The sequence below is a fragment of the Anopheles coluzzii genome, chromosome 3 (assembly GCF_943734685.1).
Source record: "Anopheles coluzzii chromosome 3, AcolN3, whole genome shotgun sequence".
NCBI lineage: Eukaryota > Metazoa > Arthropoda > Insecta > Diptera > Culicidae > Anopheles > Anopheles coluzzii.
In genome coordinates, this window is record NC_064671.1 from 10,216,524 (window position 1) to 10,778,988 (window position 562,465).

The following is a 562,465-nucleotide window of genomic DNA, read 5'->3' on the forward strand; positions in this document are numbered from 1 at the left end:
GAAACTGTCTTTGACCTCCATGCAGTTTTGTGTTTTTGGGGTGTGTGTGTGTGTCCCTCTCTCAGTCACTGTCGCACTGTGCACCGCGTGCAAGCCAGTTCGGGGTCACTTTCGGATGACATTCACTGCATCATCACCGGGCGCGTTCTGCACGTGCACACGGCACTTTCGTTTTCGTGCTGCTGAAATTTCAAATTTAACGGGCATCAAAGAAGGCCAAGATGATGGCCAAACAGTGTGAGCGTGCAAAAGAGAGAGAGAGAGAGAGAGAGAGAGAGAGAGAGAGAGAGAGGGAGATAGCTCCAATCTCCACGCACTCTTTGCTCTTATTGCACAGATACGCAGCTTCTTGCGTGTGTCTGTGTGTGTGTTCTTGCGTGCACTTATTTTTAGCCGCACGCAGAATGCAGTTGCATGCATTTTTCGAGATCGGATCGGACGAGACACTCAAGTGCCAAAGTGGGGAGAAGAAAACCGCGAATCAAAGAGGCGCGAAAGGGTTTCTGGGATGGGAAGACACAAGCTGAACAAATAAAATAAATATCAAATTTTTAAATACGAAAATGAGGCCAACATTATTGATCGTTAATACTCTAAAAGTGATCTTCAAGGCCTTTTTTTCATAATTACAAATATGGAAAGTACATTAGCTTAGTCTTACGCCTAAAAACCCTGCATTAAATCCTTCACCAATGGGCAATAGGAACCGATGCCATGCACCGCGATGCAATTGCATCCCACGGCAACAGCATCCAATTGGGGCCCGACCTGTGGGGCCACAGCACCAAACATACCCGCCGCTGGCTGCAAAAACCGGCTTTACCCTGACCCTTCTCCCCCCCCCCCCCCACTCATTTTGCTGCATTCTTCACCAGTCAACGTGTCCTCAACGCACGGTATTCTTATCCTAAATTCTTCCTTTTTTCCTTGTCCCTTTTTTCGGTCGATTCCCCGAGACGGTTAAACATGGCCGGGCGGTGGGAGCTTGGAGCATCCCAGCCATCGCCTACAGCGGTAGTGCGCCTTCTCTCTGGAGGAGGTCAACTGCTGGCGGCTGGTGTCTGGATGGGCTATGAGACAAGCCCCAGTAACTTTCCACGGTGGGTAGGCATCTTTCTGACCGAGGACGCGATGATAGAATAGGGCACTGGCTCCCCTTTTTCCTGCGAGCCTCACCGGCTTGCGAGAAGAATCGAGGCTTTTTGGTGGTTTGAGGATCGTGGGCCACACCGACGATCATGCCGTGTTCGGGTGCCCTTTTATGATGTCTTTGGTGGCCCCATTGTTTTAATGTACAAATGGGCACAGAAAAACGAGTTTTGTCGTGTTGGGGGAGTTGTTTTGAGTTAAAATTTTACACTTTTAATAAGATATTCATAATTCCAGGAGCGGTTCAGTACCACGAAAAGGAATTATACACGAACACTTAATACCTATCTCTTGTTTAAAAAAAAACCCAATCCCAATTTTAAATGAAATTAAAACAGAAAATCAATTCAGTCAACGACAGGGCAAAACTTGCCTCCTGGGGGGATCTGATCTGATTGATTCATTGATTGTTCGATTGTAAGCAGGAGAATTGCATTGCCTAAAAGGGTCGCCTCGCCAAAAAACATGTTTCGTAACGAGCTCGTACATGTCCGTGTTTTTTTCCCATCCTGGCTCGACCGCACCGGATGCATCATCTACTCCCTCTCTCTCCTGGCTGACCAAGATCGTATCCTTGCACACACCAACGCGGCAAACGAAATGGTTCGACGATCGAAAAGAGGGTGGGAGAGTTCCGTTCCATTCACCTTTCACCAGACTGATCGGTGAGTGGGAAAAGAAACATCAAGAAGAAGGAACAGTGGTAGGTAGGATTAAACAAGGATCGCCAGAAACATTTAAACTTACAAAATATACACTGCTGCAAAGGCCTTTTTCTCCATCTCCTCACTTACAACACATCCACAAACACACATACACTCACGAATGTTCACTGCACACTGTACGAAAATACCGTTGCATCTCAACCGCTAATACCGGAGATCAAAACTTGTGAAACTTTGCAACGATAGTCACAAGTTAGGGTCTCAGGGAATCAGCAGATACAAAAAAACGAAACAATAATAATAATGGTCTACTCTAAACGGAAAACAAACTAAACTATGATGCGGGGAGGAGGAGGAGTATGAGGTGGTAAGTGGTGGATGATGCTTTTGAGGATGAATCGATGAGAGGATGTAGGAACATAACAAAACGACATAAGGGTGTATGTTTTTTGGAGGGATAACTGAGACTTAAAACACTTTGGTATCGATGATACTGGACTGATCTTCTTGAATTACACACTGAACAGAATTGAAATATGAATGAAAAACTATAAAATATTCTTGAAGCTCAAGTGAGTGATCGTTGGAAAGAACTCAACCATCTCAAGAGTAGTTCTGTCAAGCCGTAGAACGATCGCCGCTCAGTAACACAGTAGACGGCGATCTCCGTAAACGAAGGTTGATTGTAGATCCTTGTTATTTTTTCTCCTATTTGCCTCCATTTTGTGGTTGCCGACTCACTCTACCCACGAGGTAAGTTAGCGGATTGTATAGTCGAGTATTGGAACCACGGTACTATACAACCAACTACCTCAACACGGGAGTAGGCACACTAATTACAGCTTACTTTGATGCCGTCCTCTTCGGTAGCTGATACTAATAATGATTGCTCAATGATAATACTGCTCCTCATGCAGTTGCTCTATCGATAAAGTATGACAAAACATCTATTTATATCAATTAATATATGACTTTGGGGTTTAAATGCGTTGCCATCGCCACCACCAAACGGGTTGCTTCCCCTGTGCTACTAATGGTGGAGAGAGCAGGAGTTGGAGGAGTGCAATTGATATAAATAACTAACCCGCCCAATGGAAAGGCGTTTGCATGTTCTGCACGATCGCAAAATTGTTATTTATATTAATCCAATGCTCCAGCGACACGGGCGAGGTAATCCTGTTTGGAGTAGGACCAGCATATTTGACCCCGTTCGTGCACATCAACCATCAGGCACCGCCGTAATTTCCGTCGTGTGCACATGCAAGCATCAATCTTAAGGCACGTAATACTGAGGCATTGGAGGTTTCTTTTGCCGTTCTAATAACGCTTTCGGAAACGCAAAAGAATCCGTTTTGTAATATAAACACAAAAACAGACATTCTGTATATATTTGAACAAAATTTTAAAGAAAAATAAAAGCAAAAATGTAAGAAAAGAACATACTACAACAACAAAAATGTATAAATTTGGAGCTAAAAAATAATCTTAAAAATAATTAAAATAATCTTAGAGCTTTTACAGTTTGCTACTTAATCTTGTTAAGTATACTACAACAATATTCGTCCTTTGCATTTCAAATTCAACCCAAAACGGTCATTTTGTAGGCTTCGCATTACAGTGTACTTACCCGTTCTGTGCATGTGTATAAACCTTGTGCTCTTTGTGTGGAGAGCTGTTTTGTGATAGGTAAATTATCAATCGTTGACAGTTAATCGGCCTACTGGGGTGTGTGTTTGTGTGTCACTGTGTGAATGTTTGTGGTTTTTTGACAAAACGTTGGAGCCTCTTTTGTACTCCTTCCAGTGGCCCTGTGCACTGGTACTTGCAAATGCGTCAGAGAGGAAACAAACCTAAAGGTGTCTAATTTGATCAATTAAATAGAGCAATAAATTAGAAATAAAAACTCTGTGAAAAGAATGACGAATAGATACTATAAAACGTAAAATTACTACTGAAAAAGTTGAAGAACTCCTGTTTACCTCATTCTACGAGATAGAACTCATCCAAATCTAAATCTATATCCATATCCGTGCCAAGTTTGAGCATTAAATTAAACGCTTACGACACTCTGCGGCTCATTGGTGCTTTGTTCTGGGCTTAGAGCTTAACAGGGCTTTAGGGGCCTTGTGCTCGAGCAATGATTAATGCAACATAATCTACCAACACAGATTACATTCGAATTTACCTTTTACAGACACAATAGAAAATAGAAAAGCGATATCAGAAAATAATAAGAAGCTTATCGTTTTTTAATGAAAAAAAAAACACAATTTTACAAAATAAAAAATAGACATTAAAATTGGCAAATTAAACAAAGAGCTAGTAATTCATGATATGACTAATAACTATTACATCGTGGACTTTTCCAAAACAATTTTTTTTTATTTACTACAAATAAAATTTCAAACTTAGTACAAAATTACGAAGTACGTAACAGTAAAAATTATAGAGTATCAAGTAACATCTTAAATTATGTATTTAAAAATAAAAAATAAAACTAGACTACACTAAAATATCATACATAAACGAAAACTAAATCTTCTTTACACAACCAACTCCTCTACTCTACATCTCCATTCTCACCCAAACGTTTGCTTCCTCTCTCTCTCTCCCCGCGCCTCTCTTGACGCTTTTGCCAGATTGCCAGAGCTTTCTGTAAAGAATCGTTATTTTTTCCCAATCGATTTTATCTCATCCTGCTTGCCTGCTTGACCATCCGGCAGCAAACAAAGAACGACAGCTGACCACCCTAAGCTGCTTCCACCACCAAAGCTGGGCCAGTGCGGATTTTGAGATGAATTTTGTGTAATGCTGCCCCGAACTCGCCCCCCCCCCCCACCCACCCAACAGCCCCACCCGATGGGGCCTCCGCTGCAACCACATTTGCTCCCGTTTGTTCTTCTTCTTGTTACACTATGTTCGAATGGGATACTCTATAAGTAATAATAATGAATAAGAAAACTGCCAATTGGTTTCGAAATTTTATTTGAATATAACCAGATTTTTTGTATGTTTTGCTTTTTTTGTGTGTGTGCTCTTTTTATTGCGCTAAATTTTTTATTTTATGTTAAATTTTGCTTATCTTTTGTTAATGGTTTTGTATGTACTTTTTTGTTGTTTTTTTTGTGTGGTATTTTATTGTGTTATATTACACCCACAGAATCGTCAGCTCGTACAAGACACACAGAAACACATACACCTGAGATTAAGGGATTTGTGAGCATAGGAACGATCATTCCTTTGTCACGGTTGTTGTAGTTGGAAACCTATCTCAAACCATCTCAATGTAACTTTGTGCTGTACGAGCTGTGATTTTGGGTGTTTTTTCTCTTCTTTTTAAGGAACTTAACACACTTCCGCCAATGTTGAATAAAAACGAACGGAAAAGGACAACGTTGATGGTGCCTGTGGGCATAACAAGTAGTTAGTACACATAACAGGGAAACAAGGGATTGGAAAAGAGGGATAATAAATAAAGGGAAACACTGTAGAAGAGGAGGAGACCATTTGCAACACAATGTGTACAACGTTGGGCGAAGCATAACTTTTACCAGCTTCAACATCACCAAACTCTGTATGTTGTATGTGTGTGTGTGAGTGTTTTTTCATCACTTACTAGCACGTTCTTAAAACACGACCACAATTAAACATTTAAACACTTGTACACTTAATCAAAGGAAATGGAAATGAAAAAAAAGAGTGTTAAATAACAGAAAGAAAGACACACTACGGAAAATTGCCCGCTGGAGTTTCTTTGTGTGGTGTTGTTCGGTGCGACGATCACGGCTTTTGAGGTGGAACTGTAGTGAAGTGGAGTGGCAGCAGCAAAACCAGTCCAGTCGTTTCCGGAAACTGCATATGCTGCTCTAGCGCGGTTCCTCCGGGTTTGGTTCCGGGTTTGGTTTGCTCCAATGCTCCGTGAACTGCTGCCATTACTACCTCTAACATTGTACTACGGCTGCTTAGGAACCCGAAAGCTCCGGGCAGGGTCCAAAAGCACTACACACACACGGGCACAAAGAAACACAGACACACATGAACACACAGACACACACACACATATACCAATATGGGGGATGCGATGGGGACGAAAACGAAGGATACACGAACAAGGGACTCTCTCTTTCTCTTTTTCATTTCTCTCCCTATCTCATACTCTTTGGAGCTCTGGAGCTGGGTTTTGGGAGTGTTCTGGGAGCACTTCTGCTGCGCTTGCTGAGATGCTCCCAACATACCGAAGAAAGGATACTCTTTGTGTGTGAAAAAGGATCACTCTCTCTCTCTCTCTCTCTCTCTCTCTCTCTATCTATCTCTTGCTCATTTACCAGTACCCAACACACTACAAACGCACCGACCCGAACACTGGTGCTCTTCGTATTAGGTTCTCTTGGATATTTTCTCGCCTCCCCTCGCTGCCCCGCTATTTCGCATCCCTACGTTCGAAAGTCTGCTGAAAGAAAATTGTCTTCGCATACGAAAACTAATTCAAAAACACCCAGAATAAGCGAAGATTGCGGCAACGTTTCCAACCAAGCCTAAGCCTTAAGGATCTCTTCCTGAACTCCGTAGAAATTCCTCGCTCTGTTCCTACACTTCTGCTACAAATAAATTTTCCCAGACCTCTTCTACCATCTTCCTTTGCCTCTCGCGATCAAGACTTGTCCAACAATCAATGTTCCAACCGATGAATGGCCAACCGTCGACAGAATCCCATATATCCGTTCTTGTGTCCAGTTGTACAGTGCAGCACAAGTTCGGATCTACGGGTTTCCACAGACGGGGCAGAATTGTGCGACCTCTCGCGGAAGCAGAGCATCGCGAGTCGCAAGATTTCCATCTTAAACACTACACAAATGGACAAACACAGACGCACAATCACACACACACACACTAGGAATGACTTCAGGAATGACCAAACACTGAGCGAAGAAGGGCGGACGAATGCATCGTACAATGGAAATGCAGCAGCAGACTTTGGGACGCGCTTTCTTGTGAGGGTTCTTACCGCCTAGCTCGACGGATCGCAACTAAACACTACCGAACCACCGATCCGCTAACTGCTAAATGGTTGAGATTTTGCATACTTTCTAACCCCCGCCCCGGGACAGCCGAAGAAGACGGCGCACGCGAAGGAAGGAAGGTTGTTTGTGCGTCCCGGGGTGGTGTCCTGTTCGCTGGCCTGTGTTGGCTACTGTACTGCTGTTCATTCCCGTCGCTTGTCCATTAGCCTGGCTGGCTGGCTGGCTGGCTGGCTGGCTTTGTTTTTCCCGACCCCTTGCAATCCGCTGCCTGCTCTCTGCCTGAACGCGGCCGACCAATGGTGGCGATGGTGCAAATTTTCCACAACCAATTCCTTCGGTCGCTGTGAGGGTTTTTCGTTGTTGCAAAGACCCGGTTTTGGTGTAGTACCACGGGGGTCCGTGCGTCCCTTGTCCGGATATTGGATAATATTGTGGTGCGTTTCTTTGCACCAAACTGTCGACTGTCGGTGTCTCTTCCTCTCTCGTCCTACTCAGAGACAGAGACAGAGAGAGAGAGGGAGAGAGCACGAGAACGAGAACGAGCGATTTATCCGGAGTGTGTAAGATGATTTTTTACGCCCCAAGACGATGGTCCTGTGGAAGAAGCAAAAAGGAAAACGGAAGAAGCGTTAGTGTGGAAGCGAACCAGAACCGACACAAAGACACACACACACACACACACACACACACACACACACACACACACACAGGGACGAAACTAGAGCAATTGGATCAAACAAACTGACACAAACTAATCACTTAGAATATGCTACCAAACAGCCCAGATCCATCAACAATCGCACCAGCTGATTCGAAAACCCCAAGGAGAACAGATAGTCCAAACCGTTGGGAGTCGCCCCAATTTTGTCTTCCCCAAACGGACTCGATGATTTATTGTTTTTCCTTCCCTTGACGATGACAGGAAGGGACTACACATTTCAATCTCCGTTTTTTTGTGGTGGTGGTGACATGGTGTTGTAGAACTGTCATGACCTCAGTTCCAAGGGTTCTCTTTTGCAAGGCATCAAAAGACGAGAGAGACAAGGACGAGATTGAAATACTGAGAACACTGCCAAAAGTTAACGGTCGATAAAATCGTGTCCATGTTCAACACAACATAGTGTGTTGAAGGGTCTTTGTTGTTTCTTATTTTAAACTCAATTTCACACGAAGAAGTCCCGCGAAATAAATCCCTCCAGCAGTGTTGTAACCGAAGTTAGTAGACATCACACCAATGGTAAGGACATTTGGTGTGGTGTGGTTCCACGAACGGGAGCTGTCAAATTTTTGCAACTCGTGCATCGTTGGACGTATGCGCTGACAGGCTCTGCACATGCTCACACGCGATTGGGGCAGAGTGTTTGTGGGCCGCTCTTCCCCCAACACACAACCGAAGGGGGGGGCAACATTTTCTTCCTATCAACAGTGGAACTGATCCTGCACAATAATCGAATCCTGTTTTCGTGACAGTGAGAGAAAGAAGAAAGCGAGAGAGAGAAAGAAGAAAGTGAGAGAGAGAGAGAGAGAGAGAGAGAGAGCCTTGTGAGCTCAAGAGCAATTTGATGTGTCTTCACGGAACTGTTCCCTTTTTTTGCTATTGCTGGACTTTCCGGAACTGGCACCACAACTCCCCTCGTCACACTCCGTCGTTTTTCTTTATGCTCCAACAGGGACGAAAGAACAAAAAAGAAAACAGTTCCCAAACCAACACGATCGAATCTTCTCTCCTACGAGCGGGACCTCCGTGGAGTGGAGTTGTTTTTAGAACAAAGAACCGAGCTGCCATCCAGAATCTGTGTACTGTGTGAGTGCGAGAGTGGCCGAGGGAGGGTTGTGCACTGTGTGAATGAACTTGTACGCAAAGGTACAAAATGCTCTCACGAGTCACTGCTGGAACGCGAATTTTCCCACGGTTTTCTTCTTCCTGTGCGAGTCGCAAAAATGTTGGCGTAGTTGGCAGGATTTTTCCGAAGATTCCGGGGAGTTCCTGCCACACGTTTAACTTGCTTTGGGAGCAGTTTTAGAGCAGCCTGATTGGATAGCATCGTTCAGAATTATCACCCAGTTTGTCTGATTTCAAGGATCACACTATAAAGCAATGTTCTTGTCACACAAAACTGTTGAACGGAAGAATTCTTTAGGTTTTATTAGTATAATGTCTTATTCTTTACACACTCTACTATTACTCACTAGATGATTGATTTTCTACCCCGAGAAAGCAGTCGTTAGTTTCTTCAATTTCCCTTATTGTTTTGGCTTCGGGATGAAAAATCATCCCTCCAAACTGGAGTAACATACTGAACGGTATGTGCGAGAGTGTGTGGGAACAGTTTTTTCCTCTACGAATCCTTTTTCCCGAGCTATCAATCAAACCCCACAACAGGCTCTCTCTCTCTCTCGCTCTGTAGTTTCAACTAGTTTTCTCCCAGAATTCTATTATGGTGCAGTTGTGTCGCTCGGGCTACACAGCAAGGACACCCTGAAGGCTCCTTCCTTCGTTCAGGAGAGCTCAGAGAATTAAATCTTTCTCTCATTCTCTTTCCCTCTTTTACGACGTGGAACTTTGGAACAGTTTTTCTTTGTTATCGAACACAAAGCGAGAGAGAGGAGAGAAGCAACAACAAACAAAAACAAAAACCCTATTGCAAATTCTGTTGGCTTTTGGTTGAGCAATTACGTCCTTTTGGACAAACATTGCATTAGAAAAACACACTCTAAGCTCGAATGTTTTGACAAAGTCTTTCGTCTTCATGACTATGCAAACCATTCCAACGAATAGACTCCACACCCTCTCTCTCTCTGTGCTTCTCTCTTCATCACGAACACCAAGAGCGTATCTACTAATCGCTCCAGAGGGTTCTCGTTCGCCGCAATCTCCGCAGCACACACACACACGCACACAAACACACACACAACACTCCTTGTGTCCTAGTACCCAGTGTGCCTGGCCAGCGTGTGTGTGTGTGTTTTCTGCTGGGGACAATGATGACGTTCACGGTGCGCCTGCGTACTGCCGGAACAGTCTCCCAACACCACAACGGCTCGCTGGGACGGGCGCAGGGAAGTGAAGCAAGGATTTTCCCATCAGCACCAGCGGCAGAAAATTCCATCAGTTACACCAATATTCCAGGGCGAACGATCAATACCGGATGAAGTTGGTCGATTGAAGTCCAACAAAGAGACGATCGTAGCGTTTTGAACCTTGGAGCAGGACACTTTTCCGTTGAGCGGAAACTTAGGGGGGGGGGGGGGGGACCTTGGACATAATCAGTGCCCAGACACACACACACAGACACACACACTCACAAAGGCATACTCGGCTCAATAGCTCTGCTGGCTCGTACGACTTGGTGAAAATGAATCCCGGGATGATGAAGCAGTCGTTTGCAGAACCAAACATGCCCGGAATAGCAAAACGAAACCAGACCAGGATGACTTCTGACCGACAGCACCGACAACTCGAGCAAGAGAAGAATGAAGAAAAAAAAACAACAGCCTGTACCCGTACCCTGGGAGCGTGTGTCACACACGGTGCCGTTCCGTTCGGGCCAACCACGGAAGAGAAACTGACTCCACGAGTTTTGGGACCCGTTCCGCCAGGAGTTGGTCCTTTTCGCTGGTTCTGGCGTGTGAGCATCACCTCACACAGACACACACAAACACACATATACACAGATCCATCAACAGCGGACAATGTGTTTAGCTGAGATGGAAGAAGGTTTTCCCACTGTGGGGGGAAAAGGGAAAACGACAACACCGAGCCTGTCGGCCCTGGCGTGTGATGGAGCACACATTCTGAGCGAGAAACTCCAAACGCTCCTGAAATTCACACGGGCGCGCGCGAGAAGAGAGGTGGTTCTTGGTTCGGCGTGCTGTGTGAAACGTTGATGACAAAACACGAAGCACACACACACACACAGACAATGGAGGGGACAACGCACGGGAAAAATGCACCCTGGGAGAGCGCTCGATTTGTACACACACACACGTACAATGGAGTGCAAAAAATGGAGAAGAAAAAAGCGTATTTCCCTTGCGTTGCGTGTTTGTGTGTGTGTGTGTGTCGAAACGACTCCGTGGGAAAACTCATGGAAAACACGTGAGCAGATCATGGGGCCGCCGTGCTAGTATCCTAAAAAGAGACAGTAGGGGGAGGGAGGGAAGCGGGGGGAGTAAGGTGTGGTGCCATACGGAGAACACACGATTTTGGGACGGATTTAGAAGAGACGGTTGTGCAAAAGAAGGAAAAAAGCAGCCAACAAAGCAGGAATCTCCGAACTCTGAGCTTCTTCGTGCGTGTTGACGTACGGACAGGGGCATAGCTGGAGCAGCAGCAGTAGGTTTACAGTCGGGAGTGAGAAAAATGTATTAGTTTCGATTGCATTTACACGCACGATTTGGTATTTTGAAGAGAGAGAGAGCGAGAGAGAGAGAGAGAGCGAAGCAGTTTTTCCTCTTCCTTTGGTGTCACGCTCTTACGCGGTCTGAGGCGATCATGTGATCGTGTGCAAACCATTTTCGTGTTAGAACACATTTTTCTCATTGATAAACGATACTCCCTTGTTTGATAAATGATGACCTATCGCTCACCAGTAGCTACATCACATCATCTTTGTGTGATTGAAAGCACAGGAAAGCATCATATGACCCTTCCGGCACACCAATCGAAGTGTTGAACAAGTTCGCGCAAGAAAAGACACAAGAAAATCGATGGCAATTGGTCACGAGACTGGGTGGCAGCAGAAGCATCCATCCGATGAAGTGTCACACCCCAACTCTAACCAGTGGAAGATGATGATAGATTCAAGATGAAATGGGGAGGGAAAACATTAAGTTTTCCAACCAGTAGTAGTAGTAGTAGTAGTAGTAACAGCACGTCCCCGTCGTCATCATCGTACAGCCAACGAGGCTGGACGAGTTTGCTACGTAATTAGCGAAGATTAAATTTGCCGCTGAAGTCAACAGTTTGACTTTGTCCTTGTCGTATTGGCAATGGCAAACAAGCAGCACAAGAAGAGGAGAAAGATCAATATTTACCCCCTTTGCGATTGCTTCAATTAAACCGATTGGAAAGTAGGAAAAGAAACATCAACAAACAGGAAAATGGATTTCAATTAAATTTGCTTGCAAAGCTTAACTTCTTTTCGCGTTGCTTTTCTGTTTTGTTTTCTTTGTATATGTCCTTTGGAGATTCTTGGATAAGAAAATGATCAAGAAAATGATGTAAAAAATCTAGACGCAGCAATGAAGGATACTCGGATAGAGTTTGAAAAATATTAAATCATTAATTTGAAAAGGACAAATTTTAACCATGTTCTACACCAGCCACGAATGATGTTGGATCACGTGACGAGCACTTCCTTCTCTTCGACTGTTTCTTCTGAACCGAACAGATTTGCGTCTCTCATTCTCTGTTTCTCTTATTTATGTGGAAGAAATTGACTTCACCAAATGGAACTACTTTTAAAGAAATGAAGCTTTTACGAAGTCTTCAATGATACACCTTTGCAACAAAACGTATGTAGAAAATGTTATAATGACATGAAAAAATAGTTTGCATACAACATGCTTCAATCATCCTCTTCCCATCATCATCATCATCACATTATGCAATTTTGGCTTATCAACAAAGGGAGAGCAGTTCATCTGGAGCATGAAACTTCACAAAATCATCCCAAAGCAACATTCTAGCAGAGCAATAGCAGCTTATCATAAAAAAGGACACTCTCTCGCTCTTATACCAGCGATAGTATATGTGTGTGTGTGTGATAATTGTGGGAAAATGTGCAAAATCGAGCAGATCTAGAACACGAACAGTGCAGCTCTCCCACCGCTCACAGAGCAAGTAACGTAGACCGCACCGCACGTACGCCACACCAAGAGAGCGCACGGAGCGTGTTTCTCGTCGACTTTATGACCGTTACTGAACCCTCAGGGCCGACGAACACCTTTACCATGCGAGAGCCCCCCCCCTGTGCCCGCTAGGATAAACGAAACGGTACGGTTGTTCTTGAGAAGTTACTTCCTCCCAGGGATTCCCAGGACTCACCGACTCAGCCGCTGAGACCAGCGGCCGTTAAGTTGACGGGGTTTTTGCAAAGGGAGTCCTGGAGTTGCATGCTCCTTCCTCCGCTGATACCCCGCGATGAGGGATGCTGGTAGAAAAAAACGACTACTGCCCTACTTTACGCGGTGAGAGCTGCGCATGAGCATCGCACACCGGCGGCCGAAAACGTTACTCGCAGCACATCGCCCGCAAAACCAGAAGAAAAAGAAAGCTGGTGCTAGCTGTGTGATGATACACGTATCCTTGGTGGGTTGGTTTGTTGGCTGGTGCTGACTGTCTCTTGGGGTAGTGTGCACGTTGATGCTGCACCTCTACCGATGTATCCTTAACGAGAGAGAGAGAGAGATTCGGTATCATCCCGAGCAATCATGGGAGAGTGCAATGGACCATCGGATAGAAATACGAAAGCTCACCCGGCAAAGAGCTAAAGAGGGGAATCGTAGTAGTATTATTATTATTGATACTGCTCACAACTACTACACTACGAACGCGCACGCAGGCAGTAAATGATAGGTTACTTTTCACTATGGTCTGTTTCTGGACGACAATATAATTGCTGAAAAATGGAGACAGATAAACCTTTTATTTGAATAAGGAGCCTCAATGTATGCAATATGTATAACAAAGCGCCTAAAAGGTATGCAAGCTATATTCCAAAATTATCTTTTTACTGAATAATGGGGTACTGGCGACATTAAGTTTCTTTCATTTCTCAATGAGAAAATTGGAGAAAGATCCACACACCAGACTTGATTCCATGACCTATGGTGTGGCAGGCTGCATCCTTTACCACGACACCATGAGAGGGGACCTCATGCTACGCGGTTAAAATCTCATGTGCTTCTACATTTTCTGCCATACCATTCCTATACACGATCCTAATTTCTTGATATTCCACTCGTTGGTTGTCCGGAGTGAGGATTCAACAAAGTATTCAAGAGAAAACTAGGAATGACCACATTTTAAAAGTTAAATTTAAAAGCAAATTAAATGTACAAATGATCCAACGTAATTAGCATGCTTATCATGCCACGCACGTAAATGTACGAACGTTTGTCGGGCTCTTTCGCGAACGTATTCAACAGGGCAGGCAAACCACTACCCCATATCATTAAAAGACATCGGTGTACACAATCGCCATATGCACACCTCGTTCATTGGCAAACCACACGTGTTGACCGCACGGAAAGAACGAACACCACTTGAAAGACGGGCAACATCCATCCAACTGTGACACAACGACGCTGCGCTAGTGGTTCTGCAGCCGGCTCCAGTGCAAAACGAATTAAAGGGCAATTATTTTGAATTAGACCAACCAGTCAGTGCTTCTCCAGCCTGGCGGTCAACTGCGAGCACAGCACAAACAAAACCACTCGGTTCGTTGTTTAAATGCGGGCGAGGCGCGGGGTTGATGATACATTGCAAGCTGGTGGACTGGGATGCACCAGCCACAGCCACAGTGGATGGGACACCTACACCTCCCGCACATACACACACACACACACACACACACACACACAGGGTGGTGGATGCCAAGTGTCGGGTTATTTATGTTGATGCTACCTATCACCCTGCGGGGAATTCTATTCCCCCATTCCGCGTCAAGCCACAACGCCGAGGGGCGGCACCTGGGCGAAACGGGAAAGCGAAAAAGTTACCTCGTTTAATTTATGATATGCCATTTTAGGAACTATATATTACAACTACTTCCGATGGGCTAATGAATTGTACGTGACACGCTGAAGTGGATGGGTAGAGAAAGCTATTTCATGTGATTGCACATTCTTGCGCGTTTAATTGAAACTATCTCTCTCTCCGTCTGTCTCTCTCTCTCTCTGCGGTCAGGATAGCTGGCGCCTTGATGTGCAGGTGATGTACCATCGCACGATTGGCCCGTGCAAACAGGCGATCCCGCGTGTTCGATCGAGTTGCCTTCGCAACCACGAGGATAACGAGGACGTGGAAGGCAAATTCGTTCAACACGTCGCAAGCATCAGCGAAGAAGCGCAGAAGGGGGCAAATAGCATAGAACCCGATGCGAGGTACAATAAATGATTGTCACGATCGCAGGCGAAATGAGAGTCGTGACTCGGGACGACTTCACGTTTTTTTTAATGTGTAGTGGAGGAGAAATGCGATACGGTAAGGAATGGAGAGCTCCTCTGCTCGTTCGCTTGCCTCTGCCTGATGACATTCCTGAACACATCTGCCATTTTCATCACTATCCATTGCTTATTTATTTAAGCGGTGTTGTTTTTTTCTTCTTTTCTTCTACAATAGCTCCACCAATCCATGAAACCCACAGCAGCGTGATAGATCTCCCCTACTAGAGCTGTGCGCGGTTGAGGGGGTCTTCTGCCCGGACCAATTCCCCGGGACAGCACGCCTTTCTAGTGGCACGTATTTTCATGTCTTTCCGATCGTTGATTCTAGCATTCCCTTTTAATCTTCCGCACCCAGGGTTGATCGCTGATCCTTTTACCTTTTGCTCGGTACACGGGGTAACGTGGATAGTTCCGCGAGCTAGCGAAACAAATGGATTTCTCTAGTCGAACGTCAGCTGGACGCGTAAGGGCAAACCACCCGTCCCTTTTCGCAGGGCAGAAGAGTACGACAACGATCGTTTAACCCTTAGCATTTGCCTAGGATCTCCATTTACACGAGGCGTGTTGGATTTCGATAGCCCTGCCATCTGCACAATACGTCGAACAGCACTGAAAGCATTTTCATGTTTGCGATCCTCATTAGCGAGACACAGGCACAGTTTGCGCGGCTCGTGATCTAGGTAATGATTCGCGGTTCGATCGCATTCGTAGCGAATGGAGTGTTGAAGTGGATTAAATTGCAAAAATAAAAACACAAACGAAATGATTGTTTGTACAGTAGAATTACTGAACAGCTCCAGGGTTGCTGGTACTAATTACAAATTACGGCTTTCCAATTGTTGGTTGTTTGAATGTTTCCACCCACCAGCTTGCCTCTTTTGTGTCCTCCAACAGACCCAGAAGTATAAAAAGTTTGAAGAGAGCCACAGCCAAGTGGGGATAATGCTAATTCAAAACTAAGAGCATTCTACTAATTAAAATTAAATTCCGTATCGGAATAAAGAGATGAAAGCGCTTAATGGTTCGTTAGAGTTTTGAACTTACAACGGCACAACAGGACAATGATATGATAGCGCACGTTATCAATCAGGCTATAAAGTCAACATGATGTATCTAAGATCTAAACGTATATAAACAATACTCGTCGCTGAAATAAACCAACAAAGGTGATTTGCTTCCGAAGATTACGATAGTGCAAATTACAGTGATGTTAGCTCCTTTCGTGACAAGATAGGAATTAGAGATATCAATTGGTGTAATCTTCGTTACACACGTATCTGTCATCAAAGCAAACGAAAATGGAAAAGAAGCTTATAGCATACTCTTTCGGAGCAGTTTACGAGCCGTTAGTTTAAGGTGTATTCTATGCATGCTTAACATGAAGTTTATGTCGACACATACAACATACACAGACACGATAAGCTCATGTAAATTCCCTCTTTTTATGTGAACCACAGACAACAAAATACAATCAAATACAACTCCATCCAAAATTTCCCAAAGACATACTCCCCGCCATTACCGGAAGCAATTCCACCTTCTTGGGAAGGGAACGTTCAACCCGGGACACACACACATACGTCCACACAAAGCACGTTCTTGGCCTCAAAGGCTCACAAGATCTCTAACCTCATAATGCCAGTATTGAGAGAATCCTTTCGGACGTTTGGACAGTTCCTAAACCATTTCTCGGCTCCAAAAACCCCACCCCAGAAAGGAAACAAAAAACCCATATCAGGAAGCGCTTGTAATCGACATCAGAAAAAACATGTTGCCATCGTTGCCGGGCGTAATAGAACGAGCTGGGAAGGGTAGGAAGCGTGATGACGAGGCGATCATCCGAAAAGGCACACCCCACCATGTACACACCCGTGCATAACCTCCCCAAACAAAACACTTAATAAAAAAAATACATGCAGGAATCCCATCATTTCGACCACGTAACACGACCCCAAATACACCACCACCATCACATCACACCCATTGCCGCCGCCATGATTTTGTACGCCGCTAGGAACGGTTTGCCCCATGCACTGGTCGGTGCACCATCACCACGCGATGGTCAAAAGGGAGGATCGGAAACCGGGACTGAGAGTGCAAGTAATCGGGGAGAGGAGGAGGAGGAGGATAGGGGGGGGGGGGTGAGATGCACCACGTCTCGTCGCCCCAACACGATGCGTCCTCAACCAGCTCTCTCACTCACTCGCGCTCACTCACTCTCTCTCTCTTTCTCACTCTCTATTGCCGTTTTTATTATGTATTTATATTTCGCAAAGTTTGTTGACCTCTTGCTGACTGGCTGGCTGGCTGGCTGGCTGGCTGGCTGGCTGGGTCGGTTTGGCTTTAGGTTGTGTGTTCGGTTCAGTTCTCGTTCTCGCTTCTCGTTCTCACACACACACACCCCGTCGGCGGACGGAAACAGTCGACGGCGGCGGCGGCCTTTCCGTAGGTCGGCGACGACGACGACGATGATGATGGTAATGGGAGGACACGCGCAGAACAAAGCCCCAGGAACGAAACGAGGGAAGGGGTACGTCTGGGATAGGTCCCGACCGGGGTGGTGGGAAGGTTCGTTGCTTGTGTGTATATACGTATGTTGGATGAGGTTTGTGTCTGCTGCTGCTGCTGCCTTTGCCCAGCGCGTTCCTGTGTTTTGGGTGAACATTGCCAACATTTGCCAACCGCTCTCCCCACGAAAAGATGGGCAACACAAATCGAGAGCAAGCACACCAGCCGACGAGACGCGCGCGCGTTAGAGAAAAGACTGTTGTGTGCGCAAACAACAAAAACAAACGGATGTCATCGAGCTTTTTGTGGTGTTCGTTAGAGCGAGCGAGAGTTTTTCGGGTTTCTTTTGCTTTTGCTGCGGCAAGATCCGCAAGAACTGCACGGAGCTGCATAATACGTCCCAGGCAATAGGGGAGTTGAAGGGAAAGGTGGGCCTGATAATGTGTGACTCTCTCTCTCTCTCCACCACCACCACCACTAAATTGCACTTCTTTTGACTCGAAGGCAAGAATGCTATCAATGTCTCCGCTTTGCCTCATTCTAACGCCCATCACAGCAGTGTGTTGGTTTTGCGTCCGTTCTTTATCAGCAAAGACGACGAGGTTTAGGCGGCGGGGAGCTGGCCCGACGGGTACGCGATCATCATCAACTCGAAGATCTTGTTTGGCGCGCATTTTAACCTCCACTCTGTGGTGGGCAAGCAGGCGTCGTCGCACGGGTGTTCGCTAAATCATCTTCGCTCTGATTCATAAAACGCTCGTATCATGTGCAAAATGTATGTCCGTTTGAGCACAGCTGGGCGAGCGATTCACAGTTTGGTGTTTCGCAGTTTTTATTGTCACCCTAATAGAGGGGCAGACAAGAGCAGGCTGCAGAAGAGCACGTGGATTTGGTAGCTTATGGTGGCAAGATTTCGAGGTTCCTTTCTTGTGGTGCAGCAGCAGACGATTCTGAGATGATTTATTGGACATTGTGTTGTAAAAGTGCTTGGTCCAATGCACGTTAACATTAAGACAGGTTTTTCGTTCTTTTAACATAAATCAGTACTGAATATAGCTTATTCTCTTAGTCCCAGAACATCAAATGCTCAATCTGTTTCATTGAAAAGCTAAATTCAATAAAGAATTGCGCGAAAAACATGGCAATCAATATGAGTTTAATTTGCCCAATAAATCTGCGCACATTATGATTTAGATGTTAACGTACGTGTGTCTCTTTAAAGCCCGACACAAAAAAGGATCATAAATACATACACACACACATGCAAACAAACGCAAATCGGTCCAAACAACAAGCCCGGCCGGGGTGAAACGAGCGAGCGAGCGCGTCGGTATAGTCCGCAAAAGATTGTGGCTTAAGCAAATAAATTTATTTAGCGTTTTGCCATTTCTCATCCAGTCCAGAGCCTCGGGACGGCACGGTGGAAAGCGATGCACGATGCAACAAAGGGGGGGGGGGCGATAGAGAAAGAGCTTTGTAGCATATTTCATGCCGGAACGGACGGGAGAGCTCCCATTTTTTTCTGCTTGCTTGTTTGCTTGGTTGCTTCATTTTATCCCATGCTCGCCAAACGATTCATTTCATATCATCTCCGGTCGGTGTGTTCCTAGTCCGCTCCTTTCCACCGGTTTCTATCGGCTTGCCGTGCGAAAGCTGCCCAGCGCACGACGGTGCAGCCCGGGCATATGAACATTTAGCGCCGGAAAACTCCCAACTATACAATGTTTTCGGGGGATTGTCCACAAACTTTTGTGCACCTCGGTGTGGTGCTTTTCGTTCTCCCCAAAAAAAAAAAAAAAAAAAAAAACAAAGCACACAGCACACAGCACCTCGTCCGTTTGCGAGTCAAATACACACGCGAGAGTCGCCTTTTGACGCTAGGATTTATTAATTTTTCCCTGTCGTGTTGCAGAAATGCGCTAATTGGCGTACGGAAAGAGGAGCCACAGCGAATGGGAATGACAAAAAATAAAATAAAACAGGAGCAGAACACACACACACATGGGAGAAAGTTTTCCACCAATATTTCCAGATCAAGAGTGGAGCGAGTAGGGACCGGAAATTGTTGACTTGATTGCTGTGCAAATTAATGACAGCATGCTTGAGCGGGTAGTTAAATTATTATTTTTTAACTGTCGGGACGGGGAATTAAAAAGGAGTTTTTTATAAAATGGAACACACATACATCGATAGATGGATTGAAATGATGAAATGAAAAGGTCGTGCTCAGAGCAGAAAAGTTTTTAAATGGCTAGAGAGAAATCAATTTATTATAGTTTTTAAACGAGTAAAGCCGAGAATCAATCGCAAACCTGCCTTGTACAAAACGCGCCTCTTACCGGTTGCTCTTTAAGAGCGAATTGACATGAGGAGAGTAATTTGCAAATATAAGCTACAATACGACGATTTCTTCCATTACTGCGAACGAGTTTCTCGCTTTGATCAAACTTTCTCTAGAATTTTGCTCAATTGCAGAAAGTTTTGCCAATTTTACTCAACAATGTGCGTGCTAGAAGCATTGCTTTGTACAGCAATATACATCACAGGGATGTCAAAAGGAGTAGCTTTTTAATCACATTTACATGACCGTTCTTAATCTGAATGCAATTCAAACTCGGCTCGGACTGTTTACGTGCCACTATTTGTGGTTACACGAAACTTTAACGTTTCCTCCACATATCCTTCATATTTTCCCAACATTCATTTCCGCTTTTCAGCATAATGTTCTATGGTTTGAAAGACTTACTTTCTCGTCTTGGTGTAAGTTTCTCGATCGAAGAAACGAGTCCTGTGCCAACCGTCTGCTTACTTTCAGAAGTTTCCACACTAGAATTGGAGGAAAAGCTCGATGAATATTTCGCCTCCATCATCGATTCGTCTACCCGGAAGGCATACAGGCACAGACACGCACGCTAGAGAGTTTGGCGCTCGAGACAGTTAGTTTGCCAGCAATTTTCCCGTTGGGACAACTTTCTTGTTCGCCTCTCATCCTTCGTTCTCGGTGTGAAAAGTTCACCCGCCGTGTCTGTACACACTTGAAAGCGTCAAAATTTTCTAACGTTCTTTTGTCTTTCGCATTATGTGTTTTAAGCCATTTTTCAGCCTCTCCACAACTAGTTCCATTTCTCTTCACGTTCAAGTATTCCAACATTTATGTGTGTTTGTGTGAATCTGCGACAGTCTGCACCATAACCGGTGGGTTGTTGGGGAAAAGATCTCTTTCTTTCTGCTCGCCTTTCTGTTTTGGGTTGTAAAAAAGCAAGTTCCTCCACCGACCGGCTGCTGCTGCTGCTGCTGCTTTTGCTGCGATGAATCTGTTCCTTCCGTTGCACGCGAGTGTGTAGAGTTCCTTGCAGCCCATACCGTTCCCCTGTACCGTTTTGGGGGGGGGGGGGGGGGGTGCAGCAAAACTCGTCTCTTTCGCGAAAGCGTCGTTTGGTTCCGCATTGTCACCCCCTTTTCGCTCACCCCTTTGCCGACGTCACGACTCCGGACAATCAACCCTTGCCGTGCTTGCCCCAACCACGGTTACATCCAATCCGCCACACACACACACACAGCGATGTCTGACAGTTTTGCAGCAGTCGCGCTCTCTCCTTTTCGTGTTTTCCAGTACGGATGAATGGGTTCCCGTCGTGTCATCGACCTTTGCTCGACTTCGTGGGTCACTACCACTATACAGAGACAGGCACACCAGCAGCAGCAGCAGCACACCGTGAGCCAATATTACTACGCAACGGTGTGCTGCATACACACAACTACCAATATGGCCAATATGTACCACGCCATTCTCTCTTTGCAACACTAAACACACTCACCAGCTCTACACACACACATACACCACTCTACACAGCCATATGCTCATTACCGCCACCACTATCCTCGTCCTCCTTGTTTGTTTCCACCCCCACAATTGGGTTTTGGACGGAGCAGGAAAAGAGGACCGGGGATCGAGGGGGTTAGATCGTTTGAATGGAAATATCGCACACCTCATGGGCCGGACCACAACAACAACCATGGGATATATTATTGGTGAAATGGGCAAAGCCGGCATATGGTTGCGATTTTACTTTGCGAAACAAACACAAAACATTGCAAAAATGGCCTCTCCTATGTGTTTTTTTTTTTTAATTTCTTAGTTCCTGTTTTCCATGTTCATTCTTATGTGTGTTGATTTCTGAAGTGAACGAAGAAATACTCAACACTTTGTTTCAAGATTCGATACCTGTCAGGGGTTGTTTGAGACAGTGCGTCTATCCATTTGACTGTCCGAGAGCCATCTCGATGATGCCGTTGGAAGTTCGTTTTATTTTTTTAAATTCTTCAGCAGTACCTGTCCTTTATCTGAAACAACCTTCTCTCTCTCTCTCTCTCTCTATCTCTCTCTCTCTCTCTCTATCTCTCTCTCTCTCTCTCTCTATCTCTCTCTCTCTCTCTCTTTCATCATAAAAACCAAATTCATCTTCCCTCCCATCTCATAATTATCTCGAAAAATCCAACAGCGAAAGAGACAGCGACTCCTCCTCCTCGTTTTGCAGTAGAATGTAAATCTGAATTCATTTTGTAAAAAAATTGAATCCATTCCATTCAAATGTCAGTTTTCCTGTCAGTGCACACTGCACCCATTACTCTTTAGTTCTTTCTCCACCATTTCAACTGTTTTCCTTTCGACATTTGACATTTTATTGACTACTGCTTCATCTGCCCTTTTCCTTCTCCCACACTGCTGGCCGTAACGGAACGATAAAAAAAGGTCAATCCCTTTTACCGCACGAACGGTGTGCGGTAAGAAGTAAAACGTTCTCTCCATTATATTTCCTTAAATCCAATTAGCCCCAGGTTGAAGCTCTTTGCGAGCACACCAACCAAGAAAACAGGGGATAGCAGGAAATAGGTCGAGAATAATAATCTATGCCACAGACATACACACACACACACACACTTTCTGTCCTGAAAGTCCTGTCGTAGCAGTTCTGACAGGCCTACACAGGAAAAGGACAGCAAACAAGCGAGTGGAAAATCACAACCAGAGAGGGAGCCACACAGTTTATTGATGTGCAAAATGTACGCAATGTACATCTCATTAAATGTTGACATGCGATAACGCACTGCTGCTTTGCCCTTTGTCCTGCCGCTGCGTGGCAAGGGATAATACTGCAGTGAGGTACGTGTACACACCACACTACCAGCAGGAAGATGACACGCATCGTTCCGTTTTCACAAAAAGGGTTTGCACCCTTTGCAGTGTGGGTTGTTCCTTAGAAGTAAACCCCCCAGTGGGTAGGCAAAATAATCGAACAAACGCATAATTTCTGGCCATTCGTTTCCTACTGTGCTGAGAAGAAAATGCCACTGCACACTGTGTGTGCGTGTGCAATTTCACTGATGCGTCTGATCGGGAGGCTTTAACGGATGGATGCATGAACTGTTGACTCGGAAGTTCTGCTACCGCGCGCTACCTTCGCTCCCCAACTCTGTTGTTTATTTTGACTGTGCACTTGCAGAAGAATGCATTTCCCACTGCCTGCTACTACCACCTTTTTGAAACGGAGAGCTTCGCACCGGATGGATGGAAGATGGGGCGGGAAGGGAAGGAATGTGTGACTTATAGGCCGTGCATGCCGCCGCAGCAGCACCATGAGGCCGGCCGCTTTGTGCGTATTGGAGGGTTGGGGTTGAGGGAGTACAACACACACACACACAAAAAAGGGAGGAAACACACAAGCGATCGTTTAGTGTTTTGCCAGACCATCAAAGCTACCGTAAAATTGATACAAACGGTGTGTGCTATGTGCTGCAGATTGTGTGCGGCGGTGTAGCAGGCAGGGTTGATTGAAAATTCTCAATGGACCGACACGCACAGCACACCGTGTACAGGAAGGGGGGAGAGTGTAGGGCCTACGTACACGCACGCATGGTTGCAACGAATGATGGTTGTTGATTTTTCGAAAAGGCAAGCATTTTGTTGGTTGATAAACATGGAGTCGAATGCATTTGCCCCTGTGGGCAGGAGTACGGATGGGACACACATGCTGGGAAGGTGGGACTCTTAGCGTGTTGTTAACTTATTGGAAGGACGATGAAGAAGTCACAAGCTTGAGATTAGTTTGTTTCAACACAAACTATATCAGTTTCTCTCCACATGTTTGTGGTTCTACATCAAGATGTATTGACTGTTGTCCAAAGTTGTTTGATCGCTCCCATGATTCATTGAGATTGTATTTACAAAGAAGAACATAATATTGTCAAAAATATCGTAGGGAACCCTGTTAACTGCCTTTAAAAGAGTATTAAGACCCCTTTTAAAAAAGGGGTTTTAAAAGAGAACAATTTAAGTTTCAACCACAATGCAAATAATCAAAATAAGCAAAATTTCATACTTTTACACAAATCTTGCAAAAAAAATTAAAACCATAAGCAAATATTATTTTAATTATGCATATGGTTTTAATTATGCATGTGGTTAAAAAAAGAACAAATTTTGAAGTTTAACATGATCTTTTTTCGTACAATTTACTGAACCGGATATTAACAACCGTTTGGTAGGATCTCCTTTTTGGCAATCAAAATTGATATCAGGAAATGAAACCAACCACCAACCTTGAAGGCAATTGCATACACAAGCCTGTAGTGTTAAACAAACACGCCGTGGATTCAATTTTATTACAAAAATACAATGAAAATAAGAAAACACCACAACGCGTTTCCTCCGGGAGCGTTTAATCAATTTTTCGCTTTGTTTTTGTGTTGGTCTGTGCTTCGCCAAAAGTAAACTATTGCATTTAATTTCGAACGGTTGAGAGTATCTTCCACGCACGCACACAAAAAAATGCGTCTCAATACGCAGCACATGCGGAAAACGAGCAACCTTACCGGAAACAATTGCACTAACTACATGCGTGTGTTTAGATTTTTGCATTTCAACCCTTGTGCTCTATGCTCTCTCCGCTTGCCTCACAGCCATTTCTCTACTGCTGCTGCTGTTTGATTTGGGAAAAGGAAGAAAAAACCCTCAAACCTCCGCGTTTTATCCTTCTACTACTCTCTATTCAAAGGTTAGAGATTTGATTCAATTGCGTGTGTGTGTGCGCGAGTTTGCATCCGTGTTTCTTTTTTTGCGAGAGTGAGGATTAGATTTTCCGCCCAGTTTTCTCTTCTTCTTCTCCGCTTTTTTTTTTTTTGCTCTGTCATTTACCAATTGGTGTCTGATCCGGTTTTGCATAAATCTGCGCACCGGATCGGTCCGGTTTCGGTGCGTCCAGGGTGTGTCCGGTGGACCTGGTTCTCCTGTCGGGCGGGGAAGCAAACGTGTGTGTGTGTGCTGCTCCTGCACTGCCGTGCACTGCCTTTTCGGCGGAAGCGAGCATCGGCCCACGTTGGAATGCAAACGGTTGGATGCAGCAGCAGCAGCAGCACCGCATGCATATCATCAAAGTGGTGGACAAAGGCAAAATGCAAAGACCTCCGGCACAAAAGAATCAGCCCGTCTGGGGAACGGAGAGAATGTGTGTGTGTGTGTGTGCGTGCACACGTACGGTACTACACGGCAATACGCACATAGTGTGACCGCACCGTCAGCATCATCATCATCATCATTGCCGTCTGCCGGGTTTCGGGTTTGGGTCAGCCAGAGTTGCTCGGTTCGCCCTGGCGTGGAACTGGTTTTTGTCATTATTCCTTCGGAGGAATGCACGATAAAACCACCACCTCGCCCGATGTCTACAGCCATACGAAACTGGCGCGAGCAACGGCAGCATCATCCCATTTCCAGATGATACAGGAATGAAGGAACGCAAACCAAGTGCATAAAACGCGAACACAACGGGTCGTGCGGGATCCGTTTTGAGGACTGTTGTTTATAAGAACCACATTGCTTCGACCTTTACTGCATGTCAATCGCATGCATATTTACCATTCAGCTACTAAGCAACATCAAAATGTTGATCAGCTTGTACAGTAAATCAGTGAAATAATTTTAACTACATTAACCTCCTTTTTTCGAGAGTTTATTTACGACCGCAAGGCTGAATCCATTTCCCGTATGCGCACTGCAATACCGTAAACAAATTTTCCCACACGCAACGCATCCAGCACACACAAACACTTGAGATAGTCGCAGAGAGAAAGAGAGAGAGAAAGAGAAGTCGTAAATAATACACTCTGACCAAGGGCGGAAATAACTCGTCCACTCTGTCTCGCTGTTAATGCTCCACCGAAACGTTGCATTTCGCGCGCGCGTGTATGTGTCTGTTTCTACAACTGCACATGTGACTAGTAAGCTAGTCTTCTTCCTACACAAAACAACCCCCCCAGGTTACTTCTCCCTTATCTTCACCACCCCTCCCGGAGCGTCACATAAATATACGAAACGTCCGACACGACAGTAAGGAGAGTGAGACACCGAAGCGCACGATTCGTTTTTCCCGGGGACGGTGGTAAACCGTTCTCAAACCACCGGGTTTTTTTTTCGCAGCAGACGCAGCGATATGATGGGATGCACCCACCCACCCACCTACACACATACATGAGAGCATGGTTTTGTGTGGGATAGAGTGGGCAAGAAAACCACCCCCTCTCCACCTTCACCGCTTTTCCAGCGCGCAATGAAACTGACGGGAAAAATTACCATAGGTCAGGAATTCGTAACCGTCCGCCAGCAGCGAGCGTTGGTTTTTCGGCTGGTAGAAGAAGGTGAGGTATTCCGCGTGGCCCCCCTGTGCGGAGTGTGGTGTTGGTGTTGGATGGAGGACGAGATTAACGATTCGTTTTCGACTTCTACTTCGGTGGCGGTTGTGTCTTGCGAGGAAGTTGCAAGTGCACCGCGCGCCCTTTTTCTACCCCTTCCGGAATGTACACTTGCGCACTGCTGCTGCTACTACTACTACTACTACTACTGGCAAAAGGTAGAACAAAGTCGTTTTGTGGTGGCATTGAGCAGTTGTTGTCTTGAGCTGGATGCTTCCCACCATGCAGTACAGTAGAGGAAAATGATTTCAATCCATTCATTTACGGTTTCAAAAGAAGTGCGCAAGAAGTTAGTCGATTGTATCAATTTGTTTGCATCTGGTTTTTAATTTACTTTACCTCTACTTATTCTGTTGTTGAGAGTTTTTGTATTTACCTGAAATGAGAATAAAAATAAAATCAATATTACTGACAAGTACTGATGAAAATAAGTAACAACTTCTAAAAGAGGCACACTTTCAAATTACGAAAAACCCATTCCACTCGACCGGCAATCGAATTGGAGTACATTTAGGGTCCCTTGCGCTTATAAAACTCTTCCCTTTTTCCATCGTGTGACTGTGACCGGCAATGGCACGATTAGTAATTACACAAACTCTGTCCCGATGCTCCACAGTCACCAGCAGCCGCTCCACCGAACGGGTGTTGGCCCCTCTTAGCCCTTTTTTTTATTTCCAATCACATCAAGTAGACTTCCGCAGTGAGGTGATTGCTTTTTGCATTTGCTGTACCACCACCGTTTGCCGTGTGCAACAGCCGAGCCCCAGCCGTTGTACGACTTCTTGCACCCTTTATTAATCTGATTCTGTCAATCAGCGTGCTAATTGCTGGAACAGGCGCCATATCGATCAAACGTTAATTGGGGAGGGGAGGTGTTGTACACAGGGCAATGTGAGGTTTGCCTCGCTGCAACGGTCAAACGGACAAACATGGTTTTATGTTCTTTGGAAAATGTAAAATCTTCTTCAGGGATAACGCTTTAGCAAGTTGATATGAATTATTCGAGTTGTTTTCAAAAAGAAAGATCGGATTTGACATGAGTTTGTATTTCTAACGTAATAATATATAAATTAATTCGTTTCAAAGAATCCACACCTTGAAGCATTGAGATTATTACTTGATATTACCGCCTCCAAACGATCCAAGCGACATAGATCTGTGCGTAAATGCTTGGGTAACACACAAAGCAGGATGGATACGTTGTTCCCGCTCAGAACGCGCGTGTAAACGTAACAAAAAAGGTTTTTTCAATCACCAACCAAGCTCCTGTCGGGAGAAAAATAGAGCTTTTCATGAACATTAACCCATAATGTTACCAACTTACCAAATTTCATGATTAAAATATAACTTTAATAAAGTTCATTTTTCCGCTGCAAAGCGTATGGTATGGCACACTGCAACCTGAAACTTTTGTTTCAACAACTCCCACTAGCTCCTGTGTTTTTAATTTACACGCTCGGTTAAACTAGAACTACACGATGTGTGGTGGTGGTGTGTTACACATTTCCCCCCCTCCCCCCTGGTGTGTTACATTTAACACATCTCAATGCCACACAAAAACACCTACTATTAGTGCACTCACCGTGCGTCCCGAAAGCCACACAGAGACAGCAGTGTGTAGAGTGTAAAAGTCAAAGTGCAATATTTCAAACGATGATGCAAAATTCTACACTTCCTGCCTATACCCACAGCACTCCACCGATCGACACAAGGCGACACAGAAGGACAACGGCGACTTCCAGCCCCATGGTAACCGCTTTTTTGCTTCTTCCTCTGCAAGGGAAAGAATACACACACGCACACACGTCCATAGTGCTGCATGTGCTCGTCGTAGCACAAAGGTTACCCACTTCGGGTTCGGCGGCAGTCTTGTCCGCATCGTGACCGATTGGCCGCAGACCTCATTTTCAATCAACGCCTTCCGCAGGAAGCATATGGCAAGGAGCGAAGCGGTGGTGGTTACCACTTTTGCACGTTGTCTCTAATTGAATTTTCACCTGCTTCACTGCGGTTCATAATTTCTAAATTCTTGTCCTTTCCCACACCCTGAGGTTCTTACCCCTGTGCAAGCTGCTTTGGAGCGTGTGCTTTGTGTATACCCCCCACCCGGAAGAAAACGGGGTTAAGTCGTGAATGTTAGAGCATGAAAGGGTGCGGACAGCCTGCTGGCAAGAAAGTTTGTGCCATTTGGCTACTACGCCAGCCACGACAAAGTCTGGTTGACTTATGCTGCACACCGTTGCGCACAGGACAAGACAAATGACTTCCATCTTCGAGACGAGCGAACATTAACACTAGACAACTCCACCAAGCAACCTTTCTTCGCCATCAATAAATCTTCAATCGTTAGACAAGCTCCACACTAAACCCGACGAGGAGGGGGCTTATGGAGTACGTGCAGCGGTAGTTCTTAGTAGCAAAACCACATGACCATGGATGTCTGGCAGGTAGTGGATGTCATCCATTGACGTATCGTAGTAGTAGACGACGACACTACGCTGAGTGGTGCTTTGCGTTGCATCCATCAAATATACACAAACACCACACATACATGCTATCATCACCCACTCACACACACAGGCGCGCGTGGAAGAGTATGCACATGACAGGAACACACCGTTTCCTGCAACGGATCCTGATCCGGTGTGTCATAGACTGCGCTAAGCTCTAGGCCTGCAATCTCCCACACCACCACAGACCGACTGTGCAGCTGTGTGCAGCACATTCGGGTCAATATATTAAATTTGCATAGTGATGAGATAAAATTCCATTTTCCCTGATCAGACAGCAGCTCCGGAAAGGGGAAGAAGGAGCACGCCGATGAGAAAAACAGGACCACCTCCGACACTCGACGTGCTCGCCTGCAAAATTGGATCGCAATCGGATTCGTTCGGGACGGGTAAGCTCATGTTTTGGTCAGTTCATTGCACCCTCCCTCCGGCCAGGACACGCACGCACACACACTGCAGGAGGTTGTTTACCTCCTCCTTGTCCCACCATTCGGCAAAAGTTTATCGGAAAAACACTATCAAATTCGTATTTCGGGTTAAACAGGATTGCCCAGACCGTTTGCCCCGATAGCAGCGGCAGCATCAGCCACATCACCACCAGCAATTGATATGTCTTTTTCATGGAAGGGAAGTGATTTGCTTGTTCGCTTTTTTCCGTGCAGCTTGGTTCGATAAGCATAAGTGGGATAATTTGGTTTTGAAGTGGGCGCCCCATAATTAAAACAAATGGCATTAAACAGATTCAATAGAGTACATGCGCTGCGGGGCACAAATGCACAACACCACGCTAGCTCCAGTGGATGATGAAGCTAAAAATATTGGCGATGACGCTAGAGGCAGAAGGGTTATAAATTTGTCCACGGTGATTCATTTCCCTTTGCTAGCTAGAGCACTGTCGATGCACTTCCCACACCCAGTGAGCAATTGCGGGGTCAAAAATAGATGCCTGTAATAAAGTGAATAGGAAATTCTTGCTAGATGATCGAGTTTTTGACTCAACGATTGATGGCAAATGCTCTAGTAAACAACCATTAGTACAGTTAATGTAACGATCCAATCGAACTTGAATGATTTAACCTATGGTACCGGTTAAACCTTGATTTGGACAGTTAATAATGACAATCAAAATGAATATAATGTCAACATTTGTGAATAATTGATGATTAAAAACAATAATATAAATAATCAAAGTTGGAAGAATTACTCGCGTTTTCCAATAACGACTAATTCATAGCTTTACCAGACATTCAAATAAAACCGTGCAGTATTTGCCACAATCAACCACTAACCCCTTAATCCATAGCTCCTATCCCGCCCTGATTTCGTATGATCGGTTTCAAGTTTCAACCGCAATGTACGACTGCCTAGTTGCGTTTAGAAATTTTGCACTTTGATGTTTGAAGTGTCCTATTCGAAAGCACCGTCGTCCGCGCATCGTACCACGCTACTCGAACCCTCCACCAACTCTGCTAGGACCTATTGCATTCTCGTACGCACAAAATGCGTCCCACCAACCTTCTCGGATACCTCCAACTGCAGTTTTACGCACTCGTCATCCAAAAAAGGTGCACCTTCTGACAGGAGCTGTGCTGGGGAGCACACCGAGTGGTGAGTTGGTTGGTTGGTTGTTCGATTGATCGCCTGCAGTGTGACCGGTTTTGTATGTTGTAGCGCACGTCGCAGTTTCTGTCACCTTTTGCATAGGTGAACATGTTGTTTTGTTCGTACCCGTTTATCGTCCTTTCACCTTTCCAGGGGGGCCACATATCGAGCATAACGCATGGCAGCGTGCAATTGCGCATACATACGGGGTGTGTACGCAATGGGGTGTTCGCGTTCCGTTTGACGATATGGCCACCATCAACAGGGAGGGAATTTCTAGCATGAATACCGCCCTGGCCAACATTTAGCAGTGGTAAAAGTGGTTCAATTCTTCGCCACAGTACTGAGAAATTTCAATAAAGCCACCTTTGTGTGTGAGTTTGCCGAAGAAGAAGTATATTGCCCCCTGGTTTGAGGAATACTCCTCTATCTGGAACACACGCAATACACATACAACACCACAACAATAACACAAAAAAAAAACAACAGACATACACACTGATAGTCTCGTGTACCTATTTTGCATATTCACTTACACTCGAGGGCAAAACAAAGCGCACAAACTATAATTAATGTTCCGGCAGCCCTTCTCTGTGTCTCCCTCGATCTCACTGTAAAACGATTATTTAACAGCGCATATCGTCTCCCCTTCGTATGCTGCTTATACTACTCACCATGTCTATTTCTTACACACTGGAGCAATGCAAATGCAACGGTTTCCCCCAACAATGTGTCCACATTACAGGATCTCACACATTAACCAATTTATTGAGAGCATACGTTTGGTCATCAGTTATCCCTCTCTACGTACGGCTGGGTGATGTGTCTTCACACTTCCGCGAATGTGGAAACGCCTCTCTGGAGGGAATGAGATGTTTCTTGTGTCGCGATCACTTCACCCATTGTGAGGAGTTGTAATTGAATTTGCGCGTAGTGTAAGTAATCGCTTGTAACGCTTTAATTTGCATACTATGGACAAGGGGACGCGTCATTAACTTTACCAGCAATAAAATACGCGTAACACATTTTCTTGCGGAACGGCAAATTAGCAAACAAGATGGCAAAAACATGACGTCCGGGGGTGAAACATAAAAACATTTGGATAACATCTTACTTTCGTTTGTTTGTGACATGAACCACGAGCGAGCTAAGTAAGAGTCGTTAACATTCACACTAGGCCGTCGTTGGGTAGTGCCCCCCTTACTCTACAAACACTGGCAAATTAACTGTGAAGGACAACGAGTTCTCTCGTGTTCCGTCGTAATGAGAATTGATTGATACGACTTGCAAACGTGTAGCATTGCATAGTAAAATCCCAATTCAAGCAAACGCAGTGAAGCGAAAGACACGCTCTAGTTGTCAACACTAGTTGTCAACTCTAATTCACCTGTCAAACTGTGAGTGTTTTTGTTGCCGTAAAAGGTAACAAAATTAGATTAGTATTAGATCAAATGTCAGTTGTCTGAGATCTTCAAACTCAGAAACAAAACAAGTCTCAAAATGTTGGGATTTGCAATTAGAAACTCACAAAAGAATTTCTACGCTCCAAGCATCATAGTATCTGATTCCCACAAATCCTTCCATTTTATGTACCTTGTGACCTAGTTCCGGGAGAAGAACCCACCAGGAAGTTAGGAAAATCCATACACCGTACACTGGAGCTGTTTATAGTTCTCGCGTGAGGTCATGCTAGATACCACCACTATCGATTAATGCTTTGTGTTTGTACGAACCCAACTTTTGAAGCGAATCTGCCAACCGGATGATCCCACCAGATGGGGCTGCTCGACAAAGGCGTTCCGTTTTGCTTCCCCAAACGCCAACAAACAGAAGAAAAAAAACCTCCAACCGATCTGGCAACACTGCTTGCTCCACATAGCTCCCTACCGCTTGGGTCCGCTTGCTTTGTAAAAGGTTTTGAGAGGGAAGTATACCACCCAAAACAGAGAAAAAAACAAAAGCACACGACACACCAGCGACGTTCAGTGCGCATGCGCACGGATCGCGCGAAACATGGTGGATGGGTGGTCTGTTTGGAACCGTTTCCTAGGGAGCCACACGGCAAAACGGACTCCCACCGAAAGGCGTTAGTTTCGTAGATAGTGCTCCTCAGCCCTGCCCAGCCCAGCGCTTTCTCGCTTTGTCCAATCCACAAATGAAATCATTTCGGGAAAAAAGCGCTCCCCAACAAACGCACGACGACGTACACCAGAGGCATCGATCAAGTTTGTGGAACAAAGTTTTCAGAGTTAAACTAAAAGATAGAGGGAGAGGGAGAGCAACACCGCCATCATTATCCCGTCCCTTTGGTTTCCGGATCGTGGTGCCTCTTTGGGTGGCGTTTGGAAGTCCTTCCTTTGTCTGTTTCGGTGCCCGTGCCAAGCGAACCGCCCCGCATTCTGTCTTGGGGCCGCGGCGCCTTGTCGTAAGACCTTGTCGTCCGAAGGCCAACGTCAGCGGGTACTGAGAGAAAGCAAGTCATAGGAGGGTGGTGGTGTCGGCGGAGGCTAATCAGGTTCACGGTTTGGCGCCAACCCCGCCAACCAGGCGACAGTCTCGAATGCATGTACTCCTTCTCTACTGCCTTCCTTCGGAGGGTAGGGCACCATGCACTACTGGAAAATAATATAAAATTGCTCACCACCCTTCACTCTCCATCCAGTGCTGCCAATTGCTTCAGAATGGATTGGAAGTTGATTGTGGAGCAATTCGAAGTTTAGAAAGCGCCTCACTTAAGTTGGCCAACGGCCACGAAATGGCGTACAGCACAGCAATAAAGTTGGGTAGGAAGGACATTGGTTAGACGTACATAGAGTAAGCGTCCAGCGAAGATAGGACCACGTGTCGGCTTATCGGGGAGTGTACGAAGCGCACTGAGCTAGATTACGCGTTTTAGCTAGCCGGGGCAAATTGCTAAGATACGCGAGACGCACTTACTCACCGTGCAACACACTTTGAAACACTATTTTCAACAACAGAGCAATAAAGTCCAAACCAAGCAAACACCCATCCACACTACATCAATTCCTTTGTCCTGAGTCATCAGTCCCGAACGTTTCTAAAATTAGGTCCTAACATTGGGTTGGCCCCTTGCTACACAGCAGTGTTGTGCTGCAATAATATGTGCTGCATTCGAATATTGCTGACACTAGAGCGAAGGCAACTGCACTAGAACTAGTGCACCCTAGTGAACTAGTGTGTGTGTGTGTGTGTGTTCGATAATATGCGTTGCCTATGGTTCTATTTATACGAGTCTCTCACGCGGTTGACGGGTTTTCGCTAGTCTCAGCAGCAAAGACGCGGTTCGCGAGCAACAAACCCATTTTGACAGGCAGCGTCTTTAAATGTTTCGCTAATAATTGTATTACAGCCAACTATCTTTTCAACCTCCGGTCGAACAACGATCGAGAAGATCGAGGAAAGGTTTTGGAGAAGGGAGGAAAAGGAGAGGTGGATGTTGCTGATGACATCAACTTCAGCAAACGCAACGCGCATCGTGTGTATGCACCAGCTCGCAGCAACGGCCGCGGTACACAGCAAGTGCATTTAGATGGAGTAGTAGTGATAGTGCCGATTGCTGGCAGAAGATATGGCTTACCCACGAGTTTGTTTGTGTTAGTGGGGAGAGGAAATGGATGGCCTCCATCAGCAAACCCCGCAAAACCTCTTCCACTACACAATGCATCGTGTCGTCGCTATTATTTGCATTACGAACTATTAGTAGACGGTTGCATCATTCATCTTCCTCGCCGCCGTTAGAGCTGAAGGTGTGCGTTTGTCTATGAGTGTGTGTTGCACGGGAACCCTCCTGTAGGGTACAATCATTTTCTGCACTCTAGCACTTCCACAATAGATGACGTGGAACTGGAGCTAACTATGGGTGACTATCGAGATGTGTTGGAAGATCTTTTGATGGTCTTGATGTTTAGGACCTAAACAAAAACAACCAGAAAAAGATTTTCTCCAGTGATATCTTCATGAAAGATGTGTAAGATTGGCGACTTGTCAAGACTTCTTCACTGCAAGTATTAATCCATCTGATCGTACATCAATAACTTCCGTATAATCGATCGATGTCTTTTCCCACTCCTTTGTGATAATAAAACTTCAACATGGTCTTCCAAACTACCATTTCAAAATTGCTGCATTCATCAATGATGGACCTCAGCCATTACCAATCCCACCCGGACTCCCAATGGTTGACGGTCGAGTACAGTCCATCCATCAATCATCCAGCAGGTCTCTAGCTCTTTCTAGCCCAAACCGACACACACACACACACGAATGCGTCATCCGTCCACTAGGTTTCGTCGCTTAACTTCCGCCATATTGATCTATTCTTCCATGACCTCCTCTCTACTTCCCCCAAAAACCAGAACGCGATGACATACTTGCGGTGGCAGGGAGAGCGAGAGCGAACCAAAACCAGGCGCTTGATTTCGGCTAGAATAAACACAACATCAACAACATGCCCCCTTTCCTGCCTACTCTCTTCTGTGCCGCTCGCACGCACGCACACGGTTCCCGCGAAGAAACCACGCCTACCACGTTCCAAAACTCGCGAACTTGCCCTTTTTCTATTCGGCCCCCTTTTTGCTGCTTCTTTCGTTTCGTGTCGTTTGCTTTGTTTTGTTTGTCGGACCGCAACGCGCCACAACGGGCGCGTTTCTTCCGACCTTCGAGAAAAGACGGGGAATCGCTTCTCTAGGAAAAGACGAGCGTCTTCCGCTGTGTGTGCTGCGGGGTCCTTTGTTCTCGGGGGCTTCTTCCTTGGCGAATGATCATAAAAACAGGCACCCAGTCGGACGGTTGCCATCGAAAAAAGAGTGCAAGAAAGAAGATGAGATTTCTTACTGCCAGTCGCCAGTTGGGAATGGTTAAACCTCTTCAGGGTAGGTTTGAAAGCATTGGGATTATAAAGCGACTGTTTTTGGAGAACTGAGATGGTCGTGTTATTTCTGTCAGAAACACAAAGTACGGCGTTAGTTGTGGGGCTTCACTTGTCAAAAGTTCTATGATTATAACATTATAAATAGTGTTAAAGCAGATGCTCAAACTGATGTACTTCTCTGGAAGAAAATGGGCACACGATGGTGGAAAGTTCGATGAACATTCTTCTTCTCGTTTGTCCTCAATAATCCCATAAGGACCTGGGGGTGGGGGGGGGGGGGGGGGCTCTGTCAAACTTACTAGAAAGGGAACTAGCTCTAGAACAACGAAAAGCGTTGAGAGTCGGTCTCGTCCGGATGGTAATCGAACTAAGCCCTCCCTTGCAGAAGCCAGCAATCGTATGAATAGACCATCGGGCCAGCCGTAGCTTGATCGAATATGGTCTAATATAAACAAACAAAGGAAGGAAATGTACGGCACACAATAGCTAAATGAAATGGTTTTAAGAGCTTTTAAAAAGACAAGATGAAAATATAAATACCCCACCCCCCCTCCCCCAAATCAGTGACCTAAAATGCAACGTTAAATGCAGCCTCAAGAACAATGTAATCCATGATCGGTTTTCCCGTCTAATGTTCCCATTATTTCCAGTAAACGTTTGCTCTGCGAAAGTCTTCACCCCCGGGGGGAAGAATGTTCCATGATTTCTACAATACGAAAATTGAAACTAAAACCCTCGAGTAGGCGGCCAACCATTGGATGCTGTCGGATTGCTGTGCAACAAGACAAGTAATTGTAGCCGTAGGCTAAACGTCATTTATCTCGCTCTCTTTGCACAAGCGGCTCGCCCGAAACGCTTAATGCATCCGGACGATACACCGATGAACGTTGGTTGGCTGGTTGGGGGCAATCGAGGACAGAGTGGTAGAGTGGGTTTGGTGCATCTGCTAAAATAATGAAATGAAGCTCGCTCCAATGGAAGAAGCGAACATGACTGACTGGCCCGGAGGATACGTCTAATTCTGGTTCGAAATCTAGGCAACACGCTCGCGCTCACACAGCACACTGTATGTAAACCTTCACAATAGCCTAGAAATAGATTAGTGTGACAGACGGAGAATGGTTGCGGTTGCTGTCCGTCTCGTTGTAATGGACCGACTGGGTGGCTTGTACAAGCGCACATTAGTTTGTTCAGCTGTAAATTACAGAGCCTACAAACAGCGACTCCCCACACAACTCCATCGATCGGCTTTCCCCCTTTCTCCCTCTCCTCATCACGCGTGGCCATATTGGTTGACAGTTTAATGAAGTAGCACCGGAGAGAGCCCCCTTCGCAACGGCAACCTTCCATGAAGAAGATCTTGTTCCACCGATTGATATCCGGTTGATTCGATTAGAAAGGAGAGTCGCTTTGGTGGTGGTTTGGCGCGCCGACCAAGGTAACTATACTCTCACATGTGCAAAACAGTACTAGTCAAACCGGTCGCTGTCGATGTTGGAGCCTTCGCAAAAGGGGAAAAGGCTCTCCCCGCTCCAGGGCCCTTGAGATGTACCTTAGCGAGCCCGCAAGAAACCTTAACTATATGCTCCCGTTTAGTGCCACTAAAACGTGTACTTATTTTTCGCAGTAGATTAAACCGCTGCTCGATCGATCGGTTGCGTTGTGAAAGATAGTAATTTGAATCCTTGGCTCAACGTGTTACCTTACGCACAGTCACTTAGAGGATCTCGCTGAGTGAAGGGAAGCGACTCTGCTAGACGGCGAACCTTGTCAATGACGATCAAATCAAAGGGCACACTAATCGATCGCCAATGCCGGTTAATGTGGTGTGGAAGCGCTTTTCTGTGAGTGTGTGTGTGTGTGGGTTTGCAATGGAGCAATCATGCCATACTGAGACAGCTTTTTGCATAAACAAGGCCAATTGATAACGTTTATTAGAGCATTATTAGCTGGAATTATGTGTCCGCGCGTGTCCGCCTGGATTGCAGGACGCCATATGAGGAGTTGTTTGGCTTTCGCGTTTGCAAATGGCGTTCAAGTTGGGCTGATTTAATTAATTACTGGCGGGCGGCCAGCATAAATACCCGCAGCAGAGCGCTTGCGATTAATATTATGCTGGTTCGAGGCGGGCGCAAATGTCTTAATAAATTATCAAAACTAATATGCAAAATAGCAAATGGTAGCAATTGTGGTACGGCAAGCGGCTAGCTGCTTATTGCTGTTAATTTGGTCTGCTAGAAAGAACAAAAAAGAAGAAGGAACGGTGGCATTTCCTAACAGAGCAATGTTTGCACACATAACATCGCCCTCTTTTCTTCGCCCGCCGAAACTCGATACCGTTTGGAAGCGACTTTTAATTGCCGCACTCCACCGTACGTCTGCCTCCAACTCCAAAGCATTATCTAGCAACGCGCGAATCAGCGAATTTTCCGTCATTCGATGCACCGTTTTTTCCCGTTAGCTGGCCCGGTTATTGGTGGCGACTTGTGGTGGGTGTTGTGGGCCCGTGGGCACAACAAAAAATACCGTTTCGCTTCCTACCTGAATGATGTACGGCGCTGGCCAGAATTTATTGCGCAAAAGAAAAGAGCGCAAAGGGAACGGAGTACACTTGTTTTGTTGCTATTTAGCGAAATAGTTTATAAAAAAGAAAGAACAAACTGGTTGCGATTGTTGCAATCAACACTCCCCCAGCAAAGCGCAAAGGTTGCAGTTGTTGCGGATGGTGCTGGTGAGAACCGAATGAGGTAAAACGGTAAGAGGAAAAAAAATAACAATTTCCTACTTTTGTTGTTGATTTGTTGATTTAAAGCTCTTTCCGGCACAAACCAAGACCCCGCTCTTCGGTTACTAATGTATTGAGAAACAGTTTATTTTAGCTTTTAGTTTTTCCTAGCCACAACAATCCAAACTGGCGCAACTGCGTATACCTAACTGACCGAACTTTACTTACAGGCTGTTCCAGGAGTTCTCATAGCTGTGGGACACTTTATAAACACTTTCTTACGTGAAATGAGCTTAATGTAATGGGAATTGGACTCACTAGCACTCTTGTTGGACACAACCAATAGGAATTTCCGAGCAGCTTGTCCAAAAAGGTTGCCATAGAGTTCAATTTCCAACGTATGAAATTCACTTCCAATGGGAAAGAGCCTAGGAAGTGTCCCACTACTATGAGAATCCCCGGAAACCCCTGTAAGAAGCACAATTTTTCTTCATTTCAAATGTGTTTTCTGTCCAATTACAAAACGTTCCAGTCAAAAGTTTTAGCGCAGCTTTGCAAAACTGAGTCGATTCAACTGAAAACAATCTTGAGAAAGTTCCAGTGAAAACTAAAAAAAAAAAAACTAGCTTAATCCTGCCGGTGGAAATCGTTTGCGGAAACTTGTTAAATGGAAAACGGATTAGTCACTCGCTTCCGGCGCAACGGCGTAAAGTGCCACCGGAAGGGGCGGAAAAGTTATTCCCGGCTTAACGGAAGCTTTAGCAAGAGCAATGTAAGCAATGGGTTATTAAGAAAGTTTGCTAACCCGTTTGCCAGCTCTATTGCAAGTCAGATTAAAAGTGTTATTTTATATCCCACAATCACAATGTAGTTTTCATTAACAAATTTAATACAATCAATTCAACTAAAAATGGCGTCTAGATAGGCAAGCAAAAAAAAACAAACAACCGGCCCGAAACGGAAGAAGCGAAAAACGGAAACTGCAAAAGCATGCAATCTGCGTGAATCAGCTCGAACGGAAGGTTGGGGAAAAAAAAAGTGAAATGGCGGATAGTAAATCAAAAGCCGCCTAAAACATGCCCAGCCCCCCTCACCCACCCCATTCGTCTTGTAAGAGAAAGGAGCAAAGAGAAAGATACAGATAACGGGCTGTGGCTGTTTGGTGGAGATCTGCCCGAGAAGTGGTGGAAAGCAAAACATGAAAACTAACGCGTAGAGGGGGGAGGGAGATACGGAAAGAAAGAAACGAAGGAAAGAAAAGAGGATAAATTTGAAGAAAGTGTTTCGTTGGGGGAGGGAGCGTTAGTAGGAATGGAGTGTGGTACAACAGTGTGGAAGTAAAAGGAGAGAAAAGGAACACACAAATCCCGTGGTTAGCAGCCAAACGGAGAAAGCTCTGCTTTTTTTCGGGATGGGACATTCGCCATTTGTCTGTGTTCAAATCCCGTTATACAATGCAGGGAGAGAGAGAGAGAGAGAGAGACGATGATGGGAAAAATGGCTTCCTATCTCGTGCGGACAGGAAAGATCACAACGGCGTGCAGGAGAAAGGTGAAATCAATCGAAGATGGAAAGGGGGTTCAATCAAACAAATGATGGTATAATTAGAGGTACGGCATAAAACCAGTAAAAAAGGCGGCTTACCTTTGTCTCTACTCCTTCCGACGGCATACGCGTCGAGCTTAATTTGCCAAAGCCAAAACACGGTGGGAGTTTGGCACCATCTTTCTTTGCCATTTTGAGGAACAGTTTTTCACACACACACGCACACACACATCAAATGATTAGTTTTTTTTAAATGCACATAATTGGTTAATGTTTGCAAAGCTTATGTTTTTACATATTTTTTATATAATAATGGAGCAAACTTAAACAAACTTCAGCAAAACCCACTCAAAACGAACCAAACAAAAAAAACGCTTGCCGATATTTGTGTCGCTTGGTCGCATTTTTGGCACGGCCTGTTTTGTGGAGCAGCAACTGTCACTAAGGAAACTAACCGTTTTAGAAGGAATGGGGAAAAAAACTCGGCGAAATTCGATATTTTTAATGCTCCTTAGCCTACTCCAAACACCGAACACCAAAGAAGCCGAAATAAAAAAAAAAACAAAAAAATAAAAATAAAATACATTCCCTTGTATGTCTCACTTGCGATTTGCACACGAACACACACTCACACACACATACACACACATACACACAGACAGCAGCACTTGGAGCAGGAAGAGAACGTAAAAAAAAACATGACGACGGCCCGACGGCAAGGGACGATACTGGCGCGTTCCAGAAATTCCCGGTAATTTCTTTCCGAACAGGACACCCAACATTGGACATTGGAAAGCGGGGGGGGGGGGGTGTAGGGGAAGGAGGACATCCAGAGTGAGAGAGGCAGGGTAAGATTGTAATTTGCCATGTGTGTTAGAACTATTTGACAAAACGCTTTAATTCAAGAAAAAAGAACCAAATCGTCCAACAGCTATTTTCGGGGCAAGTAGAAACAAAAACGGCACAACGGCTAAAATTGGCAGAAAACCATGGCTGGAATCTAACGTACCGAGAGAGAGAGACACACACACTACACACAATCAAAGAAAAACAGGGGAACCAGAAGAGTTAGCTTACTTTCAAAATTCCACTAAATTTAGCAACCAGCAGCAACCATCCAGAAAGGGGTAAAAGGCTCATTTGCTGTGCCCAAGCAGCCAAGGCAGCAGATTCTTGCAGTGGATGTGATTGAGTGTAATCTGTCACTCGTCACCTCGAAAAGCGATCACACGCAGTAGTAGTAGGCCCTGCTTCTTCCCCCTTGCGCGCTTTGACAGCTCTTACTGGGGCTTTGATGACAGTTTGACAGTACCAGAACGATCCTCCGAGGGGATGGAATCCGTACGCGCGAAAGGGGGAGAGAAATGGAGTGAAAAATAGCTCGCGAATGGGATTGTCAAAGGTCTCCCGGGCGCGGCAAAAAAAGAAGATCCTTCGTGTCTTCTTTCGAGGTAAGGCTATACACATCACACACACAAACCGCAAACAAAAACACAACTCTAACGCACCAAGAGTTACACGGGTTTTTTTAGAGCAAACCAGAGCAAGAATTCCCTCCCGAAGCACTAATGAGGGAACACACAGACACGCACGCACAACACCGGAGAAGGAATGTCAATTGATGGAATTGTCGGAATGGGACGGGCGTAATGGAGGCCGGCGCGACTCCCTTTTGAGCCGTGTCACGAAAAAGGGGGGGGATGTGTCCTCCCGCGGGTGTGTTCTTCCTACACCATCCACTAAAAATGGCAATGTGCAGAATGCAACGCAACGAAAACAAATGCAAAAACCCCCTCGGCTCGGAGTGAAGATGTGATGTGGTCCAACGGTAGCGCGAGCAAAAGGGAAGGGAAGGTTAAAGGGTACAAAAAGAAAAACACAGTGAACCACGATAGAACTAACAAAAAAAAAAGGGAACGGTCGTGAACGCGCGCGCCGCTAACGCGCTGGGCTCAGATTCGCGCCGACGATGACGTTTTCTTCTCTCGCTGTGACCCGCACACGCACGCACGCACGACGACGACCGCGACGACGACCACGGGACGCGCGACTACGGCGAACGAACTACGGCTTTTGGCGATGACACACGACCACGACGACGACGACGATGACGACGAGCGCCCGCAAAAGACGACGAGCGCAGCGCCTGCTGTGTGTATTGCCCGTGCGATGGTGCGGTTGCGACTTTTACCCCGGGAAACGCAAACTGCACCGCAGCAAGCGACGGCGAGTCGCACCCGCGAACCTGCATGCTCGTGTGTGTGTGTGTGTGTTGGTTGGTGTGTCCGTTCCCTGTTTTTTTTTTTTTTTGAATCGCTTGTTTGAGGGGCCCCCGCTTGTTGTCCATCGTTCGGTCGGTCGGTCGGTCCGTCGTTTTGTCCCCCTTTTTTGCACAGCGGTTTGTGTCTGGCCTGGTCAAACGCACTCAAACACACACACACACACACATTCCCTGGCGGGATGCCTCCTTCTCATCGGTCCCCCTACCCATTGCCAATCCGGGCACGATCGATTGCTGATTCTTATTGCACCAATACTACCACACACATACACATATCGCAACGAAAAGTGCACCAAAACAGGGGCTGGAGTGTGCATGTTTTGTGTGGGAACAAGGCAATGAGCGGGGGGTCTTCTCCCCCCCCCCCCCCCGCCACTCCCTTTATTTGCCCTTTTTTGCATCGGCTTGGCCAACCGTTTTTACGGGACGTTTTTTATGGTGCATGTGTGTGTGCGTTTTGCGTTTGAAATGCACTTTTTTGCATCGCACGCACTTGCGCTGAGCTTCCTATCTCTTTTTAACCCGTTTTTGTGTGTGCTTGTGTGTGTGTGTGACTGTTCGGACACGATGTGCTGCACAAACTCGCGCATTCGTTGGTGTGCACACCGATGCAATTGCAAGTTGCATTGTGTTGTGCGCTTCGTGCTGTCCCTTTGTTGGCGATCTCACTCTCTCCTTCCTTTCAATCATTCTTTCCCATCTCTCTCTCTCTCTCTCTCTCTCTTTCGGGCGAATGGGAAGCAGAATATGAACCCCCCCCCCCCTAACCCCCCCCCACCCCTTCCCGATCACAGGAGGAATGAAGGGAGGGGACCGTGCATCCGATTTCCGGATGACATGCGCTGCAGCTCGTCGCCCAGCGGTCCCAGCGCGCGCGAGAGTGTATTGGTGCCGTTGCAGTTGCACTATCGCTCTCTCGCTCTCTCTCCTTCTCTCTCCTCTTTGTGCAACCCGTTGCACAAGTCCAGGCTACCCCTTTCGCTTGCTTCAACCCTCCCCCCTTTAATGGTCCCGTTTGTGGAATTGGAGCGGAGGGAGGGGAAAGGGAATTTGTGTGCAACGCGCCGCACATCAAGGCTGGTCAAGATCTCGTACGTTTTGTACGCGTCACAAGCCATGGCCACTTCCTCCCCCTTCCTTGTCGACACTCCCTTTTGCAACCCCCCCGTTGATGCGTGCGACTGTGTGTGTGTGTGTTTGCGGTCGTTAGAATGCAAATTTTCCCATTTCTGTGGCACCATTGTCGGCGACGGTCTTATCAAGTTCCCGTTTGTGTGCTCAGACACACACACATACACACACAAAGATCGGTTGCAATGGAGGTAGAAGTTGTGCCGGGCTGTTTGCTCGATTGTGCAGTCTTTCGCCCGTTTGCGTGTGTGTGTGCGTGTGTTTGTTCGATGCAGTTCGGGTTATCTCGCTGTCCCCGTCGCTTTCTCTCTCTCTCTCTCTCTCTGGTGTCGGTTTTAAGGGGTTGCGATGGAGGGCATGGGTCTTTGGGGTTGCTTGGACGGGGCAAAACTGCACTCACTCTCACACAGACACACACACACACACAAACATGCAACACACCTTCGGGTTTGAAAAGAGAAGCTAACGGGTTTCTATCTCTTTCGTGCCCGATGCACTACTGCGGGCGTAGCTTTTTGCATGTTGACTCTTCCGGAATGCTCCTCCACCGCTTTGCACCCACACACACACACACACAGGATTGCAGCGAACTCTCGAATGGTTCGGAAATGCTTTTTTTTGTTTTCTTTGATCGGAGGAACAAACGCAACAAAACGGAGGAAGATTTTTGGATTAATGCATTAATTCGTTAATTGTACTCATATTTTATTATCCTTCGCTCGGCGACTATTTTCAGTAATTTGCCACTTTTTTGCAAGATTGTTGTCACCTTTATTGCTATAGCTTTGTGTTCATAAGCTCAAACACAATTTTAATGGAATTTTCCGATATATCTTTTCAAGAAGTTCAAGCACAGCACAAAGGACTATATTCATGTTCGTACTGGCTGTTCACTAAATTATAAGGTTTTCCATACAGTTTTATTGCACAAAATTTGCACACTTTGTACAAATTATAATGTTAATAATCGATTGTTCAATTCCTTTCCCAATTAACCCTTTCACGACCATGAGACTTCCAAGACTAAATATGCCAAATATCGTTGTGAATTTAAAGCAGGAGAATATCACCAAATTAATATTTTATTTTTCATTCTTTCCAGCATATATTTGCCACCTTGAACTTATGTTATCGGAAAACGACTATTTTGTACAGTGAAAAAATATTGTCCCTAGTCGTGCAAGGGTTAATGGATTGGCTAACAGCGTTACACCCACCAGTTACACCGCACTGTGTAGTTTCTTCTGACGCACCCTAGATGTCGCTGTACGGTGGTGTGGTTTGTGTCTTGACTAAGCGATGTTATTCGCCCTTCAGAACACAAATTGGTATTAAAAGAAAGACACATTACAAAACCTTGCTTTGTATATCAACTCATTGCTTTTATTACAAAAGAGAAAAATAAAACACATATATTTCACTGAGCCGAAGCCGGAGCACCAAAACACGGTACGCTCTGACCATCATCGCTCCTTCTCCCGCCGATCCACAGCGTTCGATAAATATTACACGCGGCTGGTGAGATTTAAAATCATACCACACAAAACACGTTAAGCACAACTTAAGGCTTAAACCACGGCGCTGCCAACTTGTAAAAGGCTCCCTTCTCTGGGTTGCTTTAGCAATTAAATACTCCACACAACATTCTGAGCCGGCAGTTCTGAGTGCAGCACGGCCGGCCTGGCATAATAAATGCGGTTCGATACATCCTCGGTACTCCTGCGCGGGGCAAAAGGGCAGTATTTGATGTACGTCATCCCCGTGCGTCATCAATTCCATTCGCTTATTGCTGTGCGCAGCGCTCCTTCGACTTGCGCTTCTTGCCATCGGGCGCGTTCGTTCGGCGCGTACCCTGTATCGGCATGTACGGTGGCGGCACTGGACTAGAGGACCCGGGGTCGGAGAATTCAAGTATGTCTGAACCGGAAAGGCAAAAAGAAATGAAGATCTGGGGCATTAGTTTCAAGAGGAAACAAATCATTTGCTTCAACTACTACCTGGTTGCGATGCGTTTGCGGCGGAAGAGGACGTCCCGGTGGAGGTTGGAGAGTGTCCCATGCCACCGGCACCACTACCGAAGGTTGGATCAATCTTTGCAGCGATGTTCTCGTCCAGGTATTGATTCCTAAAGTGTGATAAATGAATATTAGTGTCTAAAGCTTTCTAAACCGTTCCTTTCAGTCGTCCTTCATTACCTTGACCCAGGCGATGACACGTGCCGCCCACCGTTGGCCGGATGCATCGAACCTCTCGGTGGGGTACGCTGCGACTGGGGCAGCTCCATGGGCGGATGGTCTTCCTGCGAAACGGGCAGCACATAGATTTCATCGTCCTTGCGCCCATTCTCAATTAACCGCTGTACGTTCGCGGACAGCTTCAGGTTCGGTCCACCACGCTGCTGCTGCTGCTGCTGCTGTAACAACTGTTGCTGCTGGAACAGTAGCTGCTGTTGCTGCTTCTGCTGCTTAATCATGTCGACCGGGTTGGAGTAGTTTTCGTCACTGATTGGCCCTGCGAACTGGTTTGCCTGCTGCTGTCCACCGTTACCGATACTGCCAGAGCCCGAGCCGTGCGATGAAATGCTTCCCTGCTGGCGATGGTTGTGCAGTGGATGGTCCGTCGTCGGTACTGGCACCGGTGCACCGTAATATCCTCTCGCACCGGCGGCAGAGCCGGTCGGGGAGATCAGCTTTGGTGGCCTTTGTTGCTGTTGCTGTTGCTGCTGCTGCAGCATATCGATCGGGTTGGAGTAGGAAGCGTCAACGATCGCATCCGGATCGGCGTTTGGGTCAGCAGCAGCAACAATTTCTCCAACGGCACCCGGGTCATCCTCCGATACGGTGCCATCCGCTCGTTGCTCCTGCTTTTGTTGCTGCAGCCGTTGCTCCTTCTTTAGTCGGGCCTTCTCGCGAGCCCGCTTTGCCTTGGCCCGTTCCCGCTCCTGCAGCATTTTGGCGAGCTCTTTGTCTTGCGCCTCCATCGCTACCTTACGATCGATGAATTCCTGATCGACGGTGCCGCCTTCCTCCTCTTGCAGCTTGCGGGCCAGTTCCTATGGGGAGAAAAAGGGGGAAAGAAAATTAGTATTTTATCAAACCTTTTTGATCACAAATGATGTAAAGTCATGCTGACATAATGCTTGATCATTGCATCTTACAACTCACTTAACCACATGATTGTAAGTTATCTATTGGATTAAATTAATGCAATAAATAGCCGTACGACGTTATATAGATAAAACTCTGACCTTATCTTATCTGTTTGTATCCGAGCGTTCGTTTTTAAGCATTGATAAGCACGATAAGCGACGAGCGGTAACCATCCTTCCCAAACGAGTCTGCCTCTAGTCATGAGTAAACGAATCCGACATGTTATTCCAGAGTGCAGACTCGCTCGGGACGGACGGAGTCGATGAGTGCTTTCATTATAATCTTCACCTGCCTGACCGATTTTACGTTCATTATTGACCATCAAACAACCTACCGCATCGCGCAGCTCCTGCTCGAGCCGCATATCGATCTCCTGGATCTCGTCCGGCGCCAGCCCAAGCTCCTGCAGCGTCCGGATCCGATCCGTCTTGTCGTAGCTGCTCGCTTTCGAGTGGCTCGGCGAAGCGTGCGACGAATGAGGCTGGTTCTGGTAGATCGCATGATGGTGGTTGTGGTTGTGGTTGTGATGCGAGTGACCCGTCTTGGGCGTCGCTCCACCGTTCGCGTACCGACCGCTCGGTCCCGCCTCAACCGGCAGCCCCAGCTGATTGAGTGGCGTCGCCGTAAACGTCCCGCTCGTGGCTGCCAGCGCCTCATCAATATCGTCATCATCGTACAGGTTGTAGTTGATGGGGTTGGCGGACGTTCGCTGCAGCGGTGGAGCTTCGTTTCGCCGCCCGAAGCCCTCGGGAGCAACATGACGGCTCGATGACACTGCCGGCGCCACGTACTTTTCCGGCGACATTTTGTTAAAGTTTGTATTGTTCTGATAGTCGGCTTCCGTCGTCGTGGGGACGATATTATTATTATTACCTCCGTACCGCACTGCACCACCTGCTCTACTGCCCGAAGGGGCGGAAATGTTGTTCACCGTCGGTGGCAGTGGATACTGGTACGAAAAGTCATCGTTCGACAGCGGCACATCGTACGGCCGGATGCTGTCGACGAGATCGGCCGCTTGCTGCTGTAACGAGCGACCCGGCTGCTGCCGGTACGGTGGCGCATGTTGAGGTTGCTTCTTCTCCGGCGTGTGCGAGTGCAGGTTTACGTTGACGTACTGTGCCCCGCTGACCGGTTCCTCGTCGTCCGAGTACTGGTTGAAGTTTGCAGCTGCTGCTGGCGGCGGTGGAGGCGGAAACACTTCCAGCCGCTCCTGGTACCCGGTGGCGGCATGGTGAGGCGGACTTAGCGGTACAGCCCGGCCATTCTGAAACACGGGCTGCGGTGGCGGACGTTTCGGAGCGTTCAGGTCCAACGAGGCGTAATGCAGACCCGGCGGCTCGTTGCTTTGCTGCGCAGCGGATGGCGGTGGCGAATGCGCCATAAAGTGGGAGCTTCCCGGGTGCTTCTGGTTGCCGTTCGTGGCCGGTCCGGGCTTTGGCTTTGGATGCGCACGGGGTGGAAGCGGGAATGCGTTTTGCTCCTGCGCGGTCTGTGGATGCCTGCCGGAACTTCCCGCCACTCCGGGCGGATGCCTACGATCTCCCAGCACGGCTTGATCTTGCAGCTTGCGGGCCAACAGTTCGCCTCGTTGCAGCTCCATCTGACGCTTCAGTTGCGCCTCCCGGTTGAGCTGGTCCGCAATGTCGCGTGCCACCTTTGCGTCCATCTCCTCTCTGTTGGAGCAAAAGCGAATAAAATGAGGAAATTAGTGATAAAATATAGCACGAAAGCTTGAGCACACTTACTGCTCGTTTATCATCTGATGGTACAGTGCTGCCTGCCGCTCCGCATCCTCCTTCTCGCGGATTTGCTCGGACAGGGCGGTGGGGAAGTCCTGCCGCACGATTTGGTTGCGCTGTTTGTTACCCTTGTAGTGTTCGTTAACTGCAATGGACCGGGGGGAAATAATTCACTACTAAAACTATAATTTTCACACACACACACACAAAGATACTTACTCTCTTGGTTCTGCAGCTGATATGCTAAGGCACCATCCTCCCGCACGAGCCATTCTTTGCAAACTTTGGGTAGTAGCGATGAAAAGAAAGAGAAAAGCGAAGGGAAAAATAAGGTCAACTGTGCAGTTGTACACTTAAATTTACACTACCAGCACACAACACAACATTATAAACTAATAGGCAAATGATTTCCCCTGCCCCAGCAGTGATTTTGCTTCCCACAATCGAACCACCCGTGTGAAATTGCGCGTGAAGGCACCGTCGGTGAATAACAAAGCGCCACTAATTTGTTTTACAAATTGCAACCCGGTTTGTATTTGGAGCGAGCTGACTGCTCTTTTCGTCTGGGATGGGGAGAGAGAGAATCCGTCCGATTGTTATATGAAGTCAACGGTCACGAGCGAGAGAGAGAGCCCGTGATGCACTTTCCAGAGGATGGCGAGGTTCGTCGTCTGCCACCGATTCCGCCGTGTAAGGATACTTAATCGCGTGAAAATTGCGCAAAGAAGACGACGCGAAAGTGTGGATTGTTATAAATTATGTCACGCAAAAAGAGGCTGGCCTTCTGGGCCTAAAATTGGCCTGCAGTAACATACCCCCCCAATCCAAGGTGGAGGAGAGCAAGCTGATAACCTTGACCTTGTGCTGAAGATGATCACCCCGAGAGCATCACCCATTGTCACAGAGAGAGAGAGAGAGAGAGAGAGGGAGAGAGCGAGATCCTTTTTGCCCGGGTTGCACAAATTCACCCCAGATGCAGTTTAATGAATGCATCTGCGCGGCTCTGGCTGGCCTTGAAGAGGACATCGCACGCTATACAAGGAGATGGCTGGCGAGCCTCCCCGAAATTAGCAGACAGGGCGCGTAAAAAAAAAACAAGCTGGACATAAATCAAGATGGATTTATTCTTCTCCAGTATCTTTCGCTTTTCGTTGTGGAGCGTTCCGATTACTGCCGGCGGTGCGATTCTAAGCCGTTCGTATAAAAGGCACACGAAATCGAATGGTAGCATCTCATTTCCGAATCCGATTCCGGTGAAGATAGTGCCTTGTTGTGTCCGTGCCTGATCGTTAAGATCCAAAAGATCCTAAAACCGCCGCCTCATCATCATGCAGAGCCTTCAGATTGTGTTCGTGGTGCTGCTGGCCGCTGTCTCTACGATGGTACGATGAAGAGTGATAAGTTATTAAGAGTTCTGCAGGTCTATAATATCCCTGCTTTTTCCTATCGCCCTTTCTAGGCTTTCTTCACCGAGGAGCAGCACGAGATTGCCAAATCGCTGGCGGAACAGTGCCGTGCCGAGCTGGGCGGTGAGCTGCCGGAGGACTTTGCCACCAAGATGCGGCTGGGCGACCTAACGCTGGACAGTGAAACGGCCAAGGTAAGCCTCGACTGTTTGCCAAACCAAGGTTTTGCAGGAGTTTTGTGACCCCCCGAACCGTCGTGGTGCTCTCCTTCCTATCTTTCCTTCCAGTGTACCATCCAGTGTATGTTCGCGAAGGTGGGCTTCACGCTGGAGAGTGGCGCGGCTAACCGGGACGTGCTGATCGCCAAACTGTCCAAGGGCAATCCCACCGCCAAGGCGGAAGCGTTCGCTGACGTGTGCGAGAACAACGAGGGCGAGACGGCGTGCGATAAAGCGTTCAGCCTGTACCAGTGCTACCACAAGAACAAGTCGATCTTTGACTAAGATTCGGGTCACTGCATCAACATCACATTCGCATAACGAGAGACACACACCCGCAAACCCACACCCACACACACATCATTCGTTAGACTGTTTGTTGAGTAATAAAACAAGTTGAAGATGTTTTTTATGCAAAGGAATGCAGTTGGTAGGATTATTCCAGTGTTTGGTGGGCGTCGGGAAGGAAGAACTTCTGCATGACTAAAAGCCTGATAAAGTTGGCATTGCTTCAATTAATGGATTTTGCTAGCCTGAGAGCGCAAACGTCAGTCGTAAGATTTATGGATTACACGCTAAGAACCATAATATTGCGTCATGTACTTACTATATTCTTGTTTGGCAAGAATCTGTCGGGAAAGGACCAGCTCATAAATCAGTTCCAGGAACGAGTTCCACACTCGAACGTTCGTTGCCGTCTGTTTGCAAACAGCAATACATCATAACATGTTTCGCGTACGCATCTTCACAAAGTATTCACACAGTCCATCACAGTCCGATTGCTTATCAGCCAGCTGGTATCCGGTTTAGGCATTTCTTTTTTTGACAAGAACATCTAAACTGGCTGCATGTGAGTTCATTGCTGGAATCTTTCAAACCTCTTCAAAACCAGTTGAAACGGTTGGGAGGAAATGTGAACTCACCCCCGGCATTGATTGTCCAAGATTCCAGTTCCCGCGCGCACGCCAGCTTCCAACGACACGAACGTACAAGGCAGTGATTTTTACTTTCTAACACGTCCAGTATGGTCGTTTTGTGCCCACACACGACTTGCTCGCGGTTGCCCACGCGAATGCAACAGGTTAAACGTGTCGGTGTCCCGTGTATCTTTGTTATGGTGTAACCGGATGGTGCCTGCCGGGGACTGGGCTAAACAGGCTCTCCTCCGAAAAGGATATGGTGAGCTAGGAGCAGATGAGGTTTTTAGGCCCCGAGAGAGCGAGAGAATTGAACTCGAAGCACGCGCACACGCACGTTGTGCACGGTTTGCAAAGCCCCCGGTTAGGAAGGAACGGGTTTACCCTGTTTGCGGGAAATGAAAGTCTTTTTTTGCACCGCCTCGCGTGGAAGTAACGGGAAATGGAGTTCGTATGTTGCGGCACGGTGGTTTAAGGGCAGGTTGAACAGTTACTTTTTATTTTTAATTGCGGTTTTTGGTTTTTAAGCTCATTTTTGGGTTTTTTCCATAAAGAATAATTCATCTTACACTTTATTGACTTCTTCTTACGTGAAATGAACTTAATGTAATGGAAATTGGACTCACTAGCACACTTGTTGGACAAATCCAATAGGAATATCCAAGAACTCCAATAGAGTCCAATTTCATATGAAGTTCACTTCCCATAGGAAAGAGTCAAGGAAGTGTCCTACAACTATGAGAACTACTGGAAACCCCTGTATTGCGATGAATTGAAAGTAACGCTAAGATAACGGTTATGAGATGAATAATGTAAGGCAAATTGCATACTTGCAGGCAAAAATTTAACCTGTATGAGAGAATAACGCCCTAAGTTATGCAATTTGCAGTACAAATCAATGTTATTCTTGTTGAAATATAAGAACTTTTTTAAATTTGTTTGCACACCACTGGTAAAAATATAAAAATACAATACCAATTGTAGCACAGACTGTGTACCGTATTCTGTAATTCTCTCCTGCACGTCCGTTACATTCCATTTAAACTTATTTCATTCTCAATCGCTCTTGCTCTCTCTCTCTCTCTCGCTTGCTTGCTCTTGCGTTTTTCTTTCCCCTATTTGCACGTCTCTCCCTCTCTCTCTCTCTCTTTTAAATCCGTGCAGCATTCCACCACCAACCGTAACCGTATTTCCAGCGCATTTTCCAGCACAACGCTTAGGTGGCAACGGTGGCAACGGTGTTTGTCCCCTGCCTTGCCACGCTTCCCCACCACTGCTCTCAAAGCAGCGGTCAATGCACTCGCACAACCGGTCCACGCGTAAACCGTAGCAGCAGCAGCAGTGGCGGGACTGCGGGAATTTTCACAAAAATATGAAAATGGAACTATGAAAGCATATTTAGCGGGCAAATTGTTTTTCCACCCTTCCAAAACGATTCACTCTGTGGAACTGCATTGGAAAAGCGAAACAAAGCGAAGAAAATTCCAACCACCACCACCACCTCCACCACCAAGATAAGATTACTCCATGCGAACTGTAATGACAGGTAAACGTTGTTCAACGTAAATCGGTTAAAAAAAGGAAGGCAAAAGTGAGGGCGTTTTCCCCCTGGCTGAAGATGATGATTGATAGATGAGGAGAGCATTTGAATGTTTGGTGGCAGCGATGTTCACCACCACCTGACAGCCCAGAAGGGGGGGTTCAATGCACCGTGGCAATGACGAGAGTAAAAGTAAATGCCAATGGGTCGGGAGAAAGTGTAACGCCACTGCCGCCGCCGCCACCGCGTAACGGAAATGTGGTGGATAATTATTATCAAACTCCCTCGCGTCCGTTTTTTGTCTCTTTTTCCCCGCTATTCCCCTAAAACAGACTCGCGACTTGCGAATTAAAAATAAGAGCAGAGGGTAAAAGATTACGAGTGCAAGCAAACAGGGAGAGGAAGAAGTTGAAATTGTTTCCTCCTTGCCTGCTCCAATACCATCCTCCAATATCGTACACAAATGAAACAATAACAGCAATTCCCTCAGCACGACCACACAAAGGTCTCTTATGCTAAGTGGAGAAAACGGGTGTTTTTTTTATGTTTGGAGCGCAATTTTCCGCGAACAAAGAAGGAAAACCGGCACGCACGTTCCACCAAATCTTCCCAAAAACCGAACCATCTCTAAATGGTACGTTGCCCTCCGGACGGCCTCCCCGGCAAAATCATCTTTTTGCTTCCAAAGCATGGCTAGATCTACATTTATCTCTCTCTCTCTCTCTCTCTCTCACTTATGCACAAGGAAAACGCAATTCGATCATAATTTTCCTCCTCATCGCAGGTTACAAAGAAAAGCGACAACGCTTTCCGTTCACGAGGGCCGGGCGCGAGCGAAGGTAGATCACAACAACGCGACGGGCCCCCAAAATAAATGCCTCCCCTTTTGTATTCCCGTCGTTCCTTTCTCACCGTGCCTGTGCTGCTGCGGTTCGTCGATCTTCACACGATCAGATCTCAAAACAAGCTGCCGCCCTACTAGGTCCCCGTACACACCGCCCCCCTTCGCGATGTTGATGATGATGATGAACGACCGTACCCGACATGATGAACGGGGCATCATAGGGCCATACGCATTGGAGTTGAACCATTACGCAGGGCTAAAAATATTACTTCCTAATGCCGCAGCAACTACAGTGCGTCTGGAGAATGACTCGCGCTCGTGTGCGCTTGGGACCTGCGCATTCGCTTGGAATCGAAAGTCGCTGGCACATTCCACCAGAGGCGACAAACCTTTCGCCGTCCGCGAGAGCCGGTTGAGCGTGTGAGAGCACCGGGAAATTGGTACGAGGGGTTCATTGCCATTGGTAATGGTGCATGATTGAGAGAATGCTCTATCTCTGGTTTTGTTTTTAAGCGTGTGAAATGAAATAAGATTAAATTACAATTTCAACTTGTTACAACTATCTCGAAAAGGGCACAAAAGCCCCCCAAAAAAAGAGCAAAACAATATGTTTTACATCATGTGTGCCCTCCGTTTGTTGGGCCATACACATCTTGCCTGTCACCACACTGAGTTAATTATAACTGGAACCCTCGAAGACCAGGGACAGGCGCTAACGATCGTTTTAAGCCTCGAATTTGTACACTCACAGCAGCCCTTAAACCCTAGCCATCCATCATGACCAGGAATATCGCTTCCTCTTCAATGACGGTTGCCGATGGAAGAAAGGCACATAAAAGAGCGGTTTAAAATAAATCCATCTCTCTCTTCTTTGCTGCCTTTTTGCCCCGTCGTCGAGAGGGCACACACGTGATGCACGTGCAAGGCATGTTTTTCAACTTCAACCTCATCCAGCGGGCCCTGCCATTTTTACCGTTTAAATCTCGCTCTACCATCACGTTCCCTACCTTTCCAGCTGACCAAACATTGATCGTGTTGTGCTGCGTTGGCTGTTATTACAGGCTGAGGAAACGGGCCGCCCTTTGAGCTGTTATTGACGGGCGTTCTTATCAATGTGGTCTGTGCATGCCAAACAAACACGCCACGCAATCACGGCTACACGGTTCTCTCTCTCTCTCTTTCTCTCGATCGGCATCCACCAGTACAATATCCCTCTATTCGAGTTGCCAAACACTATCGCTTCCACCAAAAGTCTCATGATTTTTCAACATAGCACCGACCCGAGCAATCGGTGGTGGGAAGCCGTGGTCGAAACAATCGCTCCAAATGCAAAGCTTTGCTGCAATGTTACTCCAATTTCAATCCGCGTTGGAACTCCCTCCAGCGAGCCGGCCACACAAATTGTGTCCAATTAAAAAGGTTTGCTACGGGTACGAAATTGAATTAAAAATCAGCAGCAGCAGCGCAGCCAATGTGGGAATGAGAAGCAGCTTGGCGCACTTGTCACCACTTGGCGCTGGTGCAGATGATTCATGGGACTGATCCACCATCCACTGATCTTCGTCGTCGAATCTTCCACAGGTCGTCTGTTGACCCTCTCCTTTGCGCGGCTGTTGTTGTGGTGAAAGTCATTCACTCTTCTTATTGGCACACGCCAACGATTCGCATCAGGAAGCAAAGAGTGACATCAATTATCGCTCGTCGTCTCGTCGTCGTGCTTAATTGGGGCACTTCTTTTCCAAAATCCAACGATAGACGGCTTCGTTCCCGGTGCAGCTCCATCCAATATGGACTCTTGTTGGAGGATTTTGATACCGATTCAATAGGATTCTAATCAACATTCGGCGCAATATCGGATATCGGAAGCTTACACTTCTTCCAGTTGGAATTTGATAAGAACGCACCCATCCAACACTCTTCAACGGGGGGTTGAATTGGCCGGCTCAGAACGGGTGTCGAAAAAAAAACCATGAAAAAGGTGCAATGAAACAAGAATCGCGGTGTGCAATGGGGTGAAGAAGAAAAGGAAAAGCGCCACTTACCCTCCGTTACGCGGCCACTCTTCGGGAACGTATCCGTCACCTTCAGGTCGGTCGGCATTTCGGTGAGCGAAAAATGGGCCATCGCTATCGGTCAAGCCGCGAACTGATGGGTGTGTTTGTGTGTGTGTATATGGTTGTGTTCTACTTTTTCCGGTGCCGGTTGGTCGGTGCACAAACTTGTTGCGTTTTTTCTGTTTTTTTGACAGCTGTTCCTGGTGTTCCACCACAGCAGGCTGTTCTTGCGTTTTCCTTTTTCAGTGTTACCGTTTCGTGTTAAGGTGCTGATAAGCTGCCTACAACAGGGTTCGAACCCATTCGCCCATCGCCATCAGCGCTTTTCATTTTCCTCCAAAAGCGGGCAGGTTTTGGGGGGCAGACAAATGCACCCCCGGACGGGAGGAAACCACACACACACGCACAGGCAAAGGGTAAGGTGTCGAATGCTAAACGCAGGCGGCAAGCAGGAAAAGAAGAAGAAGAAGCAAGGGAAGAAAGAGAAGAAGCACATTAAACATGCGGCACACAACATCGGGCAGTGTAAGAATTGGACATTCGGCGGGCGCCCCTGTTTACACACAGATACACACACACACCACCACCACCACCACCACCACCAACTAACACAATGCAGCTGAGGACAGACTGCGGAGCAGCTGGCCCCGAGGGAATCGAGAACCGAGAATGACACACCTTCGGCACCAAGTGTTTGCTGTGGGTTTGGTGCTGCTGCTGGCCTCGTTGTAAAATCGACCGTTTCCGGCGGCCGTGGTAATTGGCGACGCCGAACTATAAACAGAACGCCCCAAGCTCTGCTCCGAAAAACAACAAACTCTGTCTAACACCGCTGTGGCGGATTGTTCTGTACCACCGCTTGGGTAAGTCATGCAATTACACACTATTTCACCTCGAAAGTGGCAAAAACAAACTGATGTTTGATTCAGCTCGATGCACAATGTTGCCGTTCACACACACACACAGCGACACACCCGCGGCACGGAACACATCCAACCTCAATTCCAGTGACAGCCGCGTGAGCAGCGATAGAAAAAAATACACACAACACAGCAGGCTGCAGCGACAACAAAAAAACAATAATCTTCCGGAGTGAAAGTGGGCACCGTTTTTTTATTGTTTTGGTTTGACACACAATGACCGCGTTCTCCGATGCACGAAAGATAGTTTTCGGGGTAAGTTACACACTGTATCGCACTGTTGTATTATAGCCAAATTACATTGGCTCAATTAACCCCTCTGTGATGAAGGGCGCTACCCAAAACAAACCCGCACACGGCCGAAGGGCGACGCTACGCGCACTGGTCCACACACGCACACACGTCCGGCTGGGACGGGCGTTTGCGAGAGAATACTCGATCGCTCTCGGCGTGTCTGCCGGCCCTTCGTTCGCTGGAAAGAGCAAACCGTGAACGAGAGAGCGAGAGAGGATATCGTTTACGCTCCGCGCGATTAGGGCGAATGTACACCAAGTACAGTGACTAACATAAAAAGAGAATTGGCTTACTTTTTATGCAACAATTCAAGTGTATTGTAAATAATTTCAATATTTATAAAAAACAAATTGTGCAATAATATTCAATTAGATTCAAAGCGTTTAACTGACAAAATAAAAAATTGGAAAAATAATAATATTTTAAAATACTACTACTACTATTTTGTGACATTTAAATACACTTACTTCAATACTACATGACCTAAGAAACTACGGAATACATAATTCATGCATTAAAAAAGTTAAAAATATTCAATGTGAGTTGATATATCTGGTGGGCATATTCAGTGCAATTTGACTCCTGAAAACGAAATGCGGTTGAAAACCTGATTTAACAGTTAGTTCCATATGAAACTGGATGCTTTGAAGATTATTCTATGAAGAAGAAGTCCTAATTCTATCATAAATTTGTACAATTTTTAACGATATTTGAGAAAAATCGGTGGTCTGTTGAACCGACCTAAAAGATATAGTCATAAGTTCCTCACTTTGAGTATAATATCATATTTAGTTCGGTTGGTATACTGCTTCTTGATTGCTGGCTGAAGCGCCTATGTGTCAGATTTGGCGAAGGATCTGTTTTTTTTTTTAATCCTGTAACCTTTAAATACTCGTTGTAATCCAAGAACTGGCCACCACGTAAATTTTTGTGGCTTCTTTCTTCGTACTACGCATAAGTAAATCCTTATACCAGTTCTGCGAAATATCAACTCAACGTTTCATCTGCATGGCATACTAGATTTTATTATGGAACATACTGTCAAATTGTCAATTGGTGAGCAAGAACACTATAAGTACACCTGATATATACACTCACTTTGAAAACATTGAAACAAACAAAAAACAAACATTTTTCTGTACGTCACTGTGCAACAGTAATCGAGAGATGATGTAGGTGCTTATACACGAGTGCGTTATTTTGATGCTACAAAATTAATTATGAAAAAATTGCAGTAATCTTTAAGTTCATCTTTTCTATTGACTACTTGGCCGACATTATAACAGGCTGGATAATGAATATTGAAACGTTTTTAACATTTTTTTTAAATATATTTTTTTCAATTTATCCGCCATTAGAAGTATGAAAACTCGAACATGTTTGGACTTTACAAGCCAGAAAGTTTGTTCATATGATTACACACTTCATCATCAATAACCTAATAAAATTATCAATAGATTGAAATGGTATAAATAATTCCTGACCGAACAGTTTCTTAAATGCTACCATTCATCGTAAATATCTTTTGCTAGCAAATTCAATATTGAAATAAATGCTGCCAATGTATTACAATTCCATACTAAAACGCGTTTGTTTGCTGTTCTGTACAACTGGCCCCATTCAAGCCGGCTCTGACCGCACTGGGCAGATGATACAAAAAGGCTCTGGAATAATTATTGACTTCCTGCAAATGACCTCGACTCCTTCCTTTCGGCGCGAAGCGATCGTGCCAGCCGCCCAGCAGTGGTAATGATAATATAAAAAAGCAACACACTCATCCATCCCAGCACTACTCATCTCCTTCCGCCCGGACCAATTATCCTCCCGTTGATCCACGTTCTTATGCTTGGTGCGTATCCTCACCATCACGGAAAAGTCGATTCCAACTCCCCGTGTGTCTGTGTGCTACGTGCGGTGTGGCAGGTGGCAACCAACAAAGGCCAGAACGCGTTTGCTGTTTGGTAAACATTTCGTGACAGTGTTACACCGTAGTGCCAGAGTGTGTTGTGGCAGTCTATAATCAACAGCCGGTAAAAGCGAAGAATAAAGGAGAAAAACAACGTACCTCACGAGCGGTATGAGTAACCGCCGCTGTTTTGTTACAATTCTCCCGCGTAACGCAAATAAGGCATGCAAACCGCTACATTCCTCACGTTTTGGAGCTTCACCTTAACCTTCTGCGCTGCGAGGCGGATTAGCTGATCATAGCGTAGCGACGATCACGCTACGATCGGGAATGCTAGCAACACACAAACACGGACGCAAACGGCAACGTCCAGTCCCTTTACCCTTGCGCTAAAAGCGGAGGAAAAAGTGAAACGGTTTCTCTTTGTGTGGTGATCGTTGGCGATCGGTCCTACCACCACCACCTCCAACTATTATGTAGCCATCTCTTGCTCCCCGTTCGCCGCACTCCCCAGCACCCAAACGGCGGCAGGTCAGCTTTTTGGACACAAGGGAAAGGTCACATTCTTCTCGAGACTCACACACGCACACACAAACACTGTGAAGCAGTGCGGGCATGTTCGGTTCTACTCGAGATCTTGATCTGCTATTACCTATTTAACGACAACTTTACGGCCCTCGCCGGTTGTTACTACACCTGAGTGATCTTTTCCCATCCTCTCATCCGCGAAGCCACATCTCGTTGGAATGTTGTTGTTTTTTTCTTGTGCTTTTTCTATATTTCTTACAACCCCTCCAAGTATTTCTATGTGTGTTTGTGGGGTTTTTTTTGTTACCTGTTTTAATAGTTCCGCCGTGAGGTGGAGGGTTCGTTGCTTGCCGTAGCGGTGAGCTTTTTCTTCACCGCGCGCACCGGAGAAGGTTTTTTTCTCTCTCTGTGTGTTTCGTTGAGAGTGTTTTTTCTTTCCTTTCACAACGTGTCCCCCCTTTCCTCCTTCTTTTTTGGCCACTGAAGGTAACGGAATTTCTTTCACCCTGGAGCTGCTGCTGCTTCTTGGTGTATCTCTCACTTAACCTTCGGTTTTCTTGTAGATTGTGCACGAAATTTGATCCATTTTTGGCTGTTTCGGCAGCACCTAGAGTACGATCGAATGTCACCCGTTTTGCTGCTTAGAGTTAAGGGTAATTCTATTCTGGACCATGCTTTCTTACACACTTTTAAGCATAATCGACCCACTACGTCGTGTAGTTCGCTTACACATCACCACTTTGCACCGATCCCGACCCAAAGAGCAATTAAAATCACACAAAACGAGGTTCAAGACCCAATCCAGCTGTTCTGCTTATTGCACGCACAGACGGTAAAGTTAAAATCACAACACAAAATTCCACAAATTGTTGCTCTTTTGCTGTAAAATTGGTTTTACACAACACACACACACACACTCTTTCCCACGACGGGTCTCCGATGCTCGGACCGCAGCTCGGTGACGCAGCACTGCCTTCGTCGAGGGATGAAAACAAACTTATGCGGCCTGTCCCAATGGCCAGGGCGGAACTCAGCAGTTGCTGTTTCGTTGAATGGTTCGAAAGCTTTCGAGAGCCTGTTGTTGGTGTAAGAGTGTCTATGTGTTAGTGTGTGTGATCAAAGTGGTTTGCTATAATTCATAGTCGCTTTGCAGCGCTGGCGGGCTTTCGAATAAAGCTCTTGTAATTATGTTATATTATTTTATATATGATTTGAAGGCTAGAAATTAATTTAATGGCAATTATTATTATTATTATAATTATTTTTATTATTATTATTATTATTATTATTATTATTATTATTATTATTATTATTATTATTATTATTATTATTATTATTATTATTATTATTATTATTATTATTATTATTATTATTATTTTCCGATTTTTTTAAATTTTCATTGTGTTTTGATCATATTTTTAATCAATTAAATCTGGCTCATTATGCTGTTGCCATAAAAATCACTGTTCTCTTCCCTCTCTCGGTACAGCATCATGCTGCAGCGCACCCCTTGTGATAAAAGCTTCTTTTTTACGTGATGGCACACCTGTACGCTCAAACCAGTACTCACACACTCAAACACCCGCATTGAAGCAACAAAAAAACAATGATACACGATCACATACGAGCACAACGGTACGTGATTGTGTAGGGGTGTCTGTGTGCATTCCATCACATTGCCTGTTAGACAGACCAGATAGACACAGCCAGTGGTGGTGTACAGCCTCAGCCAAGCAACAAATAAGCCCAGTGCCCGTAAGCCTTCACCACTGCTACGGCTGCTGATGGTGGTGTATCATAATCTTGGTGCGATCTTGGTTCTTCTTACGCGTCGCAACGTGCGCGAATGAGTCATCGACGACCGCATCGCATCAGTTTTGTTTCGGTGGTCGCCATCATCATTCGCCCATTTGATTTCACCTGAAGCCTTAGCCATTGGTCCCAGGAAGTGTTTGCAGTGATCCGTTGTGAAGTGCCAGTGCCCGTGTGCAGTTCGTGTGTGCGTGTGTGTGTGTTCAGTAAAGGAAAAGCAATGAGATCCGGTTGCTCGAGCCCGAGAGAAATGCGGCTACTGCTGCTGCTTGCACTGGCCACCCTCGGGACCATTCCGGCCACCCTGGGGTGTGATTCTGCCTGCGATCGGTACCAGTACTGTGACGAAAGCAACAATAGCTGCCGCAACTGCAGCGTACTGTGCGCGAAAGACGAATACAGCTGCTTCCACAAGTGCCAAAGTACGCCCTTTTCTTCCACCCAAATGCCCTTTAAAAAGTGTACCAAATTCTAATAAGAAATTCCCTTTTCCCCGTTTTCAGATTACCTGTTCAAGTGTAAGTAGTTGTGCGGGCGCACGGGATGACGCATGTTGACGCTTCACCGCTGTGTTGGTGCGCACAGTGTGTTGTTTGCATTGTTTCGTGTCCCTTCCCCCTTCTGTTTAACTTTCACACCCCGCCTCACCTGTGCTCTTTACAGCTCTCCGAGAGCGTACCACCGCCCTGGAGTCGGTCGTTGGCATCTACAACACGGTGGCCTGTATAGTGCTCGCGCTAGCCTGCGTCACAATCGTGCTGCTGAGCTACCGGTACCGGGGCGCAATACGCGAGTTTTGCCGCTTGCCACAGCTGAACAAGAAGGAACAGGGTCCGGTTGGGTACACGCACGAGAACCCCAACACCAAGAGCCCCAAAGCGGTGCCGAAGAATGGGGCGAACGCGGCCAAACCACCGGCCTCCACCACCGTCAGCATCTATCCGGAAACGGAGGCGGACAATTCGGTGCAGACGGGGACGACCTCGATCAGCCACCGGTATCCGGCGGAAGATTCGACGGAAAGCTACTCGTACGATAATGCTGCCTGCAACGTGACGCCTACCAGCCAGAACCCGATGCCGAAGTATTGAGGCCCTGTTGGGAGCGCATCCTTCCAAGGGATCGTGGCTACGCTTTCATTTAAATCTTCTAAGTTTCCTTTTCCTTATGCAGTTCCGACCGGTGGAACTACTCTAGTCTAGCTTTGCGTGTCTTTGAATGCAACGTGTACTTTAACGTGTTTGCTTCCTTTGTTTTCTAAAAGATTTGTGCTGAAAAAGAAGATATTTTCAGTAGGAGTTCGTTAAAGGCCATGCCTCCGATCAGATATTACGCTGTAAGTTAGCCGCTAGTTAAGATAGGTGGAAAGATTCCTTCTATTAGAATACGTTTAGATCTTCAACGCAAGCACACACTACACGTGCCTGAATATGAACAAGTTACTTAAAATGATCGATTTATGTAGACGTTTATGCGCTATTTTAAGTATTTCTACTTACACAGACAGACCACGAACGCTCAGTTTTCGAATGGTCAAATCACTCTCCAGGAAGAAAATGGGACCTTTTTTCTCAGTATTAGTATTTGAAAACATCACAATTTTATGTTTTTTAGAATTTATTTTCATTCACTCTGTTCTATCGTTTCATCTTGTCACACGCTTGTCCATGGAAATCGTTTGCCTTCTGGTTTTTTAAAGAGAAAATCCGTCCTATATTGTAATTGATGCTAAGGCTTTCTCGGTTTCGCCTACTTAGACTAGTACACTAAGTGATGAGTGAGTGTGTATGGATGTGTGTATGTACCGCGAGAAATTGCATTAAAGTATGTGTGTGTGTGTGTGTGCGTACGCATGTCTCACAGCTTCGATGCGCATAGCTGCTCGAGCCAAGAAATTGCTTTTTTTCGTTTATGTTTTAATTTTTTGCTAAAAATAGAGAGAGAAAAATCCCGATTCTACACGATGAGTGTGACAATTAAGGACACGTTTTTTTTTATAATTTAACTACAATGATAGTATTTATGAGGGGGATCCCCCTTTTATCGTACGATTGCAGTCTGCCGAAAATCGAAATCTTCGCGCGTTTTTGGTTGTTTTTGGTGAGTATTCTTTGGCAATATTTACAGTTTTTGCAGGAAAATAGCATCCCTAACACACTACTAATCGTTTTGCTTTTTTACTCTCTCTCTCTCTCCTCTGCCAGGGGATCCTCCCACTAGACCCAATACTGGTTGCGGCGGAGTAGTGGATTCGCCTTAGCCAACTGTGGCGTTGAAAGGATTTGTTGCTGCTGTTGCTGTTGCTGCTGCTGTTGTATGTGCTGCTGTTGATGCGGTGGTAGCAACTGTTGGTGTTGCTGCAGCAGCAGATGCTGCTGCGGCTGCGAGATCGTGGAGTAGTTAACGTCCGGCCCAACGTCACAGGACGAGCTCCACTCGTCGTTCTCGTCGCCGTACCCGTACCGGTACCCGTGGCCACCGATGCTGGGCAGCAGCTCGCCGTGCATATCCATCATGTCGTCCGTTTCGGAGTCGAGCTGCAGTGTGTTGTCGAGCCCACCCATCGGTATGACCTTGCAGTGTGGGATGCTGCTGATGATCGGTAGCGGAGTGGAGGAGTTTGTGACGGGCAGTGATTCATTCTCCGACGGTGTGTACATTCGATTGTTCAGGGTCATAAAGTCGGGCGGTCGCGGGAGAGACGGTGGATTGTCCTTGTCCAGATCGTTGCTCTTGTGCGATGCCTTTGAGCGACAGCGGAGCAGAAGTACGGTGATGAGGATCAACACGATCGCAGCGACGGCAATGCAAACGGCAATCAGATAGTCCAGCGGGATTACAGACTCTGTGGTGACGATGTTGACGTCATTGTCGATGTCGTGCGATCCGGACGGTGAGTAAATTTCGATCGGTACCGTCCCCTGACCCGGCTGGGCCGTCTTGGTCGACAGCACGTACTCGAAGTTGTCATTGATGGACTGAAAGTCCTGATTGAACTTACGCGCCGAATAGTAGATCACGCCACTCTTCAGCTCCTTGTACGTGAAGGAACTAATCTCCTTATCACTCTGCTGCTCTGCATAGTCCAGCCCCGTGCTGCGCACAATCTTCTTCAACCACCCGTACTTGGGCCGTCGCGTGATCGTTATCTTCGGATTGTAGCGATTCAGCTTCAGCTGGGCCGGATTGTCGAAGATAAACGTCGAGCTGAGCCGTACCCGATCGCCCGGCGTGATCGTGATCGGGTTGATGATGATGAACGGCTGCACGATCATGCTAACCTCCACCAGGCACGCCGAGGTCGTGTCCGGTATGAACGCATCCAGCTGGAACGTATCGTTCGACCGGCTCATGTCCGTCTGCATGTACCCGATCTTGCCGTCCTCTAGCTGCCGCTGGCTAAACTTCAGAATTGGCTTATTGTTCGCAATGATAATACCTCCCAGCGGGTTCTTCGTAATGTTGTACATGATTCGGTTCTTCTGCACGTTCGTCTCAACGGACACGTGACGGGGTTCCAGCACACCCAAGTTCGAACCCTGCTGCACCAGTATCGGCTGGCTGTTGAACCCGGGCAGGATCGTGATCGGTAGTATTTTGATGTTAAATATTTCGTACGCCGGCTTAAACTTGCCGTCCGACACCTTGAAGTAGAACGTCGTCGACTGCGGATTGCCCGAATGCGTGTAGATGATGCGGTTCTCGTTAATGTCCGCCTGCGTAAACTGATTGCCGTACGTGATGATGTCCTGCGGATAGCCCTCGTCCGATATCTTCAACAGCACGCCCAGGTTCGGCCCACTAATCACATCGTACACGATGTCGCGCGGATCCGTATCGGCGTCCTCCGTAAGCAGGTGGGTCGAGGTGATCGTTTCATTTTCACCCTCGATCACGGAAATGTGTGGAGAGGGCGTGAGCAGATGGAATGGCTGATCGTTGACGGGATTGATCGTCACTGGAATGGTGATGTTGCAGAGGAACAGATGACCCGGCACGAGAAACACGGCCAGCGCGATCCGGTCCTCGACCGTGTCCGAGTGGTCGTGCTTGTAGATCACCTTGTTGGTGTAGAAATCGTTCAGCGAGAACCGGTTCACCTCCGGGCTTTCGTCCTCCAGCTCGACCAGCCCGTGGGCGGGCGGATGGACTTCGATGTAGAGCTCGGGGGCACCGATGCCGGCGCGCGTTTCCAGGTATTCCAGTACCTTGGAAAGATCCAGCTTGATTGGTGCTGATTCGCCCTCCTCGATGGTGATCCTCGGAACGGGGAGGAAGCGCAACAGACCACCGGACGACACCGAAACGTCAATGTTGAAGATCTGATCGACTAAACTGTTCGACAGCGGTGCTGTCACGTCAAAGTAGAAGGAATCGTTTGTCTTCAGTTCCACCATTGGGTGCGTATGCTCGTAGAAGATGCGCCCATTCTCCACATCGTACTGTGTAAACTCGGTGATCTCGTTCGAGTAGCCAAACTCCACCTGCTCGAACAGTAACCGGCCCATCTGTGGTGGAACCGTCACAACGTACCGCACGTCCCGATCATCATCCGAACATTTGTAGTACAGTTGGTCGGGGAGAATCTGCTTGCGGGTAAGCGGGAACACGTGCAGCACCTCATTCCGAATCGCTTCCAGTGCGACCGGATTGGTGACGATGTGGAGCACATTTTCTGTGGTGTTGTGGACACCGTCACTGACGTAGAACACGACCTTCCCGTTCTGGTTGCTGCTGTCGTGGATGAAGTACACCACGTTGCTGTTGATGTCCTGCTGCGTGAAGGAGTGCGTCTTCTTGTTGTAGCTATCCTTGAACGCGACATACCCGCCGGACATTTGCTGCACGAAGAAGGTCAGATTTTCCGGTGGAGTGTCGTAGTCTTGGGCCACTGGAAAAGAAGATAAACAGATCGCAGGTTAGATAGTGTTTCCGGTTGATTTTGAACACTTCATACTTAGATCATTGCTGCCAATCATCGATTTTCCACCGATCCACATGTGCAGCCCGGTGTTGGTGACCAGCTGCGGTATCTCGTCGTTCACGGGCAGTATCTTGATCGACAGGATGAACGGTACGCTCTCCTTGTTCCGGCTCAACGCCACTAACCGGATCGTATCGGACGAGTTCTCGCTACCATTGTGCACGTACGTGATCATACCCGCTTCCAGCTGTTTTTGGGTGAAGCGATTCACTTTGGAAGATTTTCCCGCCCGTATGCTCCCGTGCAGTGGATGGTCCAGTATTTTGTACTCCAGGATCTTGCCCATGTAGTACTCTGAGTAGGGTACCATATCTCCAGGCTCTAGTAGTACCGTTTTTCCTACAAAGCATATGAGAAGATGTCAAAAAACGTTCCCCAAAAACATTGGATCTTCATCCAAGATTACCTTCTTCCACAACGATCTCGTTGGTTTGGATGTACAAGTGCTCCGGAATGATGACAATCTTCATCATCAAATCACGCAACCACGTAATCCCATTCGTAACATCGAACGTAAAGTAATCGGACGACTGATTCACACCAGCCTGTATGTAGAACATCTTCTCTGCATTGATCGTTGACTGATCAAACACCTTCGAGTTGTACTCGTCGTCGGAGGTGATCGATTGTATCTCGAGATAGCCGTGTTGGGGCTGTGTCGTTACCAGATACGTTATATCGCCTGGTGAGATGTTTGGATGTACTATCTGGAGGTGAGCAAACGATTAGATTAATATAAAATACTCCTTTTCTTGAAGTATCCTGAACAAAATATTACCTCAAGTACATCACGTGATATGATCACACTGGTCGACTCTTCAACAAACAGTGTCTGGTTGCGCCGAATGCGTAGCTGCTCCCAGTAAGCCGGTGGATAGATCCGGATCATCACCTCGCCTTCCGTCCACACACCTTTCGTCCCCACCCGGTACTTGATCCTGTCCATGGATGCCACATCCCGGTTCCAGTACACGATCCTATCGGCTAGTACGTCCGCGTGGGAGAAGTTGTATGCGGTCGATGCATTGTTAAGCCGATGCAGCTGCCCTGTATCAAACTTTGGCACAAACATCTTCAGAAGCCCATTGTTTGGTCCATCCATTACCCTATATTCGATATCTTGTGGTTTCGCATTTAAGTTAGTGTCTATGTTAAGATCACTGCTCGTGAGGAGTACCGCTCGACCTTCCTGCACGATCGAGGCATTGGATTCGCGAACGCGCAGAAATGGATCCGATGCTTCGATCTCCAACGAACCGGGTACTTCGTACAGTCCGTCCGTCACAATGAACGAAACCTTTCCATTATCCGTCCCATTGTGCATGAACAGCATCCGTCCATGGTCAAGATCGTCTTGCGTGAACAACTCCGAAGGTTTACCACTTTTGTACAGCTCCCCGTTCGTACAGGCAACCGCCCGATACTCGATATCATTTGCTCGCGTCTCAATGTCCGGATCGTCGTACTTCAAGTCCCCGGCAGTGAGCAACTTCGTCTCATCGCGCACTATATGGAACACCTTATCAAACACCCGGTACGGCCCATTATCGTTCTGCAGCGTGATCTCCACCTGTATCTCACACACATACTGAAAGTCCGTCTCATCATCCGAAAGGATCAGCAACCGGAAGCTATCCCTCGTAGACTCCGAATCATCGTGACAGTAGTGAATGTCCCCCAGGAACAGATCCTGCAGCGTGAACGTTCCAATATCTTTCGCCTCAAACGTGCGTGGATTTATCAAACATATCTTGCCATGCTTCGGGTGATGCGTCAGGTTAAACGAAAGAAAGTTAAACTTGTTAAAGTACACCTCAAAGTGCGTTCGCGACAGTGCCGTCTTATTGCCCTCGTGTACGTACAGCTTCTCGCGCTTCTGGTACACGATCTGTTTGGCCAGATAGTCGGGCGGGGTGTAGATAAAGTCCATCTTCCCCTGAACATCTTCACACTCCGGTACCGATACGACGAACTCGAACGTATCGACGAAGCTACCGTACGACGACCGGTAGGTACGATATTTTATAAGATTCTTATCGATCTCGTGCTGGGTGAAGGAGTGCCCCGGGCGAGCCGTTTGGGGATGTCCCTCGACGTAAATTACACCGAATTTTGGTGCCGTTACGACGGTGTAGATGACGTTCCGGGAAAGCGTTACGATTGGAGTCGTTTGGTGGAAGAGAAAATCTGCCCGGATTGTGTTTTCTTTCGTGTTGATGTGCATGTTCGATTGTCGCACGATGCCGATGCGTAATTTGGTGAAGGATATTCGAAAATCGTACGTTGGGGTTGTGACTGGACCGAGAGATACCGTGAACTAGAACGAAAGAAGATACAGGTTAGACAAGATCATGTGGAAGAGACCTCCTTACCTTAAATTCGTCATGTTGAGGGAAGTCTGTGACGTGTAGATATCGTATCTGCCCCAACGCCACCTGGCTGCTGGTGAAGGAGTCAACATTTACCCACGAAGAGTCCACCGTTCGGAGCTTCTGTAAGTTTCCGTACAGCGGCGACTGCACAACATCGAACCTGGAAAGGACCCAGCGGTTAGAACACATCTCTTGGTGTCACATTCCCATCTACTCACTTCATATCAACATTCTCTTCCTCAGCATTCGGTACGAACGAAAGATTGTACGGAGTGATCGTTGCCGCTGACTTGTGTATCAACACCAACCCCGTATTGTTGATCATTCTCAGCTGCAGTGGCAGTACAGAGACACGCACCGAGCTCGCTGGGCTTGTTTCCATCCCATCCGACACCTGCACCGTCAGATCGAAGTGTGAATCTTCCGATCCTTTCGAGTTGATCACGTACGTCACACTGCCCGCATTAATGTCCGACTGAGAGAACGTTGTCACTGCCTTCCCGTTCACTTCCACCCGTCCCTGTTGAGCTTCTGAGTTGGGACTCATGAGGATGGTGTAGATGAGCGTGTCGGGAACACTATCTGGATCATCCGCATTCAACACATCGGTACCGATCGCCTTGGGGATACCTTGCGTGATGCGGATATGCCTGTTCGGTGGCAACTGCAACACTGGAGGATCATTCACCGGCGTTACATTCACGTGCAGTACAAACCGATGCTTCCCAGAGACGTCCGGCAGCTTGGACTCCCTCGAAAACGACATCAGCTGCATATCGATCGTCATGTGATCGGTCGGATGTTCATCCCCGTTGTGCGTGTACTTCACCTTGTCCGTGCTGAGATCAATATGCGAGAAAAACTTAGTCTGCGTAACGGTCCTGTTGCTTTCCGCGCCATAGGAAGAGATCGTCACCCGCCCATGCTTCGGTGGCTGCACGATGTGAAACACTATCGAAGCCTCCTTAACGCCCATCTCCGGATAATCGAACAGCACGTTGATAAACTCGCGCGACAGAAACGCAATCCCTCCCTCCATCACCTCCATCGGATTGATCTCCAGCAGCTCCAGCTCTACGCGGGACATTGAGCGCGTAAAGATCTTATAGCGCTCCCCGTAGTCCGCCTTGATGCAGTACGCCTGGTCGCAGTAGCAGATAAAGTCCTCGATGCCCTGGTGCTGGCACTGCGAGCTGATAATGCACGGTTGCTTCTCGATGCACGGATACTTCCACACGCAGTCCACCGTCACGTGGTGCGTCACCTTGAAGTGCGGGAAGCCGACCTCCTCATCGTCCAGGATGACGTTGCGCATGCAGCCCTTGAAGCTGGATTCGGTTTCGCGGATCAGCTTGAGCGACGCTTTCCGGTGCCGCTCCGCATCGAGACCACCGATGTAGAAGTCTTCCTCCAGCTCGATCACCTGGCTGCTGCCGTTCGCGAACGTTGCACTGTTGCTCGTCTCGTCGACCATAATCTAAACAGAGCAAAGAACGGTCATAAACCAGGTGAAATTTGACCACCGGAAAACCACCGAATACAGATCCGAAACGCTACTCACATCGACCAACATCGGGCTGTAGGTAATCGAAACGTTATGCCACTTGCCATCGGAAACGTTCCGATCCGGTATCAGCTCGACGGCGTTCGATCCTTTGCCGACCAGCAGCCGCAGCTTGCTCTGCACGATCTCCAGCATCATGTAGTCGTGCTTGGTCGAGCGTGGAATGTTACTCAGCAGCGTCCCAAACGGTTCGATCGTACGAAACTCGAAGCTCCACCGATCGCCCGACCGTGAGGTCGGTTTGTGCAGCACGCTGTAGCTGTCGTCGTCCAGGAAGCTGATCGGTACGTCCCGATCGGCATCAAACTCGGGCGAGCAGATCCACGACACATCGTGGGCGGTCGGATGCCCAGTACCTTCCCGTGCGCGTTTAAACACGTTAATGTTGTTGTAAAATACCTGCAATATAGGGAAGAAGTTGTTGAAGTAGTGTCCCAAAGATGTGATGCCCCAAAACACTTACATCAGCGATACAACCACGAAAGCTTGGCAGTGCGCTCAGGTACGGCTCGTTGTAGTCACCCTTCCCACCGAGCGTCACGCCCATATGTACGTTCAGCTCCATCACCTTCGGGGGGAGCGTTTTCGTCGCAAAGTACTCGTCGATTTGGAGCGTCAGATTGGCGGCGTAGCGCGAAATTGAAATGTCATGCCACTGCAGATCGTTGATCTTTAGCGTTCCCGGTGACCAGAGCTAGACATACGGGGAAGGGAAGATTTAGATCAAACGATACACCACAACCAGACGCCACAACACACTTACATCCGTCTGAGAGTCATTTATCTTGAAGCTGAACCTAATTTTACCACCATCGATCGTGAGCAGCGCGTAGTCGGTGCGGCCGGCCGTTACGAGCATCAGCGCATTGTCCTGCCGCGTGCGGAACCGTAACCGTATGTTGGTGGACATCTTTGACTCCTGCATCGGGATTGTGATGTGGCTGGCGCCATAGAACGATACTGCCAGCCATTGCGCCGGTCGTTTCCGCGAAGGTGATGAGAGGTTTAGTGGAATGAGATGCAGCACAACAGCACACCAAAAAACAAGAAAGTCCAAAGAAAGCGTATGATTAATTGAGCGAAATGCGAAGAGAATGGGAATGATCGGAGCAGAAGGGGATTTAACATCGAACGCACGTGACTTTTTCTTCACCGTGTACCATTCAAATGGAAGGTGTGAAAAGTCGATCGCGGGGCGTTTAACAGCTTCCACCGTCGAATATATATTTCATCGCTTTCATCGGAACACGATGGGAGCAATGTTGGGTAAGCTGTGAGGTTTGAGGCGTCAAATTTGATCGAGTAAGCAGCAGACAGCATCAACAGTTTGAGCTAGGTCAGGGTGGCAACGAACCTACGGGGACATGTAGCAGCATTGATCACGATTCAAAGTACACGCTCGTTTCACACAAATCACGCATGTGACAATGCCTCAAGAACAACATCCATTGTATTGCACGCAAACATGGACCCTTAGAGCATGTCTATTTTAGAATCTCCAACAATAATACGGTGATCCTCACATTCGCCCCAACTAAACACAACGTCCAATCCCCTCGGGCGAGTTGCGTCACGATCGGGATCATCGGGCACGGAGTATCTGGCGCTGAGTTGGAATTCGGTCCAACTATTGGAAACCGTTTAACATGACACGCATCATGTGTGCGTTCCATTTTCTGCACCCCATCCGCCCCCATCTGGAACACAACACAGCTCAACCGTTTTGAAACAATTGAGCACGTTTAGAGTGCGTTCCCGATCCGCTACACACCGCTACACACACACTGGATGGAATAGAGTGCGGCCTTGAATTCTACGGGATCCTGCTGTTGCCATCCATTAGAGTGTTCCACGGCACGGCACGGTACAATGTTTATAGATTCCCTCTGTTAGGGCTGGCGCAGTGCTGGCTTTTGTTTGTTTGGGCCGGGCGCCTCTCGGTATTGTTACTGCTGCGCGCGTACGCCGGTATTGTCAATATTCGTCAATCGATATGTACTGCTGACGGACGGACTGGCTGTTCGAAATGGTTCCCTGCAGTTCATTTTTCCCCAGGCATATTAAATGGGTTTACGTATGCTATTAGTGCTAGATGAGAGTGCTTTCGTCTTTCAGCGGGTGTAGAAAGATGGTTTAATATTTTCCTACCCGATCTCCCTGAAGTGGAGTCGTGGAGTGATGGGTTTATGTCTTTATATCGCGAGAGGCTTTGAGATGTCTTTGGGGGGGAAATGGGGAGTTATTTGATGCGCTTAATGATAAGCATATGATATTGGATCGCTGCCCGCGAATGAAAAATGATATGCAATCTAGAGATACTCAATGAAATACATCAATATATCTCTTTTTTCTTCAGATTATCTTTTCAAGTTCAACTTCCTTCAAAAGATGATCATCTCAAGTGAAACTAATACATCGGAATATTTTCTGCTTTATTCCTTTGCCTACCTTCAATTTAAGATATTGTAAAGGAATGAAGTTAAGAATGAATTTTCGTATCTGGATTGAGTTATTCAAAAGGTATAAAACGAATCTCCAGCCCATAAAGTCTTTTTAAGCCGTCCACAAGGGCAGAGGAGTCGTGGTAGGCCCAAATTGAAGTATCAGGATGGTGTTGAGGCCGGGATAACGGATGGGCAGACGAAGGTGCAAGACCGTGACCAGTTTCGGACACTCCTGAGGCAAGCCAAGATCGCAAAGCGGTTGTAGCGCCGGATAACACTAACACAGCACAAACAGAATCTATGTAAATCATTGATCGACTTTTGCAGGACTAAGATCTTGGTCACACTAGTACTTTGATCGTAAATGGATGTTGTTTAGTTCTTCTTCTATTTGGCGTAACGTCCTGCGCAGACATGCCGGCCTATACAGGCTTTCGAGACTTTCGATTCATTACCATGTAGCCGGATAGTCACTCCTTGCTACGGGAGGACGGTTCAATCTGGGCTTGAACCCATGACGGGCATGTTATTGAGTCGTTCGAGTTGACGACTGTACCACGGGACCGCCCCCATGCTGTTTAGTATTGGTTCCTAATAATAATCATCTGTATTTTAGCTGCTCTTCAAAAAATCCCTAAAAATCCATCTAACAATAACCTGATATACATTTGATGTTTCTTCGATAATTTTAGAATGATGACTGCTCTTGATAACTGAATTAAACAAGTCTCTCCATAGAATATATTCCTTGAATTAGTTTTTAACAACGTTCCGAAGGGTGTTAAAAATAAACGATATCGATTACGTCTTACTAGCTTCACTACACCCTAATTGGTAGAGTGTATGTTTGCGGCACCTATCAGGCGGAGGAGAAAAAAGGGAAACCATCTGTCGCCTTTAAACCGCTCCCCTCCGTCTTATTCCCTTTCCTAAACCACGCCACCTTTCGACCATATGACATCTTTATTCATTAATCTTCATGATCGTCAACTTTTCCGCTCGCTCTGTTTAAGGAGCAATAGGGAGGGCTCTCACCAGTGTGCCGCACGTGCTGCACGTTTAGCTGTGATTCCGAACGCAAGATTGTGCGTTTCCTATGATTACGGCGGCTTTCCTTCAATCTTTTCTCCCAACTCCCTCATATCAGTACTTACCCTTGACGGCATCGATGAGCGTTAGGCTTAGAATTGAGATAAATATCCACATCCGTATCCGGCGCTGTAGCTGATCCATGGCCGCCGGGTAACAAGCCCGTATTGCCGGTACACTGGCTTTACCGAGGGATAATTAACTTGAGCCTTGGCTCCACACTCACACACTCACACACACGGCCTGACACGCTCTAGCTGTGTGTATTTTGTGTGAAACACGGTGTGTATGTATGTATGTATGTATGTTTGGAGCATAAATTATGCCTTCTTATGCGATCACCACCATTCGCTTCACACATTTGCATTCCTTTTCGATCACAACACACTTCACCGTCGCCATATTTCGTCTGTCGTCCCGCATTGCACTATTTCACTACAGCAACATAGCTGCATTATTCGTTGTTTTTTTTTCTTCTGTTTCTTCCACCAAAACACACGAGGCACGGCACCACAACAATAGGCACTTTCTCCCCTTGTCGGCGCCCTCCTCACCGGTGAGGTCTTTCACAACAGCTACCGCTAGAATCAAATGCGAATGAAATTTTAAAACGTCTTAATCACTTAACACAAACACACAGCGAGTAGGAGAGGCTGTGTGGTTTTGTTTGGTTGTTTTTGGCTCTCCGTAGCGATGTCAGCTAATGCGACATCGCGATGCTGCCGCGAGATCGGCGCTGCATTCCGATCGTGGTTCATCCCAAAGCGCCATAGCGAGCAGGGTGACAGGGGACAGGGGACGGGAAGGGACGGGGACACTAATTCATTCCAGTAATCACGCGTTGTCGCATCGCGGTCAAAACAAATTTGCGCCCGAATTCGTGGGGCCCATCAATCGGGTAATCCCGGCCCGATCAACGCTTGAAAACGCAAACAAACAAACGCACGATAATGCCCTGCGCGTCACCACCAACGCCGATCGTGGCGTTTAGAGGGAGGGTGGCGTTGAAAAATGTGTTCTCACCACATTTCCCTGTACCGGCGGCAGCTTCACGTGACGATTGGTGTTACATTTCACAAAGGGCAGAAGGCGTGGAAAGTGAAAATGCTTAGGAGAGGATGCGCTCGTGGATGGATCAGTTTGTTTCGTTGCTTCGAAATGCTTCGACTAATCCAAAAAACTGAAATCATTTGATTTATTATAAACCCACAAGCAACAAATTTCACGCTTAAAACCGGGCTTTTGTACCAAATGTAACGCCATTGCATACTTGCAGGAGTAAAATATCCCAAAAAGTACCTTTTACGTATTCCCCGTTCTAGTCACTTTTCGTTTGCTTCTTCTCCGCTCAGACAGCTCAGAAGAACCAAGCCAATGCACTTTACCGATGCCAATGTTCCACCTGCCCACCCTCCCCGACACGACGTACCATCATCATCGCTCTATCCCCCGGGATCCTCTTTGTTCCGTCCCAAAGCACTACCTTCCCCCCCCACTACCCCGGCCCATGCTGCCTCTTCTCGAGGGGCGTTAAAACCCCAACGGTCCGCGACGGTCCTCTTAATTTAGCCTCATCACAGCTAAAAGCGAAGCGCAGCAAAGCAAAACGCACTTGCAACCGGCGTCGATCGTTGGGAGAGTGGCTGTGTACACTTGGCGGATCGTCGCACAGTTTTTCCAACCCCTCGGAAACGGAAAAGGTAAACAAACCTGGTACCATCAATCCCTAGCGTCTAGTGATCGCACTGTGTCACATGACAAGCTACTTAACATCTACGGGACAATTGTGTGTGTGTGTGAGGCGGACACAATTATGTTGCTTTTAATTATTAAACCAGTATAATCACTTCTTGTGCAGGTTAATGTTATAAGAACTAAAAGAGCTCATCAAAGCGCTGGCTTTTATTGCAAAATTGTGTCTAGTTTGGCTTATTACTGCAACATCAAACGGGAATGCACCGTCTTTGAAGTTGCACCCCCTTGCTCCGTGGAGGCGTCGCCCTTTTCTCGGAAGATTAAGATTTCGATTTGGAACCGTAACACGATTGCCCATTTCGAATGGGAAATCCACTTACAAACACATATACACACAGACTCGGGTTCTATATTTACCCAACTATCCCACGTTAATTAGCTAGTTTATGGGTGCTCCTATACCTACTAAGGAAAACTCCCTCATAAGAGAAGAAGGAGGTCTGTCACTCTTGGCTCAGATTGAGGACAGCAGAGCCGTCAGAGTCACGCAGAAAGAAGGCAACACAAAAAGAAGGAGTCAGACATTTGTCTGACATTGTTGCTTTAAGACAGTTTTGGAGATTTTATTGGAAAGGACTTAAAGACCAAAAGAAAAAGGGGGTGTAAAAATTAATGACCTACAGTTATGGATAAAGGCAGCGTACCAGAACGATGGACGGAGGAAAAATGTAAACTACACATTGCTCAACAATGTCTTCCTCTTCGGCACTACAAAACACACTCATCACACATCACCGTCCATCGCTTACGGCCATTAAGAATGAAAACGCGAGGAAAAGCAGTGCAGGATCAAACTCCCCGCACATACAGCTAGCTTCCATAAATTTTCCAGCCTGTATAGGCCCATCTTTAATTCCTATTCTTGTCCCGAGCGCCATAAATTGCCTTCGGGCCGCTCGGTGATGATGACAATAATATGGTGTTTGTTGAAGGTGTTGGGTGTCCGCGGGTTCGCGATCGGAAGCTATTTTCCACCCAGTCCGCAGTCATTCTTTTAAGGCGTGCTTCAGTTAATTAGCCATAAATTACGCGTGAGCGCGGGCAGGATTAAATGCCCCCGTAGGAGAGTGGAGAGAATGTAGAGAAAATGACTAACGGCTTAGGTGTGAAGCGCGATAGAGGGATGTAGAATTCTATTTTCCAATCTTAATGACGGAAGCAGGAAGATGTCTAGAGGCGTAGATGTCTAGTAGAAACAGCTTGTAAACTGATCCTAACAAGCAGTGGAGCAGTACAGACCTGAAGATGTCAATGTCCTCGAGAAGGTACTTTACAGTAGCGACGAGACGTCTTTGAGGAAGCAGCTCCTGCCCACTGGTTGAGCTCTGAGCAGGCCAACTCAACTGACCACTTAAACACACTTAAAGATCGCACACAAACGGACCCACACTCCCAATACGGGTAGAACGTGTGAAATTGCAATCAATTTCCGGCTAGTTTCACCACCCCATTTAGTAACGTACGCAACAAGCGGCCAGAAGAGCGTGGCCACTTTAACCGACGCACAGTGTGTGTGTGTGCGCGCTTGCAACTGTCGTAATGCTCACGTGGGCGAAGTGGGTAAAGTAATTAATCCACTTTTAAAGAGGGTCGGCGTTGGCATTCGCCAACTTGGATCCGACCGCCTATCGGGTAAGGTCGATCAAATAAATTTCATCGAATCTGAACGATCTACAGCAACGGCGTATCTAAAGGAGAGGAGCGTGTCTGGGCGTTGCGGTAGCGCAATGCGCGTACACCTCGTTACGCATGACCGGTAAAGTTGAGTGCGTTCTTTGTTTTTTTATATAAATACATCTACCCTGCTCGTGCCCCCTTTTGTCAGTATTAAAAAGGGAAAATAAAACCTCATTCCTAGTGGGGGGAAAATGGATCCGAAGACACGACGCGTCTTGACGTTTTGGAGCATTCAAACTTCTTGCCGTATTTCATTTTTTGACGCTTCCGACAGCTGGCATTCTTGGGCAAAGTCGAGAATAAGTGCAAAGGCAAACCCCAAGAAGAAGATAACAAAACAAAAACTGCCAAAATAATTCGTCCAAGAATACGCGCGTGTGTGTTTAGTTTTGCATCTCCCAACTTCGTAAACCTTTGACTTCCTCTAGCAACATTCCGATCGTTCGTGGGGTTTGGAAGACGCACCCTGAACCGTGGCTTACGGTTACGGTTTGACGATTGACAAGACATACCGTTTCCTGCGTGACGTTCGTCCGTGTATTAGACTCCCTCAAGGGAGTGAAACGATAGAGAGAGAAAAACAAAAAAAGGTTGGAGCATCAAACTGCAGCGAACCAGATCGTCTCACACTCTGACGACCTCTGCCGGCTGCCCCCAAGAAGAGGGTTTCATCTGCATCTCGCAATATGCCACATTTCATAATGCCCCGGCAGTAGAAGATCGCCCAAAAGCGACATGCGAATTTTAATAACCCGCAGAAACGCAAGAATATAACGAATCGTCTTGCCCTTGCATCCGGTTCCTTGCGTGCGTCTTCTTACGATTGAAGGCGAAAGAGGGCGGCAGAATTTTGCGATAATGATCGTAACTTCCAGGATCACCAAACAGAGCATCTTTACGCCACTGGTAATGTGCTGAGTGATGGTGCGCGGCTTGGATGTCCACGATGGTGGCGTTGGCAGCATGCTGCTGCTGCTGCTGCTGTCATGGCACGGTATAGGCCCTTCGTCATACGCGCCGCTATAAATACACGCTGCCAGGCCGGGATCGCCGGTCAGTCGGTTCGGTTGTGCTAGGTAGAGCAGGCTGATCGTCAAACACGATCGTGTCGATCGCACACTCGCGCGGCACTGGAACGTAAGCAGCGTAAGAAGCAAATTCACCAGCATTTCCTAAACTCCGCTTGAACTTCAGCGTTACGGTGCTTGCTGGCGGGTGTATAAAATATTACACACACTCTCTGCCTGACGTTTTGAGAAGCACACACGTGAATGCGTGACGTACCCTGCTGCTGCTGTCGCGCAAACGATCGTGATTGTCAACCGTGAATCATCCGGCAACGGTTGCGGCACGGTGGTGACTCACATCATGGCACGCTTCACTGCAACAAGACGCGCGACGATCAAGGGGAACCGTTCTGTTTTCTTATTAGTTTTTTTAGGGAAAGAAGTTTGTCACGTTCACCGTACTGAGACTGAATTGCCCCGAAAAGACACACACACATGGCAAGAAGATCGGGAGCCGCATGTCCCAGATATCATCACACTATCCCAAAACGATCGCGAACGAGATCATCTCGTTTTAATTCGCCAAAAACAAACCTACACTTTTGACGGTTGTTTTCCACTTTAATTAATTTTCTCTTTTTCACAACACTTGTTTCACAATTAATTATAACCGTATATGAAGGTTTTCCACGAATTGCACGATCTTCCCCCAGGGATTTTCTCGCTTCCTGCTACGCGATCTGCCAAGAGCCGACCGTATGTCACGCCGCCCGAAACACAACTGCGATCGCACACAAATCTTCGCCACTGTCGCCATCGTCGTCCTCGCTCTCTCAAACACACCCCAAAACGGGAACACCGGAGCAGGGAGACGGGAAAATCCCTCTTCCCGCCGCCAGCAGGCTGTTGGACTGCGTGATTCGGGTCTTCTCGTGCGGCGGTGACAAAAATAAATTCCCGTAAAGCACCCCGCACACACACGGGCGTACCATTTTCCTACACCGCTGTTTTCCACTTAATTTTGAAGCACCCAAACCAATCCTTACTACGCTACACACCCATCCTCTTTCACCCACCACTCCCTGGTTTGTTTCTACACACGCGAGACGCAAAACGCGTCGCCGTGCGCGTTAATTCTAAACCAATGGGGGGTTTTTCACTTGAGTTTTCACCATTTCCCATCGCCTCCTCCGTGCGTTGATTTTGGATCCGTCAGCTTTTTCCCGACGCTGTCTGCAAACGCGACGGGACCGGGGGGGGGGGGCGGGTTCTGTGCCGAAAACTGTCTGTTTATATTTTCTTTACTGGCGTGCGCGCGCTCACCCACCCTGCTGGGGTGATGCGTATGCGTAAGAGGATGGCGCACATTTTTTAGTTGTTTTTTTTTTGGCTGCGTATATTCGTTTGCGGGAGTTTCTTTTCCGTTCAATGTTGCTCAATTCATAAAAATCGGTGAAACACAGACACACCCGTCTTCGCCCTGTATGCGCACAAACGATCGATCCTCCCGGAAGCCAAGGGAACGCGAAAAGAAAAACACGTTTTTTTGGAAATTCTTGTAAAAACACGGAACTACAACACGATTCTTTCTAAACGTCACTAGGTTTTTATATACCTTTTTCCCCAGTTTTTGAGTCCACAAGCGACACGATGTCCCTCGCGCAAAACTCACCGTCACGCTGCCAGATGGCATCCGTTTCGTTTGAAAGATGCGTTACGAGTGAGGTCCCAGGGCCACTCCCGCGAGCCGTTACGCGAGACCCGATGGGCCCGGCGAGTCTCGTGTGCGGGTCTCCCATTTTCGCCGGCCGTTCAGTGCTGGTGCTCCCGAGAGAGGAAAACCCGACGACGAAGCGCCCGAGAGATCTCACAGCGAGCAACAGAGAGAGAGAGAGAGATAGAGAGATAAAAATCGCAGCTTCTGGTCGGTGGAAAAGCCGGTCGGTGGAAATTCGTCAGAAGACGAATTGACTTATCGCACCGCTTAATTGGTGGAATTCCGATAATGCCAAAATGCTGCTGAGTGGCCTCAAGTCCCCCTTGAAAGTGAGCGTTCTATCAACAATCGTGGTTGGAGTAATTAAAGTCGGATGAAGATGCATTATGAACTGCTGTTTTGTTTTTTTTTTTCCTTTTTGCCGCTTGCTGTGATGATGATTAACGACCCTCGTTTTCGAAGATTTCATTCCCATTGGTTGCCTTGGTAACGTCGGCGCACGCAGGATTTGTCTCGGCGCTGCAAACACCTGTACCTGTCAAACTGAATTTCGTGCAGCATCCGCCTGAAGCTGAATAAATAAGAAAATGCTACCGGGTGTAGGTTCGTGGCTATGAGCCCTGCTGTACACACATCGGTACATAAACTCAAACCGAAACCAACACAAACACACAAGTAAGTACCGATCGATAGCTTTTCTTTATCGCTCTCCCTTCTCGGTGTGATGAATGAGCCACTGTGACTAAGGGGTGTTACAGTGCTGTGCGAGTTTTAACGACCCCTTCCTCACAGGCCAGCCAGGGGAAAGCCGACCTGCCTTCAATCATCTGTTGCTCTCTTTGGACGACGGTTCGGAGATGGTGAGACGCGCGACTGTGGCTACGAGAGTGCCCTTGCGCACCAACACCAGCACACGGACAGAGGAGCGAGTGCTGTGAATGCTGTACAAGACGAAGATGGCAAAACCGACCATTACACAGTGCTGTGGCCTGTGGCGTGTCCACAATCCACCGAAGCCCTTCGATCGTCTTCGGCAGTCGTGTACGGTGGTTGTGTTCGCGCTTTGCTCTAGAATGGTATAAGATTTAATGGATCTGCTCTTCGCGAATTTCACTTTCTAATGTTGTGTTTTCTCCGATTTTTTCAGAGACACTTCAGCTTGTTGTTGATTGCAGTGTTGGGTGTGATCGGCTTCCTACCACAAAGTGGCAATGGAGCAAAGATACTGCTCGTTTCGGCCTTCCCCGGCATGAGCCACTGGCTGATGTTCGAGCACATCATACACGAGCTGCTGCGGCGAGGTCACGAACTGACGGCCATCAGTAGCTATCGGTTGCGAACGGACGGTGCCAACTATACCGACCGCTACCACGAGGTACTGATCGAGCCGATATACGACTTCGAAGCGAACGGGCTGCCGATGGAAGTGTTTTACAAATCGCAATCGTTCGGTGATCCGTTCTTCAAGATGTCGATACTGTGGAAGCTGGGGCTGGAAACGGCGGAGCACGCGTTCGAGAGTGCGAATGTGCGGACGTTCCTGCAACGGGAGGGTCTCACGTTTGATCTGCTAATAGCGGAGCAGTTTGTGCAGGAAGCGTTTCTGATGTTTGCGCACAAGTACCGGGTGCCGATCGTGACTATCAGTAAGTATTCTTGGGGGGACAGAGCCATCAAACACTTTCAGTTTGATCTTGACTGTGAACTCTTTTCCAGATACGTTAGGGCATGCGGACTATATCGATCGTGCGTTCGGGTTGCTAACGCCGTGGTCTTTCGTACCACACTTTATGGTACAGTACGATGATCGGATGACGATGACCGAGAGAGCGTACAACGTGTTCCTGTCCGCGTGGGATGCATACAATCGGAAGTTTTACTACCTTCCCGAGCAGCGGAAGCTGGCAGAGAAGTACTTTGGAGCGCAAAATGCAACCTCCAGCCTGCCCAGCATAGAAGATCTCGAACGGAACGTGAGTGTGGTGCTTGTAAATAATCACATCATCTCATCCCGTCCAAGACCACGGATCAATGGGATGATCGATATTGCTGGGGTTCACATCAGGAAAGCAAAACCACTCCCACCAGTCTTGAAGGTACTGTTAGATCCTTAATATTGATGTCTTGAAGTATATTTTTAAAGAAGAACATCTCTTTCACAGAGCTTCCTGGATGCAGCACCCGGTGGCGTCATCTACATCAACTTCGGTACCTTCCTGCGAAGCTCGGGCATGCCCCCGGAAACCCTAGCCGTCTTCCTGGCCCTGTTTCGTAGCCTCCCCCAGTACAGCTTCCTGTGGAAATGGGAAGCCGACACAATCCCCAACCTTCCGCCCAACGTTCTCCTCCAGCGCTGGATCCCCCAGAACGACGTGCTGGCTCATCCGCACGTGAAGCTCTTTGTATCGCACGGTGGCATCTTCGGCACGCAGGAATCCATCTACTGGGCCCGCCCAATACTGTTCGTCCCGTTCTATGGCGATCAGCACAGCAATGCGCTAAAGTTTGAACGTGCCGGCATTGGCCTAACGCTCCAAGTAATCAACGTTACGGTGGAGGACTTTCGGGCGAAGATAGAGCGCATCGTGCAGGAGCCTACGTTCCAGCAGAGTGTCAACCGGCTGTCGGCAATCTTTCGCGATAATCCAACCGATCCGCTGGAGGAGGCCGCGTTCTGGGTCGAGTATGTCGTGCGCCATCGGGGAGCCGCTCATCTGAAGTCGGCCGCGGTACAGATGCCCTGGTATCGGTATCTGCTGCTGGACATCTTGTCATTGACCTTGCTGGTAGTTTACAGTGCGTGGTGGTTGATTAGGAAGCTAGCGAAGAAGGGTTGGTCGGTGATAAACCATCGCAGGGTAGAGAAAGTCAAAGTCAAGTGATGTTACAGCGTGTGTAGAGATAAGGAGCCGGCGCGCGCACACACAGATGCATGTGGTTAGGGTCGGTTTGTTTATCGGATTTTTAGTTAGAGCATGAGTCAGTTACAAATAAAGGTTTCGGATGCGGTGTGTGTGTATGTTTAAAGAAAACACAAACACACATAACTTCATCTTTCAAGTGCGTTTATCAAACATAATCCTCCTTCTCTCTCCCTTCTGACAGATACAAAGTGTACCATTTATCAGTAAACAGGCCGGTGCGAACGCGCGCGCTCTGTTTCTCAAGATAAATGACATCCCGCTCTTTGTCTCTCACTCTCTCATTTTGTACCTCTCTCTCTCTCATACACACATTTTCTCTCACTCTCAGTAATGCGCAGGCTACTGCGGTAGAACACACTGCGCAGGCAGCTGCATCCATCCCGGGGCCATTCGGCAGACACAGAAGCCAGTAACGGCACGGCACACGGCCGAGCAGGATCGGAAAAATCTCACCGAAAACACAGTGCACTTACGGTTACCGTTTCCCCCACCCACCCGTTCCTCCCTGCGCTCTATACGCCGCGTGACACGTGGAGAGCAAGAAGCGTCGTCGTCGTCGCCTACTGTTTGGTTCTATTTATTGCGGACGGGGTTCATCAGATTTTAACGACCAAAATTAGTGGTTTGTAGTGGGACAAGATAACATCAACGAAGCGTGAAGACCCCGCGTTATTATAGCCAGGGCGACAGCGTGATAAAAGTGCATCCAGTGTATGTGTGTGCAATGCAGCGCACAGCGAGTGTGGCCGGGACATTGCATAACGGATAAAAAATAGGTGCCTCTGCCACCCAAAATCCACTCCACCCAGGTTGAACGTGGCTGTTGTGGCCCTTTTCCCCGGGAAACACGTGGAGAGCAAGCCGGGCCTACAATTTAACGACCCGCTTACACACCTGCAAAAACGTGCTCGGCCGGCAGCTCGGCTCGGGAGCTAATCGATCATACTACAAAATGGTAAGCAATTTCCTCCCGGACGGCTGCAACGAATCGACGACGACGACGTCGCGTCACTAATAAGCACCGAACCAACCGCCTTCCCAAATGGGGTTGACATTAAATTGACCTACGAGTATGATGTAGGGGTTTGGTGAGACATGAGGCGGACAGCAATCAAGGCCACTATCGGAACCGCCGCACCACGATGATAAGGGGCTATACAATTTATCAATGCGTTCCCCCCATGACCTCCTAGCCGAATTTTCGAACAACGGACACCGAACGCTGCCACCGAACCAAGCTGGGTGTCCCCAGCTGCACCACCGGTGTATATATGGGTGTTTTTGGCATGTGTGTGAAGCATTTTAAATTTCCACTATAAATAGGACGCGCCCTGAGAGAGAAGCACGGGCGTGCCGCCCCGTTCCAAGTGCCAAGTTCATGCGCCCGCCAGAAGACGCTTGCGGCCGTGGTGCTGGTGGTGGTAGTGGTGGTAGCGGTTCGGGGCGTCCGCTGGTAAACATTAAGAATATTTTTAGTACACCGCCGTATTATCGCCTTTTGTATATTTGCCCCAAGAAGAGAGGGGGGGGCAAAAAGGGTTGCTCTTGTTTTTGATTATGATGCCGGTAAAGGGTGTTTGTTGTTGTTTTTGTATTCTCCGCGAATTCTTTTCGGATTGCGATTGGCACACGTTTGCACACCAACACTTCAACCGGTTCACTACACACAACAACAGAAAACGGTTGCAGCGTGTGTGCCGGTTGTCGATCTTTGTGTAGAACGGAGTGCGGAAAATTTTGGTTAAACCTGATTAAAAATAGTTTTTCCCCAACAATATGAGCAAAGAAGACCGCCAAGAAACTGGTGAATTCCAGTGGACCATTGAGGAGGGGATGGGAGTGTGTGTGAGAAACGTTCCTGACACGGTTTGTTTTTGGCACAATTCATTTCACGGAGTAAACAACCTAACAAAAACGCTGACCCCAAAACCCATCCTCAACTCCTCCACGAACGAACGGGCGTCTTCTTTGGAGGACTGGCGATGAACGGTCGCTGAGTGTGCTAGAACTAATTGCCAATGGAAGTATTGATGCTGTGGAATGGAGGTTCACTATAGTGAGCTAGAGGTTTACTGCTCTGTCTTGAGGTTGTACTGGGGGGGGGGGGGGGGGGCGGGGGTTGCCGGCAAACTGCCAAGCTTTTATGCATTTTGGCATGCATCGGGCCTGCAGAACGGGCAAGCGTAAAAGATTGTCAATCAAATTGTGCTGTTGCTTTTTTTTCGTAATATTGCTGATGAAACAAGTTTGAAAATCTATTTTTCTGAAGTTGCCATAACACGATCGTTACCTGATCTTCTGCAACTGAGCGACAGCTGATTAATTTCCTTTTTTCCCATGCATACAACAGCAAACTACCCGGTTCCGGTTGTACGGTGTTGTTTTACCTATTGCAATACCTCCGCTCGATTGTGCCATTGCAAACGAGAACTGAGTTACGATCGAGCAGATTTATGCAATTCCCATGGGTCTAACTTGATCACATACTTCCTTCTCACTAGTGATGGGCCCCTTATTCCATTTTTAGCGAATGGATGGAACTGTTCTTTTGGACCTACTTCAATATTAGTGGAATGGCCATAAGGAAATGTTTATCACACTTCCGCTCAAATAATAAGGAACAAAATAACAAATATTGGACAAAAATGCTAGAAAACTATACTAAAAAGAGAAGGTTTTGATGCTACAAGTTAATCTTTTACAACATCTAAGAGTGTATACGGCCTTGTTGTTTAGTCTTCTCGTCTACTCTACAATACAGTCTATAGATGTCCAAGTATTCTCATCTATTGTCCATTCGTTACCCATCCCATGAACAACCACCACATGTAGATGCAAATCACCTAATTTTTAATTTGAACCTACGTTCGATCGTTCGATTGGAACGAACCTAACAGATTTGGACCGAAATTCCCATCACTATCTGCTTCCTCTTCTTTCCTCCCTTATGCAGCATTTCCGCGCACTGTCGTACATAATCGGTTGTGCTGTTGCATTTACCGCCCTCGGTCCACCGTCTGTCGAATGTGGCAAGATACTGTTCCTCGTCCCATTCCCAGCACCATCCCACTGGCTGTGGATAGAGCACTTCGTCAAGGAGCTGCTGTCCCGGGGGCACGAGGTAACGGCGATCACTAACTTCCCTGCGAAGGAAGCGCACCGCAACTACACGGAAATACTGATCGATCCACCGTACGATATACCTTACTACTGTAAGTTGGCAGCATATGAGATACATCATACACCACAAACACTCACCGAAAGAGTGACATCTTTGCTTTCAGTTCCCGTGTCGGATATCTACGATTCGAAGTACAACAGTGATCTTAACAACCTGTTCCTCTACTGGAGGGTAGGCATCTCGACGACACAGTACGCGCTGGAGGACGAGAATGTGCAGCAGTTCATCGAGCAGGACGATACGGACTTTGATGTGATCATCTCGGAGCAGTTCTATCAGGAAGCGTTCCTCATGTTTGCCCACAAGTACCGGGCGCCGATCGTGACGCTCTGTAAGAAGTGGATGATATAAGCTTTTAAAGCTCGCAGAGTAATATCCTTCCCCCTTTTTTCGATATTGTAGGCACCCTTGGGCATGCAAATCACATCGATCAAGCGATGGGACTCGTTACACCGTGGTCATTTGTTCCTCACCCGGTACTGCTGCTGTCCGACGATATGACATTCTCCGAGCGGTGCTACAACTTTCTGATCTCACTGGCCGATCTGGTGATACGGCAGCTTTACTACATCCCCCAGCAGAACAGGCTCGCTCAGACACACTTTGCCAAGATTGAAGGTAAGTGCCGAGTAATGCTGCAGAATTTCTTCCTACTGAAGATCATCTCTTCAACCTCTTGGACAGGTCCCGAGCTGATGCCTTCGATTCGAGATCTCGAAAAGTCCATCTCTGTGATACTGGTCAACAGTCACCTGTCGACGTCACCCCCGCGGCCCACCATCCCCGGCCTGGTGAATGTGGCAGGCGCACACATCAAGCCGGCAAAGGAGCTACCCGACGACATCCGGAAGTTCCTGGACGGTGCCAAAGAGGGTGTCATCTTCTTCAGCCTCGGCTCGTACATGAAGAGTGCCGACATGCCCAAGGACAAGATGAAAGCGTTCCTGGAGGTGTTCCGCAATATCAAGCAGCGCGTACTGTGGAAGTACGAAAACGAGGACGTTGCCCGGCTGCCGAAAAACGTAATGGTGCGCAAGTGGCTACCCCAAAGCGACATCCTAGCCCACCCGAAGGTGGTACTGTTCATCACGCACGGCGGTATGTTTGGCAGCCAGGAGGGCATCTATCGCGGAGTGCCCATGCTCTACATACCGTTCTACGGGGATCAGCATCGCAATGCGCTCAAGGCGGAGCAGGCAGGCTACGCACTGACGCTCAACTTCCCCGAGGTGAACGTCATCACGCTCGGTTCGCGCATTAACGAGCTGCTCACGAACCCGACGTTCATGAAGCAGGCAAAACGGGCGTCGGAACTGTTCCGGGACAATCTCGTGCCGCCGATGCAGGAAGCGATGCACTGGATCGAGTACGTGATGCGGCACAAGGGCGCAAAGCATCTGAAGACGCGCGCGATCGACCTGTCCTGGACGCAGTACCTGATGGTGGATGTGGTCGGGTTCTTTGCGCTCGTGTTTCTGCTCGCGGCGGTCGTGTTTTACAAAGTGCTGGGGCTGTTCCTGACACCACCGAAGCCGAAATCGAAACCAAAGACCCGGGACATGATGCTCGGGATGAGGAAACCGAAGTTAAACTAAGATTTCATGCTGGAAACCGTTTTATAGGTCAAAATAAAACCAACGCAGCTACTATTTACTCTCGAAGCGTGTGTGTGTGTGGTTGTGTGTGGCCATGCTCTTCCAGGAAATCATTCTTCCCCTCGGTAACCTTCCTCCTGTGCTCCCTCGTGGTGCTGGTAGTAGCTTGGTTTGTTCTCCCACTTGTACTTAGCCATCAGCTCAAACAGCAGCACCTCCAGCATCCCGTTGCTTCCACTAGCCAGATCGCTCATCATCTCCTCATCCAAGTAGATGTTCAACCGGCTAAAAACCTTCCGGTTAAGCGTCTGCCAGTTGTCTAGCTTGTTGCGGGTGGCGTAACATTTCGTATAGTTGTGCAGATCGACCAGCTTCGGGTAGAGATGCTTCAGGATTTCCGCTACCAGGACTACACAAGCAATGGCTGATTAAAGTAAAGTCGCCGAACAACCCCAGGAGTACCACCCCTATACCTCCATCCGTAAGGTCCCGGTTAATGTTCTTAATGTCCTTCGAGAGATTGAACTGTTTCACCCACTGGTACACATCGATCAGCTCTTGTGTTGATAGCTGTATCGATTTCCTTCTGGACGGCATTTTGAAGCGTTTTTTTTTGCAAAATGGTGTAATTTTTTTCTGTGTACACAATTTGATGCCGTCTCGACGGTAGACTAAACAGAGTATGACCTACTACGATGAGTGTGTTGATTAGGTGGAACAGTCTATTCGAACAGGAGCGCCCCCTGGTGTGTGACGTCACAGACCTTGAGTCAGGCTAATTAGATTCATCAAAACAAACGGCATTATGAAATAGAATAGCAGATAGAAGACGTGCGAACCGATTTATTCAAAGCTTCATCTCAAGCTACGTCATACCTCATTCATGCCGCTAACCTTTTCTCTAGTAAGGCTTAATTAAGATGCAAAATAAAATAAAAACATCCGACAACACGTATTCAAAAACAAGAAACCAGGTAGTTGCTACTAAACATCGCGGCGCCCAAAAACGTGATTCAGTTCTTTAATGATGTTGTGTGGTGTGGATTTCCCCTGGAAGCGTCCCCGGCGTCCAACGGCCGTTACGTTGTATATCAATGCGTTGAAACCGGTTTCATCTCGCTTGAGGAAAGAAGGTTACTGCGATTAAGCGACCGTTGTTGCCGTTCGCAACGCTTTAATTTGTAACCGACAGTCGCACTGGCCGGTTCGATTCGAGAGTGTAGAAGCGATGGCGCCGTCTTCAAGCACACGTTGCTTTTGGGCATTAACGTTGGTGATGCTGATTAGCAGAACAGGTGAGAATAGTTTTAGATAGAAAAGGTTTACCTTTATATAACGATTTTTGATACGGTTTAAAGCACACGGATCACTGCTGCCTGTAAACTCTGGAGTAGACAAGACTCTGGATGAAATCTTCATGCCCAACGAACGGGAATCAATCGATGGTAAAGTCTTTACTTTGTCTATTAGCGTGCCCATATGACATTGAAACACTCTTCACTCGTCTAGACTGTCATCTGCGGTACTACAAATTCGGCATGGGACCACTTCCGCTGCCTGCCTTCGGAAGGCCAGCCTACCTGCGAGAGTTTGCCCATATGGCGGCGGTCGGTTGGACGGGGGAGAATGGCAAGATTGACTGGAACTGTGGTGGCTCATTGATCTGGGAGAACTACGTCCTAACGGCGGCTCATTGTACCGCAGACGATAAGTATGTTGATTACTGCTCCACATCACCACAGAAACAACAACGAGCAGGAAACATGTTTCATTCACACCTTAACGCTGTCCATTTGTCCTTAGTAACGCCGCTCCCGATGTGGTTCGCCTTGGTGATATCAACTTGGACGACGACTCGGACGACAAGTATGCGCAGCAGCTGAAGATTGTCGAAATTATACGCCACCCGGAGCACCGGTTTAGCTCGCGCTATCACGATTTGGCACTGTTACGTCTGGAGAGGAACGTTACGTAAGTATAGTATCTGCTCACCAAAGGCATTTCGGCATTTAAGCTAATAATTATTCCAGCCTGCACGACACGGTGGCTCCTGGGTGTCTGTGGAACGATGAAGAGATTCCCTTCCCCTCGATGGAAGCTACCGGCTGGGGATCAACCGGCTTCGGTAAGTTGTACCACCGCTGGTGGTCGTACCGCGCAAACTGTTATCTCTAATCGGATTAACCTCCCGCGGCCCCCAGGTCAAGCGAAAACTCCAATACTGCTCAAGGTGTCGCTCAGCCTTGTCCCAAAGTCCACCTGCGATCAGCAATACCGGAAGGGTGATCGGGGTTTGAGGCAGGGCTTGCAGGACTATCAACTCTGCGCAGGGGACATCAAAATGGACACCTGTCCGGTAGGTGATCCGGGCTGGGAATTAGGGAGGGCTTAAAGCACACATTAGTAACCATGGGTTGATTTTGTAGGGAGATTCTGGTGGTCCGCTGCAGATGAAGCTGCTTGCCAATGCGAAAATGACACCGTTCATTATTGCCGTCACATCGTTCGGCAGCGTTTGCGGACAGTCGACGCCCGGGGTGTACATGAAGGTGTCGCCCTACATTCCCTGGATACGTTCGGAGCTGGCAAAGCGGGGAGAGCTGATAAGGGGTAAGATCACTCCGAAAAGCTTGGATCCGCACTCATTCCTTGTTTAAACTCTTTCTAGAGTGGAGCTTTAAGCCGTATGCTTGCGCATTACGGTACGTACACCTGCGAGAGTACGAGGATGACGTAGTGATGGGCAAAAGTGATACGTTTGAGTCACTCGATTCTACCAAGGCACACATGAACATCATCTCATCGGTACAGACGGTCAAACTCCACTACCCACCGGGTACAAACGGACCGGACAACTGTTACGGTGTAATCATCGATGAGGACACCGTTGTAACGCTTGCCCACTGTGCCGCTGTCCAAAGGTAGTTTGCCATTTTGTTTGGAGCAATCAGGAAAAAGTTATGATATTTGTTCTTGCGTTCCAGAATGACTGCATCTCATATAGCCGATCAGAACGGCACGCGAAACGAGGTGGTTAAGGTGCACCGCCATCCCCAGTACAGACCGAACTCGTACGACAACAATATTGCTCTGCTGAAGCTAAAGAATCGGTACGAGTTTTCGCGTGACTTCGTTCCTGCGTGCATCTGGAGCGAGTTCAAGCTACCCGATCCAAGGTTTTACGTCACCGGGCAGGGTCGGATGGATTTGAACAAATTCAGCTACGGTGACTCACCTATTACCGAGTTCGGTGAGTACCTTGTATGACTTGCCATGTCTTAGATATTCAATTATTAAGCTGCTCTACATCCATCCTTCCACCCTCTAGAACCACAGATCGTTCAACTAGCCCCTAGGGCAGACCTTCAACTGTCCAACTGTTCCTTCCCGGACGAATACCAAAAAGGGCTAGCCAATGGGCTCACCCAAGAGCATCTGTGCTTCGGCAACAAACCGTTCCTGGTGCCGGAATCCTGCCAGATGCAAATCGGTGCCCCACTGTGGCGTCGCGTTTGGCGCATGGAGCGTCACTTTGAGCACATCTACGCGCTGAACCTGTTCGGCAAGGATTGTGGCTTTGGACGGTCGGCGGTTGCGACCCGGTTGGGCCACCATCACGAGTGGATGCGTTCGGTCCTGCTGCCAAACTACAAAGAGCGGGACGATTCGGTACTGTTCATCAACAGTGACCTGTACCAGTACGATCACTGTAAGGCGCCCGATGGCAGCGAAGGACTTTGTACGCCGGTGCAACGCTGCCCGAAGATTGCGTACGATGCGCAGGTAAAGCGTAACGTACGGCTCTGCAGGGATGGTTCGCTCGTCTGCTGCCCGTACGAGTACGTGCGCAATGAAACGCGCCCGAGTGCGGGCGCACGTGAGTTGGATGAGTGCGAGACCCGATACAGAGCGTTCCACAGCGAGTATCAGCGGTGGCCGCAGGATAGGATCGGTACTTACTATCACATGGTAAATATTGGAGTTGCAAACCTCTTACCTCTTAGCAAAGAAAGATTTTAAATGCATTTTAATCGTTTGCGTGGGGGTGGCCAGGTTTACGTTGGATGGGAAAAAGGACGGCAAACGGAATGGAACTGTCCCGGTACGCTGGTCAGCCGCAGCCTGGTGGTACTGTCCGCCTACTGTCTGTCCGGTTCCGGCACACTGCCAACGGTGGTGAACGTTGGCGCAGGGAATCCGAACGACACCTGGAACAATCCTGTGATCGCACGCATCCGCGAGGTCATCATTCATCCGAACTATAACGCCACCTCGCTGCTGAATGATATTGGGCTGGTGCGGTTGGACAAGGAGATCGTACCAACGGCAATGAAGTATCCGATTTGCCTGTATCAGAATGAAACACACACACCGTTCCTGCTTTACCGGATGGTAATAGGTAAGCGACGAACCTTTGAGGCTCTCGTTTTCAGGGTGGATGATCAATGACTCATTCAATCTGCATCATTTTACACAGATAATGGTGAATCACAGCTCGTGTCAAGCTATCCCAAGTACAACAGCGACTGCAAGGAGTATCTGGGAGTGCACGGTGTCCGCCAGCTGTCCTCCGCCGAGCTGTGCGTGGACGTCGACTCGGACGATCCTCGCTCGCTGACGGGTGATCCGCTCGTCTGGTACAAACGACGGGCGGCGGACAACTCCTCCACCCAGTACTTGGTCGGGCTAATAAGCTACGGCAACTCGCAGCAGCAGCTGTTTGTGCATACGCGCATCTCAGCGTACGTCGGCTGGATCAAAAGTGTGGCCTAAAAATAGATGTGACAAAGCGTGCGTTAGAGTCCAATCGACAATCGTCTAACAATGTTGCATCATCTTTGGAGTTGTAACAGCCGATCGTTCAACAAAAAACCTCTGCTCAGGCTCTAAACTCTTCATCATGGTATGGTATTATTAAATTAACTTTGTATTAATTTAAGTAATACGTGTGCGGGAGGTGATCGTCACAACGCTTCCGATTTTTAGACTTTAGAAATCTTAAGTCATGAGTCATGAGTTCGGAACTTTATGCCGAACTAAAACTCAAGACCAAACGAACATGAACATGCGAGCAACGGAGAGCATATGTAGAACCATCTTCTACGAATACATAGAAATCAAGAAAGAATATAAGAACACTTCATTGCTACGAAAATCAACAAGTTCAGTTCCGTGTCCACGATCGACATTATTTGAAGGTTCCGCTTCGCAGTTTTGTTCGCGTTTACGGGTTGCTTATCAGGAAAAGGCAAGCTTTCTTTCTATTTTATGGCTTCTTCTCTATTCTACGTGAGGGTGAGATTGTTCTACGAGCTGTAGAACATACATCAGAGTAGAAATCATAACTCTCTACCCCCTCCTTAACCGAAAGTCAGCTGAAAGTGGAACCTATTGAGTAAATTAAACGCGATAAGAGAGCGTTCCGTGCTAGCATCGCACCCATTCTTGCGCCACATAACCGATCGATAGTTTAGCTGCTGGTCTGGAGGCAGCGACAGAGTCGAACCATGTGGCTGCGAATCACTTTTGCCGGCTGTTTGTTCCTGCTCGGCGGACTGCTGTCCAGTGCCGATGGGTACCGGATACTGTTTCTTGCCCCCTTTCCCGGTCCGAGCCATTGGCTCATGCTGAAACACTTTATACGCGAGCTGACCGATCGGCAGCACGAGGTAACGTGCATTACGAGCTTCCCGTACGGTGAACCGCTGCCGAACTACGATGAAGTACTGATCGATCCACCGTACCCGATAAGGGAGACATGTAAGTAAGGTACGTGAAAGAAATGGGCAGAAAAATAATGCCCAAATGGCATTTTCTTTCTCTTCTCCCCCCCTCATACAGTCCCAGTGGAGGGTTTGTTCGACGCAAGCCAAACGTCGGACTTTGACAAGCTGAACATGTACTGGGACCTTGGCCTCAACACCAGCGAGTACGGGCTGGAGTCGGCGAACGTGCGCCAGTTCATTGCGCGTACCGATCTCACGTTCGATCTCGTCGTCGCCGAGCAGTTTTTCCAAGAAAGTTGGCTCATGTTTGCGAACAAGTACAGTGCACCGATCGTGACCATCAGCACGTACGGCTATTCGGACTTTTTCGACCAGATCATGGGCCTGCGGACACCGTGGTCGTTCGTGCCGCACATGGTACTGTCCTACACCGACAGCATGAGCATCGACGAGCGGGCGTACAACTTTGCGCTCTCGCTGTACGATCGCTTTTGGCGCTACTGGTGGTACCTTGGGTGTCAAGACAGGATAGCGTGGAGTGCGTTTGGCATCAACTTCCTTGGGACGCGCGTATCCGACCTGGAACAGTCCATCTCGGTTATACTGGTCAACAGCCATCCGGTGTTGAGCAACCCGCGGCCCACCATGCGCGGACTGGTGGACATCGGCGGTGCGCACATCCGCCCGCCGGCACCACTACCCCACGAGCTGGCCGAGTTTATGGATGGGGCGCGCCACGGCGTCATTTACTTTTCGCTCGGTGCGTACATGCAAAGTGCGCTGATGCCGGTGGCCAAGCGTACCGCGATACTGCGCGCGTTCGGTGCGCTCGAGCAGCGGGTGGTGTGGAAGTTCGAGGACGATCGTATACCGCCCGAGGACATACCGCCGAACGTGATGGTACGCCGGTGGGCACCGCAGAACGATATTTTGGCCCACCCGAACACGGTACTGTTCATCTCGCACGGTGGCCAGTTTGGCACGTTCGAGGCGATGCATCACGGCGTCCCGGTACTCTTTGTGCCGTTCTTTGGCGATCAGCACCGCAACGCGGACCGTGCCGTTAGGGAGGGCATGGCGCAGAAGATGAGCTTTGAGAACATTAGCGAGCATACGTTCGGGCCGATGGTAAGGCGTATGGTTGAGCGGGAAAGCTATCGGGCGAGGGCGAAGGAAATAGCGCACCTCTTCAGGGACCGGCTGGTGGAACCGATGGAGGAGGCACTGTACTGGATTGAGTACGTGGCGCGGCACAAGGGTGCACCGAGGTTAAAATCGAAAGCGATACACTTAAGCTGGTATGAGTACTATTCGCTCGATCTTGTGCTCTGGCCGGTGCTGCTTATACTATTCTTGCGCTGGATGTACAAGACACCAAACTCCACGCGTAAATTGTACTATAAACTGCGAAGCATTATTCGGTTCCCGCACACACTGCACTATAAGTATCATGCCTTTCTCCGGTACTGCCGTCAAGTGACCGAAAACCTGCTCTGGATCAAGCAAGCACCCAACCAGCGGAATCGCCGTCGAGTGTACTATCGCCAAGATTAAATTGAATACACTCCGCGCATAATCGTTCTCGATAACTGTACTCTCTCTCTCTCTTTAGTGTGTTTCTTTTGCTACAAATAAAGGTAAAAATCTAAACCAGCTCTAGTACCAGTACGTTTTGTGCGGTACGCGCGTCTCCTCGATGCCCTGCCGCTCCATAATGTCCATCTCGAAGGTGCGCAGGGCGGGCTGGAACGAGATCTCCTTCACCACGTCCGCCGGTGTGTCCTTCTCCCGCTCGATGTACGTGCCCTTCGTCTTGTAGTCGTGCGTTTCCTCGTTCGCCTTCGGTATCGGAATGATGCGCCCCGTTCTGGTCGACACCCGCACCTTCTCGCCGTCCTCCGTGTAGCGCCACTCGATCGCCGTCGCCTGCAGATCGGACGGATCGACCAGCTGCACCTGGCTGGTGACGAGCAGCGGGCTCTCCGATTTGATCATAATGCCGGGGTACTCCTTCTCGTCCGCCACCTTGCGCAGATGGCAGTTGAGCCCGCTGACGATCACCCAGTTCCGCTCCTGGATCACCTGGCTGACGATGCCCTGCTTGCCCTTGTCTTTGCCGACCAGCACCTCGACCCGGTCGCCCCGGTAGAAGCTCCAGTTGGCGATCGGTTCGATGAACACCTTCTTCCGGATCGTGCCCGGCATGTTCTGCTGCCGGAACTGGCCCGTCCAGGGGCGGTTCGTGGTGAAGCGGAACTTTCGCCGCTCGACCGTACGGGGCAGGTACTGTGGTTTGCCTCGGGGCGTTTTCCAGTACACCTGGCAAGTGAATTGGTAATGAGTGGTTGCTGTTCCGTAGTGATGGATCGGACCGGCCGAACGCGGTCTACACACACACTTACCTGTTCCATCGAACGCTTCACGTACGAGTCGGGAAAGTTGGAGAACTTTTTCGACATATCACCCACCTTCTGGAGGAACGTTGTTAATCGCATTTTGGTGCTTTTTATCTTTATTTCGCCAAAAGTTAACAAATTATTTGCTTTTGTTCTCGAACTCGCTCCAGTCGGTGGAAAATGTTGTTATGAAATCGCAGGCCGACGGCAGCACATTGTTATGACAGCTCGCACGCAGCGCACACGTTCCTGAAGGGATGCAGGCTGACAGCAGCTGTCAAAAGCGCACCAGCAGCAAAAAAAAGAAAAACAGCCAAAACACACGCAAAGTGAAATGACTCGTCGTCGGTCGTCGGACAAACGTTCTTTCGTTATTATTATTTAACCCGCTGCCGAGCACAGATACTTCTCCGGTTTCTTCCCGCGGGACCTTCACCGGAGCGGCATGAAGCGATCGGGTGTGTGCTGTTGAGTGCGCGAAGTTGAGAGTGTCCGAGTGTTGTTTTCATCCCTCGTCTAAAGAAACCTTCTCCTCCTCCACGTAAAACACGGACAACAGCATCCTTTCCTCCCGTGTGTGCTTTTGCTGTTTTGCGCATTTACACCGTATCTTCCGCGATCGAATCTCACGTTTCGTTTCTAATCGTGTGCAGCCGATCAAACACAACCACAGCCGCGTTTTCATAATCTTTCCGGTATTGCACAGCGTGAAGCTGGGTGGATATCTTAGCCTCATTATGGACAACAATATCGAAGGGGAGGAGGTGGAGTTCCGCAAACACGCCAAGTATTTTATACGATTTCTACACACACTGCCGGGTCGGTTGGCGTCGCACGATTCCACTCGGTAAGGAAGGCTCGAATGTCGTTAAGCACTCTTTCTTGTTATTACTAATCAACTTCCCTCCCGTTTCACAGAGTAACCATAGCCTTCTTTGCTGTCAGCGGGCTGGACGTGCTGGACTCGCTGCACATGCTGACCGACACCTTCCAGCAGGACATTTGCAACTGGATCTACAAGCTGCAGGTGGTGCCGAAACCGGGCGAACGGGGGTACGGTGGCATCCAGGGGTCCAGCACGTTCGATGTGATCGGTACGCCCGACTCCTGCGGGCTGCAGCTCTACCGGTGGGGCCATCTCGCCATCACGTACACGGGTATTGCCGTGCTGGTGGCGCTCGGGGACGATTTGTCGCGCCTCAATCGGCGGGCCATCATCGAGGGTGTGGCTGCGGTGCAGCGGGAAGACGGTAGCTTCAGTGCGACGATCGAGGGCAGCGAACAGGATATGCGGTTCGTGTACTGTGCGGCGGCGATCTGTGCCATGCTGAACGATTGGGGCCGTGTCGATCGCAAAAAGATGGCCGACTACATACTCAAAAGCATCGTACGCATTAGAAAGAGGGGCACTTTTCATTCGATTTTATGCTAAATTTCCTTTTTTTGTTTCTTCCAGCGCTACGATTACGGCATTAGCCAGCACTACGAGATGGAATCGCACGGCGGCACCACGTTTTGTGCGATCGCGGCCCTGGAGCTGAGCGGCCAGCTGCACCTCCTTTCGGCCGACACGCGGGACAAGATCATCCGGTGGCTGGTGTTTCGCCAGCAGGACGGGTTCCAGGGCCGGCCGAACAAACCGGTCGACACGTGCTACTCGTTCTGGATAGCGGCCACGCTCAAGATACTGCACGCGTTCGAGCTGACCAGCTTCCAGGCCAACCGGGACTACGTGCTGTCGACGCAGGACCCGACGGTCGGCGGGTTTTCCAAGTGGCCCCAGGCCTACACCGACCCGTTCCACTCGTACTTTGGGCTGTGCGGGCTGAGCTTCCTGAACGAGCCGGGCCTGCAGGAGGTGATGCCGAGCTTAAACATATCGATGCGTGCCTACCGACGGTTGCAGGAGCTGCAGCGCAACTGGACGCTGCTGGAGGAGGGACTGGCCGCCGGCAATGGGGAGGTTACCGTGCACATAGAGTAGGAGGAGCAGCGGTAGTGGAACGGGCGCACTCAGAGATCGACACACACACAAAAGGGGAACATAGAGCGCACAGAGAGAGCTGTTTGTTAAAATTTGTTTTGTTTTTTGGGGATAGTTTTCGTTGTTTTAGATGCAATTTTTAAAAGAAAATAATAGAAAAAAAAATGGGATAGAGATATTTATTTTTCGCGCTTTTTGCTACCATTAGGCATTAGGTTTAGGATAACATCATCAACATATTCCATCGGTGCCGAACACATTTGCCCAAGCGTCGCCAAAACGCTCATAAAATTCAGTAGATAAGTTATTTGCTTTTATCAAAAGACACACAATTTTATGCCTCACCATCAGTCCGTTGCGATCAGTTTGCGAGAGTTAGGCGAGCGAAATGGGAACATAACCTCAACCCCCAAAAAGGCACAACTACTACTATTTAAGTTAATAATAATAATACTTCCGCTTCGAACACCGTTTCGAATGAACTAATAGAGAGAGATTGTGTATGTGGTGTGTAGAAACACTGCGGGATTTGGGGATACATAAAACGAATCAAACAAACAGTAGAGAACAGTAGTGATTAAGGCAGATAGTGCTGTAAGGAAAAAGGGGAAGAAAAATAAAAGCGAAATATTTTAGTGACACAAACCGACTTTTTCTTCGCACCCAGGTCTCCGATCCACCGAACAGGGCCATATAAAACCGCCTTTTGCCTTGGGTACGCGCGCGCGGCTGTAAACACAAGCGCGCTTAGATTGCTCACGTATGCATGCGGTGTTGTAATTTAGTTTGCTCAGCGGCAGCCGGTTAATTGGCCCTTGGATATTTACAAACACGAACACAGCACAAGGGCTCCATTTTTATATTTACAGCCAGCAGCCGGAGACTAACGGCCTCCTCAGAATGAGTGGCTTTTATTGTACGGAGGCGCAATGGAGGCAAACACTTTGGTATGGAAGAAGCGCAGTGTCGCTATGGAAATTACCCTTTTATCATGGACTACTGCTGCTACACCCAACAAACGTTCAATTGGTTGGAGATTATCGGTCACGTAGTGTGAATGTTACCAGACAGCCCCAAAAGAAGTCAGTTTTTAACATTAAAATTTAAAAAAAACTCTGATTTTACAAGATCTTCATTGCTTCCATTATTTATTTCCAATTTTTCTGTATCCATTTCCTCTTCTTTCAATTGGCTGTTTTCGTACAATACAGCTCCCGCACGGGACCTCTTCTCATCTGATCTGTGGTGTTCCAATACATGATGTACCTCTCTCTCTCTCTCTCGCTCCTCTTATTTAGTGATGGCGCGCTTCTTAAATTTAGCTGGCAAAAAAATACTTTTGTGGTAAGAAAATGGCTCACACACACTCTTCTTCCTTGCTATTGTTTTGTTATGATGGCGTGTGGAGGTCGCTCAATTAACGAGAGAGGTCCGTGTATGGTTGGTGGTTTGTAAAAAGGTAAACGACGACGCTCTAAGGCACCTTAACAATTTGTATCGTCCCGTTCTACTCCTTTGCTTATCTCCTCCTGCTTTTCTCACTACACAAAAAAGCTGCAGTTTCTCTTCTACTTTCCATTGCATTTTCTTTTCATTTTCAAACTGTTACTTTTGAAAATATTTGTTAGCTGTTTTTCTTTAGCAAAAGTTATGTTTTCAAAATTGTGTTATCGTTCCTTTTATCCTTTTGCGTTAAAAATGGTTTGCGCGTACCTTTTTTAACGACTTTTGTTTCGTTTTACTACATCGAACTATTTTTGCTTTACCTCTGGCTCTCTACTTAAAACAAAACGGTATATTTTATATAAAAAAGGTTCATACGCGCACGAAGAAGTGAAAAAAACATATAAAAAAATAAGTAAATTTAATATTTAAAAAAAGAACACGAATTGATACGTTGACCAGAATCAAAATGGACGGCCTTCTTTTGCTTTGCTTTTTTACGAGAGGAGAGATATATGGAAATCGAAAATTTCACCATCTCTCCTCTTTCGCAATTTCTTAAGTTGTGAGCTTAAATTTATTCTATTTAAATGAAAACTATTAGCGCGTTAGAGTTCCTTCTACAAAAAACAAAAAAAAAACGATTTTTGTGTCAAGGGGGGAGAAAGACGGAGCTGCTAAAACAGCGAAATTCTTACTTTCATGTTCACAAAAAAGCTTACGATGCTAGTCTTTGTAAAAAAAAGAATTGCTTATTTTGTCCACATTTTCTTAGGGCAGATAGCAAAACTTTTGTTTCTGTTTCTCTACACGGTGTTGTATAAATTGTGATTGATAAAGTTTGGATTATCCTGTTTTTTTCCTATTTCAAAACACAAAAATCTGTGTCCTTTGGATGGCTGCCGGACGGTGATGATGGATGGTGCTGTTGTTAAGTGTGTCTATTAACCCCTAAAATCTAGCTTAAAAAGAAAACGTTTAACTACTCTACTAGCAAAAAAAAACGGACGCAACAAGTATTGATATAAGGAGATTCTCGCTCATTCGATATTCAGTGATTGTTTTTTGCTTGAATGGAATCAATTCCTCTCCCCCGGCGGAAGCGTAGGGAGGAATCCAAAAGTGGGGAAAGGTTTTGTTGTTTGTATATTTACACATTTTGCGCTTCTTCTTCGATCGCGATTTTAATCGTTGAGGAAAATCCACCCATTTGGATTGACTATTCGGTAGTGGCGGGCCACGAGCACGATGCTGGTCAGCAGCATCAGCACGATCGAGCCCGGGAAGCGGACGGCAATGTTGTAGATCGAGCAGTACGGGCACTGCGAGCTGCCGCACACTTCGCAGATGTTCAGCAGGTAGGTTTGCAGCGAATCAAAGATGGTCTCATTGAAGCGTTCTGGAATGAGATAAACGGTTGTTAGATAAAGGGAGATCATTTGCTGTTACCAAGGGGTGCTGTGATCGCTCTTTTACCTGGCGCGTAGTAATCGTACACACGGATCGGTAGGTAGCGTGACATGTTGGCTACCGGCATCCATCGTTCCAGTGTAAAGTTCACGCAAACATAATCGTTATCCAGCTACAAAGAGATAACAATTAATATATATTCTTTCCCTAAGAATAAACGATCAAAACACTTACATAGTCGAAGTAGAAGAGCACCTTTCGCTCCTGGAAGCGAGCCCGCTGGAGATTGCGCACCCGCTGGCTGAGGATGTACGAGTCGAGCTTCTGCTGCTGTATCATGTAGCCGGTCGGTACGGCCACATCCAGTACCGCCATACCCGAGCGGATCGATTCCTGCGTGTTGATCCATCTGGAGGGGGAAAAAACAAAACAATTGTTATTCACACACGTTCGCCTTTTTCTCGCCGCCTACTGCGCGCTCTCTCTTACCGTTGACAGATGACGTAGCTGATGTGCGACTGATTCCTGCCGTGGAAGATCGTCCGCGTGGTCAGATCGAAGGCCGGCACGGGCGGTTGCGTCTGGAACTTGTACGTATCGACCGAGTACTGGACGTGCATCTGAAGGATGGCATAGCCGACACCGGTTGCCTCCACTCGCACCGTACCCCAAGCATTAGGCACCTGTTACAATCATTATGAAAATCATTAATTCTTTAATCATCATCCCCGCCTCCGCCGAATTCTCCACCACTTACATCCAAAAACTGCTGCTGAGCTAAGCTCTTGCGCGTAATGTACAGCTGCTTCGTTTCGCCGGGCAGGGACGTTGCCTCCACCTTGATGGCGAGCTGCGTCACGTTCGAAACGCGATTGCGCGTACTGTACTCGGTCAGCGCCTTCATCGCCATGCCCGTATCCTGACTCGAGGCCCAGCCACCATCGGTCAGGCGCTGGGCGTTCAACCATGCCACGATCGGATCGACGTGTATCTCTTGCCGCGACACGTACGTCAGCAGCGCGTAAGCCGTCGTTTGGATGTTGAGCGAATCGTACTTGTACGGCAGGCGGGGCAGCGAGAAGTAGCGCTGATTTTCCAGCTTGGTCGGTGGCAGTGGCACTTCCTCTTCGCCCCAGTAGTTAAATTCGCCTGTTTTTTTGAGGGAAGAAAGGAAACAGATACTGATGTTATAAACAGGAAAATGTATTGCGCAGTGCTGCAAAACTGTCACTGTCAATGTCATAAAAAATCTGACTAAAACAAAATCCATGTCAGCGTCACGTACTCATTTGTGATAATCAGAGGTGATACTCATAACGATTGGTGTGTCCAATACATGTTCCATGATATTTTTGCGACCAACACTTGGTCAATCAATATGTCATGACTTTTTTTACTGTGATCAGTTCTGCAAAATGTCACTGACATAGTCATGACAAATTCCGGCTGAGACAAAATCATGTCAGCGTCACGAACTCTACAGTGATGATCAGAGGTGAGGCTCAAACAGTTAATGCGACGAGTTGATCACATGCTTGGTGACATTTTGTGCCACCAACTCTTTGCCAGTCACTTGGTCGCGACATTTTGTGTCGATGATCATATCACGATAGTCATGGGAGATATACGGTGCGTGCGAGTGGTTCCATGCAACAAAATGAAAATGTTTTCTCGCTCTACTTAACCCGACAGACAATCAAAGCAGATAGAGCGAGAAAGAATGATCATTTTGTTGTTGCTTGGGACTAAACGCAAAGTATATTCCAAGAATATTGTGATTATCACCCACAGACAATGTCATGACCAAGTGAGTGACCGAGAGTTGGGTGCTAAACAAAATGTCACCAAGCATGTGATTAAGTCCACCAACTGTTTGCGTCTCATCACTGATCATCAGCTCATCATCATCATCATCAGCTTGTCAGAGTATCGCGTTGGACTGAAGCATTCGTCGCGTTTGGCATGACGCACTTTCATTGAGTATCAGCAATGAGCATCACGCTACTACGGATATGTGCATTGTTCATTGTCGTTGGTGATCATCTCGTGATGCTGATGACATTTTGCAGCACTGGTTAGGCGTTACAATGACATGACGGCCTAAAAATCCTTACCAATTGATCGCATCTTTGCGGAAAGCATCGTAAAAGCGGCCTCCGCCTTCGGTGCCTTCGCTATCATCAGTGCGTACGCGACGATTGCTATTTCGTACGTCGAACCGGACTCCTTTATCGTGGCCAAATTGCGCTGCAAGTACTGTAACGCTCTTTGCTGTGATAACGCTACCCTTGCCGCAAGTCTCTGTAGAAATAAATAAATAAATAAATAACCGATCCAAGTAACCACAATAAAAGGATTTTTCATTGCTACTCACCCCAGCTGGCAAGTTAACGGTCGTTAGCGTTATAAGCACGTGCGCCGTTAGCGTTACATTCTTCTCACGCACCACATCGTTGCGCGAAAAGAACGCGGAACTGTTAGCCTTCCGGTCGGGCAGCCACGTTTCCTCCCAGAACGAGCCATCCTCCTTCTGGTGGCGCAACAGCCAATGCATATTCTTCTGTATCATGTACGGATCGATGAAGATAAAGTTCTCGTACTCGTACAACCCGGCCATCTCGCCAAACACCTGCGCACAGTACGCGGTCAGCCAGACGGACGGTGCGGACTGGTTCCAGTCGGCACGGAACAGCGAAAAGCCACCGTCCTCCATCAGGTAGCTCAGCTGCCGCTGGTACAGTATGTTCATAAAGTGGAACGCTTGCTTTTCCGTCCGTTTGTCGCGCAGCGTACTCGCGCGCATGTACTTGATGGTGTAGAAGTTGGCGGCAAAGCTGAACATGTTCTGTTCCGCCGCATCCATCGGCAGCTCCAGCAGCGACGTGGTGTTGATGGGCATGGTGGGAAAGATGGCGCCGACCACATCACCGACCACGGAGATGCGCGCCCGATTCGAACCGAACACATAGTACCGATCGATCTCGTACGGGATGATGGGCGTTTCCGTGACGTTCACGTGCATGAACTGCACCAGATAGGCACGGTTGCGCAGATCGAGCAGGATGGACTGGTGGCGGTACTGTGGCAGCCCGTCCGCCTCCACCGTAATCTTGCGGCTGATCTGATGCGCACCGAGCAGCGTGGAGGCGTGGATCGTTACCTCGATCTCACCCAACCGCGTCGGCACGATCGGCAGATACACGTTGGTCGAGTCCTGCGCGTTCAGGTAGATGTAGAACTGATGCTCGCCGAACGAGGTGCGCGGATTGTACGACCGCACTATACCGTCCTCCTCCACGTGCACGAACTGATAGTCGGGCGAGCTGTGCAGCACCACCGTCGCCTCGATGTCCACCGTCTGGTAGTTGAACACCGCCACCCTTATGCCCACCTGCTCACCCTGATGGCAGGCGGTCGGCATCTCCACATTGATGAAGAACGGCTGAATGCCCACGTACTCGATCGGTTTGCGTATCATGCCGTACCCGCGCGTCCCACTAATCCCGAACGCCGAAACCGACCACAGCGCTGGCACCTGCGGCACATCCAGATTGAAGATGTAACGCCCATGCGGCCCAATGTTCACGTCCTTCCACAGCCAAACGTTCTGATAGTGGCGCAGGATCCGGTTGAACCGGAACTTTCGGAACTCAACCAGCAGTGTCTCGTTGCGCGTGCTACACCCAGCCTCATCCGTCCCGTCCTCACAGTCCATGTACCCATCGCACCGCTTGTCCGTCCGATAGCAGCGCCCATTCAAACACTCACTGTAGTTCAGCGCCGCATCACAAATCGTCGGTCGCATCGGCACCACCCCATCCGTGAACACAACCAGCCCCGCATAATCGAACGTCCTGTTCGCATCGATCCCGAACGTGGACGCCGGATAGTACACCAGCTCATCCGGATCACCGTCGTGCGACATCCACGTCTTCTTGAACGTCCCGTTCGTGTGCTCATCGAACGACAGCATCTTCTGAATGACGTTCGCGTACGTCAGCTCATTGCCCGCCTGCATCGTGTAGAACGCGTTGTCGATCGCGGACAGGCCCACGTACGAGCCCGGTTCCCCGTAGATCGCCACCTCCACCTTCTCGCCCGTCCGCGCCTTCCGGTTGTTAATGAACACCGTAAAATTGTTGCGCGAAATGCCATTCACCGGGAAGGTCAAACTGTCCGTCAGCAGCTTCCCGTACCGCCCGATGTGCCACACCACGATCGTAGCGGCCGGTGCCATCTCCGCGCTCAGCGTGATTGCCATCGTCTTGACGCCGCCCTTCATGTTTTCGTGCCCCGTCACCAGGATGATGCCCTTCGACATCACCAGATAGTTGAAGTCCTTGATGTAGAAGTTGCTCTGCACGTGCAGCGTTATGTACTCGCCCACCTTCGCGTCCGTCGTGCTCGTGTGCACCTTGATGTTGTGGTTGTTGGGCGAAAAGTGGGACAGCAGCAGCAGCTCGGTCGAGGCTCGCTCGCCCGACGGGTCGATGTAGTTCGCGACCAGCCGCATCGATTGGATTTCGTTCAAGAATTCGTTCGTTTGCTTCGTGTTCTCCAGGTTCAGATCGTGCCGGATGTCGAGCTTCAGCTCCCACACGCCCGCCTTCTGCGACATGTGTAGGACGCGGCTGTCGAAGGAATTGCGCCCGCCGGAGGCGCGACTATCGATCGTGCCGGACACCTCCATGCGCCCCGCATTGAACTCATCCAGCGGGAGGGGCGATCCGTCGTGGTACTCCGCGATCAGGTACACGGTAAACGGCATCGATGGTTTAAATACCTAAAAATGAAGGGGAAAAAGCAAATCAGCAAAGATTTCCTCATTAAATCATCAACAAAAATTGCCCGCCCTAACCTGTGGCGAATCTCCTAGGAAAGCGATACGAATCGATGAGTTGTACACGCGCGTCAGCGAGTAGCCTTCCACAATCTCGTTGTAGTACCGCTCGCCAACCCGCGCCGTAAACAGGATCTCCATCCCGGACAGGTTCGGCACCAGCTGGGCCAGCTCGGCCATCGGGAAGCGGAAGTTGTACGTGCCGTTAAAGAAGCGCAGATACGGCAAACTGTCCCGGTACGTGTTGGTCCACGAGTCCCACTGCGAGTCGCTCTCGACCGGCTTCTTGATCCAGAACGGCCACTCTTCGTCAAAGTTCAGATGGCGCTCGATCACGTACGAGTCCTGGAAGTTGTTGGACGAGTAGCGCCCGTCGTACCCCTGCCCAACGCCATCGTATCCGCCCTGATCGCGTCCCCCGATCTGACTGCTAAAGCTGTTCTGCGGGTTGTACTGGTTCAGCAGATCCGGGTTCGTCTTCTGCAGATAATAAGGCACGTTCTGGTTCAGGTTCGTCAGTCGCCCCAAATTGCCAACGCGATTCATCTGATTGATCGCTTCCGGATTGAAGAACCCAATCGGTCGAATCGTTGCCTTCAGCGTCAAATTGCCCTTCACCGGCGTGCCGTTCGTAAAGTTCGCCATAATGCGCCCGTAAATGTACCGATCGGTGTTGAAGAAGAAGGCCGGCATCGTCACATTCACCTCGAACCGCGTCTGGTAGTACTCCTCCACGTTGAACCGGGCCTCCTCGATCTGGCCCTGCGCCTCAATCCTTATCTTCCACTCACCAAACACCGGCTGATCCGACAGCTGGTACTGCAGACTGACCGAGCCCTGGTTCGACTGGCGCGACAGCCACCGCCGCATAATGTGCCCCGCCGGGTCGAGCATGTACACGTTCATCTCCTTGTCGAAGCCCTTCAGCTCGGTCGTGATCGGGATCGCCCGGAACCGCACCGTTTCGCCCTGCATGTACACCGGCTTGTCCGTCTGCACGAAGATCGTCATCGAGCGCTGGGAGAAGATCAGCTTCGTCTCGTTCGCAAACACGTACCCGCCAAAGTTCTTGTCGTACGAGCCCTCCACCCGCAGCTTGTACTCGCCCACCACGCTGGTCGGTGGCACCCGCATCAGCATCGTTTCCGGCACACCGACCGTGATCGGTTTCGTCTCGCTGCTCAGCTCGACGCCATCGCGCGAAATACTCGTGCGCACCGTAAGCGGCAGATGCGATTCCAGCACCGACACCGCCACCTTGTACACCTGCCCCGGGCGTACCATTTTCGACGCAACGATAAAGTACGTAATGCCCTGGGAGAACGAGTTGCCGGCGGCGTAGTCGTTGTTGGAGAACGGATTGCGGTTCGAAGTGCGCGTGCGGAACGGTGGTGTCGTTTGGCGGTTGAAGTAATCGCGCGGTGTCGTCGACTGCAGGACCACATTTCGGTTGTCCTGCCCGAACCGATTGCTGTCGATGCTGTTCGAGTCTTGGTTGTTGCCATTTACAGCATTGTTGCCGTAGTAGTCACGCTGATAGTTCGTGCCGGAAGACTGCGACGGTGGAAGTCCTTGATTGGTGCGTGTGTTCGGATCGTACTGGCTGCTTGGATACTGCGGGTTGTACTGCTGTCGGCCACCAAACGGGTCCTGCGGGTTGTAGCGATTGACATCGTTCGACTGTGGTTGCGATTGTTGCGCTTGCACGAGAAGGTTCGCTTGGGACGCGATGAACAAGCACAGAAGCAGCAGCAGCGGTGTTGTCCTTGCATCCGACCCGCGGGTGGTCGGATGCTTACTAGCCTTCATGGCGTTGGATATGTGTTTTACACAGCCAGATCGTTGTTGTGTTCTAAAAAGAAATAGAGAAATAGAAAATAGGTTAGCAAAGACAGCAGAGAAATGAGTATCGCACGTCGATTATGTGCAACAGATGTCGAAGTGTATATTAAAATGGTCTCTCTTTGACCAGGCCACAGACAGAGAAAACGGGGTTTGTGTTGTAGTCGTTAAAAAGGGGGTGAGATTTACGACAAATCGTGTCCCTCGCAGGGGACAAAAGACTTCACACATCAAAGTAATGCACATCCCTCCTCCTCTAGGTGTTCATCTCTCCACAGTAGGGCTTTGCTTGGAGAGATTATGCCATAAAATTAATATCATTTAAGATCGGTTAATGACAGTCACACATGTTACCTTTTTCTAGTTGAACATGTGATGTGCACACACACACACACAGGTTTCAAAGCTGTGGAACGCCAATAGATGACCAATTGCGAAATAGAAGAGGGAGTGTGGACCTTGCCGGTCAGAGATGTATCATTACATGCTTCTGTTGTGCATCGATATAGGGGGAAGTTGCGGAGGTCAAAAGACATTACGGAGTTTGAAGTTCATTTCAGAAATGGGATTTAGAAGGCGTTAGACAAAACACATGGGACCTGATGCTGTACGATGCAATTCTTGCATGATGATCAATGTTGTTCTTCGAAAAGAACATAAAAGAATAATCATTTGTCATTTTTAATAAATTCCTTATGTGTGTATCTTAACTGTCCTACCACTTCATTAATCATTATCTGATCATTGGACCATCTTCGAGTAAAACATCTTAACCAAAATGTGCACGAAAGATTCTCACGAACCAAAACGAGACCCCCCTTTACAATGATGATTATCATTGAAGAATGTATGCAAATGAAGCTCTGACTAGTAGCTCCTCTCTGGTAAGCTGATTCTCCACTTTAAATGCGGATTTCCCACTAATAAAAACGAACTCTTTCAACTCTTTCTCGTTTGCCGGCTACTAAAAGTGAGTGTGTTTCATGCTGCTGCGGTCGTTGCCACACACTTTGCCTCATTAATCATTGGGCGCGTCCGCGCGAATGAGGCGGCGCACACACAAAAAAATGACTGCCAAGATTGCCAGGCTAAAAGTAACGAGATGATGCTGATGATTCTCTGTCGCATTATCTTCATCGAGTAAAACATAATAAAAGATCGTTTATCATGGCGCCAAACAGGAACCATCCGAGGTTCATATTTGCTCCGGGCCGTGGCATCCTACTGTCTCGGAAGACGGCAACGAGATGAGGATGGAATGGAAGTTTTACACCGATATAAAGAGAGTCATTTCACAAAAAAAAACCACTTGAGTACAGTTCTGATGTAGTTGAAATGGCGTTAAGAAGAGGAGAAGAGGATTCGTGTGTAAATGAACACTTTGATTTAAATAGGGCATTACTTTGAAAACACCACCCGGGAGAACAAACACATTGCAATGATGTCAACCGTATCAAACTGTGCGATCAAAACGGTTAAACTTTAATAGAATTCCTCTCATTCTCCAATACACAAACGCCTCCTGTAACCTCCATCACTGTTGGCACACGAAATGGAAAGCCGGCCGGCGAAAAAATCGATAACAATCCAACACCACAACGCATTACACACTCTGAAGGTCACATACAATCAAATGGAAAACGAAGGGATATAAAGGGATTATAAAGGTTAAGAGAAGATGCTTTCATGCAGTGTGACTCATGATACTGTCGCTGTTCCGTATCGGGAAAGAGTAATCACGGCCATTGTACCATGATAGAAAAAGGGTATTTGACACATGATTTCACGGTATTTTGGTCGCTGGTAGAAATTTGTCTTCGTTTAGACATACGGGAAAGTTGGATTAGTATTATTTGCCCTAGAAAGACACTCAGAAATTGGTAGCATTAGGTTTATATTGATATCTACACGAGAATGTGTGCAAAACGCCTAAAAGTATGCAATGCTCATAACAAAAAGCTACGAATAAGAAGTGTTTGGTATTTTCATCATCAAAATAGTTTCAAAAAATTATGAATTCGTTCCATTTTTTTCTATAAACCTCTAACCACTGCTCTAATGACTTTAGGTCCGCCAATCGATTCAACAGCCCGTGACCGTGAACTACCCACTATTTCATTTTTTCGAGGGCATGCATGCAAACACAATGAATGAAAAATACCAGCCACACACCGCATGATTTTGTGATCCCGTGTATTAGGTGTGTATCTCCCAAGTTCGACTCACAAAGGAACATTGTCCAATGCAACACACAAACAATTAAATGGAGCAGCAGCAGCAGCAGCGAGACACCACTGTGTGGTGGCGTGGTGGTTCCTGACTGCGACGGCTACACCACGTGTGCATGCAGCAGCAGAGTCGTGCGCGACCGGCGTTTTGTCATTTTTATTCTACGCGTATCATGTTACGCGCAGCCGGCAACGGCCGACCGCAAAATTAGCCACCGGAAGCGGGTATCAATGATTGAATGTGCAAAAGAAAGAAGGCTCGCGTGTGTGCATTGGATGACGTTCTTGACATTGAATGGGGTTAGAGTTTTTGTGTGCCAATCGTACATAGCGTTGTTGATGGTTTCGTGATCGATGATGCGTGTGTGTGTTTTGTGCGATTAATTTTAAATTAATTTGACCAGAATTTATTCTTGATTTCTACAGACAAGAGACTGTCTATTAACCATTCAAGATGTTAGAAAACAAGTCTTTAGGGTGGTCTCAACTGTGAAGGTTTGCCCTCCCTTTTCTCCTATTGCAATATGACCAGCGTTTTGCGGTTACGTGTGTTGTGGCGTAACATTATCCTTCGGCTGTCTGCCTCACTCAAGTACTTTGACCTGGGGATGCGGCGCGGCTTGTGTCTTATCCCCCCAATGTCCAGACATTTCAAAAACAAGGAAGAAAGCGCATGAGAAAACAACACCCCACAGTGGAAGAATTCAACACACGCGAGCAGCGATAGATTAGTTACGGACAATGTTCAAACCAAATTTGAAAACATTCTACTTGAAATCGATCAACCAGCGAACGGACGAGGCAGCGATCCACATCTGCGCCTGTACGTGCGCGGCCCGTACGCGCGTCCGATCGTATAGACAGATGTGGAGAGTAAGATTTTCATTCTGAAAGAAGAAACATAATTACTTCGAAAAAAGGCAAAGTGGTAGAAACACTTTCCCTCATTCGAGCCTCAGGCACACTGCCAACCGCTCTTGACACTGTCCAGAAGCAGCTCTTCAGCATGCATCCTGATGTGTTCGAACGATACTTTGATTGCAGTAAACACGCGCAACAGAGACAAGAGCGCGTGCCTATTCGTTATCGGTTATTCTGACGAATATTTTGAAAGAAGATGTATGTACTAAAGAAGGAGTTCATAATGTTGTACTAGAGTTGAAATCATACTCTTCAGAATTGATACAATATGTTAGAATGGTACTTTCTTGGGTTCAAGATCCAGAAAAATCGAAGAACATAGCACAACTGTCAACACAGCGCTGGCAGCTGCAACGTCAAAGAGTTGAGTAATTTCCCACCGAGCAGATGTGCGTTTACCGCAATCGTTTCACACTTCGCTGGTGGCAAGATATTAGTCAAAACACGAGGAACAAGACGAGCCCATGAAGAAATCTGACGACCTACCACCACGCGCGCTCCATAACATCAACACATATGGAGGGAAAAAGACTGTGTGAGATGGATGGGAAGAATGTGTCGATGGTACCCAACCCCATCACACCATTCGCTCCGGAATAGCCGTCGTATTGTTGCAATAAATTATACTGCTTTTCTGCGTGAAATATTTCAAACATCCCACTGGATGCATTTCTTGAAGAATGCACCACATTGCACGCACCACACGTACGATGGCTCGTGCCTCCAGAACACTGGACACGAAATAACCTACATCCAAGAGAGGATGTTGTATACATTCCCCAAGAACGCAACAACACTGAAGAAACATGATCATCATTTCTCCGATCGTGTCGGTATCCCTGCATCATTGGGGCAGTAGTAGAAAACAGCCACAACAACTCCCCTATCCGTAAAGAAGTAGAAAAGGAAGAAAAGGCAGTAGCAATCCTGCACTTATCCACAAAACTCTCGCAATATCTTTCCTATGATTTTGGAGTGAAAAATGGACAAGGAAAATGGACGTATGTGATCTTCCGATGACCACAAGATTTGAAGTGAAAATATGTTCTACCATCACATCTAGTGCGGCAAGCAACAAGCTTGAAAAGAAGATAGAGCTCTAATGTTCTTCTAAAAATACAAACTGCATACTTCCTCCTTAACACACGCCGCCTAAGGGGGGAAGAAGACATGGTACAACACACGCCATCCGGAACACGACGACGATGACGAGGAAGAACGCAACCGCGGGAGTGGTTTTGAGAGAAAATAATTTACTACGATAACATAAACACAACACAACCGGACCCGACCGACCTACTGCTGCTAACTTAAATGGGCGGGGATGAAATCTACTACAGCAGATTGATCTCTGATGAACCCTTTTTAGTCTGTTATGTTCATTTTTCTCTTCTGCCGTCGATCGTTTTGGTACCGGAATGAGGATCATTTTTGGGTTTTTTTTTTCATACACTCAAATCTGATGTCCATCAACGATGCGCTTTTCCTTCATCAAACTCGTGCACTACACACCAGGCCTTCAGGTTCTTCTTGGGGCTAGTAGTAAGGCACGGGGTTTCCATTGCTTACATCTTTTGACGTGATTTGGATCGATATTTATCAACTGACGATGGTGTATATATCTCGTAAATAATGATGATTTTGATCAAAGGAGCAGAGGGAAGAAACGAACTTCGGATTGGGTGTGAAATAAATGTGAACTATTAAGAGACTTCTGTACCGTTTAAAATATAATCAAAGCGTGAGATTAATCTCAAAATATCAAACATCACTTTTAGAGTAGTTTTGTCAAGCGTGTTGCATACTTTCAGGCAAATTAGATTGACTAACGAGAAGGCCTACTTTGGTATTGAGAGAGAATCCCTTTGTTCTAGTTAACACTTACCAAGCAAACTACTATTTGTCCCCAGCACATTAATTGAGGAATTTCTCTAGAAATTAAAGGAATTTCCACCGCCCTTGCTTGAGTTTTCCCGGAAGAGTAGCAATAAATCATACCCACACCAAAGTTATTCCCCTATGGTACTACCAACCAAATACAAACAACCGAAAGAGGCACTTTTTGTGCCATAAAAATATCGTTCATGGCCCACAAAAACAATCCAAAAAGGGCAAACGGCGAGAGAGCAATACTGACTCTACTTGACCTGCATATGAAAGCGAAAGAGTCTATATATTGCCGCTTCGGTTCCGAATTTCCAGAACAGATCTTCACCGAGAATTGGGGTAAATTTTGGAGAAGCGTCTAGGGGGAGAGTAGACAGAAGAAGGACTGACGGTACCGTGAAATGTCATCTTGGGATTTCCACAATTGCTATAACTGAAGCACTGGAGAAGACACCATCACCTCCGGGAGGTACACTCAAATAAATCTTGCCACGTTTTTCGTCTCTCTTTCGATCTCGGGTTTGTAAATGGACGAGAAAAAGAACGCGCGTATTTGGTTCAATGTCCTGTCCCGATTTATTATGAGGGGGAGAAAGAATCTTCCTTTGATAAAAAAACGGCAATGAAGAAAATGCTTCTCCAACCGGTGGAGAGGAAAAGGACCGTGAAAAGTTCAACCCTCAACATTCACACAAATACAAGCAAAACAAAAACAACGACAACAGAATTCTGTTTGAAGTTTCTGTTATCTTTATCACCGCCAGGAACGTGACTTTCTTTTCGAATGTTTGGAGAAAAAGCGGATGAATGGGTTTGTTTTTCCCTTACTCATCTCCGTCGTCATCGTCGGTGGGGTTTAAATGAAAATTTCCACCGCGTGTTTAATTTGCCGGCCGGCTACCGGTTTTATGAACCAGTGCGCAAGCAGCGGGGGGCAGGAATCACCGTAAAATTTAATTAAAACCAGCCTGTTTCTCCCCAAAACTGGGCTCTATGCAAAGAGAAGGCACACGTCGACATAGTTAAGCTACTGTAATCGGTGTTCTGTCGTAATGTCGTAAAAATCGATTGGAGAGAAGCGAAAGACGGGCGAAAGACAGTCACTCAATTAGTTAGAAGGACGGAGGGACGACTTAAAGGAACAGATTTCTGGTCAGAATACCGGAGGAGAGATTTTAATGGAATAATTTATGTTTAATTACAAAAGTTGAGTTAAATACGTGAATGGAGCTGACGTATGTCTTGGCAATCTAAGTATCTAAGGAGCGTTATAAGCATTAAAATTTCAAACAAACTACTTTAAAATATCCCTCTCTTTATCTTCTTGGCACACAAATTGTCTTATTATATACTATCGATTAAACGGTAGCCGGTATATTAACAATCTTCTCTCCTGATTAGAATTAATGGTGCGAAAAATGTGTCATGCTAAACGAAATTTCCCAACCTCTCACAACAACACCAAGAGCACCAGCTCAGCTTTCGATGGGATTATAAACTTAAGTGAAGTATGGTTTACTTTCCTCTACCGGCAACCGGCGGCATCTTAAGTACGTGATGGAGAGCACAGGCGCTTGGGAAATGCTGCCAAAAAGCCGGCAAAAAGACGTCCCTTCACCAACAAGGAGAATAAGACCAGTTTAAAAAGTCAATTTTCTAACCAAATTTTCACAAGAACGTACTTGAGAGAAGCTTTAAGCTATCACAAATTCGATCAAAAACTGTGGAAAGCAAGTGTCCGCCAAATGATCGTCCGCCGCTCATTATAATTTAGCAATATTGCCGTGACGCCTTTCCAGCTCCAACGGCGGGGACGCGGTGCGGTCGTCAACAGTCTTTCATAATTAATGGCGGGAAGCCTGCTGCTGTTGCGGATTTATCCATCCGACAGCCATGCAGTGTGTATCCGTGTGTTGGTTTCTGTGAGGGTATGTGTTAGTGCCATGTTTCCCCTGTTTTCCAATATCTTGCCTTTGACCAGAGCCCTTCCACAGTGCCATCGGGATGGTTTTGAAGCGGCCTAAAATGAAGGAAAGTGTAAGGTAGATTAACATTTTCCCGCAAAGCAGAGCACATTTTACCCACACAAACACCGTATCCAGCAGGGAGTGAAAACTTTCTTCAGCGTGCGTTTTTGGGTGACTTTTCTCTTCCATCGATTATTCTCGGGTTGAGTAAAATAGTAGGGTAGTAACAGCACCTTGCACGGTGGTGATTAAATAGCAGACGTCTCCTCGCTAGGTCGGTGATGCTCCCGGCATTTTGTGACGTAAGGAATTTTCATCACAAACCGCTTCAATGTGCCACCCTCGGCCCAATGTCGGTAGTAGCCCAACACCACCTTTTTCCATTTCTATTGCCATTTCTTATAGGCGTTACACAGTTGCAGCAGCAGTTGAGGTTCCCTTTTCCTCGCCTTATCACGCCTCTTTCCCTCCCTTCCTCCCATCTAAAGCAAATCTAATCATCACTCACAAATCGTGGAAATTAGATTATAAGCCAGGATGCGTCGTAGGGGAAGAAAATATTGGCAAAAACAGCGAGGGTGCACCACTACCCCGACCAAAAACAGCATTCCCCCTTTTCATGGTTCGGTGGCAGTTTTTGCCCTCAGGACTGCAACAAAATTGCGGTTCGGGTCGTTCTCACTTCACCAGAAACCGTCTCCACACACACACACACACACTGACAGACAGAGGGGAGAGAATATGGGTTTTGACACACTTTCCGATTATGGAAGAAATTGTGCCCTAAAGACTTGTGTAGTGCTTGTGGGCAATACACAACCAACCAACCCGGCCACAATTCAATGTTGTGTTGGTTCGGTGGAAAAAGGATGATTTAAGCCCGACAACGCGTTAAGAGTGCTTGAGAGTTTGCGCAAGCAGAACATTAAACCAGTTCTGACAAAGAACCTAAATTCGATGCATTAGAAAACCAACAGACACATACACAACAATAACGCCCATTTCCTGGGTGTGTGTTCGGGAGCATAATGCACGGATATGAAACATTATAAATTTACACTTGATTTCATATCAAATCACACGCGAAGAGGTTTTGGTCGCAGCTGCGTTTGTTAATTTTCCAATGAGTGTGTTGAAACCAGTCTGAAGCGCCAAACGCAACCAAACTCATCGAAGCATGAACGTAAAAACTAATACACCTATTAGCGGGTATAGTTGTATCACAGAAACACAGACACAAGCAAAACGGATACAGAAGAAGCGACAATTTTCATAATTATCCTAGCGCTGGATCAAAAACCGTTTACATATGCTTGGGTCGCCGCCGCTCCCATATATAGTTAACCGTTTATAATATGCGCGACACAACATTTACGGGGAGTGGTGTTAGATAAGCGACAAAAACACACACACAGCACAGCACAGCGCACTTGGAGGTTCACAAACTAAAAACATCCATCGGTGGGACGAAAGAATAGGAACGCTAATTACTACCACCACCACCACGGCGGGGCGATATTGTTCGTAACCCTCCTCTCTCTTCTTACTTATCACTATGACAAAGAGAGAGAAAGAGAGTGTCGGGTCTGTAGCGAGGAAAAACGATCATAATGTTTTAAATAATGGATGCTAAATGAACCATGCACGACGGCTTCCAATACCAAACTCGTCCCATAATTCATAATGCAGCCCTCTGCTCCTAACGAAATATCGAAAACTATGACCATGTGTGACAGGTTTTTGTTTCACTTGGAACGTTTGGGAAAAATGATCGTAAATTTTACAGCAAAACCCTATGGAAAATGCTGAGGATAATCGATTCCTTACAAACGTTGTTTAAAATAGGGAGTTTTAAACGCTCTTAAATGATGTCAGTCCTGTCTACCACCTTAACTTATGGCTTATCAAAAAGGCCAACATTTGATACGTTCTTCTGCTACCCATCTGTAAAGTGATCCTCTCCCAAAACCACCATGTGGTTCTTCTATCCCCTAGAGGTCTGATGCGCAACAACTCCCGCCGCCCGGTAAGGAGGAGGAAATAAAATATTTTACGATCAAATCATCGATACCTTCACTCTCTCTCTCCCTTCTCTTGTTTCCAGGGGCAACGTGTGATGACTACATCAACCACCAACTGGTGTGTTTCGCTCTCTCTCTAGTCTGATAGAACTAACTGCATCCAGAGCAACACCACCAACGGAACAAGTGAAAATGCAGAATGCAATGAAATGGTATACACACACCCAGTTGCATGCAGTTGTGCGCGTTTGAGAGAATTTCCCTGTTTTAAACCGCGACGAAATTTAATTACTAGTTGAAATTGAAAAATGGCTTTTATGGCTCACGAGGGATAAGGAAGAATTTCCCCTTGCTTGCTGTATCGGAGGTTCGTCGTTCAACGTTAAGGCGGTCTTTGATGCCGTCAGTAGCACAAACGAGATCTGCGTCCAGCTCTATTTCATTTACCTAAAACGAAAGAAAATATAAAAAAAAACATTATTAGAAAAATTATTATTATTTCTTCAATAAAACTATATCTACACAAAGAAGCCTAAAAGTATGCAATCTGCCAGACAAAAGTACTATTTTATCTACCTAGCGTTGCCTCCCAACAAGAGAGAAATTGAATACATTTTGCGGGTGTTGAAAGGAGCATAGTGTGGCTTATGTTGGGTTTGTTGTTCAACAAATGTTTTCCTGTTGTTTTCTTGTTTTTGATGATTGGTTGTTAAACACCGTCAAGGTTATTTGAGACAACGAAACAACGAAGAAATGTACTCCGATTCCAAAGCCCAAGAAAAGCACCAAAAAGATCATTGCTTAGAGGGCTAGTACCTGAGACACAGCAAAATTGTGGACATAGGAACAAATAAATTTGGGCACTAAGAGATCGAACGATTTGTCGCACGGCACACGCGCCCGTTTGTGTCCTCTCTTCTTCCTCTCAATGCCGTTTGTGTCCGTCCGCCGTCTATCTGTCGTCGTCTTCATTAGTGGTTTCCTCATTGAGATAAATATACACACAATCTCTACTCAACAGAACGTGTGTACAACACGGAGTACACACACGACACAAGAGGCGCACATTGGCCATTACCCCACACCGTCATCACGTCGCTCACGGGTGACAACAGATCTTCTTTCTATTTCCTCCCGCAACCCCAAGGATTCTGAGACTTTCCCTCAACAAGAAACCACACAATGTTGGGTTAGTGTGGTGTGGTGTGTTTGTTTTGACGTTTTTTCAATGTTCCTAAAATTACATCTCCAATTTCTTCTGCCTTTCTCTGCCCCTTCTTCGGCATCGAGAAAGATGCAGCGCACCAAAATGCATTCGAGAAGTACAGCACGCGACCCAATGCACGAGGACGTATTGGGAAATATTTCTTCTCCAAAGTGGACTATATCTCTCAACAAAGACACGACGAAGCATTGGTTGCGGCTACGTAGAGGGAGGAGGAGGTACGGATGATCGCAAAGGAATTTGTTGACAGCATGTACACCGAGAGACACACATATCCTCCCAGGCTCCCTTCTCTATTAGATTCTGGGCCCACTTCTGCCTTTTACCGTTTGTCCAGAATTATTCCAGAAGATATGTCGTCGACAGCATACTTCTATACCACATCAATAAGAGCCAACGAACGAACAAGCGGCAGGCACACGTCGCCACCAAAACGAGAGAACGACATATTAAATTACTATTAAGAAGTATGCATCTTTGGAGAGGTCCAACAATAAGATTTGTGACATTGTGACCACATAGAGGTATTGGGATATCTTCCTCTTCTAGTGCTCCAAACCATAACCTAAAACACCTTTTGGGCTTTCAAACCTTAGCGAGGAAAGATGTACGAGCTGCGATGACATATTGGAACCAAAACTATTGGAAACAGAAAAGAGGTAACAAACGAGTAAAGAAGCAGCAGCAGCAGCAGTAAGTGGGTTCCGTGTCTCGTGACGAAAGAAACACAAACACAGATGACAGATCTGTGTTCTGCGAAGTAATGAGCATAAAATGCATTTTTAAAACGGCAACTCCTCTCTCTCGCTGGGTGACGAAAATTCTCGTTTGGGTCACTAAATACAAATTTGTTGGGCAATTTGTCAAAAAGGGAACCTCCACATTGGACGTTAGACGTTTGTTGTGTTCCAAATTTAAAATATGACGTAACGAGAGCACAGTTTAGAGCTAATTTGGGGAATTTGGAACTCAGCACATGGCATGGAAAATTCATTTTTAAGCAGTAAAACAAATAAGACCGAACGGGTCTGTCAATCGTTTCCCACGAATTCTTCCCCTTTGAAGAAGTTGTGCAAAGAGCTTAACAAGACACACGTGCCGCCGCCAAGTGCCCGAAAAACCAAGGAATAGGTTGTTTCTTCAAAGACAATATTTCAGCACAATGTACTGGGATTACACATCGTTATGCCAACTCGATTACCGAAACACATCGTATCCTCCCGTCGTTGTTGTTATCGAGTGGCTAATAAATTGTATTCATTACCTGTCCCAATTACTTCCGGTGTGTTGCTCTCAAAAAGGGAAGCCGTCTTCAATCCGATCAGAGCAAAAGAGACACACATCGGCACACTGCCTGCTTCTCTCCACTTGTGTCCTCTTGCCCTATTTGTTCTTGACAGTTTTCTGAACTAAACAACCCACCACCACAGTTCTACCTCGTTTGCCGAACCTTCTGCAAACAGTTGTCCTCTTCCTGTGACGGGAAATTCATCTCTTATCGCACAATTCGGCCCGGCCACAACATACCATGCCCTGCCATGCCTGAGTGTGTCAGTGTGTGTGTGTGTACGTGGGGGATGTTTGCCAACGACAAACAACAGAATAGCAGCAACCGGTTTTTTAGCCTTTTCCCTCCTCGGTAGTCTCGTACGTTATGGAAGAAAAAGCCATCCCCTTTTCCCCTGCAGATGTAACCCCTTTTTCTTTACCAATCATTTCCGGGGACAGGGTGCGTGGTTGTGGTTGTGTCTGTGTGTGTTTGTGTGCTTTTGAACTTGTACGGAAGGACCAAAAACGGCGGCAGGATCAATCCGAAATGCAAACAGAAGAGCATAAACCCTCTTCTCTCCTTTCCAACCGATTCACCTCTTTCTAATGTCTGTCACGGTGCCTCTGAGCCTGTCATGTTTGCATGGTACACACACCCGGTTGTTGTTTGTCGCTCCTGTCGTGTGTCTTTATCTCAAAAGTGTGATATGGCCAAAGCAAAAAGGATAAAGCAAATAAAAATGCAGCTTTATAGGTAGGTCTCTCTATGTACACGCGTGGTGTGGGATTCGGGAATGGCTTCTAACAGCACACTCGTTGACACACTTGAGGGATTTGACGGGTGTCGTAAAGTGATTGGCAACATCTTATCACATGAAGAACGCCAGAATGTATGCAATCTTTGGTAAAATAAATATATAAATCTTAAAGGGAAGCTAAAGCGTTACATTGGATTCTTTTGTAATGAGGTTTGCATACTTTTAGGCGTTTAATTGACATTTTTTGTGTTTGGTGCAGTAGATTCAAGCCAATATTTAAAACATAACAGGAGCATTTTATTCATCAAAAATCAACCACTCATACACCAAAGACCAGCTGGAACTTTAAAACGTTAGCACCAACAACGAGATGGATGGAACATTGAAAGACCCTTCCACCGCTGCCAGTGTAACACACACGGTGTTTAAAAGGTACAAATTCAACGCATGTCACCCTACACCGAGGGAGCAAAGGGCCAGTAGAGCAAATGCACCTCACCGAAAAACGATACAAAAGCGATAGAGTGAGAGGGATGACGATCACATGCCCATCTCCTCACTGTTCTACACACACCAAGTGAAACTCGCACAAACAGCGCACACAATGACACATTCCTGTTTTTCCACGCTACCAATAAATCACTTGAAAACAATTGGATAAAAACATACATTTCAATCGTTTTCCAGCACCACCAAACGCACGTGGTCCTCTTCTTCTCTTTCACCTCTTTTCCCCTGTCGTTGCTACATTTCCTCCGACAGTGCGAGAAAAACACATGGTGATGAGATGGAAAAGTGGATTGCCCGGCTCCGGAAGGATTTTACGATTACTGCACACAAAGAGAGAGAGAGAGAGAGAGAGAGAGAGAGCGGAAATCGAAACCATAAGGATCACACCCTCTCTTCCTAACCCTTCTCCTTTTCCCCTCCCAATCCCTCCCCTCCTCTATAGATACTGATTTATCGGAAATAGAACTTGAGTTTTCAACCGGTGCAGGCAGCACAGTGGCACTGAAAAAGGGGCCACAACCACCCCAGTGAATCCAAAAGTACAGTGTATCTGTGTGCGTGTGTGTGCATACAACCCTCTGAAGTGCATACACGCGCACACACCGTTGGCCGTTCTACTCTCGTTCGTGCAGTAATGTGTGCGCCGCCTGTGTCCGCGCAAATGATTCGTTCATTTAAGGGTGAAGAGACGCAGAAGAAAAAACCTTTAAAACGGAACGAGTACCACAAGCGGGGTGATCACTGTACCGGATCCGGATCTAATAAGGGTGCACACCGACCAGCCGCGCCGGGAGGAACAAAAAAGCGAAAATACACACACACACACATGAGAGAGCCCACACTACTGGACACTGTACATCCCCCGATCCCCGCTCAATACAAACACGCGAAAGTGTGTCCTTCACGTCACTTTCGTTGCAAAAGGTAAAGAGGGATAAGTAGTTGTAATGTGTGCACAGCAACCCCTCTGGACATGGTGCAGTTGCCGTTGTGCGTATGATGCATGAAGCATTGATAAAAGGTGCACCAACACACACACACACACATGCCTCAAGGGACAGAAGGTGAAGGGAACGGACGAGCTGCAGCTGGAAACCGTTGGCAGAATTTTACGGTTACAGGACACACGAATGCAAAGGCGAAAGGGACGTCGAAAAAGGAACGGAAACTAAAGGTGGCGAAAAATATTATTTCTGCACGCACAACAACACAATAGACAACACAGACCCGCACACCCGAAGAGATTCAAGTAATTAGGTGAGAGAAAACAAATAGGAAAGGGAAAGCTACTTGATACAACACATTAAGGGAAAATACTCGATCATCTTGACGTTTCGATTGGTACCAAAACGATGATTAAGGTTCGATGATGTTCAATACATAGAGAGCGTTAAAATCGCTAATTTAAGATGTAACGCAGTCAAGACAAAAACGTTACATTACGTTACAAACTGAAGATCTTGACGATAAAAAATCTGATTAAAAAAAACACCGAATCATGATAATCCCCACACAAACATATGTTCTGCACAATCTCATTGGTGACACCTCATCATAGTCCCTCTTCCACGTACACACTACTCCTGTCAAGCGAAGCGGCGGCATATCAAATTACCTCTACCTTCAAGTCGTTGTAATGCAGTTATCAATCAAACACATCAGAAAGGCCTGGCAGAAAAATGCTCCTTCTGGAGCACACAAACACACACACAGGATACGAAATAAGAGAAATGAAATGGAATAAATTTAAAGCAAATGACAAGAACGAAGAACAAAAAAAAACAGCAGCACCAAGCGCCAGCTGGAACGAAACAGAATCCCCGGAACATCTGGGCGAGAGGATCCTCTTCCTGCGCGCACGCACACAAGCGCGGATCAAGTTAAGCGAATTTTTATTCCTCTTTTTTCTATTCCCTGTAGCGCACGTGGTGAAGGGAATATGGGAAGCACATGTGCCGGACACGTGCGAGTTTTGGTGGCGGTGTGTGAAAATCAAATCCACCTCACACAGATTCGCCCATCATGAGCATAATCATTGCACACTGCAAAGCATGTTGGGGGAGAGGAGACAGACGCCAACTACGAATTGATGATGAGGAAATCATTCGCATCAGCAGCTGTTTCCGGCTTTGCTCGTATCCCTTTTCTTCTGCTGCCTATTCAACGAATTAAAAACAGTTTCAGATTGCAGGACACGCGTGCCTACAGCTTCATACCAAGCAGATCCTCTCCTCCTTCTCTCTATGAGCGGCGTCTGTTAAAAATGGCGCAAAAATCCTTCTGCAGACACGTGCTCCTTCCAACCACCAGGCACCGAAAATCAAGAGCACCTTTTTCTTGACCCAAATAACAGAGCCCCTGCACCCTGGGTTTCAGGTTTTCCGACCAAACAGTGTTACTGCTTTTCCCTTGGGATTAACGGAATAAAGTCAACCGTCGATAAACCGTCATATCCTCTCACTCTCTCTCCTCGGCAAACTAAACAGAGCTTTGTGTGTCGACGTTTTTTCGTCGGTTCTCTTCCTCTCAATGTTGCCCAATAATCGTTACTTCCTGCTTTAGTTTTCCCTTCTTGCAGTGCCCATACCCTCTCCCCTCTTCTCGTAAACCGGCACTGACTGACTGAGGCACACATAATGCGATTCCGATAATCTCCGTTCGGTGCAATCAAGCATGCAGCAGCAGCAGAGTGCAGCATTCTTTCGATTCGTCGTTTTTTGTGTGTATTTTTTTATCGGAAGGGATGAAGAATTGCGTCAACGGGCAACAACAAGCAACAAGGGAAGCTGCTGTTCTTTATTGCCAGAGATTATAGGCATTAGAGTGTTTTTGTTTATTTGCCAAATGTGCGCTTAGTGCGGGCAATCTCTGATCGAGATCTGTTAAATAGACAAACGACTTTTTTTGTTTTGGCGATCTGAGGAATGGATTTTTCGATTTTTTTCGAACAGATTTTTTTTTAATTTAAACTGGGTTAAGCGTAACATTGAAATTCAGAAATCAAAACAGTAATAACAAGAGCACAAGACCCGAAAGATTTCCTCCTTTCAAGTGGTTGTGTGCCGTGGAAGTAAAAAGAGGAAATAGTAATGAATAACAAGCAGCAAACGAAAGCATATCCCCCTCTCTCTCTAACCAAACACAATTACTCCAACAACCATAACTCAAAAAAGAGGAATTCCTGACCGCCGCGAGAAAATGGTAAACGAAAACACAATAATTTCCCGCTAACCCTCCCTCCCCCCGCTTAGAGAAAGAATAAGTAAACAGTGTGTGTGTGTGCGATCGTAATAATGTACGGGAAATTGAATTCTTTTTGAAGTGCCATTCTTTGATCTAGGCAAGGGTGTGTGTATGTGTGTTTATCACCATTTTTTATGATCACTCACATGATCGTTCTCAATGCACTTGGCACGTACGTTCAACAACAATAAACGGTGCAAGCAGCAGCAGCATAAAAAGTGCTTCCCCACCCACTAAAAAGGCATGCCTACTCATAAAAAGAACCCCAAAAACTCAACACCGTGTGTGTTTTAAAAATAATAAATATTACTACTGTAGCTAAAAGGCTTTTAAAAATGCAATCGTGTGCTAATGATAGTGTTTTATGACTAATCCCTCATATACCGCACAAGCTATTCCAACTGGACACACACATGAACACGGCGGTAATGCCCACTAAGGAAACCCGATTCAATTACGACACCCTCTCTCATTCTCTCTCTCTCCAAAAAAAAAAACACATAAAAAGCAATAAAAGTTTCAAATCACCTTGTGCCATTACACCCCGTTTTCCTTATTGGGGGGCGGGGGGGGGGGGGGGAAAGTAGTGCAAGTGTACAAGACAGTTTCTCCCCTTTTTTCTTTCCAATTTAAATAATGATTAAAATATCAAATGACCAAAGGGATGTGGGTTTGGGCATTGTCTTATGTTTTGCATAAAAACAATTCACCATTAGTCCGACCAACGAATGCAAACGAAAGGGTTAATTTCCCCTCGGTGTTGGGGTCTAGTAATGGTTCAGAGTGAGCTCCAACAAGGTGCTTTAATTAGTCACCTCAGAACAAGAGTTTCTTGCTTAACACTGCCGAAACAAAGCAGTAAAAGTAAAGTTTGGAGATGCAAATTGCATAACTCTAGGCGTTTTTTGGCACTATCCTTGCACTAGTAGCATTGAAGTGTGGTTAATGAAATTACATTGTACACTGGTCTTGTTGACACCTTGTTATTCCTCTTCCTCAGTCAGGACGGCTTGCACCTGACGCCTTTCTGTCCATAAAATTAATAAAAGAACCAACCCGTCTAATTCCACATCCCTTTGTTTTATTTGAGGTTCTACCCGTACCACCAAGCAATTCAAATTGAGTAATTGTGCCCGTTCACAGACCGGTGAGTTTATTGCATATATATCCCACACTTAATTTGGTAAAAAGCTGCACGCTCCCCTGTGTGACTGACTGACGATATTCGTAATTTCGCTTTATCATTAAGCTAAAATTCGGTGTCTGGACCACCGATACAAAAAACAAGCTTCATATGCAAACACACAACTGGCCAAAATAGGGACATTCATTCTAAAACAGGGGGCTTTGAACGGGGGAGAGTACACAGGCATGTGTTCTTATATGCGCGTCACCCTTTAACTAACCAACAGCGAGACAGAAACAATGTTCGCTGGTGTGGTGTTTGTGTGGAACCACTAAGCACAAAGAGTAAATGCAAAAGATAACCGTCAACTGCAGGTCCTTTACCTCTCTCTATTCGAAGTTCGAACAGCACAGTCACAGACAGAGCGCCTCGTGCATCTGGCAATGACGGCGCAGAATGTCCGCGGGGTCGTTGCAACACCGCAGAGCAAATAAAATGGCCAGTAGTTTTTTAAGTGGCGCGGGTGTAACACAACAAACCAACAAAAAAACTCTCTCGATCCCCCACTGAGACACGTAACATTATTAGCTGGAAATAATTCCTGAAAGTGGCGCGTTCATCTTCATGTCTCGCGTCCAAAGCTACTTGCCGTGACGGAGCCGCCTTCAATTGCATAAAACGATCAGTCACGTTCCATGTCAACGGGGGCTAGACGACTACATAGACTTCAGACATCTAAATAGTACACTTTCACTTAAATTCTTCGTATGACGACTCCCCCCAGGTTTATGGGGGAGAGGCCATTGGCCATTGCCAATCGATTTTTTAACCGTATTCTTGGTGGTGTAGTATGAAGTGAGTGAGTAACGGTAGGGCGGTCTAGCTAATCCCCTTATAATTCTTTGGCTTCTGGCTATCCTCCACTCATTTCCCTGCCGTCTTGTCTAAGGATCAGTCTTCCGGAAGTTAGAACCTTCCCCAACCTCCTCGGTACACAAATACTCTTGCAAACAGCCAATTACCCAAGCTAGAGCGGCGTCGTCGTCATCACCGTCTATACTCGTCAATGTCTCAATCGCCGCCGTGAGCCGTGACTATGGCGTTCTGCCCTTTTTGTCTTGTCTTGGAATATTGTACGGTGGATTAACCCCACGGGGGCGTTGTCAGAAGCATGCCGATATGGAGTGAGTCTTATCCACCTTTTTTTTCGAGTTTGTCGGTACTTTTTACCCCTCTAATGCACTACACAGCGCTGATGTACAGCTCGAGCGCTCTAAAACACGAGACCTTATGTGCAAACAAAATATAAGTGTGTTTCATTGCCCATAAGGAACAGAAGAGAATAGAGCAGATCAATAACACGCATGACAAATTGCACACACCATGTCCCCCATACTCTTTTTACACACAGTCAATTGAAAATTCTCTCCACATGTGGTCTCTAGAGATGCACCCAAAATCCGCCCCTTTTTGGGTATAATGACAGAGGAGAGGTTCGCGTCTCCAGCTCACAAACGTTTTATTGGAGTGGCGGGGCTGTACACACACGCGCTGATGATACGCTCTAGTTTCTCTTCCTCCAATAAAAATGCAATCATTCAAAAGCTATGACACATTGAAGAACTTTATTTATTGAGAATAATATGGCACCTTTTAAAATATGCGTCAGAAGGTAGTTTCAGCCCAAAATAAGGCCTTATTTCATTAGCTTCTTTCTCCGAAGGGATAATCCAGAAAGATACGACACACCAAAACCCTAATGACGGCGTCAGTGAAGCAGAAGAGTAACCTACATGCGCTCTGCAGTTCCTCCTGATCGTCTGCAGTTGCATCGTATTTCACCTTCGGCCGTTCGTCGTCTAAAAGGGATTCGGAACACATGAAGAAGCACAACAACACGCCTCACCGACAGCTTTATTTTGGAAGCTCGTTCGTCTCTAATGGTTATAGTAATTAGACTGGTGTAATTGTACACCGCCGCCTACAGCCCAAAGTTGTCCAAACTGCTCGTCTTTCTTCGAAGGTAAAGAAGGTACAAAAACGTATGTACCAAAGGAGTTTTTGTTTTTTTGGGTATTTAAAATTTGTCTAGAGTAGAAGCCATTCAGGGAGAATATCGGTGGCTCCTGCTGGATTAGTGTGTGTCCACACGTGAGACGATACGTAGTAGAATTAATTTGTATTATAGGTTTTTGATAATTTGGAGAAAAAAAGAACAATTTTCAAGGAAAATAAGCTTATCTTTAGTATTATTAGATTACCCCCTATTCGAAATAAGTCTATTATTAAATTATATAATGGACCATGAATATTGTATTAAATTCATTAGAAAAAAAAAACCATGCCCACATCGCCAATTGACCGCCACGCCACATCGTTTAACAAAAACATTCACTTCCGTTGCAGCTAAAGCTAAGGGACAAGAAGGCAAGACGACAACTTCTTGCGTGTAAAAAGCGCATTCAAATCGACAACCCACCCCACCCCTCAGAGGGAACAAAAACACATAAGTAGGATGTAAGAAAAAAAACGGTCCGAGGTTTCGGGCCACTCTTATCGCTTCATTATATCCACGCTTGAAACAGAACGAACCACTGCTACCGGCATGTCCCTTTTTCCTACTCGATTGTATAATATTTGCCGCCCCTGTCTGTTGTTTATTTGTCCACCCGTTGTCCATTCGAGAGGTTATTTGATTAAAACCTAATTCAAAACAGCAACCAAGATCAAAAATTTCTGATAAATAATTTAGCCAAAGCTAAAACCCCCGGACGACTGGTAAAAGAGCACTGCTGCATTATGGTTTTTATGGAGTGAAAAATGATGAGACCTGGGGGAACCAGAACCGCACCGGAAAAGGCAGGAAGGCGATAAATAATAGCCTACGATCATACAACACACACACCACTTCCTTCGTTTACCAAAAATTGCCCCTGCAAGACGGCGGCAAAAAGGCTGACCGTGCATATATCAAAGGACAGAGGTAAGAGAATTATGATGTGTCTCGTGATTCACATGAATGTCCTTTTTGCTTCTTAAGTGAGGCGCGGCGGCGGCCGCCAACGGTTTCCTTTAATGTGATTGTCCCACCAGGGCGACTGTCGGTGTCGATCAACAGACAGAAGAAGAGTTCCTGCTTACACACGGGATGATATTTACATGACATGGTGTAGTATGTCACCCGGAAAAAAGACCCTGGGGCTAATGAGAGACAGGAGAAGAGGAGATCCTCTCTCTTCCTATCCCATAATTCAACCATAATAATTCGATGTAATCTATTCAATTCCCAAATCACAAACCACAACTATTCTGCACGAAGCGGAAAGGAGGGACACACGTAGAGAATAAATGATGGGAAGAAGCACACAATGCACGTTACACACCCAGGGACCATTGTAATTATTATGCGCGAATCTTGAACCGTTTGTCCCTGACATGCCATTTTCATGAAAAGGGAATGATCACACAACGACTCCCCCCCCGTGTGTTGTACGTGAAAATGGCAGAACAAACATATTAGTGTAGCTCGATCGTGCGGCGCGTGGCGGCACTTTTGTGTCCACATTAAAACCCATTGCGTTTGCATTTTTCCTTTAATGTCCTTCTCCTCTTTTCCTCCGATACACAAATTAATGTATTGGCTGAGTGCAGAGAGAGCGCGTGCAGCCGACCAAAGGATGTATGGATGGAGAGGCAAAACGAAAGCGAATTGTCATCATACTTCCGGTTCGGGGAGGTTTCTGATATAACGAATAAATTGTCTGCACGCACACACCATTGGGGGAAAAGAAGGGGAAAACATTAAGGATCTAGTCAGTTGGGAAACAGACGGACCAGACACGGCCGCTCGGCGGTTGCTTTCGTGGGGTAGCAGACAGGACGAATCGCTCAAAAGCGTTCACGTGGTTGAAGAGAGCCGGTGGTCAAGGGTACATACAGACGAGCACAAGGACTAACGACAAACTGCGGCTGCTGCTGCCGGCTGGACATGCATGCGAGACGGCAAACGATTTAAGGAAGGGATATCAGTAACGGATGGCCGCTTCGGCTCCGGGCTAATTGATTTTGTGTTGCGCCGAAAGCAAATCGGAAAATGTACCCATTTTTTTTTCATACAAACCACAAACCATTTTCTGGCGAATTTCAACAAGAATGTGTGTGTAAAAAAGGTAACACAAAAATACAAATCAAAATGTGTGGAGATTAGATTTAATTTATAGGTTGGTTTGCTGGGGATATAAACCGATAATTTGTAGCCGTATAAACAAAAATCTCTTTTTGAGCATTTATTACCACCTTCACACAGTTCACGGGAAGAGAGCTGGTGGATGAAAGCATAAATCATCTCCTGCTTTTGTCACCAATCGATTCCTGTTTAGCATAATTTGGTGTGCGTGCGCGCGCTTGTGCTTTAACGTTGTTACAGAAAGTTGAGTAAGAGAGCAAGAGGTAAGTGCTAATTTAGTATTCACGTTTCTTATTTTTGTGACCCCTTTTTACGGTCTTTTCCAATGAAAGTGAAAACGAACCACTCTACCACCTCTTTAAGCCCTTTCGTTTCCTTTTAATGCCTCAAACTACTTTTTCATAAAGATGAATAGGAAGAATAAATATTGATTAAAAATCAATCATTCTCCTGTCAGCATTTTGATGCTATTTGTCTGAAGCACAATACTATTCAATTATTTTGTTCTCTTTTATTGACATTTAGAAATTTAATTTCATACAAAATTAAATACAATGTTGAGTTCAAATTGGGCAAATTGTATTTTATTCCTCATTAAAATTCAACCCACACGAAAAAAAAACCCGATGTCAGAGGCAAACATGCTGTCAAAAATGCCGGTTACCATGGTACCGGCCCGGTTGTAAACAAGTAAGCCGGCAATAGCAGAACCAGCACACAACCAACCACCGGCCACACTGTTGGGCCGTTTTTCCTCGTGAGGATTTCGTATCGACCACGCTCTTTAAAGGTTAAGTTCGTTTCTTATCGTTTTAGTTACACGAAAAAATGCTTACTCTCACTCGTTTGCATGAAAAGGTAGAATCTACTATTCTCCTATTACCAGTAACTGTCTCTTACTTGAAATGAAAATGGTTGAAATACCAGGAAAATCATTAAACCACGCAAACACGGGACATCATCCCGGTAAGTAGAAAGTTTTCAATGCAGGTGTGTTGATGTCTCTCGTTCGATGGGGAATTGTTAGGATTTTTTAATTTAAAAAGTATTTGCCTCTATTTGAGTAACATTTTGTAAACATTCCTCAACGTTTAGAGGGTCGGAGGGGATGGAGAAGACAGTTGCAAACAGCTTTAGCGCTACGCTACAATGAAATTCCTAATCGAGGGGAAAAACAAACATCATTTTCACAATGTTTTCCCTCTCCAGTCGGCTTATGCGACGGGGTAGGTAGGTTACCTCCTTTTGTGCTCAAGATACCCAGCTTAGCTTATTTTAAAATATAATTTGACTTTTCAAGAAGATGGAGAACATGGCAACAGACAAGATAAGTTGAAGGCATACCGGCATATATTTTTGCTTTTGCATGCTGCTACCAAAATAATTATAGTATACATAATTATATGGTGCAGATTACTTAGATAAAATGTAAATTAGACATTTATTCTAACATGATATGATAAACATCCAATATTTAAAAAACACACAATTTTGCATATCCCGCGGCTCACAACACCACAGTTAAGAGTTTTGCGAAATGAGAGATGACTCAAAGGGGCGTGTGTGAGACGACGAATTATTATTGTTTGTCCGATCGCTGATAGAATGTGATACCACCCAACCCAACCAACCCATCTCGCCACCACCTACAGCAGCATAAATAACCCGGTCAAACTCCCTCCAGTGTCTCATGTATAGGTGACGGCTTACGCATAGCTCTACGTACAACTTTAAGCACGGCCAGACGTGCGTGTGTGCGTGTGCACAAAGCGCCCTACTAGCAATGAGAATGTAAAAGTGTGCGTCTTTCAGGCGAGGGGCATGTAGAAGCAGGGGGAGACGGTTGGAAATACGCGGAATTACGCGGCGGCGAGAGCGTGTTTTGCTTTCTACACAGTTTTTGCACTCACACAATCACACATGTGTGAATGTGTGCGTTCACTTTCAGCCAGCGCGCTCAGTTTGGTTTTCTCGCAGCGGCTTGCTGGTGTCGGTGTCTCGCTCGCACTAGTGCAGCGAGTGTTCCTCGTGCGTTCCCTTTCTTGCTACCACACAAAATCGTCAGTACAGTTCAAGCCTTCGCAGTGTGAGGCCGCGCGCGTTTTAGCCTAAGTCCCGGGCGCTCGATGTAATTTGAAGTGAAGTGTTGAAGTGTTATTTATTTCAATTCACATTATTACGGCGTCGATCGTATTTTCAAGTGTTGAAGTGTTGTGCGCATTGAAATAAAGCAGCGTTAATCTTTCATAATTCAACATGAATATGTAAATTATGCTGCTTTATTTCAATGCTTTTTTTACAGTATTCAACATACACAACATACAGGCAGTAAGGCGGGTGCTTGAAGTGACGATTTTTTTTTTAATATTTATAATAAAAAATATGTGTGGTTTTGTGGCAAGATTGTGGTTAGCGATGTGTGGAACTGTGCCTTAAGTTTCAATAAAGTGTAAAAATATCAAACGAGTTTGATGTAATTAAATTTATTTCGATGCATGCGATTTTATTACGCAGCAAATCAAAGTGAACGAAAGCGCACAGCGCACAACGCGCAACGAAAGAAACGAGGGGGAGGGGGTGTTCAGCGCAGCGCGCAAGTGCGGCAACAGCGCAGCGCAAACCGAAAGAAACGCGAGAGAGCAAGAACAGCTGATCCGCGCTCCAGCGCAGCGCGAGAGGAAAAAAACGGGAGGGAGGGGGTATCAGCTGATCAGCTGTTTTGTATCGCGAGAGCGCCCCATGTAATTTGAAGGCAAACGAGAGAGCGCTGCGCGCGCTTACTCTCAATTCGGAAAAAAATCACTGCCGCTCGACTATGGCGGACAACACAACTTCGACCGAACCCCTTCCCCCTGTTTCTACATGCCCCTCGCCTGTAAATTTCGCTCTCTTTGTCTGTCGGGCGTGGATGCGCGAACACCTTTATGCGCCCTGAGAGGAGTGTGTGTGTATGCGTGTGGTGTAGCACGATCGCGATCTCTCTGCTACACCCCTTGCGGTTGGAAGAAGCACATTTTTCAACAGGGGATGATGATTCATTCACTCTCTTGATGCAGTTGGATTGCTTTTAAAAGCTTTACAAAAAAAAAGAAATGTACATTGTACATTACAAATCAAAGTTATTTTCTTAGTCAGATCAATAGAGACACACCAAAAACTTGTGAGTCAAAACATGGTATTTTGCCCTGCGCAACGCACACCACCATAAAGGCACAAGAGATCCACGCCCTTTCGGTTGCTTGCGTACGGTGCGGCATGTTTTTCTTCTTTTCCACTTTTTTGGACTGATCTTCCACAACACATCGCCATCAACAGGTGTGTTTGTGTGTGTTGGTGTGCGACCTGGCGAACATGAGTCAAAAAGAATGACAAGACGAACGAGAAGGAGAGTCATGGCTTGCCTGAGATGAAAAGTCAAAAATTCAAAAAGTCAACGACAACAAACTTGTGCCCAAGAAGTAAAAAGGGAGGGGTTCGTTGCTTTTCGCCCGCTTGTGCAGGTGGAGTTCTTTGATAAGCTACCTGCTTCTTCCATTCGGTCGGGCGGGGCAGGTGTTGTTTGGTTGATGCGAATCGCATTTCGTGGTAATGGGGTTTCGTACTTCGTACTCTATTTTCCAGTTAAAAGCATACTAAATTGTGTTACCCTGCAATAAGCAACCTGTTGTTAAAAGTATTGCCCGCTAAACGTTGCTGGCAGCATTAACGCACGCACACAGACACGGACGCATACCGATATATGCTTGCATTCTTCTTTGCTTACCTGTTTCTCACAGTTTGCTTCAAACGTTCGCGCCCACCCTGAGCAGGCCACCGCCGCTCGAGTGGAGGGTACACCGTTCCGCGAACCTGCACCAACACACTGACAGACAAGCTTCCACGACGACGAAGGCGACGCGATCGCCACGAGATCCGCGGCAACACCCAACTTTTCTCGAACTGAGGTGTACGCTGCTGCAAAATGCTTGATTTCACACGGAATTCGTACTAAAAACCACTTCTCACTTTCGACAACACAGCATCATTGGTGATTACGAGGAAATATGGGTTGCTTTGATCACTCGCGCACACACAACACAACCTTTTGCACGATGGGGGATACACACCAAAGAACACACAATATTGCTTCTTGCTCTGTGAAGGGGGGGAAGAAAAACAATTGAACACTTGTATGTGATTAGCTAGCCGAATATATGGGACAGTGAAGTGCAGCACCAGCAGCAGCACACTACCCTCGCGGGGAGGCGGCCTTAATACAATTATCCAAACGGTCAAAAGATCACGCGTCGCGGTCACTTGTTGTTTCTTCTTTTTTCGGGGCGTCGTCTCCCCGCGTACACACTGTAGGGCTACGCACTGCTCCACACCACGCACACACAAACGGGCGAGAGCCAACACCGCCCTGTTTCATGTAAAATGTGACTTTCTTCAGTGAAATAAACACATTTTAGCATACCCGGACACAGGAAACATGGGCTGAAGACTGAAGATCATCCACCGAGAACAATGTGGTGCAATAATTAGCCACACGCTCTAACGCGCACACACACACACACTTCTTCTACTGTGGTTTTGCCGTTCCAGAGAAACTGTTTCAAAAACGAACAAACTTACACATAAAAATAATGCACAGACTAAAAAAAACCGGTTCCAGATCCGGTACGCGCACACAGAAACACACGATCCTTAGCAAGGATTATCACACGTCCTCGTGGGAAAGGACGACGATGCACCCCAAATGACACGAGCCCACAGACGTACGTCCGCGCCGCTCGATGGATGGATTTCGAATAATGAGCAAGCGAGCCGTTACGAAGAGAGGCACGCCTCGACAGTGCGAGAGCGTTGACGTTTGATGCGAGAGAGAGAGATAGAGAGAAAAAGCAAAGACAGGGGTGAGCAACCAATCGTCGGTTGTTTTATGTGAAACGAATGGGAAGAGTTTTTATAGATATTGATATAAACGTTGTCGAATTGTACCTGTAATCTTATATTTATTCAGTTGAAAGCATTTGAAACAAGTAGAATATTGTCATAAGTAAAACAGTAAAAAAAAATGAAAATCAGTATGCACAGAGAAGAGTGTTCTCTCTCATTTTGTCTCAGTGTGTAAGTACATTTTAGGGGATGCCGGAGCAATATGACCACGTTTATCGAAATTTATCCAATTTCTTATTGAATAATTTTAAGAATTGCGTTGAATTGTACATTTAATATCTGAAATCTGTAAGAAATCTTACCTTTACGACAGAAAACATTAATTTATTCATCATGCTTATGTCATCATATGCTCATATCGCCCTCGGCAAATGCTGGCACGTTAGGGAAAAATAAGAAAAACAAACCCACTGTACGATTTATTTCTTCGCTAATTTTAGTACTTTACTTAGAAATAGTTTAACATTGCCGATATTCACGATGTTATTCAAAAAAGATGCCACACCAGAAAAGGGCGTGCGTATGTGTGTGTGTATGTTCGTGTATTTATTTTGCTTTTGCGTTTCACGTGTTGAACCGTTTCGGGGTTGTATTTTTACCTTCCTTATCTCGTTTTTGTGTTATTTGCATTTTTTGTTTTCGTTTGTCAATTCAATCATCTACCGATAGTTTAAACTCGAATGGCCCTACGTTGAACAAGGTTAATTTTGATTATTTTGTTTCTGTTAAAACGTATGTATTGTGTGCTGACGTTACGGTAGAGTGGGTTCTTGCATTGCGTTCATCTGTGTTGCAGATCAACACTTAAGTACTATTCAAACGATCCTCAAATGCCAGAGTCAGAGGTTACTGCAATAAGTATGTAACAAAAATTGTTTCCATATCCTTTTTTGAATTGATTTGATGACGGTAGAAGAAAACTTAAACACAAAGGAAGGTTTACATTACTATTTTTTCGGTTCAAACCTGGCTATGGGCTCTATAATTACAATGTTTTTTGTGTTGCTTCCATTACACTCTGGCCTTTTTCTTTTATTTGCTTGCTACACGCTATCTACTTACAAAGAAATTGTGGTCTTTATTCATATAATTTGTTAGAAAACGAATGCAGTTGAAGTTGCAGGTTGGAGCGTGGCTGTTCCTCCTTTTTTGTTTCAATAAAAATTGTGTGATTTTCTGCTTCTATGTTGCATCATTCTAGACTCGTTCACTTCAATCCGTCGCTTGTTTCGCTCTGTTTTAGAGACCATGGATGCAAAATGGTTTTAGTTTTTCAACAATGTGTTTTTAATTTTTAATTTTAATGGTTTGTTTTTTTTCATATATTACAAACGATAAAACTGGTCCATCGTTTATGCCACGGTTATTTCTATTAGGGCATAGAAAATGGTTTATCTTAATAGCACTCGCTGTATCCATTTAGAAGGACAAACATAAATTATCTTTTGAAACAGTCTAAAAATCAAGATGCTAATCGAAACTCATGTTGATAGGATTAAATAAAACAACAAGTGAAGAAACACACATTTTGTGACAATAATACAAGGAAATGTGGCATTTGTTTGTCCACAAAAATAAAACAATAAGACTTTAAATTTCGTGAGTGTATGTGTGTATACGATTTACTTAGTAAAAGTAAACCCTTATAAAGACAGGCTGAAAATATTTATAAACCGTGTAATTTTACTCCGAACCACAAACTAAGTTGATGTGCCGTAACCAAAGCCTTCCTCTACTTGCAGCACACTGTGATAATGATGGTTAAGAAACCCAGGACATGGTTGGAGTTGGTCGTTGCAGGTCGCCACGGACTTGCTCGAAATGTTTGCTTTTCTGTTTACTGGTAATCACTTAGCTTATGTACAGTTTCTGTGGAGTAGGCAACGTTTGCGGTGGCGAGGAGCATCACTTCTTTAGCTTCTCCCTGCAAAGAGATGAAGTGATAAAAGAAAAGGAAAGAAAAGAGAAAAAACAAAAAGGTCGTAATAAATGCATAAAAATATGAAACATTAAAAACAAAAATAAAACAAATAAAACACAAAACAAACAAAAGAAATGTATAATAAACGAGAAGAGAACAATGAAACATGATAAAAGAGCACAAAAGTAATGTTTTGTTTCCATGTGTAACATTTACAATCAAAGCAGCTATGTTGAATGTCACTCACACATACACAATCACACTCACACACATAACCACAAACACACACACAGTGACGTACATCAAAGATTGAGAGTTAGTACAGGCAACACACGATACACAGCATGATCTTATTTTAAATCAACTGGTTTTTGTTTTATTGGTCAAACATTATACATAATAACAATATCTGGTAGTTTTTTTTCTTCTTCTTCTTCTGTCTCTTCATCCCTTTACTTGCTTCTTTGCTTGCTGGCTTCAACCGTTTCACCATCGCTTCCCCGTTACCCATCCGCAATGACCTTCCTTACCCTCTTTTCCGTGTACCACTGTGTGATTTTCCACTATTTTGCATCTTTTTTGTTTGCATCTCTTTGTTGTTTGCTTGTTTGTTTCATTTTGTTTTGTTATTTCTTTAAGTTTGTTATTTCATTTCATTTTCTTTTCCACGTGTTTTCAGAATGTATGTGTTTGCGAGTGTGTATGTGTGTGAGAGTGTTTGATGCAATTATTCCGTGTTGTTAATTGTTATTTGTTTCCTACAATTGCTGTTTGCTTTAAATTTAGTTACCTTTTCATTTTCTTTTATTTATTTTAGCTATTCGTACCGCTTTTTTCTTCTTCTTCACCGTACGTGCAGCAAACGGTGCTCTACCATCTTGTTTGGTATGTGTCTGTGTGTGTGTTTATTTCTTGCTTCTTATTTTTGTTTCTAAGTTTTAGTTTTGTTCTTGTTTGTTGTTTTATGTTTATTCTTCTTCTTTTTCGCATTTACACTCTTTAACACACACACTTGCACACTTCGCATAATTTGCTCATACACACACACTCAAATTTGTTTTCGGCTTACAATATTTTCTTGTTTGTTTATTTGCATTCCTTACACACTGTAAATCGTTCGCACACTACGGATGATGGTTTGCTTCATGTTGTTGTTCTTTTTTCTTTTGTTTTCAGTTTTCGGTTGCTTGCTGTTGTATAACTTTTACGTTTTAATGCCTAATGGTTTTTTTCTTCTTCTTCTTTTACTTTGTTTTGTTTGTTTTTGGTGTGTGCTTATGCGCTGTAGAGAGCAGCAGTTGTGACGAAGGTTTTTTTTAAGAAGGATGGTGGGTAATTTAATGGCAATTAAAGTTATGAGAGAGTGTTGTTTCGTGATTTACAAATCGGTATTTTCAATTCTACCCGGTCGTCGCATAGATAGATTTTGCCACAAATATTTCCAAACCCACGCGCACGCACCAATCAATCCGTTTACCGTTTTGCTGTAAATGGCTGAGTGGGGGTTTTTTTTTTGCTTTGTTAATTTATTGGCAAACGGTGACCGCGTTTCGGTTTGAACCTGTACCTAGATGACAGTAGCAAACACAACTCGAACGAAATTAAAACCAAAACGAAATATGTCTACTGCAAACGTAAACGGTATGCACCTCTACAAAGAGAACACGCCTGAACTCGATCATTTTCAATAATTTTAAATCTGTTTTGTGGAGTTTATTTCTTCCTCTCTCATCCTAACCATACGCTCATCATAGTTTTGGATTTTTGTTTGTTTGTTTGTTTGTTTGTTAAACAGCTTAAGTGGTAATCAACAATGAGGTTAGTGAATAAATAAATAGTGCAATACACATTCGCACACATCAATCCCCCGCGGTACAACGCGTTGTCGGGCGCTGTCGGGTTGACGGGATTAAAGCGTCAGAGGTCTATCTTTATAATTAGAATAATAATAACGCGCTTAGATAGGAGGCAACACAAACTACGAGTCTGCTGCTGTGTATGTGTGTACAAGGACGATCTCCGATGTTGCAACAAGTAAACATACGACTAATAATTCAACGCACTACCTGGGAAACGCAATATCTGTTTTTGGTAACGAGCAGTGCAGTGCAGTGCTGTGCTGTGTGTGTGTGCTTTATCCGAGTTTTTTTTTTCCTTCCCAAACCAATATACACACACATCCAACGAAACATATGCTTATGAGTTTGAAACGTGTTTTCAAAAGGAAAATTTTTCCCCCATGATGGTGCAGATCGAACATGAACATGTATGGAGACACGCGAGCAATTGATCACTTGATCGAACAATCGACGTAAAAAATCAACCAAATAACACACACACACACACCGCTCAGTCTCAGTGGGTTGAGAGGGAGGAGGGGGAGGTTCGGTAAAAGTAGTGTCGTGTGTGATAAGATAAAAGTATTGCAAAATCAATACTTTATCAATTGGCTGTCAACGGCCGGGTTCCTGTTGTTGTTCTCCTGTATTGGTTGTCGTTTCTGTTTTGCATCATCATGTCGGTTTTGTTTCAAGAGGAACATTGGAGTATTTTTTGGTTACTTTCAGTTTTCTTCTTTTTCTCATGTATGTTGTTTTCACATTCTTATACATATTTCGTTCGTTTCGTTCTTGTTTAGAATCCAATTTATCCGAGCTTTGTTTCTTTTTCTTTGCCTTAAGTTTAGTCTTTTCAAAAGCCGCGATTTGCTTCTGGGGGAGGTGTTGTAGTAGTAATACATTGTTAGCCTTTAATACACGATTAGTCTGTCTGTGTGTTTGTGTGTGTGTGTGTGCTAAATTGGGAAATTGTTTATAGCTGGTTTGCACCGAGCTTTTGCACCACATTTTCCTTGGTGTTAGACCACATTTAGTGTTTGATGATGGTGGTGGTGAGGGTGAAGGAGAGAGAGAGAGCAAAAAGGAGAGCTGAAAATGCATTTCTTTTCAACTGACAATTGTGCACACAAATGTAGTGGAATAACTTTCTTTTTTTTAAGGTTATTTTTTCTGTGATGTGCATGAAAAACGTGATATCAAAATTGTCTGAATGAGGTGTAGTTCCCCTCAAACGTTACACACCCACACGCACGTTGTGCATAGAATGAATAAATAAGGAACACTGAGAATCCGTACCGAGGTGAAACGACGTTGAAAGAGTTACCGTTTTGCAAATATTTCTTTTTATATGTCGCATTTTGAACACACGGCTTTATTGCACACTAAGAGATGCGACGAAGAATCACGGATCAACAACGATCATCAAAGGAGGCCTGAAAACTAAAAACGCGATCGTACACGGTGTTGTGGTGGTTGTTGAGAATGCTTTCTTCTAACTCTCGTTTCGCCTCGTTTGTGGCTGTTTTGTGGGGTTTAAAAACGGTTTATGTGCTATTTTTAGTTGATCGTTAATGTGAACCATCTGACTCGATTGATTTTGTTTCCTTATCTGACTGTGCTGTATGAGTGTGTTTGACTGTTTTATGTGTGTCCTTGCTGTGGGTTTTTGTTTTCACTGTTCCATTCGCTCAAACCTTTTTGTATTTAGTTCAATATGACTGGCGCGCTTCCATTTCTTCGTCGCCCTCGGACCGGTCGGCCGATTATGTCTCTCTATTCTGTTTTCCGGTTTAATGCATAATAATGCGTATTTTGCAAGTATTTTATTTAAGATATCTACAGTTCTGTGATCGTACGGTTGCGCATATTTCACACAATTTGGTGATATATTTTCTTCTTCTTCTTCTTCTTCTTCTTTGTTTTCCCTTCGCCATCGCTTCCGATACAATAAAATGGGGCCAAAGGGAGAAACTGGCTGGGACGAATTAATTTTGCTCGCTTAATGCATAATTTAAAGTGTGATCTGAATAGGAAAACAGTTGCTGAAACAGTTCGACTGCCATTGTAGACTAATCTAGGACAATAGGATTAGAATTATTAAATACAAAACAACACAAAAAAGAGAACTTAAGCGCTCGTGTCCAACACGAAACCCAATAATCCTCTCACGCAGGAAAGATGGCAAACGGAAACGGAAAAATAACGCGTAAAATTTCAATACACACTTTTTATCCCATCAACTACTATTATTGCAATACGAAAGGCTATGAACACGAAGTCTTCATTCGCTTCTTGGGTTTACTTGTTCTTCTTCCATTTTTTGATAATCTGCGCTAAACTTGTTTAGCGGGCAGGTTGGTTTAAACCCCTTCGTCACTTGAACAAGTCGGAAACGCTTTCTTTATCTCTCTTTCTCCGGCTCGTGCAACTCTTCTGTTGTGCTAACTTTCATGCTTTAAACGTTAGCTTGCAGCTATATTGGATTGCATATTTATATATGTATATATATATATATCATTTCGCGTCTCATTTTCCAGCTCCAATCTCTACACTGAAGGTAAAAGAAAATTTGTGGGCAATTTTGTTTTTTTCTCCACCATAGTACTTATCTGTTTACATCCTCCGCTTCTTTCGTCCTATTAATAATGAATCGTGCGGTTTCGCGTGTTTTTATTTGTTCTACTTACAGCGGCGGTACGCGAGATGCAATTTGCGTGTTTTGCTTCGTAATTTTTAGCATTTTTACTCTAGGGGTTGTCTCTCTTTTACTCTCTTCTCTCTAAGCAATTAAGTGTGTGTCTCGTGAAGTGTTTACATTACAAATTTAATCTTCCTCAAACTTACTCATTCGATAAGGCGACACTAGTAAACAAATTCTCGCATTCCACACACACATACACACACCCGATTTGCTTGTGAGCAAGGAGAGGATGCGGCAGGAGAAGGAGGGTTGGTGTAGAATCGTTGGATTGCCGTTTTTTGTTTGGAGGGGTTGTTTTTGCTTGATCGCTAACAATTAGTTACTAAAAGCTAATTCAATGCCTTTTAAAGAAACAAAGGAAGAATGTAAACAAAATTCAACCACAGCGCACAATGATTTGGTAGGAACAACACAATAGAATAGATATTTAAACAAATTAAATGAAAAATAAAACACTTTTCAGAAAAATCTTGTGAGTGAGATTTCTTACTCCTGCTTGAAGTATTCATTACCTTTACGTTTTGTCTAATTTTTTTCTTCAAATAGTTATCTTTCTTTAGAAAAATAAATCCACTTTTATCGATTGCAGTTGCACTTTTCTCATTGTACGCTGGTCGTACAAGTGTGCCTCAAGGTTTATACAGTTACAGTGTCTTATTTTGTTTTGCCCCGATTGTTACTGCACTTAAGCATTGAATTTTGTGTCTTTCCATTAAGAATTCGTGGTGTTCGTGTTCGTGGAGTTGTGAGAATATTGCCTTTTTTCTTAATAAGGAAACTACATCATTTTTGCACAAAACTACTATTCTACTATACGGTGCCCTACCTGCGCTACGGAAACGAGGAAAGATCAAAATCCCTTGTGTGTGTGTTTGTTTTTTTTTTACATAGCTAACAGGTAAACCAATAACGCACATTGAGAGGAAAAATAAGTAAGTGTAAGTATGTCTGGCTGGCTGTTTTCAAAGTAAAAAAACGAACCCCGTAAGATAGAGCTAAAGAAAAATACGCCCATTTGCATACACTACTAAAACTCACACGCGTGTGCCGTTTGTTTTAATGCCATTTCATAATGCTAGAGAGTTGTTTTCCGTTTTGCCGCAATATTTTGGATATTGGCTTCGAGATATTTTAATTCTTCCCCCAGTTTGTCCTTGTCCGTTTACTATTATCGCGTTCCAATTAATATGCCTATTACATTTCTACGGAGTGCTCTTGCGCTTTAGCGTTTACTCGAATAGTTTGTCGCTTCTCCTTTTCACTAATCCCCTTTTTTCTTCTATATTCTGGATTTATTTATTTTAATTCTCTAAATTATTTACCCGCGCTTATGCCCGCGTTCTACATTCTCTTTGCTGCTTAGTTTTGCTTTTTCCATCGCCACCATCATCAATATTCCCTTTTAGCTGTTACTTTGTTTCTGGTTTTTTTTTCTTCTTCTTCGTCTGATCTTTTTATCTTACAATATGTACAGTGTGAGTGTGCAAAAGCATGCAGCAACGTTAAACCTCCGGCCCGGCCCTCCGGTGGCGCGCTATTGCTAATACTCGATGCAAACTAATGCAACCTCCATTCATCGGGCGATCGTTCAAATGTTACACGAAACTGGCAAAATCGATTCGTCCCGGCTATCGGCTCGACCAACGGGGAACAAGGTACAAAATACTTGCGTTATCGATTGATTCATGTGTTCGTTTAGTGTGAGAGTTTGGTTGCTGTTGTGTTACTGTACTTTCATTGGTTTGGTATCATCAGCGCAGTTCCCCCTTTCATATAAGGTATGTATGATTTGCATCCGTTTCTTACCGCTTTTGCACTGGAATACTGGAGCCCCATTTGCCGGTACGTGTTCCAGGAGGGGCCCGCGAACTTCGAATTTCATTTAAAATGCGTTTCACACTACCAGCAGAGCTTATAATCGTGTTCTACGTGAATTGTTCTTTTACCTTTTTTTATTCTTCTTTGTTATTATATAGAAATATAATACACTAATGAGAAAAGATGAAGATGAGTTTACACAAGAAGAGTGTGTGTTTTATGTGCAGGAACGGTGGTGTGAAAAGGGTTGTTGAAATGGTTCGTTTAAATTCGCGCGCCCCTTCTTCTACGATAGCAGTTACGACGACTCTACGAAAACAAGGAAGGAAAGGCCTCTGCTACTAACAGTTGCTAACTAATTAAATCACAAGACGAGAAGATGAAGAAAGGAACATGCAAGAAAGAGAGAGAGAGAGAGAGAGAGAGAGAGAGAGAGAGAGAGAGAGAGAGAGAGAGAGAGAGAGAGAGAGTCAGAGAGAGAGAAGTCAAAAGAAAAATACAACTCGTTTTCCCTGTTCACCGACGGATGGAAATGAAAGCATATAGTCTTCTCTCGTCACACTAAGTGTTATTAAAGCATGTTCCCATCCATTCTTCGTTATCATTCTTTTTTCAATCGCTTTTCTTCAATTATCTAAGTGTAGTTGAAATAGTAGTAAAAGTTCCATAGAGTAGTAGTTACAGTTTTTTTTTGTAGAGAGTATTGATAGCAGTAGTAGTAGTAGTAGTAGTAGTAGTAGTAGTAGTAGCAGCTAGCAGCAGCTGCAGCTTCCGAAACGCTACTGCTATGAAGGACAACGGATGTAAAGCTATCGATTTCATCGTGTATGTGTGTGTGAGTGTTTCTCTCTGTTTCGTGTTCGATCGAGAGAGGCGCAGAGGGTCGAGGACATTTAGATGGGGCTTAGGGGAAAGGGTACGATAAGATGAAGAAGTTGAAAGACCCAAAATGGTGAGAGATGGTAAATCGTACTTTTTTGTTGATTCTTACTCGAATGCTTCGGAGTGCTCGGGAGTTCGTTCTCTGTTCTAGGCCTCTGTACTGGACTTTACACAAACGCTGTAAGGGTTTGCCCTTTTTACTCGTACCGTGTTTGACTACTACTTTGCGAAAAAATACGCATGCACGTACACTATTATATCGATCAAGAGAGTGCGAGAAAATGGTGTATGGTGGTGTGACGGGTGAAAGCGAAGGATGTGATTCATTTTTTACTGGGTTTTTAATAAAACAGTGTGTGAGTGTTTCTTTTAACGATTTATCTGCTCGCATCATACCGATTCGGTTTTTTAGATGTAGAAGAGAGGGGCGTTTCTTATTAAATCTACTATGTTCTACTAGAGCCTGCATCAAATTGTGAACGTTTTCCATCGCCCACTCGGTAAAGCACAGTGTTAAGAGCTTGTTTCGGAGTTCTACGGTGTTCGGTATTGTTACCTTTCTCCTTCTCCTCCGTTTTCTCTTCACTCGAGGAGCAGCAGCAAATGCGTGGATGAGGTTATGTTCTCAAAACGTGTTTCGTCTACGATTCTCCTTAAACGTTTTTCACTTCCATGATTAACCGATATCTCGGCATTCCTTTGCTGCTTCGGCGCATAATGTCTCATTGGTGATCGTTCCCGGCATCAACCTTGCAACACTTCCGATTACACAATAAGCCTTATGGTTCTCTGTATTAGCTGTCAGTGGTTTTTAACATCTTCTCCTTCTTCGTTATCGTTCATTCTTCTTTTTGGTGTGGTAAGGATAAGTAACGGCTACAAACTCTTCAATCGCATCTCTTTCCCTCTTTCCCTCTCTCTCTCTCTCGCTCTCTCTCTCTCTCTTTCGCGCTTTGTGGTGGGATTCAATATAAACGTTCAATTGTTCATCAAATGTCACTAGGTCGAGAATGTCCTTAATTACACATCGTTCGCATCCGAGGATTCGCTTATCTCACACACTCTTGGCAGCATGGTGATCCAACACATTCCTCCTCGAACACCCCCCAACCCACCCCGTCACTCACGACGGGAGGTCCTGTGTCGGTGTTGTGTGTTTTTGTATGTGTTGCGACGGGGCTCTGTCCCTGTCCCCCCCATCGCTTCCAGTTGAACACGCCCCCCACGCGATATGGCGCCGCTAGCGATCAACCGATGATGTTGTTTGTTAGATGTCGTGGCTTTTCCTTTATGTTTTTTTTATAGTAAGATTCTTCATCATAAATTACACTACGCACTACTACGCATCGTATTAATGTCTAGGGGTTTTAACCGTCCTTCGGACAGCTCCGATTGCTGCTGCTTTATAGCTATCGATTTTATTCTTTTGGATTTTGGTTTTTTTGTTTTTTTTTCTACCCACGCCCCACATAACTGTCACTTGACGTGTGTGTGTGCGCGCTTTCTGCTCATCGTATGTTTTTTTCTTTTCTTTTTAATTTAGATTTTGAATTCGATTCTATATAGCAGCGCGCGCCCTGAACGTGGCCTGATTCTTTTGCTCCTTTTAATCCCGTTTAATCGCAACGGAATACGTTACCTCCATTACTCTATTCTCAAAAGTACCGGTATCTATCCGCAGAGTTGGTTTTGTGAGTTGAGTGTTTTAAAGTAAATACGTGTGTAAGTGTTTTGTTGTTGTTGTTTTGTTCTTATTAGTTAAGCTGGTAGAGATGCTGCTTTAGCCTATCGATACGCACACCACTTGTTTTCACTTACTCTCCCATTATCCCTCTATCTCTCTCTATATTTTTCTCTCTCTCTCTCTCTCTCTCTCTCTCTCTCTCTCTCTCTCTCTCTCTCTCTCTTGCGCTAACAGGCAGCAATCGGTTCCAAACGGAGACCCTCCCATCGCTCTACGCGGTCAACAATTCATGTTTAGGGATCTTTTGTTCTTCTGCTTTTCCTTTCCCGATCAGCTCGATCGTCTTACAGCGCTAGACTTATCATTAGTTGTAATTTCGGGAAGCTTTTCGCCTTCTCCTGCCGGGCGCAAACATACGGGACAGTATTTTGGTACACGGAAATACATTCACATACACATTATTGTTACACATAATACACAGAAATAAAGAAAATACACACGGTGAACACACGGTTCAGTTGTTGACGATTGATTGTTTTTCCCAAGTTTTTCCCCACCCACACGCACACACACACAGGATCACCACACAACAAACAGCATTTCATGTTACGATCACAGCCACAGGTGTGTTTGTGTGTGTGTGTGTGTGTGAGCGAGTGTGTTCGTGTTGCGTATTTGTGAATAGAGAAGTTGGTGCGGTGAGCAGTAGACGAAAGAGATTAGACGGGTTTCGATTCGAAAACGATTCAAAACCATTACCGAGAATGCATCCGGTATTGAGTTATTGGGGAAGAGAGAAGAGAGAAAATACGTAAGAATTTTCATACGATTATTTAGAAGGCATTTATATTTGGCAAAAAAAAAAAACTAGTAGAATGCTGAAGAGAGAGAGAGAGATGGAGTGGTTCTACCAAAAGCATGCTACTGGGAAAATTGTTTTTGTTTCAATTATTGAATTAATAATCTTTTTTTTTTACTTTAAAGTGTAGCAAACGGAACTGGAGAGCTGGTGAACAAAGGGAAAAAAGTACAAAAATGCTCAATATACTGTTTGCTGGCGGCAAAATGATAGCACAGATCGAACGGAAACGGAAAAAAAAGCATGCATTCGGCAATCATGCACATGAGAACTGTGTGTGTGTGAGTGTGTTTGTTTGCTTTATATTAAGGTGAATGATGATTATGGTAAGGGTGTGCGCGTCAAGTGATTGGTATGGGTTTCTTTCCGGATGCAAATGCAGCTAGATATTTCATTATGCAAGCATTGGCACTGGTGCATCATGCTTAGCCCTAACGGTAGTTAATTCGACGCCTAGTAGCTTCGGCTTCTTCTCTAAATGGAAGCAAAAATTAATAAAAAAAATCCATAACGTTCGTGTGGTACTGTTAGAAGAAATTTCTTTTTTTTATTATCTGTGTACTCTCTAATCGATTACTAAATACAGCTTTTAGATCTGCCTCTGTATGTAATTCTTTTCTGGCTACGAAATTCTCTGCTGCGCTTCGCTTTCCGTAAAATACTGAGATTGCTAACAAATTTCAACAACAGTGTGCCTGCAACAATCATCTTGCAAAACGGTTGCAATGGTCCGGGTAAGGCCTAACTACTCTTGCGCAACGTGTCCAATACTAGCTCCCTTGCTCACTTGCTCCTGTGGTAAATCGATCGCTGAAGGTCGGTAAACAAAAACAGACACGCGAAAGCGCGGGTGCACGCGCGCGCGCGCGCAAACAAATCAACGAATCTACTCTAAAAAAAACCCACAAAATATAGTGTATAAGCTTTAAGTTCTGCTGCCTTCCTGTCCCTGCTCTAGAAATGTAATTTGCTGTTCTACGCTGCGGTTGCTGCTGTTAATGGCTAAAGGCTAATTCAGGGGGCGGGGGACACCAGTGTTACGTAGACTCCACGATAGTTTGGGAGCGCGATAAACAAAATCGTTACGTGGGCGGGGGGAAGGATTAGGATGACTTTTCGTAACGCTAACGCTTGACAATGCGCAAAGTGCGGAACAGGAAGGCGAGGGGTGGTGCGCGCGGCTAGCCTATACAAAGTTAAACGCTTGCGGCAGTGCGCATCGCTTGCGGTGAGGAGAAGGCGCGCAACTGTGGCTGCTGTTGTTCGGCGGCTGCGGCGCGCGCAACGGTGTGCGAAATGTGTGTGTGTGTGTGTGTTATATCATAAAGGTTTAATTGTGTCTTTGTTGTCGTTTTTTTTTTGCTGTGAGACTTTGGCAAACACGTGAGATAATAAAGGGTTTTAAAAAGAAATCCGCAATGGGATTGGTAAACAGAACTACTGAAGAACAATTCCGCCACCCGCCAACCGGATAGATAACGGTCTATCGGGAGGGTGAGGACGGGCCAAACGGTACCAATGCAAACACACCAACCCTTATTGAAGAAGGATTTGGGATTGAAAGGATCCTGACGCTCTCACGGGCATTGAAAAAAATCATTCGCACACACACACACACATATACGCGCAAAATGCACAGGCACGCGCGCACCGAGGCTACAACACACCCGTCTTTCGCAAACTTGCTTGTGGCTTTTACTTTCTTTGGCGTAGCTCGGATTCATTACCGTGGTAGCCGTTTTTGTTTCTGCGGGAAAGCGGAAAATAGAAGAAGAGAGAAAGAAAGAGAAAAAAAGAAGAAGAAAGGTTGCTTCGGTTAGGCAAAAATCGTTACTTTGGGGAGAGGACGACGGACATCGAAAAAATAAATAAAGAAACACGGGCACACAGGCAATTACAGTAAGTTGCAAATTACAACAATTTGCAGAGCGGTGGCAATAGAGGCGTTTAGTAGCGGACGGCAAGGGGAAGAGAGAGAGAGAGAGCGAGGTAGCGTACATTGCTTGTTATACTGATTGGTTTTTGAATTAGTTATTAATTGTGTGTTAGTTTTTACATTGACACGCGCGCTATCATCATTAGTGGCAACGAGGTTTATTCAAAACAAATACATATTTATATGTGTGTGTGTGTGTACATGGCAATTAGTCTGTTAATATCACACAATCGATTGGTTAAGTATACCGCAATGAGGAGGGTTATATGATTCTATCCCTACTGTACGGTTCATAAGTATCCTTTAAGGCATTTCCAACAAGAATCAAACCAGATACTGCAACCGTCTTTGCCTATTGCAATTTCTCATTTCTCATTGATTAATTTTCCCACAAAGATGACACGACAAACAACACTAAATTCTGGTTGCTCCGGTAGTTTAGTGTATCGGGTGGGTGGAATAGTGTGAGGTGGTGAGATGTGATTGTGAAATGCAGTTGTTGCTAAACAACACTTTTACTACCTTCAACGTGCTGCATTAACTACAAACATACTTTCCACTAAATGATACAGGTTCAAAATGGTGAAAATAAATACACACAAAGCAACTATCTACGTAAGCGAACATCTAAACGGGCGTAAACTAGTACGTAAATTAAAACTAAAATCTAATATAAAGCGCTTGCACATAAACACCAAGCAAGCAATCAGTCACACAACATCACGAGATTAATCCTTGGCAGTCCTTGTGATGATCCCAGCATCGATCTGCATTCGCTTGTGTGACTGATTGTCGCTTGTTTGGCACAACAAAACAGGAAATGGGGGGGATATTTTGCCAGCTTAATTAACAACGAGGGGGTAAAGGACTACCAGGGGGAACACCACAAAATACGCACAAAAAAACCGTGCGGCAAAACAAAACCCGGAACGGTTCCGGTAATACTTACTGGTCGGGACTCTGGTCGGTATCACTTTCCTCGATCTCTGTCTTGTTACGTCTTTTTTCGCATATTAAAATAATCGCACACAGTAAAACAACTTCCACAATAATACCCAGGAAAACGTAAAGTGCCGCATATTTTCCTAAAATTACAGTTCAAAAACAGGGATTAGTTCGCTGCACAAGCAGGTGATTTGCTTCGTCACTATAGTATTACCTCTTACTCTAACGGTGATCAGAACCTGTGCCGGTTTGCCCGTAAACTCGGTGGCATTGTTTCGTGCCTCGCAGGTATAGTCGGCGTAGTCGTCTAGCTTTATGCTATCGATGATAAGCTTCGCGTTCTCGACGCCCCTCTCGTCCTCCTCCAGCACGATGTGATCTGTCGACGCGTTGTAAGTATTGTTGCCTTAAAAGAGAGAAAATAATTAATCACAGTGCGTGTGTATTGAATAAAATATGTACAATATAATGCTACCAAACCCGCCCAGCCATTGGCAACAAAATTCCCTTTAAACAGGACAACCAGCCCCGTACGCCTTCCCGTGTACTTTCTCATCTAAACGCCGGTGTGTGTATAACAATAAGCTCTAAATTGAACAAATATTAAAACACTAACAGACAAACCAACCCCGCCCCGGCATCCTTCACTCACATTCTGCCACAATGGGTGGAGCGACAGTGTGAGCAAGAGTGAGCGTTCCTTCTCGCCCGCGGATCCGTGCTGATCCTGTGGAATTTCGTCCCGTATTATGTTTCACCTTCAAGCATAGCGCACCGCACCGCCCGCACCGTTTGAACGGTGGACCGAGCGATAATGGAACGATTGCACACTTGTCTAGCTGCTAGTCACGTAATGCTGGAATCACCACGCGCAGCACTGAACACGAGCGTGTGTGTGTGTGTGAGTGTGTGTGTATGCGGCGGACGACAAGAAGAAGTGGTCCTAGGCAAAAGCGCCCCCGAAGGGCGAAGAGCGATTTACTCGCGAGTCACCGACGAGTGCAACACCACTTCGGCGTGTGCTCGACAACGATGGGGGGTCTTTCGATGCACGCCAGCAGCACGACCCCCTCTCAGGTTCGTCTTCCAAGTTTGTCGCTCGCACGCCCAAGGCCACAGTAAAGGAAAAAACAGGGAACGCCAACCGGAAAGAGAAACAAAAGTCCATTAGAGACAGCTTCTCGGGTCGCGCAGGTGGATGGTGTAGGGGAGAAAGAAAAGTCTCCCCCCTGCTGGACGGAAAAGTTTGTCCAGTGTCTTGCCTCTTGCCACACATACACACACACACACACTCGTCCCATGTAAGTGGTTGTGTGCGCTGGGGAGCGCGCGTGGGTGAAAAAACTGCCTTCGACCGGAAAAAGGTATACATAAGCGTGTGCGTGTGTGCGTATGTGTTGAAGTAGTTCAGCTACAGGAAACGGGCCAGCTTTGGTGTCGGCCAGGGATAATTGTCAGCTGGAAAGAGTCCCGAGACGTTTGGGTTCGGGAGCATGGGTTCGATCAATTTGTGCTTTTAGCCCGAACATGCAGACACACACACAGAGCAACACACTGTAGGCCTTGCGGGCTTAGCCGTAATTTCTCTCGTTTCGCCCATATCGTTGACAGACGTTCATTTAGAAACATCTCTTAGAAAAAGAAGAGAAACAAAAAAACATCCACCTTGCACCTGCCAGAGAACGGATAAGACGTTTCGTGTTGCTTGCCGGGACCGTTTAAAGAAGCCTTGGAGAAATCGGTAAAGATAGCTGTAATGTAAGCAGCACAACAACAACAAAAAGACGCCGCTTGGGTAAGACCCTTTAGTCTCTCTCTCTCTCTCTTTCACTGACAGTGATTATTCTAAGCAGCTCGTGCTTCACTCGGTGCTGCCCCACCACCGTCGGCCGTGTATATTGCAAGCACCCCGGCGGGGTGGTGACGGCGCCCGGGGTGAAGCAATTTAATTTATGCTTAAAAGATTGCGTGACACCATAAGGTGCTTTGGCTGTTAGTGGAGCTGTCGGTCTTAAATCACGCAAAACGGAAAACTGCTTCCTTCCGCGACACCTGTTTTCTTGCGCTTCCTTCGTGCGGCAATAAATACTGCGCGGAAAGAAGCAGCGATGGAGCAGCCGGGATCTTTGCGCTATGGATTACACCAATTTCGCTGTACGGGGAATAGGTGAAACAATTCCCACTGCACACCAAACATCCAACAAGTGGGGGGGTCTAGGAATAGTGTGTAAAACGGTTTTTACATCACGCCACACGTCCGAACATGCTCAGCAGCAGCTCCTTACATCCTCTGGACAGTGTGCTTGTAATAAATATTTACTCGATGCCCGTGTATGCGATCCATTGTTTACACGCCAAAGACTGCCCCCGTTACAAGCACATACACCAAGGAAGGGAGGGCACACACATAGTGTGCAGATGTAGTTAAATTTAACCTTTTCGCCCAATAAACAAAGCTGCATTTTTTGGGAATTTTTTGGAGGTTGATTAACGTTGGTTTTGTTTAACGGTTCGCGAAACGGGAACGTACGACGGCGTTTAAAGGTCAGTTTCACGCGAAGGGAAGGCAAGTGTCCGTCATGTCTACAGGCAACATAAATTCGATCGGGATTTTACGACTCGCAGCGTTTTTGTTTTGTTTAGTTGGCAACTGTAACCACGCCGTATGTATGTTCCCGTCAATCATCTGAAGTCGAGTCGTCGCATCCCCTGTCAGCAGCGAGACCGAGCGTACACACATTCCCACAGTCTGCTGCGACGGGATGAACTACCACCATCGCTGGCAGTCGTAACCAGTTTTGTTTGTTTATTCAATTGATTAATGTTAATCGATGGATGTCGATTCGATCAACCTCCTGTCCCCCTATCGAACCCTTCGATTGGTCCCGCGTGAACATTATTTTCGATGGTCCGATGTGTCGTCGTGTTTCGCCTCATCTTTAATTTATATCAATTTATGGGCTGTTTTTAATTTCTTCAAAAATAAATCGTTTCCGGTGTTTTGGTTTTGCTGGCGTAGATGGAATGTGATTTTAATGGAGTTGAATTCGGCCACAAAACAAACAATACACTTAAAAGATTATTTTATTTGTGCAAGACGACAGCCCCACCCCTACATGCTGCTTCCAGACAGAGCATATCAAAAACATATCAAGGCCAAAGCGTACGTACCGGACGACCCGTTAGCAGCGTGTCGTTGCCAGCCAAAACGTCCGATCAGAATGCAAATGTGGAACACCACCAAAGGATGCAGCACAACGGTTGGAAGGAAAAAATGGAAAATCACACACACACACACACACATACGGGGGAGGTGACATCGTCTGCGAGAGGACGGGCCACACCGAGTCGGTATTAAAAATAAATTTTAAATTAAGCTGATAATGCTTAAGAACGGGGTAGGATATCTATATTGTTCCCTGCTATTAATAGACCCCCAGTGGGATATTTTCGTACAGCGGCTTACCGCGGTCAGCCCCCACGCGGCTTTCTGCCCAAAACCCCCGTCGTGTGGAGCACCTGGCTGTGGCCGATATTGTTGCCAAAGCACGATGAGGATGATTTCTTCCCACCTCGTGCACCACAGACTAGCCAGCAAGCAGTGATCACAACGAAAGGTCCGAACGGTATACGTAGCCGTTTAATGTAGCGCCAAGGAGCGCGTTGGACGTCGAGAAAACCCCGGGAGGCGAAGAGAGGGGGCTTTTTTGCTTCTCCCTCTCCAGCATAAAAATAGCGACAATATCATGCTTTCAAGGTGAAACTAAAAGAAGAGTGGGCCGCCGATGGTTCCTGACGGGTTGCTGTTTGCTTTTTTTTTTCTTCAAATGGGAGCAACCCACCCTCGTGTCCACAGTTGTGTGTGTGTTTTAGAGCAGGCAAGAATATTTTCATTCCAATAATGTGCGGCCATCCTTTCTCTTCGTAGGACGCTATTGTAAAGCCCCTACTCTGCCTTCTTTTCCGACTGGCATGATATTGGCGCTGACTATTACTGAACTGGAACGTAGAGTGTATAGAAAACTTGTGGAGCAACGCGTACCACCGTCCGGTTTGAATGGCAAAAGTAAAGTGCTCGCCTAATGGGCATTGTGCTTGTCGGCGCTTCTTCGGTTTTGGTTTTGTTGCTATCCTTTACTGTTAAACAAAAGCGCTACTGTTGTTACTGTTCGCCGCATCCCTCCGTACTCACCAACTGTCCAGGTGATTTTAGGATCCGTTCCGTAAGCTATACAGTGCAGCGTCAACCGTTCGCCCTCCACTATGTTAGTTTTGCCTATTTCTGTGCTTTCAAATTTAACAACAACATTAGCTGAAATGAAGAAGTGGGAAAAAAGCGAATTAGAATAGGATTATTTATTTCCGATTTTCTCGATTGCATTCCGATTGCGACACATTATGCTTACCAACTACGTTAAAACTTTTCGATACACCCAATTGTGGTACGCTACACGTGTACTGTCCGGCATCCGTTTCCAGTGCCCGACTGATGACGAACTTTCGCTCGGCCGCCAGTATCTTAAAGCGGTCTTTTAGCGATTCGACCTCACTTACGTTCTTACCGTCTTTTGCCCTGTGAAGAAGAGAGAGAGAGAGAGAGGTTAAAAACATGTATTAAAATTTCGCACAAACATAAACGTAGTGAAGCTAAAACGAATGATGAAAAGCATGAAAAAAAAACGTTGATATGATTTATAATAAAAAATCAAATTCCCATTTTGAGCTCTGGTTTACGTCAACAAGCCCGGTTTTGTTTATCGTTTCTGTGCTTTGCCTTTTTTTTCCCTTCACTACAAGGCGAACACACCGGAGTGCGTCATCGAGTGGCTCCGCCCTGTGGCACTAAACCACAGGGGGGGTAAGTAGAAGTACTTAAGCTGCTAACGCTCTTCGGCCTTCGGCAGAGGCTTCCAAATTAGCATCGAAACTTGCTCCCATCTCCCCAACCCCAAAAGCAGCGCCCAAAGTTTTGTCAATTTTCGTCATTCTAACAATCCACCTACCGCCACCACGAATAAATTAATCGTATCTCTCTCGTGTAGTTTCGCAAAAAAAAAGAAAAGAAAAAGCCATCATGAACAATTACACACCGTGCAGAGCACGAAACTTGACGAAACGCGTGCCTTAAAAGCATGTGAAACAACGTCCACTCGGGTTATAATGCGTCATCGTGTCGCGTGTAACTGTTTCCATCGTCACCTGACACTCCTCAGCGAGGGGAGGGGGGGGGGGGATGATGGTGCGCCCGGTGATGGTGGCAGTATTTAGGTCAAAAGTTGTTCTTACAACAACCGGGACGTTTTGGGGGATGTCTCGTGTCGTGGGCGCACTGCCGAAGACACCTTTCGCTTGTCTTTGCGGGCTCTTGAAGGATGGCTTCAGAGAAAGCAAGAAAGGGAGTGGGAGTGTGTGTGTGTGTGCGCGAACGCAGCGTAATGTCAGAAGCCATTCGTGCGAGCAAAAATCATTCATCCCTTAAGGGTGGATGGATGGGTGGGTGCAGGTTTCTGCTCGTTCCCCCCAACCACAGCCACATGCTAAATAACACACACACACACACACACTAACTGACACTGACGTCAGCAGTTTTTGTGTTTCACTCCACAACAGCCAGGCAGCGGAGGAGTGTTAATGAGATGTTTATTTTGCACGGTATTGTGTTTGTGTCGGTGTGTCTTTGAATGGGAGGTTTGTGTTGCTTGGGAGTTTTGAGCAACAAAAAACAGCAAAATAACCAAAAAAAACAATGTTGCAAGATCGCCCCAAAGAGTTTGCAAAACCGCGATGGAGGCGCCCAGTGGATGGTGTGAATTTAAATTTGACATTTTCCAAAAACACACACACACACACACACACGCCGATTTTGCCAATGCATTTTTCATTCTGATCAACACGCTAACGCACATGTTTGTTATCTTTGAAGAAAATAGTAAATATTTAAAGTAAAGGAATAAAAAAACGCTCCCAAACAACTGGAGGAATGTCATGGCACAAAGCCACGCCACGGGCCGGCACACACAAAAAGAGACAGTAGCAAGGTCACCCCGACGACGTCAGTCGCTTTGGAAAGAAAGAGATTTGTGTCAAGAAAAGAGAATCATCCCTTTTGCTTCGTGGCGGGCATTATAGCATGAGCATGAACCGCGTCGTGGGGGAGCGAATCCTTTCGGAATGAAAAATCGATAATTTGACAAAACCGAAATGAATGACACAAGGCACAAGGGGGGGGGGGGGGGGGGTGTTGGTGGTACGAGAATGGAGCAGCAGCCAACCGACGGAGAGGAAAAACGTTGAGAAGAAAAGGGTGGCAGCAACACTCTCCACGGTGCTGTGCGCGCCTCTTGCGATCTTAAACGTTGTGATGTGAAAGAAAAACGCAGAGATGGATTGATAAATATTAATGGTAGCTGGGGTTTGTTTCTTTTTTTGTTTGTTTCTTCTCCTTCTTTCTACCACAGCGCGCGGATATCAAGTGACCTCGAGTGACGGGGTGCGCGAAGACAAATTATGGAAAAAAGCACCACAATAGAAAAAAGGGTTTGGCGGCAGAGTGGTAAAGGTAAGTACTTTCGAACGAAAGGATGGAGGGAAAATATATATATCGTACGCCAAAGCGAAGAGCATTATTTTTGTCCCACGGCGACTCGTCAACAAGCGTAAATTAATTGACCCACATAGAGCGAAGGCGAATGGAAGCGTTTCGGCTATCTCTGCTGCGACGATCGATTGGATTGGTTTTACTGTATTGGAATGGTTTTAAATGTTTTCTAAAGCAAATTCATTTGCTTTTTGTTCATTGAGGCCCTTCATTGAGCAAATTCATTGAGGCCCTTGTTTCATAATTCTAATTGATTTCTAATTGGAATGTGGATAAACAATTCAATATTAAAAAAAAAAGCGTGAAAAGCATCATCAATACATCTCACTGTATTAATTAAAAGGTTTAATGCATAGAACACTTACCAACTTAACTCAAAATTTCCTTCCTGTGTAATGTTACAACCGAGCGTCAATGCTTTTGCTATATCGAATATTTTTAAACTAGTGCTGGCTTGGTCGTAGTTAGGCAGCAGTACATCTGTAAAGAGAAAGGGGGGTGGGGGGAAAAGTGGGGCGGTAGGATAAAACACGGAAAGTTATTAATCGGTTGCACACATCAAAACGCAGTGCATTGCGCTAGGGGCAGTTACGAGCTATATAATAAAAGCATTAAACGTTAGAAACGAGGGGGAGGTGGGGGGATGGAGTTTGTGCTCGGGTCCCGGATGGCAGGAAGACCAGAAAGGAAGCAGGCTCTACAAGCCTAATGCCACACCGGGAACACACCGAGCAGAGCAGAGGAAATAGTGAAACCGGAAACAGGAAAGCGTGATAACAGAGAGAAAGATAGAGAAAAAGAGAAAGACAGAGAGAGAGAGAGCGAGTATAAAGAACAGTTTTGTGCTACAACAGGCGGAAATGGGTTGTTTAACTGGGTGGGAGGGAAAAAGAACGTTGATAAAGTGAATGAAAAAATTTGAATTTTGAAAAGTAAAAGAAGAAGAAGAAGAAGAAAAAAGAAGAAGAAGAAGAAGAAGAAGAAGAAGAAGAAGAAGAAGAAGAAGAAGAAAAGGAAGCAGGAAGGAAATACCTAACAATATATAAAACAACAGGAACAACGAACAAGAAGGAAGTGAAAGAGAAATGCATCGAGAATGCAACTATATGTGGATAAAGAAAGACTAAAAAAAGGAACAAAATGGATGAATAAAAAAACATAGAAAATCAAATAATATATAAAAATATAAAAAATTGTATTGCCAAGCTGCGTTTCGTACAAAAAATCAACTAAAAGTAAGATAAAACCAACATAGCAACATCGAGTAATAACATCTTTTCTTATATATTGAGTGAAAACACACTCGCTAACTGGCTTTTCTGCTTTAAGAGACTAGCGAAAACAATCGAAAAAGCTACGAGTAAACACAAGAAACGTTCCATCTTTCTGTTCCAACTCTTATACTGTGGCAACGTGAATACGCATTGAATAACATTCTAAACTTCCCTAAAATCCCCCGCCCATCTGCTCCACAAACCACTTCTCCTCATGACCCCCCTTTATTCCTCTCCAGGTTCATCCGTCCCACCGAGTCCCGCCGCCCAGTCCAACGGAAGATAATAATATCTGTTCGGAGGGCGAAATTCTCGCGAGACCGAAATTGAGTCGTCACAATTTGGTACGCTTTCCACGGAATAGACCCTCTCCTCCCCTCCCCAATCCCCTCAAATTATACAAGCGCCCGGCCGGTGTGTCGTCCCCATGCCAAAAAGCATCCCCATTGCTCCCCAGTTCCACCCCCCCCTAGGTGATGAAGAAGTGGGCGCTCGTTCGCGCGCTCTGAGTGGTAAAAGGTTTTCCTTTCGCTTTTTCACTGTCTTGGCAAGTTATTGAAGGGGGGGGGGGGGGGGGGAGTAAATTTGGAGCTGCTGGGTAAAGCAAACTCCTAGCGCGCACCTGTTCCATTCCATCTTCGTCGTTATTTGACTGATCTACCACCACCCTCTGCGCGCGTGTTCTTGGATGAGTTAACCTGTCCTCCTTTCTCACTAGACGATGACACTGCTGCCGATGCTGCTGCTGCTGCTGCCGCCGGCCGCCCCAACACACACTACGAGACACGGGGACGGAGGAGAGGGGCTCGTGGAAAAACGGGGTGGACAATAATAAAAACAGCTACTCTCCAAAAACAGGTTAGAGTTTAGTGCACGGCACGAGCAGGAAGGAGGAGAGTAAGGGGAGGCGGACGTGATGCAAATAGTGGATGAGAGCGAGAAAAGATACGTGACACGTAAGGTATTCGGTGTGTCTATAGGGCAGCGGGGAATGGAATGGTTGTTCTACACAAACACACACAGACACGGCGACCACAAAGCTATCTCCTTCTGGCCATCCCCATCCCCCTTGGAGGTAACGACGAACGCACCAGTCAGTGTGTGTGCGCAGGAAAGAGAGAGAGAGAGAGAGAGAGAGAGAGAGAGAGAGAGAGAGAGAGAGAGAGGGAGAGAGAGAAGGAAATGAAGCTTGCTGGGAGGAAAAGTGTTGGTGGAAAACCAGAAATGCCATGATTATTTAATGAAAACCGCAGTCATCTGGCTTTTAATTTCATGCGCCGCGCGACGAAAGATCCACCCCAACCACCAACCGTTCCTCTCCAATCTCCGATTCTCCCCACGCCATTAGACGGTCAGAGCGGCACCAACAACAAGTCAGGGCGGCGGAAAATCTGAGCCCGATGGTACGCGTATACACAGCAGTAGGCGTTGCGCGCACAATATATTAAACGGGCGAGAGAGTGACAGAGAGAGAGAAAGAGCACTGGTGTGTTGGAGGAGGGGGGGGGGGAGTGATGGGAGGTCGGTTCATGCCTGTCTGATATTTATAAAATTAATAAATATTTAATTTGCCGTTGTTTACACTCACTAGTCCCCGTCCCCCGTGTGCGTGTGCAGGAGCAGGAGCAACGGGATGATTTGAAGCAACGAGTGTGTGCGCGTGTGTGTGTGTGTCGGTAGGTGGGTAGATGCTGAATTTTGGCATGGTTTTTGGCATCGGCCACTAGAAACGGACGATCGCTGGCAGTTTCGGAGAGATTGTAGATTAGTTCTGCTGCTGGCGGGAAGGAAGCAAGCAACATGCAGGAGGTGCGCGTTCCGGCTATTTGCAAGGCAACACACACACACGCATGCATATTTTCCAACAAGCACATGGCGGAGCACAACCTTTTCCAACCGGGAGGAGAAAAAAAGGTGAGATTTTTATAGTTCCCCCCAGTAGAGTAACTTTTATAATCTCATAACGAAAATTTCCTCATTTACTGAAGGTTTCGTACCCCAATCGTAGCCCAAAACTGCTTGAAGTTCTCTTCCTCCTGGAGGTGAAACACCAAAAAACAAGTGGAGCATTTAATATTGGTCTGTTTTGGGCTGCATCATGTGTGTATGTGTGTGTGTATACCTTCCGGGGAGGGTAACGGCAGAGTTTTGAAAAGCAAAAACAGCAGCACCACACCACAAAATGAGCAGTTTGTGGAGGAAAAGCGAACGGAATAGCTTTACCTCCTGAGGTTTGCAACAATAACACACACACACACACACATACTCATATACTCCGGGGGTATTCGGTGCAGTGTGGCCAATAAAAACGAACCCTGTTTCATTTATTACCTTCCCACACAGCAGCAGGATGGCCTGGGACCGAGATGTGATAGTAAATGGTAAATATTTGCATTCTATCCGGGGGGCGGAGGACGATGAGGACGACCAGGTCGCTCTTTTCGCTTTCGTGATGCCGATGCATCGTTTATAGTGTTCAATCGAACAGGGTCTGGGGTCTACACTAGTGATGGGAAAACGCAGGTTTTCGTCGGAATCGATTCCTGCTAGTTCCGAAGTTTTTTGGAATTGATTCCGGATAGTAGGTCGATTCCAGAATTTACTTGAATTGATTCCGGAATTGGTTCCGCAATTGGTTCTAGAATAGGAATCGGCTCCGGAATTGGTTCCAGAATCGGAATCGGATATGGATTCGGAATTGGCTCCGGAATTGGCTCCGGATTCGGCTCCGGAATTGGTTTCGGAATCAGAATCGGATATAGATTCGGCTTCGGAATTGGATCCGGATTCGGCTCTGGATTCGGCTCCGGAATTGGTTCCGGAATTGGTTCCGGAATTGGCTCCGGAATTGGCTCCGGAATTGGCTCCGGAATTGGCTCCGGAATTGGTTACGGAATTGGCTTCAGAATTGGTTCCGGAATCGGAATCGGCTTCGAAAGCGGAATCAGCTCCAGAATCGGAATCGGCTCCGGAATCAGAACCAATTTCAGAATCGGTATCGGGTCCGGAATCCGAATTGGCTCCGAAAACAGATACGGCTTAGAAATCGGAGTCAGTTTCGGCATCTCCATTAGAATAGGCGTTTGGGTCCTACGTATTGATAACCGCAAAGAATCCAAATTTACTTGTAAACGAACCATTCTCATGGAGATTCCCAGATCAATTTCGCTTCTGAAACTTCTTATTTCAATTCAATAACTGATTCTCATTCCGAAGCTAATTCCAATTCGAGAGTAAATTCTGATTCCGTGTCCGGAGCAAATTGCAATTCCCAGGTCGATTCCGATTCTGATTCCGGAGCCGATTCCAGATTTGGAGTTGACTCTGGAATCGAAACTGGAATCAGAATCCATTCCAGCTACGGAATCGCCTCGAGAATTGAATCCAAACACGGAATCGAAATCAGGTAAGTCCGATTCCGAGCTCCCACCACTAGTCTACACACAGGGGATGGTGACAAGTTTACACGGTATCTCGAGGCCATATCGGTTCTGGCATGGTCACCGTCCAAACCCACCCGATCGGTGAGTGTAGCTTTACAAATCAAACAATTAAACAAGAGCGGATATCGGTGGTGTACAACGGTGCTGGGTAGAGAACTTGCTGCGCGCGCGCTTTTCTGCCCAACGAGTACACAATTACGGTTGTGGGGCGTTGTTGTTTGGCCGTATCGGAATGTGCATGAGCAAAGGGAAGCGAAGGGCTATTAGAGAGCATCATGCTACAAAAAAAATGACAAAAGCAATTTAATTGGCCAATGTATGAAAGTTTCGCCTTGATGTAGGCAATTCGCATCACAAACAAAGCGCCTAGAGGCATGCAAACTGCGCGACAAAACTTCTTTATTACGCTTCTAGAAACTTTTTTTCACATTTTTGCATTGAAAAGTGTTATTTAAAGAGAATTCAACTCAAACATGAATTGCTTTAATGTCTCTGCTTCAGTTGAAGGCAGCCAAAAAATTCCAACAACCATACGTCAGACAGTTTTACCCACAGCTCTGGTTACAAAACTAACGACCACCTTCACGGGGGAGCATCTCCGTGTACCAAATTATTACCCGTGCAGCAAATAGAAAGAAAGTCCCAACCGCGATCGCAGCGAAGGTAACACGATCGCGCACAGTTTCTTTCTTCTTTGCCACCAAAAAAACACATCAAAGACGACCTACCCCAAAAAAGCCGGCCTCTGCTCTGGAAGAACGTTCGCTCGCACGCCTGACTTCGTCTGACGGTTCTCGGCCCTGCCGGTGTTTCGGTCAGCCTACGCCAGATGTGTTCGGTTTGGTATAGAAAAATTGTTTCCCTTGCAAAACGCGAACTATTTACCAGGCGATGATGTGCGGGCGGCGTGTGGATGGTGGCGGATCGGAGGATAACCGCCTGTTTATGTTCCGCCCGATGTTCATCACACATATTGAGTTGCCTTTTTTTGTAACACCTACACCACAAGAAACGCGCGGTTGTAGTCATCCTAAAACGTAAAGCTAACCTTCGCCAATTCTTTACTTCTGACCATTTTGTTAGGACTGTTTGAGGGTTACTTTTTTACCTGCTGTATGGTGCCCCACTCGATTTGCTTGCAAACTGTAGCAAACCACAAACAGCGCGTTTACCTTCAAGTGCACTCTACATTCCAACAGCCATTCCCCTTATTACTAACCCAGTCATAAGCGATTTTCCACTTCATCGATCACTTTGGCACACCTGTGCGGCGTTTGGCACGACAGCCAGTGCCTCACGGCGTAATTAAATCGCCGGAAAGGAAATTATTGTGCGCACTTTATGTGCAACAGAGTGCACGCGACACTGGAGGACCCGAACAGTGCACGCAAAGGGCGGCCGAACCCCTGTTCTTAAATGAGTTATAATATGCTTTTGAGCGCGCCTTTAAAGTGCGTGCCGATATCGCCCTTCCTCTGCGGCCACTCGAAAGGACAGCAGCAGCAGCAGCACAAAACCACACTTTGTGTCCCGATTTGTGCCCGTAGACCGGAAGACGCGTGTTGCACCACGTATATAGAAAGAAAGTTATGGTGCAGCACACACCCCGGCACTAATAATTATGAACCCCAAGGGGGTGTGTTTTCTTCTCACCCCGTCGTGCAGAGTCGAGCGTGTGTCACACAACGACCGAGTGCCTGCTTTCGATGGCGTTCCTGTTCTGTCAAGCGCTGCCTGCCCCGTGTATGTTGTGCCGTGAGGATAGCGTTCCGGGGGCTTTGGCGTGCACTGGGTGTGTGTGTGTTCGCGTGGAGCGTGTGCTGACCTAATTATGCTAATGTTTTGCACACAGGACGCGCACGTAACGTAAGAGCCACAAGGGGGACTCGCGTCCGTGCCTCCAGGATTGCCTGACAGCCAGGCATTGATTTTGCGCTGCTTTTCGATTCAACAGGTACCACCACCACCACGTACGTACCAGGTGTGCGGAGGACACTGAAGAGTTTGGAGTACCTGGCCGCGTGAGTGTGTGTGTGCCAGTGTGTTTTGTGAACTGACTGATTTTCCCATGAGCGTTATCCTTCGCATTTTGTCGCCTCTTCGTTCCGCGGTGTGTGTGTTTGTGTGTGCACGGGGCGCTTAACAGACACCAGGGGTTTTTGCATAACCTCTCTTCTTCCCGACTATGTACTCTCTTGCTAGTGAAAGAGATACAGACAGGACAGCCGTGCCTTTACGTCCGTATGAAGAGTCCCGGGCAGCAGTGCAAGCAAATAAACGAACAGCACACAACGAACCCGGCGGCTCTCGCGTACCGAATCAGGTGTGTTGTGCACAAACGGTTGCCCCAAGGAACTCGCCCCCTCCCCCCTTCCCACGCTGCGTGTCATCGCGGTACAACCTCCGTGTGCGTGCGTTTCCACGACACTATGCTAATGAACACACAAATTGATTCACGGGCCGGAAAATTGTCATTTTCCGGAACCTGATGAATGTCTGTGTGAGTGAGTGTGTGTGTGTGTGTGTGTTGCACCAGGAAACAGTACGGCTTGCAGGCCGCCCAAGTCGGTGGCACACACGCACACACATCCACACAGGTTTATCGCGAAAATTGCTTTATAAAATATTAATATTTAAAGAAGGAGAGAAAAAAAACCATACACTAGCATAAATAACAGACGGGAAAAATGAAACTGCAAGCCGGCAATGCCGAATATTTCCGACACAGCTTGTTTTACGCGCAAGAAGAAAAGAAATATTAGGAAGAAAGAAACGGCAACGGAGGTATAGAAGGTATAGGGAAACAAAAACAAGTGAAAATAAAACGCTTTCTCAAAACAAAATCAAACAAACCTGACCTGGGGCGGGGGTAGGGAAAACATAGTTTATTGTTTCGTTAAAATAATTTAAAAAAAAGCTAAAACTAGACCTAAGTTTGAGCCTTTACATACAACGGCGAGCTTAGCTATTTGTCTGCTAGGTACAAGAATATTCTCAACGCGCGAAAAGTTAAAACCAAAAAGTGGGCTCCACATCTTCGGAACCATACTGAAGCTGGGAAAAGCGATAGAAAAAGTTCTTAAATCTGCCCGGTAAATTAGCTTGATTAGATGAACATCAATGTAGCGAAAGCAGTATCAACATTAACAAAGCCGAACAGAAGACAAACAGAACACGGAAAGATAACATACATACAAAACATGACTAATTAAAAGGTAAAAAAAACATGGGAGGAGAGCTGCTGCGCTTTTATCTGCTGATGAAATTAAATGTAAATAGTAAATGGGAACGAAAAAAGCGAACGAAAACGCTGAATTGGTTTCTGAAAGGGATTTATATTCATTCAATTTTGAAGAAGAAAAAAAAAGGAAAAAAGGAAAGTTGTTTCCATTTCTTCTCCTTCCCGAAATGAAATGATTTCTGCGCGCCGAGAACCGAGACCGAACTGTTTCATACACAAAAAAAGACGTCCGTCCGTAGAGAGCAATAATACAAATTAGGATTTTGCTAGCTTGCGGCTGCTGAATGCAAATTAAGCTCGCTTTACAGCTCGGCGGTCCTCGGCGGTTGTTGGCCCCGCACGCGGTTCGTCGCTTGCGCGAAGTTGAATGCGAAGTTTTTAATGGTGGCTGTTCCGTGAAAAGAACACCCCATCACCGGTCGGGGAAAGGTTGCATTTGGGTGAATTTCTGTTTTTTTTAAGGATGACGAATGCTATTTGATGCATTAAAAACCAACCAACAGCATCCAAAAACGACAAGCAATACAGAAAAAGGATGGATTTGGGTGAACAAAATGTGTGTAACAGTTCCTCTTCTCATGCCCAACACACAAACACACAGGCCAACAGCTCCGAGATTAAATACAAACGAGATATGCACTAGTCTATTTAAATCAAAGGACTCATATGTATAGCAGCACGCCGTAATTAGAGTAAAAAAATAGTGAATTTAAATTAACATGAAAAAACACGAACAAGTAAAAACGAGATAAAAATGGAATTAGATGATATACAAGATGATAAAAAAACCAAAACCATGGCTTTTTATATGAAGGATTTGTAGGGTGGGAGGCTTCTACCAGGTTGGATGTAACAAGGAGAAAAGAACAAACTGGCTATAACAGGAAAAATGTAGCAACAAACACACTCGAAACGGAAACAGTTAAAATTTGGTAAACAAAAAAGCATGTACTAAAACTAAACATCTGCTCCTGTTCGTTCTCTATCGCTCTCTCTCTCTCTCTCTCTCTAGGCGCATCGATCGACAATAACAGTAACGAACAAATTTTAGCACTAAGCGATTGTTGTCGGGTGAACGAAATATATTGCTTTTTTGGGTTTAATTTGGCACCCCTTTTCGACCTTTCCGTTTTCCCCTTGGTGGAAAGAGAAAAAAGGTTGGTTTTTTTTATATGGCGGGGCAAAACTGTAGCAGAAAAAAGAACTTTTCTAGCACTAGCAGTACGCAAACACAATGCGAACGTAACACGATGCAGCGTATATAGATATATAAAAAAACACAGGCTACACGTTCGTACTAAACGGAAACCATTTTTGTTCGATTTTTTGTTATTTTTTTTAACTGGTCCAATGGGTTTTCAAAATGGTTGTCGCCCAAAAATTTAGCGGGGGAAAAAACGATAACTTTTTGGGGGAGAGAAATTCTTGTATCCTCACCGGCAGCCGCGATGGTGGTCGTCGTGGGCGGAGCCGCCGTTGTGGTGGTGGTGCTCGTAGTGGTAGTAGTTGTGATGGTAGTAGTACTAGCAGTGGTTGTAGTAGTAGAAGTAGTGGCCGTTAAAGTGGTTGCCATCTTTGCTGCGGTCGACGACGAGGACGACGAGCTACCGTGATGTTCGTGATGGTGATGGTGATGGTTGTGGTGCACTGTATTATCCTGCTCCAGTGGTGGAGCGACGCTGGTGAGGAGCATCACACTGCCACCGTCTTTCGAAACGGCTCCGGTCAACATCGGCCCAACGGTACTGACGGCCAGGGAAAACCCACTCGAGCCGTTGCTCAGCATGGCCTCCCGGGTGGGCAGTATGGGCAACAGGGCGGACGAAGGCTGCTTGCGGAGCGTCGCCAGCTCCTCCAGGCTGTCCACCAGGATGATCCCGTTGATGTCGCTCTTGTTCTGGATCAACCGGTCGATGTTCTCGTCCTCGAGCGAGATAGCCTTGCTTTCGATAACGATTTCCGTATCGGGTTCAATGAGGTCCTCGGCGTGATCCGCATCGGTACCGGTGGTATCGAGATCTAGGCCTTCGCGCGCCTCCGCCACATCCGCGCCACCAATCATCTTCTCTTGCTCATCTTCATCCTCTTCTCGCGTTTCCACCGGTACGTGTACTCTTCCGGCGCTGGAGTGCTGCTTCTTTGAACCTTTGCCCATCATCGGTGAAGCACCCCGGTGGTCGGTGTTGTGCAGCACCGGAGCGAAATCCCGATCCAAATCTTCCACCTGCGTCTGTTCCAGCAGCCCGTTCTGGTCGATCGTGGTCGTCTTTTGGCTGACGAACCGTTTCGAGTCATCTTTGCCCATCGCCGGGCTGGAGTGGTCGGGCTGCTTCTCCCCGGTGGCTGTATGGTGTCGATGGCCCTGCCCCGCCTGCTGCCTGTGATGGTGTGGACTGTGCCCGCCTTTCGGGGACTCCCGATCGCGTTCGTGTTCCCGCGGCAGTTCCTCGTCCACGATGGGCGGTCCCGGAGCGAGCGCTACCGCCGTCGTGAAGTGATGATGCTCGATGGGCTGCTGCAGGGGCGCCACGAGCGTCGATTTCACCGTGCTCAACAGTACCTGCATCTCGTCGCGGCCCCTTGAAGGACCCGGTACGGCGGCGGCAGCAGCAACAGCCCCATGACCGAGCAGCGTACCGTTCCGGTACACGTACAGCTGGTGGTAGTTTTTGTACAGCGCGTTGCACTGATACCGGCCCTGGTGCTTCGGCAGGGCGCGCTGGACGCTGATCGATGCTTCGATTTTGTCTCGATTTCCTTCAAAGGGTTTTTTTGTTGCGTTTTTGGCCAGCCATGCATATGCAAGAGAAAAATGCTCGATCAAACGATTTTGGCGACAAGATTTGGGCTTAAAACCTACGCCCGCTGCTAATGTTTGCTGCTGAGTGAATGAGTGTGACTGGGAGAGCGACAACTGTGGCGCGTGTGTGCTAATAGCGTACAAGCGAAACCTATTGAGTGGCGTTTAATTCCGATGCTTAACAGCTCTTCACGTGCTGAATTTCATAATGATAATACTTCAACCTATACAAAATGAATGAACCTAGACAACGTCTTATTGGACACGCTTCTCCCTCGTCAGATGAAGTGTGTCATGAAATGTCTAGCATGCAATCTACTTCTGTTTTCGTTACAGTTACGCACCTACTTCGGATCGAACCTCTTAAGCAACGTGTGCGTCTTTTGATCTAAACTTATCCTCTTCCTGTGTGCCTTTTATGCTGTTTAACTTCTGGTGTCAAATTATTATTTTAGCACCAAAAAACTAGCAGCCACGTGGCAGAAACGACAAAAAAAAACAGACAAGACCTTACTCCAAAACGGAAACAACCGATAGCCCGGGCAGTAATTGATGGTCGCGCGTTTGTGTCGTCTTTCCCCCCGGAACGTGTGTGTGTGTGTTTGAAACGACAGCAGCGGAAACGCGGAACGGTCAGTGTTGGAAGAAACCCGTCAAAGTATTTTTTCCACTTTTCCGCTCTCTCACGCGTGTTCACTATATTTTTGACAGCTAGACATAGCTTAGAAGCGTTTGAAGAAGCGTTTGTGTGTTCGGGGAATGTTTTTTTTTTTTTGTGCGTCCTCTTTCCTAGACATTTTACTGTCGATATCCATCACACACGTTCCGTTGACACACACACCACACCCGGGCATAACGGATATGTTCAATTAGCCGATTTTTTTTAAGCAATACGGCCGAAACCGTTCCTACTGAATACAAAAAAATAGCCGATTTAGAATCTATTTGTGTGTGTGAGTGCATTGTGGCAGCTACAGTTTTTTCCTCTCTCGCTCTATTTCTAGCCAATGGTGCAGGCACGGAATGAAATGTTTCAAGAAAAGCATTTTTTTATAATTCTTGTGAGCGATGAAGTGGGATGAAGTGAGAAGTACCACCCTTGTGCCTTTTAATGCATTTTTATAGCTTTACTAATACGCTTATGTTCAACTACAACCCTGGCGATGCTTATTTTGAGCATTTAATTCCTCGCCTTCTCTTGCTCACTTGCTTCTTACACATATTTATATGCGGCTTCTTACTCGCCAAATGATATATTCTACGATGGGCAACAGCGTTTTGTCTTTATTGCATTGCTGGATGATATGTACGAACATGTGTGTGTGTTCTCGTGTATGTATAAACGGCCCCCGCAAACGTATCCCTGTTTACCTGCGATGCCCATCTCACTCTCGATGTAGCTGTGCTCATCCTTGCCGTGGCGGATGTTGCTGTGCTTCCGGATCGGTTCGCCGTCCTTGTGCCACTCGACCGGGTTGGCGATGCTGATGATGCACGAGATCGAGAACGGCTTCCCGACCTCGACCTGCGAGTCACCGTAATAGATCACTTGGTACAGATTGTTCAGATCCCGCTTGTGTGCACCTTTTTGTTTTTTTTTTGTTTTGTTTTTTGTTTACGTTCATTTTCGTTCCGTTTTTACCGACCGTATCACGACAGCGCCACAAACCCCCCAGGAACGGAAGCAGCCATTCGGTTAAAGAGGAGGTAAGGTAAGGTAAGGAGTAGTATAAATAATCACAAGCTTAACAATCAGACACGCTGGTTTACACAGCACACGCGGATAATAACTGTACAGCGGCATATTTGTTTGATTTAAATTATAAAAAAACGACACCGAAAACAAAACCAAAATGGTTTACAACAACAAAAAAAACAACGGAGAAAACAATAGAGAGAAGGCAACCACCATTGTTTGATTTTAACGATAAAAATACACACCAACAAAATAAAAGAGAGAAACCAAAACAGGGGGTTTGAACGATTAATTGGTGCAAATAATATGAGCAAAATATATATTGTTCGTTTTTTTTTGCATGAAACAACGATACATGAGTTTATGGCACGAAATATGAGATGATTTTCTCGTTTTTTTTTCACCCTACGTACTACAACCCCTTTTTCAATGAGCACTATATACAGGGTTTTCCAGGAGTTTTCATAACTGTGGGACAAATTATTGATTTTTTCTTACGTGAAAAGAACTTTATGCAATGCGAATTGGACTCTATAGCATCCTTGTTTTGACAAATCCAACAGGAATTTCCAATGAAACTGTCCTAATAGGGCGCCATAGAGTCCAATTTCCAACATTTGAATTTCACTTCCCAAAGTGAACATTCCCAAACATTCCCAAGAAATAGTCGGGGAAGTGACTCACAAACATGAAAACCCCTGGAAAACCCTCTAATAAACTACCCTAGCCGAACTACTTCTCCCCATTGTACTGTAGCGTAGCGCCTAGCAATGGGAAACGATTTTTGTTGTTGATTTTCTTAAGAAAAATGGCAATGAAATAACTCAATTGCACGATCTCGCAATCACACGCAAACCGGCTTTATTAATTTGATTCCTACTAATTACCATTCAACGGCTAGAAGGAGGGGGAGGGACAAGCAGCAACAAATGCGCGTTACGGGGGATTGGATTTTGGGATACGTTTCTGTGCCATTGTTAGGGGCGGGGGTTGTACGGCACACTGTTTGGAGCGACTTTTACCCTCCTCACACAACAAACGGCAACACCACACATTTAAAAGCGTACAACAGCGATTCCAGAAAAATGGGATGAAAATTCCACCGGAACACGACGAACATTCTTCTCGGCAGAGCACACAAATAAAATGCTTTTCAAAGTAAAAGAGTTATTGCATTTGTACATTGTTACGCCTTACCCAACCCCTTTCGCTTTCTTTTAGCCAGAGTTGCTCTCGGAGACGCTCTTGCTGCGATAAAATGCCACACAAGAAACGAGCAAACCATGCCACACACCCCCACGTAGGTGTGTGAGTATGATTGTGTGTGTCAGTTCATTTCATTTAAGTTAGCAAATTATGTAACCAACATAGGCCAGGGATGAAACATAACAGAATGCCTCACCCCCCCCCCCCCCCTCACCTTATATTCCTTTCTTCCGTTGAAAGCAGGAGAATATTTTCATTCCCTTTGTTGCTGTGATAGCGAATACACAGCATGAATGCCTACACCACCCAAGCGACCCGATGTGCCCCTCCAACGGAAAGAACATTCTTCGTCTGCAACGAAAACTTTTATCACACCTGATGCCCCTTTGCCGCCCTTCTACCAACCCGTTTTGAATCGGATGCCCTTTCCTTGTTTCGCTTTTCCCGCCTTTTGCGCCTCGCTGTGACGGAAACGAGAAGGAGGAGAGTTTGAACCGTCGGCGAAAAGGGCATCCGTGTGCGACGGGCGATACACAGGTACACACACAAATTGCAGGCTCCTGTCTGCTTTTCCCACGTAGGCTCCCCCCTTCTTGCACGGTACAAACTATTTCGTAACAGTGGGCGGAAAGTTTTAACTAACTCCGAGACGGCGAATGTGGCCAAAGCAATGATACAGGGTGTTGGCATGACGGGGTTTGTGTTCGGGAAGGGGTAGTCAAGCTCAACGTGCCAGCAGAACGGATGCTGCTGGGGGATCGTTCCGATTTTGCTAGTCTTGTTTCGAAAACGAAGTCGTCTTGTCGTTTGGGGGAAGGAAAAGCTGCCAGCGAAAGCAAAGGGATCGAAAACACACGCCAACGTTACGGTGTAATAAATGTGAAGCTGTCAGAAACAGTTTCCATTGTCTGTTGTTTACTGGAATGTATTTGCGATTGTGTGTTGACATGCTCACGAGTCACTAATGTCATGTGGAATGCACCAAAAAAAACCAAGTGACCGCACGCGGAACAATTTTGCACCCAGGTGGGGAAAATAAAATCATTTTGCAGCGCTTACCAACCGCTGAACACAATGCCGGGTGGAGTAGAAACGGCTTTTTCCAACAGTTTTAGCGCGAAACGTTTGCTCCTTCTGCTTTCTACACTGTCAAGTGCAAAACCGAAGGACACACAGTGAAGAGCGGGGGCACTGCAAGGCATAACCCCGTGAGTAAGCAGTTCTTCGATTATGGGATAACCCGCAGGATCAAGCACAGTTGGGATGAAAGTTCCGCCGAGCACTGCCGAGCGGAGTGAAAGACCGGGCGGCTCCATCGAAGTGCAAAATCTTTCCATTGTTTCTCCGCCGTCCGCCATGACGGGGTACAGGAAACCATTTCCAAGATGATGGTTGTGTCGATCGGGTCCCGTAATATGGGGGAGGTGGATGATATCAAAATTCACCTTTAGAACAATCGTTTTCCGACCGCTATTTCTAGCACTAGGGACGGCCTAGGAACCTAGGGACGGTTGCAAAGGAAGCTGTCAGCAATGTTTGCCGGATGTTGGAGAATGCGGAGGGAAGGTAGGGAAGGAAAAACAGCAACATCGCCCGCTGGCAAAACTACCATTACTATTCCGACCGAATCGAGCTAAAGGCATAGGCATAGAGAGGCTTAGCGGATGGGCAGGCAAAAGTTTATCGGGAAAGTTGCTCCTCTGCTTGCTCGGAGTTCCGATCATCAGCCAGCAGAGCGCTACTGGTGGATTTGATGCTGTCTCTTTGCTGGCTAGTGTGTCAAACGAATCGGAATTTTGTTCGCTAGTGCTGCAGCGAGGCTTTGTGGCAAGGAAACCCACCAACGGTGAATAAATGTGCGAAAATTTTGATTGATTATCTCGTAAGTAATGGAACAACACACCATGCCATTGCGGAAAGTTTCCGGTCGGAGAGCGGACAAAACTTATGCTTACTTGTACGACGTGTGTGTGTATGTGCTTGTCTGATCTCTACTGAAGAACGATTTTTGCACAAGCAGCAAGAATTAAGTCTAGCTTCAACAAGGCTGAAGAAGCTCGGCTGAAGTGGATTTATTTATTCAGTTTTGCACGCTTTATGTTGCAACGACTGCGAGGAGAGGGTTGGGAAAATGAGGGGGAAAAACCACAACAACAAGAAAATAAGATCTTCTAAGGCACTTTTCTCTTCACTCGCCGGACACTTCTCCCGCATACGAAAGTTTAATGGCAGCTTTTTGCTTGAGCAGTTTGAAAAGATTGATTTTTGTGATAGGACACGTTCTGGAGTGGCTTTCCCTCTCTCTCTCTCTCTCTCTCTCTCTTTATCTCCCTCCTTCGTGTGATTGTGTGCAGTGAGGGAGGCACACATTTTCAACAACACCTTAATTTGCTTCGGTGCCTCACGGAAGCGCACCGGAACACGCAAACACGAAGAGACAGAGCCCGGGCGTAGAAAAGTTGCTTAATTTGAATTTTAAATTTTCAATCCATTCATAGGACCGGTTTGTGTGTATGTGTGTTTGCGTTTATTTTTTGCTGTAGCTGCAGGGAAGGGAAAAAAGGAAGCATAAATGGGCAAAATATGTCAGCCCATCTCACACATTCCTACCCTTCCAATCCAGTGGGTACCACACCATCCTACCATACAAACAGAGAGAAGCTTTGCGGCGTGTTTGGAAGCTAATTGTGTTGCCTTTTAAGTTGCTTTCGTTACCTTGAGTTTGTATTTTAAGATTGATTTTCTTCCTGCTTTCCAAAACCGCATATGCAAATAGTTTCAAAGGATGATTTCTGGACTTTTTTTCCCGAAAAACATTTTCAGTGAACATCACCACTCTCCCGAGGCGAGTTTGGGAATCTATTTGCAGCCGAGCTTGCAGAAGCCGAGTAGCGTACCATTTGACCACCGAGCCGAACGATTGAAAAGATGTAAATAACACACAAAAACCACTAGGGTCTTGCTTTGCGGTCTTCGTTAATTCCAAAAAAGTTACTTTTTTGCATAAAGTTTATACACTTCTTTCATTAATAAAGTATTTAAAATTAACAACAAAAGAAACTGTGCTCCAAAAAAATCCACACACGCGAACAATCATTCAAAATGCTCGTGATTTTGCCGAACTAATTTGTTTATAAATCGAGCATAATTAAGACAGACTGCACGTCCATCGCTCTCTGCGCGCACGTGTGTGTGTTAATTTGTGCTGTCGTTTTGAAATCTTTTCGATCGATGCTGGTTTGTTCAACTGGCCCCACTCGCCCCTTTCTTTCCACTTCCCACTCCCTTCCATGACTATCCCGCTTTTCCCGATAATTGTTTTATAAACACTGCATTCGCACAAGCGCCAACAAAATAAATATAGCTCAAGTTTCGATCTCAAACCCCACAAACACCACCGCAGCTGCGGGAGAAGGAAGGGAAGATGTGAAAGACGATACGGTTTTCCCCGGTCTGGTTTAATTGGCAGATATCTCGGCAGATCGGCCTCGATATTGCATAGCGTTTTTTCATCCCTTTTTTTTTTTCTTCTTAACCCATCATTCGCGCCGATTATTGCCCCGGACCCGTTCAGCTCCCAGCTGGCAGACCACAACACCAGGGGAATTTTGTTATTTTTCGTTGGACTTTTGGGTTCTCCCAATCGAAACACCGCTTCCTTTCGGCGAACCTTCCACCCGCTCCGCCTCACAGCACAACCCGTTCCCCCCCCCCCCCCTGACGATCATCATTCGAACGTGCGAAAAGTCGTTCCGATCGGTTGATTTTAGATAGTGTGTACTGGAGGAAGCCACAACAAACCGCCGTTCGGTTGCGATCGAGAGAGGGCTTTACACACACACACACATACACAGTGCCTGCTACTCTCGAGCACAATTTCAACGCTTAATAGAACCCACCCTCCACTTTCCTTTCCAGGCCAGCCATCGTTAACCTTCTCCTGTGCGGCACCGTTTTTCCCTCCGGTAGCGAACGAATCGGTCGGTCGTGGACCGGGCGAATGAAGCTAAATAATCGATCGAAACAAAATGCCAGATGGCCCTGGGGCGATAAATGGTCCGGAGGATTTTCGCGTGTTGCGCGTTGCCCCCTCCACCTCTTTTTTCCCGGGGACCACTCTCACCCACGCCCGTACGTTTGCTGTTTTCTTTTCCTGCGTTTAAAGCTAATGTGGAAAACGAGCTAAGGAAAAACCCTGCCCCGAGGCCGCAGCTCCGCGCCCTGATTGCTGACTGTATTTTCCCACAATTTTCTACCCAAACACTTGCAGTAACGCGGCCGATACGAGCAAGGGGAGGGGAAAAAAAGGAAAAGCAAAATATACACACACAGTTCGGTTCGGAATGGTCATTCGATCGTTCTTTATCTTCTCGTAAAGACTTTCCCTCTTTTGCTTCCTTTAATATGTGCTCTCTCGCTGTGCATATTATTGTGCTTGTGTTCACTACCAGGACACAAAGCAATGGTTTGAGTGAAACGAAAATAAACTCTTTGCCACGCGGCGTACAACAAAAAGCGACCGGATCGTTACCCGGGTTACATAATTTCAACGATCTGTTCTTACCAGTATCCGGTCACTCCGGTGGCCGGTGGAAATTTTGCGTTTTTCAATCGCAATTTTTATAATCGGACACTTTAATGTGTATGATAAGGATTAGCTCGGGTAAATGGACACTTTAAATTGCCATCAGGCTTCAATGCGTTGAACAATGTAGATTGCAACTTCTCCCTCCCACCACGGACGGTCGAACAATGGTAACAATTTCATTAAAATTCCAGCATTATGTCATACCAATACAGCCAGCCCCCACAACATCACCGAACCGTTCTTCATTACAACACTTCCGTTCTATCGCATCAATCCATGCAATCTGACCCTACTACACGCGCTCGGGAGCATTAAATTCTCATTCAAAGACACGCACACACACACACACACGCACTCACACACTTCCGTCACCTTTCACTTCGTCTTGATGAAATCGCTAATGGTGGAAAATCATGTTAACCAACTGTTCCTTCTGATGTTTGGTGGCGAGAGCATCGCAAAATCGATACCATTGCGTGCACGTGGCTATCACGGTATACTTGTTTCTGTGTACGGGGTTCTGTGTGTGTTTGCTGTTGGTGAGTGCGTGAGCTTCAAGTTAGCAACAAAAGGTTCAGCACACCTCGCACACCAGTGGGCAACACCGCTCCCGGCCCGATGGGAAAGGATAACACAACGCCTCCTCTCTTCGTCGGTAGCAGGAATACACACTCTGTCGATGGATGGATATTGATTGACCTCTGCCTTCAGCAGCAAACGTTCACAGAGGCAGGAGAGAAGAGCAAAGTACAATTGGTTGTTCCTGGGGCGAATTCTGACCCGAACGGAACACATCCCCCCTCCTGTCCCTCACAGCTGGAATGCTAGAATGACAAGCGTATCCATTTTCCACTGTTTGTGTGCGTACTGTGGTCTCAAGATCTGGAGAACGCACACGTTGCGAGCGGAGGAGCGAGAATGTGTGTTGTTTAAACTGTAGACAATTTAATTAAGGTGGTAATTAATTTCAGTCTCCGGTATGTGAAGAACAATGGCGGGGCAACCAGGGCACAGGGGGAGGGGGGCAGGTTGAAAGAGAGATGGTTTCAAATTGAAACCACTGTATCAATGTGCATTGGCATTTTGTTTCAGATGAAGTAGAAAAGTAGTTTGGAAATTCTCGTAGAGGGTTGAGGAGGATCGAGAATTGATCCATGAACCTATGGTATACTAGACAGTACACTTGCTGATTGCTCTTTTCGGCCGAGCGAAGATCAGATGCAAAATAATGCAATAAAAGCTAGAGCTATTGATACATTTGAGATAAACATTATTTTTGGATGTAAAAATCACGAGTAGTGTATTTTTAATGATTATTGATTATTACTTCTTGCATAAAACAGCTTCTTTTCCATTTTTATCGTAAATCTGGATTCACCAGAGCTCACAAAAAAACGGTTTCAATTCATGTCTCCAACGCGACGGTTCATCACAAAGCAAACAATTCCGACACCGTGCTTGAATGCTGTACGAATGTGACCTACCCGTCCCTCCACATCAAAGACGAGCCAGACAGATGACCGACGACAAACCCCCTGTAGGTCCCGCCTTGACCGACACACCACACCGACACATCATATACACCAACTTATATCACGGTTATAAATATATTCGGCAACTCGTGCGTGTGGCTGTATGTCTATGGCGTGCGCTGTTGTCCTCAGTCGTCTGTCTTAAGGCAAGCGGTAACACATAGAACGTCCCCTGCTGTTGTTCAATCGCCACTACACACCGATACGATCCGGTGTCAGCCGCTCTGAAACGGTTGCGGCAGTATATACTTGTGTGAGCCGACAACAGATTATTTGAGGGCAAGAAGATGAAAAATTGGTAAAACGAGATATCTCCACCAGCACCGCCAGAGTCCACCAACCCAGCAGGGAGCAGAGCGGCACACATCAACCGAATCGCTACACCGCGACGTCTTTTCAAGAAAGCCGTTCAAAGCCGTTTTTGAGAAACTAGACGAAAGAATCGCGTTCTAAGCCGGGCAGAAACCCGCGTTTAAGTGGGGGTTGGTGTGTGGGAAGTGTGCTACTGGGTACACACTAGTGCGCCCACCCCCTTCGGTAGGTATTTTCCGCTGTCTGGAAATCCCAAGTTTTAACATCATTTGCCCATTCCAATGGTCTCCCCATGGCCAAAATAATAATAATAATAAAAACGCCGTGTGTCGCTCGATATTACGGAATTTTCCCACCGGTTTCCATGTATGCATGTGTGTAAAGTCTTTCTCTCTCTCTCTCTCTCTCGTTCTTTATCTCTCTGTGCACTCTTACAATCCCCCAAATCTCTGTCACATGACAGGTGAGTTTCGTCAGTGATTGCGCGCCAACACGACGACGACGACGACAACATACATCCTGATGTTCTACTGTGAGCGTGTCACGAAAGCGGTCGGGGTTCGTCGTGCAGGTTTTCCCCGTCCTCAGTGTGTGCGTGTCTGTGGCTACACCGCCAGTCAGTCTGGCTGGGGGTTCATTCGCTGTCCGGGGTTGAACAGTCACTCCGTGGTCATTCTACGTTCGTGAGCAGAAATGGTGAGTGCCCGGCATCGCGTTAGGGGACAGTCTCTCACAGCTGCCGTCTGATCTGTTACATCATCCGGACGAGGGGGGAGACCAGGCCACCGTATCTCTTCTGTAGTAAGGCCGCACCGCACCAGCTGCTGACAGTAGAGAGGGAGAGAAAGAGAGCCGAGTCCTTAAAACCGGTTCATTCCGACTTCGAGCGATGTCACTCTTTCTCACTTTCTCCCGCTCTCTCCCTCGTTTAGTTGTTCAAGAAAAACACAACAAAGAGATGGAAGAGCATCCGGCATTAATTGGAAATGCTTTGATAGAAAAGGAAAATAAGGTCTCCCTTTTTAGAGCAAATACACACAAACGCACACGCTTCGGTGGAGCATCAAGGGCGCTTGCGCTTCTCTCTTTCAAACCGTGGCTCATTTTCCCACGCTGGCCGCTTTTTCTGCTCATTTCCACAACACCTCCGCTTGTGTGCGGGGGTTTCCGTGCTGGGAATGGCACATTTCACAGACATTCTCTCTCATTCTATCTCTCGCTCTCTCGGGCTCTGCGTGGTTGTTCGTCCCTGGGGCAATTGTTTGTGTGTGAGCAGTGAACAGCAACAACCAGAGCAACACCAGTGCGATAGGGCGCGCGCTTACAATGGCATGCTCTAGATATTTGCTGTACTCTGTTGTGTGCGGCAGGCGATCTCGTAGTCGTAGTGACACAGAAATGTCCACCCACCCAGCCGAGCCGACCCACCCCGTGCCGAGACACCCGAGCAGTCGCGGTGACGTCATCGATGAGGGAAAGGGAGGATCCATTCCTACTGCTGAAGTGAAGTTTGACGCACCAAAAAAAGCCCCTGCCAGAGCGAGCCCCCATTTTCTAGCAACGAGGATGATGGTGATGATAGTAGTAACCCCATTCCGTCAACATTCGTTCAATCAGAAGCTTCACTCGCAGGATTGAAGCCGTTCGAGAGCTTCGTGGTGCTTCGTCTCGCTGCCCTTTTGTCTCCGTTTGTGGACGAGAGGACTTCCGGAAGTGAGAGGTCGCAATTCTACATATTATACCACGAGATGTGGCGTTGATTGTTCGATTTGGGGATGTACATGTACCTCCTTCATCATCTTCGTTGGGACCTCCATACTGCCACTCTGGTGAATGTCACAAAAGTACAAACAGACCTCGAGGCCTCGAGCGAGTAAAATACTACAATTAAAGCGTGTCGGACCATGAATGCCTTCTCAAAACCATGTTTTTCGCACTTGTACCTCATCCAGGACCTTCGTTTTCAGAATTAATCTTGCTTAGATAATCACATTTCTTCTGCCATCGTTTTCCAACGTAAGCAGACGCTCCAAACCATAGCCGGCTATTACGTCATCAGTTCAAACTAAGTTCAAGCACGCGTCATCAGAACAAAAACACGAGATGAGAGAGGGAGGCATGAAACCTCCCAATCTGCACACGAAACAAGAAGGAAACATTACGAGATTAATAGGTTCCGCGTGTCGGTGCTGGAATGCAGACGCGCAAGAATCCGGGTCAACCAAAGACCCACCAAAAACAACATCTTCTCGAAAACACAGACACACACGATCACAATAACTCGTCCAACAAGTTTCACTTGGATGATAAATAATTATAAATTAAAGAACAGAAAGCAAAAAAACCCATACTGGACACGCAAGTCCAAGTGTTGCTGGATGCAACAAAGAGACAGAGAGAGAGAGACAGAAACGACAGAGGAGTGCTGGCATAACTTTAAAAAATGGAACCTGTCCACGATGGCATGGGCAGGAGAAGGAAGACGAGCCCGGACACTTTACAAATGGCTTGCTACAACATGTTCACTCCCAGTGGCCGGGGGAGAAGTACAATAACAGCGACTGCTGGCTAACGGCAATGTTTTTTAGCAGATGAAAAATAATATCTTCCGTCTGGTGTCAGCTGTGGCGTGTTGTTGTGCTGGTCATTCGGTACGGCTGCTTTCTGTAGCAATATGAGCTCGCCCCCGCTCGCTGTTCCACGCTCAAACCGAATCAACCCATGTCACTATCCAGCCCAGACGAACGGGCGTCGTCGCTGGGGAATTGTAGAATGTAAAAAAATACATATACGCTTGTGCATGCTAAACACCCCTCATTGCACACCACCAACAGCAGCGCTTTTGACGAAAAAAAACCACCGCACAAAAAAAACGAAAGCCAATTTGCCGTTTGGCCAATACGTATTTGTGTTTGTGTAGGTGGCTCTGCAAAAGGTAAATAGTGTGTCCTCCTTTTGCGAATCGCACCAAAAACAAACACCTTTCGGAAAGTCCTTCCATCCTCCCCGATGTTGCTGCACCGCACGTTCACCAACACCATCCGAGTGACCAGAAAAAAGCTCCGACCATTTAGGGAGTTGGGCAACGCGGCGGCTGGCAGAGCCACTGGTAAATTGAGCAATTTTGTCCCCCTGTGCCAGCCGTGCCAGCTGCAGCAAATGCAGCACAAATCAATAGCCCCACAATACGCTATAATAATAGAAGGACACATACGCGCTGCTGCTCGCCACCAAAATGGTGCTGCAAACGATCTTGGTGAAAATGTGCTTTTCCGTCTGCTGCAGCCCAACTCGCATCATTTCCCGATTGGTGGGCGCGCTTGGTTGCAGCTGCTCGTGCTTTGAGTGGAGCGTTGGCTGAGAGATCCACGTGGGCTGTGCCGTGATCCCGAACCGAATGCGGAAAATTGCATCCGCATGATGCGCGAAAATCGTACGCTCGAAGGCGCGATGCAAAGAGACGCAAAAGCGGAGGGGGAAAAATCAAACAACCAGACGGTGCAGCACACAGCGCTGCACCAGCACCAACCACACCATGTTGTGTGTACGTTAGTACAACATCGTTTCAATCTTTCAAACCCCAGGAAACGGAAGATTCTTGCAGTCGAAATCACCGTTCCTTTATTTATTCTTTAGTTGAGAAAGGAGTAGCAGCAGCAGCAGCACGACTACATCATAGCGGTGTTTTATACGAGTACAAGAAGTCGTATTTATTCGCGAGCTTCGGTAGGAGCCCCCGGTGGTGTGCAAATATGACGATGGAATCAATCGATAGAATTAGATAATTCAATCACGACGACGACGACCGTAACGCGACCGTGGACCGGTGTGCTATAAATGGATGCTCGAAAATAGGCCGAAAATGTGCTCATCCAAAAACGGTCGAATGTTGGTTGTGTGTTGTTGTTGTCTGTGTGTTGTTAGGTTCGAAAATGGGGCTCAGTGGGGAATGGAAAACAGCGGTGATTAATTAATTTTAAATCAATTCTAAGTGAATGTACTGCTTATTCCTTTAGTTTAAAAGCTTTCGAGAATGTATTTTTGAAATAATCGAAATTGAAATTAAATTGTACATCCAACAAATCTTCCTGCTTGCTTTAAGCTTTACACGCCTGAAAGTATGCAATATGTTGCTAATTAATGAGTAAATGCTACTTTTTAGTAATGAAAAATGTATACATTGATATTTTGAACTATCATAAACAAGACCTTCTACTTAGACCACACTAAAATCATTGATTTCCTGTTGTTAATCAGAACTTCAAAAATCAACTACAACCGACAAAATGTGTGAACATCAAAGAAGGGCACAACTAAATTCTAGAACCAATACCAATACTTCCACTGGTTTAGCCTTGTGCCCGATTTTTACACGCCATCGCGCCTCTTTCCACCCGCTGGCTCGAGCGCATTAGCAACCGCCACCAACCCCCTGCCCGGCTAATGTTGCCTTGCCTCCTGATTGGATGCACTTTACCCGATGCATTAATGATGATGAGTCCATCACCGGTCCCGGCCCGATGACGCTCGCGCTCGACACTTGCACCTCTATCTTCGATCTGTGCGATCCCCTACCCCCCCCCCCCCCCCCTTCTCCTTCCTTTCCTCCTCCTCCAGAGCGACACGACATTAGTGATGTTTCAATTTTGTGTTTGCATAATATTTTACACCGATCGTTAAATCGTTACGTTTTTTTCTGCGGCCCGTGGAGAGTTTCATCCGCCCAGTAGGGAAGGAACTCCGCGAACGGAGGGAGTGCTGTCTAGTGCTGATGTATGCTGATGTTTACAAGAATTATGTACATATATTTTCCCCCTCGTCTGATGTTTACGCCAAATGCGAGTACACTGCCGTGGTAGATGGTCCGTGCTCGCGTCTTACGATGCCCTCGCAAAGCTGGACTTGAGGCCGGCAGTAGCGGTGGGACGGATGGACGGCGGGGCTTGTTGTTTGCTGGTTTTAGTAACCAAAAACCCACCAAACAACATCGCCGGAAGCGCAAAACCAAACGAAATTTGTTGTTTTGTGTAGGATTTTTTCTTCTCTCAAAAGCACGTACACGCACGCACGCCCATCAAAAAAATACCGAAATCTGTTTAAAATCTCACAAAAGGAATCGCTTTTCTCAGGGAGACGAGATGGCAAGGTAAATCCCACCGGTGGGCATGTGCGTGTGTGTGTGTGTGTGTGTGTGTGGGGGGGGGGGGGGCGCTCTCAGTAGGACCATTTTAACGCCAGCTTTTGCCTGTGCCGTAATGATAATCACTGCAGGAATTTTTCACTTTTTCCCGACGCGCCGCCGGCTCCACAAGCTCCGGGGCAAGTCAATAAACGTGTCACGTCGGCGCACGCTAACTGACAATTTGATTACCTCCCGCTGCGTGGGGCGGTTGGGGTAAATTTTTCACCCCAAACCTTGAACATTTTCCGGCGTACACACCTGACATAAACATACAACACACACACACGCACACAGTGCTGTATGAGCCGCATGGTTCATCTGCTTAGCATCAACAAGAAGCCCCAAATGGTCTTTCAAGAAAAGGAAAAAAAAGCGGCGAGGTAAAAGGGAGCAAAGGAGATGGATTTGTGTTTTTTTTCTACTTTTCTTCTAGGAGCTTCCATGTGTGTAGCCAGATTCCATGAAAATTGAACCTTGCCCACGGGAAAATATCGTTTGTGTACTCGACGCCGTCGTCGTCATCGTCGTCATCGTTGCAACCACCAGCAGCCTCCCCGTGTGAAGAGGGCTGGGATTTATCTCCCAGTAACCGAAACCCGCGCACAGGTATGGATGGTGGTCTTCACACCTTTCCCCGCTCCACAGCGCCACACCACCAGCTCCACAAATACAAACGAATTTCAAGTACACCTCGCAGCGGGATAAATCGATCCGGGTCGAAGATTGAAATGGACACACAGAAACATAGAAACAAAAAAACCCGCACACCAAAAGAAGGTGGTTGTTTGCTATTCATACCATGTGTGTGTACGTGTGTGTGTGTGTAAGATTTTTGGCTGCATTTTAGCTGCTAAAAAAGGAGCTGCAGCAACGTAGAGACGAGCATCAGAGAAATAGGACACACACAAGAGACCAGATCGCTCCTCCGGTCCGTCGCAGTGTGCTATTTCTGATGGAAGCTACAAAGCGAATAATTAATCGTACACCACACACACACCGAACACCTTGCCCTAGAACCGACGGATATTCGGTTTGGACCAAACACATTTTGCCCCGGGATTTGCCAACGTACGTCGACTCCGCTTTGACCAATCCGCCGATGGCGGCAGTACCAGCGCGCACTAACTGTCGTTCGGTCTCTCGTTTGCGCGTAATTTATTCACCAACTCTCGGGTCGGGTGGTCTTGTCGGTGGACCGAGGTACCGAGACGCACGTGGTCCGGTGTGCTCTACTCTGATTAATTGATTCAGCACAAGACTAGCGCAGCCGGGATTAAACGACAGCGGCAGGAGTGTTAGAGCGAGAGAGTGGTAAGCGGAGTAACCTTCGATAAGCCAACTTTACCATTCCTGACGTGCGATTAATAATAAGCGCACCCAACATCCTGCTGTCCATGCTGTGCAAACCCCATTCCAACACCCCTCGAATCCCAACGCAAATGACCGGAGGGGTGGAATGGGGTGACAGCAGCCTGTGACCAGTATTGCAAAGTTTTGCGCACAAACTGTGCAAAAGTCTAATCCCCTTTTAAAGTGTGGCCCTCGCTCTGGCTCCCGCCGACTGCTCGCTTCCAAATCAGACAGCTGACATGACCGAAATTGGCGCAATCGGAAGGCTCGAAACTCTCCAACAAATCAAGTCTTTCGCCAGCAGCGCGCACACACACACACACACGCACACCCGCGTCTTACGGTCTTCTTGCGCAGCAGGTCCTGCATCGCCAGCACGACGACCAAACTTTGGACGATAATAATGGACGATAAAACCGAGCGCCCTGTGGAAGCAACTTTCCGTGCGACACGGTGTGAGAAATATCCCAGGCTCTGTGATGCTTGACAGGGGAAAATGATTTTGGCGACAATCGAGATCGAGAATCGAGGAGCAGCAGACACAGAGCGGAGCTGTCGTACTTCCCCGGGTCATCCTGCTCGACGGCCGACGATGGTTCGTAAACGTCAGATTAATGTTCTTAATTATTAATTCACCGAAATGAGGTGCAAAATGGGCGGGCAAGCGAGCGAGCGGAGGACGCCCAAGTTTGTGCGCTTTGTAGAATTAGTCGCTTTTTTATGAATTGTTCATTGCAAATCTTTTAACTAAATTATACGGGTACTGATGGGAGGGTGGGGGGTTTCTTACTATGAGACAATGCTATGCGTGCCGACAATGAGAAGAACACTTCTAGTGGTCCTTACGAAAATCTTGCAGCATTACATCTGAAGGACCTTTTCTTTGAGTGTATACAATATTCATGAGGAAATGAGGAATTGGGCCTGCTAATGATGCAATGGGTCGAGGAATCAAACTGTAACGTTTGTTGGATTGCTTATCAGACATTGTTTTGCTGGATAAATTTGCTAGATTTGGCGATAGCACTAGCGATAGATAACACTAGCGATAGCGAATTGGAGGAGATGGAACACTTCAACTGTCAAATTCAACTTGTTAATTGTGGCATCTATAACACCAAAACATAATATATTGAACTTCAGAAGACATTTTTGAGCCAGACGATGACTTTGAATATTTCTTATGGTTCCCTGAACTTTCCATTGTAAGTCTTCTGAAATCTGAGTTCTGAGTCTGAACTTCTATAGACTTCCAAGGTAGAATTAATCACTATTCTGATGGTTGTTTTTTTTATACTATAGAAACCTAACCTAACCTTAGTAGATCTTACAATCAATTCCACTAACAGAAAAAAACACAAATTGGAAGTTGTGAAAATCCTGTTGTTAGCCCAAAACTTGTCTCATCACTCCTCGCTCAAAGACTGGTTACTGCCCAGGCTCCCAGAACAATACCAATCTCTCAATCTCTTCGCTTCAAGTTGTTACAATAACATCAAGACAACTTGCTGACCTCGCACTTCCACTTTTCGCCTCACAATCTTCATTTATGATGAAGATGATATCACGACAGCGCGACATGTCCGACATGACGGGATTAGTGGCATACACAGCCCACTTACAAGCCTTCAACCCAAGTTGCACACATCGTTCCAATCAGCAACGAAACAGTGGTAGCTAACGAGCAGCATCAAGCACATGCACACACACAGCGAGTAAGATGATACACATTACAATGTGGGTCAAACACTACATTTACATCTGTAATTCCTCGCACCAGCGCGAATATTCCCTCGAACGCACCCCCTTCAACTCTAAACGTCCTGAGAATATGTCTTGCCAACCACAAGAACAGCACACAAAACACAAAAAGAGAGCAACTAAATGTATGTCGTCGACGACTGAAAGTATGATCATAACAAAAACCCGTTTTCGTACATTGCATACCAACCCAGGCACCACACAAACACACAATGGAGATGATAGTTTTCGTACCAACGCCACAAAAAAAACAAACACCAAACGCGGGGTGGGAAACTATAACTATTGCTGACCAGATAACGCTCGCCGTTCTGGCCAACAGTAATTGTGGAGTAGTGTCATCTTTGCTCGTCACTAAAACTTCCATTCGGTTGGCCCGCCCGGACACAAAACCAGCGGCACATTACACAAAAGAATCCGCCGACAGTGATCGCCGGACCCATTATGGCACGGGAAAAAGGAAGCACGGAATTGTTTCGTCGGTCTAAAATATCACGAAACATCCAAAGTATAGCCACAGACAAACGTGTGTGTTCACTTGGTTGTGTGATGTCAATAGCACAGGAGCAGCGGGATGAAAACATTCTGGTCCTGGTTGCTCCAGTTTCATTCTTTCTTTTATTCCTATATGGATATGTGTGCCTGTGTTTTGTTTGCAGCAGAAGTTTCAATGTAAGGGTATAGGTGCTCTTTGTGGTTTGTGGGATTTCCGCAGACTTCAAGCTGACCAGGTTCTATTACACAGGCTCGTAGGCTGCCTGCTGCTGCTGCTGCTTCTGCTTCTGCTAGGAGAGGCAGATAAAACGAACCGAGTTTATAAATAGACCAAGCCCTTTCATCCTTTCGGGCTGATATTACTCATCCACCTACTCCTGGGATTGGAGAATATTCAGACAAGTCGAGAAAAATTAAGATACACACTGATAGGGCACACACAGCTGGGGTAGAGCAAGTTATTTCAGGAACAGCAGCATTGGCCAACGTTAGCGACAGAATCCATATCAGTTGAAAGCAGACACTCTTAAAGCCTAACCCAAAGATATTAAGCGGGTGAGCGAGCGCAAACTCACGGATGCAGGTGCAGAGGACAAACCCCATCCCCGGATTCGTTCCAATTTCAAGTGTGTGGCACAGCATAGAATGTGGGAGAAATGTGTTCTTTTTGGAATGTACCTCCAATTCCTCCCGAGCATTGCACCGTGGGCGTCTGTGGGTAAAGTTTTCATTTTGTGCTCTCACATTGGGATATCTGCTTTCATCCAGTCAGAGAGGGAGACAGAGACAACACAGCCCAGCCCGACAGTAAATTAGCGCTATATATATAAATGAAAACTATCCCGGCACACCCTAGGGAGTTGGAAAAACCACATACACATCCAGCAGGAACATTCACTTGAGGAGCAGCTTCGTACGGAACTCGTTTGATGTCTCACCACAACAACCACCCTCTCTCTCTCTGATGAGCAATGTTCTTTATCAATTCGCACACGAATATCCAAAGGAGGCTCTCAGCTGTGCCCTCAGAGCATAGGCGAGCGCAAACAACATTTCGTACAACCCAACTTCACAGTTCTGGATGATGCATGGGGTGATACATTATTTTTTTAGATATCACAGGTATATAATGTACGATTTTGAGTCACTGCCAAAAGCCTTTTCTCTATTCCTCATCGTAAGAGTTTTATCATATGCGAGACATCTTGCTGTCGCACCACAGACGCCGATGCAAAAATCTGGTATTCAACATGCATAGCACACAGGCGGGTTGGAATTCGGTATCTGCAAGCCATCTAATCCACCACAAACCCCATGCATGTGTGCATATACACGTAATCCGCTGCTCGGGGGATGAGGCTGGGGAGAGGAGCAAGCTGCTGGGGAGCGTTGGTAGAAATCAGTTGTTAGAAAATCAATTTGTCCTGCCGCACCATCGCACCATCATGCTGCCCTGCCCCTCTGCTGCCTGCTTGTGCTGGTTTATTTCTACCAATCCTGCCGGCTTTTATGTTAGCCTTTTTTGTGTGTGTGTGAGTTTCGATCGATTCGGCCCAAGAGCAGTTGCATACGTCAGACTGGCAATAATTTCGTTGATGCAATGCCAAGAAATGATGCCTTTATAATTGACAGAGCTAGCACAGCTAGAATAAGGGTAGCACAGCGGGATGCGTGAGAGGAAAGATAGACTTTGGAGCCGATTCGTAGGTCGGATCGGAGATGCTCAATCAGTTCTTTCGTGTTTTCTTTTGATATCTTGCCAGCGGGGGCACTGTTGTATCAGCGTATGTCAAACGAGTCTCCAATCCAAGCGCATGCAGACATTCAAGGCAGGCTATTAGGACTGATCCGAAAAGAGATTTGATTGCATATGTAGATAACGTTTGAATGTGAAACAGATTTAGATTTCGTAGGATATTGAAACTTCCAGGCAATTCTGGTTATTGCTTCTGCCAATTTCTTCATCCCGCTTGCAAGATTTGCACCACCTGACAGTACGTCTTTTTGAACTAAATCTCTCTCAAGCTTGTACAATCAAATATTGGCTATTAAAGTACTCTCTTAAAGAGCAATCCTACGAGAAAAAAACCGCAAGTCACTGAACTCTGTTTCGAATCCGTCTGTTAGAAAGCAACGACCATTGGGTAAAACCATTGGGAACAGGATGCCACCGTTGGTCAGTAATCCGCACCAATGGATGAGGATATCCGTTGAGCAAGATTAATGAGATTGGTTTTTGTTTTCCGGAGCAGCAGCACCAGACCAGTGCCAGCATGACGTTCATTTTCCCCACAGCCAAAAATAACTGGAAACTGTGGGGCAGGGGCATTAGTTTCCGGTGTACTATGCCGACCTCTTGTAACTGTTTTGGCCTGTTGCGCAGCCAATCTGAAGAGGTTTTTGCAAAAGAGTGTTCCATAAACGTGCGTTGTGAAGAATGCACTCTGCTTTACAGCTGACTTGGGCGGGGGGATAGTGTTCCTAACACTAATGACGGTTTGGGTTCTGTGTGTGGTAACAGGATGGATACTGCACGGTACTGCTTGACTAACCAGTGATGCTGCTGATGATAATGCATTTACAATTCCAATTTTTCATCTCGTTTCTCCGTTGTTCCGCAAGTCTTCATGTCACTACCTCTATGAATCCCATGGTTTTTGGAGAGAGTTCTCCAACTTCACCCCAGCCAGCTCTCCTGGATGTCATCAACGTGGTGGTGGTACGCTTCCGTCTTCACCATCGTGATAATGGAACAACAGATTTGCATTTAGATGCTAAGCTGCAACACACAGAGCACAAGGTCGACAGAAAGAGAGAGAGAATGGGATTTTGTACGACACGTACACCCTTCTGCTGTTGCTGCTGCTGCTGCTGATGGTCCTTCGCACTAAAGTAGTTTGTCATGTCGTGTACAGCATCCCGCACACAGTGCACGTAACAGGCACAGTGTTGTTGTGTTTTCGTTCTCAAGGGTGCGTGTCGTGTTTGGAAAAGAATCCCTTCGGGGCGTACTGGAAATAACCCGCAACCAGATACTTTAATCCTTCGCCTACAAGCACGGTTCATGAGCCAAATGAGATCAAGAAATTCCAGACATAATCACAGTAGTACGCTGTGTACGGCAAGTCATCCGGAACACATTGCACGAATCTTAAGACCCTCCCCCTTGCGCTCTCCTTTCTCATCGCTTCTTAATGCTTGTGTTTGCTTGTTGGGAAGGGCCCGGGGTTGTGCACAATTTATGCATCTGGCGAGAATCGCTACTTGGTTGGCTAAAAATATATGCACGCACCCTGACGCAAACATCAACATCGGTGCAGTCTGTAAAGTGCATACAACAGCACGATACACACCGCTGTCTGGTATGTGTAGCCTTGGGCGTGGTGTCCGAAGATCATCGAAGTTTTTCCACATTAAATCCATGGATCCAAATTCCCCAGAAAAGACTTTAATGCATCCGAGGCGTACCTCACCCGTTAAGACGACATCATAAACGTTCGGAATAATTAACAGCAATCAAAAAACGAACGTGAAACAGCAGCACCACAAGAAGTTACCAGAATCTTTCCGATAAGACTTTCCCTGCTCGTGGCATCTTCTAGACCACCATCGTCATCGCAGGTCAAGAGCCGTTCTAACTCCACTCTGCTCCTTGGCTAAGTGGGCCGCGGCTAGTTGCGCGCCGGGCCACATCTTTACACTATTGTTTAATTTATTCCGAAAGCTTCCGACGAAGCACCGACCGCAAGCGAACGCGCCTGGTCGTCTGGTTACTTAAGCATAATTAGCATAAGTATTAATTTCCCCTGAGAACTTTGCAGGTTTCCACCCCCAACCGCCATCGTGCGCCACACTTGCCACACTCTGTAGCGCTTTTCCAATGGGTTTTTTTGTTCTTGCTAGCTCACTCCCTCGAACGTTATCATAATTTCCCTCCCGTCACACACACAAACCATTCGTATGTCTCCCTCCGTCCTTTCCAGGTCCCTCGCAGTGAATTCAATTCCAAGCCCTGCTTGACGGGGGCCCACAGACAAGATACAATATGTTGTTGATGTCGAAGCCAATTTCGGGCCCGGTACGGCAAAGGGCGAGTAAGCCGCTTAAAGGGAAGCGAAATGGAGCTGATACTATTTTCGATTACAACGACGAAGACGACGACGCTGACGATACGCTGTGGACGCAATGGGACGAAGACTCTGCTCGTACATCGTTAGGTTGGAGGAAAATGGTTTACCTCTTCATCATACAGGTGGAGATTTCTCAACAACGGCAAAAGGTAAAAGAATCTGATTTACTTTCCAAAACCTTTCTAAACATTTTTAAACAGATTGGTTACATTCGAGCTTTTTCCTTCCATTCAAAACACATCAAAATACTGAACCCTTACAGCGAATGTTCTATTTACGCTCGGCGCCCAACCACGTTCGCTACGTTTGCTTTGCCACACATCAGCATCGAATGGAAACGGTACGCTTACAGAACTGCAAAAAGCGGAGAAAAGTCTACAACAACAAGTGCTGCCAACTGCTGCACAAACCGACCGAGGTCCATCCATCCATCCAAAGGCATTCCCGCGAGCACGTGCATTCCCGCGTCGCGCCGTGTGTCCTTGCATCGTTCGATTTTGTGCTTTGCATTATTTAAGGTTTAATTACTGACCACACACAAACCCACACACCGGGTGATTGGAAATTGAAGGATGAAAAATGGGCAAAAGCCCCGGCACGAAAGGAAGAGACAAATACATCGACGCACGGCTGCTCCATACAGTACACTACAAACGAGCCTCAACCTCAGGGCTCTAGTAGTAGTAGTTAGCTGGAAGAAGCGACAAAAATCAATTCGACCTAAAAATAACCGTTCGTGCTCCGTGTCCTCCTTGCTCTGTCCTGCACAACCTGCAGCATAGATTTCAAAAGAAAAATCAAAGCGCACACGGTGAACGAATATCGAACGGTGAAATAAAAACCCGGGGCTTTTCCTTTTTCCTCCACCCAGTGACATGTGTATGTGTGTGTGTGTGTGTCTAGGGCTGCAAACGACGCAAAGACGCACACACGACAGGAAGGAGGCACACACCCTGGAAAGGAGGTAAGATAATAATAAATGTGTTCCAAAGTGTGTCCGTGTGTGTGCGTTTAAAACGAAAAAGGAAAGAAGGTAGATAGTGAATGTCATGCCGGTTTGTGTGTGCGAAAGGATATGTGCTTTTCCTGTTCGTCCACTTTTCCTGTTCGGCTTCTCTAATCAATGAGGAAAGCAGGGAAATGTGGCTTCGGTTTACACGCTCCCTCTCATCATCCCCTGTTGTGCCTTGTGCCCTTTTCCAACGACAGCCCAATCAGGTGGCGCATACATACCTCGCTCACAGACATTCGCCGTAGGCCGGTGGTAAGCCCACAGCGTTACAAATATGTTTGCAATATAAGAGACTTTACTACTCCTTCTTTTCACGCCACTGTCAGTTCTTTTCAAACGTGATTTTCCTTTCCAGAACGGACCAGATGATGGGCAGAAGGGACGGGCTGTAGCTCTCCGTTGGCTTTGGTTGGTAGGTCCGCAAAACAAAACGAAGGTCCTATTTCAGTCATCCTAACCCTTCTACGTAACTAAAACATCTCATCTTTCCCAACCTTTGCGAACTTCTGGCGGCGCTGGTCCTTGGGCCTCTATATATTGGAGCGGGTTTACTCTTCGTTTTATTTGGTATCCCTCTACTCATTCACACACAGCCCCGCGGGGCGGTGCTCCATTTACTAACACGAAAAGGATGGCATTTTTCCGTTCTTCAGCGGGAGGTTGTTGGAACCGGCTGTGGAACGAGCGCGAAACATTACCGATAACGTCGATAATGTTTAATAAAACATAAATCGATATCCGCTGCCGCGCGCTAAGGCCACACACAGCATGGTTGAGGCCGCACGCGGAATCGCTGTTAGCCTTCAAAAATATTGCTACCTATTCGCTCTGCTTCTCCCTCGCTGCAACCTTCGTGGGCTCTTCTGTTCCGGGATTGTGTTTAACGTTTCATTTCCGGTCAAGTTCTATCGCTTCGCTGTGTGCCGCTTGGACGGACAGTAAAAAGAGGCCTATCGGTGAAGAGAGCTGGGTCGAACGGGCACCCTGAAACTGTGTGTGTGTATGTGTGTGACCTGCGCTGCAATCGCGAAATAATTACACCCTTCTGACTGCATCGCAATGCTTTGCTGGTGAACATTTATCAAACTGCCTGCAAGCCGGTGTGCACGTCAATGTTGACCTTCTTTGCCTCTACTCTTGTAAGTGTTTGCTACTGTCACTACCCCGCAGTCCGGTGGTGGGTCCAATTCGAGTACCTTGCATGCCATGAACAACGGCTTTAAAGTTTCCACACGCACGGCTCTATTATCATCGCCATTCATGTATCAATCAAAACGGAACGATAAGAGAAAAAACAACATTATCGGGATACACAGGGTGGTTTTGCTATTTGCACAGTCTTGGGCCAATCAATTACTATTCCCCCTGGGCCCCTGTGCTGTGCTGCTATATTTGATAAGCGGCTCAGGAGTGTTCGTCATCCATCAATTAGATAATTTGAAGTACAATTGGAATGCTTTACGCGACCAATCAATGCGAGATCATGCATGTGGTAGGGGGGGGAGACTGCGAGAACAATGCATTTGTGCCGGTGGAAATGAGCACAAAGCAATCAATTATAGCTTTGCGACAAATGGGCCGACCAGATATGGACACGTTCATTGTAGCCCCCTTATATAACGCCTTCAAAATTGCAAAAGCATCACGATGAAACCTTATTACTGTGTTGTTTCGAGCGGAACCAGAGTGATTTGCGTAGCGAATTGCATACTTTTTGGCGGATTTCGTTAAAAGAGCCTAAATGTATGCAATTTGCAGAGCACAATGTCGCTTTATGAACGAAAAGACATCTGTAACTGTCACCCTATTAAAGCAACGAGCCTTCTTAAGCACCACTTTAACGCCCGACAAAGCGTTCCGTGGGACGAGAATCAATTTAGGTAAGCAGCATACTGTCCCCAATCTTTTGAGTGTCACTTCTGACCGTGACCTGAGCATAATTGCAACTTTCGAGCATGATTAGGAGGGACAAAAACTAAAGATGATGGGGACACCGGAGCGCTTAAATGGCAAACACATTTTGTGCCCACTAATCCTTGACCTTACACGCGGAGCAAGTCGCAAGTCGCCGTTGGGAGGAAGGAAGGCCTCATTTTTAGAGCATTGTTTCACCACCACCACACCACCGCTCTCAACTGATGCTCGCTCCTCCTACACTGGGCTCCTTTGGGAAAGATGTGTGTAGGAAGATGTGGCAGCTTGCTGGCGCCCGCACGTTTGCTGGCACTGCACGCAACACACGCATGCGTACACGCGTACGGCAGGGATGCTTTCTTCAAGAAAGCGCTAGAGCTTGAGAGAGGTGGCAGTGGAGGCGCACACCGGAAAGGAGCTCTATTTACTTTGCGTCCTTTCTCAGCCACAGCAAGGCGCACAGCATCTTCGCAAGGCGGCTCTCGTGTGCGGAACCGTGCGGTTATCGGGCTCTCATGGGATCTGGATAGTATGGTGCCGCTGCTGATGAGGATGACTTTGTATCGTTGAAAGAGCTTCAAAACTTAAGTTTTTGCAGCCTCATTCCATGTCGAATGTTGTCTTTAGGGTCTGTTTCTCTCAGTCGAAACAATAAACAAATATTATTTTGTTAACTTTCATGTTCTACAAGCAAATACGAGCCTCAACCGCTCTATATAAGATAAAACAAAATTATCCAACGAACACCAACAACCAAAAAATAGATCTCTTAATGCATTCGTTTTCTCCTCAACTTCACCATTGCTTTGCACAAGCAAACCTCCAACTCTAAGGCAAACTTTCCACTCCGGTGCGTTGTGAAAGTAAGGGAGGGGTAGTGGAAAACTGTTTTACTCTCTTGCTGTTTTTCGCTCACCAGTGGGAAATGTGTAACAACCCACCGAGGACATTAAAGAGAACATCCATTATAATTGGAAGCCGAATACCGTTGCACTGCCAATACACACACACACACACGTGCGTGGGCAACTTCAAAGCTAAATGAAACATTTTATCGAAAACACTTTGTGCTTGTGTGCCTTCCCCTACCGCTCTCTCCCTCCTCTTGGGTGTGCGTTATTGCTTAAGCGCGCTACACAGCGGCATCGATCGACCAGACCAACAACGAGCACCACTTTGGCGATTAGCTTCGATCCACGATTATTCCACTGGTGGGAAAAGAACTTTTTATACTTTTATGAGTAGCCAAGTGGTGGACGCAGGGGCAGCAGCAGTAGGGCCATTGCTTACGGCAGAGATTGTCCGAATGGTCATGTAGTTTTTTGGGGGAGGGTGGGGGCATAAGGGACTGCGAGCCCGAGCAGGGCTACATACGCCTGTGTAGCAGGTTAAACTTTAATCGATCCAACACGAGCCAATGGATTACTTCACCGCTGGGAGAGAGCATCGAAGTTGTTGTTTTATTGCAGCCAAGAAATTGATATTCACCCAGAATTCAGTTATTGGACAACAATTTGGATACAAAACAAACGGCCAAACTGTTGCCGTCTGTTTCTAGTGAATTTATCTCTTTACACCTTTCCACAAAAAAAAACAAATTGGACAGCAACACATGCTGTTGTGTTATTTTTATCAGCACCCGAACACATCCCCAAGGTGCAGAAAGATGTGCAATTCTGGGGTGTTCGTAAATCGATCCGAGCAGCATGACTTGCGACTAACACACAGCACGACGCCCGAAACATAGGCAGAGCGGCGGCGGCGATAATTCTTCATCCTGCTCTTCAGTTTTCCATCGCTTTTTAGCCCGGTGTATAAATCGAATGGAACGCATGGTGGGATGGCAGGTGCCCGAGGGAAATGCACAGGCAAGGAACTCCACATCTCGTCAGACTGAGCCGCACACGCGTGTCGAACGTCTATTGTTGGGGAGTCTATTTTCAGCGCAAAACGCGCACACAGTTAACGAGGTCCGGCAGCAAACATCCTACCCAAGACCCAGGTCCGGATGACGGGGCTCCATCCGTTGACCTTCCACCGGGCCGATTAGATGATCTACACCGGTGTGCGTCCGGGCAGAATTTACGACACCCGCAGCTTCAATGGTCGTCGTCGACGCCCCTACAATCCAACGGTGCGCAGCAGTACAATGTTTGATGCTTGCGTATCTTTATAACCACGACCATGGGATTTTATCACTGCCTCCAGAGGAATTACCCACTGGTGGTGCTAGCGCAGCAAACATCCGTCTCGCGCTGTCTTGTTGATAAGCGCTATCGTAGGCACAGCTTGTTGACGCAACCGTTACAATCTGCAGTAAACGACACGGCGAACTGCAACAATCAAAATGCGCAGTAACGACAGGTGAACAGGTACCTCTGGAGTTACCGCTTGAAGAAGCAGCAGTAGCAAAGATCAACCACCGTGTCTCCCGTGGCCACATGATAATCATATTTGCCACCCCCTCCCCGCGCCAGAGCACACACAATGAATGCGAAAATCTCGGTGCGAATTAAAAGTGCCTGCAGAGTGATGTTTAACAGTGTCATCGCTTTTAATGGGATCAACTGGATGGCACGGCGGCGGCCGAGAGAGGTGCTAAGTGAGTTGTTAAACTCTGCCCACACCCCCGGGTAGAGCCCGCGGTTGGGAGTTGTGAGGGGTTTAAGTTGTAAAGCACCGCCACCACACCATACATCACGCGGCGGCGATGGTGGTGGAAATGCGCAAGCAAATGGCATTTACAGGATTGCCTATTAGCACCGAGAGGACCAGGTCCACCAGGTCCCACCAGGAGGATGACACTCTCTGTCAACAAGATATTGGAATTATGATTGCTCTGCGTCCAGAGGCAAATTTATGACCGTTCTTAACGCCGAGCCTATAAAAGTTTCAAGAAGAAGCAGTGCAGTAAAAGGTGCAAAATAGTAAAAAGATGCCCATGTGACGGTAAACGTGTAGAAGTTCCACATATTGCTAGGAATATCAAGTCATTTTGTTGCTTGAAACCTCTCCTTCACATCATCAGAATTACTTGTCAAGGTGACTACAGCAAAAGATGGTTGCGGCGGTATTATCGACTCAACACCAGGCACCGAAACGCGCACACACACACAAACACACTCCACACGGTGTCATTTCTGCATGAGTGCTTCTGGCACCTTAGCTTTCTAATTATTCGCCTTTCGCAATGGCAAAACTGAAACGGCCCAGGCCGTGCGAACGCCCTGGACTGGATGACAATACCGCTTATCCGCTTATGCCGAACATGTCAGCCTAACCTAAAATAGCACACCATTACGACCATCACACCACCAGCAGTAGTGTGGTGTGTGTGCTCTTTGTGCGAAAAGCATGGTGGTGGTGCCTTTTTTCTGTAGCTGAAATCAATTTAGTACACCCACACGACGCATGACAGCAGCAGGGCAGCGGCGATGACGGTTGGCAAAGGCCTGAAGACGACAGCAGCACGACGCGATGTCGGCATCGAATTCTGATGAACGATATCCGCACACATTCGATTTCAATTAAGTCACGCCAAATCCATCCATCCAAAGGCCTACACACTCTGGCGTGAAAGTTTTACATGTTCAGGTGGTGGGTGAGTGTGTGCTTACCCTCTAATGCGTGTGTGAGTGTGTGTATGAAGTTGTTGGGAGAGCGTATATTCATTCCACGTCACACAGTTGCGTCAGTGGACAACGCGACGAATCACGCAATGATCGGAATAGTGCACCAAACCAGTTCCGAACCAGGTGACTAACGACGACAACGGGCAGAGCTGTGTGCAATCATGAGCGCGCACGAATGACGTGTTGTTGCCGCGTTGTTGGATGCGTTCGATGTAAATGAATGCGAAAAGTGTCACCAGCACACACACAAGCGCGCGTTGTCAAGTGACTAAGTATGATTTAATTATTCCGTCTTTCAGGCGGATGATGAGTTTAGAATGATGAAGGCCTCAGAAGTGTAACAATTCCTTCTGCAAAAGAGATTTCGAGAAATGCACACACATTCTCATCAGGTCAACCAGGCAGAGTGGTGCCAGTGCGATAAGAGTCAGACACACAAACAGGTCACAAAGGTAGGTCTGTGCTACATAACAAAGAATGGTGTGTGTAAAAATGCATTTCTCCGAAAACTTCTACAGAACCTAGATTTGAACGCAAACCCTTCCACTTCCTTCACCATGGACCTACGCACGGCACCACGGGCTCGCTCCCCATCCTAAGCGTATAATCTCCGTTTGTACATTTCTTCCTTCTCATGTCTTCGCTCGCACTGCTGCTTTCTTTATACAAATTCCATTAAGGTAAGATAAATAAAATGATTGAAGCACCAATCCATCTGTCTCTGGCCCGCTGTGTAATGGCAATGTCTTGTACCGCGCACAGGCATTTCCGATGGATTGTACCAGGACCAAGAAGCTTCGTTTCGATTGCTACAAACGGTAACCGTAATTGGGAGAGCACGGAATGTTACGTAATGGAGCAACAAGGTTCCATCCTTTCCACCCATCCACAGAGACGCACAGCGTGTGTGTGTGTGTGTGTCACAATCTACAGCCAACCCGCGGAACGTAAAACATCCAACGAAATGGATCGTTGTGAGTGCAAAAGGACACCCTGACACACGCGAAAGAAACCGAACCGGCGCTGATGGAACGAACGGGTTCAACCCCCGTTCTTTGCATGGAAAGTCGCGGCAAATCCCTTTTTCGCTGGAACCTATGTATTAGCATCCTCGTTTTTCGCGCTGCGATGATGCCGCAAATGCCTCGCAGCGTTCGTACGCGAAGGAAAGGTTACTCGCTGGTTGGGTTTAAAGGACAAAACCCCACACGTAAGGGGGAAGGGTCGTTCTTGTTTCCCAAAAAAAAAAAAGGAAAAATACAACTCACGTACCTGGTGAGTACCAGGGACAGAGAGAACGGGAGATTATTTTAAAGACCCATCAGAAAGTACCGTACGCTGGTTTCAGTACTTCTAAGGGTATGTTTGGTACACACGGGTTTAGCTGGGGGGGCTGTTGTGTTGATTTTATCCCATCCATTCCCATATCCTAATGGCGACCTCTAGCCACACGCACACACACCTGGGTCACAATTTACACAATACGCCAAAATGTATCACAGGAAAAACCCTCCGCAAAATGTTACTTACAGCAGCAACGAAGGTACCTTGGTGTGCCCTTTTGCTAAGCTTTTAAAGAAAATCATGATTTACTGTTACAGGTAACCATGAAATTAAACTCCACACAATCATGGATCGTGGTTCTGGTGATACATTCCCACGGAATACCGCCCCAGCCCAGTACCATCAACATGGAACAACAAACAACAGGGTAAAAGGAGACGATTGATGTTGAGCACTTTCAGCGAACGAGCGGGACAGAACAGGGCCAGGGAAGAGTTCTTCAGCGACGCAGATCTTTTGTGCGCGAGTGTATGGAGGGAGGGGAGCGTTTCGCGTGATACTTAAAAAATGCGAGCAAAAATACATTTTCCTTTCATTTATGATCGCGTTAGCGTCAACAAATAAGAACGAGTGTTGTGGGATGGGGTAAAAATACGTAAAAAAAACAGCAGATACATCGCTTTAACGATGATGATGTACTTTTGATGGTGCCGAATGACTTCTCGGTTTTGTGGCACGGTACAACAGGACCAGCAATATAAGGGAGGACAATATTCTAGACACACGTGTCTTGGGACGACAAGCGAAATATCTTATATAGAGGACGATAAAAATTACAGCACACATTTACATTGTTCACGAGCAGCTTTTCCCTCTCTCTCTCTTACTGTTTTGATGTTATGTTCCCCGTTTCTAATGAGCATGAACTAATGCAGGCTTACATTTATGCAGGGAGGAAACGAAAAACCTTTGCGCAAGCAATGATGATATTGTTTGATAATATTTACTTTTTTTTACAGAAAAATCATGTAAAAGGGAAATTTTACGGCAAAACGAAAAGTACGATTATCAGCTAATGGATGCATTGGTTCGTTCGAATGAACTACACACTATCGTCGTGGGGAGGAATAAAAAAAAACAGCCCAAAATGAATTAGCGATGATCGTGATGAATCATCTACTCGAACGAAGGATGAAATAAACTAAATTGAGCAGCTTTTTTTTCGATTTTAATGTTCTTTTCTATGCAATTAATCCATCCTGAAAAGGCTTGGGAAAACCTGAAATTCTTAACAAATGTCCAAAACAAATAAATGAATATAAAGAAAAAATATCGAAATTAAATAAGGAAAGGTGTAGTGACGTTGTTCAATTAGAGAGAGATGGAACCAAAATAGAGAAAAAGAAGTCATGTAAAACATTCAAACAGAATTATTGAAATAAACACGTAGAAACGTTCAACGTACACCCGGTAAAAGAGAAGGAGTGTCAACATCGGTACGACAAGAAAGAAAGAAAGAAAAAGGGTGGAGAAAAATCGAAAATAACACAAAAACAAAAACAGAACAGTGTAGTAGAGAACACAGTGTGTGATGACAGAAGTTCAAAGAGAAATTAGTGAGTTTGAGAAAGAAATGGTTTCTTTTCCTCTTTCACGACAAGAAACCGAGTGTGTGTGTGTGTGTAAAGGGGGAGGTGGTGTTTGTGTTAAAATAGTTAAAACAACGGTAGAAGGCAGGTATTATAGGTATTATAGGTAAGGTAGCAATGTTCAAATACCTGAGCTTTGTGCATTTACTAGGGTGACTAAAACTAGCACGACTAGTGCCGAGCAGCGCAAAATCCGTTTGCAATCCATCCTCCTGCTTTCAATTTGCTTCCTGGTTTCCGTCGTTCGGACGTTTGGTTTGCTCGCACACGCGGGGGATATGGTGGGGCTGCGGGGGGTGGTTAACACCGTCGTCGTATGCGCGTCACAATCCGCTTGGCTGCCGCTGCTACTACTACTGCTGCTGGCTGATGCAGCAGGTCACCGCCGACGCGTCTGGAAGATTGTGATTGTGCAACGGCGATCGTCAGCGGATCGTCGTCGTCGTCGTCTTCGTCGTTCTCGCCGCTTCTGTTCCTTTCGATGGAAAGGATTCGCGATCGTCGTTGGAGTCGTCGTGTGCAATTCAGCGCGCGCAGGAAGCTTCGAGTCCTGCTACCGTCGTCCTCCACGCGATCGTCGTCCTAGCAAGCGTTGGCGCAGGCGAGGCGAACGTTCGCCCGGTGCTTCCGTTGTGGTGGCGGGTTGGTCGTGTCAGACGCACCAAAAATCAAAGCCTCACGCTCGTTTCCGCAAACGAAAACAGTTACACCGCCACACGCTCTATTCTTTCCTTTTTCTCCTTGCTCAGTGGTCGTGTAGACACAATACACACACACACACGCGCGCGCTAATTATTAGAACCGCGATAGATATAATGCTCCCGCGGGGCTTTCACTTCATCACCAAGATGCACACTTCGCTCTTGTATATCACTGCAACTAGCCTGGCCTTGCCTGCAATTTGAAGAGACACAGAATGACGATTGTGTGGGGGGAGAGAAGCTGCACGACGAACAACTAAACCGACGGCCAACACAAGAACAACATGCACTCAAAATACACGCACGCACTTCTTCTTTCCTGGGGATGGGGGGCTGGGCGACCACTTGGGCGACGATCAAAGGGCGGCCACGGGCCAACAATAATGATGCGATGAGGATGATGACACCGGTTAATGGGGGATATGACGATGGGGACGCCTCTTCTATCGCTCCCTTTATGCGGCGCGGTTGGGCGTACAACACTTGCACTCACGCACTTGTTTCCGCTTCACCTACACCTACCAACACCAACCAACCACTTATGCTGCACGTGCACACCACACTTACAAACACGTCTTCTCCTTCTCGCAAGGACCACGGACACAGGCACACTTGCACACACACACAGACACACACACACACAGACAAACAATTCAAGGATTCGGCCGCTGTGCCGCCGTGCTGCTGCTGCTGGGTATGCGTGTGTGTTTGTTGTGAGTTGCGTGTAAGTGTGCGCGTGTGTTTCGTATTGCTTCCGGCCGGAAAAAAGGGCTCCTGCCGACGAGATTAACGGATTCGGAAACTAAAAAAAGAAAAGTGGAAAAATGGAGAATGAATTAGTACGGCTTTAAAGAGGTGCGCGCTAAGGGTGAATGTACGAAAAAAAAAGTTCAAACAAAATGAAAGGAAAATTGTTCCTCGGCTTGCTCATTAGGGCCATTTGCAAGTGATGGACGTTTTTGGGGTGTACACCTGGCGCCTTTTCGCGTATAACATTGTAGCAAATGTCCTAGTGAGCTTAAGCTTTCGGCTGTGTCTCCTCACAAAACTCCTTGTTAAGCTGTTAGCGTAAGGTTGATTATACGATGTCTCCTCCATGAACTTTAAATTATTATCCCTGTTGATTTCATCGCACTTGGTGGCAAGAAAATAGAGTATTTCCCTCCCCTAACTCTGCTCCAAACACACAAAACAACACTTTGAGTGACTAAGTGTTGAATAAAAGTAGATGAAAACGGTTGGTAATCATTATTCAAGCATCAACGAATCCTTCAGAGCTCCTCCACAAATTGCCCGCCTTGCTCTCATGCTCCAAAAACAGTTCCACGAAAGGACGAAATGGAATAAAATTTCATGTTAACACGAAAGCCACCACGCACGTGTATTGGGGAGAACACGGCATTTTGTTGTTGTTGTTATTGTGTGGGGTACGCCAGCAGTCCGCACACACATTTTGGCTAGGACTTTTTTTGTTGTTGGTTCGTTCCATTCTTGCCCATCGCCCACTCCGAAAAACCTGACCAACAACCGGTGTGCTATTGTTCTTGTTGTTATTGTGGGTATTGAAAGAAGGCAAACGAAAAGGGAGCACACCTTTGGGCTCTTCTGCCCCTCTCCACTCCACTCCCACTCTCAACTCATCCTGGATGTTTGTGAGCGAAGTTTGTGTAATTAATTAGCCTCTGAAGGTGGCATTTACATAGCCGGAGCGGATATGCCGTTGACGACGGCCAGGCCAGGCAAAGCGACCACCGCCAGTCCGGGACCACCATCGGCCACCTAAAATAAACCTGGTGGAGTTGTTGGCCAGAGCTGGAGCGGTTTTGAAGGGATCGTTTGGATGCCCGGTGATGCGTAAGCCTCCCCCGCGGGGACGTTTTTGGGGAGGTCCACCGACACACACACACAGATGCACAGCACACACCGAGTGATGGTGTAAGCTAGATTACGTGAGCCCCAAAAATGTGTGTCCGTGGCAAAATTCGAAATCGAAAGAAAACATTGCGCCGTTTGGTGGTTTCATCGCTCCATATTGGCAACGGTGGAGAGGGTTTTTTGTAGGCTTCTCCTTGCCACATCCTTTCCGACAATGTCCTAGGTCCTTTTTCTTCACAAATGCGGAATAATGGTGACAAGATGAAGCGCTGATGATATAAATTTTTCGTTTTGGTTGAATTCACTCACAAAATCCACCGTTGTCGTTGTGTGTGTGTGTTTGTCTTATTTCACACTACACCAGGGGCCTTGAGACGGTGGGGGGTGGGGGGGAAGGGTACGAAAAGGGATGTACTTTTTTTCGCTGGAGAAGTAAGGGGGGGAAGAACTTTCTATAAACACCTTTGGCTCTACACACACGCACTTGTCCACTCGGTGCCCACGCGTTGTGTAACATCCACACTGTGTGCTGTAAAGGCTTCTTCGATCGGTTTCGATTTCGCTTCCTTTCGCTGCAGGCTACTACTACCACACATACACACACACACAGCTGGTCTTCGAGCAGGGAAGTTGGCAGAGGCTCGGCGACGCTTGCCAGGATTTCGGGTGCCGCGTTACATCAGCAGCAGCTTGTGCGGTGGAGGAAAACGCAGCTCCAGTACGCTTTTTTTTGTTTCCGAACAGTCAAAAAGGCACTCTTTACTAGGTAAAATGGAATTTCGTTCCCTTTGCAACGCGTGTGAAGATCGATGCACTTGCCAGAAACACACAGGGTTTGTATGTGTGTGTGTCGTTTTTCCAACCAACCCAACACAATAAAAAAAAGCCACCCGCTCGCAGGAGCCGACAAAACTGCGTGCACAGACAGGGCTGCTCCGTTTTCCGTCACACACTGTACAACTACTCAGCGCCGTGACTACTGCTGTCAAAACCGTTGCTGCGGCGCTCAGTGTGTGTGTGTGTGAGTGCCTTTATTTTGTGCTGTCAATTGGATGAGCGCGCGAGAGAGAGAGAGCGTGAAACCGAGTGTGTGCTGTCACGTGAGAGGGTTGTTCGTTCCCAGTGTGTGACGTACACAGCATATCTCGGTTTGGGGGGATGAAACGGTAAAATAGTGGTCGTCGTGATTCACCATCTCCCCCCGCCCAAAACGCCGTATTTTAATGCTAATTTGTGTGACAAATTTTAAATTTACGGCTGTCTTCGTCTTCTACAAGCAGATCAGATATTCCGACCACTGTTCCTGCTGCTGCTGCTGCTGCTTTGGGGAGACAAAAGTTAGCGCAGCAAACGCAGAGCGAGAGAGAGCAGTGAGAGTGAGTTAAAAAAAGAGCACGGTTCATTTTTGGTATCTTCACGGCAAAGGTGTCCCTGCTCGTGCTGGCCCATTCCTTTCAACCCTTCGCGCACATACACTTCAGCACACTCGCACACACACACACACTGTACTAGGTGGGGACACATACACACACATGGTGGCGCGCGCGAGCAAAAAGCCCCCAACCCCCGGGCCCCGCTCGTCATCCCCATCACACACAGGTATCGATTTTGGACACGGATGGCCCCCGCAGAATACTAAAAAAAGGAGGACCCCACTTCTCGGCTCCGTTTTACGAAAAGGAGGAAAAAATTGCACCAGGCACACATACGAATCCCCCACACAAACACGCACACACGCACACAACGCTACAAAGCGAGGGATGAAGGGCCGATTCACCGCAGAAAAAGTTCACTTTCAAGCACAACCTCCCTTGAAGAACAGAGCTGCCCCTTGGGGGGGGGACGATTTTTTTGCACTAGAGCTCGAACGAAAAAAAACTCGAAGCAAATTTTGCACCCACAAACGGACCAGCATTTTTCACTTTTCTTTTTGTTTCCCTCTGTTGAGGATACGATGAGGGTTTCCCCGTGCTGGGGCTAAAAATTGCACACCCGAGCAGTATGTGTGTGTGTGTGTGTGTATGGGCACAGACTTACTACAAACCAGCCGCCACACAGAAGCACACAGCACAGCTCACCACCGCACACGAACAAAACGAAAAACACGCGACAGCGCACTTCCACCGCCAGCGAACGAATGCTCCGAGAGGAAAGCGCGTAGTGAACCAGCACCGTTTTTGTTCTTTGCCACACAGCGACAGCCGAGCACACCGAGAGCACCCGCCAGTACACTACCCCCTCCCCCCTGATGACACACACACACGGCGCAGCCAGCCCCCTGTGCCGTCCATGGGCTGCTTCGATCGGGTTTGTGCTGCGGTGGGTGCGGATTTGGGGGGTTGATGTTGACGTGCGGGCTGGGTGGGGGGGGGGGTGAAGATAGAAACCCCTGGCTACTACGCGAGACGAATGTGTGTTGGAGGAATAAACACACTAGCGCGCGTACACGTGTGCGTGTGTGTGTGTGCCCGTGCGGTGCTGGTTGCTATTATTATTGGCTTTTACGGCCACCCTCGGACCATAAACCGCCTCCTTGCCTCCTGCACCACCCACCGCAACCGTGGGGATGTTCTGCTACCCCGCTGTTCCTTCACCTCTTCCTTCTACTCCTTCCTACCTCCTTCCTACGAGACAACGGGATCGTTAATCACCCATCCACCGACCCGCCGGCCATCCCTGCCTGCCTAATGGCAATGTCATTTGCGGGGCCACTTTGCCTTACTGCCCCGTCTGTTCGCTCGGTATGGCAAGTATGATAAGCCGAATTACGATGTGCCAGTGTGTTATCACTGGGCTGCGTGCGTGCGTGCGTGCGTTCACGTTCTTCTCTTCCTTTTTTTCCCCCAATCCGTGCGCCCCTTCTCACGCCTCATCGTGTTACGTTCGGTGGGCCCTCCGCAATGCAGAGCCTCTCACGGGTGTTGTGTGTGGTTCCGCAATGTTTGGATAGCCAGCCACGAGATTAGAACCGCTTCTCGCTGCTGCTGTGTGGATGCTGTATTTCACTGATAATTCCTGCACACAGTCACTCCGCTGCTCCGCATAGCAGCGGCAGCAGCAAATATTGCACCTGGCGACGACCCGATTCCAATTGGATTCCACTAAGACAGGACAGACTCACACACTTTGACAGTGGCGCAAATACACTTGGGCCCTTGAGCACGGGGTACTTTTCCGCTCGTTCTGTTGGCAACTCCCGTGCCGGAGGATTATTGTTTTGCAGTGGCAGGACACACACACGGCACATTCCGTTCTTCACATCATTTGCGATTGAGCGTAGCTTTATGGGATGGTTGCAACCCACTACGACGACGACAACCACCATCACACACCGATGCCTGGCCTTGAAGGGTGAGGCGATTGCACGGGCGAATGCAAAGAAAACGGGACACCAGTCCCCCTCCCCCCACCTGGACGATATCGGTAACGGTGTTGAGGGTTGTGTAAGCTTGGCTAGAAAATGAAAACTTAAATAGCGAAACCCTACCAACACTGGCCACACTCGGACAAGCTGTACACGGGTTAAAGGTGCTTCCTCGCTTTTACCTTATCAATACGAGCGATGATCGAAAAGTTGAGCTCTGTATTGGGACGGGTACGGCCATCGATTTGCGTTGAGTGCTGTCAAGCGCGGTAGCCATGTTTTATTTATTGGGGTTTGACAGCAATTGACAATCGTACGCCCGTTTGACGAAAAAATCAAAATCATTTCTTTTATGATTTTTTTTTCGATTTTGAAGGCTGAAAAATATATTTTAAAAGGAACACATAAATGAGGAATTAATTTTACTACATTAAATCACTGGAACATCAAAATGGTGCTTATAGCTAAGATGTGATTCTGCATTAATTTATTTTAATTCATTTGAAATTGGATTCATTTTCTAGCAACAGTTTAAAAAGTGTTGGAGTTTCGATTCTACTCCAAATTCTTTAAAATCTATGATAATTTTCGCTTCGTTCTATTATCTCATGCTCATGTTGGGAGTTTCTTGTATTATTTTTTAACGAAACTTTAACTTGTGAACTGAACGAAAATGTCATGCCCACGGTTCATCGCCCCCCTGCCAGTTGTACGGCAGGCACGGATAATGCGTTTGGTGCGAGTTCTTTTGTTAGTTTTGCAAATGATCGGCCACTCGCAGTTGAAAAGCGTTCAACGGTAAACGGTCGCCATTTTACGCAAGCAAAAGTTATCATTGCAATCGTGCCTTGTAGGTGGCAATAAAGCGCACAAAATGGAAGACGCGATGGAAGCATTGAAAATAGCTGCAATCGATGCAGACGGAACTGCGTTTAAAGCTACAAATGAAAATAGTGAATGTGACCAGTTGACAGTACCAGCGGTCGACAGTAAGTAAAAACTATAGTAAACAGCGTATGTAATTTTACTCATTTCCGTATGAATCGCCATGGTCATAAAGGGGTATTTTCCATCGACTTGTCACGTCCTGTAGTTTGTTGTTGTTGTTGTTGTGTGTGTTGGAGTGTTTTTTTTTTTTGTTGCAAAGACAAGACCATCCGAAACATTTGTTAATCTTTCTTATTTCCGTGTGTAGTGAAACCAGAGATCTTTGTTGATGAAACCGGCGCTATGGATGCTGATGAAACCGATGAATCTTCGGAAGACGAAGACAATGATGTCAAAGATGAAAAGGTGCAACGAGAGACGTTGCAAGAAAACCTTCGTAATTGGGCCCTAAGTAACAAGGCGTCTAACGCCTGCATCGATAGCTTGTTGCGTCTCATGCGAAACAATCGCCTTTTTATCGATGTGCCGGATTCGGCAAGCGAGTTACTAGCGAGCCCCGAGCAGCCAAAGAAATAGTTGACCGCGGCTCCTGGTTGACCGAGTGAATATGTACCGCAGAAAATTGTAGGTAAATTAGCACTAAGTGTTTCCTTTGCAGTGTGTAACTCCTATTATTTCAATTTTAGATGCAGCCAGCTTACAGAATTAATCTGTAAATCATTTGCATTAGCAGGTCTAATGTTGCATTTCTCACAAGGATGCAAGAAGGATATTTAATTCGAATTCGATCTTACACCAAAGCTAGATACAAAGAGTGAAAATCTCAGCGTTTGTGAATATAGCCTGCCTTACATGGGTCGCAAATAGTTGATGCATATGTTTTGTCATACTCCAGAAGGAAGCTCCCCACTTACCGGGTAGGAACAAAGCCTTTCGTATAAATGAATTGTATAAATTGAATTAATATCGAGCATAATAATGAAATTACTACATGGCTTGTAATAATACAAATACATCGCACCACTTTTATGGAAGAATATGAGATTCTGTAGAGAGATTCAGTAGATTCAGTAGAGAAATTGTTTGAAATATAATTGGGTCATCAACACAAGGGTTAATCCTTTTCGGCGGATCGGAATTACGTCTCATCCGGAGCCAAAGTGCCCATCACTACAAACTTAACGAAACCGAATAAACTTCTAAAGTCAGGCCTAAATTCACTAAGAAATGCCCTGCATAACACACACTGTGGCTGATTCACATTCATTTGAATTCAATTTCATTTTAGAATAAATGAGACGTTTGGAGCTTATTTGCTTCTTCCCAAAACAGCTAGAATAGTACTTAAACTTATAATATAAACGCACTGACATTCTGCACACTTGCCCATCTCTACTCAAATCAGCTAAACATTCGGAAGGTATCGAACAATAATATCGAACGATAGAAATAACCAATTGCTTTGAAGCAAAACTCGATCGAAAACTGTAAATATTTCAAATTTGGTGATATTTCAGTGACATTTGAAATGAAAGAATACATAATTGTAATTAATGAGGTACTTGGCAGATTAAAACCTGAATTTACGTACCAGCTTTACCACCTTGGCGATCGTCGAATCCTGTCGATTGCTCTGCAATAAGCCCACCCGTACGGCTCTGCCCTACAGCTTGCGAAGGTAACCATCTTGCCAAACACTTTGCGTAGAACTTGCTAGCGATCAGATTCGTGTGCGTGTGTGCGACCGAAGAAATCATTGTGAAAGCCATCTCGCTACATCCAGTGTGTTTCGGAACGAGCGTTTTCCATTGTTTTCTGTGTGTTTTCTCTGTGTGTTGAGCGAGAAAAGAAGAAGCAGCTGAATAACAACAGTGGTCACCAGCGACAAACACGATCGACCTCACATTTCGATCGTAAACATCCAGCAACAAGGCGCCGCGAGAGCACACCCTCGGGGAAACTACCTTGTTCCCCCGCCATAGTTCTGCCTCAACCCGGTGTGTGCGTGTGTGAGTGTGACCCAGTAAAAGCAGCGAAAATGATGGAAAAATACAAGTCCTCTTTAGACAGCTATATGTAGCCTGGTGTCTAGGTGTGCGTGCGTGCGTGTGTGTGTGTGTGGTTACAATTTTCCAAATCTTTCTGAGCGAGCTGAAAAAGGTACAAGAAAGCGAACAAAACAAACTTGATGCACTACCCGTAAGTGGTGCATATTTTCCGTTCGATTACATTCCGAAGGCAACGCGCGATACAGCGAAGCGTCAGGAAAAGGGTGTTGTGCAGGGTGTGCAGCAGCAGGGAGCAACACAAAAGCTCGGGAGAATAGAAGAAGAAAAAGCAACAAAAAAACTTGCCTCTGTGTGTGGTGCAGTGCGTCGTGTTTTCGGTGCGTTTGTGTGTGTGTATGCGTGTGTTTGTACACAGTGCGTAAGTGCGTACGGGTGTACCTATTTTCGTATGCGTGCGTGAAGAGCCTCCCCTCTCCGCACTAGCTACTCGAGCTCCTCCGAAACGTGTTTTTTCGTGAAAATGCGCTAGAAGTTTCCCGTACTTCTTGTTTCTTGTGGGGAAAAGTGTGTCACAAGCCACACGAAAGCAAAGATATCCTGTTTTTCTGACGCGCGCGCGTGCATATGTGTGTGTGTGAGAGAGAAAGATAATTATTGACAAAAGCGCTTACATTACCGAAGCCTGTGTTGAAGGTCAGCACAAGGATTTCGACTAAGGAAAAGGTATAAATTGCCGCGCCGACATCGATGCAAAGTTTGCCGCTACCGTTACGAAAGCGAGGCCTCTACGAATTGACGGTAAAATTGATAATTTGACCATATAAACAAAGAAAGGCGGTGGAAGTGAACAGAACGACGACAACTACAACAACAACATCCGACCAAGAAAAACAAGAAGAAGAAGCCCTCCGTCTGTGTACAAACGAAACGACGGGTGAATCGTTTCGTAAACGCGCATCCAAGTGTGCGTGCCAAGCGTGCGTCAGCATCGTCGCACACCACTACACGGACAGCTCTGCTCGGTGACGCAGTGCTCTGCCTAATAACAGTGTGTGTTTTCGAATCTTCTTTCCGCTTTGTGCTGAAAAGCGGTTCCTGCTGACCACTGAACAAATCCAACGGGATAAATAAAGGGTTAGAAAAACCCGCGGATACCAACGCGATAAACGATTGGCGTTACTACCACTACTACTACTACTACGATTACTTGCCAGGTAGCCGGCAAGGGCAAGACACGCTTTCTCCGTACTTAAATGAGCCCGCAACAACCAGTCGCCTTCGTTGCCGTCGTCCCCGCCACCGCTAACAGCAGCAGCCAGCAGCACCGTATTAATAGCAGCAGTCGGAGCCGCCACCCCCAGCAGGTCGCGAGCACGAAACTGTTCAAGAAGAAGCTCTGCGTTCACCCGACGACCATGTTCAGAATCGTGCCGATGATCAGCAACGGCCTGATAAGATCGCCCAAGATGGTCAAATACTCAGCCGCCCCGTGCCGGAGTTGCCCGACGGTGTGCCACCAGCCACTGCTGTACTAAGAAGCGCGCGCGCGTTTGTGTGTGAGAGTGTGGTGTTACCGCGCCCCCCTGATCACTGTTCGTCAGTCGTCCAGTTTGGCCAGTTTTGCAGCGCGCGGCCCCCTGTAGCTTTGTAAGCGTACCATAAATAAGGCATCGTTTAACTATTGGTTTGGTGAAACAGTTGTAAGCACTACTACACAACAACGAGACAAAGAGAGAGAGAAAAGCACAAGAACAACCTGTGCCGAACATTGTGGATTATAATAGCAAAACATATCGAAGAAAATATTGTTCAACAACAACACACATATACACACTAAGGAAAACCCAATAAGAAACACAAGAGACCGTAAAGATCGATTGTGCATCAACGAGAGGATAATCGTTGTAACTTCCTGCCCCCCACCCATCAAGTTGGGCATTGTTTTTGCATTGACACACCTGGAAAACAGCTCCCCGAAATCAAGATGAAGCTGCTGGAAAGTACCCGGTTCGAGGCGGTCAACAACAAGCTGCACATCCAGACCGGCGACAGCACGATCTACGGCCGGATCGAGTCGTACTCGTGCAAGATGGCGGGCAACGATAAGGCCCTGTACAAGCGGTTCACCTCGGAGCAGGCTCCGACCGATCTGCAGGCCCTGTCGCCGCCGCAAACCCTGCAGGACATGTCGCCCCAGATCCTGCGCAGCAGCCTGTCCGGGGACGAGGGCGTCACGCTGTGTGATACGATTTCGCGCAAGACGCTGTTCTACCTGATCGCGACGCTGAACGCCGCGTTCGAGCCGGACTATGACTTCAGCGATGCTAGGGTAAGAGAAAGAGGTTGCAAATCGAAGCAAGCGACGAAATTCTTTTACTCGAATGGGCAAAAGGGTGGGACTAAATCCCTTCAAAGGGGGGATAATGCGCCATTACTAATACCACTTTGAGTAGGCCTGGTTGGTGCACGTAGTTTACTCGTCGGAAAGGGGAGAAAATGCGCCTTTTCTTTTAAATCACATTTTTCCCTTTTTTTTGAAACAGAACAAACCCTTGTTTGACCTTGCCACTGGGGCAGCCGGAGCAATCACATTTAACCCGACAACAGAAAAAGGGGAACCAAAAATAAAGCGAAAAATACACTCCCAACTTTCGTAGCAGATGTAATGCTGCAAAGAAGGAAGAAAATAGCAGGTGAAAACACAGCTCCTTGGTAGTTTGTTTTCAGCTGCGTACACAGAACAAAAAAAATGCTTCTCACCCACTTGCCGCCTCAGCACAACAAACCGAATCTGTTTCCTCGCCGGGTGGGGGAAATCAGCATCCCCATAAACCTCGCCAATCTTTATTAGTAAACAGTACGTTCTTGCGTCTGTGTGGGGCGAACGAGCGCGCGCGCGCAAAAATTGCTATGCTGAGGTGGGACTGGGGGTATCCTTGACATAGCGCGAGGCAGGATGGGGGTGTAGTGCGGTGGCCAGAAAGACAACCAGCCGCTGCGGTGTCCGATGGTCATGTTCTGCTATATTTATAGTTGTTTTGCTCTGTGCAGCGAGAAAAGGCCGTGTGTCCGTTGTTATTTGCGTCACGCGCGCTGCTCCTCTGGGTCGATACATAATTTTGTTTTGGTTTTTATTTGTTTTATTCAACCTTTGTGTGTGAGAAGTGTACGTCGTTTAGTGTTTGCTTGCTCTCAGAATATTTAGCATCATAACAGTAATTTCCATTAATATTTGCTCCCAAAGACCAATCGCACGATTGATCGGTGCGATCATAAATAAGGGTCTCTCGATGGTGGAGAGTTTAATTTTTCCGGTCTTGATTGCCTTTTGCCAACCAACAATGCACACACACGGGCACACATCAACAAAACTGGTTATCGACCCTTGAACGTTCTCCTGTTGCCTTCATAAACGGATACCATAAACAGAAGAGCGCTTACGCGTAGCTGCTAACACACACGCCTTATGCTACCCATCATGGGCATGGGCTTACGATGCTTGTTTTGAAGATTCCTCACCAGTGCGGGCACTGATGTAATAACCACCCGACCTCCGTCTGGGGTTGTTTTGTTTCAGCCTCAACCGCAGACAGCTGCGGTGTGATGTGGTGCAACGGACGTAAGATGGAGATGGTCACTATCATTTATCTGGAAAGTTAATCGTTTCTCTAGATTTTTATGCAGCATTTCGGTGCAATAAATTGGATGGAAGTATCTCATTTTGTGTAAAATTGAGACCCTTATTCCAACAATTAAATCAGGAGATTTTATAGCTTTTATATAACAACATGAATATTGTCGCCTCTCTGTGTTTGTCCCTTTTTATGACAAAAAAGTCTGAGGAAGTACAGTATTCAAATAAGAACTAACTGGCCCCTTCCAACTCATCTTTACAATATCATTTGTAGGTTGTGTAGTACTTCTCACATGTGTGTGCGTGTGTTTTCAATGGAAAAACCATCGCCTCTGCGCCATACAGCGTATCGCCATTTGCATAAATTTCCCTACCCCTTTTCCCGTCTCGTGATCACACTATATGCTCGCTCCAGCAGACGATAATAATGACTAACGTGAACCGTTCTTTCTCTCCTCTCCCGCCTTGCCCAGAGCCATGAGTTCAGCAAGGAACCGTCGCTGCAGTGGGTGCTGAACTCGATCGAGGGCAACCTGGGCCCGGTGGCGGGCGAACAGTACAGCAAGATCCGCCACGCCCTCTGGACGACGATCGAGGACGAGATCTCGCTGAAGGACTGCGACATCTACAGCTACAATCCGGACCTGAACTCGGACCCGTTCGGCGAGCCGGGCTGCCTCTGGTCGTTCAACTACTTCTTCTACAACAAGAAGCTGAAGCGCATCGTTTTCTTCCACTGCCGTGCGATCAAGTGAGTATTTGGGGCGCGCGCGCGCGCACGCTTTCCCCCAAGGAGGGGTGGGGTGAGGTCAAGCACTTTGTCGGGGCGTCACAAACACACCACCACCCCTCCTTATAAACGCGTTTTGTTGATGCGTTTCGGTTTGTTTTCGGCGCTCCGAAAAAAAGAGGCAAAGAAGAGGCAACGTGCGTTTGGATACGGTCTAGTGCTGCTAGTGACCAGCCCGCGGAAAATGTACAGGCATCGGCTTTGTTTTGTGTTTATTTACGAGCAGTTTGCGCCCTCCAATACGTTGACCCCCGAGCGTGATCGAATGAAATATCATCAAACGGTTGCAATTAATTCCATTTTTTTGTGGTGTGGTGTTGCTGCTTGTTATAAACTAATCGCAATTTCATATATTTGCGATGCAATTTGAGCTGAAAAAAACGCTATTGTGGCTTTCTTTCGCCCTACCTATCTGCTGTTATGTTAATTCCGTGCGAGAAATGTCTGCTGCAAATATTATTCACTAGCTGGATGCATATTTAAAATGCCCTCCTCTCAGCAGCCGGGGCCAGCAGAGCTTCACCCACGAAGCGTTAAATAGTTCCGCTGGCAGCACCACAAACGGGGGTTGCAAAAGGTGATTGCTGTCTGTCTTGTGGGCCTTACCGTTTGCGCAAATACATATTTCATAAGCGAGAAAAGAAGTGCGGTACGTCGTATCGTTGTTTTGTTTTGGAGTTTGCAGATTTCGTTATATCCGCGCGCTAAAAGAGGATGCTTTTCGCAACAAAAAAAGAAGTAAAATATCGGCAACCCGCCGCCGCCGCCGCCCTTTACTGAGCGTGTAACGATGTGCGCACTGACGTGCGGAATGCAATTTTAGGTTTGCGTTTTCGTTGAACCTTAAAAAGCAACAATTGCTCGCTCTCGTGTGCGCCTGTCGTCGTCTAATGTGTGTGCTCTGTGTGTGTTTCGGCAAGCAGATTCCAAAGTATTTTTAGACAAAACATTGATCAAACGCTTGAAACGGTGCGCACACCGCTTTCGGTGGGTAGAAGAAGGTAGACGCTTTTTCATCTCTTCTAACCATGACTCCATTTGAGTTACAGGGTTTTCCAGGAGTTCTGATAGCTGTGGGACACTATCTTAACTCTTTCTAAGGGGAAATGAACTTTATATGATGAGAGAAGAGACTCTATAGTACCCATTTTGGATTCCTATTGGATTTGTCCATCAAGGGTGCTATAGGCTGGTATTATTGAATCCGTTCGTAGCGGGAACGTACGGCGCTCAAATGAAATTCTAGGGATGGCAACACATTTCTTGAGCCCGGTCCTACAACGACGCAGTGAATAACTGTATCAACCATCTAGTACGTTAGGAAAATGAGTGTCGGTACGTACGCCGCCGCTACGAACGGAATCAATAATACCAGCCATAGAGTCCAATTGCTTTCACATATAGTTCATTTCGTGTAAGAAAGAGTCCCACAAGTATCCCCTGAAAACCCCTGTATTGCTGAACATGAAAGATTGCAATGGAAATGCATGTAGTTTGTGGTTTAATGTAGTCTCATTACATTAAATGCTGCTTTTTACGGGTTCGTTAATCTTGCTGTGTGTGTCGCACGTATCAGAAGCCCTTACTGACGATCAATGTGTGTGTGTGTGTGCCAAAAACAACAAGCAACAGCAAAGTTTTGTCGGATAAGGTTAACCAAGCCCCTAGCCTAACCCATGATCGTCGATGCTAGTCGATGACTCAAGCATAAATGAGCCAAAGTAGGGCGAAAGCCTCCTAACTGTGTAACGATCTCTTTCTCTCTCTTTTTCCCGTCCAAACATAGTTAATTTTTTTTTGCTCAAAATTTAACGACTTTTACTGACGGTACCAGTACGTTTCCAACACTTTTACTCGCCACTATAACTAAACCCACTGCTTTGTTTATGCATTCATAAAATCCTCACTCCACTCCCCGCCATAAAGCGGGGCGAGAAGTTCCTTCGTTTATCAAAACAGAACGTGCCAGAATAGTTCCAGCGTTCCGTCGCCGGGGTAGAACGGTCCCACCGGCTCGAAGCTGCCGATGTAGGCAAAAATGTCTTTCCGCGATCGATTTTCCTACAACCCCGGTTGTGCTATAAATAAATGCACAACACACACACACACACACTGCACGATGGGTACAAAGCGTTTGTTAAGACCAGCCGGCCAGCCAAACGCCAAAAGGGGTCCAGTTATTGCAATAAGGCCATTACCGGTGGGGAGCTGGGTGATTTATTTATTGAACACTTTGTTGATTTGTTGATTCTCTTTTTTGTGTCTTTTTAACTGTTGTGTACTAAAATCTGGCTCTTTTTATCTATTTTTTTTCTCTCCCTTTTTCAGCTCGGTTTATGTGGACTCTGGATTTTCGAGCGATTTCGCAATGGAAGATGACGAATGTTACTAAATGCCAGGACGATTTGCCGACTCCCTAAGACAACCCTTATGCGAGGGATACGGCTAACCGATCGAAAAGGAGACTTTTTCCCATCCACGCGATCGTTTGACCTTTGATTATAACTTTTTCTAACTTCTTTTAACAATAGCTTTATATAGCATCATGACGAGACCAAATTGCCGTCTGATATCGTTTTTTTTCCTTTTTTTCGTTTTCAATTTGTCAACCACGATGAACATTTAAAATTGTGTGTTTCAATTACAAGGAGCTTAGTGTTTTTCTTAGCGAAACTTAACGATAAAAAAGAGAGCACATACAAACGCACACACGTACACACACCTTATCTATAACAGCGCTAAAACGAATAAGCTTTTTGAACGTTTTGAGCGCATTTGCAAACTTGATCTACATTACTTACTTTAATTTACTTATTTTCCCCCCTTATTACATTCTCTTTTTTCATTCAATTTATAATTTGTACGTTTGCCTGTGTGTGTGCGTGTGATTTTGTGTTGTTGTGTGCTTTTACAAAAAAAACAATTTACAATCAATTCTTTTAAGTTACTGTAGGCATTATTCTTCTTTGTGCGTGTGCTTTAAAGGCACCGATTTTGTGGGCACTCTCAGCAAGAAGTCATTAACAACCTCTACGTATGAACAATATTTCTTCGATATACATACATATATATATACACACAATGTAACGCTAGTAATTCACACTACCCGGCAATGTGCAAAGTGCATCGCATGCAGCAAAACAACAGCAGCAGCAACGTCAGCAGCAACATCAGCAGCAGCACCGAGCTATTATTGCGGAAGTATCATGCTAAGAGTAGAGAGAAACAAAAAAGAATTAAACAACAGTTTAAGCAGGAATAATACCAACCAAACCAAGAACCAAGACACGGCACCGTTACGTGAGGGCAGGTGAGAGCTGCGGCGTGAGAACTCGCGTAACGGTGAGTGCGCGATGCTGGCAATGTGTAGCCAACTGGAGCAGCGGGCGAGAGCTTAATAAGATAAATACTGTTTAGTTTAGGTAAGGCGAGAAGGTAGGAGAAGCTAAGGGGGTGGGGGGGGGCGAGTGGGGTATGGAATGTTTGCTCCATCTATCAGTTCCCCGAGGTGGTGAGGCCTTCCTCATGCCCGTGCTATAAGTACATGTGGTGAATGCGCTAATGCCGCTCACGAAACACATGCTCTCGTGGATTATGACAAGAGACAGAGACAGACAGCGCAAAAAGGGCAAAGGAAGATTTTATTTGTGCTCATAAAGAGCGGTCGGAAGCGGAACAACACATACAACAACACACCTTCCAAAACAGGTAGCGTTTTCCGGTAGGGAAAAATGTGTGTTTAGTAGTGTTTTCGATGGAATAAGACAGACACACGGCGGCGTGGAGTCATTCTCCCGCACAGTTAAAGTGTTTTGTCGAGGGCTCACACAGAGGGTAGCCGTTAGTAAAAGCTTAGTGGTAAGGTAGTTCTGCTCTTCCGCGAAATCTCCAGCCAAGCGTTTGTATGTGATCGTCCCTCGTGGTGACGATCAACAACATCCTTCGGTCTGTGTGGTTTCCCAGTTGGTGAGATTGCCCCTGTTTGCTGTTTGCGCACGACGCGTGTGGCGACTTTTGTCCCCTTTCGCTGGGCTCTCCAAGCTGAGCTCGAGGGGGTAAAAAGAAGGAGCGCACAGTGAAGGATATATCCTATTCCAGCACTGCTATCGTCTCCATTTTTATCACCATCACCGCCACGATGCCTCGCCCGCAAACAGGGAGCAGTGTGTAGGTACACTGAGAGGGATAGGGCGGTTCCCGGCGGCAAACATCGACGGGACGGGAAGTGGAGAAACCTCCCCCTGCAAACCATCCTTGAATGCACATCACCATTGTGTGATGGGGGAAATCGTCTCCAAACAAAAGGGCATCGGCATTGAAAACATTAATAGGGAAGGGCATTGATGACCTTTCGTTTTTGGTTTTTGTGCCCGTGTCCACCATTCCCGTCCACCATCGACATTGTGTCCTGGTGTCCGATGGTGGGACCGCACGTGAGAACTATTTCACTGACTGTACCAATTTTGTGATATTAGATTCGTAAGTTTTATTCGTCTTTCGCCCCTCATCAGCTCATCGGGTTCCAATGGCTTTCAATACCATCCACAGCAAAACAGCTCTTTCTTTGGCATATATTTTGTTTTAATAGAAGGATGCATTTCCCTTCACACTAAAAGCGGTAAATCTTACCATACAATGCAACCGTTTGCAAATTTTAAACGTTCATAGTAATGCTGATATCCTTACATACAAAAAGGACACAAAACATGATAATCCCTAAGCGCTCTATTGTAGGGAGACAGGCACGATACATCTCAGCGATGGTTCCCAGGCAAATCCGTAGTCGCTGTCACTGTCGTCACACTGCACATCCGCAGTCTCGCGCGCTGTACGTACGTACGGGGTCCACACCGTGTTTGGTCGTGCTATCTTATCTATCTAATCACAGCGCAAGATAGATAGGTAGGTAAAAAAAAGCGCGGCCAAACAAATAACAAACATCTTCGTGATTCATCAAATTACAAGCTCTGAAGTACAAAACCTCTACACGAAATGTGATAAGTAGCTTTTAGACCACGGGGGGACATAATAACAACCGAGTCGAGTTACCGGCAAAAGGGGGACAACCACGGCTTGCACGGAAATTGCGCTCGTACGTACAGTAAGACGTGAGACGTGACAAAACGGGGCTCCTCTCTGTCCAGTCGATCAGTTGGAAATTGGAAAGCAAAGATGAGATGAGATGTGGCTGAGCCGCCGTTCCCAATTCCGACCCCACCCCGCACTACTAGCAGGCAAAATGATCTCGTTTAGGGAGGACAGTGTTATTTATCGTAACCTAGCATTATATTAGCAGCAGCACTACGGGAGAACAGTGCTATGGGACGGAATTGAGGGACGCGCAAGAAGCAGCATTATTACATTCATGCCAGTGGTGCGGCAAGCTATTTGCGGGTTTGTTTGGCAACGGAACCGTCACAGTATCAGTCTGTATCAGTTGGTAAACATACGGAATCATCAATTTTCAAGACACCACCTTGTTTTATCTGCTGTTTATCATAAACACATCTACCCTGATAAGCAGAGCGTCCGATGTAGCTGTTGTTTAACGGTGTAGCCAACATTTGAGTAATGTAATCCTGTCCTTTTCTGCTAGTAGGAAGGATAGGGGGAGCACAATTTTTACGCTAATCACAAGATTAACGCATGCAACTGTATCTTTGGTGTGAGAAAGCATCCGATACAAACAAGTTTCTTTCGATATCGGCAACTTAAGTCGGTTAAATATGGACTAGAGAGAGCAATGAATGTCTCAAGCATACTATTTTTTCTAATTGAAATGAGCTGCTGTGTATTAGAAAGTACCAGGTGATCGAGAGGGCGAATATTTAATAAAAGTTATAAATACACACACACACCTACACATACTATATACAACACAACAACAGTAAAATTAAACTAATGATAAAAAAACAGAAACGTTTCCGTAGGTGAACAGCGCAATACACACAGAAATGTCAATGCAGCAGCAAAATGTTAATGCAAAAATACACCATTACTACTTTTTGAACCCTTGCAAACAAGCAAACAAACAAAAATCTGCCCTTTTTCGAACCGTTCGATATCTTTGTTAAGGTTTAAACTCTCTAGCACTTGCACACTTGAAAGATAGCAATTCAGAAGAGAAGAAAGATATGTTAAAAAGAAAGGGCCAAAACAAAACAATAGAAAAGAAGAGAAATGTTTGCAGCAGCAAAGCGCATACCAAGCGCTCGCGCGAAACCAAGCGATGTATGTGTGTGTGATTGTGTGCACCACTTTATCATTATTTTTAATGTATTCTCTTTAGACAAATGCAAGATAGCAGAGAGCAACAAAACACACCCGCGTAAATGGTTAAGGATAATAAAATATGGAGAGAAAACAAAATCGTTTTAAAAATGTAAAACAAAAGCTAACTAAATACGTACGAAGATTACGGAGGAATGAAAGAAATTTGCTGCTTAATTAATCGTTCAGTTACTAATGCTTTCTTAATTCTTCCACTATTCTTCCAGAAAGGCTAGACAACGATGGAGTTCTTCCAACCAACTTCGAGATACACAGTACAGCTCAAGCGGGCAGTATAGTTCATGCCGGTCGTTATAGTAACGGTCACGTTTTCATGATAATTCCAAACTGCTGGGAAGCCGTTACGTTGACCGCTCTAAAATTATCTTACCTGAAAAAAACGTAAAAAAAACGATTCGCGAATTATTAATCTTTTTATTACTTAAAAACAACTCCCCCCAACCAACCAATGTGTTTACATGACAGCATTTATTTGCTTTCGTATTTTTGTTTTGTTTTGGCCAATAGTTTTGCGTTTTCACTGTCTCAATTTCTTTTCAAACAGTTTGGTTTCACTACAATTTTTTTCGTACTAAGGAGAAAGCGTGTTTATCCCATCTCTCCAGTTGCAAAACAACTTCGTAAATAGGTAGTAGTTTAATGTAGTGCCTGCGTTTATCACCCGCCCGCCCGCAACTGCAAGGATACGGAGACGCCCATCTGCTATCATGTCTCCCCTTCTTACCGGGGAGGACGGGTTGTTTTTACACTTCTGTTTCCTTTTCCCTCCAGCAATAGGCTACTGCGCATAGATACCGGGGGCACAAAACACTCTCCCTCCCTGCTGAATGGTGTTCGTCGCTTAAGCCTTGTGGGGGTAAAGTGCGCTTTAAAAGCATTTATTCGCTCCTGCAAAGTTAACACACGGCATCCTGTCCTGTCCTGTCCTCCAAATGGGATTAATAAACATAAAATAAGTTTATAAGGTGCTTTCTTGTTTTTCTTTTTTCCCCACTTCTTCTCAGGTCATATCAGGTATCGAAAAGGGTTACAGGCAGGTAAGGGAAACGTAGCGGAAGATTCTAGTAGTAGATGAATAGGTTTCCGGTTTTTTTTGTTTAAACTTTACTCTATTATAATTAGCAACTAGAATATTGCCATCCAGTGTGTGTGTTTGTGTGAAATATGCATAAGACAGGTGTGTAGTGTGTGTGTGTGTGTGGGTACATACACACACGCACAGCTATTGCATTGTTCGTCCCTTCGCCTACCTTTGTTGTACTTCGTTCGTTCGTTCGTTCAGATATTTTACGCTCCATGCTACACGTGAATATCTATCATAAGCGCATACAACTTACTACTCTATCTCTTCGATTTGTCGCGAATTAGTTTTTGTTGTTGTTGTTTGTTCTAACAAATCCTCACCGGCCGGCTTTCATAGAAAAAGTGTGAAATGTGTGTTTGTACACCGAAACAGAGACAGACAGACAGACAGTGAGAGAGCAAGAGAGTGAGAAACACGAGCAAAAACTCCCCCCCCCCCTCCTACCCACCGTCTGCTCCAAGACACTTTCTTCACAACGCCACATCGCGCGCCACACACGGTTTCTCTCCGTTTCCGGTCGTAGTCGGCTTTGAAAACCTCGAGAAACCAATTCGTTGGTTGGATGCTAAATTCATGTGTTTTTTTTGTTTTAGTAACGCGTTCTAAAGTTTTAGCGGAAGGAGGTAAGGAATTTTCTAACATTTTAATGTACTTAGCTTGTGTGTTTGTGTGGGGTTTTTGCTTTTAAATTTGCTTCCTTTACGAATGTATTTGTCTTGTCTGTTGGCTCAGGTATCAGAGGGCGTGATGATGCTTCATTCGTTCTATTTATTGTTTCCTTTCTGACACGTCTAACACGGGATGGGTTCGCTTCCTTTTCTGTAAAAAAGTTGCTTCCACCATTCTCCAAATTCTCGGTTCAATTAAGAAAAGTATTTGTAATTTGTCCTCACCTTTTGGTATCTTCACTAAAGCTTCTACAGCGAACTCACCGAAATGCGACCGAAAAACATTTAAAGCCTACTATAGTATGTCTACATTATGCTCGAAGAAAACAGTCGACGGCGGCATTCGCGGACGCGCATTTGTTGCTAAGACTATCCCACACGGCAACAGTTTTGACGCAGTACACTTCTTCCAATTGCGCAACGAACAATAGCTATTGCTATGGGAGAGAAAGAGAGGGAGAGAGGGGATTGTGTCCCAACCAGCTACAATTTGCTTCAATTTTCTACAGGTTAGTACTAAACAGCTTTTCTTTTTGGTACATATTAGAAGGGTAAGCAAAGCATCGATGATCTTTTTGTTTTGTCGCTAAATGGAACGAAACAATATTTATACAACGGCACCGAGCATTCATTGTTTTTAAGTGCACAATGTGCTTGCAGTTGTGGAATGGAGTGTGAGGATTATTGCTTCATGGTATGGCATGTTTTTTTTTTCTAAATTCGCCTACAAAGCTTCGTTTATAGAACGTTTCCTTCAGTTTGGATGTGTTAAATTCAGTGTTTCGGGAAAAGTTTAGAGGTTTATTGAACTTAAAGGCAGGCTAAAATTCGACAGCTAATCAAAAAGAGAGGGATAAGTAGAAGCTTAATTATGGTCAACTTTACTAACTAACTGCAATCAAAATACTGGCATCGCCACTCGGTTACCCTAACAAAACACTGCGTTGATACACAAAACAGTATTCTCAGGGTTTTCCCCAGGGGTTCTCATAGTTGTGGGATACTTCCTTGATTCTTTCTTATTGGAAGTGAACATCATATGATGGCAATTGGACTCTATGGTACCCTTTTTGGACAGGCTCCTTGGAAATTCCTATTGGATTTGTCAAAACAAGGGTGCTATAGAGTCCAATTCCCGTTGCATAAAGTTCATTTCACCGAAGAAAGAGTCAATAAAGTGTCCCACAGGTATGATAACTCCTGAAAAACCCTGTAAAACCAGTGCTTGTGTATTTTTTTATTAAATAATTTAAAATTCCTTCGTCTTTTCCTTCTATGTTCTCCTTTTCCCCTGTTACGCATTGATTCGTTATCCGCTTCATAGTTTTCACTTTGCAAAAGCCGATAGGAAAGCAGATAACCACGGAACTTAACACTTGTTTATAGTTACTCAAAACCGTTCGGTTCTACCTTTTTTTTTGTTAAATAGTATGCCTTTTTCTTTGCCCTATTACTTTACTTCTCTATTATTGCAAACAGTTTCACAGACTCCTCTCCAGGCTGTATGTATCAGACGTTATCGGAAAGTTTGATTAGCGCCTTAGGTAAATGTGTGTTGTGTGTGTGTGTGTGTTTTTCCTCATTTTTCGCATTAATTGTAGCTCTCTTTGCCATTTTTCATGATCATCATAAAGAATTATCCTCTATTTCCCGGCCAATTTTTTGTCGCTTTGCGTAGTAGTTTAGCTCCTATCCGTTTCCATCCGTCTGCCTTACCTCCTGCGCTACTTCTAAAGTACGACGGTGTGTCTGAGGCCACCTTGCCCCCAGCCCCTCCAACACACACACAAGTTCGATTGCCAATTGTTTTGTTTTTCCTACTTGTATAATGTATATAAATATATATAATATATATATTTAAGTATACATATATATTATTTCATTTCATTCGTTTATATATGTATAGTTGTATAAGTATATTCTCTCTTAGATTCTTGTTCGTCTGCTGCCCATCTAATTCGGCTTTTCTTTCTTCTATACTACTCTTCTATCTCCTGTTCTATCGAGACTTGCGCTTTTCTTTCGCGCTTTGTTAAATTTTCTAAACTTTATTAAAGAACTCTTAACCAGAGGCTTAGCACTAGCAAACGGCCTTTAACACGCAAGCAAGTTGGTTTGTTTCGCTCCCGTTTTCTTCTACCCCAAAATTCTGTGTTGAAGAAAAAGCAGCACGTTAAGGTATGGTTTGATGGAAATATAGCTTTGTGTACGTGTGTGTGTTATTCTACCTTCCAAAAACAAAAACCCTTTCAACAGCAATGAAACGGACATTCGTTTGTCGCCGCTCACAAATCTCAATGTGTGTGTCCGCTTTCTTCCACTTTTAACTGTAAAATCTTTAAACCAACCTCCACTTTGGTCCAAATGTCTCTCACACTGCACTGTCTCGTTCCAAGCTCCGCTGGATGGAAGGGACCTTCCTTACTTCTAGACCCAGACCCATTCTTCAAACACAATGCAACATCATCCAGGTTTGGTGAAGCAAAACGCGTTTCTTTTTTTGCGATAGAAATCTTTACATTGCACACAATTCAATGCCTGAAGCAGGTCACACACACGGTGGCTCCTTGGTCACATTTATCGGTACATCATGACGTCGGTACTTTGGTACATGCACATGTACGCATCGCACAGCAATCGCTTCGCATGCTCAGGTAACATTTTGTCGTTGACCGCCTCCTCGTTGAGCGCCCGCGAGCCTTCCTCCGTCAGCCAGCGGGGCAGATCCGGCACGGGGACCATTTTTGGAATATTATAACCGTTTTGTTCACCTGCAAGATCGTTTGAAAGACACTTTAGAGAAGGACTTCAACTCCAGGAAGAGACAGGCCACTAATTACCATTACGATCGGCCATGGAGTCGAAGAAACACCAGGGAGCATCCTGACCGGAGGCGGCCTTCACGAACGCTACGTAGTGGGACGTTTCGATGCACACGACCGCAAACAGCTCCATGTACAGCCGGGGCACCTCGCAGTGCGGTGCCATCGGGATGAAGTCTTGCGGCACCGACAGCGGGACCGGTTTGTGGTTCAGCCGCTTGCTGTGATGGTGCACGCTGTCGATGCAGCTCTTGCAGATGGCCGTACCCTCCAGCCCTTCGCACTGCATCTTGCCGAAGCATTCGCGACACTCGTACTCGGCCAGCTTGCCGCACACCCAACACTGACGGGGAGCTGCAGTCACAGGAAGAGAAGGACAAAAAAAGCATTAGCCTCTGGTTCGATTGACAAACGAAACGAAGCGCGCTACTCACAATCCTCAATGATATCCGTCACGTCCAGCACCTGGGAGGGCAGGATGCGCGGGTACATCTTGAAGTTTTTGCCGAACCGCGGCATCTGGATGATCAAACAGGACGGCACCTCCTTCAGCTTGATGTTGGACGCCAGAAAGCTCTGCTCGAACAGCTGCTGTACCGAGGGCAGGTTCAAACGTTCGTCCTTTTCCACAAACAGCTGATAGTAGAACGTGTCTAGTCCGGAACTTAGCTACGGAGGTGAAGGAAGAAACAAAATCAATTACACAATTACTGCTATTTCTCTTTCTTGCTTCTGTTTTACCTTCAAAAACGGATCAGCACGCAGGATCTGCGCTAGCAAGCTGTTCAGGAACTCTTCCGGATCCTTCTCTTCGCTCATTAGCCCCGTGACGGAGCTTAACCGGTCGAGCAGTTGGCGCAGCTTCAGCACACGATCCGCTCGCACAAAGTGATTCTTTCGCAATGGGTTCACGATCTCCTCCAGCAGCACACGCTGCACCTCTTCATACTGAGGATTGTCCTGAAAGGCGTTGGCAAAAGCGTCATTAACACGGGAACTTCAAGAGCCGAATGATAAATCCAGGTTCAACAGTACGCACCTCCGGCTCTTTAGGCCGAAACAGCAACGAATCAAACACGCTGGTGAAGGTGAACATCGCGAACAGTGTTGCATCCAGGTAGCAGGAATTGTGATGCCCCTGTATACCCTTGAACTTGCCGCAGATTTCTTCCAATTCCTCTAGCTTTAGAATTTCTGTGAGGAAAAAAGTGTAGGACAAGAAGGCAAATAAATTTACGCTCTTCTCCTGCAAAGCGTTTCAACCAGTGCTGCAAAATGTCACTATCAGTGTCTGGTGTCTGAAAAATCTGACTGAAACAATATCCATGTCAGCGTTACGTACTCAATTGCGATGATCAGAACGATCGGTGTGGCCAATACATGTATCGTGACCATCGCTTGGTCAGTCATGACCAATATGTCATGACTTTTTTACTGTGATCAGTTCTACAAAATGTCACTGACATAGTCATGACAAATTGCGACATAGTACTAACAAAATCATGTCACCGTCACGAGCTCTACTGTGATGATCAGAGGTGAGACTCAAATAGATGGTGCGACCATAACATGCTTGGTGACATTTTGTGCCAACAACTCTTTGTCAGTCACTTGGTCGCGACATTTTGTGTCGATGATCATCACGATAGTCATGGGAGATATACGGTGCTTACGAGTGGTTCCAAGAAACAAAATGAGCATGTTTTGTCGCTCTGTTTGACCCGACATACAATAACAGAGCAGACAAAGTGAGAAAGAATGCTCATTTTATTGCTTGGGAGCATACGCCAAATATATTCCAAGAATGTCGTGATTATCACCGACACAAAATGTCGTGATCAAGTGAGTGACCAAGAGTTGGGTGCTAAACAAAATGTCACGAAGCATGTGATTCAGTCCACCAACTGTTTGAGTCTCACCTCTGATCATCTCAGCTAGGTACCGTGAGCTGATTTGAGCTTCGTTTCATTTCGCATTTGGCTGCACTTTTCACACCGAGAAAACGTCATTATTATGACTGCGCCGTCATCAAGCTCAGCTTGTCAGTCAGAGTTTCGCGTTTGACTCAAGCACTCGCATATCGTTTTCGGCATTTCGTGACACACTTTCATTGAGTATCAGCAATGAGCATCAAGCTACCACGGATATGTACATTGTTTTCGTTGGCAAACACCCGCTGATGCTCATGACATTTTCCAGCAATGGTTTACAACCGTCCAGCACACTTACTCAACGGTGGCACCCTGCCCTTTACCACCGGACAGTCCACCTTGCCGAACATGTTGGTATCGGTTTTGCTGCCACTGCCGGCAGCCGGCGTCGTTCGCGAGCTGCACGGCGACATTGGCGGAATGTCCTGGAACCGCCGGTCCCGGCTGCACTGGCTCGTGTGCACAAATATTGCACGATTTGCCGGACATCTGAATAACCTGTCACGTGGAAGAGAGAGAAGGAGGGTCAGTTACAGCTCAGATTTATGGATCGAAGAGTATGCAACACTGGAACTAAGTATTTAATTTTAAGTCATCCGCAATGCGGATTGTGCACACACACACACACACACACACAAATTAGCATCACAAATTACCTCACACCGTTGTGGGTGCCGTTGGTCGTCTCGAGCGTCGGATCGATCGGTTCATCCTCCAGCTCCACACCGACCATCACCTTCCGATGGTTACCGCCCCCGGTTGGCAGTGGTCCAATCCAGCGTATCACACCGTACAGCAGCGGATCGGTCATCGTAGCGGGTGGTGCGGTTGCCGCACCCGGCGCCTCGAATGCACCACCGTCCAGCGTTACCTCCACCATCGAGCCGACGCCGAGCGATGGGTCGTTCGGCAGCTCCTGCAGCGGTGAGGCAGCCGGTCCACCGCTATCCGATTCGGGCGATATGGAACCGATGCGGGGCACTAACCCGTTGGCGGTCGGGTGGCTCGTGCCGTCCGCTGGGCCGATGCTGCCGTTCGCCGTGATGGCCGCTCCATCGTTCAGCTCTGTGTGATGGAAAACAACGTTAGCGATCGAATGCAACAGTTCGACTAGCAGCGCCGTTAGATAGCGTAGTATCATTCGGCAAAGGTTTGCCCGCTCGGGGGTGATAATTATTTGCTGAGCACTCATCCGGAAGAGGAGAAAAAAAACACGTTCAGGCGAAAACTTTGGAATTTGAAAGCAATAACGATTGTTAACGAGACAGCGCATGCTAGATTAGGGTTAGTAGCAAATGTCATTCTCGGCCTGTTACTAGGGAACGTTCGCTTCCTTGAAACGAACTACGATCGCGTTTTAAATGGGTCAGTACGGAAACGGAAACTCGCAACAACACACGCACACATCGTAGAGACACACCACACAAACCTTCCTCTGCATCGCTTGCCAGTGGACGTTCCGTCGCTTCCGTCGGTTCGTCTTCCCAATCGAAATGCTCCAACACGGTCAGCGGAATGCCATCGAACGAATCCTTATCGTACGTATCGGGCAGCATCTTGTTGGTTGGGCCTTTTTTTGCTTTTTTACGAATAATTAACCTAACAACAATAATTCGCCAACTTGTACTTCTCTCTTTAGATCAATAATCGAGTATTGGTATGACACAACCCAAGCCAAGCACAGATCAACTGATCGATCGGTTGCAATTCGCATCACAATTACATCGCCACTGTGGTTGGGTGGAGGGCGCAAATCGCACGACCATTCCCGAACTATATTATGCGGCAGTTGGCGGAAGACTCGGCCAGCAGAACACGATCTATTTTAGAGTTGCTGAGTCTAGTACGCGAGACGATGAGCACATGAGCCTGTTCGATGATCGAGTGCGCTTATCACAAAGCGACGGGGGAAGGATGGATGTAGGACATAAACTCGCCTCTTTGTCTGCTTTGATCGTGCGACACCGACGTGTATCTCCGAGCCGTTCTCCAACCTTTCAGGAATGTCTTTCACACCTAAATTAGCCACCAGTACATTGAGGTGTGTATTAAAGTGACACAAAACCACCGCACAAAAAAAAAACGAAAAGAAACATACAACAGAGACGGTATTAAACACAATCAAAGAATTGCACGTGAACCTGCAGTCGGGCGCATGTTTTTTGTAAACGTCTTCCGGCGGCGCTTGATCGCGTGCGTGATCGATTAAGGGTGGAAGGTAAAGGCACCGGTTTCGCTTTCGCTCTACTTAAGGCACTATTGTTTAAGCAACTCCACTTGCTCTAATGCAACCTCGCAGCAGTTCGGCTCGGGCGCGGCGCTACTGAATTACCGAAATATTATAAGTGGAACACAACGCGGCGACGATCAACAAGGCAGCAGACTGGTGCCGGTACGATGATGATGATGGCGAGTTCTATTTTTAAGAAGACATCGTGCCGGCACGACTTTCCCCCTCGTTCAAGACGCGGTTCTGTTTACGGTTGTCGAAAACCGTTTTGCTGCTGCTGCTGCTGCGCCGGTTTGACTGTTTTCCCATTCGGCCCAGATGAATTTTCGCCCGACAGAAGGTTTGAAAAAAGTCGAGCACTTTTCCGTTGGCAAAGTCACTTACAAAAAACTCACTGCAAAAAGGGATTTTTTAACTTAAAAGCTTACAAATACTTACTCGTCATTGTGGCGACATCGACGGTGGCCGGTTTAGCATCGCCCGCCCTCCCGCCCTTGCGCACACCCGACGCAACCGGTTCGCCCTGCTGCTTCGCCATCCCGATGTGTGCCAGCGGATTGAGCGATTTGTTCCGCTCGTACCGCCCGGACGCGCTGCTACCATTGTGGCTGTGGTAGCTGTGGCCACTGCTGTTCGCCGTACTGTTGCTGCTCGTACTGCCACCGCTCGCCGCGTAGCCCGCCGTCCCATTGCCGTACGCCCCGAGCGCCATCGATGACGGTGGCGTTTGCGTTTTCTTGTCACTGCTGCTGCCGCTGCCGGACAGTATGGCCGCGACCTCGCCCGCCTCCGCCGGCCAGCTGCTACTGCCCAGCAGATCCATCAGCTCCACCTCCCTGTTGTCGGTGGGGCTGAGGACTGGCGGTGGATCGACCACGATCACATCGCTCGCACTCTTGATCGCTTCGTCGATTTCGTTCGAATCGATCACCACCACATCCCGGTCGGGTAGGCTCAGAATGGTGCTCTGCTTGCTGACCGAATGATACCCTCCTCCTGCTCCTGCTCCTCCACCTCCACCACCCGCACTGTTGACGGACGAGTTGGACCCGGTGGAGCGAGCCACCTTGCCCGCCGTCCGTGCCTTGGAATGTTTCAGCGTGCTCGAGTTCGAGCTGTTCTGCGAACTCCTACCCGAGCTGCGGTACGCATCGCCCCCGTCCGCCAGATGGTGATGGTGATGATGCTGATGCTGCTGCTGCTGCTGGCCGGCACTGTGCTGATCCACAAAGCGATGATACTCATCGCCGTAGCTTTCCATCGGATGGCTGGTCACGTACCGGCCCGAGCTGCCCGTGCTGCTGCTGCTGTCCTGCTTCGACAGGTTCGGGCTCGAGATGGACGCGGCAATCTTCTTGTGATGGTGCATCGCCTTCGCCCCGGCCGGATCCATCTGCAGACAGCTGAAGCTATCGTACAGTGTGCCGATGTCGGTCGACTTTCGGTTCGCCGCGCCCGCCTGCCCACTGCTCGTCAGGTCCGGCGTGTACGAACGGGCGTACGGTGGGTATTCGCCGTTGCTCGCGCCGCCGCCCTTTCCGCTCCGTCCCCCACCCTTGCTCGAGCTGTTGTCGTCGGCCGAGTGTTTACTGCTTCCCGTTCGGCGCGACAAGCGATTGTTGAGATCCCGCGCACCGCACACCAGACTGTCGAGCAGGTTGCGCTTGTGGTGGTGCTGCTGCTTGCCGCCAGACGACTCGTGCTCGGGAAACTTGATCCAGTTCGCTGCCACAATCAACGCCAGCCGGGGCTCGCAGTTCATATACTCGGACACGAAATCGATGTCGTCCTTTTGGGGCGATTCACCATTGTCTAAATTCTGCGGCGCGCGTTTCAAAGGTGATACAGGGAATATGGAAGGGAAAATTAAGCAAATATTAAACAGGTTGCCCTTTTTAGTACGGTTTTTTGGAAATTTTGCTCACAAAAAGAGTAACGTTGCATTAGTAAATTTGGTATTCAAGGAAAAACACGTTCGGAAGAACTGCTCAAACGGTAAATCAAGCCAATTCCATGCCAATAATTCAAGCCAATTCACATAACACGCTACTTTGTACGTTGAAAAAACCCAAAACTGAACAGAAAACTATAGCAAAACTATTTACAACTAGGTCGGTCGCACGCAAAGTAAGGAAGGAAATGAACGCAACGAATTCTTAAAATTTAGATAGGAAAAAAATTGTCTACAAACAGGAGAATTTCACTAATTTGACACACACACTCCGCTCTCAGTCTGTGTTACCTGTTAAGCCGATGTTAGACAGTTTCGGGGGTAGGTGCACGGGGGGACGGATTTTTAGAATGGATTTTGGACAAATTTTGAACATTTTTTGCATCTTTTTGTTGATCGCTCCTAACACAATTTTGCCACACAGCGTTTCAATTGTTTTTGTTCCGGGAAACGGGATGATCCTTTCAATTCTGGCGGGTGCAATTAGTTTGATAACATGATCGATTGTGTGTGCATAAAAGAAGGCGAGGGGCGTGTATTTGGGTTGTGTGTGTGTATATGTGTGTGATAGGGAAAGTGTTGCAATTATTAGGTGTAAAAGAAGGGTTGTAATTTGTGGTGAATGTGTGGATAAAACCAATGCTTTAAAAAAACATAAAAAAAACATAAAATGGTAGAAGTATAACGTTTTTACCAGTAGCTCCAGTCCAAAGTAGTAGCCGGGTCCAATTTTCGGCACCGGCCCGACGTACCGTATAATGCAATCGTACGTCACGTGCCGGTTCTTGGCCAGCCACGAAACCATCACAATGTCGCCGACGCGCAGCTGCTTCACCGAGCCGAACAGCTTCGGCCGCTTGGCGAACTCGCACCGCTCCAGCGGATCCAGTATCGCGATCAGGTACGGCCAAATGTCGGACGGGATGCGCTGCAGGTGGGCCGACTGGCACTGCAGTACTCGGTTCTCGTACGGATTGCTAACCGGGGCACTGGTCGCCACCATCCCGCTGCTGCTGCTGCTGTTCGGTGCACCCAGACGGTTGCTGCTCCCGTTCGACGTGCCGTTAAAATCCTTCACCTTGATCAGCGCGATCTTGCTCGACGGCTGCTCTACGATCTGCAGCGTCATGCCGGGCTCGATCTCGACACGATCGTCGATCGCGAGCGGTTCCGTTGGGGGTGGGCCGCCCATCGGTGACCCGGTAGCGGCCGCATCGGACATAAGGCTGCTACTACTACTGCCACTACCACCGCCACCGCCACCCGCTCCACCGAGCGGCACGTTTACCACCTTCGCACGGAACCGCTCCATGCTGATGGCGTATATGTTACCGCCGGATGACATTTTGCTTTCCTTTGGCTTTCCTTTGCTAAGCTCTACGTGTGGTCGCTTCCTCGCGTGTATCACAGATTACGACTGGTGCCGGAGCGATCGATACGATCATTCCCTTTCTCGCTTGTGGGGTTGGAGGACTCGGACAAGCTTCTGTTGCGTTTTGTTGCGTGTTGTGGGGATCCAGAAAGGGGATTGCCGTTGGACGCATTTACACCAGGTCCAGTCGATGCCTTTCGGTATTGCGGTAAGTGACGTTGCTGCTGTATCTCATTGCCGTTGCCATCGAGACGCTTCGTCCGGCGTGTTCCATTCAGCAGCTAACTCTGTTTTCATTCCACAGTAACAAACATTCAGTGTACATTTAGCTTCCAAACAACAGCAAAGCGAAAAGAACAACAGTGCAAATAGTAACAACCTAAAAAATAACAAAAAGGAAATTATAAATAAAATTATAAAAAAAAGGTTCCAAACAAAGAGGCACCATGAACACTGGAACCTTGGGGTCGAAACGAACTTCCAATAAGAAAATCCCCAACTGACCATGACCGCGAAGCAATCAGACAAACACCCTTATCCAGCACATTCTAGCAGGAAACCCGATGCTCAACACACACACTCAATGGAGCGGCATGGCCAGACGATAACGACACCGTAGTGACTCATTTCGCACAAGCCGCACTAGATCGGATCACTTGGATGGATTCCGTGTGGGATTAATTTTTACCAACCCAATCGGTTGCTATGTTTCTACAATGTCAAGCAACGGTTTCCGTATGTTGCCCCTTGCTGTGCCATCATTCCGTTACCAGAACACACTAGCGATGTAATTAGTCACGTTGTAGTGTCACGACAGTGTGTATGGAACGGCGTATAGAAAGTAACAGACTTGACTAGACCGCTCGCATTACAGCAGTGTTCCAGTGGGTATCGTTCCCAAAATTAATTAGCTCACGGTTTAATCCACAAAGCGGAGGTCCACTGCAACTCGTGGTTTACTGCACTTTGCAATAAAAAACGGGGAACTTTTGTAAACAAATCTGCTTTGTGATTGAAACGCTTAGCAAATACAAACACACACAAATACACACCGTGCTTTTCGTTCCGATTTGGATAAGATTACCTTCCCGTTACGCGTGTATGCCCTTTTTCGCGCAACTGCTTTGCGCGATTGCACGCGCAACCCGTTTTAGGGGCGCATGGGGCAAACTGGTAAACGTTTTAGCGTGCGTTTTACTTATTTTTTCAAATTCTTTAAATTAATCTTACTACAATAAGACATATGCAGTACTTCACGTGTACTTCACGTGTACTTTAGTCGATATTGCAGTGGGTGCCCATTTATGCCCCACATACCCCTACACTTGTTATCATGTGTCCTCACCATCTCGTCACAGCACAAAAAAGATACGTTGTCAACAAGCTCCATGTGTTTGTGTGTTGGTATATGTAGCGAACTGATTCGCCCTTCACACAAGATGACTCACCGCCCCGAAAGGGGAGTGAGTGAGTGGGTGGGTTGGGTGGGTTGATTGGCATACACTGGCACTGTGAGGCGAGGAGGCGTGCTGAGGGCGCACACAGACGCAACCTGACACTGGCTGTGTGACAATGTGCGCCACCTCCCGCGCCGTGCTATATTGCGCCATCATCCGCCGATTGAATGAATGCGCGCGCGGTCATGAAGGTCATTCCGGGGCCAGCACGCGCGCACACACGCGCGCGCTCGGTGAAGGGAGAAACAAATCGTTTTCCGCCTTGCTGAATGGGAAAATTGGCGTAAATCGTTCGAGGAAAAGGTTGCGCAGTGGGGCAACGAAAAAAAAAACGGAGGCGAAAGACATTATTGCACATTAACACCAACAAATACGGGAAAGGAGCGCGGATTTATGAAAGGAAATAAAAAAGGAAAATTAAAAGAAGCAAACAGCACAGAGAGCTGCACGTGGAAACTGTCTTTTCAGCATGCAGGCCTCGTCGAACGTTTGAGCTTTCTATTCAATGCAAGAAGGGGGGAGAGTGGTTTTTTTGGGAATCCTTCCGTTTCACTTCATGGATGACTCAATCCGCAATCGCTCTTTATATGCGGGGACGGCTCCTTTGTTTTTTTTTTGGTCCATCCACTTTTCCTCACTTGTACGTGAAGATATGCCGGATGGTCGAGTGCCGCTCTTCCGACGGGAACAACACGTACATATTGCGATTTTCATTTCGTATTTCTCTCCTCCATCCCCTACACTTCCTTCTCCTCCTCCTCCTCCTCCTCTTCTCCCTTCACTACCACACCAACCATTCAACAAAAACAAAACAAAAACAACAGAGGGCAAAAGCATCTCATCTAGGGTATCGATCGCATCACACACAGCCAGCACACATGCGGAACAGAGCATGCAATAGAAAAAAACGGGATTCAACAAACAATACGGGCACGAAAACACACTACACAAGTTTTCTGTGAAGGCTGATGCTGATGGGAATTATTGATGAAAGAAGCTAATACATATCTCCGGCATGTGTGGTGGTAAATGTATTGGAATATGGCTAGCTACGATTGTCGCCCGAAATTCGCTGTTTCTCTGTGACCCGACAGAGAAAGAGAGAGATAGAGAGATAGAGAGAGAGAAAAAAACAAACACACAATGGCACAGATCACACAACAACACACACTTTCCCTTCCCACTTCAAACGGTAGCCCACTAACTTATTGATTACGACGGTGGCGCAGCAGCAGGTTTGTGTCAGCCTCAAACGAAAGCATTTGGGTGATGTACTCTTTGCGCTCACTGCAAAATTCACGATTGAACCCAGGGTTCTTTACACAACACAAAACAGCACCACATACACACACACGCACCGTCGTTTTGCTATCTATTATCGAACCTTTTTTGTCTCGAAGCCACTGCGCTCTCCAGGTGCATCCCCCGTCTGTGTGACGGCACACCGAAGGAGAAGCTTTTAGTGAACACACCAACTAAACACACACACACGCACGTACACGGAATGAGAAAATAATCTAAGAACGTACCCCTGGGGACCCACGACACTTTCGTTTTCCGCAGAACCTTGCGCTGCCTACACACGCTTTTTCGCCACACACTACACTATATTTTCCGACTGGTGTTCCGAGGGAAAAGAAAACATCCCCACAGCACAAGCCCTTTTCCTTCCTATGGCGCGCGCGTTTCACCGTCGAACTGCACACTGCGTGTGTGGCTGCTGCTGTATTGTGCCCTATCCGTGCCCTGACTGACAAGCGAAATGACATTTTAGCCCTGTTTTGCTGGGCACTGTTGGCTGTTTGTGCGTGTGTGTGTGTGTATGCATGTGTAGTTGTGCTGGTGATTGTTTTTCAGCCTGTCTCGCTCGCACCACAGCTGGTGGTGCGAAGTGGTGCGTGTTGTTCGCCCATTCCCGTTGCTTCCAGCGACTTTTAAAGCAATTCAATAAGATTCGCACGTTAAAATAATAATTTTAAGCACATACAAAACTAAATTTTCTTGCAATCACAATTAGTTTTGACGCTGTAAATCGCACTATTGGTCCCGTACGGTTCCTAGCCTGTTTATTATTATTATGGCTGTCAAACTGCTTATTTCATAGTGTGCGTGTGCTGGTTTTTTTTACTTTACACTAGTGGGATCGTGTGTGCATCAATGACCGCGTGTGTGAAATATTTCAAAGATTGTAGTGATGTGCCTAAGTTATGATCCGAACCTACTGAACTGGAATCGAATCAATCCGATTCATTCACGGAACGGGGAATACTTCTTAACAATTTCGGACATTTTTTTTCTTCAAAAAAATAACGACAGTTTTCTTTTCAAAAAATCTACAAAATTTTCATTTATTTCGCACACAACACTGTGTGCGCGCACGATGCAGAAATTCTTCACGCGCGCGCACACATTAGAAAACGAACTGTTTTTTTTTTACAAATATTTTCACTACATATATGCATCGATGCGTTTGTTACAATGTTTATCACCAATTCTGTTGTTCTTCCCTATCATTCCCTCGTACGGTACTAAAGACATTGCTTAAGATTGTATTACATACTAAACAAGACCTAGCGCCTTACCAAAAACCTAATATGAACTTATTAATGTCAACAGAGAGGGAGTGATTGGTACTTTCCATGCGGTTTAGGCTCATGTTTCGTACTTTGTTTGCGTACCTAGCTCCCTTTTCGAGTATAGGCGTGTGAGTGAACACGAGCAACACCATTTATTTTGCTCTTCTGTAATTTTACTACCTTATGGAAGATATTTTAACAATCGGGATAGATCAACGTGTAACCGTCGCAAAACCTAACCAACCTGCACACTACCCGGGATCGTATTCCTTTTATCGTCTCTACCTCTATTGTATCGGCTAACTGTTAACGTAACGATTACAAACTAATTAACTAACTTCCTAGCTGATAAAAGGACAGTCAGCAAGGGGCCTTCTTGAGTACCGGGAGGAGCTATTATCTACTATCTTCCATCTGAAAGGGGCTTTAATATTGCAGATTAAATAACAAAGTGTATCATTCTTCCTTTACCTGCTAATGAAGTACACGCTAGCATTATAACACTAATATGAAAGTGATTGATTAAACTCTGGATGATGATCATAAGGCCACACGCTTGTTCCTAGCTAATTCTACTGCACCGAACAGTACACATATCAATCTTACAATAGCTCTCCCGTTTCTGTATCTCACGCTATTCTTCTCTTGGTCAAATGCTGCAAGTCTTTTGCGCGAAGTTTCGCTACCGCTACTGTTATCGTATTGTATTGCATTATCAACGGGCAAACCTGGAGGACAAACAGTACAAAAGTATCGTATCCCAAAATGCGGTAGAGTAAGTCTTGTTGCGTAGGAAGTAGCGGAAAGCGCACGTGTCAGCAGCTTGAAGGCGTAGTATGTCGTGTGTCACTGTATCGCTGGACAATGTGTGCACCTTCAAACGGCTGTATCGTTGCTTCCGCCGATAGTTTCCACTATTTCAGTCTTACCGAGTGTCAGTGTTGTATATTGGCTAAAATATCTCTTCTACACTATGACTGGTATTATTGAATCCGTTCGTAGTGGCGGCGTACGTCCCGACACTCATTTTCCTAACGTACTAGATGGTTGCTACAGTTATTCACCGCGGTGTTGTATGACCGGGCTCAAGAGATGTGTTGCCATCCCTAGAATTTCATGTGAGCGCCGTACGTTCCCGCTACGAACGGATTCAATAATACCAGCCTATATTCTTGCGGGAAGGATGACGAACGCGGGTGAAATATTTCACCCAAATAGCGATGAAACTAATGTAAGTTAGTAGGCGCAGAGTATACTGTCTAGCTAATGTATCGTTGTTTGGCTTTTGGTATGTTCCAGTTCTAAATTCCTCCTACACGTAACCTTATTGTCTTAGCACGCTGATAAGGAAACGATTACAGATGCTCTCTATTTGTTCTTGATTTAATTTGTGTGGAAGTGTGGAAACGGAACGCAAATGCAACGCAAAACTTGAAACATACAGCGCCACATTGTGGCCATTTAAAACTCATCCGATTGATTGAATTTCCACACCTCGATCCTCGTCCCTGGTGTTCCGCTTGGTGTATGGTTTCAAAATTTTGAAATGGATTTAGATTATAAAATTGTACAAATTTGTAAGTGATCAACATCTGTCGGGTTGGATTTTTAAATTAAAAAAAAGAGATTTTGAAAAAATAATACAAAACATTTGAAAATTCATGCCAAAATTATGACTCAGCCTCGTTTGCTGCCACATGCCTTCTTCATCCTACATGGTCTTGTACACAATACAAGAAATGAGGAGAAGAGTTGTGTCCCTTTTACCAGAGGCAAAACAAAAACTTTACTTGCAAACAAATCAAAAAAAAAAAAAAACATGGAACGGAAAAAATACCATTCCGATGTGTGTACCAATTGTGCTTTACACAGAAGTCAATTCCCGCGAGGGTCCCGCGTCATACAGGTGGTCAAAGAAACACCACCGCGTTATCGATACGAGAAGGTGCGCTGCCGGAGCGATAACAAAACCCGGAACGCAGCAAAATAAACATAAAAATCCAACGACAAACATTACAACACACACGCACACCCGTTGGGTTTTTGGGCTACCACACACACACAAAAAAAAAATCAAACAATTTCGACGCATGGTCGTGTTTGCGTATCGTGTGAGGAGGAACCACACAACGCAAGCCGCCCCAAACGGAACACGGAACGTCGCAACGGCAGGTACAATAGTCTTAGCCTTACACTTCTTCTTGTCTTAGAGCTCTCTGTGCCAGCAGCACCCTAACGCAGGGACCGTATCTCTCCGCCCCAAGCACGCTTATCAATAAATATGTTTACATTGGGTCAACATTGAAATCTTCACAATTGCCATTAATGCATGCCTCTCATTTCCTTTCCCTGTTTGCTTCCCATTCTTTTCAGTTGTAGTTGTTAACGATCGGTTGACAAATGGAGCGGTTCGGCGGCTGATAGATACCTTTATGTATTCCGTCACCGCCGGCCGATCCGGCCTCACCTTCGTTCCCCGGGCCACACCCTTCCGACGGAGATGGTTGCTGCTGCTGCAGTTGATGTTGCTGCTGCTGTTGCTGTTGCTGCTGTTGCTTTTGTCGGTATTTGGTGGAGTACTTGTAGAAATCGGACATCTCGAACGGTTTCGTCACCTCCTTGTAGGGCATGATCTTGCCCTGCTGCACGACGGTCATGTTTTTCGGCGACTCCATCTGAATGTCGGACGGTGGCGCAGCCGGCCCTTTGCTGCCGGCCGACGGCGTCGGTGAGGACGGTCCGGAAAAGCCACTGTTGTCCTCGGCACCGCCCACGACCGGTAGTGCCTGCACGACGGTGGTCGCCGTGGGCGACGTAAGCGTGTGGGACGATGCCTGCGACAGTGTGGGCGAAATGACCAGATCGGGATGGCGGGAGGAAAGCGTGTTGGCGAGATGGCCCGCAGCGTGAGGATAGTAGCCGGAATCGGCATGCACCTGGTACTGCTGCTGACCGCGCCCGTGATGCCCGAGGGAAGGCGAATGATGGTCGGACAGCTGCTGCTGCTGCTGCTGGGAGTAGGACTGTGGCAAGAGATCGAGATGCTGCGGGGAAGGAACGGAGGGAGAATGCTGCAGACGGTTGTGCAGCTGCTGCGAATGGTGGTAATGGTGTTGGTTCGGCGGTGGCAATGGTGGCGGTGGCGGATGCTGATGCCGCGAGTGGTACGGTGGAACGGACTGTGGGTCGAGTGGCGTTTGCTGATAAGCGTAGGGACTGCTGCCGTAGGGTTCACCGGTCGTCGCTATCGAGGACGTTGCACCGATCGAACCCATCGGGGACTGGGGCGACGGCATCGATTCGTGCTGCTGTTTGGAGGAGGCAAGAAACTGCTGTTGCTTCTGCTGTTCCTCCATCATGAGCCTCTGGTGTTGCTGGTGTTGTTGCTGCTGCTGCTGCAGATGTTTGATCTTTTGTCGCTGCTGCTCGAGCAGTTGCTGCTGGCGCTGCTGATAGTAGCGCATCTGCTGGGGCGAGAGCAGCAACGGCGAGCACGGTCCCGCACCGTACCCGGACACGTTCGTGTTGATGTGCAGCGGTGCCGTAGGTGGATTGCCGCCCACCATCGGCGGCACTGGGTAGGGCGGTGACTGCGGGATGGCACCGTGCGGCGAATGCAGCAACTGACCGCTACCGATCGACGACGGTGACATTTGACCGGCCGGCGACGTAGGTACCGGTGGTAGCGCCTTGTGCTTCACCACCGGACTGTCCAGCGACGTTTCACGCCACACCTTTTCGCGCTTTTTGTGCTCGCTCGAGCCGGACGTCACCGAAATGGCATCCGGCTGGACGGTCATCATGTCGGCATCGTCCAGCGGCGACGCCTTCCCGATGTACTCCTGGAAGTTGCCGAGGGAGGAAGATTTCACTGCCGGCGTGACGGCGGCACTGAACTGGCCGGCCGGTTTGTTGTTGCCGTTCAGCTTGGTGCTGGTGCGCGATAGTTTCATACTGCCGCCGGAACTGCCACCCTGCTGCTTCCGATCGAGACTGGAAAATTGACGATTATCGACCGAGCACCAAACTTTTTCACCATTTTCCAGCGTCATCCAGTAGCCACCAAGCCCGGCCGGTACTGCTGACGTCGGTTGTTCCGGTTGAGCGGTGTACTCATACGCTGCGCCACTTTGTCCCGCGCCCGCAGCCATCGCGTTGGGACAGTAGTTTTGATCGTTTATCGCGTGACCGTACGCAGTGGACGGTGCTGAGGCTTGCGGTGAGCGTGGATTGCTGTTCATACCGGCACCATTACTACCACCCTGCAGCCTTGAGATCACTTTCGCATCGTAAACAAACGCCTGACCGTTGCCACCCGCCGTTGGTGAGAGCACGTACCCGGGCGTGCCACTTCCCGCCGCCGGTGGACTATAATTATTCGCCCCAAGTTGCTGCTGTATCAGCCGGTTCATCCGTGCCGGTCCCGGACCGATCGAATGATGGTGATGAGGGTGCAGATGGGGATGCGGCTGCTGTGCGCCGCTGCCACCGCTCGCAATGCTGCCGCTGCCGCTGAGCGGGGACACTTTTAAGCTCTGCTCCGTGGCGCCCGAACCGGCCGACACGGTGTCGTAGCTGGTGGCGATGCCGGGAAAGCTGTCCGTGCGGGCCCGGTGCCGCAGCATGCTGAGCTGCGAAATCATGGCGGCCGATGCTGCCGACGTCATGCTCTGCGAACCGGACGGCATGATGCCGCTGTGGATCGAGTAGGGCGATATCTGTTGACTCTGGTGCTGCTGCTGCTGCTGGTGGAGCTGCTGTTGCGAAAGATGGTAGTGACCGGCGGGTATTTGTACCTGCAGCATCTGTTGCTGCTGCTGAAGATGAAGGTGTTGGTGCTGCTGCTGCTGTTGCTGCTGCACCATCATATGATGACCCGAGAGACTGCCGGACGCATTAGAGGAGGTGTTTGATTTGATCGAGTTGCGTCGCTCGGACAGATGCATCAGCATGCTGCTGCTATTGCTGTTCGATCGGAAACGATTCACCTGGGCCGTCTTGTGCAGATCGATATCATCCCGTGAGGTTGGCCGGTGTGCTTCACCCGCCTGCTGCTGATCTTTGAGCTGTTGCTGCTGCTGCTGCTGCAACTGTTGCTCCTTTTGCTGCTGGCGCTTCTTCAGCACGCTCAGGTTCTGATTGATCGCTAGCAGCTTCTGCTGCGCCATTTCGAAGTTTTGCTTGTGCGTTCGCCGCACCGACTTGGGCTGGCCGCTATCGTTGGCCAGCCGCAGGGACGCCTCCGAGATCTGCTGCTGTATTTGCTTCTCCAGCAGCAGCTTGTTGATGTCGTCCTCCTTGTTGTTGAGCAGGTTTTCCGGCAGCTTGAAGCTGGTGCCGATTTTGCGCCGCAACGTCGGTGCCGTCCCATTGCCCGTTCCCATTGCTCCGCCAGTACCACCCGAGCCCGCCGTACCGTTCACACCGTCCGTCGAACCGGTCGGTCCGATGCCGCAGCTGAAATCGCTCGGATACATCCCGATCAGCTGCGCCTCCTCGCGCTTGATCTGCTGCAGCTGGCTGTACTTTTCGTTCAGTCGCTTTTCCAGCTCCTGCTTGCGCAGCTTCAGCTGCTCGTACTTTTGGCTAGCCGGGCTTTTGTCCTTCCCCGCGACCGGCGTGCCCGTGGTGGAGGTGTTGGTGTTGGTGGTGGTAGTGCCAACCATTGCTTCCTTTCCCGGTGGCTGCTGTTGGGGGCTTCCCAGCAGCGCCCCGGTCGCATGCTTCGCATCCATCACTACCGTTCCCATGGTCGCCGTGCCGTTTGCTTTCGATGTCGAAGCGATCGGTGTGGTGGTTTCGTGTGGTGTGGCAGCAGTGTGCTGATGATGGTGATGGTGCTGATGCTGATGGGTTTGGTTCCCGAAAAAGGGCTGCTGTTTCACTTTCGCATCACCCATCCTTTGCACACACACAGGAAGACACACACGCAGACAGGGTTTATCACCGATTAGACCCGGCGGGACCTAATTCGATGATAACCGTCCGCCTAGGGCAGTCACGCTCGTGCTGGTTAAAAAATACAAGTGCCTCGTTGCTACTTTTGACACCGTCTTCTTTTTCTTCTCCGTCGCTCTCTTTGTGGCAGTTGGTTGCGTTGTCTCTGTCCTCCTATCTACCCCTAGGTTCAGGGGCTGTTTTGTTCGCACTCGTTTGTTCGTTCGTTAGTTCGCGCCGCCGTCGATCGTGAATCATTCATTTGCGCATGCAATCCGTCAAACCAAGACAACCTGCGCGACACCCTGTGCTGCTCCCTCTCCGCGTCAAACCGACCGCATCGGCGGTCGCGTGAAGGAAGCTTGCGGTAACTGCACTGCTGCTGCTGCTGCTCGTTCGCTCATATCGTTTTCTGAATCATACATTTTTCATTCGAACCTTCCCACCATCATCATCATCATGGTCGTGGTTTCGTCGAGCAAGGGTCCCGCTCCTCGTCACTGGATGGTGCTCGACCGTCGATAAGGCACGGATTCCGCCACCAAGCTGGCGCATCGCTTCACAGCATGAACTTCTTCACACGTTCGGTGCCCTAAAATGCAAACATTAAAGAGAAAGAAAAGTCACTCACACACATACCCACACACACACACACGCTTCGTTACTAGCTATGATGGTCTATGCGTGCAAGGCAGCGATTTTGGGCAGCGCTGCCTGTGCGTGTTTTATCGTGTAAAATATCTACCGTAACATCGGGCATCTTCCGCAGTGCCTGCTGTGTTGCGAACCGTTGCATTTCGTTGCCGTTCTTGTTGCCGCCCCTGTTGCTGCTGTCACTTTCTGTGTGTTGCGCGGTTTTTTTTGTGTTTTTTTGTACAGCGATGAAGGGGGAAATTTCTCCCCGTTTGCCGATGACTCAAACGAGGGGGCGCGTTGTCTTCTTTTCACTTACGAATCCTTGTGCCCTGCTCGATGGGCAACAGTGCAGGCAGAAAAAAAAGAGCGATCGCCCTGCACGGTGGCGCCTCCGGGTGTTTGGGGCTGTCACACGAAGAACAAGAAGAAGCAAAAGAAAACGCCCCGCTGGCGATCCACACACTTACACACACCCGCGTCCTCCGTTCGCCAAGGGGGGGGAGGTATTTAAGTACGGAAATTTATTTGCATTCGCAAGTTTCCCGTTCCGCTTCGCTTTCTTCACCAAGCTATTATAGCTTCTTTTTTTCCACGATCACTCGCGTCTCACTAGATCCGCCAGCGATCGCAGCACACACTCACACAACACTGTCCCTGGCCACCCCCTCTGCACCAACTGTGTCCCTCCTTCGGACTCCGCAACACCCCAGCGAGGTCAGCACTTTAACTCACTCACGGCGCTCTTCTCTGCTTTGCCGAGCGATGACGGTGGGCCACACAGCGCCAAGCAGCAGAAGAAGAAGCCACTTTGTTGTAACAGGAACGAACGCAACACCAAAGAAAGAAAAAAAAAGGCCAACCACGCACACGGTCACAAACAGAGGAAAAGAGGGCCCGTACTGCACACCTTACACGTGCCACCGAGCGCCAGTAAAACGAGGTTCGAACAGATTAAACGCAAACCGAACGCAACTAAAGTAAATAACAATAAAATGAAAATTAGGACGAGCGGAGGAGCTGCCCCGAAACAATCAACGCGCTGTGGAATTTTTGTACATTAACGTGCCCGTGTGTGTGTGCGTGCGTGTGTATTCCGAGGGTGCGTGTTGTGCTTCACGCACACCAATGCAGCGTAGAGCGCACAGTGGGATGGCGTGCTGGACAGTGCCACAAACAAGCATTATGACAGCTCAGCAAAAAGGTGCTTGTTAAGCCGTGGCCAAACACAGGATTGTGAATAACAGTAAAATGTTTAATTGGTATAAATTACACTAAAACACGCAAAATTCAAACATGTTAAAGTGACAAAAACGTAAAAATATTTTTCCAACATTTTTAAGCAATCGTTAATTTGATTTTCGAAATGAAAATTCTCTCTTTCATTCCCAAACCAACTGCTGTGACCGAGGCTTAATCGGTCGTAAACAATCACAGCAGTTCCAAAGTTCAGTTATTCCCACTGACCCAACAGTGGCCGGATGGTTTCACTCTGCAAGAGCAGAACCGGGGTTCAACGACATGGCGCTGAAGGGATTAAAGGTGATCGAGTTCGTCGGGCTGGCCCCGGGACCGTTCTGTGGCATGCTGCTGGCCGACTTTGGCGCCACCGTTACGCGGATTGACATGGTACCGTGTGTGACTCCGCCACAACACACACACACAGATCTCATAATAAAGCAACCTCTTCCACACTCTCCTTCCACAGAACCCACGTAACTCGCTGGACGTACTGCAGGGCGGCAAGCGGTCGCTTGCCCTAAACCTGAAGCAACCGAAAGCGATCAACGTGGTCCGTTCGCTGTGCCGCAGTTCGGACGTGCTGATTGAACCGTTCCGTCCGGGTGTGATGGAAAAGTTCGGTCTCGGACCGACCGTCCTGCTGTCAGACAATCCACGGCTCGTATACGCTCGGCTGACGGGGTTCGGCCAGACAGGCACGCATGCGGCCCGTGCTGGCCATGACCTGAACTATGTTGCCCTTTCGGGGGTGCTGTCGATGCTGGGAAGGAAAGAGAACAAACCAACAGCACCGATCAATCTGCTGGCGGACTTTGCCGGCGGTGGGCTGATGTGTGCGTTCGGCATTTTGGCGGCGCTCGTCGAGCGGCACCACTCGGGCAAGGGGCAGATAGTGGATCACGCGATGGTGGAAGGGGCGGCGTACGTTGGCAGCTGGCTGTACCGTTCGCAGAGTTTGCCCGTTTGGGGTAAGGCGCGCGGCGAGAACATTCTCGACGGTGGAGCCCACTTCTACGACACGTACGAAACGAAGGACGGCAAATTCGTGTCCGTTGGAGCTATTGAGAACAAATTTTACCGGTTGCTGCTGGAGGGACTTGGGCTGGATCCGGATTTGCCACAGTTTGAGGAGGAGGAGCAGAGACGGCAACTGTTCGAGAGGACGTTCCGGACGAAAACGCGCGACGAGTGGATGGAAATCTTCAACGGTAAGGATGCGTGCGTCTTTCCCGTGCTAACGCCGGACGAGGTTGAAACTTATAAGCACAATCGCGAGCGGAACGTGTTCGTCGACTACCGGCAGTCGGAGGGCGATGTGTTGGTGCCTACGCCAGCACCGAAGCTAAGCCGTACGCCAGCCCGCTCCGGTGCGACTGCGGTGGAACGGGGCGAGCTGGAAATGGCGGAAGAAATACTGGGCGAAATCGGCATCGATCGAGAAGAACTGGTTAAATTGTACGAAGACGACATTCTACTGCTTTCCAACAGACCAAAGATGTGATACAGAGCGGATTGTTAGCTGTGGCCATTTGAACTATTATTTTTGGAAGGATTTTTTGACTAGGGATGTTTAATGAAGGTTTTAAAAAATTAACAACAACCGCATAACGATCTTCTCATTCATCTTCCAAGCGAGAAACGCTTTACAACGCTCGACTTGTCAATAGAATTTTGTTCAAACAGCTCGCTGCTGCTTTCCGCATGTCAGGATAATCATCTAAAAATCCCTTTTCTATTGTCTCGTGCAACAAATTCCGTATCGTAACTACATCAAACTGGGCGTGTTGCTTCCCCAGCACGTAGCCATCAATCTGCTTCACCTGCCCAACATCCTTGCCAAGGCTGGCCAAACGCTTATCACAGACGTACAGTACGATGGCCAAGAAATCGGCATAATCCATCCCGAAACTGGCCTTCAGCATCACCTGACAGTGCTTTTCAAAGTTGTCCATATCGCGACAATCGTCAATCTCGCGCCGAACATCCGCCAGCGCATCGCGAAGATTGCTCCAGATTGTCGCCACGTTGCAGCCATTGAACCAATTATGGTTGACCGAGATGGCATCCTCCACATTCGTCACCTGATGGTACCATCCGGTTGGTACGAATATCGCCTCACCCGGTCCTTGCTCGATCGTGAAGAACGTAACACCGGCATCCCGAAGCGTCTGTCCCGTAACGCTAAAGGGCAGGTTGCGCAAGCTGTTCAGTAGCTTTCGCTCCTCTCCGGGTGGTAGCAAGTACCAGCGCTTGCGGCCAAATATGTTCACCGACCAGCTGTACGAACCGAACACATCCGCGTGGAACGCCGTCCATGTGCCCTTCGGGCCAATGTACACGAACCGGTAGTCGTCAGCCGCTTGCTCGACGAGATATTCGTTCAACCAGTCGGACGCAAACAGGGACGGTGTGCGGTAGAACTCATACCCGGCACATTCGCTCCGGAGGTGCCAATCTTTGAGGTAGTATCGGTTGCGGTTCGACTCCGTATCATCGTTCTCCCATGACTGAAAGAAATCGTACAGTGGTAGCTCAAGCTTCTCGTGCGAATTGTAATGCTGCCTTCCACAATCGGCCACCGGGACGGGAACGTTCGCTAGCTTTTGTTTCAGGTACGGTACGTTTAATTTCGGTGGCACCACCGACCGGTCGATCCAGCGCCGGAAGCACTCCCAGTCGTTTGCAATTCCTTCCACCACAACGGCACGGTTTGGTTGCATAAAGTTCCGGAAAAATTGATCGTACGATAGGTTGGACAGCTGGATGCGCTCGATTTTTGCCGGAAGAACGCTAGGAGTAGCTGCGACGGTCGTGTCGGAACTGATTTCAATCTTTTCCATTCAGATTTGTCGGTTACGAACGAAAAATATGGGATTTGTTTACTAAAAGAGAGCAATGAAAAATAACTGCGCGCCTGCTGCGGTGCGAAATCACAACAAAGCACAGTGGGAACTTGAAAGGTCATGAGATTTGGTGTCATTCAGCATAAAAAGAGAATGATTTTAAAATAGACCATGTAGAAATTACAAATCAGAAAAATCTGAAAAATACAGAAATTGACACTTTTTAATAACCATTTAAAAAGCTCGTACAAAGTCTTAAACCCAATAAAAAAAGGCAAATGTGCGACCCTAACTTAGTTAAATGGCCACCACTGTAGAAGTGTCGTTGGCTCCACTGACATTCGAGGCGAACAAATTTGACAACATTGGGGGGAAAACACCAGAAACGAAACAAATTCCTCCAAAACCACCCCTACGCTTACAACGTAACATCGAGGGGGGGTACAAAAATTGCACTAGCAGACAAATTCCCAATTCCAATAGGAATCAAACGAGCAAGATGCTGGTAAGATTCCTTACCAGCGTTCGCGTCCAGTCGTCGTCTTCGTTGTGTGTACTTTTGTTCCTTGTGTTTTCGTGAAGAAGCAGTAAACGCAGTACTGCGACGTGTGAAGAGTAGAGTTCCGTGTACGTATCCCCGTCCCCCGTCCCCGTGTGTATCCCATTAACGTTATGGAAGCGAAGCAAGATCATTCCGCTGCGCCAGTGAAGGAGCTGCTCCAGTGCACCATCGATGGCTGCCAGCAAATTTACCCCTCCGAGGGGTACTGCAGTGTGCACACGAAAAAGCACGACCTCAGCCTGAACCTGCAGATGCCCCAGAAGGGCACGGGCGGAGGACTGTTTGCGGACCAAACGCCAACCCCGACGCGATTGATCGGCAAGTGCGAGGAGGTCGGGCTGTTCGAGGACCTGCAGAAGGTGAACCCGTTCGACGAGACGTTCCGGCGGGCGGTCGAATCGGGCGCTAGCAGCGTTTCCTCCCTCACCGACGACAAGTCGCCGCCTACCTTTCCACTGATCCCCCTGACAACCGCACCCTTTCTTCGCGCGGTGGAGGGCGAAACCTTACACACGCCACACATATTCCCAAGTGGGATCGAGCGATCCTCCCTGCTTGAGGGGGCCGCCAACGTGGGGGCAAGTGAGAATGTTACCATCGCATCCAAGCAACCGAGGGTGAAAGCTAGAGCGAGCAGAGCATCCCCTCGTGGCAAACAGCAGCAAGAGCAAGCAACTACCACCACCACCACTACCAACATCACTACGAGTTCCTTGCCCTCCACCTCCTCGACCGCCATTAGCCAAGCTCCGAAAAAGACCCCGGTAAAGCGTAAAACACCGGCCCCAGTGGTGGACATACTACCGAAACCGGCACCACCCATCGACATCGCATCAATTCCGGTGATTATCATTCCGTCCGATCCGTCGGACCCAACTCTACCCGCCGAAGGGACGGTGCTGGTGAAGGAGAAGCTGAAGGAACATTTGGCGAAGGTGCGCGAAACGGGCCCGATGCCGAAGGCAAGCGCGCCGGTCAGCAAACGACAAAAGCGCACGGAAGAAAAACCGGCCACGGCCAGCAAAACGGAGGCAAAATCGAACGATGGTACAGGTTCGCCGGGCGAGCAGGAAAATATAAAACAGAAACGATGGAAGGAGGCCGCCAAGCGCTACCGGTAAGTGGGGGTAACCCGGGTTCGAATGTTGCTTTATGATACTTATTGCTTTCGCTTTCATTGCAGAGTGCGCGTCAAGAAATCTCAGGATCAGCTGCTGCAGCGTAACATTGATCTGGAGGAGGAAAACCTTCGCCTGCGTACGCAGCTGACCGAGCTGAGAACCGCACACCGAAGCTGTAACGTAACGCGCGCTCAAAATGCAGCGAAACAGGCCCAGCTTACATCACAAGCCGCTGCTACAATCGGCCGGGTTGAAAGTGTGCAGCAGGAAGCGAACGCAATGCTGCTGAACACGGTCGAGCAGTCGCAGCAACTGCACCTGTTGCAGCAGCAGCAGCAGCAGCAGGTACAGCAGCAGGTACAGCAGCAACTGCAGCTACAGATACAACAGCAGCCAGAACCGATGTCCATCCCCCAGCAACGATTGATAACATCGCACATCATCGATAGTAACTCGTTTAACCGTATGCCGATATTTATTGTGATGGGATCGGGAGCCGCACCGCAAACGGTCGTACCTGTCGTGCCGGAATTTGAATCCGGAATTTGTGCCTTAGAGGAAGGGAACGGGTAACAGATCAGGTTGCTAGTGATATTGTACTTTTGTTTTTATTTTCTTTGCATTTCCTTTCCCTGTTGTGTACGTCCTACCTGGTAGGTTTGTTATGAACATTAGTAATAATCAATGTGCAAAGCTTGCGGGCCCTTCTGTCCTTAATGTGTCAGCTTAGCGTACGATAAGTAGCACCTAGTGTTTCCTTCAAAAGACGAACAAAAAGTAATTCTTCTAAGGATTAAGGCGTTTCGGTGCTTCAGCGCTTAATAAATTGCTCAAAAAGTGCAACATACACATGGTGGTAGCCATTCTGTATGATTGAATTATGAACCGAAAGTAAATATGCACCAAACACTAACGTTTATTAACTACAGCAAACAACAGGCTTACAACATTGCCTTTAATTTACTCTCTTTCTCTCTGGGAGAGTTTGTAAAAAAAGAGAGATTTTTAAAAACGTGTAACGCATGCGCGATCCCATCCACCCATGCTAGAGCACACACGTGTAGCATGAGAATCGGCCGGAAAATGGGTTAGTTGTGAATTTGCTACTGAGCCGTGAAGTTGAGCATGTGCATTCTGCTGTGAACATTACAGAAAATTATACGAAAATCGCACTCCGTGCTGTTTTAGATAAGGAAGAGAAGTGCTTTTTATGTTTAAAAATTAGAATTTAGAACAAATCATACTTACGGCATCGATTGTCGCACGTTTCGCTGCCATCGGAAGCTTTGTTACGTCTCGCAGCACGGAGTTTGAGCTACTATCGTGGCACTATCGCACACACACACACTTGTAAGGTGAGTGAACATGAGGTTATTTATGCGTTCAGCCCCTCGTTCGATAGGTGCACTTACCTGGCGTATGGCCGCAACCGGTTGCTGACCATTACCTCAAGGGAAAGGAATGCTTTTGTATCGGTTTGCCAAACGCCAATCTTCACTTTTCGTCGATCAACAATTGTAAACGACCCCTAGTTGCCTCTGGTTCTAGCCCCTAGGCCATCGTTTCTATCTTTCCCACAACAACTTCCATCTTCCCGGGAAAGATGTAAACACAGAGACTCACTATCCCTCCCCCTTCCTAGTACCTTTGGCCGTGTGCACTTTGTATCGATGTTTGGTCCATTTCAATGCCTGCCTTGATCTCTGACGGACGCAAACAACATCGTTTCACACACATACACCGCACAGGAGGCAATGCAAAACGCCAGCCACTCTTTCGCCACCAGGCGCGCGCTACGCTCGCTTTTATGCGCAACATCCGATATAAACAGTGATCGAGTTTAATGATGTGTTTATAGTAGCGATCACGTTATTCCAGCGCCATTTGCAACGGCTCCAATGGCTGGCAAATTAAGTTGGCAAAAGAAGTGTACACACACTGGGGTACCGTACGCGCGAGGACAAACGGATAAAGCTCAATGTAAATCCCCCCCCGGTACAGTCAGCATTGCTTACAGGTTTCATCGCGTGACAGGCGCCACAACGCCCCGAAAGGGCGTCCGATAATGTCCGATGAAAACAGCAACTTTCTGTTTTAAAACAAGCCGGCCTCCGAAAACCTTGAACCAGTTTTTGTTTTATTCCTACTCTCTGTGTGTGTGTCGGTAGTGTCGTAAAATACCGCCAGCAGAGAAGTGTCACCCAGGAAGAGTTATGAGTTTGGGACGATCGCGTGGCGGTGTGTGCTGGTGGAAAAGCCGCATGGGAAGGAGTGGCATGCCACAGAATGTGTGAATGTGCTTTAAATGCTTGGACAGTTTCCCTTCACATCGTCACATTCCAGCACAGCGAACTGGGTTTCTCGTTACTGCTGTTTCGCAATCACGCATTCTTGAAAGATGGCGGCCACTTCCTTTAGCCCTTAGTGGCCATTAAAAAACATTTTTTTTAATGTTCTCTTTTTGATTGGCATCCAAACACTCCCCGCGGTATAGCGTGAACCGAAAAAGGAACGGACGGCATGGATGCGACCGTTGCGCTGTTTCGTGTCGACATTCCTGCCGTCGAAGTATTATTTATAGGCACGGGTGTGTACGGTGCCAGGCCGGCCAACAGGCCAACATCATCATCATCATTACCCTCGCGCACACTGATTGATGAGATCCAAATGGCCGGAAAATGTATGGAAATGGCATGTACCAGCACGGGCCCGCAGAAAGTCACGTACGTGTAGCATGCATAGAGGATAGTTTCGCGCCTTTACGAGGCATGAAATGAGCTGTGAACGCTTTGGCACCGTTTGAGTGGGGTTTCGAGGCGCAAAAAAAGAAAAGACCAAACCCGACACAGATTGATTGAACGAAGCTTGTTTCTCCCATTTCTTTCTCCCCGTTTTAGGTTGCACCCGACAAACACAAAAACCATGACCGTCGAGCGGATCGACACGTTCTACGATCTGGACACGATCTACAGCACGATCGAGCGGATGCTGCTGCTCATACGCCAGCTGTCCGGGGTGTCCCGGTTGGGCGAGAACGGACGCTCGCTTTCCTTCGAGCTGCAGTGGAGCAATGCGATCGATGAGCGCAAGTATCAGATCGAGGAGCTGCGCAGCTCCGTCCAGTACCTGTTCGCTCAGTTCCGCAAGATCTACCTGGTCAACAAGGACCTGTACGCGCAGCTAAACAAACGCGGTGGCCGTGTGTTTGAGCTGGACAAACAGATCGAAGCGCAGGGCGACAGCAAGTGCCTATACTTTCTAGCCGATGCGATCAAGTACGAGCCGGCGCTGCTCGCGATGCAGCGTGTGCTCGATCGTACGATGCGCGAGATACGCATCTTCCGCAATCAGCGCAACCAGCACAAGCTGGAACTGTGCATCGGTCACATACGGTCCGAAAACTACGACAAGGTGTACGATGAGTACTGCTCGTTTGAGAACGGGCTGCAGCAGCTACCGTCCATCATCGAGCCGGTGTTCGAGCGCGACATGAAGAATCTGCTCAAGGTGTTGCTCTTTCTCACCGGCTACCGCAAGCAGAACAAACCAAACTCGGCCGAAACGTTCGTCGCGGGGTGCGAGTATTTGCTGGCACAGCTAAAACAATCGCACGAACTGCTGGAGCATCCGCTCTGTCTGCTGCTGTACGGGTTTGTGGTGGATTCGCTCCAGGAACAGCCGGAACTGTCGCTAGCGTCACGGCTGAAGGACGTGTTTCGCGAGCGGCTGGAGTGTGTCCGGTCGGAGCTGCTCGATTGCATCCAGCGAACGGTACGGCTCATCCAAACGGCCCCACAGCGGGCCGCTCCGCTGGCGAAACTGTTTCACCATCTCGCGGAGGAGCTGCTGATCGAGCTGCTCAAGCGTGCGTACGAAGGTGAGGTACGCAATTTGCACAACATTCTGCAGTTTGTGGCTCATCTGTCGTGCATCGATCACGACATCATCGCGTATCGTGTGCTGTACGCCCAGATGGAGCATTACGATCATCTGTTTCAGCCGGAAATATTTCTGCTAGCCTATCGCATCAAGCAGACGGCGCTGGGGGCCGGTTTTCCCACCGCAAGTCTGCGTGGGGATCTGGAGCGCCTTAAAACCAGCCTACCGCCCGTCGTGGTAACGATCCTGTGGAGTACGGTCACCATATCGCGGCACGAGTCACGCATTCTCCTGAAATTCAGCGGCATCGGCAAGGACGTTGGCTTTTCGCGCTACATTGCCGACAAGAATCGGGTCGAGCTTGAACCACTGGAGGACGGTAGCTGTTTCCGGCTGAGGGCGTGCACGGTGGGAGGCTATCTGGGCGAGAGCGGCACCGGCCGGCCGATGGTTGCGGGCAAGTCGGAAAGTCTTTCGAATGCAAAGTTTCGCTGGCGATTGATACCGGTCGCGGGTTGCGAGTACTTTCGAGTGCAGAACTATGCCAGCGGCGCGTTCCTGTACTCACAGATACCGTGCGAGTCCGAGACGGAGTATGATTTCTACAACAGCCAGGAGGTGTTGCAGCTGGCGGGCAGCGAGCGATCGCTTACCGCGCAAAACAGCTACTGGAAGGTGGGAGAATATTCGCGCAGTTCGTCGCGCAGCAGCAGCAGTGGCAGTGGCAGTGCGGGAGAGAACGAGTGTCGTATATTGTAGGAGCACAAAAAGGGGCAACGTACACATCCATTTGGTTTGCCCATAAGCCGGCTAATGACATGGCGAGCCGGTCGGCGGTCCCGGCGGCTAAGTGCTAATGATGCCGCACGGTGCGTGCACCATCACGCGCATTGTACGCAAGGCAGCAAAAACCAGATGCAGCTGAGTAAATAGAGTGGAAAAGGCGGTGGTGGCCGTTCCATTTGCAGGATGCGATTGTTATTTTTGCTCCCCTTGCTGGCTTGCCCACCCTACCGCTTCAACGTGGTGCTGTACCGCAACGGCCGGAATTATTCCATTGCGGCAGTGAATAAGGACCATAAATAACCCATCCTCATTCATGGAGCATATGGTCCGGCGCAAAGAAGGGGTACGGCCGTTTGTTTTGATTGTAGCACCAGTTAATCGAGACCGGGCGTGAATGAATCAGACACTCGGGGCGTGTACAGCGGACTGTGGACTGTGGCTCGATCTCTAAATATTCCTACGCATATTCCCCGGCCCTGCACGGAGCTATGCTCCGAATGCTCCAAATTTATACCTGTTTCCGCAACCGGAAACAACAAAGAACGAAGAAGCGAGCCCTTGAAACGTTTTTGTTGATGTTTTAGACCAACAATTTGGGACAGCGCGTCCCCCGGAACGTGATCCTCTCTGATACGTAGTGCTATATTTTAAGAATGACGAAAGAAAAATCATCCCGCGTTGTTTGGCGCAGCGCACGAATGGAGTTGGACCAGTAGGGTGGATTAACTTTGGTGGCGCAGCATTGTTTACGTTTCACACTGTGGTGTGTTTGATCTTGTGTGGTGGGTGGTGAAACTGCCGAAAACAATGACGCTGCGCCAGGATTGTCCATTACTCATCGCGCTGGTCTCGGAGAGACGGAGAGACTGCCCTGACCCAGTCATGTCGCCATGATTGTAAGATACGTAATGCATGATAGATGAAAGGAAGATGAAGCGAAAGTGTAGCGCTGTTTGAAGTATTTTTATAATGTAAATAAATATAATTTTATAACTGAACATAAAAATATTCAAAAATCAGTTTAATGGTTTGATTGAGAAACACCAGGCGTCTCCATGAAGTTGATGTTTTTACGAATATACACCAAAAATCAACATATTTGCTTGTCTTTTTGTTTGAAATTCAGAGAATTAGTTATTAATTGAATTTGTTGAGTTTGTCAAATTGAATGCTGTATTATTGTTAGTTTTTTTAAATTAAAAAATTGAAAATTCCTCCACAGTGCGTAGAGCCGACGTTGTCTTTACACTATCGTCAGCTAGATGGCGCTAGTTACAATTTCAAACTTTCGCCTCAACATGCAGCTTTCTAGCGTTTCCGTTTATTTTTTCGTGGAAATTGACCAGTTCCAATTGGCACCTTCCACCCACACAACAACCCCTTCGTTTAACCTCCCCCCCACCTTTATGAATTCCCGTAACGTAAACAGAATGCCCGCCAACGTTTACACTAAAATTGCGCCGACCGGATTTACGTGCATTTCGATTAAAACTGATTTACGATCACTTACCTGCGGCAGCCTTCGAACGCGGTGCGGACGGTGCGGTGGGAATTATATATTTTGGGTTTCGCTACCGCTGCCTTTTGCTCTACCCGGTTGCGTGTATTCACTGCGCCTGGATGAGATTACCGGGCGGACTGATTTATGGCCAAACTGTGCTAGAATCATGTGCACTCGTCAATCACTCCATTCGAAGTAGCGATATTTTTTCTTTTACAATGTTATTGATGAGTTTTGACGAAAGATGGCTTCATTTGCGGGATTTCGTTAAACAGTAACAGGATCGCTGGAAGTAGAACGCAGTTTAAAATAATTAAGTAAAGTTTATTATTATTATTTGAATTTTCATGTCATTTTTATCGGTTGTTAACCCTCACACATACATAAATAAACAATGAAAAAGAAGACACACGAGCTGTCACCTTACAATAACAAACCAAAGAGCCACCCAACCTCCCAAGTGTTCTCGTTTGTTTTCATTCGCTAACAATTGTTTCTCTTTTGCTGAGTATGGCGTGTAATGCAGACTGTCTCTCATTTTCTCTTTTTCGCTCTTCTCAGTATATTCTCCTTACATGTTGTGTCTGCAATGCTCCTCAAGGAATTGATAATAATATAATTCGATGTTCAATGTTTTTTTGTATATTGTTTTTGTCGCAGTTTTGCTTTAAATTATTATTAAACTTCTCCTAATTTTTCTACTCGCTCACCTCATGTCCTTAAATTTGTCAAATTTTCTCCCAAACCGTGCAAAAACGCCTACTGTGCGGGAACGGGGGATTCTATTGTTGCCACTCTGCATGGCGAGAGAGAGAGAGAGAGAGAGGACACACTACACCGAAGCACCAACACAGCGGTAGTGTTGTGAATACTATGACAACAATGTGGCAGAGACAACCAACGCAACATGCGATACATGGCCGAAGGTGTCTGACAGTCCGCCGTTGCCATCTAGGAGTCGGTTCAAAATTTGCATTAACCACGCGACAACGGCGCCACGGAGAGCACGCTCGAGAGTGAGAGTGTGTAGTGCCCGAACTGAGCTGAGAGAGAATGCAAAGAATTTAGCACCGTCGAACGGCACGGATCTTTCGGTACTCGGGGCACAGTAGAAGAAAACGAACGACACTGGGAAGGTGGTCAGTCGTGTGCTATCACGAGTCGGAACGAATTGCCTTGCTAGAATAGAACGGTGCGTGTGTGTGTGTGTGCTGTAGCTGAGTTTCCATATCAAGTGAAAATTGGAAAAGTGGTCCTTTTGTATAAAGCAGTGTCACCACTAGCCCTTTCTGTGAAAGGAAAGCACCAATGGCACGGTGCTAGTCGGTCTGTCTGCACGGCCAAGAGCACCTTCAATCTGTCTGTCTGTGTGTGTATGTATGTACTCTTGCCCCCGACGTGAGTGCGACGAAATGATATATATTTTTAGCACCGCATCTTCGAGCATGGCGTAAAAACGTAAAGCAAGTGGGACATTCATTCACTAGAAGGGCCAACCAGTATCATCATCACCAGATACCGATTCCGGAGTTGCGGTGCCTGCGGGAGTTTGCAAAAAAAAATCGTCCTTCGTTTCCGGCTTCCTCATTCCGTGCCGCAGCGTACAGCGTGAACCCCGCGATCCAGTCGATTTTGACACATGACAGTTTGATATTTCAGTGGAGGGCTGAGAGTGTGAAGAAGAAAGAGAGCGACAGAGAGTGAGAGAGCATAGACAGCACTCTGGTTGGCAACGGGAAACCGGTGACAGCAGCTCCTGGCAGCAGTCACGAAAGCTTGCCTCTGTGTGCTGTGTGCTGCCGTGAAAAGTGTCCGTCCCTGTTGGAAAACTGTCAATGTCGCATTGCGGATGAGAGCGTCCCGTGTGGTGCCACCAGACCCCCAAGTCGCGAGTCGGTCGGATTGTTACGCGTGAACTTGCATTTTTGCGTGCTTTTCTTATTGGGTTTTGTTTCAATTGGAAGTTGATAGGAAATTCGAAGTGAATTAGAATAAGGAAATATCCTATATTGAGTGTGTTTTTAAAAGGCAAATCATCCTTTTGGTGTGTACATCAGTGAAGCAACTCGAGTAAAAGCAATCTCTATCGCAATCTTCGTGCCTATACTTGAAATAATTTGCTTCATCACTTCTTTACATAAGTGTACCTCTATTTTTATCATATCGATTACAGTGTCCGATAAAAAAATGGAATAAGTTTAATTAGCAAACCTCTTTGTGTACGTGTGTTTGCGTGAGTGAGTGTGCTAAACGATCCTATGAAAATCATCTATGTGAACAACTGAGTGAAGAAAATTCGTGCAAAAGTGGCTGAGAAGAGTGTGCACACGAAAAAAAAGGAAGCAAAAATCAATTATCTGCAGGCAAAGGGGGAGAACGTCCAATCTATTTGGTAACAGCTGGGGCAAGCAAAAAAGAATAGAAAAGTTGGCACCAGCTGCACCAAACCCTGCTGCAGCAGTGGGGACCAATTTTCGAATCAATAATTGGTCCATCGTGAATCAGTGACAGTCGGCTGGGCGGACGGCATAATCGGCATTGGAGTTGGCTGTGTTCGGATAGCAAACATGATACGACTGAGTTAGGTTGCGGTCGCACTAGCACCAGACCTCAATGTCGCCATCAGTGAGCGAAAAAGCAGCAGCAGCAGCAGTAGCAGCAGCAGCAGCAGCAGCAGTAGTAGTACCAGCGTCAACAGTATCGTGCCCGCGACGGCACCAACGAAAGCACGGAAAGACGGCCACTTCGTAACCTTTTCTTGTGCGCTTCCTACATTTCTAGCGCACTTCCCCCTTTTCGCTCTCCTGTTTTCTCTGACACTTAAGCTACACATACACTCTGACGCCACTGTCAAGCAACGTGTGAGAGTACACAAACCGACCACACATACAAGTGTCTTCTGTTATCCTTTGCGCTCGCTCGCTCTCCCTTTCTCTCTCGCTCGCGGCGCTCTCGGCAGTTGCCGCACACTGTTGCATTTCACCGTGCAGCATAATAACGCGCGCTCTGTGTGCAAAACAAAACACACAAAAAGAAACAACCACTCCGTTCCTTTACTGTCATATGATTCGAGCTTCCGGACACCGGTACAGTAGGCAGACCAGCAAAACTACATCAACAATACGCAGCAGCACCAGCGCGACCGAACGTTGTTATTAGGATAGGCGAATTTTTAAATCAAACAAACCGTTAGCGATGGATCGAAAACAGTGGGTTATTATCCCTTTAGGTAGGTTGAGTTTGCATGTTTTTCTTTACACATTCATATACTATTTACACAAACACACACACACGCGCACAGATTCATGCAAGCTTCATAGTCATCACCACACACGATACTGATAAGAATAGACACGTGCGCGGCACGACAGTGGAAGTTGTAATCACGTTCCAGGAAATGAATTTGTCTGCACGTGCCGTACCGAATGGAGGCGCCTGATCTTCTGTGTAATTTTATTATGAAAACAGTACTATTGCAACGTTTTCGAACTTTTGTATAGTTTTTATGTTCTTTTTTTAGCATAGATTTTTTTCCCTCTTTTAACATTTTTTCCCTCCCTTTTTTTTGCAATTTTTAATGTTTTTGGCTACGATTTATACAAAATAACTTATATTATAAATTAGCAAGTTATATAAAAATACAACAATTTAAAGTATTCTATTGTTTTAAACGCCTTTCAAATCGGTACAATTGTTCATGTGGTTCAAGTAATATATTCGTTTGCTCTGTTTATTTCTTTCTTTTGACCACCTTAAGTGATTCTGATTTCGTCCGTTTACCTATGTTCCGCGGACAATTGTTTTCCATGTAAGTTATTGTTTGCACAGTCGGTTGGCTAGCCGCATCATAAACGTTGTTAAATGTATTTGTTTGGTTTTCTGTTAGATATGTGCCAAGCTTCTGTCCATTTGTTACCGTTTTTCCATTGTTTGATGTTTACGTTAAAGTTGCCCGTCTTGCGAGCTTTCTGTTGTTGGTTCCATTGGCTTTATTTAGTCGCTTTAGTTTACTTGCTTATTCGTTTGTTGCTATGTTCCGTTTGCTTTCTTCCCACTGACAGTACATTTCTATCTCAATGTGTATCACTTCAAAGTGTACATAAGCGCCCGTTGTTGTGAGATTCCCCGTTTCAACTCACTAATGATGTTTCCAAGATGTGCATGCATCCATCAATCGTCTCCGAAAATGGGATAACAAAAAAAAAGTCACAAATCACCCATCACTCATCGTTAACTTTTAACAACACATCTCACCACCACCACCACCACCACCTCGTACATCTTCAGCCACTAACAAACGATTGTACTCTTTTCTCCCTTTTTTCCTTCCCAAAAAATACTAAAACAAACGCATGCCCACTACCGCATACCCATATGAAAACTCTACTGTACCACGCGTACCCGCGTACACAAAACCTTCGCATCCGGTGTCCATCTGGAACTTCATCCCGCATTTTCCAACCAACCTGCCTCACCGGTAACGATCTCACATCATCGAACTATTCAATATTAATGGTATTGCCTGCCCGGCCTGGGGTTGCCGGTAAATTCCCCACAAAGCAGCACTGGTAGGAGTGTTTTGGTTTTGGATTCCACAGGTTTCCGCCGAGTGTCAAAGTAAGCAGATAAGAACAAGCACTACATATACTATAAAAGACACTTTTTGTTTGACATTTTTCTAAATATCTTAAACACTTTTAAACGATACTATCAATACCCCCAAGTTTTGAGTACAAATTATTCTGTTGATTGAATTATTTCTGTCTTTTTTATGATTTATTCCACCGTCCTTGGGGGGAGGTCGTCGTCATCAACAGTGCTCACGATAGTAGTAAACAACCGAGCGCGATGGTGTTGCAATTTTCTGCGCAATATTTATGCATTTCCATCAATCATCAACAATTTCTCCCCCCCGGGGGCACTCGGGCACATTCTGGTCTGGTGAATGTTGTTCCTTTCCCCATTCGCCCTTTTCCAATGCAGCCCATACCCCGTACCACAGTGTTATATTGCTTTCGAGATTATTTCTTGTTTTTTGTTCCCAAACCCCCAAACCATCCGCTTTCCCTTTCCCTTTTTGATGGATGAGATGGCCAGCGGGGCCATCATCATTACCCGCCTGTCACGTTCCATTTTTGCCCTCCTCCAGTCTCCGCTCCGCCTATGGCGGTAATTCAATTTTCATCACCAATCTCAATCGCTCCCCGCAAGGCGTCGGGAAAATTGCTCCGGTCCGGTCGGAGTGATTCGTTTTGCAGCCCCCCCCCCCCGTCCCATCCCGTTGTTGATCGCCTTGAATCGGGCCACTCGTTAATCGTTTATTTATCGCATTCGATTTTTGTTTATGAAATGACGCTTCTCGGCATCATCATCATCTCAGCTCGGCAAAGCGTTTACAATCGTGCGAAGCGCCTGCTTCCATTCCCGGTTTGCTTTGCTTGAGAAGCGTTGTTTACAATCAATCTTCTTGCGTGGGTATCCGAACCGAACGATGGAAACGGTGGAAACGTTGTACGTGCGGGAGCGAGGAAAATTAAAACAAATCCCCATCGATCTTTTGGCGTTGGGTGAAATGAATGAAATGGAAGCGGCGAGAGGCGTGTAATGTAACGCGTCGGAAGTGATCATCACTTGAGCCGACGCTTGAAGCGAGCAACAAACACTCACTATTGGGCACTGTGCGTGAAGAGTTGTAATATGAATCAGAGGAATTGATATCGTTCTATGAATTGCATTCAAAATTGCTTCTCACCACGATTTGGGCTTCAAGTGGATTGAGTTCTGTAAAGTGCCGAACTCAAGGGTCGATCTTCAAGTGGTGTTTCGTGCTAGCACTGGGCACTCTTCGTGGGGAACTGGGCAAAGGAAGAGAAACATGATCATCGTTCTGTTTCCCTTGGCAAATGAATATCTATAAATAATAATTTTATATGCTGCTGTTAGATTCATGCGCATCTTCTTTAATGGTACGTGCGGTTCTAAATTAAGCCCACGATCAATGCAATATGTTCTTGAAGAACTTAACCTTCTCTTACCCTGATTGAGTGTCGTTTTTCTGTCACACTAATATGTCATAAACGCTTCTTAACTCTTCATGATGCTCTGAATCGGGTTTGTTTTTGCATAACAAGGGGAAATCGTACCCAGAAAGTGTAATGTACCCTGCTAACGATTGTTGATGTTCATAACTGTTGCTTAACACCTGGTAGCACTCCCTCCAGCACACGTCTTTGAACTTCCCTTTTTGTACCCTTTCCTTTATTGTTCCCCATTTCGTTCGTTCAACGATTGCTAGTTTGTTCTGTTTTATATGAATAGAGTGTTTAATTTCCTACCCTTCCCTTTATCTGACCCAGCTGTGATCTTTAAAACGCGTTCCTTTTCAAACGATTTCTAATACCTTTTTGTCCATTCCAACTCGAACCCAATCCAAAAGCACGCTCAATCTACTGCTACGAGTGTGACAGTTGGACGGATGCGCGATGCAAGGACCCGTTCAACTACACCGCCCTGCCCCGCGATCAGCCACCGCTGATGACCTGCAACGGATGCTGCGTCAAAATGGTGCGCCACTCCAGGACGCGTAAGTAAACAATTTGCCCGCATCGTGCTCAACGTTGCCTGATGAGTGGTTTCATGAACGATCGTGTTTTTCTTAGCTCATACTTTTCGTTTATGTGGTCATGTTTTTTTGTTTGTGTTCAACCATTGAATTGGTATTTAAAACATCGCTGTAAAGGTTTATGTTTTTTCCCCATTTGGACAGTGTTACCCCTTTTTTTTGTTGTAAATCTGTATAGATTGGCAGCATTTGAAGATGGCTTCGTTGGTGTGTTTTTACCAATAGTCAAGTATCCGTATTTCTGGTAAAAACACTCCAACAGTATACGAAAATCGTTTACATCTCCCTTTTGACGTGTTCATCGTTGTCTGCTTGCGTATTTATTTATTTTTTGGTTAAGTTTGCCAAAGTGTCATAATGCACACATGATTATTCATTGTCATATATACATTAGAATAGTAAATACATTAAATAAATAAACTAAACATTAAGTATAATCAAAACTTTCGAACAAACCCACCGCATCATATTCACAAAGGTATTAATGCGTATATTTCTCTCTTTTTTCTCTTTTCCCCTTTCTTTCTCTTATTCTTACCGTATTGTTTCACCGTATTTGTTACTGCAAAAACATATCTTCTTTGTTTCTGTTTTTCACAACTTCTTCTTTCTTCCTTTCAATTTTGTAAACGATTTTTTCTCTTCTCTATTTCAACTACTCTACTTTCATATTTTTACTTCCTTCTTCATCTTTTTCTCTACACTTTTTACAACTTTTGCAATACTTTTTTTCCTATCTTATACTTCTATACTTCTATCTTTATTATACTTCTATCTTCTTACCACCGATGAATGGCTTACACAACACGCCTTCTCACTTTATTCAATCAAACTTTTTGCTAACGCAAACGCCACTGCGCCAACAACCAAAAAAAACTGCAACACCCTCCTTGTCTCAAATGTGCAACACTGCACCAAACACATATATTCCGGCAATTGCAAAAAACCAACAAATTGCCACCAATGTCACACAAAACTGATAACAAAACGGAACCACAAAACAAAAACTAACCAATGAACTCAACGCAACACACAATCGTGCCGTCGATCGTAACGTCCACCGATGTGCGGATCGTCTGGAACTGTATTTTCCCAATTTTTGTTTTTCCCTATAAATGTTTCTAACATACTTCGTGCCATTGGGTTTTGCTGTGCGTGTATTTGCTCAACAAAATACTAACCACCAATGCAAACGCACACACTCACTACACGAAAATCTAAACTACGTGCCCCATGGACGTCACGTCCCTTTTGGCGCATTTGACTTCTCACTATCTCTATTTTTCTCTTTTTTTCCCCTGTCTCCACTACTGTAAAACCCTTCATCGAACAATTCTCGTTTTCGTGTTGATTTTCTTGAACATTTGTTTTTCCACCCGGCATGTCCTTAATGTTGGAATGGCATCCGATTGGATGCTGTGGATGGCATACGAATCAAAACGTCACATCGCGCTCACGTGTGCATTGTTGGCAAACTAAACCCTTCCCGTCGTTGACCACGTTTGCCAAATGTACACACACACACTCACACACAAACACACACTACAATACACCCACTCGTACACAACCACAGCGTACGAGGTCGTGAGGCGGATGTGTACGTCACAGTTGCAGATCAATCTGTTCATGGTAGATCATGTGTGTATGATGGAAAGTTCTGGCAATGGCCATATGTGTTTCTGTGAGGAAGATATGTGTAACTCCAGTCCCTCCAGCTTGCTCACCGCGAACCCGCACCACACCGTGCACGTGTGCATCGGTAGCGTGCTGGCCGTGTACTTGCTACAGCTCCTCCAGCGAGTCTTTCGGTAAAGCGTGTCGAGGTCGGTTATGGTTAACTTACTTAGAGAGCAAAGAAACGCGACCAGAAAAAAAAACACAAAAGCAAACCAAAACCCCAAACAAACAGCTACTGTCGCTCGGGCCCCTTCCTTGTCTCGCTGTAGTGGTTTGTCCTTTGTCCCGCTGACCCGCTGTTATCATCCTATCTCTCTCTCTCCCCTCAATCCCAATCCTCAACCTCAACCAATCCAATTAGATGCACCCCCGTCTTGGCCGACTGGCAGCTAGCTGTGCTGTTTGCCCTCGCAACCAATGAAAGACTCGTACTCTCCCAGCCCCCCAAAACGCTCCGTTTTTTATTACTACATACTCCCGCTTAAAGCGCACCACGCTCGCCTCTTTCTTATACCTATATAGTTGTATCTGTTGTATGTTCCTTGCGATCAGTTCGATCTCCGATTCGACACCGGTTCGGCTCGGAGGTCCTCGATGCGCCACGCGGGCCCACTCGCCCAAGTACGTCCCAAAGTGCTGTGCTATAGACACGTGCCCGTGCGTCACACAAGAGTCTCCCGGGCTCTTGGGGCCATCCTTAAGGATCCAAACCACTCACTCACACATCAATCAAGCAGCACCTCACCCAATCAATCCATCCTTTCGATTCGAATCATTTTGGTAGCGAAAAAGAAAAGAGTGAACCGAACGGAAATGTAAAGAAAATGTGCTCCACTCCAAAAGCACATGCTACACATGGTCGCGCCGCCATCTAGGCACTCCATCTAGGCCTGGCACGTGCTCAATTTGTAGTAGCAATTTTTGTGAAAGAGTCCCCCCCCATTTCATGTCCCCAATTTCCACAAGCGGTTCCCACCAACAAAAAAGAAAAACCATTCCATCCTCTTCGCTATCGGTTCGTTTAGTCCCATTTTTCTGTTCTCTTTTTGTCTCTTTCTCTCATGTTATTGTTTTCCCCCACTGAATCTTAAAAATAGATAGTTTTCTTACTTTGTTTTCATAAAAAAATAGACTGCACCAATGGAGTTTTTTCTTTCAAAGAATAGAGCGATGTAATACCTTTTTGGCAGTTTTAGATTCTGAAGAACACTTTGGTTTTTGCTCTTTTATTTTTTGCAATCTTTCACTTCACTTTTTACATTGGATTTGTTTACAAGTTAAACTATTTTGCGTTTTTTTCGTAATTCTTTTCAGTAGTTAGCGATAGAGTTTGTTCGTTTTCATAAATCTATTCATACGGTTGTCTATTTAACACATTCTTCTTGGATGATTAGTAGAGACACTTTTAGCGTTGTTTTCTTCTTCTCGCTAACGCAGATCATAATCTCATTGTTATTATCTTAGCTTAGCTATAAAAAGTACATTCTATCGCCACGGTAATACGGCAACACAGGGACACGTTTAATGCGTTTCATCGTCTTTCGACCGGTGAAACCGATCCGACCAACTTAATCCAATATCAATCTTCCTCTCGCTTGACAGGGAAGAACATTAAAGACAGTGAAAGCAACGCTTCATTGGTGTGCTATCGCTAGGGACACCAATTTTCACGCATTTCCCAATCGCTAGCTTAGATAGGAAGATATAGAAGTACATCCAGGTTTATCCAGTCACATGTTTCGATTCCGCACCCTTACCGGCAAGTATATTTTTGATAGATTTTCGATCCTTGTTATAAAATACGACAAGCAGCTGCATTGAATGCAGCTGTGGAGATAGTGTAAAGAAACAGATTCCTTGCATGATACATTCTAAACAAAAAAAAAAAAAACAAGCGCGAAAACTATATGCACCGAACAGGAGCGGGGACGTATCATTCTTATTCTAAACTCTTATCTCTAGCCTCAACTTTTTCTCATTTTTTTGTGTATAAGTACACCACCATACGTTCATATATGTAAGAAGTCAGCAACTGTTTTGCTCCCAAGTGTATTGATTGACGATGAATCTCATGTAAATATCATACACCCTTTCCAAAGCGTTTGAAAAGTTACTGCTAGTTACTGCGTTTAACACGTTTGATTAAATACCATTTATTAGCGAAGAAAAGCAGCTACGGTTACTTACAGTTGGTTTGTTTTCATTGTTTCAATTTTTGTTTATAGTAGACGCATGATAGGAATAGTGTTAGAGTTTATTTTTAATAAGTATACTAAATCACTAATCTTTCTTCGTTCACTTTGTTCATTCGTTTCATTAGTTTTATACTTATTCTAACCATGTATTTCTCTGTTTTAACATATTTTTCCAACTCTCTAACCACTAACCAGCTAGATATGTACATTTTTACCTTTTTATTAACTTTCTTCCTTGTTTTGTTGTTATCGTTTTACCTTCTTCTACATTAGGCAAGTTAGCAAGCTCATGCGTTTACCTACATTTTGCAGTTTCTCTTTACTGGTATTGGTTTGTAATTGTTTCCCTTTTCGTTGAAAAGTAGTGGCGCCCTTTTTATTATTTTCATTTTGACTTTCTACTTTGACCCTCCTGTCTCTTCTGTCCTATTGACTTACACATTCCCTTTCCATAATAACTATGCCCATGAATTTTCCCTATTTCAACCCCGATCATATCACATTTACATGATCACATGAGATCCCATTAAAATTGTACTTTAGCCTTTTTCCACCCCACACACACACACACACCCTTTCTCTCACATTCTTTATCTCTCTCTCTCTTTCTTAGATAGCGCATCCCGAGTTAAATCAAGTTTTTTATACATGCTCTATAACCCGCTATAACCTTTAGAAGAGCTACCTTAGAAGCCTATTAGTTCGTTCGTTGGGAAGAGGGGGGGCGCAATGGTAGACAGTTCGGTTTTTTGATACGAAAGCACAGCAATAGTTTTTGCAGCGTCCGCAGACGGCAGACGTGGATTGTTGTTTGCCACCAAGAGTGTGACTAACTTGACTTGAGAATGAGCCAAAGCTCTCAACACAATAAAACTAAAAGAAACACACTAACACACACACACACACACACACTCATGCTCATTCCCGCTATCCCAGGCAATAAAGGAGGACTACTGTAGATGGCAAGAGCGATATTAGATAGTTACAAATTTATATACACTACACTCTTGGTATACATGTACACACTCCGCATACGTAACGGTGCGTTGGAGGCGTAGTTGAAAGCGAAAACACTCGCCAAGAGGTGGGTGATCCCGGTGTGGGTGTAAGCTGTAAGCAGTAACCAGTCCCAAACTCCCCGCGGCAAACCAACGCAAAAGCAATAAGACACGCGGCATACAAGATTCATCCAGTTTGCAACACTAGGCGTCATCTTAGGTTGTTCATTTGTTTTTCCTCTTTTAAAACAATAATTAAAGCGGAAGCTATTTTTGTTTTTACCCTCACCCTGGACGGCACAACGAAGACTCGGTTTGTTTGATTTTTGCGATTTTCAATTTGCATACATTTCAGTAGTGTAAATACAAACATTATGACGGAAATGTTACACAAATCCATGGGCAAGGGGAAGGATGTTAGAGATCATGGTTTGAAATTCAACGTGCAACATAGTTTTGAAAGGCACTGTGCAGGTATTATCGAGTACCTTTGCGGTTTGCCATTGCTTGAAGTGAAATTGAAGCTTATATCCTTCCTGCGATTGACTCTACAGTTGCATATTGATTAACACATCTCGTGTGGAGTGTTTTTTGAAGTACTGTTACACAGTTTTCTTATAAAAAAGAGAAGCACTTCCTTCTAAAACATAATTGTGCACGTTGAAATTCCAATGAACAGCTCGACTAATGCGTTTATCTTCTTTCTCATGAGTACATTGTATCTTGTAAAAACACACACATACAAATATTTGCGTTTGTTCATCCTGCACAGAACTCATCCTACAACGCCCCACGCACCCGCTCCCCGTAGAACCCTCAGCTAGATACTCAATTATTTCTGTTTATTTTTCAACGCTCACGTGTAATGATAATCAAACGCAATGGTCCCCAAAACAAACAAAACCTAAACACACACACACACACCCACACAAGCAAAGCAGCAATTTAAAGGTAACCTAGGCACAATGGTCTGTCAATCGTTTATTGGTATTTTCCTCCAGTCTTTTGATTCGAGCAATGAGCTGTGCCCATGAGGAGCAATGTGAACAATAAAACACGCGCAAGATGAAATCAACTGCAATAAGAGCAATAGGAATGTCGTAGCTAAATAATCAAAACTCACAAAATACACACTACACACTACTGCACACCAAACTAACACAAACCACAGCGGAGCATGAGCACGATTTTGCCACAAATTGTGTAGGCAAAGCGTACCAATTTAATGCAAACGATCCACGTTCCAGGCAGACCAAAATCGAGTTGAATAGCTCTCGAATCGTTTGAAAGCGGGAAAACATGCACACGTGTGCGGTCCTCTACTACACAGGTAGTGTACTGGCTGGAATGGGATGAGAGCATCTTATGAGCTTTTCGATGTGTCTACCAACCAATAATGGAAATGGCGCAATGAGTAACACAATAAGTGAATGACGCAGGTGAATCTTGTTAGCATCATCACGCAAAACCCTAGAGTAAACGATATATTCATATATTTATATATTTTTCAAATGTATAAGAATTTTCGAAAAATAACATATTCTTACAAACACACACACAAACACAAACACACAAAATCAGTAGATGGAAGAGGAAGTTTTGTTTTGCTACTGTTAATAATGCAGAGCTTTTCCAAGTGTTCCATAACTTTTCACCACAGCAAAAGTTTACCAAACTGCTGGTAATAAAATGTTAGCCAAGAAACTTCAACTGAATTTTCCCGGTACAGCAAAGGTTGTGTTATTTTGCTTCAACAGAGTGGGTTTCCTGGAAAACGAACCCCTGAGACGTGTAGCGAATTTTTGGTAATGAAATATTCAATATCGCTTCTGAGTGGCCTGCAAAGGAAGAAAAGTACTTTAAAGGTCACATTGCAAGGAGTTCAAACCTTTTTTTCGGTCTACAAAGTGTACTCCTTTACACCAAATTTGAGATTTTTGGTTATAGAAAGAATTAAAATACACACTCTACACCCAACCACGGATTGGACACACACACCTACATGATCGCATCCATAAGTAAACAAATCCACTCTAGATATATGTAAAAAAAAGTTATACAATGTGACAGTGGCAAAGGAAAACTTTATCTATTGAATGTAATTTTCTACAACTGTTCAAGCTGTTACCAGACCAAAGAATAAGAAAAAAGACGGGGTTGGAAATTCAAAACTCGTAAACTCTAGTACGTATCATTCATCCATACCCTCGGGAGGAATATATTAAATCTGATCTTTAAAAAATCTACCCAGAATGACCCTGAAAAGAGAAACAACAACAACAACAAAACTAACATTCAAACAATCTATTTAAATGATCTGCGCGCGCGCGCGCCCATCAATGCGTTTTTCGATGCGCGAAACCATTCAAATGACGTTTAATTAGATCGTGTCAACCGCAGCCGCAGCTAAATCATACATACTGTCTAAAAACAACAACACAAAAAAGAGATTATGAGAAAACTGTAAACTGAGAGTGAAAGTAGAGTAGATTCTACCGTCGAAATTGATGCTTCTCCTTTTGCGTCGTACGTTTTGTATACATTCACTGCATATTTATTGCGTAAAGAGCCTCGCTTTTCACTCCGAATGTAATGTGGTTCCATCCAGAATTGAGAGAGCTTTATTGACTAGAGAGAGCGAGAGAGCCAGAAAGCGAGAGAGCGTACATTCGCGGAAAGCAGAAGCCAACTTCGATCTGTCTACTGTGCGTGATTCGGTTGCGTCTTGAGTGTTCCCGTACCGCTTGGTTCTTGCAGGATAGGAAACCTTGTTAGTGAAGTTATTAAGCTAGAAAAAAATGACAAATTATGTCTAGCAAAAAAGCAAAAAAAATAAATTAAAAAGCAGATGGTTTACAAACCAAGAAAAAAAAGATCGAATCGAAAAAAAATAACTAAAAATACATATACAATTTTTTGACAGTTTTTTAAGTATCGTTAATTAAGGCAGACAAAAAAAAAATGCGCGAAACAAGCAAGCAAACAGGTTGGCCGGAACTGGTCCGCTTTGGTGGCCAGCGTTAGAGCAGCCTTGCGTCCGAGTTAGATTATTTTAGATGAATACACTTTTTTTGGGGGAAGAAAATAGCGAACAATACTGATCGGATTGTCACTCAAACTCCAATTTGAAAAAAAAACCAAATCAATAATCCCATCTGTACAGTTTGTGTGTTTGAGCACGTGTGGAGGGAATAGGCTTACAGCAAATGTATCATACATTGAACAACAATAACAAAAAGGCACACATATTAAAAATGTAAACCAGGCCACACCGAAAAAAAAAAGCAGACGACAGCGAGTAAGGTGTAATAAGTAATATTTGCGAATTATCTGAACAAAACCCCCAGCCCAAAACAGAGAAAAACAGCAGATGCAAGCGTGCAAGCGCCTGATGTGTACGATGGAATTTAGCGTATGATCAATAATAAATGCAGCATATATAACTTTGGATCACGGCGTCTGTTGTGCGCGTTTGTCCCCGCATTTAAAACATGCATGAGTTGAAATCGACGGACCGACCCCCAGCTCGAGCGTCACCCCCCGTTTTGCTCTTGTTTTTGTATCTTTGCATCATAGCGCGCAGCCTGTGGCAGAAAGCAAGCAACACAACTCCGAATGCTTCAATTTACTTACTCTTTCCTTCGCTTTCTTCCCATAACATCTCCTGCCTTTTGGGGACTGCTATAAACGACGGAACTTAGCTCAACGGTGGAGCGAATGCATCTCTCTGAAAAACTGTTTTGAATTAGCTTCTATTATTTTCGATGCCTGTTCTTCACCGCCCAAAATAACACAACACACACACACACATACAATTTCGTGCTTTTGATACCTTTCGACAAACACGAACACGTTACAGCATTGCTTGCAAAAGATACAACAGCAGATTTAAATTAAAAAAATCAAACTGCTTTGAAACCTATTGAACAGCTTCGAACCAAACATGAAACAACGCTTTTACATCTATCAAACACACACACACACACAATCTCTCTCTCACACTCTCTCTACGCCTCAGGGTAATGATAAGGATCCCTGCTTCGATAACAACGCTTGAAACTGAAACATTGTATCCGAACCAAACATGCACCCAACACACTGACAAGTGGTAGCGACAGTACCTGCAAGCAAGCAAGCAAGCAAACCGAAGAAGGAATAGAATGAAAACAAGCTGTACAATACAATGTACTGGTTAAAAATGCAAACCTCAAAAAAGCTGAAATATTGCATGCTTTCCGCGATCATATTGCGAACTGTCTGTTGTGCTCGTGGCTTTGTGCTTCGGCTGGAAGCAAAGCGTGTGCAAAACTGTTACTATTGTATAGCCGGCTTTGTATCTAGCATGCTGTTTCCCGAAGAAGTTTCGTTGCTTTTCGTCTTTGTCCTAGTTTTTTTTATTTCGCTTCACTGTGCTTCTGGTGTTCTGATTTGTTTATGTATTATGTACATTCGCTTATTTTGTTACACTTTTTACTGTGTGTTGTGTACCTTTATCTACTAGAATTATACTACATTTTGTTATTGTCTTACCATTTCTTACCCCTATCTGCTTTATTTGTGTGGTTTTGTTATGCGTATGAGTGTTAAATGTTTTTCAATGTTGAATGTTGTATAGCGTTCTGTGCACGTGATATAGGGTATAGTGTATCGACATGCTTATGTTTTATTCCTTCCCCGAGAAGAGTTTCATCGCAATCAACTTTATTAATGTATCTCTTTACGTACTTTATGGATCATTTTTTCCCGTTCTCGTCGGTGTGCGATCGAATCAAACGTGTGTCCGCGTAAGCTTTGGTCAATGTCTTCTATCTTCTCTGTTTCCCCCCCATTACTTCAATCCCTTCAATCGACTCTGCCTCGTTTTCCCGTGTTGGTGTATTATCTTCATTTCATCCGACATGTGTTTGTATCTCTCTTCCTCTTTAGGGTTTTATCCTTTTTTTTTTTTCTTCGTCACCTCTTTTCACCTTATGATTTATTTATCTGTCCGATTCGGCACCCTTTTCTCGCCGAGAACTCGATGCCAATTATTTAGTTGTACCCTTTCTTTTCTCTTTGTGTGTGTGCGCGCCTTTTTTTATTATTCTGTCTTTCGAACCGCATCCTACCATTTAAACCTTTTTCTGAAACGACTACATCTTTACACCCGTTTTTCACGTTCTACCATACAATACCATACACATACATACGACCTACGTAGCTTCCTTTTCCGAGTTCCAGAGCCACCGAAAAAAGGAAAATCCCACTCTACTCAGCTCCCGCCGGGTTTACGGCACCGCAGAGCGCACATCACTTCTTCTCCTTCGGGTTCTACACATGCCTTTTTCTGTGTGTGTGTGTGCGTATCAGCCATAGACTTCAAGAACCCCGCATAATTAATTCGAAGGAAGAATGTGGTTCTTTCCTATGGGTTTTATGCTACGCTGGTTTTGTTTTCTTACCTAAGAAAGCCAGCATGAAAGCTTCTGTTTCGTGGTAACATAATATGGTTGATACGAAGAAACGAAGCAAAAAGAGCTACATTAGAGTCTTTCTACTTTTGAAGTTTGGCGAAATTTTTAATGATAATATTGTCCAAATTTTGCGGTAATTCAAAAACCGGATGCTGTTTCTCGAAAGTACGGAGCATCACTACCACCATCTAAATGCGTATTGCTGTAACCTTTTTTTACATTTAAAAAGACTCATTCAATTATCATCTTCTACCGTTCGGTGTGTGGTTCTAAACTAATCATAAAAACTATGTAACTATGCCAATATAAAGAAAGAATAAAAACACTTGGCATCTGCATGTAATTTCACCAAGTACTAGGCGTCTCCATGAAGCTTCGTCAGCTACCGGGCGTCTCCATGGAAACTAATTCTTATGCCACAAGGAACTTTTCCTACCGGCAGCCAGATTGCCATGCAACGTTCGCCGTTTGCCAAGTGCGGATATCGATCGTGATTTCGCTGAGCTCGCAAAAAACTCGCAGAATTCGCTTCCGTATCGAATCATCCGAACTGGGTCAATTGGCGCGGATAGAATACGTATGCTGGCTAAGCTCGCAGGGTAATTGCACCGGCGTGTCACATTCTTTTCGCGCTACACTTTGTAACAAAGGCGGATAAGAGTCAGCGCCTCTATTCAACAACTCATTAAGCGTAGTTAAAAAAAACGGACGTACATCCAAAGGCACTGTTTTCACACTGCAGCACGGGTTGTAAGCGTACCTTTCATGCTTTCCGGTAGCTTTCGGAAAGCAACGCTTCGCTTAACACTCGCAGGATTATAGGAAGCGTTTCCACCAGTAAGTACCATCCAAGCACAGGTGAACAATTGTGAAGTGCTCCTCTCGAGCGTCTGAATTGTGACTGCATTGTGTGCTATCAATGATGCTTTGTAAGCAGAAAAGAGCCTGTATTCATGCTTTTCGTTCTGCTCTTCTGTAGAGTTCCATGTAGCGAGGGCAAGACGTTACTTTGATTTTATAATGGCTTTTGTTTGATTCGAAAGCAACGCAAGGGAAACATATTTTGTTTTGTTAGCTTCAGCAAACCTGCAGCACTTGAACAAGCTTTAAATAATTCACATATTTCTACCGATGACACGGTAACGCACACGGTTTGTTGAAATGCATTTCCCCCCCCCCCCCCCCCATTAGTGGGCCACTTTAAGTCAGTTTTCACCACTTTCTTGCACATCAATGACAGCCAAGGTTAAAGAACCAGACACACACACAGGAAACCGAACAAAGGAAAAAGGTAAACGAAAATCAATTTCCCTCACGGAAGCTTTCCATTTCCGACCTTCATTACAATCCGTCCGTACGTGTGCCGGTGCTGTGCTTTGAGTTTTCCTATTTGCTATACGTTAGCGGAAAGTTTCTCCCAACACATAATTGCTTTCCTTATGGTTTCTTCCCTCGTAACTTACCTACTATCTCTAGCAGAAGAAGTAGATGATGGTGAGCGAATGAGTCTTTGCCGATGTTCTCAGGGAATGGTTTTGCTTCTTTTTTTTTCTAAATACAATTCCAACAAGCGAATGAAAATGCAACCGCTATGAGACTGTGATGTAGGCTAGTACGAGAATTTAAAAAACCGACGTGTAACAATGCGGAAAACCCTTTGGGTAGAATGTAGAATGTGAGCAAAATGCTAATATGAGCGGCGAAAAAGAAAAGGCAACAAAAAAGGGAGGCAAAACCATTCAAGGTTAGCAAAACTAATTGCATTAAAGTATTGGTGAGCGAGTGCTTCTCTGCTGTGGGTCAGCTTCCGGTCAAGCGTTTGGGACAGCAAAATGACCACAAAATAAACGCGTCAGTTTCTTTTGGCAATTGTGGCAAGCCGCGTGGCGAGCGAGCGCTTGCTTTCGTTGCATCTTTTGCATAAGAAACGGTTACAGCGTGAGTCGAATCGAAATCGAACTGAAACGTGGAACATAAAATTAGAACAGAAACACTTCCCATGAGCTGCATAGCATTGATACCGCCTCGGATAAGTCACATATTTTCTTCACAAACCGATGCCAAAAGAATCTGCCTTTTTTGGCCCAAGAAGAGCTAACGCAATTTATAGAAAATAAGGCGCATCCTTCGTAGTCGCATTCGGTTGGCCGCATTGTGACCGGTTGGCTTCTTACATTTATGTTTATTGTTCACAGACAATGTTCAATCTTATTCGATATTATTTAAACTACAACTTATCAAACCAAAGTCCAGTTGGTTCAATAATCGGCCAAACCGACAACGAAGCACAACGAAGGGATGAAATTCGTTGCGTTCTTCTGTCCGTCGAAAAACACACACACACATATGAATGCCAATGCCATGATATTTTTTCTCATAGACAACAGCGTGATCTACCGTGAAGTGAATGCAAGTTTCAGCAACCAGTTAGCCCGCAACTCCCTTTGAAATTTTCAATGTCACACAACACCCCACTATCGAACGGAAAGCGGATGATCGCGCTTATACCGGGGAAAAACAAAAACAACTGAACCGATTGTTAAACGTACGACGTAGACGACATAATGGAATTTGACTGTGGATCAAGGTACAGACACCTTTAGTAGCGTGTGTTAGCTCACTACACTCTTCTACAGTAGAGCAATGATCACCGTTTTCCCCTATAGTGATGATCCCGATTCTCCCCGAAACACTACTCGGTCAATTTTCTTTTCGCTAAAGTCAAATTAAAAAAAATATATGGTCAATTTTCATTTTCCCAAAAGTGAGTGTTACACAAATTAAAAAAAAAATGTCTACCCAAGCTCTACCCAACTGACTGAGCGACATCCTTCAGCCGGTTGTTGGAAAGTCGATGTTGAATCGTGTGTATCAGAAAAAAAAGAAAATTAAGGGTTTTTTGAGACAAAAAATAAGTAAATACTAAGTAAGCTAAACAGAGCTGACTAAAGTTTTATGGAACCAGTTTTAATTAATTTTAGGCTTCCAGGTGTACTAGCAGGACAGTTGCTTAGGAGCAATTTAACCTTTAAGAAATGCTTAAGACGTTCTATGAGAAGAAAATCTTTAAAAAAAAACATGGTAAACAATAGTTTTCGATTTGTTTTGTAAATAATCTCATTTCAACAATTACTTGTTTTGTTTCACCAGTAATAGGTGTTTCACTTTGAATTGCTCATTATAAAAGTATCGTTTATCATACAGAGAGTTAGTTTCCTTAGTTGGCTGAGAGCGAAACAGCGGACAGCGGGCAGCTGAAGGATAGTTTATCTGGTGTTGATTATTTGATAACGATTGTCGATAGTGGCATTACCCAGTGCCGGTAGAACATTTGTAACAGAAGGCACAGGAGAGACAGGAGCAGTTCCCTAGGATATAGAATTAATATAAGCAGCTAAGCTCGAACACACATAATATATCAAATACACCGAGCATGCACCGTGAGCTTGCTCGTACACTCTTGCTTTCTTCCTTGCATCATCCCGAGGAACATAGTTGGTAGGAGAGGTAGGAGAGGTAGGAGGAGAAATGAATTTAAAAAAAGAGGCAACAGCAGCTAAACCAGTATAAAAAATAATACACAAAAAAAACACACAAAAAACATAAGTATAAAATAAAAAACAGACACACATCCACACACTTTTGAATAACTATAAAAGCTACAGCAACATATGAGGTAACATTTTTAACTCGATAAAAAAACGCGATTAAGCTGAATTGTACGCTGATAAGTCGGCTGCTGCTTGGTGGCCGTTAGGCAAAATACGAAACCTCACTCTTTCTCAATCTCAAACTTTCGCTCTGTTACCTGCCCTTCAAGGCACGGATGTTTCTACTTTGATATTTTATCTCGCTGACAGAGCTTTCACAGTTGCATACACACGCACACGTACACACACGTACACGTACTTTGCAGTAAAGGAATAGTAGGAAGGGATAGCATAATATAGAAGAAAAAAGGATATTAGGTAGAATTGTGTCAAACGGATACAATACACGCACACATACACACACATACATACATACACACAGAACACGTACAATCTGCCATGTTTTGTCGCGCATGATGAAGGTGATCAGGGAGAGATCAGGTAAGGGAGCATAGGAGGATCGCAAACGATCACTCCAACTAGCGAAGGGATAAAAAAATCAATCTCGTTTCTTAACCCGTTTTTCCAACGCCCTCCCCCAAAGAAGGAAGCCCGGGTGAACCGGTCAACAAACACAAAACCATCTATCAAAACAAAATGGTGAAATGGACAACGCGTAAAAATAAAAGTTTCATCGCAGCTCTGAGAACATGTTGGAACGTGTGTTTTGGGTAGCGAAAGTTGTCCTGCAGAGACTGGAATTTCGTTGACGCCCCACTAGAGCATTTCTGTTTTTTTTTTCTTCAGCTTTATTTATTGTTATCAATCTTGTGAACGGCTTGCGTAAAGTTAACGACAAGGTTACCCTACCCTACCCCTTGTTTGTTTTACTTTCTCTAGCGAAAGCTTTCTATTGCGCTTTTCGATCGTACAATTCTTCTGGTTACTTCCCTGCTGTGTCTCACTTTCGTTTTCTCTTTCTCTCCTTCGCTCTCTACCAATGCCAATGTCTGCGATCTATTGAAATTAGCTGATAACACACCGGACACACAGACACAAATACACAAGTACACTTGAAGGCAAATAATGAAAATTTTGAATCCAATTTTTGTGCTTGACTGTTTGTTTATCCACTATTTTTTTTCGTCTTCTTCTTCTGTTTGTTCTGTTCTGTGTAACGAAACCGTATATATAATATCTGTCCTACAGTTTTATAGAAGTATGTCGGTGTCGATGTCGTGTGTCCTCAGTTAGCAAACAAATTGATGGCAATTTCCTTTCCTTCAGTACGCATCTTTTACCTCCCCCCTCGTCGTTGTCCGATTGTTTCGGTGTTCCTTTTCTGTTACCGTTTTGTGTCCGATCGAAACACGTACAAACAAAACACACAGAATCATGCTACACAAACTAGCTTCGTGCAAGACGGCAGCAGTTAGCATTAATTGGTTGAGGTAATTTTGTTCTTTCGACTTAATTATCACTTCACACAGAACTTCTTACAAAAGTTGCGCTGATCAATCAATGTTTGAAGGGTAAAAATATACAATGAACATGCTTAAATTAACATAAATTAAATATCTTCTAGTGAAGAAACAAAGCTGCTTAATGACATCGCTTCTCTTGTAATTTTTCAAATCAGGCAATTTATCGATCCAATTCCAAAATAACTTTAATCAGATCTACCACCACAAACAACTACACTTTTCGCTGTCTTGTTCATCACATCTTCTCAGTCAGCAAAACAAAACATCACTTTTCTAAATATCTCTTCGAGGAAGCTTTACGGCAAAACTCAACTCTTTTCTTCTTCTCACAAATCGCAATACAGACAGACCGATCTTTACAATTGCACAACACTCTGCATACCCTAAACTGTAATGTGTTTTGTGTTGCGTGCGGAAGCAACTTTCCTTTCCTTTTTTTGTTTAATTTCAATTACTGAAAGCATCAATATTTCAGCAACAATTTTAAAACGGGACAAACCACAACGACTGTTACACTTTAAACACACACACACATCGTAAGCGCAGTGGTTGTGTTTTTTTGCGTGCTGAGCGAAATGAAAGCAATTACAAAAAAACGGAAAATTTTTAACTGTTTGCTTTACTCAAAAGAGCCTTGCAGCAATTTCAATTCCTTTGACTACGCTGTGCAAACGAAACTTTCTACTTTTTTAATACGCTTGGCCGTTTTTCTTTTCGATTGTACTTCTACTGCCGACACCAGAATGCTATCATTCTCTGCGCTACCAAACAATCTACTTCTTTTGATGATTGAAAGTGATTGCCAGCTTTTATTTCACGCTCTTCTGTGCTCAAACCTTCCTTCAGCAAACTGCAAACAAGAAGACAGAAACAAGGCATTTACTTTGCGTTGCCTTATTGTTTAATATGGCCACTTTCGGTGATGTTACATTCGACGCGTCTCCCATTTACCCAAGGTGATGCCATTGCTGGTGGTGAATTGTTTTATTTTTCTTCACTCCTTATTATTTCGTGAACGGCACTAACTCTATTTCTAGCAGGCATTTTCCTCCCCTTGATACTTGATGCCATCCCATCCGGACCGATCATACCAAAGGGTGGAGACGCGATGGCTGCACAGGCACACAAGGAGACCGAACATCCCAGGCTTCCAGTTCGACCATAGAGGTGGAATTTCGATTGTAATAAAGAATCCTTAAATATTGAAACGTTGGTGTTGGCTTTGGACTTTAACATTGTAAATATCCGAAAATTAAATTATTTTTATAAGAGCAGCGATTTTTAATCATGGAATAGGTTTCAGAAAATCAGCCCAGAAATTACCACTGGCGACAAAGAACACAGATTCACTAAACGTTCATGTATATGCAATGTTTGCTTACGGTTTAGACTCGACCGTCAGCAGTCTAATCGATCGTCATGTTTGCCGGATTGGTGGTGTTTAGCTGCGAAACGTCCAGGCTTGCATCCGAAACGTTCATATGGTACGAAGACCCCATAACGTCCAGATCGTCTTCGTCTTCGTACATTTTCTTCATGCGTTGTTTGTAGCTGAAAGCAAATTGCCAAATAAATATCTCCATGCACACAACAGTGACACTCCACTTACATCTGGCTGTCGGGGTTGTTCTCCTGGTTGCGACATTTTTCCAGCTTCTTCTCCAGAAACCGTACCCGGTCCTTTGGCGGCAGTTCGATCGTGCGCACCATCGAGCGAACCCTCCGGACGGCTTCAATCAACACCGGCAGCTTGTCCTTGGCCGACCCAAACAACGATTCCGTAACGTAGCTGTCCAGATTCTCCTGCTCCTTGCTGGCGGCGTGCAGAACGGCCGCCAGAGCTATCTGTGACGGTGCGTACATCAGGGGCGCATCGGTGAGAAACGTTTTGTCGATGAAATCTTCTATCCCGGGCCGCAAACGATCGGGATTGCTCATGTTACATCGGGTCTGAAATGGATTGTGAGATGCTGGCGTAAAAGATGCACACAACGAATGCTTGTAAATAAAGAGCCTACCTTAATATCGATTAGAAATCCTTCTATAGGTCTCATCGGATTGTGTATCGTGAGGTAGTAGTTGAGCTCCTGCATCAGCAACAGCTCGTTCGACAGAATAATGTCCATCGCTTTGACCCGATCGCCCTTAATGTTGGCCACAAACTGTGCGATGGAAACGTTGAACTCTTCCACCTTGCAGGCCAAATAAACGCATGTTGCCCTAGAAGATAGACACAAGCAATTCATATCCACTTCTCGTTTATGATTGATAGTTGTGTAAGCAACTTACAAAATTTCCTTCGGGTGATAATCCATTGACGAGTTGTTCAGATAAAACCGCTTAAAGTAGTGGAATGCTGTCCCCACGACGTATTTGGGCATCGGTGGCTCGAATCGTTTGCAGAACTCTTTCAACTGTAGCTCATACTGTTTCAGCAACAATCGCTCCTCATCCGCAGATAGGAAGTGCGCCTGCCTTTGTTCTTCCTACAAACATTAAAAATCACGTCCGATTTTGAGATCAATCCTGTCCGGCTGGGGGAACCGCGCACTGAACATTGCCATACTCACCGTCATGCTGGCCCCATGCTTGGCAATAAAGCGAACGTTTTGTTTCACACGCAGCTCGGCCAGCTCCTGCTCGGTTTTGAAAGTCCAGAACTTTTTCTGCGAGCTAAGGGAATACATTTTACCGCGCGTTTGTGGCTGCTGCGTGAGGGTTTCGTGACCAGATCTGCCGCTTGCCAAACCAAAACAACGTTTTACACAGCGGCGAGCATGACATGTTTTGTTTTCAATCCGCTGTCAACGTACATTTAAATGCTCTTGCTTGATGAAAATATCGCTACATGTTATTTTCTTTTAGTTGGTTCATTCTGACGCAGCATCTACACGTGCTTAACAAAATGCTGATGAAGATTAAATTTGCATGCTTCTTCTACAAAAAGGGATAACTTTTGTTTCTGTGATTGAATAAATCATTTATTTGGCGTACAATTATATTTGCAGATAGAAAAACGAATGTACTTGTTTGCCATCAGCTCATACCACATCGTTACCAGCCACTTACCTTTCTGTAGCCACCTTGGGAAACCATATGCAATATGTCAAATGTGTCAAAGTGTCAACAAAGAGGAAAACTAGTTTATCACAACCACCAGCAGGGAAAAACCAAAAAAAGGACCAGAAAACAGACGGAAACGCTGGATTCGTTGTTTCAAGCCCGCCCATCTGCTCACTTTTCTCGGTTGGTTCGGTGGACTGCGGCAACACTACATCCACGTGCCTGCGACCGTATGGTGTTTCTGCAATGTGTGACCCCCTTGCAGTGCCTTCGGCGGGCAGGATAATACAGGACACCCATCGCAGGATCGTGCAACATTCGTAGAGCTGTCGTCGGGGCCACAACGGTGCTTAGGAAAATGCAAACATAAAGTGGTGTGTGGTGTTTGGTGGTGTAGCACTGATCCGGCAGAGATTCGGACACCTTTGGGCACGGGAAATAGGCCACAGTTGTAACAAAAAAAAGCTCCTCTAATGTGAACACCATCTCAAGACGACCTACCCCCTTCTGGTGACCTCCTCTGCAGTCAGGCCTTAATCGAGCAGAAAACAGCGTCTTGCGCGTATCTCGTCCTTGTCAGTAACCTCGCACGCACGCATTCGAAAATGTCCGGAATGTATGGTCACAGCCGTGAAGCGGTTCGGGTGAAAGTGAAGGTAATTAAAAAAGCGAACCGAGCACAGAAAATAACATCCATCCATGGTCACCGTTCGCCTAAATAATGTGTGTCTCTCTTCTACAGAAATGTGAGAAAAACGTTCCATCGGAAACGAGGAAGTTCAGCGTCGATCCGCAGATTACCAACCTCGAGGTGCTGTACTCGCTGCTGGCCAAAGCGTTCGATTTGAAAACCGATTTCGGCATCAGCTACAAGGTGATCGAAGCGAACGGACAGGAAAGCTATCTCGTCGTACTGTCCGACTGGGATCTGGAGGCCGCCTTCCTGCGGGCCCACAATCAGTCGATTGCCAGTAAAAGCGAACCGTGCCTGAACCTTCGCGTCGACATTAAACCCTTCTCGGAGGCTTCGGAATGGGACGGCAATAGTACGGGCGGGGGACCGAGCATACCGCGCGAGCTCGTCTCTTTGCAGCAGTCGATCGGTGCCGGCCACAAGTACGTGCAGAACAAGCTGCCCGGCCTGATCATGAACCAGATGGAGAAAACGTTCTCCATGGTACAGCGAGCGTTCAACCTGGTCGAGGATCCGTTGCTAACGCAACCAATCAGGCCACCACTGTCGGATGCCGAGTTTCGTAAGCTGCAAGATTCGGTAGGTCAAATATTGGCCCCCGAGCAGTTGCGCAAGGTGATCTATCTCGGCGGAATCGACCCCAGCCTGAGACGTGTCGTGTGGAAACACATACTGAACGTGTACCCCGACGGCATGACCGGCAGGGAGCGGATGGAGTACATGAAAAGGAAGTCAGGTATGTGCAATGTGCATCGGTCGGTTTTTGGTGCGCGAGGTCAAACATTGCTTCATTCATTTTATTGTTTACCTTTCGGAACCATTCACCTGCAAAAATGCTTCGTTTTTGAAACGTGAATAATGCATGTCGGTTGCTGAAGCGCGTTGATTGAAATTAGTAGCACTTCATTTAGTATGCGACAGTTGATTGTTCTGTAACCTTTCCGTTTTTGCTCTTTTTGCCATTCAATTTAGCGGAATATTTTCGATTGCGTGACGTGTGGCGCAGCACGATGCAGCGCGGCAACATTGTCGGTGAGCTGGCGTACGTTACAAGCATGGTGCGGAAGGACGTCCTTCGCACCGATCGGCTGCATCCATTCTACGCTGGCAGCGACGACAATCAAAACATTGCCGCCCTGTTCAATGTGCTCACGACGTACGCGCTGAACCATCCGGCGGTCAGCTACTGCCAGGGCATGTCGGACATTGCCTCGCCGCTGCTCGTAACGATGGGCGACGAGGCGCAGGCCTACATCTGCTTCTGCGCCATCATGGAGCGGTTGAGCTGTAACTTTATGCTGGACGGGATCGCGATGACGCTCAAGTTTGCCCACCTGTCCGAAGCGCTGCAGTACTACGATCCGGACTTTTTCGCCTACCTGAAGCACCACCAGGCGGACGATTTGCTGTTCTGCTACCGCTGGCTGCTGCTCGAGATGAAGCGCGAGTTTGCGTTCGACGATGCGCTGCGCATGCTGGAGGTGCTGTGGAGCTCGCTGCCACCGATGGCACCGAAGGGCGAGCTGGCACTGTACGAGCGAGAGTACGAGCCGCCGGCACCGTCGGACGAGAGCGTCCATCCACCGCCCAGCCAAAGCCCGTCGGTGATGTTGCGAACGCCGCGCGAAAACCCCTACACGAAGGTGTGCGCCCTCCGGCGGCAAAGTTCGGCACTTTCGCTCAGCTCCTCCTGCTGCACCTCGACGAACCCGCTCGCCAATCCGTCGAGCCGGTACGATCGGTACGGTGGCGTTGGTGTGGGGGGGCGATTGGATGCGTCGCGCCGGCTCAACCTTAGCCTGGACGAGAACATTACGCGCGAAAACATTTACTCCACCAAGGTGGGCCACGTGCAGAAGGTTCACCAGAGCCTGGACGAGGCGAAGATTGCGCTGGTGAAGCAGAGGAAAATCGTCCGCAGCGTCGGGGACGATGATAACATTCAGGAGGGATTCGAAATGACCCACTCGCTGGACCAGGGTGAGGACGATAATGCGACCGACGTGGAGGACAGTGTGTTCCATTCGCCGCAGCATCAGCTAAAAGCGAACAGCAGCAAAACGAATCCCTTCATCGATGGGTCAATGGAAAGCGTGTCGGCGCCAGAACCGCCGGCGGAAGAGTTGGAACGCCCCGCGGCGGAAGTGGTGACAGAATTCAAACCAGAATCCACAACACCCGGCACGAACAGCAGCAGTGCGGCTAGTAGTGTGCGAAACTCGCCAGTGATAGGACGCAGCCGGAGCCTTTTCTCAACGTCGGCCGCAACGGGCAAAATGATCGCCCGCCAATTAAGCAATCAAAAGAAACACTTCACGGGCACTGCGGGCGGCGGTGGAACGGGAGGTGTGGGTCATTTTCACGACCTGAAGGAAAAGCTTGCGGCAAGTCGGAAAGGCATCTTTGCCTCGCTGGACAAAGCGCACAGCATCGAGGGCGGTGGCGAGGGAGCCCCGGGTCGAGCCGGGAGCAATCAGGTGGAAAAATCGAAACCGAAGCTGGTGAAAAATTTCAACGAGTTCCTTAACTTTGCCGCCATGAACAAGAGCCGCATCAGCGATCGGCTGGTGACGAAAAAGATGCTCACGAACGCGAGCGCCGTGGGAAGCAATGCAAACAACAGCTGCTCGCTGGACTCAACGACCAGCAGCTACACGACGACGACGACCGGTGGCGGTGTGACGAGCGAAGTGTCGCGGGACGATTCGACCGAAACGATCGAGTACAACGAGCTGAAACCGAAGCCCGTTATCAAGCTGACCAAATCGTCGTTCGATGATTCCGACTCGTCCGCGACGAGTGTCGGCGTGGGGATGGACTCGATGGCCACAACGACGGCGCTTTCGCGCTCCAGCGACAATAGCAGCTTTATTGTGGACGATAGCTCTGCCTCCGTGTCGCCGATTCACATCCGGCGGGAGGAACAGGAGCAACCGGCAGCAAACGAGGATGTGGGGACGGAACACGCGAGCATTGCGCCGGCAGTTCATCGGCCGGTGGAGTTGTTTGTGGCGAGTGCTGGCACCGTAGCTGTTGCGCCGGTTGGGGACGGTAGCAGTCCGGACGATTCGCAGGAATACTTCCCAATGACCACGTCTATGACGCGAGAGTTGCGCATGGAGCTGGAAAACCTCGATCGGCATGTGTTCGGTACGGATTTCCACAGCAAGCAGCAGCGCTTCTATACGCTTAACAGTTGCCTCGATCTGGAAACGCCGCCCGAAAGCGGCGACTCCATGGTGCCGTACTCCGACGGCCGACGGATGCTTCCACTGGGCGTGGCGGCTGCAACCGCCTCCACTACCATCGCGTACAGCAAGCTCGACAATAATGGCAGCCTGCCGCGAACGCTAGCCGCAACGATGGAAATTGAATCAATTGACGAAATCTGTGATCGTTCTCCGCTCGAGCAGGCGGGAGCGGAGGAAACGCGAGAAGACCGCGAGGTCGTGCGGTACCGGGAAAAGCCGGGCCGCCGGCGTACGGGGACAGGCGGTGCGACCGGCAGTGTGGTGAGCGAAAATCGCGACAGCAAACGAATCAGCACGTCCAGCGCAAACGTCAGCAGCGATGTGTTTGTGTGGGAAAACCCGCTGCACCAGGAGTGTGGTGATGATGGCGAACCGGTAAGCCCGGTATCGGGCGGTATGATTACCGGCGAGGTGACGCAGATACAGCAGCGCACCGCTACCACCCCGGACGAACATCCGGAGCTGGAGTACGATGGGGAAATTATCGAAGAAACAACGCTGGGAAAGAAATCCGTCACGCCGATACGGTTGGTGCGGAAAAATGGCGACCGGTCCGTACCGGGCTCGGCTCGAAACTCAATGATTCTGCCCGACTCTTCGGACTCTTCGGACGACTCGCCGCTCTCACGATCGCCGGCTGCCGTTAAGTTTAAATTCCACCCCAACAATCCCTTCTTCGATGCGGCCTCAAGCGCGATCGATAATCGTCCGACGGCGCTGCTTCACCGACCCGTGAACGATGGTGATGGAGAGCTGCTGGAAGAGGGCACCGAAGCATCCGTTGTAACTGGTATGCCTAGCGCTAGCGATATCGCCTCCGATCGGGAAGATATCGTATCGAGGCAAACGCTAGCTTCACCGACAATGATCACCTCCCTTCCGCTGGAACCGAGCCCGCTCGATGTGAACTTTGGTGAGGCTGGTGGTAGTAGTGCTGGTGGCCCCATTCTAACAGCAGCAACCGCCAGCGCCGGTACCATTCCGAGCAGCACGCTCCCAAGCATGAAGGTGGCGGGTGTACTTCCACCACCGCAAGAGTTCGGCGGAGGCAATCCGTTCCTGATGTTCCTTTGCCTAACGATACTGCTGCAGCATCGCGACTACATCATGAAGACGGGCATGGACTACAACGAGATGGCGATGCACTTCGACAAGATGGTGCGCAAGCATAATGTGACGCGTGTGCTTAATCAAGCTCGCCAGATGTACGCCGAGTATCGGCGGATGTACCAGCAGCAACTAATGGCGAGCAGCAGCAATGCCGGCAAGGGCTCCGCCGGTCTTTCGATGTCGATGATGGCAAACAGCTACCACGGGAGCCTGGGCGGTGGTAGCGTTACGGATGCACTGGCACGGAAAGCATCCGCACCGGAGGTTAGCTCGGCCCGAAGAAACACTGGCGGTGATTTAACGCTCGTCACGTAATTCGCGTGCATGGAGGGTAAGATGGTTTACATATTTCGATTTTAAAACCTCTTTTATTCGTGTGTGTTCCTTTTATACATATATACCTCTCTGGGTTTGGTAGTGGTAGGGGAAGAGGAAATGTTTTACAAGACTTGTTACAATGAGATTTCAGTTAAGATTAGGCTAACCGTACGAAGCATAGCATCGGATGAGTTCAGAACTATCCCCATTAGACGGTAGATAGTTGACTGAATTTGCTAGCGAATAGTCACCGAATGATGTTCCACGTGTACAGGGATGCTGGCATTTACACACATATGTATTATTTTAGTCTTTTTTATCGAACTTATTATCTCTCTTTACCCCTACTAGAAAAGGAGTATTTCGTTTGTTCAATTTGTCTAAGTGCTTGGTTTTATTTTCCCCAAAGGTTATGGGATAAGGCAATAGAATGCGTTCAATTCTACGCGGGAAGAGTGGATGGAGATCGTGATATTTTAATTAGAGATACACTTAATGCAACAACAAGCAAACAAAGAACACTATCGTAAACGATTCTATAAGTATATAAGAACCGTTTTCAGCCGTTTGAGTTAGAAGAGGGTAAAATAAGCGAACCTAATCCCGGAACACATTAAATGGAAGCGCGGATGGTTCCTAAAAATGGCTTAAATTCTCCAATACAAACTCAAGCGTACACGGGAGGCAGCTTAAAACGGGGACACATTATTAGCCAGTTAATCAAACAGTTCAATAATAATAATAATATGCCCGGTATTTATAGATTACAACCAAACAACCAAGCACCCTTCTTCAACTGCCTGTACGCTTCTACTACTATCATTACTACTACTATTACTACACTCGCTATATCCACCGAACACTTCCACTGGCACTTGCAGTAGGGAAGTCATTACCTATACCAAAAAGAAAAAGCAAAAGTTAAAGTTTGAGCAACCGATAGCATGATTGCACGCCCAGAAACTGCATTCGCGCATAGAGCTATTTACAAAGAAGGTACAGAAGGACAGAGTAGTAACGGCCGAAGATATTAGACACGCCTCTCCCGAGCAGAAAAAGCCTATATTACAACACGAAAGCCTGTAGATATAGATAGAACTCGATCCAATTATAATAGCAAAGTGTAGCGTCCCTTGGCTCATCCTTCAATCCCTATCATTGCCCCTTGGCCGCAGCCAGAACTATTTGTGCAATGGAAATGCCTCCAATAAGATACGAGGAACAGGGACAAGGATACATATTAGTGCAGACACCTGTTTAGTGTGTGGCGTTATCCTTTTTCCTCTCGATGTGTTCTGTTCTGGGTATTATTGGAGTACTGTGCTCCGGGTGCTTTTATTACTGCAACAATGCAACCTTAAGCCTAGCGCCATTACAGGGCTTTTCAGGGGTGTTCTGATAGCTGTGGGATACTTGCATGACTATTTCTGATAGGAAATCAACTGTATATGATGGGAATTGGACTCCATGGCCAGACTCATTGGAAAATCCTATAGGATTCGTTCATTTCGTTCATTTCGTTTAAGACAGAGTCATGAAAGTATCCCACAACTATGACAACCCCTGAAACCCCCCGTTACTCCACTGCAGCTAGAAGGTAAACAATGCTCACAAATTCTCCCCAAAATCTGTGTGTGTGTGCTCTCTTTGTAGTGGCATGTGTATATGTGTATCGTTTAACAGGATCCTTCTTTTTTTGACCGTGTGTGATAGAACCGTGCGAACGGCGGGCTAGGTAGTGGCGAGGATAGAAAACCCCACATTCCACCAATTGTTGTTGGCTAGTATTTGTTGGAAATAGTATAACAAAAAAACAATCAATTACATGTGTGTGTGTGCAGGCCCACGACAGGTGGCTCTTGGACGGGCAAATACGGAAAGGATATACAGAAAACAAATTGTAACACCACCTTTTAGTCGAGTCGGTTAGAAAAAGCGGGAGGGCATCGAGGGCGAATTTGTGGTGCCACACTATCGTTTTAGCTTTTTCCTATTTAATCCATTTTTTTATTGAAAAAAACTCATTCCACAGACACGCGACGATCACGATCTTTCGAAAGCATAACCATATATTTATTCAAGCTGTTGTGGTACACGATTTAACGACTTGCACAAAAAAAATCGTCCCGTTTTATCCACTTTTACGCGGCCTATCGCAGCGATCGTTTGGGAGAAAGTTCTTCAGCTAAACAAAAACAAAAAATAAGAAAATGAACTGCTAAATATTGAAAATTAATTTACCTATGTCTAAAATCAAGTACCGTATCGCGCTCAAGGTAGCATTTATACAGCCACGAAGCGCATGTAAAGGCGCCGAGCGGAGTTCGATTCGCTTCTGAATCGGACTAAACCCGGGCACTAATACCGTGGTATAACATAAGTCTTAATAAGCTTGTACACGATTTCGGAGGAACTGATCGACCGGTTAAACCTTTTTTTTTGTTTTCGTTACATTCAAAAACAGAAACATTCCGCTCTCTCTCTCCTTTACGGTCGGAGAAGAAGAGCATTGGGATGAAGCAGGTAATAAAACGTAATTAAAAAGTATTAACGAAACTTTCGGCTGGATCGGTGTCCCGATCGCACCACACACACACACATACATACGAGCCCAGGCATCTATTTCTCTCACACAATACCGTACTGCACATGAAGAATTGCAATAATAAAAGAAAAAGAAACATAATACTTGTGAAGAAATGACCGATATTTCACCCATATCACCCATGAAAGAACACTTTTAGAATTTCTTTCTAAACCCATGTTTTGTGGTACCAAAAAACAAAAATAGAAATATACGACATTAGTTTCTGTTATATTGATCGTCGATCGTCATGCCAACGTGTACATACACACATACACACATACCGCCGCACCACTTTTCACCGATCACTAGTTACCTACTACAGAAGTTTCTATGTTACTAGTGATGTTTGAATCCATAGCTCAACCTATAACCAATCATTAATCAGTAATTACACTGGTTTTAGGTGGTGGTGATCGTACAGTTTTTTCTTCTTCTTCTTCTTTTCGTTCGTGTCGTGGTGTCGTTGCAAGCTGACTGGCTGGTGGTACCAAACACTACCAACTATAACTAACTACTCGGCCAATGTTAAACCGCCATTCCGCTAAACTTTCCATTGCAATGTTATTCGCACTACCGATAAGGGACTGTAGAAAGAACTAGTTGTGAGTGTTTTTTGTTTTGTTTTTAGAAATTTTGCTACATAATATTCGAAATACCGATAAACGATATACTTCGTTCTGCGCACTGTGTGTTTTGTTGTTGTTGAAATTTTACTCTTTACTGTGCTCAAATATGCTCAATTTAACTCGTTTCTCTCTCACTTTGCCAAAAAGTAATAGTATTGTTTTTTAATTCCTCTTGTTTTTGCATTTTGTCTAAATTGTTTCATTTTTAAAGTGTTTCAATAACATTGTGATTTATTTGCACATTATTTTTTAAACAGTATAACTCAGCGGATATTAAAATGTGCTGCATTTGCATAAGGGACAGGTGTAGTTTTCGGCGGTAAATGCTGCATGCATGCAGGCACCGAAAGGAAGATTACACAGAAGAGCTATACACTGGGTCGTTAGAGTTGGAATATCATTATTTTTCTGTTTTGCATTGAATTCTACCGCCAAAAAACGCACTGCTGCTGCCTGTGATGTGATGCACAATTTCACTATTTTCATATGTTTGGTTGATTTGTTCGCCTTTTGTTTTGTTGTTTGTACTCAAAATACGATCATCGTTTTAATAGCGATGGTTGGGGAATTTCAATAGAATGTTAAAAAGTAATTCAATTTGTCTACCTTATCCTTTAAATCTGTCTGAATTTTCCTTCTTTTTTTTCATAAACCCCTGGGTTGGGTGAGTGAGTGTGATGTTGGTAAGATACACACACGCACACACATATTAAGTTGTGTCATATAATGATTAAGCATCATTATCATTGCATATATTTGTTCGACTTCTCATAATGAACCGCACACGTTTGCATCGTGCCCTGTTCCCTATGAATTATAGATTTCTCCCTTCCAAACGCCACAATACAAAGGTTTTGGTTAATTATTAACAATCATGTGTTGAAGGGGTTATGTTCCACCGATACGAATACGCCTATGGATTAGAGATTGCTCTGTGGCTTACATTGCACAGAATCCTGGTACATGGAACATTACAAGTTCTGTATTTTTTTGGGAAATATAGGATCAACAAAAAAAGGAACGAAAATAAAAGTAAAACAAAAACCAGCTAAAACTGCGGGGAAACATAAATAAAACTCCCTTTTGCTTACTATATTTGCGTACAATAAAATACATTTCTTACCGATCAACTAAATTGGGTATACTTAATCCTTTCATCACTTAAAAATCGGCTCTCCGCCGTGCCTGGGGATTAGCAGTAGAGTACCTACAACACACGCTAGTTGTTTGAAGCGGTTCGTTCCGTTCCTGCTGCTGCTCGTTTGATCTTCACAATCAGTAAACTATTAACAACAAATTAACTTAACAAAAATTGCAGGGAAAGGTTAAAGATATTCTGTTTCGAATGTTGCAGAGCCTAGCATTGCAGGGCAGGGATGTGTATGGAATAGTAACAAACGAAAAATTGCCGTAGGCCTATCAAACTCGATCTCACAAATGACTGGAACTGGAAGCGGGGTTTCTGGGTTTATCTTTAGAGTTTGCTTCAAACTATAGAAGAAAAAAATCGTTTGGCGCAATTTCGCATTAAGGGTCCTAATTATATGCTTGCTTCAAGAAGCACACACACACAGACACTTTGCCCTAACACGAAACGCAACTTGTAGTTTCGTTTCGAACGGTAGGTTCCTCCTTCACTCACTTCCCGCTCTGTGAAACGGGGTAAAAATCGTTGCCACACACACACACACGCACCCGCGCCAACCCGGCAATGGAACTCCCGATGTACCTCCTAGCAGGAGCAATTTTCCTTGTTCGTCTGTGCATCGTTGCTGAGCGTGGTTCGGCCGGGTTGGGCCGGCTTATGCTGCACGCCCGTTTCGGACGAGTTCAGATCGAGCCGCCCGTCCTTGATGCTTTGGTAGATCTTTCGGGCCGTTTCTAGAAATGCTTCCTCCACGTTTTGACCGCTGCATGAGACACGTGTATAATGGATTATTTGGTCAACTGCGCACTGTACGCGAACTGTGTACGCCGTGAAATGCGCGCACACACACACACACTTACGTCATTGCGCTCGCTTCCGCAAACAGCAGGCCATGCTCGTCGGCAAAATTTTTCGCCTCCTCGTACGTCACCTCGCGGGTACTTTCGAGGTCCGATTTGTTGCCGATGAGAAATATCACAGTGCTGGGATTCGTTAGATTGCGCGTATCGGTCAGCCAGCTGGACAGGTGATTGTAGGTTGACCTGCAACGATTGCGCAAATTGTGTCTCGTAGTGCTAATTTTTGCTTTATAGACAATGCTTGCCCTAGACCTACCGTCGCGTAATGTCATAAACCATCAGTGCACCGGCAGCACCACGGTAGTACGATCGTGTCACCGCCCGGAACCGCTCCTGCCCGGCCGTGTCCCATATTTGCAGCTTAATTTTTTGCTTATCAACCTCGATGATGCGCGTCCCGAACTCGACACCGATCGTATGCGGACAGCTGGCCATAACTGTGGGCGAAGTGTAATGCAAAATGGCAATATTAGTTCTCGCATCACAGGGCCGCACTGTTTCACCTCTTTCACTCTACGTACACTTCTTCTCTGTGAACTGATGCAGCAGGCAGCTTTTGCCGACTCCCATATCGCCGATTATGATGTACTTGAAGATATACGAATAATTATACGGTCCGGCCGACATGATGAATACTGGAAAAGAGGGAAGAGAAGAAGCGGAAAGGTATTATGCATCTATTTCAAAATCAATAGAAATTTCAAACAGCTTCATTAATTAATTTACTTTTCTCGTAGGTTTGATCGAAACCGTCGTAAAGCTTTCGTGACACATTGCTGATGAAGCTCATATTGAGGGGACTTTTTGAGCAAATTGTGAGTATGTTTTACTTAACAGTTTGTTAAAGTTAGTGCAACTGGTGCGTGGTAAGGCGACAGAAACCAAGCTAACGTTTCAACCGGTGGGAATATTCTGATCCGCGGCCGGTTTGGTTTCGAGCAAGTACTGCGTACTGTGCTCCTCCCTCCCTTTTCATTCATAGTTTTACCTTTCTGTTTCTACACAGAACGGAAAATTGTTCCACCACACACATCCGGTGCCGTAGCGAATTTGCATTCTACTGATAAGGCTCCCCTTTGTTGTGTGTGGTACATGCCAGCCAGTTCTAAATAGTGTGTGCTGCTTATGAAAATGGGCACAAATGAAACACGGCGCAGAGGCCACACCAGGACTAGAGTTTGGGCGCACTTTCTTCTATTGGTTAATTCAGTTTTGTCTGGGACGGCGCTCAACATTGCAGACCATCATTCCGATGGATGAGCCAATAGTTGAAGGCAGAAGGCGTCGTGGGTCGTTGCAGCATGTGATATATCGTTTATCGTTCGTTCTGAGCGCCATTCAAATCTCGCTTACTCTTGGCTTGCTTTGTTTGTCTACGCACTCTACGATGAGTAAGAGGATGGCGATATTTTCAACACGCACACACACAGAAACGGAATATGATAACGCATAACGCAACAAAAAGGCATTTCAGCACAATTTTCTAATGACCAAACAATTGTGGCGATAATGATAGCACCACCACCACCACCATTCCCGGAAGAGAGTGGCAGAGGGTGGTGCGCCTTTGTGTGTGTATCATCCACCAATACGTACGCGGTAGTTAATTGCAGCTTTCTATTGGGCAGTAGAAGTATTTTTCTGTGTGAAAATATTCACACCGTTTGTTGTTTTTGTTGCTTCTCCTTCTTCTCCACCCCTCACATTTTCCTTTGCACAAAACTGCACACAGTGACTTTCTTCAAGGCCACAGGCGAAACAACAACAACAAATAACGATTTTATCGACATGAGTAATTCAATCAGGCAAATGCTTCCTGCTGAGGCGAATGGAGCCCAGGCCACTCGGTGTATTATGACGACCAAGTACATATTCCGTACTGCCGCCTCATACTACCCATCCTCCAAGACCTACTTTGTTTCAACGCTCACTTTTCCCTCCTTCCTTCTCGCCTCGGGGGGAGGTGGGGGTCTACTTACTCCTGTGATTTCAGCAGCCGTTTTTCACTTGATCAACATCCAATTTCTGGAGGGGGAGGAATGGAAGCTTCCGCTGAGCCAATGGTTCCAGCGGGTTGAAGAGATCTATTGCTTCGCCTGGTTCTTCCTGCAAACGGCACAACAAACAGGCACAACACAGCTGTACGTGTTTTTATTCGCTGCCTCCAAGAGAAACTCTCTCAATCACAGAAAAAGGCGTAATTACTCCTCCGTGTCAATGCATCCGCATCGGTGTGCAAAGGTGCTGACGGTTCGACGGATCGATCGAACTTTGCTAGTTTTGCTCCCGTTCCGATTGGCCGACTGGTGCGGGAAACTGAGAACGGGCGGTCAGCGATGTGCGTCACGGTATTTAGCAGGGATTTGCACTGTTTTGTCGCCTGCTTTTGTCCTTCCACCATACGTTTGCAAAATTTACAACATATTCCAACACTGTATTGATGGTGTTTAGGGGGAGGGCAGGTCGATGGCCAAGGTAGGTAGAGCGACAGCTAATGATTTGACAAACGCTGTCAAATGGTATAGGAGCGATTGCAGGGTTCGTGTCGATTCGGGTGAGAGAAATTGAAATGTATAAATTTCATATGAATTACTGTATTTTCTGTTCGAATAAGGACAATGAAGCAAGTTATGGAAAATCAATGGAAACAATTATGGTTGTAGTAATTAAGTGAAATAAGTACAGGCGGTCCCCGAGATACACGGTTAATGGGGACCGAAAACGGCCGCAAAATACCGCGTATCTCGAATTTCCGCGTAAGTCGAATCTCGTAATTTTCAGCCAAAATATCATTAATCTTCGTGTAATTTTGCAAGTAGGGGATGGTTTTAGCCACCAAATTAATTATTTGATATGTTTCTAATGAATTGAACAGTTTTCAACCTTTTTAAATGGTATTTTACATTCGATCAATACGGAAATTATTTGGTATTTCACAATGGATGTGTCAAATCAGTACAATTTGCTCAAAGAACTGTCAAATTTAGAAAACCGCGTATCTCCGAATCCGCGTATAAGAGGTACCGTGTATCTCGGGGACCGCCTGTAATTGTTGGAATAGTCCGTTTTCAAATTTCAACATCCAATAATTTCTTAATTTATGAATCGTACCTTCATTTAGCAACCTTGGTCAATTTTAAAAGGCGATCGCGTTCAAACGCCTGTTTCTGTCAAAGTGTTGTGAACGCTCCAGCAGGAAAACCGCCTAATCGTTTCGCTAGCAAAATCGGAAGCTTATTTTGTTAATAATTTCAATCGTTCTGCAAATAAGTGTTATCCGACGCTATGGAATCCACCCACAACAGTGCTAAAATATACTTACTTCAAGAGGATCGCGAGAAAAGCTTCAAACATTGGCCATTTTCCGATGATAAACAATGCAGCATACAGAAGGTAAACATTCACGATGCCGATATACGGTGGCGTATTGCATCGATATGAAGAAACCACCCAAAATGATTATCGTTTGCTAAACTGGGTACGATTTTGCAGATGGCTGAGGCCGGCTTCTATTGGCACGGGACGGAGACAGAGATAGACATAGCGGCTTGCTTCGTGTGTGGCAAAGAGCTGGACGGTTGGGAAGAGTCGGACGATCCGTGGAGCGAACACCGGAAGCATGCACCACAGTGTCCGTTTGTGAAATTTGGCCGCCCAGAGACGCATTTAACGGTAATGGACGGAAAGTGCTATTGGTTGAATGATGAAGAGAAGATAAAACTAACGGATATTACTTTTCCCCTCAACTTGCAGTGCGATGAATTTGTCACTATTATGATGGCCACGGTGAAGACGCGATATGTCAACAACTACACCACCCTCAAGACCAACGGCAAGCTGCTGATAGAGAAGAAGCGGAAGGAAATGGAGAAACTGTTACGCACCAACTAGTATTAAGCTGCATATTAGAGAAATACATCGAACCATGTAAAACAATCATCCTGCTTAACAACGCGTGGTAACACCAGCCGTACGGAGGAGTTTTGTGAGAAAAAGCTATTTTGGAGCAGCCAACGTACTGGTAAATAGCATCATTTTGAACTACGATAGACGTGATATGGGTTTTATTGTTCATATAGAATGGGGTATTGGAGTATTAAGATGCATTTTTCATCAATTACCAGCATAAATGTGCATTCGGGTAGGACGGGCAGATATTCTTGATGCAAAATTTGTTTCAGCCATCGCGCACCAACAGTTAATACTTCATGTACAATACTGTATACACTTTCTAGACTCAGCATATGCTCATCATGGAGTGTCTTAGTTTAGAAAGGATTCCATTTTCCATCAAGTGATGAGACGGAAGTTGGTTTGGTGCCCCCAAGTACACCAATGTATTAATTTAATAAAATACAAAAAGCCTCAAACACATAGTTGCATAGATTTCAGCATATATTATAGTTGAATAGTATGTCTTTATTACTTTTCTTGCTTAAAATCACATTACAGCTATTTGCGATCATATCATCATGATTGACATCATTGTCACATCCATTTTTGTATTTTTTTTTTTTTAAATTATATTTTTCAACATTCTTTTTTTGTATCTCAAACGTTAAATTCCTCAAATTGTATCTCAAACGAGGGTCCCGACCATCTTCCAAGCTCTACACCGGCCCACCACGTAAAATGAGTCCCAAAACCTGCGCAATCCCAAACGGCTCCTAGAAATGACATCTTTTAGACCAAAATCTGTGCACGAGTGTGACGAACGACGAACGTGTGCCCTAGGATTCTAAAAATAATACTGCGCAGGTTTGATGAAATTAAAAAAAAACGACGATTTTCCGACCACCATCGCCTCCGCCGCACGGGGGCACGTTCGCGTACGAAATGCTCTCTCCCTCTGCCGCTGCCTTCTGCGCACAGGCAGCGCACCGATCTCGTGTCACGCAGGCGCATGCGTTGAGAGGCGCACGATCAGAGTCCATTGCTCGCAGTGTGCGCGCTCGGGAGCTGAAGATATTTTTACATCCTCCTCGATACGGCTCAGTGGCGGCCTATAACTACTCGTCCTTCTCGTCCAACGCAATCTTGCTTGCTGCTGCTGCTGCAACGTTTCGCGCGGCCGGTCAGAAAAGCGAGATGATGCGTACCGCCTTAACGACGGCTGAAATCACGAAGCCACAGCAGCGGTGTAGTGAAGGGCTGTCTCGCAGGCGGCATTATATGCTATAAATAGCAGGATCTTCGCTAGAATGAAGCTGTGTACGTGCTGCGGCTGCTTTTTACGCTGAAAGAATAGTTTGTTTTTTATTTCAGGATTGGCAACCAATTGGGTTGCGGGTTAGGATTAAATAGAGGTTGAATATTGGCTGCAAATAGTCGGTTTTATATTTTTGTAACGCCTGCTCTCCTGCTGAACTAGCCCAATTGCTCCATACTTCTTTACATTCCATAGGGTTTTTGAAACATACTATTGAATGCAAGGAAGCATGGAACTTTCGCAGCTTTGCTTCTTGTACCAAACGCTCATCATGCGGCGTTGGTGATCGCGCACACGCGTTACGTCACTGAGTCAGGTCTGACACTAAAGGATCCGTTTTTTTTGGAGGGGGGGATCAGGGGACACATTCAAGGGAAAGGAGTTAGAAGAAGAATCACATTAACCACACACATTTTAGACGACACACGCGCGAGCTTCAGCGATAAACCCGACCATTCCTTTACTTGCTCTCTGTTCGCGAACAATGTTCAAACACGCAAAAAGATGCCGAGTTCTGGTTTGCCAACGATCTTTGGAATATTGTGCCGCTTGCACTCCGTATGGCGATCACGTGTTTATCATTCTGCGCATAGGGAGAGCTGCTGCTGCACAAACTCTGAACCGCTTTCTTCTGGTACGCTTTACGCACATATTCTTATTGTGTATTGAGAGGATCATAAAATGAACCAAAAATGTACAAAACCAACAAACTTCACATATGGTACGGGTGGTGGTGTACCAACCAAATGTGGTATGTTAAGGGCCGTTACCCTCAATGAGACTTCGCTGCTGCAGTTTAACCAGGAGGCTGGGGGTTGGAAGAAACAGAAAATGCATCCGGTTGTTTTCGGAACAATCTGGCAAACGATGGTGACATGGTTGTACAAAAAAGAAATAAAACTCTAAGCTCGAAAAATGCATCTTACTTAAGGTCCTTTTTCGCGTTGGATCTATCGTGCGAGAAGAGGTTGGAACCAGGTTGGTTGTTACCAGGCATTCTCATGCACGGGTTTGGATGGCTTCAATGGCTGCCACACGGTGTTATATAAATTCTTCAACGCCCCAGCCCATCCGTGCACATGGTCTCTTAACCTCAAAAATGTTCAATCTTCATTTTGAAACGGTTTTTGGTGCAAATTCAGTTGCAGCAGAATGTATTTTTTCCTCGTCTGAAAACGAAAACTAACGGCTTCTTACCCAGCTGGAAACACTGCACAGTTTCACACAGTTTCACATCGGTTACTTCGATCTGACTACTTTTACACTCTGTTACCAAGGGGGGGCTGATTTTCACACTTGTGGCCAACGCTATCAAACTCCTCAATTTTCACACTACAAGGTCCTAGTTGGCAATGATTTGTCTGGCCCTACGCACGGGGAGGGGTTTACAATTTACATCCAATCAAGGCAAATTTCACGCACGCGAAACCATTTCCAAGAATTCAAGTACAGATCACCGGCAAACCGGGCACACCGGAGTGAGGACACAACCGCACGATGCGAACAGTTCGGCAACTGAACGCAGAATGCACTGGATGCATTAACTATTGCTCCCAAGATGAAGCGCGCCCGGCTCAGAGCGCTCGGGAGGGGGGCCCTCTCCTGAGGACGAAGATCTATAAATGGCCACCACCCGTGTTAAGCCGTCTCGCTGCAATGTGCTTGTGTGTGTGTGTGAGTAAACGAAAAGGATTTCTTGCCCTTCCTTCGCTTCGTTCTTCGTTCCTCTGTACCTTGTTCTACAGAAGAGGCCACCAGCAGCAGCAGCACTACCATCACCAGCAAAGCAAACCGTCCTGCGCACATGGCTCACTTTGCTCACCGAAGCATCTTCATTCGTTCGTTCCATTTCCTGGCCGTTCCGTTTTGGACCCACTGTTGCTTTTTGCACTTAGGAACCTACGGAACGCACTGGGAGGTTCTGAGCCGTCTCTCTTCGTTTTTTGTCTCATTTGTGCCTCTATAGGGGGGAGTTTCGTCCACTGCTTGGTTAGTATTAAATAAGCTAACAAGTTTATTTTTTCCTTTTTTTCGATCCTTTTTTTTTAGTTTTGAAAAATACCCCACACTAGAAAAGAGAGAGAGAGGCGCGCAGACGCGCACCGTGTCTACACACGAGAGGGGGCCGTCTCATGCACACCGACCAACTTTGCCCGAGCTCGAAGCTTCCGAAGCCGTTCCAAAATTTACAAACACAACTGCTGCATGTAAATGGTGAGGTATGAAGAAGCTGAAGGAAAATGGTTTTCTTTCCCCCTTTTTTCTTTCAAAACCATCTCTCGGCACGGGAGGCAAAGTCTGTGTCGTTCGATGTATATTTATGAACACCATATTTTGCCAATTCAAACACGCGTGCGGAGCGAGACGTGGGAGAGATGGTGGACGGTGTGGACACAACTGTGGTTCAGCAGAATCTAGCCACCCATCTCATCGTATCGATTGGAAAATCGACAACCGGTGAAGGTGGTTGAGCGAGCAGTTTTCCCAACGCTCTATTCTCGTGGATGCCGCTCCCCATGATCGTAGTTGCTCATACAGATGGAAGTGATGGGTTGCGCCCGTTTGTACCGATCGTTTTAGATTGGTGATCACCGTTACATAACCCCCCCTCCCCGGCTGTGTATGTGTGAGTGTGGGTTCTGCACGTTAGAGTTTTCCTCGTGTTTTCCTTTCCTCGATCGAAGTAGGCGATGAAGTCGTTGCATAATTCCATCGTTTTTAAGTTGATGGAGGCTGCAAATGAAGTTCTTAAAATGGTCGAAAAAAAGGACGAACCTAAAAAAAAGGGAAATCAACCAAAGTCAGCAAATTGGCGTTGCTTTAAACCATCAGTTTGCCATGTGTGTTCGTTTGTTTCTTTCCCAACAATCGAATCGGAAGACTTACCAGCCTCACCGGGTGATCGCATGTGAGTCCCATGTGAGTGATCGTCCTTTTTTGTTACTTTTCCTTCTTTTTTTTTTAATTTTCAAGGAAGCGCTGTTTCCTTTTGCGCACTGGAAACTGTAAACCTTCCAGATGTTTACGCCGCCCAGGATACGCATATCCTTGCGCCGTCGGGCACTTCAGCGCGAACCGTCCAAATCCGTGAAGGATGCACGGGCGATGGCGTCGCTTGGGTAGCTGAAATTTATGGCGCATGCACACAGAACAACAACAGCAAAAATGCAAAACAGCATTGTTCGCGCTTGTGCCATCGCAACAAGAAACTCCGGGAGTTTGCTGATTGTAATTAGTTTGTAAAATATCGCCATCCCGTCGGTAGAGAGAGAGAGAGGATTATCTCTTGTTCGAGGTTGTAAGCTGAAAACCTTGCATATTATTAACACTGTTTTTTCCATTTTGATAATACAAATAGATATTCTAAGTTGTTGGACTAATTAACACGGAATGTCTGTCCACCATCCAGCTAAATATGTTCGCTGAGTATGCGTATTCATCGATGGACAATTTAGGGAATTCTACGGAACAGCAGATGTTTTACAAAAAAAAACATAATCCCTTCCCTCCATCTATCTCATTCTCTAGCTATAGCTGATCGTGATGCGGTCAAAACCGGGTGCCTAACTACTAAATTTAAATCCATAACACACACCAAAAAACTCATTTTCCCGTAATACACGGGGGCGACCTCATGACGAGACACGTCATGTATGCGCGTCATACGAAGAACTAAGATGGTGGCCACCATGGATGATGGATGCATGGAGAGCGTCTTCGGCAAGGGAATAGGGAATCACGTGGTAGCGCCACGGTTCCCGTTTTTTTTGGGCAATTATCTTTCTCACACTTTCTCCCTCTCTTTCCTTCTCGCTCTGTGATTCTGTGTATGACCACCCGCTGGAGCTACAGGGGAGATAATCCACTCGCTTTGGTGTGGGGGGGTTTTTCGGCGGGGCCAGTGGGCTCTATTTTTAAAACGAATCTTCAAATCGAATGTCCCGGGGGCCTGCTGGAATGTCGGTATTTGCGGCTTTCCAATCTGTAGCGGAGTGATGTAGTAAAGAACGGTGGCGCTCATAACAGAGAGAGGTCGCCGAAAGATCAGAATGTATAGACAGGCAGAGGCAAATCACAACGTCCCCTTTTAGTCACTATCTAATTTAGATCATCCTGCGGTGGAGGGATCGGTGCTACAAGAGAATCGATGGTCTGGTTTGGTCTGATGAGTGTTTTCTTTTGGCCGCGAGTACTTCAAACTATTTTCCAAGCGCGCGTAGCATAAATTAAACAATATCGAAAAAAAGCCATCAAGCAAACTGCTCCATTCTTAGCACAATCAAAGTAAGCCCCGCTGCGCCTGCACACACAACGCGAACGACGGGCCGCAGAAAGCATCCATCTCCGCCTGCCAACCGCTCATACATGCGCAACAGGACGGAAACGGTTTGCGCATGGCACTCGGACGACGGATTCATCATCACTAGCGATAGGGTAGAGCGGCACCACTACCAACCAACAGGAGCGCTTCCCGGGCGCGTCGTACTCTACACGGCGCTACACACAACGCCGTCGCACAACGGCGCACAGGTCATTGAGATCTATCTAGTGTACGGTTTCCGGCCTAAATTGCGTGCGCGCGCGCTCCCCTGTGTGTGTGTGTGTGTGAATGGGGCGAGACCGGACACACGGTGTTTTATTTATAAAAATATATACTTTTGCTTTTCACCACTCCCAAAAAGCTGACTTTTTCGAACATTCAGGAGGTGGAAGGGGGAAAACGAGGCGCCCCTGTTGAGGATTTTTTAAAATGGTTTTTACTCTATTTTTTTTTAACACGCACACACAAACACACGTTTTCTTGCTGTTGTTTTGCTGAAATCCCATTTTGTACACTCCCGTGAATGCGATGGAGTTGGAGGAGGTTTTTTCTTGTGTTGTAAAATACACACTCACACGGCTGTCAGTTGAACGGTAGAGGATAAAAAACGAGATCCGCGTACGGCCTACTATGTTCAGCATGCGGATATTGCGTATAGGCGGGATGCGATGAAGAGCGAAGGCTGGCAAGAATGAAACACACAAGCATTGGTGCAGGTCTTGTGCAATCATCATCGGATGCGGTGGGAAAGAAGGAAACTGCACCAAAGCGGTATCCGCTGCAGTGCCAGTGGTTGACCGTAGATTGGCCTGCTCACACACAGCAAATGGAAGCCAAATTTGGGCCCACAAGATCCGAAAGAATTGGTAGTTGGAATGGAATTTTGTATCAATTTTTGATAGTTTTAGATAGATTTGTAGATAATTTTGTGTCATAATCCTCCTAATCTGCGTCATTTTAGTCTCTATTTTTCTTTACTTTCCATGATCATCATCAGTTGCGCATAGAAGCATCTCTCAGTTTAAAATGTGTGTTGCCCTGTGCATCATTTGAACGCTTTGCAATATTTTCATCACGGCGCACAAATTTAGGACACCGACCGTGGGCATCGTGCACTCTCTCTCACTCTCTCTCTGTTTCTCTACACCCACGTTGTCCGCGTGCTTGACATGGCCGCCTGGCCAGAATCCGGCCCAGAAGATGTGCACCGTGGCAAGCGAAAACATGGCAGAAAAACAACCAATTTTAACTTATTTTTAAAACACCATCGCCTTAACACATCGAATGAAGTGCAAATTGAATTAATGAATGTTTTATCACACCACAACAATACAGAGCCGTTGGGTTTGACTAATGTTTTGTTGATAAATGCAACACCTATGTGCGGAAAGCTGTTCTACAAAGTACGTATGTTGAAAGATCAGACCAGAGCACAGCAGGCGGGTTAAAAAGTGCCCGCTTGTGTGATCCAGGTATTGGCGTAAGTTCTCTAATTTGTCGAGAATACCAATTAAATTTTACCAAATTAAATTTTACCAATTGATTCCAGTTGTTTGCCAAAATAAGTTAAGGCGTAAGTTAGCTAGTAAGATCAGGAAGGAGTTTCAGCATATTAGCACATGGCCGGCAGATTAACAGATCTATTTTCCTGCCCCAATAGCTTAATTTATGCCTTTAGTTAAAACTTACAGTGGATGCTACAGAAAGCCTTTTGTTAAAACGTTTAACATTTACCACTGTATTTTGGAAAAGACCCCACTTATGACGCTTGATTATAGTGATAGTCATCCTTCATCTTTGATTAGCTTAGCTACTTTTACCAATAAACTCCAACACCATACAACGGAAGCACCTGTCGCAAATGAACGAACCGCTTCGTTGCTTTTAAAATGGAAATCCTACCAAACACGACAACATTAAGCAATTCCAGCCTCCCGGTCCAGCTTTATATGGTACAATTTGTACAGCTTACAACCGTTGGGCCACACCGCGTGTGCGATTAGTGTAGCATTTTATCGATACCTAAGTGCTTTCACTGGTTAATGAGCTACTTAAACTACTGAAAGGTTCATCAATTTTGAACATTTGAGCTTGTCACAGCCAGCTACGATACGCGATACACCTAGGGCTTTCCATTTGAACGGGAGTGAATAGGACTGAAGAAACGCTACATGTGCCTATCCGTTGCTCTAGCTCACGCGCAAGCACGCACGGTGCAATCGGTTATTTGAAGCTGGAACTGAAAAACTGCACTTGCTCAACATGCATCAAAACCGAGATTACACGGTGCAGCCGTGATGCATCCCTGCATAACCTCTTCTACTTCTTGTCTTCTCTGCAGTGGAATGCAAACGATCATCCGCTTTGGTCTTCTCGGGGCGTGTGGTATAGTGGTACCCGTGCCTAATGGTGGGGTCGCGTCCTATTCCATACGATTGGATGGAATCTATTTTCAGCTTGTTCGTCTACCCACACGGAAAACACATCCACCACACACAGACACACGCGCGACAAGGAGGGCAGATTATTTCCATACCTTGGCGGGCGGCTCCGATCGTTTCTTGAGGATCGCGTTGTAGGATAAATCAATTTTCTCTTCACCGTTACTCGTCCCGGTATCTCCTGCTAAGGGTGTTGTGCATTCTGTGTTTGTATTCGTCAATCTATACATACATCCCATAGGAATTGGTTATAATGCATCTGATGCTGTACCTCTTGTACGTGTGTGTATGGGGGGGAGTTGGGTGCGATGTGTGGTATGGGTAGCTCATTAAATAGGTGATCATGCGGAGGGGAGAGTTTTACTACAATGAAGGTGAAAATTGACGTTTCTTTCGTTGCCTTCAAGAACAGTTCGTGTTTTCGAGTGTGTTTAATTGTGAGATTTATTTCGATGGATGTTATTTATTTATTTAATACTCAACGCTACAAGATTGTTTGTCGGTTGTATTTCAAACGTAATCGATTATTATTCAAAATTCTACTTAAGAGCTTATAGTAAAGTCCCATAGTTCCATAAGTACTCTATTCCACTCTAGCCAATTATAGGTTCTATCCTTTAGGCTCTTTCCTCGTGACGAACACTTGCCAAAAGGCTTCTCAAATATGGATGTGGAAGACGGACTAAGCCATTATTAAGAATCTCTCCCTTGTTGGCAATTAAAAGCAATCTGTTGCATCGTAACATTATGGTGTTACAATAAAACGAAGCGAAATAAACGTATGGCTGGCACGTGCTCAACTGTAAACAATGCACCCCCCTTAACGTCTTTTAGATTTGTTAATGTATTTGAATTAATTTGAATACTGCAATATAAATATTTTTCCAATCCAATAAGGAAATATTCGTTCTAGGACGTAGTATTTGATCATTTTCCTACTTTATGGCCAGCACTACTTTCTTTGATTCCTATCTCACCAATAGCTTCACGTTTCACGTAGCGAATTTCCAATAGGTTGACAGAATCCAATTTCAAATTCAAATTTTTATGAAAACATACGGAAATCTTTCAAACGGTCAAGGAAGTTTGAAATATTTCACCAAACGCGAAGAACAGATTGACATTCCTACCCCTCAACACGCAGAACGTCAATGGTGACGGATCGAAATCTGCTTTTTCCCTTTTGCTATTTTTCAAAACAAAACATCATCACCGCTAGCACGAGAATTCTGCACCTCGGTGAATATTCCATAACACTCCAGCAAACACAATCACCTCTCATTTTCGCCATGATGACGTCCAAAGTTTTGGTGAACAAATTTTCCTCCTCCATCCGGCACGTGTATGTTGTCAATTTCGGTAAGTTTCATCGCTAGTCCCGGATAAATCTCATCTTTGCGCAGCATCCCCCGCTGCGTACATATTTCGCCACGCTTGCAATCGTACGGTACTTCTAAATACCGCAATGCGTATGGTTTGCCCCACTACAACATCAGCTGTTCCTACTGCCCTATGGTCTCTTCCCATCATAGTTCCCTCGCTGTCTTTCTCGACGAACAAACCACCGTCGGACAAACCGGTCAGTCCGCGGATGGAGGAGTTCCAGAAGAAGCTGCGCGAAAAAACACCCATCGGCAAGCTGGACGAGATCGTTGGCAAGCATCCGTACCAGGAGAAGGAACCGCTCGAGCCGTGGCCAAACAACACGAACCCAAACACGGGCGAAATCGGTGGACCGAAGGGACCGGAACCGACCCGGTACGGGGATTGGGAGCGCAAGGGGCGTGTTACAGATTTTTAGGAAAACAAACAAACCAGAAATCTGTTCTGCACATGCACGCGCACACAGAGTGGGCATGTTTAACTTATTTTACTACTTTATAGTACGGTTGGATGTTAGCATTTAGCAAGGTTTGCATCACGTTCAAGAGATGTTAGAATAGGGTCAGCGAGATGTTAGTAGCGATTTTCTTCAAACTACACAACACGTGTTATGTCATCGTTGTTAGTACAGGTGGGTAAATTCAAATCAGCTCGTCTTGTTGCACATCAATAAAGAAGGATGTATTTTTCGGAAGTCGTCAGCAGTAGTAAAATCATTTACTATTTTTACCTTGCTTTGCCTTATTGGGCGCCCGGCTCACCCATCACACGCTGGACCATTTTCTCGCTAAGCTCCCACAGGCTTTGCTGCAGCTGCTCGTTCCTGGATGCCCCGGACGGGTCACAGACGTAGCAGTTGTTGAAGTACAGTGCAGTCAAGCCGGTCAACTCGTACGCTGTTGCACAGTAAACAGTGGTACTGGCCGCTTGTTGCTAAAACAAATGGTACCAGATTATTGAAATGGTTATCGATAAACGGTTGAGATGGGAATCGTTTCTTACCAGCGATTTTGTAAACGGACGAACCAGCCCAAATAGAAAGCGATAGAACCACCAGTTTCGAGACAGGGCCGACGAAACCATATTCCCCGGATGGAGCACAAACACCGCGATGCCTCTAGATTTCCAGCGCTGAAATGAGAAATAAAAGGTTTTTTTTTATAAGAGCAAATCTTTTTGAATGATTCTCACGAAATTTTAATCCCCATCTCACAGAATATTATTTTCACTCTCGTGCGAATTTCACCCGTAGACATTCCAATCACCCGTTCAAGATGGCGGCTGACACACCGGCTCGATCCAACCCGCCCGCCCGTGCGCACCGCGATCCAACCTGATGACAGCTGCCACACGCAAACTGACAGCAGTGGATCCATTTTGCAATCCTTTTGAAATCTGCACCACGTTACACGGTGTGGTGCAGTACAGGAGCCTCAAAATCTCTACAATCGGTGAACTCTACATTGCGTGCGTCCCGGTTTGCGGAACAGTCCACCAGCGAGCGCCAGTTTGAACCTCATCACAACAGAAAAACGACGAACAGAAAGCGACACAAAAGCCTCCACCATCTGTCCCAAGAACCAAGAGAGTGAGAGAGAAAGAGACAGTGCCGCAGTCGTCGTGTGCTCCAGAGCTCTGTTCGTGTGCTGTTTTCTGTGCAAGGTAATAGAAATAAATCTCACCATCGGTGCGTGCGTGTGCCCATGCGTGTGTGTGTGTGCGCTCGGGTTCACATGCGTGCGTGAGAGACACCGTGGCTCACAAAAAGAAAGACTAGGAGCAAAGGGAAGAGAGGCAAGAAGGGTTGCTGTCTGCTGTGCGCAGGCAATTATGTGTGGCGTGTAGGGGCCGCAGGAGCGGGAGAGGAGCTGTCTCGTTGTCCCCCACCCGGAACGTCGACGGGTGACGGATTTATTCGGACGGGGTGAACCACTATCGCCCGTCATTTTGGGGCCGTCTCGTCATCAGCCAACCTTTCCTCACGCAGAGCGCTGTGAGAGAAAGAGAGAGAGAGCGAGAGAGAACCGATTCGAGGGGAGCTCTGTTCTTCTGGCTGCTAGATTAGTGAGATTGCGTATTTTAAGGTAATACGCCACCGCACACACCATGAGGGCGGTTCTTGCACTTGTCCCGTGGTCAATGAGATTATTCATAGAGTGCGAATGAAATTGCGAAAAGCAAGCGATGCCTTGCGCCCGGTCATCGCAACGCACACTGCTCCGTTCTCACCTGTGTGTCTGAAACCGGAAAGAGAGCGTAATGTAACCCCCTCGCTCTGCCCTCCTCTAAGCTCCACCAGCACCGACGTGTCGACGAGGCACCGATGGGGTGTAAAGTCCATCGTGGATGGAATATTTTTTTGTAACAGAGAGAAGACAATTTCCAAAGCAAAATTGCTTTCCTCCCACTGCTTGTGCTTAACCAGTCGCCAAGTAGGCAATGGAATTTGTTATCTCTTTTCTTCTCGTCTTGTTCCCTTCATAAATCAGTGGTTTCAGTGTTAGAAATTACTTTAAAAAATTCAACACTAATTTGATATAAAACAACTTTTAATGATAGGAAATTGAAAAAGTGTGACAAATTCCGGTAGTGCCTCCAGCAGCAAAAATTGGATAGAAAACGCTAACCTAAACTGTCACTGCACAGGGAACGGTGAAGCAGGGCGGGAGAGAGTGAGATAGAAACAGACGGGGATAACGGGTTGGTTGCTGGAGGAGCAGCAGCAGCAACAGCAATAGCAGCTGTCATTTTAACCACGCACGTGTGCGTAATTTCCTCCCCTGTTTGCCATTGACGAGCGGGGGCCGCCGCCTTTCATTGTATGAAAGGGCCCGCTGGTAGGTGAGATTGTTTTTGTTCAGCTCTGGCAGGAGCCGGAGACAAAAGAACAGACGGAAACGGCTAGGCGAGGGGCCGATAAACCAGGGCGCAAAAACAACGAACACCGCGTGCGCAATCATCGGTGGGGGCTTCTTCTTCTTCTTCTTGCAAAGGATATTAGACAGACAGAGGAGTGTTGTCAGTGTGTCTTGGTCTTGCTACTACTACGCAACGAACTCTAACAGATCCCCCAAAAAACGGTCCCCGCGTGAACACACTAGGTGAGTGATTGTCGTCGGCCCGTGTTACTACAGCGAGACACAGACTGCGAGAAGAAGAAAAAATCAGAAAACGAAACCTCGCCGCGTGTGTGCGCTGCAATGGTGTTGGAATGGAATGCCGTCAGCAGCAGCAGCGGTCGGTGTGTTGGTGATGGTAGAGAGTCGTGTGTCGTGTTGCTCAAAAGAAAAGTGAATCTTCTCGGTGCTGGTGGTGCGCCTCCGTGTAGCGAAACCGTGTGTAATCTATAAAAAAGTGTGCGTATTCTTACACGTTTTTCGTGCGTGTGTGTGTGTGTTTGTGTAATTTACAGTCACGGCGGATCGCGAAACCCGCACGGGAAAGGTCCCAAAAACACACACACTCTCTCTCTAACACAAAAGGGAGCCCAAGGATTACAAACGGCGATTCCCGTCGCCCAGCCAGTGTGTGCACGGCCTCTGCGCTTTGCCTCTGCGTGTGTGCTACGTGTCACAATTGTTTGTGTGTGTTTCTGTGTGTGCGTGTGCGTGATTCGTTTCCCACTGTACAATGCCTACTGCAGGATTTCGACACGATACGAAGTCGAACCGAACAGTGAGCGCGCGTGTTAACAGAAATCCCGCGTGCCCTTTACACCCAATGGGGGTTGCTTTGATGTGTCCGTACGGGAGGCGTTCTGCGTGTGTGTGTGTGTGTCTATGTGTGTGCGCGCGTATGGCTGTATCTGCCGTCTTGCTCACATGTGCTTTGGAATTTTTGCTCCGTTCTAGGTCATTCACGACGGGTTTCGGTGCGAAACTCTGCGGGCTCTAGCAGACGCACAGCAAAAAAAAAACATCACACACACAGCGACAAGAAGGCATTCACCACCTTGTGAGAGACGACGTGGTGACACAGACGAAAAATCGCACCAAAATTCGCAAACGCAACAACACACGTACACACTGAAACACACAGAAGCACACAACGTTTCCGCGAATCCGCACACACTCAAACATGCAGTGCAGCGATATCATCCATCCCCGCATGGGATTCGGTGCTTGTGTGCGTGTGTGTGTGTGTGTGTGTGTGATGCATCCGTCGTGTGTCATAAGACTGCACAGCGCTCCCCATTTTTGATTGCCTTCGATGACATTGCACTACTTTTGCAAGTGCAATTATGACCCAAAACTTAAGACGAAATATCGTAGCCTGCTTCTACTTCTATGAAAGTTGATGCGTCATTTACCGCAAGAGAGTTGGTGCACGTAACAGAGGGGACGGGGGGTTACCCACAAAACCGTGCACGTGTCGTTGTCTCCCCTTCGTGTGCACGATGCTGGCGGCGATGTGTAGTTCGCCTTTTTTGGGGAAGCGCATAGAAATTGCATAAGCATTGTGTGTGCACGTGGGTGTGTGCGTATGTGTGTGTGTCACCTCATGACCGCGCGGGCGAGGGGTGGTGTTGAGAACGGAGAAGCGGGGTTTTGGGTTAAGCAAGAGAGTCTTTTTGTTTCGTGTATATGAGAGAGAGAGCGAGAGCGCCATGAACGGAATCATGAATGAAACATGCCAACGTAGCGGATTTTTGTGTCTCTCCTCTTCCTGCTCCGTGTGTTCGAGTATTGTCCACCCGTTTTCGAGGGAAAAAGCATCCTAGCAAAGGATGCCCCTCTCTAACAAAAGGAGCAAATTGGCCCCCGCCATTGTTTGTGCTTGTCGCGCGCCCCACACCAGCCCGAGTTTCACCATCGTGTGTAATTGAACGGGCATTGTCTCTGGGCGGGTCTTATAATTCCTGAATTCGCCATTCATTTGCTTTGTTGATTTTTGTCGTCGGGTTTTGAAGAAGCTTCCGGAAAAAAAAGCAAACGGGATGTCTGTATCTGCCTTTTTGCTTCGGGCAGCTAGTTTTCACAGCACACACGTTCGCGGGAAGACATTCAATTGATAACGGGAATGTCTCTGCTAGACACCACCACCGCCCCAGGGCACACGAGCCACAAATGATACGAATGTTGTGAGGCTGTGTGTGTGTGTGTTTAGTGTGGCAGCTTTGCATCCGTAAACATCGCCCATTGGAGGAAAGGACCCTGGGCACACACACACACTGTGTCTTGGAGGGGCCACGAGCGAACTAGCGGGGGACGACCTTTTCTAGGGCGAAAAACAAGAACATCTCTCTCAGTATGTCTCTCAATAATTGTCCACCTTTATGTGCCCGTTCTTGTTCGAACCGAGCAAATGCATCCCCTTTCTAGACGGTAAATGCATTCTGCATTTACAACAAAGACATTCCGAGCAACCGAGAGACTGCTGCGAGAAAGGGCCAAAAAACCTTTTCACCTATTTTCTTCGTAGAAAATCAAACCACCACCACCAAGACACACGCCGTGTTCGTCGTGTTGCATCGTCTCGTGCTTTACCTTTGCCGTATCGATTCGTCCTCTGAAGGTCGTGCTCTAGGGCTAGGGGGTTGTCTGACGTCCCCGTTTCCTAAACGATCGCTTCCTCTTCGTCTATTGCATTCGCTATTGGTACCACACACTCGAGAGAGGAAGGGGTACACACCTTTGTCGTTTCTTAACGGTCGCAACGACCACGGAAGAAAACCACAAATTTACCCTCTCTCTTTTGCTTTCTTGCACGCCAATGCTGCATGTGTTTGGTGCTTTACTTCGGCATTTCTTTAGACAGCAGCAGCTTTCCAATTCATGCGCACGTGTGTGTGTGTGTGCCTGTGTGATGATCCAATGGAAAGTGCAATTCCAATTCCGCCGACAAGGAAAGGCTTTCTCTGTCGATCGGAGCCACAACGATGAGGAAGCGATGCAATGAGACTGGCTGATGTCATTGTTTCATATTTGATTTGAAATACAATTTAACAAAAAAAATAATGAATTGTCTCTTCAAACAGCATTGACTTAATGCCTGAATACATCCTCCTGCAGGTGACTTCAAATTCCAGCCATGTACACGAGCAGGCCGAAAATTACCCCAACACGCCATCGAATTTTAAAAAGAGAGACTGCCGAAAACCCCACGACTATGGCCTATTGAAAGAGAAAAAATAGAGCAACGTTTACAGTTTTAAGCCGGTACGATCATCACCACCACCACCGCACTGCTCTCACCTGAATACCAGGTTTTGCAACGGGTTTAAAAAGATAGCGGATACACTGATGTGTGTGCCCCCCTCCACCACTCTTCCTTACCCACAAGAAGCAGCAGAAGAAACGGAATTCCAATCCACTTTAGGAGAGCGGGGGGAAATTGCAAACGGGAAAACTTTACACCGACTGACTTGGGCTTAATCCAACAAGCGCATTGCGAAGAGGAAAAACTTACTGCGAAGTGGTGAAGTGGAGAGAAGTGAAATGCATCACACGCAATCTTGCATCCAGCGGCATTGCATTGCGCGCATCACACAGGCACGCACGTGGACGCATTGGGCCCGACCGTCTTCCGCCCGGCCCGGCTTTTGAATGAAAGTTGCGCCCCAATGCGGTCTCATGGGAAATCGAACCCGCCAACAACTATGTTGCGCAAAACGAGACTATTGCAGTGAAAACCGAATGATCTTCCATTGCAGTAGTTATTGATACCGCGAGACAAGACAGCGTTCGATCAAGCATGATGTGATCGAGCAACATGATCTTTGTTGTGTCACTGTGGCCTGAAAGCTCCCTTCCCTCAGAGAGAAGTTAAACTACCATTACACTAGCTGCTGCTGCTGCTCTTGGGACATGCAAAAAAGACTTGCACGCGTGCAAACTTCTTCCCACACGCACACACTCGAAACCTGCGTGCAAAAGAAGCATAAAAAGCCGCCGCCATAAGGTGGTGCAAAAATCCAACCCAAATGGTGTGCTGTCCCACACCACCTAGCAACAGGCCTGCACTTTTTCACTTGATTTCATTCGATTTTATCCCCCACTCGGCCTCCCCTACTCGTTGTTGCACACTTTGTTGCACTGCTGCGTGTGGAATTTTCGTTCAAATTGGGGCGCGCTCAGAAAATGGCAAATGGAAAAGAGCGAGACAAGGAGAGAGAAAACCCCAAGCAAGAGAGGGGCTTTCACACAATACCACACGCAATTCACCTGGTGGTGGTGGTGGTGGTGGTGGTGGTAAAGCTATAGGTCGCTTTGGAGTCCGGTTTCCATTCCACCTCTCCCGAAATTGGTCCACAAACCTCTTTTTTTTTGTGTAGCACACACACACACACACACACCTCTCTTCGTCGTCTCCATAACGACCTTGACGCGAAATGTGCTAACAGTCGCGTAAAAGGGGTTTTGCTTAAAACTACACGGCCGGCGGAAGGAGGACAACCTTTTGGGGGTAGCAACACATACAACGCATCGCCCACCAGCAGCCAGTGTGTCTTGTTGAAGCAAAACTGCATTGAACGCGGGGCAAGTGGCAGCCTCTCTGGGTGTGACTGTGTGTTAACAGTAATTATCTAATTAAGTCAATGGGGGGAGAATGGAGGTAAGAAGGGGGCAAGCAAGAGCCGGTTGTTTCAGCATTCAGCAACCCGAGTACCCGAGATTTCACTTTCACCTGTAGCAAAAGCAAAGCGAAAAGCCAAAGCAGCCACGCGATCGTGTGCTCGCTCGCGATAGGAATATGCCACATAGCCTCACACACACACACACAGGGAGAGAACCGTCTTTGTATTCTCCTTTTGCTGTGATAAAACGACCAATTTAAATTAATGGGGAGATGGGTTGTTATAAAAAAACCCAAGTTTGTTGCATTTTACCTGTATTTTAATTCTGCTTAATTACAGGGTTTTCCAGGGGTTTTCATAGTTGCGGAACACTTCGTTGACTCTTTCTTATTGGAAGTGAACTTCATATGATGGAAATTGGTCTCTATGGCACCCTTTTAGACAGGCGCCTCGGAAATTCCTATTGGATTTGTCCAACAAGTTTGCTATAGAGTCCAATTCCCATTACTTTTAGTTCATTTCACATAAGAAAGAGTAAAGTGTCCCACAGCGATGAGAACTCCTGGTAAACCCTGTAATGATGATAAAAGGGGAAAAACAGTAGAAAATGAAGTTACTACCATCAACGCACATTCTCACCCACACATCATGTGTAAGACGGTGTAAACTGCACACCGCTACGGATGATAAAAATAGAAAAGAAAAGACACTGTCGTCGTCTTCGTTGTCGTCGTCGCCCCCGCCGGTGTTAAACCATCACTGTAAGGCAGGAAGACATAGAAATATCCTCTCATCATCATCATCAACGGCGAACACTATTGCAATTGAAACCCCCAGTGATGTTCTAATCGAAACAAAATCAGCTCTGTTCCAAGAAGAATGTCCCAGCAGTGTGGGAAGCTGTGTGGTGGCCCCAGAAGACCTCACACAACACCAAAAAACATTGCTTTTTTTCTTACGAGAGTAAGGAACGGCTGCGCACAGTAAAATGCGCAACGTCATATTGATAACACACACACATGTACGCACGCACGTACGCAAAGCGGCCAAAAGAGCCACAGTCAACTCGTTATCCACCAACAGGTGGTTTATTGGTGAACGTACTGTAACAATTTATGCTAATAATGTTCCTTTCTGTTTTTCTTTTTTTTTCTCTTTAGACAAACACATCGGAAAGACGAGGCTGGTTCCTTCAATCCACACAAAATACTAATGGTGGTAGTGTGCTAGGTTCAGTACTTTAAGAGAAAACTGTGAAGCAAACATTGTGAAGTGTGACGGTTAAAGCATAGCAGCGCGAACAAAGTACGCGATCACACTCACATACGCGATCCTCACTGCCAAACTGCATTCGCATTCGCCATATACTTAAATCGTGAAAAACTCTGTGTTCCTCGTACCCAAATAGAGACTGTCCAATAGTGCGCTAAATACATACACATACAACTTCCACACTGCCAGGGCTTTTGCTCGACACACACAAACAGCGCGCGTGAGCCCCGGGAGGCAGTTTCGTTTCGTTTTACGGAAACGATTTGTGCAACCTGGAGGAGGGTGTGATCCAGTGTACGGAAGCGAACGAACGGAACACTAGAGGGAGCGGCAGCTTTACCCCCTTTCCAGCATGGCAACCGACAGTGGCGATGTCGCCACGCTGGCCCAATCAGCGGTGGCGGAAAAGCGCCAGGAGGAGGACAACAACAACAAGATCGACCTGGTAGCGGATGCGGTAACGAAGCTGTCCATAAACGGTACCGCACCGGCGGCGGCGGCGAATGGTGAAGCGGAGGAGGAACCGGGCACCACCGAACCGTCGGACAACGCGCTCAACAACAATGATGGAGGTGGCGGCGGCACTGCAGCGACCGGGAACAACAATAACGCCTCGGATCCGGCCACTCCGACCACGCCGACCGGTGGGCTGTCGATTGGCAAGCGCATCCGCCGCACGTCCGAGAAGCTGAACGAGGATGCGGTGAGCGGTGTGCGCAAGAAGTACTCGCTCGATCTGCTGCTGTCGCTGAAGGATTCGGCGATTGGGCGCGAGAAGCCCACCACGATACCGGACGTTTGCAAATCGCTGCTCAAGTCCAGCCCGGGCACGTTCGTGTCCTCCGCACGGCACATGGGCGGTCGCGGTGGCGGCGGCGGCGCTGGTGGTGGTGGTGCTGGCGCCGTCAGCGGACAGGACAACTCGCTGCTGCCGTCGTTCATGAAGAGCATGGGCTTCGGCGGCCCGATGCCGTCTGCGGGCGAAGGGAGCGGAATGGATAGCCCGTCGGGCGGTGGCCGGCCGCCCATGAACCGCAACCTGTACCGTGGCCGGCTGTCCGCGAAGGAGATGTCGACCCGCACCGGCGCAATGGCGGGCGGGGACGACACGGACGGGCAGATGATCAAGGTGAACCTGAACATTAGCGAGGAGGTGAAGCTAAAGTCCTCCTCGAACGCGTGGAAACCGTCCTTCATGCAGCCGAAGGTGGCGGCCGACCCGGAGACGGAAAAGACCCAGAAGCTGTCGCGCGAGTTCCGCAGCGCGCTCAACAAGCTGACGCCGGAGAACTTTGGCGTGCTGAAGGAACAGATCAAGGCGCTCACGATCGACACGGAAGAGCGGCTGACCAACTGCATCAAGATCCTGTTCGAGAAGGCCATCATGGAGCCGAACTTTTCCGACACGTACGCGCAGCTGTGCCGGGAGCTCGGCACAGAGATCAAGGTTAGCCCGAGCGGTGCGACCGGGCAGGTGATGAGCCTGAAGCGCGTGCTCATCTCCCAGTGCCAGGCGGAGTTCGAGAAGCATCGCACCGATTGCAAGCGCAACACGAAGCTGCAGCAGGAGAACGACAAGCGCACGGAGGCGGGCGAACAGACCGCGGAACAGACCGAGGACATGAAGATGGAGCTGGAGGAGCAGACGAACCGCATCCGGAGGCGAGCGCTCGGCACGATCCGCTTCATCGGTGCGCTGTACAAGCAGGAGCAGCTGAGCGCGAACATTATGCTCAAGTGCATCATGCAGCTGCTGCAGGACGACGTGCTGGACGAGGAGTCGCTCGAGTGTCTGTGCAAGCTGCTGACCACGATCGGCGTGCGCATTGAGGCGACCGCCCAGGACTCGTCCGGCACGCTGCAGGAGTGCTTCAACAAGCTGCAGCGCATCTCGGAGCGCCAGATACTGCTGCCGAACGGGGAGCCGGTGTGCAATCGCATCCGGTTCATGATCATGGACCTGCTCGACCTGCGCAAGGATAAGTGGCGAGGGAGACTGGCCCAGGCGGCGCCGAAAACGCGCGAGGAGATCCAGCGCGAGGTGGAGGCGGAGGAGAACAAGAACTGGCTGCTCAGCTACAAGCTACCGCGCGGTGGCGGTGGAGGTGGTGGTGGCGGCGGTGGTGGTGGTCGTGGAGGTGGTGGTGGTGGCGGCGGCGGCGGTGGCGGTGGTGGCGGAAGTGCACAGAAGAACAAGCGCATGGTCGATGAGGATGGGTTCATGCTGCCGGCCAACTCGCGCAACAATGCCTGGACCATGCCATCGATCGATCCGAAGAAGATAAACATTTCGGTACGTATATCGTGGTGATGATCCAGACCAGTGCTGCAAAATGTCATGAACATCACGAGATATTCACAAACGAAATCAATGAACATATCCCTGGTAGCTTGATGCTCATTGCTGATACTCAATCAAAGTGCGTCATGACATGCCGAAAACGACATGCAGCACTTTTTCAGTCATCAACACTCATGTCTGAAACGAAGTTCAAATCAGCTCACCAACTAAGCTCAACAACTGAGATGGTCAGAGGTGAAACTCACGACATTTTTTGTCAGCGATAATCACGACATTCCTAGAGTATACTTGGCGTGTGGTCCTGAGCAACAAAATAGACATTTTTTCTCGCTCTGTCTGCTTTGATTGTCTGTCGAGTCAAACAGAGCGAGAAAGCACGTTCATTTTGTTTCCTTGAACCACTCGACACAAAATTCGCAACCAAGTGACTTACCAACTATTTGAGTCTCACCTCTGATCATCACAGTAGAGTTCGTGACGCTGACTTGTTTTTGTTTCAGCCGGAATTTGTCATGACTATGTCATCACTGATCACATTTTGTAGAACTGATCACAGTAAAAATAATCATGACATAGTAACCAAGCGATGGTCGCAAAAATGTCACGAAGCATGTATTGGTAACACCGATCGTTTAGAGTGTCATCTCTGATCATCATAATACGAGTACGTGACGCTGACATGGATTTGGTTTAAGTCAGACATTGACAGTGACATTTTGCAGCACTGATCCAGACAAGGCCGGTCTCGTAGTACAGTCGTCAACTCGTACGACTTAACAACATGCCCGTCATGGGTTCAAGCCCCAAATAGACCGTGCCGCCATACGTAGGATTGACTATCCTGCTATGGGGGGAAATCAATTAGTCACTGAAAGCCAAACCCACAAGAGGTAAAGGCAGGCCTTGACCGACAACGGTTGTTGAGCCAAAGAAGAAGAAGAAGAAGATCCAGACAAGAGTGAGATGAGGTGAATTGGGTTTTTTTTAACGTTTTGCTATTTTTTTTGTCCCCTCTCCCACAGGTACTCAAACCGCAGACTGGTGAAACGCGTCTCGGATCGGCCTCCATGTTCCAGGGCTGGGGTGGAAAAACAAACAACGTGTTCGCGTCCCTCAATATTGACGAGTCGGCTGCCCAACCGCCAAGCTTCTTCGGTGCGTCCGGTCCGATGGGTGGTGGCAGTAGTGGTGGTGGTGGTGGTGGAAGTGGCGGAAGTGGCGGCAGCGGTGGTGGTGGACGAGGAGGTGGTGGTGGTGGTGGTGGAGGTGGTTCCAAGGGTTCGCAATCCCACAAAAAGGGTGGCGGCGGCGGCGGTGGCAACAACTCCAAAACGCCCCATTACCTCGGCCGAACCAGCAGCCACTTGTGATAGGGCAACCATCAGCAGCAATGATCGATCGACACCGAACAGCAGCACTAACCCCCCGGCCATCATCATCCACGTGCAATGAGGTAACAGTGGAGAGACAGAGAGAGAGAGAATGGGAGAGAAACACACAGCAGCCAAGGAGTGCGGCTGCAAAATTGTGAAGCGCTGGCGCAGAAATGATCGAGAAAATCACGAGGAGAAGCTAAATTTGCTGCGAAAGATGAGGGTAGATGATGGAGGTGCGCGAGTGGGGCTGCTCTGTTTTGTTTACGCTACTACCACATCCCAATTGCGCTTTATTTTTGACACAATTTCGGTAGGTCCGGTATCGCAGTCAGTGGGTTTTTAACTTACGCCTCAAAACACACGAAACGGTTGATCGGGGGGGTCGCGCCTCCTTTTCTCATTGTGACATAGGGAAAGGGGCGAAGATTTGCATGAGGGCACCAGGGTTTACTACAGGGCCTAGTACTGAGAGAGATGAGATCAAGATTAGATCTTCGTCTTCGCCTAGGTTTCGTCCCGCAGCAGATATACCTATGTGTGTATCTGGTAGCCTGTTTGTGTGTGTATGTATGTGTGTATGTAACTCTTTTCGTAGAGCTGGCTTTTTTGGGTAGGCACATTTTATGATGAACACATTAAAATTCAATGTATCGCTCTACGCACTCAATGCACTCAATGGGGGGGAACCAGCAGCAAAACATAATGCAGGGGGCTGGATCACTGTTTAGTAAACCTTTATCTGCACACTATAACTGTTACTATTGCAAATTCTGTGGTTTCCGTCTCCCTCTATTTCTCCTTTTAAAAGGGTTTATTTTCACGTTAATTTCCCACTTGTTCTTTTCCTGTAAATCTAAAGTAAAGGTTTTGCCTATCTAAAGTGCGAGGTTGTACAGAAGAAGCAGAAGAAGAAGAAGACACGCAAAAAACCCCGCGTTGGTACTAATGCTAACATGATATTGATGATATGATGGAAGAGAGCGTGAGGGAGTGAGATAGAGAAATGATTGTGTTTTCCTTCCGCTATTAATTTTTATAACCTTCCATACAAGAAAAAAAGAAGAAAAATCCAGCCGCAAATAGGACAGTCGAACGACGCGAGGAAGAAAGTGTTTTCACGAAACAAAAAAAAAAAAGAAGCAGAGATATACTCGATAAAAAAGAAGCCGTACTAATATGTATACATTAGTTGATTAGTTAGGACGCAAAACCGATTAAAAATTGAGAAGCGAGGCGATATCTTTAAGATTCTCTCTACCATCTCCCCGCCCCCGACACACAAACACACACACGGTTCTAAGCCAAAACATGCAACAATTGGTGCGGTTGCAGTATGAAACATTTAAAGCAGAAACTGCTTCCATAAGTACAGTGTTCCCAGCAGACTGTGTGAACTGTGAAACAAAAAAGAAGAAAAAAAGCTAACCGTTTAAAAAACAAACTATAGCACAGAACGGCGGATTGGGTAAAGCAGCATTAATATATACATGAATGAGCAAAAAAAAGGGAAAGCAAAGCAGAAATAGCACCATATATATTAGCAATATAAACCATACATTATATATAAACCATGAGAAAACAAGAAACAACGTGTTTGATGAATATAGACTAAAACAAAGGAAGAGGAGGATGGTGCTGCTCCTCGCAGGAAACATGCAACAGTGCAACCTGGTTCTTCCCGTAAGCCTCTGTGGCCCAGCATCGAGGGGCGCAGTTCAAAAAAGAGCAAGAAGACACAGTTTCAGGTACGATGCATGAAAAAGCATGAACTAATAAAAATATAAATCGTACCTCTTACCAAGAGCCACATTAAAACAGTGTAAAATGGGGATGTGCGCAAACAACAACAATAGGGGAATTATTACTCTTCAGTTAATATAACTTTTTTTTTGTTGAATATTTACAATATCAAAACGCGCATTGTGCTTTCGCTGATCGTGGTGTGTCGTTGGACGTTAAGCATTAGCGCGCATCCTTCCTCTCCCCTCAAGAAAAGAGGTCAAAACCATGCCCCCCGGAACACATTAGTTAGTACCGCAGCCAGGAAAATGTAACAAACAAATAGACAAACAAATATTGAGCTGAAGGGCAAACAAAAAAAAAAGGTGGATAAGCAGCAGGAACACACTACTTACTATTACTACTACTTGTAAGCTACATTAGATGATAATTTAGGGTTTTAAAACGAATTTGGAATTGGAGGTTGAAGGACGATTTTCGTTGTACGTCGGTGGAAACTACGCTCCACTCATATCGCAAACAGCCAGCAACCACGTGGTGGTGGCACATGTGGGTTGTCTTTATACATAAACCATCTCTTCCAAGAAGTAACTACAATACGCGCTGCTACTACTGTTATTACTAGCAAACACACACACACACTGCCGTCTGGAATATAGGTATGCCAGATGGTACCAATTCGGAGGGGAAAACGCATTCGATTGTGCGATTATGCGATATGATGGGATGTAGTGAAGCAGCAGCAGATTGCAGTTAATAAACATGTTGTACCGTGGCGTACACGTGTCATGTGTGGTACTAGAGAGAGAATAAAAAAAAACAATACCTCCACAGACTACGTACGCGTGCGAGGACCCCGAGAACACCGACCGGCTTGGGGTCCCGAAATGTAGCATTATATGAAATATGAAATGGGTTTCTTTAGCTATCAAAAATAGTCTCTAACGGACGGCCGGACGGCACTTATGCTCTGATGATGATGGTGATGATGATGATGATGATGATGAGCTGAAGTTCCCCAACAGGGACGGGCCCGTGCTAGCAGCAGTTATATGGCATATATTATTATGATTAACTATAATCTCCACTTTCCCTTTTGCGCAAGAAGCTACGGCTGAATTGGACCTTCCCGTTCCCCTACTCCTTCCCAACCCATACAAACTGTTACTTTCTATCTATTGTTCTTTGTTTTTCGTTCTACTTTTCCCCCCTTTTCTTCGCTCCGTTAATTAGTGTAAGGAAACATGTAAACGGTACGCGGTTACAGTGTAAATAAACGACAGTCGCCTCCATTTGTAATAGCAAGCAAGTAAGGCCGGCTTTTCATTGCTTTGGTTGCTTAGTAATAATATCACAGCAGGCTTTGTTCCGGGATCGCTACGGAACAGCCAAACTTACGTCCACGTAGGCTATCCACAACGATAGCGGACGAATCTTGCCTGGGGAACATGGATTGTGGTACGAAACCCGAAACCGTCAAAAGAGAACCCCACCCACCTCGATCGATGAGTCGCCATTAAGCAACCCAGATAAGATAAAATATCAGCAGATAGCGGAACGGAAGAGACGGCACTCACCTTAGCCAGCTCCATCGCGAACAGGACGTTGCACAGCTTGGAGTTGTTGTACGCGATCATGCTCCAGAACTTGTGCTGCGGTGGGCAGAGGTCGGTTTCGCTCAGTCCGCCGGCCGGCAGTGTGGCCATGCGGTGCGACTCGGACGACACCACGACGATGCGCGTCGTGTGATCGAACAGCTCGGACAGCAGCGTCGTCAGGTAGTGGTGAGCCAGATGGTTCACCTGGAATGTGCGCTCGAAGCCGTCCTCCGTGATGGAATGGGGCAGGGCGAAGACGCCTGCGTTTAGTATCAGCATATCGATGTGCCTGGAGAGGTGAACACGCGAGAGGAGAATGTAAGGACAATTCGTTTGGGATACTTTTCATTTATAAAAAAACACTTACTTGTACCCTTTCTTCACCTCTTCCGCCGCTTGCTTGGTGGAGCGCAGGCTGGCCAAATCCAGCGGCACAAACTTGCACCGCTGGCCGGCCGCTTCCTTCTCCACCCGCAGCTTATCGATCGCGGCCCGGGTCACCTGCTCATCGCGACAGGCAAAGATAATCTCGCACCCGTGCAGTGCGAGCGAGCGCGCCGTCTCGTACCCGATGCCGGTGTTGGCCCCGGTAATGAGCGCCACCTTGCCGTTCAGATCGCGCCCGTGCAGCACCTGCAGCGCGTTCGTGCCACCGTCGAACCGTTGGCGCAATTCGCTCAGCCGCTCCGGCGCTTCCTCGACGGCAAACGCGAGCCGCGGGTCGGTGTACGATTTGCGCTGCGTTTTCTCCTCCACAAAGATCACCTTCCGGGTGTCCTCCTCGATTTGGCGCGTCCAGCCGATCGGCAGCTCGCCGGATACGCGCTTCATTTTCCCGGTCCGTGGGTGTGTCCACTGGGTGCTTTTGCTTTGATGGCTAGAAAAGGGATCGGATAGCATACGGTGGACAGCACTGGGGACAGGGGGTGGCATTTAAGAGCAACGGTACTTACTTGACGTAGTAAACGAAACCATCGCTAGTGGCACGCTCCTCCCATGCTGGCGGCAGCTCGTCCTCCGAGTCGGATTCCGGCAACATTGCAGGCATTTGTAGGGGCTTTTAGTAACACACACGCGAAGGAATGAAATCGAATCGTCGTCGCTCGAGCACAGGACGGTAGATGCAGACACTTTACTTGACGTACACTGGGCAAGTGGCAGACGAATCAGCTGGCAGAGACAAGCGCCAGTGTCAACAAAACACCGGCATGCAGGGTTGCTTACCTATTCTCGTCTGTTTGTGACGTGATGTCGCCAAATGTCATGTCAAACAATGGCAATATGACATTTTTGTTGCAAAAAACGAGAAAAATTACCATCTTCTCTAGAGACAAAGTGGAAAGAAACCCTGTTAGTTGTTAAAAAATGATAAAATACTCTAAAAATGCGTTAATTATTAAACCATTTCAATGGTACAAGATGTTAGATTTTATTTACAACCTATTTCCCTATGTGATTGTAGCTTCTTTTACTGTTTCCGCAGTATTTTTCGCCTTTTCATGCTCTATTACATTAGCCGGCTCCTCATCATCCTTCTCTTCTTCCTCCTCTCCCTCTGATTCCTCTTCTGATTCAAAAGTGGGAAAGTCGCGTTCGCCCTGCAGCTCATCCTGTGCAGTTTCCAAGTATTGCTTCTGCACTTCCAGTATTTCCTTACTGTTGGCGCAACCAGCATACGCATCGAGAAGCTCCTGGTTGAGCTCGACGAACGAGTGGCCCCAGGAAAATTTGTTCAAATACCAAAGTGCTTCCTGCTTGTAGCCGGTAATATACATTGAGGCTGCGATCGCTTCAACGCACGACAGCTTGCACGGTTTGCCGTAGTTAACTGCAATAGAACAGAACATTCTATTCAAAATGCCAGCCTCGACGAAGGATTGCTGCTAAACTTACTCGGATTGGCCGCGACCAGGAACGGTAGCAATCGTGGATTCGGTGAGCGCATCTTATTGAACGGCGTTTCGTCCAGTCTTGCCCACGAACAGTCCACGACTGCTATGCCGGAAGATTTGATAATGTCCTTATCCTGGGGGCTGACGCAGTTCACCCCGACGGGTGTTAACACTAGGCCGGGAAATCTGTAGCAAAAGAAGATTATGTTGATTTCCTTCTACTTTGCTTCTTTCAGGGACCCCCCGACCACTTACTTTTGTCCTAGCCTTAAGTTTTTGATCAACCCATGCCGGGCCAACTTCCGGCCCGAACACTTTTTCGGATCGCAGTGCTTTAGGTCCCACATGGCGACGGGAAATTTGGGCGGCTTTCCCACATCGAACTTGTTCTTCGGTTCCACTTCCTCCCCGCCCGAACTGTGCCCGGAACCCGATTGATCGCTTTCATCTTCCGATGCGGACGTGGAATCGCTTTCCACCGCTAAGTCTGATAGTTTCTCGGCCAGTGGGCGACTTTCCCGATCGCGATGGTTTTTCCGAAAGTGATTATTCTTGCGTCCTCTACCACTGCCACCACCGCCACCACGAGATTTGTTCATTTTGAGTCTGTATGGAGTTGTACACCTCGGTCACCGCTGTTTCGTTTGTTTACGTTCTCCGAGCTACCTAAAAACACGCCGACTTGACTGTCAGAAAACGTAAACATTGGCACACACGTGCAGAACCTATTGGAAAATGAGCTGTCAGAGCCCTTTATCCAATTGCAACATTTTTTCCTTTCTGCTATTGGAATTTTCTGTCTTGAGCTGCCTTCCACATTGTCATCGCATTGAATAAAAAACATTAAACATCATTTAAACTCAAACGTGTTACTTTACTACACACATCCCTTGGTGGTCCTCCGCTTACAAAGGTGCTTGCCGCTGAGCCTTCGTCTCGGAACGCTTCCGCTTCATGGCCAACCGTTCCCGGGCAGCTTTCTCGTGCCGGCGGCGCAGTTTTTCCACCGTCTCTTCCGACGGTTCCACCGAAACCGGCCGCTCGGCCTGGCGTATAAAGGTGCGCAGCTTTTCCAGCGCGTCCGCCGTGTTCATCTGCTGGGAGCGGGTCAGTTCGCTTTTAATTACGAGATATCCATCTTTGGTGATTCGTCCCTTGTGCTGCAAAGTTGTTAAGGTGTTAAATGAAGCGCAGATGGATAGTTTCCGGTGCACCAATCCACACTTACCAGCTGGGCTAACCGATTGCGCGTGTTTTCCGGCAGCCAGGTGGCTGTTTCCAAGTGAAATCGCAGATCCACCTTTGTGCTTACGGTGTTCACATTTTGTCCTCCCGGGCCACTGCTACGGCTGTACGAGATGGTTAGCTTTTCCAGCGGAATGTATCCGTTAAACGATCCATCGGGCTTTGGCTGAATAGAATGGAACCGATCAGTTCGTTTCGCTAAACATTACACCCCATAACACTTACTGCGGGCGGTGGTGGTGTGTACAGTCGGAGGCTGCTGTTCGGGTAGATGGTTTCCAGCGCCAGGTCACTCTTGTAGCTGTACTGTCGGTTGAGCACGTGAAACGATTGTCCCCCGGATAGCGTGCGGCGCAGTGCAACCGTGCGAAGAAATGTGCCGACGAGTTTATTCATGGCAAAAGATTCACAAATTGGTGCGGTACAAATGCAGAGTTGCTCTGTTATGTATTTATTGTTTACGTACGGTTGCCAGCCGGTGTGCGTCAAATGTCAAATCGATGTGTGACAGATGGGACATGCAGCAAAAATCACAAAAATTGTTCGTGTATTTACATGAACTTTTGTGAAATTTCGTCAAAAGTATTTTAAAACTTGGGAAAAATCTTGAGTAAACTCCATTGATGGAATTATTTCTAATACACACAACTATCATAGAATAATTTACATTAATTCCAGTTTAAAAACTCATTCACAACATGCCCATGCAGCAACAAAGGTCTCAGCAACTTCAATTTGCGCGGCAATCACAATTGTCGTGTGTGTGTTGTTTTGCAATGTTCGTGTTCGTTACCGTGCGATCAGTTCTCTGTTTTTGACCACTAATGTTATGTCCTGAAAATGTCCTGCACATCCGAGGAAATAGCCGAAAAGCGTCGAATGGCCATAGAACGGTTGAATGCGCGCAAAAAGTGTCTAGAAAGCCAAACTAACAGCAGTGGCGGCGGTAAACCAGCCACCGAACGAAGCAATGTCCTGCCAGCACAAGCAGCAGCAGCAGCAACAGGAGCGAACAACAAAATTCCGCTCACTATCAGTACATTTTACGGTGGCAATCAATCATCGTTTGGCAAATCGAGCTCATCGTTCCAGGCTAAGCGTGGCCCACCGGCGGTACCGTACGCCAAACCGGCACCGAAAAACGCAACACCCTCCAAGGTGGCACCGGTCTTCGTTCGGACGGTTACCTGTGCCTGTTCGATCGTGTCCGACACACGGTTCGTCGTCGAAACGAATGGGTTCAACGAGCAGATGATCGATATTTTCAAACAAATTCCTTCTAAAAGCTACGGTAAAACACAAGTGCGGAGAGTCATTATTTCATTCCACTAAACCTTCCACTTCCTTTGCAGAACCAAACTCGAAAAAGTGGACGTTCGAGATGAAGGATTACAGCCTGCTGCAGGAACGCATTGCCACCCTCAACCCGCACGTGGTGCTCGGTGGCATTCCCAAGTTTGTGATGCAAGAGTTTGCCAGTGGTCCGAAGCCAAAACCGAGCAGAATATGTCTGAATGCAATCGAACCATCCCTGGTGGAAAGTTTGCTTGCCTTCCAGAAGGAAGGAGTCGCATTCGCCATCGATAAGGGCGGACGGGCGCTGATTGCCGATGAGATGGGGCTGGGCAAAACGTACCAAGCGATCGCGGTCGCCGATTTCTACCAGCAAGATTGGCCACTGCTCGTCTGCACCACGGCCTCGACGCGCGACAGCTGGGCGCACAAGATCCGCCAGCTGTTGCCCCACATTCCCGTGCACAGTATCGCAGCGCTGAACGGTGGCCAGGATTACATTGGCGAGTGTCGCGTGCTTATCGCCAGCTACTCGATGATGGAGCGCTGCGGCGAGAAGCTGCTCGATCGTGGCTTCGGTATGCTGATCTTTGACGAGTCGCACACGCTGAAAAACTTTAAAGCGAAATGTACCACCGTCGCGATGGCGCTGGCGAAAAGGGCACGGCGCGTTGTGTTGCTGTCCGGGACGCCGGCCCTGTCGCGGCCGGTGGAACTGTTTACGCAGCTGCAGATGCTGGACGGGAAGTTTTGTAGCTTCAAGGAGTACAGTACGCGGTACTGTGCCGGCAAGCAGAGCAACTTTGGCTGGGATGCAACGGGGCAGTCGAATCTGGCTGAGCTGAATCTGCTGCTGGCGCGCAAGTTTATGATCCGCCGGACGAAGGACGAGGTCATGTCGGAGCTGACGGAGAAGAACCGGGAAACGGTCGTGCTCGATCCGTCCTATCTGTGGACGAACGAGGAGGTGGAGGGTAATATGAGCTCGTATGCGGCGGATTACAGCACCAGCAAGGGACGGCAGCGGGAGGAAGCGTTGATTAAATACTACAGCGTAACGGCGGAAGCGAAAGCACCGGCCGTATGGTAAGAATTAAAGGTTTTTTTCGCTGTTGGACTTTTTAAATAAGAATTTTGTTCTTTTGTTTCCCCAATAGTGCCTATCTGAAGGAAGTTGTAAAGGAGAATAAGAAGTTTATCGTGTTTGCGCACCATCACGTCATGCTCGATGCCATCGAGAAGAGTTTATCGAAGCAGAAGGTTGACTTTATTCGTATCGATGGCTCAACGCGATCGGATCTACGTGGAGTAAGTTGGAGCGTAGCAAAGAAAAGATACAGAAACTCTCCATTAACTCTCTTTCAAACCCTCTTCCAGGCATTGGTGGAAAGATTCCAATCGAAAGCAACCTGCCGCGCCGCTGTCCTCTCACTGAAAGCGTGTAATGCGGGCATTACACTTACCGCGGCTCATTTGGTGCTGTTTGCCGAGCTTGATTGGAACCCAAGTGTAAGTGACACCAATCTCTTTTCGCTTTTTACCTTCTTTAAAGCAATCTTTTCCCTCCAGACCCTAGCACAGGCCGAAAGCCGCGCCCACCGTATCGGCCAGGCGGATAACGTCACCGTGCGCTACCTTCTCGCGAAGAAAACGGCCGACGACATCATCTGGACGATGTTGCAGCGCAAGCAGGAAACGCTCAGCCGCGTTGGCCTGTGCAATGAGGATTTCTCCGACGCATCCAGCGTGCAGGCGCCCTGCAATGCAGGGAATATAGAACCGTTCCTTAACAAATCCCTCTCACCCGGTGGTGGACCGAGAAAAGGCACACTAGATGGGTTTGTGCAGCGCTCTAGCCCCGCTGTCCCGCCGAAGCAACAGCCAACAAGCAGTACAAACACAAAAGAAAACGCCTGCTTCGATAGCTTTCTCAGCCCGGACGATGATGATGATGATTTGGCAGGATTGGAATTGTAAGATAAAGAAGAGGGGAAAAAGAAGAGTCGTACAAATTGTTTGTTACAGAAACGCTTTTTGCCTGTACGCTTTATTTACTTAATAACGAACAATGTACGGATTGCGAATAAGCTCGTACTCCGCCATGAAGGTCGCGAACGAATCTTCGTCCAGCGCACCCTTTGCCCGCTCGTACAGTGACTGCATGTGCTTCGGCTGCCCGTGATCGCGCTCGAACTGCACGTACTGCAGCCATACGGTGGCATCCTGCTTGCCATAGAACAGCGTCATGTGCTCGTAACACTTGCGCCACTCGCTAACGTCGGGCGGCGTTTGGGACGCTTCCAAGCTTGCCATCTTCGTGTGCAGCTCGAGCGGGGTGGTGTAGTTCCTGACCAGCCGCTGGTACTCGCTCCTCACCTTGGCCAGATTCTCGCCGACCGACGCCATCAGGTAGTCGAGGTACAGTGGCTGATAGTGGTTCGAAATTTCCGGCTCCTGGTCGATGGCCCGTCGAAACAGCTGCTCCAGTGTGCCCTGCAAAGCGGGCCGCTCGCTGTAGTATTGAAACATTTGCTTCCACAGCACCAGCCGACTGACACGTTCGGGCAGTGTGTTGAGCGCTTTGCTGAAAGTGCGCTCCAGCTCGTCTGCGCCCACTTTCTGCAGGATTTGATAGCGCAGATAAGCCGACCAAACGTCGACCGAGGCGGGATACTGTTCCAGCCCTTTGTTGATCACCTTCATGACCAGCTCCTCGTTGGGGTTGCTGTTGTGCAGCAGCAGCTTCAAGTACTGCAGCAGCTTATCCTCGTCGAGCAGATCATCGACGAGCGCTCGCTTGAACGCACCGGCAAGCGCTTTCCGCTTCGCCTTCTCATCGTGCTCCGACTCCTCCAAGGAGTTCAGCTGAAGCATCGTTTCAATGCACAGGCTGTGCATTTTCTTCGTCGGCAACCGTTCGACAGCTTCCTTATACACGGCGAGACACTTTGCCAACCGTTCGTGCGGTTTCGTTTGCTCTGCTTCCTTCGTCACGAACGCATCTCCCTCGAGCTCAAGCTTCGCCAGCAGATGCCACATGGCTTCCTGGTCCGTGAGCGTTTCGCGCATTTCCGCTACCGCTTGTCTTGCCAGCGCATTCGACAGCGGGCAGTGCTCCTTCAACTCCTTCAGCAATTGTTCGTAAAACCGCATATCCTTATGCTCAAAGTTCCTGTACACCACCTGCGCCGTTTTGAGCGCTTTCTCCAGTTCCAGCTCTTGCGGCTCGTCCAGCGGTGGATCGTTCCCTTTACCCTTCACCACCAGTCCTTGCTTGCTTTCGCGTGCTTTTTCCACCACTTTCTTGCCCTCCTCCAGCTGAATCCCGATGAAGCCAATCGCCAGCTCGCGGCACTCCGGATGGCGCTGCAGACCGCGCAGCATGTAGTGTTTGGCCCGGGCCGCGTTGTTTGCCTGCCGGTACTCCCACTCGATCGCGCACAGCCACGCCTTCGGTTTGTCGCCGTGGTAGCCCAGCATTTGGTCGAGCACGCGCGACCCTTCGGTGAAGAACCGGCGCATCTGGCAGTACTGCAGGAAGTGGGTCCAGACGCGATACTCGGCCGCGAACCGGGCCATTGCCCGCTTGTACAGCACCCGCACCCGCTGGTGGATGCTCTGCTCCAGGCTGGTCCATTCCGCGCTGATGTGTAGCTTTTGGCGGCGCTGCAGCAGCAGATGAAAGACGTTGCACTCGTACGCGATGTAGTTGATAAAGTCGGACAAACGCTTCGTGCGCCGCTCGATCTTGAAATCGTGATAGTGGCGCTTGTTTTTGATGCTTTGGATCTCTGCGTCGGTGAACAGGTTCAGGTGCTTCATGCACTCGTACTCGCGGATCGCCTGCTCACGGCGCAACTCGACTAGCTCGCTCATTGTGGCGTGTGTGGGGGGACTTTATGGTGAAAAAAGAAGAAACACGGTTTCTGGCCACGGGAAAATAAGGAAATTTTGTAGAAACACTTCCCCCGCGCAAGTGGGCCGATCCACGCACGTGCTTGTTTGTGTTGTTTTTGTTGCGTGGAGAACTGTCATTTCTGTTCAGGATGGAAAGTTGACATTTGTCAGACGGTTGACAGGCCCGCTGTCATGTCGCCGAAGCGATGCTGGAATGCGCGCGTTTTGATCTGTTTTTAAAAAGCTTCCTGCAGCAGCGTCGTGTTTTGCACTCAAATCATATTTAAATTTTACCTAAACAAGGCAAATACGACCGATCCACAATGTCCGTCACGGAAACAGTGTCCCGAAATCAGGCAACCTCCCAGCAAAAGTGTCTGCAGGTGGCCAACCAGCAAACAAACCCGCTGGCGGAGTTTCCCGAATACTTGTCCTACAAATGCACCGCGAGCGATGGAAAGGAGCTGCAATTGAAGCTACAGTGTAAGCGCAAGGCCGACATGGACCCGAAGCTGCTCAAGTGGGCGTTCAAGCTGGCGGAACGCAACGTGGGCCCACAGTACCGGGCGTGCAGTTTAGGCTGGCAGCCGAAGATCAAGCAGGCGGATCTGAACAAAGCCTGGGCCCGGTATCTGGTTGCGACGGATGTGGCCACCCGCAAGCCGGCTGCGTACACGATGTTTCGCTTCGATCTGGACTACGGCCGTAGCGTGCTGTACTGTTACGAGCTGCAGGTGGAGGCGGAATTCCAGCGCAAAGGGCTGGGCGCATTCATGATGAAAGCGTTGGAGCAGATGGCACGACACTTCTGCATGGAGCGGGTGGTGCTGACGGTGCTGAAGAACAACGAGGACGGGATGCGGTTCTACCGGCGGCTCGGGTACGAGGTGGACGAGATGTCGCCGGACAAGGAGGAAGATGCGGCGTATGAGATAATGAGCAAAGCAATGGTTTGAAATTGCGCTGAACTGATCTTACTTTTTGTGCATAAGCCGGGGCGAAAAAACAAGACGCGAATCAACCAGCAAATACAAGACTGTACGATAGTGGCTATAGAGAAGCTAAATGCAATTTTATTCTCTTTCATTTCCTGCCAAAGGAACTGTCTCCTCATGATCACCGTTCGTGACGGGTTCTTTAATCGGATCCAACAGTTCCTTCCCGTCCGTCTTTGGATGAAAGCGTTTGATATGCGTGAGGCAGTTGTGATACCAACGACAGCGTTTCCCACAGTAAGGACACCGGTACGAATGTTTCTGCTCCTCATGCAGCATGGTCTGATGCCTTTTCAGCGTTGCGCGACGACTGAACGATTCCCCGCAGGCGTCGCAACTGAACGGCAACTCGGTTTGCGCGTGCAGCACGGTGTGGCTGTTGAGCGACTGTTTGGTGGAGAACGTTTTGTCGCAAACGTCGCACCGGAACTCTTTAAACCCGAGATGCGACACCATGTGCTGGGCAAGGTGTGCCTTCTTCAGGAATGCTGCCTTGCACACCTCACACTCATGCCGTCGCTGGGGCGTTTTACCCTTCAGATGTTCGGTCCGGCGGCTGGGGATTACCTTTTGCACTATCTCACTGTCCTCCTGCTCCGTGTCCTGTGCTGACGATTGTGAATCTTCCTCTTGGGACGCTTCATCACTGTCCTCTGACCCTTCGGAGGCTTCTTTCGTTACGTTCGGTGTGCGCTTCACACACTGGTCGAATATGACCATCTCGCCGTGCAGTCGGGCCCGGTGATCCCTTAACCGTCCGGCCGTTTTGAACGCCGACGGACACTTCTTGCAGTGGAACCGGTTTTCCAACTCCGGATCGTCCGCCGGCGGATGCACCTGTTTGACGTGCGCGTCCAGGTTAACCCTCTGCCGGAACTTCATCGTACAGTGCGTGCAGGGAAAGTTTTTCTCGCGCAAATGAATGAGCATGTGTCGCACAAGGCTAGTCTTCTGCGTAAACGAGCGGGAACATTTTTCGCACAGGTACGGCTTATCCTTCGTGTGGACCGATTCGTGCCGACGAAGGCCACTCCGATCGGCAAACATTTTGCCACATTCCGGACATGCAATCGTCAGATGGCTGGGATTTTCATCGGAATCCGAATCATCATCCTCATCCTCGGTTGCTTTGTTTGCTGGAGTCGCTGGTGGTTCCAGCACTTGGTTGTCGCTCGCACTCGCTGTACAGCCATTTGCCGATGACTGAAACAATGTAGAAGACAGGTTATTAAAGCATTGAATTACCATTTTTCTTAACACAATACTTTACCTTCCGCATTTCGATGGACTGTTCATTGAAACCCAATTTTCTTTTTCACGAAATCCAACGCATCTGCCACCAAAAATTCCCCGAAATGTTGTTTTTGTTTGAACTGTTTCAAACGTCAGAATCAGCTGTCAAATCTAACGGGTGTCCGTCAAAAAATGTAAACAAACAATTGCTCAAAAATCAATTTCTTCAGGATAAATCGAAATTGGATATGTGTCTGCAGCAGTAAAATGCAGTGTAGAGTGTGTTTGAAACAGGGCACAAGCGATGAGGACGGACAAACGGCGTCACTTTTCCAATCGTACATAAATGGCTTAACAATCGGAGAGTTGCTGAACGATTTGTTCGGTGTACAGGTTTGTTAGCAGCATCTTTCCAGTCGATGTCGTTGTTATTTTGCCAACTGAAATTACTCTTCATTTGTAGATAGCAGAAGATGATTCGTTTCCACAAAGCATCTGCGCAAGATGCCACATCGAGCTGCAAATGGTGTCGATGTTTCGGGACCGATTGCTAACCTCAGACAGCACTCTGCGCACATCGGCCCAGCTGCACAGCGATGGGACACTGTGTGCAGAAACGTATGTCGAGGAATCTATCGCATCGTGCACAGCAACGTCTGCTACGCGAGAATCGTTGGAACAAGATTCTACCACGATCGAACGGCTAACGGCCTGTCTATGTAGCGATTGCGGGAAGCAGATCGACGACACCGAACCGACGTATCTGTTTCAGCAGAGCGGCTGTCCTTCGGGTACGAACACGGGTAGAGTGATGTGTCAAGCATGCTACCAGCGATTAAACGACCTGGAATGTAATGCTGCTGAGCAAGAGGAACCTTCACTAGTCATCGATCTACTGCCCCTGGAGGCATCAAATCTTCGTTTCTGCTGCGTTACACACTGCTCTCAGAGCTTCACCGACGAACCAGCGCTGATAAAACACGCGCAGGAAATGCACGCAATTAAGCTACGCAAAAATCGCGAAAATCAAGAGCCAGGAAGACCGTTCAAGTGCCACGTGTGCTTTCGAGCGTTTGGGTCGTCGAAGAATTTGCGCGTTCATCAGCTGGTTCGCTCGAACGTGCACATCCGCAATTTCGCGTGCAAGCTGTGCTGCTTCCGGGCCGGCAGCTCAGCAGCACTGACGATCCACGAACGGACCCACACCGGCGAGCGTCCGTTTGCGTGCGAGCTGTGCGAAAAGCGCTTCTACTCGGAGGCAAATCTGAAGTCCCATCAAATCTGCCACCGTGACGAGCAGCCGTTCGAATGTTGCTACTGTGAGAAGCGGTTTGCGCGGAAGCGAAACATGAAGGAGCATCTGCAGCTGTGCCACTCGGAGGAGAAACCGTACCAGTGTGGTGAGTGTAGTGCCCGCTTTAAAACGGGCCAGCACTTACGGTTGCATCAACGGTTGCACACGGGCGAGAAACCGTACGCCTGTAGCTTGTGTTCGAAACGATTCTATCACATTTCGGACCGAAAGCGGCACGAGTTGTCGCACGTGGGAGCAAAACCGTTTAGCTGCGGGGTTTGTGGCGCATCGTACACGCGCAAGCACGCACTGTCGATGCACGAGCGGACGCATACAGGCGAGCAGCCGTTCGGTTGCGCAGAATGTGGGAGACGGTTTACGCAAGCTGTTTTGCTGAAGAGGCATGTAGCGCGTTGTGGTAATGGTGGAAATCATTTGGCGAGCAAACAGCAGGGCGGTTTGTCTGGTGAACAGGATCAATCGCCGAAAATAGAAATTAAAACGTAAAAACGCAAAAGAAGTATAAGTTTATGTAGAAAGATTAACGGCATTCCCGTGATATTCAAATGCATGTCTTGGAACTGTCATAGCTTTTGCACCGGGCAATGGTAATCAACTGTCAAACGGTTGGTTTGTTTACATCCCATTTGCAACTCCAAAAAAAAAGGAAAGCAAATTGCAAAACCGAAAGCAAATCGGCCACGAAATCAAGTTAAAATGTGGAATGAAGATTTGAATGTTTTCACGAATGACCAAACACCCAAGCAGCCGGCAACAAAGGTAAATCGAGCGAAGTTACCGAAACGGGCGCGGAATTTTAGGTAAGAGAGACCCCTCTGCGTGTCTGTTTGCCGAGGTTTAGCCGAATAATTTCACTTAGCTCTCGTGTCCTTTATGCACTTTCCCAGCAAGGAACAGCTTCAGAAAGCTCTGCGCAAGAAAAAGGAATGCAACGACAAGGCACAGCGTGTAGTGGAAACGCTTATCGAGCCGGGACGCACGGAGGATGAGCTGCTCACACTGCTGAAGGACATCAACCAATGCCACATGGAGGACATTGTACAGGAGCGGGCGATTGTGAAGATCTGTGGCTATCCGCTGTGTGACAATGAACTGAAAAAGTAAGCAAATCCTTCGTTAAATGCAATCTTTTAAAAGGTTCTAAACCGCTATACGCCCCCTTTTTAGCATACCGAAGCAACAGTACGTAATTTCGGTGACGCAGAACAAGGTGTTCGACATTACGGAGAGGAAAAACTTTTGCAGCGGCGACTGCTACAAAGCGTCCAACTACATCAAGCAGCAGATGCTGACGAGCCCGCTTTGGCTGCGGGACCAGGAGGACATTCCGAAATTCCGGCTCATTACCGGGCGGCAGCTGGTGTACCGTGAGACAGATGTGAAAAAGCCGCTGCAACCGGACGAATTGTTGTTTGGGGAGTTGAAAATTGTAGAAAGAAGGTACGCACCGGAGCAACAGGAAGCAATACTCAGGGAAGCATCGGAAGAGATGGAGCAGGAAACACTGGATACATCTGAGCAACCGGGAACGGCGGTACAGGACGTTGTTGGGATGGAAGAGGAATTGGGCAGTGTACTGTCCAAGTTACAGATTTAAGAGAAAGGAAATGTATCCGATTGTGATTTAAGCTTAAAGTTTACAAATAAATTTAAAATGGCCCGTGTTTGTATCAAATCCATGTGCGTCCGTTTGTGCGACTACCTTCAGCGAGTGATGACGTCACTTGTCACAACATTGACGTTTCGGAGGTGTGTATGTGTGTGTGTGTGTTGTTTGTTTTTGTGTGAGATGCTGGAAGGTACTAAATTGGCTACGATACGAATAATCACATAAATAAGTGTAAGTACGTAATATTTTAGTATAATTTATGCGAACTTTAACTGCGGAACGCTTGATGATCATAAGGGTTGTAAGGTTTTGAGTGGGAATCTTGTAACTGTGTCGTATTAGATGATTTTGTTTAGGGGATAGGAACTACATGGTGTTGCTGTAACTCCAAGGCTAGTTATCGCCTTACCTCACTTATCAGGTGTTTTAGCGGCAACATTGCATTTTCATTCGCTGTGAATAAGACCTTTTCGAATTGTTCTCCGTTTAAAATTAAATAGAGGGTTTGTTATACATATTAAAATGCACCCGGACAGTAATGTTTATGTTGTGAAATACCCAGGTAACCCAAGACTAGCAGTGCTCCTATACAGGGGGGTTGCAGGTAGGGAAATATTATTCCATAACCACAACCCCCAAAAGTATGATCAAATGACAACACAGGGCCACCTCCAACATTCTTATCAGTACCCAAGTACCAAGTCCTTGAAGACTGAAGTAAACTAATGGACGCTGCAAATGAAACTCTCCCAAAGTTATTTGTACGATGTATGCCGCAGAGAAGCGTTATTGTCCCAATCCCAAGACTCCCCTATTTATCCTAACGATATCAATTTATTTGTTTTGGTGTCTGCCAATGGCCGGTCGACCACGAATGACTACCAACACCACAACATGGCTCTTAGGCTAATTGTTTATGTAGTACACGCTACAGATTCGCCGTAGGATTCGGCAAATGGCCCTACAAATCTAAAAATTTGTACAGAAAATGTAGTTCAGGGATGGTTTTGATCCGATTTTCTTGTAAATCTCAAATTTGGCAGTCGCGTCGGCTCTTCTAAAGCCCGAATCTGGTTCGATTGCCATCCAAAAAGTTCACCCATTGCAAAGTCTGGTATCCATGGTACCAAAGAATAGTATGATCAAGGGCGCCGTTTATGCCAAGAAGATATAGGCAGATAACATACAATACGCGCATCTGAAGCGTCGAAAACCGAAATTAGAAGCCAGCAGTTGCAACCGTTTGGACTGCGTTCGGTCTACGAGTGCGAAAGTGATGAAAGTACAAGTGTTCACGCGATGGCAAATCACCGAGGACGCTAAATTGAGCTCAATTATTCCTCATTTAACCCTAACCGTCCGGCATCCATTTCGCATCTGCTTCAATGGTCCGCGACGAGCGAGCGAACCGGTTCCGGCCCAGAATCACGCACTGATCAGCTGATGGGGAATGGGGAGCACACGACAATGGCACACGGTTTTTTTGTGTGTGCCTTCCTTGGTTTCTTTTCCCCGTGTTCATGCGAAGGACTTTGGACAGTGTCCGGTCGCGTTGGTCGCTTTCTTTGCGGCTAAAGCCCCAAACCCGCCACACCATCGGTGATCAATCAGCTGTCGATCATGTAGGAACGTTGCTATCCACAGTACACCATGTGTGTACGGGGGGACATATTATTTTTAAACCCATCAGCACATCCTTCGCATGTCGGAAAAAGTGGAACGCACTGGAAGGGAACGCGCAACGAACGCTTCAGAAATCTACTCACACGTCTTCACGACTTTTTAGTTTTCTCATTTTCTATCCCATCTCTCTCGTTACAGACGCAATAGCCGGTTAACTACTGCTGCAGCTGTGGGATAAAGCGACCGAACCTCCCACCACCACGAGAATACGCCGGACGGGGTAACGACGCACACATCGTAGTACACAGGCGGGCACACACATACCGACGGATCCAGATACAGGGCCTGATCAACGGGGCTGATTGGTGTACGGCGCGGTGCGGTGCGAGACGGGGACATTTCCACTCATAAAGACGCATAGCTCTCGCGCAACCGCAATTTGCAAATGTACGCGATTCAGTCGTGCACGTTCCTCTGCCACAGTTTCAGTCACAGTTGAGCATTGTCCGGGTCTTGTCCGTACCAATCGCGGGTGTGTTAGCGAGCCAAGTTGTACGGTAAAAGGGAATTTAGAGAGTTAATTGTTTGGTTAGCGAGTTCAGTTTGTTTTTGGTTTGGTTCAGCGTAAAGCGTACGTGCTTCTTGTTCGGCATTCGGCACCAGTTTCTAGTTCAAGGCCAAGGGTAAAACATCAAACTCTAATCTCCACGGTAACAGGGCAAGGTTGTGCGTGTGTTTATAGATTTTTTGGTTGTAGCAGTAGCGGAGAGGGCACAATGGCGCAGCAAGTGCAGCACGTATTCAAGGCCACACTGGCCAAAACGGCGGGCCAAAGGGCGATGTCTACCGGTATCATCGGCACGTTGGATGGTGGTGAGTAAAAATGGTGATGCTTTTCGCTCTCGATATAAATAAGTTCTGTTCGGCTGCAACGCACTCGAAACCCCCCGTTAACTGCACATAAAAACCGGTTTGCACGGATGCATCGGAAACATATCCGGATTGCATGCAGCGGCAATCGTTGCCTTTGTGTTCACGAACGCAGTGCATGTTGATGGAGACAAGGAAATTGCAAAAAAACAAAGAATTATACTTTTGCATTATTTTCACAAGAGTACGAGGAATAATTTAAGCAAACTTGCTGTTCAATAAGATTCGTTGGGAGATTTTTGGTATAAATTTAAACGTAAAAAAGACGCATAAGATGTCATCCATGTTTTGGTTTTATCATTTTAAATTAAAGCAAGTCATAAAAGTGTTTGTTTGGCTTTCATACACAACGATGAATCATCCTCCTGGAACGTTCCCACTCCCCACCGCAATAATGAACATTATTTATCGACAAAGCAGTAAATATACATAAACCCACAACTGGTCTGGGCCGTACACCTTATTTTGCTACGTGACCAATGCATCGCCGTACAATGTTGCAATGCTTCGCATTTCTACTGTTGTACCGGTTTGATCCGGTTACTGTTGTGCTAGAAGAAACACGTCCCCTTCTGGAACGCAAACAGCTCTTCCCTCATGACCATTTTATGCAAATTTTGCATTGTTGATGACATGACGATTTAAGTGCAAATATACAAACACACCCGGTTTTTAAGTCGTAGTGAAAAATGATCCTCCATCCCATTTAAAATAGAATGAAACTTAATTCCCATTTTCCTTCTGTCTCTTTCTTTCTGTAGGTTCGGCGGCGAAGAAGACCGCAACACAATCGTCCGGTCTGCACATGTCCGTGCAGCGCAGCTATCCGCTGGCGGCCGCCCTTCCACTTCCCCCGAACATCGATGCATCGGAAACGAGACGCTTTTCGCCGTTGCGCTCGCGCGACATTAATGCGACGGCGCTGCTGACGCACCAATCGTACGCACCGAACGCCGGGCTGATCGACGTAACGGTGGACATGAGCAATGGTGGCCAGCAGGGTGCGGTCGATCCGCACGTCGAATCGTACGACTGTACCGGCGCGGTCAGCCTGAACTCGTCGATGCAGAGCAACGTGCCGAGCCCGTTCGGCGGCATGCACAAGTTTACGCATCTGAACATGCCGGGCGGTGCCTGGGCGCAGGAGAGCAAGTTCCTGTCGCACGAGCTGAACTCGTCGCACTACACCAACCTGCGGCAGGAGGTGCGCTCCGACTGGAGCAGCTACGAGGACCGTCCGATCAAGACGGAAGGTATGCAGCAGCACCAGCTGGTAGCGGGTGGTTTGTTGGCACGCTCGCGCTCATGGCCGGGGGGTGTGCAGCTAGGGTCGGGGGGATCGGTCAATTCGTTTTCCAGCGGTAGTAGTAGTAGGGCCTTTTCGCTAAGCTCGTCACACCTATTGGCAGTTTCGTTTGCACGCTCTAACAAAGCTTCTGCTAGTGGCAGCGCAGGGGAGCAAAATTCTGAGGGCAAGGGTGTGGCTAATGAGGAACAGGTTGTCCCCGTCTCGCGCAAAGATCGGCTCAAGAAGGCGATCAAGGAGTACGGCTCCACCGTGCTCGTGTTCCACGTCAGCATTAGTCTGGCGTCGTTGGGCACCTGCTATCTGCTGGTATCGAGGTTTGTACACTCCTACCGCGCTGTTCCGTCCGTCCGAAGAAGATGCTTGCTGTTCCTTTTGTTTAACAATGTCCTAAAAATTGTCTTTTTCTCAAATTTTAAAAACGAATTGTTTAATGATTATTTTCATCTATTTCACTATTTTTTCTGCTACTCACCGGTACTTTGTCGGCCACCCCATGCAGCGGAATAGATATGGTGTCGCTGTTGGAACGCATGGGCTGGGGCGATTCGGCGCTGGCCAGCAAGGCGGGTGCCGGCGCCGGCACGTTCGTCATCGCTTACGCCATCCACAAGGTGTTTGCGCCGGTGCGCATCAGCATCACGCTCGGTGCGACACCGCTCATCGTGCGCTACCTGCGCCGGAAGGGCATCCTGAAGCCACCAGCCGGCAGCTCGTCGTCCCCAGCATCATCGAAGCCGACTGAACAATCTTAGGAATAGGACATTCACCATTAAGCTGTGCTTTGGGCTGTTCGAGAGCGCTTAGCGGAGGCGGAGAGAGTGAGAGTTTGAGAATGGGATAGAGAGTGTATATTTTTATATTTGAAAAACATTTGCAATTATTCTGTTACGCATTCAGCAATAATAAAAAAAGCTATCATAGCAGTAGGTGCCGTACCAACGCACAAAGGTGCTGGTTTAAATATACATGAGAGAGCGTTTCTTTTTTTCGGAATTATTCAATCGTTAAAACAAGACCCGGACTCAGTTTAACGTTTCATCTTTCATTTGTCTTTCATATCTTGCCTGATACACACATAATGCTCTTAATGTCGCTACATATACCTTACGCTGCTCAGTAGTATGTAGTAGTAACCATAAAAACCTTAATTGTTAAAGTCGATCTTAATCATATTTCCGATGACACCCTTTGTTTTGTAATGCTATTGATTTCCCACATTTTGGTCTTACATTGCTATTGCTGTACTAGAGGTTTTCTCTTATTTTTGTTTTTGTCATCGAAATCTTGCCCCTCCCACCCGCCAATGTTAACTGGAAAATGTCTGACTAATCGATTTCGAAATAATGCACGTACTAAAAACAGATAAAATAAACCGAAATGTATGGTTTATCCCAACGAGTGTGAAAGCATTTTTAAATCAAACACCCATTACTTTATATTAAAAGTAAATCATGTACTGTTTGACATTTTCCCCCAACATTCCTTAACTTTTCCAAAAAAGGAGAAATAGTAAGAATTTACCTTTCTTGCCCCTCGTTAACATTCGGTTTTGCAGTAACCTGTTTCCTCCTACATCAAAGCCCCAGCAGCCATGTAGGATACGAGATCTTCGTCACTGCTTTTTGTTTGTTGTGTGTGTGTGCGTGTTCGTAAAATGGGCTCCTCCTTCCGCTTAATATCACATATTTGTCGGGGGAAAAACAGAAAGCTATATAAATTGCTCATTTTTTTCTTAATCTTTACATCGTCCTTTGTCCCCCTCCACCGCCGTACTGTTTCCAATCTACAGCTGTTCTTTCGTCGAATCGTTTTGTTTCAATCGACGGCTCCCAAACAATCCTGATCGCATGGCTTGGGATTTACTAAAGGGAAAATACGACTTGTACTAGGTAGTAGTGTTCTAGCTGACCAGAGGAGGCTCACACAGCACAGTGCCGCGCTGCTAGATTGTTCTCTTTTCTTAGTGCGAAAAGGCCCAGGTAACACTCGAAATGAGAACTTTACGATTCCCCATTTACGTCCGTACGCACAACGGACCAGCTGTTACTAGAAGTGTATGTTTGTGTGTAAAAAGAAAAAGCTTGCAGCGATTATACCTCTCAACCGGATCGCTTCGGCTGCAGCATGGTAACGGACTGGGCCGCTTCCGGGAACAGGTTGTAATAGTTGATCAGCGGTACGTAGGCCGCCCCGATCACGCGCCCCGCAAACCACCGCCCGTGCAGTGCGTTGACGGCGAGCACGGCCGTCGCGATGCTGGGACACTTGACGTACACGTTGCCCGAGGGCGACTGCTTGTCCACGTACACGTGCTGCACGCCGCCGTGCTTGTTGCACTCCTCTATCACGTCGTCCTGTATCTCCAGATCCCAGTTCGGGTTGGTTTCGGTCGCCGGGTCGAACATGTTCGACAGCAGGAAGCACTGGGTGGCGATCGGGGGCGACTGCATGATCGGTTGCTGCGGTACGGGCTGCGGGGCAGTGGCGAGCAATGCGTCGGCGGCGGCCCGCGGCACGGCCAGGCCGGCCCCCTCGGCTAGCTTGAACATAAGCTGCAGCCGTCCGGTTGCGCCCAGCTCGATGCCACTGCGGTCCATCTCGTCCGTGTCCAGCGAGGCGTGCGTAGTTACGTCCAACCGTTCCGTCACGTTGCCCACCTTCATGGGGCGTCCTGCTAGCTCGAATCCGTTCAGCTGTTCCAGTGCTTTTTTCGCATCGTCGGCATTGTGGAACTGAAAGCAAAACGAGAAGAAACATGTTTAATTGTTTAAAGGTGTCAACGCGGGTTTTGTTTTAATGTTATTTTGTACGAATTTCTGATTAACTATCTGTACAATCTCGCAATGAAAACGATCACATTCCACGTAAAGGGTAAGCAATCTAAAAAGTGCAAGATCAACAGCCTTCGCAAGAAGACTGAATTTGATATTGCATACTCTTCCCCTCGATTGCAAACGATTAATCGCAATCAAGTCAAGGAGTATGCTAAAATATAGAAAATATAAATATAAATTTGACTATCTGCGTCAACGACTGATAATAATTTCTTCTGCTGATTTTGAGTGTGTGGCTTACATGTTAGTGTATGATTTCACAATGAAAACGATTACATTCCATTGCGGGAAAGGAATCTAATATTTGCAAAATCCTCAGCTTTCAGATGAAAACTGAATCTTGATATTGCATACTCTTCCCCTCGATGGCAAACGATTAATCGCAATCAAGTCAAGGAGTATGCTAACAAAATATAAATAAAAATAAAATTGTGTGTCCATTCATAGTCAGAGCGTTTCTTCTGCAGTTTCTAATGCAACCTTATTTGCTATGTTTTGTATGATTTCACAATGAAAACGATCACATTCCACCTGAACGGTAAGCAATCTAAAAAGTGCAAGATCTTCAGCATTCTTACGAAAACTGAGTGTGATATTGCATACTCTTCCCCTCGATAGCAAACGATGAATCGCGATCAAGTCAAGGAGTATGCAGGAATAATTATAGCTATTTCAATTGCAGACTTCATGTACCGCCACTAAAGACTGTGTATGTATGTTCTCGATTAATCTCCGAATGAGTAAAGTACAATCAAAGTTGAGTAATAATTTGTTCTTGTAAAAATAGAGAACAAGCCATCAATTTCATTTCGCACACTTTGGTCCTTTCATTGCAAACCAACAATCGCAATCAAGTCATTCAGTATGCAGTAAAAGATGCATCTATCGTACGTAATGCGATAAAAATACGCAACAAACAGAAGAGAAAGTAAACACTATACTTACTGTGATAAATCCGTAGCCCTTCGAGCGTCCCGTGTCGGCATCCATGATGAGCTGGATGTTATCGATCTTGCCGAACGGTTCGAAGATACCGTTCAGCATATCCTCCGTGATGTTGAAATGCAGCGAGCCCACGTACAGACGCATCGGGCCGGACGGGTTCTTGGGCGGTGCAACCGGCGGCTGGCTGGCCATACGGTTCTTTTCCGCCTGCGTGTGCTGCACGCTGATCGGTATGCCGAGCAGCTTCTGCCCGGACAGCCCCAGCGCCAGCGCGACCGACTCGGGATCCTTAAACTCAATGTAGGCGATACCCTTGAAGCGCTTCGTTTTGTTGCACGTGATCAGACGGACGTCGCGCACCTTGCCTACGCTCGAGAAGAACTCTTCCAGGTCGCGCGCATGGATGCGCTGGGACAGCTGCATGCAGAAGACGGTACGCGCATCCCGATCCTCCTGGCTCATCTCTTCCAGCGGCGATCGATCACGGTAGTAGCCGGAGCCACCTCGTCCCCTTCCCCGGTAGGGTTTGGGGGACATCGAGCGACGGCCACGGCCCATGCCCCGTCCACCGTCCCTCGAACGGCTGCGACGGCGATAGTCTCGTTCGCGAGACCGGCGTCGATGATCAACGCGATCACGAGATCGACGCTTCTCAACCACTACCTCCCGCCGATGGTGATCGCTCTTGCCGCGGTCCTTTTCCTTCGAGCGGTCCTTCGAACGGTCGCGGCGCGCTGGCGAACGGGACTTGCTGCGATCCTTGCTGCGACGGCGCTCCTTGTCGCGGGTACGGCCGGGCGAACCGGAACGATGCTTTTTGGAGGCCTTTTCACCGTCCCGATCGCGTTCACGGTCACGCTCACGCTCGCGGTCACGGTCGCGCTCACGATCACGGTCCCGCTCACGTTCTCTTTCGCGTTCGCGCGAACGACTGCGGTGGCTGTTGGAAAATTTAAAACAAATTAGTCAACTGTCTTTTCCGTTTAAAGGTTGACATATCGTTTTGTCATTGATTTGCGACTTACCGTGAGGATTTGCTATGACCATTTTCCTTAGATTTTTTCTCTCCATTCGTTGTGGCGCCATTTTCTACCGGTGAGGCGGCAGCATCATCCTGGTTTTGGGGGTGAATAGCAAGCAGCGTCATCGATGGACGGGTTGATGAAGAAAGCAGAGCACACACATATAGGGCACGTCGTAAACCGTACCGAGAAGATAAGGTCGTATTCGAGAAAATGAAAATGATGCATACGCGCAATTGGCATTGAACAGTAGAAGGGTTTAAGTTGATTTTGGGGTGGTGGTTTGAGTTGCAGGACCACGCGCAACAACACCCGCGTGATGATTGTTTCACGCCGTTCGTGAATAGCGCGAATAGAGATGAAGTGTAAAAAAAGAAAACAACAAAAAAAGAAAAGGGAAAGAGAAGAGAAAACAACAAAATAGTGGATTAATTTAGTGCGTTGCATAGATGTGTCGGATTCGCGCAAATCCCTCCAGCAGGTGCGGGAAATAGTCGCTCTCTCTATCTCAGTGTTGCAGCAATGAAACGGCGCGTGTCACCGCCGCGCACGCACACCAGAAGTCATATGCAAATATAAGAGAAAAACAAATACAACATGGGAGGCAACACATTGAAGATACGTTCAAGTCGACGAACAGTGCGTTCTCTTAGACTTAGCCCAACTTAGCACCGTGCATCAAGCGTGTGTCTTTTGCGCATCTTCACCTCACTGACACGTGGCTGGGGTTCGGTATTCGGTAAACCTACGCAGAAGAAATGAAACGTAAAAAAGTGGTGTTGGAACTCTCCAGCGTGTATGTTCTCCACAATTTTGGCTAAGTGCACACAGATGACCGCACACAGCGCAGGATCGCTTAAACCTTATTAATCTCTTCTTCCGCAGACCAGCCACAGCGCGCGGGGGAGAAGAGACGAGTCGGACGGCTCTGCGAAACGGCGGGCCCATGGTTTAGAGGTTTATGAGCGGACACAGGTGTAATGTTGGTTGAATTCTGCAATTACAACACATTGTATTCTGTTATGGGACACACGAACTTACGTTTCAGCATTGTTTGTAAGTGCATTTGATCGCGCGCTTATAGGCAACGGTTATTGCGGGAGACCTATGGTATAGTTATTGCTTTTAAATGGTAAACTCTCCGAAGGCAGACGTGTGACAGTGCCTTCACACTTGCCCCATCTCTCTGTCTCTCTCTCTCTCATACGCCAGAAGACATCCGGGCGGGTGGGGGAGTGTTATCAACGCATTAAGAGCAATTAATCTGCAAAAGGAAAATAATGCCTTTAGCGATTGCTCGCGTAGCAAACAAATTCTATCCAAAGCAAATGCTAAAGAGCGTGTGTGTCTTCCATTCCGATAGAATTACCAATGACCGTCACTCATACGCACAGCTCGGACCATGTGTCATCCTACCGAATGGCATCAACTCAAAGGGATTGACCAATTTAGCCAGCAGCTACTTCACAGCTGGGAGCGACGTATCTGAATTGTTCGACATCTGCAAAGAATCTGTTCAAATATTTGATAGAACACACGCACACACACAGGGACACACGATAGCAGCATCGTCGATATCGTCACCAGTAACGATGACGAGCAGCCAGCCATGCATCCCTTCGAGAGGGGATGCTGTCGTATGCGCGCCATTACTAGAGTATGTACAACTGTTGCCCAACACTAGACCGACGATCATCGAAATAATCACGAACCTAGAAAAAAGTCTACAGATTCTAATTAGGTGGAGAGGGAGAGTGAGAGAGAGACAGTGGAAGCCTCGGCCGGTCGCTCCTCAATTGGCGCTAACCGGATGCATCAGCGCGGTTGGTTGTCTGGATGCCCGTAATACGCCCTCAATAAGCAACCAGTGGACACCTGTAAAGAGAGCACCGAACGAACTACTTCGATATGTTTTGTCCCCTAGTATTTCTGCTGTATGTAAGAGCCTACACGTTGCTTCGTGAAAGATTTTTCGAGCCGATGATGATCCGCTGTGACGACGGTTATCTATTCAAACTTTGCTTGAAACGGACGATTACCTAGAACGAGCAGAGACTAAGGCCAAGGAGAGGGGCACATGTATGCCACACGCATTTGAACGGTATCGAGAGTATTTGATACTTGATTTGTTGTTAATACTATACAAATGTCTATACTTTTGCTTCGATATTTTTGAAATGCAGATGGTAATAAGTACAATAGCCACAGCCACCTCGGGATGATGTAGCTAGTGCGCCTCAAATCCAAGCCAACCAGGAACTGTAGCCAACATACGCAAACTTTGGCACGAGAGAGAACTATATGCGAGGGAAAATAAAACCGCGATTAAATATGCACGACGAAACACTTGCCTCGTCGGTATCGTACGCGCACAACTTGGATGAACTTAACGGTGTTGTGTTTGTTTGTGATCTGTTCACGAACGACCATCGGCCATCTAGAACAGAGATGGAGGAAATCTAAGAAGGAATACTACGTATGGACAACGTTCAAAAGCTGCACATTAATATTACAGGACGGAGAAGACTTTCTAGTGTTTTTATCTCTAATGCCTGAGGCGAACACGTTGAATGGAGAGTATTTTGCGATCCACTATTCGTGCGCATTTCTTCTTTAGCTTACATACATAAATAAAATTATAATAATAGTTAGTGTGCGTACTTTTTTTTTGATAAGCTTTTGCTTCTTCTTTTGCTTGCCTCTCCTTGTATGCCCTCTTTAGGGAGGACACTTCCTCTATCGTAAGGAACAAGGGCATTTGCTGCCGCATACAATGATATCTTGGTGTGTGTCAATATCGTGACTGATCTTTAATTGCTTAGAGCTTTGTATTTGTATTTGTGTATTTTTGCCTACTTTGATTCCAACCAGCAGACACAGAGCAGCCTTTACAGAGATCAGCCTAGAAAAATAAAGAGAAAGTTCCACTTTAATCACATTTGGTTCCGTGGGTCACTTGCCTGGCGGTCGTATTGTGTATTTTTTTTAAATAGTTCTTTTTTTATGCTACGGATAGTAAAAGAGCCACGAAAGTACAGTTCAAGGGATGTTTGTGATGCTAAAATTAAAGAGCTAACGGATAAGGTCAAAAGTGGAGTAGGGAATTGCGAAGAAAATGGGAACAGTAGAAAACGGAAAAAAACGTAGGAAAAGGGGATTTTTCGTTGCTCTTGATTGCTTAACGCTCGCAGGGATAAAATGATTTGTGGTTCTTTATCCGTTAATCTCATGTGATGTTGTGGGTGGGAGGGAAAGAGTAGTTTCGTTGCAGTAATAGGATATTTTGCAGTTTTCGTGTATTAATTGGGTATGTACCTTTGTCTTGGAAGCTGAATACACACACTCTCTGTACCAAACTCATACCGGAACCTGACATTAGTATCGTCTATAAAATGCAGAAACGAGGAAAATTCATGTCATTTACCTTTTATCGAATAGATTGTTTTTTGTTTTTGATTTTTTTTGCAGATAATGTGAATTGGTTGGTAATGGTTGTTAATAAACATACATAGTTATACGATTATTGCTCTGGTTTCTGTTTTTCTTCTCTCAGTACAGCACTTACATACTACGGAAGATTATTATGTACACAACAGCGCACAGTTTGGCCACCTTTTTCGTAGCAATACAAAGAGTCTTACAAATTATGCTATTTTACAAGACCAACTCGAGGAACTCTACTTTGACTGCGTATATTGAACCATGAGATGAAAAGGAAAGCGGTGCCCTTGAATGGGACAGAGGCGAGAGTAAACATTGCTAGCGTTAACTTCCGGAACACGGCTGACGAGCCTCCGTGATCGGTTGTCTCTTTCCTTTCCATCAGCATATGCAGCAGCAGGCTGCTTTACGTTTCTAGCCTCGAGCAACATTCACACACACACGCGCGCACTTATACATCTTCGCACACGCACGCATCAATCTATTGAAACAGCTTTGCAGCGTGTGTGCGTTCTCGAACTTACAACAAAAAATATCTCTGGCCACACGTGTGGAGCACGATTAGCAAGAAACAGGATTCTAAAGAGAATACAATCACACGCACAGCACAAATGTAAGCTCTGCGGGTGGCACCAACGGCACTTACCTCCTTGTTGTAGGGCGCCTCTAGCAGATTCAGCACCTCATTATTGAGCTCGTCATCCGCCGCCATCTTGTCCGAGATGTGGTGCTCTTTCCGTGTTTCGTGATCGTAAAATGTGGTACTTTTCATTCCGCGTACAACTGTTCGGATGAGCGGATGCACTTTAGCTACTGCAGTTGCTGTCGATGCAGGGGATCACTTTCTTCGCAAAGGTGGCTTTTTTAGCGCGATTGTGTGACGAAATGTGGAATAAATCGCACGAAAGAATTTCACAGCTGGCTGTTGTGTTGGACTGTGTGGAATCAAGATGGCGTACACTGTGCGAAGCAAATCTCGCTTTGACATAAGCAGCGCGGACGCTTGTGTTGATACATACGGGTTGACTTCTTCGAAGGGAGCGATACACGTTTCGGTTTAAAAAAATGACGGTTACGTTGTTGGTCTGTTGTGAGTGATGGGATTTCATATTGAAAATGCTAATTGTTCGTGTAAACATATAGTTTTATTATTTCACAGAGATTATATTAAATTAAATGCAAAAATTACAGTAGATAAAAGGTGTTTGTTAAGATATATCTTACATGTCGTGTGAAACAAATTGGTTGTAAAGTAAAGAAAATGTTACTGCAGTCAGTAATTGTACAAACCGCTCATTTGGTGTTAAATAGCACGCTATTGAAGGTGTTGTCTTTGATTGGTTCCATTTGGGAGTGCGTCGACTGCCAATAATGGCCACACCTTTGGGCAATGGTTCAACAAGCGGCAGCATGGTTGAAACGACGAGCAGTAAAGCGACGATTGCCACTTTGTAGTTATATATTTTATCCATACGATTGGCGTGTCGGTTCTGTGAAATGGTTTTGTTGCTACACTACAATTTAAACATGTGAAAAACATACCCAAAACAATTAGTTCACTAGCGACAAATGAAACATCACAACATTGCGCCTTACCTACACGTGAGCAGCTATCTAACTGGATGCGCAACAGGCTACTTTTTTTACAAGTGCGCAATAACTAATAAGCAGAAATCTTGTTGGAATTATTAATTCGCTTTATGTAAACAAAAATGTAAGATTTTATCACCGATAGCTCCAAATAAATGACGCTTAATTGTCTCCTATTTTGAGGCTAACTGCATTTCATTTTCTCAGAGCGTGTAGGTATCGCGAGCGAGTGTGCGCAGCTCGAAGCGTTGGATTGCGCAGCTCGGAATTCCTCTCTCTCTTTATTTCTCTTTGGTTTCGCGTCTATCATTTCGCTGCAGTGGGTAGGAATGTCATTTTAGGTACAAATTTATCCGGCACTACATCTGTATCAGTAATTCCAAACAAAAAAGCTAAGAAGTGAAACAAAAAAAATGTAAAAAGTGAGTCATTGTTAACTCCCTTATCAGTATCATAACACAAACGGACACGATCTTGTAACGCAACCATCAACTTGTACTGTTACTATAAAACAACAATAAAGGGTACATAAAACCGCAACATCTGTATTCCACTAGAGTGTCTGCTTTTTCCATTAGCAACCCCCCGCACTCGGCTGACGATCGATAAAAAAAAAAAAAAACAAAACAAAAAATACAACCCAGAAGGTTTAACACATAAACCATCGTCCCGATTTGACTTCCCACATACACATTCCCGGCACACTTTAACCGGGTGCTTTAAGCGTCCAATTAAATCCATTCAAACGCGCCAGTTCGTGGCAGTTTGGAACTGGAAGCAACCGTTTTTGCCGCAGTCCCTACAGCGCTGGGCATGGCTGGGGAAAAAAGAAGAACGGGTAACTGCGACGCCACATAAGAAACCGCATCGTCAAACCGATTTCCACAAGCATAACAGTGTGTTAGATTAAACAACAAAAAAACGAGAGAGAGAGAGAGAGAAAAAAAGGACAACTCCCATGCTATCCCGAACCTTTCCAGGCAACCAGGTTGGTTCCGCAACCAGGAAATAAGGTCACTGAGTCAATAAACTCAGCGGGCGGAGGTACGTCTAGCCGCGGGGGGGAGGGTGTGGGAGCGGGGCTGGAGTTGAGGGTGCAGCGATACGGGCTTAGAGCTTCCGCAGTCGTTAGGGCGCGCTCGGCCCTGGAGTTTGTAACGAATTCGAACTGCACGCGCTGAGTAACCGAACAGAACAGCTGTCGGCTAGAGCTACCGTGCAATGTCAGATAAAGGGCAACCAGGGGGTTTGGGAGAAACCCCCCCCCACGAGGGAAGAGGGTGGTCATTCCCATTCCCGATAGGCGATTTGTAAGCATGCACAGGCAATTACGGAGGGGGGAGGGGACGGAACGTTGTGCGCGTGGTATTAGATCGAAATGTTTCACGCGCGTGTCCTGGTTGATGGAGGATTTGTTGTTTAAATTCAGGACTCCGCGTCCCAAACAGGGTTTACGGTTGTTTGTCGACGTTTGGGCCCAGCCAACACAGCACAGGAAGGAGCGACAGAGAGAGAGAGAGAGAGAGAGAGAGAGAGAGAGAGAGAGAGAGAGAGAAAGAGAGAGAATGAGTCGTTCTTTGCCACCTCCCGCCATTAACCGTTCATTATTTATGCATTAAGGACTTGGTGGTGCCATATCGACGATGTACGAATTGCACACGTGACCACTACTACTACTACTACTACCACAAATACTACTGCTTCTACCCCAAACGGGTAGGTGAGCTACACTACCCCGAGAGGGGAGGGTAGACAACTTTTATGCAAAAAAAAGAAAACAAAACATAATACGATGCAGTGCCTCGGAGCCGCGGTGTGGACGACTATTAGTCACGCCAGGAAGCACAGGGATGCGGAAGTTAGCAACCAAGTTAGCTGGGCAACAAACGGTAGCACTCGCGCTGCGCTGGCTAATCGTTTTAATTGGGTAAATGGTAATCTAGTTTCTCATTTCATTCTACTGAGCTCATCGGTATCAAATTAACTGACCATCCAGTACGAAATCGAATTAGGCGAGTTAATTAGTGAGAGAAGGGGATATAAAAGAAGGAATTAAAAAGGCTTTTCACGCTGGTAAGGTGTGTCCGTTGCAAGAGCTTTGCAACAGTTTTATTCAGTTTGGGAATGGGTCGTTTAAACGGGCTTAGTGTCTGTTTCACTAAAAAAAAAGGACAGTCACATGTATTCACAATGTGTTCTTAGTACAGTCTGATCATAGTGAGGTGGCCTCTCATCAGACAAAAAACAGCTTCCTTAGAAGGTCAATGTCCCCATATGGCCGCAAGATTTGCAACATTCTATATCCCACTAACGAGAGGGATGGGCAAAATAATCCGGGAAGGCAGCAAATGGAAGTCATTTATCATGTGGACAAAACGCACACATGCTCAGCAGCCAGACGGTTAAACGCCGCTTCCTGTTACTCCTCGGTTACTCGGACAAATCTGGTAGAAAACTGGTGAAAGCTGTGCCGAAGACTGTGTAGCGTGCGGTTAACCTCATGGATAACATGGTGGTACTTCCGGTCGTGGTAAGGATTGTGCCGGAAGAATGGGATATTGAAGAGTTGAGAGAGAGAGAGAGAGAGAGAGAGAGAGAGAGAGACAGACAGAGAGAGAGAGACCATGTATTGATGTAAGAGTATGTGATCTTGCTGTATGATTTATTGCACGATCTCAGGTGGTTGTAGCCTCAGATGGGAAGTTCTCGTACGCATAGGAAAGGAAACAAAAAAACCTGAAATATAAATATGAAAGTAGCCACTGAAATAATTCATGAGTAATTAAATAATCACAGAACCAGTACAAAGTTGCCTTACGGCAGGCTCATGATCCCAGGATCGTTTGACAGGATGGCAAAGGAAGAGCAAGGTTTCATTTACAGGCGAACCACACGCAAGGTCACGGTAAGCTTTCTTTTCCCAGGTCTGTTATTGCAGCTACGAACACATTGTACAAGCTGAGATGTAACGAACAGGTAAGTTAATTAAGTTCGCGTTAGACCGGCACCGGTTCTAGACGGATACACAGCTCCCCGAGCAAACCCACCAGACGGTTGTAATGTGCGTAGCTGGGAATGAGCTTTTTCCTTTTCTCAGCCTTGTTCCACCCAGCACTGCCACTAAACCTGTCATCACCGTACCATCTTGTGTGTGTGTGGGTTTTTTTTTGTTTTTATGCCGGTACGCTGCAGCTGAGTTTTATCATAATCAGCGTCAACATTAATGTTGCTCACGCCGCGCGCACGCCAATGATGCACCAGGCTCCTTACCAACCGCCAGCAACGGAGACGCATGTCGTCACGAACGGTAGGGGTTGCGTGCCAGCCACCAGAAAGGGGGAAAGATGAGAGGCTCCTTCTACTAGTTCGTCAGCCGGTGGGGTTGTTTTTGTGTGTGTGTCTGTGTGCTGATTATGATTGTTTGTGACAGCTGGCTGGAGGAGATTGAATGCGAAGCGAGCAGCAGATTAGTGTGTGTGTGCGCATTCGCATGAGAAGGAAAGGGAATTCAGTGCCCTTCGCTACCTAGATATTATATCCATCTTTTTTAGCATCATCCGTCAAAATGTGCCATACCATCATCACTCACGAACACACACACAGCCACCGCCGGGAGAACGTTCCAGTTGGGTTTTGGTTTTTCTTTGCCCGCTCCGGCCGACATCTCGCAAAACAAGATTTGTTTGCAGAGACTGGACGGTTTACAAAGGTTTTTTTTCTGTGTGTTTGTGAGAGTGAACTTCTGCTTGGGGAAGCCTCAATTTAGCAGTATCATTTAGTTCCGTGTTGAGCTCAGGGTCATGGACCTTTTGCGCAAAGAGGAAAAAGTTTCGCGCGTATTAGCGCGGTTACCATTATCATGCTACGACGCGTACGCCTTCGGTGAGCGATGACAAATGGGTGTCCCTTTTTTGCTGTCCGCTAGCAAGCTTTTCCCACTGTCTCTGTACAGAGCCCTGTGACCCGCGAGGGGGTAATATTTGCGGTCCTATCCCCTCGCTGTGGCACTCTGACGCGCGTCAGTTGCGTAGCGCATCGGGTTTTTATCAAATCGCTGTGTGGCGCATGGTGGTGTACGATCGTTAAAAAGTTCGCTCTGCACAGGGAATCTAATTCAATTAGCGATATTTTTCGTTTGTTTACGTCACCGCGTCTGAATGCCACAAACCCCCCCCCCCTCCCCTGGGATCAATACTGTTAAAATATGGATAAATAATATAAGATAGAGCAAATTTCCTGGGACTTACGACACACGCCGCCCCATTGGTGCACACTGCACAAAGACGGTATGGTGCCCACCTCGCTGCAGTGGGAATTTGTGTACGACACGGCGGTAAAACAAAGGCAGTAATAATAAATTACGTGCTCCATTGCCTTGCACCTTCCCTTCTCCATCCCATCGATCGGTTTGGTGGTGGCGTTGTTGCATAAGCGCCGTTGGTTGCAACATAGTTTGCAACCGTCTAATCAATGATATACTGTGGTGCAAGTAGGCGTTTTCCAATGGCGGGGAACATCTGGTTTGCAACTAAAACGGAATTGATACACAAGTGACAGGAGGTAAGACAAATTGTGTGACGCAGTGGAAGGACTTGGTTGTGCTCTATTGAGTTTATAGTTATTTACAGCCACTTTCCCAAACTCGATCGAATTCGGGAACGATCGTAGCGACTGTCGAAATGACATAAATTGTTGGTTTCCTTGGATGTTTCTTTTGTTACATTTGGCCATATTGTACGCGTAACTGAGCAGGAAACTCAAAGTCTGTATACAGAGGTCGATGCAAAGCTCGATTTTGGTTCACCATTTTGAAAGCTTGTTTTTGACAGTTAGATGAAAAATCGTTAACAAACGATTCCACTCAACTAAACTCTTTTTAGGGCCAATTGTGCATTTTGTGCACAAAACTTAGTGTAACTATACATTTCCTACCCATGTACGTGGCATGGAGTAGTTTTTTCAGTAATTCATCACTTAAAAACGAATAAAATCAAGAATCTAGCCTCTTAGCTTTGGTCATCTTCAGTTGATCATGATTTCGTCCTGATGTTGGGCACTGATCTTGTTATAATCGATAATTGCACTATAGTCTACCATTTCTAGATATTCGTCAACCTTTTTAAGTACAAAAATATGAACAAATGTTGGAGAATTCACCGAAAATGCATCCATATCACTGCATTCACCACAACTAAAACCTTAATGCATGCTGCGATGAAACTATTGAAGCTTTTTAATCTAACTGTCAAAACTTTCCCACGCTTTTTGAACAAATGTTCTGGATGACTCGACCTCTTCATTAAATAGACTTTGAATTAAAATAAAATAACCGTTGTATCTAGGCAACTGCAACTATCGTTCCTGTTCGATCGAGTTGGAAAAGTGGCTGTTAGTGTCCCTATTGGAATTTTAAATGATAGAAATATTGATAAGTTTCTGAGTTATTAGTTACGTTTTCTTTTTACACAGTTTTGTTGTGTGGTGTGTTGTGTCATACGGCTTAACAACATTTTTGGTGTAAATTTTCTTTGTTGTTTGATATCTATTTCTGATCTTCTTGCATCTTTTTGTTGTTTTTTGTATTTATTTTTATTATTTTATTTTTCTTCTATTACTTACTGTTTGTTTTGTTTTTGTAGCTGTTCATAATGTTTTTGTTCTGAACGTTTTGACAATTGTTTATTTTAAGCTTACAAAAAAGGTCGTTTTATGGCCGTAGTAATTTTTCAATAATTGTTCGTGAAGCTTAAATTACACACTCGCCTTAACTTAACATTGTCAGTACATATCCGTATACAGCCGCTTTTAGGTCAGCTTTACAGCATATAAAAAAGACATTATCTCTGTTTATCAAAGCTAATGCAAGCTAGAAGTAATGCTTTTTCTTTGATCTTTCTTAGAAATATGCGTCCTTCGATGATAGACATTTGCATTGATGAATGAAAGACGAGAGTCCGAATCAATTATTGCGTTGAAGCATGCTTCCCAGAGTGCTAAAGTTAATGCGATAAAAATATCAAACAACACATCAGCAGCTCTCCGACACACTTACCCCTGCTGCTCCTGCTGCGCCGATTTCATCCGTAGAGGATCGAATGGATCAATGACGCATCGAAAATGACGCCACTTGTTAGGAAGCTACGACGCAATACAGCAAGAAAAGATGCCATCTGAAATAATACACGGAAAACCGGGCCTGAAGGCCAAAGATTTAGGCTTAATGTTTTCGTGCAGAGTGCGATTTTTTTTTGTCCCCTGCGTACACTCTCACTTTTCCCTCTCATTCCTTTTGCTCCATTATTTAGATAAGGCAAGCTTCGTAGGATGGAAACGGTAGCGTACGGTGTGGCCAGCGTACGCGAGTGTGTGCAGCGGATGGTGCGGAAATCAATTTATTTTAATATTTCTCATCAATCATTCGGACAGGGGCCGTTGTTCCGTTTCGGCATGATTATCGTCACCATGTCAGGATAATGCTGACAGGCGTCGAAGCAAAATTTACGAGCAGTTTGCACCAGCAACGAGAGAGGAATCAAAGTAGGGAAAAAAGTGTGGCTAAAAATGGCACAGCTTAAAAAGAATTTCCGCGTACAAAAAGTACACTTCTGGTGTGACTTGCGTCATAATTTGATAGTTTGCGTCTGTGTCTGTAAGCATCACTTGAAAGGGAGTCATTGTGTGTCACTCGATACGGTTGCCTTCCACGGCACATCCACTTGTAATGCAAGTGTCAAGGATGATCCATTAAAATAATATGTTAAAAGCTTGCCCCGTCGATTCCTTGCCGCCGATTGCTGTAATGAACAAGTTCCACCGAATGGATTCGGTAGCACTTTGGTAAGATGGCGTACGTGCCCGCTCGGGTCGAAAAGGAACCGAAGGGGAAAGGGGGGGGGGAGCGTTTGAAAGGATAAGCAAACACACGTTACACTTCAGCTCAAATTCCTCGTACGATGAAACGCAGACTCCCGTAAGCGCTAGAATTATGTCTCAGTTTAGCGCTCTTTATTGTCTAGCAAAGGCAAAGTTGTGCCTTGCCGTCGTACGTTTCGGTGTGTCCAGTTCCAGATAAATGCGTCTTCCCCTCCCGCCCCGGTCTGCGATGGTGTTCGATTTCGTAGTAAAGTTTTCGATCTATGTCAGAGAAGTGGCCGAGACTGACCGTCTGTCTTGTTATTTTTTTGGTGTAGATGTTGTTGTCTTTGTTGCTGCTGCTGCTGTGTTTTTGCTGCCCTTTTATCTGTGGCCCAAACTTTGGAGACAATAGTGCGCCGTCTTCGTGTGGGAAGCAGTGTACAAAGCGTGTGCGTCGTGTGCGTTTGAAGTTTGCAGAAACAAATAAAGACAGCTTAATCGGGACTGTGTCCGCAGGGTGGAATCTGGAATCAGGGGAGGGGGCGCCCAAATAAGGTTCATTGATCCTCAACATAGTGAACACCCGCGAAGGAGTGTGTCTGGCGTGGTGGGTGGTTAGATGATAGTAAAACGGTCCATTTGTAGCAGACAATTGATGTTTGAAAACAGATCTGCTCTTCGGGCCTTTGTGTGAATGAGTGTTTGGTGCGTTGATTGTACAAATGACCAGGCAGCTCCATCCATCCGCGACGTGAAACACTGGGCGTCTCCATCGAAAAATGGAACACGTGGTGGGGCGTTTACTACGCTCTCCGTGTCACTGTGTCAGAAAATTGATTCCAAACGGCACACTAGTGGATCACTGCCGAGCTGAAGGTTGTCTACGAAAATGGTGCACTTTATGGTGCAGGTTGGTGTAGGTTGTAAACGTTACAGCTACTCAATCCCTTGTCGGTAAAGTAAGGTGACGAGGATTCCAGAGTGTTGGTAGCTTTTTCACTTACGTCAATCCTGCTTCCTTCACACCATAAAGCTATTTTATCGATGCACAATCATTGCGGATGGTATCAATTGCTATGGCTGAGTGGGATTTGTGTTTCCGGCCATAAAGATGACGCTCGTTTGTGGTCCAGTGTTACGATGCTGAGCACTCTGAACGCGATCCATGCAAATGTAAATCAATACAATTTCCTTTGCTAGCGTTTTGACAAACCTGTTCTTCCGCATTTGGTTTAAAAGCGCGTTTGTCTTGTCAGGCGCTTGGTGTAAAATATGCAAACCCCAGACTTCGATCATTCTTTTCTGCTAAATTTAATCAACCGAAGAGAGACGAATAGCACACCAGCAGATGGCGGGAGAGCTGCATCGTGCTGAAGTTCAATGCGATCGTCATCGTTCGAACGGTGCAAAAGCGGATGCAGAAGTGGTTGCGTTGTTTCCTGTGTCAAGTTTTCTGCCATCTAGTGCCAGTAAAACAAAGCAAAAAATACCCCTGACACGGTTCTACAATGTTCACTTGAGATTTTTTTCTTTTACAAAAAAGGGGAGAAAGAAAAGCACACAAGAAAAGAAAGAAAAACAAAAGCTTTTACCACCGGTCGCTTATCCCCCGGTCGCGTATCCGTGCGAACTGTGTGATGAGCCGTCTCGGTGGTGAACAGTGTGTCGCTGCTACTGCTGTTGACGACGATGACGATGCTGATGATGGGTGCATTTTTATACGATGCTGAGGCTGACGTTGTCATTTCGATGTGACTTGTAAGGAAAGAACAAAAAAAACCGCATGCAACGAAAAGAAGAAGGATGTTGCAACAGCAGCCAATGTCTTCCGTGCCCGGTGTGCTAAAGATATTCCATTATCTTTTGAGCCAGATCGTGGCTTGTTGCAGATCTGCATCGGATAGCAGGATGCAGGATGTACCAGAGACGTCCTATGCCATCCGATAAATCGAACCAAAGGCTGTCGGTGGCTGTGGCTGTATTTTTTTTATCCGCCTTTATTTCCTTTTTTTGTGTCACTTTGCTTCCTGTCCGTTCGATGGGAAGGATTTTCTAGAAACGTTGTTTGAAATTTTAACGAACCATCTGGAAGCAGCAGCAGCAGTACCAGCAGGGGTAGTTGAAATGAAGGAGTGGTATTGGAGGGAGATGAGTAGCAACACACCACAAAAGAGGGAAGCTCATTGCGATGGAATGAGATTTGTTATTCCGTGTTCGAGCGATTCATATTGACTTAAGAGCTTTCGGGGGTGAAAGGTGAAACAAAAAATGTCGGTACACTTTCTACCGCATTTGGCGCTTTTCTTTTGGGGTTTTACAGGAATTGAAAAGTCTTCTAGTTGCTGGTATAAGTTCGCTTTCTGAAGTGCATCGTGCAGGTGTTTTTTTGTTTTTAAAAGACATGTGACTAAGCCGTCACAAGGCGCTAACTTTATCGCTCGCATCTTGGTTTTGCTTGTCCAATCACTTCTCGAAATGGCATGAAGAGGGCTTTAAACCCGTAGAAGTGTAATTTATGTGGCTTTGTCAATCAAATGGTTTTATTGGTGGACACGTAAAATCATTTGGCTTGACAAAAGTTTGCTTTCCATAGAATTTTGCTAATGATTTGTTAATTTAAGCACCGCTCCATCCATTGATTCTCGGTACTGCTGGTTCAGCTGCCGCCATTTATCAACGCAGAGCACTGGTTTTGTGTTGTTTTTATCACCAAAAAACCGCAGCAAACCACTTGACTGACTCTTGGAAGCGAGCTGTCCGTGTGTTGTTGTTTCTGGCACAAATTAAGGGGTTCGTTTCGTTCCGTGCAGTATTTTAAGCTAAGGGCTGGCAGTAAAACTAGCGTGAAAACAAAAACGGTTTGACAGTAAAACTTTAACACGAATACTACTGGCATGATGAGGTTGAAGGAGTAAACCATCCAGAACGACACGTAATGGACAAGTTGCTTTTTGCTGGTGCCGGACAAAGCAAAACTAACGAAAATAGTCACGTTTTACTGCTTCACCTTGTTGGGTTGTGGGTTGCGCAAATAGGTTAACGTCTTTGCTTGTTAGTGCGGCGTAATTAGTGCGGTTTAAGCGGCAATGGGCAAAGTACACAGTTTTGCCCGTTTGTTTTTGGCGCTGCAGATTGGTGCATTAAAAGCAAGTAAAGTGCAAGGGACCATAAAAAAGATTTAAAGTTTAAGTAAGAAAATTGGGTACAGCATGAGAAGATGCGTTCGGTTCGATATGATTATTGAAGTGCAAATTTTAACCTGATTTTTCTGCACACCCTTTGAGCTTAATTTTTATCAATAGTGTATAAGAGCTGCTTCCCCTGGCAAACCCCTTTTTTGTCTCCTCTAACTATTTATTCTGTGTCAGCTTTGCATAATTTTACGCATCACTCCTTGATGGAAGTGGTTTCTCGCTGATCAATGCGCCGTTTGACATTTGAACCCCCGTGCAATCTGTTCACCTGCCGCGGCCCAACGAGATGAGAGAGCTTTTGGGCCCCCGGACAGTGGAGCGTTACATAATGAAATGCAGCTAGAGCTGGACGAAACAGGCGAATGGAATGGAATGGAAAAGAAGGAGAGAAAAAAAAACACGCAGTAACTGCGCCATCAAACAGGAAACAGAAACGAGGTCGAGTAGAATAAAGCATGATTTTCTATAGCCATTCCGCTCCGGGAAGGACAAAACCGAGTCTGCAGTGGTACTTCCGACAAACCACACCGTCAACCGACGACGATGACTACGACGAGCGATAAAGCGAATAAAACGCCATGCACACACACACACACACCTAGTGGGGAAGAGGGCATACGGGAAATTCGATCGTATCAAGAAGGAAAACCGCGATTCGCCCCGGAATGGCACGCAGAGCGCGACAGATAAAGCCAGCTTCGGCCGAGCGCATATCGCCCGGAAGCCGTCGCGTATCGTACGCGCGCGGTTGAAGCGTGCAAACTCGAGGCCCAACGATGATGATGATGATGAGGAGGAGCAGTGTGGTCGTGATGAGAAAGAATGGGGATGGAAGAAAACAAGACAAGGGGGGAAAAAACCGCGTCTAGGCATAAAATGTAGGTCAATAAGGCATGAAAGTGAGAACGGTTTGTGGAAATTCGTTCGCTGGCTGCGTTTTGTTTGTCTTGCATCAGGGGGCAGGAGAGGGGGAATCGCTTTTCACTGTGATTTGGTGCGCTCTCTGTTATGGATATGCAAAAAAGCGGGAAGATAAATAGGACGAAGAGAAGAAAAAAAACAGCCGGTTACCATGGCCACAGTGCCAATTCTTCATTCTCCGAGCAGCGTTACAGACGTGACAAAACTGTGGAATAGCAATAAGCTAACCATTTCCATTCCGGATTCTGCTTGCCTCACTTGCCTATTCCTAGCTGGAGGTGAACGCGTTTTTTGCACATGAATGCACAATAAATAAACGATTCTGGTCAGCCGAGCCGTGCCGGTCGATCCGTCGGTCATTATCGTTGTGCGTAATAGGCTTTTGGGAAATGATGCGTTTGGAAAGTGTTTCTCCACTCTTCTTCCCTCATCAGTGTCACACGGGGGTGTCAGGATGACAACCGTAAGATGTCAAGATGGAACAGATGGAACAAGCGCCTGTTGGACTGGACTGGGACAGGGAAGGGAACGTGACGAACATCTTCGTTGATGTGTACGGTTTTTGCTCCTCCTCTCAACCCCCTAGAATAGCGAGTAGCAAAATTAGACGAATTTGCCCGTTGGAGAAGAAAAATGATTAGCTTAAGCAGGGAAAATAAATTAACCATGATGATGAAAGCAGCGGGGTCGAAGCGATTTCGACAGCGGTTCGTCATTAGTGTAAGCCTGCGCTTAAGCTAAAACGGGAGTCGATTGTGAGTTTGCCGAGGATAAGCCGAGGGGTACGAAACAGGCAGGCTTTGGTCGGTTTGGGTTTGCAAAAGCATTGTTAAACGGCTCTCTGGCCGTACGGTGCAAGGTGGAGGTTTTATTGCCACTCGAAATCGGTTTCTGCAAACAAAGCGGCGCTTGTGCCTTCATTACGGCTTTTTCTCTGGTTTGCGATTTGCATTCGTTAAGTGAGGATCTGCACTATTATCATCTGCCATCTCGCACGCGGTAGCGTTTTAATATTTATGACGCGCGTTCTACGACGGGCGGAGAGGCAGAGGGCGATAGAGAGAGGGGTGATCATAAAATCATCACACTCATCCCATGAAAATCAGCGATGAAAATCAGCGATAATTTTCATAGGATAAATTACAACGGCAAACGGTACAGCAGAGTACGGCGTGCCTGGCAACGGAATGTGTTTGGCCGTCATAATCATGATCGTCGCTTCGTCGCTGCGAGATGAGATGCATCGATTAATGTCCCTGCCACCCCAACGTCAGGTGGTGGGTCATTGTGCGTTGCAAACGGGTGTGCGTTGCAGGTCATTGAGCGCGCAGCAAATGCATTTCATTAGCAATGTCATGGGTTGGTGGTGATTGGTTCGCGATTAAACATTAATCGTATGTAAAGAGTTTCCTTGACGTTTATCCGGAAGCGCACGGGGAAATAGACAGAAGTCAATGTCTCGATTGAGGCCATTCGCGCCGTGTTAGGGGGAGTTTTATTGTTGGTGGTGTTTATATTTTATCTGGGCTACGCGGTTATTCCCGGCGAAGCAAATTGGTATAGGAGTGCTTTTGTTATTTTAACGTTTAACGAACAAAAATTTGTTGGTTTTTCATGAGGTCAATTTAACATGTTTCAATAAACTTTCTTCCACATTATAGATTTAAGTAACTTATGAGTTCCTGGACAAAATTTGACACCTCTATCAGCTGAACTCTAGCCGTGATGGCTTAAAAAGTGAAGCAACTCTGTTCAGAAGCTTGCGCGATCTACAAACTGCATTCCGCAGCGTCTAAAACGGACGCTGTGGGTCAGTTTGTTGACGTCGTATGAACCTGTTTCGGCGTCTACAACAACTTGCCACTATTAGACAACAACCAGAGCACCGAAAGATGGCTTGGTATCGAATAACAAAGGTTAAGGTTCGTCCTGAGCGACTTGAGGTTCAAAAGGAAGCTGAAAACAAAGACCGCGAGACAAGTGGCTACATCGCTGTATTAGCTTGTCCGGGAGGCTGATGCAACCCGTCAAACAGTGAAATTTTACCTGAAAAAAGTTCCGGCCTTAATGGGTGAAACCGTACCGATCTTAATGGCTCAACGCCATCTTGCCAAAAGCTCTACTCCAACAATTTTGTCGCCAAAAACTTAAGAGAAACTGTTAAAATTGGAGGTAGTTCCTCAAAATATGGCTGTACGTATGTCTTCGTTCGCCACGGTGAAAATTCCGGATAACTGACGAAAGGCTTGCATTATCGTGGATTTATTTTTGCAAGAATGCTTAAATAAATGCTTTTTAAAGGATGTTAATGGATAGAAATTGTCTCGCTTAGTTTTTTTTCTACAACCATCTGAAAAAAATTCAATTTCTTCCACGGCAAACGTTAAATGATATTACAAGAATATAGAATTGTTTGAGTAAAGAATAGTCATTGGATTTTTAATTCATTATCATATCACTTCCTTTACGTTTGAACTGTTTTATCTAATTTTCTTCCATGTGCAGGTCAAACTGCTAAAAAAGAACTGGCCTTTGTGCAAGGATATGCCCATTATCCGATAAGATTACCGGTCTGGTATGCAAAAAAGCAAACTCCCTCTTTTCAAGCAAGCAATTCATCATTCTCTCCAAAAGAAGCAACTAAAAAAAACCAATGAAGACAATGAAAAGCCATCGTTTCAAAAGGGTTTGGAATTGAAGACGGGTGTACCGATCGAACCTCCCCGACAAGGTAAAATGTATGCAGTTTTTAGATAAACCCCACCCAAGCCAAGCCTCTGAAGCGATGTCCAGGGCTCCGAACGAGGTTTTAAAGCGCTTTTCCAAATCAATCAATTTCCTGTGTTCTAGTGCTTCAAGGGGAAGAGTGAGGAGTATCTGTCCAGTACCAGGACCAGGTCTCTAGCCCATTTAAATCTTGCAATTCATCTTACCCATTCGGGTGCGGGATCATCAATCAAATAGTTCCTTCAGCTCAGCCTCGAGAAGAACCTCAGGAGCAAGAGGAGAGGGTTTGGGGTCCAGTTCGATGGGGTCCCATGTCAAACCTTCACCGGAAACCATTATGTCACGTTTAGCGTATTGAATTAATCAAATCAATCCAACTCGTTACGCACACATTAATCGCAAATGTGCTCACATCGTCCACCACTGGTGAGTGGAGGAAAAATCGGCCCAATGACAGCAGTGAAACAGAGAAACTGATCTTTTGGCAACGAACCAATGGGGAAGGAAGTAGGACACACGAGAATAGGCAACAATAGGCGAAAGGATAATTATCGCACCGCTGGCTGCAGGCAAGCTATTTCGCGGTCTGTCAGCACATCGTGCACAGGGCATCGAGCCGGGCGCAGCCTCACAGCATGGTTGAACCGGGCGTGGGGGGGAAAAGTTTTGCAGCGCAAAACACCAAAACAACAATTAATCATCGTTGCGCGTTCGTGGAAGGAAAAATCGGTTGCGAACGGCTGGGGACGTTGATAAAAGTTTGCTTATTGTAGGCCAAACTGATGGTAATGGGTTTGGTTTTAATCTGTGTTTGGTCAGATTGTTCATGTATGGGATAGGCGTGAGACAGTGTTAAAGATAAGTGCTGTTTTGGGGTGTCGTGTATAATTATCATTTAAGATCATCTTCTGAATGAAAGGGGCTATGCATAAATATCAAATAAACTGGCATATGTTGAGAATATTCATATACCAGATGTTACTTCGCTATAATGTTATAGATGGCTAGATGGCGCTATAATGTGGGATGTAATAGCATTCTTATTAGACCGTTAAAGCCTTTCATGATGTTTTCAAATATGATTAATCATTTAAAATATTTTGCAACTATTGCCATTCTATTAAAAATAATTAATATACTTAGCTACTTATTCTGTTATAAAATATTTCTTATATTTTTGTTCGTAAATTGTTGAGGTAAACCGCAAAGATCTGAGAAGTTGACAATGCAAAATAGCTAAAATATAATATTAAAAAAAAAACATTAAAGAAGGTTATTCTAAACAAGACTTACAAGATTCAAATTATACGTTCTTCTTATTGAGAATTGGCATTTTGCAGAGTTTATGATAAATTGTAGTATGACTTTTGCAGCACATCATCAACCAGTGAGTGAGTGAGGAAAGTGCTTAAGTAAGTATTTTCTTGTGAAATGGAAATAAAATGTCCCTACCCTTCGAAAAAGCGATCAACACAGTTCTTTGTTACAAACTGAATAGTAAATGATTCTGTGAAGAGCTACTACAATCTCTGCTAGCAATAAATCAAACATAATTTAGCATAAATATTTATGCAGCCTTCGAGCCCACAGTGTCCATGTATCTTTAGCGTTATGTTCGGCCTTATGGAGAGTGAGTGGGAGCAACAGAGAGTGAGAGAGATGATGCTGGTTGTGAGATTATAATAATGTTGAAAAAAAAAACTAGTCGATAGTGTTTTTAATCGCGTCTAAGTAGGTGAACGAAAAAGTCGATCAATTTCTCACAGAGAACAGAGAAAGGCGAAAAACTATTAACCACCCCGCCAGACACGCTCCACAACAAAGAGCAGCGCGATGGAACACCAGTTTCGGTTAAGTGATTTTTCCTCCCACAATGCAAACCATTAAACTGGTCGCTGGCTGGTCGGTGGATGAAATGTATTCTACAGCTTCTTCAACACACACATATACAAAGAAATGGACATCAATCACGGGGCTAAAATTATGATTCAGTCCAGCGCAGCAGCGTTTGCGTAGCGCACGCACCGCGGCGGATGTGACCGATGGAGTGGAAAATGGAAATGGCTTCGCTAAATCGATTCGCTAATCGTTCGGCCATTGATTTGGTGTCTCCTTCACTCCCTTCCCCTCCCCGAACGTTTCTCAAACTCTCTCTCACTGGGGGCATGTAATACATTTAGTTCAACTTGCCAACGATGCACAGTGTGTGTTTGTGTGTGTGCCCTCCGTCTCCGGCCGGTATTGATTGATTCACTCTTCACTGCTCTTAAAAATAGAACTTTTCCAACACTCCGATTGCGCTCGGTGGGAGAGCAGTATAAAAAGAGGGAGGGTGGGATGGCCAAAGGTCCGTTGCAATCTGCATCGAAAGCAATTTAAAATCTGGTACCCGTGGTACCGTACCGGGTGGTGGCCGTGGTTTTTTTAACTACCGGCCACGCAAATAGCAAACCGATCCAACCGGCCCGGACAGCACATTGTTACATCGCCGGGATCTTGGTATTAAGCGGCGGAGAAATTATTGATGAGCCGGAGCCGATGGATTCGATTTTCGCTTACGACAACCGGACGCCATCGACAGCGGCGTGTAACTGTTGATCCTGGCACGGGGCAACAATTGCACCATTGATTGGCCCCGTCGCTTCACTAGCCCCCAACCCCCCATTTTTTGGAGGAGGGAAAGGGTAGTAAAATGTTAGAAAAAGAAGGAGCGGAAACACATTCTAAAGCAAATGCGGCCGTCCTGTTTAGCTGCGGTCTGCGCCGCTAATGCCGGGATCCGGCTGGTAAATCATATTCTGGATCGTTACAAAAAGCAGACCTTCGTGTGTGAATGTTTTTGCTAGCTGTTTTTTTTGTTTCTTCTTTTTTTCTTCCCCATTTTTCCAACTTCCAGTCCAGAAAAAGATCCGTTTGCGGGTGCAGCGTAAATAAATCAGTAAACTTCATGCACTTCAATGTCGAACAAATGCACAAACACACACACACATGCACGATTGTTGACCATGTGAGTGGTGTATTTTTTTACTTTTCTGCTTCTTATTCTTGCAAACCAGCATGCAGAAAAATCACGGTCATCTGACGGCTATACACGGCATACACAATGAAGCGTGCTCTTTCTTTGCGCCGTGTGCGTGCGTGTACGAGCGTAACTGCGTTGCTGTATCGGAATCGTACGGATGCATTTACGAAGTCATTTGTGTTGCAAAAGGGGTTTGTGTTATGTTTTTTCCCCATTTTTTCTGTGCTAACTGATTTGTTTTCTCATACCCTGCACACTGTCCTCGTGCTGGGGCTTGTTGTTCCCTTTTTACGCCATGCGCCACGAAGACTGCACGACCAGGCGTCTCCATCGAGCGTTTTGGTACGTTGGGTACGGTACGGTTGGTAGTCAATGGTGTCTGTTGGTGTGATAAGCGACGGCTTGTACGATTCGTGGTGAATATGGTTCGGGCCGTGTTCGGGAACGGATAGGTTCGGCTCGGTTGCTTCGGCTCTGGACCACGTGCACTGGCTGGTGAACGAGTTTTCCCGCCGGTTTTGACGTTGACTGTGGACGTGATGGTGTTGGTGCTGTGCCCGATGGTTTGATGGTGTGTGTGTGCGTGTTTGGTAGCGTTGAATTCCAAACGATTGGTGCTGAAGAGATTTAATTCAAAAAATAATATATTTTTGATATGATTTTTATATTCATTATCACCGTTTTTGTGTGTTTGGTATATTATTGTGAATAATTTGACCCCCATACCCACACCTTCTAGAGCTGTTACAGTGCCGTGTATCGATTCCATCACACACTACCACTGCCTACAGGCCACCACTACAACAGCACGCCTGCTACGATCGGCTGTTCCCTTACAAAGCTAAACCGAGCCGGACCGCCCAGTCGGCTGTACGCCGCTCGGGAAAACTTCAGTCTCGGAGCAATCGCGTACGAAGCTGGACGTGAAAAACGTGCTGGGCGCTAGTACACCCCGCCTTGGCGTGTGTGTGTGTAGACCCACATTTGGACGTGTGGGGAGCAGGGGTTTAAAGCAGGTGCCCGTTTGAACCATACCCGTGTGAACTGGGAGCTGTGCGTGTGCATGTGTATTTGGAGAAGCAATCGAGGTAAAAGGAGTGCAATAATTGTTCATTTTTATTTACAAAAATGAAGCAAAAGTGACAAAGAAAAAAATAAGGTGAAGTAAGTGCGGGAGAAGTGTATTTGTCCAGGAACAGCCAAAGTGCAGCTTTTTTCAAAAATGATGTGATGTGAAGGGGAGTTCCTCTCATTCTCATTCCGTTTCGTTACATCTAAAACCCCGTTCGTCAATCTGGGTGGTACAGTGAATAATCAATTCCAACGGTGAGGTTGTGTTGTAAGAAAAAAAAGTTAAGAAGCTTATCTATCGTATCGCATGTTTGACTTGTGGTTCGTAAGATGTCGACGTAAATTAAGAGATGTTTTTCCAGCGTAGCGTATTTCCCTTCTGCACACATTATGACCTGTTTGTCCGTGTACCATTGGCATTGGGGCGGTGGCAGTAGGGTTTGCAGTAAGCGAACGTGCATGTGCTTGTTGTGTGTTGAATAGTTTTTACAACGGTTTGTTTGTGTTGCTCGTTGTGTCGTTTCGGTGTGTTAAAACAGTTTGAGAATGGTTCTTAAAACAGAGATAGACGAAATTGATGCAAACTGTAACCAAACATTGACCAAAAAATTGACAACGAACGGAAGAAGATAGAAAAATGTGGCCAGCAATAAATCAGGTTAGTTGAGTGCAGAATGTTGGGCCATTTAGTTTGCTGGATTGTTTCACAAGAATCAAGAAGAATAAAAGCAAAAAAAGAGGTAAAGAAAATGGTTCAAGTTCGTAGCGAGTAAAGAATGATAGCTATCGGTGACAACAGAAGCGAACAGGAAGACCAACCTTCTCAAAACCGTTCACAGTGGGTGTTTCCAGGAATGAAGTGTGTTGATCTTCTATTCCCCGTACTCCCCCAAAACCAGCGTAATTGTGCCAAGGTGTACCACTTCACAACTGGGCGTGTACGTGCGTGCAGCTGTGTGTGGGATGCGATATTCATTCCGGAATCAATTCGCCAACGGGCCAATATATTCCGTGACATTTGATTGAGGTCTAAGGGTAAACATCTTCGGGGTCGACAAGAGGTTGATTGAGCTATTTCGATTGGAAGGGTAAAGGTGGAAAGTCAGCCTTCTTTCAAGCAGCATGCAGGTATCGTTCGTACGTGTGTGTGTGTGTGCGTGTGTGTGTGTTGGATCTTCTTCATCTTTTAATAGCACATGCGAGACCGTTTTCTGCGTACTTACTATAAGCGTAATGATGGATTACGTATTCTAGCAGAGCAAAGGCTGCGAAGGAAAGCGTATAGCGTGTATGTAAAAAAGAGGAAAATAATCACTGAAAACAGATTACTCAGCTATGTTAAAGACACTGTTCGTGGAATTTGGGGCATTGATAAATCTTGCAAATATGTGGGTGTGTGTTTACAGAGCAGATATAGAAATAGGGAAATTAATGAATTTTGAGCGACGTTTGCAAGTGCAACCGATGAAGAATAGATGAAACAAATCATTATTATTATTATTTTAAATCATTCCATACGTATTGCAATACATATACGATGTATTTAACTATGTTTATGGTGGAAAAAGGTTCATCGCGATATTAGAAAACAATTTGGAAGAAAAGTGAGGGAATAAAAAACAATTTTAATATTTTTTAAAAAATTTATACAGTTATTGAAATAAGAGATGATTACTAGACAATCGAAATAAGAACTTCTGTTGTATCATCTAAACTAAGTATATTTTCTCAAACCATTTAAAATAATCTAAAAAGAAAATGTTGCTCTGGATTTTGAATAATCGAATTGGAATAGTCGAAAAAACTGGATTTCAACTAGAAAAACTTCCACGAGAATCGCATCCAACGCTAATCGCAACACATTTTCTCACCTCACTAAATTGTTTCGGCCCTTTGGGGAGGCAATTTCGGAGCAACAACAAAGTAGAAAGTAATGAATAAATAAGCAAATATGATGCTTATCGCATTAAGCAGGTGTGAAACAAGTGGTTGGCATTAATTGTCACGAGGATAAATGGGAGCAAAACACAGCCAGAGAAGAAGGAAAACAAACACGCCGAAAGGAAAAAGCAAAGGAACAACCAAAACATAAACACGCACACACACGCAACCCCAGCCCGAGTGCGGGTCGGTAGGGCAAACAAACTGTAACAGAGTAGGCCGATTGAAAGATTTTCCGCGCGACAATTGAACCTCACGCGCGAGCGAGATTCGAAGAACGCAACGTACCCCAAAGCCTGTAGTGTGAATGGTGTCTGTGTGCTTCGGTCTTGTTTGGTACGTTCCGTAGTGCGTGCTGTGTGTTCGTGCGGCGGAAACGTTTTCCCTCCGAACCGGAAGCGGATACCACCATCACCTGGTAGCCCGTTGTGTGGTGCGTGTTGAAAGGTCGAAAGAAATGCGTCTGAAGCGCGAGGAAGAGAAAATAAACGGAGATCAAAACCGAGGACACGTGGTCGCAAGATTTGCAGCAGGCCAAGGGGCACCGTTTGCCCCGAAGGTCAACAGCGGTTCGCGTCAAACTGGGACGCACGACGTACGGTACCGCCAACCAATTAACAGCATCTCTCTCACCCGACCCCGATGGTGGTGCTGCTTTTCCCTTTCCGATACGGAGCCGATAATGGGCGTCAATAAGGAAAGCGAAGACACACAGGAAAAAAGAAGGTATTTATGCGTGTGTGTGTGTGTGTGTAGTGTGTTGCACAGTGGGTGGGTCGTTGTTTTATTTTTCCCTGTTCGCTTCATGTTTCTTTCCGCCTTCCTGTTATTGTCCATACGCGCGCTCTGGGAGGAACTCGCGTGATTAATATCTCTCCACACACGGGGGGACTGTTCTGCTTTCCACCCTTCCCTTTTTTCCCTTCTCGTTCCCGGCACAACTGGGATTTGCTTCGCTGCTATAATCTAGCGCGATAATAAACGCACCAGTACGTCGATACGTCGACTGATAGGGAGGTCTGACCCCCAACAAATTGCAACTGCTGGTGGTGGGACGGATCGTGCTGGTGCCCGTTTATTGCCAGAGCTCTCTGCTCGGCCGCTCGACGTATTTTATGAGCACATCTGCCGCTCTCGGCGTGTGTGTGTGTGGTGCTGGTGTGAGCAATTGGTGGCGGATGTACCGGCTGCCGAGCCGAGAAAAACGGTCCCATCCCGCACGGTGCTTCCCGTCGCTGTTTGCGCGCCTGTATCGATGATAATTACTGATAAAATATTAGCTTCCTCGTAATGGTGGTTTACCTTTCCCCTTTCGGAAGGGGTGTGCACATTCCTGCGCACCGACCGGCAGCCATTCGTTGGCCGTGTTGGCCTGTTTGTACAGACGGATTAGTGAGACAGAAGGTGGCACGAATAATCTCCGTTCACCTTCGGCCCTCGGGACGAAAGGAAGGGGAACGGAAGAATGCGGTTCAAGGGAGTGAGGTTCCATTCCTATCTTACTTCCACACATCCCACACCCCTTTCTCTCTCTCTTTCGTACTCTCCACATCATTCTAACGCATATTTCCACGCTCAGCAACCGCCGGCGCACACAAACAACTGGAGCGTACCGAGCGTTTTGTTTGCACAAATGCGCGACGGCATCCATCCGTGGCCCGCGCCACTCTGCGCCGATCCCACTGCTGCGGGAATGGATTTGTTTCAAGTGTTTTGCCATTTCGCGGCAAGTGAAATTGTGTCTACCCTTTGCTGCCCACTTCCTACCCCATACATTCCCCCGTTTTTAAACTCATGCACAACGCAGTTCGGAAAAGTGGCATACCTTGGTCCACTTTAAAATTGAGCGATCTTGCTGTGTGTGTGTGTGTGTGTGTGTGTGTGCTACTACCGTTCTACGTTGTGATGGATTTTTAGTAGCAGAAAGAAAAGTTTGTACAGTGAGTCAAAATGGCACTTCCCGCTAGTGAAGCAACAGGATCAAACGGATGTGAAATGTGTGGCGAGAGTGGCCGTTTTTCCCCACTCTTGGCGTGTTTTTTTTCCACTTCATTGCCCATTATATTCCATTTGCAGAAACGCGGAAGGTCAGCGGCATACGATCGAGAACGTGAAATAAATCATTCGCTTAATTAATTGACGATAAATTGGCTCAATGTGGGTTTTTTTCGGATAGTGCGTTTGGCGTTCGTTTGAAAGGGGGGATGTAATTAATTTTCTACCAAGAGTCACACTGCTCAAAAGCACCAAAACACTCCTTGAATTTGGGTGTGGCTGCTTAAAGCACTGCCCGGGGGGTTTTACGGCTTCATTAGAAAGTATGAAAATAATAAACTTTCCCTTAGCATCCGGTGTGGCCTCGACGCTGTGGATCATTTTCTGCTCCTGCTGCTGCTGCTACATCTGTTACTAGGAAAATGAATTCTCAAAAGGGGAAGTAGATTAATAAAACGCCACCAAATTTGACGTACACCGTCCGAGGCAGACTGTTGTCCACCAGTGAACGGTGACGGTGGTGGGCAAGCCTTGCGAGCGTAAGATTAAGTTATGATTTGAATCTGTGACTCTGGCTGCAGTGGTTTTCAAGTAGATTGTAGATTTTTGAAATAAATTTGTTTGAAAATTAAAAAAAAGCTTTATAATAAAGTAGTTTACTAAAGGAATTTTTTTAACAAAGTTGTAACTTTAATTAAATGATATGCTAAACTTGATATCATTAAGCCTTTTTTAGTGTTTTTTAGAATCAATAATAAAGGGTTCATCAGAACTCATTCAAAATAGTGTCTGTATTAGTTGGCCAGAGGTCGCCATTGGACGTTGGAACCCAAGTGACATTTGTTCTAAATTTTTAACCATGATCTGCTCGAATGCTGCTCGACATACAAAAATATGTGGATTTGTGTGTGATAAAACGTGTAGAAAGTGTAAAAATTTCGTTTGTGCGGGCGAATGACCTTCTTTTATTAAATGAAAATGGCGTCAAATTCGTTTAAGATTAATTTCCTTGAATATTTGGCGAAAAAAGATGGTACATTTCGTATGGCGTTATTTGGTGAAAGTTGGACGGTTTTTTGTATAAAATTAACTATACGACCAGTAATAAGCATTGGAAACGTTATTTACCTAAGAAAGCATCGGAAAATACACTTCCCAGTCGATTTTAAAGGGCATGTTCTAAAAGTACCTTAAACTGGAGCAGTTTAAGGAAAGTTTAAGGTGCCAGTTTAAGGGAAATAGCTAGATAACCCGATTTTAGATCTCAAAAATGTCAATTGGGAACCATCCAACTGACATTTGTTCTAAATTTTAAACCATATTCTGCTCGAACGGTTCTCGAAATACCAAAAAAAATGGGGATTTGTGCATGATAAACCATGATAAACGCATACAATTTTGTTTGTGCGTGTGTATGACCTTCTTCTATCGGATGATGATAGCGTCTAATTCGTTATAGATGCATTTGATTTAATTTTTGACGAAAAAAGAAGGCATATTTCGCACGTTGTCATTTTGTGAAAATTCGGTTTTTTTGGTATAAAATTATTATATCTCCAGTGATAAGGATTAGAAACGTTATTTCCTAAAGTAGAAAGAAGAAAGCAACGAAAAAGCCACATCACAGTCAATTTTAAACGGCTTGTTCTAAAAGTCCCTTAATGTGGTGTAGTTTAAGGGAAGTATAAGGTGCCAGTTTAAGGTAAATAGCTCGAAAATTTCGAACTCGAAAATGTCAGTTGGGTATTGAGATAACAGTTTTATACTGTCAACTGTTGGTTTTCTATTAGTTTTTTTGTTTTTAGTTAAATTTTATTCGTTTTCGTCTTTAGTTATATTACTTTATCTTTGATTATTGCATTGCCTTCCTCTTTTCTTACAAATTGATTATATTGAATTGTACCATTATTGTTTCATTATTTCACTTGACATCCCCTGCCCGAGAGTCTCGCATTCAAGTGGGCAGCTTCTTCCAGCCTGTCCCGTGAAATGAAAAAAAGTCGAAGAAAAACACACAAGTGAATCACACGAATAGACCGCGGGACAAGATAAATCATTTCGCCCCCACCCAGGCAGGAGGGCACGTGGGTTTATCAGAACGCGCGAAATTAAAACATCACAGCCTGGACCTGCCGGTGCGAGAGCATCTGGGTTTCGTGCACATTCATTAACAAGGCCACACGGGCTTGTCAAGCGGGCAGCGAGTGGGTGGCACTGGGATATGATATGATGGGTTTGCTAATTAATGGGCGATTTCACTTAACCATTTCGCGTCTTTCACGAAAATGTTTGAACGCTCTTCGTGTCTTCGGGAGCCGCACGTGGTTCCGGTGGCAAAATTGGTGGTGATTTAGTGAGCCGTTTTGTGAGAAGACGCTATTAAAGCGTCCCTTTCCCTTTTTCGTTAATCCACCAGCACCTTTCCTTTTGATGTAAATTTGTAAGTGGGGAGAACATATTTATACTGCTCGAACCACCGGTACTACCCGGGGTCCGGCCCATTAGCAGGGTGATTAACTCACCCCATGTCCCTTTTGGGTGCCGCATTTTGCAATTTGTTCAAATTACTTTATCCGATTCGAATCAACTGAACCGGCAAGTGATAATCTCATTTTATTAAAATCACTTCCACTGCTAAAATTGCGACGAAGGAGTAAAGAGTGAGCTCTGAAGATAGAGAAGAAAAGGGTAGCAACAGGAGGAGCATTATAATTTATGTTACAACAGGTAACGGAGAGGGTAGAGAGAGAGAGGGAGAGTGGAAGATTTGCAGGAAAATTGGAAACCACGAGACCTTTACTAAACGGACATGCGTTAACACGCACCAAACCGTCCGCTTTTGTTGCGCAAGTTTTCACCCTCCCCCCCCCCCCCTCCGGGAATCGAAAATCCGTAGATAATACTATCAGAAAGCATGAGCCATCCCTTTTTTTGTGTATTCCCATTGTAATGCTGCTACCGTATGCTTTTTTTCCGGACCGAGAGATTATGAAAGCTTTCCCAGCTTAGGGTAGGATACGTGCACGTGTGTGGTTGTGTTCCCTTAACCCTTCCGGAAAGAGGGGAAATGATAGCGAAAAAGGGGGAACTTGGCAGGTTATTTTGTTACTCTCTCCGCTGGTTCGTTCCCATGTTACACCAGGAAAGCAGGTCAATCGTAGTTGATTGCTGTTTACTCCGGCTCGCTAATGACACAAGTTCGGGTAATGGTAATCATAACAACGTGCCGCACCGTACGAGCGTGGTACAACGCCGTGCGAATTGGGTATGGGTTCGTTGTGTTGCCCCACACTCCTCTCCCTGTACTCGTAAGTTTGCCATTATTTTGCCACATTGTAAAAGCGGGTAATTGGTGGTGGTGCGCTAACGGGCTGTGCACAGGGAGGGTGGAAATAGATTACGGCGCGAGAGTTCATTTTTAACATAAAATATCATGACTGCGAGCAGTAGTAGCGGTGCAGCAGCCGACTGCTGACCGTTGGCGTTCGATCGGTATCGGGAAAGTGGGTCATTTTAATACGATCGTAAAGATGATATCGAGCCCTGCCAGTGATGGAGGATGCACAAAACAGGCATGAGAGTGTTAAGTGAGAGGAAAGGGCACACCCAGAAGGGGGAAAAACAGTAAAACCAGCGCTACTTTAGTGTATCATAAATAAATCATTAAAAAAAGAGTGTACCATTTTGAACAATTTAATTTCTACATTAAGCAAACACTATTTATCTTTATCAGTGTGTGAAGTGGTTTTTGAAACCCCCGAGGTTTTTTTTTATGACAATTACAAACTGCTTTACTGGGTCGTAAAACTACGGAAAATGGCTCGCTTGCGCTCACATAACGAAAAAGGGTCGTCCTATTTACACGCGGCAACCCTTACTTTCGGGGAAAAAGGGGAATTTTTTTGTTTCTGCTGTTGCTCCAGTTAGAATTGTTTGCGAAAATTAATGTTCACTGGAAAGTGTCAACATGCCCCGGGGTTTGCCTTCCCCGAGGGACATTGCTGCTGCTGCTGCTGCATTGGGAATGAAGGGGGGGGGGGGGGGTTCGAAACGGGACAGGGCAGTATAGGATCGAAGATGAAAAATGTTTGTGACAACAATTTTATTGATCGTTTGTTTGTGCTGTTCGCGCGAAGTTTATTTGCTCCACAAACCACCCTCGAATGGAAAAGGCCAGCGGAGAGGGGGAAAGAGGGGGGGGGGGGGATACAATATTCCTCAAGAGAGTGGAGAGTGGAAGGATGATAAATTTAGCAAACAGGCATACAGATACTATCACGTAAAAGGTATAAAGCAAGCTCGCTGGTTGAGTAGGGCAGGATTGTAGTTTTTCCTGCTTTTTTCCACAGATTTTTTTGGGAAGAAAACAGGCTATAAAATTGTTAAGGAAGGACGAGGAGGAGACGCTAAACGATTCAGTTCGGCTTTTATGATGGCACGTAAAACAGATCAAACAAAATTCGGGGGCTTTTGATTTCCGGGGAAGAAAAACGACATTGGCAAATGTAAGGATTTAATTGTGGCCAAGTGTTTCGACTGAATGTGAGGTTTAACGGTTTGCTGAACAACATTTCTGGGAAGGCAAAAGTAGAGGAACTTTTCGCAGAAGAATATCTGTTGATGAACAAATGAATATGGTTTCTAAGTTTTGTTTCTAGGAACGTGTTTTTTTAAATCATAAATTAGATGAAGTCCATTCCGCTCGAATTATTGTTTTTTGTTCAAGCACTTCAATAATTAAGTTTTTTTTTATCTAAAACAATGCAAATCATGCAATCAATTTACAGTAAATTAAATAAAATAGTATTTAAATACACTCCCACACCCGCCACTCCCACTGAACGAACGCGCGAACGGCTGTCGCGTCCATTTAGATGTAAATTAATTTAAATTCATACCATGGTTGCGCATTACAAACGTCCCCCTGTTAGCCCAGAAAACGGTATCGAAAGCGAGGGCTACCCGGGGGCTACGTGGAATGTGCGGCACGTGGCGTGTATTTAATAAAACGTGTAATGAATGTGCTGTGGTATTTTGCGAGTGCTACCACACACACACACACACACATAAAAACCATGCTGAAGAAAAAGAAAAAAAAGTCCCATCACCCTATCGCCATCTCTCCAGCCCAGTGGAATGGAATGGAAAAGTGAAAGATACAGAGACAAAGGAGATATCGATTTCTAACCCAATCTGGTGGGGGTCCATCCACTTCATGAGCACACACACATACTGACACACACACCATGGCTTATACTGCGCGTCGCATGCTGAGATGAGTGCACTTGAACTTTCATTTCCAACCTCTTCCATCCGCATGTATCCCTGGTCTGGTTCACCCGATGCGGAGCGAGTAGAGTACACACACACTCCCTGACGTCAGCAACGATGACGACAGCAATAGGCATCGGTATGGGGCGCGCACACGGGCCCTGCTGCTAGGCAGGGCACACGGCCCAACACTCTGCACGCTGCAGCAAAACTGGAGCCAAGTTCAGAGCGAAAGGTCGGGCGCACCGAACCGTGGACCCGAAAGTAGGCCTCCGCCGTGTAACGGGGCATGGTTTGGCCGGCAGCCAAGGTACGGTGGGCCGGCTGCAAGGGAAACAAAACTTTAAAACTGCTGACTTGCAAGCACACAGGGGATGTATACATGTGTGCTTCTACATGTGTTTGATACGATCGCTCGAAGTTAAACTGTCACGGTTGAGGATCTCTTTCAAATAAAAATTCGAAGTAAAAACACAACAGTGTTGGCAGTGTTGTTGAATTCCAGCAATGTTTTTGCCCGTTTTTCGGATGTTACACACACATACACGTCGCTAAAGGATAGGAAGAGGCGTCTGCCAACCGGACAGTAGAAGTTTGCAGCCTCTTGCCTGGTGAAATTAGGTCCGAAAGTGCTTCACGTGCTCGGCCATTCACAGCACCATCACCACTGATGGTGGCTATTTGCGATGGTCATGCAAAATTTATGGCAAAAATTTGTAATATAGTTCCCTTTTTTTGTGTAACCCCGTGCAGTGTGTGCTCTCTGTCTCTCTCTTTCCTGCACTGTGGCAATTTTTCTTTCGAAACAGGATTAAAAAGTGTGCCAGCGCACGGATGAGCACTTCAACTGAGTGCAGTAAGTTGAGTTAAGATGTTTTAAAGTATGAAGGGAGTCGAGGGTTTTTTTTTTGTTGTTCTATGTCAAGTCCCGTTTTTGTGTGTGCCCATTCTCATTCCTATGCAGCAAACGGGGCAGGAGAATGTGTAGGTCCGTTACGCTGCAGTTAATCTTTGCACTGTTGGGGGCACTGGGGACAGAACAAAAAAAACCCGGCGTGAGAAAAAAAAGATTGCTTTTAGCCAAAAGCGTGTTTGCAAATGGGAGCTTTTTTTGGTGAAATGTAAAGTAGTGGACATGGGGTTGCTTGGTTTAAATGGTGCCCTTTTTGTGGTGTTGGTGTGATTTTTTTGTGTTAGTTTTGTAACACAAAAAGAGAGCAAAGCACGTCGGATGCACGGTGTTGGAGCATATTTTCTTTTAAATTATGATTCACTTTACGATTACTTTTTTTCAGAAAGATTTGTGTTTTTTGGTTTTGTGGTTACGTTTTTGTGTGTTTGAGGAAAGCTTTTAAAAAAGTAACCACACCAACCACACAGAGGGGAATAATTAATTTTGCACTTGCAATCAAACAAAGTGTCTTTCATTTAGTAAGAATAGTGAGTGAAGCTGGGTCAAATGTTTGGCCAAAAATCAATATTAAAAAAAAAAATTATATGTTTACAAATATTAAAATAACTTAACTAAAATGGTGTATGATCCTTCGATCACTTTTTTTTTTTAAATATCCAACTAATTCCATGATCATTATTTTAGATATGTTACGTAGCGCCTGCTTCACGTGTACTCACGTTGCGTAAATTGATTTTCGCATGAAACACTGGAGCACCGGACAATTTAAATATTTTTAAATGAAAAAAGTTCGTTAAACACCGAACCCTACTCCGAGATATGGAGTGTTCTTTGCACAGGTGCATTACATAAACCGGTTCTGCATACACATTACCGTTTCCGTTCCGTTCCGTTCCATCCCGCGGAGCGGAGACGACGAACAGTTCCACTGTTCACCTTCCCGAAGGTCGTGGGATGAAAGAATGCCGGAAAGTCAAAAATGACACAAAAGAAGTGTGTCTGAAAGGTGAAGGTGTGCTTTCAGCGGTAGATTGTTTTCGGGGGTCCCGGATTTCATTTGATTACGACTACCCTTTTCCTGTTTTTTTGCCACTACCCTGTGTGCCGGCAGCCTGTGCTGTACGTTGAGCGGCACTTTTTCAATACGCCCAACGGCTGCAGACGGTTCGTAGTTTTTTTTTTGAAATTAGGAAACAATTCATTTTAAGGAGGTTTGTTGGTTTTTCTGTTCTCAAAAACAAAAAAAACATGATTACTGTGGAAAATTGAACACATTGTGTTGAGTTGATGCAGCGAAAATGGCTTTTCACTTTTGTTTCTCCTCCTTTTTTGGGTTGCGGAGCAGCAACCCTGCCTTCGAGACGGTTTCCCTAGCAATGGGACGACTCCTTCAAGGGGCGGAGAACGTTTGCTTGCTTTATTTGCGATTGATACATTTTCCCCTTTACCCTTCTTTTCTACCATCTCATAATGCTCTTCTACAAGGCTCCTTTTCCCCCGATCGTTTCAATCGCGGTTCGTTTCAATCGCGGCTCGTTTGAGCTGTCTTTACAGGGTCTCGTCGCTGCGCAGCAGTCGCTCTACACACGTTCGCGTTACGCGACAGTGAATTTTATTTTAACCGATTTCCATTGAGCCGGAAAACGGAGTGAATCAAGGGAAGGGTAAAGCACACATACACATACATGTACACGGTATGCAACCAACCGGATACATGCTTTTCTTTTGTGGATTTTGTGTTCGTATTTCTTTGCTTTCGCGCTGCCGGGAAAAATGGGGAGCGAATTTCGATGACAATTGACTGTGTGATGGAATGTGTGTGTGTGTGTGTGTGTGTGGATGTGTGTTTGGAGCATGAAGGTGGGTTTGAATGGAAACATTCCCATAACTCGGGCCCGCTTTTGAATCAACATGCTTATGGTTCGGGACACAAGTTTTGTGCCTCTGTGCTCGGGTCACCTTTTGTGCGCCTTTCGTTCCCAAGAACCGGGCGGCGCCGTAACTCAATTCGTATTAATATTTATTTTACATACGCGCATGGGTACGCTACGCCGAGTTCGCTGCGAGAGGCGAGGTTTTGCGTACCTATTCCCATGGCTGCAAACGAAGACAACCGGAAAGCGTATGGGGACAGCAACCTTACCGGGGGGGCTGTAATCCAACCATTCCACCCGGAAGCTGTCATGTGAGATGGACGTTTGCCTCGCGCTTCCTTTGAAGGACATTTCGAGTTTATTCAGCTTCCCCCCAAGGCAGAAGAGAGGGGAAAGGGTGGGTGTGGTATGCAAATGTTATTAGAATGGAAACTCCTTGCCTTCTCGCTTTCGCTTCGCCGTTGACGTCATTTTCTCATTGGCTAATTTTTACATGACGCTACAGCAAAAGGTCCTGCTGTAGGTTAAAATAAACGCCATCAAACGGGACGCTGTCTTTTGCGCTTCTTCCCAGGGCTCTTCGCTTAATGAATATTTACTCCCCGTGCGAATGCAACCGCAGGTGTGATGATGATGGAAGTTGGTCTTGTGTTGGTGAATGTTAAAATAAAAAATACCTTCATCGAAGCAAAAATCTCCTTCATTTGACTTTAATGATGCAAATAATGAAGTGAACTGAGAGAGGTTATAAACCACAAAAAAGGGACCACAGTGAAGGATGGAGCGCAGCAGGGCAAGTTTAATGGGCAAGCTTGGCAGCCGGAAAGCTGCCAATAATTGGCAATTGACGTTTGAGTTGCTGGCGTTGTGCAGCAGAACAATTTTGATTTGACCGCAGAAAAAGGATTCCCACTTTTTGTGTGGTGCTTCTTTTGATGAGCTGAATGAGCAAGTAAATTAAACAGAATTGAAGTTTTTTTTTTAAATCGTTTGATGTATACTTGAGAAGTGAGCTTTTGTGTCGTGAGATGTATTAACATGTACAAATCAATCAAAAGCGAACTAATGAATGGTTTTTGATGAATTAATACATTTCATATTCTCTGTTCATTGCTTCGCTTTAAGAGAAGTTGTCCAAAATATTCGTGTGGAAGCTATTCCATCCGACTTTTTCACATTTAGCCTTGTCAGTATTGTGCAGAAGCTTGTCTTGTTTCGCCAAAATCCCTCCGGGGATAGGAGCAAAGCAGACGAAATGATTCCTTCGCTTCCTTCTGATTATCTCAACACAGTTGCGTCCCATCCCTCGTCTACTGCCGCTTCAGCATCTCTTGAGACGTACGAATAAACAAGCCGAACCTAAACCTCTTACCCTCGAGACAGAGGACCTTCTTTAAGCTCGGTCACAAACCTTACGCTTTCGCAATATTGGATTCAGTAGAATTGCAAAACAGAAGCGCGTCGATCTCTTGCCTATGACATCATCCTAGCATCGTTTATGTATGTATGTTTGTGTGTAGGTTTGTGTTATTTCGGGTGAAAATATTCTTCATTTCCGCTTCCGGTGGACTTAACAAGGCCTCGGGTTCAACCGAAATTTCAAGGTCGGGTGAGCCTTAACTAAAGCTCATCGCTGAAGCTTACAAGCTGCTTGAATCGAACCCATCCAAAAAAAGAAAGGAACGGATACGCAACGGTCCTCTTTAACCGTGCTGAGTGTGAGTTTCCGGTTCATCGTGCTTCAACCCGAGCTGGGAGCGCTCTCGGTGCGTAATGTTCCCGCACGAAATAGGAAAATGTGATTGATATATCATTTTGGCAGGTAGCAGGTAGGAGTAAACAACTCTTGAAGAACGCGACCGAGCTGGTATTTACACAAACCTCTCCAGCCCAAGATTGTGGTGTGGTGTTTTGGAATGGAATTGAACATTGTGGGAATGGTGGCAGCAGCTTGTATGCCGCCCGTGCAGCACTGTTTGATCACGTGTTTCTGTCAAGCTGAGAAGATGATCGGAACGCTTCACCTGTCTCATTAGCATGTGCGAAGCTCATTAGAGCGGTAAATTACAGAATTAATTAAAACAAAGTGTGTGTGTGTGTGTGTGTTTGTGGTCGTAGCGATTGGAATCGGTTCTGGGGGAGCGGGTTCGTTTTTTCGATCGTGATATATATTTGCTCACTGAAAACAAATCAGTGCTCGAGGGGAGGGGAGAGGGGTGTATGGGAATTTGTGTGTTATGTATTTGGTGTCTGTTTCGTGACGAGCAAATGTCAATTTAATTGGGAAAATATCATTAAGGTACAAGGGTTCCCGTTGAAATGGGTTGTGCAAATTGCAGCAATTTAGGCGTTATGAGCATATGGCATTTAATGACTCGTTAGAAAGAAAGGTGAAACGATAGTTAGACTATCATTTACTCAACCTTCTTGTAATTTTCTCTAAAAATGGTGCAAATTACTTAGAAAATTGGTTTCACAAAAACTGTGCAAAATTTGAAGCATTCTATAATGACGTAGTACGCGAAAGGTATGCAATCCACATAACAAAAAGATATTAATAAGACATTTAGCTATCAAAATTGAGAGATTTTTTAGAATTCTACTCTAACCACATTGCACAAGTAGCTAAGCCTCCAACTTGAAGTATTTAATCTTGTTACGAAAAAAATCTAATTTCGCAACGATTGCATGTAATGACTGCATCTTGCCATTCACTCTCAGCACTGCAGGCCATCCGCTCTAGGCAATCATTCCACCGTCTAGGTGGGACGGTAGATTTCATTCGATTTCGATCGTGTTTTCATCAATCTCGGCCCAACCACCAATTCCAGGCACGTGTGTGTTCAGCACCGGCTCGTTGCTTCAACCGAACCGTACAGTCCTGTGGTCGGCGTTTGCTTCCTCTTGCCCGACCAATGGCCAAACCAAACTCCTAATGGAACAGGGTAATCTAGTTTTGCTGAGCTCGTCGACAGAAGCGGCCCAGCCACCGGCAGCCACCGTCTGTTTGTGATGGGATCGATTTGGGTTTCGAGCTTCCAGGGGGGGGGAGGGGGGAGGGGTTCCGAACAGCCGCTTCCCCCTCTTGCACTGGAAGCTGTCTTCGCCCTATTCAGCTCGTCTGCCCCAAGCAGAGCAAATAACTCTTGTGCCTTGTGCGAAATCGTTGGCATTAGCCGGGGCCTGTGGCTTCATTTTTCCTTCGCTCTGTGGATGGGATTTATTTCCTCACTCTTCGTTACCGTGCACTTTCACTTTCGCAAATCAAACCCAACGGCGTGGGAAGGAGCTGGCGCTCGAGGGAAGATAAATGATCACTCATCTCAATAATCGTCAATAATATGTTTCTGTGCTTCTTCTTCTTCTTATTCTTTGCATTTGTCACCGTTTTCCCTTCTGGTGGCGTTTGTAGGCCGTACTGGATAGAAGCCCGGACGAGAGGTTCTATATTGGCGCACGTGGCGTTGGCGTGTAAGTGCGCCAAATTCGAAATCCGTTCAAGTACATCTTCCTCGCTTCCTCTTTGGGGCACATTGGGGGCTGAGGGGGAAGAAGGATGAATGTTATTTTATCCTTAGTTACGATAGAAAAGAGTTTCGCCCGAACCGTTTCATTCGCAAAACGGTTTCCACCGTACGGCTGGGGCAAATGGTCTTCATCGCTTCGCTTATTACGCGAAGCCCCGGGTGTTTGCGCGAGTCCGGGAAGCGTAGATTCCGCTCGAAGAAAAATTACTATTTATATCGCGCTGTTGGTAGATGTGAGGTTTAAGACATGCTCATAAATTGTACGTTGCTTGCGGAAAACATCCGAAACCGGAAAAAAGGAGTGGAAAAATCAAATACCTCTGTTTGTGCCTGGCCTTCTTGTTCGAACTTTAAGTACCCGTACGAGGCCTGGTACATCATTAATGTCAAGTAGGCAGACACGCACACATACACACACACACACACACACACACACAAAAACACGGATTCTCACTCGAGCCAACAGGATTTGCTCCATCACTGTCAGCCAACGTGGCGACCCGAGTACCCGACGAGTGTGTCGATAGAAGTTGATCCCTTTCCGATGAAGCGAAAGTGATCGAATTTAAACGAGCAAACACTTATCTTGCGCCGAGATGTCGTGCCAGCAAGCAGTGGATCAGGGAGGGATTGAGAAGTGGGAGCAATATTCGTTCGGTGCCCCGAACAGCTGGGCCCGAAGCATTGAAGAGCGCTGGTGCTAATGATGGTTCATATTTTGAAGCATCTGATGCAAATTTCTGGACGCAAACAACTCTTCGCAGTAAAAACGTCCAAAATGAGAAGAAGCAAAAAACATTCCACACACATACAGACACACACACACACACACACACACACACACACACACACACACACACACACACACAGACAGAATAACAGATGTCACGTAGTTTGTGTATGATAAGCTTTTCGTTGCGGTTGTTTTTTCTTCTCCTCGGTGGGAGTGAGGATCGCTGGGAGTGGTTGATTGCATAAGTGTGCCGGCTCGTTCCTTCAGCCTTCCAGGGCAGGCGTTTCTGCACAAACGCTCACGTTGGTTGGTGTGCTTTTTTTCGGTGAGCATGGTTTGATTGCCATTCACACGATTCTTTTTGGGGGGTTTTTTGTCTCCCCCACTTGGCAACTGTCGTCATCAACACTACTGTAGCAGTAGCAGCAGCAGCAGCAGTAGCAGCTGAGAGTGACAATGATGAGGGTTATGTTCTGTCCTCGGGCATATCGGGGTGAGCCCCCGGGAGACTAAATTGTTTGCTCAGTTTGTTAGTGTTGTCGGCGCTCGGCACTCATCATCCCGGGGATGGCTTACGGGCCGGGTTGATGCGGCTGTCAGTAGCAGGACCATTCAGGTCAAGGGAGCCTGGACGGATTACATCGGCTGCTGACATGATCGGGACGAGGATTGATAGTGTAGGTGAAAAGAGTGGAATGGGACGTATTGACGTACTGCGGATGAACATTGTGCTGATTTTAGTTTCAATATCGTAACGAGCCTATTGAAGGCGATTTTATGAAGTGGATCATGGGAAAGTAGCCGTTTTAGTGCTGTCATGTAACGGACGTTGAGCTTAAATGAAATGGATACAAAAAAAGGAGCCCGCAAAAGGTTCAGTCTTTGTATTAATTAAAATTAAAACGTTGATGTGTTTGTAATTATTAAATATTTAATAGTAGGTTTATAACATTTTCAACTGAACGATAGTATAAACCCATATCGATAAAAGTGTTATAAAACTCAGTCGATAAATTTCGCTTAAGCTGAGTACCAGCACACGAAAACAGTAAGTTGCACTCATCATGAATGTGCACTTAATTAGACCAATCTAGCGAACCGAGCTGACGGATTGGCAGTCATCAACTCCTCTAAATCTCGCCAATGTGTTTAGCCTTTCTCCTGCACCATGCGAGGTGAGAAATCGATTCGCAAACTTTAATTACATGCAATCAGGACGACCCACTCACTCACTCATTCATTGCCTCTCCTTGTGCGAGGGGCGTTTTTGTCCCGGCGCCCGAGCTCAAGGTTGAAAAGGTGTTCGCGTACTGCGTTACTTCAAATTAATTACCGCACCGCATGGAAGCACCGACGATGCAGGAAAAGCCGAAAAGTGAGCAACCCACTAAGCAGGATAAAGTTTTACCCCTTTTATGTACATACAGCATCCGGGACCGCATGGGCCGGGTTGGTGGGTGAAGCTGTGCTAAGCCCGACACTTTCACGCTGGATGATGAGAATTTACATCGATACGGTTTTCCGGCTACAGCGCTACTCTCACTCTCTCTTTCTCTCTGTCACACACACACATACACACATATTTAGGATAACGTGGCTTGCTATCTCGGGCATCTTCTCGGTAGCGACAGGCAGGCAGACAGGCACTGGCAGGCAAGCATTGCGAGCTTACAAACGACGTTTCAATGAAGGCTCGTGCTTGTTCATCTACATTATCGGCTTCTCTCCCGTCGGCCCTTTTGCTTAGCGGGAAGATGCTGGCTGTTGTAAAGTTTTCCATCGATCGAGACAAGCGCGTGTAATTTCCCAACCATCATTACACTGAAATGTCTTTCAACAGAACAGTTACCGAGATTGAAATTCCTGCACAAAAGTTTGTGCAAAGTGCAAAGGGGAATGTAATTCTTCCCACTGGGCACGTGTACTCCTCGTTCAAGACTGTTCATTTCACAAGTACATACGGCAAACACATTACAAACCCCATTGCACGATCGACGGCAAACAGCAAATAGCGCTTGCTTCAATGCATTCCACCGCGGAGGATGGTTCCGCGCGGGTGCGTTTTTCCGTACGGGTTGCGATGTGATTGTGTATGTGCGTGTGTGTGTGTGTGTGTTGTTTCTTCTTCCAATTTCGCAATGCAAAGTTTTCCAATTTGCCTGCACCACTGTTTGTCTTCGAGGTGAGATGGCGTGGCGTGTGTTCAGAGGCGTGATTTTGTATGAAAACGTCCTTTTTTGCGCTTGTTTTCCTCCAGAGTTGTTATTGTTGAATAATGTTATTGAGTACGACACTCAAACAATGCAAAAAGTATAACACACATACACATACTCACGTACAAATTAGAATAAGTTTGTGATGGAAGTTTGATTTGGGCAAGTACGTACGTATTGCGACAGTCTTGCATGCGTGCAGACACACGACCGAGCGACTGATGGAGACGCCTGGTAGCTTTGGGCTTGGTGGAATCGAAAGAATTTATCATCGTGCTGTGGAGAAGCCATGGACCATGGAGAGTGAAAGAGAGATAAAGAGCGAGAGCGTAGCATGAAAGAAATAGCTCATACGAATAAGAAAAATAGCCTTTGCTGGAGGTGGTAAAACGATTCACATAGAAAAGCTAATAAAACGGTTCGACGCGCACATGTTGTTCCTCGTTCATGCTTTCTTATTTCTCCTTCCTACGAGTCTCTTATCCTCGAGCTTAAATAAACTGAAACGTACCATGAAAGTTTGGTACAAACAAAAATACGTACAACGCAAACTTGTCACGCTGGTGTTTACCCATGGTGAGGCAGAAGTGTCTCCTTTAAGGCCCATTATTGCCCAAATTCTTAAAAGCTTTCATCCAGAGAAGGTTGGACATCTATAGAATGATGCTTGCTAAAATTGTTTATTCACTTTTCCTTTCTTTTGTTCTTGTTTTTGGGGTCAGTTGACAAAAAGTGGAAAAACAATTGCCTCATATTGTATTTCCTTATTTGACGCCTCGGCCTTTCGGTGCCCTTCTCTAATGCATGTTAGCTTTTGCTTTGTGTTTGCTAACCGTTGGCTAATATTTAATTTCTCGCTCCCCTTCTCACAAGCACTCGAACGGTGTGGGCCTATTGTGGTTTGTTTAGTGTCAAACAATTGAAAAGCAGTCGAAAGTATTGTGTTACGCAAAGAAGAAGGAACAAACTGCCATTACTGCCAAAAGGGGTTGAGTTGAGAGAGGGAAATAAAAGCCTACACCAAGCCAATGAGACCAATAAAAACGATCATTGTTGTAAAAGTATCAAGAAGCCAAGGAACTTTTCTCGGGGCATGATACGAGGGCACAACTTTGGCATAAAATGGCTCATGGTGCGGTGAAATCGTTGTTGAAATGATTGCTTTTAACAGGGTTTGGGCTGTGGAAAGATATTGTCGAATGTCACCGGGAAACTTGAAATTGACCTTAATGGTACGGAGCAATCATGTTCGAATGGGTACTGTTGGTGAGCAGAAGCGTTAAATAAATATGTACACAGCTTATAAGCGTGAACGTGGTTTCATAAAAATATGCCGAACGTGTACAGAACCGTTTAATGGAAGAATAATAAAGGATCGAAAGGCAGTGGTGTCAAACTGATGGGTTGAGTTGAGAGAATGTTGTATGCAAATTCCCATATTAATCATCTTATTTACTTCAAAACTATATAACATCATACTCCACATATGCATATCGAGTCTCTGTGTATTATTCTCCAAATATCCTTACACAGTGTTTGACACCTCTGTCGCAAACCAAAGTGCTCACAAAATGTTTGCTAGACACGTGTCTCCTTCTATTCGACCAAATTTGGACGTTCGCTGACAGAAGGGACGCTGAAAACAAGCGTAAACAACTTATCCACGCGTCGGACATCAAATAATCGAGACGACGAGAAACGGGCGAGACTGAACCAATGGAAATGCATAAAGCTTGTGTGCGAAACGTTTGGCCAGCAACATCTAAATGGGAACGTTAAAAGGGCGCACGCACACAGAGACGATGGTACACAAGACGTAAGTGTTAGAAGGGAGAGAGCGCAATACGCAACGTGCACGGGGCATGCTGTAAAGGGTGAGAGCAATTTGTTTACTTTCATCATGGTTATTGTTATTTTTACGGCTATGTTGCGCACGTACGAACGAGGGACGAGGTCTCGTGTGTGATGTGGCGTGATACGTTGAAGCACAAGCGGTGTAACGTAAACATTATCGATGAGCAAAGGAACCGATTGGCAAGGGTGCGCAATGCTCGGGGTTGAAGCAATGACCTCCAAAAAAAAAACCGGTTCAAGGTGGATGGAGCACCAAAAGAAAATAACGTAAAAATTGCAATCATCTACACGGACGCGTGATGCTGCTGCTGCTGTCGGTGCGTAAGATGAAAGTGAAGCGTGGTGAAGGGTGTGTGTGTGTGTGTTGTAAAGCGGTGGTTCAGCAACGGGAAAATTGAAGCTCGTCTACGTGATCGTTGGTAGTGTATGAATTTTTCACCACACATGAGCACGATCAATCGTAGCGTTTGTGTAGAGATTATGAGTGTGCATGTGTATGTACCCGTGGGAGTATACGTCTTCATCATTGGTGCGATTTTCCACAAGATTTTCTCTTTTTCCCCCCTATAGCAATCTCGCTTCCTGAATCACTGTGAGCTGTTTTGGCAGACGATCGACGACCGGTGATGATGGAAATCGATTACGTTCGATCAATCAGCGACGATGCAGCGGGGATGAAGTTGTGGGTTGCAGGGCAGGGGGGGGGGAGAGGAAGAAAGAGGCAAATTAAAATAAACAGTTAAACCACCAACTCAACCACGAAAACAGCGATCTGTCAGGGTGGAAGCTGTTTTATGCCGCGGGAAGTTTTAACACGCGGCACCGGAGGGAAGTTGTGAAGATGATGGATCTCGTAAGGTGCAAAAGGTGGAAGTGAAAATAAACTGACTGTTTACTTGCACAGCGGATGGCTGGGGTGGTGATGAAGCGTTGATTGGAATATGAAGAAGGTTGTTAACATATTATTACTATTTGAGTGTTATTGTAGGTCAAGTTGTTACATCCACATGAATACAGAGCAGTATTTGATGTTAGAAACGCTCGAAAGATGATACGTTTAGCTCAATTATCAATATTTTGATTACAGCGAATCAACCCTGTCTGAGGTCAGGCGTTTTCCAGCATGTTTTGTAACATTTGAAGCATACATTTAGGCGTTAATCTTGCAAAAGGCGTTATAACTTGGAAAAAGAGTACGATTATAACGGCAATGACTACTAAATGCTTGAATATTGGAACAGAAGCACATAAATTATTCTTTTATTAACTCTAATAATTTTTAAAGTGTTAATTTAAGTGATAAGCTAACCATCAACATCATTGATAACTCACATAAAATGAACTATTTTCTATTGTGACCCGTTCAGTTGATATTATTGATTAATGACCCAGTATGCTATAAATAACCCAAAGGCAATCTTTACATCCCTTTGAGCCTGTCAACAAAGCATACGGATACGAGCCAACCGACTACTCACATGCAATCTCATCCCCTTTAACCCAAATGGGAACAATGGTACATCGTATGCTTTCGCCCCTCGCGTATCAAAAGCCACACAAGCATGCAACGAAATCGATCGACACTTTCATTAGCAGCTCATTGTTTCGACCTGGCGGCTTCTTCCCCAAAACCATACCCTATTAGACACAATTAAAGTCAACTGTCGTCTATGGGGACCGGTGCCAAGAAAGCATCTCATACATACACGCTCTCTCGCCCAGGCGGTTCGCTAGCCTAGTTGACTTCCCGTTCGGCTGGTGTAATTGAACCGTTCGATCCGTCTGGATCGTTTCATTCAGCGCGGGTGTACGATAGGAACACTTTCTACACATACTGTACATACTTCCCGTGCTCTCGTAAGATAGCACTCCATTGATGAAGGCCCTAGGTCCCTTTTCGCTCCCTACAATGGGAGCTGTGTTTCCTCCATTGACGTAGCGGGAACGACGTACGACCGCCGACTGACAGTAAAACCGCAACAGTCAAAACTCTCATGCATGCATTCATTTCGCCCACGGGCAATGGGGAAAGCAAACCGAGTGTAAGGAAGGGATTAGAACACACACACACACACACTCGCACGCTCCTCGGTGGCATTGTCAGAAGATGGCGCTATTGTGGCGTACTCTCGCTTTCAAGGGTTCACTGTCGCTTCGATTGGCCGTAGGCTGTGTGGTATGCTGTTTGGCTGCGTTCGCTTCTGGTTCGAGTTCCCAGGAAAAGTGGCAAGCGCAATTGGCTGGTAAAGAAGCTGAGAAGCTGAAGAGGGGGGCATTCTTCCATCCAGCTCTCATTCGTAGCCGTTGGGGGCTTTTAAAAGGAAAAGGCTCTTGCGTCTTTCTGCACAATCGCAAGCGTGCTTTCTTCCGTTCCATTCGCAGTCTCACCATGATGATGACAGCATCCGCTCGACCGCACGTAATAAACGCCACACATAATTGATTCTTTCCATGTGCCTGTTTGTGTGTGTATGTGTGGTGCGATCTGTCAACTGTCCCTTGCTTTGCAAGTGGCACACCCACACACACTTAAACGCTTGTAAAACGTTCGAAAAACGATGGCATAATGTTAGTGGAGCAGCGTATGATAGAGTGTTGTTTCCCTTGGGGCAGTAAAAGCATTCCAGCTACGGTTGAATGCGTATTCCACCCAACGCCCCAACCAAGGAAAAAGGTGATTCAGGCCGTCCAGGCCGTTCATTCGGTTTCGGCTAACTTTTCCAATTTAAAACTCTGCCGTACTCGGTTGTTGGTGTTGTTTGCCGGAATGCTTTATTCGCCTGTGGCCACTGTTGGACCGGCTGGTGTGTGTGTGTGTGTGGGAACCGACCGCTTACCACACAATCCACACACACACACACCCACCACAGGGAACAGTCACTTGGGGTCGGTGAAGTGAAGCGGAAGTGGCTGCTCTTAGTTTGTTTGGTGGAATATGGTCGTCCTTACGTTGGCCGTTCTACCATGGTGGCTTTCTCTTGCGTTACCTGCGTTCGTAGACGCAGACAGCTGGCAAGGGTTCCCAGGTGCTGCTGCTGGGGGGTGGAATGGCCATTTCCTGCCCCGCGTCACAGTCACGCGTTGAGAACGGACATTAAAGAAGCTTTTACTTAATGTCCCTCCAGCTTGTGCTTTAAAATAACGATACGCCATCGGCTGCTCGCTTATTTACAGCCCGCTGATGGCTTTGTCATTTTGAAAGATCTGCCTGAAAGACGTTGTCACTCATCGTTCCTTTCACGTCCTCACGTCAATGGGCTTTAAAAGCTACAATAAGGATGGATACAATTTTGCCCTAAAAACGGGACGATCTCGCTACAAAATAAGGCCGGATAAGCGACGCGTTAATGGGCAGCGTCCAGCGACTTAAACCGACCAAAAAAAAAGAAGAAAAATTGGAGAGAAAAAACATAAAGATGGACGATAGAAAATCGGAGGGATAAAAATTTCATTTCTCTCTTCGTCCACACCAAACACACACACACACACACACACACACACACACACACACACACAATTGGTCCCTTGGGGGGAGATTTTTTTTACCATTCGCTCCCTCCCGGTTTGTTGCCGAGTGCCTTTACGGTGCCGTTTGCGTGAGCTTTATTGTGGTCAGTGTGAGGGCGAAGGATGAGGGATTTTTTTTGCCCATCCTCTCAAGTGGTTTGAGGTGAAAAAGTTTACAGCATAACAACAAACAGGCTTAGATGTATCAGCGCAAAAAAAAAGAAAAGAAGAAACCTTGCCATCGGTCGGATTTTGTGGCCGTGTTTGCCTCCCATCCCTTCCGTGTTCGATGCGATATTTGGAGCCACCGTCCGCGAGGGCTTTTTTCGAAGAATGATAAAGGTGGATGTAAAGCATCACAAATAATGAGAGGAAAAAACGAAGAGCTTTCACCGAAAGTACAGAAATCATTCTCGTCCATTGCCCCTACGGGATAGCGACGGGATGAGAGCTGGATGGTAATGGATGGAAAGGAAACAATCTCGCTGTGTTGTTGCCTTTTTCCTCGTTTTTTTCTCGTTCAGCCAGGGGCCAGGCGTTCGGTGTGTGTGTATGTGTGTGTATAATTGGGAGCTACTTTACCATGGGCCTTGACCACTCATTCATCTTTTGTGGGGTCGTTCGGGAGTGGTGAAATGGATTATTGGCCATTTCCTAGCGTAAGAAACGGCCGTGTTAAAGCACCGGCAACAAGCAAACTAGCTGGGCAGGAGGGAAGCTTTTGCCAATTTAATGTTTTTGAGGTACGGAGAGAGGTTTTGGGAAGTGAGGATCATTACTCTACAGACAGCGAATGCCCTCCTTTGTACACACATTAATCACATTGCGGGATGTGATTGTCACGATGAAACTATTCACAAACAGACTCTGAAGTGTCCCATAAAAACAGGCGATCGTTTTGTACTCTTTGGAAGTGCTGAAACAATAATTCGCTTTGCAGAACACTACAAACGCAACTTTTACAACCCAAAAAAGCTCCCCTTTAGTGGGAAACGGGCAATTTGAGCAAAAGTTTTTCGTGAACGTGAAGCATCCACAGCACAACCAGCAGCAGTTCAAAACCATTTTGTCCCAATTTGATGGGTCAGTGGAGCGTAAAATAAATTTTTCATACAGTCCACACAGTCCACCGAGTCGATGGGTAAAGGACGGAATAGCTTCCTGGTTCATCTTGGAGCGTATAAATCCAGTCCAAAAAAGAATTCCACAATCAGTCTTGTTTGTCGTAATGGAAACCTACGGGTAGGGAAAAGTAATATTGGACAGAACTTCCCCTTACCGCCCAGGGATGGTCACAGGTTGGGTCGTGATGGGCTATGTAAAAGATACTCGTAACATTCCGAACTTTTACCACGGTGCACTGGTGCTCTGCCCCGGTGTTGGGGCAGGTTGGGTAGGTGTGGCTATCGGGGCTATTTATTTGTCTATAAATTAAGCCGAGTAGGTATTTTCCTCGGTTCGGAGTGAGGTTTGAGGTTGGACGGTGGGACAAGACTCACAGTTTTGTACGCCTCCGGCCGCAAGGATATACGATACCGGGTCCGTCATGATCATCTGCTCGTTAGAATCGAAGTGATGCTGGACACTGCGGTCGACCATGACGGAACCATGCTGGGGGGAGGCATGTTGGAATATGTATAAATAGAATAATGTAACAATTTTTCAACCACCTCTACCACTCAGCCCGGACGCTCCTTCAACTTCAATCTGGCCCAACTGTTCAACGCTGGAGGATAGTGTGTTACCTTCACTGATACCGTGCGGTTGTGTGATCAGATGCCTACAGATGGGCCCGGCAAAAGTTCTGCACAGAGGACAGGATCTTGTTTTCTCGCACTTACTTCCTCCAGCTGATCCACTGGTGGTGTCCGGGGCTCATAAATTCAAGTGCCGAGGGCAAGGTTTGCCCGTAGCAGGAAGCATTTACGAGGCAATAAATGTTTGTATCTTGGCATCGGTACGTGAAGCTTAATACATTATCAACGGATCCTGGTGTTGAAGTAGGCCTGTAGGCCTGTAACAAAACCACGTACCGGTAGCACCGTGGAAGGTGGAAAATTTTATACTGATTGAGAGAGCTTTTGGGCTGCCAGGTTGACACATTGCAGTGCTTTGTGTGGGGGACTTGAGACAAGTGTTGCTTGTCAGGCGGCTTTGCTTGGGCTCAATGTCATTAGGTTTAGTTATGAAATGCAATAAAAAAAAACGAAACCAACCTTGCAGGGAACGGAAGATACCGAAGAGGGAAAAAAGCCACACAGACACCGTAAAACATCCGGCCAACAATATCCATTCAATTTGCCATTCATTTTCCCACAAGTTGCTCAAGATGAGGAGCTTTCTGTTGAGGCCAAAAACCACACCGAGTATGATAGCATTTTAATGGGATATGAAACCTCAGTAGGAATCCTATATGCCGAGCATCCTTTCCCGATTGGATTGGAGCACACCGAAACCGCATGTTTCTGAGATCATTCTTCGCACTAAACGAGGAGGTCCGAACTGCTGGAAGGATTCATCTTCGCTTGGCTTTGAAGGTATAAAAGCACAATAAAGAGCGGGAGAGCGAAGGCAGAGGTCACAGAATCGGTTCATAAATTTAATTTTGATTACAATATTAATTAACACATTCCAGCGTGGCTCGGGTAGATTGTAGCCCCGTTGTACGTCACCAAGTCGTTGCCATTGGTTACCGTGTTTCGATAGCGTACCTTCATTTCGTACTCATTAATGGGCACACAAGGCACAAGGCGGCATTGCTATCAAAGCACGCCGGGTGGATGATGCTGAGTGGTTCGCTGCACACAGCGGGCGTAAGGCGATGAGGGTGTTAATGATAATTTTCAATTTTCCACCCGAGGGAAGCTTAACTAAGACGAGCCTCTATCCCAACCGTCCGTTCGTTCGTCGGTCCGTCCGTTTGCCACTCGGTGGTTTCCACTCGAACGATGATGTTAACATTTCGGGAAAGGAAAAACTTTAATGAGATCTACGCTGTACGGCGAAAGTTTCTTGTCCGTGCGGTGGTGCTTTGGAAGAGGGGGTGGAGGGGTGAAGGACTTTTCTTTCCATTGCTGTAAAATTCTTTCATTGAAACAAAATTCCATCACCGTTGTGTGTGTGTGTGTGGATGTTTGTTGAGGGGGAGTGTAGAAGTTTGGAACGGACTCGTTCGATTACCTTCGCAATGGTTAAAGTTCGCATCGAACTGAATCCCGGTAAGTGGATAAGAAGTAATGCGCTGCGATGAATGGCGGTTGCGCTTGGCAGGGCTCCTGGCGTTACGGGCAGGGGTGTGCAACCATCGTTCTATTTTGGGATATTTTTGTGTGTTTAGGATTAAAGAAGGTAAATCTACTGATGTACTTTTTGTGAAAATTGAATTTGAATTGAAATTTGATCAATTATTATAGATTTTTAAATTTTCAAAAGTTTTATTTTACTTAAGAAACCCATTAAATCACTATCACTTAATACTATCGTTTGTTAGAAGATTAAAGATCTTAAATTTTGGAGAGTGATGTCCCCAAAAATCTTATCTATTTGAAAAAAATCCTTCATGATCTTTACAAAACACCGAGTTGTTCACCCCTGATTCAGTTGATTATATTTTACAGCATTTTATTGCCACAACTCCACCAACTTGTGCGTTGTAAATTGTCTGTCATTATAGAAATGGCAAACTGAAATATGCGAGAAAAATAAAAATCAGCACGAACGAACCCCGGTACCGGTAAGGTGACAGAAAGTTGGGCACGTTCTGTCGTGGGCAGAGTTTTGCCGTGGAAGAAATATTGCAAAGTTGTCATAACTTTCCGCGACGAGTTACTCTACGGGCACGCCGTAGACAGGAATAAGCTAAATCGGAGGACAAATTGAGAAATCGACTAGTTTGGGGTTGTAAAAATGAGTACGGCAATGGGGAAGAGCACGACCCCCCGATTGAAGACGCCGTAAACATACATAATTTAAACCCATGTCCATTATGAGCTCGGCATCGCTGGGATATACCACAAGGGTAGAAGACACGGAGGGGAACCATTGACGCTCATTTCCCGGTGGCATAATTTTAGTCTTCCGTTGGCGCTGCACGTCCCGGCTTCCGGTCTTATGGGATATGGGCTACCTTACAAGACCGGCGGTTCGAACCTTATGCAAGGAAATGCCTTCTACGCCCTTAAAGTTTGTGTCTGACTTTCGTAGTCTCTCCGGAGAGTTTGTCGGACCACCACATCCACACCCGGAACTGGCTAACCTGGTGTAGCGAGTGCCGTACCGTATGCTTTACAGTCGGGATTGCTTTTACCTGTCCCGAGTGGTGACGGTGGTGGTTGGTGGTGAAAGCACACTACCGCCCGTGCTGAATAACAAATTATTTGGATGCTTTGCCGTGCAGGGTTGGAATTTTGGTTTCGCAACTCCCCAGACGATAGACGATCCCACGGTGGAATTATGCATGGCCATTGGGGCGGTTTCGGGAGCTTTTACAGGATTAGTCGTGTAATTAGAAGTAGCAAAGCATCCCTTACAGAAGCAGGGGACGGAAGGAGGATTGCCGATGGTCAATGGGTCGGAAGTCCGGAAGACGCCGGTGTGTCCTGCCCAACTACAGGAAGGCAGGAAACACTGGATAGTAGACGTGCAGGTAGAAAGTTTGCTCCTCCGGGAGCGAAAAAGAGAGAGAGAGCGAGCGAAAGAATGTTTGAAAGGAAATAGTTTGGTTACGGAATCGAAAGCCAGCAAAGTAGGCGACGATGTGCTGCAGGGGAAAAGGGAAGGACTTTTTATACGAGTGTGCTAGAATTTCCGGTCGTTCCAAGTAGACTAGGGAGTTCGTGCTTTGCCCTTGATATGGGTAAGCTCACTTTGTTTTAGTGTTTTAGTGCTTTTTATCCTTTTTAGCTTCCGTGTACAATACCAATGAGGATGTTAAAGTTGTGCTTTTAAGAAGGGTCTAACCTGCCCGATAAAGATTATGTCGTTTTCTAAACCCATGTAAACATTAAATTCGTTTGTACACTGTTGTTCAATTGCCTTGTAAATGTCAGCAAAGGGCAAAGAAACAGTTGCACCATCGTCGTTTTCAATGCAACCGACAAATCAATGCCTACTTCAATCGTTTCCATATTGACACAGATCGGCACAGATCTCTTGCAAGCTGAATGCATCGGTGGAGGATTTGCATCACACAGCTGAAGCCCCTTTGCCCGGAACCACCAATCTTCCGCGTTTACATTTACATTCACTGGCGGGAATAATTAACCGGATCGGCACACGGACGACGCTGGGATGCGGCTCACTTTTATCTCCCATAATGCACAACTGCACGATGATTAATTTATCATCCGTTTTTCCGCTCACTGTCGGGCGCGTTCGCTTTGATGGCAATGTGGTGTGCATGGGGCACGTGTTATGGCCGCCGTGTGTAAGCTGTTGGTTACGGATGTAGTATTTTTAGAAGGTGCCTCCAGTGTTACACAGGTTTGCAATCCGGTTGGGGCGTTATTGAATCGGTTGTTGTTTTTATACGACCCGGCACACAAACTCTCCTCTCCTCCTCCTCTGCCTATCCGAATAGTTACATCCGTGTGTTCAAAGTGAAATTATTACAACGGGGGCCGTGTGTTGTGCCCGTGTGATGTGTTGTGTGTTTTTTGAAGATGGAATAATTTAGTATGGGTTTTGTTTTTTTTTAAATCTTTTATGAGCTCGTGGTTTAGATGCAGGCGTGTGTATTTTGAGGAAGAAAAACATTTTCGGATATTAAAAATGATGTGATGAAAAATAAACACGAAATGGAGGGTGAAACATCAACCAACCAGCCAGTTGGTCGATTGTCGAGCAAAAGTGTCAAAAGTCAGCTTGAATTATGACAGCTCGTGTTTCCGGCAGTGTAAACTGTCAAGATACAATTCAACCCGGAAGCGGTGGGCCGTGTCAGTGACCCTTCGTGGTGTTGGGCTGGCAGGGTTATCTTGCTTTTTGCAACTTTCTGGAAACACTTTTCGGTAAGTAGTACTGCCCGTGAATGACCCAACCCGAACCGGGCAAAAAAGAAAAGGGAGACCACAATTCTCGAGCCATTTTTTGTGAGCCCCCCCACCGCTTTACAAAGCAACCGCGCGATAAGTCGGTTGCTGTGGATTCGGAAGAATTGCGGCAGCAGCTTGTGCAAGTGGCCCCAGCCGGGACCGGGCTAATGATGAAGGTGGCGGCGGTGGAGCGTTGTTTTAGCTAACGTCACTCACCGGAGCAATTTGTGGCTTTCGCAGATAAACGGCCGCAAGTTGGGTGTCGTCTTGGAAAAATGATTCGTTTGCTCTTGCGGTACTTGCGGATGGAGATGGAAGGAAGGGATGGGTGTGAGTGGGTTGGGGGCACCATAGCCATAGGAACAAGATAATCTGGTTGTTTTCCAACACGGCGTTAAAGCGCCATCATCATCATCATCATCCTATTTCCCATGGTCGTGCGCTGATTGGCCATTAAACTTGGCCCACCCGAAAACTCTCGGAAACCACAAGCGGCTGACGAGTCCTCTGTGTGTGTGTGTGCTCCAAGTTTGATAAAATTGTTGGCAGGCATCCCTGGGAAGAGCAGAGGCCATACGAAAGCGCTTTAAAGTTTCTGTTAATTATATCGTCGTGCAAAGGCGTGATAAAACTTTGCCGCAAACGTGTACAGTAAGTCATTAAACTTTTGCTACATTTTTGTGGTGGAGGTGTTTGGAGGTGCAATTTTAATAATTTTAATAACATTTGCCCTTCGGGGAGGAGCTTCTAACTGGAACAAACAGCGCAAAATTTGGTTTGTTTTCCAATTGGTTTATGAGGAGTAAAGCAGTGCGTCGTTTTGATCTGTTAATTTGACTGACAAATTGATCCAAATTAAAGCTGTTTTTAGTGAGGTATCCGCTGCACGTAGCTGCTGAAATGTGTGCTGTAAAAAGCGCATGAAACAATCATAATAACCGAATCACACACATTGTGAGCTTTTTCCTAAGCTTCCTAAGCCCCACAAAAAAGTCAATGCCCGCAGCTACAGCCTTAAAGTAATCGCGAGACTGTACTTTTTGTTTCTGGGGAGCGCATTTGTATCAGCTGGCGCTTGCAAACAATATATCAAACAAATGTTGCACTCCCCAGCAAGAAGCCAGCTGACAAAACGGCCGGGAAATGACGGGGGCATGATGGGAATGTTGTGGGAATGGGCAGCCGTAAGACAAAAAATAAAAACAGTTAGCAAAACAAAAGCGAGCGCAGAAATGTAGGAAAAACACATTCACTCGCAACAAAAGCATCGCTAACGAGCGGCAAAACGGCAGAAAAGTGTTGCCGCTCGATCCTCGTCCCCGGCCCTTTTTGCACATTATTTAGCCATTGTTGTTTAGGTAGGAGGGCCTGTACGTTTACTGGGGAGAACGGGTAAAGCGGGAGTGAGGGAACGTAGTGCGTATCCCAGGTCCCTATTGTTCTAATTGTTGTTTGTTGTTTACGCTTAGTTTTTTCGCCTCTTTCTCGCTCATAATGTGTTTCCCCATTTCTTTCTTCCATTTCAGCTCATCTTAACACACACACTCTGGCGGTCCGGCGGGAATGCTGTTGGTTGGGATTTGGATGGATGCGATGTGCTGGACATTTTAGTGGCATTTCAAACACACACACGCATTCAAACATTCGTTTAGAGGGAAAAGAAGTTGTGATGTGATTCGTATCAAAATTGTAGCAAAAGCGGGAAATTCGTCAACGCTGCTCTTGACGCTGTGACGAGAAATTCATTATCACGGTGAGGAAAAATGAATATCCAACGAACGAGTGTGTGTGTGCGTGTGTCTATCCTTTACTTCTACAAGACGATAACGAAAAGGTGTAGCAAAGAAAGGGACATAAGCAAGTATTCCACAGAAAAACCAGCAAGAAAGAGAAGGCAACGTTGAAAATGAGTTTATGATTGAATAATGGGCCAACCAACCGGGGCCGAGGCCAGCGTCTCGGACAGCGTGTGCTTGCTGTTGAAAGTTGAAAGGAATGTTTCTAAATTTTTGACCAAATTGGATTTCCCCGGGCAGCAAACCAGGCGGCAAAGAAACATTTTTTGGAGTGTTTTTTTAAACCAACCAATGGGCAAATGGGACGAGAGAGAGTGAGAAAGAAAAAAGGATGATCTTTCTGGTTGGGTGTAAGGAATGGTAGCACAAACACAAACCTCTCCCCCGACAACTGCAACTGACCGTTGCGCGTCGTCTACATCAAAGAAGAAGTAACGAATTTAAGAGAGCTTTTGGGCAATTTCATTGCTTGCGTTGATTAATTTAAGCAAGCGCTTTTTGTGTAGCTAAGAATTGGGCGAGGTTGGAAGGAAGAAAAAAGCTCGCCATAATAAGGTTTATCAACATCGTTACGGAAATCGCAAAGGAATCAAAAGAACAGTTGACGTTTTGTAGCTGTTTCCTTTCACCTTTCTAATCAATTGATATGAGACATTGAAGAATTATAGACGATTTTGTGTTCTAAAGTGTTTTACTTAGAATAACATTTTTACCACCCCAAATGTTATTCTAAGTAGAACACTTTAGAACAAATAAGAAAAAAAAACTTTAAATAATTGGCTGTGATAAAGCGCCTTAATTTGCAACATTTTGTGACAAGCCCCATATTTCCTTTGAAGCTTGTTATTTCAATAATGCCTTTAGATTGCAAGCTGTCATACCAATATTTGTATTCTTTTTTGTCACTGATAACAGTTGCCCTACGACCCTTAGAAAATCCTTAGAAAAATGAAAAAGCCTAAACATCATGGTCTCAGGGAATAAAAAAGCTTCCACATTCAGCCACAGACATGTAGCCCTTAAAACCGGTTTTTTAATCTCCCGTGGGGGTGAGAAGATTACCCCAATCAGCTTACGATCACTTGCCGCGGTTTGTGCCCAGCCCAGTCAGTAAGCCGTTGCTCAAGGTTAAGGTTCGTGTTGGTGAAATAAATTTCACATTGAGCTTCGCTGATGTTGAGGTGACTTGGGTTGCTGATACTTCTTTCCCGCGAATATGCATATTATCCCCTGTTCAAATCGTGTGTCCTGTGTCTTGTAAGCAGAAATGAAAGCATATTCGGTTTGGGTCTACCTTTCTAATCCACACGTGCACTGCACGCTTCGGTGACAGAAGGTTACGCAAAGAACGTCGCCGGGTGAAGCGCAAAAGTCGTCACGCCGTCGCTCGCATATCGTTACAGGTAGACAGACACCGGCCGCACTCGTAGAAAGTGAGATCCGTTTGGACACGTACCAAAAAGTGTGTAGTGTATGTGTGTTTGTGGAGTGTTTTGTACATGTGTTTGTATGTGTGTGTGTAAGTACGTGAGGGTTGCAGCTTAAATCCGAACCGTGTGAGGAAGGAAAAAGGAGGGCGAATAACGGCGCGCTGTCAGCCACTGGACGAGTGGATGCTGTTTTTCGTGTGCTGAAAGCGTTTCACAGCAGGCGGCACTACTGGAGGCGATACGGCGCCAGTCACGGTCCATAGCGGCACGCCGTGGACGTAAGGTTAAGGTAAGTGGCGACGATACTACGGGCGCAAAGCTCCCGTTTGACACCTTTGCCGGGGAAGCGGGGAGTGCGATATGAGTGCTGTTGAGCTGGCGAGAAGAAGCGAAACCACCAACCGACACGGAGTGGGTGGATTTCCAAGCAGTAATTCAATTGTTAACAGACGCTCGAGGGATGTCCATCGTGCTTGTTGGAGCACCTGTCGGAGTACCCACACAACACACGGAGCACAGGAACACACCGAATGAACTGAACACATTATTGCAGCTAAGCAGGCTGTGCACACTCCTGTATACGGGAGCCCATGGTAGCTATGGTTGGGGTGTTTTGTCCCGCAGGACACCCGTTGTTGCCCGGTGGGGCATTTCACAGCTTGCCGGGTTGTAGCAGCACTGTTTGTAGTCGAATAATGGGCCACACCGTTCTGCACAAATGGACGATACAGAAACAGTCCCTCTCCAGGGAGGGCACAGGGACCAATACAGAGGCTGCTTCCTTTCCTAGTGATTGAAATTGTACTGCGAGCTGTGTTGGGTACATGGGTAAGCACACACAAAAGCTGCATCGGAACACACAGGAAGGGATCAATTTTGACAGGTTGAGAACGCTCGAAGGGAAATGTCAATCCACTGCCATGCGAAGAATAAGCTAGCGGTGGACTCGTTCACACCTGCAATGTATCTTCTTTCTCTCGCCTCCGGGCAGTGTGTTTATGTGCTGCTTTGTAGCGCAGCGATATTCGCACCTGCCAGTGTGAGCCCTGTGGCAATGTTTAAGTGTTTAAACTCGAATAATACCTGCCAGCTTTGGGCAGTGTCCGCACACACACACACATCTGGGGATACACACACCGTGCAATATATTCGGTAACAACACGTACTAAACAGCCTGAAGCACAGCCCGTACGGTGGAGCTGGAAGCAGCATTGCGTTGCAACATACTGGGCAACTTGAACCTTGCGAATACGGTGCCTGGCTTGAGACGGATGAGAGTTTACGTAATGAATTGCATTTCGAGCAGCGTAGTACCACTTGCAATGGGGGGAGTGAGTGCACAGTTTCTCGAAAAGATGCTGCTGATGGGTTTGATAATATGAAGCAGCAGCGTATCCTTTTGGTGGTAGCGCTTTTGGAGCTTTTTCGCTCCCTTTCAGTGAAGTGTGCTCGAGTTACGGAGTTCGTTTAGAAAGGGGTCTGTGTGTGTGTGTGAGTGTGTGTTTTTGTAGGAGATGGTTTTTGGGGGAAGCTTTATGCTCGACCAACTTCTTCGCTGTGGCCGGTGCTGCAGGTTACGATGGCGGTTATGTGAGCACAATGTGATGAGTATTAGAGCGAGTCAAAAGGGGCTCAAGTGGCTGGTGCGTTTACAGCAGAGAGACACACATACTCACACACACACACACATACAGGCGGCACTGTCTCGGGTGCTCTTGATCATGATGGATGAGATGGATTATAATTGAAAATTTGCGCTCGTGTAGTACGAACAGGAAACAGCTTGTACGTGGCTTACTGTTTGGCAATGAAGGCACCAGACCCGAATGCCATTTTGCAATGGCAAGTGAATGTGTAATTAGTGTTTGGGTTTTGAGCAGGTTAATTTTGCGTGTGTGTGATTCTACGAAAAGGCACATGGGGGAGAAGTTAAGCTTTCGGGTGTTTGCTAAGCATTAACATTTAATTGTTCAGTTCTGCATAAATCGATCGGGTGTGTTAGAGAAAATCACTTAATCGTTAATTAATTGAAAACAAGACAAGAACTGCTTTGTCGCGACTTGGCATGCTTAGAAACGATTCTCCTATTACTATCTCTATAGCTTCAAGTGAAAGTTTGCGCCTAAAGTTATGCAATTAGTTAAACAAATGCTGCTTAAGTACTAAATGGGACAGTCTTAAGAGCAATTTCATCGAATCCTTCTTATCAAAATGCTTTCGTACTTAAACAAAAGTATTGAAGGGGTTTACGAACTAAAGATAAAATTAGTGTTGACTTTACAACTTAAATATTGCATACATTTAGGCGTAAAAATTAAAAAAACCGGCAAGGAAAAATAGCTACACAATTTTCTCTTATTTAAACTGATATAAATCATACCAATTTCCCCGTGAATTGAGTTTCATAATTTTCGCATCATAAACATAAATCATTACCAATGAACCAACAAAAAAGTGCGATGTAAACGAGCACAACGAAATGATCCCTCCAGCTGGCAGCACCCATTAGCAAGATGAAGCTTTGGAAAGGGCAAAGCAAAAAAAAAGAAGAGAGGAAACAAAATCGCCGTAGCTTTTATGCGCATTACTCGCGTACGCTTTGCTCGCACCAACCGTCCCTGTACGCGACCCAAAACACAATGGATTGAAACGTGATTTGCGCTGCAATGACAAACAAGAAGTCGCGCCCGAATGAAGTCATCTTGTGTGTTGTGGGGCACAGCTTGCGATTGTGATACGATTTGGGCGAAAGAGAAAAACAAGGCAAAACCTCATAAACAGCATTTCGTCGAGGGGAGGGAAGGTCTACGTTTGCGACAGTCTGTGACGGCTCTATTTCACATTCCGGGCAGCGCATCGCCAAACTTGTCAGGAATGCTGGTCGTTTGTTTCTTGTTTCTCTCTCTCTTCGTAGATTCGTATATTCGTTTGATGAAGTGCATGCCCACAATTGCCCGCACGGTGTCACGCGAGTATGCTGGATGCAGTTTCATCCTACCGAAAACAAAAAAAAGCAATGCAAGTTAGCAAGTGGCACATCGTGCAGACGATTCAGTTTCTTTTCGCGTCGCCTCGTGGAACAATTTCATTCACGTTTTTCATCTCGCTGGGGGCAAATGGCACAAAATCGAAGACGTGTGTAGACGGGACGCATAAAACATAGCGCGCAGGTTCATGCCGACGGCTGTGATCGACTGGACGGACCTGACCTATCTCGAAGTCGGTGTGGCAGGCAGTCATCGAAGCGGTCGAGTGACAGCTGCACAGTTTGAGACAACAAAGAACCGTTGCATTTCCATTCGATGGCTGTGTAATGTATTTCGCCCAAGGGGTGTTCTGTCAGCCCTTCCCCGTGAAGCGAACGAAACGATCTAGGGCGAGTTATCATTGTCTCGTGTAATCGTGCCTTTTTTTTTTACTCAACTCACATACATTATCGTTTGTTATAGAAGGAAAAAAGTAAAAGTCTGTGAATGGAGGAAAGCTGCAAAATTCAATTAATATTAGCGTCTGGCTCGGAAGATTATCCCACCAGTTTTGGCACCTTCAAATCCATTCGTGTGCGCTGAAGATTACTACCGAGAGGGTGAGAGAGAGAGAGAGAGAGAGAGAGAGAGAGAGAGAGAGAGAGAGAGAGCTTATCGTGTACGGTTGGATGGTTGGCAGCCGAACAGGAACTTTCGCCTTCTCATGCTAAATCGTGTGCTGCGGATTGAGTCGAGATTCGGCAAGAAAATGAAGCGATAAAACATTATGAGAATGGAATTAGATTTTTCCTCCTCCACTGCGGACTAGGAAGATTGGGCACGGGAATGAGATTTAATTTTGGGTTCCACGTTTTCTGTGTGGTTTGTTACTGTGTGAATGGTGCAAGACGCAGTAATGATTTGGTGAACAAGAATTAACTAGCCAACTACTAGCGTCCAGCTCCGAAAGTCCGAAAGCTGCTGGCTCATCGTCCGCTTATCGAGATGTGGAAAGACCAGCAGCTTAAGGTGCAGACGCCAGCGAAGTCATCTTCCGTGCCAAACTGGCAAGAACTGGCGCTTCACATGAATGACTCTCATTATGTGGCAATGAATGGACTGCAAACGGGGATGAATTAAATCCATCGTAGAAGTAGAGCACAATTACCATACCAATGGTTCCCTGCGTGCCGCTGTCATTACGACAATTAAGATTTACGACGTTAAATACACGCACATGCTTCGGACACATTCCTTTCCTCATGCAAATGCTAACAACCACATTTTTGCCTAATGCTTGAGTGCAAACATGGGAATTGTGTGTGCTTGTGTGTGCGAGCTCTATTTTTAACATCTCCGTCGAAATTATTCTACATTTTCAGGCTTTTGTTTTTTTTGGGTCCTCCCAAATCCTCTCCCCATGCATGCAATCCCAGGGCCATGATGGGACGCGCGGGCATGAAAATTGGAAATAAGATTAATTATCTTGTTTGCGCACTTTTCCGGATTGGCGTTTTGGGACTGACTGCTTATTTTTTGCCCGTTTTGTTTTAGCCTAACGAAAGCGTCGGCTCGTTGCGAGGGTGTTGTTGCACTTCGAGTCGATGGGCGCGTGTGTGTGTGTGTGTGTTTGGGCGATGGAAAATGATCGTCACGTGTACGCATTGCGTTACAGCGTACAGCGAGGTTGATTATCAATTCCGGGCCTGATTACACGCCAACGGTGCTGCGTACGATGTCTCGAGGGTATGTTTGGAAGGGGCGATGGGCCCTTTTTTGCTCCATTTTTCTGGAAGCGATGGAAGTAAGGTAATAAATTAAAGCGACCCTTAGGCAAGGCTTACTTTCGGACGGCTGATTGATGTGTGAGATCGAACCGGAAAATTTGTTGGATTTTTTCTATGTAATTTGGAAAATTGTGTTTGGAAAAGCAATTTAATTGGAATTGCTTAAATCGAATTGTTTTAAGATACAATAATCTGAAGAGTAAACACTTCAGTGTTGATGCGAAAGAAGCTACTGGGAAAGTGATTGATTTTTAGAGTAATTGGATTGACGAGGAGTGTGATGAGATTGCATAAACTAAGGCGCTTTGAAGGGTGGATTGCATACATTTAGGAAATTTTCAATTAGTTGAGAGATTCATTGGAAAAATGTGTTTTTGTCCTATAAACGGTTTTAATATATTTGTAAGTTATTTCACATTCTAAGTAACAACGAAATCACAGTGATGAGGACTGTTAAAAAATAATGAAGATCAAACACAAAACGCAGTTGTAATTAAATGATTGCTATAGAGACTTTAAGCCTTTCCGATACAATTAGCTTTTCACTGGCTGAGGTATATTTAAGGAGAATTCCGTGACAAACTTAACAATAAGAATAACCACCCAAACAAGACCCCAAAAACCCATTCCACAAAGCCTCTAGACAAATTTATAGCGCACTGAAGTTTCGGCCAGAAGCACAAAGCCACTGCCGTAACCATAACAACCATTCCGAGGGCTTTTGGTACCGACGTTCAAGAGCTTACCGCTCCCCGTTCCCGAAGAGGATGTAATTTTGAGGAGGGGGAAATTATTCAAGCACCCTTCGCTTGTCTTCCCGGGCACACACACACACACACATACAAAACCATACACCGAATGGGATAGACAAAGGAAGGAATTTTAAAGCTTTGGTAGCACATTTTCGGCAAACGCGTTCGAGCGTAAGCGAACTTTTCCTTCCGCTCCGTACCCTCCGGTCTCGGCCAGCTATATAGATGAGTAAAGACATCTCGCGTGAACTCGCCTGCCCGACTGACAGTGTCCTCTTCGCGCGTACTGGCAAAGTTTACGGTAACGGTCGGTCGATCTTCTGCTCCGTGCGATCTGGCTGGCTGGCTGGCTGGGAAGGATTTTGTTTGCATAAGTAATTAAGCGTCATTGAAAGTGACAGAAAATGAAGGCACTGGAAGCAGGGCTTCAAAGAAGCTTCCGATTCCTCAGAGAGCTCAGCGGTCTGTTTTTTTGTTGGGTGTGTGCGAGTGTGTCTAAAGCACTTTCCAACAGGATGCAAGAGAGAAAAAAACACCACAAAACGATGCGTTTTTGCGCTGGTTTGCAGAATCTCTGGGCCGGGCCAAAAGAACGCCGGATGTGTCGTGCAGAAAATTATGTTAAATTTTATCTCCCTTTTTTTGTCTGTGACGTGGGAAAAAAGGAGGAAAATATGGGTGCCAATGGTTGGTGTAATGTTTTTTTTTGGTGATAAATACAAAAAAAAACACAAACTTTTATGCTTCAAACATTTATAGAGGACGGTCGCTTGCAAGTGACCATGATGGTGTTCAGTGATAGTTTCGTGTGTGTGTGTCACCCATTCAACCATATCCTCTTGATGAGTGTGGTCGTGAAGAACGTTTAGTTTCAGCGGGAAACGAAACCGAAAAAACAACTTTCGGGAAGAAACTCACCATTTAAGCTCACTTGAAGGGGGCGCAAAAGGGTGTACGTGTGTGTGTGTGTGGAAGGCTTGCCTGGTTGAAGTTTTCCACACCTTACTCGGAAGCGAAGTTTTGATGTGCCTCCCGGGTGTCCTTTTCACACAACCCTTCCGTTCACCCTCCTCCCCCCTCTGGAGGGTTTGCATGGTTGCCGACGAGTGGTTTAACAGTGTGGTGAGATGGCCGCTGCCCAAGACAAATGGCGGTGACAAGTGGTTTGAGGAAGTTTTATCGGCCGTGGGGCTCGGGCGTGGTGAAAATTGTTGACGTAACAGATTCAAATATTCTACGAACAATTTCCATTTCGCGTTTGATGAGGTCCCTTGCTGCAACAAGGGGGATGATGGTGGTTGTGGTTGAATTTTGCCTGTTTGTTTATCTTATCTTTGCGGAGTAAGTTTGGTTGTAAGATGTCCGGGAACTGATTGGTGATTTGTTTTAACAAGATCGAGATTATTTAACTCCAAAATTAATTTTGAAAAATCTGCTCAATTTTGTTATCAAAATATCGAGCAACTATTATAAAATTATTACAAAATAATGCTACCGCCCCCTTCCCAGCACTGTAATTATTCACGAACACGAACGCTACAACCACTTAACTGTCGGACCGCAATTAATTTATTGATCGCGTTTGATTGCTGCCGCCCAACAGCGCTTAAGTATGTCGAAGCCACAATCTCATTCCGCAAATGGAAATTCACCACCAAGAGTGTGGGGGGAAATCACCCCGCTACCGTCCCATTTACAAGCGCGACAAACGTTACTCTAATTGAAATTCCAATCACTTCCGAATTTGCTGCCACTGTGGAGCGAACCGCAGAATCGTGCGAGCGTGAAAAACTGGTGTTGGGTAAAGTTCATTAACCCCACGTTTCGTGTCGTCTTTGCGATAGCACACACACACACATGCGTGGAAAAACGTACCCCAAATAGACAGTTCGTTCACTGACACAAGTCACATACGGGGGAAAAAGGTTCCATCCAGCATCCAGTGACTAAAGCCCAACGGGCAAATGGTTTCAGTTACTCTGGTGGAGAGGGGAGTGAAAGCAGGATGGGTAAGCTTTGATAAATTGCTTTTCCGACCACGCAAAGCACCCCAATTAAGGTATAAATCATCGTTCAGCGCATCAAATATCATCGAGAAATGGTCGAACAGCAAAAGAAAAGAAAAAAAAACTCCCAAGAACATTGAAAGAGAGAAAACAGTAAATCCTTCTCGAGCAGGGAGTGAACCGCCGAAGTCAGGCATTTTTCTTACACGAAACTTTTTCCAACCGGAATTCCCTTTTCCTCTGTGAGTGTGTTTTTGTGTCTTTTTTTTTGCTTCTCTTTCTTCTCGCAGGACGAGTTGTTTTCCTTCTCATTATTAGTTTGTTTCTTTGCCGTGTCCCTTCCGGCGATGTGCTGCTTGGTGCAGTGGTCAGCTCAGCGGGGAAGAGTTTAAGCGCAGGCAGCTCCTGTTACCAACTTTAATTGGGTCTGTGAAGTAGTTCATCTGGATGCGCTGCATTTTTTTGCAGCGTTTGGTTTGGAATTATGAGACGCTGCAATCTTTCACATTGTTCTGTGCTAATGCTCCACCGGGAGTCTGGTCGGTGTGTGTTAGTTGGTTGGTAACTTTTTTTTGCATCGCCCCCACTTGGAGTTGGAGCTACATTGTAATTCAATTCTATGCTGTTGATTGAGTAATGAAAGCAAGAAATTAAAGATGCCAGAAGTTTTAATAGTTTTTCGCCAGACCTTGAATTTGATATCCGTTATAACAAAAATGGAAGAGAAAATGGACAGTAAAGCTATTTTTGCTACGCGGTTTGCATAACTGTAGGGGAAATTTAAGCTATTCTGTCCAACAAAAAACGCCCGAAAGTATGCAAATCGGTTTGCAAAGCATGTTCAATCTCACCGAAACTCGAATTTGAAACGGCCCCAGCCCACAACGCATTGTTTTCACACCTTTGCAAACAATCAATCGAAGTAGCCTCGGAGGTATTTTCTCACTGGTCCGTCCGACGGGCGTCAGATTCGAGTTCATTTTCCACGAAACAATTGATTCGGCTACGGCCGGACATATTTTAATTTGCATGAAGCACAAGCTCCATTCCAGCGTCCGCCCCCGCCCGGCCAGTTAATTGGCTCGTTAGCATATTGAAGCGGATTCGACGAAATCGGCTTTCCTGGAATCTCGCTCTCCACATGCCATGCTTGAGGATGCTTTTAATGAATTCTCGTCATTTCTTGTGGCACGCGAAAGTAACTTCCACTCAGCGGTATCTTCCTGAAGGTACTTACGGGGGAAACAAAAATCTAAAATACCTTCGAATCTGACTTGCCTAACCCGCGTGGGGAGAATGGGAGAAAGCGCGTCGGCGTCAAATCCGCGGAACCAAACCTTTTTCCAAGAACGTTGACTTTATTATAAAACTTACCAGTCAGTTTCAAGGTGCGTCCGATGCCCTATCTCGCTGTTGGCTCGTTGTTGGCTGTGGATCGTTTGCATCATCGCCGCCCTCGTCCGCAATGGGAGTCTTAGGAGTGGCCGGAAACCTACCGGCGATCGTTTGGAAAAGCTTCCAGAACGCATCGGGCAGCGAGTCGGACATTTGGCGCCCCAGCGCCTGCTCCAGGTAGTTCAGCAATACCTCACCAATCGTGAGAATGTCCTCGGAATAGACGGGACGATCCTTGTGCCGGCGGGTGATCTTTCTCAGCGTCGCATCGAACAGCACCGGATCCTTGAAACCGTACTCGATGAGCGCACCGACCGCCTTGAACACGTGTATCGCCTGATCGTAGAGCGATTTGTTGTCCACCAGCGATTGGGCGTTGGGATCGTCCGTGAAATCGAAGTACGCAATGTAGCGCGGATGTTTGTGGAACAGCCTGTGGGGTTTGGGGGGTGCAATGTTAAGCGGCGTATTAGCGCGATGGGAAACTGTCAATCAAAAAAGAACAGCGGCATTTACTTACAGCAACAGCACATTTCGCCCGTGTACGTCCAAATCCTTGCGAATTAAGCCCCACGCACTGAACAGGGTAATTTTCTCCGAAGCCGTCAGTCCAGTTTGATCCATGTTTGTTCCCACTGGTGCTCCCCTGGTGGCAAGTCATCGTCTGCTACAATAATTAGTTGTTGTCTTTGGGCGCGTATTTTGACAGCTCGAGATGGGAAATTACCGCCTACTGGGATGAGCATTGCAAAACGTTCGTTGCGAATTCCATCAGCACACACCTTGCCCGTTGATGTGACGGCTCAATTTGTTAGCATTTAATAAGCGGGCACGAGAGTGTCTGTGTGTGTGTGTGTGTGTGTGTGTGTGTGTGGGCTTACAGTGTGGATTACGGAAAGCTCGAAGCTGTTTTCGGTAGGCTGGTCACGATCGATTGTATCGATAGATGCTTTCGCGAGATAACCAATCGATTTGAATTCGAAAGCCTGTGTGAATGTTTCCACGAACCGCGACAGAGAAAGCAACATTTTATTACATTTTATGCATACAGGGAGAGAGAGAGAAAGCAACACGAAAAGATGGCCATTTGGTGGACGTGTGTGGATGAGTTTTTGGGGTAAAATATGTTACCAAAATGCGTGTAGGCACACCCGGTTGTTAATCAATTTCCGATCAAAAAACGACACACACTCGCGCGGTTGCGATATTATCTTATGGCGGGTAAAAGGTATTCCCTCCGAATCTGGTGATGCGTGGGGTCTTCGGGTGCATTACGTGGCATTGCCACACGTGAAAGAATGTGCCCGAACTGGGCTGGGGAACATACCTTAGGTTGCGTGTTGCTTATCGACAAGTGTGCAAGAACCGACTGGCTCAGAAGATCAGAAAATCGACATTACGGTCACGTAAGCGCTCAAAGTGATATTTAGCGTACTTACGTGATCGGACGGGAAGATGGGTGCGAACCCTTCCAGCACAGGTCCGCTTGTAAGGTAAGGCTTGCCTTTTTTCCCTCTTCACGCAAGCGGCGGCGAGCCCTGACCATTAGCAAACCAAATTTGCTTAGTGCATTCCACCACTGGGAAGCCCCAGCACAGCACTGTGTAGCAATAAAAGTAAGTTTGCACAAGCAAACCCCTCCGTTTCGGTGAGCAGGCAGACACACACATTAAGCATCGATTTTCGCCATAATGAAGTAATGAAATTTTGTTTGCGTAGCGCAAAGCGGCGCATCGTTTCGCTTTGGCGTACGTCGTTAAGCGGGCAACGTTCTTTTCTTCGTGCTGCAAAACGGAAGAGTTGTAAATAGGAGGGAGAGAGAGAGGGAAAAGAAGAGAAGTAAAAATGGCACAACGCAAGATGAAAAATGTGGCAAAGAATGAATGTAATTTGTATTGTGATATGAAATGATTTCTAGCGTAAGTTTACATCTGGAGCTTGTAATAGCGTCGGTCGGTGTAGAATGAGGAGAAGCAAACAACAACAAAAAACACTCCCAGCGTGAAAGTGGTTGCGTTCTCTATTACACATTCTAACGGCCAGCGTGGAAGTGGAAAGAACCGAGGAGTGTACTGCCGTTGTTGTTGGGCTGTAATGGTAGATCATTTATTACGACCCTCCGCGTCCGTGTGTGTGTGTGTACTCGCAGTCCTTCTCACTAAAATAAATAAGCCCAAAGTCCCGAGCCATCTCAGCGGCTTTCCGGCGTTGACGCAATTGCTCTTCCCAGCAGCAGGATGCGAGTACGCAAAGGGGTAGGTCGACGGACGACTACAATCGACTCCTTTGCGCCTTGAAGCTTGAGTTGAGTGTGCGTACGCGTACGAGTTCCTTTTTTTCCCCAGTGCGTAGAGCTTCAAGAAGCCGGCACCTAATCGTAAGGAGAAAGTATGTCACAGTCTAATAAGTTTTCCCATTTACGGTCCTTCCTAGCCGGCCAACGTTATTGCATGGGACTGTGTCGGAGCAGCTCAATTCGCATGTTTGAAGTAGTCGCATAGAAGAGCCACAACCACAACTACGATGAAGTTACTCTTGTGCGTGTATTATACTGCGTTGTAGATTACGACGCGCGTGCATTTGGTTTGCGGATTTACTGCGCCGACAGTTTTCCCTTTTTGTGCTAAGAGCCGTGCTCGTGCTGTGGTCGTGAGTGTCTTGAGAGTGGAGATTAGAAGCGGGAGAGGGACTTTTGGGCAGCGGTGTCCGTAGGCATATCTTGAGCGCAGACTTCCGGATACTGCGAAAGCTTGCGGGATGAAGATAATCATCAAAACAATGTTTCCCTTTTTTTTACTACCGGTAAAGCCAGTGAAGTCAAACACATGTTGTACGAGATTCTTATTGGCTTTTTTAGGGGTTTTTTTTTGTAATATTCTTTAGGGACTACATTATGGACACTGGTTTTGGGGTAGCGCTGCGTACGCGGACATCTGGCAGGCGAGAAAAATAGAAACGCTCTTTTGGTCGATTTTTTATCGCTCTCATTTCGGCAGCTTTTCTACCGCCATTTGCGGCTAGATAAAGCGATGGTAACTATGAACGCATCAAGCAACCATTGCAACCGCCTGCTGATCACACCTTCGAGACCCATTGGGAAGATATACGGAGCGCATTCTTTTCCCATCCAAGACAGTTCAGTGACCTTTCAACGGAATCTGTGTGACGGTGGCAAATTGATACTCTATCGCTAGCCACTAACCTACAGCTCTGGCTGCAGCCGTTGTTTGCCAGCAGGTGCTAACTTGTAATTTGCTTGATGGTATGTAAACTCCCTAATCGACCATCTGCGACCATCATCATATCCACCTGCTGTGTTGGGGTGGGAGGGTCGAAAACAATACGAGCAAATAATATTCGATCCCTGGAAACCCTGGGTTTGTCCATTTGTCCTAATTGCGAAAAACGATCCTCGAACCAGTTTGTTCAGCGAATGAGAGAGGTGCTTCGGGCTTGGTACTGGAGCATGCTTGCTAAACGCCTGCACTACTGTTGACACTCACAGCTGGCCATTCCTCGGTACGTGCCGGGGCGACAGCACAGCAGGCCGGAACGATAATTGATGGCTGGCTCAATCGAAATGAAACCAAGGGAATTGGAAGCTAATTCCCGGGATGAAATGTCATCACCCGGTGACAGTGACATGTTCATCAGCGTGATGGAGCTGGAACACGATACACGGTTGAGCACGGGAGGAAACGGGAAATGCGTCCGGTCGTCGGGCTAATCAGTGAGAATTGAGGCCCGTGAGGTTTGCCACGGTAGGGGTGGTGCTGGGGTGCTGTTGATTGTGTCCCGCCGCGCTAAAAGTGTTGATGATTTAATCCACTGCCGTGAACGATTGGCTTGAATGGTGCTTTGGGGCTTTGCGAGAGACGATCGTCGTTCATTGTTGCTGTTATGTGAAACAAGTGGCCAATAATGTTAAATAAAGTAACATTTTCTCTTCAGGTCATGTCAGGTTGAGTGAGATGACTAAAATGTATAAAAATTGCTTCAATAGAGTCCTCTTATTTGCAATATTGGGATGTAATATGCCTCGATAATCCTGAAATACTTTAGCAATTTAGAAACTTCTTACAATAGCGAAAGTTTGACAAAGTCGAAATTGCGTATTACTTCGATCATTAGCTGATCAAATCATTTTCTAAAAGATACGATACAAAAAATTACCTAATTCATAGCTTTTTTGCCCTTGACAGTGCAATGGATCGAACTAAACCTTCCTTTCCCGTTAAGGTTAATATCAAATAGCCCGGCAAAAAAGTTAATAAACTTCCAATTTTCTATTTATCTTTGGCCGTGTTTCTAAGACAAGCCTCCGCCCCACAACTCCGCTTCTGTGTAAAACACATCGACCTTCCGTAGTGTGGAAAACATTGACAAAAAAAAACTCACCATTCTACCCCAACCCTTGGGGATTGACATTGAAAAGGCTCGCGCAAAACGGATAAGCTATTTAGGTAATTATTTCCCGCCAGTGAAAAGCGACGATGAAGGTCAACAAAAAAAGAAAAATCCATCCAGCATCCCTAAAGGGTACGGCACGGTTCCTTTTTTTTTCTTTCTTTGCGAAAGGTCACCATCGCGATAATGGACGGGATGAGAGTCCTGCGAAAACCTGCCGTTCAGCACTTACTCCGCTAAAGCCATGGCAGCATGGATGATGGAAAACAATCAACGCCAAGCCAGTTGCCAGTGGGCCAGGTAGCTGATCTGGGTGCTAGGAAAAAGCTTCACTGGCACGGTGCAAAAGGTCGCGCACAGGTTCAGGCTGGCCGTTTTGTGGAGCTGGGTAATGTCCAGCGAAAATTAGGTACTTTCGGTTTAATTACTTTCATTCTGTCTTCCGGTGAATGGCCCATAAGGTAGTGCAAATTTGGTAGCCGTTTTTTTTTTTGTAATTTTAATTTAAGTAAGCTCGTTTAAAAGCACGACCCCCACCCTTCGGGTGGTGATGCAGCTGGTGATGGAGAGGCAGACAGGTTGGAATGGGTTTTATGAGTGCAATTTTTATTCCGGATGGCCTTTGCGCGGGCAGCTTGAGTACCGTTTCGATGATGATTTTTTAATTGGAGTGCTTTATTTTGCCATTTCGCTGAAGGTTGTATTTGTAAATATTTGTATGCCGTAGCTCAGGAGCAGCTTTTGACAGTCGCGTTGTGTCATGCGGATTGCATAACTCACAAACGATGAACGAAAAACTCACGATGGAGGCGCCTAGCTTCTGTTAAACCGACTCAAATTAACACTTAAAAATAAAGCCAAAACAAAAGAAACTGCACCTACCATCATTGTCTAGCACACATCAGTGATGGCAAGTGAATGAAAAGTAAACTCTACCGCCGTACAGTGTGTTTATCTTACCATGGGAAGCAAATCGTTACCCATCCGCCAGGCGCTACCTAACGTACGAGAGACTGAACGTTTTTGCTCCACCTAGAGCATTTCGCGCGTTCCGATTTGCTCGCAGGGACAAAGTTAAGTACATACCATTCGTTTGGATGTCGCTACGGTAATTACCGGTACCGGTTAGGTAGCCTCTAAATTGCCCGGTCAAATGGGTGCAAGGGGTTGGGAAACAGAGAGAGAGAGGATGGGACAGCGGACAACTGCAGACGCCATCATCATGCCACTGACAGACGATTACCGCCTTCATGACAGCCATCGGTGTTACCAATTTCAAACACCCTCTACCCTGCAATGACAGCAGCGTTCCTGGCCCTGAAGACTGGCCAAACTTTAGTTGATCTTGTACGGTAGGCAGACAAAAAAGGTACAAAGCCATTAAACTGTGAAACTCTGCTAAGGTGAGAGGAGGAAGAAACGCTTCAGATGATGTAGGTGACGCTCTTGATGTAATAAAAAGGAAAAAATCGCGATCGTTCCACTGAACAAAGAGTGCTTAAATTGGCATTGGGGAGGGGGGGGGGGGTGACATCGCTGGTTCGAATTTGTCACAGTCGAGTATGTATGGCAGAAGTTTGCTTATTCGCTTGTCGTACTTTCGAAAGCTTGCCAGTAGAGTGGGAACGATTGGGGAGAAGAAGCTGTGAGAGAGAGAGCATGCGAGCGTTTCATTTCATTTTCACCATTTATCGCTGTCGTTTAATCTGTCACATGGTTAGGGAACATGGTTAGCTATGTATGTGTTTGAGTTAGTCTGATTTTTTCGCCTGAAAGTGATTGTTTGTGTGCTCGTGTTGAAGATAGGCGATAGGACAAATTGAGCTTCTCTATTTGGTTGAGCTCTGGAGGATCGTTTGAATGTAGCTGTGTGTGTGTTTTTATTCAACTAAACCGTGCAATTTCATTCTGTGATGGTATTAGTTACATTTCCGCTTTGGTTGATGGACGGCAAAAAGCTCCGTAAAGTGATAGTCACCGGAAATAGGTCATGAAACCGATCATTGGAAGGAGAGACTTCTTATATAACTTCTTATTTATTAGCAAAAGAACAAAAAAAAACAATAACGGCCCAATAGTTGAATGTCTAACACTAAAGAAGAGATCTTCAATAGGTACTTTATGAAGTCATTGATATAATACGGTCGTTTGATTGTATGAAAGCCCAGCGAGACCGATGCTGTGATACTTTTGTTTTGAACCCCATGCCCATAAAAGCATCCAATCATCTATATTCAAATCGTCCTTCCACCCATCATCAGTCAAAAGTGACAAGTCATTTTTTGAAAGGCTTCATAAAAAATGAATCGCATATATATTTTAATCATTATGACATGTGCACCACCCGCAGCTCCCCCCAAAGGACCAAACGAGATCGATACTCGATACCGGTACAAATCAGTCGTCTGCCTTTACCACGATTGACACTACATACCCCACTCGAGAGCGGGGCTGAGAGAGCTGTGACATCGAGATGAAAATGAAACTCCATTTACATATCGTAACGATGGTACGATTCCGTCCGAACAACGGTACGATCATCAGCATTGCCAGTTGAGTCATCGCAGAGCGTATCCTCTTGAATTGGAATTGGAAAAGTGGACGTCAACCAAACAAAAAAGGGGGGGGGGGGGGCAAAATGTTGAAGAGGAATGGAACTTTCCCACACAAACGCACTCCCGCTCGTTGAAGTTAAATTTGCTTTTGATCGAGAAAGCTCACATGTTTCCCAAAAGTGTTTCGGTGGCGGTAGGGGCAGCAAGCATCCACTCGAAATGGAAAGAGATAAAGTGAGAAAAACAAACACTCCGAAAAAAGCCGAATCGATCGGTGGCATTGCTACTGGTTGCTGGTTGGAAAGATTTTAACGCTTATTGACACACCCAACGGTGCGTGGGAATGGTGGTTTCGATGTTTTTCGCGCTCTTTACGGTGGTTGTTATTGTCGCGTGATGCTGCTGTTTTTTTCTACTCTCTACAACTCGGGGTGTGCCTCGACCCTTGGCTGTAGTACATACAGCTGTTGCCGTTGACATATGACGAACTATTTGTTGTTGGGTGGCACATTAGCATGTCAGGGCCAGGAGGGCTGTGCTTGATTTTGCCAACAGCCATTGAAGGAATTGACGTTTATGTGTTCATGTGTCATGGGAAAAATGACTTTTGGTTTGGCGGGAGAGCATTACTGGGAGTTGTTGTGAAGTGATTTGTAAGTTACAAAAATAAATAATATATTTATAAATAAGGAATGGATGAACGTTTTCTACTTGGTTTATCCGTATTAAACTGTTTTTTATGTTAGAAAATTTATCTATCCTATTAAGTATTCTTATGGGAATATCAAAATCAGAATTTAAGGTAAGCACATAAAATCCTAAAATTCCAGTGCTGGTTGTCCACGTTGTAGTTTTCCTTCAGAAAAAGTTTAAGCTAAACAATCTCATTTTTCTCATGCATGTTTGGACTTGTTTCAAAATTTCGCACACATACTCACAGTATCGGAAGAACTTTTTGGGCAACGTAGCCAGCAAAAGATAACATGCCGCCCGAAGGCACTCACCACGAGACGTGATGAGGTCATGAGTTTTATGAGTTCCTTTGACTACGTTTTTTTGGCAACGTGTTACCATCATACGGTGGTAAATATTTTATATCTTATCTCTCTCCCCCGTTAAAAAGGAATGTTTTGATGAGACATAAAAGTGTTATAAAGCACTATAACTGGAAGAAAATTGCACACAATTGCTCGGCGACAAAGGTGACAATTTTAATGATCTATTTTCCTCTCCTCGAAGAAGACGCTGGAAGAGATAGTGCGTTCAATAAAATAGCGTTTGAAGGGTCCCCTTTTCCAAGAAGATCCACTACACCAATACCTACAGTAGCCACTATCGTTATATTGGTGCAAAGGAGCACTTCAGCAAGCTGCACCTGCCACCAGGAACGGGTAACGAGGAACAACAAGCTACGAGCTGCCAGTGTTCGACCTAATGGACACCGGATTTCGGACAACTAATGGTCAATATTTCGTACCCGAACCATTTCCCAAGAGTGCTCCAGTGACGCTTTGGGGTTTTTTTTGTGGGCCGAAGAGCTGTGTAAATAAGCAACTCGAATCGACCTACTTTCCGGGCCCGGGAGAAGCTTTCCACACGCGGCGAATATATTCATTCACGTCTACTCCTTGTGGGGTAGACCCAACCACTTCCCCCAGTATTAATAGCAAGGTGATAATGATGGTGGTTACGATTATGGAACTCCAAACGTGTGTGTGTTGGGTGGGTGGAGAAAACGAGGGAGAATGGGGGAAAAAATCAGAACCATTGAAAATGGGAATTCAGAATCGTACATCGGTCGGTGGAAACGTACAAAAGCGAACAGGAAGTCAGAATCGCTTTTCCGGGCGGTTCACTCATTTGGAAGAAAGCATTCCCCGCCCAAAAACTCGGTGTGTATGCGTTTTCTAACGGTTCTGGGTGGTGTGTGTGTGTGGAATTCCATTCCTGGTTTCATTTTTTCACCTTTTTGGGGACCTTTTTGGAATAATATGATGATGATGATGGGTTTTTGGTGTGACCCATTTGCTTCCCGTATTCGATTGCATTGTCGTTGGCGGTCGTCAGGGCGGGTAGTGAGCAAGGTGAAGGTGTGTGTTACGAATTTTTCATCACATCCAGCCACAACAGCTCGCGACCGTGGTTGGACTTTGGGCGACGCTAGGTGCCACACAACGGCGACAATTGGACGTGCAACTGGAGTTGTGCAGTGTTTCAGTTTTGTGTTTTGTGTTGAAAGGAGCAAAACGGGATTGCCGTACGCATAATGATGGCGAGTCATAAAGCCAGCAGCAAACGGTTTGATTGTGTGAAGGGTGTATTAATGCATTCAGTGTGAGAGTGTCGAAGCATTTCAAGAGGGGAGTAAATTGGGAAGATGCAATTATTGCCCATTTGGGGTAGGCTTTATGAGAGAGTGGATGAAAAGGTTAAGTGTATTTGAACCGATTTGAAGAGGAAATGTAATTGTGAACAATACACTTCGTGTAACAGCTTTGTGAAGGAGTTTTGTATGTTGTAAGGGTAAGTTTGTTTGGATCTTTGTGAACTTAGAGGTGAAAAAGACGCTCTAAATTGCTAAAAATGAAGACAAATATCACCCAGTTTGGCTATTTTACTAGTTCTTATTAAACTTAAGCATGTTTAATGGTTTTAAAGGACCCTTAATTTGTAAGAAATAGCGACTATTTTGACGAAAATACATAATTTTAAAAGCTTATCTCAACGCAAGAACAGCTTGAAGTTACCGCCGTGTTCAAAGCGAAATCAACTGTCGGCTTTTATCGTGCTTTATCTACACACCAACACGGAGAGACAGCTCCATCTAACAGGAAGCATGCCCACAAACGCTATCAAGAGTAGAAAATTAATGGAAAGCAGTAGAAGTATTAGAAAAGAGTACGGTTCAACCCACTGTCGGTGATGAGCTGAGTTTGCATTTGCCACACGCGGGCTTTAAATTGTTGCGTGCCAAAGCTCTATTTCCCGTGCGGAGGGTGTTCCAATACCAACAAGCGAAGCGGATGGTGGCGGAGAAGGCACACAGTGCAAGCACTTGCAAGCACTTACAATCGATGACGAAGAGTAAGCACTTTATTTGGGTCCCGGAACATGCAACGCGGTAATATTGGAGCGGAAATTTTTGCACAGGATGATCCACGACCGGCACAAGGGATTGTGCCGGGAGTTTAGTTTTGTTGGTGGCATGCAATCGTGCTCCCCACAGCAGTAAGGAACCGCTCCAGCAGCAGCGACAGGATGGGGCAGGCTTATGGCGTGTGGTCGTGCTGTTGCATGTGCGGTCGCTTGGCCCCGGGGCAATTGATGCACCGGAACTGGTGCGGTATTTTCGCACACACGGCATCTATGGAGTCACGGGTTGGGTGGTCGTTATTTAAATGCGGCCGTTTTCATTGTGAAGGCATTTTGCGGCGCAAAGTCTACGAAGCTTTGCGGAGGGTTTCGCTGTTTACCATGCAAATGCAAACGGCGTTGCATGGTGGGCCTGTTCCCCTGAAAGTGTGTCAAAAAGTCGACGAACTCTTGCTGTTTGCGGGCATCGATTTGTGCTGCTCGAAGGAGGAGGTGTGTGGGTGTGTGAGGATTAGATAGGAAGTCATTGTACCGTTGGTTGCGAGTTGGTTGACGCCTAGGCCGCGGGGAAAAGGGAGTTTGTTTTGGGATCGGTGTTTCATTGCATTTCGAACAGAAAAGGCCCGGATTGTTCATAACAAAACCGTTGGATCGTTGGCAAAATATTTGAAGGGCGGGGGAAAAAATGATTCCAAACTCTATTCAGTCCTTCAGACGTTCGAGACGAGTGGTGCGCTGAGTTGGGAAGCAAGCCGAACAAAAGGGGTCCAAAATCCCCGTTTTCAATTATGTAGCCAATAATCAATTCGCTGTCGACTCCGCTGATGGTCCTTTTCTGAAGGACTGGCAGTAAGAATAAAGGGAACGGAAAACTCTCTCGCTGTCACTGATTTGATTGCGATGTTTATTCGCTCCAAGATTCTAAGATTTTTGGGGATTGATCGTTGGTTCTTTTAATAAGAAATTCAAGAAAAGGAATCCTTCTGCTGGTGGCCTTAGTTCTGATGGTCTTTTTTCTCTCTTATTTCTTCTTCTGATTACAGTTCTCTGAATGGATAGATCATCATGATAATGATGCACCGTATGAAGGTAAGAGATGTTTTGATTTTGTTCCGTTGCTTTATTAATGGTGGTTTTGGGCGAAGAGAAGAGCGGTGCGATAAAATGAAACACACCATGAACTGCTCTCGAACACGTTCACGAGTGAAGAATTGCAGTTCATTACTCCAAATCAAATCCGGTTAATGAATCAACCTCGAAATCTTCATCCAGCTCCATCTTGACACTCACTTGTTTCGTGCTTCATTTACGTTTATTCTTTCAACACATCCTATTAAGAACCGAGTTTCAAATCGCTTGAAGTATAAAATTAAAAGCTCGTTTTAGATAAATAGAGTTTTGGAGTATTGTTACAAATTAATTTCTATAAACCTGTTTTCAATCATTAAATCTAATATGAAAAGGAAAAAGAGAGCTTCCTTCCAGTAAATAGCACGAGCTATCCAATCTTGTTTGTTAACTCTTAAATCGTCCAATTTAATGTCCAGCTGTGGTTCCCGCTCCAAGTGTAACGATGGCTACCAGTTTTAACAAGAAACTGGACAAACGATTCAATAAAAAAATCATCTTTATTATACTTCCTTCAAACACTTTACCCACCCCACCACGATCGATGGTCCGGACAAATGCTGGCGTGTTATAAAATACGGGTCATTGCATCCATAACAGATTGCTACCGCGCTCCGTGCGGCAGGCTGGCAGCCGCTCTCGTCCGACCGTCCACCGTGAGTGTGCTCCGCCTGTACTCTATAATTAAATAATAAACAGACGATTAGCGGTGCGATATTGAACCGGTTGCAGCCGTGAAATAAATCATGCTGCACATTGGACGTCGGCGCGAGATAGTGTGGGCACGACCGTGCTGCGTCCGTTTTCCACCGTGAGCGCTTCTGGCGAAAGCGGGTGCAATAAACAGGCAATAAAAATAGTGAATAGCACTGTCCGACAATAGCCCGCGGGATGAATCTTTGTCCGGAGCGTCTCAAACACGCACCGGCAGAGACGCTGAATCAAGGAACGTGTTGGTGTTGGGGAAAGGCAAGAAATATCCTTAACACACATTTTTAGCCCCGAACGTGAACGCAACGCAGCGAATGACGCTGATTATTTATTTTCCATTATCGTTTCCGTTTCGATTGACTTGAAATTGAGCGGCAAAAGGGGAGAAAAAAAGGAAAGCAATGATTGCGTGCGAGGTCGCTCGAGGAGCCCGGGCAAGTCAAGGCGCGAACGCACGCAACTCGGTGTGAGTGTTTGTTTCTCGTTGGAAAGGAATGAAATGGAGAAGAAAAAAAAAATTAAAAAAAAGAAAAACACCCGTTGCAGGAGCCGGAGTCGCCTGGGAAACTGTTCCGAAAGCAATCCATGCTGCTGTGGCGCCCGCTGTCTTCGAGATGACAATGGAAAGAAGTTATCTGTTCGCCTGCCACACTGAAGCTGCCCAGTGGACAAAAAGCTTGTTAAAAGAGTGCTCTCACACAGCAAAGCCATATGATTCGAAAAGTTTTTAAGTTCATGGTCATAAAAATGCATACTTTTCACGGAGCGTAGCATAACAAAGCGCCTCAAAGTATGCAACATGCATTACAATTGTACTTAATGAATTCAATTATCTTGCTTCTCACATTTCCGCCAAAACAAATTTTGTCCACTGGGAACTGTCCGCGCCCTTTGGTGCGAGGCAATTTAGCACAAATGAAAGCGAACGCAGCATCCTGTGGAGACAAAGAAGAGAACCATCAAATTGGAATTTGATATCCCAGGTCCGAGGACGAATTTATCTTTGGCTGAGACAGACAGAACCACAGCTTGCGGAAGGAACGACGCTCCGACGTCTTTACCTTCTACTTTGTGTTGGCTTAACCTTCTTTCAGTGGGACCCGGCGACGGAGTAGCGTAATCGAATCACGAGAGGATGTTTGTACTGTCCGGAGCGGCTTCCAATGCTCGGCAAACATGGTGCATGTTCTGTTTGACAGGTCCATCCCAGAGAAGACAGTGAAGAAGGCACAGGCAATATATCCGTTCGGCAAACGGAGCGTACTTGTATGTACACTTTTACTTTCAAGTGTGTTGTTATTTGCAGTACTCGTCGTAGAGCTTTCGCAATAAGCAGTTACTGCAGAGCATGGGGCTGAGCAGGGTGACTTTGAGGAGCTCGTCCGTACCGGCCGTAAAATGGTTTGACACAGTGGAGTTGGAATTGATTGAAAATGGTGTTTATTGCAATGTTGCGCTGGCGCTACGCCTCGTAAGAGCGAGACACCGAGAGATACTGCATGCGTGTTTTCCGTCACTCGGAAGTGGTATGATGTTGGCGCTCATGCTGGGTGAATCAACGGGACGATTGTAAATGTTTGATTGGCTGTAGCTGACAGCTGAGAAATTGATTTACTACTGATGTGCTAGAGGCGGCATTCAGGAGGCTGAAAAATTGGATTTATGATGCGTGTGTGAGAGATGTTTTACTCGTTTGTAGCCTGTCTTGGCAGGAGAGCATGTAGATCGGGACGGAGTGAATGAAGTTATCCTTGTTGGGCTGCAAAACCCTATGTCAATAGGGAGCTTGATTGTAGACGAACTGTAATGGTTCCGATGATTAATACGGAATGATATTAAAACGATCGTTTTGTGATTTAATCGCTTTAGTTGTTATTCAGCATGAACAGCTATTAAGTGCAGAAGTATGTTCCACAGTGTTGGAGTAATCCATCTCCATTTACCGTGCAGCAGATGCGAAAAATTACTTCTGAATGGGAGTTTCACACCATCACAGAAACCATCCAATAAGAAAGCAAGCAGAGCAATATTGTACTCAGATCCCACCACTTGCGGGTACCACCGTGTCGTCCAAACAGCTCAAAAGTTGCTGTCAAACCCGATCGTCAGCAAAAATGCCCTACATCCTCTGTTCACTGTTCACGTCACTGGTGCTGGAAAGTTGCAGCACCACAGAAACTTGAACACGCTGTCAATCATGTCGAGCACGCTTATCGGACGAATGTGTTTTTTTGCTTCTTCTTCGTCTTGTGCACCATTCTTGTGGTTTAGCGAGTATGGCAAACGGTCTAACGAAGCGTGCACGTGATTCGCACCCCTATCGATAAGGGTCATAAATTTGAAATCTATTCGTCCACGCTCTTGTGCCCGCTGCCCGCTGTGCCTTCGGTTTCGGTTACAGCAGCCGCTGGATCGATTTCTCTCCCCCGCTCTTTGGTCAATAATTTTGCTTAACACCTATTTGTACGTGCTTTGTTTTCGGTTCTCGGGGCGGGGGTTGCGGTCCATTCGTTATTCTTTTTTTACCGTTTTTAAGTATGATTTGTTGGTTTTTGGGGTAGAGTTGATGTTTTTGGATGGAGAAGCCTGGTGGCTTGTAAAAATGTGTTATGCCCAAAAGGGCTTGAAGTCTTGAAGGTTTGAGCTTTTGGTTTGGAGAATATATATTTTATTAATTTTTCCTCTCAAATCTGGCAAAATTATATGAATTGGAATTGAACTATTGGGAAACTGTATTTTCTTTCTTTTTTTCATTATGTTGTAAAAGCTTTCAAAAGCTTATTTCTAATTTGATCAGTTTATAAACCATTTCTTCTCTATGTATAAGTTCTATAAGAACAAAAACAATACAAAAAACAGGATTTCAAATGACTGATAGCATGAAATGAAAAGGGAATTAAAATGACGAATCAACCAGTATCACCACTCAACATCTTCCCTAGTTCGAAACGATACGGAACAATACACGTCCGCCTCATACACATCAAAAAAGACACAAAAGTGCTCCCATCACTCATCGTCAACGGAGCAACCGTGCCAGCGATCTACTTTGACGTGCGAAATATCATTCCATCATCCTTAATTCACCAACCGCCGGGCCCATCATTTGATTGTTGAAGCTGCGCTTAACTTTAACTTCAAGATGACCTCTCACCATTCCTTTTTGCCACCGCCATCCATCATCACATCTCATCCACAATCTTTCTCTCTCTCTCTTTCTCTCTCTCTCCGATTCTTCCAAACCAGCTCAAAGAGACGAGCCAGTAAGCGACGGGAGTGGAGCGACGGAGGAGTGATCATACCGTGACCGTGTCGCCCATCTCATTCATCCCTTCTTCGTTCGCCTGTCCTTCTGTACCGTGTGTGCGTGTGCGTGTGTGTTGTTTTGAGGATGCAATTGCAGTAAAGGATTTGCTCGAGCTCGAGCTTGATTGCACGTTTGGCGTGCGCGTCTCGTTGTGTATGCGTTTGTCGAAAGATGCGAAAATGATGTTGGATTAAATTATAAATGGTACTTGAAGGTGTTTTTGTCGTTGTTGTTGTCGTTGCTACTTTTCCGCTATAAATCTTCCCTCTAGTGTTTGCATTCGTTCTCTTCTTGGTGTTATGACGTTCGGCGCTGTTTGTTGGATGATTGTGGTTTGCATTTAACTTCCTTGCATGCAAATGTGTTCGTAAATATTATATTTAGAATTGAATAGTCATGTGAATGTGATACGGTTTCCATTTTGTACCCGTATTTGTTGGAATGAATTGAATGAATTTGATATCCTGTTAATGTTTCATTATCTTTTTTGTATTAAAATTTAGTCGTAAGAATTCCTTATTAAACCATCAATTGAAGAATATTCTAAAGAATTGTAATCAATATAGCGCTACAAATCCTCATAGATTCTCATCGTCTTTTTCAAACTAGAAAGTTCATTGCAACGATTATCACGCCCGTAACAACACGTGTTTAGACTGCGACATCGACTTGTTGCTCGCCCGCATTTAGCATCTCCATTATTATTTCTAATCCCTATGGCGCCCTAACGCGATAGTTGCATGCAGTTGAAAGTGTTGCGAACGAGTCAATTGAATTGTTGAATTGTGTTTCGTGCAACGTAGATCCTTATAGATACGGATTTGTCACGTACCGGAGAGGGCAGCGACGAAGTACGAATACCGTTCCACCCCGAAACCAAGAACGGCCCAGAACAGAGCACACAAAGAACAGCGTAAAAGCAGCATCGCTGAAAGGGATGAGGTTTCTTTTTGTTACTTTTCTTGCACAATATACTATTGATGAAATAAAATAACTATTTGTACTGAGTTGTGTACGTGCTGTTCGTGTGTTGGCTGATGGCGATGCTGGCGCTGCGCTTCGTTAAAGCGATCGTTAGCGAGAGGAAATCAGCTCGCAACCGCGCAACCTACAGCTAAACCGTCGCCCAGGTCACGAATACGTTGCGTCGTGTAATGTCAGCAGCAACTGTAACCACTGCCAATCAATCGCAATCCCCCGATCAGGGCCGATGGGTTGTGAGCGTATCTATTGTGTGGTAGAAAATTGATGCACATTCCTGGTATAGGAAAGCAATTCTTTTTTTCGCGTTTTTCTTTCTTTTTTTAAAGCCATTTGAAACGAAATTTCCACTCCGCGAGCACGATAGAGTGAGGTTTGGTAAATCCGATTACACAAAGCGTACAACGATATGCACGGGAGATGAGGTTTCCCACCCCACCCCCGTATAACTGACTACCGACCTCCGTAGTCCTTGAAGTAATCTCGCTCACAATCCTCCGATGCGACCAGATGCATTCAATAAATGCATCACCAGATGTCATTCGGATCGGGTCGAGCTCTGCGAAAGGGACGCGAATGAAATAGTTTTGCCGATTTTCCCATCTAAGGTGGTGAGGGTACGACACGCACCACCACAATCACTGACATCACCACAAAGCTCTACCAGCTCCCGAGATGGGTCGATAAACCGATTGGAAACATAAATTGGCAATCAGGCAATCCGGCGTGCGTAGTTCGGGGTGAGCTTTCTGGTTGGCCGACCAATGAAGGAAGCTGGCATTGGCGCTACTGCTATCTCGGGCCGGGTAATTGGACAAGCCTCCGTCACCGCGTGGTGCGTGGTTTCGGTCGATCGATTTGCATGATTAATGTTTAATTCGGAAACGGATCCGAGGGGTGGTGTCCTTCCTGTGTGGCTGATTGATACGTCTAAGCCTGGCCGGTGGCATGTTATTTTGAGGTTGATAAATGGAAACGAGAGGTTCATTGGGGGATGTCTGTTTTTTTTGTGTGATGGTTCGATTGTTGTTGATGCATCATCTCCTCTCGCATGTGGTGAGCATGAGAGCATTAGAGCAGAGCATTGAATGAGACAAAAAAACAGCGAACCAGAAAACATTAAATGGCGGAAGTCAAATAATGTATCTGCTGATCGGGATTACGTACATGATGGATGGAGCTAATAAATTGATTGTTAAACATCCTTTCACAATCGATAGGAAAAAGCTAATTAAAACAGTGGGATTAATTGAAGTTATGAAACAATGGGACCCATATCCAGGGATGAGCAACCTGCAACATGCCTGGGTTGAAGAGCAAAATAATTACTAAAATGATAAAAATATTATTCATATTTTCTATTCATTGAGCTGTTCATTTGAAATTTGATGTTCCTCTACTTGTATAAAATAAACTTGCTCGCCCCCTTGATTAAAAGGTTGGCCACCACTGGATCAGATTATACAAAATGTATGATGCGCTGATAATCCGGCAGCATTGCGCTTACACGCGTTCCGCATCCCACTCGGACGGGGAGGGGGATAGTAAACTGGCTCCATTATGATGACGCTAATCCGCCTCAGCTGACGGTAAAGCTGTCGAATGGAGTTGGTTCAACAGCCACAGCTAACTATCGAGCCGCACAATCCAATTAAAAATGACATTAAACTTTCTCCGGTATCGGTATAAATCTTTTAAGACTTTGTACCAACTATTTCCGACCGACTATGGTGGTTGTACTCTTTCTGCTATTTTCTTCTGATTTTTTTGTTTGTGAGGAAAGCTACGTGCTTTGCTGTGGCAGGCAGTAGGAAAAGGGGAACCCGATGGCATGAGCCGGTAATCTGAAATAAAAGTTGTTGGTGCATGCATCCCTGTTTAGTGTCGTAGTCTGTTTTGTTTCATTACTGCATCAGCATCAGCAGTATCCTTTTGATTATCATGTTAAACTTGTTTTGTTTCCTTTTTATTTTGTTAGGAAAAGGTCGTTTTTATATTCGACTTCTATTTGTTTATCTACTCTGGTATATGATTGGTAAAGTGGTTGCAAATTCTTCAATTATTATGTTTCGTTTTATTTTTCCAGACCTAAAACTTGGTAATGAGAAGCAAATAAGCTCTTAACAAAGCCAAAGCAAGGTAATTTTGATTTGAAAAAAATCAATCGTTAAAAGATTATTGATTAAAACGCCTAAAAGTAGACAATTCGCATAGCAATGTTAGCTTGTTATGGCTTTGTTTGAATGTTATTGTTCCTGTTTTAAACTTTTATATGTCTTTTTCCGGTAGATTTCTTTCTCGTTCATGTTCTCTGTAAGTCTTCTTCTCTCTATTTGCTGCTCTTTTGGTAACAAATTAGAACTTTTCCTAGTTTTATCTAATCACGTTCAATAACTTTTTCGAATAATCTTGATCTTCCTTCTCTAGTAGGACATTGTTTTAGTAAAATTTTAATCCATCTGCTCTATTTACTTCTTGGTAGCTTGTTTCAAATCGTTCTACAAAGCTCGTTTACCTTACCTCTGTCCTTCAAACTAGCAGCAAACAAGCAAAAAACCCATCCCCACACACACAGAAGCTGTCAATGTGCTGCATGCCTAATCTAATCCTTTCCAGCTAGTCGCGTGCAGAAAACACCATCGCAAGCACCTCGCACCTAACCACCGTCTCTTCTCCTTTCCCTCCGGTTTTGCAGAAAGTGGTGAAGAAAATGTGGGGCAAAACGACTCGATGGAAAGTACAACGCTAAAGAGTAAACTATTCATCAAGAATGAAAAATCGGCTGCTCGGCGTACGTCGACCCCGGAATCCATGACCCAGCGGGCGGCGACCCAGCGGGGCAGCGGACCGGCAGCCGGCGGCGATGGTGACTCCACCACCGATCTGACGTCTGCGATGGGGGGCGGCGGACCAAGTGGTGGTGGAGCAGGAGCAGGAGCAGGAGGAGGAGGCATGGCAGCAGCAACAACAACAGCAGCAGCTGCCACCATGTTGACCAACGAGCGTAGAGACACGAAGGTAGACATACCGCTGCCACAGTACATGACGCCGTCGGCGGAGAAATTTGCAGATAAACGAGTTAAGGTAAGCCCTGTAAATAGTGGGAAGGAAGCAGACAGGGGTGGTAAATATTGACGGGGCAAAGTTCCCCTTTTTGCAGTAATGATGGGGTTGATGCAGAAAAAAAACACGTTAAAAGGTTGTGTAAACAACATCAGGTCAGCTGTGCAATAAGGATGCAGGGTTCGGCAACACCATTAGCCCCTTTTGTGTACAGGGTTAGTAGAACAAAAAACCCAACTTAACCCTCGCCTGGAAGTCAAATTTTCTCCCACGACATTCCTGCGCGCTCGAAAGTTTACCGTCGACAAATCCGCAACGATGGCGTAGAGAGCAGAAACTGTCACTATCCCTTCATTTATAATGCATTCAGGTGTCCCGGGTACGTGGTACCGGGTACCGGCTTACGGATGCCACGGCACGGAGCTGGCATCTCTTATCCTGAGGAGAGCTGACATTGGCTGCTATTCCACCGCGTTCCAGGTCCCGCTTAACGCATCGTTTGTAAGCTGCTGTAGTGAAGGGGACACGATGGGACTCGACAATGCACCCAAAGAACACAATGCCGCAACGCGCTTGTGATGGCGCACACAGCTGGTCGTGTTCCCGTGGTCCATGGTTCATAATTCCGGTTGCAAAATCCCCTAGTTTCTTATTCGCTTCTGCTATTTGTCTCTCTCTTTCGCACCATCATCGGTACGGTACACATCATTATAGTTGGATCATTGCAAACATCCATTGCTGCCGGTGGGCGGTGGCCAGATCCGGTGCACAGCACTGCACGGCCACTAGCATTACTAATGAAGATGGGCAACCCCGAGCGGCACCGGAATGAAATGGCGCACACAAAAAAATGGAGGGAAAATCTTTGCAAAGGAAAATGTCCATAGAAATTTACACAGCTCAAGAATGCATGGCTGCAAGCAGGGTCCATTTATCTCAATTGGAGCTTATCGGTGGGTGAAGAGGTGAAGCATGTGCTCGTGTTATGATTGCATGATAGGGTATTAGAATCTGTCTGGACCATCTGGGCGGGGGAGATTGTCTTTTTGTGGGAAAAATACCGACCAGAAGCTTTGCTAAACGTCGGATTAGTATTTCTATTCTTTTGAGCAACCACAATATATTACCTTAAATCCGATGTTTCCCTTGTAAAAAAAAAGGTTAAACTGCACCACTTTTCAGTGTTTACAGCCATCGAACTGATATAAATCTCCTCATTTTTTAACAAACTGTTTTTCCAGCAATTGACAGACACGATTTATTGGCCAATCCTCCGTGTTTCCTCCCCATCTACGCTTGAGTCTGTCCGCAACGAATCAATTAAACGAAATTGTTTGTGAAAGTAAATATTAAAACCGAACAAACCAATGTGACAACAACTGAGCCACACAAAAAAGGGGTGTTAAAACGATAATGAAATTTCGCGTGAGCAAAGTGGCGCAAAGTGAGCGCAAAAAACATCATTTCGAACAAACGAATGCGTCATAATTCCTGTGGAAGCTGTTTTTTTTGCGCACAGTGACAGCGATCAATACCGTATCGTAAAAGACAAACAGAAACAAAAGTTCACCAGTGTGTGTGTGTGTGGAACGAGTGAGAAGTGTTTGTCAGGGAAAATGCTTTCCATTTCGTCGCGTTTTTATGACCATTTAAACGATTGCACTCAGCGAGCAGCGAGCTGTGAGCCTGTGAAGGCTTTCAGGAGGATTTGTTTTGCTGATATCTTTTCTTGTTTTTTTGTGACATTCACACTGGAGACGGTTTGAAGGGAGTGTTGCGTGCTTGATTGTGTCTTCAACAATCTTCCAAGGAAATCATTTTACGAGCTCCTTTGGAGAGCGTTTTTTGAGTGTGTGTGCAGTTTTAGACAATCTGTTTGTTCGTTTGGTGCAGAATTCGTCGATAGAGTCGTCGTTTGTTCAACATTTGTCTATTTTAAAACATTCATGTCTCTGTCCCTGTTTACCATGTCGGTAGTAGCTTCGGTGTGTAGCGTTGGCTCTCAACAGTCCAGTCCCATTTGACCATTTCGTGACAATCGTGTCCAACCGACACAGTAGCATCAGCCGGATGCGTATTAACGTTGTTCTGTTTCCTGTTTAACCACGGCTCACAGAGACACAGCATACACGGCATGATGGAGGAGGAGAATGTGGTCCGACCGCATCAGGAGATTGCCGCCCTGTCGCTGGAGGAGAAGAAGTACTTGCTGGCAGTGGAGCGGGGTGATGTCGCCACCACGCGAAGGTAAGATTCCCTCCCTCCAATGTCGTTAATCGATAAATGCTCGAAATCGGCAGATCAATCTTGTCCATGTAAACACGGTGGTGTACATTTCTGTGTGTGTTTTTCTCTCTCTCTCTCTTTCTCAGGATCCTAGAGAAGGCGGAAGCGGAATCGCACATCAACATCAACTGTGTCGATCCGCTGGGCCGGTCCGCCCTGCTGATGGCGATCGATAACGAAAATCTCGAGATGGTCGAGCTGCTCATCAATCACCGGGTGGACACGAAGGATGCGCTGCTGCACGCGATATCGGAGGAGTTTGTCGAGGCGGTCGAGGTGCTGCTAGACCACGAGGACAGCTGTCACAAGAGCGGGGATCCTCATGTAAGTAGTGCGCTCTCAGTGAGCTACAATGCTTTTAGGAGCGCATCACGGCAACGTTGAGGAAATTTCTATTTTTTCCTATTTGCTGCAGAGCTGGGAAGCACTGCCACCGGATACGGCAACCTTTACCCCGGACATAACGCCTCTAATACTGGCCGCTCACCGTGATAATTATGAGATAATTAAAATTCTGCTCGACCGTGGCGCCACACTGCCCATGCCGCATGACGTACGGTAAGAAAGAAACGTCTGAACAATTAAGCAAAACCCACGAACTGAATCGCCCAATGCTCCTCTTCGTATTCCCGCTTTTCCAGATGCGGCTGCGATGATTGCGTTACCTCCCGGATGGAGGACTCGCTGCGCCACTCGCGGTCACGCATCAACGCGTACCGTGCGCTGGCGAGCCCTTCCCTGGTTGCGCTCTCGTCCAAAGATCCCATCCTGACCGCGTTCGAGCTGAGCTGGGAGCTAAGGAGGCTGAGCTTTCTGGAGCACGAGTTCAAGGTACACCATGCAGTTGGCGGGGGGGGGTGGGGAGGGGTATGTCAGTCAACATTTTCAACGCCTACTTTGTATGCTCCCATTTCCTTCCCGGCCGTAGAACGAGTACCAGGAACTTCGCCGACAGTGTCAGGACTTTGCGACGGCCCTGCTCGATCACACCCGATCGTCGCACGAGCTGGAGGTACTGCTCAACCATGACCCCACCGGACCGGCCTTCGAGCATGGCGATCGTATGCATCTGAACCGGTTGAAGCTTGCCGTCAAGTTACGCCAGAAGAAGGTACGCGGTTGGAGCAGGCTACTTCCCTGCCGCACTACTATATTTAGTGCTCACTCGCGAATGGACTTTTGGTTGGTGGAAAACTCTCCCGGCAGTTAAATATTCATAGCCGCTAATTAGCATTTGCAGTACATGTTTGGTGGTTTGGGAGGGTGTTGCGGGGGTGGTGCAAGGTAGCGTTTTGGTTGCGGTTTGACAGTTTTGCTAATTGGCAAGGAAAACTTGGGAATGGAGCAAGGGTTCGTGTTAACACAACGACAGCGGTATTTGCATAAAATGGTGTTCGGTGTGAGGCCGGTGCTGGTTGTGACAATGTTGCAGTTGCAGCAACTGGACCACATTGTGCGGGTGTAATTGTTTGTGGTGTATTACGGGTAGAGTCCAATGGTTGGTGAGTGGTGTGGAGATGTGTTAAGAGGATCATCAATTGGTACAATTTTCAATATTTGATTTGAACACGTTCTCATTTCGGGGACTGTCGTTCGATGGCTTCGAGTGGTTTTATTGTGGTTAAAAAAAATATTAACAAACTGAAGTAGACTTTAGAGCGATTTTAAACCAAAATAATCCGATTTCAATAAAAGCACTGATAGCGGGATCGATTTCATTTATATTGAACCCAGCTTATGTTTGAAGCTTTGACCTCACTTTGCCATTCAGGGTTTCTTTGCAGCCAGCGCAACATCACAAGCTGAAGTTCGTAAAATTTCATTTCAACATTATTGATGTGTCGCCAGGAGCCTATACCTTTGTGCGACACACAATTGACAGGTTTGAAATGGGATTTTACGAATTGGCAATGGGATTGGACCTTACAATGTTGAGCTCGAGAAAATCGGCTACGCATTATTTAATAGCCTTTCAATTGCTCGTTTACCGAGTAAATAGATTCAACAAGATTGGAACAGCAATGAATTTTTATCTTGTATGTGATGTTTGACAAGTACGTAGCTTCATGATTTATATATGACCTCAAGGCTTGTATCATTCTTCCAATTGGAGCCTGTGTATTCGATCCAATTGGCCATGTTTTCACCTTGCTTGTGAACTTTCAATGCTACAACATCAAAGAAATTCATATAAGAAAAACCGAACGCACATTGTACCTAACCTTCGCTGAACATCGGCCAAACCTTGTTAAAATTGTGTACGTCCCACATGAGCTTAAAAAGGACATCTTTTGCCAAAATAATAAAAACACATGAAACATACCGAACCCTGTACCATAGATGTAGAGCACGTTAAATGCCATACTTTCTTCTTCTGGCCGGGTTTTTTTTTCCTTTCGCTGGGTACAATGTTATGCTGTGTCATCGTACATGGCCCACGCTCACACTAACGACGCCGCATATTCAAACGACAGGGACCAGATTTACGTAAAACCTTCGTAAATCTCGAAAACCCACCCCATTGTGCCATGCCACATTCCTCGTGCATGCATTCCACCATGTCCACCATCCAGGCATGTGTAGAGCTGCATCAAGCGGTGGGGGAAACGCTGGCAAACGCTTTTCTAAGCTTTCAAAATTTCATTTTGCTGCTGGCTCACAGAAGCGAACGCCTGATAGTGGCTGTTGTTTTGGAAAAATTAAAATTCAAAACCAAACCAAGCTCCATTTCATGCGACACGTTGTGTGTGTGTGTGTGTATGGCTGATTGTGAAGCAGATTGTGCATTGTTTGTTTTTTGTTTGTGGGAAATTGATTCGAACACGACCAGCAACGCAAAACACACACACTCTCAGCCAAAGTTGTCGTCAAAATTTTAACCCCAAAATATGTGTCCGTTTCCGGTGTGTTCGTTTCCACCGTTTTCCAGTTCGTTTCCCATCCGAACGTGCAGCAGCTGCTGGCCAGCATCTGGTACGAAGGATTGCCGGGCTTCCGGAGGAAAAACATGGCCCTGCAAGCGCTGGAAATTGTACGAATAGGTAAGTTTAGTGCTAAAACGTTCCTTTAGTATGGGGTGGGTGGAAGATTTTGGGAAATTAAGCTAACACCTAAAACAGCAAAAAGGAGTGCCGCGGTGTGGGTGTGTCTGTGTGGCTCACCGTGACCAACGTTCCTTGTTAATTATTCTTAGAACTCAGCTTCTTGCCTCGTGTTCTCACTACACACATTCGCCAAGAAATGGTTAACTCCCCCCTGGTGGGTTGCGGCGATTCCACGAATAATAAAGTAATTGACTCATTAGGAACCAAATTCCCACACCCCAATACACACCTCCTTTAATGGCAAAATGGAATCAAATCAACCGGTGGCCCCCCCTCGTTAAGCAGCGCTCCCTCCACCCGATTGGAATTGGGTGGAAATATGGTGCACAAGCAACGAACCGTGCAGCGTCAAATTAATCGGAAATCATTCCCATCCGGTGTTCGGTGTACGGACACACTTACCTTTCCTGTTCGTTCTCCCGTTTTCTGCAGGCATCATGTTTCCGCTGTTTTCCTTCTCGTACATCATCGCGCCACACTCGTCGCTCGGCCAAACGATGCGCAAACCGTTCATCAAGTTCATCTGCCACAGTGCGTCGTACTTCACGTTTTTGTGTAAGTGTTCCATCGAGCTCGGGGGAAGATGTTGTCCAGCAGATAAGCGCTTTAATTTGTCTTCCTCTCCTTCTCCGTCCACCGTGTCAGTTCTTCTTATGCTGGCGTCCCAGCGCATCGAGACGGTAATGGGCGGCGTGTGGGGTGAGCCGGACGTGAGCCAGCAGCATGACGAAGTGCCTACCAAGCGCGGTGCAAGCCCGACCCTGATCGAGTGGCTCATATTGGCCTGGGTCAGCGGTAAGTTGCAGCGGGGAATTAAAAATGAAAAATCTAATTAAAACTTCGATCAGTCGTTAGGAAAGGGTATGGAATCGAAACTGAATTACCTTTCACATCAGAGGGAAAAGTGGCCACTTATTACACGTGGCGATTCTTATTCCCATGCATTCTTCAAGCAGAGAAGGGCTTACCTATGACTTTATTGGCGATTTTTCTCCCCCAACAGGACTTATCTGGAGCGAGGTGAAGCAGCTGTGGGACGTGGGCTTGCAGGAGTACGTGAACGATATGTGGAATGTGATAGACTTTGTGACCAACTCGCTGTACGTGGCGACGGTGGCCCTTCGAGTGGTGTCCTACTTTGAGGTAAGTTTCCATCTATGTGAAAATGGTAGCAGCAACATTTGTAATTAGGCACCACCACCACCACCGGTGCAACACCGGTAGCAAACTTTCCCGGTTGTTGCGAAATGTCACACTTCTTCCTCCTTGCTTGCACCGGCTTCACCAGACGGGATAGACTGGAATTCTGTTTCACCGGAATTCGGCTGCCTGGAAGTTAATTGGATTTTGCGCAAACTGTTTGCCACTCAACTACTCAACCGAAATGATCAGCAAACCACACTTGGTGCTCCGGGGAGGTTGAAGTATTTGCTGTACCACTATTCCCCGGGAAGGTCTACACAAGTTCCACGCGGTTCATCGAACTGGCTGCTAGTTGCCATGGTGTTCCAATTGGAAAGTTTCGTTCGTTAGCCATCTGTGTATAATAATCGCGCCAACTTGTTTGTTTATGTCCCCGAGCAATGCAACTGTCTCTCTCTCTCTAGCACGCATCATGCATCCTAGCAACCGTAAAATGGGGGTTCGGTAGCAGTTGCTAACTAAAGTTTATGATGTGTCCGTGCGCGTGGTGCTACAACCTTGTTTGCAATTGCAATAGCCAAAAAGTTTCAACAAACCGTAACGTTCTACTGCAATCTTCGCAGGTCCAGAAAGAGATGACGTACAACAAGTTTGCGGCGGACCTGCCGCGCGAAAAGTGGGACACCTGGGACCCGATGCTGATATCGGAGGGTCTGTTCTCGGCGGCCAACATCTTCAGCTCGCTCAAGCTGGTGTACATTTTCTCGGTCAATCCGCACCTGGGACCGCTGCAGGTATCGCTCTCCCGCATGGTGATGGACATCATGAAGTTCTTCTTCCTGTACGTGCTGGTGCTGTTTGCGTTCAGCAGCGGTCTCAATCAGCTACTTTGGTAAGACAACACTGGCTGAAGTTGGTGTTCGCTTTTCGCAATGGTATATTCTGGGTGTTTGCATTTCATTACAGGTATTATGCGGATCTGGAGAAGAAACGATGCCCGGATGTGTCCAGCTTTTCGGGGCTCAACATTACCGCGACGGATCCGAATGCCTGTATCGTGTGGCGCCGGTTTGCTAAGTATGTGCTGAAGGGGAGTTCCTTGGACATTAAAGAGACACTAACTAAATGATGTATCGTTGCACTTCACACAGCCTTTTCGAAACGATACAGACACTGTTCTGGGCGGTGTTTGGTCTGGTGGATCTGGAAAACTTCGAGCTGGATGGGATCAAAATCTTTACCCGTTTCTGGGGCATGCTGATGTTCGGCACCTACTCGGTGATCAATATTGTGGTGCTGCTGAACCTACTGATCGCCATGATGAATCACTCATATCAATTGATATCGGTAGGATGAAAATGACGTGACATCTTTGGTACTTACTTCAAGTAAATGTGTCTTCAACTCCTCAGGAACGGGCTGACGTGGAGTGGAAGTTTGCCCGCTCGAAGCTGTGGATCAGCTACTTCGAGGAGGGCGGTACGTGTCCACCACCGTTCAACATCATCCCGACGCCGAAATCCCTGTTCTACATCTTCCAGTGGGTGAAGCGAAAGTTCTGCGGCCACTCAAAGGCGGTCAAGAAGGAGCACATGAAAACGATTCGAGTAAGTGCAGTTAGCGCACGAGGCACAACTTTCCCCGCGCGATGGTTTGTGTACGGAATTGTTTCGCACCTTAAAAACGACAAAAATGGCACCACAAAACCCAACATCGGCAACTAGATTGGCTTGCTTCACGTCCCACCCCACTAGATGGCGCACATCCAGTTTTGTTAATGCGTGGTTTTACCATTTCTTTTTCCCCTTCTTTTCCTACCATTTTGCCCTGGGTTTTTTAATGCTCTACCGCTCTATCTTCTACGCTTTCTTTGCTCGGGTTTGGGTTATTGTGTGCGTGTGTGTGTGGTTTCATTTGTATGTTTGGACATATGGCGTGTGTGTGTGTGTGTGTGGTTTGCAATTTTTTTTTCCCGCTCTTGTTTGCCCTCTCTCTTTCCCGTTCTCTCTTTTCCTCTCTCTTTTTGCGGCTATTTGCTCTGGTGGTTTCGATTTGCAATTCGTTTCAGCGGAAGGTAAAGCAGGCGAGCGAACGGGACTTCCGGTACCAGAGCATCATGCGCAACCTGGTGCGCCGGTACGTGACGGTCGAGCAGCGGAAGGCCGAATCGCAGGGCGTCACCGAGGACGACGTGAACGAGATCAAGCAGGACATATCGGCGTTCCGGTGCGAGCTGGTCGAGATACTGAAGAACAGTGGGATGAACACGGCCATCGCGACGGGCCAGGGTAGCGGTGTCGGTGGCAAGAAGAACCGCCAGAAGGAGCGACGGTTGATGAAGGGCTTCAATATAGCGCCACCGCCGGCACCGGACGCCGGTCAGCATTTGACGCCCGTGTCGGAGTTTATTGCGCAGCTGCCGGACCATTCGCCGCACGAGCTGTTTGCGGGCGTGTTTGGCCCGGGGTTGACACCGAAGAAGGCACTGCACCAGGTGAATCCGATGCATCAGTATTCGTCGCAGTCGCAGAGCTCGTTCGGGGAGAACAACAACCCGATCCATCGGCTGGCAAAGCTGGCACCGAAGTTTAACTCCAAAAGTCGTCCAGGATCGCACAAGAAGCGATGGGGTACGTTGAAATTCATCAAAAACCTCAAAAAAGGCACCATTTAACGATGCTTTCCCTTTCCGCAGGAACGCTTATTGAAGCGGCCAAACATGGCAGCGTGTCGAAGTTTATCGGGCGCTCCCGATCGGAAGACTCGGTGTGCAACCACGGTCCGGGTCGGGGCGAATCGGCCAGCCACAGCAATAGCCCGGCGTCGGATGAAGCCATCACGGAGTCACCGTCCGATTCGAACCCGAGCCTGGATCGGCCCGACGTCGAGCAGTGTCCGGATCCACACAAGCATCACAATCAGCGCAGCCGGACGGACCGGGGGCACCAGGATCGCCGGCAGCACGGTGGAAGTGATCGTACGCAGCAGCACAGCGGCAGCGGGACGGCCACGGCGAACGGCAAGAACGGGCGGGACGGGAAGGAGCACGCGCACCACTATCACTTGCATTTCGGTGCGCTGGCAGCACTGAAGCGCAAGCGGAAAAAGTTCTCCAACAGCCGCAACTCCAGCCCGGTGCTGGAGCCACCGTGCGAGCTGCCCTCGGTAACGAACGCGATCACCACGACGGGTAATACAAGCAGTAAGGTACGTTGGGACTTTGCAGCTAGCTGAGTAGCGGGACATTGGTGTAGGGAGCTTTAGATATTATATTTTGTTTGCTGCCAGTGGCACGTACCTAACACAGGGTGGCATTCCAATTGAGTAACTTTCATTGCCATTACCACAGTGATGTGACGCATCTGGGCGGGGTGTGTCATTCGCGGTTGCATTACAGCACGTACCACATTACGACAATCCATTCAAACGAATCAAGCTCTACAGTGCAATGAGCAATATCTCTTCGGTTGACAGTCACTCACACGCTCTTCATTCAACTCCGCAGGTACTGAAACGTGCTTCCAGCGTACCGACGCGCGGCGCAAGCGACGAACCGGAAGCGACCGGCAGCGTACGGCCGGCCCGGCACGAGGCAACGCAAAGCCAGCAGCACTCGATCGAGCAGCAGCTCGAAGGTGCGGCACCGTTAACACCTTCCACCACGGAGGAGAGCGTCGATCAGCAGCCGGCGGCAGGCGGTGCCGGCCATCAGCTGGCCGTGCACAAGCACCAGAAGATCATCCGCGGCAGGAACAGCTCCAACGAACCGTTGCTACGCTTGCAGGAGCATCGTGATAGCAGTGATGGTGGTGGTGGTGGTGGAGGCGCTTCAGTAGGGGCAGGTGGAGCGTGTGACACGTCCGGCGGACCGGTCAGCGCTGGTCAATCGTCGGCCACGTCCACGCTACGCTCGGTGCCGAAGATTCCGGGCGTAACGCCACTACGGGGGCATTTACACTCCCAGGGCTGGTTATAGGGGAGACGGTACGGCAAAGGGGTGCGACTATTTGTATGTAAATATGGTTGGTCGGCGCTCAAGGCGTTGAGCGCATGCTAACGGAACAATGAGTGTGTAAACTAGTCAAAAGCATCAATTCTAAACGTGGCGGCGAAGAAGCAAGGCGAAATGGTTAAAGACGCAAGACGAGTTTGAGGGACATCTCGGCAACTACTCTGCAGATGGCTGGAGCAACGCGTTTCGTGTGATGGTTGTAAGAAAATTCCTTCTGTTCGAGCGAGAGAGATAGGGAGTTTTAGGGCCTAAAAAGGAATCGTAACGGGTCGTAACAGAGCCCGATCCTGACTGAATGATCCCATCATCGGACGGTTGCCGTGCTGTCGTGCTATATGCCACACACGGTCAACCTTTGGGCGACGATGCTGAGATCATGGACACGATCGGGAGCGGGAAATGGAGTGCAACAGTGCAGTGTTGAATGTTGGTGGTAGCTGTAAGGCATATATAGGTGTATAACGATACCAATACAATACAAAAAGGGACCAGGTCTCTTTGAGGAGGTGCTCGGTGCTGCGAGCACACCAAAATCCCGTGGTGCCGCTGGGAGGAGTAGCTGTTAAACTATCATTTGTTAAGCTATTGGAACTCGTACAGGAACAACCAAGAGAGGACAGCGGCTAGTGTAGCTGTAAGTACCGCTGCTTTCCCCATACCGTTGGACGTGTTGTTACCCAACAACGGAGACTCATATGACGCACCCCTTGAGACAGGGGGGGGGGGGGGGGGTCATTCTCTTTTAATCCGATAGTCTGTAAGGGACGGTGTCGATGCAACCGCGCACACCTTAAACTACACACGATACACCTTAGGCACGATAAGAAAGACATACTACAAACCGGTCCGAATATCCAATAAAGTGAGTTAACCAGATAGATTACTTATCAGCATAAACAGTAAAAACCAGTTGATTAGTAAGGTACCGAGGGGTGGGGGAAGGAGTGTATAAGGAGTGACAGGGACACGCAAATCGAGGATCGGCAACAGTGTTTGAACGCTAACACACATCAGACATCCGAGTAATTGAAATAGGAAAACTTAACACAAGAAGTAAAAAGGAGGCCTTATAATATGTAACATGTAAACATGATGTGTATGTGTATCACGTAAACAAAAAGAGAAACAGAACAAACCACGGAACCACTATAATGATAATGTACGTCTTCTCGCTTGCAAGGACGATTAGACAGTAACAAAAACAACAAAACAAAGCATTGAATTGGGATCGCGATCATTAGAGCAGATGTAGATGGAAACTTCGATCAAAACGTAAAAAAACTAGTAAGAAACATTAAACAATTTATTAGTTGTAATTGGGAGCGAGAAAACCATGTTCGCGTAGACACTAAGACAAGTATAACTATACGTAGTGAGAGAACTATAGAGAGAGAAAGGGAGAGAAAGATAAAAGGTGGTTTGAAACGAATAAAAGATAAAATTATAAAAGAGGGTAGTCGTCGTGCTAAAAGCAAACTAGTAGCTAAACACGACAGATTTAGTAGTGCAAAGAAAGGAAACAAAAAACTATAAATTACTAGCCGAACCGAATAAAAAAAAACAACAAAACAACAAATGCCATCGATAGAAATGTTTAATCAAACAAAATAGAAGAAACAAAACCACAAAAACACCTATAAAACGACGGGATTGGTGCTCACGGTGGCGAGGAGCGTATGTAGATAAGCGCAGACGATTCAAATTGACAGTTGACCGATCGGTTTGTTGACGAAGGGCAGTGGGAGCTGTGTTTGTTGGTTCGTGTTGTGAAGGTGCAGAAAGGAAAGCTGTTGAATTTTAGGATGGGTGAAAGAAAAAAAAACTCGCAGATTGATATGCATAGATAGGGAAAAGGGCAATCGTTAAAACCCTCCGTCACAAACTCCACGCACGGTGCACGGGTACGCCAGAGGGCAGAGGAGGAGTGAATATTGTAATAAATATTTAATTTATTTGACGATCGTTGTGCACAGATGGTGTTTTCGGGGTGCGGTGGAGAAGTTTGAGAAAATTAAACCGTGCGCGACATCGACCGTTACGAGTTGCGCGCTCACCGATCTGCGGTGCACACTCTGTCGTTCATTCAGTGCGCAGCGAAGAGGAGCGCGTAGGAAAATTCATTACAAAAATAGCCCTTATCTCCCGCCGCTTCCCCTTCACACCAATACACACACGGCGAGGTGTTGGGTGAGCGGTTTCATTCAGTTTTCTCTTGTCTTGGCTTTGTTTTTATCTTAATTTCATTACATCGCTCACAGTCGCGGTCTCTCTGGCTCACGCTTGCGCGCGCTCGTGCGCACGTATCTTTTACAAAGGTACGCGACACGCAAAGTTCAGTAGCTGTCCGACCGTCGATTACAAAACACACAACACACCCGGCCGGACCACCGGATCGGACCGTAGTAGGCCGTAGGGAAAGTGTAGGCAAAAGTGCATTCGTTTGGTGGTTGCTTGCTGTATGACGCACACGGTCTGAGCCGTCTCGATGGTGGAACCAGTCTCGTTACCCTTGGTGAGAGCATTTTCTCCGTCGTGTGCTTCTCAGACGGCCGTGTTTCTCACTTTAAAGGATTCATCTTTCATCTCCGCGCACAGGTGGACCATCTCGTTGTGTACGGGTTTCAGTATCTGCTGGTGTGTTTGTTCTTTCTGTCCGAGCTGTCGTACGTGAAGCAGGATGTGCCGGTGCAAACATCTAGACGCACGGTGCATAGCATTTTCTCCGCGTTCTTAGTGCTCGTCACGCTGGCGGGTGTGGTGGTGGCCGCCTTCCGACTTGTGGATGACTCTGTTGCCGTCTGGCGGGATGGAATAGAGGCCATCTCCTTGGTAAGCGTGTGGATTAGGGGAAAAGACCTTGTAGACCTGTACATTGTTGCATGATTGTACCATAATTCCGAGTGGACTGTTGGAGCAGGCGGCAGGTAACACAGATTCGGGTCTTATCAGGTCTCGGACGGACGACGCATGCGAGCTGATGATAACAGCTTCCACTGGTTGCCTATCTCACAGCCGCTTCTCCCCGCTTCAGGTGGGCATTCTCTTTCTACAGATTTACTCCATCCGACGCATTGTGGATCACATCTATCTGTTTACCTTCTGGACGCTGCGAACGCTTGCCCTCTCGATGGACGTTGCGTTCGACCGCACAGAGTGGTACGATTTTATGCATCTCATGCTAGCGTTCGCTTGGCTCTGTGCGTGCGGGATTCGATCGTACAGCGGAGGAGGGCATGATTCCAGCACCGGTTCCAACACTCCCCGCAAACCCAACTTCATCCGTGGGCTCTTTTTCTCCTGGATGGACAGCACGTACCGGGAAGCACATCGTGGAAGTGTGGCCTTCTACCAGGGTACACTCTTCCAGGGAACGCTGCCGGAAGATCGGAGATGTGAGCAGCTGCTTGAGCTGTACGAGAAAGCAAATGCACGGCGTGGCTATACCGTCGTGGACGATGGCAGTGGACGGATGGAGAGTGAGCGGTGTCGGTTTACCATTGGGAAGCTATTGAGCCCTTTCCGCGGTGAGATCATACTGGCCGGATTGAATCGATTCGTGCTGATTTCATTGTTCTTTCTCTGCCCTTACCTGCTGAGGTAAGTGTTGATGTAGTTCTCCGGTACTTGAGGCGTGCGTACCACTCGATGCAGTTTATTTTTATCAATGAACGATTGGACCAGCTCGGGCTCGAGAGGAGAGATATGTGTGTAGGCAATTTTTATTACCCCTCTGAGCGCAGCTTTGCCCCAATGAACCGGTGCACTCGATGAGTCATATAATTAATGTGACTTTGTTTTTACACTCTCTCCACGGTATATAGATTACTACTCGAGGAGAACCAGCCCCGGATGTACCAGAAGTGGATCGTTACGGCACTGTTTGATGCATCGACGATTATCGCTATCCTCAACACGCACTACCAGCACACCACCCAAGACATCGGTCTGCGCATTCGCTCCATCCTGATGGGAGCGATCTATCGGAGCATCCTGCACGACGGCATCACCTCCAACGCGTCCAGCGATACACTAACCAGTGATACGGCACTGTTCGTTCCCTTCATCCAAAATCTACACATGATGTGGTCGGCACCGTTGATCATCCTCATAACCTTCGTGGCGCTGTGGGTAGGCGTCCTCGGACCAATCGGAACCGTAGGCCTCGCGATAATAGTAGCCGTGATCGCAATCACCCGTAAGTTAGCGAAAAAGATCGCAGCACAGGAGAAACACATCACGGCACACAGTAACGATCGCGTTCGACTCACAACCGCTTCGATCGAGCAGATGCAGCAGATCAAGTCGGATTTGATGGAGCCATTTTTTGAGCAGCGTATTGGCGAGCATCGACGGGCAGAGTTGAGCCATATGTGCACCTACATCTTGTACGATGCGCTAAAGTATCTGCTAAGCATTGCCACCCCGATGATCGTGGCTTGCGGTACGTTTCTGTTCATGTACGTGGTGGGTAGTGGCGCTTTGCTGACCGTACAGTCGATGTTTGTGGCAATCGCTCTGTTCGGTCTGACGCGCTACCCGCTGTCGGAGCTGCCGAACCTGATGGCCAACTGGGGCATGATCAATGTGAAGCTACAGGTCATCAACGAGGTAGTGTGCAGTGGCAAACAGACGAAATCGAGTGGAAAGATGCCACAAAATGGCAGTTCAACTGGTGGAGCTGGTAGAGGGAGCTTTGAGAAGATGCAGGAAGTGGTGCACACGTTCGTCGATCAGCTGGAAGACTCGATTGCGGACACGTCAAGAGCTGAAGTACTGAGGATAGAGCGTGCAAAGTTCTCCACGGAAAAGAATACAATCCTACGGGGTATTAACTTAACGCTGCGGGAGGGTACCTTTACCGGAGTTAGTGGAACTCACGGTTCTGGGAAAACCTCTCTGCTGCGTGCGATGATTGGAAGACTACAACGGACGGGAGGCACCAGTGCGATCGCGTGGAATCGTGTCGCTTACTGTCCTCAGACACCATGGATACACAGTGGGACCATACGGAGCAACATCCTGTTTGGGCAGGAGTATGAAAAGTCCCGCTATGAGGAGGTACTTCGTGCTTGCTGTCTGGAGGAGGATCTGAAGACATTCCCAGATTACGACGAGCGTGTTGTGAGTGAAGGAGGGCATTCGCTGTCCGGTGGTCAGGCACGACGAGTCTCGCTGGCACGTGCCGTTTACCGACACGCGGACGTGTATCTGCTCGATGATCCACTACGTTCGCTCGATCCGAATGTAGCCCGCAAGGTGTTTGAGGGTGTGTTCCATCGTCAGCACGGATTGCTTGCAGGATGCACGTGTGTGTTTATATCGCACGATCCGGAACATCTCTCGATTGCTGATAAAGTGCTGGTTATGGCTGGTGGTACGATTGAAAAGGTACTAAAGCCAGCCGAAGTAAGTGTGGAGCTGCTTGGTCAACTCAACGGAGCAGAAGACGAACCAGAGCAGGAAGAGAAAGTCCCAAAAGCAGACCAGCAGAACAAAAAACGCGCCAGAAAAGCTCAACCAAAAGGCACTGACCACGGAGAGGGTAATGTTTCGCTCGGGCTTTACGTTACCTTCGCACGGATGCTCAAGCGGCGTTACTGTGTCGGAGCGTTATGTTTCGAGTCTGCGGTTACAGCGCTCGATATCGTCATCATCACACTGCTTGCTCAGTGTGCTGCGAGTGACAAACAGACGAGTGGAGCCCTGCTCCACACTACATGGATTTTGTGTGTCTGGGTACTGCTAATATTCCTCAAAACAGCAATCATTCACTGGGCTGGTTTAAGCCTATCGAAACGCGTCCACTCCCAAATGCTGGCCACCATCCTCCGTCAACCGATGGAGTTTTTCGATCTTAATGATTCCGGCGTGATCGTGAATCGCTTCTCGAACGATCTGAAAGTGGTCGATAAAACGATCATCACGAGCGTTCGTTCGGTGCTGAGCGCCTCCTTCAGTGTGCTCGGCACGCTGATGCTGTTCGTGTACAAGCTGCACAGCAAGCTGCTGCTCTTTGTGCTCGCGTTCACAGCGGCCCTCATGTTAGTGTGCGGTCTGAAGCGGTTGCTAAGCTACCATCTACAGGTAGCGCGAACGTTGAAGCGCTTCGAGGCAAGCTCACGCTCACCGATCATTCTGCAGTACAATGAAACGATCCAGGGCATTGACACGATCAAAGCGTACGAGGCGGAGGATCGCTTGTTGCGCCAGTTCTTTGAGAGGGTGGACACGCACCAGAACTACATTTACCACAACCGGTTCGCAAACAGGTGGATCGGTATACGGTTGGAGTTTATCGGAGCGATTGTGATTTACTACGTCGCTCTGCTCACCGTCAGCAATCAATCGATGGTTGGGTTTGCGTTTGTGGGCATCATTGTAAGCTATGTGTTGCGGTTGATTCCTTCGCTGAACTCACTGCTGCTAGCGTTAGGTGCGCTGGAGGAAAACATAATCTCATTCGAGCGAGTCGCACAATATTTGGACCTGCAGCGCGAAACAAACGATGAAATGGGCGTAGATTATCCAACGAGCGGAATGGACAAGCACCCCGTCCTCGGACCAATCATCTATCGGGACTTTTCGCTAACGCACGCTGACGGATCGACGGTTCTGCACAATGTAACGCTTACGATAGCGACTGGGGAAAAGCTGGGCATTGTAGGTCGTACCGGATCAGGGAAATCCAGCTTCATTGGGACACTGTTCCGGTTCTATCCCAAGCACACTACGGGATATATTTCTATCGCACACGTTGAGCTGGGGCGCATATCACTCCAAAAGCTGCGCGGTGAGCTAACGCTTGTTCCCCAAAGTACGAGCCTATTTTCGGGCGTGGTGCAAAACTTTATCGATCCACGGAACGGACACACGGACGAGGAGCTCATTCGTTGTTTGCGTGAGTGTGGGCTGGGTAACGTCCACTTGGCGACACCGCTCGAGAACCTTTCCGTTGGCCAGTGCCAGCTGTTGTGTCTGGTGCGTGGATTTCTGAGGAAGAAACCGATCATCATACTGGACGAAGCGACCTCGGCGCTGGATGAAGCGACGGAAGATCTAATACTGAAGGTGTTGGATAAACAGTTTCACGGTCGCACTGTGCTGATGATTGCACATCACCTGAACACCTTGCGAAACTGTCATCGCGTACTGTGGTTGCAGGAGGGACGGGTGCGTAAGATTGCGCCGCTGCAGGATTATACGGTGGAGGAGCGGGCTGAGCTTGGGTTTCGAGATTAGAGTATCTTTGGGTGTAGCTGTTTTGTGATATGTATTGTTTTCTCATATATTTTGTTTTAAAATTGGAAAACGGAAAGGAGACAGTGGTCTGCTGCCAAAATTGTACTTAATAGGAAGCGTTGAACCAAATCAAACAACGAACATTTATATTTATATGTACTTATATCGTGAAATATACATTGCCTAGCATAGAATGGGCAGCGAATGTTGGCCATCACAACAAATGGTTATCTATAGTATTAAAGTTCTGTGCTCAATTTTATCACATTCACATCATATGTATATGGATTGAATCGATTTTCATTTTTAAGGCCAAATGGATTATGCGACCAAGAAGTTTGCAACCAAGAATATTTTTACTAAGAAGTTCAATGTTCAATGTTACAGTGGTGTCTAACTCCGAACGTTTCCGCTTCACACGTGAAGCGTTACGCAAAATTCAAATCGAGCGTTAGTGTACCGCTGTAAGCAAACGCGTAAATTCCATCATTCCATGAGCACACCGTTGGACTTGTGCCATTCACTCAAGATGAATTGGTAATTCGCGTTTCATCGCAGCAATCCATGACATAACCATCGCAAGGGAGGAGTGGAGATGTGTCAAACCCCAATAAGCGTAGCGGTACCTTGCGCATGTGGGTGTGCAACCGAACAACGCGCACACAAAACTTCACCATTCGCGCGGATCAATGGGGGTGCGCAACGGACTTATCTTATCTTGCCGCCCGTGACCATTGGTATAGCACAACCGATGCCGTCAATATAGTGATGATTTTGTGCAGGAAGTATGCCGGGAACTTGTTGTCGGCGTATGTCGGTATAATGGAATTGCACAAAATTTTGCAAGTCAGTCGCCGTGGTTCCCGTTTTTCACAAGTCATTGCCAATGGGATGTTTCCTACGATGGGGGTGTCGTCGTTGATCTTGAGGTGTTATCAATTGTTAGGTGCAATTGCGGTACACGTTGCAACAATGGGGATGCTTCGGTGGGATAGAACTGCTTGGTCGTTGGTGTGTGTAATGGACTACTTTCACTTGGAAATTACTAGAAATATCGCTTTCACTGGAAAAAGAATGGTAATAAAAGGTAAAATATCACCAAATACGTTGATTGTGATATTTGTTGTGTCTTTCTTTGCAATTTTCTCCATCAGCATTTTTTGCGAAATGTCTTCATCCCTTCCACTTGCCGTTCCTATTTGCACACGAAATGTCCCATAAATTTCCAAACAATCAATCCGACACAACAAACCGCTCGTTTGTATGTCACCTGATCAAGTGTAAACTATGTTATGTCTACCCTAACTGGGATACGTTCTAGTGTGAATCTCGGCCAACGATCGACCGCAGCACGGTGTCTCAATTAAGGTCCAACCTATCACTGACCTCCGGACGGTTAATTGAACTATGCACAACTAGTATTGCTCTTCAGACAACATCGGTGAAGTCTAGGTGCAAAGAATTCACCACTAGACTAGTGTCGGTGTTCAATGCCATCCTTGCAAAGTGTACACCAAAATAATGGTTCGTATTTGGTGATGCGTTTTTGGAGCGTTACTTATTTCCCCCACCTCGATGGATATCGTACACGGGTGGCCCTTGTGGGCCGATATGGTTATGATTGGTGCATGACTTGCAGCCCTCGTTTAGCAAGAAAAACACCAAAGAAAGCAACAAAGGCCCCACTAATATGTCCCCGATTAGGAGAGGTCCCACACATCAAAGATCTTATCGGGCGCATTTGTCGTAAATCGCATGCCTGCTTATCGGGCGGATCGACTCATCCAATGCTCAGCAGTTTTTACCGTTTGTTGGTAGTATTGGTGTGGAATGCATACACGGAATGTGTGAAGGAGAATGAGCTATTTTTGGCAAATAACCTGTTAAATTATTCAACGATTGAAGTAGAGTTATTGTATGTCTATTCAATCATCGTTTGAAAGTCCTGTTTTTGAAGTACACCACAAACAAAACAACACATGGTTCGAATATTCTATAACCGCACGCACACTGGCACAAATCTATCCCCTACACTACACTAACCTCATCGATACCTTATCGTGCCGCCCGATACACGAACGGTGTCAATTATATTTTAACCCCCGTTCCTCGATCAGGTTGAATCAGTTGACTAGAACGCTTGAAAGCGTGAGGAACCAATTTCGGAGAGCTAAACGGGAGCCGAGACATTGTGAAAGTGGAAGATAGTTTGATGAAAAGAAGTTATCGTGTGTATTAAAAGTGTGAGCGTTTGGAAGCAAGAGTGAATAGAGCATTTTGGGGAAGTGCATCAAACTTAGTGTAAAGTGAATGATCCAACTGCAAGCCCCAGTAACGGTCCGATGACGTTCGAAGAGTTTTGTGGTGGTCCCTTTTGGGTAAGTGGTCATTCTCTAGAATTATTACAGAAGTTATTAGTTCGATGAATGCAACATCAGTGATTCTTTTAATGTGAAAAATCTGGATATTTCGATAAACTTCTGAAATTCGGTACACCCATAAAACATACCTGTACCGTTTGGTGTGACATAGCTTTTTTTTTGTTGGTCAGTGATAAGATTTTACCATTAATGGGAAGTTCGCAAAATATCGCCCACCCCGTTCTGTGCTGTGAATCATTCCACATGCTTTGTGGTCCGTTATCGATAATGCGTGTCTACCGAGTAGGATTAGTGGACGATGAGTCTTAAAAAATCGATGCTTACTACGCTGACGCAGCTAGCGAGGCACTTTGGTAATTGCATGGGCAACCATCGTGTTTTTATTTTTCGACAGATATTGTTCCTAGTTGGCCATGAAATGGCGCAAAGACCTCGTGGAAGGGTGGAAGTGGTTGTGTTTTGGGACATTTTTCACACCGATTTTAATTGACGTGCAATAAACAGTACGATTAGATAAGCCTTTGGAGCCAATTTGAAATTGAAGAGTTTAGATTACATCATGGGATAACATAAAATTATTTTTTCTTTTTTTACACTTAATTACAGGACGATGACCTCACGTGGCGAGAGGAGGATCCGGATCTGACCTTCTGCTTCCAGCGCGTCATCCTACAATGGACACCGTGCTTCTTTCTGTTCGTGTTCTCCATGTACGAGGTACTTCGGATCGTGACCAGCCGGTATCGAGACATACCGTGGAACTGGTTCAACATCACGAAGATGATCTTCACCTTCGCGCTGATGGTGATGTCATGGGTTGACCTCGGCGTGGTCGTCCAGAACCTGGACGAGCCGGAGGTGTTCGATGTACAGATACTGGTGGCAATCTTCAACGCACTCGCTTATGTAAGTAGTGTGGAAGGGTTTAGCGAATGATTGGATTGAATCATTGTGATCAATGTTGCCTTGTTCCTTTGTTCCTTTTCAGATTATGGCAATGGCACTGTATTTCTTCTACCGCAAATACGGTATTCGCAGTACGGGCACCATGTTTATCTTCTGGTTCCTGAAGGCCTTCTTCGGCATCATCCAGATGCGCACGGAAGCGATGCTGCACGATGTGCGCGGCTCTGGCACGGGTGACTTTGCCGAATTCCAGTTCGTCAGCTACACGATCCAGTACACGTTCGTGTGCTGCGTGTTGCTACTGGAGCTGTTCCCCGACAAGGAACCGCGGTACAGTGAGTGGGCTAAGCTGAAGAACCCAAACCCCGAGCTACGGTCCAGCTTCTTCTCGCGGCTGTTCTACCTGTACTTCGATTCGTACGCGTGGCGTGGATTCCGCAAACCCCTCACCGACGATGACATGTACGATCTCAACCCGGAAGACACGTCGCGTGCGTTAGTGCCACCGTTCGACAAGTACTGGTACGAGAGTGTGGAGAAGGGACGTCGCAAACAGATCGCAGCCGATAAGAAGGCCGGAAAAACGAACCTGGTGTACAAACCGAACGCGGCAACGAATGGTTCGGTACTGCCAGCGATGGTGAAAGCGTACGGTGGTCCGTTCTGGTTCGCCGGTATGCTGCAGTTTGCCATCTCGGGGCTGCAGTTCGCATCGCCCTACTTGATGCAGGAGATTATGGCCGTGATTGCGCTGGATGGCCCGTTCTGGAAGGGTATGATTATTACGCTTGGACTGTTCCTAACCTCGCTGCTGATAGCGCTGTTCAACGGGCAGTACTTCCACCGTACCTTCCTCGTTGGGTTCCGCATTCGGACGGGGCTGATCAGTGCGATCTATCGCAAGGCGCTACGGATTTCTAGCTTCGCCAAGAAGGACACAACGGTTGGAGAGATCGTCAACTTGATGGCGGTCGATGCACAGCGCTTCTTTGAGTTGACATCGTATCTGCACGTGCTGTGGTCGGCTCCTTTAATTATTGCACTGTGCATTTATCTGCTGTACGAGCTGCTCGGTCCGGCAGTGTTTGCCGGGTTGGGTGTGATGGTGATTATGATCCCAATTACCGGTTTCATCGCAACGCGTATGCGTGATCTGCAAGTGGAGCAGATGAAGATCAAGGACGAGCGAGTGAAAAAGATGAACGAAATCCTTGGTGGCATTAAGGTGCTGAAGCTTTACGCTTGGGAGCCAAGCTTCCAGGATACGGTAGTGACGGTGCGTAACGAGGAGCTGGATGTGTTGAAGAGTGCCGCCTACTATGGAGCGGGTACTTACTTCGTGTGGACGATGGCACCGTTCCTGGTGACACTAGCCTCCTTCGCCGTGTACGTCATGATCGACGAGGAGAACGTGCTTGATCCTCAGACGGCATTTGTGGCGCTGGCACTGTTCAACATTCTACGATTCCCATTGGCGATGTTCCCGATGATGATTACGTTCGCTATGCAGGCGTGGGTATCGATCAAGCGTATCGACAAGTTCATGAACAGCGAGGAGCTCGATCCGAACAACGTTACGCACAACAAGAGTGAAAATGCGCTCGAGGTAAAGGATGGAACGTTCTCGTGGGGAGATGATGCACCGACGCTGAAGAACATTAATCTGGCGCTGCGTAGAGGAAAGCTGTCGGCTGTGGTTGGTGGTGTCGGTACGGGCAAGAGCTCACTGATTTCGGCTCTGTTGGGTGAGATGGAAAAGATGAAGGGATCGGTCAATACGGACGGGTCGATCGCGTACGTTCCTCAGCAGGCGTGGATCCAGAATGCAACGCTGCGTGATAATATCCTGTTCGGCCGACCGTTCGATCAGGCCAAGTACGATAAAGTGATTGAGTGTTGTGCATTGCGACCGGATTTGGAGATGCTGCCGGGGGGTGATACGACGGAGATCGGTGAGAAGGGTATTAATCTTTCTGGAGGACAGAAGCAGCGTGTAGCGTTGGCACGAGCAGTGTATGCTGACTCTGAAGTGTACCTGTTTGACGATCCGCTGAGTGCAGTAGATGCTCACGTAGGCAAGCACATCTTCGAGAAAGTGATCGGTCCGTCGGGAATGCTGGTTGGTAGATCGCGTCTTCTTGTAACGCACGGTATATCGTTCCTTCCCTTTGTGGAGGAAATATTCGTCATGAAGGATGGAGAGGTCTCCGAGAGTGGATCATACCAGTAAGTACTCATAGATTTGTTCAAATAAATGTGATATCTAACAGGGCTCATGCTTTTCTCTAGGGAACTTCTCGACCAGAAGGGCGCCTTCGCCGAATTCCTCACGCAGCACATTCAGGAGATGGACGACGAGGATGAGGATGAGTTGAAACTGATCCAGGAGGCACTTAAAGATGGTGAAGCGAAGAAGATTGTACAGCGCGCAATGTCCACACGCTCGCAGCGATCGGGCAGCAGCAATGGTAGTGTACGCAAGAAGCGTGTAAGCCGTGCTGAATCACGCAATAGCAATAAACCGCGAGCAGTGGAACAAACGGTCGCGCAACAGTCCTCTGCCACGCTGATCGAAAAGGAAGAGTCGGCAACAGGTGCCGTCGGTTACGTAGTGTACATTAAGTACTTCAAAGGCATTGGGCTGTGGCTTGGATTTTGGTCAATCTTCTTCAGCGTCATCAATCAGGGAGCATCGATCTACGCCAACATTTGGCTCACCGATTGGTCTGAAGATCCAGAAGCTGCAACAGATCCATCGGTACGTGATATGTACCTCGGTGTGTACGGTGGTCTGGGAGGAGCACAATCGATCGCACTGTTGATCGCTTCCGTAACGCTGGCACTGGGATGTATTAAGGCGGCTCGTGAACTGCACAACAATCTGCTGGAAAGCTCGATGCGAATGCCAATGTCATTCTTCGACACTACCCCACTTGGCCGTATAATGAACCGGTTCTCGAAGGATGTGGACGTGGTGGACAACATTCTTCCACAGTCTATCCGTGCCTGGTTGCTGATGTTCTTCAACGTGATCGGTGTGTTTGTGGTGATCGGTATCTCTACGCCCATCTTCTTGGCAGTCGTTCCCGCCTTCCTGGTGATTTACTATCTGATCCAGAAGTTCTACATTGCCACCTCGCGACAGCTGAAGCGTTTGGAATCGGTGACACGTAGTCCGATCTATTCTCACTTTGGGGAGAGTATTACGGGTCAGAGCACTATTCGGGCCTATGGACAGCAGGATCGATTCATGAACGAATCGGAACAGCGTGTGGACTACAATCAGCTCACTTCCTACCCGAGTATCATTGCCAACCGTTGGCTCGCAGTGCGCCTTGAGTTGGTTGGAGCTCTGGTTGTGTTCTTTGCGGCCCTGTTCGCCATGGTTGCACGTGATACCATCGGGCAGGCAACGGTTGGACTGTCGATCAGTTACGCTCTGCAGATATCGGCCACGCTTAGTTTCCTCGTGCGTATGACGGCTGAAGTGGAGACGAACATTGTTGCTATTGAGCGATTGGAGGAGTACACGGTGCTTCCACGAGAGGCTGAGTGGCAACTGGGACATGTGGACAAGGCATGGCCAGTGGAAGGAAAAGTCGAGTTCAAGGACTATCAGATCCGGTACCGCGAGGGACTTGATCTGGTCATTCGAGGCATCTCGCTCAATGTTCGAGGAGGCGAGAAGATCGGTATCGTTGGTCGTACCGGAGCCGGAAAGTCCAGTCTTACACTTGGTCTCTTCAGGTATGTACCAGTTGGAAGAATGAATAAATTTTCTTGAGATAAATATTAACAGCATAACTATTTTCTATTTTAGAATTGTTGAAGCAGCCGGTGGACAAATCATCATCGACGGACTCGACATCTCCAAAATGGGACTGCACCAGTTGCGAGGACGACTGACTATCATCCCACAAGATCCGGTGCTGTTCTCCGGTACTCTCCGAGCCAACGTGGATCCTTTCAAGAGCTACAGCGATGATCTGGTATGGAAGGCTCTAGAGTTGTCCCATTTGAAGACGTTTGTGAAAGGGCTGGCAGCAGGATTAGATCATGAGATTGCAGAGAACGGAGAGAACCTCTCGGTCGGTCAAAGACAGCTGATCTGCTTGGCACGTGCTGTGCTACGCAAAACAAAGGTGTTGATTCTGGATGAGGCTACAGCGGCGGTGGATCTGGAAACGGATGACTTGATTCAGGTAAGAAACTTTCAAGTGCCTAACCTTGACACATAACTCATTTAAAACTTCATTCTTTTACACAGAAAACAATCCGTACGGAGTTCGCCGACTGTACGATCCTCACGATCGCTCATCGTTTGAACACGATCCTCGACTCAGATCGCGTGCTGGTGCTCGACAAGGGACTGGTAGCGGAGTGTGACTCACCACAGAACCTGCTTGCGAACCGAGAATCGATCTTCTTCGGCATGGCAAAGAACGCCGGTATTGTAAGCTAGGATCATTGCCAGACTGCATTGATGCCTGGTGAATCTCGAATCGATATCGGCTAGTCTCGCACAACAATAGCATGCATGCATGGATCGTGTCAGTACAGGTCGAGGGATAGTACAGTTTCTTCGCACGTCTCGAACGGGGAACAGGGACCGCTGAGCTAGGATCAGTTATTTCTCTTGCGTTTAGCCGGCAAAGAGAAACATTGCCCGATTAAAAAACCTTTGCCAAAACGAAAATGCTCTGGTGTACGTAAGGGTAATATATTTATTTTGTAAACATCTATTAATTGATTAAATAAAATTGAAATAAACAATACTTTGTTGCCTGTTACCGGTTGTTCAACGAGAGGATGACATTGCAATATGTACGGTGGGTGGTTTATATGGTATCGACCTCACGATAACACGTGTTACCCTTTATCTGCCCGGAGGGTGGCTGATAAGATAGCATTTAATGGCCCGTGTGAACAACTGTAGAGATACTCGTGGTGAGTTTTACGATTTGAGAGGTGTACATCTGATTCTTGGTGACAGTTGGAAACATCTGTTTAATGCGTGGAGAATAAATGCGAGTTCAATTGATTGATTTCCGGTATGTCATTGGGTGATGCAATGTGTTTTACATACACTGTAATGGTAGTCCTACAAGATTGCGTTTCATCTCGTAAAGTAAACCCGTTTGAAAGAAATCGCGTACCCACCCATGACTAAGATCCCGTGTGTTAAAAGATGCGTTTGATAATCTTATCACAACAACAACATAACCTCGTGTAAATATATTCAACCCTGGCACACGACGAAGCCCATGCCAAACGGGGGCTCCGGTACGATCAACGCTTCCCCAGCGCAACAACGGGTGTCGTTAGGAAATGGGGCAGGTCTAGGGTCTTATCGGGCGCACGCTTACAGCCGACATCTGAAGCCAAACGAGCGTGAAAAAAACGGAGCAAAAACTCATACATCACAATCACAATCAGGCCCTGTTCTTGTTGTTATTGCTGTTGTTGTTCCAGTACGGTTCGCCATTGAGCGTTTTGAAGTACGCCCCGGAGAGTATAAAATGGCACTGCGAATGGTCGGCAATCTTTTAGTCGTTCGTCGGTAGTGATTGCGCACTGCAAGTAAGGTCCACGATGACCTTCGAGGACTTTTGTGGCGGTCCCTTCTGGGACGACGAGTTCGTGTGGGATGTGGACAATCCCAACCTGACGTTCTGCTTCCAGCGCGTCATCCTCCAGTGGGTACCGTGTTTGTTTTTGTTCGTGTTCTCGATCTACGATATATTCAAGATCACTGAGAGTAAATATCGGGACATACCATGGAATTGGTACAATCTGTCGAAGATGCTAGTGATATTCCTGCTGATGTGTATGTGCTGGATAGATCTCGGCATGGTGGTTGGCTATCAGGATGAGCAAGGCCTGTACGATGTGCAGATCTTGACGGCCGTGTTCAATGCGTTGGCTTATGTGAGTGACAAGAGTGGCTTGAGAATGGGTCGAGAGATGTAACGTCTGTGTTTTGTGTTTCCCATTTAGATCGACTTACTTGTGTTGCTGTTCTTCATGCGCAAGTACGGCGTGCGTACGTCCGGCACAATGTTCATGTTCTGGTTCTTGCGAATGTTCTTCGGCATTATACAACTGCGCACCGAGGTGATGGAGAACGATAAGCGACCGAACGCGATCGGTTCCGGTGATACGGTAGACTTTTGGGAGTATCAATACGTGAGCTACATCCTGCAGTACTCGCTGATCTGTTTGATGCTCGTGCTGGAGCTGTTCCCCGATAAGGAACCCTCCTTCAGCTACTATCCGAAGGCCGCCAAACCGAACCCTGAACTACGCTCAAGTTTCTTTAGCAAACTATTGTTTCTACATTTTGATGCGTTCGCATGGAAAGGCTTCCGTAACCCGCTCACCATGAACGACATGTACGACATCAATCCACAAGACTCGGCACGAGAGCTTGTGCCACCGTTCGACAAATATTGGAAGATTAGCGTGGAAAAAGGTCGTAAACAGCAGATGGCATCGGACCGGAAGGCCGGAAAGCCGGACATCGACTACAAACCTCACTCACCCTCAAACGGGTCCGTCCTATACACAATGATTCGGGCGTATGGTGGACCGTTTTGGTTCGCCGGAATGCTACAGCTGGCAATATCGGGCCTCCAGTTCGCTTCCCCTTATCTGATGCAGTAAGTACAAAATAACCCGTTCCGCCTCACTCAACAGTTTGCCGTGCGCGTTATCTTATCGATTTGAATTATTTTCCTTTTTTTTCGCTTTTTATAGAGAACTAATGGCAGTTATCGCATTCGATGGGCCACTGTGGAAAGGGTTTCTGTTGACTTTCGGATTATTTGGCGCATCGCTGCTGCTGGGACTGTTCAATGGGCAGTATCTGTTCTACACCTTTCTCAGCGGCTTTCGCATCCGTACCGGGCTGATTAGTGCGATCTATCGGAAGGCGTTGCGAATTTCCAGTGCCGCCAAGAAGGACACCACGGTCGGGGAGATCGTAAATCTGATGGCGGTGGATGCGCAGAAGTTCTTCGAGCTGACTTCCTACCTGCACATCTTGTGGTCGGCTCTGCTGATCATTGGGCTGTGTGTGTTTCTGCTGTATGATATTCTAGGACCGGCTGTGTTTGCTGGACTGGGTGTGATGATACTGATGACGCCTGTCTCTGGTGTGGTGGCAGCCAAGCTCAAGACACATCAGGTAGCGCAAATGAAGCTGAAGGATGAGCGTGTGAAGAAGATGAACGAGATTCTCGGAGGCATTAAGGTGCTGAAGCTTTACGCCTGGGAGCCAAGCTTCCAGGATTCCATTTTAAATGTGCGCGATGAAGAAGTGGGCATACTGAAGAAAATGGCTTACTATGGTGCTGGAATCTTTTTCACCTTTACAATTGCGCCCTTCCTGGTGACGCTTGTGTCGTTCGCTGTGTACGTGCTGATCGACGAAAACAATGTGTTGGACCCACAGACAGCGTTCGTATCGTTGGCGCTGTTCAATATAATGAGGTTTCCTCTGGGAATGTTTCCCATGGTGGTTACGTTCTCCATGCAAGCTTGGGTGTCCATCAAGCGTATCGACAAGTTCCTGAATAGTGCAGAACTGGATCCAAACAACGTTACGCACAATAAGAGCGATGAGGCCCTGACCATTAAGGACGGGACGTTCTCGTGGGGCGACGAGACGCCAACGCTCAAGAACATCAATCTCTCCTTGCGAAAGGGACAGCTTTCAGCGATCGTTGGTACGGTCGGTACGGGCAAGAGCTCGTTGATATCGGCCCTGCTGGGTGAGATGGAGAAGATCAGTGGCGTTGTCAATACGGATGGTTCGATCGCGTACGTTCCTCAGCAAGCGTGGATCCAGAATGCGACGCTGCGAGATAACATTTTGTTCGGAAAGCCATTCGATCAGCGAAAATATGATAATGTGATTGAGTGCTGTGCCTTGAGACCCGATCTGGAGATGTTGCCCGGTGGAGACTCAACGGAAATTGGTGAGAAGGGTATTAATCTTTCTGGAGGACAGAAGCAGCGTGTAGCGTTGGCGCGAGCAGTGTATGCCGATGCAGAAGTGTACCTGTTTGACGATCCCCTGAGTGCTGTGGACGCTCACGTAGGCAAGCACATCTTCGAGAAGGTGATCGGACCATCAGGAATGCTTGTGGGCAAGTCACGATTGCTTGTCACGCACGGCATATCATTCCTGCCATTTGTGGAGAACATATTGGTGCTAAAGGATGGGGAGATCTCTGAGAGTGGAACTTATCAGTAAGTAATTCGAATAGCATAGTTTATTAAGGAAAGTCATAAAATTATTTTGAACTTTTAGGGAACTTATCGATCAGAAGGGAGCTTTTGCGGAGTTCTTAAGTCAACACATTCAAGAACTTGATGATGAAGATGAAGGTAAGTAGATATGTTCCTCGGGCTTCCTTCGTGTTAATGAGAGTTGGTTGTCCCTTTCAGAAATATCTTTGATACAAGAAACACTCAACGATGGGGTTGTGAACAATGTCATCCAGCGAGCTCTTTCAGTTCGGTCAAACCGATCGAACGGAAGCGACGGAAGCACACGCAAAAAGCCAATCAGTCGTCAGGTGTCAAAGCAAAGCGTCCATAGCAAAACAGTGACCACTGTTCCAGGTAGAGCCAACTTGATCGGCGTTGAAGAGTCAGCAACCGGAGCCGTTACGTGGTTGGTGTACAAGAAGTACATACAATCGATCGGATTTAAGTTTGGCTTTGGTTCGGTACTGTTCACCGCGATCAATCAAGGCAGCGGTATCTTCTCCAACCTGTGGCTCACCGATTGGTCGGAAGATCCAGACGCCGCCACTGACCCATCGGTACGGGATAAGTATCTCGGTGTGTACGGTGCCCTGGGAGGAGCACAATCGATCGCACTGTTTGTAGCCGCCCTGCTGATCTCACTCGGGTGTCTTAAAGCGGCCAAAGAGTCGCACAACAAACTGCTCGAAAGTTGCCTTCGTATGCCAATGTCGTTCTTTGACACAACGCCCTTGGGGCGAATAATTAACCGCTTCTCAAAAGACGTCGACGTGGTTGACAACGTGCTACCGGTGACCATTAGGGCTTGGTTGCTGTTTCTATTTAATGTGTTCGGTGTTTTCATCGTGATCGGAACGTCCACACCGATTTTCCTCGCCGTTGTGCCGCCGCTGATGGTGATCTACTACTTCGTGCAGCGGTTCTACATCGATACTTCGCGGCAATTAAAGCGATTGGAATCTGTGACGCGTAGTCCGATCTATTCTCACTTTGGTGAGAGTATCGGTGGACAGTCGACGATTCGAGCGTATGGACAACAGGATCGGTTTACACAGGAATCAGAGCGCCGGTTGGACTACAATCAGCTCGTATCGTATCCGACGATCGTTGCCAATCGATGGCTTGCAGTGCGTCTTGAATTGATTGGAAGTTGTGTCATCTTGTTTGCGGCCCTGTTTGCCATCCTGGCTCGGGATACTATTGGCCAGGCCACGGTGGGAGTTTCGATTAGCTATGCGCTACAGATATCCCATTATCTCAGTTTTCTTGTGCGCATGACTTCAGAAGTGGAGACGAATATCGTAGCTGTTGAACGATTGGAAGAGTACACGGTTCTTCCACGAGAGGCTGAGTGGCAGAAGGGTACGGTGGACAAGGCATGGCCGGCGGAAGGAAAGGTCGAGTTCAAGGACTATCAGATTCGGTACCGCGAGGGACTTGATCTGGTCATTCGAGGCATCTCGCTCAATGTTCAAGGAGGCGAGAAAATTGGTATCGTTGGACGTACCGGAGCCGGAAAGTCCAGTCTTACACTTGGTCTCTTCAGGTTAGTAGTATAATGGATGTATTATGTGGGTGATTTCTTTAAAACGTTTGTCTTTCCATCTAGAATTGTTGAAGCGGCCGGTGGACAAATCATCATCGACGGACTCGACATCTCCAAAATGGGGCTGCACCAGTTGCGAGGACGACTGACTATCATTCCTCAAGATCCGGTGTTGTTCTCCGGTACACTCCGAGCAAATGTGGATCCTTTCAAGAGCTACAGTGACGACCAGGTGTGGAAAGCTCTTGAACTTTCTCATCTAAAGACGTTTGTGAAGGGATTGTCTGCGGGACTCGATCATGAGATTGCGGAGAACGGAGAGAACCTCTCGGTCGGTCAAAGACAGCTGATCTGCTTGGCACGTGCTGTGCTACGCAAGACAAAGGTGTTGATTCTGGATGAGGCTACAGCGGCGGTGGATCTGGAAACGGATGACTTGATTCAGGTGAGAAGCCTTCAAAAGAAAAATTATTATCGCAAAACTCATTCAAAATCTTCGATCATACTTTCTTACAGAAAACAATCCGTACGGAGTTCGCCGACTGTACGATCCTCACGATCGCACATCGTTTGAACACGATCCTCGACTCAGATCGCGTGCTGGTGCTCGACAAGGGACTGGTAGCGGAGTGTGACTCACCACAGAATCTGCTAGCGAACCGAGAGTCGATTTTCTATGGAATGGCGAAGAACGCTGGAATCGTTTCGTAGAATACTTGTAAATGATATTGAATAGTATTATGTAGTTTAATTAGAATACAGATCAAATAAAGTTCAACAAGCTAGTCACATTTGTGACTATAACATTTATCATCATCTTCTTATTCTGGGTGGTTAATTGGACCGACACATGCTTCGTAGGCTTATTATTACTATACTCTCAAACCTTTAGAAGTTGAAGCTATAGCGTGCTACCTAATAGATTAACGACCCTTAAGAAGTACTGCAGCTGTTTCAAATCTTGTAAAAATAGTCTGTACAATGATGTATTCTAGACATTATTCCTTTCATAAAACATATTGCATCATTCAAATGATTCATTACACTGATTTATATCTTGCATGACTGGCACGTTGAAGATACATTGTCATTCAGTTATATTTTTGTAAGTATATTTCACAAGACAAGGGATCTCAACCTTACTCGTTGATTGAATGTTACGGTTGGATACAAAAACATTGTTTAAAATATTTACCCCCCATTCCATATTGCCCACGCGTTAGAATTCTAATGTTACAGGCTATTTAAAGCATCCTTTGCAGCCATCTCCTCTCGTTACATTAATTAGCTCTATACATAATCAATGCCCTCCGCCATGTGGGCCTCCTGATACAGCCTGCGCGTTATTTAACGATCTTATCTGTTCACATTAAAAATTGCAACTCATAATTGATGTATCAAAAGTAGATAGTTCAAATATGCACAATGCGATATGATGATTGGCTATCGTGACAATAAATTCCCACGCGGTAGATAAGGCGAGCCCTTCTGCGCTGCCTGTGGCTGGCTGGTCATGTGATAAGGAAACCGACCGAAACAACAGTCACGTTTCATGCGTACAGTTTGAAAGCTTTGTGCCCCCGACAAAGTGTGAAACTTACCGTAACCATTAGTTACAAATATCCAATAATAGTGGCAGCAAGCCATGCACCCAGGCACCAGGACTGTCGATCGCTATCGGTGGGAGCTTCCGATCAAACAACTCTGAGCTTGATAGCGCCCCAGGTCGTAATCAGTCAAGTGAAGGTACTTTTAATAAGTGTGCGCGATAGCTTTATGCTTCCTTCTTCTTCTTCTTCCTCGAGTTTGAGGACTAGATTTCACCTATAACAATTATCACCTGCGGTAAAGCTCACATCATTGGTCAGTTCATCTCGTGATAGACGCGAAAACCTCATCGTGACACAGCCAAAAGTGAACCGCACGCTTATCGGATTCCCTTATAGGGTGAATTATTGCGAGGCAATATCTGCTATTCGCCAATCGATAGTATTCATCGCCCGATGACTGTGCGCGGTGTGCGGCCTACCGCTGTGTCGCTGCTATCGCTTGCAATTGTACGCACGGAGACGACGACGACGACAATAAAAAAAACCCACATACACGATAAGGGTAACTAGTGCGAATCCGACGACGGCTGTATAAAACGGTACCGATTACCGGGTGGAGGGTTTCAGTCTCGACGTAACAGTGGAATTGCTCGGTCAACGGATAGTGTGGGATAAAGTGTTCGCAGAACGGTGTACAGGTCCACGATGACCTTCGAGGACTTTTGTGGCGGTCCCTTCTGGGACGACGAGTTCGTGTGGGATGTGGACAATCCCAACCTGACGTTCTGCTTCCAGCGCGTCATCCTCCAGTGGGTACCGTGTTTGTTTTTGTTCGTGTTCTCGATCTACGATATATTCAAGATCACTGAGAGTAAATATCGGGACATACCATGGAATTGGTACAATCTGTCGAAGATGCTAGTGATATTCCTGCTGATGTGTATGTGCTGGATCGATCTCGGCATGGTGGTTGGGTATCAGGATGAGCAAGGCCTGTACGATGTGCAGATCTTGACGGCCGTGTTCAATGCGTTGGCTTATGTGAGTGACAAGAGTGGCTTGAGAATGGGTCGAGAGATGTAACGTCTGTGTTTTGTGTTTCCCATTTAGATCGACTTACTTGTGTTGCTGTTCTTCATGCGCAAGTACGGTGTGCGTACGTCCGGCACAATGTTCATGTTCTGGTTCTTGCGTATGTTCTTCGGCATCATACAACTGCGCACCGAGGTGATGGAGAACGATAAGCGACCGAACGCGATCGGTTCCGGCGATACGGTAGACTTTTGGGAGTATCAATACGTGAGCTACATCCTCCAGTACTCGCTGATCTGTTTGATGCTCGTGCTGGAGTTGTTCCCCGATAAGGAACCCTCCTTCAGCTACTATCCCAAATCGAAGAATCCAAACCCAGAGCTGAAATCGAGCTTCTTTGCCAAGCTGCTCTTCCTGTACTTCGATACGTTCGCATGGAAAGGCTTCCGCAAACCCCTAACCATGGAGGAAATGTACGACATCAACCCGCAGGACACTTCGCGTGAGCTTGTCCCTCCGTTTGACAAGTACTGGGACATGAGCGTCGCCAATGGGCGCAAAAAGCAGATCGCGGCCGACAAGAAGGCAGGCAAAACAAACATCGAGTACAAACCACACTCCGAAACGAATGGATCCTCCCTGTACGCGATGGTGCGAGCGTACGGTGCGCCATTTTGGTTCGCGGGCATGCTACAGCTAGCGATATCCGGACTTCAGTTCGCCTCACCTTATCTCATGCAGTACGTACCGCTTCGTCACCGCGTTTTTCCGATAACGTGACGTCAATGTAATCGATTGGGTTTTATTGTACCCACTTTATTTTTCTTTTGTTTTGATAACTCGTTCGCAGAGAAATGATGGCAGTTATTGCACTGGATGGGCCGGTATGGAAGGGCTTGCTGTTGACGTTTGCACTGTTTGCTGCGTCGCTACTGCTGGCACTGCTCAATGGGCAGTACTACTACAACACGTTCCTGAGTGGATTCCGCATACGCACCGGGCTGGTGAGTGCAATCTACCGCAAGGCGCTACGAATTTCGAGTGCAGCGAAGAAAGATACCACGGTGGGTGAGATTGTCAACCTGATGGCGGTCGATGCGCAGCGGTTCTTCGAGCTGACCTCGTACATGCACATCCTCTGGTCCGGTGTGTTGATTATTGCGCTGTGCGTGTACCTGCTGTATGACATTCTTGGGGCGGCCGTGTTTGCTGGACTGGGTGTGATGATACTGATCACACCCGTTTCGGGAGTGATTGCAACGAAGATGCGTGACGCACAGGTAGCGCAGATGAAGATCAAGGATGATCGCGTGAAGAAGATGAACGAGATTCTTGGTGGCATTAAGGTGCTGAAGCTTTACGCTTGGGAGCCAAGCTTCCAGGATAACATTCTCACTGTCCGCAAGGAGGAAATTGGCATTCTGAAGCGCATGGCTTATTATGGTGCTGGAATCTACTTTACGTTTACGATCGCGCCCTTCCTGGTGACGCTTGTGTCGTTCGCTGTGTACGTGCTAATGGACGAGGAGAACATCTTGGATCCACAGACAGCGTTCGTATCTCTTGCTCTCTTCAATATCCTCCGCTTCCCGCTTGGAATGCTGCCCATGATGGTGACATTCTCCATGCAAGCCTGGGTATCAGTGAAGCGTATCGACAAGTTCCTGAATAGTGCAGAGCTTGATCCTAGCAATGTTAGTAATAATAAGAGTGACGTAGCCCTGACCATTAAGGACGGAACGTTCTCGTGGGGCGACGAGACGCCAACGCTCAAGAACATCAATCTCTCCTTGCGCAAGGGACAGCTGTCTGCGATCGTCGGTACGGTCGGTACAGGAAAGAGCTCGCTGATATCAGCCCTGCTAGGTGAGATGGAGAAGATCAGCGGTCATGTGAATACGGATGGTTCGATCGCGTACGTTCCTCAGCAAGCGTGGATCCAGAATGCGACGCTGCGAGATAACATTTTGTTCGGAAAGGCATTTGATCAGCGGAAATATGATAATGTGATCGAGTGCTGTGCCTTGAGACCCGATCTGGAGATGTTGCCCGGTGGAGACTCAACGGAAATTGGTGAGAAGGGTATTAATCTTTCTGGAGGACAGAAGCAGCGTGTAGCGTTGGCGAGAGCAGTGTATGCCGATGCAGAGGTGTACCTGTTTGACGATCCCCTGAGTGCTGTGGACGCTCACGTAGGCAAACACATCTTCGAGAAGGTGATCGGACCATCAGGAATGCTTGTGGGCAAGTCACGATTGCTAGTTACTCATGGCATTTCCTATCTGCCGTTTGTGGAGAACATATTCGTCGTGAAGGATGGAGAAATCTCGGAGAGTGGATCATACCAGTGAGTATAAGGCGGCCATTATTTGTAATAAAGTCAGTGTCTTCAAAGGACGTTTCACTTTTCAGACAACTTCTCGATCAGAAGGGCGCCTTCGCCGAATTCCTGACCCAACACATCCAAGAGCTTGACGAAGCCGACGAAGACGGTAGGTTGATTCGGACCGATGCTACAAAATTTGGTTTAATCTTGCCTTTTCCTCTACAGAACTCATACAAACTTTCAATCTTACTATCTCCTCACCAGAAATTAAGCTAATCCAAGAAACACTTAAGGATGAAACAGCCCAACGTATCGTGGAGCGATCACTCTCCGTCAGATCGGGACGTTCCGGTGGCAGTAATAGCAGCATTCGTAAGAAGCGTATCAGCCGACAAGAGTCCAAAGCCAGCGCCAAAAAGGAAGACCCCATCATACAGAACCTGGACAAGGCTACACTGATCGAAAAGGAAGAATCTGCAACGGGTGCCGTGACGTGGGCTGTCTATAAGAAATACGTCACCGCCATCGGATTCCAGTTCGGTTTCTGGTCGGTCGTGTTCAGTGCAATCAATCAAGGCAGTGGCATCTACTCCAGCATGTGGCTTACCGATTGGTCGGAAGATCCGGAAGCAATCACGGACACCTCGGTGCGGGACATGTATCTCGGCGTGTACGGAGCGTTGGGTGGCGTTCAATCGATCGCACTGTTCATTGGATCGGTGTTGCTCGCTTTGGGATGTTTGAAAGCTGCCGAAGAGTCACACAACAAGCTACTCGAAAGCTCCATGCACATGCCTATGTCGTTCTTCGACACGACACCGCTCGGTCGTATTATTAACCGTTTCTCGAAGGATGTGGATGTGGTGGACAACATCTTGCCGGCAACGATTCGTGCCTGGCTGCTGATGTTGTTCAGTGTGATCGGTGTGTTTGTCGTGATCGGTATCTCAACTCCGATCTTCCTTGCCATCGTTCCGCCGCTGATGATCATCTACTATTTCGTGCAGCGATTCTACATTGAAACGTCTCGCCAGCTGAAGCGGTTGGAATCTGTGACGCGTAGTCCGATCTATTCCCACTTTGGGGAGAGTATTGGTGGGCAGTCGACGATTCGTGCTTACGCTCAGCAGGAGCGGTTTATCAGGGAGTCGGAGCATCGCGTGGATTACAATCAGCTCGTGACTTATCCAACGATTCTAGCCAACCGTTGGTTGGGTGTACGATTGGAAATAATTGGCAGCTTGGTGATCCTGTTTGCGGCTCTGTTTGCCATCTTGGCTCGAGACACTATTGGCCAGGCTACAGTTGGACTGTCGATCAGTTACGCTCTGCAGATTTCCAATGTGTTAAGTTTCCTGGTGCGTATGACGGCTGAAGTGGAGACGAACATTGTTGCTATTGAGCGATTGGAGGAGTACACGGTGCTTCCACGAGAGGCTGAGTGGCAGAAGGGTACGGTGGATAAGGCGTGGCCAGTGGAAGGAAAGGTCGAGTTCAAGGACTATCAGATTAGGTACCGCGAGGGACTTGATCTGGTCATTCGAGGCATCTCGCTCAACGTTCGAGGAGGCGAGAAGATCGGTATCGTTGGTCGTACCGGAGCTGGAAAGTCCAGTCTTACACTTGGTCTCTTCAGGTATGTATCAGTTGGAAGAATGAATTATTTTTCTTGAGATGAATAGTAACAACATAATCATTTGTTAATCCAGAATTGTTGAAGCGGCCGGTGGACAAATCATCATCGACGGACTCGACATCTCCAAAATGGGACTTCATCAGCTCCGTAGTCGGCTGACCATCATCCCACAAGATCCGGTGTTGTTCTCCGGCACACTCCGAGCCAACGTGGATCCTTTCAAGAGCTACAGCGATGACCAGGTGTGGAAGGCTCTAGAGTTGTCTCATCTGAAGACGTTTGTGAAGGGATTAACAGCCGGACTCGATCATGAGATTGCGGAGAACGGAGAGAACCTCTCGGTCGGTCAGCGACAACTAGTTTGTTTAGCCAGAGCTATCCTGCGTAAGACAAAGGTGTTGATTCTGGATGAGGCTACAGCGGCGGTGGATCTGGAAACGGATGACTTGATTCAGGTAAGAAACAAAAAAGACTCAGCTGCTCTCATAATGCTCATTTAAATGATATTATTTCCACAGAAAACAATCCGTACGGAGTTCGCCGACTGTACGATCCTCACGATCGCTCATCGTTTGAACACGATCCTTGACTCAGATCGAGTGCTGGTGCTCGACAAAGGACTGGTAGCGGAGTGTGACTCACCCCAGAACCTGCTAGCAAACCGAGATTCCATATTCCACAGTATGGCAAAGAACGCCGGTATCGTTAGCTAATGATCTTGCTCATGCAGCGATATGATGTGTTCAGCTAGCATAAGTACTCCATTATTAGGTATAAGTGTTAGCAATTTAGCGTGTAAGTAAGCGTGCTTCCGCATTATATGATTGCGGTTTAGCGCGTGTGCCAGCGGATTCTAATAAATCATCGAAACATTAACCTTTACCTAGAATTGTTTATCTTTTCATCGGTTGTGTATTACCACACGTTTGGAAAATTATCGACCACCACCCACAGCTTATAGGGTTGAAACAACTTGCAGGTGATAAGGTTTTGTGTTGCTGTTGTACGTTGTGTGGGCTGTTGCTGGTGTTGTATCGAAAGTAAGATGCGAATCAAATTAGCTACACATAGCGTTGCAAATTCTTCGTAATCAATGAAAATAACAATCTGGAATCAAGAAAGGCACAGGAAACGAGCAGTTGTATGGGAATGTTTTGCAATAATTTGGAAATACTTTCATTATGACGTTTAATGAATAAGCAGTATAAACTATTCAGAGTTTTGTATTTAGAACAATGTAGCTAGATTAAGGATTTAGTTTAAGTATAATCCTCTATTTTTACATACTTTTGTATGTTCGCCACAAGTAATAAATGAGAAACATATTTATTTCCGAAGCTCAAAGCTCGAATCACAGCGCCTCAATTCAGCAAACGCTGACAAACGATTTATGTTGTGGGATGCAATGTTGCGTGCAAGTGGTAGCAATATGAAATCGAGTCACTGGCGTGTTCACATTGATATTATCGCTTTAAAAGATAAAAAAATATGCAGTTCGCTGTGTTTGTTCAAAATCTGTGTTCTTCATGTCAATATGATAAAACTTTGGCATTATAATTGTTGTGTACAGAAACGGTGCAGTGTAACCGCGACTCGATGCTGTCGTGCAACTGACAGCATCCGACGTCCGAATGGCCGTTAAGGGCTTCGGGAGCGATCGGGCTACCGAGGGTCGGCACTCGATCATAGGCCGCGACCCGACACACACAACAGTCCTGGAGAATATATGTTATTTATATTAGAATATAAGTGGTTTATACAGAAGAGCCGCGTGTGCCTTAAATATCCTCAATTGTGCACCAGTCCGAAACACAAAAGTGGCGACGAGGTTCTAATTGTTTGTTGTTTCGTTTCATTTATTCGTGTGAAAATTCCGCGACCCAAGCGGCGAAGGATGTCCTCTGAGGAGACTGGTGCCATGGACGAGGAGATGCGTCGTTCATCGCTAGGGCTAGCTAGCGCGAGTGGAGGGCTAATTCCGCAGAACGGTGCGATGCTGCAACCCAACGTGCATCTTTTGGGCGACCAGCGCATTCTCGGTGGTATGCAGCGAAGTGAAGATGCCGCGCCGTTGCAGATACGTGCGCAACCGCCATCGCAATCCGGGTCATTGCCACTGTTCCACGGTGGTCAGGCGCCATTGCTGTCAGCTCCAACGGCGCCATCGCAGTCGGCTCCCGCACAGCAGCACCAAAGTACAGGTCCGTATTTGAGTGGAAGTGATAATACGATGATGCAAACGCTACAGCAGCTACAAAAGCAGATGGCACAGCAGCAGCAGCTTATAAGTGAATTATTATGCCAGCGTTTAAATAACTTAGGTGCGTCTACGGCCGCGGTACACCCCGAGCAGATCATTGACACGTTAGCGAGAAATATAACGGAATTTCGTTATGATGAGGAAGGAGGTGTAACGTTCGGTGGGTGGTTTGCGAGATATGAGGAGCTGTTTAGGAAGGATGCGGAGCGTATAGATGAAGCCGCGAAAGTCAGGCTGTTGATGAGGAAGTTAGGTCCGGTCGAGCACGACAGGTACACGTCGTTTATATTGCCCCGGAAAGCGGGAGATTTTTCATTTGCGGAAACGGTCCAGAGGTTGACCGAGTTGTTTGACACGCGAGAGTCGTTGCTTAGCAAAAGGTTCAAGTGCTTGCAAATAGCGAAAAATAAGAATGAAGACCATATGTCATATGCGTGTAGGTTGAACAAGGCGTGCGTCGGATTTGAGCTTGGAAAGCTTACAGAGGAACAATTTAAGTGTTTATTGTTTGTGTGCGGGTTGAAGTCAGAGCACGATGTTGACTTCCGTACGAGGCTGCTTGCGCGAATAGAAGATAAAGCAGATATTACGCTGCAGCAGTTGTCGGCGGAGTGCGGCAGGATAGTTAACTTAAAGAAGGATAGTGCCATGATCGAGTCCCCAGCACATGAGAATGTGTTGGCTGTACAGTCGGAAAGACACTTACAAGTCAAAAGATCGCAGCTAGATCAGCGTACGACGCAGAGTAAGCCCTGCTGGGCATGTGGGGATAACCACTGGCAACGTGATTGCCCATATCGTACTAAAGAATGTTTTAAGTGTAGGCGGATAGGCCACAAAGCTAGTCATTGCAACAAAAATCGAAGGAAATTTAGGCATCCTGAGTATGGCCTCGGATATGAGGAACAGGAAGGGAATGTTGCACAAGTGGTAACTGTGAGTGTGCAGAGCGTAGCATCTAGGAGAAAATACGTGGAGGTTAGTCTCAACAACAAGCCAGTTCACCTGCAACTCGACTCAGGGTCGGATATTTCTATAATAGGCATGCGTACATGGAAACAAATAGGGAGCCCCCGGCTCAAACCCCTTTCCGTCGCAGCGAGAACTGCTTCAGGAGCTGGTCTTATGCTCGAGGGTGAATTTCTATGTGAGGCCACATTAGGCAATGTTACGGCTGAAGTAACCATAAGAGTGGCAAAACATGATCTTATGCTATTCGGTGCGGATCTGTTTGAGTTGTTGGGTCTGTGGTCAACACCCATTGAAAGTTATTGCTATAGAGAGGGCAGAAATTTAAAGCAGCATGATAGGCTTGATAAAAAACAGACCGAATGTCTAGTAGCTAGTATAAAGGCTGGTGATGGCATAGATTATGCAGCAGGCACGGGAAATGCAATTCCATTCCTTTACAATGAGGTGGTTAAGCCCATGCAACGTGATACAATGCTGCGCAGATTATATAGCTATGGCAATTATGAAGGTCGAATAGATAGCGCCAATTATCTTCGTAAACAGCCCTCGCCGATAATTTGTCACGAAGCGTACCAAAGAAAAGGGAGACACATGAGGTCGCAAGAACCTTAGCGTAGGCGTAAATAATGATTTATAAACGGACATATGAGTTAAAGGATCCCTGGCGAGAGGGTACATGTCTCAAAGAAGTGCTAGAAATTAAGTGATACAAGAATGGAAAATAATGGTATTAATTTACGGTAGGATGTTTTAATGGCTGAGGGTAGAGTTTCTGGAACAAAATAGCCGTCACAATTTTTAGTATTTTAGCAAACCCAGTTTTAGCCATCGTGGCACAACATTCCCGTAGCATAGTCTGCGTATGTGAACAAATTAATGGTCCACCTCGCCGCTCTTCTCGTGATAGAAGGGCGTCGCGCAGGTTGCAGCTGTACCAGCTGAATTAAGAGAGGGAGATGTTGTGTACAGAAACGGTGCAGTGTAACCGCGACTCGATGCTGTCGTGCAACTGACAGCATCCGACGTCCGAATGGCCGTTAAGGGCTTCGGGAGCGATCGGGCTACCGAGGGTCGGCACTCGATCATAGGCCGCGACCCGACACACACAACAGTCCTGGAGAATATATGTTATTTATATTAGAATATAAGTGGTTTATACAGAAGAGCCGCGTGTGCCTTAAATATCCTCAATTGTGCACCAGTCCGAAACACAAAAATAATGACTGGCAATAGCTTCAAAATGTTTGGTTGAAAGCTTGAAAATTGAATGAAATATTTCACACACGTTTAGGCTTGTTACAGTGCGGTGCAAAAGTTTTGCTCATCATGCCATTTTTTTTAATAAAACATTTAAGGAGTTTCAAATAATAATATGTTCATATTAATTCTCAGATTAAGTGTATTATGGTCGCATTATATTTAATAAACTTTTTTATTTAATTACAATCCTGAGTTGAAGAGTAGATCAAAATAAGAGCTCACCAAGCTAACACATTTGTTTTGATCGATAATCTTGGTTCTCCTTATTAGGGGTTCATTCATTAATCTTGTTAATAATAAAAACGCTGATAATGATTTAAATTTATTTACGAAATTTCCTAATCAACAAAGGATCGTGCCACTATTTCTATAATATCCATTTCCATCCATCCATATCGTGCCATTTCTATAATATCTATAATATCGAATATCCATATTTTATGTACTCCAACCGAAATATTTCTTAGACAATTATTAAACCTTGCTTTAAGGGTGTAAAGCACTGTCCCAGCAAGGGTAAGAAGCATCACAACATACGAGGTCCGTTCGGGTTTGATAAGCTTTCTCGTTTACCCCGCTTCGATCGTGGTGCGAAGCGCTCACTTCGTGCTTAGCACTTCGGGCTAATGCGAAAGGGCACAGCACAACTACAGCACCACACAACGCACAGCAGCGCACTCAGTTTTAGTTCTACGCGGCACAGGCAAACACGCGTGTGGCGTACCATGCCGTGGCAGCGTGCCGACCGTTAGCGACCGTGCCCGTTTTATTCCAATTTTCGTTCCGTTTCCAAAAGTGCGCGCCAACGTACGGGAGTACCGTTGGGAAAACCCCATAACCCAACGCAAGGGGCGCGTACGGCCAGCGCCTTCATTTGTTGCGTGTAAAGTTGCGTGTGCTGCTGCTGCATTGAGTTTGCAAAACTAGAATCAACGTGGCCAGACAGTTTGAAAGGAGGAAGAAGTATAGTTTAGTGCAAACGTTTGCTGGGTGATAGTTGAATTTTCCTCGATCAAAAACAAGGCTTTAAAGTGGTGCCCCCCTTTTTTGTTGCTTCTGCATCTCACTGGTTTAAGGCAGGCATAGAAACGAGCGCCGTGTTGAAAATTCATCCAAGCTTAAGCTCAAGCACTGGTATCACCACGTCCCGCACTCGAAGCGTGCTCAAGTGGGACACGGATTGGCCACCGGTACTGCGCGGCGGAGCGAATTTTCATCCACAACAGTGCCATGAATAAAGGACGGTTAGAAATTTTACGTGCAAAAAAAGAAAGAATGCTTGCAAAGGCAACCGTCACAGCATAATGATGATGATGATGATGATTCGAGTGACAGTGTTATCCAAAACCGACATTAGATAGGTGGTGAAGGCATTGGGCGGCAAATGAATAACCGTGTACTGCTCCTGCTCAATGTAGTGCGGTGCAAAGGAGTTTTAAAAAAAAGGCGAATGGTCAACCGGAAACACGTGCTGGCGAGCACCGAATTGAAACCGAATCCGGTTGAAAGTGCCTTTTCCCGGTGTGAAAGAATTTCCCGACAGTACTGCTGTCGGCGCGCAGTAGGCCGAGCAGTGCAGTAGCAGTGACAAACCGACTGAGTGGAGGACGACTGAGTGAAACAGAGCGAGAGAGAGAGAGAGAGAGAGAGAGATAGTGAGAGTATGCTAGAAAAGCCTCCCAGCGTACGGTGGTAGTGTTGGTGCTTTGTTTTCACTTTTCGCCGTACCGGGCGGCGCTCGGTAGTGTGCGTGTGCGTTTCCGTGAGTGCCTTTTTCGCGCCGCCGTTTGTGTGCTACGATTTTCCGCGCGCGCTCGTTCGCTCCGTGCGTGCGTGTCACTGTTGTTTTGTGTTTGTTGCTTTGCTGCTCGTTGCGAACCGAGCAAGCCGTTCAGTCCGTATCGTGACGCCGTGTCGGTGAGTGTCGAGTGTTGCAGTGTGTAGTGGCGGTTGTTGTGCTTCTATCGCCCGTAACGTAAAGTGTAGCGCCAGCGGAAGAAGAAGAAAAAAAAACACGAAACGCGGAAAATCATCTTCACGTTGTGTGTAAAACGTCGTAATAAGAGTGTGTGGTAAGAAAATTAAAAAAAATGTTTGTTTTTTTTCTCAATTTTTGCATTCAAGAAAGAAGGATAAGAGTGCGCGCGAAAGACGTTACTCTTTATTTGTGTGCTTGTGTGCCCTTGCTGGTGTATGTTTGTGCCGCCCACCCCCCATCGCCCCCGGTACGGGTGGCGCGATAAGTGATAAACCGTGCCGCGGCCGGGTCGCATTGGTCACCGTTGGGCAGGTTGTGCGATAACATATGGTAGCGAAAAACGAACCCTCCCAAGCGTGCTGAGTGTCGATGAAGGCCACCCCACCCCCGTTCACGTGTGCGTGTGTGTGTGTGTGTAGGGTGTGAGAATTGGTGTGCACCTTGAAAAGAAAAAAAAACAACACTCCATATGTGAGGCACAAGAAGAAGTAAAAAACAACAACAACATCATCAAACGATATCGATGGAGTTTTTTTTCTCTCGCTCTCTTTTCCATCGCCACCCAACCGCCCTCTTGAGCGCTTCTTCGCTGACCACCCTGTTGCGTTGGCACCCCCAACCCTTGCCGTCATCCATCGATCGATTCGATATGCGATTAGAACCGGGCACACACCGGGGCATGGCGCGTGTGAACGAAGCAACGAACACAACAACAACAAGAAAAAAAAGCGGCACAAAACTTACACTTGCGTAACATAAAACAACCACACAAACGCACGAAATTGCAAAGCTTGCACCTAGAAGTGGGTGGGTGGTCAAAGGGGACAGGGGGGAGGGGGGGGGGAAGGAATTTTGAACGCCGCGACTACATCAATGTGAGGGCTCACCCCCTGAGCGGGGGCAGTGGTGGTGGTCATAGTGAAGCAAAAGTGAAGCTTTACAAACAAACAAAAAATCGCCTACTCCACACACCGACACACACACACACACACGTTGCGAGTGAGTAGAAAAAAGGGGGGAAAAGAACAGAAACCTACCACCCAACCCCCCCCCCCCCACGTTGTTGTTGCCAGCAGCGGGTAGCAGCAGTAAATAACAAAAGTTGCTACGATTATCCATCAACCCCCCCTTTCATGTGTGTGTGTGTGTGTTTGTGCTAATTTCGTGCCCATGCATAAGATGATGCACCCTTAACTGCACGCCGTGTGTATGTGTGTGTGTATGCGTGCACACGCGTCAGGTGCAACGTGTACTGTTTGAAAGGTGGAGAGGAGTACGTTCAGAAGCGGCTACGGCTACTGCGATGCTACTTTGAATGCGCACAGCCCGATGCATTCGTTGTAGGGGTGTGCATCATCGATAATGAAACGGCAGGCGCGACCGGCACAATAGAAGCGGCGGCGGCACACCGATACACACACAAACGTACCAACAATGAATGCAATGCAGGAAGGGGGAGGCAATCATCGTGACGAGTTGTTAAAAGTAATTCTTTTCTCTCTCTCTTTTTTTTTGGTTTAATTTTGTACCCAAACAGGTCGTTGTGGAGAGGTGCAGTGAGTGCGTGAGTGTGTGTGTGTTTGTGATAAAGAGAGAGAGAGAGAGAGAAAGAGGAAGAAGAGTTCAACGAAGAGCACACGCAAAGCCGTTTGACAGTTGCTGGTGGAGATAAAACGTAGAAGTGTAGTAGACTACCTCCTACTAAGGACAGGTAAGCGGGAAACCTTTTTTAAATATGTCTACACTAAAACTACACTTACTTTAAAAACTGAGGATTTGATCCACATCCCATCCTATACAAACCAGCGCTTTTACTTCATGCTCTATTGCATCGTCCCATCTCATCCACGCTCGCTTGCGACCATGTTATTGATCGCGTTAGCTCATCACAACGCCCAAATCGCCCGAAAGCGTACCTCCGTCTCCGAATGACAGAATGCTGCTGTTGTTGCTGCTGTATATTAAATCGTTTGGGCCGTGGTTTGGCAGGCGAAATTAATTTCTGCCGACCACCACCAATTGCCCCATGCTCGGATAGCTGGTCGGTGCTATCTAATATACGTTAATAGCCGGCGGCAGCCGCGGGTAAATGGGGTGAAAATGATCGGAAAGAAAGCAATGCGATTAAAATTGTTGCGCGCCTGCGAACCGAGCGGTCAGAGCGCGATGAGTAAGGAGCAGATCTTGGGAGGGGAGGCGGGATGACGATGTTGGATCATTATCTTGTCCCGGATGCTTTGAGTGGGGTGCAAATTACTGTCCTACTGCTGCCTAGACGCGGAAGAATTGGGTTGTGGAAAGGGAAAAAGAAGGGTCTAGCAGAGTGTTTTTGAATTATGAAAATTTAATACTGTTTTATTGAGCAATTTGTTAGCACACTATCTATTCTGACACATGTAAGGAGTGAACAGTAGCGAGAAATTTGGGTCATTCTTCAAGTTTTCATTCCACTTTTTTCCTCAACACTTCTTTGGCAATGTTAATAACCTCCTGAAAGCTACAAAAAACAACTGGGCCGAGGGTTGTTCCGTGATTGACACGGCGATAGAGCAGGCTCTCAATGGGCCAATTCAGCTGAAGGTATCCGCACGATTGAAGATCGAGGACTGCATGACGTTCCACTGCATGGTTTTACTTAGCTGTAGCTCGCTTGCAAGACAAGAATGAACATAATTGTTGGTTCTGCTGCGTAATTGATTTACATCGGTTTAAAATGTGTTTATGGTTCCGCCAGCAATGTCGCGTATCAGATTGTGTCTAGCATAGATAGTTAACAGAACATGACATTTATGAGCAGAACAGCACTGAAACAAGCGCGCTACGCCAATCGTATCAACTACAACGGGGCAGGAAACAACTGAAAACATTCAAAGCCGATCCTGGGGCGGAAGAAGAAAGCCAACTATCCATAAAGCAATTATGGAATCTCGGTGCTCAACCCGGCTCAACTCACAAACGCGTACACACGGACACGCAAAGCACAGCTTGTTTTTTTTTGTCGTCTTCTGTTGCCTTCCAGTGCGCCACTGTGACCACTGTGAGACGTTAGACGCTCGCATAAAACACACAAATAAATAGCTGCAACATGGCAATTGTCGTTATTTACCGCAACGGCCGGCCCTCTCCTTCTCCGACCTCTAGCCGGAGAGGTTTCCGCCGCATCTTCCCAACTCGTCTTTTTTTTCTTATGCGGGAGACTGAAGCTCCAAGCACGCGGTCCAACCCCACCACTGTGTTTGTGTGTGTGTGTGTGAGTGTGCGTGTGTACACAAGTCTTCAATTAATGCTACCGTGTACGTCACAGCATGCAAACATGCAACGCAAAGCTACCGCATGCTCGCCTCGTTACTTAATGCTGGCCCGGCATGACATTGAAACGGAACGGGCTGATTGTGGGCCCGTGGAGGAGCTGAAACGCCACGCTTCCCTCTGGTGGTTCCTCTTACCCACCCAAACCGATGACCTCGTTTTTACTCATTCTCTCGCAGTGTGTACGATGATGAACGGAGTGTAGAACAAGCTTTCGTCGTATGTGTCACATACGAGCTCGTCTTTAAAGAGTGAAATGCGAGGCACAGAATTTGGCAAACCGTGGCCACACTACCAAATGCCAATGTAGCCATGGAACGGTTGGACTTGACCTGCTTCGTTTTGCGGCTCCCAACGCCACAGCCGAACCATTAAATCGTAGCCTAACGAAGTGATTAATCAATTAACGCGCGTGTTTTTGGGGGGGTAGGGCGAGCTTTAGCAGCTCGCTGGGGGTCTGTATTTTATGATTTGTGTTTTGATTTTCTTGTGTGTGGTGTGAGAGCTACTACACCCTACCGAGCAACGAAGATGATCATGCTGATGATGCTGATGATGATGGTGGTGGTGGTGATCGAGCCAATAAAGTACAGCTTGATTGAGCCCGGCGCTGGCCGGTCGTAATGGGGGCGCTTAAAGGCTTCCTCGCCGTGTTGATGGTGCGTCAATTGATCCGATGTGGTTTTACTGTCGGTGCTGGTGCTAGTAGCATCCGTCTATTATTGTCTTGTTTGCCTATAACAAGTGCGTTTATTGCAGTCGTGCATCTGAATGGGAAAGAAATGACACTCGCGCGCTCTCTCTCTCTCTCTTTCTCTCTATAGCTATTGTAAAGTCGTAAACCCAGGGGAAGGTACAAATAGGGGTGCTGTAAAAGAGATATAAAGATAATCGAAAACAAGCTCATAAACTGGCCCGTAAATCCGTACTCCATTAGGAAGTCATCATCTGTAAGCTCGGACACCTTCATCAGCATCCGCTCTTAACCTTGTTAGGAAGAGCGTACCGTTCGTGTAAGTGTTGTGCCAATGTGACACCAATCCATGCCGAAAGCTCAGTTTGGCGACTTCATTCTGACCGTGACACCACAACAAACTTCTTGGCGTTTGACAAGAACAGCCTTCCTACGCCTTGTTCGGCATTACCTCTAACTACAGCATCCGACAGCCGCGCATCATGTTCGTACTTGCCGGAGCAGGTTGTTTGTGCTGATTAATTGCCACGACAGTGTGTACCTCCATCACCACCGTCCCTCCGGGCAGGTGGATGGGCTTTGCGCGTTTAATTACAACATTTTTGCACCGCGACGCGTGCTCTTGCACTCTTCCCATTTTCCCTGTCCCATAACGGAGCTGTGAGTGTGTTGTCGTGGGGAAGTTATTTTTTCCTCTTCTCGTTTGTTTCGCCCATTTGTTTGCCGATCTTCTCCGAGCGACCTTAGCCCACCACCACCACGGCTATATCCGTCCCTCGATGTTTGCTCGGTGCGGTCGATGTTGCACTGTAAATTGTACATGATTTAGCACCGTCAACATTCTACACATTGCTGAACTGCGTTTGATACGGCGTGATGCAGTTGCATCTGCGGTTGTTACGCCACCTCCACCACCCCTCGCGTCTCACGGTTCGACGCGTATCAATGCGAGCACCCAGGGCCACTGGGTCGCGTGCTTGCGGCAGTGCTCTGGGGGAGGCTACTGTGCTACGCGCGAACAGAGGGCGGGCTTCTCTCGGGTGGGTAGGCTTCCATTTGTGGATCTGCTGGATTAATTGTTTGGCTATGTAAATGCTCCCAGAGAGCGTTTTTACTGTCGTAAAGATGGCATCAGAGTTGAACATACGGATTTTAGGCATCCTGAGCTTTCGCTTTGGCAAAACTATAACAAATCCTGCAAAGCAATCATCTCGGGCCTAAATAAACATATGTCTTTTGCAGTGGCCTGACGCATATCTTTGTCAATAAGACATAAGGCAATGAACCGTGTACACGTGGTGCAATAAACCAGCAAAGCCTAGACATACAGTGCAAAACAACAGTACAAAAAACAAAACACGTGTGATAGAGTCTGTGTAAGAACCAAACATACCGGATATGCATCTAATAAATCCCATGCTCATAAGAAGGCTAACAGATAATGCACCAGACAAAAAAGGCACCATAAAGAGAACAGAACAAATATTGGACAAACGACATGATCCTACACAAACAGGAACCTTTTGCGAAGGTTATGCCAATAGGATATTCAGTTTGCGTTAGCACCAACACCACGAAATACCAACACATCTCTGAAGAGTGAGCCTATGTGGTGGAATTTACATTGCTGGAACTGATCGAAATACATGTTACAGCTTGTACATCAGTTTCTGTGAAATGATAAACCCAATGCGCATGCAAAATATGCACCCCGGGATTGGCCGTGTATAGCGCGAATTATCGCGCTTAAGCGATTATGGGTCATCGTTGAACCGTTCTTTATGTCGTCATTGTTTCCCTTATCAAAGTCCGTACAAGCTGTGTGCTACAAGTGTCGCTCAGTGCATTCCGCATGCTTTGCTGGCGTCATTCACAGTGCAATGTGCCATATCACAAGCACTACTGCCACTTCCTTGTTGCAATATTATATTGAGTTATAGAAAATGTTTGGCAACAGATTTCCCCATCCTTTCCATTTCACTGTGCTGCATTGCGTGTGGTCAGAATAAAGGCCAGCCTATGGTTTTGTGCTGTTGATTTAATCCCGCTACAATGTAAGACCTCCAGTGTACGCTTGGTTAGGTGCAGCAAAAACTTGATTATTTATACATTTCAAACTGACGGCGGTTGCTGCATGCTGCCTAGGCGGTAGGCAAATGGATGAATATAAACCAAAAAAAAACTGAGTTCAAAAAGGAAAGTGAAACCGCACACCACAACGCTCGTTTTGGGTGGAGGAAGTAACCTGAAGACATCTCTATCCATCTACCGCACCTAATCTAGTTACCCGTGCCGTCGCCACCAGAGCAACTCAGTTGACGTTTGTGTTGAAGTTTTCCTCACCGCAATATTTTCCATTTCAGTTGCAGTTTTCCAATTCGGATTCGGGATTGAGTGTCTCGCTTTCCTCTTGAAGCTTTCGTTTGCTGGAACTTAGATCTAGAAACGATACCACTTTCGCCCCAGTTTTTCAAGTCCAGTTGCTCTTCTTGCAGAGGGTATCTTCCACATCTTGGATGAACAGATTCTTTAGTGAAACTACCAGCAAAGGAAAATCCCAACCACAACCGCTCTTGCGCGACCGATCAACCGTGACCAGCGGTGCCAACTCCAACCATGATCGCTTGCAACGTTGTTCTGGTACGCTCCCCTGTCGGAACCAGCCGTACCCATTCGAGGGTAACCGTTTGGGTCTCTTCAGCACTCCGGCAGTAGTGCATAGTTGACATGAGTTTTTGCACCGCCAAGCGTAACTAAAAGCCCCGCCAAGGGGGCAAGATGTCACCTGAGGCGCCCTTTGCCAAACTGTCGCAAAAGAGGATCGTCTGTAGATCGAATGAAGATCACGAAGTGTGAGTGTGTGTGTGTGTGTGTGTGTGTGTGTTGGAAGGTGTGTTCTGATGGTGGGTATAGTGTTTCGTCACAATCACGCTTGCAAGGTAAGTCCAAATGCGCCAACGGGTTTGAAGTTTTCACGCCACAAACACGTACGTTCTAGGCGCTCCACAAGGGTTTGTGTTTGTTGTTTTTTATTCCAACGCAGCCAACCAACGCAGCTCCAAACCCTTTTAATGAACCAAACCACAAAGGGGGGGCCAGTGGTTGTGTGTCTGGGTCTGTAAACGGCACCATTACATAGGCAGATGAGCTGGTGAACTTTTGCACGTTTCATTAGGTCTTTGGGCCGTGCAATGTTATTTACCTCCGAGGACTGTGTGTGTGTGTGTGTGTGTGTGTGTGTGTGTGTGTGTGTGTGTGTGTATGTTACCTTTTCGGATGTATATAATGTTTTGCTGGCGTGTGTGCTTTTGTTTTGTTCGTCGCAAATAACGAAACGCTTAGCGCTTTTAAAAACAACTGCGTTTGCAGCGTTCCGCCATTTTTTTCATAGCGCGCACACACTCACACCGGAACGAAGCGACCGGGTGGACGTAACGAATTGTGGACTGTGTTTTTTACAGTAGCTAGCTTTTTGTTATTGCTCTATTTGTTCTAAATACGTCAAACTGTTGTTGGGCGCTTTCTCCCCCTTTGCCTTTGGAGGTAAAAATGTGACAGAGAAGTGAAAAATTCACTCCCATCAACCAACTGCCGGGGAGTGGAGATCGAGCTCCCTTTCCCCATTTCTGCTGGCATTGAAGCCATGGCATGTCATGCGTCGTGTGACAGATGCCGCCGCCGCCACGTTTGCCACTTTCGTTTTGGAGAGTGAGAGAGAATCTACCAGCACGCACCCCCGGTTTGGTTCGCTCTTACTTTTCAGCGTTCGGTAGCGGTAAGGGACACATTTTCGTCATGCCCATTGGTCGTGCCCGGGCCTTCCGGGGATGCAAATTGTATTATTCGCGCCGTGCTGTGGGTTGATTAATTCGATTTTTTGTTTGTGCATTTCGGGGAGGGACGTCTTACTGCTCTATACTAGCAGCGCCGGGTCGTTTGGAACTTTCTCCCGTTGCGCTCGCTTTGCGTGGTTGAGTGTTGGGGGCTATCTTTTTAATTGCTAAATGTATCGAAGAAAATTTCAGCATCAGTAATTGTAATGTAAATTCAAATGCGTTTCCTAACCGCACGGCGTGCGACAATGTGTGCGCCCACCCTGGAGGCGTAATCGCACAGGTTAACCTTTTGCGATAAAGTGGAGAGCTTTCAAAACCATCCACCGGGGGGCGACATTTCGCTCGTCAGCAACCTGTTGCGCGCACCGGGGTCGATCAGCAACATATATATATAGGGCGCACATCCAAACTGGACACCCGTTGTGCCGATGACACCTTGTGTGTGGGGACGTTTGAATAGGACAAAACACAAAACAACCGAACCGATGCGGTCTAATTGTGCCGATAATAATTGACTCCAATTGCACATAAACACGCTCATAAACTCATAAAAGCCGTCACGAACTTCTACGAACAAATTGAGCTGAAAGTGACCAAAACCCGCTCCCCAAAATCAGTCCCTTGGCCACAGTTCCATCCATAGAGGGCTGCCTTTAAATGAACCCTTTTTTAAAGGCCATTTCAAGTGGAAGCCCTTCGGTGCTGCGGTGCGGAAAATGAGTGAAATTTTCTCACCAACCGATCGGGCATGTGTTAGGGCAAAAGAAGCTGGAGGAAAAGGGTGTAGAGTGATGAAAGATATAGCGCTAAATTTATCCAATCGAAACGACGGAAACACCCGCGACGTGTCGATGGTAATAAAAAAAAAAAACATCGTGGAGAGGGAAATGTCTTTGTCGCTTCATAAATTTCGATTTCATTTCATTTGAGTCGTTTTTTATGTTTTTTTTTTTTTTGGTTCATTTGGGAAGGCTTTCCATCGTTGTGCAATACTGTTTTGAATGGAAAATTAAGATGGCGTAATATAATCGGATCGTTGATTAGAGTTTTGGGCGAATGTAGGCACAGCGAATGAGTTATTTATATACATCTTTGAGTTAAATTATGTCAATGCAGAAATGGTTCATGTTGGAGAGAAAAGAAAAACCGATTGAGGGGGAAGAGCTTTGGGTTTGTTTGTTTGCAAACAGGGTAAGAAGAGATTCAATTGTATAAGGAGATAGGAGTCGCAAACTTGAAGCTACATCGCTACTTGTCAGTCGCGTTGTTGTTATTGTTGTGCTGCGTGGTGGATGTCTTCACGTACTTCCGGTTGATACGTTATCAGGCAAGCTGCATTTTATCGGTCGAGACTTGCTTCGCTCGCGGGGTGAAATTAAGGTACAAAGACAACACATTTTGAGTTGTCTGTTTGATGTAAAATCGTGTAGGTAACCTAGTTTTAATGAAAACAAAATGGAATGATCAACTTGCACGTAAATTAGATACATCCTACATGTGTGAAGTAAACTGTTAATATAATTTAAATAGAAACAATGTCCCTAATTAAGCGACATTTCAAAACCAAACATTCTGTACCCATGAAACTGAAAGATACTTTGAGCGGAAACAATGATTTCATTTATTCTTCCCTTCTTCTCCACTCATAAATCCATTCTCGTGCGAGTGTCGGCCAATGTCGCTACGGTATTGACACAAGTGTTTTCCGCTTCGATTATGTGTGTTACGTTACGGCGACACTCGACGTACGCGTCGAGAAAATGCCAAGAAGTAGATGTAAAGTAAGTAAGATTTCGAAATATCTACACTCATACGCCCACACACCATCGGTCGGTCTTCTGTGGATCGTTTCAGCTATGTGTGTTGAAGCAATTCCACCACGCACACACACACACAGACACACAGACACACACAGACACGCAGCAATTCTAGTCCATAAGGCTCGGATAGATTTACATTCGAGGGATGCCTTACAAACGCTGCGCGTTTGCTGTAACGTTTCCCTGTGAGGTTCACCGAGCAGTAGCAGGATGTGTATGGGTGTCTATTTATGTGTGCGTTTTTTTATTAAATATTTATATTGTAAGCTCTCTATCGAGCTCTCGGTGCGCTGTATCTCGGTTGACGAATCGAAACACATCACTCGAAACGGTAACATCGTTCAATGGGAGGGAAATGTCGATTGGGGGGCTTTAGAGACATTTTAATGCCAGCCAGTGACTAATAATCGAGTGGAAATAATTTTAAATCTATCATCATTAGTGCACAAATTTGGGAGCAATTTTTTTCGATGAAACACCTGTCTGCACTATTAGAACAATATTAAGGACATCAATCGGTACGGAAATAATGCGCTTATAATGTTTTTAAATTGCAAAGCTTAATGTCATATTTAGCTCGAAATTGTGTTTTAATGGAAGGAAGTGAATTATTTGTGGTGATTTGCAATCGTATAATAACTGTCCTATCTGTGGCTAATCGGTCTAACGAAGCGCTGTGTTAATCATTGTCCTGGTTATTATTATAATAACTTTATATCGTACCGTACTGTGATCCCCATTTACCTTTATGATTCAGATTATTCTTATCGAACTGCATCGCACCGGTCTGAGGGTAGCTTTTCAACTCACCTTTCTCTGCCGTGTGCTGCCAGAGTTGCAGGGGTCGTTTGTGCCATCTCATGGTCCTCCTCCCCACACGAGTGGTGTGGTCCGCTGCACCAGACATCGTTGTCTTCCTGATAATTAGGTTTTAATAGATTAAATGGTACATACACGACGCTAATGATGGGGAGGGATCAAGACATGCGCTCATGGGGGGAAAATTGACAACTTGTGCGTTGCAGTTATGGAACATTGGCATGGGAATTAGTGTTGCAATGCCTGTTCAAGGAAGGCTACTTAGAGATTTAAATGATATTGCAGTTTTGTTACACGTGTCTAAATGAAGTAGTTTTTAATTAATTAACTTCCAACGACTTCAGAATGGAACGATACTTGCTTGCCGTAAGAAGAATGATCTTATTGTTACGATCACAGCTAGACCGTTTATGCTTAAATCGCTAAACATAGTTATTGCCTTAAAACTATAAAAATTCCTTACATAAAAAAGACGGAATAACATTTACTTTGTACCACATTTGTATGCTACACTCGAAGCAACGTTTCAGTTTCAACGACCCCATCAACGCGCATTCAAAGAACTACTCAGTCGGGGGAAATAAACAAAAAACGAAATACTTCATACCAAATTGTGCAAGATCTCTTTGCAGTGTTTACTTTATGCTTCAAACGATTCGTTTTTTTGCCAACGTAAGCTGTTAAATTAAACCACTTTGCCGCCCGCAGCGACCAGTTGGCGCGATGCAGCGCAGCAACGCAGCGAAACGCGCTTGTGAAGGACTCCTGCTACGAGCCGCAAATTAGGGACGCGCGGATTGATAAAACGGAGAGAACCTGCTGCTTCCCAACGCAACAGGCCTTTAATTCTTGGAATGTGGTGGAGATTTAGTTAGGAGAAGAATATGCGGTGTTTTTGCTGTTCAACCGTGATGTGTGTCAGTCTGTAATGTGGCTCCTTGGAACGGTGGAGCCACCGTAGTACGTTTGATCCATGTTGACCTCCTGCATAATGGGTGGTTGATGGGCTTTTTAGTGTGTGCACAGTCCAACAAAAAAAAAAACCCAAAAACAGGGAACAGTTTCGATGTTAGAGAGCTCTTACGAGCGCTCAAGGACACAGGTTACGGTGTAAAACTGTTCGCCAAAAACGGATGACTGCCATATTCAAATGTCACGTTTAACACAAGCACTTGTTTCGTGAGCGTCCCGCCGAGAAGCGTAACTTCTTTGCCCACTCTGCGTTTGATTGCTTCACTGTGATGTTTTTTTTCGTCGGGAAAAGATTCGTTTTTCTACGTTGCTTCATCTGCCACACACACGCACACACGAAACGCAAGGCACACAGAAGCGACATGAGCTTTTATTTATGGGCCATCTTATTTATGAGCAAAAATGAATCAAGCTGAACAGCGCATAAGGAATAAAATACACACAATCAAAGGTGTTAAGAAGAACTTAATAAATTTGACTGTTTTCTTTCTTCCTTTCCTCATTCATCGCCCTGCATTGGATTTATGCGATTGCGAATCAAACAACTTGTGGCTCGGTAGTGTGGTGTGGCATTGCTTCACTGGAAACCGGATCCGGGCTGCATTTGCATCGCATTCTCGGCTGCCGGTTACAATGTTGCATCACAATGCTCTAACCGCAAGAGAGAAAAAAAACCCGATAGAATTATTTATTGCATCCGTACACCAGATCTCCCTCTTTCGAGACACTTTTAATCGTGATTTAAGAGCTCTTAATTTCTGAATTCCGAAGACTTTAATTCCTTCCCTACCTGTTGGGCACATTACCTCACAATTGCCCTCTCTAGAGTGCACAACGACCTTACGCCTCATATCAGGAACCACTTAGGAGTTGGACAAAATTGGGACATTTATGAGGTGGCGTGCCGTAATCTACACGCGCCAACAAACGGAAACAAAAGCCAGCAAACCAGGCAGGCAGGCAGCAAGTGTGCAAGTGCCTTGGCGTGATAAAGAACGCGCTCCGCAAGCCCTTTACACAGCCCACAAGCTGTGTCCCCGGTGGGTGCTTGTAGATTTTCTCGGCAAACCGATAAGATAAAGGATGGCCAACCGATGCTTCCACAAGTGCCCGTTTAGCCGTTCGCCCGCAGTGACTTGGGCTGCCGGCACAAACGTTTGTCCGAGTGGTGACGCGCCGCCTGACAGCGGCCGTCTGATAAGATACGGTTCCGTTTGAAAAATTTGTGTGTTGTTTTTCAAGTTTAAGCGGGGGTCTCGGAATTAGGTCTAGGCCTGCCAACGTTGCTGCTGACTAGGCGTGTGAGGTCAGTTGTTGTGTTTTTGTGCCGTGTAGTTTGGTTTGTTTGTGCTGTCGTCCTTCGCAAAACCGTTGCAACCTGTCGTGATGGGCTGACGATCATCATGTATCGTCATGTACAGGGTCCGCCCGGAATATGTTTCCACCCTGTACATCTATCGATGTGATCGTTCACTTTTGTGCACGAAGCCTGGCAAAACACGGCCCCCCATGGTTCTGGAACGGAAGCGCGTGACGAATTGGTTTCGTGTGGTGGGACAATTTTCTATTTATTACCTTCCGCGATGGCGTGTCGAAATCTCGACGCTACAGCTCAATGTCAACAGTGTGAGGCTTGGGTACATCGGTACATCGCGATCGGTAATTGTGTGATCGGATGTGCAAAAAAAGGTTGTCCCGGATATGCTTACATTTCAATCATTAATCAGTGTATGGAAAGAGAAACAACCATTTGAGACGAACGGGCATCTCCACAACTCGAAGCAGCTTCTAGCATTGTGAGCTCTTTTGTGATCGTCATGCAAGTGGACGAGAACCTCAGGAATAAGATGTCACAAATCATCGTGACACAAAGCCGTGTCATCCTGAGGCGCGTCTTATAACAGTTCATTATCAGACCAAGTACACACCACGGTTGGAGCATTAAAAATAGTATCACAGTAAGCTTTCTACTGGTTGGACAAATATCTTAAATAGCTACACACACAAAAACGACCTTATCACGCTAATCTTGTACCGTTCCGGTGTGATTCTTCTGCTCCTATGAGAGCCTACAAACGTGTCTTCAGTTGTCCTACAAAATTGCGTTCGTGCTCACAGAAGTTCTAAATCCCTATTCCAATAACTTCCCACATTCCGGGTCGTTCGTCGTTCCACACACACACACTGGGTTTCATTGATAAATAAATAGCAATGGACGTGTGGACGCGATGCGCTTGCAATCTCTTTAAGATCTCCATTGCCACTTGTTGCGCATTGGAGACCGGTAGTGCTGCGCACGTGGCCAAACAAACCGTTCCGTTTTCATCCGAACGGGAGCGTTCAACTTCTGCAACGCGAACGACGACCGCCAAGGAAGTCAGCAAGGAAGAAAGAGAGCTGTGGTGTGGCACATGGCGCAACGGGACAAGGGACAAAACACGATCGGCGCTATTGATAGTGGGGAGGGGTAGGTCGTAGCACCGCCGATACCAATTTATTTAATTGCGCTCCGTGTAGCGTTTGAATTTCGATTGACACGCCAAACCAATCGATGCGAACGATTGGGACATTGTAATGGGGCTTTTTTTTTTCGTCAGGAGGAGGTATTGTGTTCCATTTTTAACGTGTTGATGTGTGGGACGAATGGGAAAGTGCTTTTGGATGACGACAGTGGACAGTTCCTGCTTTTATATTACACAACGCAAGAGAAATTAGATTATTAATAAGAAGTCATCAGCTAGACCTTAATGTACTCGTACATGTAGTACGCCTAACATATCCGCAGCTTTCGGTTAATTTGGAAGAAGTAGAAAATATGATACAGCAGATAGCAATCGCTTCAGATCTCCAAAAAAAAGCAATACTACAAACCGAGCCCAGGAAACGATGGCAACATTCAATTACAACGACGCGCGCCGGAAGGTTTTAGAACAAGTCGACGGGGAAATCGAATATCGCGTCCTGCACGCGCGTTCCTCGCTTCGCCGATGAGGTTCTCGGGATGTGTCATGTGAAACATGACACCTGAAGAAAGCTTGTCTGTGTGTGAGTGTGTTTGACGTGTGCCGCAACGAACGGACGAAATGGGGACGGTAGGAGGTTACGGAGGTATACCTTTTTCCCCTCTTTTCCCCCTCGCGTCCTCGCTTGATGCGCGTCCTTGTGCCTGGGCTTTTTGAGGCCCTACACGAATCGATCGATACGAATCGATGAAGCGTTGGAGTTCACGTAACCCAAAATAAATGCTGGCATTCTCTTTAAAAGCAAAAAGCAGCGCATATTTACGGCGTCTCTATAATTTGGCGTTTGATTTGTTTATTCTTATTTATTGTTTAGCATGCCAATACGCTCGCTCGTGAAGATGCGGGTGACTTCAACCCGAGCGACGCCCCAAGGTGCTAATGTGTACCACAAACATACTTATCTTCTCGTGTGCGTTTTTTCCCTCTTCCTTCACTGCCTACCGTTTGTTCACACAAAACAAGCACGACGGTTGTTTTTTGTTCAGTGCGCTGCAATAAACCTGTAATTCGTAGATTAACACACTCCGCGTGTCATTTAACACTGTGAGCCACCGTGATCGGAGGCTGGTGTTTAATTATCGCTGTTTGTAAAAGAAATTGAATATGATTTATTTTGTTCCGCACTGTTGTTGCTTGGTTTTTTTTGGGAAGGAAGACCAATTCGAAAACAGAAGGGGAAAAGAAAACAAAAAGCCAAATACGTTTTTGTGTGATTAAAAAGAAAAACGGCAGGGAGAGAGGGAGAGAGAGAAAACCTTAATGGGTTTTGCAGAAGACGTTTTGCCGCTGAAAGCCCTACATCGGGCCAGTGAAACAGTGCCCTCCAAACCACCCACCCACCCCTCGGTGTCGGCCGTAGAAGATAATAATCTGTCATCGTACCGCCATCGTACCACCCGCCATTATCATTCTGCTTGTCCACCAGCAAAGTTGTTGAGATAAACACACAATCTCTTACCCTGTTCCTCGTCATCCCCCAGGATGCTCTAAACGCCCACATAACCACACTGAGAGAGGAACGTTGGGAAGAAGATGTGTTTTTTTGCTTCTTCTCTCTCTCTCTCTACAAGTAGTAAATAACAAACACTGTACACTGGTCGTACACATCATCTGCCCCAAACAGGGATACGGATAAAAAACACAGAGCACACACACAAAGCCACACAGAAAATGGCTTCAACCTCGGCAGAACGAAACGTGTACTACCTTCGGGGGGTGTCTCTTACCACTGCACAAGTCCCCGGCAAAAGACAAGTAGATGAAGGTCAGACCTGTGTGGCTGTGTGGTCGACATTGCAACCGACAGAGAGAGAGAGAGAGGTGGAATTGAAAAAAAAAAAAAACAAAATACCCACCCCATTCCCATAAACTCATACCGGCCGGCAGGTTGACATTTGCATGATGATGTGGATGATGTGGATGCACCGTGGAACTCTCCTTTTCAGTCTCGATGCGACGGCTTTTGTCTGTGGAATCCGCTTTAGCGCCGAACTCCGAACGAATGGGGAATGTTTACCGAACGTAATGGAGTTTTTTTGTGCACGATTTATGGTGCACGGCTGCATGGTTGTCAGGGAATTTTTAATCGCACCATCACTGTTGAAGTCATCTTCAACTAGGGGGGGGGGGGGGGGGAATGGCGCTAAGAGAGATTACAGGTGTAAACACACGCAAAACCAATGACGATAAAGCATGACGAGAGGAGCACTGCACTTGCTCCAGATTAGTTAGGTTCAGTTCTGTTCTGGTGAGTGATCCCGTTTTGAATTTCTATCCATGCGGTGTAGTGGTGGCAGGGGGAGAATTGCGTTCAATTACCACCGGGATGATAATTGGTCCGTCAGCGACGAACCTGACGATTAGCTCAGAATCCATTCTGAGAGTGTCAGCACCAGCAGCCGCAGCAGATGTAATCCCCGGTCATTGACGTTTTGCAGGAGCTCCGAGAGAGACGCGTGATGAAATGTAGAGCACAAGAAGGAGCTGTGTTTCCGCAGTTCATTAACAGGAACTCTCTGGCGGAGTGCCTAACGGTAGTCATGGTTTAGAGCGATAGTGATCCTCCAACCACACGGAGCAGAAAATACAGTCTTGCTAGCGTAGCTGCACAGTTTTGGTGTCTTTTTTTCCTCCCCAGATATGACAATTGCTAAACTGAGAAGTGAAAACACGCAGTTTTACAGAGATACAGGCAAAACAATCTGCACACAGCATCATTTCATGTTGCGATGATGATGATGTTTGGCGCTTCATAAAGCCGGGCGCCATTATCACGCAATCGTTCAAAGCACTCACTGGGACGGTATTACACGCATGGATGGTATAATTATCAATGACACGGCCGTGGACAAACACGGCCACGTGTTTGGCTGTGTGTGTGTGTGCTGTTTGTTAGCCCATGCGTGCAGTCTTTAGATCAAGTAGGCCCGAGTGCGCCCCGTCACGAAACGTCAAAAGCACGCGTCGTTAGAATGTGTACGACTGGTTGCTCCAATAGAATTTGTGGGTTCTAGTTTTGGGCTTTGGTTGGTTTGCTGGACAGTGGAACTTTGTGGGCCCATCTGCTTCTAATTCTGTTTTCGTTTTTTTTTTTTTAATTAGTCTGGATATCACTGCACCATGCAAAAAACCACGACCACGACCACCAAAGAAACACCACAAAATCTCAACCACTTTTGTCCACATTCGTCGACGACCCAGACGGGTCCGTTCTTCGACGAAAGTTGAAGTCAACCTGAGGGGTTCGGTTTAATTTATGGCTTCCTTTCCGCACTGCCCGCCAAGAAACACCCTAACAAGGGCCAGAGTGCGAAACGTCACCAGCGCAATATGTCCGCACTTGGTTCGGGTTCGGTCGTTCGCAACGTCATCTAGTCATCGTCGCTCTGCGTGTGTTTGCGTTTCTATGGTATATCTTTTGCGCAAAGTTTTGCGTTAAGCTGTCGCCGGCACTGGTCTCGGGATGTTGGTGGGGTTTTCCGCCATGTCAGACATCTTATCAGTCTGTCGCGCTCGTCCGCGGTTTTGTTTTGTTGCTTCCTACATCCACAACAAAACAATTGCCCATTTTTGCCCATCAAAAGTGTGTCGTTTAAATAGACGGTACACGGTGTACGTACCTCCAATAGACACACACACACACTCCACTCCACACTTGCATATGGTTCTGAGCGCATTTTTAAAGGCAATGGCGCGAAGCTGAAGCGAATAACAATGGAAAGTCATCGCCAGTTTGGACGGCCGCTCTGTTTCCCGCAATGGATAGAACGTTGGTCGCGTGGGGTGGGAGGTTCTGAGGAAGATACTCGCTTTTAGAACCGTGTCAGTCCGGGTCGGGAGGGGTTCCAGTTGCAGTTCCAGGTCGGGGTGGATGAAGAAGGTAGGTAGATAGCGGCGTAATGATTATGATGATGATGGCGGTGACGTTGTTTGTTATTATTGCTGCTGCTTGCCAACCTTCCGGCCTGTCGGCTTATTTACCGAGCGGACAGTAATTCACCGTCCAGCGGTCCCGCAACTACATAAGCAGCGGTATGTCGCTGTCTCTCTATCTCGTGCGTCTCTGCGTGTCTGTGGTGTGGTTGAAGTTGAAGACGACGCTTATGCAAAGCAGAACCCGCGCGGGTTCGTCTCACAACGACTCACGACCGCGAGGGTCGTTTGTGTCTAAGTCAAAGTGTGTGTATGTGTGTGTTGTGTTTGTCACTTTAGCTCGAAAATCGAAACTCGTTGACAAACCACCAAACAACCGGGCCGTCGGACCGATGGACGTTCACGGCTGGTGAAGTGTGTGTTAATGCCATCATGAACATACCGCAAAGATCCACACACAAATCATCCAAACCATTGGGAAGAGCGCGTCCACCTCTAGAGCCGTTGTCTAGACCACACACTCCCCGCAAATTGGAGCACACACACACGATTCTGGCCGCACATTCTAAGCGCAATTCTCGTACCCATCAACGACGTCAATTGTCACGGTTTGTCGTGTATGGGTCTACGTCTCCGGGACGTTGGGTCGTTGTCTACCAACACAAACACGCTCTGCTTTACATAATAATCAGCGAGGGAGAAGAGAGAGAGAAAGAGAGAGAGAGAGAGAGCTCAAGAAAGTGAGCTCTACCTCTCCTTGCGTACTTTCGGTTCCGTTCCATTCCGTTCTGTCTGCGTGACCCTTGAACCGCACGTGCATTTATAAGGCGTTCGGTTGAGAACGCGCACGCAAAAGAGTTACCGCTCTAGAAGCCAAGGGTGGTAAACGGGGGTTGTCCGGGACAGAAGGGAATAAGGTCATCGATTGGTCGATCGGGGGCCGGATTATCAATTGGTTAGCCGATTGACTGTGCAGAGTGCATACAGACAGGGGAGGAGGGTTTATCGCTTACTTCAAAGTCGTGTTGTGTCTCTCGAAACCGGCCGTAATATTGACTCTTCCCAACTGAGTGAACTAAGCAGTAGCGGTTTTCCAGTATCAAGCGGGACGAAGGATTAAGGTGAACTAGACGGGCTAGACCGGGGAGGTAGTTAGTCGGGTTAGGTGCATAGTAACCGTTGACCTCATTCTAGTTTGGTCGGTAATTTAAAAGTCGCCACTGGAGGGAACGCACACGAACAGCGTGGTTTCACTCAGTACAGCGTATGCAACACCGTGCAGGGACTAATCTAAACCATCTGAAGACGCCTGTAAGTGTGTGTGTGTGTGTGTGTGTGTGAGCCTGAGTGTCCACCGTGCCGAGAGTGCTCTTCCTCTGCGCAATAAAACTAATCAAATGTGAAGGCAATTTCATTCCCATGTGGGATGGGCAAGGGAACGGGAAAGCAAGGAAAATAGAACCTTCCCCCCCCCTGTTCGCCGGCAACGCTGGTGCGGACACCATTTACACGATAACGGCCCGATCGGCCCATACTGATGATGTTCACGATGATGACGGTGACGATGATGATGATGATGGCAATTGAATTATTAATTTGAAAATTATTCAATTGGATTTATTGTTTTCGATGGGGCTTGTACGAAGTTGGAGGGGGAATTCGGGTTGTATATTGCCTTAAACCCTACCGCCACACATACGAGTTGGTTCGCACAAACACACATATCACCTGCGGGACGACGGAAAGCGCCACAGCCTTTAATGATTGTAACGCAAAACCTCCCGAGAGTACCTTTCTTCTTGTCGCTGGGGAAATTTCGATGGATCTCACCCTCTATTATCGCTCTGTTTGATCCTGAACGCCATATGGGAACATGTGTTCGATTTTCCACTGCGTGCTGTAACGTTTGTGTTCGAATTTCGAAACGTAGAGCAAGCAAGACATAAAGTTGAAGAAATAAATTTCAATCTATACGGTTCCCGATTCTTTGGTTCGTCCGGTGGAGGGAGAAGAACTCTCCAGGGAGTGGGTACTATTCCTTTCGTTTGCTATCAGTTGGGCAGGCAAAACAACGAAACCAATACACGGGATACCTGCCCGGGATGGAGCAGCCGAAACAGATACCGATTACATTATGGCCCTCCGCAACACTTCATCCTGGTCCTTGTCTGTTCCGAAAAAAAAAATGTTTATCGTTCCACTTGTGGGAGGCATGAGTCGATTCCAACAGGGTGGAGTAGGAGCAACAGCAATGCTTTATCGTCCCTAATGAAAATTAATAGCACTTTTGCCTTTCCCTTCTTTCTCGTGGCGGGTTGGGAAATTTGTCCACGGAAATGTGGTTTTGTGTTCACCTGCACACAGGTATACGACGTGAACTTTTCCTTCCCTTACGCAACGGTGTACCACGAACTGATAGCGCTGCACGGGGAAGGACGGTTGCGTCCTGGTTTTTGATGGAAATATTGGTATTTTTCTTTCCATGATCGCCTCTCTCTCTCTCTCTCTCTCTCTCTCTCTGTCTCTCTCTCTCTCTCTCTCTGTCTTTCACCCCCTTCAACTGTACCAGGACGAGACGGTCGTATGTCATCGTACCGAGAGCGTTCGCACCGGCGGCGTCACTTAAAGCAATCGGTTTTCATTAATTAAACGACTTAATCAATTAGCGGGTGTATGCAGCAACAGTATCACCAAAAGACTGGTGTTGGGGACAAATTATTCTCCCAGCACACACAATTCGCGAGCACAATGAACTTGTTTCACTGGGTGTGGGGCGTGTTAGGTACCAACACGTACGCCGCCAGTAGGTTTGTCACTGTCACAGTCGTTATTGCCTTGAAAGGATTACTATGTGGGAAATTGTGGTGATAAAATGGGGGAACACAAAGAGTGAGCGGGAGAAAAGTGCCTTCTATTTTCCCCCATCACTCTTAATCGCTCGCCAAACCGGACAGATACATTGAATGTTGAAGAATGCATGCCACCTTCACTGATCCGATCTTTCGCGCCGGGAAAGGTGTCACATCAAAAATGCACTTAAAAAATAGGGCTTCCCCTCATGGTGGAGTGGGGTTGGTGGCGAGTTGACCAACCCTGTCATGGTAGGTGGTGAAAAGGTGGTTGGCTGGCGCCTCCCTCCCTGGCAAAGGGGGAACTGTTCTCTCCCTCCGCCCAGTGCACGATTGACATTTATTTACAACCGGATACCGGTACCGGACAACAATTTCCCTGATGGAGTGACCTGCACACGTATTTTCCCTGGCGGGCTGCTGCCCCATAAGCTGTGACCTTGTGCCACGTGTGTGTGTGTTGTGTTGTGTTGTGTTTTGTGCTACAGGCTTGGTGGATTCTCCGTACGGTTGAAGGTGTAATTAAATGGAATTTCGCTTGCGCTCCCCTTTGGCACCTTCACTGTCCCAAATGAGTAAAGGAAGAAGGGGCTAAAAGGGTCACCCGGACAGGTGTAAATAGCTTCAAATGTTTAGAGAGTGAATTTCATCCAGTAGTTTAGTTGTTTAGTCCAGCATTGAGAGTCTTGCTAAAAAAGTGGACGAAAGATTGAATGTTTAATTTTTCGTGTTTTTGATATTTATTGAGGTCAAAATATTAAGTCATCAGAAGCTCCTATAAAACGACTACAAACATGGTAGTTATTTTATCTAAAATTGCTTTGTACCCCCATTGTACCCTATCGAAAATGTGTCCTACTGTACCATCTCTGAATACTGTCAGTTGAACTTTGCCCATAATCAATTTCCTGCAATATTAATGGAGAGTAACGCAAGTACTCACTCACTCCCAACCAACCAGCAACTCACAAAAGTCAGTTCCACCCAAAACTGTGTCCCAACACTAACCAAACGCGTGCCATTGACGATGTCATTGCTTGTGATTTCTTTTACGCTCAAAATCGTTCGTTAGACGTCTAACAACAATCAACTCGCAATCGTCTCGATTACGCAGCGGTAAAAGTTTGCCTCTACGAAGTAAAGTGCAAACTTTTTACTTCTCCTCATTACACTCTACACCAACCTTGCTCTTGTTACAAAAGGTTTCCCATTTCATCCCATCCCATCCTTTTCGGTGACAGTGGAAAAAAGGGGTGCAGACTAATGGGGACTAAAGTTTGAACCACATGCCACTGGGATGGTTTCTTCACCTCACGAGAACACAGTAACACAGCAAAGCTCTCTGGCCACAACAAAACCAAAGCAACCTGTCTTGGCGTTGTCCGCTTCTCTTTGGCGTATCTTTTGCGCCTGGTTGATTGCTCAAGCGAATGTATTAATTTAATGACGATAGCGTTGGTGACACACACACAAGGAGCACACGTGCCCGGGGTTCGCTTTGATTTTGACTCATGCTTCCCCCTGACCGCTTGATTGTTCGTGTTGCGTGTACAGATGGGAGTGCAGCAGTTACTTTGTGTTTGGGAGCATGCAAATTATGTTACACAATTATCTCAATTAAACCGGAATAGATGAGATGAAGGGCGAAGCGCTTCGGGGCAAATGATGTCCCAACGGAGGCTCTCCTTCCCAAAGTGATTAACGTACGTCATTCGATTGCATGATTTCAATCCGTTGCACATCAAGCTCACCCTGAGGCTATGCACGGAGTAACGGAATTAATTCTAGGTTAATTAACAAATCGCCGCTAAGTGAAGTGCAATGCTGGTTCCGTTCCGATACGTCCCGGGTGTCTCTGTCGTCCTCCTGTGTTGGTATCGTTGGCAATCACAACAGAATGCTCCAATTCTTGCTCCAATAGCGTGTCTTAGCACTTAACTGTCTCGGAAGACGCGCTCATGTTTGTCACGTACCTGGGATGACTTGCCGAGTACTTGCTCCACTCCAGAGCTGATTTAATGCGGCAAATTTAAGCTCGTGACAGCATCGTGTCTTCGGTACATACGCACACGTAACTTCGAACTAGATCAGCCTACTGTGTTGTTTACGCGTGTCATTACCATGCTCTGAATGTGCGCCCAGAAGATGCGTGTCGAAGGAGACGAAACGTTCTTTTGGGGGCTTTGCGTGTGTATGTTACCGTAATGTGGGTCATGTAAACATATTTGATTTATCTAGTTGGACAGTATTTACAACCGATACTGGTACAAAAAAAAACAGAAGATTTTATTTGTCTAAAATTATGATTACACATTGATAGAAGACATCTTAGTCGAAGGTAATTTCCAATCATTTTTATTCGAGCTGTACATTACGGCAGTGACACAACGTAGATCACTTGTTTGTACAGTCGTTTGCAGTCAATTGAACAAAAGCAATCCACATCTTGCCCTATGGTGGAGCTTGATTGGCAAGCAAACAACGTACACCTGCGTGTACCGTGTGTGTTGATGCACCAATAAAAACCTCTCTCCGTTCGTTTGCCCTGCACAAGCTGATGTGTACTGGTGCATCGTACTGATCTTTGTGACTTGTTTTTACTTCTTCCCGACTGTTTTACCTGTGACGGTGGAAATGGAAAAACATATCCTAATGCAATGCACTGAAACCTTCCCCAAACCTTTCCCGCTAGAGTAGTGTACGATGACAAAACAACAATTTCTTCATCTCCCGTATGGAGCGCCGTATCCTTTAACTGCACCACACAAAGTATGGCGCGTCATCGAAGCGTTCCGATATTGTGGGAGGCACAGGAGCACTGGGAGGAAACGTACAAAATAAGTCCATAAAGAGGTAGGGGGAGGGAGGGGGGAAGTTAGGGGGAAACCCTTGCTGAATAATCCATCCATCGTTTTTCTATGCCTTGGTGTGCGCGAGTAAGAGAGCGAACTCGTCGAACCCGCCCAGGTACGATGTTATTGTCCTAGCAGAAGGGTTGAAATATGGCGCAATGGAGGGAACGTTGGGGTGATGGTGATGGCAGCAAGCTTGACGGTTCTCCCATTAGACAGCATTGGTGGCAAAGTTCAGCGGCGTTCGTGTGGAGCCGATCCTTGGCGGTACGTACCGGTAGTTCGAACGGCCGTTCCCAGCTGTCAGTACAATTTATTAAATTCAAAGAAATTATTGATTTCCTGCAGCCATTACCGAGGGCGGAGGGTGCCCCAATGCCCCTCCCCTCTCGTTCAATGCCTTTCGTACCATATCCGCCCCACATTTCCCGATAGCGATTGATCGAATTTTCCCTTTTCGTTTTTTTCAAAAGCGATTTTTCTTTCACCTTTAGTTCCGATTGGGGCATGTTTTTTTTTTTGAGGTAGGAATATTCGTTCTGGTACTAAAGCTTTTTAGAAACAAATAGGGAACATGTTTTGATGTCCCGCAAAGGCCTGCTAAATCCTTCTACGTCTTCTACCTCTGCAAAGCAACATCGACATCAAATTGCTTTGGGTAGAAAATATGAAACGGTCTTTAAAGCTTTGTCGGCAACATTGGAAGCAGTAAATATGGGTTTCGTCCACAGCGAAATATGGGTCACCATATCGGAACGTGCGTGTGCCACCGCAAAATGCGAAAGTCGTCCAAATACGGCTCACTAAAGCCAGCACTAATGCATCGTTTCGGTGCGTGTTGTTGGCGGGGTTTCGCTTTGCGTTTGTGCGTCATTTTTCCGCGGCCCAAAATTTACTGTCATTGCCCTGCAATCGAACAAAGCCGGGGTGCTAGGCAACGCACTGTTAGTTAGTCTGGCAGTCAATGGTGGTTTTAGTCTGAGAAAGGTTGCCTAAAGACTTTCTCCTGGCTTTGAAAGGATATTGCGCCTACAAGTATGCAATCTGAGTCACAAAATTACATTATTTGGCTTGTTTGTTTGTGACGCACTTTTTATGATGATGAGTTTTGCACAAATAAATATCACATTAAATTCAATACACTGCTTTTCAACTTCAAATTTAATGTAGCAAAGCTTACACGACCTATCGCAAACGCATTTTGAGGCTTTTGGTTTTGAAGCTGTCTAGCGCAAGATACGCCTAAAAGTATGCAATTTCAATGAACTCGTTCGTTTTTAGCGTTCTGTTTCCGTTGTTGCAGAAGCGATGCCACCTGGGGTTTTGCTATCTTTCGCCATGTTTGCGCCACCCAATGCCTAAGCTTCTTATGCCGTTTTACTATCGTTCGTTCGACAGGGCTGCAACTGTAGAATTGTTTTCTCTCTCTCTGTTTTTACATTCTTTTTTGCCAAATCCAGTGCTCGTTCGAAAGGAAAAACAAGTATGAAAAATTTCCTAACCTCCCCCCCCCCCCCCCATGTGCGCGGAAAGTATTTCACTGACTGTCACGCTCGCCGCCACGGAATGCCGACAATGTGCCCTTTTTCCCCCCACTGCTCGCACCCTACACCCTTTGGCCATCGTAGCGCGTGCGGTATTCGGTTGTGTGTGAGTGTGTTTTCGTTGTTGTTTTTGTATCTATTTTTTTGTAACGTTCATCACATGCACATGCTTGAAAGGTTTCCCGCGTTTGGCTCCACGCCTGCAGTCACCAACGACTGTACAGTACGCCCGCAAACACCGACAACAACAACCCCACAAAAAGGGCCGCCAGAACCCGTACCGCCCTTGTGGAAGTATTCTACCGGCACGAAAGTCATCACTTTTGCATGACATTTCGCTTTGTACCTCCTGCTCGCTCCACGGTTCGTGTCTATCGCGCTCGTCCACCTGCCATAACTTCGTTGTGTCGACCTATTTCCAACCGTTCGGGACGCAACCCAACCTCCGAAACCCCTCAGTTTCGCCCCCCCGTTCAACGTTTCGCCCGTTTAGGAACGTTAGGGCGCGGGTGGAAGACGCCGGGTCATGTTTGAGCCTTTTTCATCGAAATCGGAAATTAGCACTTCCGCTGCACGCGCAAACGCTAAAGCGCGATAGGCAACCATTGCTCACCTGTTTTGTGTGTGTGTATGTGTGTGTGTGTTGTTATGCTTCTCCTTTTCCCTCTCTGTCCTGTAAGTCCTGTTTTCCGATCGGCAATCTGTCGGCGTTCGACGTTTTACGGTTGGCGCCATCGGTCGACAGTACAGTACGTGGCGGCGGGTCTTTAACGTGGTCCTATCAGCGCTACCGAAGGCTACGAAAAATGTATGTTAATATGCCATTTCCGCGATCGATCTTGTACGGATAGCGGGTGAAACAGTGGTGCGAGTGTTTCGCGCTCGGTACGACAGAGATCATATATTTAAAGCCATTTCCAGCACGCACATGCACGCGATTGGCACTGGCAGCCATCTGGTCGGATTCCCTGCTGGGACTGCTGGCCGTAGGTGTGGGGCCATTCGTCAGCTCACAGAGCGCTGTTGCACTGGAGCAGGCGGACGTTACACTAGGTCAGTGGTCGGCATTGGACGGCTTGCTATCAGATCTATTACGGCAAATGAAATTCACGTACGCGATGGAGAACTGAAGAATTATTTTCTGGTGAATATTTTATGCTTAAAATGTAGAAAATTCCACCCAACAACATACGACAGCTTTTCCAATCTCAGCTTGTACCAATCGTCATTAGACTTAACAGTCACGCGTCAAAGAGAGCGAAAGAAAAAAGCACAACATAAAACATTATTTCCCGAGCGGAAATACTAATACGCCCGAAACGTTCACAGTCACACTCGCCACAAAACAAAGCAAACGGAAAACTCCATTACGATCGCTTTAGCCGATTAGATTAGCCATCAATAGTGTGTGGCATAAAATTGCGCTACCGGCACGCCGCTGTGAGTCCCATTTCCACCGTTCTAATGAATTCTGCTCGCTTTCTAACCGAGCGAAACGGGAAGTACGTACGTACCACCGAGGAAAGTGTTCTGTCAGGGCCACACATACACCGGCCCGGCTTCCCTTCCCGGAGTCGGTGTGTAATTATTCAAATATATGTCAAATCAATTATGATGAATAATTTACGGTGCAGCTAGTCCGAAGGCTACCACCGGCATGCTGGCATACCCACTGGATGCCTCCCCCTCCTTTGGTGCTTTTTCCCCCGGGTTGCTATTATCTGGACGCGACTGACATGCCTTCCAGGCGGGGAGAAGTTTGTGTTGTGGGCTCCGAAGCTTTTTTTTTTCCTCTCTCTCCAAATGATGGTGGCTCCATTATTTTACCTCCATTTTCATGTTGCATTTGTGAGCTAGAAAACGGGGAGGATGAACAGGGGCAGGCAGTAAGCCCTTTGAAAGCCACGACAGATAGTAAATGGGCGTCGGAGCATTAGCGAGCGAATGCGGCCGGCTTCGAAATGGCTTATCGATTGGTGTGGAAAAGCGAAAGCGAAATCGTGGTGCCGATGGATGATGGAGGGGAAAAAGTGAAAGGATTGCTGGTGTGTTTTTCGCTGTCACCTCTTTAACATTTATTGCGCAAGAATTCCTGAAGAAAGGCGAAGAAGAGTCTTTAGAATTGGAAGTCACTCAGATGCTTTAATTTCGCAACGAAAGAGCGCACTGAGAATTGTATTCTTCTGCTTCTAATTCGTTGTTTTGTTTTCCTCTTTCTTCCTGCTCTCCTCCACAGCACAAGCCGTATCAGATGTATCGCTAGGCAAGGGTGGCCGTCACAACCCCCCACCGTACACCCGACAATGGAACATCATGGTGGACTGTTTGCGGACATTTCGAACAGTTTCCCGGGCGCCGGCGGGCTGCCGTCCACGAACGTGAAGTACCACCTTCACAACCCACCCCAGATCCCACCGCAGCCCCCGCCGCCACCGGTTCCACCCTTAGGGTCTAGTCGGCAGTACCATCAGTACCAGCAGCAGCAGCAGCAGCAACATCACCATTCCCAACAACCGCAACATCAGCAGTCCCTAAACGTTCATTTGCAGAACTCCACGGCCTCGGCAGGGCAGCAGACACCGGCCCAGTCCGTCGTTGTTGGAGGCTACGGTCAACCGGCAACCGGCGGCATCATACAGCAAAGTCATGTTATGCAGCAGTCCCAGCAGCAGCCCGAATTGCAAAGCTCAGCGACAGCAGCGACAACCCAGCAGCGGCAGCATCATCTGGAAACGCTGCATCAAACGCTAGGTGGAGCCGGCGGTCTCTACACCGACACCACCACGACCACCGGGCTGTACAACACCGGTAGCACCAACACGGCAAGCGCCCTCTGCGTCAGCAACAGCCCATCAACAGCCGGCACCGGCGGTGGGGCGTCCACCAACACCAGCTACACCAGCTCGAACGTCACCAACACGTCGCGCAAGTTCGAAACGAACACCGGCGACAGCATCACGTACAACATCAACAACATCAACACCAACATTGTGAACAACATTAGCGCCGGTCAGGGCGCACCGCCCGCCATCGCCGCCATCACGAATGGTGGTGGTGGGACCGACTTTCTCGGCGGTGTAACAGCGGGAGCGGCAACACAGTACGGCGCCGGTTCCTCGCTTGCCGGGACGGCCGGTGGACAGGCGCAGGGCGTCACCAGCAATCCGACCATCATTAACATTAGCAACAACAATCACAACATTATGGCCCCACCGTACCCGTACCCGCACGGTGCCCAGCCACAGTACGCGCAGCCGAAGAGTGCGCACGGTGGCTACAAGGAGCTGGCGGGGAAGTATGGTGCTGTGGGGACGGGTGGCGCGAGCGGAACAGCGAACAGTTGGGCGGAGTACGCGGCGACGCACCATCACGAGGCGACCGTGATCGGGAACTTTGAGGCGAAGAACCCAAACAAGTACCATCACACCGGGGCAAGTGCGTCATCGGTTGGGTCGCGCATGGCTGGCGGGTATCGCGGGTATAGCGCGACCGATTACGTACAGCAGCAGCAGCACCAGCAGCAGCAGCAGCAGTCGGTGGCAGCCTCTGGGGGTCACTACGGTCCAACGCACTCCGGTGGAGCGACAGCCGCTGGCTACGGTCTCTACCATCCCGATGGAGTGCAAGCGACACCGATTCAGCAGTCCCAGAGTGCGGCAGGAGCTCCTGGAACACATCCAGGCTACGATGCTTATCCTCACATCGTGCGGAACAAGTACACGAGTGCGGTCCCCTCGCCCGGGATGCATCTGCCGAGTAGCTCCCGCGTAGATCTCATGTACAACGAACGATCTCAACGATACGTCAGTGGGTACGGTACCGGGAGTGGCTACATGCCTGCCGGTGGAGCTGTTGGTAATGCTGGAACTGCTCCGGGCACGGGTAGCTCCACCCACGGTACCTATTACACCCAGATGGGTCCAACGAAGAGCATGATGAACCCAACGATGGAGTACTACGGCAACAGCTTCACCAAGCAACTTCAGTCCAGTTCGCATTCGCACCATCACGCGTCGACCAATCCATACATCCCACCGAACCGGATGGCTTATGCGAGCCAGTCAGCTGCTAGCTACCATCCACACCCATCCCACCCGACCCATCCCCATGCCCATCCCCATCATCATGTGCCACATCCGCACCACAAGAGTGCGGTCAGCGGGTACGGCTACACGACGAGTGCGAATGGGACCGTCCCCGCGTCCTACGAGGACCCCTACCATCAGCGTGCGATGAGTGGGCGAGTTCCACTGCCCCATCCATACACCACCGATCCACACCATCTGCAGACGGGCAGTGGGTCGTACGGTGTAGCTCCAGGGAGTGCTGGAAGCTATCACCATCAAGTGCAGACCCAAATGGGTTATCCGAATCCGAAGCTGACATTCAGCAAAAATCTCAACGATTTCTACACACCAAACGTGACGTCGGGCAGTGTACCGCAGCACTATGGAGGTGCTCCACCGACCGGGTTGACTCACTCGAGCCACTACGGCATGAAGTATGGAGCGCAACCTGTCGTACCGTCGCAGAAGCATGCTGGCGTTAATGGTGGTGCAACAGGTGTCCCAACCACCATGAGCCAGACGAGTCGCAAGTCGTCGTCCAGCTGCTACTTCGACACACCGAGCCCGGTAATTGACATCAACCATCCACTGATCGACCTGGAGGAGCAGATCAACAGTGTGAAGATCCTCAAGAGTGGCAGCGGGCCCGCACCGATGCCACCCGGAGCGGGTTCAATGTACGAAACGAACCATGCGCTCAACTACGACTGCCAGCAGATGTATCTCAAGAACCGGTACATGCACTCCAAGCCTATGGTTGGAGCTGCTGGGAATAGTGTCACCGCACCTGCTGGGTATGGTACGGGCCAGCCGATCTCTACTCCTGATCATCTTCGTCACCAACACCAGCCCCAACATCACCAGCCACACCCGGAAGCGGTGGGTGCGTACGGTGGTTATGCGACGATGGAAGATCTCGGACTGGGACCGCGCAGCTTTGCGCTGGACGAAAGCCTGAAAGATAAGAGCTTGCGCGACTACCTCACAAGCTGGAGTGAGATGGAGGAGGAGGATGGTGGTGGTGTTGCTGCTGCAGCGAAAGCTCCCAAAGAGACTAACAACAACTTGATTGCACATCAGAACTATGAGTCGTGTAAGTACGGTGGGCAACTTCAACAACAACCACAACAACAAACATTCGATACAAGTGTCCAGGTGACAGCTCCAGAAGATGTTCCTGTGACGACGCAGCAGGCGCTGACAGATGAGCCACAGGCACAGACAGAAAAGGATAATGCCGTCGAAGCTGAAGTGGCAGAAACAACACTCCAATCATCGCCGTCACCACCAACAGTAGCACCGGTAGCGCCCGTTACCGGGCACACGGGTGTGATCGTGACCAATGTGCAAAGCAACGGTAACCTGCCGGACATTCTGGTGGACATTGAGAAGCCGGCGAAACCGGAAGAAACCGGTAAGGATGGCGAGAAGCTGTACATACTGGAGACGTACGATGTGCCGCAGAGCGAGCTGAACAAGTACAAACATCTGAGCGTTATCAACGAGCTGCCGAAGAACGTCGTCCCGATCAACGATAGTGCTGATTCGCTGAAGTTCCTCGAGGAGATCGAGTCGAATCGTGAGAAGTACTACCAAACGGAACTGGAATCGGAGGTGGTTTACGAGGAGAAGGAGAAGGAAAGGGAGAAAGAGAAGGAACAGGAAGACGTTGAGGAGGATGATGACGAATCGGCTGAGGAACGGGATACATTGCCCGAGCAGAAATCGGTCATTCAGCAGACGAAGCAGGAACCTGAAGCTCCCAAAGTGGAACAGGAGCAGAAGATGGAAGATCTGCCGGACGACGAGATGAAGCTAGACTGCACCGAGGAGCTGAAGGAAGAAGAGGCTGAGCGATCTCCTGAGTGTAAGCCGGAAGATCTTTCCCAACCGAAGTTAAAGGAGGAGCTGAAAGAAGATCCTCAAACGATCGAGCAGCTGAACCATTCAGAGGGACAAGATGACGCCCAAAAACCTTCAGAAGCAAGGATCGATGAGGTAAAATCAGACGCTTCGCTCAAAGATTCATCCACCGATGAGGAGGCCTCGTTTAAGGTGCCTCGCTGCTTTCCAAAGTATCGGAAGCGACGCTTCTACGACTACGATCTGCCCCGGTTTCCGAAGAAGGCGCGTCGCTCGAGCATCGAAGAGTTTATCAATTGTGATATACCGAAATTCAAAGTACAAACAGAGAAGCGTAGCCCAAAAAGTCTGCTCAACCTGCTGGTGGACACGCTCAATTCGAAACCGTTCCGACGCTGGGCGAAAGAGGATCTGGCCCGGCGGCAAGCACTGCACCGGGAGAAAAGTGAGCGTGAGGTTGCAGTTGAGGTGAGCCCACCGGTTGAGGTAGAGCCAATCGAGGAGGATCGTGTTGAGCTGGAACCGATTCCCGAACCGTCTCCGTCAATGGAACCTGAAAGGGAAACAGTGCTCGTGTTCTCCAATGTTCCATCATTGAGAGACCTGTGCTACGAGCGGATCGAGTCGCTGGAGTTGTTCCGCCAGCCCACAACACTGAAAGAGCTGTGTGAGCAGGTGATCCGCGACAGCAAGCATCTCTACATCATTGAGGAGATGAAGAGTGAACCACCAAGGCTGCAGGATCTCTGCAAAGCCGTGCTTAGCGAGACGAACATCTTCATTGATGTGAGCACGAACGAGGTGTGCATAATCGATGATGATGAAGTTGATGACGGTGAGAGCTGTGAAATGGTTCCGGAAGGAACCACTGCCTCAAACACAGGGCGCGTGTTCATTGTGGAAGAGGACCGTGGCTCTATTGCCGATCTGCTGCGGGAAAACATTCAGCTGCAGGAGGAAGATCTCGTCGTGGTGAGGCAAGATCTCGGCGAAGGCTGTGAAGATCACGAGATCTTTATGGCGGATCTAGCGCCCGAGCCCGAGGAACCGTTGCTAGTGGCAGCGGACAGTGAGAGTGACATCTTTAGCCGGGTGGAGCAGGAGATCGAGAAGATGATGCACACGAGCTCGTCCGAGGATGAGGCGGAGGTGCCGGCCAAGCAAGAGTCGGAAGTGTTTGCCTTTGCGGAGGATGAGCAGTGCGTACAGTACGAGGAAGTTATACCGGTTAATGCGGAGGAGCAGAGCGTGAAGGAGGGCGTACTGAAGACACTGCGGGTGAAGTACAGCTCGAGAGGGGTGAGTCAACGGAAGCTTCACCAGCGACTGGTGCGCAAATATATCGTTCATCAGCGATATCTTGAGACACGTACGGGGAAGGTGATTCCGCGTAACTCCATTGAGTGGACCAAGTTGGTGAGCGTGCGGAGATTGCCCGGGAAGATATCGTTTCCTCCGGTACAGCACCAAGACGAAGAGAGTAACTGTTCGAACAGTTCCAGTAGCTCTAGTGGTAGTAGTTCCTCAAGCTCGTCGAGATCGTCATCCTCTAGCTCATCGTCGTCGAGTAGTAGTAGTAGCAGCAGCAGCAGCAGCAGCAGCAGTAGTAGCACTAGCAGCAATGAAATGGAAGATGAAGAGGTAACGGTGAAGCTGGTAGCGGCAGCCGAGTTAGACGCAGCAGAAGAGCAAGTGAGTGACCCGGTGGCGCTATCAGATGAGGCGAACAACAACACCATTGATCTTACGAGTTCGGAATTATCCCAAGAGCGCCAGAAGGAAGTACAGTCTCAGCTCGTACTGCACCAAGAATCTCAACCCGTTGATGTACAGCCTGGAGTGCAAGGGGACAGTGGAAGTCCAGCCCGGTGTGAAGATAGTGCCAGTAGCTGTAGCAGTAACAGCAATGGCAAAAGCAGCCCCGGTAGTCAAAACACCGGCAACAGCAGTCCATACAGCGGCAGCGGCAAAAGCAGTGTCAGCAGAAGTCCCACCAGTTCGTCGGAGTTGCGCACAACACCAAAGAACGCTTACGCCACAGACCGAGCGCGCTCAGTGATCGTTTCACCACCGATTGCGAAAAAGAAGAAAAAGCTTTCGTTCGAGGAAAGTTTGCTCAACATCGATCAAATGTACCGGAAACCCTCGAGCCCGGCGGCGGCAACAACGATGGCAGCATCTCCCACCTCGCTAATGCCACGTGCCGGAATGAGCAGCCCCCTCTACCAGTATACCGGTGGAGCGGCCCGTCCGAACGTGATCGTCAACGTGAACAACAGGCGCGAAGCTCCCCGCAAGCTAATCATACCGTCGTACAAGATCTTCGACCAGACGACGGACGAATCGCGACCGGCTGTCAACGGGCATCACCGCAAATCATCGATCGAGCTCGATCGTTCGCCGGTGCTCGAGGTAAGCCGGGTCGATTTTAGCAAACCAATTTCCAAACGTCGTACGTCCATCAGTGCCACACCGTCGTACAGTCGATTCTCCAGCTGTTCCTCCTCCGAGCTCGATCGACGTGCGCGCGGGTTGGAGCGCCGAAAAGCGGCCCTGGTTAGGCGACGCAGTTGCTGCTGCTCGCCGTTGCGACCACCATCACCACCGAGCCCACCTCGGCTGGCTGTGTGCGGAAAGCCCGCACCGTTGCTGGCCGGGCAGGCTGGTGCACCGGTACCGTACGTGCGCCTCGAGCGAAACGATTACGTGGAAAAGCTGGCGGAGAGCTATCGACGGCAGGCCCAGCAGCGCCCAAGGTCGTCGTAGGGTTCGTTCGTGCTCGTGCGGATTTGCCAGGGGGGCCCAGGTGTAAAGCTTAGTGTGTGCCGAAGAAGCCTGTATGAGGAGAACATTTAGCGAACCAACCAACATTTCTATTGAGCGCTTAATAAGGGACAAATAATCTTATCAATTAAGGGAGTAAAGCTTGTTCAATAATTTCTACTAGCATAAGTCAGTTTTAGCAACGGCCACGTGGCCGGGTGTGTGTTTTAAATTGCACTGCGCGCAGCTTCAGCTTCGCTTTTTTTTAACGGCAAACGGTAGCTAGTGCGTGTAGTAGTGTTCACAGCAAAATGCATTCCTTTCGATGAGTATGTTTGGACGATTTTACACACGCGTGAGTAGCTGATAAAATGTAAGCCACAAACAATGCACCTTATTTGTTTGTGTTATTTTTTACCCCCGCTTCTTGGTTTGGTAAGGCGCGGTATCGCGTACCCACTGGCACAGTAACTTAGGTGTGTAGTTTTGTTCCCTTCTGGGTGGAAGAAGCAACAAAAGAAACCATCACTACCAGCACGTACTTAATTGCAGGCGACCACCGAGGGTCCATAGCGCGGTAAGGGATGAGTTATGCAGGAGTTTCGCTGAATGCTTTGCGGACGTTTTTATTTTATTTTTTTTATTAATTAGCACAGGGAATGTTTGTCTGTGTCCACTGGAGGCTTACACTTATGCACACACCTGTAAAATTACGGTCGCTAGGCAGTTATGGCTGGGGCAATGTTTGCTATAATCTGTGGTGGGGCCAACATTATAGCTCGCTGTGCTCGTTTATAGCAAAGCTTCAGCGGCAAAGTTCAGCATTCAGCAAAGCTGTTACGAACGGAAAACTAAACTGTTTTACACATCGGCACTTGGAGGAATGCTACGACATTTTTTTTAAATTGGTTTTATACGAACCTGTTGCATTTTTTTTCTGCATCGATTTTAAGCAAAAGTGGGTACTTTCGAGCTTATAAAAAAGTACGAAAAAAGCAACAAAAATGGAACAATTTCGTCAATTGGTCGCATAAATCGTTGTTTTTCTGTTATAAAAATCCAAGGTTTTAATTTTATTCTTCAACCGTTTTAATTAAGCAATCATTTGAAAACATGTTGCAAAGTAAGCAACATTGATATACATTGTTAATTGCTTCAGCAGCAATCAAACAAAAACAGAACGATAAACACAACCAATTGCTACCGCTCATCTAGTCAAGTGTTGTTGCTGCATTCCTGTGTTGATGGTTTGGAATTTTAGGGATTCAATAGTACGCATTCAATATACTAAAGGAGGAAAGAAGCATGTCTTAGTGTATTAAGTGGAAACACGTGTGTTACAGTGGATCAGTTTTAAGAGAAAAACGCTTTTACAATCTTCAACCACCTTATTTAGCATAGAAAAGATAGTGTGCTTGAGTAAACTAAAAATGCCCCGCTCGTCCGGTTGTTGTACAGAAAAACAGGCAAATCTACTAGCAACAAGAGTGTCAGCGTGCGTTTGTTTGTGTGCACATGCTTGCGTGTGTGTGTGTGTGCATGTGTTTATTTTATTCCTCAAAGAGTAATGTTAACATTCCTACCCAAAACAATGATTTCCGATAAACATAAACCCCGCACTAGTAGACTAGTAAGCAGCCGTGTTTAGTAAGGCATTATGGCATAAGGCATTATTATTATTATTATTATTTGTTTTGCGCTTGTTTTGTAAGGTGTGCAAACAAAACAGTGTTAAGTGGGGATTTGTTTGAAAATAAATAACAACATCAACGTAAGAGTAAAGCAACTAACGTCAGCAAAAGATTTCGAGTGCACACAAGCACAGCCACCAAATGATGCACATTGGCTTGGTATGGAAGCAGATAAAGTACATAAGCACAGTACGTATTGGTTAACAGACAAAAAAACACACACAAGCAAAACGGAACCAAATAGAAGAAGAAGAAGAGGAAGAAGAAAAAGAGTAAATAATGTAAGCGTAGCAGAAAATGTAAGAAATCACAGCAAATCAGTGCCTTCAGGTGACAGAATACAAACGTGGCAGCCAAAGGACTTATATTAAACACAACAAAACAAAAGAGGGGGAAAAATACAAAACGCATAATGTACATGAAACAAAATCAGCGAACAGTGGAGAAACAAAGTAAATACCAAATGAATCACAGATAATCACAAAGCGCGAGGTTTGGACCTTTAGTAAATCTTATTAACGTACGAAATGTTATTGATATAAGGCATTATTATTAACACACACGCGTGTAAGCCGAGGGTGTTTGTGGTGGTTACGTGTAGTTTAAGGGTCAAACACACACATTCACACACTCACACATTTAAAGAAAACGTGTGAAAAGCAACTTTTACAAACCAGCATTTGATATAGAACGATTTAACGGGAGGATGATAATGAGAACGAGAACGGGATAAATGAAGAATTAAAATAATTTGAAAACAATGTTTAAACTATTGTGTGAAGCTTACTGTAATTGCTAGTGTGTATAATGGATTATTTTAAAAGGAAAAAAATGAAGCTCTACATAAAGACAGACAGAGAAAAGGAAGCAGAAAAGGCAACAAATCGACAAAAAGGCGCAAACGAAGGCAATGGATTTCATCATTCCTATCAAACACCCACACACACCTACACTTACAATCTACATTCCACTTTGTACTGCAATGCATTAATTTGTGGAACGAAAAGTTCCCAAACTCCGTCGAGAAGCTTTTTTTCCCAATTACATTAAATCTATATTCTAAAGAAGGATGTTGTTGTGTGTAACCGCTTGAGTTGTTTTAGATAACTTTGCTCTGCTGACCGGTGTGTGTGTGCGTATGTGTGGGTGCGCCCGGAGTTGCGTAAATGTTTGCGTGCGTGCGTGTGTCGGTGTAAATTATGTTTGTGTTGGAAACGAAGTAAAATAAATTTAATTGTTTTTGATTGTTGATTGAAAACTGGACAAATACTGGGGGAGACTTTTATACTTCTTCTCGTTGCCTTACAGCACCACATCAATGTGACAATCCGAAACAATCCATGCACGAGACGACATTCTTATCAGGCGAACGATGGGCGATGGCGGTAGAAATGAAAGGTGAACACAAAAAGCCATGACATGCTTAATTACGCAGGGCTTATCACTGACAAATTGGTCATCATGTGGGAATAGAAGCGCAGACAGTTGATAACTGCAGTATATGAGTAAGTATAAGGTCGTTTATTTTTGGAAATTGTGTCCCATAAATGAAGGCTTGATGCCTGTTTTCCCATAATGTTCTTAGTACACTACATTATTAGTACACTCTAACACTAACAACTAAGCTTTCCGCCCCAGCTCACCACTTGCACACAAACTGAAAGAGCTTTCGATTTCCCATCACTCGCGTACGCGCTCCACCTTCGGGCGTACCGATCCGCGCGTGTTTACCAGTCGCTTCACCGGCTTTTTGGTCGCCAGCTTTCGTATCGTTTTCTTCAGCGCCACCACCTTTTCCGCTGGTATCTCACCGGGCTGCTGTTCGCCACCGATCGCAAGCATTCGCTTTCCAACACGCGCTGCTCTCGGCTGAGACGGCTCGGATGACTCCTGGGAGCGTAGCTGCGCAATGGATCCACCGGCGGCCACCAACTCATCCACCGTTACCATCCGCCCCTGGCCGAGCAGCATCTGTATGAGCGTCCGTTCCGGGTAGATCAGGCTGCCGACAGACGCCTCCAGGAAGGTGAGGTAGAGACAGATTAACACCGTCAGACGCATCTTGGTGTGTGCGCGGGGGGAGGGCGATGACACTGGATGGAGAACAACTACCACTAAACGTTGCTCGGGTTGCTTCTTCCCTCCGGGAACGTTCCACACTGAATGAGTCGTGAGTTTTTCAGACGCTCCCGACGGACCCGCTGTGCTCTGGAGTTATCAATCAGCGGCGTACAACTGGCGATGACCTTTGCTCCATCCCAGTGACTGGATGGGGAGAAGACTGTGAACTGGAGTCTGCGGGAAAAGGGGATCTGGGGTTTGTTTGACAGACAGTTCTAAGTACGGTGCGGTTCAAAAACGTGCTACGAGGCTCGATCGTGTGATCGATTCGCTTGCGATAGGGCATAAAAATTGCTGAATTTTGAAGAATTTTCCATCACGCACGCACGCATGGCAGGTTGTATTATCCGCTCCGGTTGCATTCCCTCATCCCCTCAATGCAAGCGATAAGCCAGAGGTCATCAGGTTTGAGCGTACAAAATCCCAACAAATGATGTTCTCAGTAAGGTATAACGTAAGCTTAAAGTATTTATTGATACGAGCGAGTCATTAATAGGAGGCCACACCAGGTGGTTACACTGGCGGCGGCTGCTGCGGCTTACAATCAAGAGTATTACAACTAACGCGCTTTGGGTATACAGTAACAAAAGGCACTTTAAAAAAGAGCTATTAACCTATTCGGCGTGAGAGCTTTCGAAAGGTAGACACGAGATTAGGCAACACACCGTTACACCTTCCCGAAACGTCCGAACGTCCACTTCGGAGTAGACACGCGCGCGCTACTCCGACGATTAATCGTGACGGTATCTGTTTTCTTGCCAAATCATAGTTGCTCTCATTTTACCCCGGGCTCAATCTCCATATCGATGCAACGCCGCTGGATAAGATGAAAGTAAGATAGGATTCCTACTAGAGCGCGCTCGCACCTCCCCCCCCCGATCGTTTCAAGGTTGCACAGCAGCGGTACAAAGTGTGTTCGCAATCACTCGACAAGCTCAAGCTTTCACACCTCACCGCAAGCACGAGCGCTCAGGGCAGGTTTCTTGCACCAGCGGCTGGAGAAGGATGCGCAAACGGTGTCGAGCGTTTCTTATTTTCCTAAATTAGGCACCGTTTAGGGTGTAGGCACTGTGTCCAATTAATTTTCGAGCTTTTTGGAGGACGTTGCGCAAACAGGGCTGAGGGCGTTTGCGTGTGTGTGTGCTCGCCACTTACGATTGTGCTGGTGGAGTAGGAAGAACCGATGGTACGGTGGTTGACTCCAAGTCCAAGGAGTTCACTGGCAACTGTGGCGGAGTGACGGTTGCAGCTTGTTGTTGGGGTTGTTGTTGCTGCTCTGGCGTTGGTTCGCCCGGGAAAGGAAGCGACATGGCGATCGGAATTCCCCCCGGTGGGATCTGATCCCGCCGGACGTACACGACGTGAAGCAGCTTGTTTGCGTCCTGCACCATGACCGGGATTAGCTCGGAGGTCGCCAGCGGGACTGCGGTCGTCGAAGTGGAGTTGGCCTCGACCGGTGGGACGGCGGTCGTTGTGGTCGACCGTCGGCTCAGCCGCTGCTGACGACGCCTTTCCCGCTCTTCTGCCCGCTGGGCCGGTGACTTGGTGCTCGGCCGGACCGGTTTGGCGTAGGCCGAGACGGCTCCCGCAACGCCGACCGCTACGGCAGCCTTGACCAACTGCCTGGTCACGCTTTTCGTTGGCCGACCGAAGCTTAACGAGAACGAGCTTTGCACGGCCGGCCTGTACTTTGGTTGCTGCGGCAGTACAAACTGTGGATATTGTTGCTGCTGGGGATAGTACTGCTGCTGGGGATAGTACTGCTGCCTTGGGTATTGTGCCTGTTGGGTTGGTTTTGCGTTCACGTTCCATCCGATCGGTCGCTGCGTTACTTTGCTGGAGGAGCTCCAGCTCCAGCTACGCTTGCGGCGAGTTAGATCACCGGCAGTACCATCGCCACGATCGCCATCGCCCTGGAAGCCGCGCACATTACCCTGGACGAGGAAAAACAAATAGAGAGCACCAAGAATGCGCATGCTGCCTGAGGACACCACAACTGGACACTAGCACGACTGGCCACAAAATGAGTCGTTCCACCCGAACGGACCGGGTCTAAAATAGAGTTTGTGGGGCTGTTGTTTGTGGCTGCCCAAAACGTTGCGTTTCGAGGCTCGCCAAAAAAGTCTTATCAAACTACGTAGACGTCCCGTGACCCTTGGGCAGCAGGATCACATTCGCAATGCGCGGAAAGTTGATAGGAACCCGGCTAGAAGCAGTAGCAGGAACTTTGATACGGTACCTTGCGCAATGGCGTCGCCACTGCTCGCACAGGGACTGTCGGCGACGAGCCTTTGGGGCGTTTCGGGCAGCAAAGGATACTGGGGTGATGTGGTGGACGACTTCGTTGCAGGCTCTGTTGATAGTGGAGTTCGCGTTGTTGTGCTCGACGCTTGAATGATCTGATCTGCTTGCTGCTCGATCAAGCCATCAAAATCCTGAAGATCAAAGTCGGGAAGATCCACCAGCAGCGTGACGCGCCGCTTCGGTCGTACATCTTTCGGGGCTGGTGTGGTCGTCACTTCCTTTTTTTCTGCTTCCTCCGGTACCGTCACTTCCTGCTTGGGCTCCACCACCGCTACCACCTTACCCTTCCTGCCCAGCCTGCTCTTCGGTAGCGGTTTCGGGGGGTCCAACGCCTTCGCCAGCTTCACAATGCCCACGTTCACAAAGTCCGTCGCGATCTTGTCGAACGTAACGACCGTGCGCGGGTTCGTGTGGCGTGAGGGGAAAAAGTCCGCAATCCGCTCGCGCAGTGCGGCCCACCGTGTGGCGAGCCGGGACTGTCGTTCGGCCGCCCGTAGCCCAGGTGGTGGCCGCTTGGTAACGTGCTGGAACCGCACCCGGTACAGCGACCGAATGTCCCAGTCGTGCACGTCCGAAACGCCCAGCGAGCGGGCAACCTCGTCCGCCGACTGCTCTCCGGTGGCCTGTTCCAGCAGGAAGCTTCCCGCCATCCAAGCGGCCAGGACCAGCCGCAGAACGCTCCACGAGAGACGCATCACAAAAACACAACAAGGGTACGACGATCCGCACCGTACGATCGCCAGGGTAACACTGGCGGCCGTGCCAAAACCCTGCCACCGACCGAACGGACTGGCCCCTCGACGGAGGGCCCTTACACCAACTCCCGAGCGGGGAGGGTGGTGGTGGTGGTGGGTTTTTTTTTTGCAACGGCGTGCCGCCTAGGAAAACCAGTCACGAAACATCGCAGCTAGATCGACATTTCTCGTGTGTTACGGTCACTTTGCGGCGGTTCGGTGGACCACCACCGATCTCTAAAGTCACCAAACGCGGGAGGGAGGAGTGGAGGGTGATTTGTTTTGATTTTCACTAAACAAACACGAAGGAGCACGCCAAAGAGAGACAGAGAGAAGTGCAGGAGAATGGCCAGCACGACGACCTTCGCAGATGATGCAATGTGGAAGCGTGTGTTGCTGGAAGCTTGCAGGGCCGGTAGTTTTGGGGGCGTCTCGTTTTCCTTCGCAGAGGGTCAGACAGGGTGCAGAAGCGTTCTTAAGCCCCACCATCACCACCATCCGAAATAGGTGGTCGATGACCAGCACCAGACATGGACCACGGAATCCGGAAGCGGGCGGATTGCGTGGCCGCTACGTTTGGTATGCTGGGTTAAGGACGGTTGCGTTAGAATTGGATCGTTGGAATCAGGCCGCTGCAAACAAACTGTACTGTACCGGACGGCCAGTTCAATCAGCAGCCGGTTTTGCAGCGTTGCAACGTGCAGGTGAATTGAAAGTGCAAGTGGTTGTGCTTGGTGCGGTGCAAAATGGGGATGCCGTTACAAGGGTCTGTTAATATTTAGCGGGGCAGGTTTAACCTGTTTGCGGGGTGTGGGGTGGTTCGCCGGCTCCACTTTCCTAGAATGCGATGATAGATAATTGATTTAGACGGTGTGGAAGTTTATTTCCACACGCGAGAGTGATTCAAACGTCCGATGGGGGCCATTGCTAGGAGGAATTCATTTGGAAATATGGATAAGTGAGACATTTGTAAGCAAGGAAAATGAATTTAATAAGATAGAAACAAAGTATCTTCGTAAGAAGGTCTAGATTACAAAAAGGATCAAAATTACAGGGTTTTTCACGATCATTGTTTCCCTATTTTTTCTGATTTTTCGGTTAATACAGCTTTTAAGGACATCACACCATTCGGGGAAGGGTGCAATAGTCTTGAGTAAAATATAATAAACGCCAGTAACAATATGTACTATTACGTGATTAAAATTAAACATCTTCTTAACTATATAGAACAATATATTTTATAGTAAACCATCCGCACGAGTCAAGAGCCTTAATAAGAAGAGATAGATAAAAAGAATTCAAAGCGAGCATTGATGCATTTGGCTTTGGGATCCCTTCTTCAGAAATGTTGCTGCATAAATAATGTAACAGTATTACTATAATTTGTAAATACTTCATTGGGCTACTATGCCCGTTGAACGAAATAAATAATAATAATAATAAAAGTTGTGATAATTTATATAACAATAATAATAATAATACTAATAATAATAATAATAATAATAATAATAATAATAATAATAATAATAATAATAATAATAATAATAATAATAATACTTATAATAATAATAATAATAATAATAATAATAATAATAATAATAATAATAATAATAATAATAATACTAATAATAATAATAATAATAATAATAATAATAATAATAATAATAATAATAATAATAATAATAATAATAATAATAATAAGAATAATAATAATAATAATAATAATAATAATAATAATAATAATAATAATAATAATAATAATAATAATAATAATAATAATAATAATAATAATAATAATAATAATTATTATTATTATTATTATTATTATTATTATTTTTATTATAATAATAATAATAATAATAATAATAATAATACTAATAATAATAATAATGAAGTTAATAAAATCAATAAATATAAATAAATATAATTTCTTTCACTTATGTGTCATCCTCTTATCCATGTTTCAATGTATTAGTTTGAAAGCGAATAATTCTATTAACCTTTGTAGGAGTACTTTAACACTTTGACCGCCGGCCTGACGTCACAGTTTTTGAGTGAGCACGTAGCGCATGGCAAGAGAGCGATGAGAGCGACAGTTTCTCGTGCGATTGTTATCACTCTTTTGTTTCATTGCGATAAGCGGCGTAGCACATGTCGTTCTCGTTCTCTCTTTCCTACCTCGTTCGTTCTCAAGAGAATCACTGAGCGTCAGATGCAAAGCTGAACGGTGAGCAAAACCGTCATGCGAATTTATATGACACGGCGCTTAAAGTGTTAAAACTATTTTTTCTTGTTTAATTTTCATCTCCACTCTAAGCGTCAGCTCACCATAGGGATAGCATGAAACGAAAACGGTTGAGAACGCAACAGTTTAATGCTTAAAGCAAACCTTCCAATCAAAACTTTACTAGCACACAAAGACACGTGTTAGCTCTTAAGAATATGTAATATCTTTCCCTTACGCTCAACCATTCGGTCCGACACATGTCATGGAACAGATGTTAGCAATAAAAGAGCTTAGATCTTACCCTTGGTCAAATACGGCTAGTAAAGCTAAATCATTACAACAGTCCTAAACCTAATGGGACGATCCACGCACGGAGAATGTTAACTCAAGTACCGAATGCACATTTTTCTGTTTAAAGAAACAAAGATCCTTTCTGTTCCAACGTCTTACAACACCAACGCAGAGTAGTAAATTAATGTCATACGAAAGCAAAAAGGTTCGTGCTCCCATGCAGCGTTCGGCAATGTAGAGTCAAGTGCATCTAGCAACGAAAAGGCCCTAAGTTTAAAGAGATTGGTTGACAAAAATAATTTGACCCGGAAAATGCACATGCAAGAAACAAAGAAATGATTAATAAGTTCAGCGACACATGTCCAACGGACAACAAAATCAACTGAACTAGAAGGAAGAAATTAAATGTAAAATAATACCGTAAGGACTTTCCCCATTTCCCAGGCAACACTTTCCCATACAAACGCTGCTGTAAGGGAATGTCTTTTTTACATTTTTTAGCACAACCATCTCACAGCGGAAGCGCATCTTCCCGCGCACACAAACAACCGCCGCAACGGCAAAAAGCGTGGCGCCAGTCTGTCTCAACTATTATTGATTATCGCGCTTCCTCGCAGACCACCCAGCTACGAACGGCGTCGAGCATACCAAAAAGCCCGTCTCGGGACGCGCAGACACATTCCAGCATCCGTGCCAGTAGCATCAAGTGGTCTGCGTGTGCGGTCGACCCGTCCGGTGCGTGTACGTGCGGACAACAGTGAAAAAGATGACCCCCGGTCAGCTGCTCCGTTTGAGTGTATCGTTTCTGCTCCTGCACCACCTATCCCAACACTGTTTCGTCGAATCGAAGGTACGCAACCGCGTGCAAAAGTGGCAGCAGCGCACTTGGCGTGCCCGGTTCGGGTCGGGCCCACGGCGCGACTGGAAGTCCGCCTTTGATCCGCCGAAAACGAGTCACCGGTCGCGGTATGGGCTTTCCCCGCGGGTGGAGGACTTCTTCAACCCGGACGGTGTACCGAACGCGTACTCCAACTATCACTATCGACGGGTAGGTAGTGGGAAGGGAGGTGGAAAGAGTCAACGGGCCACCAAGCTAACGTCCGGTCGTCGTGAAGGTGGAAAGTACAGCACAGGAAGTCGATTGAAACGACATACTCGCGAGCGGGCGGAACCTTACATCGAGGAGCTGAAAGATTATCTCGATCCGGTCGACCTAATGCTGCTTGGGGATGATCCGAACAGTGAATTCGTTCCACTGCAGCCAGAGTTTGGCCAGCAGTACAACATTGATACGGATGAAAGCTCGCAGGAACTCCCGGGCCCTGCCATTGACGGTGGTGCATCGATGCCGTCCGGTGGTGATAAGAAGCTGAAAGAATTCAAAATTGTCTTCCACCATCGCAATCTGAATGGGAGTGGCGTTCGTGCGTGTTCCAGTGTGGGCTTTACTCTGCTTGCTCTCCTGATAGCCTCCCCATTGGGTGCCATCGCACGGCTCGAGGGATGAGCTGCAGAACACAGTCGCCCTGTCTGTTTACTGTCTTTACCGTCCTTATACGATCAGTGTATACCACCACAACCACCAAAAAACTACGTCTAGTCATTGTAGAGCGAACGCTCTTATCGCCCAAGAAAAGGCCAAACAAATAAACATTAAAATCAACTCATCGTCACACGTAGCGATGCTTCAGTAGCAATTAATCGGTCGCACGATGCGGTACACACGAGGTGCGGCGGCTCGATTCTCCTGGCCGGTGGTACTGTGCATGCTGCTGTGCTTCGCTGCCTTTAGCAGCAACGGTGGTAGTGGAGCAGCGAGCGTGTTTTGGAGCATTGCACATGCAGCACCGACTTCCGATTGCGTTGCAGTGGCAAACGGAACGGGTGGAACTGTTGTGCCCCCGCTGCTGCTGACCGGCAAACCGAACGTACCGGAATTGGATCCACTGCGTTGGCTCGTTTCGAAATCGGGCTCATTTTTCAAGGGCTAGTGTAGTGAATAAAAGTATGTGAATTAATCTAACCTACAAAGAGTGTGTTTTCATTTCTTGTTAATTTAAAATTGTATTTGTAATGGTGGCATTTCACACAGAATATTATAAAGTGGCGATAAATGATGTATTATTGATATGCAAATCGCTAAAAAAATAGGTGAATCATAATTATTCATATTCCAGGATAATATTTACAAGCTAAATTATTCAATGATTAAATAATGGCACTAGATTAATTCGTTTCATTTAAACCTTTATTTTTCAAATATTTTTATTTGGGTCACCAATCATATTTGTATCATCGATAGTAACCCTGCCGTGCGTCAGCAGTGCGCGCCTAAGGTATGCAATCCGCGCTACAGCTACTCGCTGCGGCATAGTGGGAAAAATTGTAGCACACAGCTCGTCATTTAGTTTCAAATGATATTTAAATAAATAAAAAAATAATGGTTCTAAAATTATAAAAAAATAAAAATGTATTCTAGATGAGCTTTTTTGTCAAAGAAATAATATTCTTTTTAATAGAAGCCTACGCATTGGAATGAAAATTTGTTTGTTTGTTTTGAAAATGCCTTTTTAGTGAAGGTAATGATCCATCCATCCAGAGCAGTGGCGATTTTAACGGTAAGCAAAGTGAGTAATTGCCCCGTTGATGATGGGCCCCGTGTATCTTTAGTCCAGCATCTATAATAGTTTGTATAATATGGCACTGTATTAGCAAGGAGGGCTTCGTGGGTGATGGACGTTGGGGCACCATGCTAGACGAACCCTTAGCAATAAACCTCCCCCTCCCTCTCTCACACTATTCCTACTGCTTAGGGCCCCCGACACTGTAAACCCGAGGCTGATCCACTGATCCAGAGGCCCATGAACAGCCATTAACTCCTTATACGATCGACTGCCTTTAGATGGTAAAATATATCACAACGAACTAGCCATTAAGCCATTAATTTAGGGAGAACCAAGTTGTAATGTTCCAAAGTTATCATAAACTAAACTAACTAACTAGCTAACTAAAGTTATCATAAACTTCCTCTATTTGTATGGCGCAATAAGCAAGCTCAGTGTAGGCCTTAGCCATCAATGAGCTTCACGGGTTTATGGTTTATCTATAGCACGATATAGTAAGATGGGTTGCTCGGACGATGCATGATTTGAGTTATCAAATCATTTAGGATAAAAAATCGCCAAACATCATGATAATAACATGCGTAAGGCCGGTACATTCCTTCGCTGACCGATTCCGTACCAACAAAAACCCTCGAAGTGCTTAGTAAGTGCATACCCTTTCTGCAATCACATTGTTAAGTAACGACAATGCCCCTTCCGAAACCGCTACAAAAACCAAACCGCGTTCAAGCTTCGCTGCCTCAATAACGTCTTCCTTTTTGGGATGACGTAAACCTGCCGATTAAGTATCGCACAAGCCACTCCCACCCGAAGCCTGGAGACCCGGCCACAGCAAATTGTCATTCGGTCCCGATTACAAATCCAATCATTACAAACTACTTTTACAACTATTCCAGTTCTAAGCCCACACTTCAAACGTTTAGCCCTGATCCCCTTCCTATATTCAATAATCAATCTAACCCTTTCCCTGCCACCCTTTGGAATGTGCTGATGAGGGAGGGCCTCGGAAGACCCCATCGCCGACGTTCTAATGGCTGTTCAAGATCAATCCCATGTGATCAGTCATTTCCTTCCTTCGGGTGCGGTAGGCGATTGGAAGTCGTTAAATGACAATTGCAAAAGCGTCCCGGTGGAAAATTATTTCCAACTGCTGGATAAATTACGCTAATGGCGTATCAGAAGCATCAGCGTCATCGCATTAACTCGAACCTCGAACAGGGAAAGGTGTGGAAATGGTCGTCGTGATTCACAAGGTGTAGAGCAGCAGTACAATGCATTAGAGTGGAAGTAGATCTGAGCAAATAGAAGTTTCAAGGTTAACCAAGGGATGGGGTCGTCACAATTGCCTGGTTAAGGTGTTTTCTAGGAAAAATATCATCCAGAAAGTATAATTTTCTCCGTACTTTCTTAAGTAAGTTTTGGTAAGGAAATTATGGCTTAATAGCACCTTACTGTACTCTATACATTGTTAAATTACTTATTTACGATTTGTTGATGGAACAAATCGAGAACTTCTATTTTTACCGTTAAGACCGAGCCCACGACAAACGCTTTTATTGCTTTTCTCCTTCTCTTTGTCTCTATCTCTCTCTCTCTGTCTTTCCGCTTTGTTTCGCAATCTTCGCCTTCGCTTTGCGCGCGCGTTCATTCGCTAATGTCCTTTGAAGGACCTCATGGTACCAGCACCTGGTCGTCAGGCACACGCACACCAAGAAAAAAGACTAATTCTACGAATTGCCCTACACCAAGAAAGGACCCTCCAGGTGGGTCTTAAAATAAGGTCGGCAGTAGGGCATGAGGGCTATCTCTCTCTCTCTCGCTTTCTCACCAGCGGTGTGTATAGTTCCCGCCGAAAGCAACGGGCCCTGCTACTGCTGCTTTGTGGTAAGGCTCTGGGAGTGGGAATGTGTTGGTCCAATTAACCGGTCACTTGGATTGTGATTGTGCTGCTGGTGGTGGTGGTGTGTGTAGGATATCAAAGCAGGCGACGCTTCCATCGGAGGCTCCGTAGCCGCTACCGAACGACCGACCAGCACAATCACTCGCACGCGCTTTAAAGGTGAAGACTTACCTCCGGAGCAGCAGCAGCAGCAGCAGCAGTAGTAACATTTTCCACAAGGTAAGAGATAACAGCAGCGCTCGGTACAGTCGGATCAGTGACAGTGTCCATCGTAAATCCGCCGGGTTTTAAGCCAGTTGCATGTGCTCTTATCGCACAAAGCTCTGTGAGTTTGTTGTGCCGATTTTGGACGAAGGCTAAACCACAGAAGACTCATCCATCGCGTACCATCGACATTTGTGTAGCTCGTTAGATAGAGAGAGAGAGAGAATGAAGACACACACAAACACTTGTACGAAAAACGCTTCTACAATCGAATGCAAATTTTCGGGCACGGTGGTGAAAACGGCTTCACGTGAGCCGATCTCGCATCCACTCATTATCACCTGAAGTGCGCGGCGACGGCGTACCAAACACATTCCCACATTGGCGATGTACATATATCCATCATGTGGCCCTCGCCCCCCCCCCCCCCCCTCAATTGTTTGCTTGCTCGTGTTTTCATTGCATTCTTTTTGTATCGTTTTAGCACCTACACCTGTGAGGCGAGCGGAATAAACCAACACGACGGACAGATAACAACGTCCAACGACATCGCAGCCTCCGGATAACAGTACGGCCAGTCGGGCGAAGATCGTTCACCGGATGGGAAGCCAAGTAGCCCTGCCGGTCGTCGTCAAGTAGTATCCACGGGATTAACCTTGTGATCAAAGTGTGCGCGTGTATTTGTACGTGTGAAGGCGGTGCTTACGGGAGGGACAGCAAGAGAAACCAGTGTGAATTACGCGCTATTGCAGGGTAAAAAGCTTTGGAGAAGCTTCACCTCAACATCCCGTACCGAGGGAGCGAGTAGAGGGGAATTTTTCCCGGGATTGTATGTAAATTTCACCCCCAAAAGCCCCCTCCACCACAAGCTAATTGCTAGCGGTTCGATAACAAGCCGCCTAGATACCCGTGACCGTCAACAAACGATATTATTAGCCGTTGGTACGCCGATCAAGCACCACCTAACGCCCTTTCTCGGTGTCCGATAAGTGTTTTCGTGTTTGCCTGTGCTAGTGGTTCGTTGTTCGTGTTAAACAAAACCACCATGCTAGTCGAGGAGCCCCCACGACCCATCGGAAGGCAGACGAGGCGCTCACTTTCGCCTAAAAATAGGCAGCTGCTGGCGATCTGCCTCTGTGCGCTGCTCGCCCTACCGCAGGCGGCCCTCGGCCGCAAGGTGGCCCTGTCGCGCGTCACCAAACCGACCGGCCACCGGGGTTACGCGAACGCGGACATTGCCAAGCTGAGCTACTCGCCGAGCCATGCGGCCCCCGCGTCGGCAGCGAAACCGGTCGCGCCCGTCTACTCCTCCGCACCGGTCGCCGGTGGACACCCGCAGTCGCCAGTGGGAGCACCACATGGTGGCGGTGGACAACCTTCGTACGGCTGGCAGGTTCCCCAGGGGGCACCGGGAGCGTCGGGAGGCGTTTACCCCGGAGCTGCAGCGGCCGGTGCAGCCGGTACGGGACTGGTGGCAAGCAATGTGTACCGTTCGCATGGTCATAATGCAACCGGGGGTGGATTTGGCGGTGGTTTGGCACACTCTCCGCCCGGTGCTTACCCGGCCTACCCGGTCCAGCAGCCGCAAGGATTCCCGGGCGCACCGGTACAGCATCCTGGCGGTGGATTCCCCGCACCCGGATATCAACCGCAGGGAGGATACGTGCCGCAGCAGCAGCCGGGTGGTTTCCCCCATCAACCGTCGTACGTCCCCGGGGGACATTACGATCAGGGACACTACCAGGGACAACCGGGACAGACGGTGGTGCACCATTACGAGCAGCCGCAGTCCAGTGGGGGCAGTGGAATCGGCACGGTACTCGGAGCAGGTGCAGCAGGTCTAGCTGCGGGTATTGGCGGTGCGGCACTGTACGACGCACTGAAGCCGAAGGACGCGAAGGAAGAGCCAGCGGCAACGACGGCTGCGACGGCAACTCCTGCTGCTGCTGCAGCCCCTGCAGAGACACCTGCTCCACTGGCGAACCCGAACGGTGATGCTCCACTGGCTCCTCTTCCGGCCAACCCCAATGGAGATGCTCCACTCGCACCGATTCCAACAGAAGCCACACCGCTAGCAACGACACCAGCGGCAGAAGGTGAAACTACGGCAACCACCACCACCACCACAACCCTCGAAACCAGCTCATCGGAGAACCCGCTCGGTATGGCCCCGCTAGCCCCAATGCCGGATTCAGCTCCTGCCACCCCGGCCGACGGTACACCGAATGCATCCGGATCGGACGTGGAGGTGCGGCACTCGTCCCTCAACGTCCAGCCCGACCTGTCCGCCTCGATGGCCGAACCGGCGAAGGGTGGAGCGGCCGAGATCGTTCGCCTGCCGTCCTCCATCGCGATGATGCTCGGGCTGTTGCCGTTCGTTGTGAAGTATCTTCGCTTTTAAGCCACCAGAGGGCAACGCGCACCCAGCAGCGTCTATTGTAAATATCGGGGGAAAAACACCTGTCAGGGGTTGTAAAGGGAGTTGGGGAACGAGTTGGAGAGTTGTGTTACTGTGCCACTACTTTTTTGTAGTTTTCCCTTTTACCGGGCGGTGCGTCGATGACCGATGCGAGTATTGTTTTTTGTTCTCTGTTGTTTTTTTCTTTGCCCGTTTGCGTTGTAATATGTTTTAGTACGGTTAGTCCGGTTAAGGTAGAGTCTGCCGGAGCAGGGAGCCGAGGTAAACGAGTAAACGAATGTTCAATGTTTGAATTTTTAAAGAAACCAAACAACGATATGTGTAATAAATAAGGTTAAACGAAAAATTCATCATCTCTTTTTTGTGGTTTGTGGTATTGTGGGTCTGTTGGAGTAATCAATTTGAAAAATAGTGAGAAATATGAGGAAGTACAACGTATAACGTTGTCCAAAAGCAAGGTGCAAGCAATGTAATAGTATGTATTATGCAAAAACCCAAAACAAGGAACCAACAACACACCACAGCGGTTTGTTTACGCAAGACAAGCTTGCGTAGGATTTTTCACGTTTTCGCGGATAAATGTAATTAAGACAACAGGCCGATAACGCACTACAGCCCGTCGGTTGTCGCATTCCACCTCAAAACTAGTTAGGTTATATCAAATACATGGTCCATCCGAATAGCACATTAGCGCATTCCAGTAGCAGTGAGGCCTCATGGCGCTCATTTCCATTGTTTGCAGCACGGGCCGCACCGTTAAAGCACCAGCTTTTCCCAAGAGGGAAGGGGTGTGGAATGCTAAATTTTACATTTTTGCATTAAAACGTATATCGGCCGGCTATTCTCCGGCTCGTCGATCGATGGAGCATTATGGGGATGACGCGCTATCGAAGGGCGGACACTGTAGACAGAGCCATTTGTTTATTGCACAATCGCAAACACCGACCGACTTTTGGAGCGGGGGGGGGGGGGGGGTGGGTTTCTCCATTCTAGTGGAACTGTTGATTCACATGGCTATGGTAATGGGGTAGGAATACAGCGCGTCAGATGATCAAACAGTTACCCGGGCCGTTCGAGTCATCAGTGCACTTATTTAACAAAGTGTAAGCCGGTAGTGTGCCAACGTGATTTGCGTCGTGCTTTTTGTGTATACCACTGTCCACTGTGGCCATATAAGTGTAATATCACGTAAAAATTCAATTTGCAAACAAAAAATGAAACACTCAATCACTCAACGCAAGTCACGGTCGGCGGACTCGCAATGTTCCAATTCAACCCCGCTCTTTAATGATCAGCAAATCTTCCCGATACGATCGAAATTGCAATTTGAAAATAATTTCCTCCTTTGATTTATCGCCGCTCACCTTGTGGTTGAGAAACATAAATGTTAACAATCGTAAAGTTGTTTCGCGAAATACAAGCGCCCTTTGTTGGCGCGCACTCTCTTTTTCTCGCGCAAAACCTTCTCGCGCTACTAAACAACACGTGGCGCTTGAAACTGTTCTAGGCGCTTGAAACGCTTGCTTCGATCCAACCGCACGCTGACACGCAACAAACCGATTACTCGAACGAACTCGTGGACGTATCGAACACTTTCTTCGAGGTGTCGGTGCTAGTGGACATTAGGTATAGCTTTGCCCAGTTATTCCTGTGATGGACGGGGACCACCCTCTATGAGGTGGCTGGCTGGCGTGCACGCAATCGTCGTTTCCGATTCGCGATAGAGCTAATCCTTGGAGGTCAATGTTGAAATTGGGGTAAATTACAGGCGTCAAATCCAATTCCTCAACAACAAGTCCACCGGTTCACTCAACTGGCCCGCTTTCTTTGTTCTTAGTGTAGCGCCACGGAAAGCTCACGAATGCCGGTTTCCTCTGTGACGTCATGAATATTCGAAGCTTTCAGAATGTTGTGAAATAGAAGTTCTATTTCGAGATTGACGAGTCGAGCCCCACTCGAACGGGGATTTGCAACGCGATGACGAAGTGAAAGCAATTTACCAATTGTGAACTGTCGCCTGTGATACAATGAGTGCAAAACATGGCAGGGGCACGTGATCGTGTAAGCGCGATGGATGCTGTTTTGCAACCCACAACACTCAAAGTCCAGCTCGTTAGCGAACTCCTACCGAACTCCCATTTGGAGGATCTTTCCTGGTACAAGAAAAGATTTGTTGTCCGTACGCATCAAGTTCCTAACGCGCGCATTCTGTTCAGCTTGATCGCTGTTTTGATGCCGTCAATTTACGTCACAGCTGCTCGATCAAGCGAAATGATGAACCAAGGGAAGGGTAGTATTGCATCGCTCGTACTACACCTTTAAATCATCCACCTAGGCTATGAATCATCGCGAACGCGCAAACAAAACAACGACGTGTAACTCTGACGTCATCGTTACGCGCTTTTGTGACACCTCAATACGGGCTTTGTGTGTAAGCTTTCGCCTACAAGTGTGGTCGCCCTAACACACTACCGGTACATATTTGCTAGACGGCCTTACCTGAAGAGCCCATTACGAATATGGAAATGTAAGCACGAAGCGGTTACCTTCAGCGTAAACACATCTTCCGTGTACGGGCGGTTATCGATCGTTCGAGTGTAGAAATCCCCTCCACGTAAACGGATCACGTACCCCTACCACACCGTCCTTGAACCAGTGCAATGAAGAGTGGTAGCGGTGGGTCCGACGATTCCTGTAACGGTACTTGGATTCGAGTGCGGAGAGTCTATTGGAATCGATACTGATGCATAGGTTCGCTAGATCGGAGCCAGAATCAAATCCATAAGCATCAAAGCACGAGCAATGCCAAAGTAGGTTCCGCAATAGGTAGGAAGGTAGGTTCAGTGATTCCGATAGGTGCAAGAAAGTGCAAGCGATTCCGACCTGAACTGACTACTGATGCCGGTTGGCGTCGTTTAAGATTTTTGGCACCTACTGATCCTACTTAATTACTAGGAAAATGACTACCCTTATAGTATAAAGAGAGAAATGGTATTTTTTTCAAATTTTGTTATATTTTAAAGGTTCTTGTTTGAACATTTGTGACAAAATGGCCTTTTAGTTATTTATTAGAAATAATATTGTTCTATTTTATTGAGTTTTATCATTCTTTAGTTGCTGGATGGGATAATTTTTTGCAGTTTTGGCCATCTTTTAAAAAGTGCAACGAAATGCTTTTTTGTTTTTTTTAATCGTTTTATTTTTAGATAAAATACCTTTTAATAAAACGTTCGATGTATGGTTAAGTTCAACTAAAAAGCATACAATTGTATGGAAAATCTTTTTCTTAAAAAAAATACCAATTCACCAAAATTTTATAGCTTTATAGGCCGAGGTCACACGGCGAAAAAGCATCGTAACCAAAAAGTTGATAATAAAATTGTAACGTTATGTAACACCTCACAACAATTCGTAACGCTTCTATTTTCGGTCGACCAAATTCGTTCACAAAATTATGGACCTATCTCAGTTTTTTAGTAGTTGCCATTAACCAGCGTTATAGTTCTTCTATCATTTTTTTCGTTACGCTGATATTTACATTCTGTCCGGCCTCGACTTTAGGAAAAAATCTGAATAACTTTCGCCTGCTGCCATTAACATCAGCTCTCGTACAGTAGCATGCAGCAAAATCCCGTTCGACAAAAACAGTTCCAACCCGATAGGTCCGAGTCACTGCGCACATCACTACCACGCATCGCTGGTTCGTTCATATCTCACGCACACCATCAACCTCTCTAATGAAGCCTTGCACGCACATCACTATATGCCCATGAGCACGATTACCTTCACACGTTATTATTATTTATTCTTTCTCTTCATTTTAGTTTCTGCGATCGAACGCAGTGGAGTGGATTTTCCGAGTGGCTGTGTGCGGTGAAAAACGACTTTGTGATTGACGAGACATTCGTCCTAATTTTTCCTCCCATATATCGAACTCGTGTGCCAAAAAGAGCATTAGTAGTGTAGCAAGTGCAACAAGTGATCAATCCGGATTAAAGCGCAGAAACAGTCCCGTGAAGGTCAAACCTCTTTAGGAGAGGTGTAAAACAGACGCGCTCGCGGTCGGATCGGGAGAAAGTGGCTCCGGTCGAGCAAACGAGCGAAAAAATGCGTAGCGTCGGGTGTTACGAAAATAGGCAGCAGCTGCAAGCGCTGACCATCTGTGCGCTGTTGGCCGTGTCCACACTGTTGCCGATGGTCGAGTCGGCCAAGTTTAAAAGCCGCTCGAAACCGTCGTCCTCCTCGTCCTCGTCGTCGGGCCGTGTGTCGAAGCCAAGCTCATCTTCTTCCTCTTCCTCCAGCTACAGCAATCCGGGCAGTCTGAGCTACAGCAACTACCAGTCGAAACCTGCTCCGAAACCGTCCGCTCCGGTCGACACGTCGAACCAGCGCAACATCGGATGGAACGTAAACAGTCAGGCCAAGCCAGCGACGGGAGCTGCGGCGGTGAATAAGCCTCCCTATCCGGTGCAGGCCAGCGCTCCGGTACAGTCGAGTGCGGCGAAACCGCCGCCATATCCGGTGCAGGCCACACACAACACGCACCAGACGCATGCGGGCGCTCCGCCACCGCCGTACTCGCAGGGACCACCGCCACCGTACTCGGCCGCCAACAATCCGAACATGCACTCGGGCTTCAACGTGCCACCGCCAGCGTACACCCCGGGTAATCAGGGCTTCCGGCCGGGTCAGCCCGGATTCGGACAGCCGGGATCGTTCGGACAGCCCGGGTATGGGCAGCCAGGATTCGGTCAGCCTGGAGCGGGCGGATTCGGTCAGCCTGGAGCGGGTGGATTTGGACAACCGGGAGCGGGTGGTTTCGGACAACCGGGAGCGGGTGGTTTCGGACAACCGGGAGCGGGTGGTTTCGGACAACCAGCGGGTGGCTTTGGAGCACCGATGGGCAGTTTTGGCGGCGGCGGTGGTTATCATCCTCCGGCGGGTGGATTCGCTGCCCCGCACGGCAACTTCCAGGGCGGTGGCGTTGCTCCGCCAGTGAACTATGCCCCTGCCCCTTCGTTCCCGATTGCGGCCATTCCGGTTGGCGCGTACAAGCCACAAAGCTCGGGCATCGGTGTCGGTGGAATTGCGGCCAGCGTTGGAACGGGTCTGTTGGCGGGAGCGGCTGGTTCCGCCCTGTACAATGCCCTCCGTCCGGAGGATCGCACACGGTACAGCCAGGGAGGTTCGGGCGGTGTAACGATCATTAACAACGTTCCTGCTGCACCGGCTGCTGCACCTGCTGCCGCTGCCAGTCCGGCAGAGGGAGCCGCTCCAGCAGCCGCTGCTGCACCAGCTCCAGTCGCTCCGGCAACGGATTCGGCTGCGGCTGCTGCTGCCGCCGCCGCTGTACCTGCTGTCCCACCTCCAGCGGGGGCTCCTGCTGCTCCTGGTCCCGATGGTCAAGCGTCCGTCCCGCTGGCTCCGTTCCCAGATTCTACTGCCGACAACTCGACTTCATCTGCAGCACCACCGGCAGCAGCAGTTTCTGAGGCCGCAGAAACGATGAACCAAAACGCCACCACCACGACGGAAGGAGAACAGCAGACGCCGGCAAACGGAACGGAAACGATGGTCCCACTGGCACAAGCACCACAGGTTGATGCTGCTGCTGCTGCACCCACCGAAACGACCACGGTGAACCCGAACGCGAAACAGTACATCCCACCGCCCGGCCAGTACTACCCTGCCACCGGACAGTACGTTCCACCGGGAGAGTACGATCCAGCGACGGGCATCTTCACCCCGGGACGCTACATCCCCGACACGACCATCTTCCAGTCGGGTCAGTTCGACCCGCTAACGCAGATGTTCACGCCGGGGCGGTACGAAGCCAATGGTCAGTTCATTCCCGATCCGAACCACCCGCCACTGTCACTGGCACCGCCGGCTGAAGGGCAGGCTGCTGTCACACCAGCTGCCGCTGCTCAGACGACCCAATCGGAACCCGTCACACCGGCCGTTGCATCGCTGCGGACGGCGAGCGGAGCCAGCATGAAGACCGTTTCACTCATGACAGCGCTTGGTGCGCTGATCGTGTCGGAAGCTTTCCGCCAGTTGGTACGCTTCTAGGCCTTTGCCCTTCCCAAATTGCGCCTTTCTTTCTAGTCTTGGAACCCAGGGAAGCAAGGACAACGATGGTTAACATTTTTGTTGTTAAAGCAGTGAGTGAGTGAATATTGAGCATTTTTTGTTTTCTGGAGCAATACTAGTAGGCCTTGCAATCCAAGTGCAGTTTCTGTCGAAGCATACAGCAGAACAGAGTATTACAGCAATCGCAGCCCAACAGTTGTGAGATGGGGCATCCCCACACAAGAGACAGAGATAGAGTGAGAGCAGAACAGGTTTAGCGTATCAAAGGTTTAACACCGGCATCCTTATTAGATATTCATTTGCAAACAGGTTTCCGAACGAAACGATCACACACAGATTCGCAATAGTCGTAAGATCTCGTGATGCAGACGGTTTAGAGTTGAATTTTGATTGCAACATCAATCAACAGAACATTTATTGTCTTATGGAAGTTATTTTTCTCCCAATGAAACCTTTTATACATGCGAACTGATAGACTGCAAAAGGCAATCTAAACATTAGAATCTTACAGAAGGAAAATAGTATGTTTAAAATACTCATATTTTGTTGTTACCAGTAACAGGAATCTCTTGATCTTTATATGACAGTTGTAATTGAAAATCCATCCACCAATATCTGCGATCCCTCTAGGGTGATCGATAAGGGACTGTAATCTCAACTTTTTTTACACGCATTTACATGTCAATATCTTTAGGGTCTGTTAAACCCAACTTATTCTCTCTCCAAAACTGAACTGTTCTCTCTAAAATCCTAACCTGTTGCCCTCTCAGCTCAGCGCTACTCAGTGATATAAACTCTGGTATTGAAGTTGAACAATATTGTATCTTGAAGCGATTGTATACCCGGAATGTGTTTCTATTGCAACATAAACAATTGACTCTTCCGCATGGAAGCAACACAAATCAACATGTTCGTAGTGCGCTGTACAGTACAGCCTTCAGCAATACCGCACGCTCGAGCCACAAGCATCCTAATATGTTTTATATAACTAAATATCTCTATGGTCAATATCGATCGAAAGGTTTATCATGTATGTTTCTACACACAGTACTGGTTTACGGTTAAAACAAAGCGATCGAAAACGATCACCTGTCTACAAAGACAATCAATATGTCGCTTATGTCTTTACATGGAACCCGGGTGTGATATTAGGGAGTGGAATTTCTTAGTGATAATATTTCTTCAACTGTATTGCAGCGTAAACTCTTCTTCGACCTTTCAAAGCACGTTTCTCAACACTGCGCTATCATGGAGATAAGCCAAGTCAGGTACCCCAGAGCACTGCTTCTGATGTGTCTTATACGATTTTTGTAAAAAAAAAGAAAAGTTATTGGTAAATTACTTTACAGAGTATTTTTTGGCAACACTAATGAATAAAAATGCTTTTAAAGCATCCATACGAAAGTGAATCGGAATTCGATTGGAGGTAATAGCTATTGGTTTTAGGCACCAAATTTTACTGAACAAAAAATAAATAAAACAATTTCAATTGGAATATGGGAGTGTTTGTGAGTAACTAAAATGAGCAATTTTTGTATTATTTTAGATCAGGGGTCTCCAAACTACGGCAAGCGGGCCGCATGCGACCATCAAGAGCTTATAATGCGGCCCACGATGACTTTGCCAGAGTTAATATAAATATTACGTTATTATGACTTTTTCACATAAAATTGTATTTTTTACTTTTCTTAGACAAAAATCAAGCTTTAGTAACGCGAAGCTGTACAAGTAACGTTAGTATTTTGTTATAAAAACGAGATTTAAACGTTTAATCATCAGTTAAAGGTAGCGTCAAATGGCCCCCAACATTGTTATTTTTAAAGCAATGCGGCCCGCGAACTGAAAAGTTTGGAGGCCCCTGTTTTAGATATATAATCAGGTAAGTTATTAATGTTTTACGTGATATTTATAGTTTTTCCTCAATTTTACACTAAATATAGTTGTAGAGAAATGAGAAAGCAGTCAAAAGACGAAAAATCAACCCTTCTGTGTATCTTCCGCATTTCAAATGTAACGCTTAAAACAACCGTTATTTGGCTGCGTACAGCGGTGTAGCTGGCTGCATCCGTTAACATATGTAACGCCCACCAGTGGTCGTGCATCGATTGAAATGATGTTGAATTTAATTTCAAATATTTTTTTTTATTTCGAAAAGCTGCATATTTAAAAAAATAATATCTATCGTAAGGTAACTGAGCAAATTATTAAACTATTTATATTGTATCCTGCTTTCGCTGTACCGCAATGATTATGATGTCTGACTTTTATTGCTTGACCTGTGTTTTGGGACAAACACAATTAAATTCAAATCAAAGGTGATCATTACTCATTAAGACTACAGACATACTTTGTGCCGGTTGTTTTAAAACTGTCTCGTGGCAATGAAATCTAATTGGACTTGAACACCTTTAAAGGACACACGCGATAATGCCTGCATTTCTACATCCAGACAACAGTTCTAAGAACAGAGAGAGAGAGAGAGAACAGTTTCATTTTCTCCTCTTTCTATTTCTACTGCTCTCTTCGCCGGCAAATGGCACCGTTAGGACTCACCGTTTAAACAACATCTTGTTTTGTCTAAAGTCCTTATCCGGATTCCAGCTCGTGCCACAAATCCCCTGCAAACTGATTCTAGGAATCATCTATCAGATCGCGACGCGATTAGCCGGACGAACGATCGTACAATCTATCGGGTGGATGATTTCATAAGCGTAAGTAACAGTTTGCGGATGAAGGTGCCAGTTACTGGATGAAAGCAAAAACAAAACAATGTTGTGCTACAAATTCTAACCGGTGTGTTAAATAGACAACAGGCTAGCGGGACAGCTCGCTGGTGCGCCCCGAGGAGGTAGGGTAATACAATGTTTAGTAAACACATGGCAATGGGTGGATCTTGTTATTAGCCGACGTTCACGTGAGGCAAAAATTAAACCTTCCATAGACCGCCAACACCGTCGACAAGTACCAAGGGACGTCAATGTGGTATCGATGAACCTCCTCTAGGCCATACACTTAGTCGCTCCATTGGTTTAATTGGCTCAGTTCTGCGGTAAACAACGCGCATGTTTGTGTTGTTTTACGCATGTAAAATTGTAAAATTTTCCCACTGCCCACACCGCATCAACAAGCGGCGGTGGTTGTTGGTTGTTTTAGCAAACAAGACAAAGCCGTTACCACCGAATTTCTTAAAGTCACCCCTGTTCCCTTATCAAGCGAGAGGGTGAGCAACATGTTTACTGCAGTCCAGTCGAGCCGACAACATTAACTCCTGAATCACTTCCCCAACCGTGTTTGGGTGTGTTTATGTGTGTGAGTGTGTGTATGCTTGGTTTCTACGCAGTGCATCATCGGTCAAGGATTGTCCTCATAATTGGTAAGATCGTCAGTGACAACACCAGAGCCTTACCTCATCACATAAAAGGGAAGCGACAGCCAGCAGCGCAACACAGGTAAGCACGTGGTCGCTGGTGTTGCAACCGTTTGGAAGCGAATTGACACACAATTCGCATTGTATCGCACAAATGTCCGGCCGACCGTCTTATGTCGATCATCAATCAATTCAGGTATGCAGGTATTGTCCTCGCGGTGGCAAAAAAATACATACACACACACACAAAAAGTGCATTACAAATGATTCTTCCCTCCCCTTCTTCGGTACACTTGCAATTGCAGCTTACAGCGGAGGCTGTAAACGTAGAGTAACAGGCAAGACGAGCCACGAACTGAGAAGCGACGACAATGACGATAATGCTTCCCCTGTCGATGGCCGACTGTGTCGATTAGACAACAATTCGGACCGAACCGGACTGATAATGGGAAATTCGAGCCACCGAGCCACTGGCAGGAGGTAAGACGGACGAACGATTAGCACCGGGCACACGGGGGCAAGCCCGCGTTGTAGAATGAACAAGCGAACCGATCGCGCACGAAGAAGAGCCCAACGATCTCGGGCCGTGGCAGTGGGGAAAAATCTTCGCGATTCTCGCTGCCGTGCCCCATTTAAGCGGTGGCAGTGGCCAAGGTAAGACTAGCAGCCGTCCAGTCAGGAGTGTTGACAAGTGAGTTGCAGCAGCAAGTGGCAGCAGCAAGTGTGAGTGATAAGTGGAGTGATTTTTTGCGAATTTGGTGAACGTTCGTTATTAGTTCCGGTGATTAGAAATCGAGTAAGTGATCGACAAAAAGAGGCTAGAATTTACATGGAAATTAGGATTAGTGTAGCATCTACACATATTTTGGGGAAGAATGTTTGTGATTGTGTGCATGCGAAGAAGTGAGTGAAAGTGTTACACCAGCAGTGATAGGAGTGACTTAAAGAGGAATGTGCTCACAACACATGGGAATCATTGCTGTGAGGTGATCTTCAGATGTCTTTGAAGATCGCTTTTATAGTCTATGTTATAAGAGGGGTTTAAATATGTTGTTCTAAATAGTTGATGATGTTGTTATATGAAGATTCTAGTATGTTGCTCATAATCCATACCACAAGCAAGATGAAACATCTCTCTCCATCGTAATCAAATTGGAATAGCTTGGACCATTGTCTGAAGATCTTTAAAGGCCTTTGACCTCTAGTGCAAAGTGCTTTTTTATACATTGTACCTCCATGTACTAAGTGCTTATAACAAACATATCAGCTCATAAAGGAACTTGAAGCCTACTTGGACTTCGGAAGAATAAAGATCGTTTGAGAGCATTACTGCCATTTTTCAATCAATTAATCTAGGTTTTAAGTGCATTAAAAAGATCGCCAACTAATGAAGACGTCTCACAGTCAAATAAAAACTACAATTTCCGGTCCATTTCCAATTTCAAATCATTTCATTTAATGCTCAATGAAATTCTTCCTTACTCCCTGCGCAACCATCTGCCGCAGAGTGGTGATGATGATCACGGACAGTGTACCACGTCATCGTTATCTCGCCACCGGGGTTCATCATCCCGTTTCTTGTTCTTGGCTGCTTGGCTTGGCCTGGCTCCTGTCAACAACCAAGACTTCCATCGTGGTTGCGTGGTACTGCAAAAACGGTTCTGTTTTTGTGACAGAGCCCGCAGGCAACACCCCTGATAACCTTTCTAACCAGAACCTGCCTTATAGCGTAGGTCTGCCTTATGAGCGTAGTGCACACAGCTGGGGCTGGGGAAATTCCGCATCCGCGGGTACGTGCAGTGTGGCACGTTCGCTTTCTGTCCGGAGTGTCCCGGACAGTCAGAAAGCCGGTCTGCTTTCCCATTGTTGTCCAATCAAAATTGTAGGATGCTATTTTGGGGATGCAATAGAATTTAATCGATCGTTTGACACCTGTCCGTCGATTGGTTCAGGTCATCTTTTTGCCGTATCGAACCTGCTTGATTAGATAATCCAAATAGCAGCCGATGGGTGCCATTCGATTGCTAGATTGTAAATTGGCAAAAAAGCAAAAGAAAAAAACCACCCGCTTATCAGCATTAGTAGGGCTGTCACTTTTTGGGCAATTCGTCTAACTTTGAGGACAAGGGCATACGAAAACGGGATTCGCCCGAGCGATTAGCGTTCGCCTGTTTTTTGCCTTTTGCCGATTGAACCTATTGAATTGGGACAGAATGATGATAAGCAACCGCAAGAGGGATCGTAAATGGCCCGCGGAAATGCGAATGTCACGCTACGACCCACAGACTCGCTGGTATCTGGGCAAAGAACAGGGCGCAACAAAACGAACAACAGCACAGCTTCCGCACGTAGTCGACGACGTCATCGTCGCGCATACAACAGCTGTCAATCCAGTGGTGGATGGTTTTAAACCGGTTCCCACTGGCCTTTGTGGATGCCTTCTTATCATGGGGGCCTCATCCGTCATTTTCAGCGAATGGGCACATCTAAACAGAGGAAAGGATAAGCGTAATAACAGAGCAGTTGTAGTAAATGTGTTACAATTGCAGCCAAACATCCATTGACGAACCGGTTTTCGTTTTTTTAGCGAGTGAGGGAGAACGCATTGTGGTCGTGTTGATGAACCCTGAAGTATGTAGAATGGGGTAACGGAGGTTCACCTTCACCAGGGTTGCCAGGTCAGGCTGGGAAATGATTCATGCAATTTGTGGTAGAATGGTAGAAGCGAAGAATTGAAGAAAAGCTATTTTCTGCAAAGCTCCGTCCGACGTTGATTGCTACATGCAACGGTCAATTATTAACCTACTTTTGATGTGTCTTGCTTCTTCCTCAAATCATGCTTTCTAGGAGTGGGTTCGAATTGAACCGTTTTACCTTTACCTATCCGGAGAAGCGCATCCGCCATCGAAGCAACCAAACCCGGAAACTCCGCACTTGACCCAACACACCACTTCCAAGATGATGTCCAGAAAGCTGATCGATGAAAGCCGGGAAGGATACCTGGAGAATGAAAACTCCCCCTTCCTGATCAGCAACTACGGGTACGGCAAGGACAGCGTGAAGGTGATGCACGTGGTGCGCAACGGGCTGGTGCACACGATAAAAGAGTTTGAGGTGGGCACAAAGCTGAAGCTACGCAGCCAGAAGGACTATCTTGAGGGTAAGCAGTGTGCCGAAGCCAACTTCCTGCGAGAGCCTAATGGAATGCTTGTTTATGGTTTTTCCCCCATCTCTCGATGCTGGCAGGTGATAACAGCGACATTGTGGCAACGGATTCGCAGAAAAACACCGTCTACCTGTTGGCGCGCAAGCACGGCCTCAAGTCACCGGAAGAGTTTGGCATCCTGCTGTGTCATCACTTTCTCAGCAAGTACTCGCACGTGGAGGAGGTGTCGATACACATCGAGGAGTATCCGTGGTCGCGGATGGGCTTCGGTACCGGCCCGTACAAGGATCTGCATAATCACGCGTTCGTCTTCACGCCGACCGCCATCCGGTACACGGACGTCACGCAGAAGCGAACCGGTAAGCGAAACAGGGGCGTGATAATTCAATTTTCCGCTAGTGTCACTTATGCTCTATTTTCAATCTTCTGATCCGGTCCAGAAATCAAACCGACCGTCATCAGTGGGCTGACGGATTTGCGCGTCCTCAAGACGACACAGTCGGCGTTCGTGAACTTTGTCAACGATGAGTATCGCTCGCTGCCCGACCAGCACGACCGTATCTTCAGCACGGTGGTCCGTTCCTCCTGGCAGTACTCGACCGTGACGGGCGTTGATTTTGATTACTGCTGGAACAAGGTGAAGCAGTGCATCCTGAACAACTTTGCGGGCGAAACGGAGAAAGGCATCTTTTCGCCGAGCGTCCAGAACACGCTCTACCTGGCGGAGAAGCAGGTGCTGGAGACGATACCGGAAATTTCGTCCATCGACATGACGATGCCAAACAAGCACTACTTCACGTTCGACTTCAGCAAGTTCCCGAAGGTGGTGAACGAGGTCGAGCTGAAGGAGGAGACGGTGTACGTGCCGGTGGACAAGCCGGCGGGCATCATCTACGCCCAGCTCGATCGGAAATCGGATCAGTACGTGAAGAGTAAGCTGTGAGATGGATGCCTGTGGTCGATGGATGGAGAACTGTGACCCGCGAAACCTGGCAACGCTAGTGGACTGTTTGTTCTTGTTTTTGTTCTATGAACGCTAAGGTGTGTCCTCAAGTAAACGTTAGCGTAAGTGATGATGTCATGCCAAGCTTCTTAGCATGGTCATCTTGGCTGGAATGTACCTCTGTCCCGTGAATTATTGCTGAATGTTTGCACGACTTTGAAGCGCCAATTGTTAATACTTATCGTTTGTTTTTGTGGTCAAAATGATGCTCCAAAAAGGTTATGATTCATGCAAACAAACGACACTTTTCGAATGTTTGCGTGGTGGGCAGTGAAGAGTGAAATAATTAATTCTTTGAAATTGATGCACACACCCTTTGGAACATGCATCAAAGGATTGGAGGGAAAATCAATCTGTTTGATTGAAGCGTTGAGTGTGGGAAGTGCATTTGTATCATTTTTTTTGTGCATTTATTACACTCCCACAGAGTAGCAGAGCAGCCAGAACGTTCCAGTTTGATTGTTAATATAAGTCAATAAGGATAATTTTATCTCAATAAATGATATTATAGCATTATTTCGCGATTTTGTCCTTTTCCCAGAATATATTCTACAAGATTCCTTCGTGGTAATTAAATAGCTCTTAAAGTTGATCTATTCCTATCGGAACTTCCTCCAATAGATGTCGTAATCCCTTACAAACTCCCTCAAAGTATTGCCCCACTCTCCTGTGGGCAGCGATTTATGAATACCGGATGTCCCTTTCCCGAGATCCGACACTAAGAACCTCATAAAGTGTAATCAATCGGCAGTATAAGTCACTTACCGTGAACAAGAAATACAGATTAGCAAAGCTTTTCGATGAAGCAATCAAGCTGCCAGAACCCGCCGATACCCGACGATTGACGGTGGTGCAGCATAATAAAAGACGTGCGTAATTGTCCCCAACTCTACGGCAGCTTAATAGAGCCCTCAGACTGGTTGGTTTTACGATTACGATGACGATATAGTACTTGGTGCTGGTACATCAGGGAAAAAGGGCACCGGTTTTGGCCACTTTCGCGTCAAACTCAAACAACGTCCAGTATTGAGTGGACTTGGACACGATACTGTAGGATGGGACATTTCATCATCTCGGGGTTGGAGTGGAATTTGGGGACACGGCCCTTGAGGTGGAACAGGAAACGCAATAGAAGTTTCACTTTTGCACCGGCCGGAAGTGACACAACACAAGCGATGAAAGGGCGCGACAAACAATGAGTGAGGCAGAGAGATAAAGGGAGGGGAGTTCAGTTTTGGAAATACCCGCAATGGAACTGGTGGGTGAGCAAATGGGCGCTCGCGGTAAAGTAAACTCCAAAGTCAACAAAGGCTTAACTTTAAAACCATCTTCCTGCCGTCAGCACCATTCGTTCGCCAAAGACGAGGCACGAGAGCGAGTGTTGCAAACGTGAATGGGGGAGAAGAGTGCGAGAGAGTGAGTCGTCCTGGGAGGTACGTTTACCGACACACTCATTAAAATATTGATGAGCTCAAAAGTTGCGCGCTTATCCGATACTTTGATCAGTTGGAAGTTGAAGCTGAAGTGGATTGGACCGGGTCAGTTTGCGGCGTGTGGCCACAGTGGGTTTTAGAAGCCGCAAACAACGCTAGTATCAATTTTGAGTGCAAAGTGGACGAAAGTTGAAGAAACAAAGTTGCTTTTTGCCAATGTTCCGGGCAAGATGTTGTCTTGAGAGGGATTGTGAGTGCGAGTGCAATAGAACGTAATTACTGTGAACTCCCCAAACTCCCCAGCATTGTAATGGCAAAGCTAATCGCAAACTCAATTATAAAGTTCACGCTACGGTTGAGCTTATTACAACTCGCCATCGCGTCATCCGGTGCTGTCGTCACGGTTACGGGTGAGGATGTTCAGAACGGACGTCCGCCAACCGAAGCCTACTTCAGGATGATCAATGACTACGAAGATGTGCATGCCGCGCAGAAGCTCCAGGACCGTTCGGATGCGTTTGCACTGTCGAGCGATCGTCGCAGTGTGGTAGAGTGTGGTGGCGTTTACAAACGATTGCAGAGTGAGATCCGATCGCCTGGTTTCCCTGCAGACTACCAAGGGCATCTCCACTGCGAGTACACGTTCAAGTCACCGTTCGTTTGCAGCAGTCAGTATCACTTCCAGTTTTTGGAGTTTTCACTGGAACCCTCGCGCAACTGCAGCAAGGACCGGCTAGTGATCGGTGAGGAGGAAGTGCTGTGCGGTACGGTGATCGGATCGAAGCTGTACGATGCACCGGGTGGTGTGTTGCGGGTTAAGTTTGTGACCGATGGATGGGGCTCGGGACGTGGCTTTCGGTTGCTGGTTACCCGACAGCCCTGTAGCGAGGACAATGAGGCGGCGGAGTCTTCAACGGCGTACACCATGTACACGACGATCCAAGTTGCGGATGAAACAGAATCGAGCGGAGAAGAGGGTGCCACAGAGCGACCGGAAAGCGTGTCGAACGATGTGAAGCATGTGAGCAGTCGTCAGGATATACCGCCAGAGTTTAACCCGGGAGGAAATGGATACTTGCCACCGGTAAGTCCTTCCACTCCGGTCTATCCATCGCAGCCGTATCCACCACAAACGTTCCCGTGTTCTCAAGTGCCTTGTTCCTATCCACCGTGGGGATGTTCGGTGCCTACAGTTCCTCCATTTGTTCCACCACAACCTCCAAGATTTCCATGCGATCCGAGAGTTCAATCCTGTGGACCTGCGTACCCGTATTATCCACCCTATCCGCAACCCGTTCCAGTACAACCACCAACTCCAGGATGTCCTACAGCACCTTGTGAACCTGTCCCACAGTACCCTCAATATCCTTCCTATTACCCTGGATATCCAACGGTTTCGGGAGGCACGGAAGGCACCACATCACTCGGAGCACCAGCTCCACCTGGGTACGCACCAGTCCGGGAAACGGAATCACGACCTGAATTCCCCGAACCAACGACGGAACGCACTCCAGCAGGCGTTGAGCCCGAAAATCAAGTTTCATTCGTCCCTGGACTTGGCCCTGCGTGCTGCCGGAACGCTTTCAACCAGCGCCGATTCTACCTCTCCAGTGCGAACTTCCCCTCCCCAGTCACCCCCAATCAGGACTGTGTGGTGCAGGTACAGCGGCACTCCCCACTCACCTGCCGGCTGGTAATCAGCTTCAAGTTTTTCCTCTTCGGCAACGACCAATATCCGGGCTGTGCCGGTGGGTTTGTGGAGATCGATGGACAGCGCATCTGCGGCTGCCGGACGGGGCAAGTCTACCGGACGGCTGACTTTGGCCCTTATCCAAGCAAACCCATTCGCATCTACTCCCGCGCCGGACGGTTCCCCACCGTACAGGGCTTTGTGTTGGACGTTTATCAGGAGGAGTGTCCACAACGGTTCCCACTGAAGCGAAGCGATGGAACCGATAGGGAGCGCATGGTAGAGCGTCCGGTGTGGAATAGGCCGAGCTTCGAAATGGCACGTGCGGAGGGCCGTCAGTTGGCGACGGCCGTTCCGGTCCATACCGTTCAAACGACCAACACAACGCAACAACAAATCACTCACCATTACTACTGGTACAATCTGGACGAAGCGGAACCAATCAAACGCCCGCAGGACGTCCCAAACGTGGCGGTCCAGGAAAGTCAACAGCAGCCCGCGGCGCTTCATCAACGACCTGTGGGGCTGTGGCCCCATTCTCAGAAGATTGTGCCGCTTCCACCGGCTATGCCGGCCGCCGGACCGAACCGATGCCTTTACTCCACGCTCGATTGGCTTCGATTAAAGCTGGACTGGTTGTGGATCTTTAAGCCGGTGTGTTTAGCCTAGGACGTTTCTAGCCCAAGTCGTCACGCCGTGTATGCGGAGAGATAATATGAAGATAAATATAGACGCATTTTATACTAACCCGCATGATATTGTGCAGTACAGTACATTTCGCTTTTCGGAAACGGTGCAACAGGTTGGTCTGTTCGTTCTTCGATAGATTCATTTCAATTTGCTCCACTGCGAACCTCTGGGGCTGGGTTCGTTTTCCCAAGACGCTTCCCGGACTCATTTGTCAGCTCTGTTACCCCTTTTTCTTTACGCTCCCAGCACGCTCCTTTACAAGCGGGCCGACAAACGGGAGGCTTCCTCGGGAGGCGACCACATTTGTCATCCACCATTAGCAGTAGTGTTATTTCATGCATAATGTACGAACTCAGGGGGGGGACAGTATAGGTCGCCTGGCTGCTGTTTGGCGCATTGGCTCGCGTAGAAATAAGCGAAGGCGCACGTGGGCGTTGGCGTATTGTTTCTTGCGCTACGCCGACGTGCTGTGGCTTGTAATTGGGTACGCAAATGGACACAGTTTATCATGTGTGACATGGTGAGCAAGAAAAAAGGGTTAAAATGATTGAACGCAAGACAGGAGAGCTTGCTTGCAAAAGGTTTTGAGAAATGATGATGGTTCGGGTTAGTATTACCATATCACATAATTATGTCGTGTGTCATTTGTTTCGGCGCGGCGATGTATGGAAGGTAAGTTAAGGTTTTGAAAAATGAAACTATCAACCGTATCAAAACACTCTCACCCAACGGGGCCGATTAAACGATCTCGAAGCTAAAGCAAACGAAGCATACTCCGTTCGTCGCAACAGATCCGGCCGTTAATCACCGCTTCTCGTAAAGCCAAAGCAAACAGACAAACAAACAACAGCCAGCTCACAATGAGATCGAAAGTGCGTCCGGACGACACGGAAACGCATTACGCTCGAGCAAACAATGGAATGAAGCGTTCAATGCGCAAACCACACACACACACACACATTGAGAGGGATGAAGAAAAAGAGGAAATTATGCAAATAAGCCACGAACCCTTTCATGTTTGGGGGATATGTTGGTTGCTTTTTGTTTTGTTTTTAAACTGCATTTGGTTTGCGGTAATGTGACAAAATTGTGTGTTGCAAGTGCAGCGACCTTAATTACACCAAACAAGTGAGTCAAGGTGAACGTTTTTTTACCTTTTGTATGCAGTTTGAAGTAACTCAGCGCAGTGTTAATTGGTCAGCGGTAAAGTTGTAATGCTGCTGTAAATTAAATAAAGTTCGCAACAGTTCCTGAAAGCGCCCTCACTTTCAAAGGAACAACATAAAAGTGATCAAATTTCGCACGAAAAGCTTAATTCCAACCAGCCACAGTTCGCAGTAAGTGGACGTAATTAAGAACAAACTTACCTTCGACCGAACAGCAAACAGCGACAGCGGAAAATGGGATAAACCAAATTAAGGTCAGCGTTGTTTACCAAAGTCCAAGCATTGACAGTTCGGGAGGGTTCGTCTTCAACCGACGCCGCCTGTTGCTTTGATCAAGCTCTTTCTTCCATTCCCGTCAACAGCAACCGAGCTTTTGAAACAACCACCCAGACCGGCGAGCCTTACCATGGCAACTTGGTGCTTGCTTGTAAAACTATTTTTCATTTTCTTTCCACCCCTGTCTGCTCCACGTTTCGAGACGTTGCCCGTGCGCGGAAAATGTCAAACGAAAAACAGAGAAAAAAAGAGCCACCATATTCCACCAATATCTGCCATGCTGAATGTGTAAGTACAGGATTCTTTCCACAACTTTATTATTATTTTTTTTAATTTTACGTTTTTTCCTTTTTTATTTCTTTGTGTTTGAAATGTAAATTGAAACTTGTATCAGTATAGGGCGTGCTTGCGAGCGGAAGAGAGAGAGATGAGCGAAGAGGGCATAGGGAGAAACGGGATGGGCTGGAAAGAGTTTCTTTCTACTTTTCTACGGTTGTGCTATATTTTTTTTGTAAGAATTTAATTTCCTCCCCTTCTCAAACTCCTTATCTTCTATCTCCCTCTCCCGCACACGCCATCTCTATCTCCTTGTCTCGTCCTATCCTCTGCTGACAAACTATGCCACTACAAAGGGATTGACTTAGTTATTTATGGGGTTGTTTGTTGTGTCTGAATGTGTGAAGGTTGTTTTTTTTTTTGTATTTAAGTTTTGCTTCCCATTTTCGGGACCTTTTGTATTGGTTGTCAACATATGATTTTTACAATATTACAATTCCCATCTCTCTTCATATCTCTCTGACCCTCCCTTATGCCCCTCGGGTGTGTTGAATGTCCCTACTTTCACCTCGCGTACCGTCACCGTCATCAGCAGTCCCCCAGTTTTGCTTTTGTTTTGTGTTGCTTTTACTCTTTTGCTGCCAAATGTTTGAAATACACACAAATACACCTACATACAGAGCTATATCGTACAGGTTTGGAACAGTTTTTATATATTTTTTTGCTTAAAGTATGCTTGAGCCCTTTTTTATGTTTGCTTATTTATGTATTTTTGTTTTTTGTTTTTGTTTCATATGCCCCTTTTATATTCCGCCCAGCCGCCCTGAAGTCTATTTCTCCCAGGATCCCCGCTTCCGGGACCGTGCACGGCTCCCCCCCTCCCCTCCTGTCCCTGTTTGTCGATCTCGATCAACCCGACCGGGATGTCAACACACGGGGGAACACGTGTCCGGCCCGAGACGAGGACAAAATTGTGCATGGTACTGGTAAATGATTGTATCTTAATGACAACACGCACACACGGAGGATTTGCCCCAAACAGGAAAACGGATATTAATACGAATAAGATAGGCGCCATTGTGCTGAGGATGTGTGTCTGTGTGTGTGTGTTTGTTAATTGATTTCTTTTTTTTTGTGGGTTTTCTTTAATGTTCTGCCCAACGGGAGGGTATAAATGTATACATATTTATGGGTAATTGTTTGTATGGAAGGGATTGTGCCCATGTAGCAACAAGCTCACTCCCAATCATCGCCCTCCCGACCTTCTCCTCTCCCATCCATCGACTAAAAACGGATTAAAGATTGTTTTTTTCTTCTTTTTGCGGACACGAGCGGACAATGGAAAACAGTTTTACAGATTATTTTACTGGGGGGTTTTCTCTTCACTTTCCTACACTTGTGGATACAATGGAGAGCGGTTTTGGGTAACAGTTTGCGTATCGTGTCGTGTGTTGATGAAAATATGCGGAAACCAGCGTAACCGGGACACGTGCGGCAAGGGCTGTAGCAAACCGATCGGATCCTTTGAGCCTTCTCGCCTGCTGGTAGAGGATCCGGAACCGGTGTCGATCACCTGCGGTCCCGTTTTGGCCTTGCATTTTTGTTCATTGTGATGACGTTCGGACTTGGCGGCAGGGTTGCCCAGCTTAGCCCAGGAAGCGGATGTTTGTGAAGATGGCTTTGGCCGGACGCTTTCGGTTGCAGAAGTTGACCGTCTTCTGGTGGTTGCCGATTCGGTTTTCGTGCAGCCCGACGAGCAGCTTGAACACGTCCTCACGGCTCGGGACGCACAGGTAGCGGGCTTCGGCATCGTAGCTATAGAAGGAGGAAGAGGGGATGCAAAAAAAGAAAGGTATAACGTTAGTGAAATGCAAATCAGGACAAATTGGGGTCCAAATATTGCAATGGCTGAATGTCTTTGGGGGAAATAATGAATAAATTTAAAATGCATGAATGTCGGTCAGGATTCACCTGCCATTTGTATATACAATTGAATTGTATTTTAAAAGCCTTAAAGACAATTGTAATGATGTTGAACATACTTCCTTTAAAATGGCAGAAAATGTCTTCCTTCCTTTAACAGGAAAATACTTAAATATTTAAATGTATTGTAAATGTATTTAACTAAAAACATAAAAAAATTAATTATAATATAATGAAATGGATCATTTTGAAGGCTAAAACATTTTTATTGTTGGCTGTGCTTTTCAAAACCTTTATAGTAAGAAAAAAGATAATGAAACAAGTATGTTAATTCTAAATGTTAACATTTAAATATTTTTTTGCTTTTTAGTACATTTTAAAATTATAAAGTCACTGAACATATCTTATCCAATCTTTAAAAATTATTGAAATTATCTTATCAATTATTATTGATAAACATATAAGAGACAGTTACACTATTGGAAACGAAAAACGACAAATTTAGAATTAAACAAAAACATTAACCTCTGCCTTCAAAAAAACGCTGCACTAATGGTAGAAACTATTTTTGAAACTAAACTCCTACCAAAAGAATGAAAAGGAAAAGCCCACTCCTTAATCAAACAGACCGCTTCTTCTCTCTCCAGCAAAACAACACCTCACAATGAAAGCTGTTTAGATTCGATTTTCGAGAATCCCACCGTTACAAACCGGCGCGAATCGTTTCACGATCCCATCGCCTACCAAATGCTTCTTTCAATTTCGATTTACAATTCCACGTTGCTTCTTCATTCCAACTCGTGCTCCACACTTACGTTCGGCTGCGTGCGTTCTGACGCTTCCAGGGATAGCGCCTGTAGTACCGTCCGGACCGTTTGCCACCGTTCGGCGTGAGCTGCTGCGTCCGCATTCGACCACCATCACCGAGCGGTCCATCCTCCTCGCCAAAGCTTTCCTCGTCGTCCTCGGCATCGTCATCGTCTTCGAGCGCGGCGTCGCTACCGTCGGTTGTGTCATCTCCGTCGACTTGCGTGCGTCGCACCGAGCCCGCCTTGCCGGCCGCATCCTCGATGTAGACAATCGGCAGCGGTCCCTCGGGCAATTCCGTCAGCAGCTTCATCAGCAGATTCGATTTGATTTCGATGTCCTCCTCCTGCTTGATGCGCTCCAGCTGCTCCCGGATCAGATCGATGCTTTCCATCATGCGCCCGGTCGGCTGGGGGTGGTGGTGGTGGGGGGAGGGAGCCGCCTCTTCGTGGTCGACCACCCGCGGTCCACTAATGGCGCCGAGTGCGGCTAGCAGCAGCGGATTGTCGCCGATCTCGTTGTCGGCCGGGTCGAGGACCTGCGGCTCCTGCGGTATGTCCAGCGGCGGTGGTCCCCCGTGGCCAATGAAATCTGAAATTTGAAGGAAGCAGGTAGGATGCTTTTAAGTGTGAGTGGCGGGCCGCACGTATGTGTGTGTGTGTGAAGGGGCGTGAAAAATCGAGGAAGTTTCAGGACGCTCCCCGGAGGCGACAATAGGCGACTAAATCAAGCAAAACTGTTTGTGCTTGGGCGATGGGGAAAGTGAGTATTTTTGTTTCGTGATTGAATGGTGTTTGAAGATAAGGGATTTTTCTCTGTCAGTGAGTGTGTGTGTGCGACGAACACTTAGCTCCTGTGGGAATTATCATCCGTCTTTGGTAAAGCGTATCGGAGGAAGAAAGATGAGTCGATAGAGCAGCCAAGCGTTGATGTATCGCGATAACTACCACAACAGACGGCTTTATCAATACAGTATCGTACGAATGGTTGTTTAATTAAGTCAAATCTTGAGCTTCCAGTTAATTAATTATGTAAATGAAGCCACTTCTTGATTAATAAATAATAAAAGGCATCTAAAACCCTATTTTGCATACTTTTAGGCTCTCTATTACTAATGCATCAAACATCCCATTTTGCATACTTTTAGGAGGTCTATCACTCAAGCATCTAGAATCCATTTTGCATACTTGTAGGCGCTCATCGCTCAAGTTTGAACAGTCTAATCAAGGAAAACCTTGTTTGGTGTTTAAGGTTTGTCGTTTGATGTAGTTTTTACTGCCCAATCTTATACTGTACAAAGACGAATAAACGCCAGTAAGCTGAATCTTTATTTAGAACGATTTTAGTATTCTTAGTATTTACCCTACGCCATAAACTCTTGTAAACATGCTCTTAAGATCAATTGACCTAAAATAAAATACCTTGTATTTGATTCTATCTTCACCTCCTACTTCCTTGAAATGCATTCCGGTAAAGATGGTACACTTACTAGAAAGCAGCTCAAATAGACGCTTCACGTTTGTGCGTGCAGTAAACAAGACCCTTACCGAAATGTTGCCTTATCTGTTCTAGAACATCAGAATTAAATCTGTCTGCTAATGTAAACGACAGTCATAAAAAAGAACTTTTCAACTTTAAAAAGGAGGTCACCACCTCTCACGGGATGCATCACTTATCAAGCCAATTTCAACAGTCATGTGTAAGTGAAATCAATAAACACGTAACGATGACAACGTCAAGCTACGCACTCAATGGTGAAGTACACTCAAAAAGTCAATCGAAAGAACTCACATTCAATAAGCATTGTCATCGCTTTCGGAAAAGAGCTTCGAAGAGAAACTGATAAAAAGGAAGAAGATGAGCGAAAAAAGGTATCAGTTCCCTTCGCTTCTCCGCCAAAAACCTGCTACAAGTGGCTGCCAATACCCGCCTTCACCAGGTCTACGTGAGTGTCAGTTTCATTTGAACCGTTTAGTAAAATTGATTGCCAGATTATGTTCCGGGGGGGTTAATGATTAACCCACGTTCCTGGAATCATGGGTTCTATTCGCTTTGATCCTAAGGAGGCCTATACTTCGGTTCCGGATATCCGGATGGGTACCGATGGAGACGAATAAATGTCTCACGCGACAAGCACCAACACAGACGTAAATAGTATTTCTCGCATTTTCTTTCCCTCATTTAGTACTCCAATGCAAGGCGTAAATGGTAGGTGCAGGAGTTTCTCTGTACCGAAAAAGTAAGCATTAACCGATCGTGCACGTGGCCGTATGTGTTGACTGTTTAGGAGCAGCTCGGCCGGTTCTGCGTCTTCTGCTCACCATAATCACCATTCATGATATCCGTTATCAATCTCAATTACGATCCTACGCGTGGTGCATGGGAGGCTGTTGCCTAAATGGTTCCCTTTGTCCGAGCATTACCGTAACAAGGTTGCTATTTGACCTGTTTTCCTCTATCAGCACGTGAGTTTGGCTCTACCTGTACCTACGTCCTCTTAAAGCGAGCAGGACATTTATAGAACTCCAATGCTAGTCGTAACACATTTCTCACTCTTCCTTATTTCAGAAGACTGGGTGGGCTTTTGCTAGAATTGATACTAGCTTCACTACACCACAGCCACATCCGGAATATTCCTCAGGCAACAGGAGATAGATAAAATGGGCCTTGGTTAAATTTAATTTCAGTCACTTACCATCCACACCGCCCTGTCCGCCGATATCGATTGCCGGAAGGGCACGCTGGAATGCTGGCAGCGGTCCGACACCGAACGCTTCCGACGGCCTTTGATCCGCGTGCCAACGATGATGGCCACCGGCTACCGGTGACCCTCCCGGCTCCACCATCCGATGCACGAAACCGGCCATCCGATGCTCCGGCATCCCAGCGCCGCCTGCCAACGGTTGCCGTTGCGACTGCTGATGCTGCTGCTGCTCGCTGGCTAATGAACCGTGAGAATCGTGGGCAGCGTGTGGACCGCTGCCGTTTAGCCCGGGCTTCGGCCCGGTGACAGCACCCCGGAACAGTGTTTCGAGCGGACGGTGCACGGTGTACGGGGCGGTACCATCGTAGCCCCACACGACGGAACCGGTGCTGAGTAGCAGCAGCACACAGATACCGGTGCACATCAACAGCCGTGACATTTTCACGGTGAAGGATTTGGCTCCTTTACGACGCTGGGGTTGGGGCTGTTTGTTTCTTGCCCGGTGTTGTTGGATGTTGCTTTTCGTTTTATGTTCACTCACGGTCTAGTATCGATTCACTGAAAACACTGTATGGGAATGAAACTCAAGACACTGTAGCCCCGCTTGATCGGCATTACTGTGACTTCTGTCAAGTCAAATGCGTAGCAAAGGTCACGGCTGTAAGTACACACTATTCAAGAATCAGTAAGCTTTTGTTTACTCCTTCCGTAAGCAGCGCTGTCCGATCATTAAAATCTAATAAATGCAGTCCAAGTATTGCTCAAGTACGCATGGTAAATGGTTAACGATTTGGCCAGCGGCTAGTGATTTTAACAATTTACATTCAACAACATTATGATGCAAAGTGCATTGCGACCGTTTAATGATGGCACGATTTTCGCGCGGGCAAAAAACTCAACAACTGGTCAAGAAATTAATTCCCTGCCGTTCGACCGTCGGTGCACAACATTCACAATGCATAACTTCAGGCGTAAAACTGCTTTTTCAGGTTCGATAAACAGTGAAAAATAGAATTTTCCTTCCAATGTGGGTTTATTGATTCGCTGAAAAGTGTGCGCTGTAGAACGACGGTTTCATCATTACCGTAATGAGCCTAACGGGGTTGTGCTTGTCGTGGAAAATGAGCTCAAGATCGTTGAGTGGATCCCTGCAGAGTGCCGTGTAATGCGGCGCTTTGACTGGTGTTGTACAGTTTCTTGTTGGAAACGTTTACGTTGGTAATTTACTCATTAGCAACACTTTCATGTTGTAGAAGTCTTTAGTGAGTCTGTGTGAGCGAATACAAAGAAACAAGCGCGGGGCAATCGGTGCACGTCGATGAGCTTTCCCGTGCGCCCGAAGGTATGCTAATATTTGCAACCCTTTCGACAAAAATAGCATACTCAAAGACACAATACTATTTTATTTTTAATTTAATTTTGTTAGACCAGTTGAATATTAAATACTTAAGTAATCATTTAAAAGTATTCAGCTGTCAAATATTGAAGCCTATATGAGCTATATTGTGAAGAGTCGATTTTTTTCTTCTATTAATAACATCCAGCAGCAACAATGAGGTTTTATGCTAGATAACATGTTTCTTGCGACTATTTTTACAACATAATTCTTAGCAACCAACAAATTATTCAAAAAACGATGTTTTAAGCCACAAACGTACACTCAAAATCTGCCAAAAAGAGCATCATTACCCGGATAAAAATAAACCTTCACTCGAAGCTTCGCTTTCCTAATTGGCGGGTTTTTCCGGTGAGTAACATGTGACAAAGCTAAACCGCATTTGTGGTAACCGAAAGCAGTAACAAACATTCGCTCGGTTGTGGAAGAATTCACGCAAAAGGAAATCAATTTCCCCTTTGTATGCCAATTATTCCCTCATGCACCCGCAAACGTACACCGAAACGAGCAATTATCTATCTTATTAGCCTTGTTTGCTCCCCTGTGGCGGCGGCGGCATTGCTCGTGTCACACGGTGACTGCCTTCATTTAAGGTGGCGGAAGTTTTCCAGAAAAGAATGGAAAACATTTTACCGACACGGAATGTGCCAGACGTAGAACGCTTTGCACAGGCTTTAATTGTTGCACTTGCTACGTTCTTTGTCGTCGTGGCGTTGTCGGTGGCGTTCGGTGGCACTTGCGAAGGCGTTACGTGCTTAAAACACACTAAACAAAAACAGCAACCACCTGAAGCCAGTACTGACCTGACACGATACTTAGTATTGACACCATTTGTTTGTGCTGTAAGTTGTATCTAGCACAAAAACATGGAATCAGTTTACTAGAAAAAATAAATAAACAGTGTGAAAAAATAGGGGAAAAACCAGGTAATCAATAAACACGACCCATAAACAAATAGCTAAACCACATGAAACGATAGAAAACGCATTTCAAATAAACAGTAACGTGATCCTTCACAACCTACGGCCCGTTTTAGCCATCCGGCCAGCGGTAGAACAACTGAAGGTAGTCCTTGGCAATCCGTAGCCCAACCTACGCGAAGCATTCTTTCACCCTCGGGCAGTGTGAACACATTAAAAATCCCAAACGTTTGCATATTTTCCGTCCGTCCGGGTTTTCCACCAGCAAGCAAGCAAGCAAAAGGCGGCAAAAGGAAAGGGAAAACCCCCTCAGCACAAGAATGTATGTCGAACTGATGAACTCAAAAATCTCTAAGCGAGAGGAAAAAAAAAAAGAAAGAAACCAACAAACGCAAACAAATGTTGCGCACCCGAAACGGAAACGTGTTGCAATGTCTAGTCATCAAACTAGTCACCACTTGTCCGGATGATAGAGGTCGTATTTCTCCATGCTGCGTTGCGTTTTTTGTCTTTCTTTTGCCTTCTTCGAACGAGCACCCTTGTGCCGGAGATGAGTTCGTTATTTTGTGGCCCAGGCGCCCAAGGAATGTAGGATGGCCGGGCGAGATAGCGGCGTGCGTGTACAGCGTGTACAAGGGTCCGAGTTGTGACCGAGTGGGCTGTGTTACGCTTCTCGCACTGTGCACTGGAAAGAAGGAAAAGCACATTCTGGACGATTCAAACCGGTGAAGGTAGCTATTTTCTGGAGAAAATTAACAAACGTTCCGGGGATGGCTGAGAATTTAAGGTCTTGTTGAGGGAGTTGATTGTACCTTTTACCAGCTAAAATTGGCCCACAGTGTCAAAGAAATACTTCTTTTAGCATGCATTGGCTTGTGCATCAGCAAACTGGTGTGTTTTTGAGCTTTTTTGAAGGTGAATAGGTTTTTAGTTTTTATAAAATGTGAATTCAATTCTTTGGTAGCTTAAAAATAGGATTATTACCAATCCTGAGCCATTCACAGCTTAATAGGAATTAATTCGAGCCACATTGTATATCTCTTTGGTTTAATTAGCTAGAAGAAGAAAGGAGCTTCAATTATGCTACCAGCACCCGGATGCCCTACCAGGTACACTTAATGCCCATCTCGTTCTCGCGTTCCATCCTTCCCTACCGCGTACTGGTTAATATTCATTTAAGGGTGGTTTTAAATATTCATTATCGGAGCATGTTTTACCGCTCTTATTAAGCGAGCAAATCGCCACGAACGTCAATCAATTATTGGGTAAGCTAACAGTAGCTGACTTTTATTCCACCTGATTGGTTCGTTGACTGGTCCAAGATCACAATCTAAAGGCGTACGGATAACGGATAAGAAAACTTTAAGAAATGGAAACGGAAAAAGGGAGAAAAACATGCTAATGTGCACCAGCACATTTAATTCAACCCTTAAATTGCGATAAACTAGATGTAGAACGGTTGGGATGAAGTAAACATGTCACTAAAATAAACTCAATCAGCATGTCACCGTCAACGAGGCTTTCAGCAGCGTGGGCAGCAAAAAGGGAATGTTCTAATTTTGACACTTGACTTTGGAACTTTTGGCCATTCGTATTAGGGCTCTTTTGATTTTTTTTCTCTCTCTCGTCGATTTGCTATTTTTGTCCCATTCCCTTGTACCAAGAAATCAAAGTCCGATAAAGGGTCCGAGCTGCCGTAAATGCTGGTTTCTCTTACTTCACCCATGCAGCCGGTCAACCAGTGTTAAGATTTATGGATCTAATGAGTTTCGGCATTGCCACCCAACCCACCCCATCATCGGCAATCGATGGCGAGCAAAGGCAAATGGAACGAGATTGTTCCACGAATTGTGGGCAAATCGTCCGAATCGTCAGACGGCAGCATGCGGATGCTGTTTCAAGCGAATCTGTTTTCCCTGTTCCGTTCGTTTCGCTCCGTGCGGCCGTTCTGCAATTAATGCCATTTTATCGCTTGTCCGTCCGCCGGCCCACCCCCTCTTGTGGCCGGGCCCGTGCCGTACCGCCCGCCAGAAAGGTCAGAACGTTTAATTAGGAATCGATGGGGTGTTGAGTTGGGTTTTCGGGCATCCGGGTGGTACAAGCGTGAGGGGTGACATTTTTATCCGAAAATTCATTTCCGCTCCACTTGGCAGGGTGAAGATTTGTTGTTGTTGTTGTTGTTGTTTTTTTTCTGTACACGATACAAAAACGACCGACTTCTTGACAAAGTTCAAATAAGGCGTAAGAAATCTTACAAAAGCGATGGGTTATAAATTAGACGGTAATTGAGCAAATGGTATTATTTAGGGGCGAATGAAAGGGTACGCTGTTGCTGTACTGGACCTTTTTGAATTATTTTTATTTTGCATGGAGGAATGGAATTATAAATCCGAATTAAATGACTTCAAAGAGTACTGTATTGCCTACTTTTAGGCGTACTATGGAAGAAATCGAAGAGTATTTCTATGAACAAATGGCTCTGTAATTTCCCATGCTTCAAAACTATACGTATGAGTTAAGCTCATATCGAAATAATGAGAATGAGTTTACTGCTTGAAGCTGAAAAAAATATGACACTGATTCGTGTCTTTTTGGGCCAAATATTAAATAACTAAACAACAGAGCGCCTAAATGTATGCAACTAGCTCATCAAAGTTATCCTTTTTAAAGTATGTTCCACAGAAAATTAATTATAACATAACAAAATCATCTCTATTAGCACCAAAAGCAAATAAATAGCTAACAACTACTCTCTTTGTAGCTGAAACTCTAATATTTTTGAAAATTCTATTGGTTTTCATACTCTTATGGCAACGCAAACAACTGCTCCAGCATGAACGCCACACACATCAGCAGACAATCATCAGCAGTATACACATATTGCTAAATTTTAAGCTACATTTCCCGTTAATTTTTCCCTCCCATCTGTTGCGCCAATTCTTTTGAAATGCTGTAAATGTAAATCGGAATCCAAATATCCACAATCCTGTTCGCATACGCACGAGCAAACATTTGCCGTTCGCATTCCCAACCGCACGATTTGTCTGGTCGGCCATTGGGCCGTGGACCATTGACCGTCAACAGTTGCCACCGAGCAAAGTCTTGTTGCGATAATCTGTCCCAAAAAAAAAAACAAACCTCCGGAAAGGGAAATGTCTGACGTCAGTCGCAATGCAAAGATTAGATAATAGCAATCGCTCTCGACAGAGTCATCCATGTTTGGGGTCAGAAATTGATGTGCAGACGGCTGCAAACTGGAAGGGAGCAGATGGGTGCATCGCGTAATAATGGTGATTTTTGTTTCGTTCGGGTGGGCAAGAACACCCCCTCCATCAATCCGTTTCTTATTTACTTTGGCTACTCGGTTCCAGCTACATTTATTTCAATTTCATTTCAACTCATTCAACCACGACCATTCAAACGCCCCTTTCTACCCGTTAAGAACCACTTGGATAGAATGTCAATGGGCGAGTGGTTTGAATTGATGTTGGTTTGCTGCTGCTGCTGCGTTGGTGTTGCGGTCCTTCAGTGTGCAGTGGTATGGATTCAGCGCTTGCTTGGATGACATTATTAAATTTTCATTGATGGAAAACCGTTACCGTTTTGGAGCGAAAAGGATCTCCAATTCGAAGGGAACGCTCCAGATCGTAATCAAATGAAATCACCACAACTGGTGAGAAATCAATTGTGTTGGGGTAGCTCGATGGTCAGTGTGGGAGCGAAAAACCCATTCAACTACAATGATTTCATTTGTTGGTTTGCAGTAAATAAAAGAAAGCAGCAACAACAGGACCAGCACAGCGTTTAGTCTCTCTCATTCTTTTCGTTTGCTCGTCTACTTAACCTACACCTCGTTATCGGCGAACGATGAATGAAAGCTGGCGCCCCAATCGTTTTTTTCTTTTACGAAAACATTCTTTCCTAACCGGATTTCCGCTCAATCGTAGTGACGGAACTGTTGCTTCCGGAAAATAACTCCGGAGGTTAGTGAACAGCCAGCGCAAGTCATAGCATTAGCCAAACCACCCACAGTGTGTGTGAAGTGCGCCAACAAGCAATAATGGTGTAAATGATATGGCCAATTTCATACGCCTAACGGCTTCATACGAGCGTGCATGCAAACACAACAACAAATGAATGTGCTATGTTTGAATATGCTATCGTTAGTTCAGATTCGTTTTCTGGTGAATGATATTTACAGAACAGACCACCATTCAACCACCGCGCCAGGTCGCCATTGATCGGAGCAGGAATGATAGGCTTCCTTTACATTTACCAAAAAGCCGCCTGCCGCAAGCCGTACTAGAATCGATGGGGTTTTTTTGCGTCGTTTTAGTCACAAAACGAACACGGTTAAATTGTTTTTGTGTTTATTTATTGGTACCAGCTACAATTTTTTGTTGAAATATCGTTTATCTTTCAACATCTTGTTCAGTCAAGCGAATGTTTAAAAAAGTACAAACAATTGGTTTTAAAAATTATGTTTTAAAAATTAGTTGTTCGAGCTCCAGTTTATTTCGCATTTTGAACGCGATACACTTTGGTTTTTAACTTAAAGGTCAGTCTCGGTTTTTCCATTTCAAACGAGCTGGTAATTATGGCTCCAATTTCATTGATGAGAAGCGCTTAACGTTCCTCGAAATAGATTGTAGCGGAGTTCCTAGCCACGATAAAACCCCGTAGACACCAACCAAAGTTATTCCAAACCATCATTCTGAAAGTATTACTTTTCAAATAGCAATTATAGCAAACCATTCTTTCTACGCAGCACTTTATTCACTTCAAACTTTTTAACTACCCATTGTTAACCTTTTCGTAGAAAAATGTTAGCCTGAAATGTAGGCAATTTTCCACTTTTTCCTACTTTTTTGTGTGTTTGACGATAACGAGCCGTGGTAATAGTTTTATGAGCTCGGTATTACGGTGCTGCCTCAGACAGTGGCATCCAACTGACACTTCGTTGCGCTCCCATTTATGGTAATCGTGAAGCGTAACGAGCCTGTGCGTTTTTTGGCTGCTTTCCTGTAGGCGTACAAGGCGTGTGGTAATGATAGAGAGCAATTTTCATGAAAAATTACTACACCCATCCCCACGATGACTTTCCTTTCGATCGGGACGGAGCCGCATTGACGGAAAAGTGGAAAACTGTCATACACCACTCGCTTACGCACGTCACTGAGCCGTTTGCGTACTGCCGATAGGAGGAAATAAAAAGGCCTTCCAAACACATTGTCATCGCTGGCGCAAACGGGATACTACAAACACTCAAAAGTTGACCAAAAAAAGGCTTTACAGTGTTGCTTTTTGGGCGTGTGAGTTTTTTGTCGTAGGCAATTTAATTGCCAGCAGTGAACTGAAGCTCATTCCCATCAACACTTTTCGCGTAGCAAGCGCGGTAAAATCGAAAAAAAACATGGTGACACTGTAGGTAAAGCCTATTAACATTGATAAGATGCTGCCATTTACAGCGGATGGTTAATTGAATTTTATTTAATTTTTAATCTAGTGGACGAAGGAAATTAATGAGATTTACCGAAACGCAATGCATTCCGGCGATAAGGGTTCATTTATTATTTGTAGGTAAAAAAGAGCAATTTTTTGTTCCTTTTTCCTAATGAAATCAAAGGAAAACAGGGACTAGAGTATGATTTTTTTTGTATCAATGCTGATGCTGCTAATGCTGCGTTTGAAAATAGAATAAATCCTTTTTGCTCTTTGCTTTTGCCTTCAATTTTTAAAGCCCCTGATGTACTCACTCACAAATTGCTCATTACGACGAACAGCTCAGCGGAACTTGTTTTTTTGCCCATCCACCGTCACCAACCTGATCGTATTGATTGAGAAAATGCCATCAGAGCCCACAAATAGCAATCCCTATTTGGCATGATATCAGTTTCCAAGACGGAATGTAGCCACATATATCGACAAAGCTCGACATTAAACTTCAAAGCAGCATGCAGAAGGCAATTCAAGGCCCGCTGTTGCTAAGGGAGTCGACGACTGTGTGCCTAATAAATGGGTGGAAAAAATCGAACACCACAGGCCTAATACGATTCGCTACCTGATGGCTGATGAGCTTTTCAATGTCGCTCGGTCTTGTGAGTCGTTAATGCACCTTAGCGGAGAGCGCGACATTCCCAGCCCGAACATGCACAGTACACTGTTCCCATCAGCTACCTTTCTTGTGTCGTGCAGGATATCGATTTATTGGAAAATGATTAACAGTTGTTTTTTTTTCCTTCTTACTCTAATGCTATTTTCGATTCTGAGTGATGCAGCACCACTTGATAAGAGGCAATAATAAGGTGGAAGTGGAAAAGGAAAAGGGAAGAAACAGCCCTGTCTGCTCATGCAGAAGTGCAATTGAAACATCGGATTACTGGCTGGGAGGGTTTTTCTTCTTTTTTGCTCAAAGTTTTGTTTTACATCAGCTTATGATATTATTATTGACTCAAAAGACTTTTATCATCACAAATTTCACACCATGCTGAAACCCCGAATCGAATTATGCAGGCGCCAACCACCAACACGGTCCGTCAGATCGAGGGGATCCACGCGAATGTCTGGCCACCGCTGTCATAATGGTGCTATTTTTCGCCCGCCGCTGCTGCTGCTGCTACTCGCGCGTCCATTAGCCGTCGGTCGGTCGGTCAAACACGGACCAAAATCTAATAAACTTTTCGCACTTTCATCACCAACACCGCCATGAACCAGCCCTGTGGTTGTAGGTTGTAGGAGGGGTTGGTGGTGGTTTTTAGCTTCTTTTTCCCCCTGATTCTATTCAGCACGAATTAGTGTTTGATTCTTCGGTACACATTTCGATTGCCATCATTGACCTTTGAAAGATCAAACGCAAGCACACGGCCATGAAGTAACGTGGAAGTCATTGGACATTGGTTAGCGAGGAAACTTGATCAACTTTCACTGCGAGTTTTTCACGCTTTAATGTTTAAGAATTTACTGGCATTTTCTTGTAAGAAATTTTGCTTATTTTTATGCAAAACTATCACTCATAATGTTAAAATCCACTTATCACCTCTTAGACAATATTCATTTCACCAAAAATAGCAAATAAATAATTTATTAAAAAAAATGCACCAATTTCACACCAATAACCTCATCCACTAATATTAGTCCACTATTTTTATCTTATCTTTTACCCCAAACTAGCACTATTCCGGTTCACGAGCACAGACACACACAAACACATGTACACTCCCAACCGTCCAACCGACGACCACTTGTTGAAAGTGCGTTTGACGGAAGTTTCGCCACCGTCACTGGCTTTTATATTTTTGCCGGCACAAATGAGTGAGCTTCGTTGCCTTTCCCGTTTCATTTTCCCGCCCACCCTCCTCGCGCAGGCAATGCATTTCCTTCCAACGTGCGTACCAGTAGCAGTCGGGTGATGTTCATTTCCACAAACGCGTATGCTCGGGCAGCGTTCGGATGAACCCACGGTGTGATCGTTTCCCGAAGCGCTTCCCCGAGTGAATTCCGAACACAGACTCGATGGTAAAGGTTTCCTGCTTAGGGTCGACATGACTTTCGATAGGGATGATTCTTTTTCTTCTTCTTCTTCTTCTTCTTCTTGTATACCTTGCTAGAAGCCCACGCGGACGCAGGTCGCAGGTCCGAAGGGACGGAGCGCTTTACTACAGATAGTAAAGGAAGCAAAAAAAATGGCTTTCATTCATAAAATGTTCGTCCACTCGGGTCAGAATTCGAGCACGAATCCTTGAGCGTAAATTCAGCGTTGCTGCGATGAACAACGAACCCGCTGGCCCGCTTCGGTGTGCTTCGGATGAACCGGTGCTGTTTAAGGAAATGTGTTTATGGAAATGGATGAGCAATGAAAAAACGGTTTTGTTTGGATTTTAATTAAAAAAGAAGCAATTATGTTGCTTTTGAATGTGTTACAATAAAATCAATTGAAAGTCAATCCAAATTGTTTTGAAAGAACAATTAAAAAGAACTTTAAGATTGATATCAATTCTGAGAATATCATGAGTCTGTGCCACGTAGCGCCTAAAGATTTGCAGATATTTTTAATTCAGTTAATTCAGTTTTTCAATATATTCTACCATTTTGTCTGTTTTCTAACACCAAAAAACTATAATTTCATGTCATTTTTTCAATCAATTTTGCATCATTTATCAAAACAGTGCTTTCTTGCAAAGGCAAAACCAACGATTTCCAAACTTCTAAGCATCTCTGCCTGTGTACTTAGTGATGTTTATCATGTTGCATACATTTAGGCTGTGTTATATTTTACATAGCGTATCGCAATTTTCAAGCAACTATTCTGGACAGCTTGAAGATAAACGAATGGAAAGTGCTATATTTTATTGATTTATTTCAAAAATTATACCAAAAAACGTGTCTCTATTTTACCTTGATTCAAAACTTCATAGTCATCATAGCTCGAAACATATTAGGTATAACAGTGAACTCACAATTACATTTTCAACAGCAACATCTATCCATCAATGGCAACAGTTTATTAAGACGACTCTTTGGTTTTTACTACAAAATACATTTCAATTTTTATCACAAAGTGCATCTCAACATACACACATTTTTGTTACAAAAAAAAAACAGACGCAAAACAATACGCTACCAAAATCTCTCCGGGTGCACACGAGCACACCCACACCTGCAAACGAAACCACAATCATCCAGAGATCACAGATACAGCTTGTGATGTGTATGCAGCATTCTTAAAAACTCCTGTCGCCGACGCTCGCTGCCCTTCCGTCACGGTGTGGCACGCATCGGGGTCCGGTGGATTATGTTTGGCCTGCGACGGATTTGGCTGCCCTGCCGCCCCGCTTACTTGCCGAACCCTTTCTTCGTCTTCTTCTTCTCCAGCACGATGATCTCATCGGCAACGTTATAAATGTCTGACACAGTCTGCAAATAAAGAGTGGAACAATAACGAAAAAGGGTCACCGCACATAAAACATGCACCACATCACATTTCGATCCAACATCGCCGGCAGCTGAATTGGCTGAATTGTGATGGCAGTGATTAATTCTCAAACATCCCAAACTCACACACTCACACCCACACGCCCACTTACATCTGCCTCCTTGAGCTTGGTAATCTTCGGGTCCTCGTTCCGCACCTGCCGCGCCTTCTTCTTTTCCATCAGCGTTTTGTCCAGCTCCTCCCGCAGCCGTGCCTCTTCGGCCGCTTCCAGCTCCGCCTCGGTCAGCTCCTGCTGCTCCAACTGCTGCTCCAGCGCATCGACCTCAGCAGCCACCTCCTCATCGTCCCCTGCGTTCGCATCGTTTGGCTGCTCCACCAACGCCTCGTCCACTGCCGCCTGGTCCGAGTCCTGCTCCGCTTCCGATTCGTCGCCCGAATCCTTGCTCGCCCCTTTGCCCACCTTGATCGCGATCGACGTCTCCAGATCTTCGGGCGTGTCGGCATTGTTCATCGAGATGTAGCCCTCCTCCGGCGAGGAAGACTCCTGGTACTCGTGCACCTCGTTCTGCCGCTGCATCGGTCGCTGCTTGCGAGCGCCCCGTCGATGCCGCCGTCGATCGCCCTTCCCGCCTTCCATCTCCATCCCCAGCCCGGACCGCTCGTCCTTCATGTCAAAGTCGCGCTTCTGTATCGTCCGGCCCAGCTCTTCCCGCTGCTGCATCAGCATCGAGCGCAGGTTCATGTCGCGCGACGGGCCCTTCTTCGTCTTCATGCGCAGCAGGTTCAGCGAGCGATCGTTTTCCTCGATCATGTACAGCTTTTCCTGCTCGAGCAGTGCCTCGCGCTTGGTGCGCCGTTCGATCTCGCGCTCGCGGCTCTGCTCCTCCATCTGCTGCCGTTCCCGCTCCCAGCGGTGGCCCTGTTTGATCAAACGTTCCGCATTTTTCTCCCGGATCGTTTTCAGCTAGCAAGCAAAGGGTGAGAAAAGAGAGAGAGAGAAACATGAGAAACTTAACCCATTTATTGTTTTTTTTTCGCACTGCCCCACGACACAACGGCTTACCTTTTCCCGCTTGTTCAGGATGTTGACGTTCGTTTTCTGGTTCACCAGAAAGACCGAGCTGGTCATCTCCTCCGGTATGCTGTCGCCCGCACCGGACAGGATCAGGTTACGCTCACGCTCGATTTCTTTCGCCTTTGAAGAAAATGGTACCAGTAGTGTACGGTGCGGAATGAAATGAGAAAAACAAAAAAATGTCCCACACCAAGCGGAACGTGTTTAGTGGAAAGCAAAACACAATCAACCAAGTGGCCGACGGACGCTATATGAGATCTTAGATGTCCCTATTTGATCTGCGCTTCTTATATCCCAGCCCGGGGTAACATCTTTCAGGTTAGTTACACTGCACTGTTCTTTCTTCCTTTCCTAATAACAAGCCAACCAAAACACCTTTCGCTTACCAGCACGATACTGTGCAGTGGAATTAAAGCCCGGGGACAGTTTTCCAGGCTATACTTGCCGTCCAGGATCAGTTGCTTCTGCCGTTGCCATTCTCGGTGCTGAGGTGGATTGGAAGTGTTTCCAGCCAGTTTTCATTATTGCATTTTTTTTTTCGATTCATGCGTACATGGGTGATGATGAAGGGCGAACGATGCAGCAGCCAGGTGACCACAGATGTGCGTTACAGATGTGTGTGTTGAAGGTGTACGTGTGTGTGCACCATGCAGTGTGTTGTGCCGGGATGATTGTTATGAGTTTCGCAGGAGGTGAAATAAATAATGGCAAAAGAAAGAGTTATGAATGATTTGATTTTGAGCTGGCTAGGTGAAGAAATGATAAAATATTGCGATCGGTCAAGCTTATCGCGATGGGATGTGAAATATATTGGCGATGAAAATGCAATACCCCTTACTAAAGTTATTGCTCATGAATTTTGATGCAAAATGTACACCAATACTATGAACTACTGTAAGTTTATATTGATTTAAATACTGAGAACACAAACAAGCGGATTATATTAAGCGCTCTTCATTCTTCGATTAGCTTTCTGCTGCTCTTAAATCTATTAGTACATTACAGCTTCCTTGAATTAATTACTGAGTAGAAGATTCTTGAAACGTACTCAAAGCTCATAATGTACTTCGTAAACGATTTTAAACCGTACTTCGCACACCTCCCCATGTTATACAGGCCATTCAGTTTTATAAATAAACACTTAGCGAAATGAATGCATGCAATCAAACTACTGGAAATTAAATAGCTACAATTATGACTGCTTCAATCTTTCATGATGAAAAAGAGATTCAAAATTGATGAGTTTCATGTGAATAATAGCTATCGGAAAACTTCAGAAAACTCCATTTTCTACGCATGGAGACGCCTAGTCGTCTGTATCTTTCGCATTAGAAAAATATCCTTCAATTGCCCACAAGTGCAGTTTCGTTCACCTACTCCAGTCAGCATTTTTGCATCAGCATTCGAGCTACATATCGATGCCACGGGAATGCTATCATTTTACAGCACCAAGGTTTACCAATTCACTTCATCTGCAAAGTGTAATGCACTGCTCCCCCGCTGCTACCACATTTAACGCCCCGCACCAGAAGACGACCATCGAGACCATTCAGGCAACCTACTCAGCTCGCCCGCTAATCTTGAAATATCTGGCATGAATGTCATGGGGCCGTAGAAGCATCGGAAAGCATCCTGTCGCGTGTGCGCGCCTCAAACTGCAGTCACGTATGCAAGGCGCCCAAGAGTTCATTGCAAGGATCAGGGGGTACGCGCGCTTTACTTTTATTATCCACACAACAGAAAGAGAGAGATAGAGAGAGAGCAAAAGAGAAGTAGAGAGCCTTTCAAAAAAAGCCAGGAATAGAGACAACAACTCACAAAAGACAAAAAGATCCAAAGTCGTAAGAAACGTACCATTCTTCATCAACTTTGCGCTCACGACGATGGGCGTGCGTGCGTGCGTGCGGATGTCCTTTATCCGACACACTTCGGTCGTAAAGTGTGTTCGCTTCGGGAGTATAAACTTTGCGACGACGAACACAGATTACCATTATGATAATCACATTAAATGCCACATTAGCCATTTCCTGCGGACTGACTGGGATGCAGCAGTACGGGACCAGTAGCTTACGGAGGCTCAATTCAAGCCCGTAGCACGTACCTTGCAGATGGAATCAAAACCGACAAGTTCTTCGGTCCTACCCGCCTCCAGAAAATTCCCGAAAGCAAAATCAAATCCTTAAACATGCTCCTCTGTGCTCCTAAGGCACACTCAAAAGTACACTCGAAAGCATTCCACAAGTAAGTGGAGAGTTATCGATTGACGTCCAACAAGTCTAGACGCAAGTAATAGTACCTCTCCCCCGGTTTTGTGACTACTTTAGGCCAGAAGCAAAGATTCAAATGCTTAATGTTTTACGATGCTTTTGTGCCTTAGAGGTACATTATTTTAACATCCAAAAATATACGATGCTACCTCTAAATATAGTCACAAAATTGTGTAACGATAACTAACGCTTGATTGTAGAAAATTGAGGTCAAACCGTTATCGGTAGCTTAGGGCAGACTTGCGGCTCGATATCCCAACATTCCTTGGGCCGAAAATGTCAACCGTTTCTGTTTTGAATGTCAACCAAGCAAATGAAATGAAAACATCTCCTGCTACACACCTCGTGAGAGAATGCAAGGAAAAGCAGAACCTTGCTCGATGTCAAAAGCCGACTTTTTCCCCAAAAAAACATTGAACATCACGTGAACTCTGACCATGGACCAATTTCGGGGCGGAAGTTGGTTTGGTTGGGTGCTCTTCTCTACCAACATCCTGAGGCCCAATAGGGGGATGGTTGCAAACGATGTTATCGACAGTATATTAGTGCTAAACGCTTATCACCTTTTTTACTATCGATCACCTCGGCCCATCCCCTACCGATAAGCACACTGCTGTTCCGCCTCCCTGCGAACCGAATGTGCAACGATGCCGAGAGCACAGTTTAACATTCATTCGATGGCAACAACATTGGCAAAGTAAAACACACCAAACAAACAGAAAGCGGAGCTCCAAGCAGACAGCGAGCACATGGCCTTTGGAGGCGAATCCAGCGAATGTGAGCAGGGGCATGGGCACTGCCGGTGTCGGAAAGGGTCGTGTCAAAAGGGAGATGGTGCTCTTTTGTCATGATATGCTTGCGTGTGAATGTGGATCAATGTGTGTGCCTGTGTGTATGTGTGTGACGTTTGTGTACTTTGCCGTGTGCCAGGTATCGCTCACAAACGGTTATCGATTTCACAAGCACACACATACACACCCTTGCCGTGCACATACCATCGAACTGGCAGGTGTATGGACAACTCAACGGAACGCTCCGTACTTGGAGAGGTTGTACTCTGATCGGATCCACTTTCCAAGATGTGGTTTTAGGCGATAATCGACACAAACCAGTATTTTTGTTTAAAGATCATTATCAAAATCAAAGATCAAGATTATATTTCTTCAGGAGATATTGTATCTTGTTGTGGAAAAGTTGTTGAAATTGGAACTGCTCTCGGAAAGATTGAAACGGCTTGCAGCTATTCTTGGAGAAGATAAACGAAAATTTGCCCGATCCAGCTTCTGGTTACATGAAAACCCTCAAATTCCTGAATGTTACATTCAACCGCAACAATCAAATGCTCGGCGAAAATCAAACAATCCGCCCAACATAATCAGGAACGAATTTTAATTGCATGCTCGTAAAATGCTCCAAGACAACATCCCCGCACAAACGGGCATGAATGTAGGCAAACCTTTCTGTAGGAAAGGACTACGAAATGAGCTATGCGTGCATGGACGGTACGGTTGTTCCGAGACGTGAAACTCGTAAATTTACTTCGATGCGACGTGTTTTCCCTCATAATTAAACGTAATTTGTAATTTTAGGCATCACACCGTGGGTTTCCCGAACACAATTAATGACGCAGCGGTGCTGCTGCTACTAATGAGCACAACCGGCAGCACAGTACCAAAACTAAACCACAGTAACAAAACGGCCGTTCGATCGAATGCGCGTTAGAAGCTCCACAAAAAGGTATCCCTCATTAGCGCAAATGGCCCGGTCAAACGTTGATGTGCACAAAGGCGACCCCAGAGTCCCTGGGTCCTCACTTACCTCCCGTTCGCTGATGCGCTTCTCCAGCGTGACATTGTAGTCCTCCTGGATGCGGCGCTGCAGCTCCTGCATGTATTTGCGATCCGTCAGCCGGACCACATTTGTTCCCATCAACTTCTCCAGTTGTGCGGTTACTCTCGGCAGGTTCACACTGTAACGAAATGGAGCGAAACGCGGGATGCGTGATGGGTTAGAACGGTACACCGAAACGGCCTTTGAAGCGACACATCACAATCACAGACAGAAGAGATGATGTCCTTTAGATGACTTCTTATACTACTGCCACTGCCACAAACACTGTTACGGTGACCACAGTGTTCACTTACAAACGAAGAATTGCTGGACACCTGCACAGCAAAGGCGTTTGGGTAAGGATGAAACACCGGATACCGGCAGCTAAGGCGTATCACTCAATCCCGGAAGCGTTTGTTCCCGTCCGTCGGCGTACGAAGGCGCTAGCTGACTGGTGGTACGTGTGGCAGCCCTCTGCACGGCATGGAAGTGAGCAACGAAACAGCAAGTACGCTCCGTGCTTAGTGTAGACCTAGGTAAAGGTACTGCTGTATTTGCTACCCCTTTTTTCTTGGCCATCGAGAGCTCTCGAATGCACACAACAACGCGAGCTCGAAAAATCGAATATTGCTGCTTTTACCTCCCCCCAAAAAAAAGCAACGAAAACTCAGCGTGACAGCCAATCGTGCTATTGACATTCCCAGGCACACCGAACAGGGTTGAGAGTGCGGAGGCTTCGATTTATGTTTTGCTTTCTCTGTGCCCCAACAATCGGGCATTGCCGAAAACAAAAGAGCACAGCACGAGCAAGCATGGCACTGAAAAACGAACATAGGAGGCCGTGTATGATCCGAAACCTGGGGCCGAATGCGCACGTGGGCTTTCCTTTTTTTTGGAAAAACATAACCTCGAAGCTTCTGTCCGTCCACGTGGTGGGCCGGGTGAAAACAAAATACTGGCATTGAGGAAAGACACACAAAAGCAAAGAGGGGATGGCACTGGTAACGCTAAATAGCATCGAGCTGGGGAACATTGGTGAGCCGGAATGGACGGTTAAAGAGTTGCTGAGGGCTGCTCGTTTTTAAGGGAAAAGGATGGCGGTGGGATGGACGGAACACGGCAACGACCAGCCCTAATGCCGGTTGATGCCAGGCCGGCCACACCGACAGCAGGCAACGCAATAACAATAATAATCGTGATCATATTTTTACGAGACGCCATAAAATGGTGGATTTGCTGAACCGTTAAGCGGTGTGGATGTGACCGTGCATTCGGTTGGCTCTTCCCATGCTGTTGTGCGTCGTCTTTTAAGCAAATTGTTGCAAAAACAGATGATATTTGTAATGTTTGTACAAAAAGAGCAAAGCAAAACCATGGTAGAAGAAAAACAAATCGATTGCAGGCAATATTTATTTGCTGTAGTTTTCAAACCATTGACATTTGAATTCACTTATACACACAAACATTCAACTAACAGAAATATTGAAAATAAAATCTCAAAATAGAGTTCAAGTACCCTTACATTAATTGTAAGAAAAAAATCGATTTGCCCAAAACTCTAAATCGCCTAAAATTAAGCAATTTGCCTTACAAAAACTTTAAATTTACATACGATGCGGCTAAAATCAGACATAAAGAAATACTTAAATCAGTATTTAAAGAATCTATGATGATTCTTTATCCATTTCTATCTATAATTAGCTAAATCTGCAAAAAGAATCATAAAAAAGCTTTAGTAAAGACATAATAAAAGCAAATAATCGACATTTATGAGCAATATCAATATTATACTTGGAAAATATCTCTTAGTTATTGTACACTGTGTCCCATTCCTCTTTAGACAAGGTTCTAATTATTGCACAAATATATCACACCGGCTTTGCAAACAAAGTGGCGGTGGCTGAGAGCCAACAGAACACTGATACCACACGGGCAAACCTTGCGTGAAAGTGAACTGACCTCCGCTCACAAGCAACCGGCAGCAACAATAACAACAAGCGCAGTATGTACACAAAGCAGCACCCACAGCGACCAACGCTCCGATCACGACTGGAAAACAAATTAAAATTAAACCCAACCGGTGGAACCGCGACCAGCTCCGGCCGCCTAGCAACAGCATGTCCACCCGGCAAATGGCTTCCTTCCTTCCACATCCATTTTTATCTGGCAAGGAAGAAAAATGCTACGCCTATTCCGTTCAATTAATGCAACGGAACGAATGCCGTAGCCGGTTAGTGATACGCAAACCGAAACGCAAAGGTCATGGGTACTGGAGCTGGCAACTCAAGGGCTCAAGGGGTGGAAGGAAGGATTAACCCACGGAACGACCGTGGCACAAGGTTCTCCGGGGCGAATGTAAAGCGATCGAATTCCACCAAGCACCTTTGCATGGCTTTCGTCTGCTCGCGGTCTACCATCCGGCCTGGTAACGATTTTCCCCCGCGAACCTGGAAGCCAACAACTCAACAATCGGCGCACTGGCTACTGGTGCAATCGGGACAATCGAACCGTATACATCACATATAAATAGAACTGGACAAAAATCGAATATCGAATCAGCGAGCGTACATAAAATTGATAAACACACCAGCGAGAGCGCCGGCAAACGGAAAACGAATGGTTTCGATCGAGGCAATGGAACGCCATCGAGACAACACTCTCGCCCAAACAGTGCTCCAGCTAAAACGATTTCCAGAACGGATCGTTATCCTTGGAACGGGGAGCAGCGCGGCACGAGGTAAGAGGCTTCGACCAAAGGATGCATAAAATATCGTTCAAACAGTTCTAGCTAGACGAAACCTCGCGCACCCACACTCGGAAGCTCGCTGTCGATTGTCGTCGCGGACGGCACACGGATTGAGACATTGCCCAGTGTCTGCGATGGCTGGTGGACATGGTGGTCTTGTGGAGGTGCAATGTAAAGCGTGCCGGTGGCAACTTTCCAATGAACCATACATAAAACAGTGCAACCAGGAATACACCCTTCAACAATATTCGGGAAAAAAATACTGAGAAAGCTTTTCACATCGCGGACACACTTTACATTCTCCGTACATACGATTTAAGGCTTGAGCTGCCATTGTGCCATGCTCGACTGTGTTGCGATATGCTGCTGTCATTTTTCCAGCAGCACGAAAACGTTGGCATTAGACATTCCACACGCTCGTACCATGCCCTGGTGCTGCCTACGTCACGACATTCTGTGGCTGTGGCTTCGGTTGCACACGACGTGTGAATGGGGGCAGCTGTTGCACAAGGGATATTTTCGGTCGGTGCACTCAGATTGCTCGCGGCAATCGAAAACGGATGTGCACTGTTCATATTGTGTATGGGTGCTGCTACTACCAGCTGCCACCATTAGCGGGTGTGATTTTAGCATGCGATATGTGCAATACCATAGCAGAAATGTAATTATAATCATAACCATTCTTTAGTGGTGAGCATGGCAGGGCGGTGTTCGGTCGTACCTTGCTTACGGAGGAAGTACCCGTGAAAAATTACAACAAATGCTCATATTGTTGCACAGATTTGCAATCACACAATTTGCCGTACATCTACTACGATAAGTTTATGACCAAGTTGTCGTAACAGCGCAAAGCGCCTAAATGTATGTAAAATAATTGCTCTATTTTAAGCCTGCACGCAAACTCTAATAAGATATCGTACGCCTTAATGTATGCAAAATAACGTCGATTTTTCAAGCAGCATCATCCATTAACAACGATAATCTAAATAGCTTTAGATCAGCGAAGAAATCCCAATGAGAAAAAAATAATATATGAAATTCAAATGCTCCAACAGGAAACTAATCAATTATACCACCTGCGCAGTTTAATTCTATGAATGCAATATTTTAATGTTGTTTTATCTGTTCCATACGCAAATCTTGTGTCATCATTGCTACGGGCATTATTTGCACCTGTCACTTCAATCCCCTTGTGTATCATTAGCAACAAGTGAATGGAACAAAATGATTTCCATCCGATGGCTGCTAAACGCTTTTCTTTCGACAACGATCAATTGCGTAGGTGAACATACAACCAGCCGGAGGACTGTTAACCGCTGTTAACCTTACGAAACATTCCACTAAAAAGGACAAACAAAAAATCCAGATAAAGCCAATTCCTTCCCCGAGGAAATATTCACCATCAAGAAAGAAACGAGCGGCAACGACAGAGAGAGAGAGACAGGGTGGCAAAAAAGCCAATTTATTTTCATCAACACCCGCGTCTAGAGGTGTAGAAAGAAATGTCCCAACCGCCCTGTCACCAGCCACCCTTGCATGCAGTGCTTCAGTGCAGCGGAGTTTATGATTTTACTTCCGGCTTTGGTGGTTTTTAATTAAAAATTGCATCCGTCCGCGCAGCCAGCAACGTGCAGCGAGCGTATCGTTATCATACGATTTAGGTCACGCTGGATTAGTGTTATGGCGTGCGGGGCTCGAGGTGAAAGCAACACATAAAAAGGTGTGCAAAAAACTCAATTCAATTTAGAGAAATTATAATTTTCTGTTCGCAAGTAAATTATCACCCAGCTGCCCGCTTCATGATGAAATGTGCTTCCAATTGTCGTGTTTGCCCTGCTCATACAGCGCACTCTGATTTATCTGATTTTATTTTTATAATGCACCTCGGGCTCGTTTGCAGGACCTTGCACAACAGAAATAAATATGTAAGCTTTCATCAATTTCATTGCCCCAGGGTAAGGAATATTTTTTTTTACGATCCTTTGAAAAGCATCCCTTTTTGCCGCTTCCCTCCAGCCTCGAATGCGCTTACGAAGCTCACTAAGCTAATTAATTAATTTCTGGTACGCTACTTTGTAGGTGAACCTTGGAGTTGAGAAAAGAATGTACCGTTGCGACAGTAGTACAATATTTGCGAACGTAGAAACTAGTCTGACCAATTGAAAAGTTGGTGCGTTAGAGTGAATCCCACGCAAAACCCAACCAGCACGAAGTTTAATAAAGTGTCAAACTATCCAAAACAGTAAACTTTGCTCCCAACACGACTCCTCGCCCCGGCTTGGAGGTCGTTTTGTAGAGATACAAACATAACTATTTTATTCCACGATCATAAATACTTCACACAACATCCTGGTCTCAACACTCACTCCTGACGTCTCGTTGGCTTCACCGCAAAATTACACTCGCAGAAGGTGAAGTCCTCCTCAAGCATCATCTTCTCCAGCTGGGTTTTCGGACCGTTTGCTTTCTTCATTTTGAGCTCAAATCGTTTCGTACAGTTCACCTATTCGACACTTTATCACATAATTTGATCCAATCGCTTTGTCAACCGGATATAGCTGCTTCAATTAATACACACAAACACACATTTTCAATCCACAGGAAGTTCTCAACGCAATCCAGTTGCTAAAAGCAGAGCCACTTCATGAGCTAACACCGATTCAGTTTGGCTGTCGTTTTGAAGATGACTCCACACACTCACAACGCGCGTTCATCCCACAACAGAGCGATCTCACGACAAAGCCACGTAATCAAAACCACGGCTACGGCCACCATCCCTCCCAAAGCGTTATCAATTAGTGCTTCAGGTGGTTGACATTATATGACGGGCGGTTTGCTTTCACAATGGCTGAAAGCCTGATGAAAGGGTGTCACCCACTCAGCTGGTCAGCTCGATAAGCGCCGACAGTGGATAGTGGGACGGCTTTCCAAAGGCAACACAAAGGACACACGCGCGCACCACGTCCAAACGACCAGAAGCGTAGTGCTAAACTGTCAAAACCCAAATCTTTGCCACCATCCGAGCGAAACCATTGACGCCTCGTTTTTTCTCACCTCGTTTACAGGAACACGTACACACACACACACACACATACATCCCCAGAGCTCAAACCTCAAAAGCCCTAGACCCTAGCG

The 562,465-nt window shown here is 46.6% G+C and overlaps 49 protein-coding genes and 2 long non-coding RNA genes across 101 annotated transcripts in view; 30 read left to right on the plus strand and 21 right to left on the minus strand.

The window, feature by feature from the left end:
- Positions 1–4,782: 4,782 nt before the first annotated feature.
- On the minus strand, positions 4,783–42,173 carry LOC120957331 (uncharacterized). Of its 2 annotated transcripts, none has more exons than XR_005751925.2 (2): positions 39,633–42,173; positions 4,783–7,429 (listed from the first exon to the last, which is right to left on the minus strand). It is a non-coding gene; the product is annotated as an uncharacterized LOC120957331 (long non-coding RNA). The 2 variants fall into 2 exon arrangements; XR_005751926.2 differs by lacking the exon at positions 39,633–42,173 and adding an exon at positions 10,344–23,836.
- A 2,133-nt stretch (positions 42,174–44,306) lies between these two features.
- Positions 44,307–59,468, minus strand: LOC120957500 (putative uncharacterized protein DDB_G0271606). 3 transcript variants are annotated; one of them, XM_040379731.2, is made up of 8 exons: positions 58,771–59,468; positions 54,804–55,246; positions 48,056–48,118; positions 47,843–47,981; positions 46,429–47,770; positions 45,141–45,997; positions 44,943–45,070; positions 44,307–44,862 (listed from the first exon to the last, which is right to left on the minus strand). In XM_040379731.2, the coding sequence occupies exons 2-8, from the start codon at positions 54,883–54,885 to the stop codon at positions 44,729–44,731; spliced, it is 2,745 nt and encodes a 914-aa protein (XP_040235665.2). In that variant the 5' UTR covers positions 54,886–55,246; positions 58,771–59,468; the 3' UTR covers positions 44,307–44,728. The 3 variants fall into 3 exon arrangements, with proteins under 3 accessions (XP_040235665.2, XP_040235664.2, XP_040235666.2); XM_040379730.2 differs by lacking the exon at positions 58,771–59,468 and adding an exon at positions 55,494–56,179; XM_040379732.2 differs by lacking the exon at positions 58,771–59,468 and adding an exon at positions 56,085–56,178.
- Positions 48,138–49,882, plus strand: LOC120957501 (general odorant-binding protein 56a-like). Its single transcript, XM_040379736.2, has 3 exons — positions 48,138–49,218; positions 49,296–49,436; positions 49,530–49,882. Exons 1-3 carry the CDS (start codon positions 49,165–49,167, stop codon positions 49,743–49,745), a joined length of 411 nt encoding a protein of 136 aa, XP_040235670.1. The 5' UTR covers positions 48,138–49,164; the 3' UTR covers positions 49,746–49,882.
- A 588-nt stretch (positions 59,469–60,056) lies between the features above and the next one.
- Positions 60,057–62,255, plus strand: LOC120957990 (uncharacterized). Its single transcript, XM_040380490.2, has 3 exons — positions 60,057–60,697; positions 60,779–60,793; positions 60,939–62,255. Exons 1-3 carry the CDS (start codon positions 60,496–60,498, stop codon positions 61,364–61,366), a joined length of 645 nt encoding a protein of 214 aa, XP_040236424.1. The 5' UTR covers positions 60,057–60,495; the 3' UTR covers positions 61,367–62,255.
- A 200-nt stretch (positions 62,256–62,455) lies between these two features.
- On the minus strand, positions 62,456–79,001 carry LOC120957983 (chondroitin sulfate proteoglycan 4). 4 transcript variants are annotated; one of them, XM_040380482.2, is made up of 11 exons: positions 78,840–79,001; positions 72,794–73,309; positions 69,959–70,155; positions 69,659–69,889; positions 69,193–69,594; positions 67,850–69,108; positions 67,632–67,791; positions 66,038–67,576; positions 65,666–65,966; positions 65,233–65,598; positions 62,456–65,166 (listed from the first exon to the last, which is right to left on the minus strand). In XM_040380482.2, the coding sequence occupies exons 2-11, from the start codon at positions 72,870–72,872 to the stop codon at positions 62,492–62,494; spliced, it is 7,209 nt and encodes a 2,402-aa protein (XP_040236416.2). In that variant the 5' UTR covers positions 72,873–73,309; positions 78,840–79,001; the 3' UTR covers positions 62,456–62,491. The 4 variants fall into 4 exon arrangements, with proteins under 4 accessions (XP_040236416.2, XP_040236414.2, XP_040236412.2 ...); XM_040380480.2 differs by having other exon boundaries at positions 78,783–79,001; XM_040380478.2 differs by lacking the exon at positions 78,840–79,001 and adding an exon at positions 77,766–78,403.
- A 692-nt stretch (positions 79,002–79,693) lies between these two features.
- Positions 79,694–86,650, plus strand: LOC120960113 (uncharacterized). Its single transcript, XM_049610705.1, has 9 exons — positions 79,694–79,960; positions 80,032–80,530; positions 80,601–80,980; positions 81,047–81,763; positions 82,626–82,763; positions 84,762–85,020; positions 85,093–85,320; positions 85,392–85,607; positions 85,674–86,650. The coding sequence occupies exons 1-9, from the start codon at positions 79,823–79,825 to the stop codon at positions 86,582–86,584; spliced, it is 3,486 nt and encodes a 1,161-aa protein (XP_049466662.1). The 5' UTR covers positions 79,694–79,822; the 3' UTR covers positions 86,585–86,650.
- Positions 86,651–86,675: 25 nt separating this feature from the next.
- On the minus strand, positions 86,676–87,290 carry LOC120957991 (sperm flagellar protein 1-like). The gene is made up of 2 exons (XM_040380491.2): positions 87,058–87,290; positions 86,676–86,993 (listed from the first exon to the last, which is right to left on the minus strand). The coding sequence occupies exons 1-2, from the start codon at positions 87,179–87,181 to the stop codon at positions 86,695–86,697; spliced, it is 423 nt and encodes a 140-aa protein (XP_040236425.1). The 5' UTR covers positions 87,182–87,290; the 3' UTR covers positions 86,676–86,694.
- Positions 87,291–87,707: 417 nt separating this feature from the next.
- On the plus strand, positions 87,708–91,579 carry LOC120957986 (uncharacterized). Its single transcript, XM_040380485.2, has 12 exons — positions 87,708–87,879; positions 87,943–88,029; positions 88,094–88,295; positions 88,388–88,555; positions 88,615–88,709; positions 88,786–88,940; positions 89,011–89,194; positions 89,253–89,505; positions 89,569–89,834; positions 89,913–90,553; positions 90,638–90,983; positions 91,062–91,579. The coding sequence occupies exons 1-12, from the start codon at positions 87,813–87,815 to the stop codon at positions 91,355–91,357; spliced, it is 2,760 nt and encodes a 919-aa protein (XP_040236419.2). The 5' UTR covers positions 87,708–87,812; the 3' UTR covers positions 91,358–91,579.
- A 428-nt stretch (positions 91,580–92,007) lies between these two features.
- Positions 92,008–93,963, plus strand: LOC120957987 (UDP-glucosyltransferase 2-like). The gene is made up of 2 exons (XM_040380486.2): positions 92,008–92,344; positions 92,426–93,963. The coding sequence occupies exons 1-2, from the start codon at positions 92,092–92,094 to the stop codon at positions 93,862–93,864; spliced, it is 1,692 nt and encodes a 563-aa protein (XP_040236420.2). The 5' UTR covers positions 92,008–92,091; the 3' UTR covers positions 93,865–93,963.
- LOC120957989 (probable 39S ribosomal protein L24, mitochondrial) lies at positions 93,890–94,913 on the minus strand. Its single transcript, XM_040380489.2, has 2 exons — positions 94,713–94,913; positions 93,890–94,629 (listed from the first exon to the last, which is right to left on the minus strand). Exons 1-2 carry the CDS (start codon positions 94,803–94,805, stop codon positions 93,967–93,969), a joined length of 756 nt encoding a protein of 251 aa, XP_040236423.2. The 5' UTR covers positions 94,806–94,913; the 3' UTR covers positions 93,890–93,966.
- Positions 94,914–95,026: 113 nt separating this feature from the next.
- On the plus strand, positions 95,027–96,872 carry LOC120957988 (geranylgeranyl transferase type-1 subunit beta). The gene is made up of 3 exons (XM_040380488.2): positions 95,027–95,553; positions 95,625–96,093; positions 96,163–96,872. Exons 1-3 carry the CDS (start codon positions 95,444–95,446, stop codon positions 96,688–96,690), a joined length of 1,107 nt encoding a protein of 368 aa, XP_040236422.1. The 5' UTR covers positions 95,027–95,443; the 3' UTR covers positions 96,691–96,872.
- Positions 96,873–98,413: 1,541 nt separating this feature from the next.
- On the minus strand, positions 98,414–132,340 carry LOC120957985 (CD109 antigen). 2 transcript variants are annotated; one of them, XM_040380484.2, is made up of 10 exons: positions 132,181–132,340; positions 131,330–131,700; positions 104,402–106,235; positions 101,918–104,326; positions 101,658–101,844; positions 100,301–100,692; positions 100,033–100,226; positions 99,778–99,952; positions 99,610–99,715; positions 98,414–99,532 (listed from the first exon to the last, which is right to left on the minus strand). In XM_040380484.2, exons 3-10 carry the CDS (start codon positions 106,190–106,192, stop codon positions 99,318–99,320), a joined length of 5,469 nt encoding a protein of 1,822 aa, XP_040236418.2. In that variant the 5' UTR covers positions 106,193–106,235; positions 131,330–131,700; positions 132,181–132,340; the 3' UTR covers positions 98,414–99,317. The 2 variants fall into 2 exon arrangements, with proteins under 2 accessions (XP_040236418.2, XP_049464192.1); XM_049608235.1 differs by lacking the exon at positions 132,181–132,340 and having other exon boundaries at positions 131,330–131,739.
- Positions 132,341–132,886: 546 nt separating this feature from the next.
- On the minus strand, positions 132,887–202,401 carry LOC120960114 (uncharacterized). Of its 11 annotated transcripts, none has more exons than XM_049608244.1 (11): positions 200,801–200,953; positions 197,411–197,690; positions 196,317–197,081; positions 165,816–166,028; positions 163,082–164,401; positions 154,052–154,166; positions 151,495–151,661; positions 151,281–151,400; positions 147,303–147,494; positions 147,093–147,228; positions 144,730–145,954 (listed from the first exon to the last, which is right to left on the minus strand). In XM_049608244.1, the coding sequence occupies exons 3-11, from the start codon at positions 196,393–196,395 to the stop codon at positions 145,903–145,905; spliced, it is 2,394 nt and encodes a 797-aa protein (XP_049464201.1). In that variant the 5' UTR covers positions 196,396–197,081; positions 197,411–197,690; positions 200,801–200,953; the 3' UTR covers positions 144,730–145,902. The 11 variants fall into 11 exon arrangements, with proteins under 11 accessions (XP_049464204.1, XP_049464203.1, XP_049464201.1 ...); XM_049608238.1 differs by having other exon boundaries at positions 197,198–197,690; XM_049608239.1 differs by having other exon boundaries at positions 197,456–197,690; positions 200,801–200,952.
- LOC125907215 (uncharacterized) lies at positions 137,082–145,018 on the plus strand. Its single transcript, XR_007452516.1, has 2 exons — positions 137,082–137,192; positions 143,973–145,018. It is a non-coding gene; the product is annotated as an uncharacterized LOC125907215 (long non-coding RNA).
- Positions 202,402–202,790: 389 nt separating the features above from the next.
- LOC120957442 (uncharacterized) lies at positions 202,791–204,070 on the plus strand. 2 transcript variants are annotated; one of them, XR_005751942.2, is made up of 3 exons: positions 202,791–203,116; positions 203,323–203,643; positions 203,702–204,070. XR_005751942.2 is itself a non-coding variant. In XM_040379657.2 (3 exons), the coding sequence occupies exons 1-2, from the start codon at positions 203,002–203,004 to the stop codon at positions 203,589–203,591; spliced, it is 384 nt and encodes a 127-aa protein (XP_040235591.1). In that variant the 5' UTR covers positions 202,792–203,001; the 3' UTR covers positions 203,592–203,639; positions 203,702–204,070. The 2 variants fall into 2 exon arrangements, 1 of the variants encoding a protein (XP_040235591.1); XM_040379657.2 differs by having other exon boundaries at positions 202,792–203,116; positions 203,323–203,639.
- Positions 204,071–204,687: 617 nt separating this feature from the next.
- Positions 204,688–215,817, plus strand: LOC120954621 (repressor of RNA polymerase III transcription MAF1 homolog). Its single transcript, XM_040374703.2, has 3 exons — positions 204,688–207,353; positions 209,132–209,409; positions 211,777–215,817. Exons 1-3 carry the CDS (start codon positions 207,009–207,011, stop codon positions 211,838–211,840), a joined length of 687 nt encoding a protein of 228 aa, XP_040230637.1. The 5' UTR covers positions 204,688–207,008; the 3' UTR covers positions 211,841–215,817.
- Positions 215,818–216,133: 316 nt separating this feature from the next.
- On the minus strand, positions 216,134–231,028 carry LOC120955863 (ubiquitin carboxyl-terminal hydrolase CYLD). Of its 7 annotated transcripts, none has more exons than XM_040377061.2 (10): positions 230,784–231,028; positions 227,120–228,176; positions 224,913–226,293; positions 222,901–223,309; positions 222,543–222,742; positions 221,353–221,507; positions 221,055–221,273; positions 220,748–220,982; positions 220,332–220,667; positions 216,134–220,262 (listed from the first exon to the last, which is right to left on the minus strand). In XM_040377061.2, exons 2-10 carry the CDS (start codon positions 227,768–227,770, stop codon positions 220,069–220,071), a joined length of 3,780 nt encoding a protein of 1,259 aa, XP_040232995.2. In that variant the 5' UTR covers positions 227,771–228,176; positions 230,784–231,028; the 3' UTR covers positions 216,134–220,068. The 7 variants fall into 7 exon arrangements, with proteins under 7 accessions (XP_040232995.2, XP_040232994.2, XP_040232993.2 ...); XM_040377060.2 differs by having other exon boundaries at positions 230,639–231,028; XM_040377059.2 differs by having other exon boundaries at positions 230,460–231,028.
- Positions 231,029–231,570: 542 nt separating this feature from the next.
- Positions 231,571–239,715, minus strand: LOC120955868 (myb-like protein Q). The gene is made up of 2 exons (XM_040377071.2): positions 238,513–239,715; positions 231,571–238,359 (listed from the first exon to the last, which is right to left on the minus strand). The coding sequence occupies exon 2, from the start codon at positions 237,728–237,730 to the stop codon at positions 234,200–234,202; it is 3,531 nt and encodes a 1,176-aa protein (XP_040233005.2). The 5' UTR covers positions 237,731–238,359; positions 238,513–239,715; the 3' UTR covers positions 231,571–234,199.
- Positions 239,716–239,817: 102 nt separating this feature from the next.
- Positions 239,818–241,243, plus strand: LOC120955870 (alpha-methylacyl-CoA racemase). The gene is made up of 2 exons (XM_040377073.2): positions 239,818–240,029; positions 240,109–241,243. Exons 1-2 carry the CDS (start codon positions 239,922–239,924, stop codon positions 241,141–241,143), a joined length of 1,143 nt encoding a protein of 380 aa, XP_040233007.2. The 5' UTR covers positions 239,818–239,921; the 3' UTR covers positions 241,144–241,243.
- On the minus strand, positions 241,178–242,651 carry LOC120955869 (2-oxoglutarate and iron-dependent oxygenase JMJD4 homolog). Its single transcript, XM_040377072.2, has one exon. The coding sequence runs from the start codon at positions 242,480–242,482 to the stop codon at positions 241,286–241,288; it is 1,197 nt and encodes a 398-aa protein (XP_040233006.2). The 5' UTR covers positions 242,483–242,651; the 3' UTR covers positions 241,178–241,285.
- Positions 242,652–242,784: 133 nt separating this feature from the next.
- LOC120957666 (cyclic AMP-dependent transcription factor ATF-2) lies at positions 242,785–245,015 on the plus strand. Its single transcript, XM_040379978.2, has 2 exons — positions 242,785–244,164; positions 244,231–245,015. Exons 1-2 carry the CDS (start codon positions 243,158–243,160, stop codon positions 244,739–244,741), a joined length of 1,518 nt encoding a protein of 505 aa, XP_040235912.2. The 5' UTR covers positions 242,785–243,157; the 3' UTR covers positions 244,742–245,015.
- An 87-nt stretch (positions 245,016–245,102) lies between these two features.
- Positions 245,103–249,818, plus strand: LOC120957665 (uncharacterized). Its single transcript, XM_040379977.2, has 2 exons — positions 245,103–245,523; positions 247,066–249,818. Exon 2 carries the CDS (start codon positions 247,091–247,093, stop codon positions 248,804–248,806), a length of 1,716 nt encoding a protein of 571 aa, XP_040235911.2. The 5' UTR covers positions 245,103–245,523; positions 247,066–247,090; the 3' UTR covers positions 248,807–249,818.
- A 1,257-nt stretch (positions 249,819–251,075) lies between these two features.
- LOC120955254 (protein quiver) lies at positions 251,076–268,536 on the plus strand. Of its 3 annotated transcripts, XM_040375951.2 has the most exons (6): positions 251,076–251,711; positions 251,764–252,404; positions 252,508–253,563; positions 254,898–254,951; positions 256,771–256,917; positions 258,530–268,536. In XM_040375951.2, exons 3-6 carry the CDS (start codon positions 253,530–253,532, stop codon positions 258,766–258,768), a joined length of 474 nt encoding a protein of 157 aa, XP_040231885.1. In that variant the 5' UTR covers positions 251,076–251,711; positions 251,764–252,404; positions 252,508–253,529; the 3' UTR covers positions 258,769–268,536. The 3 variants fall into 3 exon arrangements, with proteins under 3 accessions (XP_040231885.1, XP_040231890.1, XP_040231888.1); XM_040375956.2 differs by lacking the exon at positions 251,764–252,404 and having other exon boundaries at positions 251,076–251,732; XM_040375954.2 differs by lacking the exon at positions 251,764–252,404 and having other exon boundaries at positions 251,076–251,526.
- Positions 268,537–270,185: 1,649 nt separating this feature from the next.
- LOC120955253 (cyclin-H) lies at positions 270,186–275,127 on the minus strand. Its single transcript, XM_040375950.2, has 5 exons — positions 274,924–275,127; positions 274,643–274,839; positions 274,372–274,573; positions 273,963–274,303; positions 270,186–273,904 (listed from the first exon to the last, which is right to left on the minus strand). The coding sequence occupies exons 1-5, from the start codon at positions 275,038–275,040 to the stop codon at positions 273,760–273,762; spliced, it is 1,002 nt and encodes a 333-aa protein (XP_040231884.1). The 5' UTR covers positions 275,041–275,127; the 3' UTR covers positions 270,186–273,759.
- A 329-nt stretch (positions 275,128–275,456) lies between these two features.
- On the plus strand, positions 275,457–283,477 carry LOC120955249 (uncharacterized). The gene is made up of 3 exons (XM_040375943.2): positions 275,457–276,072; positions 276,159–276,846; positions 277,083–283,477. Exons 1-3 carry the CDS (start codon positions 276,022–276,024, stop codon positions 280,784–280,786), a joined length of 4,443 nt encoding a protein of 1,480 aa, XP_040231877.2. The 5' UTR covers positions 275,457–276,021; the 3' UTR covers positions 280,787–283,477.
- A 1,574-nt stretch (positions 283,478–285,051) lies between these two features.
- On the minus strand, positions 285,052–288,490 carry LOC120955251 (ras-related protein Rab-14). 4 transcript variants are annotated; one of them, XM_040375946.2, is made up of 6 exons: positions 288,215–288,490; positions 287,989–288,115; positions 286,531–286,644; positions 286,266–286,446; positions 286,010–286,192; positions 285,052–285,912 (listed from the first exon to the last, which is right to left on the minus strand). In XM_040375946.2, exons 3-6 carry the CDS (start codon positions 286,634–286,636, stop codon positions 285,735–285,737), a joined length of 648 nt encoding a protein of 215 aa, XP_040231880.1. In that variant the 5' UTR covers positions 286,637–286,644; positions 287,989–288,115; positions 288,215–288,490; the 3' UTR covers positions 285,052–285,734. The 4 variants fall into 4 exon arrangements, with proteins under 4 accessions (XP_040231880.1, XP_049464132.1, XP_040231881.1 ...); XM_049608175.1 differs by having other exon boundaries at positions 287,989–288,490; XM_040375947.2 differs by lacking the exons at positions 287,989–288,115; positions 288,215–288,490 and adding an exon at positions 287,606–287,893.
- Positions 288,491–289,096: 606 nt separating this feature from the next.
- Positions 289,097–289,945, plus strand: LOC120955252 (baculoviral IAP repeat-containing protein 5). The gene is made up of 3 exons (XM_040375949.2): positions 289,097–289,402; positions 289,502–289,681; positions 289,763–289,945. Exons 1-3 carry the CDS (start codon positions 289,295–289,297, stop codon positions 289,898–289,900), a joined length of 426 nt encoding a protein of 141 aa, XP_040231883.1. The 5' UTR covers positions 289,097–289,294; the 3' UTR covers positions 289,901–289,945.
- Positions 289,946–299,152: 9,207 nt separating this feature from the next.
- On the plus strand, positions 299,153–299,865 carry LOC120959917 (succinate dehydrogenase assembly factor 4, mitochondrial). Its single transcript, XM_040383684.2, has 2 exons — positions 299,153–299,339; positions 299,513–299,865. The coding sequence occupies exons 1-2, from the start codon at positions 299,270–299,272 to the stop codon at positions 299,779–299,781; spliced, it is 339 nt and encodes a 112-aa protein (XP_040239618.1). The 5' UTR covers positions 299,153–299,269; the 3' UTR covers positions 299,782–299,865.
- Positions 299,866–300,017: 152 nt separating this feature from the next.
- On the minus strand, positions 300,018–316,340 carry LOC120959910 (WW domain-containing oxidoreductase). The gene is made up of 5 exons (XM_040383673.2): positions 316,121–316,340; positions 315,535–316,044; positions 315,147–315,456; positions 300,366–300,494; positions 300,018–300,296 (listed from the first exon to the last, which is right to left on the minus strand). Exons 1-5 carry the CDS (start codon positions 316,213–316,215, stop codon positions 300,105–300,107), a joined length of 1,236 nt encoding a protein of 411 aa, XP_040239607.2. The 5' UTR covers positions 316,216–316,340; the 3' UTR covers positions 300,018–300,104.
- Positions 300,713–314,878, plus strand: LOC120959905 (eukaryotic translation initiation factor 4 gamma 3-like). Of its 3 annotated transcripts, none has more exons than XM_040383662.2 (3): positions 300,713–301,025; positions 308,040–310,444; positions 311,476–314,878. In XM_040383662.2, exons 2-3 carry the CDS (start codon positions 308,504–308,506, stop codon positions 311,821–311,823), a joined length of 2,289 nt encoding a protein of 762 aa, XP_040239596.2. In that variant the 5' UTR covers positions 300,713–301,025; positions 308,040–308,503; the 3' UTR covers positions 311,824–314,878. The 3 variants fall into 3 exon arrangements, with proteins under 3 accessions (XP_040239596.2, XP_040239597.2, XP_040239599.2); XM_040383663.2 differs by lacking the exon at positions 300,713–301,025 and adding an exon at positions 302,332–302,464; XM_040383665.2 differs by lacking the exon at positions 300,713–301,025 and adding an exon at positions 302,522–302,698.
- Positions 316,341–316,556: 216 nt separating the features above from the next.
- On the minus strand, positions 316,557–317,765 carry LOC120959913 (18S rRNA aminocarboxypropyltransferase). Its single transcript, XM_040383679.2, has 3 exons — positions 317,315–317,765; positions 317,061–317,245; positions 316,557–316,995 (listed from the first exon to the last, which is right to left on the minus strand). The coding sequence occupies exons 1-3, from the start codon at positions 317,656–317,658 to the stop codon at positions 316,616–316,618; spliced, it is 909 nt and encodes a 302-aa protein (XP_040239613.2). The 5' UTR covers positions 317,659–317,765; the 3' UTR covers positions 316,557–316,615.
- A 147-nt stretch (positions 317,766–317,912) lies between these two features.
- Positions 317,913–318,778, minus strand: LOC120959916 (peptidyl-tRNA hydrolase ICT1, mitochondrial). Its single transcript, XM_040383683.2, has 3 exons — positions 318,530–318,778; positions 318,288–318,470; positions 317,913–318,219 (listed from the first exon to the last, which is right to left on the minus strand). Exons 1-3 carry the CDS (start codon positions 318,698–318,700, stop codon positions 317,965–317,967), a joined length of 609 nt encoding a protein of 202 aa, XP_040239617.2. The 5' UTR covers positions 318,701–318,778; the 3' UTR covers positions 317,913–317,964.
- Positions 318,779–318,983: 205 nt separating this feature from the next.
- LOC120959906 (SWI/SNF-related matrix-associated actin-dependent regulator of chromatin subfamily A-like protein 1) lies at positions 318,984–321,650 on the plus strand. Its single transcript, XM_040383666.2, has 5 exons — positions 318,984–319,595; positions 319,657–320,683; positions 320,755–320,905; positions 320,975–321,106; positions 321,167–321,650. The coding sequence occupies exons 1-5, from the start codon at positions 319,145–319,147 to the stop codon at positions 321,572–321,574; spliced, it is 2,169 nt and encodes a 722-aa protein (XP_040239600.2). The 5' UTR covers positions 318,984–319,144; the 3' UTR covers positions 321,575–321,650.
- Positions 321,632–323,608, minus strand: LOC120959908 (U3 small nucleolar RNA-associated protein 6 homolog). The gene has a single exon (XM_040383670.2). It carries the CDS (start codon positions 323,471–323,473, stop codon positions 321,653–321,655), a length of 1,821 nt encoding a protein of 606 aa, XP_040239604.2. The 5' UTR covers positions 323,474–323,608; the 3' UTR covers positions 321,632–321,652.
- A 106-nt stretch (positions 323,609–323,714) lies between these two features.
- Positions 323,715–324,565, plus strand: LOC120959915 (N-alpha-acetyltransferase 40). The gene has a single exon (XM_040383682.2). It carries the CDS (start codon positions 323,818–323,820, stop codon positions 324,448–324,450), a length of 633 nt encoding a protein of 210 aa, XP_040239616.2. The 5' UTR covers positions 323,715–323,817; the 3' UTR covers positions 324,451–324,565.
- Positions 324,546–325,861, minus strand: LOC120959912 (zinc finger protein 681-like). The gene is made up of 2 exons (XM_040383678.2): positions 325,760–325,861; positions 324,546–325,692 (listed from the first exon to the last, which is right to left on the minus strand). The coding sequence occupies exons 1-2, from the start codon at positions 325,766–325,768 to the stop codon at positions 324,568–324,570; spliced, it is 1,134 nt and encodes a 377-aa protein (XP_040239612.2). The 5' UTR covers positions 325,769–325,861; the 3' UTR covers positions 324,546–324,567.
- A 46-nt stretch (positions 325,862–325,907) lies between these two features.
- Positions 325,908–327,779, plus strand: LOC120959909 (zinc finger protein 33B-like). Its single transcript, XM_040383671.2, has 2 exons — positions 325,908–326,115; positions 326,186–327,779. Exons 1-2 carry the CDS (start codon positions 325,990–325,992, stop codon positions 327,521–327,523), a joined length of 1,464 nt encoding a protein of 487 aa, XP_040239605.2. The 5' UTR covers positions 325,908–325,989; the 3' UTR covers positions 327,524–327,779.
- On the plus strand, positions 327,734–328,712 carry LOC120959914 (putative RNA polymerase II subunit B1 CTD phosphatase RPAP2 homolog). Its single transcript, XM_040383680.2, has 3 exons — positions 327,734–327,837; positions 327,925–328,137; positions 328,205–328,712. The coding sequence occupies exons 1-3, from the start codon at positions 327,734–327,736 to the stop codon at positions 328,632–328,634; spliced, it is 747 nt and encodes a 248-aa protein (XP_040239614.2). The 3' UTR covers positions 328,635–328,712.
- Positions 328,713–331,035: 2,323 nt separating this feature from the next.
- On the plus strand, positions 331,036–333,473 carry LOC120959911 (uncharacterized). Its single transcript, XM_049608197.1, has 4 exons — positions 331,036–331,142; positions 331,961–332,472; positions 332,524–332,822; positions 333,008–333,473. The coding sequence occupies exons 1-4, from the start codon at positions 331,046–331,048 to the stop codon at positions 333,258–333,260; spliced, it is 1,161 nt and encodes a 386-aa protein (XP_049464154.1). The 5' UTR covers positions 331,036–331,045; the 3' UTR covers positions 333,261–333,473.
- Positions 333,474–333,530: 57 nt separating this feature from the next.
- LOC120959907 (RNA-binding protein 39) lies at positions 333,531–341,723 on the minus strand. Its single transcript, XM_040383669.2, has 4 exons — positions 341,397–341,723; positions 337,313–337,401; positions 336,288–337,227; positions 333,531–335,240 (listed from the first exon to the last, which is right to left on the minus strand). The coding sequence occupies exons 1-4, from the start codon at positions 341,520–341,522 to the stop codon at positions 334,608–334,610; spliced, it is 1,788 nt and encodes a 595-aa protein (XP_040239603.2). The 5' UTR covers positions 341,523–341,723; the 3' UTR covers positions 333,531–334,607.
- An 18,209-nt stretch (positions 341,724–359,932) lies between these two features.
- LOC120954864 (transient receptor potential-gamma protein) lies at positions 359,933–433,869 on the plus strand. Of its 5 annotated transcripts, XM_040375147.2 has the most exons (22): positions 359,933–360,147; positions 393,190–393,505; positions 413,221–413,266; positions 417,263–417,527; positions 420,391–420,443; positions 421,000–421,388; positions 423,484–423,614; positions 423,740–423,977; positions 424,069–424,211; positions 424,295–424,484; positions 424,582–424,764; positions 426,583–426,694; positions 427,190–427,312; positions 427,403–427,552; positions 427,761–427,900; positions 428,524–428,792; positions 428,867–428,977; positions 429,052–429,247; positions 429,313–429,507; positions 429,969–430,530; positions 430,596–431,107; positions 431,406–433,869. In XM_040375147.2, exons 6-22 carry the CDS (start codon positions 421,035–421,037, stop codon positions 431,874–431,876), a joined length of 4,080 nt encoding a protein of 1,359 aa, XP_040231081.2. In that variant the 5' UTR covers positions 359,933–360,147; positions 393,190–393,505; positions 413,221–413,266; positions 417,263–417,527; positions 420,391–420,443; positions 421,000–421,034; the 3' UTR covers positions 431,877–433,869. The 5 variants fall into 5 exon arrangements, with proteins under 5 accessions (XP_040231081.2, XP_040231080.2, XP_040231083.2 ...); XM_040375146.2 differs by lacking the exon at positions 420,391–420,443; XM_040375149.2 differs by lacking the exon at positions 417,263–417,527.
- LOC120954865 (myoglobin-like) lies at positions 401,426–403,797 on the minus strand. Its single transcript, XM_049608186.1, has 2 exons — positions 402,643–403,797; positions 401,426–402,555 (listed from the first exon to the last, which is right to left on the minus strand). The coding sequence occupies exons 1-2, from the start codon at positions 402,744–402,746 to the stop codon at positions 402,111–402,113; spliced, it is 549 nt and encodes a 182-aa protein (XP_049464143.1). The 5' UTR covers positions 402,747–403,797; the 3' UTR covers positions 401,426–402,110.
- A 374-nt stretch (positions 433,870–434,243) lies between the features above and the next one.
- On the plus strand, positions 434,244–439,381 carry LOC120954863 (multidrug resistance-associated protein 1-like). 3 transcript variants are annotated; one of them, XM_040375142.2, is made up of 4 exons: positions 434,244–434,424; positions 434,508–434,741; positions 434,944–435,509; positions 435,734–439,381. In XM_040375142.2, exons 1-4 carry the CDS (start codon positions 434,398–434,400, stop codon positions 439,149–439,151), a joined length of 4,245 nt encoding a protein of 1,414 aa, XP_040231076.2. In that variant the 5' UTR covers positions 434,244–434,397; the 3' UTR covers positions 439,152–439,381. The 3 variants fall into 3 exon arrangements, with proteins under 3 accessions (XP_040231076.2, XP_040231077.2, XP_040231079.2); XM_040375143.2 differs by lacking the exons at positions 434,244–434,424; positions 434,508–434,741 and adding an exon at positions 434,746–434,836; XM_040375145.2 differs by lacking the exons at positions 434,244–434,424; positions 434,508–434,741; positions 434,944–435,509 and adding an exon at positions 435,516–435,620.
- A 1,876-nt stretch (positions 439,382–441,257) lies between these two features.
- On the plus strand, positions 441,258–459,684 carry LOC120959182 (multidrug resistance-associated protein 1-like). 8 transcript variants are annotated; one of them, XM_049608163.1, is made up of 8 exons: positions 447,845–448,366; positions 448,436–448,552; positions 455,036–455,580; positions 455,691–457,187; positions 457,253–457,332; positions 457,392–458,802; positions 458,876–459,257; positions 459,321–459,684. In XM_049608163.1, exons 1-8 carry the CDS (start codon positions 448,031–448,033, stop codon positions 459,513–459,515), a joined length of 4,563 nt encoding a protein of 1,520 aa, XP_049464120.1. In that variant the 5' UTR covers positions 447,845–448,030; the 3' UTR covers positions 459,516–459,684. The 8 variants fall into 8 exon arrangements, with proteins under 8 accessions (XP_049464121.1, XP_049464122.1, XP_040238327.2 ...); XM_040382392.2 differs by lacking the exons at positions 455,036–455,580; positions 455,691–457,187; positions 457,253–457,332; ... (1 more) ...; positions 458,876–459,257; positions 459,321–459,684 and adding exons at positions 449,195–450,691; positions 450,753–450,829; positions 450,890–452,258; positions 452,322–452,703; positions 452,775–453,068 and having other exon boundaries at positions 447,748–448,366; positions 448,436–449,097; XM_040382390.2 differs by lacking the exon at positions 448,436–448,552 and having other exon boundaries at positions 447,851–448,366; positions 454,919–455,580.
- Positions 459,685–463,947: 4,263 nt separating this feature from the next.
- Positions 463,948–502,013, plus strand: LOC120954605 (uncharacterized). Its single transcript, XM_049608158.1, has 3 exons — positions 463,948–465,366; positions 466,810–466,983; positions 492,599–502,013. The coding sequence occupies exon 3, from the start codon at positions 492,666–492,668 to the stop codon at positions 499,056–499,058; it is 6,393 nt and encodes a 2,130-aa protein (XP_049464115.1). The 5' UTR covers positions 463,948–465,366; positions 466,810–466,983; positions 492,599–492,665; the 3' UTR covers positions 499,059–502,013.
- A 10,897-nt stretch (positions 502,014–512,910) lies between these two features.
- Positions 512,911–515,916, plus strand: LOC120957875 (spidroin-2-like). The gene is made up of 2 exons (XM_040380295.2): positions 512,911–513,166; positions 513,636–515,916. Exon 2 carries the CDS (start codon positions 514,197–514,199, stop codon positions 515,550–515,552), a length of 1,356 nt encoding a protein of 451 aa, XP_040236229.2. The 5' UTR covers positions 512,911–513,166; positions 513,636–514,196; the 3' UTR covers positions 515,553–515,916.
- Positions 515,917–519,324: 3,408 nt separating this feature from the next.
- LOC120956882 (spidroin-2-like) lies at positions 519,325–523,158 on the plus strand. The gene has a single exon (XM_040378662.2). The coding sequence runs from the start codon at positions 519,678–519,680 to the stop codon at positions 521,640–521,642; it is 1,965 nt and encodes a 654-aa protein (XP_040234596.2). The 5' UTR covers positions 519,325–519,677; the 3' UTR covers positions 521,643–523,158.
- Positions 523,159–525,096: 1,938 nt separating this feature from the next.
- On the plus strand, positions 525,097–529,715 carry LOC120958706 (uricase). Of its 3 annotated transcripts, XM_049608173.1 has the most exons (5): positions 525,097–525,226; positions 525,336–525,510; positions 527,878–528,190; positions 528,277–528,555; positions 528,637–529,715. In XM_049608173.1, the coding sequence occupies exons 3-5, from the start codon at positions 527,989–527,991 to the stop codon at positions 529,137–529,139; spliced, it is 984 nt and encodes a 327-aa protein (XP_049464130.1). In that variant the 5' UTR covers positions 525,097–525,226; positions 525,336–525,510; positions 527,878–527,988; the 3' UTR covers positions 529,140–529,715. The 3 variants fall into 3 exon arrangements, with proteins under 3 accessions (XP_049464130.1, XP_040237615.1, XP_040237616.1); XM_040381681.2 differs by lacking the exons at positions 525,097–525,226; positions 525,336–525,510 and adding an exon at positions 525,531–525,826; XM_040381682.2 differs by lacking the exons at positions 525,097–525,226; positions 525,336–525,510 and adding an exon at positions 525,531–525,684.
- A 568-nt stretch (positions 529,716–530,283) lies between these two features.
- Positions 530,284–533,067, plus strand: LOC120958261 (uncharacterized). Its single transcript, XM_040380923.2, has one exon. It carries the CDS (start codon positions 530,943–530,945, stop codon positions 532,989–532,991), a length of 2,049 nt encoding a protein of 682 aa, XP_040236857.2. The 5' UTR covers positions 530,284–530,942; the 3' UTR covers positions 532,992–533,067.
- A 2,107-nt stretch (positions 533,068–535,174) lies between these two features.
- On the minus strand, positions 535,175–549,746 carry LOC120958093 (uncharacterized). 3 transcript variants are annotated; one of them, XM_040380662.2, is made up of 4 exons: positions 549,641–549,746; positions 540,156–540,731; positions 537,469–538,051; positions 535,175–536,545 (listed from the first exon to the last, which is right to left on the minus strand). In XM_040380662.2, the coding sequence occupies exons 2-4, from the start codon at positions 540,601–540,603 to the stop codon at positions 536,377–536,379; spliced, it is 1,200 nt and encodes a 399-aa protein (XP_040236596.2). In that variant the 5' UTR covers positions 540,604–540,731; positions 549,641–549,746; the 3' UTR covers positions 535,175–536,376. The 3 variants fall into 3 exon arrangements, with proteins under 3 accessions (XP_040236596.2, XP_040236595.2, XP_040236594.2); XM_040380661.2 differs by having other exon boundaries at positions 540,156–540,822; XM_040380660.2 differs by having other exon boundaries at positions 540,156–540,835.
- A 1,192-nt stretch (positions 549,747–550,938) lies between these two features.
- Positions 550,939–562,465, minus strand: part of LOC120958736 (trichohyalin) — a 20,458-nt gene continuing 8,931 nt past the window's right edge. For 2 of the 3 annotated variants that reach the window (XM_040381720.2, XM_040381719.2), the window contains 5 exons: positions 556,573–556,723; positions 552,874–552,972; positions 552,476–552,607; positions 551,564–552,376; positions 550,939–551,393 (listed from right to left, as the gene is read on the minus strand). In XM_040381720.2, the coding sequence (XP_040237654.2) occupies positions 551,313–551,393; positions 551,564–552,376; positions 552,476–552,607; positions 552,874–552,972; positions 556,573–556,723 (1,276 nt within the window). In that variant the 3' untranslated portion in view covers positions 550,939–551,312. The remainder of the gene's footprint in view (positions 551,394–551,563; positions 552,377–552,475; positions 552,608–552,873; positions 552,973–556,572; positions 556,724–562,465) is intronic. The other variant, XM_040381722.2, reaches the window with a different exon arrangement.

Bases quoted from the DNA above. Each gene is read 5' to 3' on its own strand.
- LOC120957501 (XM_040379736.2), top strand. From the start codon at position 49,165: ATGCAGAGCCTTCAGATTGTGTTCGTGGTGCTGCTGGCCGCTGTCTCT. The intron at 49,219-49,295 runs GTACGATGAAGA...CGCCCTTTCTAG, and splicing joins TGGCCGCTGTCTCTACGATG to GCTTTCTTCACCGAGGAGCA. The intron at 49,437-49,529 runs GTAAGCCTCGAC...CTTTCCTTCCAG, and splicing joins TGGACAGTGAAACGGCCAAG to TGTACCATCCAGTGTATGTT.
- LOC120957500 (XM_040379731.2), bottom strand. From the start codon at position 54,885: ATGGCCCATTTTTCGCTCACCGAAATGCCGACCGACCTGAAGGTGACG. The intron at 45,071-45,140 runs GTAATGAAGGAC...ATCACACTTTAG, and splicing joins GTGTCATCGCCTGGGTCAAG to GAATCAATACCTGGACGAGA. The intron at 44,863-44,942 runs GTAGTAGTTGAA...TTTCCGGTTCAG, and splicing joins CGCAAACGCATCGCAACCAG to ACATACTTGAATTCTCCGAC.
- LOC120957990 (XM_040380490.2), top strand. From the start codon at position 60,496: ATGAGATCCGGTTGCTCGAGCCCGAGAGAAATGCGGCTACTGCTGCTG.
- LOC120957983 (XM_040380482.2), bottom strand. From the start codon at position 72,872: ATGGATCAGCTACAGCGCCGGATACGGATGTGGATATTTATCTCAATT. The intron at 67,792-67,849 runs GTGAGTAGATGG...GGTCCTTTCCAG, and splicing joins GAAGAGAATGTTGATATGAA to GTTCGATGTTGTGCAGTCGC. The intron at 65,599-65,665 runs GTAATCTTGGAT...TATGCTTTGTAG, and splicing joins CGAGATCGTTGTGGAAGAAG to GAAAAACGGTACTACTAGAG.
- LOC120960113 (XM_049610705.1), top strand. From the start codon at position 79,823: ATGCTGTACAAGACGAAGATGGCAAAACCGACCATTACACAGTGCTGT. The intron at 79,961-80,031 runs GTATAAGATTTA...CGATTTTTTCAG, and splicing joins TCGCGCTTTGCTCTAGAATG to AGACACTTCAGCTTGTTGTT. The intron at 81,764-82,625 runs TGATGTTACAGC...CCAGGTTGAACG, and splicing joins TAGAGAAAGTCAAAGTCAAG to TGGCTGTTGTGGCCCTTTTC.
- LOC120957991 (XM_040380491.2), bottom strand. From the start codon at position 87,181: ATGCCGTCCAGAAGGAAATCGATACAGCTATCAACACAAGAGCTGATC. The intron at 86,994-87,057 runs GTATAGGGGTGG...TTGCTTGTGTAG, and splicing joins CCGGGACCTTACGGATGGAG to TCCTGGTAGCGGAAATCCTG.
- LOC120957986 (XM_040380485.2), top strand. From the start codon at position 87,813: ATGGCGCCGTCTTCAAGCACACGTTGCTTTTGGGCATTAACGTTGGTG. The intron at 88,556-88,614 runs GTAAGTATAGTA...TAATTATTCCAG, and splicing joins CGTCTGGAGAGGAACGTTAC to CCTGCACGACACGGTGGCTC. The intron at 90,554-90,637 runs GTAAATATTGGA...GGGGGTGGCCAG, and splicing joins TCGGTACTTACTATCACATG to GTTTACGTTGGATGGGAAAA.
- LOC120957987 (XM_040380486.2), top strand. From the start codon at position 92,092: ATGTGGCTGCGAATCACTTTTGCCGGCTGTTTGTTCCTGCTCGGCGGA. The intron at 92,345-92,425 runs GTAAGTAAGGTA...CCCCTCATACAG, and splicing joins GTACCCGATAAGGGAGACAT to TCCCAGTGGAGGGTTTGTTC.
- LOC120957989 (XM_040380489.2), bottom strand. From the start codon at position 94,805: ATGCGATTAACAACGTTCCTCCAGAAGGTGGGTGATATGTCGAAAAAG. The intron at 94,630-94,712 runs GTAAGTGTGTGT...TTCACTTGCCAG, and splicing joins TGAAGCGTTCGATGGAACAG to GTGTACTGGAAAACGCCCCG.
- LOC120957988 (XM_040380488.2), top strand. From the start codon at position 95,444: ATGGACAACAATATCGAAGGGGAGGAGGTGGAGTTCCGCAAACACGCC. The intron at 95,554-95,624 runs GTAAGGAAGGCT...CCCGTTTCACAG, and splicing joins GCGTCGCACGATTCCACTCG to AGTAACCATAGCCTTCTTTG. The intron at 96,094-96,162 runs GTACGCATTAGA...TGTTTCTTCCAG, and splicing joins ACTACATACTCAAAAGCATC to CGCTACGATTACGGCATTAG.
- LOC120957985 (XM_040380484.2), bottom strand. From the start codon at position 106,192: ATGAAGGCTAGTAAGCATCCGACCACCCGCGGGTCGGATGCAAGGACA. The intron at 101,845-101,917 runs GTGAGTAGCAAT...TTATTTCTACAG, and splicing joins CCGTTAACTTGCCAGCTGGG to AGACTTGCGGCAAGGGTAGC. The intron at 100,693-101,657 runs GTAAGGATTTTT...TCAAAAAAACAG, and splicing joins CGCAAAGATGCGATCAATTG to GCGAATTTAACTACTGGGGC.
- LOC120960114 (XM_049608241.1), bottom strand. From the start codon at position 196,395: ATGGATTGCAAACGGATTTTGCGCTGCTCGGCACTAGTCGTGCTAGTT. The intron at 166,029-196,316 runs GTATTTGAACAT...AAAAACAAAAAG, and splicing joins AGTAAATGCACAAAGCTCAG to GTGCACACAAGCGGGATCTG. The intron at 151,401-151,494 runs GTAAGCATAATG...TCTTCATTTCAG, and splicing joins GAAAAGTTTTAACGTAGTTG to CTAATGTTGTTGTTAAATTT.
- LOC120957442 (XM_040379657.2), top strand. From the start codon at position 203,002: ATGGAAGACGCGATGGAAGCATTGAAAATAGCTGCAATCGATGCAGAC. The intron at 203,117-203,322 runs GTAAGTAAAAAC...TTCCGTGTGTAG, and splicing joins GACAGTACCAGCGGTCGACA to TGAAACCAGAGATCTTTGTT.
- LOC120954621 (XM_040374703.2), top strand. From the start codon at position 207,009: ATGAAGCTGCTGGAAAGTACCCGGTTCGAGGCGGTCAACAACAAGCTG. The intron at 207,354-209,131 runs GTAAGAGAAAGA...CGCCTTGCCCAG, and splicing joins ATGACTTCAGCGATGCTAGG to AGCCATGAGTTCAGCAAGGA. The intron at 209,410-211,776 runs GTGAGTATTTGG...TCCCTTTTTCAG, and splicing joins TTCCACTGCCGTGCGATCAA to CTCGGTTTATGTGGACTCTG.
- LOC120955863 (XM_040377061.2), bottom strand. From the start codon at position 227,770: ATGTCATCCGGCGGTAACATATACGCCATCAGCATGGAGCGGTTCCGT. The intron at 220,983-221,054 runs GTAAAACAGAAG...TCACCTCCGTAG, and splicing joins GTGCTGATCCGTTTTTGAAG to CTAAGTTCCGGACTAGACAC. The intron at 220,263-220,331 runs GTAATTAGTGGC...ACGATCTTGCAG, and splicing joins CTCCATGGCCGATCGTAATG to GTGAACAAAACGGTTATAAT.
- LOC120955868 (XM_040377071.2), bottom strand. From the start codon at position 237,730: ATGGGTGATGCGAAAGTGAAACAGCAGCCCTTTTTCGGGAACCAAACC.
- LOC120955870 (XM_040377073.2), top strand. From the start codon at position 239,922: ATGGCGCTGAAGGGATTAAAGGTGATCGAGTTCGTCGGGCTGGCCCCG. The intron at 240,030-240,108 runs GTACCGTGTGTG...CTCCTTCCACAG, and splicing joins CCGTTACGCGGATTGACATG to AACCCACGTAACTCGCTGGA.
- LOC120955869 (XM_040377072.2), bottom strand. From the start codon at position 242,482: ATGGAAAAGATTGAAATCAGTTCCGACACGACCGTCGCAGCTACTCCT.
- LOC120957666 (XM_040379978.2), top strand. From the start codon at position 243,158: ATGGAAGCGAAGCAAGATCATTCCGCTGCGCCAGTGAAGGAGCTGCTC. The intron at 244,165-244,230 runs GTAAGTGGGGGT...CTTTCATTGCAG, and splicing joins GAGGCCGCCAAGCGCTACCG to AGTGCGCGTCAAGAAATCTC.
- LOC120957665 (XM_040379977.2), top strand. From the start codon at position 247,091: ATGACCGTCGAGCGGATCGACACGTTCTACGATCTGGACACGATCTAC.
- LOC120955254 (XM_040375956.2), top strand. From the start codon at position 253,530: ATGGATCGAAAACAGTGGGTTATTATCCCTTTAG. The intron at 254,952-256,770 runs GTAAGCAGATAA...CCAATCCAAAAG, and splicing joins GGTTTCCGCCGAGTGTCAAA to CACGCTCAATCTACTGCTAC. The intron at 256,918-258,529 runs GTAAGTAAACAA...ACACAACCACAG, and splicing joins GGTGCGCCACTCCAGGACGC to CGTACGAGGTCGTGAGGCGG.
- LOC120955253 (XM_040375950.2), bottom strand. From the start codon at position 275,040: ATGTATTCCCTTAGCTCGCAGAAAAAGTTCTGGACTTTCAAAACCGAG. The intron at 274,840-274,923 runs GTGAGTATGGCA...TAATGTTTGTAG, and splicing joins AGCATGGGGCCAGCATGACG to GAAGAACAAAGGCAGGCGCA. The intron at 274,574-274,642 runs GTAAGTTGCTTA...TCTATCTTCTAG, and splicing joins TATCACCCGAAGGAAATTTT to GGCAACATGCGTTTATTTGG.
- LOC120955249 (XM_040375943.2), top strand. From the start codon at position 276,022: ATGTCCGGAATGTATGGTCACAGCCGTGAAGCGGTTCGGGTGAAAGTG. The intron at 276,073-276,158 runs GTAATTAAAAAA...TCTCTTCTACAG, and splicing joins CGGTTCGGGTGAAAGTGAAG to AAATGTGAGAAAAACGTTCC. The intron at 276,847-277,082 runs GTATGTGCAATG...CATTCAATTTAG, and splicing joins GTACATGAAAAGGAAGTCAG to CGGAATATTTTCGATTGCGT.
- LOC120955251 (XM_040375945.2), bottom strand. From the start codon at position 286,799: ATGAGCTTCATCAGCAATGTGTCACGAAAGCTTTACGACGGTTTCGAT. The intron at 286,645-286,735 runs GTAAATTAATTA...CCTCTTTTCCAG, and splicing joins CGATCAAACCTACGAGAAAA to TATTCATCATGTCGGCCGGA. The intron at 285,913-286,009 runs GTAAGTGTGTGT...TGTCTCATGCAG, and splicing joins GCGGAAGCGAGCGCAATGAC to CGGTCAAAACGTGGAGGAAG.
- LOC120955252 (XM_040375949.2), top strand. From the start codon at position 289,295: ATGGAATCCACCCACAACAGTGCTAAAATATACTTACTTCAAGAGGAT. The intron at 289,403-289,501 runs GTAAACATTCAC...ACGATTTTGCAG, and splicing joins AACAATGCAGCATACAGAAG to ATGGCTGAGGCCGGCTTCTA. The intron at 289,682-289,762 runs GTAATGGACGGA...CTCAACTTGCAG, and splicing joins GCCCAGAGACGCATTTAACG to TGCGATGAATTTGTCACTAT.
- LOC120959917 (XM_040383684.2), top strand. From the start codon at position 299,270: ATGATGACGTCCAAAGTTTTGGTGAACAAATTTTCCTCCTCCATCCGG. The intron at 299,340-299,512 runs GTAAGTTTCATC...TTCCCATCATAG, and splicing joins CGTGTATGTTGTCAATTTCG to TTCCCTCGCTGTCTTTCTCG.
- LOC120959905 (XM_040383662.2), top strand. From the start codon at position 308,504: ATGGCAACCGACAGTGGCGATGTCGCCACGCTGGCCCAATCAGCGGTG. The intron at 310,445-311,475 runs GTACGTATATCG...CCTCTCCCACAG, and splicing joins CGAAGAAGATAAACATTTCG to GTACTCAAACCGCAGACTGG.
- LOC120959910 (XM_040383673.2), bottom strand. From the start codon at position 316,215: ATGCCTGCAATGTTGCCGGAATCCGACTCGGAGGACGAGCTGCCGCCA. The intron at 315,457-315,534 runs GTAAGTGTTTTT...TCACCTCTCCAG, and splicing joins GAGGTGAAGAAAGGGTACAA to GCACATCGATATGCTGATAC. The intron at 300,495-315,146 runs GTGAGTGCCGTC...TTCTCATTTCAG, and splicing joins TCGCGATGGAGCTGGCTAAG to CGCTGGAAATCTAGAGGCAT.
- LOC120959913 (XM_040383679.2), bottom strand. From the start codon at position 317,658: ATGAACAAATCTCGTGGTGGCGGTGGTGGCAGTGGTAGAGGACGCAAG. The intron at 317,246-317,314 runs GTAAGTGGTCGG...CTTTTGCTACAG, and splicing joins AACTTAAGGCTAGGACAAAA to ATTTCCCGGCCTAGTGTTAA. The intron at 316,996-317,060 runs GTAAGTTTAGCA...GTTCTATTGCAG, and splicing joins CCTGGTCGCGGCCAATCCGA to TTAACTACGGCAAACCGTGC.
- LOC120959916 (XM_040383683.2), bottom strand. From the start codon at position 318,700: ATGAATAAACTCGTCGGCACATTTCTTCGCACGGTTGCACTGCGCCGC. The intron at 318,471-318,529 runs GTAAGTGTTATG...CATTCTATTCAG, and splicing joins ACACACCACCACCGCCCGCA to CCAAAGCCCGATGGATCGTT. The intron at 318,220-318,287 runs GTAAGTGTGGAT...ACAACTTTGCAG, and splicing joins GCAATCGGTTAGCCCAGCTG to CACAAGGGACGAATCACCAA.
- LOC120959906 (XM_040383666.2), top strand. From the start codon at position 319,145: ATGTCCTGCACATCCGAGGAAATAGCCGAAAAGCGTCGAATGGCCATA. The intron at 319,596-319,656 runs GTAAAACACAAG...CTTCCTTTGCAG, and splicing joins AATTCCTTCTAAAAGCTACG to AACCAAACTCGAAAAAGTGG. The intron at 320,906-320,974 runs GTAAGTTGGAGC...ACCCTCTTCCAG, and splicing joins CGCGATCGGATCTACGTGGA to GCATTGGTGGAAAGATTCCA.
- LOC120959908 (XM_040383670.2), bottom strand. From the start codon at position 323,473: ATGAGCGAGCTAGTCGAGTTGCGCCGTGAGCAGGCGATCCGCGAGTAC.
- LOC120959915 (XM_040383682.2), top strand. From the start codon at position 323,818: ATGTCCGTCACGGAAACAGTGTCCCGAAATCAGGCAACCTCCCAGCAA.
- LOC120959909 (XM_040383671.2), top strand. From the start codon at position 325,990: ATGCAGTGTAGAGTGTGTTTGAAACAGGGCACAAGCGATGAGGACGGA. The intron at 326,116-326,185 runs GTTTGTTAGCAG...CTTCATTTGTAG, and splicing joins ACGATTTGTTCGGTGTACAG to ATAGCAGAAGATGATTCGTT.
- LOC120959914 (XM_040383680.2), top strand. From the start codon at position 327,734: ATGTGGAATGAAGATTTGAATGTTTTCACGAATGACCAAACACCCAAG. The intron at 327,838-327,924 runs GTAAGAGAGACC...GCACTTTCCCAG, and splicing joins AAACGGGCGCGGAATTTTAG to CAAGGAACAGCTTCAGAAAG. The intron at 328,138-328,204 runs GTAAGCAAATCC...CCCCCTTTTTAG, and splicing joins TGTGACAATGAACTGAAAAA to CATACCGAAGCAACAGTACG.
- LOC120959911 (XM_049608197.1), top strand. From the start codon at position 331,046: ATGGCGCAGCAAGTGCAGCACGTATTCAAGGCCACACTGGCCAAAACG. The intron at 331,143-331,960 runs GTGAGTAAAAAT...TTCTTTCTGTAG, and splicing joins CATCGGCACGTTGGATGGTG to GTTCGGCGGCGAAGAAGACC. The intron at 332,823-333,007 runs GTTTGTACACTC...CACCCCATGCAG, and splicing joins TGCTATCTGCTGGTATCGAG to CGGAATAGATATGGTGTCGC.
- LOC120959907 (XM_040383669.2), bottom strand. From the start codon at position 341,522: ATGAAAAGTACCACATTTTACGATCACGAAACACGGAAAGAGCACCAC. The intron at 337,402-341,396 runs GTAAGTGCCGTT...CCCCAAAACCAG, and splicing joins AGGCGCCCTACAACAAGGAG to GATGATGCTGCCGCCTCACC. The intron at 337,228-337,312 runs GTAAGTCGCAAA...ATTTTCCAACAG, and splicing joins GGTCATAGCAAATCCTCACG to CCACCGCAGTCGTTCGCGCG.
- LOC120954865 (XM_049608186.1), bottom strand. From the start codon at position 402,746: ATGGATCAAACTGGACTGACGGCTTCGGAGAAAATTACCCTGTTCAGT. The intron at 402,556-402,642 runs GTAAGTAAATGC...CAAACCCCACAG, and splicing joins GGGCGAAATGTGCTGTTGCT to GCTGTTCCACAAACATCCGC.
- LOC120954864 (XM_040375147.2), top strand. From the start codon at position 421,035: ATGGAAAGTACAACGCTAAAGAGTAAACTATTCATCAAGAATGAAAAA. The intron at 423,978-424,068 runs GTAAGTAGTGCG...TATTTGCTGCAG, and splicing joins ACAAGAGCGGGGATCCTCAT to AGCTGGGAAGCACTGCCACC. The intron at 427,901-428,523 runs GTAAGTTTCCAT...CAATCTTCGCAG, and splicing joins GAGTGGTGTCCTACTTTGAG to GTCCAGAAAGAGATGACGTA.
- LOC120954863 (XM_040375142.2), top strand. From the start codon at position 434,398: ATGGTGGAACCAGTCTCGTTACCCTTG. The intron at 434,425-434,507 runs GTGAGAGCATTT...CTCCGCGCACAG, and splicing joins AACCAGTCTCGTTACCCTTG to GTGGACCATCTCGTTGTGTA. The intron at 434,742-434,943 runs GTAAGCGTGTGG...TCCCCGCTTCAG, and splicing joins GAATAGAGGCCATCTCCTTG to GTGGGCATTCTCTTTCTACA.
- LOC120959182 (XM_049608163.1), top strand. From the start codon at position 448,031: ATGACCTTCGAGGACTTTTGTGGCGGTCCCTTCTGGGACGACGAGTTC. The intron at 448,553-455,035 runs GTGATGGAGAAC...CTGCGCACCGAG, and splicing joins TTATACAACTGCGCACCGAG to GTGATGGAGAACGATAAGCG. The intron at 459,258-459,320 runs GTAAGAAACAAA...TTATTTCCACAG, and splicing joins AAACGGATGACTTGATTCAG to AAAACAATCCGTACGGAGTT.
- LOC120954605 (XM_049608158.1), top strand. From the start codon at position 492,666: ATGGAACATCATGGTGGACTGTTTGCGGACATTTCGAACAGTTTCCCG.
- LOC120957875 (XM_040380295.2), top strand. From the start codon at position 514,197: ATGCTAGTCGAGGAGCCCCCACGACCCATCGGAAGGCAGACGAGGCGC.
- LOC120956882 (XM_040378662.2), top strand. From the start codon at position 519,678: ATGCGTAGCGTCGGGTGTTACGAAAATAGGCAGCAGCTGCAAGCGCTG.
- LOC120958706 (XM_049608173.1), top strand. From the start codon at position 527,989: ATGATGTCCAGAAAGCTGATCGATGAAAGCCGGGAAGGATACCTGGAG. The intron at 528,191-528,276 runs GTAAGCAGTGTG...CGATGCTGGCAG, and splicing joins CCAGAAGGACTATCTTGAGG to GTGATAACAGCGACATTGTG. The intron at 528,556-528,636 runs GTAAGCGAAACA...GATCCGGTCCAG, and splicing joins CGTCACGCAGAAGCGAACCG to AAATCAAACCGACCGTCATC.
- LOC120958261 (XM_040380923.2), top strand. From the start codon at position 530,943: ATGGCAAAGCTAATCGCAAACTCAATTATAAAGTTCACGCTACGGTTG.
- LOC120958093 (XM_040380662.2), bottom strand. From the start codon at position 540,603: ATGTCACGGCTGTTGATGTGCACCGGTATCTGTGTGCTGCTGCTACTC. The intron at 538,052-540,155 runs GTAAGTGACTGA...TTCAAATTTCAG, and splicing joins CGGACAGGGCGGTGTGGATG to ATTTCATTGGCCACGGGGGA. The intron at 536,546-537,468 runs GTAAGTGTGGAG...CTCCTTCTATAG, and splicing joins CAGAACGCACGCAGCCGAAC to CTACGATGCCGAAGCCCGCT.